The 576716-nt window shown below is 40.9% G+C and overlaps 14 protein-coding genes and 1 pseudogene across 34 annotated transcripts in view; 10 read left to right on the top strand and 5 right to left on the bottom strand.

Annotated features, from left to right (window-relative positions):
• The window catches only part of LOC147152977 (transmembrane prolyl 4-hydroxylase-like), a 6320-nt gene extending 2714 nt beyond the window's left edge, over positions 1-3606 (bottom strand). Inside the window, exons 1-6 of one of the 5 annotated variants that reach the window (XM_086055213.1) lie at positions 2193-2406; positions 1910-2088; positions 1697-1820; positions 1391-1472; positions 461-657; positions 253-343 (exon numbers count right to left, since the gene is read on the bottom strand). In XM_086055213.1, the coding sequence (XP_085911339.1) occupies positions 253-343; positions 461-657; positions 1391-1472; positions 1697-1820; positions 1910-2028 (613 nt within the window). In that variant the 5' untranslated portion in view covers positions 2029-2088; positions 2193-2406. Of the gene's footprint in view, positions 1-252; positions 344-460; positions 658-1390; positions 1473-1696; positions 2407-3559 lie in introns of those variants that run through there. The other 4 variants (XM_086055299.1, XM_086055127.1, XM_086055046.1 and 1 more) reach the window with 4 other exon arrangements.
• A 1590-nt stretch (positions 3607-5196) lies between these two features.
• On the top strand, positions 5197-47847 carry LOC147152976 (cyclin-dependent kinase 17-like). 6 transcript variants are annotated; one of them, XM_086054339.1, is made up of 18 exons: positions 5197-5567; positions 12332-12492; positions 15127-15288; positions 28082-28215; positions 33084-33209; positions 38533-38589; positions 38681-38795; positions 38883-38977; positions 39073-39135; positions 39213-39336; positions 40030-40150; positions 41629-41726; positions 41907-42012; positions 42784-42826; positions 42933-43023; positions 43412-43489; positions 44173-44294; positions 45385-47847. In XM_086054339.1, exons 2-17 carry the CDS (start codon positions 12363-12365, stop codon positions 44274-44276), a joined length of 1647 nt encoding a protein of 548 aa, XP_085910465.1. In that variant the 5' UTR covers positions 5197-5567; positions 12332-12362; the 3' UTR covers positions 44277-44294; positions 45385-47847. The 6 variants fall into 6 exon arrangements, with proteins under 6 accessions (XP_085910465.1, XP_085910545.1, XP_085910705.1 ...); XM_086054419.1 differs by lacking the exon at positions 44173-44294 and having other exon boundaries at positions 5198-5567; XM_086054579.1 differs by lacking the exon at positions 15127-15288 and having other exon boundaries at positions 5199-5567.
• A 104-nt stretch (positions 47848-47951) lies between these two features.
• Positions 47952-51959, bottom strand: LOC147152975 (parapinopsin-like). Its single transcript, XM_086054846.1, has 5 exons — positions 51601-51959; positions 49852-49942; positions 49542-49779; positions 49226-49468; positions 47952-49151 (listed from the first exon to the last, which is right to left on the bottom strand). Exons 1-5 carry the CDS (start codon positions 51929-51931, stop codon positions 49032-49034), a joined length of 1023 nt encoding a protein of 340 aa, XP_085910972.1. The 5' UTR covers positions 51932-51959; the 3' UTR covers positions 47952-49031.
• A 1403-nt stretch (positions 51960-53362) lies between these two features.
• ddx20 (DEAD (Asp-Glu-Ala-Asp) box polypeptide 20) lies at positions 53363-60512 on the top strand. The gene is made up of 11 exons (XM_086053985.1): positions 53363-53594; positions 55386-55480; positions 55866-56034; positions 56633-56747; positions 56838-56980; positions 57078-57216; positions 57316-57374; positions 57531-57613; positions 57684-57789; positions 58755-58856; positions 59155-60512. Exons 1-11 carry the CDS (start codon positions 53399-53401, stop codon positions 60252-60254), a joined length of 2307 nt encoding a protein of 768 aa, XP_085910111.1. The 5' UTR covers positions 53363-53398; the 3' UTR covers positions 60255-60512.
• A 146-nt stretch (positions 60513-60658) lies between these two features.
• LOC147152973 (5-hydroxytryptamine receptor 2B-like) lies at positions 60659-65342 on the top strand. The gene is made up of 2 exons (XM_086054234.1): positions 60659-62346; positions 63444-65342. The coding sequence occupies exons 1-2, from the start codon at positions 61312-61314 to the stop codon at positions 63597-63599; spliced, it is 1191 nt and encodes a 396-aa protein (XP_085910360.1). The 5' UTR covers positions 60659-61311; the 3' UTR covers positions 63600-65342.
• kcnd3 (potassium voltage-gated channel, Shal-related subfamily, member 3) lies at positions 63711-166887 on the bottom strand. The gene is made up of 8 exons (XM_086054106.1): positions 166602-166887; positions 163580-164759; positions 80248-80416; positions 71428-71529; positions 70467-70499; positions 70227-70319; positions 68895-69148; positions 63711-67176 (listed from the first exon to the last, which is right to left on the bottom strand). The coding sequence occupies exons 2-8, from the start codon at positions 164680-164682 to the stop codon at positions 67002-67004; spliced, it is 1929 nt and encodes a 642-aa protein (XP_085910232.1). The 5' UTR covers positions 164683-164759; positions 166602-166887; the 3' UTR covers positions 63711-67001.
• Positions 127661-129895, top strand: LOC147152972 (uncharacterized; annotated as a pseudogene).
• Positions 166888-232927: 66040 nt separating the features above from the next.
• On the top strand, positions 232928-238035 carry LOC147152970 (cytochrome P450 3A40-like). The gene is made up of 13 exons (XM_086053668.1): positions 232928-233095; positions 233854-233947; positions 234062-234114; positions 234358-234457; positions 234550-234663; positions 234757-234845; positions 234934-235082; positions 235173-235300; positions 235403-235481; positions 236142-236302; positions 236378-236604; positions 236698-236860; positions 236934-238035. The coding sequence occupies exons 1-13, from the start codon at positions 233025-233027 to the stop codon at positions 237039-237041; spliced, it is 1536 nt and encodes a 511-aa protein (XP_085909794.1). The 5' UTR covers positions 232928-233024; the 3' UTR covers positions 237042-238035.
• Positions 238036-238181: 146 nt separating this feature from the next.
• cttnbp2nlb (CTTNBP2 N-terminal like b) lies at positions 238182-255770 on the top strand. Of its 3 annotated transcripts, none has more exons than XM_086053455.1 (5): positions 238182-238830; positions 241850-241948; positions 249596-249847; positions 250902-251009; positions 252513-255770. In XM_086053455.1, the coding sequence occupies exons 1-5, from the start codon at positions 238825-238827 to the stop codon at positions 253803-253805; spliced, it is 1758 nt and encodes a 585-aa protein (XP_085909581.1). In that variant the 5' UTR covers positions 238182-238824; the 3' UTR covers positions 253806-255770. The 3 variants fall into 3 exon arrangements, with proteins under 3 accessions (XP_085909581.1, XP_085909505.1, XP_085909669.1); XM_086053379.1 differs by having other exon boundaries at positions 241844-241948; XM_086053543.1 differs by having other exon boundaries at positions 238182-239392; positions 241844-241948.
• Positions 255771-255843: 73 nt separating this feature from the next.
• capza1b (capping actin protein of muscle Z-line subunit alpha 1b) lies at positions 255844-263017 on the bottom strand. 2 transcript variants are annotated; one of them, XM_086053869.1, is made up of 11 exons: positions 262999-263017; positions 262141-262264; positions 261193-261256; positions 260573-260624; positions 260419-260482; positions 260111-260317; positions 258120-258199; positions 257651-257729; positions 257485-257556; positions 257164-257226; positions 255844-257050 (listed from the first exon to the last, which is right to left on the bottom strand). In XM_086053869.1, the coding sequence occupies exons 2-11, from the start codon at positions 262177-262179 to the stop codon at positions 256910-256912; spliced, it is 861 nt and encodes a 286-aa protein (XP_085909995.1). In that variant the 5' UTR covers positions 262180-262264; positions 262999-263017; the 3' UTR covers positions 255844-256909. The 2 variants fall into 2 exon arrangements, with proteins under 2 accessions (XP_085909995.1, XP_085909914.1); XM_086053788.1 differs by lacking the exon at positions 262999-263017 and having other exon boundaries at positions 262141-262354.
• On the top strand, positions 262234-272969 carry LOC147152967 (acylamino-acid-releasing enzyme-like). 2 transcript variants are annotated; one of them, XM_086053253.1, is made up of 24 exons: positions 262234-262348; positions 262646-262705; positions 263151-263280; positions 263359-263485; positions 263570-263657; positions 264632-264707; positions 264836-264927; positions 265113-265187; positions 265290-265427; positions 265673-265764; positions 265879-265919; positions 266053-266174; positions 266350-266410; positions 266486-266583; positions 266710-266761; positions 268420-268508; positions 268997-269135; positions 269511-269594; positions 270978-271058; positions 271625-271713; positions 271914-272104; positions 272226-272328; positions 272419-272525; positions 272615-272969. In XM_086053253.1, the coding sequence occupies exons 2-24, from the start codon at positions 262694-262696 to the stop codon at positions 272718-272720; spliced, it is 2193 nt and encodes a 730-aa protein (XP_085909379.1). In that variant the 5' UTR covers positions 262234-262348; positions 262646-262693; the 3' UTR covers positions 272721-272969. The 2 variants fall into 2 exon arrangements, with proteins under 2 accessions (XP_085909379.1, XP_085909301.1); XM_086053175.1 differs by lacking the exon at positions 262234-262348 and having other exon boundaries at positions 262376-262705.
• Positions 272970-274185: 1216 nt separating this feature from the next.
• Positions 274186-408013, top strand: LOC147152966 (ERC protein 2-like). Of its 6 annotated transcripts, none has more exons than XR_015089757.1 (17): positions 274186-274338; positions 275585-276721; positions 279645-280367; positions 287991-288146; positions 290416-290583; positions 302381-302548; positions 314606-314743; positions 317576-317764; positions 320216-320257; positions 320655-320848; positions 328424-328517; positions 337674-337834; positions 363086-363233; positions 367692-367853; positions 369800-369858; positions 397771-397917; positions 405617-408013. XR_015089757.1 is itself a non-coding variant. In XM_086053053.1 (17 exons), exons 2-16 carry the CDS (start codon positions 275864-275866, stop codon positions 369824-369826), a joined length of 3381 nt encoding a protein of 1126 aa, XP_085909179.1. In that variant the 5' UTR covers positions 274186-274338; positions 275585-275863; the 3' UTR covers positions 369827-369858; positions 405617-408013. The 6 variants fall into 6 exon arrangements, 5 of the variants coding, with proteins under 5 accessions (XP_085909179.1, XP_085908821.1, XP_085908900.1 ...); XM_086053053.1 differs by lacking the exon at positions 397771-397917 and adding an exon at positions 331281-331433; XM_086052695.1 differs by lacking the exon at positions 397771-397917.
• A 2515-nt stretch (positions 408014-410528) lies between these two features.
• Positions 410529-421956, top strand: wnt5a (wingless-type MMTV integration site family, member 5a). Its single transcript, XM_086052599.1, has 6 exons — positions 410529-410913; positions 411284-411394; positions 413268-413416; positions 415314-415561; positions 417782-418074; positions 420129-421956. The coding sequence occupies exons 1-6, from the start codon at positions 410902-410904 to the stop codon at positions 420585-420587; spliced, it is 1272 nt and encodes a 423-aa protein (XP_085908725.1). The 5' UTR covers positions 410529-410901; the 3' UTR covers positions 420588-421956.
• Positions 421957-439817: 17861 nt separating this feature from the next.
• LOC147152963 (voltage-dependent calcium channel subunit alpha-2/delta-3-like) lies at positions 439818-556851 on the bottom strand. 3 transcript variants are annotated; one of them, XM_086052215.1, is made up of 37 exons: positions 556300-556851; positions 556031-556112; positions 539560-539676; positions 530559-530618; positions 521711-521873; positions 519631-519762; positions 518567-518778; positions 517669-517743; positions 515491-515580; positions 514197-514310; positions 510349-510427; positions 483960-484093; positions 482977-482994; positions 478171-478242; positions 476784-476864; positions 475919-475993; positions 475043-475126; positions 474890-474961; positions 474202-474263; positions 474068-474135; positions 472919-472964; positions 471111-471208; positions 470926-471019; positions 470719-470814; positions 470354-470475; positions 469054-469131; positions 453630-453691; positions 453118-453162; positions 452984-453046; positions 452203-452273; positions 449542-449617; positions 449367-449419; positions 448817-448872; positions 446693-446807; positions 443792-443909; positions 441082-441159; positions 439818-440960 (listed from the first exon to the last, which is right to left on the bottom strand). In XM_086052215.1, exons 1-37 carry the CDS (start codon positions 556416-556418, stop codon positions 440868-440870), a joined length of 3273 nt encoding a protein of 1090 aa, XP_085908341.1. In that variant the 5' UTR covers positions 556419-556851; the 3' UTR covers positions 439818-440867. The 3 variants fall into 3 exon arrangements, with proteins under 3 accessions (XP_085908341.1, XP_085908415.1, XP_085908499.1); XM_086052289.1 differs by lacking the exon at positions 482977-482994; XM_086052373.1 differs by lacking the exons at positions 439818-440960; positions 441082-441159; positions 443792-443909; positions 449367-449419.
• lrtm1 (leucine rich repeat transmembrane protein 1) lies at positions 458833-465761 on the top strand. Its single transcript, XM_086052489.1, has 4 exons — positions 458833-459137; positions 461400-461784; positions 461883-462088; positions 464390-465761. The coding sequence occupies exons 1-4, from the start codon at positions 459131-459133 to the stop codon at positions 464896-464898; spliced, it is 1107 nt and encodes a 368-aa protein (XP_085908615.1). The 5' UTR covers positions 458833-459130; the 3' UTR covers positions 464899-465761.
• Positions 556852-576716: the final 19865 nt, after the last annotated feature.

Below are 576716 nucleotides of genomic sequence, written 5' to 3'. Positions count from 1 at the left end.
GGCACCCCTGCAAGAGAATGCTACATCTGCATTTCATAACTTGCTGTCCTTCCTTTTATATCTCTCAAGTGCCCACTTGGATCATGCTTAGATGATGATTTAAATTACATTTATCAGTACATTGTTTACAACATCATGCAATAAATCAATCTCCCTTTACTTACACAAATGCACTTTTTCCATAATGAAAAAATGCAAACACATCACAATCACCCAACATCACAAATGCAATGAGGTAGCAGGAGTACAAACCCGTTGAGCGGGCTTCCAATCCAGTGATTATCTGACGCAGGTTGTCGGGGCTTAGCCAAGTCCCATCTCGAGAGCGTGAGTGGCTTACAATCTGGAGAAGAAGTCAGTGGTGTACTGTAGCTTGCTTCAGAAATCTTTTTGCTGGTGAACAGCTTTCTTTCACATTCCCACGGAATGTAAATGTTTATAAATAACTTTCAATGGTCACCTCCTGCTTCTGCAGCAGCCCATCTTGGTTGAGGTCCAACAGACTGAATACCTCCTCGATGCTCAGAGATAGCAGTGGGTGGTCTGACTTTCCTTGCCTCCAATTGGCTGCTGTCATCTGACTTTCCATCAGACCCTTGAGCTGAGCCAGCTGCACCACCACACGGCACTCCTCCTCTGACAGGAAACCAGGGACCTCTGACCAACAAATATGAAATAATAAACCTTAGCAAGCAGCGGTGTGGGCCGTAAATAACGTTATAATTAACGAATGGTCAGCTGGTAGTGTGCATACATTTATTTGTTTCATCATATACACTTAACAGCCACAACATCAAGACAACTTGCAAAATATGTTCTAATATATACTATTAGATAGCTATGCGTTTAAAAATATTATCATGGTTGTAGTTTGCCGTATTATTGCATCCTAGTGACAGTTGTGTCTAATATTTTCGTTACCTTAGTTAGTGACAGAAGAGTAAAAAATGCAAAGCACTACAGCTGGGTATCACTGCAAGCACAATAATAAACATCCTGGTGTAGCCAATGCACTGGATTTGACTGTATAAATCAGCAAGGCTTACACTTACAGGAGGGACAGGTATTCGCGCTCAAGACAAGAATTTGAAGGCAGCGTCATGGAAATGGAAACAACACATGGAAATGTGGAACAAGGATGAAAGAGCTTTGGTTTGAGATGGTGGAAATCTGGTGTTTATATTGTTTGGTTAAATGTGTAAATTATTGGTCTTTTAAATCATGGGCTAATCCTGTGGTTCTGGACATCAGCTTGTCACAAAGGATCACATGAATAAAGAGAAATGTAAATACTGTATCTTTGAATTTATAGTAAATATTGATAGTGTATATCTGCATGGCTTTTGGACAATTAGAGGCAAATTATACCCAGAAAACACAAAGCTCTTACCGAATAAGAGAGGTTTCAGGCTGAGCGTCTTCATCTTGTGTGTTCTGTCCGATATAAGGGACACCGGCTGAACGTGTCCGACCTAGACGCATCGTGAATAACACAGGGAAGTCAAATAAACATTACACACAAAAATAAATATGTTGGATCTGCCTGACGTGTTGTCATTTTTAGCTTGAAAGTAAAATCCGCACGAATTCAAAGATCAGCCGTCAAATTGTGTCTATAGCAAAATACGAACAAGGGTGCAAGTTACAAAGAAAACAACCAAAATCTTTCAACAGCGTTTCCATGCAGTTCACCTACCCTGATCCCCTCAATTCGAGGAAGTCTGAAACTTTGCTCCTCCTCGCGGGGGTCCCTCGGGGGAGGCGCGGGGTGAAGGCGGCTTTCCCCCTCGCCGACTGATGACGAAGACCGCCGGTCACCACTGACAAGATCCCCAGGGCCGTTATTGTAGTGCACGTATAGCAATAAGGCGATAACATTCAGGATGTAGACGTGAAAAAAGACCATCACCACGACGAAATAAGCTCGAGAGCAGATGCTGCTCCTCTGGACGGGTAGGCGATTGGAGCGTAACGAGCGCATGTCGGACGATGAGGATGCAATGCCGCTGACACAAGAGTCCTCGTCATGCTGTAGATTTTCCTGAATGTTTTCCATGTCTAGTTCCATCTAGTGACTTTGGGCGCTTTCTGAGAACAATAGTTGTGTGCGTCACTAAGGTCTCTCTGGTAACTGGCTAGCAAGGATGCTTGGCTATGCTTGTCAGGTTCCATGAAAAAAATGACGTCCTTACCATTGTTGTTTTGTCCAAATTAATGATGTTGCTCAGTGCAAAAATGCAGATGCAGATGTCCTTATTTTCTCGCGCTGATAAATAGGTCATCATTAACTAAATCCCCTAATCCCTCACTATCTAGTACCGAATTAGCACGCTGCCCCTGACAACCTGCATAATAACAGGATGAACATAAATACTACTTCCGGCCAGAGAAAGTCAGATAGCGACCTCTATCGGCCAATAGTAGCAGGCGCATCTTGGCGTATTCGTGCCATCCACGGGTGAAACATATTATTGCATTCTGTTATACATTAGTAGAAAGCGTGCTTGTTTTCACTTTTAAACTGCGACAACCGGTGTTCCCACAAAGTGGTTTATGTTTATGTTTGTCTTTCACACTCATAGAAAGTGGACAAGCGTGAGCAGATTAACTGCTAAAGTATTTTATTTACTTTATTTACTACTTTATTTACTATTTTTATTCAATAATTGCAAGTGTTTTTTAATCCTTAGGTGTGCAGATCAGAACCAGAGGAAGCCTGATGACTTATGAAACCCATCATCCCTGATATGGACAACGTTTAGCGCCGTTTGAAGTTGATTATTTGATCTACTGTACATCTAGGCTGATTTTTTCCTATTCTTCATAGTGTATGTTCAGAATACAGTCACGTTAGGGTGACACAATTCACGCCAATGATCATGGGGGCTAGAATTAAGGTGGGTATATCAAATTCTGTGGCATAAAAATAATAATACTCAAAAATCTTTAAAAAGAATGCATTAAAAGTACCCAAGAAAAATTGTACCTATAATTATAACATGTTGTTTTTGTTGTTGTTGTTGTTGTTGTTAAATACAATGTCATCAAGTGCAATGTAGCTTAATTCAGTGAGTGCAAAAAGATGAGAGGGTAATGACTGGCAATGTGAAGCGTATGACAATCCATACAAAAGGTCAAGTGCCTCAGGCAGGTTCTGGACATCATCCATTACAATAGCTCCCTCAACAATGATGGCAGTAGATATTGAGTGCAGGTGGAGCTGATTTGGAACGAGTTGCTCATCCTAGCTGACAACAGTCAGCACCCCGACAGATACTTTTGCCCAAGTCAGTGTCACAATCCTGTGATGAACCCAAACAAAAACATAACATTCCAACAGAAATTGTCGTAAATTGTCAATTTTGTCACAATTTCAACTGTCCTGTCGACACTGCCTTCCAGCCAAAATAAATAAAAAACAATTTAATAATAATAATAATAATAATAATAATAAAATCAGATTTATAGAGCGCTTTTCTGTACAGTCAATGGTGCTCCCCCTTTCCTAAATTCTCTATACCAGTGTGTGCTCTTTTAGGATGCTTAAATTATAACTTACAAAGCAGGTATTGTAGAAGTTACTGGGATCATCACCAAGTAGAACAGGGAGGCATCAGAGTACAATGGTGCACATTGCCGTCACATCGGGATTCTAAAAGTGGATGATAAACACATTTAGCTCAAGATAATGCAGCATTCAAAAACTACAGCACAAAACAATTATTCATTTAAAAAACAGCAAACCATCAATCACTATTTGAAGTCACCTTACCATGAGAAATAAAGACAAAACCTTTCATAGAATCACCCCAGCATCAACTCGTTGTTCTGTCAGGGTCGGGTCTTCCCTACACTTCCTTTATTTGCCTTGAAGATCTCAAAGCATTGGGGGTGTGGTGGTCGAGGGCCTAAAAAAGTCCATCTGTAGGTTCTCTGTGACTACCCTGTTGAACTCTGTATAAACCTGCAACATATAACAAAAAGAAATGGTAAGTAAATAGGGTTGGGCCAGTGTGGAAAAAATATATTTAAAACCATTTTTTAAATTTGATTAAAGCAATAATTATCAGACTGTCATTTAGTGTTTAATAACAACACAGAATGACAGAACTACTGAAGATGAGAAGAGTATTAGAGCCACTGAACAAAAACAATAAGGGTGTAAAAAAAATATGTTCTGGGAAAAATCAACATTCTAATGAAAAAAGTCAGAATTTCTTAGATGTCAGACCTTTTTTTCTTTGAATTGTAAGACTAAAGTCTGAATTCAGAATGGAGAATTCCGAGCTTACGTCAAAATGACGCCACAAGTCAAGATGGCGGTCAAGTCGGTAAAAACAAACTCTCCACTCATAGAAAAGCATTGAACTTTGATTTCAAAATATGATGAAATGTCGTTTGACTACTATAACAATCTCCCTAAAGAGGCAAATGTGTGATTTTTGTCACAGTCGAGAATGAGCCTTACCATTTATTGTCATTTTACTTGAATATATGATGTGTCGGGACAGTGCGAGAAATATTCAGGCCCACCCTGATTTTTCATGGCCCACCCATTAGCCACATTCTGGCTCCGCCCCTGACCATGGGTATCCAATATTTGCCTAATGAACGACTTGGTTTCAGGTTTAATGGACGAGCATTTTATGGTTTGAGGTTTAGGTATATTTTTTATTATCAACAATATGTGTGCAACATATTGAAATGTCACACTCAAGGGCCCATGACTCAAAGACATGACACAAAACAAAAACATAAATAAATTCCTAACTGACATGGAAAATAGAAAATGGAATTTTACAGCTTTGTTCAACAGCCCAATGCCAATTTCTAAGTGACGGGTATAGGTTAGAAATGTTTGCCCTCATTTTCATACCCCTAACGAAGCGATGAATAATATGGTTTCATTTGCATATATCTGCATGCATTATTTCAGATATATTGTTTGATGTGCATATTAAAACAGAACTGGGGCTTGGGTAATGGCTAATTTCCCATATGACACCCCCACGCCCTACCCCCTGGAATGCTTTTATCATAACCCCCTTCTCTCGTTCAGAGTTGAGGTGGGGGTAACACACACACACACACACACACACCCCCACACCCGCACACACACACACACACGCACACCCCCACACACTTTGTGGTGTTTTCCGGGATGACGCCACCGGCCGCCTCCACTTGTGGTGGACACGCGCACACAACACACACACATCATCATCAGCAGCAGCAGAGCAGCACCAGTAGCAGCAGCAGCAGCAGCAGCAGCAGCAGCAGCAGCAGCAGCTATATGGCTGATCATCACCGACCGGGACGGCTCTGCTTGTGAGCCCAAGTCAGGAGCAATTATGCATCACAGCTGGCCGACCATGCAACCTCTCAGGCGGCGGGACGCAGCGTAGAGCTCCGGCAACAAGACTTTACCGACGGCCCATGGGCTGCGTGCTGCGTTTTGCTGCAAAGTAGTTGCAGTACTTGTCGCAGTGGATCCTGCCGAGCGTGCTCCTGCGTGGATTACCGTACACGAGGGGAACAATAGTCTCCCACAGCAGAAGCACGACCAGGTCAGTTGCGGTCATATTTTAGTTTCTGTTAGATCTCCACCCATTGTTTTGATCGTGCTAACGATAGAGCAACTTGAACGCGAATACCTGAACGTATCACCTGTCATTACAGGTAGATGTTTTAGTACACAACAGCGCACCTATGTGGGACTCTTGTTCGAAACCTCTCTGCACTGAAGTGACAATACAGTGTTATTACGTATGCCCACGTTTCAGAGCCCAGTCATAACGAGTTTGAGATGTTGTGCTACATCTAAACTGCATTCGGGGAAACTTGCAGCCAGCCGGGGCTGGGTAACTTTAACTATGCCCTGTTCGGTTCACCCTTTTCCGGACAGTTGCGTCAGGAAAGCACGGGGAGATAGAGGAACCAGCCGGAAGCACAGGGCCCGGAATGTGGACGAGGAATCTCTTGTCAAGCTTGGTCAGTCGTGAGCAAACAGCACATTGGGTCCCACGAAATGATTGCTGTTAGTCGCGGTCATATCGACTTTCACGGGATGTTGTCGTGACAGTGGAGGCTCATATCCACAAATGAGGGGAAACATGCGAGTTAAACGCGGGTGAATGCAGCAAAAGGCATGGCTTTTCTTTTTCGGCGGATCGGCGGACTCTCTCTGTGCTTGATTAATTATTTAGATAAATCTCAACGTGCGGTGTTTCTGTCAATACATTGCCCTTTTCGTAGTGCGGCATGATTGAACTTGTTAGTAGAGTGCAGGTTAATTGTACAGTTTAGCTTGCTTCTAATTGAATTGGTTGATCCCGCATTCATATGTTTTGCTTTAGGATCACTGGGAAGTGAGGTTGGTGTCCTCATCAAAATCACCATATCAGTGAAAATGTAGCAGAATACTGTAACTTTGAAGTCTTATAAGTGGCCTAACATTTGCCCTAGAGATAGACGTATCTGCTTTTTTTTCAGGGCCGATACCGATTATTCATAGTCAAGGAGGCCGATTTGGAGCCAATATTAATTTTCAGTAAAAAGGAAAATATTGGCATCAAAATGTAAAAAAACAAAAAAAAACCTTAAAATTCTCAACTTTGTTGAAACGTGTTTTTAAAAATTATTATTTTTGACGATATACATAAAGCTCAGGGAGTACATAGGGTCGTCAGCATGTCTTAAAAAGTTAAATGAAAACTTAAAAAATAGCTCCATATAGTTTTTCTACAGAAAATGAAGTCCTCCAAAATTTCAAAATGACAGAAAAGTTAAATGTTCCCATATCTTTGTTTTGATTTCAACACAGTTTTAAACTGATTTATTATCGGCCATCTGATTTTTAAAAAAGGCTGATGCCGATGTTCGTCAAAACTTCAAATATTGGCGCCGATAATCGACCCGCCCGATCGGACTGTCCCTAATTTGCACACGCATACCACTGACACCAGTACAATGACACATTTATAATTCACACACATTTAGTTTTTCTTCAATGGAGGCTGAAACTGTAGCTAGTTGCAGAGTAAATTTGTGGTGGTTAACTATAGTCACAGCTGCCCTGGGGCAGGCTGACTGAAGCCAGCATGTGCCTATGGCCCCTCCGCCCACCACTAAGCATTCACACCCAGCCATACACCAGTGTGAGTGGCACTGGAGGCATGGTGGGTGAAGTGTCCTTCCCAAGGACACTACGACTCATGACTCGGACAGAGCGGAAATTGAACAGCCAACAATTCGGTTACTGGACGACCTGCTCTACCTCCTGAGCCACAGCAGCCCCCTTAATATAAATATAAATGTAAAAATGCATTTTTAAGAGCATAATATTTACTTTACTGTGATGCTGAGTCTTTCCAAATAACTTTTGGCAAGCCCAAAAACATAATTGTTCTGACCAAAGACAGTTCAATACTAATGTATTGGTCTGCATGACACCTAAAAAATCATCAATAGTTGCAGATCATCACCTTCTTCAAATAATGGCCTAAGTCATATTTTGACCAACAATATGTTTTGCCTTGGCTCCTCATGATAAGATAAGAAGGCCTTTATTGATCCCACAGTGGGGACATTTTCAGTGTTACAGCAGCAAAGATATAGGTCACACAGGGGCGGCGGCATAATGTAGCATTAATGTATAACATTAACGGCAAACATTCAGGATCAAACCTATGTAAATATACGCAGTAACATGTGTATATACACATGTATATACACACCAGCATGCATCTACATAAAAAGTAGGAGGAACACTCATTTTAGCCTGTACATAGTACAGAGGAAAAATACTCTAAGTAAGTGACGGTGCTGCAGTGCTGTAGTCAAATGTAAGGAACAGCATTGGATAAAAATAAAACTAGGCTAACAGTAGTGGGGAATGTTGAGTATTGCACGGTATTACAGTAGTGGGGAATGTTGGGTATTGATGCTTGCCACCTCTGCTAAAATCAGCTATTGTACATCCTTCGTGAAACAGATAATTTATTTGTACCCCGAAATGAAATTATTAATAAATAAAATCAAACCAGACATTACTGGGTAGCACTTTTGTTTTCTGACAAAGAAAAAAGAAAAAAATGACAGAAGTCATTCTTTTCAGAAAGTACCAAGATGCCAAGACACTTACTTGATGGCATCATCATCAAGTTGCAACATGACTAGCATAATTTTTTTAAAACAGCAATTTAAAGCTGTGTGACACGGGAAAGCACATTTTTTACGGTGTTTCTTTTTAGTTATGATTTCACCACTTCAGTAGGTTTACTTCTGAACCCACACAACCTCTTAAAAAGTAACAAAGACAGATTTCTTTTTATCTGTTGGTGTTGCTTTTATTTGTGTCCTTAAGAAGCAAACAGTTTTCATGCACTTTGCCTGACAACTCTATCAAGCAATCATGTCTCCCATAGACCGGTGATTCTCAACCAGTGTGCCGTGAGAGATCATCAGATGTGCTGTGGGAAGTTACCCAATGTCAATTATTTTGACCCAAAAATATATATTTTTGAATAAAAAAGGTTTTTGATCATTAACAATGCCGACCACGTATAGTAACAGGCAAAACAATCAAATACTCTACTAGATGCATAATAAGTGCTGTTCCGTGAGATTTCTTTCCGATGTGAAATGTGTGCCTTGACTCAATAAAGGTTGGGAAACACTGCCCTAGATGACAGTGTGATTTAATTAGTTTTTTTGTTTATTTGTTCTTTTTTTAAATGCAGGATTTGTGTTATTTGGCTGAAAAGATGCCACCAGATCCAGATGGATCATGCCACCAGATGCAGATGGATCATTCTTTGCAACATTCATCTATCTATCTGATTGTGTGTATGTAGCAAGAAGGGTGATGTAGTTGGTGATGTGGCGATACTTCTTCTTTTTTTTTTCTTTTCACTTCAGAGAGAAAAACTGTGGTTTCAGTATAGGCCTGTAACCTAGCAACCCAAATGGTGTGTGTCCTGAATAAATCAGGCTGCGTTTGTCCCCTGCCCTCCTCGGGCATGTGCTACTTCACCTCACCTCTGTCCTACCATAACCCTGCAAGCACCCACCTGCACGTTCAGTGACACACATGCTCAGAGCAATTAACAGCGATGACTAAACAATACACGGAAATGTTGTTGATGATTTTATTTCACCTTGGGGTCAATTGACCTACAAACCTTTGCTCTCCTCTGTTTTATTGTTCCATCTGTGTCGCACATATGTATTCCCCAACAAGTTACAGTGCAAGCAGAGTGTTAAAACTGTGCGTGTTTAAGACTCCATCATCTGGAGTGGCCATCCGCCCATACCAACCCCCTCGGCCGTTTAGTGGGAGTTACAGGAGAGTGGTTTTCCGGGTGTCTGGTGTTTGTGGCCTGTACATGCTGCAGCCTGAAGACACATGTCTTTTCCATACGCACGGAAGAGCCTGTGCTGCTCTATTCACTGACTTCATCCATCGGATACATCTTATTTATGAAAACAATCATTCCTTTTGACTGATCTACAAAATGGTATGATGCAGGATTTCATGTATAGTCAACTGAAAGTAAGCATACTGTACTTCTATATGAATAGTCATTTCAAGCATTCTACATTTTAAAATACTTTATGCCCTTTTGATGAGACACTTATTCTTTGAACTTACTGAAAACTAAGTTCTACTTAGAAATAGAACTGAAAATGTCAGCTATATGTACAGTAATAGTGTATTAATCCTCAGAGGAGTGCAGTGTAATTAGATTACTTTTTCCATTTGTGTTGATGCTAATTCACCACAGTAATGATGAAGACTGTCAGTGAATAATTACGCCATTATTGTGTGCCAGCTGCTTTCCAAAGATCTAACATGTCTATTCCTGAGGGATGATGACATGGTTGCATGAGGAGAGCCTAATCTCCTTGTCTGAACAGTATAGTCTGCCAAAACATGCAAATGAGGGGGGAGGGATCCTGGTTAATCCTTGGGCGAAATGAAATAATGTTATCTTGTTGGCTTTTGCTCTTTTCCAACCCTTTCTTTCGAGGTGCCAATTATACACAACTGGGCTAAAATTGATTGTTAGCTGAGAGCACCTTCTTGTGGGAAACGGCAATTGTCAGGATTGCGGCCCACAGGGTTTGAATTCCCTCACAGCTAAGCATTGGGTGACTCTAATAGGCCTGACAGACTGAGAGCCTGAACGAATGAATAGCTTTTGTTCCATCCTCTGAGGTCGAACCCAAAGAGAAAGGCAATGTGTGCTTGTACGTGTGTGTTCCGTTATGTGTGTGTCTGCGTGTACGTGCATGTTAGCTGCCGAGCACTTATGGATGAGATAGAAAAAGCAGGAAGTGGATGGATACAAAAATAATCTGCTGCAGCGGCCTCTAGCTCCAGGCCAGTGACGCAAAGTACGGGGAACTAGCACTCAAAAGCGAACTCACGCACACAGACACCCATACAAATATGAATTGTTTATTTCCCTCCGGACGATCTTACACAGCCTTGCACACCAGAATCCCCAGACACTTAAAAATGGTCTACCCACATCACCGACCTCGTAAAAAAACGTACACACAATTTTACGTTTTCTGCATTTCTATTATTGTGTCTGTGTGTATAAAGGCTTATTATAAAAACCTCTACCTCAAAGCTTCGCTGGGATCATTTTCCCACATGTATTAATATATTACTGCAGTCGCATACAATAAAAATAAAAAGTCCGCGCAATAGCAGCAATGAGCAAAGAATGCATAAAAGACAGAAATTGTTTGATGTTTTTGATCATTTCACACATCACAAAGAAGATAAAGTAACATATCTTTGTTAGCTAATTTAATAATGACTACAATCACTAGTTAGAACGTATTGTAGCGCCCCCCCAAATTGTCAAAAACAGCCGCCACTCCCTTAATCGCTTTATTGAACAAATGGAAAAAAAACAAACAAGCTACCAATGGCCACAACTTATGTCGAGTAATTCAACTCGCAGACTGGCTAATGGGTTAGCCCGCTAACAGCCAGCCTACACTCTCATTCGCTGACGCCCACGTCACTCACCAGGCAAAGCCATGTTCTTTAAAGTCATACGCACTCACAAGTCACAGATACTACAGTAGAATGTGACGATGGCATGATATCAAAACAATCATGTATGTGACAAGGGGACAACAATATATCTGCGCGTCAGATTCTGTCCAAACAGGACTACAGCGTTTGTTATTGATCTTAACAATCATGTTGTGTGTTAACATATCTACATGCTGAAATTGTGTGTACTGTGCTTTGCTCCAGCCTGTTCGCACAAACAGGAACCAAAGTAAATCTTCCATGTCAGACGTAATGCCTTAAAGAGGAAATCAACCCAAACGCATTTTTTTCAAGAATATGTTCTCAGCAGGCCCACTAGTTGAAACACGGCATTCTGATTAATATTGCATTTGTGGAATATGAGTTAAGCAGCAAAATCCACCCATTTGTAACCATCTCAGGGGCGGCCATTTTGTCACTTCTGTCAACGGAAAATGACATCACAACTGCTCAGGGCTCGGGTAACGACCAATCCCGGCTCAGCGTCAGAAAACAGGTCAGCTGTGATTGGTCGTTACTTGAGCCCTGAGCAGTTGTGATGCCATTTTCAGTCAACAGAAGTGATAAAATAGCTGCCCCCAGAGATGGCTATAAACGTGTGGATTAACTCTTATTCCACAAACACAATATTTGTCAGAATGCCTTGTTTCAACTAGTGGGCTTGCATAGAACAAAAGTATGTTTGGGTTGACTTCCTTTAAGAACATTACAGTCATGCTTCAATCACTACTGTATTACATCAGTTGCCACCGTCTACTTTTTACTGTTACTTTTCAACAATGTTCGCTTTGTTAGAAGTGGACACATACAAAATTTGCAAGATTTCCCAAGCCTTTATGTAACTTTGTGAGAAATGGGAAGGTTGGCGAGAGTTAACTTTTTTTTCCAATCATGTCATCTTAGGTGCTTTGCAAATTGAGGTGCAAGTGTCACTCATCGGCCTTCCAGAAAAAGGCAATTTCATTTGTTGCGGTCTTTCTCTGTTATTTTTGTCCCTATTGGTTTGTCGCGCTCCTGCAATGTTTGCACTTGGGATACATAACAATGAGAACTCGTGCTGAACAAGCAAACACAATTATCCAGAGCCCAAATGACCAAATGAAAATGCAGAGGTCGCACTGCAGTATATTCTCTGTACAATGAAGACGAATGGCTGTATTCACATATCTTAATGAGCACAGCAGGCATGACCATGGCATGAAGAAGATGATGATGATGATGATAATGATGATGATGATTTTCTTTCCTGCTCAGGCCTCTTGGTGCTGGTGTTGCACATGACAACATGGACCGAATGAAGATCATCAAACGGAGGCTGTCCATGTCTTTACGCAGTGCTCGACCCGTTGATGACTCCCTGTCTGAACTGGCAGAGCAGATTGCTTTGGATGAGCCATCAACAGCCAGGGATAATGGTGAGACACACACACACACACACACACAGCTCGCCAAGGTTCAGACTGCACACCAAGTCGGGGTTGTTGAAAGTTTCTATCATGGGATGTGTAGATGAGATGGCAATGTTGTGTGAGCTTTGTAAATAGTGCATTTTGCTTTCTTTCTTCTCGGCACATTTTCTCTTATGACAAGAAGAATAAAATTTGTGTTTTTGAGTCCACTCAACAAACTGCAGTAGGCACACTGCAGGTGAGACCTCAATGGTCGGATGACAAATTGTGTTACAGTTGAGTGCAAAACTTTCACACAATTTGACAGTTATGAAGCAATAGATTTGAACTGCCCCTGGTGGAAATAGGCCCTTTCTTTCTTTCTTTTCTTCCTTCCATATTGTTAGACACTAGGAGTGGGCGATTTTTTAAAAAAACTCGATAACAATAATTTGACGATATTCTGCAAATGTTTTTTTAAATTCGCACTTGCTTCACACACCAATTGTGGATAGACAGCGTTTGTCAGCAACATCTCTTTTAAATTACTAAATACAGCTTGTGCAAAACATAATGATATTCTACAACAATATTTAACAATAAAGAACAAAAAATTATGTATAGACTTACATTGATTTTTGGGAATATTTATGTAATTTAAATGTCTCTGCCGTTATTCCATAATGATGTGACATTTTGAGGATTTTTAATTTACTGTACTGGTGTACCACTGCCAACTACTAGAGCAATCAGAACGAATCTTTTATTCATTCACTCAAATTGTGCTCTTCAAATTTTAAGCAAGGAAAGTCATTGAGGTGCTTAGTGTTGCCATCTGCTGGGCATTTCGAAGGACTGCACTTGCATCAGGCCAATAGCCTCACCTGACGTGTGTTTGCTTGTATGTGAGTGTGTTCATCCATATTCTGGCTCCAAACATAAACCAGGTCAGAGTGAAGAAATGTTTCTCTTTCTCCTTTCTCACACCCTGAGAAAGTGAGAAAACAAGGATTAAAGCTTGAGTGTTCATTTATAGTCCTTCTGCTCCAATTTGTTAATTCTCGGCTATTGTTCTTTTTTTTCCACAACTTGGTGAATATTGATAGAGCATTATAACTTCACCGTCACCACATTAATTTATCATCCCCATTCATCTCTGTGTTATTTTCAGTAATTTGCACGTAGAAATTGTAACAATGAGCAGAAAGGAAATGACGTAGATAATGGAGGGCATTAAACTTTGACTAGTGTATTGCATCTTTTACGTACCATCTTTCTTCCTCCAAGCCCCCTCCCCCCACCCTTGCACACATATTTCACTTCATCCGGCTAAGTGAAAAAATGGTGAAGCATTCCTCCCTTACTCAAAGTGCTAATCAGAGGCAACATGGAGGCTTTTGCTGGCCTTGATCTCACACCTTTTTCCTGGAGGAGATTTGGGCTGCTGAATGGGGGCTGTGAAAGAATTCTGTGGATTTCAGGCTAAATGATAAGCCTGAAAGTACAGTGGTGGAAGAAATGAGGGATTATTAAAAAAAAAAACAGGAGATGTGTCATGTGGTCTTGTGCACACACACTATGATTTTTAATCATCATGATGGAAATTGTACAGACATATATTATATTTCCCCCCACATAAGTTTGAGTAATTTTACATCTCAGTGTATCTTACAGTAGCTATTCTAGTCATCCTATAAATTTTTTAGTTCTACCTCTGATGCCTCTTGGGCTTAGTCCTGCTAATTTTTTGATGTGCGTGTTTCCCTTTTCACTCTGTTTTTCTTTGAATCTTTCTTAGTTTCAATCCTTTTACTGTATATTAATCTTACAGCTCCCGTATTTTCCGGACTATACGCCGCACCCACTCTATTTAAACACCAAAATAATGAAAAAAAACCACAAGTCGCACCTTTTTATAAACTGCACCTATCTATGTTGAAAAATTTTATGTTTACTGTATTTACAGAACAATTTTGAACTGTAAATGTACATTTATGGACCTGAACAGATTCTTCCCTAACAGTGCCTTTTTACATGGCAACAACTTTGCTGATTAAAAAGGAACAGAACCAAGAGAAAATAAATTACTTATCTTCATCTCACTGCCCGCTGTCACTCCAGTTTGTCAGTTAACTTCCACATTGCTCTACTTCTGCAAACCACCTAATTCATAACCTAGTGCATAGCACCCTCGCCTGTTGAACTCCTCCACCTGCAGTCACATCCTGTTAATGGCAATTGTATTGTATTGTAATTCCGGTTAGCTCGCCCCTAGCGGTGGAAGAAAAATCCACAGAATAGCCGGCCCGCACCTTTATATAAACCGCATGGTTCAAAACCTGGGAAAAAAGTAGCGGCTTGTAGTCCGGAAAATACGGTATATGCATCCCAGATAGCTATTATCTCCCAAGTCAACTTACTATTCCAAAGTGTTCCTCCAAAATCTCAGTGTGATCTTGTTTGTACCTTTCCTTTTTTGTCTTTTTCACATCCCCATGTTGTTTCTTTTTGTGGTGCTCCTCTTTCACAACTCTTCCCTTTCCTTTTGTCCTTCGCTTTGTCTTCTTTTTGTGGCTTCTTTTTGACACCTTTTCTTGCATGCTCTCTCTTTCTTCCTTTTCTCTTTCGCTCTGGCTGCTCCTCTGCAATGGTGTGCCTCAGAGCCGATGGTGGTGAGCGCCATGCATCCTGCCTCCCACAGCGCTCCCTCCTTCCTGCGTCACTATGCCGGTCATCTGGGCCGCACTGCCCTGCGCAGAGAGCCGGGTGGGGGGCTGGAAAGAGACAGAGCCTTTCTAAGCCTCCATAGGACTGGATCTCTGGGTACACATGTGCACACACGCACACTCACCCACACACACACACACAGACACACAAACACACATAATGGTATTATGTTTTTTTATTGCATCTTACAGTACATTGTGACTACACGACCGATAATACAATTTAGGCTGTATTGTCTTCAGTTGGTTAAGAGAAACAAACATGCTGCTAACTAAGTTGCATATATTCAAGAGCTCATAATGCCATTGTACATAAAAAATTGCCTTGCTATTTGTTGGATCACTTGTACACATATGTCAAATCAATGCTATTTCTCACCATCCAGTATATGAAGTGTTATTTTTGAAACAAGCAAGCTATTATTTTTCAAAACTCTCACTCATTCTCAAATATAATTTGTAACCATGCTAGTAACCCATTGAAATGAATGAAATAACATTAAACTGTTCCAGCCTCCCCTAAGAAATAACACTCTATGATAATGTACATTATGAAAAAAAAACCTCATACAGCAAAGCCATAAGTATATAAAATACAAACAAATTAAACCATTTTTGCCACATTTTTGTGCTTCAATTCAATGGACATTGTCCTGCTCCTTCTGGTGTGCACGGTTCGGCCACCCGGGGGCAGTATGAGACAGACAGACGGCCGGAAAAAATAATACCCGCCTACGGGTCAGTCCGTCTATGATTTTAAACGGGCTTCCGTTAGCGTTTCCGACTACAAATTGGGACCAACTTCCGCTAAATTTGAATCCGTCTTAAAAAAAAAAAAAAAAATCCCATTTATCGTTTATCGCCGGCAAAATGGCCGTCCGTCATAGGCGGATAGATGGACCGGTCTGTCGGCTAGGCGGAATGCCCAGCTCTGCTTGTTGTGCAGTAACCTGAGTTTACTGCCACCATAGAGCATTCATATCTGAAGTTTTTGCTTGCAAATCAATTAAAACATCATCTGAATGACAGATCATATCTCGAAAACCCGCATTGGGTCGCTTGCATCTCAAGGCACCACTATTTGAATTTTTCTGCCAAGAGATAAGGTGACGTAAATGCAGTCATGTCATTGCAGCTCCAGGAAATTATAGCACTTCCGATAGCACACAATCCCGTTGCTCCAATGTCAGCCTGTTGGCTGTTGGCTGCATTTTTTTTCATTGAATCTGGAGATTACTGTGATAATCTTGCCTGTATTAGCCATCGTTATGGTCCTCAATTCATTTAGTTCTGTGGCAATGTCTCCAAATTCCAACATTGTTTGAAGTTTCTAGTTGCAGTTACAGTAACTGCCAGGTGGTCTGCTGATTCTGTGTGTGTTTTTTTTTTTTTTTTTTTTGAAGTGTGGGTGTTTTGCCGGAATAAAACATCCACTCTCTATACTTGGTCATCCAGTGTTTACTGTGAATGTGGAAAGCTAAAACTGTAATGACCTTAATCCAACATACACAAACACATGCTCATAGCTCACACAATCACTTTTTTTCTCCCTCTGTCAGTCTGGATTTTGTAATGGAACCTGTCGTTTGTTCTTTTATGGCTTTCGTGGGTCTCACTAAATAAATGCACTGTGACAGAAGGTCAAACATGCGAGCAGTGGATGACATAATCGAAGGAGGGAAAAGAGGATTTTGAGATGGTGAGAAGAACTAATTTACATGACTTAAAACAATAATGAAGGGGGATGATGAGTGCAGATGAGGATGGAAGGCCATCGGTGGTCTCAGAGTGTTCTGTTCACAGTGGAGCCATATTAGCTGTATTCCGGGTGCCCCCTGAGTCCTTGGCTAAGTGAGCTGCAAACTGACTGCAACTATGTTCAATTTATCTAAGATAGTCTTGTGCAAGAAGAGATTATGCCACTGAATGGAATGATTCCCGTAAGGAAATAATTGGAAGTGACTGGGTCGTTTTTATATAATTTGATTAATAGCACGTGGTGTGTAAATGTCTACCATGCTGAAACAGCCATGCTTGAAGTACTATTTTCAAAACGTTATTGCTGATTTAAAATTTAAGCAATATTAGTAGAGACAATCAAGAGATAAGTACACAAATGTCATTGCTGTCCAATATAAATGTAATCTGAACAACTATACAGGAAAATTAAACAATAGCCAGGTTTACATGGAGGCTTGCATTCCGATAAGAATGAAACCGAATCCAAATAGATTTTCATTCGGATTCACAGGTTTGGTATATTTCTTTTGCCAAACTGATCAGACGTCATGTATAAATGCTTCAATTGGAATAGCCAGTCTGCGTCCTGTCTGCACATGCTGTGTCTTGCGTATGATGTCGTTTACGCACTTGAAAATGGCGGCTTCCAACCAGAGCTTGTCTTGCAACGGCAGAGTTTATTTTTAACTACTTGAAACTTGATTTTATAAAGCTGTTGCTTTAATAAAAGTGTAAAATCACTCACAACTACTTTGCTATTTAGGTAACTGGCCTTCATCTTGACAAATCCTGTGATGTTAACATCGATCTGTAACGCAGCTGTGAAATGGCTGTTCTGATTAAATGTAGTGGCACATATAAACGCCAGATCAGAATAGATCATCTGACATGTAAACGGTTGACCAGACATATTCAATCAGAATGATTTCAATTGAAATGACAAAGCATCCATGTAAACCCGGCTAATAATATTGACTTACATTTTGCCAAAGCAATGTTGGTAAAAGAAAAGAAAAAAAAATATGGGATGACCTCCCCTTTAAGACACAAAGATGCATTTGCTTTAGTTTTAATTGAAAACTAATATCAAGCAATAGGAGAAAAATCGTTTATACCCGAATATGGAAGCTTATTCGAAAAACACATTGCAAATCATGAAATTTCATTTGGGAAGATACATAACGGTAAAGACATTTTGGCATTAAAACTGTAAAAACTATTTACAATTATTTTTTGTCCTGGAAACAATTATTACTGTTTTAATGACAACGACTGCCAATAATCCAAATACTCATTAAATTAAATTGATTTTCAAAATTAAATTCATGTTATGTCTTCACCATTATTGATAAAATTGGATGAAAATTACTCAACTGCTTTGATTGTTTTAGTCAATACAACACAAATACATTTAAACCTAAAAGTTAAAACACATTTTCCAGTAAAAGCACATTCGATGTGTAATTTTTGTTTTTAATCTAGAAAGTTGCAGAGATAGGCTCCATAAAAGTAATAACTTGTCATTCCTGAATCGCTATATTCGATCAGACTTTATGTCGGAATCCGAGACAGAGCGTGCAGCTAATTTGGTGTGTGTTACTTTCCCAGCCGGTCACAAATTGAGAAGTCAACAGAGGGATCTGCGAGTGCACAGCAGTTGTGCACCAGGTGACGTCATTCTGTAAAATCTCTGAGGCAGCATAGCCAAGGAGTTCGTATGATGCAGTAGCCAGAACTAATGCTACTCTATTATTAAAACTGTGACAAGATGTGTGTATGCTTGTATGTGTATGCTAACCAGTTGGTCTTGCTGACTCACTTTGCCATTCGGCAGTCAGAACACGTCGCCAGCCTATAAGAGCTACACAATGATGCAATCTCACTTTCCTGCTGCACTAAGATGTCAGTACTACTTCAGTCATTTGCTAACATGCTCTATATGAGTATTAATATAAACACACTTTTCATCTATGTAAGTGGCCCCATTGTGGAGGGATATCTTTTATTGTATGCATACTGTAGTTTTGGCTAGCAGCCAGAGTGCCTTTAATGGGTTTGTGATTAATTTGTTGGTAACTGAGCCGAATCTTAAGTACCTACATTGCAAATTAGCTAACCCTCATCTCTGTTTCACTGAAAAAAAGGATAATATTGAAACTGCCTGCCTAATGCAAATGTGATGCAGTGTCTGCTCTCTTGCTTTTTCCCTGTCCTTCACAGAATGTCTTTCATTTTTGTATCGTTCCGTCTTCAAATGCCATTTAACTTCCAAATGAAAGCCGAATAGGGCAAAATGGAACGCTCACGTCACTCCCAGTGTACATCGTGACCTTGTCTTTGGTAGGATTTACTGCATTAAGACTGCATTAACTGATGTCTTTATTTCCCACCACTCCCGGCAGTGGCCGGTACATCCGGCTGCTTGCACTAACGTTCACTGCAAACTGGATTTAACAACAATAGCATTAAGTCTGTTGATGTATGGTCTTGTAAGCTTTTCTTTTGTGCTTTTATTATTAAGGCCAGCAAATACTGTAATAAACTGGTGTAATAACCACTTTTCTCCAATGCTGATTACTCAGAGTTATACAAAAATGAACCCCAATCAAAGTCAGATGGGTTTTTCTGCAAAGGGAAGCATTTTAGCTTGAAATTAATTATTTAATAGTTAAACAACAGAGACAAGGAAATGAATTGTGCAGATCATTCAACCCTACTGTATTAGTGCTTTCTGTAAGCTTGTGTAAATCTAGATTCCTTGCTGACAACATGCATGTTAAATGCTTGCAGTCGGCATACAGTTGGCGAAGGAATATAGATCAATTTTTCCCGATGTTTCACAATGAAAAATGAAGTTTTGAACTTAGTTTCCATGTAAACATGGCAACTCATTAATAATGAATACAGCAAAAACGGTACCATTATGAATAAACAAACACGCCAATGGGCAACAAAAAGTAACATTTGCATTTTCTATTTTCAGTTAATCTTTAAGATACTACTATAAATACTGTTTAACATCATATAAAGCAAATATATTTGTTGACTGGTAAACACATGGGTATTCACTAAATTAGCCAAAACTACAACTAATCTAATAACAACTTAATTGTTCAAGACCTTGACCTTGTGCGCTTGAACAGTATTAGCTGCTACACCACAGAAAAATCTTGAAAGATATATTTAAAAACATCTTACCGATTATGCAGATTTGATTGAATAGACCTGCAGATTATTCGGTCACAAAATGTGAACTGTGTCGCCATATTTTACCTGTATTGTAGGAAGAAGGTCAGCAGTTAGGGGATGACCTGACTGTTTTGAGTGTGTGATTAAAAAGTGGATTCACAATAATGCCCATTCATTTTAAGAAGGAATATTCCGAGTTTGTTGAAGACTGACAGTAGGACAGTGATCTGAAACTTGCAAGAGGACTATTGAGGAAGTCATGTTAATTACTTTATTATCTGTTGATACTGAGCAAGGCACCGTTCCCATCCCCTTGCTTTTTGCTTGTCCCTTTTACTATGATATCTCTGCTTACATGCCTGTGTGTGTGTGCGCTTTGGTTCTTTGTGTTGTGAAAACAATTACTAAATACAGTTTGTCCCCGTTGAGAGAGTGTAATATGATATATAAATGCATAATTTGAAGTAACCGTTGAAGCTATATTCTAAAAAGTAACTTAACAAAGAGGCTCATATATTGTGCAATAGATCCATTTACAGCTATAGGAAGGCTTTGAGGCATCGGGGACCAGCACATATGGAACTGATAGCTTAGAGTACACCCTCAAGACCCAGTGATTTAAATAATAAGTTTCCACAGATGCAGAGGTAATTACCGTAGTCGAAATTCACCCCCAAGCCCTGTAAACCACTTTCAGCATGCTTGTGTCCTCTGGGATGAGATGCGCTTTGATTTATTAATTTTTTTAAATCACTCCCTTGTCTGGAGGCAGGTTGTGGTATTTATTGTTAAAATAGAAAAACAATACAGTGGGTGAAAGTTGTAATGGGCTTGGTGGAGCATGTGACTGCATGTCTGCTTCACAGTTAAAGGTACTAACTGGTTTTTAATTTTGGCTCTGACCTTTCTGTGTGAAGTTCGCACTCTCTGCATTCAGATTTCTTCACACCTTCTAAAAACCTGCATGTTAAGGTCATTGAAGACTGGGAATTGTCCAAAGGTGTGAATGTGAGTGCAAAGGGTATGTCCAGGGTATACCCTGCCTTTCACCCAAAGTGGGATATACTGTAAAAAAAAAAAAAAGGACCATAGTGACTAGATTAATACCGCACCAAAAATAGTTTTGACTTGTGTCTGTCGCACTTTTGGTGATGATAACGTAATGGCCATTTTGTTGTCCTTGACTGTTAAGCAGTTTGTGCCTCGAGGATGCAGAACTCTACATCATTGCCAGTCATAACACTGTAAATGTTTCATTATTATTGGTTGGAAATAGCGAAGTGCGAATACTTTGTTACTGTACTCAAGTATATTTTTCAAGTACCTGTACTTTACTTGAGTATTTATTTTTCTTTATTATTTATTCCAGACTTTTAACTCGGGAAAAGTTACACGGCAAACTCTTAACCTTTTAACTCCTTTTATCTTGAACACTCCCTATGCTAACATTAACTACCAGAAGAGAGTATATTCCCAGTTGAACTATTTAATAGATGCCAAAAAGATAGAATACATAACCGTGGATTCTTTCTGCCAGATGCAGAAGTTCTGCCCTGTCCAAAATGATTCCTGTTCTTATACTATCTTAGCGTTCTTTTTGACTATTCATTAAAATGATTCTTTCAAGATTTGTTCACCAAACCATTCAGTGCTTAGTCATTCAGTTCATGATTCATTCTTGAGATTCGCATTCACTCTGTTGCAAGGTTACTCACTGAGGGATCGTGCGTTCATGGACCATAGTACACGGTCATACATGCACTAAAATGACTGTATTGTAAATGTGAGTGTGCTTTCTTTTAAATTTGCGGCATTTACAACATTTTCTAAACAAGGAAAGGCAGGGAGATTTAAAATATAATTATGTAAAATCATAACATAAAAATTGTTTTAAATGTATTGTAAATCTTGCCCCCGTCCCCGAGCTGCGGCACTGGTGACTCTTAAGGCCTAGCCCTAGATAGAGCAATCCGACGTTGGCCAACTGTGACCGACGCTTACCCCCCGTGGCGCCGGGCCGACTGTCGGCACGTCACGCTGGAAAAAGACAGCGCAACGACAGACAGCGACGCTGAGTCGCTGACCATTAAAGTAGCTTCTGCGCATGCGTGAGATGTAATACCCGTCCATACCATTGGCAGCTGTAGTCACGATTCCTCATGGTTAGAAAAAGCCAACCGGAAAGCTATTGGCCGGACGCAGATTATAAGCACGTAAACAATGCATTCAGCTATATTTTTCGCTCACGATGAACTCCCACGTGAAGTAAACCCTCACATTCTTGACACAGTGTCGTGAAATACTTACATTGTCAACCCTCGCTCTTGTACATGTAAGAAGATTAAGGCAGCAAAGGCGTGCTCACTGTTTATCCGCATTTGTCAGTTTGTGCTCCGTGCGCTGATTCGCTAGCTAACAGCCAATCAGAGTGACCAAATGTCATGACTCGCGACGCCGATTCAACATGCTGAAACGCCCACCAGACGCTTCCTGACGAGGTCGGATATTATGAAGGTGTTCGTTACACCAATCAGACGACGCTATCAGACACCCCAACGCTTACCGACGTCCGACGTCGGATTGGTGTATCTCGGCCTTCACTTTCTATTTTGTCTCCTCTCCTCTTATTAGTTTACAGTATGTGTTGCTTGTAAAAAAATAAAATAAAAAAAAGTGTGTGTGTTTGGGGGGACGGCTTGTGTGTGTTTGTTTTCATGTGGCATGCCTCAACATTAGCCGTAGTAGTTATGGACAATGGCTATTGAAGTTTGCAGTCAGAATCACTGACGGAAGCCCGTTTAAAATCAGTGGCGGACCGGCCTATAGGCAGCTACTATTTTTTCTACCCCCTAAAAAAAAGGCGAGTGGCGAGACGACGGAAGGGTACCCACGCTGCAGACGGATGACGAATAACGGACGCTCAATTTTGCGTAAAATTCCCAGCTCTGTATAGCAATACTGTATGTCCTTGAGTTTTGGTTAATTGAAATCTTGGCCAGCCAATTCTGCTACCAATTCTTACCTATCTTGCTCACGCTGTCCAACTATATGTTGAAAACAGGCTCTTAATCCTCCCTTCATATGTCGTATTCCTGTTATCCTTAATATCAACGTGCCTGTCTTTGATCATTATTTCTATTCTTTGCTATATTTGTCAATATACCGTTGTTATGGGTCACACAATATCTGTATGCACAGTGGCACACGTCGGGCTGGGTGTGTGTAGGTGCACGCCCACTGATAATGGATTGTGCTTCAGGTCCATTGGGGAAGATTAGGAGAGAACGATCAAAGTGGAAAGAAGATAACAGAGGAAAGATGGGGGCCAAGATGCCACCCCAAAGTGTTTTAATTTTTGCACCGCAAAGACAATGCAAAGAGAAGATGAATAAAACAATGATGCAGAGGTGCTGCAATAAAGAGGCTGATCACGCAGAAAAAGTGATACCGCTGGCTCCCCCCTGAACGGGAACAGCACCGTTTGTGGACCCAGACTGATGGGAGGCAGGCAGGGAGAGTGGTTGAGATAGAAAAAAGAGAGAGAGACAAAGATTGGTATCACTCGAGAGGGAGGAGGGTATTGGCAAGGTGAAGGGAGGGAGCTGGGCGACTAACAACACTGAAAGCACCGATAGAGCGCCAGAGGCGAGAGGATGACATCGAGCGAGGGGAGTGGAAAGAGGGAGAGGCTGACTAGAGTGCTGCGATGAATAGAAGAGGACGAGGCGGAGAAACGTGACAGAGAGGGAGGAAGAAGAGCAGGACATCGGTATGGTGCAAACGATAAAGCCACCTGGGTGTGAAGAGAAGAGCTGGCCACACAGTTAAGAGACAAGAAAGTCTCCGTTCAAGATGACTTGGCAGTATGGAGGCGAAATCACCTGTCATGTTTGTCCCGCTGATGTTTTTTCGGACTGTCTCTGCAGCGTTTTGCCTGCTTGTACTGTTTGACCTTCCTTAGTCAGCAGTCAGAGTGTGACTGCAGGGAAAAGGAGGGAAGCATAAAAGGGAGTGTCTACGGGTGCAACTAGTAAAGTGGAGTAGTAGCTGAGGGAGTTGTTGCATCGCGAGAGGACCACTCACTTTATCTAACCACCACCCCCCCGTCACCCCACCCTCCCAAAAACATTCTTTACTCTTCACCTCACCTGGAAGTACGAAGCAGCCTGAAAATTGGAATTTGGGGACGATTGGACACTGGATCTGGACTGACGCTTTTGGGCGGACATTCATTTTGGACTTTTGAAAACAAAGCAATGGATGCGTCAGGCAACCCCAAAGGGTGTCCTGCAAGTGGTCCTCGGGTGGGAGACCCGAGGATTGTGGAGTTTAGAATGGGGGAGAGAGAGCAACCATTGAGGATGTCACCCTTCCGCATGCTCCGTGTGCTTGACTCATGCCGTCCTCCGGGAAGCCGTATTGGTGAGTGTCATGGTGTCATCACTTCTATTATTGATTTCCTCTCCTCCAATGGGAGGATGATGATTGGATGACCACAGTTCTTGGAATTTATCATTTGAAATTTGGGACCCTTGTTGTATTCAATTTTTTGTTGAGTTAGGTCTGACAGCAGTTTTTCACAAATGGTTGCATGAGGAATCCAAAATTGATCTCAGTTTTTCTCTATCACGTCAAGTATTTGCGCTATAGTATCCCCATTTTCTTCAAAAATATGAAATAAAAGTGTATGTATGTAAATAAAACACTAAGATGGAATAATTACAAGCTTTGAAAGCTTAAAAAAAATGCATGAAATGAAATACGGTTTGCCAAATGGTTACAAGGTTAAGGGAAAAGCCAGCACTAATCCTCTTAATTCCTACCATGCTTGATTTCCGTTTGCACATATTGATAGTACAGCCCTATTGGGAGCTGCACACACCTCTCACCGCACCGTCTCAATTGTGAATGCACGAACAAGTTGCCACATAACTGTAGATTAATCCAAACCTAATAAATGACAAGTGTTAATACATTCAATCAGTGGAATTTTTCTTATCTGGTAAACTAGAAAAAAGCTTGTCGTGCTAGGAAAAAAAAATGACTGCAGTTTTGGAATGAGCATGCCTATTTTAGTTTTAATCAGAATAAAATTTTACTCAACAGATTTTTTTTTTTCAAATTGTTCACCAGTACGTGTGATTTCATGAATTAAATGTAATGAAATTTGTGTAATTTTATGAGGCGTGGTAATGGATCACTTTCTCCTGTTTCCATTGTTTAACTTAAATCAATCCACTCCAAAATATTATTCCTATGCACAGTACAGTAGGCTACTTCCGGACAGCGTAGCTGGTTATACCGCAAGTTATTCAAGCTCTTCTTTTGAATATTTAAAAAACACATTTGGTTGTCAGCACAATGACTACAGCAGCTCTATTCTTGCACACTCTAAATTTAGAGGCTATTCTGTCCCTTGCTTAAAATCACTTTCAGAGCCAGAGGATCTTAAAAGGATGATTTGGTTCAAAGTATGGTGATAACAGATGGTAATGATTTGGCTGTGGTCAGTGACTTGAAACTCTACCAGGGTACCCTCGAGCAATCCAATCCAGAGACTCTTTCAAGTACTTTTTGAAGTGAATTTTACCCACAGAAAATTTCACAACTTTGGTAGCCGAGACCACGGCAGCATCTGCTTTCAAACAAAGTAGTGCAAATGTAGTTCTTTGACATACAGATGGTTTCATAAGAAGCCCGCACATATGTGACCATCGTGGGATGTCAACAGCCCACACTAAGCCATCCAGGCCCCACACAGGCAGCCAGCAGGTTCTTCTGCTATGGAAATAGCAAGTTACAGAGGCTGTTTTCTGGAGTGAGAACTGCATGATCCCTCGTTGTGTTTTGGGACACAAGTGGTGGAATTTTCCTTTCACATAAGATGGCTTATCTCATTGACCCACATCGCTTGACTATTTACACAAATACAAGCCAACACTTCCGGATACGCGACAAAGGCCCTTAACACATAAGTAATGTTATTACTAAGTACGCTGGGCTTGCCCCTCCAGTGAGTCCGTGCTCATGTGTGTGTGTGTGTGTCATTGCGTAGATATCCGGGATAAATGTCTTCTCTCCCACTCAGGTGTCAGTTAACTTGAGTTTAACGTTTCACCACTGAGGTGGTGAGAGCTAATGCCTGATATTAATACTGGCTGCTCAGCTTTCTGAAGAAATTCAATTCTGTCAGCATATCCTCTTTCATGCTTTTAGTCCATTGGAAGAAGAATGCAGTACATCGATTGTAAACAATAATAGCTGACCATGACAGAATTTACTTTGTACGGCGCGTTTGTGAATGGAGTTTTGCTCGATTTGTAGCTCCAAGTAGAACATGAGTTTGGAAAAAAGTCCCATAGAAAGAAGAATGGTGAAACAGTGCTTTAATTATGTCCAAACACACACATTTTTACTCATGAAAGACTTTTCAAATGCAAAATGTAAATTGTTTTGCCTACAAACAGTGGTGCCTTGAGACATGAGTTTAATTCATTCCGTGATCACACCATTTTTTTTTTAAACAATAAAAACAACATTATGATATTGTAGTCCGAGAAAACAGACAGTAATGACAAATAAATGTAAGTTAAAGAATGAAACTGTTTTTTGCTACATTTCAGTGGATGTTTTGCTGCACCTTCTGGCGTGCACATCTTGGCCACCTGGGGGCGGCATAATAATACGTTACATGGTGACATCACAACTAAAGTCAGTAAGCCATAGTATCTAGTGATGGGGAAAATGAAGCTTCATGAAGCACTTGTGATATTTTCTAGTCCTCTAGTTGGTGTTCTTGGTTGATAGATAAAGGTTGGCGCAATGAAAATTGTATCAAATTTGCACTGCATCTTTAAACCAATTCATTTGTCAATCACTAGTTATGTCAGCAGTTATTTGTAGAGGATAAAAAAGATACTCCTGTGAGCATTGTTATATCATCTGTCGACATGTGTTGCTCCAATATTTGTGTTCAAACATCCATTGTTAAAAGTACACCGTTAACTAAGGGCTTTATGTACATGTATGGAACTTCTATTCCTGACATGACCGCATGCCGGAAATGACAAAAAAAAAAAAAAATCTTCAGACATCATCCCAGTCCACAGCTAACCCTAACGAATCACTTGAGCTGTCTTTCCCTCAATCTGTTTTATGGCTGATGTGTTGCAGACATGATTTTCTCTTCCACATCCCTTTACGTCGCCACTGACATCATTATCGCCTCTTTGTCACTCTAGTCCAGGGCTGTCAACCGCATTTCAGTTCACCTCAATTTTATCTCAAGTGCCGGATGAGTAATTTTGTGGCCTAATAAGTTATTTAAAAAAAAATGAAAATGCCAAATTTGAATGTGTTGTATCCCCATGGGCCAGATGGGATTGCTTGACGGGACAATTGTGGCCCACGGGCCTTACATTTGATAGCCTGCTCTCGTCCCTGCTAGTGCATTGTTTCAAACGCGGTAAGCACATTCTTTCGTGTTTTCTGTGAGCTTAAACGTTTGACTTTTCAGCAGCCAAAGCTGCTTCCTGCAGCACAAACAGACATGCACTCGAGTACATCTGAATGTTGTTACACATCTCAGCAACAGTAGAGGTTTGGACAACACAGATCTTCAAGAGAGAGCCGCCTCCCTGACACACACACACACACATTTACTAATACACTCCATTCCGGAGGAGGCAGCCCTGCCTGCTGCAGCGTGATTCATTAATCAGATGGATTCAGGACGGGGGTGTCGGGGGTGTGGGGAAGCAGGCAGAAATGAGAAAGCTCCCATTGCATTCAGGGTAATATCGATCTCTGATCTCCTCATCTTACCAATGGAAATTTATACTCACTTGGCTAGCACCCAAAACACTGACCGCGATGCACTCCATTTTCTGATGAGAAAAAAAGCTTATGCTAGGACGACAATTTGTCTTTCTGTGCAAACTTTTACACGTTGCCTGTTGCAGGTATCGTCCATGAGAATGTGAAGATGGGCTCAGATGGCGAGAGCGACCAGGCTTCCGGAACATCTTCTGATGAGGTCCAGAGTCCTGTAAGAGTCCGTATGAGGAACAACCACCATCGACGCATCTCTAATGAGGTACAGGAAGTCCAGCGTTATAAACGTTGAGTGCACCTGGCACACGTCTGTGTTCAGGTGCACAAAGAGGAATGCCTTATGTGGTGCAATGTAACTGCTTGCATAGAGTTAATGATTTCAGGACGCCGTCCTGGTTCTACGAGCATTTATAAAATACAGCGAATGCTTTGACGTGACCAGGCTGCCAAAAGTGCACGTACGTCTCTTTCCATCTCATGTTAAATGTTGTCTGTAAAACTGCAGCTGGTTGTTAAGTCTTTATTATTGATTTAAAAAACAATTATTTTGTGATTAGTGGGTGAAAATTACACATACTAATAAGAGGTCATTAGGTGAATATACTGTAGTCATTATACGCCTCTCAGATGTTTTTTTTAAAGGAAATCAACCCAAACAAATTTTTTCAAGAATATGTTCCCAGCAGGCCCACTAGTTGAAACACGGCATTCTAATTAAGATTGTGTTTGTGGAATATGAGTTAACAGCAAAATACGCCGCTTTTTAGCCATCTCAGGGGTCGGCCATTTTGTCACTTCTGTCAACTGAAAATGACATCACAACTGCTCTGGGCTCAGGTAACAACCAATCACGGCTCAACTTCAAAAAACAGGTCAGCCGTGATTGGTCGTCACCTCAGCCCTTAGCAGTTGTGATGTCATTTTCAGTCGACAAAAGTGACAAAATGGCCGCCCGAGAGATGGCTAAAGTCGTGTGCATTAACTCTTATACCACAAACGCAACATTTATCAGAATGCCTTGTTTCATCTAGTGGTTGTGCATAGAACATATTCTTGAAAAAAATGTGTTTGGGTTGACTTCCCCTTTAAGACAATGTCAAAATGAGAGTTTTTCTTTAAGGAAAACCTTGGCAAATGAAAAATGTGACTTCATTTTCAATGGCTCACCTGCTCCCGCTGCTTCCATTGAGTCAGCGGTGGGCTTCCCCTTCACGCTGGATTACATCTTGGTTGTGGGATGGACGAGTTTCACTACCAAACAGATGTGCACCCCCACTGTGTTCGTACATAAAACAGACTATTTAATGACTGTACCAAAACCCATATTGCCATCAAACCCCAAGTGGAATCACCTAGTGGAATAGATAAACGCCATCTGCCATCCTGCCCGCCACTGATGCCCTAAGCAGTTAACTTTACTGTGTTTGTGCAACACACACATGCAATGAAAAAAATGAATATTTTAGGTGGGGTGAATGTAAACCTATGTACCGATTACAATAAAGATGAGCACATTACCGATGGTTGGGTGGTTACTGTATGCGCAAATGTTATGATGAGTATGTAAAAATGTCAAGCCTGTGCAAGTGGAGCAAGATATGAGCAATGTGCATTAGCATATGCATTAAGTATTGTATACAGACATGTATGTAAGAATAAAATGAGCAGGATTTTTTTCTAGATCCTGCTGAGTCATCTCTGCTGTATATGGGGGTATACCTGTTAGCTGTAGACATGCTTAAGTGCCGTTGTGCTCATGTCGCGTGGCCAGACCGTGCGTCTCGGTGTGTCTGTGAAAAGACGCTGGGGAGTGATGAGCACAGCAGTATTGTGGGAAATGCCTCTGGACACACGTGCTGCTTGCTGCCTTGGCCTGCTGTGAACAGTGGAAAAGACTAATTTAGACCATGTTTACCAGAGAGAGCGGGAGGAGGAGGGGTGCAGAGTGACAGGGAGAAACGTTCAGGGCACAAAATAATTATGGAACTGGGACTGATTAGTGAACTAACAGTTAGGAGAAAGGCAGAGCGAAGCAGCTGATGCAAGGGATAAGGAGCGATGGAGGACAAGATGGCAACGAGAGACGAAGAAAAACAATGTCCCCTCTCACTTAGCCCCTTCCATTCCCCCTTCCCCCAATGTGCCCTCCTCCTCTCAGGAATCTGTCCATTCCTCTCTCCTCTCCTCCTACTCGCTCCCTCCCTTGCCTCCTCTTTTTGTCCCCCCCCACCCCCCGCCCCTCTCTCTCGCTGAGCATGTGGATGGCACAGCGGTCTCGCTCACTGTGTGCGTGCAGTCATGTGGCAGCAGCGAGATGTGCAAGGGGCAACGCGCGCGTGTGTGAGTGCATTATAGAAAGACACGTTTAAGGAGGACAATGAGGGAGCTACTGGAGCTGTTCTGCATTGTGAGTATGGGCGCACGCACCATCGCGTGGGGATCTTTATTCACTCAGTAGCAGCGAGTAAAAGGGGCATGAGCGTTGTTCTTTGTGAGCCCGTGTCCATTTTTTTTTACTCTTTTAGGACAATTACGTGGCCTTATTTGCTGCAATTCAAAGCACTTTGTGTATCTGAAGAGTATTGTATCTGAAGAGTATTTCCAGGGATGCTTATGTCACAGTCATGCGTTTGTTTGTTTACGCTCAGTGTTTGGCCGCTTTTAAACTGTGTGATTCACTCAGGTCAAAGCCTGTCAGCGGATGTGTTTACGGCTCGTTTGTTCCTCCTGTGTTCGGATTTAGTCCGCCGAACATTGCCTGATGTTGTCGCAGCATGGGAGTCTATTTGCTAAGGGTGTGTGGTGGTTATACTCGGCCCGTAATTATGCTAGTCAGTAAGCAAAAGCTACACACCCTTTGATCTTTCATCTTCCTGCACACACACAGACATTCCTGCTAATGTTCACATTCAAACACACGTATAATACCATTATTAAATACGGCCACGAACACCGTGAGGCTGCTGGGACTATGCCAGCCAGCCAGCCCCGCTGCCATGGAAACGTGTGATCAGCACCTAACAGGTTCACACATCCTACATTTATACCGCATAGGAGTTGTACACTGTGGGAAACTGGCTTCATACAGATTTTCCTCTGAGCCAGTTAATGTACTTATTGGGTTAAAATATTCACCCTAGATGTGTTGCACTGCATACGTACGAAAATACAGTATAAGCAAACACAACGAAATGAAATATATCATGTACGATGCGTGTCATTTCAATGCTCAGTCAGAATGGTTCATCCGGTTTCTAATCAGATTTGAACACAGAAGCCTTCTCCCCTTAGCAGGGGAGAAAAGTGATGGTGAGAGGAAACCCACAAAGAGACCAGACAGATGTGTTCCAGATGAGGTCTGGAACTTTGTCACTGCGCCAAAAGCGTACTTGGAAAATTAGTCCCAACGTCTTTTATTGTGACACATGAATGCCATTAAAATGGATTTGTTTGCAGCTATTCATAAAAGATGATGGTACCTGTGGCACTGATTTTATTGAGCTGCTGCAAGTCGACCAACAAGTGAGGATGCACACTCGGATCTTTTCATAACAATTCTAGATAATGAAATAGATCAAAGGGAGCTGAAATTGTATGAATCCTCCAACAACCACAATGCACTGGGCCCGGAGCCTTCCAAGGCCGCTTTGAGGCCACTCTACGCTCAGCTGTCGCTTTCACTTCGCTGGCTTTCATGACAACATTAGCGAGCAGTAAGGCGCCCCAGCCAAATGTGTGCTTGCAAACAATGCCAGCATACAATGTGTGTTGATGTGAATAATCAACAGCATGGCATCATTTGGAGGCAACTTGCACACAAGTTTACGGTATATAAGCTACTGAAGCGGTCATGTTATCACAGAGAACTGCAGCTTCTGTTTTATAAATGTCATCATTCTGCCTTGAGATACAAGCACACGTTTTTCGAGAAACGAGACATTTTGTTTTGCTTTGACTTGCCAGCACAGATCTGAGATACAAGTGCTCTATTCCATGTTTATATTTTGTTTAGCTTTGCCGTATAAAAGTCTGTTTAGCTCAATGCTAACAAACAATTCAAATCACCACAGAGAGGCTAACAAATTCCATGGGTGTTGCTCTTTGAGTAACGGATATTTGAACACAAATGGTGGAGCAACACCATATGTACAGAAAATAATCATGCACAGGCACATATATATATATGTATATATATGTATATATATATATATATATATATATATATATATATATATATATATATATGTATATATATATATATGTATATATATATGTATATATATGTATATATATATATGTATATATATATGTATATGTACATGTACTGCACACACTGACATTCAACAGTATGACTTATGCATTTAATGAATGTGGCCAGAAAAGCGAGTGAAAGTGCACGGTGGAGCCAGCAGGTGGCAGTGCTGAGCTCCGTTGTCACAATGTGTAAAAGTTTGATACTTTTCCCATCGAGATATATACAACCATAAGAGCAGGGGTTCCTAAGTCCGGTCCTCGAGAGTCCCTATCCAGTCTGTTTTGAATGTTTCCCTCCTCCAACACACCTGATTCAAATGTTCAGGTTCATTATCAGCCTTCAAAAAAAGCTTGCTGCAAGTCTGCAATCGATTAATGGCATTTCCATTGATTTCATGGGGGGGAAACGATTAGAGATAATTGTGTTTTGAGTTCCAAGTGTGGTCTCAGAACAAATTAAATAATTTTTAAATGGCTCCCTTCATACCAACATTAAATGTATTATTCTTGCTGTTCATTATTTTGCTCCCTTCCATCTTATTTATTCAGAGCTGCTGTTTTATGGCAGCTTTAACCATAATAAACCATGAACGTAGAATTCTCAAAACAATTTTGAAGTTCTTCACTAATTGTCAAGATTTAAAATGTTTTCGAACGAGTACTCCATAAAGCTGAAAAGAAGCCAAATGTCCTGTGTAGGGCAATGCAATACCCTAAGTTATAAAATAATCACTGCTTATGTTATCTGTGAAAATGAGCTGTTTTTTTTCCCTTTGACTCACCCACTTGAGAAACATATCTTCTTTTGTTGTATGTTGATTGTTGTATGGTACACTCACAACATGCTGTCTGTCTTGCGTTCTCTCTGTGTTTCAGGACATAAACAAACGTCTGTCTCTCCCAGCTGATATCAGGCTACCGGAGGGCTACTTAGAGAAGTTTGCCATGAACAGCCCGCCCTTTGACAAGCCCATGAGCCGCAGGCTACGACGCGCTTCATTGGTCAGTACTGAGCGTGAGTGTGTGTGTATGTGTGTGCGCTTACATCTCTACGTCCGTGTGCTAGGCAGCTGCATAATTATTTGGGTCTGCTGTGCATGTATGCTCAGGCGCATCCATGACCAAATGTTGATTTTTAAAAAATTTTAAAAAAATTTTTTTTGTACTATTTATTATGCTCTGTGTACCGCTAAAATGGTTAACACGCTGCAAATACATGGAGATACACTCATTTTAAATTCCCACTGATTTAATGGCTTACAGTTAACAATAGGGGATGAATGAGTATTACGTATCCAGGCCAAGAGCATTATGGGTAAGAATGGGGAGGAAGTGGGTTGGGAGGGGGGTTGTGAGAGGAGGTGTTTGCTTTACAGCTACAGAGAGACGGTGGATGGGGAGGAATTGGAAAATATTAATGAATATGCAGAGTATCCCTTTTTGCCACATTGTGCTGCTACTGAATTAATGCTGCTCTTTCACTCGCCCTTTTTCGTCGCTGTCGGAGACACAGTCCTTCCTTCCATTCATTCGCATGTGAACAGAATCATCTCCCTGCTCATCATCCTGATTTACATTTTACGTAACAAAAACAGCCATGATATTCTCTGACAAAGTATAAATGTTTGGTGCCCCACCATCCATTATGCCGTTACTGTTTTGTCGAGCAAGGCCAGTTGCCTGCCGCCGGCTCCTTACTTGAAGCGCTTTAATGACGCAGCTATTTTGCTGGAGCCTCACTGAGATGAAAGGAAAGGATCTTTGAAGCGAGCTTTGCAAGGAAGACGGGAGGTTTACCGGGGATGAGAAGAAGGTGGCACGCTGATGCATCTATGAGACGTTTAACAGCGTCAAAGACATGCGCTCTTGAACGACTTTGACTTATGTCAGGCTGATGTTTATACGTGATGTAACGGGAGGATCAATTATTCAGCCGATGTGCCATCCCCGCCGGCTTGGCTTAAACACAAGGGCACCTTTAGGAGAGGAAAAGAAAAAGGACGATAGAGGCAAAGATGCAAGGAGGGATGAAAGCAGACTTCATTAAAGAGGAGTTTGCTGTGTTAAAAATGCTAGCAAGATTTGAAAGTAGGCTCACCTCACTAATCCCACATACATTGGTGTCATGAACACGGAATGTTACTGGTTTGAAGTTTTATTTTTTAATTTGCTCAAAAAGAGGTGATAAATGTAACTGTCAAGTAGAAATGATGCTAACTCTGCATCGTTTCTGCTCCGCCTCTGAAAGGCACCTCCTTTGATCATCAATTAATCCTACGTTGTTGCTTCTGTTTGCTGATCTTATTATATGCCCTGTTGTTGGCAAACAAGGGATGGGCTTTTTATTTTCTTGAGGTGGGTAGTTAGTCACAGTTTCAGCTAAGCTCCTAAAGTTCAAGGTAGCAGTTTAGCACACGGCTTCTCAATTATATTTTTATGTTATATGCCCCTAGGAAGAAGAAAAAATTTCACACACAACCAACTCCCCACCACAAGTATAAATAGTCTCATTTGTGTATAGAATTGTTATAAGTACACCGCTGCATAACAACTTTTTTAGTCTGTAATAGAAGATTTGGAAAGCATCAATTTGCCTGAAATTTAAAAAAAAGGTGGGTGCATCCGCAAATGCACACCAAATGATTGACACTTCATCAGTCATCCCTCCTGTCTCGGATTGGTTGTTTTTCTCAGACGCGGTGGTTCCTTGAAGATTATGTATTACTGTTAGGTAGGGCTGCTCGATTAAGCGATTTTGAACCGTAACCGAATTTTCTGGATAAAACGATTTTAAAAACGTTCAAATCGGCACGTTCGATTTTTTTATTTTTGGTGTATCAAAGCCACCGTAGGTTCCTCTGCATTTCCTCCTCCTCCCACGAGCGCGCAGTCCGAAACAACCACAACGACAACATTCATGGCTACCGGCGATTCTGCTATTTGCTCAGGCAAGTGAGCGTTTAGTTAATAAATCGGGCAAATATAGATCTGTAGTGTAGTGTGGGCTCCGCATGTACAATACAGCCCGTGAGCAAGTAACTCAACGCCTGAAAGTCGTCCATTTTTTTCTCCTCCACAACGGACCTCTGGTCCAGCCGGACTCTGCATCCGTACTTTAAGATTGACAGTGCACTTTATTATTGAGTTACAGTTTTCCACTAATCTTTGTTTTATGTTTAAGTAAGACCAGAAAGAAAGGTGAAAGGCTAGTCACTGGCTGGTTGGCAAAATGACTTGCTGACAGACTGTTTGATTTACAGACTTGACTGTCTACCTCCTCTCATGTTGATGATTTCGTTTCAGATGGTATATGCACTTTCTTCTTTCATTATCGGTTTAATTAAGAACAGATCTGAAATCTATTGTGTAAGTAAAATGCTGTTAATCCCAATGGATTGCTCTGTGTGTATTAAGTCAAATAGAAATTAAGTAGAAATAAAAAACATTCAAAATACTTATTTTTTATTTTACAAAGTAATCGTAATCGTAAAATCGTGTTTGAGAGAAAATAATCGTGATCTTCTTGTTAGCCAAAATCGAACAGCCCTACTGTTAGTTCATACTGAAAGATTTAACAAATATAACATTATTTTATTTTTATTCAATGGCAAACTCCCTCTTTATGGAAGAAAGGATGATTTTAAAAGTAGCGATAGTTTGTCTGAACTCAGTTGTAACTTGTGCTCTTTTACCAGACAATTTTGCACTGCTGTGTGTATTTCTTACTTTCTCAACATGCTCACATTGCTCAGTGCATGTTTTATTAAAAGTAGTCAGTTTCTTTGTTGAGGCACGATTGTTTTTTATTCAGCTGTTACAGATCACATTAAAAATGAGTTAGTGTGCTTGCCCAGCCACGTTTGTGATCAGTAAATGTAAGCCCAGAAATGGCAAGCACACAAATGGTAATGGCCCATGGGCTTTTGAGTGCGCTTGTTCTTTGTTACCAAAACCACCAGCAAGTGTCAGGTGTCACGTAACATATGTGCCTGTTTGAAACCGTAATCAGATCTATCTCCTCTGTAATTCAAGCAAAGGTGGTTGATATCAGATTTCTTAGATGCTTGTTGCCTTTCGTAATCAATTATTCACAACAGTCCAGTGAAGAATGTGGGCGACACTGTTTGAAGTGTTTGTTGTTTGTTTTTTGTTTTGTTTTTTATCTCAAACCATATCGCTGATAACATCTCATAGCCAATTTTTATTCAAAGTGGGCCACCTCTTTTCTTGGCAAGCACTCTTCTAAACTCTAAACCCCCTTCCCCCGTTGCACTTTATCAGCTGCACACAGCGAAACCCTTTCTACTGTACTGCATAAATGAAGGCACGATCTGGTAATGGACTCTCTTCCCAGCACACACTACGCTTCATTGTTTCGCTTGGTTTTATGTTGCTCCTAATTTGCTAAAACGTGTAGAGCTGCCACCAGAGCTGGGGAAGTGAAATGCACTCGTCAGACCGTTATGCAGTCCCGCACACACAGGTGTGCACTGAAATACAGAAAATGGAAAAATGTCTGATCGGAGAACAGCCCGTGTCGGCTCGCGTGAGATGAGCAACAGCAGATAGAAATGGACAAGCAGCAGGATGCTGCTTCCCACTATATGCTGCAGCTGGTGTTGGCCGCATTGGCAATAATGTACTACAGTTTATGTGTTTGGCTTATACATACACATGCAAAGTAGTCTTTAAGACACACCTTTGAAGAAATCATCTTTCATCGGCCAACTTTTTGTCACTGGAGAGCCCTCTCCACCCTCGTCGGTGCGAGTGTGCCCCAATATTGCTATTAGCATCAACACTGAGCCGTGTGTCAGTGTAGAAGGACCCAGATGATAAAAACTTGCCTGAAACGGCCTTGACAGAAACTGACAGAGAGATGAGGGTGAGTGGGGTAAACGCTGGCAGGCCCGTGGGTATCGCAGCGTGACAGTTGCAGCCGTCTATTATTCATTACCTCAAAACCAGAAGACATGCTCTCCGACCATGTTTTCATGGCGTACGTTTACATTTAGAAAATTGCATTTTAACAGGATATTATCACAAATTCACTTACTCATTCATCCTTTGAATACAGTCGTTTGCAACTTGCCATTTACCGCACATCAGGCGGGGAGGTGTTCTTTTTTGGGAGGAACAACACAGTGGTGCCTTGAGCTACAAGTTTAATTCGTTCGTTGACCGTGCTCATAACCCAAAACGTGTATCTCAAATCATCTTTCCCCATTGAAATGAATGAAAATGTCCTGAATTCATTCCAGCCCCCCCTCAAAAAAAAGTTACTTTTTAATAAGGAAAATAGCACTCTACGATATTGTAATTTATTAAAAAAAAATGAAGTAATAACATAAGTAGAGGGTGAAGAATTAAACATCATGATTAATTAATTGCTACTCCTTCTGGAATGTGTAATTTGGCCACCCATTGGGTTTGGGGGTATATTACAGTCATTAAGACACAAAGGACGATTTTCACAACTGCAGTAAAAGACTCCGTAGAATCTGCTGTAATTTTGCTCATTTTTCACAGGGGATTAGAAAATGTGCCTTAGGGTCTTGTTACATTTGTGTGTGTGTGGTATTTTGCATTGTGTGTTAGCATTAAGATAGCAGAAGGCAAAGTTGTGTGTCTGTTTAAAGTGCACGGCAACATTCTCTCAGTTTCATGTTTAGTTTGATAGGAAACTTCAACTGGGAGTGGCAATACACATCTTGAAGCCATTTTGTCTCTAAAAACTCTATCCAAAACGAAACATCAGATTTCCAAACATAAGCTTGATGTCAGGTGCCCCAAAGGGCTTAAACGTGAACGGGTAGATGAGACGCATGCTCCAGGTCCGTTGCTTATGGGGCAGTTACACTCGAGTTGCCTCAGGCGCTGGCAACCGACCATTGACTGCTTGTATTTGTGTTTTGAAATGTGTCAGCTTATGTTCAGGTGAAAGAGGCCAGTAACACACTGAGAGTGTTGGAGAAATCAAGCTGATGCTTGAGCACAGAAAACACATGAAACAAGCAGCATAACTTTTGGAGCGATGCTCGTCTGCTTCGTGGCCACTGTCGAGGTGCCCTTGAGCAAGGCATCAACTGGGATACAATACGTATCATGAATTTAAAAAAGGTTACTTACTACTACACCCGCAATATAAAAGAGAACATCAGTGTTTTTTGGGAGACCTTAACTTAAACATTCAAATGTATCTTTCAGAAATTGCTACGGACAAATTCATTTTCCACAATTATCTAGTAAAAAAAAAAAAAAAGACATTGTTGGCATTTATTTACATTTTACATTTATTCATTTTCCTAAATGTCTTCTCTTTTAGTCTGAAATTGGCTTCGGGAAACTTGAGACCTACATCAAACTGGACAAATTAGGGGAGGTGAGATGAGAATTATTGCCCAAACCTATTGCTGTATAATTGTCAATATTCCTTCTAGGGGATTCAGTGTACTTTTGCATATTTTGGCCAGGGAACATATGCTACAGTTTTTAAGGGGCGAAGCAAGCTAACAGACAACTTAGTGGCTCTGAAAGAGATCCGACTGGAGCACGAAGAGGGTGCACCTTGCACAGCCATCAGAGAAGGTTTGACACCACCGCCAGCAGCTTTGCTTTTTCAGCTGAGTTTGTTATCTGGGTTTGACTGACGCTCTCTTTGTCTCCTCCTTGCAGTGTCTCTACTGAAAGACTTGAAGCACGCCAATATTGTCACTCTCCATGACATTATCCACACTGACAAGTGCCTGACACTCGTGTTTGAGTATCTGGTGAGAGTGTGTGTGTGTGCACTGCGTACGTATTTTGTCATTCTAATGTTATGTGTCTTACAAATCTAAATGTCAACGCTGCATTGTCTTATCAGGAAAAAGATCTGAAGCAGTACATGGACGACTGTGGGAGCATCATGAGTGTACACAATGTCAAGGTATGTCATCTGGTTGGTCAGCGCTGGGGAGAATTGTCATGCTGAATGGGATTATATTCCTCCTACCTCCTCTCCAGATCTTCTTATTCCAGCTGTTGAGAGGCCTCGCATACTGCCATCGTAGGAAGGTTCTGCACAGGGACCTTAAACCCCAGAACCTACTCATCAACGAGAAAGGAGAACTGAAACTTGCAGACTTTGGTACAGTCCGACTTTACTAGAACGTTGAAAAAAAACAAACTCCTCTTATACGACTTCAATATACTTTGTAACGGTGATCCCGCGCTATTCGATGGGGGCCGGGACTGAGCCCAAGTAATTGGCGCCTCCTACAAATGTTTAGAATTGCCTAATAGTTTGGACTGTAAATATACCACAAACTATCATCACAGAACATACTCTTATTATCACAAACCACAAATTGGTTACTGTACTCCAATATAATTTTTTTAGGTGTGTTATTGTTCATCTCGAATATACTGTATTGCCATTTCACTACTACATTGCCACGTAGTGGTGAAAAGAAAACAATTCACTCACTTCTGCCTTCTGGTGGTGTTAATTCATTATGACATGTTTTCCAACACGCCAGTCAAAATATCCATTTTCTCTTCGATTCAAACTGTTCAGGATCACAGGGGCACTGTTCCCCAACTGTCTGACTGAGGCAGGGAACATCCTGGAATTATCACATCAATCACAAGACTGACGCATAAAGACAACCATTCCCATTCATATCGACTAGCAGTTTAGAGAGTTTGATTAACCTAACATACATGATTGCACATCTGTTGACAATATGTTAGAATATGAATCAAATGAAACATTTCTTGTGCAGAGTCAACAAAGTGAATGTTTCCATTATTCTGTGCTACTTTCCCCTCTTTAATTAAGGTTTGGCCCGGGCCAAGTCTGTCCCCACAAAGACCTACTCAAATGAAGTAGTGACATTGTGGTACCGACCTCCAGATGTGCTTCTCGGCTCCACTGAGTACTCTACGCCCATAGACATGTGGTGAGTAAACACACGCAGACTGTCCTTCATATTTAGGTATGTAAATCTAATGTTAGTGGCATCAACATGGAATTTAAATCTCCATAGTGTTTGACTCACTCTGTATGCCGCTTTCTTATTTGGATGCTAAAAATCGAGTTAACACTAGTCTTGACATTTTGGTACCCAGGGGGGCACCTGGATGAATTGGTGCCATCATCATTATCTCAAAAATGTTGTGGCTGTTAAGCACCACTCACAAACTCGCATCTTACCACTGAATTTACAAGAATGTCATACTAAATATGACCAATCAAAATGTCAAATGCACAATTATCTGTTTTAAAATTTTAAAAATGAAGGGCAGTCTGAAGGGTAAGATGCTTTGGAGACAAAGTTAGTGCAGACTTGGATGGTTTGGACTTGGGCTGCCATAAACGATTATTTTGCTAGTCGACTAATCACTAAAAGTAGTCGCGATTAGTCGACTAATCGGATAATATATAAATCGCGGCAAATCGCACAAGCTGCTGCTCTTATAATAAGCGTCATTCGCTTACATCTTAAATTCTTTATGTACAAACTAATCCTGAAGACAAGATGATAGTACATTCAACTTGTATTAAACTTTGCAATTTAAGCCATCATTTCTGACATGTTTATAAATAAAGGAGAAACTTAAATTGATGGCGATACTCTAGCCTTAAAATTTTTAGCTGTAATTCTTTAGTGCGTTTTAAAATTGAACCAAAACTATACACTATGCAGAGTTGCACTAATACAGTGAAATTATCTATGAATAGAAAAAGAAGTACTTGTATACATATTTCACTCTTCTTGGGCACCAAGACTTTTTTTTTTCGTAACGGAAGGTAGTGAAATCAGCGGAGTAAATTGGGCAAATGCTCTGTGCTAAAGAAAACTAAAATAAACATGTATTGGTTTTTAATTTTGTGTTAATTTAAACTTTATCAAAAAGGTTTTGTTATTCTTTTCGCTAGTATGCATAATTTAAAAGTATTAAATTGATCTACACAATCAAAATGTGGTATGCGCCTGTGACAAAAAAAAGGAAGACCTTTTTTTTTTTTGCACTATAACATAGTATATTACACGAATTAGCTCTTACGGTGTAAGGCTTACACTACTTTACCCACAATGCTTCTGTTTACATCACCCGGATTACCACCGTTGCGCATGTGCGTTGCAGATAGGAAAACAGCCAGCGGGAGAAGAGCGAGACGCGGCAAGTCTCGAAAAAGAAAAATGTGGCAAATAAATAGATATATAAATGACAACGCGTCGACGTTTAAAATTAATTGTCGACGATTTTGATCGTCGACGTCGTCGTGATTAGTCGATTAATCATGGCAGCCCTAGTTTGGATACATTCAGTGGGTCGGTAGTGGGTATATTGGCAGAAGAGCTGCCAGACTAGAGAACTCAAGGAAGACCTCAGAAAAGGTTGATAGATATGGTTTGTGTGTGTCACTATGCAGGGGTGTGGGCTGCATCTTTTATGAAATGATCACAGGCAGGCCTCTCTTCCCCGGATCCACTGTGGAGGACGAACTTCACCTCATATTCCGTATCCTCGGTGAGACTATACAAATGGCTTCCCAGTGCAGGAAATTCTTTATTTTATTTGCCTCATACCCGCATGTTTGATAAAACTGTAGGGTCTACCTATTTTTGCCCAAGTAAATACATTTTATGCTACTGTTGACTTTGTGTTGACTTACAACTGGTTAATAAACTAAACTGTCAACTTGCCCAGGCACCCCCACAGAAGAGACATGGCCTGGCATCAGCACCGGTGAAGAGTTTAAGACATATAATTTTCCCAAATACAAAGCGGAGCCGCTTGTGAACCACGCTCCCAGGTATGTGCGCGCACTCACAAGTAGAGGAATCATAAAATGAATACGTAGTATAATACCATCGCAACAGTTTGAGGTCTTAATGTGTGTGGTGTGCTCTGATAATCTCAAGACAGAACACCACGCACAAAGAGTCTGTTCCATCACCGATCTCGCATAATCTCACAAAAAATAAGAATAACTCAGTATTTCTTGATTGCCGTTCCATGTCACAGTTCACAGAGCCATAACTCAAAAGTAGTCAGCTTTGAAAAAAATCTTCACGTGTGAAGATGCAAAGATTTTTGGTCGTAAATATTGAACATGACTGATATTTAAGATTGCCAGCACGACCCGTTTTGGACCCTATTATCAGGTCAAATTCACACTTAATATACTGGTACCTCAGACCACAAAATAATCTCATTGGATAATCTTATAAAATTGTCTGCCCTTTGTCGTCTTTGATGGGGACAAAAAACGCCCAATTATCTTTGTGTGTCCCGGGCCTTAGATGTAATAAGTTACAATGTTTTATGCTCACATGATTTTTCACTGGTTTCTTCTCTACGTACATATAAGATCCCGCCAAAACTGCCTTGTAGTGCAACATGAGCGGGCCAAAATATTAGAAACGGCTCTGAGCGTGATCCCATAGAAATAATAATGTCAAGTGACTGAATTATGCAGTTCCATGAAGTGTGCAGTGAGCTAGTTCCTCCACATTAGTGATGCACCACAGAATAAGACTTTGAACTCAGCGACCTCTCCTCTGTGTTCTTTGCTGGCATGCAGGATAGACAACGATGGTCATGACTTGCTCTCAGTGCTTCTTCAGGTAAGCAACATATTATACTGTATACTGTACAAGTGATCAAGGTTCGGAAAAGTACACCGACAAACCACGACCCTTAAACCTCTCATCGCTTTCTGTGTGATTCTAGTTCGAAGCAAAAAAGCGTGTGTCGGCCGAGGATGCTCTCCGTCATGCGTATTTCAGAACTCTGGGCGAGCAGGTTCAAACCCTGGCTGACAGTGAGTCAACTACTACTTACGAGTAGTGATGGGAAAATGAAGCGTCATGAAGCACTTGTGATATTTTTGACTCCTCTAGATGGTGCTCTTGGTTTAAAGATTTTCTTTATTTAAAGATTGCCTTTATCTTTAAACCAAGAGCACCATCTAGAGGCGTCAAAAATATCAACAAATGAAGCTTCATGAAGCACTTGTGATATTTTTGACTCCTCTAGATGGTGCTCTTGGGCAATCTTTAGATCAAGGCAATCTTTAAACCAAGACTGCCATCTAGAGGAGTCAAAAAATGATCACAAGCGCTTCATGAAGCTTCATTTTCTTGTTAGTAACAAGTCCTGCTCCAACTTGCACTCTTTGCACCATCTCACCTCCTGTCTTTTGTTTACAGCTGCATCAATCTTCTCCATAAAAGGCATTCAGCTCCAGAAAGACCCAGGGAAGAGATCCTCAGTCTACCCGGAGTCAAGTAAGTCCCTTGAGATGGGAAACTCAAAGACAAGACAAACAGTGAGGATATCTTAGTGGGAATAAAACGGACAGGCTCCCTCTTCTCTTTTTTTCTCTCTCCCTCTTTGTTTTATGTTGTCTCTCATGCTGCTATGTGGTCATACTTTCCGAGCGCTATGTCCTAGCCTCACATCACGTTCATTTTTCCTTATCAATGATATGAACAGCGGCTCCCGCAAGACATGGCTGAGATGTTGCACTTCAGGTTGAAGAAAAGGAAAGAGTCAGATAAGAAGCTGACAAGCTCTTCTAGTTGGCCTTTACGAACCTCTAATGTATTTACAAATAGCCACTTTCCCTTTTAATATTAGTTGTGTTGGGCTAAAGTTGTTTGTAGATTTATTACAGACTAGTGTAGGTTTGTAAATATAATTTGCAGTGGAGGTCGAACAGGTTTGAGTGCAAATCTCGATCAAGAACTTTAACCCGCACTCAACCGAACCAGCAAATTCACAGTGTGTGTGTATGTTTGTCTCTTTCTTTCTGTCTCTGCGGTTTTGTCCTTAAACAGGGTCCCCTTTCTCTGTCTCTGAACCCATTCACTCTTCTATCGCAATGTTCATCTTTTCCTAAATATTTTCTGTCTCCCTTGTGCTCCCTACTCCACATACTTCTTTATGCCCGACTCCTCACCCTAAAAAGCGATGGCCCATAAGCTAGGCTCCGCGCCCTCGCAGTACTTCCAGAGAGAAGCAGCCAATCCCAGGCCTCAGAGTCACAATCTCTCCTCCACTTCCACTGGCTGAGTGGCCGCTACCATTCTGGTAAATACGGTCTCTTTCACTCTGTCTCTGTCATGTTTCCTTTTCTTTTTTCCCCCCATTTGACTGTCACTTTGCCCCTTTTTGCTCTCCCCACGCTCTTTGTTGCGATGCCACATTCTGTGTGTGTGTCCTAGTTAATCAGATAGAAAAATGAATCTCTCATCCTTCCTTGCAGGAGACTCACGACTCCTTACGATTGTCTTTTCTTTCCCGTTTGGCTCCAGCTTTTCCTCACATTTTCACATCTGGCACCCACATCTCAATGTTCACTTAGCCCATCATCCTCTTTTTCTTAGAGAAAACCTGCTGCCAACCTTTCTGTCAGGAATGAAAGGAACAACAATGTATTGATAAAAGAAAGGGTTCTAATGGGGAGTCTTTTGATTTGTTTTATTTGTAGTCCTCTTTAGGTTTCTCCAGTGAGAGATGTAGTCTTTTTGTTGAGTCTGTAAGTAAGGGCCTGAAGTGGTGTGTCTTTTTCATTAGTAGCATGGATATAGTGTTGGTTTTGTTGCAGTGTTTGGCTTGATACTGGTGAGTATTTACATGGGCTTTTCTGTATTGTGATCAATAACAGTAAAGAAATCTAACAGCTATTAATCATATATGTTTAATCTAGTTGTTTTTTTTTGGACAATTTTCTGGTACAATTTTGGCAAAGCCTCATTAATCATCATGACATTAGCAATTGGTTTGCTCCGATATTTGATTTTTTTGTGAATTGTTAATCTTCGCATCATTTTTATTCCCCAACATGAAAATCGATGTATTTTCCGAAGCTTATCAGCAGTCAACCTTTAGTTCCATTTAAGATGAAGCTGTCCCCTGAACAGACAAATTTGCCTGTGGGCCTCATATGCCAAAATCGTAGCCAATACCCCAAATTAATACTTGCAGCCAAAATCTTATCGAACCTTCATATTTAGTGAAGGCATTTCTGCTAGCTAATGCCAGAAATGCTGTGGGAATAAAATGTGCTTGATCACATGCTGGTATTATAACCCTTCCATGTCCAGTGGCTGTATTTCCCGTGGTCTTGGTGTGAAGTATGCGCATTTTCCCAACATGTTTGTCTGTGTCTGTCTCTCAGCTCAGGGGAAGGGCAGACGGCAGAGTGTGTTGTTCTAGTGGTGTCGGATGTCCCCAGAAGTGAGGAGGTCCATGCCCGGAGGAGCAGTCCTATCAGACACAAACATTCTGCGATCACACCACTCGCACTGAAGGAGCGACACATTCTCACTCGAAGAAGAAAACGATTCACATGTCCACCAAGAACCATGAACAAATCTGGGACTGACGAATTCATACGTGACAGACATACAGAATAACGCGCTCCCCTGAAGACAGAAAAAAAAAAGGACTCTTCAAAATGTGTGCGACCACAAAAGAGGAAAGTGGGAGAGTTTGTGATTCTCCTTGCTGCTATTACCGCTGCTCTCCAGATGAGGGCAGTGTTGATGTGGGCCGGAACAGAACTTGAACTGTGAAGAAGGCGCAGGAGTGACAGTGGGCCTGATTAAAAAATGAACTTCCTTACTATTCTTCAGTCTCTTCCCACTCATCTGGACCGTTGCTGTAGATAAACAAGACTGAGCTGTTCTCTTTTCTCATGAAATGCCTCAGCCTCAATCCAAACCCAAAATATTGCACCTCACCTTGGCCCTTTATTATATGATCTGTAACACATACACACACACACACACACACACACTAGCTTCATTCTCTAGCTCTACGCCTCTTACTTTTGTGCACACACTAACATTACTGCTTTTGTTTCACTTGAAAGTCCGATGTGTGCATTAGCGGAGTTTACACGGATGAACTTTAGCACCTTACTGTCCGCTAGAGGTCAGGGACACTGTCAATACTGTACTTTACCTCATCTGACATAGTTGGGTTTTAAGTACGCCTCTGATAGAAGAGTGATGATGACTCTAAAATGATAAACCAAAAAAAAATAAAAAATCTAATCGTTGAAAATATTAGGTCACTATACAATCCTGGACACTGTAAAGCTCCAGTCAACAACTTGTAAGGACAACGAGTTATAGAAAGTGTACAAGTCCTCACCTGCTTATCCTTAGATGCCCCCTTTGCCTTGACTCACAACTTATTGTGTGTGATATTACAGGCATTGTTGTTGAACTGTTCTTTGCACCTAATTTTACCTCTGGATCGCCAGTCGATGATTCAACACCCCCATTCCTCTCCAAGACCAGCTCCATGTGCAGTGTCTATTTTTACACTTGATTTTATTCCTATTTGTATATAAGATCTTACTTTGTACTTCTCAGAAGCAATGGTATTTCCAACAAATGGTATTTCTCAGTCTTTGCTGTGCTCCCGCTGTAATAGTTGGCGACTGGCTGGGGACGTGTTGCACATTCCTTGAGCTCAGGACTTACTTGCTTGTGTCGTGTTGTGGTTGCTGCAAGGTGGCGGCTGAACCTCTGTGAATCCCTGTTAGAGCAGAATATGTTGCCCTGAAATCCCCCTCGCAAGGCTTTATTATGAAGTATCTTTCCGCATTGATGCGCCAGTTCTTTGTGTTCCCCCTTCTCTGTTATTTAGACTCCAATGAGACTACCTAGTGCGTGTATTCTAAATCATGAAGCATGCTTGTGTGTTCCACGCGCCCATGTTTTCAGATGGTATGTGAAAGTGCTGGAAAAGAAATGTCACCAGATGAGTCCAATGTTTGCATGGCATGTGAGCTAATCATCATCGCACCAAGCATCGCATTGTCCCCGACGATATCATTAAACATAGGATTAAACAACAAAGTGATGCGGTGCTTCGGGACCAGATGCTAACTTTAGTGCGTCCAGCGCAGTAGCGGTCTGTAGAAGCAGATCACCGGGTAGTTAGCGGGCCTTGAAGCACTCTTGACACAATGTTGTTTTGCATTTCTAGCTGCCGCAAACTTCCAAGCACACAACCGTTTCACACCAGTAAACTTACGTGTCAACATGTACTGTATCGCTGAGTTGGATTATGGCTATAGATTGGAGTGTCGCCGTCCTCTGGCGCCGACCTCGGATCAGTTTGGACTGAGACCTGATCCCAGGCCTGTGCCGAGTCAGGACCACTCCTCGACTTAGTGTGTGGCAGTATGTAGCATGTACATAGACGATCGCTCACTTTGTATATATAGAGAAGTGTATAGGTTTGATACAGCTATTCACATTCTTCCCTTTTTGTGTTTCTTTAATGAAAGTCATAGCAATATTTCTGTAATCAATAAAAAGCCAAGGTAGGGTGTAATAGGGTGACAATGATTCTTCAGAGGGGTGATTGTGAATGATTAAATTGAGGCTTGACAGAGGAAGCGACAAGGAGGTTGAAGTTTTTGCTGTTTAACATGCAAACTTGTTTAAAAAAGGTTGGCACTTCCTAAAGGGTCGCAAAATACACCTAGATTATTTCAGGGGTGTTATTCCAGCGAAAGCCATAATGGTGGTAATAAGGTGATGAAGGTCTGGTTGTGCAGAGTGGTTCGTCAAGGAGAAAAAGAGATGTGTACACCAAGTTCAAAATAAAAGTTGTGTTATTAGCTTGTGTTGTTGGATGTCTTTTGACGCAGAAAATGTGACACTCAAATATTGTGAATTATATCTGTGGCTGTGGCCCAAGTTAATAGCTGATAATGTGGTTCAAGTTCATATCTGATAATGAGCACCACACACAGAATACATAGAATTTCTTTGTGGAAAACATTTTCTAAGGTGAGGAAATCTCTTTTATCACCACAGTAAATTGAAAAAGAAATGTACAGATCCAATTTCCAGGAAAGAGAACACATAGGCCTACATTACAAAAATCACAATTGACGTGACAGGCAGCCCTGTCACAAAATCACTGAAATCAATTTCTTCTTTTATAACAACATGCAGAATTCACAAAGTCTCCATGGTGAGTTACAAAAGTCTGTTTTAGTAGTATACATACTGAAGATTAAAAAAAAAAATTCTACACACCCTCTGGCATTAAAAAATGAGACCAAGATCCATCACTTCAAAACGCGTTCTACCGTTAATGTAACTGCAATCTGTAGTGTACTTTTGAAGAGGGTTGAAAAAAAATATAAAAATAATTTGGTTGCACAAGTATGCCCACCCTCTTAAAATTGGCTGTTTTCAGAGTTAACCAATGACATTTAAACTCATGTTAAACGGGAATCAGCACACACCTGCCACCATTTAAAGTGCCATTGGTTAACCAGGCTTTTCCTTACTTTTTTTTCACCTTTCTATCACAGGCATGAAGATTGCTACTTCCAATTGTTCATAACTGGTTCCACCTTGTCTAAGGCCCTGTTGCATTTATGTCGAACATACTTTTGGAATAATGGGCAAAAAGTTCAGCTTTGGTTTCATCGGACCATAAAACATTTAGATGCTGTTATCGTCTGTTGAAAGGATTTATCATAGTCTCATTTTTTATGCCATTTGAACAGGGGGCTATTGACTTTGTATATCCACAGGATTTTACTCTGCTGACAGTTTGCATTGGCCAAAACCAGGAGTAGTTTATCATGATGCATTGCAGTTGTACATCACCGCAAATAACAACGATAATAAATGATTGTTGAAAAAAATTACCCCTCTTACAGTGAAAATCAAATTGGTGCATTGTTATTTTACACTTAAGAGTCTGGAGAAGCTCTAAAGTGGCTCTCATTAGGCTGTCCTCGTGTAGGCCTACCTAATATTACGTCTGGTGAGTGTGTAATTCTTTTCAGAGATCCATTTGTTTGTTGTGAGCACTAGCAACGGTTGTATCAACCTCAGATATCTGTGCTTCTGAGTCCCAGGGGTTCCAGCCACACAGAATCGTTGGAACAGCATATGTTCGGAACTGGAAGAAAAAAATAACACGCGGTGAAGTTAGTTCATTTCGTATTCTTGTGAATGTGACTCCTGATTCTTTACCTGTCTGTTCATGAAAACGTAAATGATGGGGTTGCAAACAGTGCTGCTTTTTGCAAAGTAGACAGGTATGGTTGCAATTAGAGGGTCAATTTTTAGCGTGGAATCTATGATGACAGCCAGGGCCATGCTAGCATACGGCAACCAGGTCACCAGGAAGGCCAGCACCATGGCGACAACCATACGGGCCACTTGCACTTCCACACGGTGTGTGCTGCTAGCTTCGGACACCTGGAGCTTGGTCACCTTGGACATCCAACATGCAGACATGTGATCATATCAGAACGCTTAACAAAAAGCATCATTCTCCAATTCTCACCTGCCGAAGGGTCCACAGGAGCCGCAGGTAAGACACCATAATGATGGAAAAGGGCACGGCAAAGCAGAGTGAAAAGTACATGACTATGTATGACATATTGCCTACATCCCGGCTGTACCAGTTGGGGGCGCAGGAGGTTTTGATGCCCTCCAGCTCAAAGCTCCCCCAACCAAACAAGGGTGGAGTGTTCCACACAAAGGACCACACCCAAGACAGCACCACGCCAGCTATTGCATGCCTGAGAAGAAGCAGTCAAGGTTGATCACTCACTGATCTAGCTGATTTATTTTGAAATAATAACAATTCTTACCTGGTTTGGAAGAGGGCGGCACCCATAGGATAGCACACTACTATGTAGCGCTCCACAGAAATGACTCCGATCGTACACAGACTTGCTATACCTGTGAGGGGAAGGTGGAATGAAGTCAAATTAGTTTGACTATAATTACAATGTGTCTGTAGCAGTGGCATTAAATATAGCAAAGATATAAGTCTGTTAAAGCAACACTGTGTCATATATCAGTTTTTGTTGATTATGGCGGTGACGTGGACAAAAGCGGTAGTGTTTTGACAAAAGTCAACCACATTTCCCAGGCGCCCCAGCGCGTAGTGTCGTGAAATCCTGAGCTCTTGCTGGCCTGCAAGTTGGACTGAATTACATCCTGGCTGTGTGAAAGATGAATAGCGATGAGGTAATGAATCTAACTTTATTCAAACAATACTTTAGTTTTTTTTGTTTGTTTTTGGGCTTCTGCCATGACACCATAGTGCATAGACGTTCGAATGGACCTCCGTCCTTATAGTGAAAGGAGGAAGTGAGTATGCCGTAAAGTAATTCAGGGCATTTGTATTTTTTTTGTATGCCGGGGCCGCTCCCATCCTCCTCAAAGTTGCTTAGTGCCAGTAAAAACGATACAGAGAAGGGTCATGACAAAAGTCCCATTCAACTACTTGTAAGTCAATGTTTAATCAAAAGAGTCGAATTCTTGCTATGCGTAGAAGCTTTGAAAGAAAACAATTATGATAATCTACAAGCTCATCAAGTAAACATGTATAACTGCAGTGAATATATGATCACATACTAGATATGCATATTTACCAGTGTGCCTATAACTGGCATTAAACATGAAAAATAAATAAGAAATAAGGCTAGAAAGCACAACCTTCTCTTAAAGTGACACTTGATTGTGCTCAACATTGGCACTTATTAATAGGTCTGTATGTAAAAATTATTGCAGCACTAAAATTCACCCCCCTGAAATAAAATGATTCAAGGTTGTTTTTTTTGTAACAAATTTCTGCACAAATTGTAATGGCCTCAAATCGGGAGGAGACTACCTGATTGACACATCAGACCGACTAGTCAGTGAAGTAAGGAGGCAAGCACTGTATTAGTGTTTCTGGCTTGTTTTGTCACATTCTGATGTCACATAGTGTCTGAAAACGGTGACCAATCGCCATATTTGGGATTTTATTGACATTAAATGTGAGCTCCTACAAGAAAAACAAATCAGCTCAACAAAATCAAGAATATTGTGATGATTGTTTTTATATTTTTACAGGCTGAAGTGGAATGTGCTTATGAATTTTTGTTGGTGATTGGTTACAGTTTTCGGACATTTCGCGACATTTAACTTTTGCTTGACTCTATCGGCAGGCATGTTCTGACAGCTCCCTTCCACTAACTCCCATGGCTAGCACCACTGCAGCTCTTCCCGGACCTCTGCGTTGCTGTCGCCCGCTGTTCATGCAGCTGTAGCAGGGCGAACGCTAATGCTGTCAAGCCACAGATTCAGCTCGACGTTGTGGTCCGTTTGAGTGCTTCATTTTCGTATAAGCAGCTGCGCAACAGCCTCAGAGGTCGGCCACGCAAAAGTTCAAAGTTGGAAATCCAGCATGTGAGAATAGTGCGGTGCAGAAAATGAAGCAATCACAATAACTATTTAATATCTTATGGAAGCCTGCTTTCGCATACCTATTATGATTATTTCCTCAGACATAAACACACTCACACTTGCACACGCGCTCACGAACACAGCCATCCAGTAGAAAGACTCACCAAAAAAGGCCACGGTAAAGCCTTCTAAAATGCAGCCCACTCGTCCAAGGCTGAAGTATCCCATGGCGGTGGTCACTGTGGTGGGCAGCCCTCCAAAAACAGCACAGCCCAGGTCACATACAGCCAGGCTGACCAGAGCGTAGCTGAGTGGCTGCCTCAGCTGCTTGTGTCTCACTGTCACCACAATCACCAGGACGTTGAGAATGATCCCCAAAATAGAGAAGACACCCATGAGAACGGCCAGTTTGGTGTAGCCAGGCCGAGAGAGGACCTCTGTGTCGGCCGCTGTTCCAGAGAAAGACAAGTTTCCACGAAGGCCGAGGTGCTCCATTTTTTAATTTAGGTGAAATATGCTCAAGCAGAGGGACTTTTAGCTGCTATGTTAAAATGTTTGACATTAGCAGCCAATTGCCTACTGCAAAACTCTCTGAACAAATTCAAAATGTCCAATAGTCAAAAGAGCAGATTTGCTAACTAAAAAAAAAAAAAAAAAAGGATGGTGATTGCAGTACAAAAGAGAACAGAAGAACCGACTCTCGAAATGAACCCACGGATAGCAGATCCAGATCATGATATTTAGTTCCTTCCTACCAAATCCGCAGATCAGGATTGTGAGGACAATAATTCTACCTAATATCCTTTAAGACTGCACTTTCCATGATTGTGTGTGTGTGATAGCAGGGTCACATACACGACATGGGTTTAGAGTAGTGTTTCCCAACCTTAACTGAGCCAAGGCACTCATTTTAAAATTTAACAAAAAATTCTCACGGCACTCCACAAAACTAGAATGGCAAAAAGGTATGAATACTTATAGTCTCGATTTACTGACAAACTGAGTTACTGAGTGTGATGTTGAACGGATGAATACCAAATATTTATATCCGAACTGGCTGACATGGGGGACACGAACATAATTAGACAATGGATATGTTTTATTTTATTTTTTATTTTTTAATGATTAACCAATGATAAACGTTTATTTAACATGAAAATAATAATAATAATAATAATAATAATGGTAATTATCATTATTATTGTTATTATTATTATTATTATTATAATTATTATTATTATTATTATTATTATTATTATTATTATTATTTCTTTAACAGAGGATACCAATAATTTTCTCCAGGTTACATTACAGTTCACGATATCGTCTTCATGCCCCACGATGTCGCCATCTCCTGGTCACGAGGAGAAATGCTTTCGGGTGACAACTACCGGAATCTAAAACCAATATATGTGCCGTATTTCGATTTGTGTCTCCTGATATATTCTATTTTCGTTACAGAATTAAAAAAGTAACATAAAACATTTCCTAGACTTTTTCTTACTCGTTCCAGACACCAAACTAGGAAAATCAAGCTGTATTTTAATTTTGGTATTTTGATATGAAAACGAAAATCAAATAACGAATCGCTTTTCAATTTTTAATATCTTATTTCAAACTTAACATCCAATGACCAAAAGAGACGGACCTAGCATGTATTTTGTTTATCAGTTCATGAGCAAAGGGATTATGATACCATAAAATCCTGAAGTATTTTATCTTATTTTTTTAAGGGAAAACCATTTTGTGTGCTGACAAGATTTTTTTTTTCGTTTTTTCGTAACCCTAACCTCTATCAAAACGGATATTCTATCGATCGTAATTAATTGTTAATTGACGATTAAACTAAAGGTCACACTCTCCCCCGTTCGCTAGAGAGCAGTGTAGTCTCGGCTCGATTTTGTTTCGACTGTGCTTTTAAGCCGCACTCTTTGACCAGTGGCTGACTGGCTCTCAAGAAACATGGCGGCCTCCGTAAGGAAAGCAGCTCACGATATAGAAACGCGAAACAGGACCGACGATGTCATTTTATCGGAGGGGATCGACTTCAGGTCGTTGTTGTTGTCTGAGGTCGTGCTGGACGGATTATCTGCAGCAGGCTTTCAAAAACCATCCCCGATCCAGCTGAAGGCGATCCCGCTTGGCCGATGCGGACTTGGTATCTTTCACACGGTGGCTGTCTGTCTGTGTTTTTCGATTAATAGCATCAGGCTAGTATGACATGAGGAAAAGTCAATGTGGAAAACCATGAGTTTATGTTTTCTATGGCAGTGGTTTACAAACTTTTCACACCTTTTGTTCACCACCCTTTTACAACTTTAGGTACCAACCAAAAACAATGAAACTCTCCAAGTACTTCTATTCTGACTATCATGAAATACAGGCTTTAGTCCTAAAGCGTTTATGCATTATTATTATAAGCCACTGTAACATTATGCACAGTTTGAACATAGCAATTAACTGTAGAAAAATGTTCTCAATTATAATGAGCACTGGATGTTTTTTTCCTGTTCCTATTATATTCTGTATTTTGCCATGTAAACAAACAACATTGTCTTTACAATATTCACTGTGCGGTAGGGCTGCCACAAACGATTATTTTGCTAGTTGACTAATCACTAAAAGTCGTCGTGATTAGTCGGCTAATCGAATAATATATAAATCGCAGCAAGCTGCTGCTCTTATAATAAGCATCATTCGCGTACATCTTAAATTATGTACAAACTAATCATGAAGACAAGATGATAGTACATTCAACTTATATTAAACTTTGCAACTCAAGCAATCATTCCTGAAATGTTTATAAATAAAGGAGTGACTTAAATTGATGGCGATACTCTGGCCTTAAATTTTTAAGCTGTAATTTTTCAGTGCGTTTTAAAATTGAACCCAAACTATACACTATGCAGAGTTGCACTAATACAGTGAAATTATCTATGAATACAAAAAGAAGTACTTGTATACATATTTCACTCATCTTGGTTCCAAGACTTTATTTTTTTAATGTTTTTATTTTTTTACGGAAGGTAGTGAAATCAGAGGAGTAAATTGGGCACATGCTCTGTGCTAAAGAAAACTAAAATAAACACTTGTATTGGTTTTTAATTTTGTGTTAATTTAAACTCGATCAGAAAGGTTTTGTTATTCGTTACTCTAGTATGCATAATTTTAAAGTAGTAAATTGATCTACACAATCAAAATGTGGTATGCACCTTTTTTTTTTTGCACTATAACATAGTATATGTGGCACTAATGTCGTTTTTGTGTTGAGGGCTGATATTTCCCAGTTCATGAACGCATCACTCCGTTCGTGAGTGAGAGAAAGAGAGAGAACAAGCGTGCGCTTCCTGCTTCGATGTCCACCACAGGCATAAACACACAGAGTTTTGGTTGTTAATCAACGCGAGTTTACTGAATAATGGCTGCTTAATCCATAGAAGACGCTACGACGTGTTAGCGTACCAAATAGGAGCGTTACATCAAACACACACACTCAAACACGTAACTTTCGGACTCTGTTGCCAACACGAATTAGCCCTGACACTACTTTACCCACAATGCTTCTGTTTACATCACCCGGATTACCACCACTGCGCATGTGCGTTGCAGATAGGAAAACAGACAGCGGGAGAAAAGCGAGACGCGGCAAGTCTCGGAAGAAAAATGTGCCTAATAAATAAATATATAAATAAACGACGCGTCGACGATTAGAATTAATTGTCGACGATTTTGATCTTCGACGTCGTCGTGATTAGTCGACTAATCCTGGCAGCCCTACTGTGCGGAAAAACAAATCTTGCATCACCGTTTACGGTTGCAGCCATTCAGATGGAATTGCAAATAGGAGGCATTTGGAGCACCCACCACATATGACTCATTAATAATGTGCCCAATCAACTCAATTGTGATTTTCCGAATGACGAGGCCACCCTTGATTGCCTTGTTTCAGATTTGATTGTACAAGCCAAGTCTGGCACGGGAAAGACATGCGTGTTCTGCACAATTGCTTTGGATTCTCTGATGCTGGAGACTCCTGCCACACAGGTGAGTCCAGTTGTAGTCACTAAGCAGCTCTCTTTTGTCCGATCGCTGTAATATCAGTTCCTTTGATACTTCCCCTCCTTCAAAAAAATTATTTTGAGCTTTACCATAACTTGACAAACAACAGATGGCCATGTGTGTTAATCACTTTGGTTATGGGTGTCTTAATCGGATGAGCTCAAGATGCTCAGCCTCATACGCTTAAATGAGAGTGGACATTTATTGATAAAGCAGAGGTACATCCAGCCTTTCTGCAGTATAGTGCACCTTGATTTGATTACCGTAGCTACAAGGTCTTACTGATTAGCTGCATCTACGATAAGACTTTGGTGCCAATCTGCCCCAATCAAGCGTAAGTGCTTGTTGACTTTTACTTTGACCCGCGCAGGTTCTCGTGCTGGCTCCGACTCGAGAGATAGCGGTGCAGATCCACTCCGTAGTCATGGCGATAGGCTGCGCCATGGAAGGCTTGCACTGCCACGTGTTCATCGGGGGCCGGCCAGTTAGTCAGGACAAACTCCATCTGAAGAAATGCCACATTGCGGTAGGCTCACCAGGTAAGAGGCCAGTCAGTCATTACCAAGTTGAACTCCCAATTCTGTGTCTTTACACACAGGATGGCAAGTTAACAAAAAATAATCTACAGAATTGGTCCTTGGGCTATTTGAGCATGGCTAACCTTTCAAATGACAGAAAACCAAAGAAAGCATCCAAGGAGAAAAATGTCCACAATCCTTAAAGTGGAAATCAACCCAAACACATTTTTTTCAAGAATATGTTCCCAGCGGGCCCACTCGTTGAAACACGGCATTCTGATTAATATTGCGTTTGTGGAATGAGAGTTACAGTAATCCTGTTTTCTGAAGTTGAGCCATGATTGGTCGTTACCTGAGCCCTGAGCAGCTGTGATGTTGTTTTCAGTCGATAAGTAAAAAATGGCCGCCCCTGAGATGGCTTAAAACGGGTGGATTAAGTCTTATTCCACAAACGCAATATTTATCAGAATGCCTTGTTTCAACGAGTAGGCGTATATGGAACATATTCTTGAAAAAAATCTGTTTGGGTTGATTTCCTCTTTAAAGCAATGTTCTTTGTTTGTTTCATGAAGAAAATGCAACTCTTGTCATTTACGTTACGTGCCGGTCATTCTCACAGGTCGTATCAAGCAGCTCATTGAGCTCGGCATGTTGTCCACTGCCAGCATTCGTCTCTTCGTTCTGGATGAGGCAGACAAACTGCTGGAGGAGGGCAGCTTCCAGGAACAGATCAAGTATGTTGACCAAAGCAGGTCATTCACAAGCGTCTCCTTACAAAATGTCAAATGTCTTCAATGCAGCATTTTTTTTTTGTCCCTCCACAGCTGGATCTTCTCCTCTTTGCCCGTCAACAAACAGATGCTCGCACTCTCTGCGACCTACCCAGAATCTCTTGCGCAACATCTTACCCGCTACATGAGGGAGCCCACTTTTGTCAGACTCAACCCCAGTGACATGGGACTCAAAGGTACACGCAGTTAATCCATTCCAGCCCCCTGCATTTTTGCACGCTGACTTCATTAAACGAATGCTCCCTATTCTTGTTCCTGTTTGGCTTACACCAGGCCTGAGGCAGTATTACAAGTTGGTGCAGTCCCACCCACTACCTCATAAGGTGTTCGAGGAGAAGGCGCAGCTCTTGCTAGAGTTGTTCAGTAAACTGCCTTTCAACCAAGCCCTTGTCTTCTCAAACTTGCACACAAGGTGATTTATACCGGTAGATTTGATTGATGTCGAACATGAAAAGAAGACGTACTGTAAGTTGGAATAGTCATGCTTTGCTTTTTTTTTTTTCCCCGCCAGGGCTCAGCATCTGGCAGACATTTTGTCCTCTAAAGGCCTACCTGCTGTTTGTATCTCAGGTGAGATTTAGAGGGAGAAGTCGGGCGGGGCGAGGTTGGTGGCATCGTAACCAAGATGACGTCATGCTAAATTGAACTCGGCTTCACCAAGTCAGGATCGGATTGCTTCTCTGTCGTAGCAGGTGTGACTTCCAATCTCTCTGTTGATTAACACAGGTACTCTGAGTCAGGAGCAGAGACTTGAGGCCATGTCCAAATTGAAGCAATATCAATGCAGAGTGCTTATCTCCACTGACCTCGTGAGTTTTACATAAAAAAAAAAAGAAGATGTTGCTATGAGTCTTTTTATGATTGTTCTCCCTTCGTTAGACCTCTAGGGGCATAGACGCAGAGAAGGTCAACCTGGTGATAAATCTGGACGTGCCACAGGACTGGGAAACCTACATGCACCGAATCGGACGAGCCGGGCGCTTTGGTCAGTGTCAAGTGTGGTCATTCAGAAGCAGACACAAGCAATTACGAAAGAGTGAAAGACGACACAACCGACTCATCACTCCGACCGAAGAGTGTCGGCAACTTTCTCCAACATGTTCCCGAAGCACAGATGCACTTAAAACACCCTTTTCAGATTCTGCTTCGTGCTTTCTGATGTGCATTCCCAATAATTTGATAATGACATACATTTTAAGATGTCTTTTATTAAGTCTCTAGCTTTTATTGACTGTCTGAGACGCAACCGCATGGTAGTGATGGAGAAAAGAAGCTTCATGAAGCACTTGGGATTTTTTTTTTTACTCCTCTAGATGGTGCTCTCGTTCTAAAGATAAAGGCTAGTGCAATGGAAATTGATTAAATTGCCACTGCATCTTTCAACCAAAAATGCCATCTAGAGGAGTAAAAAATGATCACAAGTGCTTTATGAAGCTTCATTTGTCCATCACTAACCAATGGCCCTGAGTTAGTCCACTCAATCACTTCCCAACCACATGAACATTAACACAGCTGTGTTTTCCTCATTCAAGTGTACATACTAGTGCTCAATCTTTTGTAAAAGTAATCAAAATACCCCTCTAATATTGCTTTAAAAAAAAAAAAAAGTATAGATGATTTATATTGATACAGTCAAGCCCAAAATTATTCACACCCCAAGGGTTTGAATATTTTTGGCCTTAGCTGTAGGCATATCACAATTGCAAATAGACTCAGGACTGAAATTATTCATTAGTATGAATAATTTTGATCTTGACTGTATATATTTTTAAGTAATCTTACTGATGTCAGTGGTATGAGGAGTCATCCCTGTGTGCACGAACCCCCCAAAAAAAGACTCAAAACAGTTCATAAGCTAAGCCTGTCGTAACTTTATTTGAGTAGAAAAATAAAAATGTTTCGGCCCTATTATCATGAGAAATTCTAATCAGAATCCAACTTTGTTCACAGGCACTCAGGGCCTTGCAGTGACCTACTGTTGCCATGGTGAAGAGGAGAACAAGTTGATGGCTATTGCTCAAAAGTGCGGCCTGAGGTTGTCAGCGCTGCCAGGTAAGCGCCGCCTACATATTTACCAGCACTTTGATTGTATTGTGCTGTGTATTTGCTTTTTCCTCTTTTTCCGCTATATTTTTTAACACAAACTATGTTCCTACCAAGCAGTACATTTAGAAATCAAATTAATCTGATTTGTTTCCACTGTGAAATGTGAGTATATGTGTATATATATATGTAATCACACATAGTAACTCACTAATTATTCACAAGAATGCTCAAAATGCTTTGCAAGCTACTCTAAACTTTGTCATGCAAAATTCTTCCAATCATAGCTGTCTTTTTTCACTGTTAGCCACCATTGATGCTGGACTGATGGCTGAGCAATGTGACTGGGATGCCTGCGCTGAAGCGTCATCGCCGGGCCTCCAAGCCCAGCAGTTCTCCGCGTATGGGAAAAAGAAGAAGCTGCGCGCCAAAGCCTACCTGCCGGCTGTCTCTCCCATCGTCACGGATGAAGCTCAGGAGGCGGGGAAGCCAAAGATGAGCCACGGCCTGGAAGGAGTTTCTGGAAAGACGTATCCTGCACACAATATGCTCCCACGTAGCCCCTCTAAAGCAGCGCCGACTCGCAAAGAGTTACAAGACGCACTGCCAAAGATCCCTCCGCTAAGCTCATTTAAGAGCCGCACATCAGGGTTTATGACTTTCGAGGAGGCCGAGCGGGACTTCCAAGCGTTCATTATGACAGGACTGGGAAGATCAGTGGAGATCATCAGGGAGTTCAGCGGCCAGGGAGACGGCGGTGATCCTAACGGGCACAGAGAGTTTGTCACACTCGATGACGACGACGGCGGCAGTGAGATCTGTCGAGCATGGAATTCGGAGCAGAGCGCTGCAAAATCAATCCCCGGTTCTTCGAGCCGTGAAGATGACTTGGAAGACAAGTTCAACATGACTGCAGGCAGTGAGAGCACTGCGGTCGCTCACCCTCAGCCAGAAGCAAGTCACAGGTGCACCGTGGAGCCATTTACACCCAAAGCTCCCAAAACATACCAGGAAGCAACGAGCAGCAGAACTTCACCCCGGCCTGACAACTTGAAATCGAGGCTCGGTATTAAAGCGGGCACGCAAACTGAGCAGAGGTCTTCTGACAGAACAACTAGAAAGGATCTGACAAAGACGAACGTCCAGACTGAAAAATGGAGCAGCAGGAAGTCAGAGGCAATGAGGAAAGAGCAGAAATGGAAAAGGGATGAAGACAAGTATGACATGGAAGATGACACCAATGCGGAAAGTTACTGGCGAGAGTGCTACAGAGTCTGGAATGATTACTACGCCTCTATGTCCCCTTTTCAAGAGCAAACTTACCAAGGTTACTACAGAGCAGCTCATAACTGGATGGCGGCTTATCGTATGAACACTGTTTACATGGAAGAACTGCTAAAACACTGATTTGTATGTCCCTACTTACCGTTAGGGTGTGTCACTTTAAGTTCCTTTGGTGTTCTCAGAATGCTCATGATATCATGATGAAGTGATGACGTAATCATGAAATATAGAAGAACAATGAAACTCTTGGGCTTTATAAGTGGCCGAATATTTCCACTCGTAGCATACAAGAAGTGTTTACTTCATTTTATGCATTTTTCCCCCTCGTTGGAAATATGCGGTTTTGGCAACTAGCGTGTGTAGTAATTGGTTGAATGTGAATAAATTGGGGGAAAAGAGTACATGGTTTTATTGTCCACCACAAGTTGATTGATCGTTTATATTCTAGTTTCATGTCCTTGCTGAAATACAAAATACATGTTTAAATGGCACACAGCCAGCCTGCAAATTAAATCGTCCATCGGGTTGGCCATCTCACTTATTTTGCTGTTTGCATGAACTGCTTGCAGTGAATGAAAGTTGGGGATCTTGACCAGTATGCATTTGTAATAGCATAACAATGAATATGAATTTCAATGAAAAAGCTACACTTTAAATGTTGACGAATGAGGAAGTCTCAAATGAACCTGAAAGTAATATTGACTCAGGTACTTCACTGCACATTACCTTGACTACAAAGCACTCAAATTATGAATGATAGTCTATATTCATTAATGCACTGCGTTGTTTAATAAATCCAAGTTGGGAGCATCTCCTTGACCCCCCCCCAAAACCGCTCTCCATTAGTTTGTATTCATATGCTAACACCGGCCATGTATTCTTGAGAAGCAAAGCCGTTTTATTATTTTCCAAGCAACTGTCTTGTTCAGGCTTGAGCAAGGTCAGACATCTACGTGATTGCAGCTAATCAACGCTGACAATCAGTGATGGGGGGGAGTACAACACTCGAGTACCTCAACCAAGAGACCACTCCTGGTTGAGTTTTTTTTTGTTTGTTTACTGTACTTGAAACGAAATCCTTGACTGGCAACCTTGCACAAGCAGGAGCCGATTTCTCTAGGATGAGTAGCTAGAAAATGTTTGCCATGTAAAGTCGTCCCAACGAAGAGAAACAACCTGAATGATGGACGTGCGCATTTCCAGGAACGACACAACCTCTGACATCGGGAGCAACCCTGATCTGTTTTTTCTCGTCTTCAAATGCGCGATCTTGATTGTGACTCTAGTCGTGGGTTTACCCGGCAACGTGTGGGTGTGCTGGGTCGTGTTCCGCACCAAGTGTCTCCAGACGAGCAACAACGCGCTGCTGGTCAGCTTGGCCGCCAGCGACCTCCTGAAGTGCTCCGTGGACACGCCGCTTTTGCTCGCCTCGTTTGTGCGATCCGTGGAAGGCAGCCAGTTGTCGGTGTCCGTGTGCGCCCTGCAGCAGTTCACCTGGGCCTTGTGCAGCTGCGTGCAACTGCTCACGCTGGCCAGCATCAGCGTGGAGCGCTACCAGGCTATCTCGTTCCCTTTCCAAACCGAACGCAGGAGAGCTCGGGTTCGCCTCTGGATCCTCTTCATCTGGCTATGTGGCCTCGTATTGGCCGTATTAGCCCTGACTCTTTCCAAGCAATCCCTCTTTTACGTGCACTGCCGGCCACCCGTCTCTCCCAGCGACGGCAACTCAGATCCGTTCGGACCTTACGTTTTGGTACCCATATGGGTCTTGTCTCTGATCGTCATCGTCATTCACTACGGGCGAATCATCAAACTTGTAAGGCAGCACCGAAAGAAAGTGTTCAGCCGAGGTATTCGAGTGATGCCCACGGTGTCCGAGCACGTCTGGAGCTGGCTGGTCGAGCCGGCTTCAGCCCCACGGTCAGCGCCGCCGCTGGCCTGCTACAAGCCGTTGGCCTCGCGCCGGGTGGTGCACTCCGTGTCCGGGGAACCGTGCTCGGGCTACGTGGCCGGGGGAGCCCGCAGGACCCTTCCGGAGATCGTGGGAGCGGTGTGTCTTCGGACGCCTGGAGCCAGAGAGCGAGGGAAGAAACAGGTTGAGGGCAAACTGGCCAAACGCTTTGGCTACATTATTATCGCCTTCACGCTTTTTTGGCTCCCCATGGTGGTTATTGTTCTCATGAAGCACCTCATCACACGGCCGGACACCGACAAAGTGAGTTGGACACAAACAAAACAGTTTGGAGCATCGTGACATTCAAGTTTACAATTGGTGTATGATTTGAATGCGAACTATAGTAAAACGTCAATATTAAATTCAAATTATAACAGCATCAACAACAAAAAGGTTATACCAGTGCAGGTATACTGTAAATGCTTATCAAATTTATTAGACCATGCGTGCATGGTGACTCATCAAGCGCTTTAATATGCACCCTTTTAATTTGGAAGTGAAATCATTTTGGCATGTTTACTCCCAAATTTGAGCCAATTTGGCCTCTCAGAACGTCTCATCAGCAACCAGGAATGGAACCAAATAACTGTCATTTGACATCGTCATCAAGAAATAATAATGTGCCTCGAAAATGTGAAAATAACTAGTCATAAAATACCCAATTTTAGCATTAAAATACAAATTGGTGTGTTAATCAATTTAAGGATTCATATTGTCAATTCTATATATAAAAGTGACAAGGACACACAAAGAATCAAAATGCAATTTGTCTCTCTTTAGTACAAGTAACATTACCCTATAAAAACAAGAATAAAAATATCTATAAAATATAGAGTCACTTAAATTAGAAGAAGTAATACTGTAGTTATTAGTTACAAAAAAAAGGCACTTTGGGGCAGCTGCAGCATAACAACATTAGTGGTCTAATAAATTTCTTAAGCACTCTATTTCTATTATTCTCGTCATCCAGTGTAACCAGTGGCAGTCCTAGCTTGAATGGCAACCTGTGTAAGACTCCCTCTTATGTTTGCTTTATTTTATGTTATGGATTAGATTGTTGCATTCTTATCAACAGACTTCACCAGGGTGTGTAAATTACCCATAAACATCAATTATTGACATTTCATGTAGCATTTCCCCCATCAGTTTTTTTTGGAGGGCATTGCCTCGCCGCCTTCACACCAATGTCATCCTGTCTAGCTGCACGTAAAGCAAATGCCCGAATCTGCCACTGAGTGCAACGGCTTGTTACTGTCGAGTGCCAGCAAGTGTGCTTTAACTTAAAAAAACCAAAAAAAAAAAACCCTTTAAAATTTGGAAAGAGTGACATGCATTTTGTTGCGTTTTCTGCCATACAGTTGCTGTTGGAGATGGAGACATCGGCTATGGTGCTGACCTGCGTGCTAGCTGCGGTGGATCCGCTCATATACACTTTGGTCACCAGACAGTTTCGCTATGAACTCAGCAAGATATTCTTGTCTATCCGAAAGTGTCCACTGAAATCTGTCCACTGAAATTCCCAAACTACATTTAAAGGAATCCCCTGGTTATAAATAAACTCAAATGTTTGACGTTTGCACAGATTTAACCATGGCCAAGGGGGAGAAAAAAGTCCACAGACTATATGTGGCAGATATAGATGTTTTATCAGGCGTTTCACAGTTGGGACACAAGACAAGGTCATAAATAATATCAAACACGACAAGATACGCACAGCAATAGTCTCAACAACGACAGGTGGCATAGGAGGGCAAAGCAAAAAATGAGAAGAAAACCGACTGATCTTGAATAAGACAAATGAGAATACATAACAGAGAAAGAGAGTGGCAAACACTACAAGAGAGCACTATTATTTTTCATAGTGTAGAAAAATCAATGGACACATTGAGCCTTAGTCAAATTTTGTTTGAAAGTGTTGCTGACACAAAACAAGTAAAAGTTTAATCTCTGTCTCAGCAACATAAAAAAAAAAAAAGAAACCTCACTTCTGCCATCACCTGTTGTACAGTAGTTTTAAATATTCAACATATTGGAAGGAAGCCTGTGAATACTATGAGTTCTCTTTTCATGGACAGGGCATCTGTGCCTTGAAACAAATGCCTGATTTTCGTCTCCATGCCTTGACTCGCTGGGCGTGTTTGCCAATTCGGCAAACGGGTCTCCTCCAAGCTGAGCCGGCGCCGCCGAAGGAGTCTCTTGTAGCTTGAGTGACAATTTGGTCGCAGAAAGCCAATCTAAACCTTACGCCTAGTCAAGTGAAAATGAAGCTTCATGAAGCACTTGTGATATTTTTTACTCCTCTAGATGGTGCTTTTAGTTGAAAGATAAAAGCTAGTGCAATGGAAATGTATTAAATTCCCACTGCGTATTTAAACCAAGAGTGCCATCTAGAGAAGTAAAGCATAATCACAAGTGCTTCACGAAGCATCATTTGTCCATCATTACACGGCTGCTCAGACCATGTCTAACACTGGTGCAGGGTAGACAGCTGGTCTGATGCAACAGATTTCATTCATACTGTATATGAACCCTCAGAATCATTGTATTGACATGAACGATCAAGGGTGGGGGGGCGGTCTCCAAGTGCCCACTTCACAGGGCAGATGTGCTTCTGCCATGTCGAGACTTTAGCGCATGACTAGCAATGCCACATTTAAAGCGAATAAATGGAGCTGCTTTGATTGGCCATGAGTTAAGTCAGGTGCGACCACTCCCATACCAGCGCAGCCCTCCCACCCGCAGATCCACCAGGTCCCTCTTGTCTGTCAAAATGATCGGGTCTAACCCGCCTCCGCGTTGAGTTTTGCCACGCACTGAGCAGGATTTATGCACGTGACGAAAATAGAACCCTGTGTTGCTGTATGTAATATGGCTTTCAAAACAAGAAAAAGGCCTGCCTGTCTGTGCTTGTCTCTTTGTTTTAACGCCTGCACTGTGATTTTACACACTAATTCTGCACTGAAGTAGTTGCTGTCACTACACCAAAAATAGTACTATACTTAAACTAGAGGTATGACACTTTTCCCGCTCCCATCCTGTCGAATATTTTTGGCTTTCTCTGAGTAAGCATCCTCAGGATTAAGAAATGTAGCAGGAATCCGGGCCCTCATATGTTGATATGGAAATATACACTTCAGCATCCATGTTATGTTAGCTGATATGTTTTTTTTTTTTTTTTTAAGTACAAACGCACATGTAAAACTGTGACTCCAAAGCTCACTTCTTATGCTGATTAAATAAATCTTTGTAAAAGGTCATTTTGTCTGTGATGATAATTTGACAATACTACTAAAATCTAGTTCCACATCAGCTAAGCACTAGCAGGCTAGCTAGGTGACTTGCTGTGCACATTTGAACATATTCTAACGGTGATATGTCGGTCCATCGATAGCACCGCCTGTGGGCTCACGATGGACATTTTTTTTCATCGATGAAGAGCAAGATTGGGATGGAAATTGCGTCCCCGTCACCGGTACAAAGCTGCTGGACTAACATTCAAAAGGACAAAAGGCCAAGCGGGAGCCTCAGCTCAGAGGTGAGAACACCTGAAAAGTCTGATGTCAGTGGGCTTTGTGGGGATCTAACGTTACACGACGGTGACAGAGCTCTGGGCCTGGTTCAATAAGTGTCCTTGATGTCGCCTTAGTAACCAACAAACCAGATCCCACTGCCTGTATCACGTTCTTCTGAAAATGAAATGGGCGGGGAAAAAATTGAATATCGAGGAGGACAAAAAGTACAAACACCAAAGTTTCTTAACCACACAGAGTACACATACTCAACAACTTTGAAAAATGCCCACTGAGTTAGGGGAAGCATACGGTAGGAGGGCACACAGGAGGGATAAGGAATACAAGCGGAACAACGATAACGGAGAGAGAGAGAGAGAGAGAGAGAGAAATACAAACAGAGGATTCAGGGAGAGAATGAGACAGAGTGAGCAAAAGAGAGGGAGAGAGCACAGCGTCACTGGTTCTGCCAAACGATGGTCAAATATTACAAAATATTCTATTCACAATATTCACAAAGGACCTGGGCTCGGAACATGTTCATGTCCAAAATTCTCAGCAAATGCCTTGTGCTTTTAATTGGGGTGGCTTCCCATTCCAAAAAATAATTGTATGCATTCAACAATTTTGTCATTTGAGGTCCGTCTCCAGCCAAAGGGGATATTTAGATCTATCAATATTATTTTATTATTTCACTCTGACAAAAACAGGCACATGTTGTATAAAAAGGCTCACAGCTGAGGATTTTGGACAGAAATGTGTAGTTCGAAGCCTTGAGAGTGGCAATTAGTCAAATACACCATAGATGGACTTCCAGAAGAATTGAAAGTTCACTCACTCGAGACAACGCTCCATTACAGGCACATACCCTTGACCCAAAACGTCACAATTCTTCTATCTAGGAAACACACTCATTCACAGCTATGAAACACATTTGCTGGCAATTCAGACATACATATCATATGTATTTCCCCCCCTTTAAGTGGGGTGATACTGAAAGTGATAAGGATTGGTGACGCACTGCAGGGGTTCATCAGCAGTGAACCTGAATGACACAAAGTAAAAGGGCACAATAATGCATTATTTTTGATTCTTTCTCGATCAGCTTCCGCCTCCTGCTTATGGAAGAGTCAAACTGATGCAAAAAAAAAATCATAAAAAGGTGCTTTGTGCTCCGTGAAACACGCATACGCACACGCACGCACACACGCAACATGGACACGGGTGCAGTGTATCTAAAGGCCATCCCTCTTCTGTACAAGGAGTTAGTGTTGTTACAGTACATGACCAGCAGAGGGAAGGCTCCACCGCGACCAAACTAAGTTTCTGAACGCCACAGCCTCCCTTGTCCCTCAGTCAGCCTCTGCGGGTCTAAAACGGTCTCTGAGTATGACACCCCTGCATCGTTCACAGCGCGGAGACCTTTACAACGTTCTGGTGGGTGGGGCCTGCTGGAAGATGGGCGTCGCCCTCAGGGGTGGTCACCGGTGGCGTGGGAATGCTGATGATCGCTGTGGTGATCTGGCTGCCCTGGCAGTTGAGAGGTGCTGGCTCATCCATGCGCATGTTCAAGCTGGAGCGGCTACGAGGCAAGGGCGACAAAAGAATGGAACTTGAATGGCACACGCCCCGCTAATCTCTAATCATTACTGAGACATTTGTGAGGTGACTGATGTTGGACAGGGCCTGGCTCACAAGCTCCATTCTAGTTCATCTTCAAGGTGTTTGACAAGGTGAAGGTCATCAGTGGCGGTAACATACAAGGGTAACAAATGGCTACAGCTGAAGCTATAAATTTCGTTGTAGAAATGCGTCAGAAAGGTCCCAAAACTTATGTCACAAACGATAACCAATTTATGAGTTTAAAAAAAGGTTATACGAGGTTATATACCCAAGCACTGTATAGTAGCAGAGAACTCAACTTTCACCTTTCTCCCTGGTCTTACTTAAACATAAATCAATGATTAGTGCAAAACCGTAACTCAATAATAAAGTGCACTGTCAAGCTTAAAGAACTGATGCATAGTCCGGCTGGACCAGAGGTCCGTTGTAGAGGAGGAAAAAAGGGACGCCTTTCAGACGTTGAGTTACTTGCTCGCGGGTTGTATTGTACGGAGCACACACAACACGACAGATCTATATTTGCCTGATTTATTAACTAAACACTCACTTGCCTGTAGCAGAATCGCCGGTAGCCATGGATGGTGTTGTAGTTTTTCAGGTATGCGCACTCGTGGGAGGAAGCGGAAATGCAGAGGAAACTACAGTGGCTTAGATACACCAAAAATAAAAAAATCGAACGTGCCGATTTGAACGTTTTTAACATCGTTTGATCCAGAAACTTCTGTTTCGGTTCAAAATCGCTTAATCGAACAGCCCTACTCAGACTCATATCTCATACCTGTCAACCCCGGGATGTACTGAATTTTACGAAAATTTTAATTTGCCCGTACATATCCATATATAATCTTACACATTATTTTCCGATGGCTGGTGTCAAGTGATTGGAAATCAGCTTTAAAAAAAGTAAACATCATGTTTGGGTATTGTGACAGTTTGAGCGTGACACGTGGGTGTATTGTCCGCATGTGTGAGGCGGAAGACCCTTGTCTCCCTCTGATGTGTGTTGTTGGGCGACTGGGCTCCCCCTTTTTGACAATGTGCGACGGCCACGATCCGGGAGGCAACTCCGGCTTTGGAGAAAGCTCTCCCCAGCGTTTCCCGACTACGGTTAGGTGACAAAAACAGGACCGGATAACACTGATAAAATTAACATTGGCCGTGCAGATTCGCATATTTGAAAAGCTGTTTGCACCAGTACAAATGATGCTAAAAACTGAACATTGGTCCCACAGACCCGAACACCATGCAAGAGTTAAGTAGAAGACTCCAGTCGGTCCTCTGCTTTTTTGCATTTTTAATAGTTTTTGTCACAAATGTGTCTATACTTGTACTACTACTACTCATTCACTGCCATTGACCTATTTATTTGTCTTTTCACAGTCCAGCCATTCAATTCCAGGAACTTATTTATATATTTTTCAAATCTTTCCAAACGTTCGGGTAAAAGTGGGTCTGAAAATGTCTGTCAGTGAATGAGTTACGTACACCGTGTAAGTATGATGCTTTACACCATACTCAGCACTGAGAAGAACCCTGAGAAGAACATGCACTCTACACAGAAATGCCCAAGACTCAAACAGGGATCCTTTTGACTGTTAGGCAGACCCACCACCCACCACCGCCGCCCCTGATTCATTTTCCCACACTCATATTAGTGTCGATGTCAGCCAGTCCCACCTGGTGCTGAGGGGCTGAATATGGATGGTGCTGAGCTCCTGCAAGCCTTGTTGGTGAGCGTGCGTCAAAGGCTGCATGTGTGCCGGCTCACTGGAATTTGGTAAAGGGCTGTGGTGCTTCTTGCTCCTGCGGGTGCAGCAAGTGCCCGTAACACCCTCTTGGCTGGAGAGGGACGGGCTTCGAGACGGGTAATTATGAAGTCCCGCCTCCAGGTAGCTCTGTTGGTAATACTGCTCATCCACAAATTCGTGGTTCTATGGCAATCAAGAGACAAATAAAGAAGAAGAGAGTTAAAATTTGGACAGAGCTTGTCAAATGCCCACAATAAGAGGTTTGTAGGGAGCATCTCAAGATCTCTTTTTTTAATATAAATTTAAAGGGCCACTTGACTGTGGTGATGCGTGACAGCCCTGGCCAACTTTACATCATCTGCCTGCACTTCCTTATAAACATATTTTTAAAATCTTCTTCATGGATGCGCCTCTCCTCTCTGAATTTAAAGGTAATGAATGAAGCTCCTTTTCACTGAGCTGGAAACAAGTCGGCTGTGTTCACTCCCACAACAGCACAAATGCCCTTTTCTAGCTGCGTCCACAAAGGAAAGTACCTAAACCAAAGCAAACTTCGCCACCAATTAGTACTGTTAGACTGCTAGACTTACGCTGGTCACGAAAATAGGGCCCTAAATAGGCTTAAGCTAATAAAATTGATCCTGGGTCGTTTATATGCCAAATCACTTAGTGGGGTTAACCAAGCAGACATTGATTTTAATGAAACTTGGTGTACTTGTTGATAGTGATGGCACAACACTAAATCTCAAATTTTAGCAGGGAGCATATCAGAGCAGGTGCTTGGGAACTATGACCCAATGAATTTGCCCATTCTCGGCAAAACAGAGCACCCTTACTAACTATTGGGTCAATAGTCACAAAACAGTTGATAAGATTGGTGCATATTTTCGTAACTTTACCTTTTGACCTAAATTTGACCTTGAAATTGACCTTGTGGATCACGTGACCTTGACAACATTTTCGTGAAATCCGATCTTTCACACGTTCTCTAAAACAAATAACAGTTTCGGAGACGTGTGTGTGTTTTTTCTAAAAAAATATTTTACAAAAGACATGGCTCTTCTCCTTCACTTGATAGCTGGACAACCAAAAATGTCCACCTACAGGGAGTGGTGTGTAATGCACTGACTGCAACTTAGGACTGTTTGACTTTATCTGGCATCATCCTTGGAGGAGGTGCAAAGTCCTTATAATGAAAAGATTATTAGCAATTGTTAAAAGATCATTCTGTTGATTCAATATTTTGCATTTTTGAACTCACGGTGGTTTTCTCCAGACAGGTCAGCAGGTGATGGTGCTGGCTCTCTAGTAGAGAGGTGGACTTACTCAACTGTTTTTCCTCCTCAGTTGAACCCTGTGTTGACACACACATACACACCACCCCCATCACACACACACACGCACACACACACGCACACACACAATCCAATATGAGTGACAGGCTGTCTGGCCTTGAAGGAAACCACTAATCAAATATGAAAGTGTGATGTCATGTCAGTACCTGATCAGAGAGATTCATCTTGTACGGAAGTTGCTTTAATGGGAAAGCAAGACAAAAAGAAGAGACAAGCTGAGTTAGACTTGAGTTCGGAGTTCAGAGCTAAGATCAGAAAGCTGTCACAGTCTCAGACGTGCCAGGCAGCAGAAGCAGGGTCACATTACCAGCGTGAACCCTGGAGGCACGTCAGTTGAGATCAATGGAGCCAGAACATTGATTTGTGCCCCTAATGGATGTACAGTGCATTACATTGCATACATAACATTTTGCCTCTGGCTCCTTCTCTGACAAGGCTGCCTCCAGCGACTTAATAACGACTTATTTTCCATAATTATTTCTTTTTCACTCATGTGTTTGTGTGCATGAATAAGAGGGCAATATTTCTGCTTCTGTGGTGGTTGGACATAAAGTAATGACTAAATTAAATAACTAAAATAAACAACACAAGCAACCATGGTCTGAGTATACCCTCCAACAACTGGAGAAAAACAAATTCTTTGACCCAATAGATAATTTTAAAATTGTATAACCAGGCAAAACATTATTTGTTAACATTATTTACAGTGTTGTACGTATAATACACCTTTAATAACTTTAATTAAAGTTATCTAATTACACCCCTAATATATATATATATATATATATATATATATATATAATTAGCATTTTCTTGTAAGTAAGGAGGATGATGTAATGTGATGACAAAAACGACTAAAGTGTCAAGAGACAGGCAAACTCACAAAGATGACCTATGGATGCAGCAGTTATGCATAACATATATTGCCAAGAAATTGGAGAAATTGATGATAACCAATTTCTAAGAGCTGACTCAATCATTTTTTTTTTTTTCCTTTTCTGCTGAGACCCGTATTTCTGAGAAAGAGAGATTCAGACGTTTGGCTTTAGGTGCCCTTTCAATAGAACTGTAAGGAGCAGTGAAGCGCAAGAGTTTGTCTGGTCTTACCGTGAGCTCCAACGCTTCATTGAATAGGCCATTGCGCTTGGTGTGGAGGAAGGCACTGGAGCTTCCTGTCTTGGATATTCGAATCCTGGCCAGGCGGGCTTTCTGCGGGAGACATGGATAGTAATGTCATTTGGAGGCTGCACCACCTCCGGTGTGAGACCGATTGGGGAATCGTTCTGACACATCCCACCGATGAGCTACAGCACTTTCACATGCTTCATGTATTAGTTGAAATCTTCAGGATCAAATCAAACATATGGTGCTAGATCATTCCCTCTGATCTCCTGTGATAACTCACTCTGATCTCCCGCTATAGTTATGAATGATTTATGGACACCGCATGACAACACACATTCCTTGGGTAGAAAATGATTGAGAGCAGAAGCAGCTAGGATTGGTGCAGATAAACCCTGTAAGTATTAAGCGGAGAAGTGCAGCAAATGAACAGTGAATCTAATTTATCTAGACCGTTATCAAGTACCTAAGTCCATTTAGTTTTTTTTTGGTATTACTTGTCACATTTATAGAGCATACTGGAGTGTAGTGATGGACGGATGAAGCTTCATGAAAAACTTGTGGTAATTTTTAAACTCCTCCAGATGGCACTTTTGGTTTAAAGATGCAGTGGGAATTCGCGACATTTCCATGGCACCAACCTTTGTCTTTCAACCAAGTACACCATAGAGAGGAGTAAAATATATCACAAGTGCTTCATGAAGCATAATTTTCCCATCACTACTGGAGTGCATGCATTTCAGCTCACTCAATGCTAGTATTACCAGATTCTTAATAACAGTGACCATTTGCTTCATCTTAACCACATGCTTATTTCAGACGGAACAGAAGACCCACAAACAATCATGAACTGCTATGCATGAACTGAACATGAACATAACATTATTGGGTGTTGTCATAGGAAGTCATGGGTTTCAAAGGATTTTCATCCAATGTAAAGCCACAGTGCTGCGTTAGCGCGTGTCAGAATGCAGTTGAAGCTTCTGAACAACATTGAAGTTTGGGGTCATAGGCCAAGAGTATTCCATTAAAAGTGTCCGTCCCCCAAAAAATTACCTCCTCAGCATGGGCAAATCTTATCTTCCATTGCTGTTCCGCCAATGAATTTTAGAGTGAGTTATATATATTCATAAAAAAAAATGCTTGCATGTATACTGAGAGCTGTGCACATCATGAGCAGACGGTGTGGTGTGCTTGTTTGGAGGGTGGTCCGTGCATCAGCGCATGGGGTAATTGAGTATCAACAGAGATGGTTTCCACATGTACCCCAGATAAAACAAGTTGATGCGGATGATACCAGCACGTGGTCTTACTGGAGCAAATTGAAATCCTAAGTCATATACTATTCAAAATATGTGGTTATCTGCTGTTGGACAAATGCCAAATAATTAGATCTTGATAACACCTAAATCTTGGTTTATGAGTCACATCATTTTACTGAATCAGTAGTCTGAATTCCCCATCAACAATGAGTGAAGAGACTCAAGTGAACCAGATCGAGTAGTGGGTGACGTAGAACAAGTTCAGCACGGTATAGTTAATAATGTGTTGTCATTAAAAAGCAAACAATTACAGGTTACGGTTGACGGTCAACTACGGTTGACCTGTTTTCTGAAGCTGAGCCGTGATTGGTCGTTACCTGAGCCCTGAGCAGTTGTGATGTCATTTTCAGTCGGCAGAAGTGACAAAATCGCCGCCTCCTGAGATGGCTAAAAAGGGGTGTATTGTGCTGCTTAACTCATCCACAAATTCAACCTTAATCAGAATGCCATATTTCAACTAGTGGGCCTGCATAGAACATATTGTTTAAGACACAAAAATAATGCAAAAATGCAAAAAAAAAAAAAAAAACCTGCCATGATTGTTTTGGTGAGGGATGCTCCACTAATGCAACTTCTTCAAAGGAATCTTTAATCTTTTGTCCGATGCTGTCCAATTCTTCTCTGTCTCTCTAACCCACTAACATTACTGCAGTGTAGCACTTCCCTAATAACTCTTTTATGTTGCTTTGGGATTGGGATTGTCTCTCCAGTGACTGGTTGCGACGCAGCATTGGCGGATGTATGAGGGTGGAGTGGACCTTAAGAACACGCCGGGCTATACAAACTCATTTTTTCTGCAGCCCAGCTAGATTTTTGGGCCTTTGGGACCTAAGTGCAGTTACAGGCCGATGTATTACTAGAGCGTGAGAAACCATGGGCGGATGGCTTTCATTAACACGGGTGAGTGTACTGCAGACAAAACAGTAAAAAAAAATATATATAAATCTTACTGTGATGGAATCAAATCAGGATTATCCCAATAAAAACATTCCATCACTTGCTAATGCCAAATAATTGTACGTGTAGTTTGAGAGGGAACTTGCGCACTCACTCACACACGCACACAGCCCCCACCCCACACACACACGCACACTCGCACACCCCCTCGCACGTGCACACACTTTATGACCAGACTCATAAACACATTGTAAATATGTGTTGAAGAGCAATTTCAAACCTACACACAACGTATATTTAGTTTTCACAATGCCACAGAACGGGCTGCTATGTAAGAGTAGATTTGCACAATGTTTTGAAATATCTTACATAGTCACACCTTTTAACTATAATAAAAGTGCTCGTGCTACATTCTGTCCAATAATAAAACAAAGTGTTAACCTTGTGGCGGTCCAACTGCAGTCACTGGCAGTGATTATCTTTTCACTGTGACAAAGATAAACACTGCAATGTTAAACTCATTAAACATGGACAGTGTGTAGTTTTCATGAGTGATGAAGAGTGGAGACCAAACCACCATTTAAATGGACCACAGCTATGCCATCATCATCATCATTCTCACCAAGTGACAGACTGTTTATATGTGGCTGAGGAAGTAATTAGCTAATATGTACTGTACTATCAAAGCTCTTTGGGTCTGAAAGGTCATGCATCCGACAAGCTATAGTGCAGGACAAGGCAAATATTCAGAGTGTTTAGTGGATGTTTAGTGAGGTGACAAAGCCTTTAATAGAATAACGATGTTACCATTTGTTAGGATACCTAAACATGAGCAATAGACACACTCCAGTTAATTGTCTGACACAATTAAATTGAATTGGCACTTAAAATCCTTGTAAAGCAAGAATAAACAAGTCTTGTAAATTTGACACACCACCAAGAGTGTAAACAACGCTGCCAATTTTAATGTTTCCCCCAAAAAATGCTTAATAAAAAAAGCAGTAAAACTACACCCCATTCAGCTACCTACTTTCAATGAAATACCACCACGTATGGCATCTTTCTTATTCTGACACACCGCTACATGTTTAATATATCTGCTTTAACCCTCTGGTGGCTGGAATATATCCCACGCTTCGACGAGCGGCGCTATCCGCCAGCTAGCTCGCAAACTAATCGGACTTCTCTCGGCCAACGGGCGAGCTACGGGCTCATCTGCGGCGTCACTTCCTTGCCTATTGTTGTGTCAGTGTGTCGACCCACATGAAAAGAGACACTTCAGGGACGCACGTGTGCATACGTACAATGCTTTGTGTTCCAACACATGATTAACATAATATTCATAATACTTGGGAGCACTTTGATCAAATCCACCACTTTGGCGTTATACCACCTGCACCACAACTTAGACCTGATTTTAGCTGGTCTAAGGTCTGGTCTACTTTCTGTCACATATTTGCTCGATGCGCCGGCTGCGGGTTAATCTCCGGCGTCACCGTATATATAATAGTTTGTAATCGTAATAATAATAGTTTTCTATTACAGGCCCATGGCCCGCCAGAATGCCCAACGAGGCACAGCGCAATCAGCCAAATTATCAAACACATTTAACTAGACTTGCCCCATCATGAAAATGAAGATGTGCCGGTTTTTACGCCGAGCGCACGTGCACCTGTTTACGAAAATAGAGCCTAAACTCTTCACAATTGTGTACAAATCTCAATTTAGTGGGTCTTTAAGTCCAAAAACAGAAACAGACACAATAACACCTGCATTCCAGAAGAGGGATTTATGGCTCCATGATATAATTGCCAAGGTGTGCCTGGTTGTCTGGTTCATTTGTTTGTATTTTTGTATTTCTGTGTTGGTTCATTGTTGCTTTATAGACATGCACGTGATGTGCTACATTTGCTGTAGCAATAGCATGACTACTGATAATAGCAATATGATCAACATTATTATTTAGGACACCATTAACGAATGCACTTTAGAAGAATATAAATTAATATGAAATAATAATATTATTGATTAATTGCATAAGTACGACAGGTGAACACGTACCTTGGGTGCAGCTAAAATTGAAGATAATTAAAATTTCCTCCCTGCTCCCTATCCCCTTTTTAATCCTTCATCTTTCCTTGGCCTTTGTGATTCTCCATTTACACTATAGCTTGCCGGGTTATGCAGAATGATAATGAGGACCATCTTGCATATCATTACTTTTATGCTAATTTTAAGAACATGCTAAATTTGACCTCGGCAGATTGGCCACTTTGTTCACGATTAAATCATGCAATCATACGGACAGTCAGGGAACTTTGAAGTCAGTGAAGTCAGAAGCAATGCTAGTGATGCCATCAAGGGGCCAGATTAGCGAGAACTGTAACAGTTTGTGTTGCAGCTGCGGATGCTACCCACGCGCAGCCTCTGGCAGTAAGAGGAATCTGGGCTGTCTCTCAACTGCCAGCCAGAAGGATGGCTAATTGTAACGGGGACCCAGAATTAATAACAATTAGACCTGAATTGAGATGGATGCAGAAGGGGGGTTGCTCGGCACAACAGGCCAAAAAAAAATAGAACGCAAGAAGAGAGCAAATGAAGTTGAGGCAGGAACACCAAACTTGATCTGTGAGACCTCTTAGCTGCCCTATGCCTCGACCTTGAAATACTGTGAAATACGGAACAGTTTAATGCACTTATTCCAGGAGATTATCTGAGGTAGAATGGATTTTCCGTGTGGGTAATGCCAGGTACACTACTGCATTTAATGGCCAGTTATACTTGCTAATTGGTTGGCGTAATGTTCGGAAAGGTCACATATTGTTAAAGTTATGGAGCATTAAAGAACACTGTAATGTGGATGGTATTGGCATATGGATATACTGTATATAACGTGCCAAAGTCATTTATAGCAGGGGTTGAGCACTGACTGAGAAGCGAAGCAATCGAACATACAAAGGTAATAACGTCAGTTGTTTCTCTGAAGTGGTCATCGTGTATAGCGATTGAATCTCGTCTGCCAACGTATTCCAAGCACATTAAACTCTTGTGATTTAGCATGTAATGAGCTGAACACATGGTCGTTTTACTTGCTATAAAACAGCAGTAAAAGCTGTCTGACTTGCAATACATAATACAAGAGTGGATTGGAATATTTGCAGCACAGAAGTCTAAACAGAGGATAAGGACATAGTGTTTGTCACAATAGCATCCACAAAACGGGAATTGTGGGATGTTGGAAACAAAATTGTCCATGGGCGGAAATGAGAGTGTGAATCGTTGTCCTCAAAGGTGAGTTGGGAAAAGCAGCAGTTTACTCGTGACCCGGGACAGCCAGTGGTTCTCATGCTTTTAACACCAAGTATTGTACCACGGAAAAGAATACTTAGCTCTCCACCTGCTAACATTTAAAATACAACCAACTTTAAAATACAATAATGTTCATAAGACGGGATTTTTAAAAATAAAACCAATTTGATATTATTGTAATCAACTATAACACACTCATTTTGATATATCAACACTGTGCCTTAATATAGGAAAGTTAAAAAATACTTAAAGCGGAAGTCTACTCAAACATATTTGTTTTAAGAATATGTTTTATGCAAGCCCACAAGTCGAAAAACACAGCATTCTGATTAATATTGCGTTTCTGGAATAAGAGTTATTCCACTCGTTTTTGTACCCTTGTGGGCCGGACTAAAATCCACCTCCGGCCATGTTTAGTCCAGACATTCTTAGTCCAGCCATTTTTTAAAATTTGTCAGCCCCCACCCCCAAAAATGGGCATCCGGCCGGGCCGGAGGGTCCGAACGGTCCGGCCCAGGGACGGACTGCTCAGCTCTGGTGATTGGTCATTATCTGAGCCCTGAGGGTCTGTGACATCATTTTCAGTCGACAGAAGTGACAAAATGGCCGCCCCCTGAGATGGCTATAAACAGGTGGATTTTGGTGCTTAACTCATATTTCATATTAATCATATTACCTTGTTTCAACTAGTGCTTCTGCCTAGAAAATATTCTTGAGAAAAATATGTTCGGGTTGACTTCCTCTTTAAATTATTTCATTAACATGTATTGCATATAAAAGTTAAATGTACCTTAAGAAATGCCTAAGAACAAAAACCTCTTCCATATTAAATGCAAATGTATCGAATGTTTAAGTTTCTTCCCTCCCCCATCCACTTAATGCAACAACACAATGTAGCTTAAAATAACAGCCTCATTTCAACAGTTATTCATGTGCAGGTTTTAAAGTATTTTTTTCTGCATTAAATCTGTAATAGAGCTTCACGTAGCTTTCCGCTGTATGGAAACATTAAGATCATTAAATCCTGACAGCCGCCTGCAGCGCAACAGAACAGATGGGGATGAAGCAGCAGCTCGTCATTGGAGAACTGTTAGGCCAAAACCGTCACGCCGTGACATGCGGCTGCCCACTGTGTTTAATATTTTGTTAAACCACATTCACATGACGCGAGGCTGCCACAAACTAACCACAGACAATGCACATGAGGTTAATCATTTTGTTCATTTTGTCCATTTATGCAAGAGAGGGGAGATTATCTTGGCTCGTTATTCTTTTTGGCCAAGTCTTATTCAGGATCCTCGAGTTTTGGTTTTGAAAAGCCTAAAATCTTTGTTTCCCACTATGCCTTGGAAATGTATTTTGAAGGTAGAATTACGATAAGATAAATCTCCTTTGAATCTCCTTCAAACTCGGATGATTGGATAATTTCCTGCGGCACGCCTGATGATCTTTCATGTCACGCTAATGTGCCGAGGCACAGTGGTTGGGAATCAGCACCAACTGTACAAACTGTATCAAGGTTTATCCCGCCAATCAAGTTGACTGAGGTCGATGATGTCAAAAGTGCACTGCCCTTCAAACTACCTGTTGCCGTTTAATATATTTTCCTCACCACCACCAAAGCAAGGATTGCTTCACGTCGTACTACACATCGCCGCCTGTTACCATTTAAAAAATTTCATTTAGTTTGTTTCCGGGTGAGTCCGAGCGGACAAAGCTCTATCAGGGCCCATTCACAGACAGACAGACATGTTTTGACCTTCGAAATCAATCGCACCTCATCTGGGTGAGGGCTATTTCAGGAAAGAACACAGGAGGCCCTCCTGTCGCCTCTAGCGTTCGCCTGCTACTACGCTTGCTTAGACTGCTTCCACTTTGCCTCTGGCCTTCCTTGTCACCAACCTCCTCTTTGTTGTCTGCATCAACAGCATACAATCACTGGCTACCTCTTTTAGGTATACCTGCACAATGAATAAATGAGATTCATGTCTTTATTTCTGTGGTTATACTTTTCAGTGGCATAGAATGACACCGCTACTTAGAGCTGCTTCACATATGTTGGTTAACCTATTTATCCAGAAAGGCAAACATATTGAAAACAGCTCTATGAGTATGATGCAGTGCAGCTCTACGCAAATTACGACGACATTAATTCAAGTATTAAATCAATAGCACTCTGATAATAGAAATATGAATGGATTTATGTCTCTGTGTAAACAATACTATGATGCATTACAGGAGAATGAGGACAGTCAGGTTTGCCCTCAAACTATGATTAGCAGCCCCAGTTTGTATTTGGACCAGCTGATGCTGCGAACAAATTTGTCACATGCAGACAACAGCAACACAATTATTTTTCATGTCTTCAGGCTGAAACTAAAAAGACATGCATATTTATATCCCATATACAGTATGTTTGAATCTTCAAATGTTGTAGTTTAAAAACAGTTTTCATTGATTGATTTGAGGGATGGGCAACAGGCAGCACACTAAGTACATTGTATTGTATACTGTATATACATCAGACATCCCATTCACGTGAAAATTAAAAATAATTACAAATTGGACATCTTCCACGTGCCCGAGAGAGAGAGAGAGAGAGAGAGAGAGAGAGAGAGAGAGAGAGAGAGAGAGAGAGAGAGAGAGAGAGAGAGAGAGAGAGAGAAAACAACATTCGCTAAGTTCGCTAAAACCCGCAAGCCTTCACCGCTAAGTGAGATACGGGCTGAAACAAATCCTGGAGGTTTATTAGCGTTTACTGAAGAACCCCCCCCCCCCATCTTCAATATTTTCCCCCCCAATTTACCCAACTCATTTCAATGGGTGTCAGCTATATTCCGATTTTTGGTATTTTCCGACCGCTAGATATTTTGTCCATTAAATGGCATTTTTGTCATTCATATGTTGAGGAAGTGTATGATTCTATGTGACCCCCAAGTAGCACTGACGAAATATTGTGGCAGCCTCCATTATTTCAGTTGCCCATCCCTCATATAATTTAGGAATTTATTTATCTATTGATTAGCATATCCGCAAGGGGAGACAACACCAGGGGAACTCCGGATGGTCAAATGTATGTCTGAAGAGAATGTGGTGCATCACCATACAGTCTTACACGTGTGGGTTTTACACACAACGTCCATCTCCAAAAAAGACCCTAAACCTGCGCAGTCCTCTAATCTGGAGGAAGTCGGAACTGCGCTGTGGGCTGGAGGTGTGCAGGTCTGGAGGTCCAAACCTCTGGAGCCCAGTTGAAGCAAATAAAAACGGTGTTCACCTGTACCTTCTGCGCCCGCCGTTTGTCTGCTCTCTGGTTCTGGTGATAGATGCGGCTAAAGTTGGACACGATGACAGGAACAGGCAGGGCGATTACCAGCACCCCACTCAAAGAGCAGATTGAACCAAAGATCTTCCCTGCAATGGTTTTTGGAACCATATCTCCATACCTGCAAGAGGGTGACAGGGACAAAGACAACATCTTAGACAGATTTGTAGTGAACGCAGAGAGAAACCTCTATGAAGTCATCACAATCCACCCATGACTGACAAGGGCCTTTGAAAAAGGTCATTTTGATTAATGGCAATGATGTGGAGGAGTCCAAAGTGAGAGTTTTTCTTTTCCCGCAGGGCCCCTGCACATCATTCACGAGTTCAACAATTCACAGACACCATTAACTTTTAAAGGCACACGGCAAAGTTTCCCAAGTTATTCAGCTTAATTCTGTGTGATATATCTGCAAGTCAGAGGTGATCTCATTGTCAGTGCAGAAGGCAGACAAAATAATTACAGCAAACATTATTTTCTCTCCCACAGGAGAAATCGAATCACGAGTCAGACAATCGATGAAGGAAATGTTGAGAAAGCACCAGGAAACAAAAAGAATCGTTCTTTGTTCTGAATCTCAACGTTTTAAAAATATATAATTTTAGAGAAAAAAAACTGCTGGTAGTTTTTTTTATTTATTTATTTTACAAGTAGTATTTCTCGCCTTAAACAATGTCCTACCCAATGAATTAGAACACATTCCAAATTATAATGCAATGTTTAAAGATCGACGCTCAACAGGACCAACATGACACTGGAATTTTCACTAGTCAATTGTGTGCGTAAACCAGGTTTGTTGGGGATGGAAATTAACCAAACAAAAGTATAGTAGCAAGGAAAGTAGAACAACATTAAAACTGAAAAGCAACTTATTGAATACATTGTTCATGAATTTCGGTTTGATTCGGCTCGAAAGGCTGGAAGATGATTTACAGCTGAGAGCGAGCCGGAAAGACAGCAGCAAAATAGAGCAAAGCCTTGCCTTTGTCTCATCATTGTCACCCCTGCAGAGAGCAAGGTGATGTGCCAGACGGTGAAAATAAAAATATACTTCAGTGGTGAGGGAGCTCTAGTGGGGATAAGATGCATAAGGCGCAATCATCGAGGACTCCACCAAATCCCTACTTCAATCATATGTGCTTCCATTTCTCTTTGTTTGTTTGCATGATACAATCTTGACCGTGTAGTATGAGGAATGCAAGCTAATATTTGAAGTTAAAAAAAAAACATTTTTAAAGCAGTGTCTTTTCGAGCATGATTCATGATGTCATACAATGTTCAAATATAAATTCTTTACCCAAATGCAACTTGTGTGACACTAAAGGCATATGCATTGATTACAGCCAACAACTGATTTAGGCAGTGCGGCATGTCTGCCTCTTTCTCGCTTATTCCACATCTTGCAACTTCATTGGAAATTGAAATTGTTACAAATGCGCGCAGTCCAGTGTAGCCAAAAGTCAGCTGGGTTAGACTCCAGCTCACCTACGACCCTGATAAGCAGTCAAGAGTTCAAATAAATTGATATACTGAGCCATGACATTGGTATCTGATTTTCACGCAGCTAGCAATGGGATCAACTCCCACTCAAGTTTCACAATCATCCTGTGATTGGCTGGTGATCTAGAGCCAATGGAGTATGTAGCTGTCGTCAAAGGCAAATCTCATTTACTTCCTTCATTTATTCCATAGTTTTAATTTGGCTTAAAACGAGAATAAATAAAGACATTATTTCATGTTAAAATAATTTATAATTTTCTGGTCATTTATTTTGGGTTAAAACCATAGTGAAGAGAGGGAAATGTTTTGTTCCATGTGTATATGCCGTTGTTCTAGGGTCACAGGTAGTTGATGCACATGATAGCCCTAAGAGGCGCTGTACCAAGAAGACCCAGGCAGGAGTTTGGCCTAGAAGACAAGTCGTGTGTCTGTAAATGCAGACAACATTAAATGTCTGTTAAAACCAAAGAACGGAGTTGAGTCTTGATTGAACTCAAAAGGAATAACAGAGTATATCAATCCATGTACCTAATATGAAGAAATAACTATGTACTGTATGGTGTGTTCATTGGGGAAACAATTAAAAAAAACGTATAACAGTCATTCTTCACAGTCATTTCTATAATATGTATTTGTGTGTTGGTTCTTGTCCATCAACAGTCCATAAATCAGTGCCAAACAATATAAGGTACATTCTCATGGGTCTCCACAACAACACAATGTAGAGTCCTACTATACGCATTGTTTCTTTGATGTGTCTGCAATGCACAGCCTTCAATAACCTTGAGCGCAGCACAGTAAATCTTGTCCATTGCAAGAGTTATTAACGCACAGCGTGGCACAGACATGCCTGTACGTGAGGAGGAACAAATTCAATCTGACCAGTCTTAAGACTGATAGTGCTAAGAGGCAGTCAACCTTTCACACCAAATTCATCCAAGCACGCCAATGTGGACCTTGCCCCTTCTGATATTATATACAGTAAATGAGCCAGATTGATGCACAAAAAGTACATCGTTAGGGGCAATGAGTAATACAATTGGAATGTCACAAACTAGTAATGAGAAATATAATTTTTAGATTGTTGAAAAGAGTCAGTCGACGGGCATACCAAATGAGATGTAAAAATGCTCAGTCGAACCAAACAAGCCCTACACATGGTGAACTATAAGGCAGAAAACGAAAAGTATTCATCGTGAGCTCCGAGAACTTTAATAGTCTTTTTACCCAAATTAGGTAATAACAAGGGCTGCATCAGATTTAATCTCCTCCCCCCTTCATAAGATCTTCCCATTAGGAGGAATGAGAAGCTAATCATATTCATCTGAAAGCCGTCTATAATGGGATGCGATCAGATTGCTTTATAGAGGCTCTCCTCTTCTAATACTATAGTCAATTTGCCGCCCCCATTTAGCCAAGCTGGCCTGTCTCCAATGATAACATCTCTGAACCATTATACATGGCACGCGGATAAAGATTTGCACACATTAAAAAAAAAAAAAAAACTCGTAGCATGATAAAAGTGCATGTGTGTGATAAGCGAGGTTTGATACAATGTATTTCCTTCCTGCCTGGATGAGCTCTTGCATCTGCTTCCGACTCAGGAAGATGACATTGGAGCTGGAGAATGAGCCAAATGTTTCACACAGAGAAAAGATGAATAAGCAGTGAAAGGGAAGCATATATGACGGAGAGAGATTGTTTTGCAGATGCACCGCCAGGACACTTTTGCTCCTCTTGCTAAGGGTGGTAAGAGATTCTTAAATTCACCTATAAACAAATGCACACATTGCCTGTGTACATACATGTGAGATGCAAGCACAAACACAAATACAGATAGAGGTGAGAGGTCAGGGTTGTTACAGCACATCCAGGTCTCAGTGTTGAATTTATAACCTCGATGAAGAATGGAGTGTGGGTTACCGAGGGGGCCCGAGTGCTTTTGTGATGGTGTGATTGACAGCCTTAGCAGAGTTGATCTGAGGGTTGACAGATTATTGATCATGGCAGGATAGTACGACTCATCCATTAAAAAGAAAATCATCCAAACGTACTATAAATGCAAACAAAAATAATAACGAATGAAGAATTACGGCATAGTTTGAATTTGAGCAGCAAAGTCAATATAGAGCTGCAAGAAAAAATATGAACACTGTTTGGAATCACCTACTGTGGTTGTCTGCATAAATTGGTCAGGAAATGTGATCTGATCTTTATCAAAATCCAAACAAGAGACAAATACAGTCTTTATAAACCAATACCACACAAACAACTGCAGTATAAATGTCTGTCGTTATGGACACACAATGTGAACATCAGCGATTGACACTTTACCGTTTTTTGCTGGTCCATCCTCCATCCGCGCCCTTGGTACCCTTCCGTCCTTGTCTTTTTAAAGCGCTTTGGTCCTTACATTCTGTCAGTCCAACTTCACGCAGTTTGGTCACCTGACCAGAGCCCACCATGGGACATCAAAAGAATATTTAAAATTGCTTTATAATATTATTACGTTTTATTGCCAAACTTTTTCATTATAACGCAATATGTTTTCAGTTTTTATTTCATTATTTGGCAATACAATAATCATTGCATAATAAGGTTATTTTAGGAGGAAACGAACGACTTCCACTTCCAGGTCGTTTTAGTGTATGTAGGCGATGGCAGAGATTTTTACGGTCTTAAGATGTCCCACACAAAGGCATACTTCGCATACAAAGGGATCAAGTTAGTTAACAAAACAAAATTGCTATCCACCTTTTTCCTACTCCCATGACACACATAGAACAGGCTGAGTGTGTTTCTGTCAGTCAGTGAAATGTCCCGTGGGATAATCCATGTGTCCACCACTAGAGGGCAGACTATGCCTTTGCAATGTTACTGCAGGGAACGCACATCAAGTGTTGTGCAGTCATTTAATAAAGGCGGCTCCTTGGTATCGCAGACGAGAACAGTAGTCTTGCTTTTTAAAAGAACCCAACACAACACATACTGTAAGTCGGTACTTGACCTGGTTAGAGACAAATAGAGGGATGGACAAAAACCCACTTCTGTCCTTGCTTAGTCCATCCCTTTTAAAAGACTTCTCATCCTTTGTCCGTCCATCCACAAAATAGGTGTCCGTCCAGGACGGGCAAGATTGGAGGTGTTGGTTGAAACGTCCCTATCCTTCAAAAGCACACACCAGTTTGGAGTTTGCTCTTCTGAAGAAACCAATCACCACAAAATATCTCTCAGAAGACCTACAAGTGACAATTGCTAACTTTTGCAAGAATCTCAGAAGGGTTACAATAGCATCCCTCAAAGCCTTGTCATTCATCAGTCTGTGATGAGTAAGACAAGAAAGATTGTACTGTGTAAATGGCGAAAGTTCAGCGCTGTTGCTCCTCTCCCTAGTAGTTGTCGTCCTGTGTAGTGTTGGTCAAACACTTACAAAATCTCTGACAGATGTTAACATCACAAACTTACTTTGTATGACAAGTAAAACACTCAACAATAATTGCTATAATGGAAGGACATCACAGAGGAAAACACCGATGTCCCCAACAAATATTGCTTCAGGTTTGAAGGTTGCAAAAGACTCACAGAGATTCCATGGGGTAACTGGCAGGCCATTGTGTGGGCGAATGAAAACACACTTGGGTGGTGCACACCACCATCAAAGCCTCATCCAAAACGTCAAGTATAATGGAGGGGACACTGTGGTTTGGGACAGTTTTGCCGCCTCAGGGCCTGGACGCATTGCTATCATTGACAGAAAAATGCATTCCTAAATTTCAAGACATTTTCGAAGGAAAACGCTCGACCATATGCCAGCCATTTGAAGCTAATTGACAGAAGCTTGGCGATGCAACCGGACAACAGTCAAAAGAAATCAAGAGTCATTTCGTCACACCAAACACTCCAAGAATGTAGCTGAACTGAAACAGTTTTGCCACAAAGTATGGTCCAAAATTCAACTCTTGCACTGTGAATGTTTACATCACAGGTGGAAAACTCAAGGGAAAGGAGCACAATCACATCATTTTATATGGCCCGCAAAAGCAATTATGTGCATTGACTTCATTTCTTGCTAAAAATGTTGAGATATTGCTAGCCATTTAGCAATCTGAAGAAACAATTTATACTAGCCTCTGATTTCTAAACTAGTTATTCATCAATTTGTTGTGCTTATGTAATATGAAGCCATCATACATTTATTTGGGTATAAAGGCATCACATCGCAATTCATGACCAATACATGCAGAAACCAGGTAAATCCAAAGTATTCACATATTTTAGAGAGAGAATGCTTGCATTGATTGTAGTTGTGTAGCCTATTCTTTGTTTGTCACTTTTATGTTATTTTATTGGACCTCTTTTGAGTCTGAAATACAGATTGATTGAAAACAGACCAATGAGTGTCTTTTTTCTAAAAACAATGTGATTCCATGTGGTACTTGAGCAACATTCGCTTGGTACGGTCCGATTTGAAGTGATTCCGTGCTCCTCGGTCAACTGTGGCACGCAGACACCACAAGATGGGGAAGGAGTGGGCCCACAAATGGGTCTTTTTCGAAAGATGGAATAAATTTGATATGAGAGTTGAGAATTACCTGTAAGAAGTGCATACAGTGATGACTTGATTCATTTCCATAAGACTTGTATCAAGTGTCCAGACAATTTGATTGACATTTATTCAGGGTCATTTCGAGTGTTGTGGTCTGAATTGCTTTAACACAGTCAAGTGAGGCACCCAAGTAACAGGGTGCCCTTGATCTAAGCCTCCTTTGACCCATTTATTTCAACCATCCATCTATTTTTTATGCGGCTTCGATTCATTAGGGCCGTGGATGTGCTGGAGTCTATTCCAGAGAGCGTGGAGCGTGGATTCGAATGCCCAACCTCAGAATTGACAGGCAGACTTGCTAAGCACCGTCCATCGTGACACCACAATTTATGTCAGTCCCTTCCTATATTTAAATCTGTACAAAGGCAAAAATAATAGCATAAACAAGTAGCCATAAGAGAAAACTTGAACACTTTACCATGTTCACGTTGACTTTATTTACATCGGTCTTATTTTACCAGCTCCACACACATGAAACAGCACGATATTTGTATCCAGAAAATGTAAAATGGTGGCATCACAACAACAAATCAGCACTTCTCAGTTGAGCACAGTGACAGGCTGCCTCTCCAGGCCTCTAACCTTCAAACAACATCCATCTGTACCACCGTCTGACTTTTCATGGCCAGTCACTCAGGGGGAAGTAACTTGGGTGATACATAGCTCTTTGGAAAAGGGACAAAAGGTCTACTATGGCCCAGCCAGCAAAGAGCAGGTACATAGATCAATCAAAGAAGATGAGGAGGGAGCAAGAGAAGAAGGTCAAGATAAGACTAGATTGAGAGCAACAAATTACACTTTGGACTGGACATCCGAGGATGATATGCTTGGCTGGATTAGTCCAAGAATATGTTTTAGTTTGGATTAAAACAAGCGGATGTTCTGAATCCGAACAGCGTTACATTGCGATTGACAACAACATTTACAAGTGACTTTTATTCATGGCTACTAGTGTAGAAGCTCTTATGTGGTGCAGGCTTCAAACTGCCCTGAAAAAGTTTGCTCTGAAGCAATGGCCAACATGCTGTATTACTATTGCCATTTTCCGACAAAATTGCTCCATTGTGACATTTCAAAGCAGTTACGGCAACTGCATTATCACTACCGTTGATTTTCGGAAGATTCAATATTAAAATCAAAGCCTTTTTGAAGAACTGTAAATTCAACTCCTAATCTACTAATGAGAAAAACAGTTTCTTTCTTTTCAACATCCTGCGAAGCCACTGGTCATTGTTTGGCACTTTTCTGCTTTGGAGAGCAACCCCGGCGGGCAGCTTGGGGCAAAATCCAATTCCTTGCCTTGGCCAGACATAGAGGTTATTTCCCTATTTGCATTTGTCAAGTGACAAGCAGAGAATTCCAGAAAGAAACACACAGATAAGTTGATAAAGTGAAGGGTATTACTCTTTCACTTCACTGCACAGCGTGGAAAGGTCATTATCATCACTCATTTCACACCCAATGGTATAGTGACTCACACTGAGGGATTACCATCATTTCTCTGCAACATACTTCCAGTTACTTTGACACTTTCCCTCCCAAAGCTGACTTTTCATATCTCTGTACTTTAGGATTTAACTTTTAAAACGGAGAATGTGCACTTGTCCGTATAGTCAGAGAGGAGAAATAGAGAAAACTTTGTTTCCATGAGACAAAACACAACCTTTGACCCTTGCTAACTTAATTATCTTGCCCTATTTAAAAAAAAACTGACACTTTTACTGACTGGCCTGAAGTTTCACTCCTTCGCAATGAACCTGCAAAACCCCCCGGGTTCATAATTCCAAAGGTTTGCAAAAGAAACGGCTTGTTATCAGGCTTCTGCAGAGCTTGCTGATGAGCTGATCATTTGAATCAGGTGTGTTGGAGGAGGGAAACATCTCAAACCGGCCCTGGAGGACCAGAGTTGTCCACCCTCGTCCTAACAGATAGAAATAATGTGCTCCATTCCATGAAGCGAGGAGTTGAAAATGGTAACTAGGACTATGCTGTTGCAACATTGAATAAAAGTTCCACTTGGTTTTCACCTCATTTGCACAAATGTCTTTCTCATGCTAGCGCGTAGTAATGAACAACCTCCTTTCTTTCCTAAGAAACCTACAAGTGATTATACTGTATTTCAAAAGTTGATAGACGCTCTCGGAGTGCCGCAATAAAGCAGCATGAGGACAATTAGTTGCCAGGATCTCAATAAACACGACCTAGGGGCCATGTTACAAACTCTGTTCATTTATGTGCCAGCATGTGTGTCAGTATGCACTTGGCTCTGTAATTGGTAATTACCAGACCACTATAAACAGAATGCTTCAGTAACGCCACTTCCTCGATTAACCAGAAAGCGCAATTGCCAGTGCGGTTCCCAGCAACATTTAAATATGAATCAAGCACGGGTCTCCAAACTTGTGCTCATGCCAGCCCGCATCCTTGTGGATTCACGGGAGATCTTACGATTAACTTGTGCACGCCAGGTGGGAAGCTACTTGGAAAACATGTACACACTGTGGGTACACACTTCATATCTCGAAAGTGTTCAAATGCTCTCTAGCCGCTCCGGGCCACTACGTATGGATAACATCAGCAAAGGCTGCTGGTAATTAAAAGCTCCAAGCCATCTATCTCGGTGAGCTTGGACTCACGTTGCGGTAGGTGTGGAGACGCTGAGGAGCTGGGACACAATTACACTGAAATGTGGTTCAATTAGGCTGCCGACAAGAGAAAACTGCACTCGGCTGGATTATGAATATCTGGAGAAATACAGGATTAATTAGCAAATGTTTAATTAACGTTAATTGATAGCCTCTGAAACTTTGTGGCACATGATATTGCTAACCTTATACCAACAGGAGATCCGGTGAAGGATTGACATGAATGTAATGATTGTCTTCATTAGTTTCATTCGACAGTATGCTGTATAGTATGAATATCACCAGTATGTCGTCACTGTCCAATTTGGGAATTTTAAAACAATTTCACATTAATGCGATGTCTGTAACACGGAAACCCCATCCACGTGAAAAGAAAAAAAAAATGAAAAAAATATGTGACGTGTTTTTCACAGGACAGCGACAATATACTGAAGCTTTCCAAGTGCTTGTCACCGTTGACAATTCCATCAATTGATAGAAGCACCCTTTTTCTTATTTTTTATCAGCGTTCACATTGTGTGCTTGATAAATTAAGTTGACTTGAGTTAATAAGCTTACTATCTTTGCATCTCTAGTTCAGGGATGGGCAACAGGTACATCCACACTACAGAAAAGCCCCCCCAATTGATTTTTGAGTATTACTAACAAGCTTTCTTCTCTACCATCTCTCTTCTGAGTTGCAATGATATGGTTGACCACATTGAAGCAATCAATCTCTACTACATGAGACTGTTACCAGGAATAACAATTTGCTATACCACAATGAAACACAATGTAATGTTTGGGGAGGGTGGTGGGCTGTTACTGTGTTGCACACGAGTCACAGTTACAGTTTCATGTTTACAATGTGTAACATCAATTTAAGTCAACAATTAAGACAAACATTCACTGAACTAATGATAACATAGACCCACTTAAAGGATAATGATTGATGTCCTTAGTACGAATAAAAGTTCAGCACTGGATACCGCAATGCATGCTGGGATGTGAGGAGTGGCCAAACTCAACAAAGATACACAAACAACTGCGTTTTTTTTTCCTTCGCAAGAGTTGACAGTCCATTTAGCGCATGAGTTGTGCCCCACGTATCCTCCAAAAGTGCACATGGTGTTTTTGGGATGGCTGGTGGACTCGCCATGCATGTTTGGCTCCTTCTCTAAGAGGAGGGAATTGCACAACACAGCACTGTATTATTCAGGTGAGTGAGTCTTTGAGGATATTGGATGACATTTTGTGCCGTCTTTAAATGATCATTTTTAAGCACAAAAGCAACATACATATGTATATAATTGAGATTTTATTTTGTCTACATTAAAAATGGCATTTTTGTCACACATTAAGAAGTGTGCAGTCTTTTGGAATCTCCTTAACAGTGATGATGAAAAATTGTGGCTCCCTGCATCATTTAAATTTCCCATCGCTGTTCTAGTTCAACAAAGAGCTACACACAAACTGCAAGATTTATGAATGGGCGTAATCGCATGCATTTATAACATTTGTATGTACAACACCAGTAATATACTTTAATCTGCTCTTGAACCCATGCTGTCATTTTGCCAGAATAAATGACATCTCAGCAACACATCTTCCCAGTTGTGTCCAAATCTTCAATCTCCTCCCAGTGCTTGGCCTCTGCTGGGAGCAGTGTTGAGAGATGAAAAGAAGAAAGGCTGTGCGCAAAGATAAGACTGGAGTTGAAAGAAGTGAGACAGTGGATGGAGTTCAGAGGTCATCTACAGGGAGCTCAAGGTCATAGGAGCAAGGTCACTGCCAAACGCATCCCGGCACACATTCATGCGTGGATCAAAGTGAAGAAAAGAGTAGATGGAAAGAAAAAAAGATGAAAAGGGAATGAATGCCTGCAGTGAGGAGGGAAAAGAGGGCAGCCGGGTCTTCCGAGATAAAGTGATAAGAAGAGGAGGTGGGTGGCCAAATACCTTCCAGCCATTTTCCTATTATTGCATTTATGAACACGATTGCAGGTTTATGTCATTGTAATATCTCCTAAGTGTTACTTGATGTGCTAAATCTACCAATTTGCTACTGCATCTGACTGTAACACAATAGCATAAAAATAAATGCCTACGCGGTTATTTTATTCATCTTGGCATGGAGTGCAGTCTGCCGATAAGGTGCCAATTGTGTGCGCAAATCCACTAAAAGAAGCCCTATGAGGCACGTATGGCGCCACAAGTCTGATGATTGACTTGACTAACGTTTGGAACTATTAAATGTAAAATGTAAAGGAGGGATAAATTCATTAAAGTGTTCTGCTTTCCTTCGCTGTGCTCCCAAGTGACTCTATAGCAGCGGCCATTTTCCTCACTACATACATAAATATACAATTGCTTTGTATTCACTCAGGTAAAACTAATCTAAAGTACCATGAATAAAAAAGTAGTGTGGGCTTTTGGACAGAGACAACACAAATATTGTTGTGTAAATGGACGTGTACCTTGCTTCCATAAAACAGATATTTGTTTTTGGGGACTGCTTTGAATATCTGTGTTATCATGGGGACGATTCAGAAATCTTTCTGTACAACCTATATTGGTACATTCTTATCAGCTGCATTATTTTTTTTATGTCATAATTACAAATACAATGGTCCTTTGGGATACAAGTGATCTGACTCATTAGTTTTGAGGTATGAGCCGTCGTTTGACCGATTTTTTGCTTGGACTTGGGGGGCAAACTTGAGATACGAACACTGTATAGGGGCAGTGACTCGGTTTGTCGGATAGAATTGAGTAAATATTCCTAAATAAAAAGGCGTCAAGCTGTTATCTGTCACATTCAGTTGACGTTTACTGTCAAACTAAACATAAAACAAAGAGAATTACACCTGGAGTATTTAAAACACAGCTTAGCCATTAGTCTGCAAGCTTAATGCTAAAGCGTACACAAAATGGGAACTTCCATTGGCAGGCTAACAGATAACCTCTATCTGTCATTGGATATTTAAACACAAATGGTGCAGCAACACATGTACTGTAGACAGACACCAAAACAGTATTCACAGTCATATATCACATATCCTCTATGAGGAATGACTAATATTGCTGCTGAGGCGTTGTGCCGTCGCAAGAATGTCGATGTGCTGTATATTTGAATGCCTGTATTATACCGCCCCCACATATCCAAGGCTTGAACAATGTGCACTGAATTGAAGGACAAAGTTTGACAGAAATTGTTTGATTCTATTAAATTGCAGCATGTAATTACTGTATGTTTGCAAGTATAATATTGTAGAGTGCTATTTTTCTCATTAAAAAAAAAAAAAAAAAATTACAACATGTTTTGTTTTTGGGAAGAGCCTTGGAGTGGATTAATGGCACCGGTGTAAAATCTAACACATTTCACTTAACAGCTACACTCAGTCACTTGCTGTGCCTTTGGAGGATTTTGTTGCTCATATCTTGAATCAAATTTGTCTCAGTCAGATAACAAAAATATAGACATCAAACACTGTTTTATGCTTCCTGATTTATTGACCGCGAGCATGGACAACATTAAATCTCGTCAGCGTCAGCCGCACTGGTGGCATCGACTGTACTGATCTATGACCAAGTGTGATGGAGAGGCGGTCAATGCGCCCACATTCAGCTGGCTGCTAAATACGCTTCACGCTGGTCAATGTGCTATCCAAGAGTCTGAGCTGACCAGGAAAAAGAATTGGTGCAATTCCACTGATTACATGTTGCTGTTTAATTCACTCTGGAAGTTTTAGATTTACGCAGATTTGTTGTTTATTGTTCTATTTTTAACATTGCTGTTGGAAGAGAAAGTAAGGTTTTCCAGATTTGTACTATAATTGAGTTATGAAAAAACATTTTACATACAGTAATACTTCACAATCTGTGTTTTTGTTGACTTTGCTTTGTTTCCACCTGTTCTCATCTGCCCTGCCACTTGTGTCAACCAATCAGCTCCTTCCAGCCACTCGTGTCTCGTCCAGGTGTTGGCCCATCAATTTGCTTTTATTAAGTTCCCTTTTGTTTTTCTGTCTTTGTTAGGTTTTTCTTGTCCTGTAAGCGTAGTTATATTTTCTGCCATGGTGAGTTTAGTCCCTGTGTTCATTTGTTACTTTAAACCTTATTAATGTTTAGGCGAGGCAGCTGTATTTATATAGAGCATTTCATACACATTACATTTAATAAAAACAAATGAACTAAAGACATTTAAAAACAAATTACAGAAATAATAGATAGCTCACTAAAATTAAAATATGAAATGATTAAATACCAAAGGCTTTAAGTGACTATTTTGATTCTTCTAAATGATTCCCAGGGATTGAATTACTGGAAACAGATAGAGAACCAGTCCCTAGTCCCGACAAAACACACGCAGTACATTGCTGACGTCCTACTTATACTCAAAGTGCTATATTTTGCCATACTATAGTTTTTTGTTGTTGTTGTTATCATGATTTCATCATGAATAGGTCAATAGCTTCGATTGAATTTAAAGCGAACTGAAAAAACTGCAATTTTCTGTTCAAAATCCTCCTAAATCGAAGAGGTAAAGCCTCTAGTTGTGTAGTACATATTAAACACATGAATATAAAAGGCCCCACACCAACTGTGACAGCGGTCAAGTGTGTACCTGTCAGGGTGAATCAATGTTGGCACACGAGGGGAGCCGTCTGCATGAGTGTGTTAAGGAAAGTAGGCTTCATGAAAAACTAGGGCAACTTTGAGACTCAGGAGAGGTGCCTTTCAGCCCAACCTGCTGTCCTAATTCCCTCCCTGACCAGACCTGCATATACAGCATGTATTTTATTTCAACCGAGGTGGCACCCCGGGCACTCAAGAGAAAAGTTCAAGCAGGAGAAGGTGGGAGATGGAAGCTGAGCTCCAGGGCGGTGTTGGAAAGACAGACCTCTTTACTGGTGTGGAAAACATTGCTAGCAGTCCCTGAGGCATGGGCCAAATGGCAAAGAATTCTGTGCACACACGGCGCAAAGCTTGAATGGATTACCTGCGCGTTTGCCCATGCGTGTGCATCCGTCCATTTGCGAGTCAAACGGGCAGATGAAACACAACAGGACGGAGACTGAAACAAGGCAACACGCAGGAGAGGGAATTGTGCAATGTAGGTGTTTTTGTTTCCATGAGTGGGTGCCAGAAAAAAAAGCCAAAGAGTGTCACTGAAAATATTCACTCTTCCAAAAGTATGCACAATACAGCGCAGCACACATCCTCCACAAGCACACTCATGCATACACCCACCGACACACACACACACACACACACACACGTGCACACGCACTCACGGTGTTTATAGAAGCATGACAGCGATTATTTATCCACCAGTCCCAGCACTGCTCTCCTCCAGAGCTTTCCAGCAACACATCACTAATTCATCCTTGGCATTTCCCTCAGCTCGGTAAGGGCCGCCTTTGAACATACATGCTGGCCCTTTAGCGCTGGGCCAAGTTACACCTCACCTCCCACTGTAAGCTTATACAGCATCGGAGTTGCAACCCACACCGACAGGACCAGCCCTCATTTTCAGAATCAGAATGGAGATGTAGGCTAATGCGCAAATCCGACTCAGCTATTTGATCTTTGACCGAGCTGCCATGGCTACACATCGAGTGTCGGCTTTCCGGGTAAGTTTAGGGTCATGTATCCTGACGTATAATGGGAACTACCGTAGGTTTTTGTTACACCAAGATACCAGTAAACATAACGATGTCAGCTTTCAGTAAGACAGATATATACGGTATCTGGTCATCTTTAGCTTTCAAAGCAGTTGGCAGACCCACAGTGAAGGTCATCTGATGTGCGACTGGCATAGAAAGGGTGTCTGGGTGGGCCCACTCTTACATTTCATGTATTGATTATATCTGATTGCATCTTGACATATCTCCGAGTAGGAGGCCGTAAGCGCGGTGGGTGCGTGGAGGTGCAGCGAAGAGGGAACGCCAAAAGGAAGACATTATTACATTTTAATTTGACAAAGGTCCGTTTTTCCTCAAGGTCAAAATGAAAAAATAACCTTCCAAGGAAGCTTGGCACTTGGCTCAAAAATAGAGAGACTCTCTCTCGCCCACTCGATAGAGAATTCAATCAGACCGCACATTCAGCGCATGAGATCGTACCGACATTGCAGCTTTCAAATTTACTATCAGGAAATTAGTTACCATGGTGATGGAGGATGAATAGAAGCTTTAAAACAAGCAAGCGGGATTATGTAAATGTCACAGGTAAGCGAATGCAAACGTGCACCATCATTTCTATCAAACATCAAAAGTATCAGACAGCCGTTGCAAAAGGCGGAAAACCGCCAATACGCCAGATCGTGCAGCTCACACCCTCCTTGCTGTAAATAATCACGCTGCCTTTTATTCCACCAAAAGGTCAAGTGACCAATGCGACACAAGTGACTATCATCAACAAAAGCATGTTCGTATTTCCAGTGTTGCTCATGGCATGTTCAAAAGAACAAAAGAGCAATTACTGTAAATGTCCCATTCAACCACAGAAGCTACACTGAACAAAATAAAAGGATTATCATATTTTCATTGAAAATGCCTGTCAAAAAATGTATTATTAGAAAAATAAAACCACATTATTACCCAAAAGGCTTTCCTAGATGACTCATTTAGTCTACTGCACTCCAAATTGCCTTTTTACTGGCTCAATGTCCACTTAAAGGGATTGCATTAACCTCTGTCACTCTCAATGGGCAGATCAGCTGCCCCCACCAACCCTTAAGACGTGTTCTGTATTTAACTTCCTTCTTTGGCTGGGATCCCTGTCTGGCTCCCATCCAGAAAATGCACACGCACATGCTCGCACACTCTACGAGAGAGAGACGGTCCACCACCGTGCTCTTGTCAAGTTGATCACTGTTCAGGATCAGGATATCTTCAACAAGAAGATATTTAAGAGTTCAAGCAAACAAATCCATTTGTATTATTTCATTCCCTAACCAAATTTTTAACAGTGAGCCGATGGCGTGGAATAAACATAGAAGAACTAAAAACCGACATAACAAAATAATGAACGTGATCATTGTTATAAAAGGTATAAAGGCAAATAATAATGCTTGCATGCTCAAGATAATAAATAGCAGGTACAATGGTGCCTTGAGATACGAGTGACCCGATCCGCTCGTTTTTCAAGAATACAAGTTATCGGTTGAACGATTTTTTTTTTTAGCTGACTTCCAGTTGTTTACTGTCAAACTGATCATTAAACAAAAGAGAACTACACTTTTTGAATTTATTACAACCACACAATATGTTATATATATGTTAATGAATAACATCAATAGTCCCGTTATTATCGTCTTCCCCGTATTGATATTTGGACACAAGACAACAGACCATATAAGGACACTCACAGGCACATTTTCTTTATCCTCTGCAAAAAATAACAAATATTACTGCAGTTTACCGAGTCACTTACAGTAGTCGTGAAAGTCTTCTTCATTTGCCTTCATTGCTGTACTATAGAGCCCCCGGTGGCCAATTCGCGCATAACAGAAGTAGTCACAATGACTTATGCACAAACTGTTTATTCCTTTACATTCCAATTAATTATGTTATTACAATGGGTTTTTTTTAAAGTCAATATGACAGAGTGCTGTTTTTGTGATTAAAAAAAAAAAAACACAAAAATTGACTTTTTGGTGGGAAGGCTGGAACGGATTAATGCTCACGGAATGAATTGAATTCGTATCTCAAGGCGTTACTGTAAGCGCAATCTGCTCTGTTTTTAGATGGGCAGAACATTTCTTGTTTGGAAAAAATGTGTTGGCTAACAGCTTTGGGTTAATGACCACCATTTTTTTCATTCTGCAGGCGTGACAGATGCCACCAAGAGACGTGTATACGCACACACACATGCACACACACAGTCTGCTTGTTATCTTTCCCTCAGATCCCTCATCTCGCGATTTAACTCAAGTTGTCCCACAAGCGTTTACATCTCGTAGCCAACCTGTATTTGAAATGTTCACAGATTGCCTGACAGCCGGCGTGCATGAGCTTGTCAAGTGCTCGCTCTTCCCGCTCTTTGCCTTCTGCAGCTGGATGTTCAGCCTTTTGCTCTGGCCCTTTTTGTGGCTGCAGTCAATATATTTCCCTCTGTATCTGCTTTCTTTCTGCATTCTGTTGATTTTTGTTTTGATGAAAAACAGCGCTCTAATGTCACAGGAAATCTTGTGTGACCTCACTAGACCTAAGTTCATTTTTTTTCTCATAACATCACAGCTTCAACAGGGGGCGTCAGAAGAATGCAACATAAGAATACAGGTTGGTACCTTTCGGTTAAAAAAAACACACACAATAGTACCAACAATTGTGACTTTTGTGTACAGTATCAGATAAGTTTATAAACAAATTTTCATTCAATGAAATGAGAAGTGTGCCCAAAACTAACTTTTACTAGGGCACATGCAGAGTAGTAAGATGTAAAGTGTTTTATGTTTTGGAGTGGTTAGCTTGTTTGTATACTTGTGTGACAGTTTAGCAACATTTAAAAGTTACTTGTATGTATGTACCTTCAAATACAGTCAAGTCCATCAATATTGAGACATGGACACAATTGTCCTGTTTTTGTATCAAAACACCACTGAAATAGATTTGAAATGATATGAAACAGATGTGCTTTAAAAGCAGACTTTCATCTTTAATTTGAGGGTATTTACATTCAAATCAGGTGAATGGTGTAGGAATTACAACTGTTTATATGTGAATGTTTATCAATTAGCAATCCAGATAGAGTGTTAAAAAATTTAAATTTGTTTGTGATGAATGTCAACCCAAATATATTTTTTTCCAGAATATGTTCTATGCAGGCCCACTACTTTAAACAGGCATTCTGTCGACAGAAGTGACAAAATGGCCGCCCCCTGAGATGGCTAAACGTGGGTGCATTTTGCTGCTTAACTCATATTCCACAAACGCAATATTAATCCGATTTTCAACTAGTGGGCCTGCATAGAACATATTCTGGAAGAAAATAGGTTTGGGTTGACTTCCTCAAAGATTTTGGAAAAACTTGAAGGGCTAATATGAGCAGGTATGTCTTCCATCCCACAAGGCTCAGTCAATCAGTTAACTCGATTCCTGGGCAGCTCGAGAAACTGGTTGACAATTCCGGTGCACATATCGAATTTTGAAAACATGCATAGTGTTAACATTCCTCTCATATGAAGAGTTACTTTTCACTTACTTTTCAATTCTTATTTTTGTGTTTCCTGACCTGACTTGAGCCCTCTCGAAACAGAAAGTTATACTGAGGTTGTACGAGTGTGATGGAAGCCAGGATTGGGGGCGGGGTTTCTCTGACTCACAATAAACTTCACCTCAAAACCAATAAATGAGTATTTATTTTCGAGTGGGCCCAGCTTTGAGGTGCGGCAAGGTGATTGTCTCACAGGGGCACTGGTACATAGTGTATGGATGATAGGAAAGGGCTGCCGCACATGTCACCTAATTATAGTTATTGTAAATATGGCTACTGTACATCTTTCTAAATATGACATTGAAAAACAATTGTGATTTTTTTTTTTTTTTGTTGAGGGGGTAGACTTTTCTTTCCAATTCTAATTACTTACCTCTGACAAATGGAATGGAGATTTCACCAAATCTCTTTGAGCTACAATTTTTTCCTAATCTGAAGATCACTGAGGATCTCTGTCTGAATGCTCCAAATGCCATTGTTGTATTAAACAGAATACCGGTAATCCCGAATGGAGGCATTTCCATAGCGGAGGTCTGCGAGGATTCATCTCAATTTCGACAAATGGCAACATGTTCTTCTTCTCCTAACTATTAACTAGTTGAGAGCAAATCAGCAGCGCCTCTGCCGGCTGGAGAAATGGTGGCAATCAAACTGAGCATTATTAACTTCGTAAATGCTGAATATGTAATACAGCTCTCATATTGGATATCATTACATTGTTCATGTGGTCATAATGTTGTTTATACTGTCGTGGTCTGAAATTCCTTCCATTGAGGTGTATATGTTAAACCTAATGGCTCTGTCAAAACAATTCAACACAGCAGGGGGAAGAATATGTAACTTCCAGATATGTCGTGCGCACGCACACTTTTATCTATTGTGGAGAATTGGTGTTCAAGAAACATCATCCTTTTCTGACTATATCTTCCTGTGCAACTTAAAAGCATCAAAAAGGACATTTGAAAAACAGTCCTTTCACACGGAGTGATAATCTCAAATTAAGATAATATTGTTATACAAGACCAAAATACAAGGTGTCACATTATGTGAACTAATGTGGTTGAGACTGGCAGTCCAAATGGTTGTAATTAATGTGGTCAGCAGCTCCAAAAGCAGAATTACCTAACAGGGTTATGGAAACACAACAGATGGTCACTGTGTTCTCTTTGGTAAACATTTGGAGTGGATCTGAAAGCTTTTCCATTGTCGAGACTGCAGGTCTGAAAGGCACCGCTGTGAACATGTGTGTGTGTGTGGTGGTAAATCCATATTAGCCAAATTGATTGATCTAATGTGTGCTCTCAGAATGTGCGTTTTGTGTTGTGTGTGTGTGTGTGCGCGTGTGTGTGTACTGAATCCACAGCATAATGCAATGAGCCAAAGCACCCATTTTAAATTTGATAAATATCCGAAATAAAGATGATCTCTCAACTGACTCTCAAATTGACTTAATGAGTGACAAATCTGGGCCCGTTGAATGAAAGATAAAGCTAATACACACGCTTTGACTTATTCTGTTGTATGAATGCTAACAGGTTTATCCTTCTGCTATTTAAAGGAAGGGCATTTAATTGTTCTGCCTCCCATAGATAAGTGAACAAAGATACAGATGTCATTAACAAATCTATTGTTGAACAAATAAGTGAAATGTCATCATTTCCTGCAGCACCCCTGATGATCTCACGAAACACTATTTCTGGCACAGACATATTGCATATAGGCAGTGCTTTAATGCATGTCAGCTTGGAGCATATAAATAACCTCTGGCTGAACACTAACACAACATTAGCTTTACTGAATTTTACTTGGGGGAAGTGAGCGAAGCACTAAAATATGCATGATGTAGTAGTGCTATGCAGTGAAATACACTCTTTGGGATCTAGAAAAACACAGCAAAATGAACCTCCTCCAAAAAGTAGCTTACCTGTTTGATGAATTCTATCATTCAACCATGAGCGTGAGAATAAGTTTGAAAGTGGGAATCATCCTCTGCTGGTTGTACCCTCATGACCTGCTGTATGTATAGCTGACTGTGCCCTTTTAAGATGTGACTGCTGACAAAAGCCCAAGAATTAATTCTGAAGTGTTTCAGGCAATATCATCTGCTCATACACAGCCAAGTGCTTCAGAACTCACTGGCCGAAGCTTCACAGTGCAGATGGACAATGATCAGAGAAAAGCTACGAAAGCAACAGAAGAGTTGTTTTTTTTTCCAAGGCAAAGAAATGGAATGTTATACAATGGCCAAGTCAATCACTGAGCCTGAATCCACTTGAGCATGCATTTCACTTGCTCAAGACAAAATTGAAGGATAATTGCCCCAAGCCAAAAACAAGTAGGTACTGAAGACATTTGGAGCAGAGCATCACCATCATTGATGCATTCAACACCTGTGTGCTGTAATTGCCTGCAAAGGATTTGCAAACAAATATTAAAAAGTGAAAGTTCGCTGTATGATTGTTACTTTGTCCAATTATATTTGTCATTTAAAGTGTGAGGCATACATACACTGAAAAAAAATGACGTGCTGAATTTTGTCAATTTTATTTTGTCAAGTGGCTGCACACAATAGAATCATCTGGATTTGTATATTTTTTTTGAATACATGTGTAGTCTACTTCAAAAATAAATCACCATTTTATTCAGTGTACTGCACTGAAAAAAATAGTAGTTGAATTTGCTTAATTTTATCTTGTAAGATAAAATCATCTGGATCCAGATACATTTTAGTCTACTTAAAAAAATATATATATATATATATATATATGGATTCAGGTGATTTTATTTCGTGCAACCACTTGCAGCACAACAATGCAGCACAACATTTTTTACCAGTTTGTACAAAGTTTTTTAATGATCTGGATTTAAATATCCTCAAACTAAACCTGAAAGTCTACATTTAAAGCACATCTTGTTGGTTTGATTTCAAATCAAACGTGGTGCTGTTAAGAGCCAAAAAGATGAGTATCGTGTATTGTGTCCATGTCCCAATACTTATGGGCCTGACTGTAACTCATCAACACTGTGGGATAGACTAACATTGTCGAGCTGTGAGCCAAATGAGGCGATGGTGGTTGTTATGAATATATTAAAATGACAAATAATAACAGTAAATCAAACATGCATGAGCTCTTTGAGAGGGCAACCTAAATCTCCACAGTTAGAGTCGCTAATGAATATACACAATCGAGCCAATATGGTTACACACACAAGGTTGAGGGATGCACTGGGCAAACAACAGCATAGGCTGTTTACTCAGATGATGTGCCAATCTTTAGTTCCACGCTGGTACCTTCACAATAACCACTAGGCCCCCAAGTCCCTCACAGGCAAAATTTGGGTTCCATTAAGCAACATTCAAGCTGCCTGGTCCAGAACTCCCATAATTGGAAGTCTGTAATGTAATCAGCTTATAGTGAGGCCATTAGAGTTTGTTTGAAATTAACCACTAAATCAGCGAGTGGTGCAAAGTTGAGCAAGTGTAAAATTACAGGCCCTTCAAGATCGCAAATAGCAGCAGCCTAAGGCGAGACGCTGAGACACAGCAGCTAGCTGGACGTGCAATGTGGATGAAAAGGCCTCACCAGACCTTTCTGTCCTCTCTCCTTCCAATGAACGGACCTTGGACTTTCACGCTCCGACAGACTCAATTAATTGAGGCAAATTGCGATGCCCTTGAGGCTCCTGTGACTTTCGGATCATTTAATCTGTTCAGTCTTGCACCTGTATCCCCCCCAGCGTGGTTTTGGGCGATGGTTGACTTTGGGCTGCATACGCCTTACCCTCCTCAACGGAAGAGCTTTGTGAAAGAAATTTGCAAGACAATTATACCTGAGGATTCTGTTTCGTACCTACAGGACTTGAGAAATCTCATTCTTCTAAATGTGCTGACGTGAATATTAAAGTTGCCTTGTCACAGAGTGAGATTAGGAAAACAGAAAGAAAACAGAATCACAAATCAGAAAGAAGCAGGCATGAACACGAAAATGATTCTTTACAGCTCCGCTCGCGTAAGACAAGGGAACAACCCCAGGAACAAAAAGGATGAGAACAAATCCCATGTAAGCAGAAAGAACAAAGTAAGTGACATGGCAAGATTCATGGCTGCAAAATGCAATGCAGCAAGAAAAGGCTTGCAGCAGGAAGGCAGTAAAACTCAGGCAGCTAAATTCAGCATTCACGGTGAGCTCCAGTGAGCCAAAGAGGGTGAGCGTTTAAACAAGTGTTGTGATTCCTACGCTGCCCACGCCACATATCGAACTGCATCAGCGTAGAATGGAACAGGTCTAGCGGGTCATCGGCAGTGAGAGCAGAGGCAGCTGAGAATAGCCTTGTAAGGCTTTGCTGACAGCCAGCCTGCCACTCGGACTCCAAAGCAGAAAGCACTGGCCGGCTGAGCTGCTCTTTCATGTGGAGCTCAAGGGGCTGATGGGAGGTGTGTGTGGGGTTTATGTAGGCTGGCGGCAGCAGCGAGCACTAACAGACAAAAGCAGGAAATCAAGGAGGAAGAACTCGTGCATTAAAAGCCCCCGTGCCGTCGCAAGAGGCAGGGAAAAATAAAATAAGCCCAAAAAAAGAAAAAAAAAAAAAACATTGTTTGTGAATGATGTAATCAAAATAAATTGTGGCATGGTAAAAGGGAAAATTCCTCTAAAAATAGATACTTTTATGCTTGTGCTTGCCTGCATTGATGAGTTCTGTGTAGGAGGAAGTGTCTGCTTTCGAATGCTTATCCTGTCCACCGCCACGAGTGGTTCAGGAGCCAGCTGACTTTGAGGGAGAGTCGGCGTATACACTGAACAAGTAACTAGCCCGTCACAAACACATATACACAAACAGTCAAACACATTCACAAAAATGGCCTTTTTTTTGCAAAGTCTTCAATTAAAGACCCTGTGAAATGAATTCAGAGTTATATGTTTCTAAGCACATTATTCATGTTTGAAAATAAGTGCTAAAATAATGTGCAAAGTCTAAGAACGATGTAGTAATCAGTTGTGGAGTTACTGTATTGGTCTCTATTTTCATGACCAGCACAAGTCTGATGCAGGGTGCGGTCGCCGGTCTGAATCTGCGCAGGGGTGGGCTAGACTATGTTTTGGTATTTTCTCGCAGCTTGCCGCAGTTTAAAACGGGCGTTTTGTGCCGCCGTGGGCGTGAACACAGCCAAACTCCAGAGGTGGGCATTTTACTCAATTTTGCTGGTCCGTTATTCATCCATCAGCGGCCTGGACCGGTCCGTCAGTCTGACGGATCGCCTGCCTCTACCGATTTCATTTGCTGCCAATAGAATCAGCTCTTATCAATCCCTTTAAAATCGGCACGCAAGAGCTGCATAGTCCTTGACGTCGCGGAAGGAGAAATTGATTAGCTTGAGTCCATGCAGGGAGTCGAAGCACACAAACTATATTTATAAGGAACTGCAAGCAGTACTTCATGGCCGGGTGATGAAAAGTTGTCCAGGGAGATCACAGATCTTGGAAGTAGGCACTTGGCGACTACCTTCTACCCAAATCTCACATGTCCGTGTGTGCACAAATAAACACAATGACATGTTTTGCATGTACGTGCAACGGTCTCCACATTTGTACGTATTCAAATTTAACTTTAAGAATGAATGGAACAGCAAGTCAAAAGCGGTGATAACCACTCTGCCACCATGTCCACATACTAACACCTGTTACAGGCCAGTGAGATTCAAAACAAAAGCAACACAGCCTCATACTAAGAGGTTTGACACAGTAGATTGTGTAGGTGCACCTAATGGAATGAAATCAAAGCATCTTTTGTGGTGTCATGTTGTGCCCGATTTGTAATAATAGCATACACAAACATGAACAACCTGCTGACCTTTGCTATGTAAGAGATGTAACAACTTGCGTGTACACCAAAAGGTCATTCTCTACGTATTGGATGACTCCCACCTGCCTGAATGGCAACCTCAAAGGGAAAAAGATGTGACAGTAAATGTGTTCGGCGAGGTCAATGGAAACCTAAAGTACCTGAAGGGAACAGATGATAACAGGTGAATAAACTTGTGGGGACTCTTACTATTGTTTGGAAAGGTGGAGGTACTTGGATGCCTTTGGGTTTTAACTTAAATAGGAGGTCTGATAGGAAATACCAAATTATTGGGACACTTGTCCATTACTCTAACGGGAAAAAAACAACAGGAAAAAAATAGAGGATTTATCCTCCCTTTGCTTTGGAATTTGCCTTGTGCATCGAGGTAACATCAAAAGGGCCTTCAAAAATTGGAAGTTGGAAGTAAATTGGAAGGTTTGCAGGGCAGACTTGCAAGGGATAAGAGAAAAATAAACACAAAATGTGGCTAAACTGCCATTTATTGATAACTTCAGGAATTATTTTGGACAGTCTAGGAGGCTACATTACAACTGCAAATAACTTGAGTGCACTTTAAAAGCACAACTGAAGCACAATTTACTTCGCACTGTGAAAAAAAGACATGTGAAGTAATTACATCAATGGTCTAATCTAGTGTGTATTATAAAACTGACTTCCAAGAATCACCTTGGTGCACACTTGTCGCGCTTCGGCTAAATACTGAATGCTCGTTTTGAGCTTTCGTGGTTACGTTAACTGTTTCGTTAGGTGATGTTAAAAAAAAAAAAAATGGTATAGTGTTGGACCACTGAGCCATCTGGCGTGGGCGTGGGAGGTACAAATAACAAAAAGCTTACTCAGAACATAGTATGCAAGCCGTGCAATAGTTACTCTTCATATGAAGCACTTTCAGTAATCATTGTGCTCAAATATCAACTCACATTATGCATAATCAGTTGAGATTAATCCTCGCGATCAACCTCTGATATTTCATTAAATTTGTCTCGTTGTGGCCAAAAGAGGAACATATATTTTGTTTGTTTGTTTGCCTCTCAAAAAAAGTCACTGAATGTATCCTCGGTAGGACACAAATCAGTTCTGGTTTGCCAACACTAAGCATAATGATTTCAGTACAGATTTATTCATTGTAGTAGTGGCCATCAATAAATGTTTCTGTCTTAAGGTTCATGTTTTTTTTTTTTAGCGGCTTCAGATTTCCAATGACCTGTTCTATGGATTGGGTAAATAAGGTACTCTTGTTATTTTCATTCATATGCCGCCTTCTTTTTGCTGGCTGGCTGTGACCCTCTGGTGTCCTATTACTGATTTTTCTCCCGCTTTTCAAAGTAGCACACCAAAGTGAATTTTTTTGGGGGGGTCATTGTTGTAAGGGTTGCAGTGTGTCTGTGACATGCTTTTGTCAAAATGCACCAAGAGTTCATTCAAGTCAAGTTTATTTATATAGCCCTTGATCACAAAAGAGTCTCAAAGGGCTTCACTCGCACACTGTTTACCAAAAACAATAAAAATAATAGCACTCTTTCACTGACTTTTTTTGTCTTGCTAACATTAACCCGTTTTTAGGGTCTGTCTCATACTAGGGAGCCAGCGCTCATTCATCCCCAAACAAGTCTGGCGTTTTTCATCATGATGATCTTTGCGACTACAGAGGCTTTGCGGGCTTAGTCGTGTCATTTCACCAGCAAGGCCATCTCCTCTTCCGTCTTTTTCTAGCCAGCGAGGACACATCACCAAACATGAATACAAAACACATTCCCCCTACGCTTCCCCCACCGCCATTGGTTAGTCAACTTCACCGAACAATCAGGTAAGTGTTGCTGATCGGAAGCCAGCGTGTTCCCCCTATATATTTACAGTTCAATAGATTGGCAAATAAGTGTAAGTGAGTGTATGTGTTTGTGAAGCTCTTTGGGCAGACACCAAATTATGTAGATACACTGATAGATAGTGGACTTCATTTACCATTTTAAGCACATTGGATTTTTCACCTGTTGGACTATGACATGTTTTTAAAAAGATTTTTGGGCAGGTTGGAACGGACTGATGGTAGACGGACTGGTGGACGAAAAATGACGGACCGGCAGGATTTTGTAAATTGCCCACCTGTGGTTATGGCTAACATAACTCATTTCCTTTTGTATAGATTGATGTGGAGTAACCAATGATATAGCTGGATTAAAGGTTGCATCAAGGCAACTTCCATGAGCATTTTTAGAATTCAAACAACATTTTGGTCATTAGTAAAGGAAACATAAGTTGCTTTGCGAAAATCTGAATCTGAAGAGGCCCCTTGACTTTGTCCTTACTGTGGATTGTTATCACACGGACACATATAGTACACATGACGCACAGTGAGGTTTCATTGCTTTTGGAGTTGCCCAGATAGTTTGTAGCTTGACATCAATCGACATCAATTGACATCAATGATCTTCATCAACATTTCGACCACTAGTGCCCGCTTGCTCGCCAATGATTCATCCCCACTTGTCTTGTTCCTTCACAATCCGTCACAAGCGGGTTCCCTTTACAAGTGCTAGTAATCATGGAGCAAAATCCCACTTTCATATTCCTGCACGCGCTCGCAAACGAGCCTTCGCTGAAAGACGCTGGGTGCCTCCAAGCGCCTTTTGAAGTTGGAACAAAGAGAATTCTTGCTTCTCACTGCCGATAACTTTCCTTCATTCCTTTCATTCTTTCTCCTCTTTTTTCCTGCTCCTTCTCTTCATTTCCATTCACCAACTCAAACACCACCATTTCTATTCAACTTACCTTCCCTCTTCAACATTGATTCATCGTCTTGCCCTTCCCTCAGCTTTCGGCCAAAAGTATAGTGAAGGTTACAACCTGTTGTGACACTTCGGAAATGTTTCTCTGCCTCTGCTGCACTCTCTGACGATGCTAACTCTAATTAGAGAGATTGGGCAGGGAGTAGGCATGGATGGTAGAGATAGACAGTCCTCTGTTGACCATGGAATTCCATTCCTCTGACACTAATTAAACCGCAATTTTGTCAGAGCACACTGTAGTCTCTTCAAGTAACCTAGTAATGAAGTTCTAATTGCAGTAAATATTTGTATGAAAAATCTACACGAAGATGCAACGCAAACAGGTATGCGGAAGATGCCGCGATGCAGCCTTGGAGACGCAGCAGCATGATGCGCACACACACTCATCTCTATTCAAGCTTGTGGAGCTACCGCACCTCAGTGCTGTGAGCTATTTTTAGCCAAAGTGTCCTCAGACAGTTAACCCACAATGTCTGTACATCTCAATGCCTCTGGTCAGCAACAATGCCAGTGCTGTGACTGTCTTAGTTTTATATATCTCGGAGGGGTTTTGTTCCTCACACAGTGCTCCACTGACTCTCTGTATAAAGTGTTCAATTGGAATGTAGTCGGTGGATGGCCGTTAAGCCGAGACACATGGGGGATATTTTTCTAAGTGGAGCAATCCTCTTCAGACAAGAGACCACAAGGTATACAGTATATCACTTAAAAAAGAGCAAACAAACAAACAAGAAAGGCCTTCAGTATTAAGGTTCGATGGAGAGACAAAATTGAGTCTCACACAGTCAGTGCTTTTCTGACTGCTGAGAAGTAGAAATTGTCTCCTGGAGTCCCAAAAAAGGAGGAACAAAAATCTTTTAAATTGACATTTTAAATCCTGGATGGGCGCTTCAATTGTTGTTTAACGTTAGCTGCATTTCTGAGACGTCGGGGTTCACAGAACTCATACTTTGAGCAACGCTGCAATACATGATTCCCAATAGGATTTGGGAAATTTACGACATCACTGTACTCTGGAATGCAGCAAAAGGGCAAACTAGAATGACACTCAGTCGAGCATAAACCCCCAACAAGGCTCCACTGTTCGTTCGTCGGCCGCTTTATGGTGCGTGAAGGATGACATAAGATGGTGCAAAGGAGTGGGCGGTATGACTTTTGTGCATGACACTCAGGATACTCCATTGACAGCACAGTGACTCACATTGCATAAATGCATCCACCTGTTTATCTGCTCTCAAATGCTATCTTCCAAAATGGCTTTCCAAGTCGGACTGATGTTAAAATGGTGCTAGTTCAATTTGCATAACTTCTTTTGAAAACACCTTTTTTGTGTTGTGAACTGCAACCCTTGGCATTTCGAGGTGAGGGCATATTGTCATAGCGATCGAAAGGAACATCAAATTTAAAACCTCTCTGCATTCTCGAATCTGTGTAGTCTAATCCTGCTAACAAACCAACCTGTCTTTGTGCTTAGCAGAGATAACGACAGTTATTTTCTCGTGAGCATAAACAAAGCTGATTTGTTGACTTCCATCAATGGGAGCTCCAGCCAAGTTATTAAGAGATGCTCCTTTGGTTCTGATACTCTAAGTCAGAGATTCTAAGGCTGTCAAAAACGTGTTTAATAATGCATTCCTCTCTCCTCTGGAGACTTCTGCAACCTTGCCTTTACAGTATACCCGGCGCTCACCCTGCCCAGTGTGGTGCGAGAGCCTACGGCCACATTCTCCCCTCTCTGCTGGCTGTCCTACATTGTTGCCCAACTCTCTTTGTGCTCCTCAGCCACAGTATTGACAGTTATCTTCTTTCTCCTCACACTTTCTCTAATCATGTTTGCACGCTGCAGTAACAAGCTGACCTTGGTTTGAGTGATGACTGTGTGAGGATTTGTGTTCTTGTTGATACTTTATATACAGTAAGCTATGTGCGCAGTGCGACAAAACCGCCGTGTTATTGGACTCAATATTTTGCTACTTTATATTTATGTTTCCCTTTAAATACCACTAATGACCTTTTAGGAATGATTTTAGTTAAAAAGTGAATATAATGCGATCATGCTTACATTGTTTTGCTGATGACGGAAGGCAAGAAAATGTTTCCCCCATCTTAATATTAGGCTAATTTAAGTAAAAAAGCTTTTTATAATGTCTTCTTATTTAAAATGTAGTACTTATTTTCTTCTGGTCATTTTTAAAACAATATTGACAAATTGTGAGCCGTCTTTGGGTGCAAATTTTTAACGTCAATGCTTAAGGGACTTCCTGTTCAGGCAAAGTCAATTCAAATTCCAAATATATTATACATACACAAGTATGACAAGTTACATTATCAAGAGCAAAATCATTATGGAAGCATGGATAGAATCACACTGTGTTCCACTGTGAAACGGACGCTCGTCAATTATGCAGCACAGGCGGAGTATGAAGTCAGAGACAGAAGGAATATATCAGCACATAGACGTGCACACACACATACGCATACGCACAAATCTTCACACGTTCCTTTTTAAACCCAATTAGGTGCTACGGTAGATATAAAAAGTCTACACACACTCCTGTTCAAATGGCAGTCTTTTGTTTTTGTTTTTAAGATAAAACATTTCAAAACCTCTTCCACAATGAATGTAACCTACTGTATATCCTGTAAAACTCAATAAAAAAAATCTAAGCGGAATCAAAAACAAACAACTAGAGATAATGTGGTTGCACAATTGTGCACACCCTCTTAAAACAAAGTTAAGTGACTATTCTGAGAATCAACCAATCACATTCACGTTTGTCAGCACACACCTACCACTATTTACAGTGCCTATGATTACCCCTCAAACAAGTTGAGATGCTCTAGTAGGCTTTTCCTGCCATTTATGTAGTCACATCATACAAGCCATGGTCCACACAGACTTCCACAGCATGAGAAGGATTTCATTGTTCTTGTTATAAAAGTCAAGAGAAGGGCACAAAAGAATTTCACAGGAATTAAATATACTGTGAAATACAGTAAGGACAATCATCATCTAGGTGAGTGAATAATAATAATACCGCCTCCACAGACCTTCAAGCACAATAAGTGCAGTGCATGATGCTGCTTCTATGAGATATCACACATCTAAAAGGGGAAATCATGTTAAAAATGTCTTTTACAATGATATGTTCTATGCGGCGCCACTAGCCTAAACACGGTATTCTGATTAATATTGCTTGCGGAATATGAATCCATTCTTCCTGAAAATGACATCACAGTGCCAAAGGGCTCAGCTTGTGAACTTCCATGACCAAACCCACAACACAGGTGAGCCGTGATTGGTCGTTACCTGAGCCCTTAGGCACTGTGCTTTTAACACGATATGATGTTTTAGCTGATAGACTGTGGTGTTCCTTTGGTCTCGGTGCGTATTTGGTCGGCTGGATTTGAGACTTCCTCACAAACATATCACAGCAAGTAAGAGTGAATGGAATTTTGTCCAGCCCGCTTTCATGTTCAACCGGTTGATCTGAAAGGTGTGTTCTATCTGCACTTTTTTACATTTTATATACTAACGATTGCCGTAGCCGTCATAATGACAGTTTCGTTACAAATTTTGCAGATGATTCTGTAATTGTCAGCCTGCTTTGCGATGGTGAGGTCGGTCATGGCCAGGCTTGTTGATTTCCTGGTGTGATGAATCCTTCCTTCAACTCACTGTTTCCAACATGTGTGGCTTTATTTTAGATGTTCGTCCCTGGTCCCTTAGTGTAGTGTCATTCATAACCACTCAGTTGAACTAGTGAACAATAACAAATATCTCTGCATTATAACAGATGATGAACTCAAATTTGGGGTGTAAAGAGATGCTTTGCAAAAAAGGCCAGCAACGGCTTAACTGTCTGGGGACATCGTTAAATTTCAGCTAGACAAAAGCCAGAACAAAAGCTTTTACTGAGTCTGTCATTTCCTTTTGTGTCCTCTGTTGGTACGGAAACCTTACTGTCAAGGACAAGAACTCCCTGTGCGCAGTTTCCAAAGTAACTCGAGTGAATTTCAGCAGCCCAGAAGAAATGTTCAACATTGAGGTGCTAAAGAAAGCAATGTCCATCTGCAGGGATGAAACCCATCCTCTGAACCAGGAGTATCGGCTTCTTCCTTATGGTCTTCGTCTAAGTGTTCCTTTAACTACCAAAAACAGTTTCAAGGTTTCCTTTTGTGCCTTTCTCCATCCGGCCTTTAAACAAGAAGCAGAGGTAGTCTTAACTGTGCATTTTACTGTCCCAACCTCTAGCACTACAGCTACTGTATATATGCTGACTAGTATGTCCTTTTTAATCTATCTATTCATTTTTATTGCACATTTGCACTTTACTTATAGCTACTGTATATATGCTGAGCAGTAGTTTGTTATTTACATTTGTGATTATTATTACTATTTAACTATATTCATTTTATTTTTAACGGCTGTATATATGTTGACCAGTAGTCTGTCATAAAGTTTTTTATCGGTATCACAAACTATGTGTTGCTGTTTATGAGCTACCTTGTATTATGTCTGTGCATTAGATGCATTCGATGTGTTATACTGCCTGTATCCCACTTACTGTTTTGTTGTATGTCTGTTAATATGACCTGCTGCAAACGAAATCGCCCAACAAGGGACATTTCAATAAAGTGAAGTGAAGTGATGTCATTTTCAGTCAGCAGTAAGTGGCAAAAAGGCCACACCCCCTGTGACGGACAAAAAGCTATATCTAGTGTATGAACCAAGGTGCTTCAAACTAACCCAAACACAATTCTTTCTTCTAGAGATTACAAAACCTCTGATTTATGAAGTGAAGTGATGTCATTTTCAGTGAGCAGTAAGTGGCAAAAAGGCCACACCCCCTGTGACGGACAAAAAGCTATATCTAGTGTATGAACCAAGGTGCTTCAAACTAACCCAAACACAATTCTTTCCTCTAGAGATTACAAAACCTCTGATTTATAACCCTTTGTCTTGCACTTCTAGTTTACACTTCTTGTCATCTTTTGCAGGATCACAGCCCTGGTATAGGAGTACAATAATTTTAATATAAGAGACAAAAATAAGTAAACGTCGGTCACAAAATTGTGTGAGGTCAAACAAATCTTGAAACTGCTTTCCATGCGAAAGCCAACATCAAAGCCAACATTAATTTCCCTGGAGGTTATTCCAAATGAAATGAAATTCAGTAAATCCATTTGTTGAATCAGAAAAAATAACTGTGGCTGAGAGAAGACAGTGGAAACCAACGAGAGATGATAAACTGTTCCCAAGCGCGTCTGCTCTGGCTTTTGGCTCCATCTGCTCCATATCATCATGTACGTTTTGTGTTGAAGACACATGTGCCAAATGATTTGCCACACTCACTGACAGCATGAAAACAACCCTGTCAAGAACAGAAATAAAAAAAAAAAAAAATACATGCCACAGAAACCCATCAAATGATCTGTACATGCATGCAGACTTAGACAATAGTTGCTGAAGTCTGAGCAGAGTTCAAGTTGATGTTAGTATTAAAACACACACAAAAAAGGACTCTCATGAGTCTGCAACCTCTGTGGTGTAACAACCAGCCCTGTTAGAGAACAATCAACTTGCACCACAATACTGTTGGTGAACATAAGGAGCTGAGATTAGTACTGATTAAACAGGGCACACTGATGAATATGGAAAAATAAAGGTCAGGTCAATTTAGCAGTGGACGCTCAGAACTATAGCTTCAAATTTCATGTTTTTATGCTTACTTCACAAATAAATGTTCCCATGTTAGAAAGTTAAGTAATGTAGCTTAGTATCATAGAAATGTAGCCACCTGATATTCCAAGCTATTCAGCTTCACCAGCCCATGGACTGTCGCAACATTTTCCAACTCTAAAAATTAATATAGTGGTTGGATTCCCATTAAGGTGATTGTCTTTAAAAGAATGCATTGAAGCTAATTCAGTGGTTCTCTCTGGTGGCTCCTCTGTTCCAATCCTCGTCTCAATAAACTGCTAAACAAAACCCGAGTAGTGAAAACCAGTCTGGAGCCAGTCAAAGGTCACTACTGTGTTTGTCAATTTGCATATCACACAAAGCAAATCTCTGATAATTGCATTTTGGTGATAATCGTAATAGTAAAATAAGTCAGGAAGCCATCCAAGCATATTGATTGCTATTGAGATTGTAAAAGGCTAATTAGTGGAAATAACCGTGATATTCGGGAAGGTATCTGGGTCATTGCACTGAATCGGTGTTGCTTATGTGTTGAAATGCTCTTGAAATACATTTTCGCTTTTCAATTCTAAATCTCATAATTACGTCAAATGCGTAATAGCCCATGTCAACGTATCTTTTTGTATCATTGTTTTATTAATACAATACAATTTTATTTATACAGCGCATTTCATAAAAGCTAGAGCTGTAACAAAGCACTTTACATACAAACAACAAAATAGCCATAATTCTGTTAGGTTATCGTGGAGGAGGACCTAAACGCAGGAGGCAAAGATCGTGTGCAATATAAAGTATTTAATCCAAAACAAAAGGCAAACAAGGTTCTGGGATAATACTAAACTAACAAAAATGTTGAAGACCCAAACAAACAACAAGGAACAAAACAACTAAACAAACACTAGGACTAGTCTAGACTGGACTGGACTTTACTGACCTTGACTTTGAACAGTGACAAGAGGGGGCTTAGACAAGACAGGACAGAACAGACGAACCAACAAGTGCTGAAAGAAAGCTGGCAACTAAATACAGACAAGTTAACACCTGGACAAGACACAGAGGGTAGGAGGAAGCTGGTTGGTTAACGCAAGGGACTGGGATGACAAGCACAGGTGAACTCAACAACTTAACGAGAGACAAAGGAACACAAGTAAAAGCATGAAACTAAACTCAAAAACAAAACTCAAAACACAGACCATAACAAATACAACAAAATGGAATCAATACATTAACATAAAACACCATATACAATAGACACCGGAAAAGAGCCGAAAATTTCAGGTTGGCTCAAAAGCCAGAGAATAGAAATGTGTCTTCAACTGGGTTTTAAAAGTGGACAAAGAGGGGGTTTATCCAACACCCAATGGGAGGTCATTCCAAAGGGAAGGACCAGCAGCCGAAAAGTCTCAATCCCCTCTGAGGCTCCGCTTGGTCATCAGCACCTCGAGCAGTGCCTGGTCCGCAGACCTGAGGCTGCGGGAAGGTGCGTAGGAGTGGAGGAGCTCAGAGAGGTACGCCGGAGCGAGGCCATTTAATGATTTATAGACGAATAAGCGAATCTTCAACTGAACCCTAAAATGCACTGGGAGCCAGTGAAGCGAGGCCAGGATTGGTGTTCTGTGCTCCATCTTCCGAGCTCCCGTTAGTAGGCGGGCAGCAGCATTTTGGACCAACTGGAGACGCTCGAGGGAGGACTGGCTGACTCCAAAATACTGAGCTAGAATCTTAACCACCCCAGGCGGGGGTCAACTATCATCAAATCTACCCAAAAATAAATGAGTGAAGTGCTATTTTTCCAACGTTCACGGTATTACAATTGCATTTTTAAATACTTTTCAATTGTTAATACAATTTCATATTGTGTTTTTTGAATACCCAGTCAGATCATCATGCAGGACTTTCTTAATATGAATAAATAAATAAATAAATGACGAATCATTTCTTCATGGATTTTTATTTCTTTCTCTGGGACACAAGTGGCACTGATTCAGTGAAATATATCTTTATTCCTATTTTTCAAAGGGTGACAGCAAATACGCCATGACTTCATTCGGTCTTCCTCCTCCTCAGCTGGTAAAGGCCGAGCGACACTGTGGCATTGCCAAATAGTGTCCATGAATGCCTCAGACCTGCTCAGTCTTCTGATCACGAATACCAGCTAATGGGTGGGAATACAGGCGGACTGTCACAGCAACCTTTTGATCGCAGCTGACTTTGAATCTGAAACAGCGACTATTAGCTCTAAGGCCGCAGGCTAGACGGCCACGTTGACATCTGTGATGGCGGCACGCCGAAACGCCTTTCTCAGTCACAGTGTGTGACTGCTGCTGCTCCGAGCCTCAGTAATGAGCCGTGCCCTACGTGGCCAGGTTGGCTTTGAGCAGGAAGCAAGTTGTAGAAATGTTAACTAACTGCCTTATTTGCCATAGAAAAGACGACTCAGACTTCTTCAGCCTTTCTTCTTCTGATGCAAAGTGCGCCGTCTCTACCGTTGGAGTGTGCTTTGTGCTGTAATTAGTGATTCCATTTGAGATGGTTTCATTTCCTCACAAAGTACTGTTGTGTGCTAGTATGAGGAAAGGGCCATTTAGATGACTTCACAGTAAACAATGCAATTCAGAGCAGGAACATTAGGGCTTGGTGCACAATTCCCCTGTGCGGCGTGCAAGCCGCACTGCGAATGGTTTAATTGGTCAGAAGGCAAGGGATTACAGCTGCTGGACTCAGAGACTGACAACAGGATGCTCACACCCACCCTGTCTCCCATCCTCCAGAAAAACATGCCTGAATTTGAATAGTCCAAGACATTTCAGTCAGCTGTTCTATTTTCACACATCACCACCTAATTACACTCTTTTTCTGTCCTTCCTCGTGCAGAGAATTAACAAAGGATATAAATAGTAACAGCTGCACACTCATCCATTATAAGGGTACGAAACATCCAACAACAGCCCCATTGCTCTAGTTTTTTTTTTTTTTTTAATTTAACAGTTCTCAAATCAAATCAACTTTAAACAGTGCTTTCACGACAGCTACAGCTGCAACACAGCACTATACAAAAAACATCAAATAATAATACTAAGGCAATCATAAAGAAACAAAGTCTTCTAAAAAAAAATACACCATAGCTTTGCTTATACATTGGCACATCACTTAAAGAAGGTGCAGAGTTGTAGATCTCTTGTTGCACATTTTGTTTGAAGCATAAGATTGAAGTCTCCGTTGAGCAGATCTCACGTGTTGCGATCACAATGTTTGGGATGAGCTGGGTTTGAAAGTAAACAAGCAGCTGTAGTTTTCTAACAGCCAAAAGTTCGGCTGTTGGTGAATGTCCCATGCACCGTAGTATTTTATTTTATTTTTTTACTTTTTCAGCACCAATATCCCCTCCAAGACGCATTCGGTTCCCTGTTGGGTAGCAACCTCCTCGCAACCATCACAGACAGTCCAAGAGCGCCGTCATTCTCCGCTCAACAAAACTAAGTTGTTGCAAACATGCTTCCCGCGAAATAACAAGCGCCGATACTCTCCGCCAATGAATGTCACGGCCAGCAACGCCGAAAATTCTCCACAATGGATTTACTGTACATGACGCACAATTTTCACCGCGCGTCCTTTCTGTCGACTGAAAATGACCTCACAACTACCCAGGCGTCAGGTCATTGCCTGAGCCCTGAGTAGTTGTGATGTCATTTTCAGTCGACAGAAGTGACAAAATGGCCGCCCCCAGAGATGGCTAAAAACGAGCGGATTAACTCTTATTCCACAAACGCAATATTAATCAGAATACCGTGTTTCAACTAGTGGGCCTGCTGGGAACATATTCATGAAAAAAATATGTTTGGGTTGACTTCCACTTTAATGAGAAAAGTCTTTTTGACCAATTAGAATAACAAATAATAAGGCATCTTGGGCACTTCCAACCCAAATTATCTTGCAAACCCGCTAAAAGTACATCAAAGGTTCTACATTTGAAAAAAAAGAAGTGACAGACTGATTGGTTCTACAACAATGGCCCTGTAAAACATCATCTATCCAAGGAAAAACAGCGAATAATACTTGCATAATTTCTCAATACATAATTTGGTAGGGTCCCATCTCGCCGACTGAGTTGGATCACAAAAGCATGGCCACAGAAATGCACACAACAGAGGCCTCATCTGGAGTTGCTATGGTAACCTCCTCCCCATGAGGGGCCCATGTGACAATCAAGACTCGTTTAAATGACGAAGTGCGTGTGTGCACTCCACACACACATACACACGTATACGTCTGTCACTGGGTTGATGGGTCGAGACGGATTTTAATCTCAACAGATTAAATACGTCTGTTCTTATCACAAGACTTCCACAAAAGACAGAGCGGCATCGCTATCGAATTTGGATTTGTTGTCGAGCCGCACTAATTGGCAGCCTGTGGAGGGCAGCATGGTCAAAACTGAAAAAAGTCAAAGAGTTCGAATGAGCAGAGAAACAGAGAAAGAGTGGACCAAAGGGTAAGGATGAGGTTCAGGAGAGAATTAGCGAGCGCAGGAGAGAAGTTCTCGTTTTAATTAGAGGTCCTATAAATAACCGGGCGCCTGACATTTGAACATGCAGACCTGTTGAATGTCTTGCCGTTTTCTGGCCGACGTTTAAACGCATGCCACCGTTTGATGTTCTCGCTACCTCCTCCTCTTGTTCTTCTACCCTTCTTAATTTAGTCTTTGAGATCTTTCCCGCTTCCCACATCTTGTCACTCTCGCACACATGCAGACACAGGGCCACTGTGTCATCTTTGCTCCATTTGTGCCAGCAGCCAGTGAAAGTCAAACATGTATATATAAAAAGCAGGTTTTTCGTTAGCTGTCAGGAAGAAGAATGACTTGGCACTGCAGCATGATGTCAATACCAGCCACTAATAGCTCCCTCTGACATCCAGCACCAATCTGCCTCACTGAAAAACACACCTGTCAATTTCTTCTGACAGTGAAATACAAACTTAACAGGTGACCTGAAGATAGGTCTATTACCTCCGGCATCGCAAGAGTCTTTTTGGAAATACTTCATCAGTCCAACTGCTGTTTAGCATTTGCTGATTGCCTTCTGCCCTCTAAGGACCTCCTGTTGCCATTAGATATATTTCCCCCCCCCCACAAGTTAACTGACGTAAGAATGAAGCATGTGGTGAACATTTAAAACGACAGGAGGACTTTGTGGACACTAGTTGGTTGATTTAAGTCAGTACTGTATTGATCTGCCAGGGATAAAAACAATCACTGTACACCCAGAAATTCTCCATCCATCTTAACTAATAAGACTTCAGAAAATGATGACAAAATATGTTGACACTCCCATCTGTAATATGTAGCACTTTATTTACTTTTTTTATAATACTTACGTGGACAGAAGTATTGGGGCTAGCTAGGCATGAGTCGATTACCAATTTCAAGGTTTACCACGGTTTTAAAAAGTCTCTGTTTCCAAACTGTTAAAAACTTTAATCACCTGTTGTTTTTTTCGTCATTGCAGGCAAAGTGACAGGGCCATTGTTGATGCACGCAGTCAGAGAGCCTGATGACGTTTCCCCGTTGTCGATAAAGTTATTTATTTTGGTAAAGGAATGATTTCATCAAATTCAAGGTAACGCTAATACATTACGATAACGCTGTCATGAAATAAAGGTTTGTAACCAGCCAGTGTGTCTAAAATTGGTGAACTAAATACTAGGCTCGCTATCAAGGAAGATAACATGGCTACCTAGCATAGCCTGTATGGCTAAGATCAGTTTGTGTCTGCTCTGACATTACTTAATATAAGGGAAAAGAGCAGAGAAGTAGCTACTCATTTTAAGAAATATATACTTCTAATGTTATTCTGCATTTTTATTTTATTTAGTAGAGCTGTGTACTTCTTAATGAGTACTTATGTACCTCCAAAGTGTGTTCAGTGGAAAAAAATATTTCCCCAAACATTTCAGACAAGACATTTTAGAGCTGTAATTTCAATACTGTGAAATTGTAATATTTTTCTTCATGGGTAGCATTCAATTAAAATCTGACACCAGCTTAATCCAAATTGATTCAAACCCATTTCATCATTTACTAAATCAATCATGAGTTCAGCTTGACTCCCGGTTAACCCTGAATTCAACGGTTCCAATTTTGAGAAAGGCCTTTTCCCAGCATGATAGTGCCCTATTGGGCAAAACAACACCCATAAAGTCATTTTTAGAAGAGTTTGATAAGAAAGAAATTGAGAGCCCTGACCTCAACACTACAAAACACTTTTGGGATGAGTAAGAGATGCGATTGTGTTTAATTCAACACCACAAGTGACTTCAACTCCAATTCTCCAATCTGCTTTAAATCTTAACTGCATCTTGCTTATTACTAACAAAATGTTTTATTTTAAGTTTGAAAGTCTGCATGTGCTCCATGTTTTCTTTCTGAAGCAGTTCATTCCCATTGTGAGTGTATGATAATCCTCCTTTTCTCTTTAAACAGGCTGCAAATAAGATTTTAGTTTATCCAGTATGGTGCAGCCGATAAGCACAACAAAGGCCAATATTCCAATATTCAAATATTTGTTTAGGTTGTGCTATAGTTCCTGCTTTTTTCCAGCCCATCTCCTCTCCAACTCCTCTTTTACATATTGTGATGTCTCAGTTGGTTGCATTTTAATTATAATCAAACCCTGTGGCTGTCATAATTTCAGCCAGAAAAAATGTAAACATACAGAAACTGTGTTGCCGCTATTCCTTCAAAGAGATGTGGGAATGCAAAAAATATCTCAAAATGAATGCAAGTCTTATGGACACTTCCAACCCACTAATTTAATTTTACATCCGTTTTGGTAAATCAATATTGTTGAGGTCAATACATCTGCCCTGTCAGAAATTGTAAAAGCATAGCAGTAATCAACATCAAAAGACATTTTGTATGCTTTTATCCCCAAAAATAATGCATAGTGAAAAACTATTTAAACACAAGCTAAACTGGATGACAAACCACACATTTCAGGCCTGCATGTGTGCTCACTTTTCTGTCTTCTTTTGGGTAAAAAAACAACAACAACACTGTAATTTTACTTTACAGTTTATTCCATTATTTGAATTTTCCCGATCCAAAGCACTTTGCAAATTCAGCAAAATGGACCCTTTCACAGTGGCGCCCGTGGCGAACACATGACTGAAATATCATCTTTCACTGTGTGTTTGCATCTCAGTGTGCTTGTCGTCTTATTGGTTTTGTTAGCTGATTTTGTCCGAACCTCTTTTCAGATAATAGCTCCTTCCATTTCCTTGTGTCTTGCCGAGCGCGAACTCATCAGTGGTTCGTTGTAATCACTTTTTCATTTGGAATACTCCTCGACTAATCGTGACTATCTACAGTGGCTTTATTCGGGTTATTATTATTAATAATAATATTATTATAATAAAAATATGAATTAAACATATTGTGTTTTTAAATCGAGTAATTCTGACCGCTAAATTTGATCTGCATGTCTGATCATCTTTCACCTTTTCCTGGAATTGAGGCACATATTGCTTTGATGATGTTTTGAGCCGCTGCCACCTAAAGCTTTATCAGTTCACACAAATATTGATGTAATCATGTTTCAAAGTAGAGACAAGAACACATGTTGAATGTTGTGCCCTCGCCTGTGCTGCTGCCACTATCATCCATTTGGAAAAATGATTTAGTTCTATTTAGAGCTTTTCTCGGAGGATATTGATCTGTCTGTCTGTGACCACAGGCCATTGTGTCTGCCTAAATACACACACACACGCACGCACACACACACACACACACACACACACACAAAAAAACTGCAGAACATAATAAAGAAAATGTTAGTAGCATGAAACAGTATCCTTAAAAACTCACTGTGAGGACATTTATCCACATTAAATCCCCAAATCCTCTTTAAACAGAAATCCTCACAAGAAGCTAGGGGCAAAGGGTGATGAAGAGTATCAATCTGAGTAGGTTTTGCTAATTTTTTTCCCCCTCAAATAAAGCATGTGTCGTATTAATTTCTGATAAAAAGAAAAAAGGCTTCAACCACAAGCTTTTCTGCTGCCATTTGACCTTTAAATTGCAGTTTGGAATTCTATTATAGTGCTTAAAAAGTCAAAGTATTATTGAAGTATTATGTAATGTGCGTGTGCGTTTTCGTTCTCAGCATGTTGACACACAAACATACACACACACACACACACACACATGCCGTGTCGCCAATATGCCACATTAGAGACTCAGGGCTCTCTTGGGAGGCATTGTAGAGTCATGTAATGAGGGTAAAAGTCTGAGGCAAGCAGAGCAACTACACACTGCAGAGGCGGTTCATGTGGTCATTCACCGGTGGATGAATCACACAAACGGTCAAGTCCATTACAGTTTTTCTTAGGACAACAGGAACAACAAGTTCCTGATAAATGATACTGCCTTCCAAGGGGTGGGGCTGCAGACGGAAGATTTTGAAACTTAAGGTTCATACATCGTCGCCGTCTGTTAGGCTGGATGTATCCGGACAGAAGATTTTGACATTCGCTGTCAATGCACATACATCCGTCTTATACACTCTAAAAACAGTCGGGTTAGAAATAACACAATTTTGGGTCAAAAATGGACCGAAACAAAACAACCACAAAAATAGGGCTGTTTTGTCCAAAACAACGCAAGACGGTGGGTCAAATTGACTCAATTGGTGGTCCACTTTTGACCCAAGATTTTTAACCCAACTGTTTTTAGAGTATCCCCTTTGTCCAAAAAGGATGCTCCTACCATGAGTCTGCCCACTGATTTTTTTTTGTTGTCAATGCCCACCCTGGAGGCAGATGCCCAGGCCACGGCCCTGTCGCTACGCCACGGCTTCCAAGAGGCTCATTATAAATCCTTGCTAGTTTCTTCAAGGGGAAGAGCAAAGCACATTATATTATACCAAGCAGCAGCCTCGTAGCTGCCTGCTGTTCCATTGTGTGTCTCCTAGATTAGCATGGAGTTAAACGGTCTTTGGACCTCGCAACGAGGGAAAAAAAACATCTTCGTCACTGTCATTTCAGTGTAAAAATTGAGGGTTCAACAGTATCTTGTTAACTCATGAGACAGCAGCAATGGGGGGCAATGGTGCGGCAAGGCTCTGACATTGGCTAAGATGAAGAGTTATGTTAATGCAGTCATCAACATCACCGGGAAGCCTCACAAATCACTCGGCTCACGCGGCTTCCCGTTCTCTTAGAAAAGGTCAAGCTGCAGCATCTTGGTCTCGTATTTACCCACTAACCAACAGTTTGTGTGCATGTGTGAGGTCTAAAGCGGAGTTCTGTAAAATCTGCTGATGCAGAATCTCCTGATGGACTCATTTGTCATGACTGACCATGAGAGGAGGTATGATTCACTATTATGCAAATTAATTGCTTCCACTGTTAAATATCTTACACAAGGGATGGCTTATAAAGAGCAGCACTTTGCCTAAACATGCATTGAGAGCACAACACAAGGTACATCTGCACTCTAATGAGATCTAATATATGAGCTGTGTCAGAAAGTCTCCGACTATAAAGAATATAACGACGCTCTGTTCTAATCAATATTACCAAAGAGGTGTTGTTTTACAAGGTGTTCGTAATTATACGGCAATCGTGCATTGCATTTTATTAAGTGCTGCGGCAAATATTTTGGTTACCAGCAACCTGAGAAGGCCAAAGTAATAGAAATGCCTCCGCATGGTGCAATGTACCGTTCCCAACAAGTACAAACTTCACAAACATACAATGGTACCAGGCTTAAGATACGAGTTTAATTTGTTCTGAAAACACTCATCTTCAATCATCTTTCTCCACTGAAATGAAATTAAATGCTATTAATCCATTCCAGTGTCCCAAATTACAACAAGTGTTTTTGTATTGTGCTTTTAATATGAAAAATAGCACTCTGTAATATTTCATTTGACAAAACTGTTCAAGCCTGGTCCCTCAATCAAATCGGTTCCCCAAGCAACAACAACTTACTATTTTCCTTCCCACGCTCACAGCGGCCATCGAAGCCTTGCCACGAAAAATAGACTAATGACGGATTGATGATGGATGACGCACTAAACAAAGGGGTTTCCGTCTATGATTAATTCGTCTACTTTAAAAATGTTCCCGTCATTCACCAACCATCAGCAAAACATGCGTCCGTCAGTGACAAACAGATGGACCGGTCCGTCACATAGACGGAATGGCCACCTCCGAAACACAGCATATCCCTGTGAGTATTGCGATTGCTTCATTATAACACCACGACAAAAATGCTATTTGTTAGCCTGTCAATTGTGTTTTGCATTGTTTGTTTGCATAAGGCTAAATGGACTAACATACGAAAAGCTATGAGGTTGTTTTAAATCAGTCCTTCTCAAATAGTGTGACCTGGGGAACATTTTTTCATACAAGAATAAAATGTAATTGCACATCCACTACACTAGGTGACAGTGGCAATCTCATTTATTTTTGTTATATTTTTAATTTCAGACAAATTCAAACATTTTCTGTGACAGGCTATAAAAAACATGTTAATAAAGTCATTCTTTGTTGTAGGCTGACCTATATATCTTTCTTTTTTTGTTTTGTTTAACGTTAATAAGGATACAATACTATGCAGAGGTGTACTTTCAACAATTTTATAGACAAATGATACAATTTAAAGTTGCGGGGTGCGCAAATTTTTTTCGTATTCCTGGGGGGGGGCATGTTTTAAACATACATTCTCATTGTTTTATGTGTCACCCTGGGAGTGGCAATAAACAGCTTGAAGCGTCTGTTGACAAGAATAAAACAGTTTTTTTTTCAGTTGAGCTGTGATAACAGTCACCATACATACAAAAAAAAACCTAAATTCGGTATCTTAAGGCACCGCGGCAATACAGTTCTCTGCATCCTTGTCATCATTTCGTCCAGGGCCCTGCCCTAATGTAGTTCACATTCATACCTCAGTCATCGCAATTTAAATCCGCTGGTGGAGTTCACCGGTGCCTTTGACATTGTAAAACCTTCAGAAACCCCATTGCTCTCCTCCTGACCTCAGCAATTCTCTGAGTAAAATCAAGTCCACTTGGTATGATAATATCACTGCACATACACACAGATGAGATGCTAGTACATCGTAAAGTTTGAAGTCTCATGCTAATGAATCCCATTGAAACCCCAGCCCTTGTAGTTAAGCCTCATCGCTTCACGTTGACTGTTGTGAGTGCTGAAGGACTCCCTTGTGTCACCACTCCCTTCTCCCTCTTCACATCGCTCCGTCCATCTCCAGCTCCGTGTGTTTTGTCAGAGCAGACAGCGAGCCCCAACATGTCATTAACCCCCTCTCGCACTGCACTCCACATCCTTGATTCCGGGCTTTTTATGTGTCGTGCTGGCTCATGGTCTGTCTAATTTTCTATTAATGGAGGCAACACAGCCTCATAGCTCATTAAAAATGAATGGAGACAAGCTCTCTGCACTGATAATTACACACACGCACACACTAAGGTGTGAGCGACTCTATGTGATTTTCACAACAGAGCACACTTCTGTACACGTAAATATACAGGCTTAGGTGATCAAGCGACGTAGCCCACCAAAGAGTTTGTTATACTAAAGTATAAAAAAAAAAATACAGTAGCTGAATAGAATCACTTCATTTTAAAGATCCTCTAAGGGGACAAAAAAAAAGTCTTGTAAATTTGACACAACACACAGAGGAGTATTGTTAACAAGTGCCTCAGTTGTGTAGCTGTGGAGAATTGGACGGACCCAATGCCAGTCCACTGGTCACCCAGAGCACGAGCCCATTCGCGGCTAATGGTTGCAAGCCGCAAGTAGCACAGCAATTCGCAGTGGAGTCGTCTACCTTGTCATTGCCATAGCTAGACAGCTAACTGCACACTGTAGTGGTAGAAATGGGACAAGGTTTTATTAATAAGTAACTTGCAACTGCGATAGATAGTCACATATGAAATGAGGGCGCTCAGTACTTATGTATATAATGGGGGAGGGCGGACTCATGCCAGAGGCCCAAGTGCATCACTGAGCCCAGGTTTAGCCATGCAAAAGAAATCTGGACAACTGAATGTGAAAACCAGATTAATGCTGTAACTGAACAATTTAGCACTAAATTGCTTTCAGTTTTTGCACACGTTTTTATTACTTCGCTTCAGACATATTTAATGTATTTAGAAAATACAAAAATGAATTTCCAATGTCTTTAAAGAGATGAGAGTTGAAGGAGGATAGTGTTAGTAGAGATCATGTTGTTCCAGTTTTGTCAAGGGAGACATTGCCCTTGCACAGAAAATGTGGAGAGAAAAGATTAAATATTTAAAAGTAAAACAACCGCGGACAAGAGAGTTAACAGAATCGTGTTAACATGCTGAAGACGGAGTGAGTTGCAGGGAGGCAAATGGAGAAAAATGACTAGGCTGGGGGTTCATAAAATCAGTCTTTGTTGTTACACTAAAGGAGGCACATAATTGGAAAAGTGATAAAAGATGAATTTCAAATGACTGTCAGTTCCCAAATGGTGAAACAGAAATGTACAAAAACAGTCTGAGAGGAAGTGATATTTAAAGAAGTAAAAAGGGACAGTGTTCAGTTACAATACATTTATGTTGGCAATATGATCCAAACAAGGCCAATCAGCCTGAAGGGCCAGAGCTATTAAGTAAGGAAGCCTTTTTTATTGATCAACTAATATTAAAAATGCAGCTGCCAGCAAGACCCCCTCTTTATCTTCACTCCTATTAGAGGAAGTGACAGAGTCATAAATTGCCTCTGCATGACAGTAGATGGGACGAGCTGTTCCTAATTCGGGGGAGCGATTTCCCCGCTTGACACACTTCCACACTTGAGCAGACCTGCTCCACTGCTAAAAGTGCTGAGCGGAGACTTCTGCTAAATCACAATTAAACAGTTGCTCTGTTCAGAGCTCATAAATAAATCAACTCAACAAAAACCCTCGACATGTGCTCAAGCAGCGGCACCGAGACTTGTTCTTCCAAGTCTGTGAGGGCATAATAAATAATCTAACTAATTTTGAGGTGTAAAAGGCCTCAAAAGTAAAGTTGAAAAGCACCAAATTGAGTAATGTGAACATTATTTAAAATATAATATATACAAACAGATTTTTACAAATCATTCTCTTGATTATTATTTGCTTGTAGTGAAATGGTCAGGATGAGTTTCATTCCTTTAATATTTTATTAGAGGTGTGTTTACATTGCGGAATTTGAAGCGGAAGTCAAACCAAAAACGTTTTTTACAAGGAAATGTTCTATGCACCTTAAATAGTCTAATATGGCATTCTGATGAATATTGCATTTGTGGAATATGAGTTACGCAGCAAAATCCACCCCTTTTTAGCCATCTCAGGGGGCGGTCACTTTGTCAGGAAGCTTAGCCGCGCCGCGCTGACTCGCCGCAGATTCGCCGGAGGGATGAACGAGCGAGTCTTTTTCCCCCGCATCCTACGACTTTCTTCTTTTTTTTGAGATTTTTTGGAAGCAGCGGATCGCCAATTCCATCAGTCTTGGCCACACAACAACTCGGACACCGGCGGGCTTCCTCAACTGCCCTTCAGCTGCTCAACTGCCTTCATCCACCGGGCGACTACACGCAACTATGTCTTTGCGTACCACTTGCACGCTTCTCATTGAAAGGTATTCCCTGCTAGAGGGACGTGTCTGTCAGCTAGAGCAGAGTAATGTGGTAACCGTAGATGTGGCGGACACAACTGTTAGTATGGGTTGTAGCCAACCAGTTAGCATTAGCCCTAAGCGGCCTGCTAATCGCGGTGAGTCTGTTCAGATGCATAACAGATTCAGCCCGTTAGCTAGTCCCATTCCACCTCGGTCTACTGGCTCCCGCACTTTAGTAATAGGTGATTCCATTACCTGTAACATTAATCTTAAAAATCCAGCCAGCGTAATGTGTATTCCTGGGGCCAGAGCACCCGACATTGAAGCTAATCTTAGGGAGCTGACTCGTAAAAGGACTAGACACCAGCACAGGGCAAACAACACTAGGAACTCCGACATAGTGATACACGTCGGCTCCAATGATACTAGGATGAGGCAATCAGGGATCACAAAGAAGAACATAGTTAGGACTTGTGATCTCGCTAGAAAGATGAGTCGGCATCAAGTAATTGTCTCCGGCCCCTTGCCTGCGAGAGGGAATGATAAGAGGTTTAGCAGATTATTCTCGCTTAACCGGTGGATGGCTAGCTTTTGTAGTGAGCAGGGACTGCAGTTTGTAGATAATTGGCCTTCTTTCTGGGGCCGACCCGACCTGCTTAAGGTGGACAGCCTTCACCCTAACTGGGAAGGTACCATCACTCTTTCTAGAAATATAGATTACTGTTTGAGCCTTCCATGACAGTTCACATCAGAGTAGGTCGGGTTACAGGCGATTAGCGAGCCTGTAAGAACAGGTATGGAGTCTGCAAGGCTAGAGTTAACCAGCCCTATGCTAGACTCTGACAACACACATAGTTATTTTATTTAGATTAGAGCCGTACACACCACATATTCCTGCATCACATAGCGATATTGTTTCTACTGAGGTGGTTCAATATGATAATAATAGTACTTGAGAGCCGATAAACAATTAAATGGTTATGGGCAATGATCCGGATAAACCTATTTTACTATTAGATCACTGTCTTCGAAAGCCCTGTTAGTTAATGACCTCTTAAGAGACCATAAATTTAACATGATTGGGCTTTGCGAGACCTGGTTAAAACCTGATAATTTTTTTACCGTTAAATGAGGCCTCGCCTCCAAACTTCGTTAGGTCACATGTTACACGCCCTCATAAGAAAGGTGGGGGTGTAGCCCTTATTTATGAATCTGATTTCAAACTTAGCCCACATTCTAGCGACGCCTTTAAAACATTTGAATTACTCATTATGCGATCTACAGGCTCATTGCCTTTTTTTCTCGCAGTTATTTACTGTCCCTCAGCTCGTACGCTGGATTTTAGATGAGTTCTCTGAGTTTTTGGCTGATTTGGTAACTCATGCAGAGAATATAGTGATTATGGGTGACTTTAACATTCATATGAATCTCCCGTCGGAACCACTTGCAGCGGCGTTTCAGACAATAATTGATAGCTTTGATTTCATGAAGATAATTGACAAAGTGACGCATAAAAATGGTAATACTTTAGATTTGGTATTAACCCGAGGTTTGGCATGCTCAAATGTAATGGTGTTACCGTATACTACTGTTATGTCCAACCATTACTTTATAAAAGTGCGGGCTCATTACCATCGTCGTGACCACAATCAAAGCTCTAGCAGCTGAAATATTACCGGTAGTTCTTCATCCACCGCTGCGCTGTCTGAGTTACTGCCCCTGGCAACTGCTTCGTTTCCGAGCTGTATTGGTTCGATTGACAATCTCACAAATGATTTTAATGCTGCTCTGTTAAATGCGCTTGACTCCGTTGCACCATTAAGACATAAAACTCGTCCTAAACGGCCTACTCTGTGGTTTATTGAGGAAACCCGCTCACTTAAACAATCATGTAGGAAGCTAGAGAGCAAATGGCGTGCGACTAAACTTGAGGTCTTCTTTCAGGCGTGGTGTGATAGTTTACTAATATATAAAGAAGCACTCGCCTTAGCCAAAACTAATTAGTTTTCCAGATTCATTGTTCTAAATAAAAACAATCCTAAATAGTTATTTGATGTAGTGGCAATGCAAACGCAACAGCTGCCGACCTCCAATAGCTCCTCCCATTCAGGCCATGACTTCATGCAATTCTTTATGCAGAAAATTGAGCGCATTTGGGACGAGATTAAGGACACCGCTCCTAAAATTGAATTGAAAAAAAGAATTGTTTACAACCCTAGGACACTCCGTCTTAAATATCATTAACTTATCACTCACCGCACTGTACCAGAAGCTTTTAAGACCGCTGTTATTCGACCTCTGCTTAAGCGGCCAAACCTTGATCCAGAGAACCTCAGTAATTATAGGCCGGTTTCAAATCTCCCGTTTATTGCGAAAATTCTCGAAAAAGTTGTAACGCAACAGTTTAGTGACTATATGGCTGCTAATAATCATAAACGTCAGGATTTAAAGCCCATTACTCTACTGAGACAGCTCTTGCTAAAGTGACTAATGATCTTCTCCTAGCTATGGACTCCGACACCTCATCAATACTACTCTTACTTGACCTTAGTGCTGCTTTTGACACCGTCGATCATAACATACTATTAGAACGCCTTGAAGGATGTGTTGGTATCTCAGGCTCAGCACTTTCTTGGATTAATTCTTACCTCTCAGAAAGGACGCACCGTGTAATTCATGTCAATGCGACTTCTGAGTTTTGTAAAGTTACATGTGGAGTCCCGCAGGGATCCGTACTAGGACCCCTATTGTTTAGCATCTACATGCTTACGCTTGGTGATATTATATGTAAATATAATATTAATTTTCATTGTTATGCTGACGATACCCAATTATATATGCCGCTCGAGATAACAAACTGGACTAATTGGTGTAATTTAGAGGCGTGCCTTGCCGAGATTAAACAATGGATGTCTCTCAATTTTTTGCTTTTTAACTCAGATAAAACCGAGATGTTGATTATTGGCCGTGCTCATCATCGGCACCTATTTAAGAACACCACTCTGAGGCTCGATAAATGTACTATTACCCAAAGTGATTCAATAAAAAATCTTGTGTTATATTGGTGTTATATTCGACCCAACTCTGTCTTTTCAAATGCACATTAAGAACATTACTAGAACCGCATTTTTCCATCTCCGTAATATTGCTAAAATTAGTCCAATTCTGTCGAATAGTGATGCAGAAATTTTAATCCACGCTTTTGTTACGTCTCGCCTCAATTATTGTAACGTTTTGCTCTCTGGTCTTCCCATGTCTAGTATTAAAAGTCTTCAGTTAGTCCAAAATACCGCAGCAAGACTCTTGACAAGGACGAGAAAGTTCGATAATATTACTCCGATATTAGCCAATTAGCATTGGCTCCCAGTCCACGTGAGATGCGATTTTAAGGTTTTGCTACTTACCTACAAAATACTGTACGGCTTGGCACCTTCGTATCTCGTCGACTTAGTGATACCATATGTTCTGATCTGAAACCTTCGGTCACAAAATGCCGGTCTTTTAGTGATCCCGAGAGCCAAACAGAAGTTCGCAAGCTCTAAAGCATTTTCTATTCGGGCACCGATGCTTTGGAATGCCCTACCTGCGGATATTAGAGGCACTACCTCAGTAGAAATGTTTAAAACACGACTTCAGACTTATTTGTACGATTCTGCATTTAATTGTTTAGTTGCATTTAGAACTGTTTGTTTTGGCCTCTTTGCTGCCCTTTCTATTCTTTTTCTGCCCCCTTTTCCCAGCCTTGGGAATTAGGTGATGACGACCAATTTGGAGGTTGCTGTTTCGATCCAACAGCAACTGACTGCTACAAGATTGGAGGCTGACCACATTCTCGGAGGCGCTGCTATGGAGATTTCTACATTGACCATTGGCCCCCTGCTCACTTCACCGATGTCATCTTCCTGCAGCACTTCATTTGATTAACTTTCACATCACTTTAACAAACGCTGTATAGTACTATAATGTGTGTTCAATGTTGCCCACTCGCCATCCATTGCAGCCTGATCATCCGTGGTCCCTTCTCAAGGTTTCACACTTTTCCCCAGATGGGGTTTTTTGAGTTTTTCTTTGCCCTCCTGGGGGTTAAGATCAGGGGATGTCGTGTACGTGATCTGGTGCATATGTGAAGCCCTTTGAGACTTTCCTGTGATTAAGGGCTATACAAATAAACTTGACTCGACTTGACTTTGTCACTTTCTGTCATGTGAAAATGACATCACAGTTGCTCAGGGCTCAGCTAACAGCCAATCACGGCTCACCTGTCTTCTGAAGCTGAGCTATGATTGGTTGTTATCTGAGCCCTGAGGGTGTGTGATGTCATTTTCAGTCAACAGCAAGTGGCATAATGGCCGCCCCTGAGATGGACAAAAACAGTTGGATTTTACTGCTTAATAACTGCCAGACATATTCAGACCCCCTTTTACCCTAATATTTGAAAAAAAATAGAAACAAATACTAATAGATTCCTGGGATTGAATGGATGGACTGTGAAAAGACATATAAAAACGTTTTTGGCAGTGAATGACTTAATTCGGATTCCACAAACACAATCTTCATAAGTATATCAAGTTTAGACTAGTGAGGCTGCATAGAACATATTATTGTCAATAACATTTTGGGGTTGACTTCCCCTTTAAATAAATCTTGGCAGATACGTACAGTCCAGGAAGATAAGCAAAAAAGCTCCTGAAGTTACACAAACCTTCTCACAATTAATTGAGTGCAATTTAATTCCCTCAAAAGCAATTGCACAGCAGCAACACAGCAGACTACTTGCCAACATCTTCCATGATGTGGCCTCCTATGAGCCTTGATCTAAATCCTACTGAACATCTGTGAAAGGAGCAGAAACAGAAGGCAAGCTTCCAACTTGAGACAGCTTGAGCAGTTTACTCATAAGAAGTGGCCAAAAATATCTCGTTGACTTGTTCACAAGTCTCATTGGGAGCTACAAAAGTCAATTTATTGCAGTGACTGTCTCTAAAATATAAAGTTTAATTTGCCATTGTTAAATTTAGTATGAATTTCAATTCAATTCGGATTTCCAACTGAAAATTCAATCCGATATGTGGGTATTAGGATAAAAATAAAAACATATTTATATAACTGTAATTGTTTGCTTGGTTAAAGCTACAAAAGACAAAAAACACATTTTCACTTAATAATGAACGGCCAACTGGTTTTCATTTTTGGATAATCAACAAATCATTTTTTAACTTAAATTTAAACCGTGCTTAGCAGCACTCTATTTTCCTGTCTAGAAACATAAGTGAGATTTTTGACAAATCTCTCCCAATATTTTGGTCTATGAGATGAAGTGATGTCACAACCACAGGAGTGATTTTGTGGGCTAAAACAACACATTTGAGTAAGCCTGCTTTGCTAAAAAGTGATCAGTACAGCAACTGTCAGGCTGTCACCATCAACGCATGCAGAGTAATTTTCGCCTATTAAAACTGCCATTGAAAAGCAATCTGCCAGCCTACGTGGGCCACAAAGCATACATATCCAGTTGGGTCAAAATGCTTCTCTAACTGAAAATTCTAGCCTGAAGATTGGTTTGTTCATCGAGAGTGGGACCGTTGTGTGTGTATGTGTCTGAGTGAGAGGAAGCAAGTGGCCCTGTCTAACAGATACCAGCGACCCACAGCCACAGGCAACACATTCTGAATAATTTGTCAGATGCATTATTCCGCGTGCCAAAGGGAGAGAAAACACGGAGCGAGATACTGCAAGACAGCCACAAACAGCAAGCCCTCTTTTCCCGATTATCCGTTAGCGCTGACAAATTAGCCTGCATCATGTGACCAACATCGGTCTTTGGCATGCAGAACCAGCGTCTGCACGCCGTTCCTCTCGCCCTCAGTCCATCGTTTGGAGGGAATCCAACGACTTTTATATTTCTATTAGACAACGATCAAGACGATTTAACATCAGTGTAGCAAATATGCTTTCATGTGGACCACATCTTCAGGTTATGAGATGATTCAGCCAGATGCCATCAAGTCTGCTCCAGCCTCACTTAAAAACAATTGAATCACCAGGTGACCCCAACAATTGGATTTTACAAGGACATGCTAGGACTCAGGAAAAAAATCCTGATAAGGAACCACTCGTCGTCACCTGAAAACCTCTCCAGACAACAGATTTGAATTCGAAGGGCCTTAAGACAGACTTCATGGAGCCCCTCTCAGCGGGAAGCCAGAAGGTTCCTCTCACAAACCCCGATGAACATCGACAGTGCTGAATGAAGACTGACCCCTAGAGGTTGACATGGGAACTGCAGTAGAGAACTTCCTATGCTTTCGATCAATCTAAATTACCTTGAAATGTGTATTGCTTAGTGTGTGTATCCTGCTAACTTTGCATTGATGAATCTGCTTCTCTATGGTGACAATCATTTTTCTGTTCAGGTTTACAAGTGTAGGTATAGGCTTGAATTCATATCTTTGACTCCTAAACTTTGGATGCAGTCTGAACGAGATGTTTCCAGCTGAAGTATGAAAATTGATGCCAGTTATGAATTGTGAAATGCACAAAGGTTTTAAACAGGACAATTTAATAGACTCAAATCTAGCTTTATCGTCATGAATTGGGGCTCACCTGAAACTTGAGCTGGACGGGGGGTGGACACCTCACCCCCTCCCCTTTTTCTTAAGGAGAAAAACGGTCTGGCCTTTGTCTCTCTCTCTCTCTCTCTCTCTCTCTCTCTCTCTCCAAAGCTCTCCCCCAGAGAAACTTCTCAAACTCCCTTTTTCACGTCTCAACTTTTGGATCTTTTGGCTGCATTTTTGATGGCACACCCAGCGCCCGAAAATCAACCTGAAAAGCTAAATTGGATCACTCCAGACATCGTCACCACTCACGTGGCAGACGCGCCGGTCTCCGGCCCTTGGGCAGCAACCGCTGAAGCAACACGCCCGTTTTGTCCCGTTCGGACCCCCGACCCGCGCCGCGGCCGGTCGGGTCATCTGAGAACCTAACAAGGCTTGGTCCCTCTTCCAGAAGCCTTCTTCTATTTTTCCTTTTTTTGGTTGTTCTTCCATCTGCAAATGAGTGAAGGTCCTTCCCCTCTTTGCTCATCACGTGAGCTTCAGCAAATGTAAGTGACTACTGTGTGACTCCTCGAGGCAGTTCACAGTGGGTGCATACAAATTCATAGTGAACGCTAGCAAACTGTGCATTTCATTTCAGTTGTCCTTCACTCATCTAGTCAGACGTCCCATTCTACCCTTTTCTCCCCTATTATTTTTTATATTTGTTTTCTTGTTTATCTTCGTTTATTTAGGCCTGCTATATCGTAGCGTTTTCTTGTTATGTTCCACTAGAATAGTTAATAAACATTGTCCATATACAGAAGTCAAGCGTGAATTGTGTGTGTTTGGGTCAAGGTATTAACCTCTATTTTATTCCAAGAGCTCACAACTTATTCCATTGTAGCACCTTCACATTTTATGACTGATTTAATGAGGTTTTCCGTCAATTTCCCCTCTAAATAACATAAAACTTTGACGTGGTGCCCCTAGAGGCGGGCAGGAGTAATGCAGGCATTGCCCCCAGCCGCTACAAACTATTGACACTCTTACGAGTGACCCCCATTTTCGCTACATCAGCTTTGGCGGATGACAAGAGTAAACATTGCCAATGAACTGCGAAGAGTCGTCATGCTTTTTACGATGATGTGAAAGGTCTCCCTCAACAAAATGTGCATGACTAAAAACTAAAAATTCACAATAAAGGAAAATTCATGTACTGCATCAAACCTTTTTAGTGATTTGCACAGTGCATGAACAAAACGAACAAACACAAAAAAAATCACATTTCGAAGAAGTACCAGCACAGGATGAGGGCAGATAAAAAGATTAGAGTGGAGTTGATGTGTGGCAGCAGAATGATGCAATCGCACAGTGTGCCATCCTTTTCTATCCAGCTATCCGCAGTGATGTCATCATGATGTAATCATGCTGTCAATGCTGCTCCGTGAAACAATTTTTCCACCCCTGTATCTGCTCCTCATACCCTCTGACCTGAGGAACAAGCATTTCCACCTGCTCCGCCGTGTGTCTCAGCATGGTACTTGCCTCCACTGTTTTGCTCCACCTCCCTCCTGGGGGGATCCAATAGCTACCTCTCCTGATCCCCACTGTTAAAAGTCAGCGGTTCGGGCCTTTCAGGACAATATCAGAGCTCTCTCCATCTGTCATGGAAAAGCTTGCCAGAACCACACATTAACTTGGCCGAGAAGCTGAAATTCCGAGCATTTTGACTATTTTAAAGCGGAAGTCAATCCAAACATGTTTTTTTCAAGAATATGTTCTATGCAAGACCACTAGTTGAAACACGGCATTATAATGAATTTTGCGTTTGTGGAATAAGTGTTAATCCACTGGTTTTTAGCCATCTCCGGGGGCGACCATTTTGTCTTCTGTCGACTGAAAAGGACATCACAACTGCTCCCAACGACCAATCACGGCTCAGATTCAGAAAACAGGTCAGCCGTGATTGGAGACAAAATGGCCGTCTCCAGAGATGGCTAAAAACAAGTGCATTTTGCTGCTTAATTTATATTCCACAAACGCAAAATTAATCAAAATGCCGTGTTTCAACTAGTGGGCCTGCTGGGAACATATTCTTGAAAAAAATAGGTTTTGGGTTGACTTTCGCTTTAAAAAGTACATCTAAACGATTCATCGTTTATCAAAAATATAGTTCTCGATATATTGTCGCACCGCTGCAAAAATGTATGACCTGTCAAATGATCTGTGAATTTATGGCATTTAACAAATAGTGCTGCAGCAGTAAAGGAAATAAGTGTTTTAAATGACAATATAGGTGATATGTTGTATAACACTGGAGGGGTGGAATACCAATGGCACCCCTGACAAATTTGCAGATTCTCATTTATTGTTGCAGAACAGCATTGGAGTGAATGCATTCAAGATAAAAAGATAGTGATTATATGTGTTTATGTGTAAATCGTGGGTGCAAATTTGTAATAATCTGTCACGCCAGGGAGCTCGCTGCCATCTAATCTGAGATCAAGCATCCTTGGACCACCTGTCCTCACGTGGATTTTTTCCATTGGAAAAAGGATGAAACTCCACCCAGCTACATCATATCATCTTCCCCATTGCTCACACTCTCAACACACTGTTCTACTCTGGTTCTTTATGATCACTGCATGTACGCCAATAAGCCTTAAAGCCCCAAAATAGGTCTCCTATAATGCCATCATAATGATGCTATTACCATGTTGTATGCTATTATCATAATTCTACTGAATAGAAGGTATACGCAAGCATTTGGTATTCGGTAAATAAGCCTAACGGCACTTAAGGGCACATTTATAATATGTTCCTTACCTCATTGGAAGCCCACGAATCTCACGAGTTGCCATTAATGATTCACAGGCTTTGTGGATTAGCTGGAGGTTGCCAGCTGATGAATGAGGCTATTTTCTAGTTGCTCCAAGGTTTGTGAGATCCAAGCGAGCCTGCTCCTGGGGCTTAACTCTAGTTCATATCATTATTGGGCCCAACTGCTAGCCACGTTACACTTCTTAATCCAAGGCTTGCCAATCATTGTTCTGTGTGATTCATTTCATCACAGATTCGAGATGCTGTGTCAGTCTTATTGCTCTTCTTTGTATTTGGCTTCATCAAACACTCATAACTGATACTGCATGTCTGTTGTCAACACTGATGACACACATAACGATAAGACGTGATTGATACTTTTTCACATTTTATACTTTCATGTTGTTCCTACTGGAACTATCGGTAAGTTTGATCATCATTTAGTGCAGTTATTGGTTGGTACAGCCTCATTCCAAAATTGAATACATTCTTTTTTTTCCTCAAATTTCTACACAACATTTCTTAATGGCAACATGGCAAAATCTTTTATTCATTTTTTGCAAATTAATTAATAATCAAACACTAAGAAATCACATGTACATAAGTATTCACAGCCTTTGCCACAAAGCTCAAAATTGAGCCTGAGTGCATCATGTTTCCACTGATCAACCTTGAGAGGTTACTACAGTTTAACTGGAGTCTACCTGTGGTAAATTCAGTTGACTGGACATTATTTAGAAAGGCACACCCCCCTCTATATTACAAAGTAGGTTCCTCAAGTGACAGTGCATGTGAGAACATGCACTAACCCTAACCCATCCATAAATCAAAGAAGTTCCGAACCACCAGGACTCTTCCTACACTGGAATAAATGACATTTATTCAATTTTATTTTATCAAGTGGTTGCACACAATATAATCATCTGGATTCAAACCTGTTTAAGTAGATAGAAAGTCTATTTCAAAATATTCCTGCATCCAGATGATTTCATTCCGTGCAACCACTTGATGAAATAAAATGGAGTAAATTCAACACACTATTTTTTTTCAGTGTAGAGCTGGTCGCTCGTCTAAACGGAGCTATCGCGGGAGAAAGGCCTTAATTAGGGAGGTGGTCAAGAACCCAATGGTTAATCTGTTGGAGTTCAAACAACGGTCCTCTTTGGAGCGAGGAGAACCTTCCAGAAGGACAACAATTTCTGCAGTACTCCACCAATAAGGCCTGTAAAGTGGAGTGACCAAAGGAAAGACACTTTTTTAACAAACACCACATGGCAGACCGCCTGGAGTTAGCCAAAAGAGAAGGACTCTCAGACCACGCGAAAGAGAAAATTCTTTGGTCTGACGAGACAAAGATTGAACTCTTTGCCGTGAATGCCAGGCGTCATGTCTGGAGGAAACCAGGCACCACTCTTCACTTGACCAATACATCGATGCATCATGAAGTGGCGATGTTTTTCAGCCGTAGGAACTGGGAAACTCATCAAGATTAAAGGAAAGGATTAATACAGCAATGTGCAGAGACATCCAGGATGAAAACCTCCTCCTTTTGTCACTTGCAAGTTATTTCAGTGAGCACTGTGAGTTTTCACTTCTTTAACCAAAGGATAGCAATAATTTTGTCCACATGTGTATATGCATGCCAATTTTTTTTTTCCATTTTAGAAGATGCAACCTTTTCTTTCAAGCAAACCTGGATTCTCTCACTGTCTTGGCAACAAAACACTGGTGACAATATGTTGCAACTTGCAAGCTTACCAGCCGAGAATTGGTGGCATACTAAAGTGTACCCACGAAACGTATTTTGATTCCTGCACTGTTGCGAGAAAATGAATAATGTGCAAATAATAATAATCTCTCACTTTCGACTGTTTTTGCCACAGCCAAGGAGCACACGTTGTCCCAATTACTCATTGCTGTTTGTGTATTAGCAGGGATGCAAGCTAAGTAGCAGGATCCCCCCGCCCCAAACTCATTAAAGGCTAAGAAAACAAAAAGTGAACTAATCCCATTAAGACTCCTGAGATTGTGATGAATAGCAAAAAAGTAAGACCAAATCAAACAGAAATGTTCACACGGCTATAAAAATAATTTAGTGTAGTGTACCTTGGATACTTCATTTTTATTATACAGACACACTGTAGTTGTGGCAATGTGCGACTGAGGGTTCTGCGCCTTGCTCATTGGCCAAAACAGACGGGCTATCCTCGGGGCAAGCAGTATATATCTTTCAATCAAAAATCCTTTAATTAAGTCCTCATTTTCTCTTGACTGCCTTCTCCATCTACGATGTCTTCTTCACTCATCCATCTCCATCCCCTCTGGGAAATCATCCTTCTCTCATTGCATCCTCAAACCTTTAACATTGCTCATTTGTCCGTGCTTCGAGACGAACTTGATTCACGTTGTGTTCGCGGTCAACATATGTGTCTTCGCAAATCAATGCTCATCACCGGATGCCCGATGTCCTTTTTTTTCTTTCTCATTTTTTTCACTGTGACTGTTTTTCATATATCAGTGCTTAAAAAAATAATAGAGAGCATTTTCGTTTTAACAGGCTAGTTATGACTCAGATAAGATATTTGTTCACTGATGTGGGAGGAGAGCGTGTTCTAATTCCATTTTCTTTATATTCTTTTTTTTCTTTTTTTTTTCTTTCAGCAGGCCAGAATGCCTCATGATGAAATAGACAAGTGACAGATCCTCAGATGTATGGATTAGTTGTTTGTTTATGGGAAAAATAGCAAGGGCATGCAGTGTCTTTAGGGAAGAACTAATCATGGAAGTGCCTCCTTGGACTAATACTGTGTATATATGTGCTAGGGAAAAAAATATTAATCACGATTATTTTGGTAATAATTGAAATCACGATCATTTATTTTTTTGGTACAAAACAAGCAATGTTTAAACGTAAATGACAAATACATTTCTTTGAAACACAATGATATTGTAAGTTCCTTTTGGACCAAACAAAATTGATCAAATTAGTTATTATAACATTTTTAAAAAAGTGCAAATGTATGAATTCAAGTATGATTTCCTTGCGCAAACAAATATAGTGTGTTTCTATAAATGCACATTAATAAGATTTTTTAACGATTATGCCAATTTTGTAATTGTAATAATCGTAATTGTAATTGAATTTCAATTAATTGCGCAGCCCTAATATGTGCCTTCATTTACTACAGTAATGACCAGGAAAGATGCCACAAAGTCATAAATCCCCCAAAAGTTGTTCTGCTAACAACAACAAAAAGAGCAAATAATAGGTCCAAAACATTGCGTCTTGACATTTGCATCCAGCAGTAACAAGGCTGTGTATCTCTGCACGTCTGACAATCCCTGAGGCTGTCCTGCTGTTGGTGTTGCTGCTCATGCAGCCTGCAACGCTGCCAAGCTGGGCTCACGTTAACTCTTCTCAACACCTGAAGCTTGTAAAAGAGAAAAATAAGAATTGGGTGTGCGTGTGTGTGTCATTTCGGAGGAAAGACGAGAGTCAGTGAGTGGGAAGAAGATGTTTAAATAAAAAGAGAAATGAATTTGAGATAAATAAAACCTCAAAGGCATTAAAATTCAGATTAAATTAAGATGAAAAGTGAATACAAATGAGTTGACATGCTTCACTTACTCAATCAGCACATTTTAGAGTAAGCCACTCGATGTGATGTTTCCATAATCTAATTTCTCCGAAAGTACGACAAAATCTGTTTCCAACTCCCTGAATCTTTTTACATAATCAGGGCTACTTGACCTATCTTCCCTTTCTGCGCCTCCTCACTTATACAACTCTCCCACCTACAACACTCTGCATTTTTTATGTCCAAGAATCATACATTAGAGAGAAAGAGCTATCATCCTCAATATATATACCTGTAGTACAGTATACTGTATAAAGTGTTTTTTTTTGTAGGCCAATATATGTATGTGTGTGTTATTGTATATTGCATATGTTACAGTCAAGTTCAACTGCGCAACATCTGTAGCAGTGAAAATTTGAATGAAAGTGATTTTTCTCATTCTAAATTAAGATCGATATTTCCAGAGAACATTAGACTGTGCAAAGCTATCAGGATCCATTAGTATTTTGAAAAAGATACCACCCCATAGTTTTCAAAATGTAAAAAAAAAATAATAATAACTATGGAACCAAAAAACACAAATGCAAAATATGGTGTTACTCTACGGTTTAGGTTAAATTGCACTCGCTCTTCAACGTACAGAGTCAAAATATGAAGACGGATACCTATTTTATTTTGTACAGTTTTTTAGTACATCATCCTGACCAAATGTCATCACTCTTTCTATGTATTCTCCAATGTGTCTTCTCAACACCCAAGATGACCCCAATACCAAAAATAGCACTTCTGCCTCCCAGCCATTTCACTGGGACAGAAATTCATGGAAAGGGGTCAGAGGTGTAAAAGTCAGTCCTTGTCAATTTGGAAGACCCTGTCAGGGCTTTGCTTTAAACCAATCACTGCCCATCCAAAATGTGTCAGCCATGGCAACCGTGCACCAATCAAAAGCAAGATTGTGACCCCACCAGCTACCTGGGCAGTCACAAAAAGTGAGAGACACACACACTTATTGTGCAGCCTGCATCTAGGTCATTATCCCAGTGCCTTATCCACTTTCTTATTTTTCTTTTCCTTCTGGTCTCCTCTAACAACCCTGTCCCCTTCAACAGCCACTATATTCAGAATTTGTCCCCCCCAAAAAATCTTTTTTCATGAGACTCTCAATGTAGACTGAACGAATAAAAACATTCAGTGTATTTCTCACCATATGTCACATCATTTATTTCATTTTAACACCTAAAAAAGCATATGGCGATTGGTATTTCTTAGCCTGTAGGCCCATTAAACATGACATCATTTGTTTGTAGTAAATCCAGAGCTACAGCAATTTCTAGTCCTCATGCAGCAATATCAAATTCAGCCTTGGCCTGCTGTATTTTTTTGTTTCAAACAAGGCCTTTTCTCTTTGCAAGGAACTTATTCTTTTTAGATCCGGCACAAAGACTACAAGGAACCTGAGGCCAAAGGTGAAATCTGCATGTCCTTTCAGCACTTATAACATCCTAACCCTCTTCAAACATTCCAGAGTGTTTTTGAAGTTGACATTCCATTATTATTGTGTCTAATAATTCTTGATGTCACGGCACAAACCAACTCCCCAAAAAGCATTCTCATTTGGAATCCAATCTGTTTTCAAATGCTAAATGAGCAATTTGCAACGCAATCAGTTGACTAATCGCAGCTTTCAGTAATTTACACATTTTGTTAAGGTTTCAAATTAATTGTTACATAGGATAAGCCGTACAAAGAATGGATGGATTTCAATTGCTTTTAAACCAATGTTAGTCACTGTTAATCAGTAGAGGCTTTGCGAGGACTACACACTGTGGTTTACTACGATTTGTTTTCATCTAGAAATGACCACCCGGCGCTCTGCCAGGAGATTTGGCCGGTCATTTCGAGTTCAGTTACATAAAACACAATCCTGCACGGTCAACAATCCAAATTCACATTTGTTCCTTAGGAAATCATGATCTCAAACTGTACAGCTCAAGTAATGCCTTACTAGGTTTTTGTATCTAAGCTAAATTTCGTATGACTTTTTTAAGTGGTCTGTCTATTATACACACTTGCTTCCTTTCTCTGGCAGTACACTCATCACGTGCTGAATAATAGATGTTGGCAGTACAGTACAAATTAGATAGAGCTGTGATAGATGAATGTTTCATGCTTCCATTCATTGTTTATATGAATGTCAGTGCTATCTCCATGCCTGTCTGCCTCTTCTGGCAACAAAAGGCTCCATCAATGCCTTGTGCATCTTTCATTAGAAGAGCGTCATTTTGCGCTATCCCCCCGCCCCCCAGCGTGCTTTTCGATTGAATTACCTACATGAATTGCCGTTTTTTAAAATAATCCTCCATAAAATGCGACCTCACTCGTAGCTAAATTGAAATAGTATTTTGGGCTGCGCACATGCTTAAAAGTGAACTGATGCATCACCGTGTGCGCATAGGAAAACAAGAGAGTCCATTATTGATTTTCTTGAAAAAAGGAGGCCGATAACGGATGTGCGAGTTTGTCATCCAAGGAGAGCCTCGTAGGAAAACAGCCTGTCGAGAAAAGCCTGTGGGGAGGCATTCACTCTGATAAACACATGCATACATTTCTTTATAAAGACACGCCGGAGAGGAGGCGCAGGGAAGGAGTGGATGTCGAATGCTTCACATACAGCATGCTAACCCCAGACAACAGACCGAGTTAAAGCCGAGAGCTATTTTGGATAGCAGCTCGCTCCACACTGTGCTCCACAAAGGCATCGTCATTTATATCAGTGCGCATGACAATGTGAGCGTGATTGAAAGTCACGCTGTTTAATTTGAGTCCCAACAGGTGCGATGGAGACAGTGAGAAAACTATGGGCCTGCTTTACTAAGATGCGGGTTGACGCTAACGTATTGCGCGCGTTGTTGGTGGTAGTGTTGAGTCCAATCTAGTAAGATTTTACTAAGAGCCCAAACAGCAGCCATTTAATTGTGCGTTCGCTGACACTAACAGATGACATGCACTCTTGGCAAAAGATGTCAAGATGGTGGAGACCATCGTATTTGAAAGTGGGTTTTGTGCTTTAGGTAGCTCTGATGGTTTTTCAACCTGGAATATTCGGGAGAGCACCACAAATCCAAAGTGATGTTTAAAGTTGTATCAGACAACAACAACACAATGTTCATAACGCAGCACAACCTAAACAAAGAAAAAAAATGAAGCAAGAAAAAAAAAATCATAGGAATTAGGACAAAAAAAACCAAACACATGTAAAGAGATAAAATACCAGAAATATAAGACAGATATGAAAGCAATATAATCACACGCTGGTTTATAGTGCTGGAGCAGGTCGGAAAAATGACTGTATGGCAAGACCATGAAGGCATTTAACAAAATATAAGATAAGTTTAAAGTCAATATAATACTAACTTTACAATGGGAGTGATGTTTTCTTGTTTCTTCGTGCCAGTAAAAAGCAGTAAAAAGAGAGTGGATTGGTTTACCTTTACGAATGGTGACACATTTGAAAAAAAAGAAAATGTGCCCATCCTGTAATATCGTCTTGGGACAGCCCACCTCGAAAACTGCTCTCGGAGAGGCCAGCACCAATCTTCCCAGTGCGCGGAAATGACCCAGACGCATGGAAATGCAGAATTGAAAGGAGTTTTGCCATCCATGATATGGCATGACTCCTTCTTGTGACTTGCTCCAAGTCAGCCTTTAGATCTTTCAAAGGCTCCAGAATTACATTTTTGAACAGATGACAGGTTGCAGAATTTTCTTTGTTTCTGGCATGCCAAAAATGTTAAAAAAGCAGCCATCAAAATTTGTCTCCGATCTGATAAATCCAACTATGCCTGCTCAGTTAATCAATAGACATATACTACTCCCAAAACTTGCAAAATGAACTGCGCAGCAACTTTGCACATTTAGCAAACAGTCAAGTTTGCTCCTGTTTTAGCGCATGCAAACATTTCGTAATCGAGTCCCTATATGAGTAACTGATTGCGGAATGGTGTGGTCTGCATTTGTACCTGAAGGGAAAACACAATGAACAAGAAAATAGAAATGATTTGGTAACAAACTAGCAATACGAAATTGAAAGTGACTTTTAAAATGGGAGAGACTATAACATGCACACAGACAGCACACATCAGTTATAGCCTGGGGTTACCACAGAAACACAATGAACCAAGCAGAAGATATGGCTAAAAATATGCCATGCGCAAAAAAACATGTTGTTTGACTAGCATGTGTGTGACTGTGTGTGGTAGAATATACACAGCGAGAGCACTGCGGGATGAGGCAAAAGGAGAGAGATGTGTTGAAAATGGGGTGATAATGGGAGATAGAGGTGGCATAGAAAGAAAAGCTGATGGTGGGAGTGTGGAGGGTTTCTATTTTTAACCTGCATGTGCGATATATGATAGAAGGTGTTGGAACTAGAAACACAAGCGTTATTGACAGAATATATAGCTTGTTTCTTTACATTTGAAAGTTGAAACGGAGACTTCAAATCCTGCTTGTTGACCGTCACAGAAACGATTATAATAGTCATTTGTTTCTCAGGCAAGTACATCGTTGCCGATAATTTTCCTTCCCTCGCTGAGAGGCAAGGGTACCTAAACTCAGGTTAAAGCCACATAAATTGAATGTGCTGATATTAAATTGAGTACTGTGGACAAAACAGTCAGAAAAAAAAAAAGTACGGTGATGAAATCAAATCAGGATTATACCTATGAAACCATTCCATCACTTGCTAATCCCCAAATGATTGCAGTTTGGGAGAGAACGTGCCAGCATGCACACACAGACACACACGCACACTCACCCACGCACACACTCACACACACAGATCAGAGATGACTCAAGTAACATCCATCAATAAATTCCAATTGAAAACATCCCAATAGATCTAGACAATTTTCCAAACACCATGCAAAACACAATTACGATGGAACAGATATATGTATTGGGAAGGCCGGGGGCCCCATTAGTGTGTCATCTCAAATGTGACTTGGCCTCTCTGCGATGCATCTCCGTTTGCAGTGCTGCAATGCAGAAGCCACAATCACTTATTGGATTATATGGCAATCAAATCAATCACTCTGTGCTGTGCCCGGCCTCCTCTTACCAAAGCATTTATCTGCTGATCTGCTCATAAATAGCCTGATGAATTGAACCATCTTCTGACTAATCATAAAAGTATTTTTCTGCAGTGCAGACCAACATGGCCCTTTCTGTTTCATTTTCTATAAATCCTCCCCAAAGGGCCAAACAATTAAACCAGAGACCGTCAGGGACCAGTCATCCAAAACATTGGCAGTATATAATATAACTAATAGCATTACTAATGTTTATGAGGCTAAAGGTGATCAGCATCGCAGGCTTATATTAGTCAATGTTTACAAACGCTCTACAAAAATAACAGTTGAGGTGAGATCCCCTGAATATGCATGCAAAGGGAATATACCCGCAATTAAAATGAACAAAGCAAAAAGCTGATCAAATCGCGTCTGACAGGTACGCCGCATAGCCCGAGTTTCAATTGCCTGAATGTTGCTTATTCTATTTTAGCTCGCATGTACCGTACTGTACCCACTTGTGACTGAGGCATGTACACGAGCATAAAACCTATTTGTGATGGTCAAGTCAACAATAGCAGCCATCTGTGACATACTGAAAGCATTTGGCTTGGTCCTCGATATCAATCTGGTTGTCCATGGGGCTGGGCTGCAATCTGTTACTGTTTACCAGCATCATGCTCTCTGCATCGAGCACACATCAATGACCTCACAGCTGGAGACGGAAGCAGGCCGGGTTTATTGACTGAGAAGTGCTCAGTAGACAAAGGACATAGTCAACTGAAAGCAGATCGTGGGTGAACGTGAACTGTATTTAATTGAAAGTGAAAAAAATAAAAGGACTATAAAATGATCGATATTTTAGATGTCAAAAGGGTTCTGTGGCTCCCGTGGTTTTTTTCCTGTATAAAACGGGTTCAACTGGCTCTGAGTTGCTGATCGCTAACGCTACCGATTAGCATTGTAATGTGTCCCTCCTTGCTTGCCGTACTATGAGAGTGTCTACTGCAACAAAGTTATAGCATAAACATAATTAGTTACAAGTATGTACCTATCATACAAACGAACATACAGAGATGTCATGCCATCACACAATGCCACAACTCGCAGATTCACTTTGAAAAATGTGCTGGACTCTTGCATATTAATATTGACATATTCGTCATGTAGGCCGTGATTGTTTTATTACAGATTACATTGGCCATCAATCAAACAACAATGTTTCTTTATATTTTTAATGACTTGCTAATAAAGAACTCAACACTAGTATTTGTTAGTACAGCATCTTGGTGGGTGGGCACACACCACTATGACCTTGCCATAGCGACGGGTGTGGAAGCTACATACTAGAGAGGAATCTGTACGTCTTTATATAATACGTCATCCTCGTCTAATGAGAATGATACCCTCAGAGTTGAGCTTCCCGTTACTTTCCAAAAATGGAAAGTTATTGTGGTCTGGCTCCCCACTTGAGCATCAGGTTAGATTTAGTGCTGCTAATGTCATCAAAATGGTTCCACATTAGAGCTCTTCATAACATCATTTGAAAAAGATTTAAGAAGATTTGTGTGTGTGGGGGGGGGGGCCTGGATGTGACTCACTTGTGAGCCTGGTTGCTTCTTTAGGCAGAAGTGTGGAAGTCAAAGAGTGAAACAACAATGATACAATGTGCACGGTTCAACTATATTTACCCTTCTAATAGTCAATGATGATTACCGGTATGTTCATTTTTAGTCAAATCCTTATTAAGTTGTGTTTTTTACTTTTGTTTCTGTTATTCTTGAAAACAGAAACAGTTTTTAATTCCAAATGCTTTAGATTGCACAAATATGCAAACTACCGTAATAATATCAATATTTTGAAACGCAGAGAGATATCCCTTCCCACTTTGCAATCAATCATTGAGCATTTGAGCTGATTGCAAAGTTCTTGATGTTTGCATAACAGGTATCAAATACAAACAGACAAAGTATCTGACACATAAACCTGGGCAACAATTTTGAATTAAAATCACTTTCTGTAGGTGTAAGATGGACGCTGAGCATAAAACATGTTATCAGATTTAAAGCGGATAACAGGAGTGTTAAACATACAGTGTATGACCCAGCGAAATGTGTCACGCCTGCACACAAAAAGCCGTGTACCTTCCGCTGCTTGTTTGGAGGGATGCAGTGAATAAAGAAATGCTATGTATGATCCGCAATCCGCCCACAGCTAATTACAGAAGCCTGCGCCTGATTTGCATGTGTTTCAAAGGCAAAGTTCCCCCGAACTAAAGGAAGACAAAAACATCGTGCCAGTATTTAATGCAGCAGTCTGTTCACTGAAGATGGCCTTTTTTTTTTGTTTTACTCTTACTCTTAATAACATGTTTTTGACATACATAATTGACCAATTGTGTGAAGCTGCTGGAGGCGGGAGAGGGTCCAAGGCTTTGGCATGTGGCCTCACTGAGCCAATTGAAGCGGTGTGACTGAGAAGCTGCTGTGCCGTACAGTCTCCTGCTGCCAGACTAGTCCACCTGGCCTGGGAACATTTATTATGGTCCAAATCACTTGACAACAGCATCCATCACCACAGCCTGATCTATATTCACTCATTAGACTGCTGCTATCATCACACTCCAACACTGATTAGCCACACTGGTAATGTGAGAGGATAGAAACCTGGATGGATACCTCCCCCAGGATGCTACAAGGTTTTAGTTCTGTGGAAGACTCACTTAGAATGCAAAATTCTGATTATATAAGCAAGAGAGTAGTGCAATCTGTAAATGAAGGATGTATGTATTTTTTAAATTATTTCTGAATTAAAAATACAACATGGAATGTGTGTATTATAGCATTGATCTGATCTCAAAGCCGCTACAGGGCATTTTTCCTGATACTGTGGTACCTCTTCTTACGAACGTCTCTTCATACGAAATTTTCAAGTTCCGAAACGCCTCAACAGGAAAATATTGCTTCTTGTTACAAAAGAAATTTCAAGATACGAAAGGTAAAAATACAGTATGGGCTGCTAGTCGCAGGTCTGGAGTTTCCTGAACGCAACATACTCATAGTTGCTCTGCCATTGGCTATTACCTAGCATCTTCCTGGCATCCCATTGGAGTAATTACAGTAACTGAATGCTTGATTGTGATATTTTACACACACAAAGTTGTTTGGTTGTTTTAAAAGACGCTGATGTAGGCCGAACAACAAAGTTGAGGCTGTCTTGTCTAAAGGCACCACTGTAGGAAGTGGAAAGGTTTGTGAGGAGGAAGAAAAAGAAAAAAAAATCAGTTATTATGCTGCATTGTCATGTATGCATATTCTATATCACATTTTATATTATTTCTATTTTATATTACATCCCACACATTTTCATGTTTATGAAGGTCTTCATTTGCAAAAAAAAACAAAAAACAAAAAGGTGATGACAAATTATGTCCTCTAGCTCCGTGTGCAATTCAGCAATGTACCCCGTGGAGACATTTATTAACAACAAAACAACAGCATAATTCAATAGCATAAGTGGCAATAAATGTTTTTTGTCATATTTTTTAGAAAAAAAAAAGATTTGGAAAATGTGTGGTCCTTACCAATAAATCTTTGTTGTAATCCCATTGACAAACAGATTAGAGCAGGAATTAACAAAGCATTGTTGCCGTCATCTTGGGGTCAACAATGATTTAGCCTACTCTGAGCAAACACCCGACTGTGAGCAATTATGGATAAGACACTATTGTGTCCACTGGGCAGACACTCATGAGCAGATAATGGTGGTAGAGGTGAGTGTGAACAATATTTCTCCATAAATCTAGGTCAGGTTATAGAAATAAATTGTCTCTCATTTCCCTGCAGAGATTGTGATAAACGCCGTCTGAATGAATCTGATTAATCTCCTAGATTTGTACAGGTAGACTGTTCCATTTTTTACACTCGCACTTGCAGACTACATGCCTATGTTTTATTTTCTGTTAAACACAAACCCATTCGCTTTAAGTGAGTGTTCGTGTCTCTTTCAACCGATTCAGATTCATACATTATAGTTTTATACTGGCTGACAAAAGCAGTCGTAGCCAGAGATGGATAGTAACGGGTTTACATTTACTCCGTTACATTTACTTGAGTCTTGGGAAATGTTGTACTTCTAGGAGTAGTTTTAAATCACTACACTTTTTAATTTTATTGGAGTAGATTTGCGAAGAAGAAACTGTACTCCGCTACATTAGGCTACATTGAACCCGTTACTTAAATCCCCTCCGCGTACGTACGCGTCTCTCTCTTTCTCTCTCTCTCTCTTTCTCTTCTCACTCTCTCTCAGAGAAAGGCGCATTTATTTTGTCCTAGACCTGCGCCAGGCTCTATCTATCATGTGACTGTGTTTCACCGATCAAACGTAGCAGTCTCGTCACGTGATCATATTCAACTTCAGCTGCGGGAAAGAGTTGTTTTCGGATGAAACGGATCGAAAATGTCTGCATCTGCAGCCTGTGAGAGACTTTTCAGTCATGCTGAACTCCTGTTTACTGCGAAACGATCACAGCTTCACTGCAAGAACCTTGAGAGCCAACTACTGTTAAAGCTTAATAGACATCACTGAGTGAAATGTTTGTTTTTCATGTTTAGTCACATTCATACGGACTGAAACACACGCACGCACACAGTTTATACGAGTTCATGGGCTACTTTGTTCTGCCTGCGAATCCTGTTAAAATAAGTACAGGGGCTGAAATGTTGTGCTATTTGTGCTTAATTTATTTCTTTTATTTATACTATTATTATTTTATTGTTTATTAAAGTACTTGAATTTACCTTAAGATTATTTTAAGGTATTCTTTAATTAAATGTTATTCATTTTATTGATCGGATGGACTTAAATTTGCCTGGAGATGATTATTTTGTGTTTTCGTCTGATTGAATGATTGTTTAAAAAAAAAAAGAGACGTTGCTACAGTTACATTTTTGGGCTACCCTAGCCACCTCTGGTCGTAACTTTACACTAAATTTGTCAGGATTAACGTTTGATTGTGAAATTGGTTCCACATTGCATGTGTGAGTTTAATTGAAGTCACTCTTTCAGTGTCTGAACCCCGACAGATTTTCTGAAATTGACTATGTTAAAGTATTTCCATGATATTTGAGTTGTTAGAAAATGTCCACCCTCTATTCAACTGTTGCCAATACTGATCTATTTAGAGAAATCTTAAAGTGTACTGTATACCTATTCTCTTGATAGAAAAGTACACAAGACATGACCTTCAAAAATGACTTTTGTTGATGCAAATGACTTCAGCGGATTACCAATTTTGTAAGAGTTTTATCCCACTATCTACAGTGTCAGACTGCACCAAACTCTGGAAAGAGCATACGTGTCAGGTCATGGACTAACACCATTAATAGATTTCAGTAAGCCCCCCCCCCCCCCCCACCATCTTTTTTTTTCCTTAAAAGGTTGACTGTTGGCACCATCAATTTAATTTCTGTACCCATCTCTCTAGTAACCCATCAGCCACCTCTCTGCTTAGTGAGGAGTGAGGCCACACATAGTTCACTGGTGCTTTACAAGAAGACTCCTCACAGGATTTTCCCCCAGCCTAATTTCACAGAAAAAAAGTAAAAACGAAAAAAATCGGAATTATGTTTTAATCTTATTAGCAGTATGAGATCGAATAACAATCTTTTGAGTCCATCCAGTTGGCAGTTGATGCGCAAAACATCATCAAGCACACAAATGCACAGGAAGCTTATATAGTACAAGGCTTGAAATTCACTTCATATGAAGTGATATGCAGTCCTGGATCACTGTGACAGCATATCAACCACACATGAAACCTGTGCAGCACAAGAAAATTGATTTTATTTCTCCGCAGGAGCGGTGCCTTTTCGTTGGTGTGCACGTAACCTTCACATCTTGGCTTTGTGTGATTCCACTAGGTAAATCTTATATATATATATATATATATATATATATATATATATATATATATATATATATATATACATATATACATATATATACATATATACATATATACATAAATATATATATGTTTAGAATGTTTTTAGCATTTTTTAACATAATAAGCACATTATGTTTATATTTATGCTTATTGATTCCAGAATCATCTACTTTAATTCAACAAATACATACAGTACATAAAGGTCAAAAAAGGTCCTTATAGTGGAAGTCAACCCAAACATATTTTTTTCAAAGAATATGTTCTATGCAGACCCACTAGTTGAAACACGGAATTCTGATTAATATTGTTATTTGTGGAATATGAGTTAAGCAGCAAAATGTTTAAAATCATTGGCAGACCGGCCTATAGGCGATTACTATTTTTTTCCGGCCGGACAAAAAGGCGAATAGGCGGACGCCGGAAGGGCACCCCGGCTGTAGGTGACTGCAATTTTTTAGTAAAATGCCCAGCTCTGGTATTAGTCTGCACAGGGACATGTTAGCACTTTTTATAAGATGCGGTGCAGTTCTACACAATTGCAAATGACAACAACAATGTTACTCATATTAAATCAAAATAATTGTAAGTGATTACACCAATGGGCCAGATTTTGTAGCTGTAGGCTACTCCTTGATGTGGTGGCCAGTGAGTGTTTGTTTCCGCTCTTTCTGAAGAAGCTCACACACCCTCCACAAGGAAATACCGCCACACACAGTGGCTCTAAATTGCCGCAGTTCTCAGACCAAAGAGACTCATACTAGGCTACATTTCAATTAATTTGGCAGACATTGTGCTCAGTTCGTAATAGCCTTAGGCGTTTGTAGACACGCAGCAGGGGCACCTCATCTCTGCAGAATGTTTGTGAGGTGACACGGAAAGTGATTTGCAGTTCAGTATTGAGACTACAAAAATACACAAAGATGAAGAGACGGGGCTCACTGGCCGGACCTGGAATAGATGGAATACAAATGAATAGGAGCATCTAGGTACAACATTCACATTTCACAGGGGGTTAGCACGTCTTGGTAATGAGAGGAAAATCACGGGCTGTACATCATTAAATTTAACATTCAAATGTCCATGCTCTAGTAGAAGTTTGTTTAAAAAAATAATTCAGAATCATCCTTATACAGTTTTTACACATCATAACTACTGTGATCTGCAGGAGGATGCTAATATATAACATCACGTAGTGTACTGGAAGTAGTCACAGGTGATAAATACGGAAATTGTCGTGATTGACGTATAATATCATGACAGCAGAAGTCATGTGATTTATGGAGGAAGTTACAGTAAATACATGTGTGCGAATGCAAATGTAATTTTTCTTTTGTAGGATTTGTATCTTTTGTTACTTCCCACACTGGCTGTATATTTAAACATGAACAATTCACACCTTTTTGCCGTGCTTTGCATCCTAACGTGTGATATACTTCTCACATTTGCACTGAACAGTAGAATGTGATAAAAATCATGTGGTGTGATATTATCTGTTGTGAACGCAGCACCAAGATATACTGGGCTTTTTACTGGAGTCTTTTGCGATTAACTCTCGGGAACGCGTACAATCAATCAAAAGAAACTTGTTCCTACTCTGACATATAAAAACAGGAGTGGTATCTACACCAAGCATTGAGACCCAGTAAAGAGATGTATTGAATAGTCTGTCTTTGCAAAGCTATTCATGCTGGGTATTGAATAAAATTACGAGAGTACTATTCATTTAATAACACAATCATCATTGTAATTGTACTTGCACCTGACACTATGAGATGTTGGTAAATCCTTAATGAGGAAATCAAGCCAAACACTTTTTTTTCAAGAATATGATCCCAGCAGGCCCACTAGTTGAAACACGGAAATCTGATTAATATTGCGTTTGTGGAATATGTGTTAAGCAGCAAAATCAACCCCTTTTTAGTCATCTCTGGGTTCAGCCATTTTGTCACTTCTGTCGATTGAAAATGACATGAAACAGGTGAGCCGTGATTGGTCATATATATATGGTGTGCCTATATATTTGCTTTTAATGCAGAGCCACTTGGACACAGTACTGCTATGCAGCATTCAAACTTACCACCACTGACTCATAATCGACCTACTCAGTAAGAGTCTGCTGGTACAGTAATTGAATTGGATGGGGTGGACAAACTGTAAGTGTAGTGGTTTTGGAAGGTCTGTGGCTTAAGGCAGTCTACCGTGACAAACAGTGAGAGAGCAAGAGAGACAAGGAAGGAGGTAAAGTGTTTCTATAATGAAATTTCACCACATCTGCTGTACACTTTTTTTCTTCATAGCACCTTGAGCATGACTCCAATTAGTTTGGACCAGTTAGTTGTGATAAAGTTTGTCCGGACGCAGTGTCCTATGACTCGGCAGCATTTGCATGCATGGCAAGATCATGATTGAAAAGGCGGGATGTAAGATAAAGCACATGCTTGACAGCCGCTCCCTGTCAATTACCCTTCACAGTCACATTAGCCGTAACAATCCCCCTCCCACTCACTCCCCCTTCCTTGCTGATCCCAGGTAAATGCATTTTGTGAAAGCAATAGCATATTGACCGCAAAGCAAAGGATTGGCACTCCTTTCACACTAACCCGCTGCCATCCAGAACGTGGCATGAAGGAAGGGTAAGACATCCGAAAAAGAAAGGCAGCGACTCACTGAACTAAGATGAAAAGAATTATTTCAGTGAGACATATTTAAAAGGAGAAGGTGGTGGAAAAGTACTGATTTTGTAAACATAGCTGAGAAACCTTTCTGGTGACACAGTCACTGTGGTTTTGATTTATGATTTATTTTCACAAGCTTAAACATCACAAAAATAGTGCAAGGACTTCTTCGATTACGCCGAATAATTTTCATGTTATCCCAATTCATCATCCCGTGATTTGACATCCCCAAGAAAGTAAATATTACATATTTAATCTTAATATATAAAAATCACTTAATGGGGAAGACAACCCCCATAAATTATTTGCAATAAATAATATGTTCCATGCGTCTTCTAGTCTAAACATGGCATTCTGATTAATATTGCATTTTGGAATATGAGTTAAGTAGTCTTGAGCCATCACACGGAGCGGCCATTTTGTCACTTTTGTCAACTGAAAATGACATCACAGTTGCTCAAAGCTCAGATAATGACCTATCACGGCGCACCTGTTTCGTGAAGCTAAGTCATGATTGGTCGTTTTCTCTCGCTCTTTCTCTCTCCCTCTCTCTCTCTATATATATATATATTTATTCAATTATTACCAAACCTTTCTTTAAATTTTATAATAACACATTTTATAAATTGTGTTTGGTCCAAAAGGTACTTACATAATTATAGTGTTTTAAAGAAATTTATTTGGCATTATATTTTTTAACGTTTACGTTTTTCTTGTTTTGCACCGAAAACATAAATGATTGTTTGAATAATCTTGATTTCAATTATTGCCAAAATAATCATGATTAATATTGTTTTCATAATCGAGCCGCCTTAATTTGAACGATGTATACTAACGCATATATTCAATACAAAGTATTTATTTTAATTCAATTTTGGAACACAGGTTAAAAATATCAAACCGTTTCCCACATGGATTTACAGCAACTGCAGAGAATCCAAAGACTCACAGTATACTGCATGCATGTCATGAATTATGCAAACAATTAATAGGAGAGCAGGGTAGCTCAACACTGATCTTGACTAAGAAAAGACTAAGAATAGACTTAGACTGAATCCTCCAGAGACAAATTGCTTCATTAACTGCTCTAATAAAAAGACTAAAATGAGCCTATCTTTCAATCACAAGCTCATCAGCCACTAGTGAAATTGGTAGCACTAGCACATTTCTCTTAACCATCCAAATCAATACACATCTGCATTGATCATAGTTTTTCACAAGCTGTTGCCCCCGAAATTAATGCACGGTTTATTGAAGTTCCATAATAATGAGTTCTGAAAGGCAGCAGTGTTTAACATTTTCACATTTTAAAGATGCAAATCACACACGCACACAAAAATCTGAGATTGGGGTGCCGAGGAGTTGGCCACGTGCGCACACCTCCACATACAATTTTATCTTCCCCATGCACTTGTGAATGAAAGAGTGTACGGCACACGGGAACCGTGAAAGGTCTGCTGTGGTTGTCTGGGAGACCGGGAGTGGAACATTGATTTTAAAGGAGCAGCGATCAAAAGAAGTTCGTCTTTGATAAGGAGGCAGGGCAACACTAATGATGTGGCTGATTTGAATGGCCTAATGAGTGCGTCCACAAATATGAGATGATGCATAAAAAAAATAAAAAAAAGACTCTTTACAACACACTCATTCATTGCTAGAACAAATAACAGTATGTCAACGCTGTTAAACTTTGAGTGCATTCATTTGTGCAGTTTGAGGAACATGGAGTGATGTACACTGTAAATGCTTTGTACGGAATAGATCGTGGTCTACTTTCAAAGCTATGAATTCATTTAGTTAAGCAGTATGATAAATTATATATACAGTATATTGCAATGCAGACTCAATTATTAATTATTGATATCAAGTAGCATGTCTTCATTCACTGGCAGTTACATTTTATATATCCAGTTAACATAGCATTTATATGAGAGTCATTGAACTGTGACTTATTTTGTGTGTTGCTGGTGTAAATAAACTCCAGTCCCAAAAAAGAAGGGCGAAGAAAAAAAGAACACATTTTTTAAAAAGTATCTTTCCAAATTGCATATGTCGAAAGCTACATGAAGGACAACCGTGAAAAGATAATTGTCCTCAATGTTTACCATTATTTTAACTTTAAGCCTGGCTGGTGTGTGTATGCTTGTCCTTCATTTGTTGGATTTCAGATGAACTTCTTAGCCCAGGATGAAATACAAAAAAAATTAAATAAATAAATAAAAAGAGTACCACGTACAGCAAAGGCCGCAAAGGTCAATATTGCAATATTGCTTAGTGCCTGGCTAACACAGTCTCACTCGTCTAACCACAGCGTCTTCTGGCACTGTTGAAATTACGCAACCGCAAAAAGCCATTCTCTTAAAAGGGAGAATTATGGCTTCTATTGGAGGTTGGATTACAACCACATAATAAAAGCTAACCAACAAAACTACCAAACTTTACTTTGAGCAATGCATTCACTATTATGAGTGTGCAAATGCTATGTGTGGAAAAGCAAATTGAAGCACTTGGCAGAGAGAGACTTGGCCAGCAGCATCCGGACAGAAGACAAAGAGACAAGCAAAACATTGTTCATGTGAGCTATCTTTCTTTGTCTTTCCAAATGATCAAACCAGAGATCAATTACCCGGAATTCATTGAAACTAAAACCAAAGACTTCCATGACTAATCTCTGTTTCCCGGGCATAATACTCCTAAAATGGAAGTCATTACTGATATTAGCCACATCGCTCATGTTGTATTGCTACAGAGAACATAGCTTTCTGAAGATTAGTAGTTGCAAAACACATACTAAAAATTTAAATAACACTGCTCAAGCCAAGCAAGTTCATCCAACACAATATTTCCACATTGGAATCTTACACAAAAAAGTACCAGGAACAAATTTGGGGAAATCCACAATCATTTTTTTCACTGCACAGCACCCATTTGGCTCGGCTGAATTACACTTGGGTTTAACACTTGGGTTACACTTCAATGGACTGGCGACCGATTCAGGGGGAATCCTGCCTTTCGGCCAAATAAGGTAAGAAGATAAATTCCAGCTCACGGGTGACATTGAACAGGATAATGGATGTTCTATATATTAATATTCTAAACCAGTGTTTTACCAACCTTTATTGAGCGCCCATTTCCATTAAAAAAATCTCTTGCCACACCACCAAACAAAAATGTCACAAAAAGTATGAATACTGAAATAATACAATACAATTTTATTTATATGGCGCATTTCATAACAGCTAGAGCTGTAACAAAGCACTTAACAAACAATACGATAAATAAAAAAAACAATAAAAGGCTATGATACACATATGAATAAATATAGATATAAATAAATAATATATAAAATATAAATAAAAATACAAATAAAAATATAAATAAATAAAGCCAATAAATTAGCATTGGCTTTATTTAAAATTAAAATTTAATTAAATTAAAAATTAAAATTAATAAATTAAAACACTATATACAATTGACACCGGAGAAGAGCCGAAAATTTCAGGTCTGATCAAAAGCCAGAGAAAAGAAATGTGTCCTCAACCGGGTTTTAAAAATGGACAGAGAGGGGGGCTTGCCTATGATGATCTTGTCACAATATACTCAATAATAAATGAATGAGTGAATAGTTTATTTTCGGTTGTACGCATAATACAAAAAAGAAAAATACACAGATCATTTCAAACATCAATTGACAACCGAAAAATGGAATAGGCTGAAGCACCAGACTTATTATTGCCTATCCTATACTGTCCCATGAATTTCAATAGAACAAGATATATAAATACTATACACTCACATTTTAATCTCTAATTTTACATGTTATCAGTGGCCCTATACACATCAATTATTTTACATTTTATTTTTTTCTTAAACCTCAACAAAGAACAACACAGCTTCAACGCATCATCAAGTCCATTCCACAATTTCACCCCCAAAACTGAAACACATCTGTATTTTATGTTGGTCCTTACTTTACATATTTCAAACATAAATAAACCTCTTAAATGATAAATTCCTTGTCTTAACTTAAAAAAGCTCTGAATACCAACAGGTAGGCTTTTATTTTTGACGCGAAAAGGGATTTCCAATGTCTTCAGATACACAATATCCATGAATTTTACAATAACAGATCCTATAAATAATGTATTAGCTGATTCTCTATAGTCAACCTTGTTAATTATTCTAATAGCCTTTTTTTTGTAATTTAATAATAGCATCTATATTTGTTTTATATGCATTTCCCCAAATTTCAGCACAATATGTCAGGCGAGGCAACACAAGAGAAGAATACAATACATGAAAAGCTTTCTTGTTTAACAAATATTTTACTTTGTAGAGAACAGCCACTGATTTAGCCAGTTTACGTTTAGTGCGTTCTATTTGTGGCTTCCAACACAGTTTATGATCAATAATTACTCCCCAAAACTTTATTTCAGTGACTCTCTCAATTTCAATAAAATGTAAATTTAGTTGTATGCCATAGTCAAGGTGCATACCACTAAACACCATAAATTTTGTTTTATTTTCATTTAATGATAACTTATTAGAATCATCATATTACAAACCATTTTTTACAAACGCAATCAATTCCTTTTCTACATTTTGTATTAGTTGCTCCATGTTATTCCCTGAGCAAAATAATGTTGTATCATCAGCAAAAATGACCAATTTTAATATATTTGAGACAGTGGTAATATCATTTAAGTAAATTATAAACAATTTAGGTCCTAATACCGATCCCTGTGGAATACCACATGTTACTCTTCTCAGGTGTGATTCAGTATTGATTGAAACCTATTACTTAAATAACTGCATAACCATTTAAATGCTACACCTCTTATGCCATATTGTTCACATTTCTGCAGAAGTAATGAGTGATCAAAAGTATCAAATGCTTTGCATAAATCAATAAATACACCCACAGCATATTGTTTTTGCTCAATTGCAGAAGCTATATTTTCTGCAAATTTCATCACTGCTCGAGATGTTGATCGCTTATTTCTGAAGCCATACTGGTGGTCATTTAGTAACTCATATTTTTCAACATAGGCATCTAGTTTTTCGACAAAAAGTATTTTAGAAAACTGAGGTAACAAAGAAACAGGTCTGTAATTTGACACAATATGCTTATCACCGTTTTTATCAATTGGAATCACTTTTGCTATTTTCATTTTATCAGGAAAAATACCTGTTAAAAAAGATTTGTTACAAATATAGGTCAATGGTTCAATCACACAATTAGTCACTTCTTTTATAAGTGTCATATCAACATTATTAGTATCAGTTGATTTTTTGTTCTTAAACTTTCTAACAACTTCCAGCACATCACTCAAACAGACTCCTCCAAGAAACATAGAATTACAATTATTAAAAACACAATCAAACTTTGGAACTTCATCTTTCGCCAAGTCAATCGAACTTGCCAAACTCTGACCTATATTGAAAGAAAATCATTAAATTCATTAACGATCTCCACTTTATCATAATGATAGAATTGTCTTTTTTAACAATGTTAGTTGGAAAATTTCTATTAAGGCGATTTTAAATTAGCTCATTGAGAACACTCCAAGTAGCCTTGATGGTTTTTTTTATATCTTTGCAGTAACTGGACATAATAATCATTCTTTTATTGTCTCAAAATCTATTTTTATATTTCTTATACTTGTCTTCCTTTCCCTTTGTTCGATATTTCATAAATTCCCTATATAGCCTATTTTTCTTTTTACAAGCTTTTTTCAAACCTTTTGTTAACCATGGTTTCCCCTTTTACATCGACTTTTTCTACATTCTTTAAAAGGACAGTGTCCGTCATAGATTGTAACAAATGTTTCCAAAAATGCATTGTATGAATCATTAGTGTCCTCTACATAAACGTCTTGCCCATCATGATTCATAAGTTCCACTTTTAAAGCCATAATTACATCTGGTGATTTTACTCTGCTTAATTTATAAGTCTGTTTTTCAATTTTTTACATTAATTTATCATCCATTTCTAACAAAGTAAAAACTGGTAAATGGTCACTTACATCAATCACTAATAATCCACTTTATATCTTCCCATTAGTTAAATTTACATTTGCACTCTCCTTAGTTATTCTGCTAAGTTTTAATATTAATGGATAAAAACTCAAACTGAACATAATATTAATCAATTCTGCAGTCTTCGTATGATTATTAGATTTCAACAAATCAATATTGAAATCACCACAAACAAAAATCACCTCGTCGTTGTGTTTTTCATATAATTCAGAAATCTTCAAATTAAATTGGTCAATGCAGGACCCAGGTGTTCTATAAACACAACTAATTATCATATTTTTTGCTCTTTTAGTCATAAGTTCAATAGTAACACATTCCATTAAATTGTCAAAAACAGTTGTCATACCACCAATAATCCTGCATTTAAACTCAAGACATCACAAAGCAACACCCCCACCCCTTTTGTTAATCCTGTTTTGCACAAACATTTCATAGCCATCTAATCCGTCCTGCAACTCTTTATCATCACTCAGCCAAGTCTTTGAAACTGCAATTACATTACATTTTTGCTGAAATTGCTGAAGATAATCTTTTATTTTTGAAAGGTTACTATAAAGACTTCTGCAGTTAATATGGAAAATTGAAAGCCCCTTTGTTTCAAAACTGAAAATTTCCTCAGAATAATACCCACACTTCAAATTCATATTATGCTAGAAGTGGGTCCCTGGATCAATGTCATTTTCTACTTCGTAAAACATATGGTCTTGAAAACCAAAAGATGTGAAATCTGTATGCTCACACATTCTCTTTCTAGCTAATTTAAAATAAATTTACCAAAAGAAAAGAAACTCAACATTTATATGCAACTCCTCTTCTTCAACATAATCTTCATTTCATTTATGGTATATATCGATCCAGATCCGTAATGTCTCTAATAGCTATAACTTTAGCCTGTTCTGGTGTGTCTTGAATCCATTTCTCCGTCTTCAGAATTCTTGCTTGTCGTGCAACTTCAGCATTTCTCCTTTTGAGATGTTCATTGACATAAACTCCTGTGCCCTTAAGTTTTCTTCTCGCAAGCTTTAACACCTCAATTTTATGCTTTCTACTCACAAAGTGTTTGATTTGTTGTTGTATTTTAATGGTAAGGTGTGGCGGGCAGCTATATTGTTACTGTCTAAAGGAATGTCTTTTTCGTTGAAAAACGTTATCACTTGCTGCTCAAGTGAATGCAGTTCACCTCTTGGTGCATCCTCCCCAATGCTTGTCGCCTGCTGTGATCCGAGCATAGGTGAGGTGGGTCGTCTCAAGGCCGGAAATAACCAAGTCATCCATTCTCGTGTGCTGCTCCAAATCATCCACTCTTCTTTCCAGATCTTCAATCTTCTTGTCCTTCCCTTTGAACACAACTTTCAATTGTCGCACTTCCTCAATTAGCTCAAGGAGGCTCACCTGTTGTTTCACCACCTTGCTAAGTTCCTCTGAAATGAAACTCAGAGACTTCTTAACTTCTTCCATGTCCTCTGCCAACTTCTTTGTTGCCATGCTGTGATTTGTTTGTCCAGGCGAGGAGGTCGGGAGTCAAGTTGTGGTTGCTTCCAAATGTTCAAATAATGTTTCCTAATGTCCAAATAATGCTTTCAGATAATGCTGAGCTTAAAAAACCTTATCTGACCGAGGCCTGCTTGCATGCTTAGCTCTTCGTCCACCCACACACACACACACACACATAATGCACCAAACTGAACACAAAGCTGATACACTTGACTTATTCTCTAGGCACCAATAGATGAACAAAGTTATATTTATATTTGTAATAGATAAATGATCATCTCTAGATAACTTCCTGCGGCACCCGGATGATCTCTTACGGCACACTAGTTGGGAATCCCTCTTCTAAACAGCAACCATTCATGATGCTTCTCCGCACGTTTCGAATAATTAGTGGTGACAACAAAACCTGAACTACAACCCCGCAAGGGAAATACTACATTCAGGCTACCACACGGCAATATTTATCTTCATGTACAAAAGCAAACAGACACATATCATGTGTGTGCTTGAGTTGAACATCTGTGTTTGTTTATGGTGTCAAGCGAGAGCAGAGGTCAAAACGTCAGGCAGGTGTGTATTTGACAGCAGATGTAGTGGCCCAGCCCCATGATACACAAGCAGTAGTGGACACACATTCTCCTCCTCGCGAAAAAACAAGTCAAAAAGCAACAAGAGAGGTTTGGTGTGTCAGGTCTCACGCCGCTGGGAAGATATGCACAGTATGTATTACAAGGATGTGTGTATTTGGCACATGAGCGCAGACTGAGCAAATTCAACTATCCACACAGTCCAGTATCTGCTCTTCCTCAGACTGGCACGATGACGGCACCGAGTGTGACAGCGCAACTACAGTAAGTCAGAGACGTTCTTTTTAGGCCTCCGCATCGCTGACATTTCAAAGCGTGCTACATTTCTCAGCCTCGCTCTCTGACTCACACGTTCAACCAAGGAATTCTCAGAAACACAGCTTTAGAAGAGCACACATAGCTAAGTCAAACATGTATGTGTGTTAGCTCCCGTCACTGTACTATGACATTATACACGCATGCAAAACTTACTTAAAGTATTTGTGACTCCAAACTCCAACGGTAGGGAGACCTCCACAATGTGACGAGATCCAATACATCATTTCAGTATCTCTGACATGTTTTTGGTTGTGGTTCGCTGTATTGTAGCACAACATCATACAGGTATTTTAGTCATTTAGTCCGGCCGATAATTCAATATCAATACGCATCGCAAAAGACACGTGATCGATATCAATAGAAAATGCCTTCGATAAAATGTTCGCTCGAAAAAAATCAGAAAGCAAACCCCGAGCGCGGCATTGTGTGTGTTGCAAGTAGTGTGGAGCCGCCTCCAAATATGAAGGAGATACACCAACGAAGACAAAGTCGCTAAACCAACAAAGAAGCATTCAAACCAACAAAGAAGAAACAGCTAAACCAACGACGAAGAAGTACACGTACTCACGCGAAACGAGAGAGTGGCGTAACTTTGTTCGAATAAATGAACAGTCAGTTCAGTAAAACTCTTACAAAAAAGATTATATTGTGCACACTAACCCGATTAAAAACCTCCGGATGGAGACGTGTTGTACAGGTCGAGGAGTTTCCTGTCTTTGACGTGCTAGCGCTTGCATGTCCGACCCTCGGAATCAAGTCAAAATCAGGTAAGTACAAAGTAAAATATGAATGGACTATGGCAATAATAAGTCCGTTAAAAAGATAAAGCAGCCCCAAGACAGTTGGTCAACGCTAATGCATGCACGGCAAGAGAATATTAGTTCACTACACTTACATTGTATGAACACTGAATGAAGGTTAATGTAATCAACAATACTGCTTTAGGGTAGCATCATTCTAAAAATCCATCTAATCTAAAATAAATATTTACAATGCACTACGATGCACAACTTTGTCGATTAAATTACATAACAATGTACACTATTTTTTTTAAATTATTTTAAATAGGTTAAAACAATAATCATCAATATTGACTGATTTGTAAGACTGTAATATTGTGAGACATTTTTAGCCATTTCGCCAAGCCCTACTAAACACGTTATGTTTAAAAAGGTGCTTATTTAATCTTTATATTGACCAGTTCATTTGAATTTTTCATAGCTGCACTGACTTCTTATTAAAGATTGAGTATTATATTCTCTCTGTCCTGTGAAAAACACTTATGTCTCTTATTTTTCAATTTTCTTATTTTTACATGACTGTTGTTTCCGCGTCACAGATATCGCATTACCGTGAAATGTTTTTTTTTTCCAAAATTGGACATAAGTGTTTCTTATAGGACAGCAACAATATATTAGAATAAAATGACCTAAATTCACTCTGTTTTTCTCCAGGTCCTTATTTTCAATAGAAAAAAACCCCAATATATATATAAATCTCGACCAATATGAAATACATACATTGTGATGTACTTTTCACTTAGCTACTGGAGAGGCTCTAACCTTTGTGAATGACTCTTAACATGATACCAAACACTTTGTCACCGCTACAAACGCCAACCATACTAATGCTAGCCCAAAACTGAACATCTTTGTAAAATCCGAATATTTTTTATAGTGCTGTTGCATTGCATCTCATTAGATGTGCATTTGCCCTAAATGAAGAGGATGCTAAGAGTCCGGTATATCAAAGCAACAAGAAGCACTTGATGCAAAGCCAGCAACTAGTGTGATTCAAAATCCGACTGAAGGAGCAAGAGGGCCCTCACAGCACAATGTCTGTGCTTGAGTTCACTCTAAAAGCGCATTCAGCCAACCACGGGGCAGGTCGGAAAGGGAAACAATGGCGTAATCTCTGTTTCCAAGCCACTGTTTTTGTCTCACTGCGATGCTTTTCCACTCAGCCCATTTCGTTCAATAGCAATCTCCCAAGTCTCTCTTATCTATCGCGTATAAAGGACACGCTACAACCATTAGTGAGAGAGAAGAGAGTATCTTGATGGCTGCTATGCCCCAGAAGAGCACTATTAGTTATAAAAACAGCTGTAAACGGGCGACTTTTTTGTCTGTAGTCTTGACACTGTGCATCAGTCATAAAAAGTATGTCTTGGAAAACGTGGCAACAACCAAAGAAGCAGTTGTGCGTTTTGGAGCTACAGGAACACACATGCGCACATATGCACTTGTGACCAGATAAAAGGTGTCTGCTTTGCTCTTACCCAAGTGTTGTCATAGTAACGATGGTGTACCAGAAGGAGGCTGGGATGCTGGTGAATTTACTGGAGCTTGAACCCTTCTCTGCGTAGAACATGACGGTAGCAAATATAATTATGGCCATAGTGAGGGAGAAGAGCAGGAATCCCAGCTCTGAGGCGCAGCTCTTTAGCGTGTAGCCCAGGATGCGAAGGCCCTGCGAGTGGCGGGAGAACTTAAAGATGCGGAAGACTCTGAAAACCCGGAGCGTCACAAATGCGCCGCTCACGTCCTCGTTATCAGTCATCACCAGGCCGATGTAGTAGGGCAAGATGGCCACCACGTCAATGATGCTCATCACCGACCTCATGAAGCGGTAGCGGCTCGGTGCGGCAAATAAGCGCATCAGGTATTCCACGGTGAAGATCATGACGCACGCCGTGTCCATGCAGAAGAAGGCCACCGTGTAACGCTCGCCGCACGGCACTTCCTTCATGTTGAGCGACGAGCCACAGGGCACCGTCTCCACCACGTTGGTGATGACGGAGACTGCGATGAAGAAGCCGGTGACGTAGTAGAAGACAAGGGCCATGGTGGAAGTGTGAGGGTTCTCAAAAGCCCGCCACATGGTCTCCCTGAAAGTCATGTTGGGCAGTTTAGCGTCCTTGTTGTCCTCTTGGTCATCCATCAGACGCTCGGCATTCTCCCTCTTCCTGTCCTTGTACTCTTCGTAGCAGCAGTCGCCGATGATCTCGGGGACGATGCCGAAGAAAGCCAACTCTTCATCATAGGAGGAGATGCACTCATAGCGAGGGTAGTGGAGCTTGCCGGTGCGGTAGAAGTTGAGCACGCTGCGAAACACATCGGGATCCCGGTCGAAGAAGTACTCTTTGGTCTCTTCGTTGTAGAAGAACTCCTTCTCGGAGCTCCCCAGCAGGGTGTCGGGATAGCGGTCCAGTGTGTTCCTCCAGGTTTGGAAGCGCCGTCCACTAACGTTGAGAATGATTAACTCATCCTGACGCTTGTTCTTTTCGGTTGGCGCCACTGGCATGGGCAGATTAGCCACAGGCATCCAGCCAATGGCTGCCGCCCGGGCAAAGGGGAGCCACGCCGCCACTCCCGCTGCCATCCTATCTCCGACCTCGGGTGTAGGGGGGAACAAATCCTGCACCTTCACAACCAGCTTGACTTCAACTCATTCACCAACTAGAAGAAGAGAGAAAGCACAGCAGTGTAGGGGTGAGGGAGGGAGGAAGGTGGGGATGGGGGGATTCAAATATGTTAGCGTTACTTCATAACTTTTCAAGTGGAAAAACTATAACACACTTTTTGAGGGAGTGAGATAAAACTGAATCACATTTAAGATAAAACAAAACCAATACCAGGCTTTAGTGTAATATATGAGAAGATCAATAAATGTAAAAGGTTTTTCCATCATTAACGTGAGCTAAAACCTGTGCAACTTAATGGATATCTTTTAAAATCCTAGAAGTCAAAACAAACAACGGCAATAATGTTGTTGCACAAGTGTACACACCCTCATAACCGGGATGTGGCTGTGTTCAGAACCAAGCAATCACATTCAATTCTCAAACTGTTAAATGGGAGTCGGCTCACACTGTGTTCACTCAAAGTGCATCCAACCCCCCCCTAAAAAAAAAAAAAACCTTCAGGTATTCCAGTAGGTCCTTCACTGACATTTTTGTAGTTACATTTTACAGCACAAGCCATAGTCCACAATGTGCTTCCACAACATCATAGAGATCTCATTGCTCAAAGGTTAGTAAGTAAGGAGAAGGGTACAAAAGAATTTATGAGGCATTAAATATACTGTGGGACACAGCGAAGACAGTCATTACCAAGTCCAGAAAATATGTTCACATTACCAAGAACAGGACGTCCCTCCAAAATTGATCAACAAAAGGAAGAAAACTGGAGGCTGCCAAGAGGATGACAGCAACAATGAAGGAGCTGCAGGAATTTCTGGCAAGTACTGGCTGTTTATTACATGTGACAACAATCTAGTCTAATTCTCTGAACTATGGGATCTGGTGGCATCTAACTAAGAAAAAATAAAACATACTTGAAATCTACCAAATGAATGTTGGAAAAAGATGTTATGTTCCAAGAGTAAACCGAGACTAATCTTTTTGGTGCAGACACAACACTACTCATTACTAAAAAAACACTGTAACTTGCATAAAGCATGTTAGTGCCAGCATTATGCTTTTGAGCTTTTTTTTTTTTTTTTTTTTAAAGATGGAATTGGGGCCTTCGTCAAGATGGAGAAAAATATGAGCATTTCCAAATACCAAATAATGTGAGCACAAAACCTACAGGCTTCTGCTAGTCACAAAAAAGCCTACTAGAACATCTAAACGTTATTGGAGGTTAATCAGTGGTACTATAAATGATGGCACCTGCATTTAACACAAGCTTGAAATTGACTGGTAAATTCAGAGCACAGCCACATCCTCGGTTATAAAAGGGCGCGTGCACTTATGAAACCACATTGTCTCCGTTGTTTATTTTTACTTTCGTTTGAGGAAGTTCCCGGGGAGCTCGTTTACCTGACGGTTGAAGAGAAACACTTGTGGCTAAAGCCAAACTGTTTTAGTGTTTTTAGTACTTAAGGTAACTGGATTTTACACCCTATTATAGGTAACCTTAATTGTGGAATATATATTTATATATTACAAATGGCATTTTAACAGGGTGTGTAGACTTTTTACATCCACTGTATGAGTTACAATTAAGAAGCAGCTGTTCAGACTACAGCTTTCTGCATTTTCTCCATGCATACTCACTATTGAGTTTCTCACTCTGAGGCTAACTAAGCAAGAGGTTCACCCAAACCTGTTGAGTTTCACCGGTAAATGCACATTAAAACGAACCCAGATGGATTAAAATTGGTAACTAATAGTGAATTCTCAATACTATAGGTCGTAATGCCAATAAGTTATTGCTGACCAGTTGCCTAAAAAGCTCTCCACACATATTCAAAAAAGACGCAGGTTGACCACTTCACACATCTACATGGCAACTCACCGATCGGAAATTCTCCATCCAAAAAAGGCGACCTTCTTCCACTGCAGTTTAGTTCCGTTTAAGTCGTATTGTATTCTTTTCTTCCCTTAAAAGGCGTGTCTGTTAAATGACCAGTAGTGAAGTGAAAACAGGGGCGATGTCACCGTGAGAAAACGGCGCAGTAAAGAATCGACGAGTGGACGTAGCACAGCTTGGTGAGCTGACTTTCCATCCTGCTAAGCCGAGGGATGGGAGAGCGCGCCGCCGGAGAGACGCTCGCTCTTCGGCTTCTCGACGTGAGCGGAGCCGCGAGACCGACGCGAGTAGGAGGAGGAGGAGGAGGAGGAGCGCTCCAAGCCTCCCTCTTTCTCTCTCTCTCTCGCCCTCGTTCTACAGCGCTCAAAAAATGGCAATCTATGAGAGACATCACTCTGATTCATGTGGCGGGGTCCATTGATGAACCAAAAGCACTTATTTTGAATCATCACAGTTACTTTCCACATCAACTACAAACGCTTCTAATAATTCTCGATAACATTAGGGCCCTCAATTGCTCGGAATGATATTGAATGTGCTGCATTTGTTTTACTTTCTGGTTGAATGTCATTGCTCAAAGTGCTGGAAAAAATGGGTACACTCGATAAGTAAGCTTCCACAAAAATAAAACATTACAGATTTTTATTTTATCATTATTATTATTATTATTATTATTATTATTATTATTATTATTATTGTTTGCATACTTCTGTGTTTATAATCCAAAATGTTCCTTGGTGTGTGTACTATGTAGCCTGCATATTTATTTATTTATTTATTCATTTATATACATGGCCGGTGGTAGTATTTTGTTGTGTGCCACAGAAAATATTGATTCTGAAATTGAACTCAAAAATATACAGGGGTGTACTTCAATAGCTGTATCAGACAGAATATCCAAGCAATTGATGTTTTATCTGACATGAATTTACCATTTAATACACCTATTTGGTGCTTAAGTTGCCTTATAGTAATTGTAATCATTAGCCCTTGGTGGTACGGGGTAAATATTCACCTCCTGTAGCCCCATTATGAAGAAGAAAGAAAGATATTAAGTGATGACCTGACATGACATACATACGTTTACAGTGACATCATAGGAAACAGTACACCAGGCACCACACACATACCGTTTCCCATCCCTGACAATAGAGAAATATTGAACAGAGTGAGAGACGGGGACAATTAAAAGGCAGTCAAGAGTTTTGAAATATATGTACAGTATCTATATTTATATGGACAGCATAAATATTATATAGTTAATAATGACAAAGTTGTTTCACTCATCTCCGTTGTTGCATTTGTGTTTCCGGCTTGTATGAGTGCAATAGCCAGCCTCGACTGCCTCATTTAGTGTATACTGTAGTTTTTGTTCCAAATCAATTGTGGTGGTGTACTGCACATAGGCAAAAATGGCAGACCCAAAAGCAGACCTGATTTACATTTCATCTAGGTAAGCTGATTAAAAACTGGGTGTGGTTGAAATTCAGATATACTCATAACCTTGGTCATGGTACAACTAGCCTAAAGGCGAGCCTTATGCCATAATTTATACATGAGCAAACCTACCACTGAGTGGTTTGAATTACAATCTGTTAGGCTATGGTAGATAATTCTCTGTTATTCAACAAAGAGAAGACTGATTGATTGAGCTTGACATTTCTGTTGCTCAGATTACTGGCCCCGATGTGATTCTTTGACAGTGAAATGAATAGTGCGGTAAAGAGCTGACCTTAACAACATGGCTTGCCATTATCTTTTGCCAAATTACCAGTACTCCAAAACAATCCATCCAAACATTTGATACTATACATGCCTGTGGGAAAATGGCTTCCACAGTGCGATGATGGAGGTTTGGTTCCTAGTCTTTGACGTTTGTTCTCTGTCAACAGGCAGTCTTGACTCCTTCTCTGCACAATTGTTTACACTGGATCGATTTGGAATATTTTGAAGTAAAATCAAAAGGATATGGCCTAAAAACTCCAATAACATCATTTTGTCTTCGTTTCAGTTCAAGTCAGCGTTCGTCACTCAAGTTTTACCACCTGCAGGTATCCTGTTGCGTTTTGTTTACAAACATTTTGAATCGTCCTGTGAGGTCACAATAAAATGTGCAGTTAATCCTCTTGCCTCCTTCAGTTGTTGACAGCTAATGCCACTTCATGATTATACTTGATTATCAGACATGACACTTATTATCATCATCAGCTGTCAATCATGCTGATCAGTTCAGCTTGCTCACTGGCCTTTGTTTTCTCCGTTGCGTCTGTGATGAGATGTGATTGAACTACACCAATCAGTGTTGGAGTTAGACATTGTGATTGACTGCAGACCGGTCCAGGTTGTAACCAATGTACTTTTCACATGAACATATAAAAGATCAGGAGAAGGTTGGCGGTTTCCATCCTCATTTCACGGCACCGATCTTTGGACCACCATTTCTTTATTTGCATTTAACGGGAATGAGAAGAGCCGTTTTGATTGTCCATAACTAAACTCAGTTGTGATCACTCCCACAGTGGTGCAGTCCCCCCTCTCTCAAATCAGCTCGATCATGATGTGAAACGTTAGTTGGAACTGAGAATTATTAGCCTCTTTGTCGCTTGACCAGATCATGATTTAATTTGAAGGAACTTTAGAGTCAAACCAAATATATTTATTTTCAAGAATATGTTCTTTGCAAGCCCACTAGTTGAAACGAGGCATTTTGATAAATATTGCGTTTGTGGAATAAGAGTTAATCCACCTGTTTTTAACCATCTCTGGGGGCGGACATTTTGTCATTTCTGTCGACTGAAAATGACATCACAACTGCTCAGGGCTCAGGTAACTACCAATCACGGCTGACCTGTTTTCTGAAGCCGTGATTGGTGGTTACCAGAGCCCTGAGCAATTGTGATGTAATTTTCAGTCGACAGAAATGACAAAATGTGCCAGAGCTGGCTAAAAGCGGGTGGATTTTGCTGCTTAACTCATATTCTACAAACGCAATAAAGTATTAATCAGAATGCCGCGTTTGAACTAGTGGGACTGCTGGGAACATATTCTTGGAAAAAAATATGTTTGGGTTGATTCCCACATTAAGCAAGAATCTTTTTTTTTTACATGACTATTTGCAAGCCTGCTTGGATGTCAATAACATGTTCAATATCTAGTAGCTGTACTACAACACGACACTATTTTTTTCTGTATGATAGAACATAATAGACTGCACAATGTCACAATCTTATGAATGCTGCAGTAAAAGCAGACGTGTGCATGATCTGTGCCTTTTCTTTTCTCCCCTTAGTCTCTGTCTGCATATCATCTCAACATTAGGGGGACTCATGAAGGCAAAAAAACACAAGTGGAAAAATATTATCTCTACACAGAATCAGCATTGGCTTTACATTTGGAGACCCTTCCATATCAGTGACTTCTCTGACCTAAAATATGTTCCTCTGGTTAAAAGAAAAATAGCTTTCTACAGAAATTCTCAGAAAATCTGTAAAGTGGAGCCAACTTCAAATATACTTCTGTTTTCAGGAAACCTGGTAACGTATCCCAACTTTTTGTTCATATTGTGCTGAAATATTTATCAGTCAAGCACCCCAAGGTCATGGATGCTAAACCTCATAATAATAATAATAATAATAGTTTTGCTTGTGTGAGAATGTGGTCATTTGTATTCATACTTTGTGTCAGAGTCTCTCACTTGTCACATTATTCAGTGCTTCGCATGACAAAATGCAGACCTAATTGAGTCAACTGGGATATTAACACTCCGCAGTGCTGTCCATAATCAATAGCGTTGGTGTTCCCGGCTCTCCATATACTGTATATGTATGATAATGCGGTATATATGACCAATTTTCTTAAAGGGACGATGGCCAAGTTTTCACTAACAAGTTCATTTTATATATTTTTTGATCAGGAAAATGAAAAGAGATGTCATTTTCTATTTTATCAATAGATTTGGGAGAAATTAGGAAATAAGTGACTCCATGAATAACGCCCCTTGTTAATGAGGAGAATGGCCGCGCCCCCTAGCGTTCTATCCCTGTTCGGCCGGAGTCACGGGAGTAACCGATTCCAAATTCTCCATTGGAAATCATTGTACTTTCATTGCTTATAACGTCCAAAAACGGTGATCAGTTGGCACCAAAATTTATGTGGACATCTCTACGAATGCCCACTTCAACATATCAAAAGGATTTACCTCTGGCTGATTTATATGAGGATGAGGAAATGTGGAAGTGAGCAGAGCTACATAGCCTGGGACCACACTGCTTCTTTGCTTAAAAAAACAAACAAACAAAAGAAACACACTGCTTCTATGCTGATCACAGTTAGGACAAGTGAGGCATTTAACACCAGTCAGGATATTTACAGAGACTGAAGTCGAAATGAGTAGACGTGCACATTTATTTGGATGAGGAATGGCCTCATTTTCTCGACCGACAACACGCCGTCCAATTTGAAACGTAAACAGCCGAAAAGGTACGTTCCAATGTGGCCACACTCGGTTGTGGGGTCAGCCTCGCTGGAACTTTTTGTTCGCTGAACATTGACGCTTGTTCCATGAGGGCTTGTCTCACTCTCTGGCGGCTCTCTGTCTGACGACGCACACGACTGCTTGGGAGGCAACCCCGCGACTTGAAGATCGACGCAGGCTGGACGCAGAGTAAGGAGCTAATGTTGTTGTGCTAACACCTTTTGTTTTAATGTCCTGAAGCTAGTTGTTGCTATTAGCCGTCCCATTATCCTACCTTTAGCCGGAGAGGGAAGAGGGGGGCGTAAAGCTCCGATCTGCCTGCCACTGCAATCCAGCGTCTATCTCCTGAAAGTTGACACAAGTTTAGCGTCGCTAAATGTCCGAAATATAACCAGTCGGGGTTCGTGTGCGCATTCATGCACTTGTCCGCTTCAGCTTGTGAAAGTGGAGGAGCAATCGCCACGGTATTTTTGATTTTGTGGAGGTGATCATGATGAGATCACGTTTTATGACAATAAATCCAAACTATTGTGCAGAACACTTTTACACTTTCACAGGTTGAAGTGGACAAGAGTAGTAATATGCGCCGTTTTAGACAACAGAACTGACAAAGCGAGCAATATTACCACGCTTGGCGCCCTCCCGTGACATGGACAGCTGAGACGGAAAACATAACATAAGCCACGCCCCAAAAAGGGACGGGGAAATTTGTCGTAAACCTAATCACAAAAAAACCCCTTAAATCACTACAGAGTCTTTTGAGGTGGGCATTTTAGTACTAATGTCATTTTTACATGCAAACCTATTATATAAGTGCCCATGTAAAGCTCACCCAAGTGTTCTTTAAGTTTTGTCTGTGACAGGGTCACACACATAAATCCTTATAACAGATACAAATACCGCATTAAAACTGACCTTTTCAACTGATGAGTTTGTAACTATTTTTAATAATTCAAATGTCACTGAATAACAAGGTGGGTGGAATTTCATGGTCAGCAGGTCACTGTAATTGCCAGAAGACATGTGACAGTGTCAGTGATGACAGTGATATTCAAATTCTAAATGCTTTCGGTCTTGCTGCCTGCGGCAACTGTCACACTGACAAAACATCAAAATGAAAAGTTTCTTAAACACTCTCCACTTGGCTTAGTTTCATTTATTTTTTATTATGCAAATTTTAATCCCTAAAGCAAAATTCACACATTTTCAACCAGCTACATCGATCATGTCTGCCTGCTTTTTGACGTCCTAAACACATTGAAAAATTGATCTGCGAGCACAGTGAGTTTATCATGTATTTTCCCCTGAAATCACGCTCCAGTGATTTCACAATAAGATTAAACTTGGAACGTAAATCATCGGTAAAATTGTTTTACATTATCATGTGCATACACTGCTTCAGCACACCCTTAGCAGGTACATCCGTCTCAAGCTTCCTGGCATTATGTTTAATGTAATCTGCAAGTTTATTCCTTATTACCGATGCCGTAACGCTTGAATCTACAAAGTTAATGCCGCTCCCCACTTGATTATGTTTGTGTAGATTTGCATTGAATAAATTCCACTCCAGCTAAGTTCAAAGCAAAATCTTGGGGCTCTCTTTAATATTTGGAGTGGATTTTGAATGCATCATCCCTCTAAAATTTCTCTCAACAGTGCTGCATGTAGCATGTAGCTAGTGAGATATTCACTGAGCATTGCTACTGACAAACAAGAAGTGAGGCTCTCTTGCATTCATTTTTGACATTTTAAGCTTTGGGTTTATTCATTTGTTCATCGGGTTCTTAGAGGCTGCAGTTAACTCTGAAGTTGCACACAACTTGTCTTGGTTTGTTTTTGTATATTGGGACTGAAATGGTCTTCCAAGGGTTTATTTAGTTTCTAACTGTAGTGGAGTTTATTCTCCATGTGTCTCATATTGATCTGGCAGGCCTTCACTCTACTGTTCGGGGAGGCATTGGCTCAGGGGGGCGGGTTATAGATGTGCTTCTGGCCCCCTTCCAGCCCACAAAAGTTACAGTGACAAGTGAAATTCAGATTTTTTGTCTTTTTCACTCCTAAATGGTACAATTTGATTATAGCAGGGTAAAGAACAAAATGAAAACACGTGTGACGATCAATTAAAAAAAAAATCCTGCTTGGGTGCTATACGGTGCTATGGTGTCCAAACATAATAAGAAACTGAATTGGTGCAAACAGCAAAACAGACATAAAGTATGCTTTAAAGTACTCGAATGTAATTTATTGACAAAGTTATTTCTTGATGACAGAGAAATACTGAAAGACATCGGCAATTTCCACAAATGCACACGTCTGTGCACACAAGAATGCTTTCCTATTTGTGAGGCCAAACTTTTTGTTTCACAAAGTGAATAAAAGCATCGCTCATATCATTTCCCAGAGTCTGACTCATCACTAGATGCTTAAGTAAGATTAATAAGGCGTTCAGTTTCCATTCCTGGGCTCGTCTGCGTCCAGTGATGGAAAATATGCAATCAAGCTGACAGTAAATAAGATCAGACCAAATATTTGTGCGGGTATTTAGCCAAGAAAATTTATGCGTCAGAAAAAGAGCAAGATACAAATCTTTGGTTTGGTCTTTGACAATTTTGTCCATCCAAGTAGGTCATTATTCATGGGCATTACAAAGCAGCAATTTACTGATTTAAGCTAAGCCAATCTATTTCCAAAGCCGGGACTTCTTTTTGTGCTTAATTGGAAGGGAAACAGTTTGAATGGTTGTTAAGCACCTGAACTTCATCCTAATGATGAGGTTGAGATGTAATCACGGAAGGTTAACGAGGGTGTGTTACATTAATCAAGGCACATGAACAAGCTTTGAATCAAAATTGATGGATTTTATTGTCTTATCTCTTCTGTTGGTATGACAAATGGGTGAAAATAATAAAGAGAGACATTTACAAATGCTTTGCTTCACATGTATTCCTCACTCTGCATGCGTTGGTATGCTAATGCATTTTTTTAACCATCCTTCATTATCAGTTTTCATCAGCGTTTTTCCTGTATGTATGTCATGTTTGGTCTGTGTTGGTTTGGGGTTTTGTGTTCTCAGTGTTTCTGTGTCTGTCTCGTCAGTGATTATTGTGTCCACCTATGTGCATTTCACTCCCTAGTGTTGGCCAATCAGCTCCCTCCTACCTTGTGTCTCTTGTCCAGGTGTTTCTTGTTGCCTCCTCAGTGTGCTTGTATTTAAGTTGCTAGTTTTTGTTCAGTCCTTGTCGGGTCATTGTTGACGTCTGTGTTGTTGCTGTTAGTCTGTGCCTTTGTGAAGCATCATTGGTACAATGATTTGTTTAGTTCACGTGAAGTTTAACTTCCCCCGCTCACGCCGAGCCCTGCTTTCCCGCTCATGTTGATCTTCGCTACCCCGGTCACTTCCTGCCTCACCCCTCCGGTGCAGTCCTGCCACGCTTTTACATTCACGTCCAGCCCTGCGTCTCCAGTCACGTCCAGCCCTGCGTCTCCAGTCACGTCCAGCCCTGCGTCTCCAGTCATGTCCTCTGTCACATGTCATTAAAATCACCTGCACCTACCCCCTGTCTCGTAGTCCTGCATTTGGGTCCACCTCGCCACTTCACTACTCGTGACAATGTATTTTTTTTTTTCACATGACTTAAAGCAAATACCACAACACCTCAGTGCAGTGAGCATTAAAGGACTGCTCAAATTGTTTATTTAGATTTTTTTCAGTTTACAAAAATTAAGTTTACACTAGTGATGGGAAAATGAAGCTTCGTGAAGCACTTGTGATATTTTTTATTCTTCTAGATGGTGCTGTTGGTTAAAAGATAAACGCTTGTCTTTATCATCTTTAAACCAAGAGTGCCATCCAGAGGAGTCAAAGGGACTGCTTGAGTTTGCGCTACTGCGGGCTTCGCTAAAGGTTGTGGGTTCCGGATACAGCACCGAAACTTCCGTTGAAAGGAATTGTTCGTCAATGTTATATAGTAGTAGAAAATTTAATGCATGCTTTTTTTTTCGAGTGAGTGAATTTCCGTTTGACAGAGGCCCGTAGGTGGGAATACTTACTGTATTTACTACAGCATACTCGAACCAAGACCTTCTAGTGGACAGATTTCTTACACATGCAGAGATCAAGGGTCCCATTTTGGTAGACAGATGCCAGTGCACTTAGCGTGAAAATGTGCGTAACTTGAGCCTGCATAGACCATATTCTGATGAAAATACGTTTGAATTGAATTCCCCCTTTAAACTTACTCTGGTGTTAATTTGGTAATACCATATATGGTGGATGGAGGACAGGGGGTTGCAGAGGTCAAAGGTCAGCATTGTAGCGCATGACCAAATCATAGCGTTTGTGGAGAAAAGCTAATGAGAGAAACAACTCTGAGGAGATTAGCCATATTTGCCCCCAAATAATTTGAGCACATTTCTTACTTAAGAAGTGTGTAACAAACTGCTAATAATTGGCATTAAATAGTACCTAAGAAGCAACCTTGCTCTAAAGTATAAAAAAAACAATTTATTAGTAGTGGTGTTAACCACATCCCTCGACTCATGGGATGTGGATGTTGCAAAATATCTCCCCCCGTCATTTTTGCATTTTTTTGGACACCCGCACTTCCTACGATGACCACCTCTGCACTTTTTTATTTAGAACTAGCATTGCAGGCTGTGTTAAAAACAATTTTCAATAAATAAAAAAGTATTGCGGGCAATAAATGGCCCCTGGACCATAGTACTTTGTACACCAGTGAGCCAGACGTTGCGTGAGGTCTCACAAGATTATCCCTTAACACTGGGTCAGTCGTCCATTTGTAGAAGGAGTGCTGATGGCTGTTACGTATGGCAGAAGACAGTGTAATGGCCTTGGTGATGAGACGCTTGCCTGTCTGACACATTCACCTTTCGGTGAGGTTGTGTCAAGGTTTCTAATGCTTCTGCTGTAGCCATGGCAACATTCGTCTGGCAGCACTTGTTCAGCCATCATTTGTTACAGCAATTCTTATCATAGGCATAATTGAATTTGTGGTCATGAGTGTGTCCAGCAATACAGATATTTTCAGGGTCATATGTGTTCTACAGTGTAGACAAATGCATTATTCAAATATTGCGTCTGACTCGTGTTGCTCATTATTTTCCATACATGGCTAACATAGCAGAACACTGCATGCCATGAGTGAACCAATGAATACACAGTCATCCATGCGAGAATACTGGCTTGATAATATAATTTAGTTCTGCTTTAGTACAAGACTTAATTTTACACTATAATGGAGAGGACAATGTCAATGTCAAAATCCATCAGTCAAATTTGAGTGTGCCCTCTCAGAGGGTGTGAACTCATTGTACCTCACAATAATCTCAGCAGTTCCTGGCAGTGTTGCGGAGCATTAAATGGATTGTGTGTCATTGTTGAATTTTTTTTTCCCTGTGTGGTAGGTTAAGGTGCACAGGAATGTCAGAGTGAGTAAGATCTTGGAATAAATTGAAGGTACAATACTGTAGATACGTTAGGCAGTTATACTGTACACAAGAACATTGCTGTGACCAATGTTGGGCAAATTAGCTCCAAAATGCAATTATTTCATATTACTAGTAACTTGCATTTAAAAGTAATTAAGTATGTTTCTTTACAATATAACCGCCCGTGTAAAGTAATAAACTACTTATTACTAGTGAGTTTATTTTTTTAAAAAATCAGTGATTAATTGGTTTATTAAAGGGACAATGTGTAGAATGTTTTGAATTTTCAATGATCATTCATTTTAAAAACGCACTATTCATTTCAACAATATGCAAAAAAATATATCACATCAACGTAATTATTTTTATATAATTGTAGGTGAAGTAATCGCTAATTATATTACGTAGGGACGTGCCTTCCCTACAGGAGGCTGCCATGTTTGGCTGCCATCTTTGTGCTATGGATACTCGAAGGATACAAACTTAGTGAACGAAGTTCTGAAGCATCATGACCAGCGGTGGGTAGAGTAGCCAAAAAATGTACTCAAGTAAAAGTATTGTTACTTAAGAATAATATGACTCAAGTAGAAGTATAAAGTAGTCATCTAAATAATTACTTGAGTAAAAGTAAAAAAGTGCTTGGTGAAAAAAACTGTAGCAACGTCTCATTTTTTATTTTTATTTTTTTCAAAACAACCATTCAATCAGACGAAAATACAAAATAATAATCTTCAGGCAAATTAAAGTCCATCCAATCAATAAAATGAATAACATTTAATTAAAGAATATCTTAAAATAATCTTAATTTAAATTCAAGTTCTTTAATAAAATAATAATAGTATAAACAAAATAAATAAATTAAGCACAAATAGCACCAAATTTCAGCCCGTGTACTTTTTTTTTATCAGGATTCGCAGGCAGAACAAGGTAGCCCATGAACTCGTATAAACTGTGTGTGTGCGTGTGCGTGCGTGTGTTTCAGTCTGTATGTATGTGAGAAACATGCAAAACAAACATGTCACATGATAGAGCCTGGCGCAGGTCTCTGACAAAATAAATCCGCCTTTCTCTGAGAGAGAGAGGGAAAGAGAGAGAGAGAGAGAGAGAGAGAGAGAGAGAGAGAGAGAGAGAGAGAGAGAGAGAGAGAGAGAGAGAGAGGGAGAGGGAGAGAGGGAGAGGGAGAGAGAGAGAGAGAGAGAGAGAGAGAGAGAGAGAGAGAGAGAGAGAGAGGAGAGGGAGAGGGAGAGAGAGAGAGAGAGAAAGAGAGAGAGAGAGAGACGCGTACGTACGCAGAGGGGATTTAAGTAATGGGTTCAATGTAGCCATAAGAGTATAGTTTCTTCTTCACAATTCTACTCAAGTAAAAGTAAAAAGTATAGTGATTTAAAACTACTCATAGAAGTACCAAATTTCCCAAAACGTACTCAAGTAAATGTAACGGAGTAAATGTAAACTCGTTACTAACCACCTCTGATCATGACTACTGCATGTGTAACCGATGCACTTACTTCATGACTTGAGGAATCCTAGAAGTCGTTTGTGATTACATTTTTCTTGCTGCTCTGCTGAAGAAACTGCAGGTAGGCTTGCGACGTGTGGTCTCTCGGAGGCACCATAGTTTGTGTCCTTCAAAATGCTAGCACCTCCATCTGAGGTCGTTGCATTCTATTAATTGACCACTAGTTGGCACTGAATTCTACACATTGTCCTTTTAATGCGTTCGACATTCTAAAAGGAAATGCAAAATTTGCAACCATAGCTGGTAAAGTTAACTTGTAATGACGATAGTGTGGGGTAAAATGCTAAATCTTTCGACTCGATGGTGGAAAATCACTGCCTTTGATTAAGATTTGTATCATAACGTCTATGATATTTAATCCAATAAATAAAGAATTCCAGGCTGTACACCATAAATAAAATTATCAACACTGTGTCATTTGTCAGTTTTTGTTGATTTTGGCGGCGCCATGTGGACAAAAGCGGGAGTGTTTTGACAAAAGTCAACCACATTTCTCTTGAGGGCCAGCATGTAGTGTCGTGAAATCCTGAGCTCTCGCTGGCCTGCAAGTTGGAGTGAATTACATTTCTATTTCCAGTGGCTGTGTGAAAGATGAATAGCGATGAGGTAATGAATCTAATTTAGTTTCAACAATACTTTTGTTTTTTTTGTTTGTTTTGGGGCTTCTGCCATGAGACCAGTAATAGCGCGTCGAGTTTGAATCGACTTCTGTCCTTATAGTAAAAGGAGGAAATGACGTAGGCCGTAAAGCAATTCGGGACATTTGTTTTTTTTTTGTGCCAGGGTTACTCCCTCCCTCCTCAAAGTTTCTTGGTGCCAGTACAAACCATACAGACCACCTCAGGGCATGACAAATGTCTCATTCAGCTAGTTGTAAGTCCATGTTTTATCAAAAGTGTTGTGATTTTTTATTAAGGTCGAATATTTGCCCAGTGTTGCTTTAATTTACACCCTTGGGAAAGATAAGTTCATATTGCAAATATGTGTTCTACTATCAAGAAGACGATGTATTTATGTAAGTGTTGACGTAAAATTGACAATTGGTCTAACAAATCTGTTTGACAAACAGCAACATTTGCTAACTTTGTGAACACTCACAAAGATTCGCCCCTCAGTGGGAGATGGGCTTTAAAACGCAACACTAGAATGCCCAAAGTCACCTTCACTTCATTTTTTATTTTTATTCCTTTTTTTGTTTTTTAATAAATTTTATCTTGTAGTCCTGGTACTATGACATGTTACTGAACTCAGTAACTGTAATAATGTTACAAAAACATAATGAGTAGCCCTTCATATTACTTTGTTCGTGCCTAAACGTAATATATAACTGCAATGCGTTGCTTTTGTAACACGTTACTCCCACCGCTCGCTGTTACCCTGACTATAATACAATTAATCCAAACTTTGTAGCAAACATTCAAGAAGAATAAGCAACTCTCCAGCAGCGTGGCAAACCACAATCTATTTCAAATGAGTTTCTTCTAATGTGTTATTCAGATGTTCATTGCTGGGTTCGAGGCAATAAGAGCATCTCTGCAATCTCACGAGAAACACCTGGTTCAATATCCTATTGATGCTGCATCACTAAACGAAGCGTGTTCACCTCATTTACTTTCAGGGGAAACCTCCAGAAACAGATCAACATTCCCTCCCGCCGCCACAGATTATGCCCAAGGTTCAAATCTTTGCCAAAGAGCATCCTAATCCTCCTAACCTACAGCAAACTTTATCACAGCTCTGCATGATGAGTCATTGTGCACGTTTGTTATGAAATTTGCCAAAAGGAGGATGGGAGATTTAGCACGGTCTAATTAAGTAAACAACTCTTGGCTACTACGTATTTCAGCTTAGGCAGGCAAATTTTCATTATCAGCAATGGGGTGTTGCTTCCTGATTGGAGCACATCGATAGCTGCATCAAAATGAATTTAGACGCAAAAGTGGCAAAAACGATAATATGAATATTACATGAAATAATTATTGCCCTATATCCCTCTGTATTTTTATGAGAGGAAAAGTTGCATATTTTTGTTTTTTCAGCATTTTAAATGTGTGGTAATTACACAAACATCAGGACAATACATGCACAATTGATACTGATGGTGAATCCCGATCTTGTTCAGTGCTGAAATGTAATCAATGTGAAAAAACAGCAAGATGGATTCAGAAATTTCTGTTGACCCAAAAAAAAAAAAAAAAAAAACATACCTGTATTACCCAATTGTCGTGACCTTGGGTCAAGCTACGAAGAACACCAAGGCCAAAAGTTAATAAGACCAAAAGTGAAACAGTGCACTATTGTCTTTCCCTGGTCATGTCGTTTGTGATGGGAAAATGAAGCTTCATGAAGCTCTTGTGATATTTTTTACGTGGTGCGCTTGGTTTAGAGATAAAGGATAGTGCAAGGGAAATATATTAAATCCCCTATGCATCTTTAAAACCAAGAGTGCCATCTGGAGGAGTCAAAAATCACACAAGTGCTTCATGAAGCTTCATTTGTCCATCACTACTTACTAACTTCAAATGCACAGCCATTAGAATTGTAATCAAGTTGTTTGTTCTAAAACAATTTGCTGAGTTTTTATTTACAGAATATCTTTAAGTTTGGAACAATACAAACGCCAATTATTTCTGTAAATGTATTTACAGAATGTATTTATTTATTGTGAAATGCAGGAAAGCCAATTTTCACAACAACGAAACTTAACATATTTTGTTAAATTGCTCAGCTTCAAATTTTATGGAAGTTTGTTGCTTTGAAATGTGGATTTCATCCAACTTTTTTTAAACTGTGTAATAGCTTTTAAAATGTGGTACTTTTAATTAGGTGAAGCACATTTATGTTACCTTGTGTATGAAATGCGCTATATAAATAAAGCTGCATCCCTGGTTGTGTTGCTTTATTGAGCGACCTTAATTACAGTGGGATGAAAGGAGTCCAAAGCAGGGAGAATTTAGACAGTATGCAAAGAAGATAAATCCATTTATAATAAGATGTAATCTCACCCAGTGTGCAGCATATGGTTTGGTTTCCCACGCCGTCATTGTGTTCTTGCTGAAAATGCACTTCTGGCCCAAAACCGGAGCAGAGAGAGAGTTCCACGGGGCTCTGAAGAAGCTCTTCTCTAGTTGATTATCATAAATCAGACAGACACCCAAAAGATGCAACACTCCAGTAGAGACTCTTTGAATTTCTTTCTTTGCTGAGTCAGTGTTTCAGTGAACTGAGAGAGAACTGCACCAAGGTGTATATGCAGTATACATACAGTGTATATATATATATATTTTTTAAGAAAACAACCTGAAATGTAAGAAAAAGCGGCATTGCGCCATGCTTCATAGCACCGGTTGGAACCCGGCGTCTTGTTTGCAGATTGTACACTCAAACACATTTCTCACATGGTCTCCACTTTGTCGCTTCAAAGTGAGAGCAGAGGAGGGAATGGTGAGAGTGATAGAAAGCCCAATGTGCAAAACACAATCAACGATGTTCCTCAAAGACACATTGTCTCTGTCAGGCCAGGCAGATCTTATTGAGATGCTGTGATATGGGATTATTGATCATCTCTGTCAGACCAATGCTGAAATTCACGGAAGCTTATCCGCCTCTCATTATGCTGCTGATTAAGATGTGTTGGCCAGACTTCACTGCTCATCACATGGATAGAAATGACAGACACTCTGGGTGGGTGATGATTCCTCTCTTGAAAGAGCAAAGTAACCATAACAAATGTATGTCCGGAGACCTTTACATGCATGATTATAAATATCCATTTGAATGTGGCACTGGATCAGTAGTGATGGACAAATGAAGCTTCATGAAGCACTTGTGATAATGTTTGCCTCCTCTAGATGGCACTCTTGGTTTAAAGATGCAGTGTAAATTCAAGAAATTTCCATTGCATTAGCCTTTATCTTAAAATCAAGAGCACCATCTAAGAAGAATAAAAAAATATCACATGTGCTTCAGGAAGCTTCATTTTCCCATCACTACTGATCAGTACTGGGCAACGTCTTACACCATCACTTTTATGTCTTACATCAGCACTCTATTGTTTTTTACGTACTTCACAGACATTTTTTTCGTAACGTGTAACATTTTCTCTTACGAGTAATGAATGCGTCATAGAAATACATCTGCGAAAGGTGAGGTGAGATTATTGGAATTCAGTTGCATCCATTACTCTAATAACAACTATTTAGAACCATTTTAAACTGAGACTTACTCACTCTCCTTTGACCATTTACCCTTTCTCCCTGAGGCAACTGGACTCGTCTTGTTTATTGAAGGGTTTTCACTTCTAACCCAAAGGGCTACTTTATGACAAAGCACCAGACTCTAATCCTCAGCCTCACCTGGATGACTGAGAACCTACACAAACGCTTTCCCGCAGTTATTCACTATTTGTCCCATTTCAATTAAGAAAGCCATTCCAGCCTTTTCCATTTGGACTCAAGGCTCACTTCGAGATGCCGCTGAAACCCCTCAAGAATCATTCTCCATCCCAGCTGTTATCTGTCACTTTTCCTCACAGCCACCTCCTCCCTCCTCTCATCCCCCCGGCTGCTTTGCCGTCATTCACCTCAAGCTGCAGTAAATGATGAATGAGACAACCCTCCCGTGGGCTCTGGACCAGGTAACACTGTGGGGTTGCGCTCAACTACCCATTGGACTTCCTGCCCTATTTTTTTAGCCACAGGCTTCCCGTTTTACATGAGTATGGGGGTCATTTGCCGTTATTTTGAAAGGGATTTAATTTCTCTTTGCTGTGGCATTTTTCCTCTTTTTTTTTCCCCGTTCATGAAGCAGCAGTGTTTTGCCTTTCTAAAATAAAACATCTTTCGCCTCCATCTTATGTGCGTAGGGAATATTACTCCAACGGTTCTAGTATTGATCCCAGTTGATGTTCAGTCTGCGCTTCAATGTATCTAGGATTCTTTGTTGCGCATATGCAGACAAAAAAATCTGCGTTGCTGTTTAGCTATGCGAGACTTAGACACAGTAGCATCCTATTCATTCGCAAAGGTATAATCCACATTCAAAGATTCGTGCATTTTCCACGTCCTGGATATTCCACATATGCGATCACAGTGGCATTGAATTAAAGTGTTAAAATCCCTTCCCATGTTTTTTTTTTTTTGTTATATGAGGCAGTTTTCGACATTAGCCGTTCCTCTTTTTGTGCAACAGGATGACATATCATTTCTCTGAAAACACTGTTAAATGCGGTCATGCCTTTTTTGCTCCATTCCCGGGAGAATTGCACAGCAATCCCAGATCTATCAACTTCCAGCAGCTCAGGTGTGAGGCAATCCAAGCAGAGTAGGTGTTAGCAGCAGCACTTCCTCTCAAACGCAGTGCAAAATCTCCGACCGGCAGCTGCCAGTGAAACTGTAGCTTCCTTTAAGCAAACGATCCAACCAGTCTAATCTGCAGTTTGAAAATGAGCCAAGCAAATATCTGAGGGAGAACAGAGAGAGCCTTTTTTTTTTTCAGTTTATGTATCAGTGTCTGTCCATGCACACGCGCTGGCTCACGATTAATGCAGCCCTCATATTGAGTTGTAATAGTTTAATTTAATTTTATGTGGGTCACATCCCATGCCTTTTTAATAGCCCACAGTGGTCTGTTCCTACCAATTACTGCAAACTTGTCAAGACTCATTTCCACACATCGGTCTGATGCTAATAGATGATACAATGCTTTATCTATTTGAACGTGCCATATAAATACAATTAATTTTGGCTTGCTAGGCTTAGACATTGAAGCTAATTATGTTGTTGCATCTGTTGTGCCATTTGTTTGTTTGACTCGCTCTTCACCACTGCTGTATTAGTCGCACACAGCCAGACTTCTCCAATGATAAAACTAAAGCTTGAAACCATCATAGTAAACACTCAAAACATTTTTTGCATTGAAATTCATGGTCTAGTTGTCTTATGTTTGATGGCTTTTGTTTTCATCTTTGCTATCCCAATCTCCCAGCCTCGTACTTTCTCAACACCAATCACCCATATCTGCCAGCTGACCTCTTTCAATTCTTATCTGTTTCGTATTTCCTGTCTACCATATACAAGACGACGGCTATTCACATTATTCAAGGCTGCCACATTTGAAGCCGAATGCATAATGAATGACTCTTATCATAAAGAATCACAAGCAAGGTTACTTTCTCTTGTGGAGAGAACTCTTTCCGGATGTTTGTTTTTCTTGGCGGGAAGCATCACTATCTGCTTGAAACGTCACTCTTGTAACATTATTTCCATCTTCTGACACCAGCTACACCCACATTTACCGCTGACTTGACCTGTGTATCTCACCTATATGTTTTATTCATCTTGGCTGTCACAGGAATGCTTTATTGCAGGGTCTCACCGTAAAGGCCCTTCACTGATATACAGGCACGCCTGTATTTGTGTTTTAGCACATCCGCCTCACAGTGCATAGGTTGTGGGTTCGAATCCGGCCCCGGCCTTCCTATGTGGAGTTTGCATGTCCTCCCCGTGCCTGTGTAGGTTTTCTCCGGGTACTCCGGTTTCCTCCCACATTCCAAAACCATGCACGATAGGTTAATTGGACACTCTAAATTGCCCCTAGGTGTGATTGTGAGTGCGAATGTTTGTCTCTCTGTGGCCTGCGATTGGCTGGCAACCAGTTCAGGTGTAACCTGCCTACTGCCCGAAGACAGTTGGGATAGGCTCCAGCATGCCTGCAGCCCTTGTGAGGATAAGCGGGTTGGATAATGGATGAATGGATATCATTGCTGTCCTGTATGAAAAATGTCTTTTTTTTCCATCTTTTTTTACGTGATTTGGGCTTCCGTATTACAGTGATCGCATTGACGTTAAATTAAATTATATATACGTGTTTTTCAGAGGACAGCGACGGTATATATATACAGGGTGACGCTGCCCCCCCCCCAAAAAAAACAGGACCCAACTTTCAATCGACATAATTTATTTATTTTATTTTTTTTATGGAATCAAATGCAACTTGCGGTATAACTAGTTTATTGTGTTTAGAATATCAAATTAAAACGTTTTATTTCAAATTATCCAAGTCCAAAACTTCTGCTTGTTTTTTTTTTTTTTGGGGGGGGGCACCCTGTATGTCTGTCTGTATATATATATATATATATATATATATATATATATATATATATATATATATATATATATATATATATATATATATATATATATATATATACATATATATATATATATATAAATATATATATATATATATATATACATATATATATATATATATATATATATATATATATATATATATATATAAAATCCCACATGTTTCAGTGGGTGTGCACTAATACAGGCAGCTCATTGCCTTTAAGTATCAAATTAATTGGAGGATCATTGTGTATATTGCTCCCAGGAAAGGGAGATTTAATTAGATGTTCTAAATGGCAAAAAAAATATGAAATATTCATGAGTTAGCATAGAAATTCCGTTGGTGTCCCTTGGCAATATTCTGTTTCACATCAAGTCAAGTTTATTGATTCAGAAAATATTACACTTTTCCAAACAATTGCTGCTGGCAATTGTGCAGGATGAGCAAATTAGTTTGAGGCATTGTGTAGGAGCACAAGTAGTGGCAATTATTTGACTATTCAACTACCGGCCACTCTATTTAATAAAAACAGTGTTGAAGCAGATGCAACAAAATTAATTAATCTCTTTGGAACTACCTGCTAAGAACTAAGAAGACGTCACACCAAGGGGATGACAATGATACTCCACTTAACTGGAATGGGACCAGGGAATTAAATAAACTAATTACAGAGTGGAGACACAGGTCGGTAAAACCCAACACTAGGCAAGTATTTGATTGGCTGACACAGAAGGTTTGGGGCAAGGCAACACCCATCTGTGCTTGCACCAACTTGGTATTACAGCATATTTCATCAAACTAATTGAAAATGTGGTGATCCACTTGTTAGTTGTTTATTCATACACATAGTAGTCCTGCTTTCTTTAATTAACATAGTAAAACAACACAAAAGTTTGGCATTTGGCAACCCTTGGAATGCAGTCTAATGAAATGGGCCGATTTGTTCCGCGGCATCAAGTCAGGATTCAAGTAACTTCTCCAATGAAGTGGAGCTGTATGTACCTCACGGGATAGACTCTGTGACTTTGTTCCACAGGGGGAAAAAAGTTGTTTTGTCACTTTGAATCTCTAATCTTCTATTGTATGTCTCACCTTTATTATCGGATAATGTGTGGATCACATCCCTGTGTGATTTATTCTTCCACAGTCACTGTACTGACACAATGTATGAAAATGACATAAACTCCCAGGATGGCATCATTGTGTTTTTTTTTGGTACGGTGCCATAGTCCGAAATCCAATTTTAATTAAGCTGTTCAAAAGACTAAAGGGGCGCAAAATAATCACAGCCCAAGGAGAAACAAAGAATTCCATTTACAGTTAACGGTAGTGAGACTTTGTTCTTCAATCTGTAGCGACGGATAAGTGAAACTCATTGTAATGAAAGGGATTAAGGAAAGATTAAAAGCTTGAGTGTTCAATGTTTCCCCGAAGTGTGTCCATTCAAGTGATGTCAGTGATAATTGAAGGATTATGATAAGATGACAGTAGGTTTAGAAATGAGAATTTAGGAATACAAGATTTAATTCCCTCGTCAGGGTTTTGATGTCTATCTCACTTAATGTCATCCGTTCCCATGTTTCCTGTCCTCCATGAATATTCTGTACGTCGTTTATTTTACGAGTTTCTTTTCTTGTCTGAAGTGTTTGTCATTGTTTATCAAGTTAAGGACCACTGATGGACATGTATGAAAGAAAGTGAAAGTAGAGGTGTGTATGAACTACAAACCGATTTAAAACTTGAAAATGATGGGCCTCTCTCTTTCTTTCTTCCTTTCTTATAAATAAGGTATACATTGTTAATGCCTAGCCAATTGTTCTGTTACATTGAATTACTACTTGGTTAATGCTTATCTTTCTTGGAAACGACACAACAATGTGGCAATACAGACTTCGAGTAGTTGAAGTACTTTTCAACATGCGGATATTTTCCCTTTTTGCATGTTTTTCTACACGGATGCGTGACGTTTAACAACACAGAATACGTAGCTTCAGGTCTTGGATAGCGCCGACCATGCATTTACGTCACTCGAGAGCACCGTGGACCTCTTTCACAGCACCAGGGTGGAGGTGCCTGATGTGCTGCACTCAGGTGTATAAAATGCACGCATTAACGCCCGCACACGCACTCGCTCACGCGTTTCTCTCATTGTAAGAAATTTCAAGCAAAAACATCAGAGGGTTTTCACTGAGCATTGAAGGCAGTGGAGCATCATTAACCTCAATTGTGCAACATACTTACACATACATACAACGTATGTAGCAAATCCGCATTTTGCAGACCGTCTAAAGCAGTGCAAAGATAAAGGGAAATTAATTATGATTATAACGTAAGGTCTCAGACTTTTTTTTGCATAATTTTATTGGCATGTCAGACACGAGATACTCTTCATAACATTATTATTGTGTACTCTTTCACTTTCAGCACAGAAGATGCATGTTAACATCAGTCAGTTATTATTATTAAGCGCTTATTCTTTAATAAGTAACACAATAATGCCACAACAATAACTCAGTGATATTGCATTGTAAAATCAGCTCGAGCTATTGAAATAATTCATGTGAGTTAATTAAACCTCACTCCCCCCAGCATTCTTGCCGAAACTAATTAAACGTGGTGGTTACTGACATTTTTCAGGTGAGAGATTGAGTTTGATAAGTGGCAAACTGAGTGACAAGTCAGAATTAAAGAGACTTTGAAGTATGATTCAGCCTTAACCTTGGCACAGACTTTAATTATAAAAAGTAATCTTCGCGTGCTATTTGGCTTCTTCCCGATTTAAGGCGGCCTGCTATCATTTGACTGCATAGTGTCATGAACTTTTCTATGCTAGTACTTGGTGTGTAGCTTGAATCACACGTTATTTCTATTAGGCCCGGTGTTTTTTTTATTAATCACTATAGTACAGTCATGTGGTGCATAAGTCCAATTTTCCTCCTGCCCTGATTACATTAAGTCAATTTCAGCCACAGACCAGTATTGAGAAATTCTCACGTTGTTCCAAAATCCCAGCGATTTCATTTTGAAGTTTTTGTATGCATGTCAAGTACTTACTGAAAGAAGCTGTGCTGTTTACGGTTGTTTCGAAAGGTCACCAGACTGCAAAACATTTTAATATTGCAGCTAGCGTCTCACAATGAATATTCAGTCGTAAATATTAATTTACCAGTGCAATAAACATAACACTTACCTGTACATGGTCATTGAGGCATGAGGCAGCCGAGCAGAGTATGCGCGTGAGCCACTTGCTGTCTGACCGGAATTCAAAGCGGCAATGGTTCTCTACTGACAACAGCCTGAGGGTGCCTTGCTATACAAGTATGAGCAGCTGCTTCGAAATGGTGTCAGGAACCTTCAACACATTGTAACCAAAGCCTCCACGGTCATCAGTCACACACAGATAAGTTGATGAATAATGTCCCCCACAAAGGACTCGAGATGGGGAGGAAGTAATGACAAATTCTTCGGTGAAATCAAAGCCCCCAAGAGGTCCACTCTGTCTTGTCATTCTTTGCCACATATGATGAAGACAGACTGTAGATTGGGTCACACACAAGCTTGGGAAAAAATAAAACGACAAGAAAAGAAAAAAAAAAGACAATTCGAACCTCACTGTCTCTGCTATCTAGTGCAAATGGATAAAAGTGTTGCACATTTTCTACTGCCCAATGAGTTCTGTAGGCTATGCATCATGATCAAGACCGCGTATTGCTGCTGCTTCATGATGACTTCTGCTTTTCCCAAATTATGCTCACGTAAGTAAATTCCACACACATAAATATTCTCACTCTGACTTCCAGGTAGCCGTGGATAGTCTAACTTTGGTGTCTCTATATACGAGATGAATAATACATTTTATTTATTGACTAAAAAAATGCATAGCTAGCAGAGACAAGCATGAAGGAAGTTAAGATTGTGCGGGTTGTTCTAGCTGCCTGGCCAGGTGAATTGGATTTGATGTACGAAATCAAACCAACCCTTCATTCTAATGTTGTCACTTAAAAAGCTGTGCCTGTTTTCAGCCTATTTTGAGCCTTTTATTCACTAGGATGATGATTTATTGTAGCCTATTGTATGACACTGCTCATTTTGTGGTATGTGTCTTTATTTTCTATGAAAGTGCTTTGTTTTACTCTGTTTTCTGCTGCCTCTTGGCCAAGTTGACACTTAAGATGAGTATCTTTTCTTAATGACCTCACCTGGAAAAGTAAAGGTTAAATAAAAGAACAAAATAATGCTAAATTGTGCACACAATGCAAATAATCTTACAGGCTCTTGTGTATACAGCTTACTTTTATTTTTGTGCCCTCTTGATCTGCCTTCATAATAATTCAGAAGGAGGTGAGGGCTTAAAAATTCTTTAGATCTGAAAAGTAGTGTCCGATACAAAAATGCAAAAATGTTTTCAAAGCACTTCTTAAAAGGAAGTCATTAAGAAGTACGGCTGATACTGATGAAATAAAAATCGTAATTAAAAAAAAAATACTGAGTTATCTGAAATATATATATATATATATATATATATGGTAAGTAGATGGTAAAGAAGACAGCTTGCAGCCCAAATGACCGCAGGCATGTTATTCCAGTCAATCATGGATGAAAAGGATTCATCAAACATGTCGGAACCCTGGGGAAAAGGGGAATCGTGCATCAGTGAGTAAAAAGGGATGTAGGACAATAAAAGGTCTAGAAAATATCATGGGATGAAACCTCTCTGAGCTCTCTATGTAATCAATAATTTCTAAATGCAGCTCAGCCAATATAAATAAGACAGTGGCGCATTTAGTGGGGCCAAGTGCAAGAAAGTAGTCCAACCAATTAGTTTACTTAAAACGAGATCATTTATTTATTCACCCTTGGATAATGAGAGATTTGAACAAACATTATGCATGTTATTACATTTTTCTTACATATTACTACACGAGAAATACTGCTATGCTGAAGTAAATTCTGATTTCGTATTCATGAATTGTAACAGGTTACCCGACATCTGCATCATTTTATTATTTTTTTGCATTGTTTTCCAACAAAAATATTTATTGTGAGTATGCCATTTGTAATACATTGATGCCTTTAACAAGACAACAATTACAGCATACCTTGATATGTGATCTCTGAGTCAGCTATCTTGAAAAATACAACGCATTGGCTAGTGCAAATACACTGGATTGTTAGTGTGTTAGAAAAGTCAGGAAATTGTTTTCCAAGGATAGGTTGAGCGATTTCTCGTATTTCCCAAGGGATATACAATACATCTTACCCAAAAGGGATCAATGGCTCGATCCGAGGTTGGTATGATTGTTTACGTTTGGAGCAGCAAATACAGTTCTCAAATGTCTCCATGTCGGAATCTGAGAGGGCTTCGATAAGGTGTGACACTTTGGGTGCGCTTCGTTTTGACATTTTCACTTCAGCATTTGAGGACTTTCATGACTGTAACACATCCAAAGGGGACTGTAGCCATTTAAACTACGATGCAGAACATCTCTGAGGTGGTTAAAAAAGCTGCATGGCAGAGCCTCAGGGATGTACAGCATCCTAAAGGCTTGTTCATGTCATGGGCCTTTGTTGGCTAAAGCCCGGTTCACATGGCAGGATTTTAAAATTGAAAGAAAAAGAAAAGGACAACACTATCTGAAGTGCGCTTTGTGGTCTTCAGTTTGTATTCTTATGAGGCCTCCAAGCCTCATACTAATAACACCTCCCTTTCAGACCAAGGTAGTGGCAGATAATGAGAGATTATGGCATTCTGCTAAAGAAACATTGACGTTCTTTTAATTTCATATCATCTATCTACTGATTGCATTACGTGACCAATTTTCTCAACTCCGGCAAATGTGCCCTGTCAAAGCCTGCCGAGTGACTTTGTGCAACATCGTCCAGTCATGAAGTTGAGTTGGAAATATCTGAACTCAATCATGGATGGACTTGTGTCTTTGCTTTTCATCATGTCCACCATGCATCTGTTACAACACCTTTTTATCCCCTCATCTAATCCTTTTCATGCTGAAGAAATGTCAATTTCTAGAGAGATACATACTGAAATGACCATACAGATCATGGGATTTGGGGCAGTAAAACAAGGTAAATAAATACTTTTACAACTGCCATACAAAGGCCTCAGTCTTATTTTAATCCACTCCCAAAGACTGTAGCTCCAATTTTAGGAACGTTGTCCACTAGACTTATCATTTCAACGTCCAATTAGACATTCAGCACAACACAAAGCCCCACTTATTAATACTGCATAGATGGAATGTAACATATAAGGACTGGCTATGTGTTCATAACCTGCCTAATGTCAGGATTTGGCATGGAGGTGGACCCAAATGCAGGGAGGCGAGGCAGGAGGACTGTTTATGATATTTGAATGAAAATGAAACGAAATACACTTGACCGGTTACTGAGGTTTGGCGTGGTTATGAGGCTTGGCTTGGAAGTGGTGACGAGGCTTGATTTGGCGATGTGACGACAACCGGTAACTCTGTCACCATGACAGCATCAACAACTCAGACTAATACAACAAACGCAGGGACAACTATGACAACAGCGACTACGCGACAATGACCCGACAAGAACTGAACAAAAACTAGCAACGTAAATACAAGCACACTGACGAGACAACAAGAAACACCTGGACAAGAGACACAAGGTAGGAGGGAGCTGATTGGCCAACACTAGGGAGTGGAAGGCACACAGTTGGACACAATAATCATGACGGGACAGACACAGAACACTGAGCAAAACATGAAACTAAAGAAAAGCCCGAAACCAAAACAAACCAAACATGACACCTAATCTCTCTACAGACTTGCTAAAGAGTTATTTCATCTGTGTTTGTGGTAGCAGCAGAGGAAAACCACATACAGTATAATGAATGTAAATTGAGGCTGGTTTATCGTTAGGGTAATTATAGCTGAAGAAATTTCAATTGCTGGAGAGATACATACTGAAATGACCATACAGCTCATGGGGTTTTGGGCAGCAAAATATTTTACAAAAATCATACAAAGGCCTCGGGCAGATTTTAATCCTACTCCCAAAGACTGTTGCTCTGATTTTAGGAATGGAGTCCACTAGACTTGTTATTTCAACGTCAAATTAAATATTCAGTACAACACTGCTGATGATAACACTAAGCCCCAATTATCAATACTGCATTGATGGAAGGTAACAGTCAGATAAGAACTGGTTATATGTTCATAACCTGCCCGATCCCTCTACAGACTGATAATGAGTTCTTCCATCTGTGTTTGTGGTAGCAGCGGAGGAAAACCACGTACAGTATAATGAATGCAAATTGAGGCTGGTTTATCATTAGGGTAATTATAGATTTGTCAGAAATGCTGTGTTTACTGCATACAGGATGTGTAGTCCTGTTGTCCTGAAAATCACTGCTGAATTCAACTGAAACATTACGACTACAATTTGAAATCCTAAACAAACATGCAGTATTCTTGGACTGATTCAATAAAGTACAAAAAAAGAAAATACATTTCAAAAGTAGTGTGATGATGAGGCAAACTCAATTCTCTGCTTATCTTTTAAATGGGGAGTGAATTTATCTTTTCTTTAGATGATCTTGTCAATTCCTTAGCAATAGCATAGACAGGGAGCTTGTTGCCACAGTAACAAGGAGCCATCTGTCAACGTTGAAAACTTAAAAGGTTGACCTGAGCCAGATTGCAACTATCCATCCATCCATTATCGATACCGCTTATCCTCACAAGGGTCGCGGAGCGTGCTGGAGCCTATCCCAGCTGTCTCCGGGCAGTAGGCGGCGGACACCCTGAATTGGTTGCCAGCCAATTGCAGGGCACACAGAGACAACCATCCGCACTCACAATCACACCTAGGGGCACTTTAGAGTGTCCAATCGAATTACCATGCATGTTTTTGGAATGTGGGAGGAAACCGGAGTACCCGGAGAAAAAGATTGCAACTAAATACTTTCATTTCATATGATGGGTGTTTTGGAGTTGCTTGTATAGAAAAAAAGGTGTGTTATTTTCATTGAATGATGCCTGAAATAAGAGTAGACACGATGTCGTTCCCTGTTAAATGCTTTTAAGGTAACTTCCTTCTAGGATATCTTGCATCAGAGACAGAAAATGTAATTCACCATACTCTATGCTCATATATAGTAAAGATAAAATGTGGTTCTGACTCTGATTGGTATCCTTCACCCATAGCCTTACCTTTATCATCCCATGTTGACCAAGCCTAGAACAGAAATCTCAGTCCTTTATTATTACTCTTTGACGTTTTCATACTGCATTTGGCAACACACGGCGTGTCATTGATGAGCACATTTTACTTGTATATGCTACAAGAGCTCGAGGACGGCGCACCACGAAACACCCTTGAATTGAATTTTACTCCTTTTTTTTAAACTGAACTGATATGAGGTTTGTCAGTGGTTCCGCTTTACTGAACTGAAAAATGAAATATGTTCCTTTAGAGAGCGGTGTAGGAGGGGCTGGCGGAGTGATTTCCGAACGCTAACAACAATAGACCAACCAGTGGGAAAAGCCTCCATAATAGGCTGCAATGCAAGCACTTCCAAACATGGAACATGGGCAAGCTTGCACCGGGACGCACACCAAGAAAACCAAGCGCAGTGCGAAAAGGGTTTCATTATGACAATCTATGAAACAAACACCCTTTTGCAAGACGATGCGGAACAGAGAGGTCAACAACTGCCATATGTGAGGATCGTGAATTTTTACAAATCGAATTACGTCAGTCAAACAAATTGCATGCCGTTCCATGTAAGTACGTGTGACTGCTTCTCTGCGTGTATGATTGCCATCATCATAATCATCATCACTGCATTGACTGTCACCATAATTCTCATCATCATTGCCACCTCTGCACGATTCATTGCATCATCACCTGGCCATGTCCATACACACTGTAACAGCAGGCACATGCAACGCTGCTCTGAGTGAGATTTATGACCAGGGTTGCTGTGGTTACGATTCCATTACAACGCAATGGAGCACAGGTACATGTCACCCCTGCCTGGCCGTACCACATGCTCACTGCTGGAGCCCATATAAATGATTAGCTTCATTTCCAATCTGCAGCAACTGTGGCCCATCATTTGTAGATGTAGCATAACAGATGGTGGACTGTGTTGTTTCTACGATCTAGAAATAATGCTCACCAGTAAAGAATCAATTGGTGAGAATATTCACTCATGAAACTAACACATGCACGTGACAACATAAGATAGAACAAGTGCTTCATCGGTTCACATGTTGAATCAATAATCAAACTTTCCATTTAGTACCGGTAGGTTACTGCTATGAAGTAACAGCCGGCATGGCAGCAGCCTGAGGAATCGATGTTTGAGAAAACTGAAGAAGAAAAGATGAAATGCAAGCACTCTGGTGGAGTAGATCAGATGAGCTTTTCAGCATTGTGGCACCCTACCAGGAAAGACAACAAATGACTCATCATTTACGAAATGTGAGGTAGGCAAGCAGAAATGAGTAAAAGTCAAGTAAAATTAATAATATGTGTGTAGTTTCCGTCATCTGACTACCTGCAATGACAACTTATTCAAGAGAAGCTGTATTTGATGTGACGCACTCCAGTGCTGTCAATCCCATGAGCAATGCTTTAAATCTGACTAAGCCTGGGCCTCCAGAGGTTCTGAAGCAGCCGCAAAAGCTTCGCCAATTGATCTCTTTTGTGCCAGCTACGATGAAACAAAATTTGCCTTTCTCAAAGTTGTGCTTGTCTAGAGCAACCGCAAAATCACTTACTGTCACACCATAACACTGAACACCTCTCCAACCGATATGTCAGAGCACATGAAGTAGGCTACTTTACTTTTGGACCCTTGTTACATAATCAGAATCCCCACAGTGCAATTTGATAATGAGGAGTCGACAGACATAAAAATATGAATATGGACACTTAATATGCAACATACGGTAACTGAGTGATCAAAGTGATCACTACATTAATCATGGTGAGGTCCTTAAACACTGACAAGCGTTAAATCTTTTGGACAAGAGGCACAGACATTTCTTGGTCAATTAAGTACATGGGAAGCGATCAAGTGTGTGAACGTGTGTGTGAGTGTGGGTGCAAGTTCAGTGTGATCTTCGTACTGCAGTTAAGCAGAGGCTGTAGATTTGAAAGAAGAAATAAATGCCAAGCTAAATATACACATAGTGGTTTAGCTTGGGCTTGCAATGATACACCTGAGGTAGTTACTATTACCGAGAGAAGGCATCTATTTTCCTGTAATCATAATACTATTACCAATAACTGAGTTGAAATATACTGAAGCTGTCCTGTGTTTCAACGGACATAATGTATATTTTTAAAGTCCGTACATCATTAATGCTGGATGCAAGTCCAGCTCCTCTATTTATACAAGGAATGTTTCGGTTTGATCACTCACAACACCGACTAGTTAAGCACCATGATGGATTGTATTCATTTATCACAACTGCCAAATGTATTGGGGTTAAAGACATTTCACTCGGATTATTGTGGCGGAATGTGCAGTTTACATTCTGCATTGATTCTTGTTAAGTCACAGAACTAATGTTTCGCCCGCCATCCATCATCTTTTCGGTTAATAATTTAGTGTGGTCAAATTACAACGTATGTATTTGCAGTGAATTAAACATGAGCAATAATTTGAGCAGGAAATGGGTTCTGATTTTCAAGGGTGTGTAGTGACATCGAAATGTATGACTAAATGACTCACCAAAGCAGATTTGAGAAATAGCTGTAAAAACACATGAAATATGCATGTCAGAAGGGATATTATTAGATCACAGATGTTCTGTTCAGTCTATACCAAAGTAACCACCAGAGAAAACAGCCCGCAGTCAGTGCGAGCATGACACCCGGAAGAACAAATCATCACAACAGCGAAGAACAGAAAGCATAAAATCATTATTTCAGGGTTTTTTTTAACTAATTTGTATAGAGTGACATTTTTAATAAATGTACTTCCTGTTTTAGTTTATTTTTAAAGAAGTGAGTGCACTCGAAAGCTAAGCTGCTAGAACAGATCTTTGCTTTAAACGACATTCATTTTGAACCGTCATGGTAATTGTAAGCTTCGGATCAAAATTATATGAAAATAATAACATGAAAATGAAAAAAAAAAGAAGATATAACGTAATGTTTCTAGCTGTCTACTCCTGAGTGTCAACACACCTTTGCTCTCCTCTCCTCCTCAGACTGAACATAGATCTCCAATAGGCTACAAAATGTTTAACAAAACAAGACATATCTGGCTTTTCTAAGTAAGTAAACATGACTCATGCTGTCTCTGATTAAAGATGTGATTGTAGGAAAACTCAGCCACTGTAGCTCAAAAACCATGGTCAGAGTGTGATCGGCGCCAAGATGAATGATGTAGCGGTCTTGGACCAAAGATGGGCTGTGACGGATATCAATGATTGTCAGAAGTGAGGCGCGATCGCTGTCAGCAAAGCAGCCAATAGGAAGACACCATAAAATGAAGTAAATTTGACCGCATCCAGACAGCCACAGCCACTTCATCATCGGCGGCAACAACAACGGATATGGAGGAGAAGTGAGGCATCAAATTTCAATGTGGCACTCTGGCCCCTTTTCCCCAGTCACAAATATGAGCACTTTCCTTTTATTTCTTTTTGGAATGCCCAGAAACAAGCACTGAATTCAACAATCTGAGGTGGACGCGGAGTGATGATGCTATGACGCTGCATCCAGACTCTGAAATTAACTTCACAGTAGGCAAGATTTAATCACTCAGTGTGGAATATTTATTAAAAGAATATCTACACGCGTCACATTGCGCAACGTGGTTTGCATTCATCTTGTAAGATAGCAAAGACGTCTTCAGGCAAGTGTCTATTCTATCACATTCAGTTGCATTATGAAACAGAAAAACTTTTTGACAACAATTTGATACAAAAGCGGAATCTGCCCTTTTTTTATCTGCATCGCCCATGTGCGATTAAATGTCAGTTCTCAAATGCAGCAACCATTTTAACTGAAGTAAAAAATATTGATGTTCCTAACAAAGTCGCCGTCTACACTTCAAATCCAATGCCTTTTGAGGTATATCTAACCAAATTCAATAATAACTGATGAGCTGGATTCGTAATGTTACTGTTAGAGAAAGCAAAACTGAGCTTTTGAGCTCATATTAGAATGTTTAGGGAGAAAGGAGTGGTGGGTAAAGCTCATGAAATACCCTAAATGAAGTTCAAGAAGCAGCAGTGTTGCAGTAGCCTTTATAAATGAGCAATGTAGCAGAAAGAAAATAAGTGTGGACAGATGGCTTTCAGCTTATTGGGATCACCTCGCTATACAGCATATGTTGTATATTGATTACTGTAGAGGGTTGACTGTGTAATGTCAAGTTGAGTTAGGCAACTAATTTGAAATACATTTTAAGGGGAATGTGAAATACCTGCTACAGCATTGATTTTCTTTAAGGCTTCAACTCACCAGGAAACACCAAACTCAGCATAACTGAGTGAATATAAGAAAGCAAGTGGTGCATGTATGCAATTTAAAATACAATACAAACAACATAAGTAGCAGCTGTGAAAGTGAAATACCAATGTTCAATGAGGGTGTGAACAGCAAAATTAGGTTTTAGTATATATTGAGCAAAAACAGTCATAGTGTCATCCTGACCATAACTTCCTAGCAAAAAAGAGAGACCTCAGCCACTGGAGGGATTTTGGATCAGGAATTGTTCAAATTATGGAGTCATGTTCGCTCTTCAGAGCATAAAAATTGCACAGATTTGACCTTGAGCAATTATGTGAAAAGAACAGGATCCCTCCCTGACATCGCTCAATATTCCCCCTCAAAATGGAATACACACATTCTTGCAGTCTTTGCAATTTTAATTAACTATCCTTCATTATGAATATTAGTCTTCATTTTAAGATTGGTGTTAAAGCTGTGGCTGCCAGCGCATGCACAGGGGAAATTAACTGATTACATCAAAATAACTGTTAGGATCATAATTTTGATATGAGACTAAGAACAAAAAGTTTGGTATTTTCTTGAACTTGAACAAACCATTGTGGTTTGCTCATGCTTAGTCTTGTTACTAGTTCCTTTTCTCTTGTTATCTGCCATGCTTCCTGGGTCTGCACCTACCTGTTAGCTGCTTCCATTTGTGTCCTGATAAGTAGTGATGGAGAAATGAAGCGTCGTGAAGCCTATATAGAAATTTGTGTTTTCATTTATTGCTTTCTCTTGCTATATTATTGCTATTTTGTTATTGTAATGTAAAGTGCTTTGTTACAGCTGTAGCTGCTAGCACTGAATGATTAAACCAAGACTGCCATCTAGAGGAGGCAATAATTATCACAAGCTTCATGAAGCTTCATTTGTCCAACACTACAAATAAGCTGTGACTTGCGTCATCAGTCTCGGTGTTTAGGCAGTTTTCCCATCATGTCACGCGCGGCCATGTTGTAGGTCGACACATTGTTTTGTTCTGGTGCTTATTGAGTGTCTGAATAGAGAATCCTACCAATCTCAACTGCCAACATGGCGGACAAATAGATAATGTCAGTCTTGTCTCCAACATTGTCCGACTCACAAATTGACTTACTCAGTGTCAAAATCTAGGCCTTGTTTAATCAAACACAACCCTGATATAACCACAAGAAGCCATAACTTTTTTGTTGTATGAATTCCGCCTGTTAGTAATGAGAAAATGAAGCTTCATGAAGAACTTGTGATACATTTTACTCCTCTAGATGGTGCTTTTGGTTTAACGAGTGCAATGAAAATGTATTACATTTCCACTGCATATTTAAACCAAGAGTGCCATCTAGAGGAGGCAAAAATGATCACAAGTGCTTCATGAAGCTTCATTCGTCCATCACTACTGCCCGTCACTCTCTATCACTGGCACAAATTAACTAAAATATGTACCACTGACGAAAGATATATTAGTATTTAATTTAAAAAAAAATAGTTTTCAGACAAATCAAGTGAAACCGGATAATTTCCCCCGGGCCCTTGCTGGTCTTTCATAGCACACTAATGTGCCATGGCATCTTATCACTGATAGACAAATGGTCCTGAAAGTTGTGTAAACTGTTGAAAGTTATGCCAGGAGCATTTATGATACTCAGTCATCTCAGTTTAGAAATGTGTTTAAAATAATGGAGCTGTACTGTGATAAATTACAACAATCCATCAATTCTTGAGCATGTCTGGCTTATTCAGTTAGTTCAAAATAAAAAGGGTTCATTTTATGTAGACCGGTAACATTTGAAAACAAGCATTTTGATGATTGAAAATGATCGCATATTTCACATGGTGAAGCTATGACTTCCCTTTCACCACATCTAGACAATTAAATTGTGCTGTGGACATTCAGAACAAAGGTTTATTTTGGGGAAGTGGAAGAACTGCTTAAGTGCAAAAAAAGGTTGGTCATATTTCAGTGGTTATCCAATGAGGAGGCCTACTCACATTTATCTAGCTTTGCCAAATCTTTCTCAGAAATGGAATTGGAACCCAAATTCCCATTTTGAGCTTAAAATTCATCCAATTTGTTTTGTATTTCCATGAGAATCAAACATCTTCCTCCAAGAAAAAAGCTTGATTGAGAAAAACAAAAAATATGTTGCTGCACAATGTGTGGACTATTGATTACAAGGTGCATTGAACTGACTTACAGCACACGTTTTCAGTAGCCCATGGTGGACCTTTTAATGTGAAACTTAAGTAAAGCTTCTAGTTGTGGAGACATTAAAAAGTCATTATTCAATTAGAAACTTTTCCGACATGGATTTTCAGCTGGCTAATGTTTACATTAGTTGATACCGTTTTAAATTCAGCAGGAGATGGCTTGCAAGGGTTTTGTTTTTGTGAAGTTCACCGGGGGAGGTTTCTGTTAACAAAAGATATTTCTATTTTCCTGTGAATTTAAGCAGCACAGGTTTCTGTTAAAAAAAAAAAAAGTTTTTCCTTTTTTAATTCAAGTTTATGTCAAAGCTTGAAAATTGTCTCAAAACGCACATAAAAGGTGAATATTCACCAAAACCAGAGGGGCGAACACAATGGGCCTCCAACTTTATCAAGTGGGTGTTTTAAAACATCCCAATTAAAAAAAAAAAAGACAGCTTATATTCAATAGGTAAATCTGTGCTAAGTTTCCTTGCAAGCTCACATTTACAAAGAGTCAGTGAAATATTAAAGGAGCTGGAAGACAATGGTTGCGTCATACGTGAATACACAAATGCATACAAAGTGTCCTGATGAATACGTGCTGTATGGAGTCTGCACTGCAGTTTGGATGAATTATCTAAAGCATAAATCTTTACGTCTCTTGTGCAGCCATGACAAATGAATAACCATTCATATGTCCATATCTCAATTTGACTCATGAATCATTTGGCATGAACAGATTAATAACTCATACATTTTTGGTGTAACATTATTAAGCCTCGTGATGTATTCAAAATGTTTGGTGAATATTTCAAACGAAACGAGCAGTGAGGAATACAGATCTGAAAGGAAATCCTTCATGACAATGGAGATGAGCTTTGCTGGTGACAGACACAATACCAAGTGAGAAATTGAAGCACAAGATGTGAATGATTCAAAAGGGTTGTGCTATTTCAAAATGCAGAGTCTCTATTATTCATTTTTTCCCCCTCCACTGTTTAATGATTTGGTAATTAACACACATTTCCTAGCCGAGTACAATCGGACGAGGCTCAAGTCATACTTGGTAAAAATGAATAAAACTACCGGTACAAGTTCTCTTTGTCGGTTTGTACATCAAACATTAAATATCACAGGTTTTTTGCACACATTCCTGATTACTGGAACATGTGTTCTTTATGATAATGCATGAGGTTTTTTTTTTGCTTTGACTATAGCAAGAAGCTAGAATATTGAGCAGCATGATAAAATAATAATTTTGCAGTATGGCAAAATATACGACGTTATGTCTGGAATATGAAGCATGGCCTGGCAATTCTGTTAAAAATCATTTAATCACATACTGTTACAAGTGATGCCCTTGAGTCTCTCCACATTAATTAGCACGTTGGAAAACGTGGTTCATGAAACACTTTAGTAGATCCTAAATCACTCATGTGTTATTAAGTAAACATCAGGACGTGTGCCCTGAGGGTGGAATGCTTTAAGTTAAGCCACTAATGTGCATTGTAAATTGCTAAAGTGTCATGAGCTTGTGTCATGTTATTTCATAGTGTTACTCTTACTCGTTTGTACTATGCATGTACTATGCAATGGTCACCAACCCTTCTTTCCCGGCAGGTACCGGTTAATGGTCGGACGGATTTTTTTGTGGACCAACATCCATTCTTCAACAGCTATATATTCTATATTCCTGATCGGGATGTATGATCCAATAAAAAGAAAAAATATACTTTGAGGTATGGTGTGGAAAAACAGCAGTTAACGTCTGGTTAATGAATCCATGAAAAAGCCTCAAAACTGCGCCGTTGCATAGAAACAAAGCAACCTGCACTGACAGTATGGCCTCTAGAATTTTTTTTTAAAGAAAAAAGAAATCGTGAACATGAATGATAGAAACAATTATTGAAGGCCTTAATAATATATGAAAGCCTCATTCTTTGTGGCTGACTGCTTTGCCCAAGCTAAGAAGTGCTTCCCTTTGAACTTTTCAGAGAAGCTGAAGTGAAAAAAGCAGCACCTGTTCCTCTACGGCTCGCTCCATAACAAGACGAATTGATGAAATAGCAGAGGAGCACATTGAGGCACAGTGATTCAAGAGGATTAATTCCCACTGATTCTGCATCATGGTGAGTTAATATTGTTGTGCAATAATTATTGAACGTGTATTTCGTACAGTGTACTGAATAAGGTTTTTATCATTGGAATCCCCAACGCCTAAGCAAGACCGAAGCGCCTTAATCTTTTGTTCGAGAAATACTTAATGGAACCTACTAAAGCTTCATGCGAGCAATCAGACGAGTATTTGTAATCCTCTACTCAGTGTATATTTGAGTGTGTATGGGAGTAATATGCCACTGCTGGCCGCATGTACTATCACCATTTCCCCTTTTATCATAATTGAGAAATGAAAAAGAGCGATGAAGCCAAAGCCTGATTTTTTGCAAGCATGATTCAGCTTGCGAACGTCCAGTTTTTGCCGCCATGCCTCACTCATTGCCTACAAACTCATTGACAGCTGAGGATGCCGCCTCCGTCACGGTCAAACATATTACAAATACGAATACGAATACCTTTGTCATTGTGCTCAGAGTACAACGAGATTGGGTTGCTGAAGGCGACATGTAGCCAATGCTGTCCATGAACCTTGATTCTTTTGTTTCCTTCATAAAATAGCAATATGCATTCTATCGCGGCCTTAATCAGTCTTCAGTCCTCATTTTGCAGCACACACATCAACATACGAACTCAAGTGGAAATCTAATAAAGCATGCATTTTGTTTCCACTGACCTTTTTGCTGTCATGCATGTGATCATTTCACGAGTGTGTGTTGTATAAAAGAGGTGAAATTGAATGGTGCCCCCCTGCTCACTCTCTTATTTATTGTGTTTGGGGAAATGCCTGCAATGGACGCATCCACTGAATGACAAATAGATGTATTTGACACGCTTCATTCCATTTGTTTGTAATGAAAAATATGTCGCCGTATGTGAAGATGGCTGCTGCGCATGATGAGATTAGTGATAAAACAAATTCTGTATCTTAAATCTAAGAGCAAACCGACTAGATACAACCCCAAGACTACGCCTCCCTCTCTTCAGCTCCACATAAACATCATTTTCGCTGCTCACCAAGAATCATGACGACGTCACAAGTGGTTTTGTAAACAGCCATAAATAGAAACAAACATGTCTTACCCGATGATATCCAGAAGGTTTTCAGTATTTTCTCAAGCAAGCTTCATGTTTTTCTTTTTCACATTTGTGACATGGTGCAAGAGTACTCAAACAAGGTGACAAAAATCTCTGTAGAAAAAAAGACATGTCAGAATACAAGAAATCTTTGGAGTTAGTATCATGCCAAAACCTCACAAACACATAAAACATGATTTACTCATACCCAACAATTCAAACAAACGCACTGTGTTTTGCAAATATAATAACAATATTCACAAACTAATACAAAGCTATAAGCTAAGCTATATTAAAAGCTACTATTTTGCACATCAAAAATGTACCGATCAAACCAATACATCTTGCTTCAGAAACAAATACAGAATGTTTTACACATACACATAAACATTTCGTCAATTACCCAAAAAATAGCCTTCAAGTACAAACTAATATTTTCAAGTACAAAAACATATCCTTCCAGTACAAAAACAGAACCACCTTCAAGTGCAAAAAAAAAAAAAAATCTTCAAGTCCAATAATCAATTCTACAACTACGAAAAACTGTCACGTGACTTTTGGCACTAATTTTCCACGTTGCAGATCCACACACAAATGCCCATTGAGCAGAGGTGTGTGGTAGCCAAAAATCGTACTCAAGTAAAAGTACTGTTACTTCAGAATAATATGACTCAAGTAGAAGTAAAAGTAGTCATCCAAATAATTACTTGAATAAAAGTAAAGTACTTGGTGAAAAAACTACTCAAGTACTGAGTAACTGTAGCAACGTCTCATTTATTTTTTGTTTTTTAAAACACAACCATTCAATCAAACGAAAATACAAAATAATCTTCAGGCAAACATGCAGTATTTGTGAATATTCATCGAAAGTGGAGTAAGCGGAGCAGTGGCTGATGTGCTTCAATCACAGGAAAGAAGACTTAAAAAGACTGCCAGTGAGATGTATTTTATTGGTGGATAAACAAGTTATTGTTTGCTTGTCTGTCAAAGCAGTCTCGAAGGACCCTGACTGAGACCGTGGGGAAATTAAGTTTGGATCCACGTCGGATCATCGATCAAAGTGAATATGTATTTGTGGAAATCAATACTCATTATTCATGAATATATATATATATATATATATACATATATATCATGGTGGATGAGCTACTACTCACTGTTTTCTGCAGATGCTCTTGAGCAAGATGTAAAACGTTCCAACTAAAAAGGACTCTTGATGGGGTGTTGCCTCCCTCATGATGACGTCTACACTTCAGTGCACATTGCTATAAATGCATGAAATAATCGAAATACTCCCTTTTGTAGATGAAATACGTTTTTCTTTCCAAAAGGAGGTCTTCTTTCAAACTCATTTAATCAATTACAGGATTTCATGGCTTTGAAAGAATAAAGTCAGGGTATTGTGAGTTTGACTGAGATTACAAGTCAATGCCCTTCAATTAATGGAAGAGACTATAGTTGGTTAATAATTTAATAATAGTTCACGTGAAATAACTTCAAGCAAAGAATCCTAGGTTTCTATTTTTCTTTTCAAAAGACATTCACCTTTTATAAATAAGGGGAATCAAATACAGTAATTAACATATTGCTGCCTTTAAAGCGGAAGTCAACCAAAACATATTTTTTTCAAGAATAAGTTATATGCAAGACCACTAGTTGAAACAGGGCATTCTGATTAATATTGCGTTTGTGGAATGGAGTGTTAATCCACTCGTTTTTAGCCATCTCTGGGGGCGGCCATTTTGTCTTGTGTCGACTGAAAATGACATCATAACTGCTCACAACGACCAATCACAGCTCAGATTCCGAAAACAGGTCAGCCGTGATTAGTCGATGTGAGCAGTTGTGATGTCATTTTCAGTCGACACAAGGCAAAATGGCCGCCTCCAGAGATTGCTAAAAATGAGTGCATTTTGCTGCTTAATTTCTATTCCGCCAAAATTTATCAGAATGCTGTATTTCAACTAGTGGGCCTGCTGGGAACATATTCTTGAAAAAAAATGTTTGGGGTTGACTTCCACTTTTAAGATTTTTTCATACTCAAACACTACTGTTCAAGTATTGTCGAGAAAATTTAATTAGGTTAATGTGTCACACTTGTACTGTGTACTGCCAGAACTTTTTAAAACAATATATAACTGTAGCTCATTTAAAATGAATGAAATGGAGGAAAAGGGGTTCTCAGTCAATGAAAGGAAATGGCAGCCTTTGATTTACACCTTGCTAGAGTGAGGCCGAAACAAGGTTTTCCATCAGGCTACTTGCTCCCAGCGATTGTATTGGAGCCCAAGTCAGCGAGCACGAGCAGAGGCGTGAGCAAGCGTTATTAAATATTAAACTGTGGCAGGTCTCATTTTTCCAATATTGCTCCAGTAGAAAACGCAAATGTGGTGACACACACCTTGATTAAACAACAGGCAGACACATGTGTGGTGTACTGCAACACAACTGCTACTGCACTGTCAGAAGTCGGGATATTTACGGTATTCGCCACTGTGTGTTTGTATGCGTGGCCTCTTGACCAGTCACAAACAGACCGTATGAGCTGTGACATAACGAAACACTGACTGCAGGTTTTGAGATGACATATTGTTGTTGGCAAGGATGATGAGGTCCAGTTTTAAATGACTTACTCACTCATTTTGTTTTAAACACTCTTCTGAATTCCATTTCATCAGAGTGCACATCTGCAACAACTATGAGTCAAAGCAATTACTGAATGTGAATAATGGAGTTTAGCCCACCCTCATGATGTTCCCTCCCAAATCTGCACGGACTGTGAGGAAAGACATTGCAAGGTCATTTGCTGTGTTCAATTGAACACAGCCAATCTTGAAATTATTTTTTAAAATACAACAAAGCATTGAACTTTTTTCATGACCAAGCAAGGCTGAAAGGAGGATTAGATTTATAGCAGAAGTCAACCCAAACATATATTTTTAAGAATATGTCCTATGCAGGCCCACTAATTGAAACACGGCATTCTGATTAATATTTTGTTTGTGGGATATAAGTTAAGCGTCAAAATGCACCCGTTTTTTGGCCATTGTTATACTTCTGTCGACTGAAAATGACATCACGGATGCTCATTGCTCAGATAACGAGCAATCAAAGCTCAGCTTCAGAAAACCGGTCAGCCGTGATTGGTCATTACCTGAGCCCTGAGGGTCTGTGATGTCATTTGCAGTCAACAGAAGTGACAAAATGGACGCCATCCTGAGATGGCTAAAAATGGGTGGATTTTGCTGCTATTAATCATATTGCCTTGTTTGAACTAGTGGGCCTGCATAGAACATATTGTTGCAAAAAAATATGTTTGGGTTTACTTCCACTTTAAATACCATGATTCAGCCCATGACAACTGCTATGTGAGTGAGTAAGTAAGTAAGTAAGTAAGTAAGTAAGTAAGTAAGTAAGTAAGTAAGTAAGTAAGTAAGCAAGTAAGTAAGTAAGTAAGTAAGTAAGTAAGTAAGTAAGTAAGTAAGTAAGTAAGTAAGTAAGTAAGTAAGTAAGTAAGTAAGTAAGTAAAGAAATAAATAAACTCTGTTGACGAAGACAAACCCAAACACAATACAGTACCAAACATTTTAACAATTATTTTTGTACTTAAACTACTTGATGCTAGCTAAATGACAATCTAGCCACATGGATTTTGGTCATCTTACATCGCTGTGATTGGGCCTACTATCATCTCAACTCAACTTATTATTTACAGTATATAGCAACTCTTCTTGATCGTTATCCTGAAATCTTATTTGTATTCACCTCAAACTTTCCATGTGTATATAGTGAAAGAAAAGTGTTGAATCTGCCGTACTCCTCTGTGGTTTATCACAGAGGTGAAGACACTATGGGCCTAACTTACTAACATTCCAAAAAGCAGGCGCTAAATTTCCAGATTGCTTTTCAACAGGTGGTAAACTGGCTCATTGCGAATGCTAAATGAATCTTTTTGCATCATCCCAGATCACGCAAAAGACACAATCCTTTGTCCGCCTGCTTAGCAGTTAGCACATAAAACAAATGTGTTGGTATGAGTAGTTAAGTTTGTGTATCCAGCGACATTTTTAAGACTATACATCAACTTAAAATGTCTCTGTCTGTCTCTGTCTTGGAAAAAGCCAGGCTCTGTGCAGTAGAATTAATCAAAGTTTTTAAAAAGTAGGATTTGTAGTCCTGTTGTAGGAAAATGTTTTCTCCAACTGCAGTTCTCTGAATTATCCATGCCTCACTTTTCTAGCCGTATCCTGTTAAGGCTTACTGGTGAGCTGGAGTCTTTCGCAGTTGACTTTTGGGCGCGTTGTGGGTTACACCCTGGACAGGTCACTACTCAATCACGTGGAGACAAAAAAGTGCATGTATTATGTGTATATATAGGGATAATACAGCAGAATGGGTATAAATTAAGGAACTCTAAAGCAGGGTTCTATATCCTGAATGATTGTAGACCAGAGGGCAGAGAGTCATAAAAATGTCCTAAAAGACTTATGAATATAGGTTGTGAATTGATGTAATATTTGCGCTTAGCTAGGATCACAGATGACATAAAATGATTAATAGTTACATAAGTTGCCATATAACAACACTCAGCTTTAGAGGAGCACTTCGAAGTAAAAAGAGTAATAATAGCAAACATGAAATAAGCACATAATTATGACCACGATAGTATTAAATTGGAATAATGAGATGTCTGAAAAACAGGATTTGTAATGTGATTAGGAGATCATTTTAGTGTTTATTTTGTACTTCCTTTTTTGGGTTTCCTTTTCTCCTCCACTCAGCAGTTTTTCCCGCTGTTCCCCACAGGGGAGTTTGAATCAGGCAAATCATGACCAAGCATCAGTTCATAAGTGCAATACCTATAATATCAAATTAATCTACATTGTGTTACCAATTGTTTTCTTTAAATAATCATCAAATGACACATAGCTGAGCAAATTGTTCAATGATAATTTCCCCATGAAAATCTGAATTTGATAATAGTCAAACAAGAACTGGGTGAAACTGCAAAAACATATTTTTCCACCTTTACAACAAAGAATTGTTTTTGCCGGCGGAGAATAATGTAGGCATGAGGGAGCAGCTATACGGTATATTAGCTTGACGGATATATCACTCATCCTGGAATTTCTTCACAACAGCTCAACTCGGAAATCATTTTCCCCTCATACATATTCTTTTAAGATTTTACAAAGGGTTTTTTGTATCTACTCAAACCACAGAAGGGGCAAGCGGGGGGTCTTTAGAGGCTGAGAACCTGCATGAAAATGAATTCATTTGAATATGAACTACGATAGAGAAAATATATTCCAGGATGGTATAAGCAGCATAAAAAGAAGCAGATAAAGGACCCTGTGACTGAGAAGAGTCTTTTAAAGAAAAACGAACACGATTCAAATGCCTGCTAAACGATAAAAAAGACAGAATCAATTACCTGTACCAGATTTCGTTTACCATCCAGAGATCAACACAAATTTAAGATTTCAGAGTCCCCTGGACACGCTTTCCATTAGATATATTGTGCGGATGTTAAAATAGTGAGGTAAGATGGTGAAAATAACCTTGACTTGGGGCTTAAACATTCATTTTATCTACAGTTCAAGACCAGAAATTGCTTCCAATGCAGACTTCTCTGTGGGGACAAAACATGACATAATATGTGATCATACGCCTGCAATTCTAGATAATAGTTGGCCCTATTCCAGATGAGTGGCACTGCTGTTATAGGAAGCCTAAAAGCATGATCGTCTGATTCCCATATGATGCCCTTGGAATGTAGCTTTAAACACAAAATACAATCTTGCAAAGTCCTCTCATGGTAGGCTAGGTGTTTTTTTAGGCTGATTAATACACAAATGACAAACGCCCAGTCCAGGTTGTTGGAAACAGCGGTCAATGACAATTTGCCTGGGCATTGGGTTACAATGGAGCCTGTGATAGAAGGTTAGTGGCTCAATGGGTACGCCATGATACTGTATCATTGGTCCCATCTTCTCAGCTATTGTATCAGCATCAGTGTGGGTAATGCTGAGAGACACAGGCGGTATGGAAACATCTGAGACCTTAGCTCCAGTTGACAGTTGATACCAACCTGGGAGACAACAGGGCGTTAGATGAAAGGCTGTGCCAGTGTGTATTGAATTGGTGAATGAAGTGTGTGTGGGCGGGTGTTTGTGTGAAGGAGGTACGTTCGTTTCCTTTGGGCTGGACTGCAGCTGCCTTGCACAGACTCACTGTTACACCAACATTACATCACATTTCAATCAAAACATATTTTCATAAAAAATGCAAGGAATATGAAAACACACTCACCACTTCATTGGGTACACCTGCAGGCTTTTGGTGTCTGTGTTTGAACAGCGGCAATAAAACTATATTCTGTCACTGCTTTTATTGATAAGCTGCGTGTCAATCAAAAGTGAGCGTAGTGATACGGTTCTTGTATAGTGTAAGGTCAGATAAAAACGAGCGTATTTTAATTGTGAAAGCCATGTGGATGGAACATCACATGTGAACACAGAGCTATTCAATGAAACTGAACCCGGTTTCAGTTTACAAATCTTAACATTGTTCAGGGTGAAATATTACACCAGTGCTGGCATGATCGTGTGGAAGTGTTATTTGGGTTCTCACCTTCAGAAATGCACGCATGCAAAATGCAACAAAGTTTTCCAAATGAATTATTCAAATACGGTTGAAATCAAACTCTTGTGTTATCAAGGCCGGCAAGGTGTCTAATAACATAACGGCATCACTTGGTCAAGACCATGTGATCTATCTGAAGTAAACTCAGCAACATAATTACGTATCTTAGATACACACACACACGTGACATGCGCACGCAAACATACATGAAGAGAAATAAGAACTGTCAGTGGTAATAAGAGGCATTGAATGAATGGCAACCACAACAAATGTAGCATCTATCAAATGCGTGACGGCCTCTTCAGTTTGTTTAAATGTGTAATCCTAACTCAAGTTAAATGTCCAGAGTCCAGAATGTAATCTAAAGGTCAACGGTTGTTGAACTGCTTCATGTAAATGATATTTACATTGAAAAATTGTCATTAAAATGTAACATACATTGGCCATTTATCATACAAATTTTGTGAAGCAATAAAACGAGACCGTTTAATAGAAAAGGTAACAGATAGGTGTGTGTCTTGTTTCTGAACATGACCTGTGGCGTCTGTTGCTTCTGTCTACAGATGGAGCCTGAGCTAGTGATAATTAGACCGCATCGCGCCTCAGGTTAGTCTTGACTGACAACTGATAGCGGCAGACATATTTTAGGTTCTGCTGTCATCCACTGCTCTGAGGATGGCGGGCACAGTTGAGAGAGAGAGTTTGTCAACCCCAAGAAGTTAAGAATCAAGAGCATAAATTAAGCCGCAGAGAACGAGGGGAAATGTGACACCTTTAGAAATCCTCACCCTATTAGACACTGCATGGGTGTGAAGACTGCTACCAATAAAATGATCCTGGCAGAAAATGAAATAACCCAGAATTTCTGTTACAGTTGTAATATTTCATCTTGTACCGCTTAAGCGTGAACTCCTGCAGGCCACAGGTTGTCAGAAGAATATTCATGATATTTGTGGAAATGAGGCAATTCTCACGGTGCTAGACTCAACATATTGGGCCCATCAATGCTTCCTTCTGGAGGCAGTAATGACAGAGCAGGATAGGATTCATAAATCAGAAGCCAGCAGGGAGGGTAGCTGACATTGATGCATGCAGGGACACTGAAAACAGCAGAGGGAGCGCAAAAGAGAGTAAAAGAAACAAAGGGGACATGCTGTATGACTTCATGTGCCAAAGATAGTTATGACGAGGGGAGGGGGAGGCAAATAACTTTCAACAGAGGCAACAACGAACCATTTTTGATTGTCAAAGGCGGCAATTTAGCTGCATAAAGCCTCCCACAAGCTGCCCACTACCGCGTTGATTTCATTCTTGCAGTGTGCCTTCAAAGTTGAGGCCGCAATCCGTCACTTTACCATAACCTTGAGGTTGATTGGTTCTGGTCAACACAGCCCAAGTGTGTCTGTAGCCCATGCAAAAAAACATCAAAGAAACATTGACTACTTTAATTTTAAAGGCCAGCCGTGTCTACCCACATTTTATTAAACCATTGGTTGGAAATACCTGCAAGACTACATTCACTGTGCTTTTATTACACAATTCCAATTATAATTGTATCTTTCTTTTTTTCTTTCTTTTTTATCCATATCCATATGTGGGATATCTATATGTTGGATCAGAATCTATTTATATCTATGTGGACAGGTGACCTGTCCAAGCCTAAATTGGAAAAGTGACACACACACGCACATACAGTTCTTTCCCTTAGTTGACACTGGAAAGGACAAATGCTTCAAGCAAATACAGTGTGGACCTTATGTCATTGGCTGCAGGCTCAGCAGAACCAACCTTGACAAAAGTTAGCAAAGGTTGAGCGGTCAAATCTTACCTTTCTACTAAAAGATCACAATATGCCATAAAATGTTTTTTTATTGTTTGATTATCCTGAACCATGCCATACCATAACTTAGAGTGTTTTTATTTTGTTGTTTCTCAAGCTAAAGTGCATGAATGAATTTGCCGACTTTGGGAGAAAAGCAGACCATATCTTGAACTGGCCGTCAATTACATGGCTGATATACAACAGAAACAACCGTTGACACTGACATTCACGCCGTGGCACACTGCGACCGGAACACTCATTGCACGACTCATCATCAGTGACTCCACTGTATATATCAAACCAAACCAAGTTTTCCTCGACTGCAGTTTTTCCCCCGTAGTGAATGATGCTTGTGTGCAAGTCTCGAAGGGTTTGCAAGATCAAACTGTGCTGGTTCCACTCAAGAGGAATCAATTGCTAGGAAAACTGCTCTACTGTCAATAGTTTTCTGGCTAAACTACTGATTGATTCAAACTAGGATGCCATGCAGTCCCTTCGGGATCAAAAAGACTAACTACAGCGACGCGTAAAGGCCTAGATAGACCAATCCGGCGTCGGATTGCACCGTCTAATTGATGTAGCAAACACCGTCGTAACATCAGATCCTGCTGAGAAGCGTCTGGTGGGGGTTTCAGCATGTTGACTCTGCGTCGTAAGTTGTGACATTTGGTTTCTCTGATTGGCTGTTAGCTAGCAAATCAGCGCACGGGGCAAGAACAGGAAGTGACGAATGTGGATAAACAGTGATGAAAAGACTTGAGAATTTCTTTGCTGCCTTAATCTTCTTACAAGTACAAGAGCGAGCGTTCACAATGTAGATATTGCCCGATACTGTCTCAAGAGCGTGAGGTTTTGCTTCACGTGGGACCTCATCGTGAGTGAAAAATTCATTGTTTGTGTTTTAATATTCCCCCTCTGCCAAGAGCTTTCCGGTTGGCTTTTCCTAACAATGAGGAAAAGTGACTACCGCCCCCGATGGTATGGAGAGGTATTACATCTTATGCATGCGCAGAAGGTACTTCATGGTCAGCCTCTGTCATTGCCATCTATTTTGGTCATGTTTTCCAGTGTGACGTGCCACAGGGGGTAAGCGTCAATCATAGTTGGTCGACTGGTCTGGATTGGTCTATATAGGCCCTAAGGGTACAGCATTAGATTAGAATGGACATCTTTTGGAAGATACACATTTGCCTTCAAATTGTTAGGTCCGTGCAGCCCCTGCCCGTCATTTGTTGTGAAATAAAACAACCACGGTATTCTTATGGGCCAATTCTGAAAACATGTCTGTGAGTAAACCGTTTTAACTTTGACAGAATTCTGACATCCTCATTGAGCTAATTTACATAATACCTCCACTACACTAAGTTGTTCCACCCATGAATTGGTAGCTAGGCTGGCCACCAGGCTAAACACTGAAAGTTTATGCAAAAGCAAAGGTACAAATAGTTTCCTTGGATGCACTGATAAGCGATAGCTATCAGTTTAGCATCCGATGAACGGTACACTATGGCTTGACTATTATTTGACGATGTGTTTGCACCACATACAGGGCCTTCACAGGTGCTCACTTTTTTCCACATTCTTGCTGGGCTCCATTTCCATAGGAGTAGAAGCCACTCACATATTTGCAACCCCTGAGCGCCACACTTGGTCATCATGGTGATTAAAGTCTTATTCAATATTGGCCTCTAAGTATATGTAGACGAGTTAACAGTCACTCACTTGCATATGTGACAACGATCCCGTAAAATGGGCTAATTCCATCAAGACAATAACACCCTGCAATTCAATAAAGAGACAAGGTGTCATGCTCAAAATGAAACATCTTTTTTTTTTTTTTTTTTTTTTTTTGCTGCTTATATTGATCGGGGTTTCATGGGAGTTGGAGCTTACTCCAGATTATTTATTGTGAAAGGCAGGGTACACGGATCACAGCTAATCTCAGGACTCAAACATATAAGAGAGAGAGTAGACACCATCTATCACATTTTTGGATTGTGGGAGGAAGCTGAAGAGAAACCACGCAAGCCCAGGTAAGCTCCAAAGACCTGAGCCGATAGATATTAACTACTAGGCCCTTTGCTTGTGAGTCAACAGGACTAAACATTGAGCTGCACTGACCTCAATGAACCAAATAAAATGAACATTGGCACTTCAGTGACAAGCTCAAGCAGTGTGAGTCTGCTTTTAACACTGAAACTATTGGACTGCCCTTGGTTCACTGTGCTGTTTTAGGTGGCAGAAACGAATGAGCATGGTCAATAGAGATGGAAGACAAAATCTAATTTGGCAACCCAGTCTACCACAAAACCAGCACCTGCTGATGAGTGTGCGAAAATGTGTTTTGCAATTGCACTAATTACCTCGACAGGCCAGCAATAAATTTGCAATGTCATATGTAAAATGCCCTTCACTTTCACAATCCCCAAGGTGTTGATAAAATTGGCGTTTTCAACAGTCATTTTTTGTGTGCTCCTTGTTGAGTAACAGTGCGGTCATGACTCAAAAGGCTTGATGCAGTTATTGCAAGTACGGGCTATGCTACCAAATCTGAAATGCTACTCACTTTAAACTAATTTAATAATGTCCGTTAAAATATTTTTACTCACTTGAAAGGTGGATGGCTTCAAACAAAAGGTACTCTGTCCTGAGTTGTTAACATATCTAGATGTAAATACCAGAGCTGGACACTTGACCCTTTTTTGCCGGCCGCGACCCCCCGCCATTTTTCATAAAAATTATCAGCCCCCGCACCGTTCCGCCCCCCGACCCCCCAAAAAAAAGTGTCCATGATTGACGCCGCCGCGGGAGGGACGCTAACGGCAGAGGTTTTTTAAGGATCATTAGCTGGCTAATTTATTATACGAACCCGCTGTGGACACACTTCAAAATGCGCCACTAGTACTCTACTACTTACCCAACTGCGTGTGCTTATTTCCATTGCAAGCCCCGGGGTTGGTTTTGTTGTATTGTATAATTATTAGGGTCCAACAGACGGCCATAAGTCGCATTCAACAAATTACTTATTTATTTTCCACACTTCCCTTCGTTCATGGCCTTCAAAATAAAAGAATACCAGCAAACCACTATACACAGCAGGTTTGCTACGGCGTATTTCCGAAAGTAGAAGATGCCAGAAGAAGTGCATAAACTCCACCTTTATGTGCCAGCGTCATATTTGAGTGCTGTTCCCGGACACAAGTTGTTTTGAAACAGTTGAGTTCCAAGTCGGGGGCGTCGCTTCAAAAAGACAGCGACAACAATGAATATCGTGCCTGCTACAACCATAAAGGGACCGAGATGACTAGACTATGCATTTAATTTTATTAGTTTTCTTTGCAGCAGCAACGAGCTGCGTGCTGCATGCTCTCCTCCTCTCCGTGTGGGAAACTGTCTGTCATCGCAACATGTGACATAATGGACCGATCAGAGCAGCGGCAATTCCTGATGTGTGCGTGGCATGTGTCGCAGACCTGTCGCCAACAGCACAATGCGTCGGTCACATGAATCAATGTGGCAGTTGTCGCTCGCACCAACGCGGGAGTAGAAAGAAGCTGAAAAAGAAGCCTTTCACTGAGTAGGCTGAGATGAAATTTGGCCACTTTGCGACCACGTCAAACGCATGAGGGCCGATTAGTGGACCGGATTAAAATCCACTTCCGGCCATATTTAGTCCAGCCATTTTTAAAAATTTGTCAGCCCCCAGTCCCCGCCCCAAAAATGGGCAACCAGTCCGGCCCAGGGACGGACTGCCCGGCTCTGGTAAATACCATGAAATAAAAGCTGGAATTCTGAACTTTTAACTCATATCCATCTTTTGATCTGAATCCCAAATGTCTTCAGTATACAACAAAAACAAAAGAATTGACCTTGCTGTTTCATTACTTTTGGAGGGGACCTGAGCATCAAATTTGACTTTATTGCACAGCAGACAAGGTCTTAATAATATCATATCCTGTGGAGTTGTTAATGTTTGGAGGAGCAACAGAGCACAGCTGGAAACCTGACAAGTGTTGCTGCCCATCTGGATAAAAGGTTTGATTCCCAGATTGCATATGCGGACGTACTGCATCTTCCGATGCATCTGGCTGTTTTGCTTGTGAAATGTCATACTTTGAGTGTGATGCGACTTCTCTTATGCTTCCTATTTATAAATAAAACTGTGGATCGTGTTCTGGAGATTAGGGCTGGGTGAAATGGCTGTAAAGTGTATCACGATCTTACCTAAGTATTTCATACCGGTCAATATTGATCATTATTGATGCATGTAACATATTTTGATAAACCTCCAAATTCATTTTTCTGTCCATCACAGCTGTATTTAAATAAGGAGTTTGCACTTTAAGTGCCTCTGACGGTTTTTTACCATGGAAAATTTGGGAGCACATCACAAACAACTCAAGGTCAACATGAAAAACCCAATTTTGCAACTTGATGAATTGGATGTAGCAGCACACAACCAGGAATATACTTACAGGTTCATTTCCAGCCAAGTGTATGTCTGACTAAATCCTTCCAAATCTGTTTTATGATGGACATCAAAGCCAAATGGCATTCAACAGATAGAAATCTAAGCCTGGGAGATTCTGCCTCACACATAAAACCAACCCCATTAATCTGGAGATTTCTAATGGGGAACACAATATGCCATCCATGACCTTTTCTCATGCTTACGATCCCAGCGCTGCGATGTGACAGCTGTTTAACGTTTTAACTTCTTCTTTCTTTACAATGTCACTCAAGTATTCTTCTGCATCAATCCAATGGTTTAGTTTCAAGAGTCCAGTTTTATTGGCGACATAAAACACAAGCTGTCTAATGGCCTTTATTTTGACTGCATAATGTTAGGTGCGATGATGAAGAGGGTTTTTTTTTTTTTTTTTACGGTATTACAGTGATGGGACTTTCTCAAGCAGGAAAAGGAAGTCGTGATCTTCCCGTCAGTCTAATGAGGATGGATAGCATTCTGTCAAGCTTCGCAGCCTTCTTTCACAAACGCAAACAGCAGATTTTTGAATAACAATTGCACAGCTCTGAATAGGAGGTAGAAGAAATGAGCTGCAAGCATCACAGAGGAATGTTAAGCCCTTGTATTGTTTATCGTTTCAATGCAATGTGAGAAAAGCAGCATTGTTGTTGAGGAATCTTTGGGTTTTAATGTCCCATCTGCTATGACTTTGATAAAGGCTTACCTGCGCCTCAGGATTACTGGAGGAAAAATGTATTATGGACAATGTGTGTTAAGAATGTGTTTTCGAGATGTAAATCTCACTTGAGTAAACATCAATTTGTGTATTTGTTGGAGAGACAGAACCACCGTACATGTACCTGTACGTACCATATGCTTTAGGTTTTAATACTGATTGGATATTGAAAAAGATTTTACCGCTATTTACTTTAGAGATATGCAATATATACAATCCCTGTGGTATAGAAGTTAACTGTGTATCTTCATGCATGGCTTCGTTGCGGTGCATTGATGTTGTTGATTTATGGGTAAAAAGAGGCTGACAACAAAAAAGAGTGTGGTGACCTCTGAGCTACGATGCAGCCGGAGCTTTAATCTGCAAAATCACAAGCGTGTGCGTCAGCCACCATCCTGGAAATAGCCTATTTCACAGCTAATCTGAGCCAAATAACTATTCGTGGGTTAGGCATCACACCACTATGCGCAACTGTCATTTGATTTACACACATTCCTATGTGTGAGTTTGTGCGCGATCCCGTATGGGCATTTGAAGCTTACATTCTTACAGCCTTGACTTTTTGACCTTGAGGTGGGGGATGCTCAAATGATTCTCCTCCATAAATTATACTTGGCAGAAAAGGGCAGGACAAATTGTTACAGAATTGCATAATTGACTCTGATAGATAGTCACGGTTATATTTCAATCGTAAAGTATTATAATGAATGACAAATGATTTTTTTCCTCTCTCATTCATAACATTGCCATTGGGAGAAAACTTTGACTTTGAAGAGGGAAATCAACCCAAACATATTTTTTTCAAGAATATGTTCCCAGCAGGCCCACTAGTTGAAACATGGCATTCTGATTAATATTGCGTTTGTGGAATATGAGTTTATGTTTACTTGTGGACGGGGACATATCATATCAGTTCAGTCAGTAACGCACAGGAGTGAGATACAACCAGGCAGCATTACAGGAGTGGGTTGAGTAGAGCTTTCCCACAGGCAACTTTATAATGATGTGAAATTACCAATGACTCAGAGTCAAGAGTCATCACTTCATCATGGCAAAGAAAATGGAGTAGGGGAAATGTTATTTAATGTTAAAGGGCGTCGGATGGCTGTTTTGCCAGTAACTTCATTCATTATGTTGCTTATATACAGCATAAAGCTATGGTATAAAATAAAAAGTAAATTCATCAGTTCATGTTTTTTGCATGGTTTTGTACTCGAAAATTCCAAAACAATTCTCTAAGGCACAATTGTCTTTTTTTTTTTTTTTACTTTGTATTAATTAGATTTAGTGTAGTGATTTTTTATTTCCTCCTTTCTTCTTCCAGTCATGTTGTTTTCTTTTGTGATGAGTTTAGTCTTTTTGTTTCTTGGTTCATTTGACACTTGATTCTTTTGGGGGGTGGGCTGTCGTCGATTTTGTATTTTGATAATCTCTTTTTTTTGTATTTTTGTTTTTTGTAAATAAATACTTTATTGCAAAACACCTAATTTGTGTCCAACTTTTACCACAAGTTAAAGGTTCTTCCTCGAATAAAAATATTTATTGTTGTGAGCGTTATGGAACCAAAAATAAGTTATTTTAATCATTATATATATTTTTTTATTAACTGGAAGATGAATCGGTTATGAGATTTTTTCTCTGCCAAATATTTCCATTATTCCATATCAGCAGATTTATAATAATGAAATAGAAAGCTGAAATTAAATAAAAAGAAGACAATGGTAAGGAAATGAAATGACAAACTAGTCGGAAAACTGTGAGGGCCAGAATAATTGATGAGATATGCAAACACAATACAATACAGGACTGACCAAGAAAGGAAATGGCAAAAACTCAACCGAATAGGGAACTGTGTATGTGTGTGTGTCCGTATGTGCGCATATGCATACTCAATTTAAGTTAACAGTCTTACAGCTCTGGCTGGCCATGGCATCAGTCTTAAATAGCACCATGCCCTAATACATAAGATCCTCTGGGAGAGAAGTTAATTTTTAATGGAAATAAAATTGATCTGTCGCGACTCCTTGCAAATTGTCTGGATTATTCATTAGCCAAGAAATACTGTTTGTTCAACTATGTCAGTCTCTCATTCTGTTGTTAAACACTTACAAAAGACTGGATTATAGGTTCTCAGTAGTTGGGTTGTCTTTCAAGTTTCCTTTCTAGCTGGGAAAAGTACTTATTGGGTATTCTGAGAATTTATAAATATTACATGACATGGAACAATCACAACAACAAATGTGGTACTCATCAGTCAATGTCACTGCTTGCACAAATCATTAGTGATCTGACTTTCTCAGAGATAACACCGTATGTGCAACCTTGGGTATTCACACCCATAAACACACACGCACGCGCACAGGCTTGAGGGGGAACGTACGAAAATACAAGCCTTCATCTCCACATCAAAGCCTTGCGCACTCGTTCGTATGCAAAACAGCACTCGCCACTTAATTTGGCGCTTAGTAATTGATCGTGTTATCAGTTCTGCAGCAGATGAAAAATACCATAACCAAAGGCACTCATTTGGTTGGACAAATCAGTTCTTTGGGATTTTTGCTGACGAAAGACTTTTTGCGTCAGGGACAGCATGTTTGAAAAGCAGCTTTCGGGAGGATATTAGACTTTTATGAAAATAAACTACCAACAGGCAGGTGCTTTCACATTCCAGGAGCTTTTTTTTTTTTTTTAGCTTTTAAAGTCACCCTTCCTTCATTCCCCCCCCCGCCCCATCCTCTCAAGGCATAATTGATGCTTACCAACAAGGTTGCCTAGCAGCAGTTGCCAAGTAACCACCAGCCATCTACTACGGAGTGTCTCACTAATTCTGTCTGTGCTAAATTTAGAAATGTCTTTGTTACATCCCCCTCACCGGATTGACAAGTTGGCTATGGACGGGGAGTCCTGCTTGCACACACACAGACGTTCATTTTTTTTTTTAAATCACGCTCATTGCTGTCCATGAGGACTGTTTTGAAGCAGAAAATAACATATACAAAAATTAAGGTAGTCTCTTCCTATTTTCTTTGCAGGCCCTTGCCATCAGCTAGAGCAGAGTGTTTGATGGAACCAACATGTAAAATCAGAGACACAAAGACAAGTAAATATGGATGGATAGAAAAAGGTGAGGTCAGGTAAGGTGAACAATATACTGTACAATGCAAGGTGATGATCAATGAAATTTAGCAGAACTGTAAATGTAGAAGCACCTCAACTTACTGCCTATGAAATCTCCTTGAATGTAACAACAGTGTTAGCTGGTGTTCGTTTTTTTAATTTTTTTTTAAATCATTATCTGAAATACCTATATGTGTTGTCATGTTGTCTTATTAAGATGTAGTTGCCTTTGAGCACTCCAGACATCCATCAGTTGTTGTTGTTATGCTTTCGGCTTTTCCCCTCAGGCTTCGCTGTATTTGTCATTTGAATCGGAGGCGGGACCAGAAATAAAGGTTACTGCGTCACAAGAATCTAACAGACACCGAATCTAACAGTCCTACTCGCAATGACACCTAAGAATAGCTTTTTTTCCCCCCTTCCAATTGCTACGAACACGCACAATAAAACCAAGTGCAATGACAGCAACATGACCAAACATGACTGAATTGTCTTCGCAGTGTGCAAATAGTTTTCTTGACTGACTCATTGTTGGCAACTAATTTTGCTGCCATTGCCAAATTTGAATTGCAGGTGAATAGACTCGCAATATTGCAGATGTTACAAAGCACGATTGTCAGCCGCTGTCCAGCCATATCGATACAGTATAATATAATAGGAACTATATTTATCATTTCCGATGGACCTGTGACGAAAAAGCAAAGTGAGGGGGAAAATGAACTTAGTGAGTGAGTGGTGGGTTTAACATTTGCAGACTGAAGACGAGCAGCGTGACAGGGAGCATGGGTCCAAGTGAGGGATGCTAGCTCTCAAGGGAAGTGGAAGAAGGTGGTTGGTTGCGTTGCCTGTTAGTGGCATTGTGCGCACATCATGAGAATCACGTTCTTAACAAAAACAATCTTGATGGGTATGTTTAAATATTCAGAAGGTGAATGCCATACCTGAAATATATTGTTCATTATATACAGGCTATACTGTGTTAAATATTCATGTAACATTTTAAACATAGAATATGCATCACATTCAGCTCTTTAAGACACACTGCTCTTTTTGTTTGTAATAATATTGACTGCTCCCGAGAAGCACTTCTTATCTTCTTATTGCTGTGGATGCGTGCGACCAGTTTTATGTGACCTTTTATCAAGCCTTGAAAAGAAAAATCCCCTTCATTTGATGCTTATATGGTGAACCTGAGCGACTAGAAGCTAATTGTGAGAAAGAAATGAATCATTTGAATTCCACAAACAGCACTTTGCGCATCAATACTTTTTCTCAGCCAAAACATTTGTTCCAGCCGCTTTTCCTATCAAAAGATTTCTTTGTCAAGATGTGCGGGAATCTTTTTGGTAATTATCCCCTGTCGCACACTAAATGACAATTGTTGTTGTTGTTTTTTTTTTGTTTGATTACAACGCAGCTGTTGTCCTTTTGCGAAGCTGTGACAGTTCTGATATAGTTACTCAAAATTGAGCGAAGATGAGGTCAAATGACATCGGGGTGTTTATATTTAACAAGCATTACATGAGACGGTCATCTAAGCATGTTAGTCCTGAGAAGTGGCACACTGAAGAGCAGTGTGTGCGTCCCTCTGGTGATTTGACACTGTTATCTGCCGTCTCTTGTCTGTGTCGGGAGGAAATTAATGGCCTGCTGAGGACAATACCTGCCATGTTCTCATTTGTTCGATAAAGCGTGCTTGTTTGATTTACTTGCAGTGATGGTTGACTTAATAATGACATGATGTGAGTCTATCGACATCACTGCCATGAACGTCTCACATGGAAATATCGGTAACACAAAATAAATAGGAATGTATCTACAGTATATGTAGTGAAGATTAAAAGTAAATGCTCCGAGCTGTCTGAACCTGTCGTTTTCAGCATTGGACGCAATGAGCTGGACGTAGTAGACTGCACATTATGTTGACAAACCTGTTTGAGACCACAGCTTAATGTGATTTAACAAGTGTGTCACAGGTCCTATGTTGCTAACCCTAACGAAACCTTTTCTGCAGTCTCTCTGCAATGAACTGAATGGCTGAAAAGCAACATGGTTCGCAAAACACTACGTCGTTTCAACTGGAGATTGTCTATCACTACTGAGCGACGCTGTCACTGAACTTCAATTTCAAAGAAAAGCACGATGTTATTGTGGTACTTGTTTTTAATACAATACGGCATGTGATCATATACAGGACAAATATGCTCCCGATACAGCCTGATGGGATGCTTTGATAAATGCTTTGACATTATGCCATGCCACCATTTCTACATCTTTGCAATCTGTTCACAACCTTGTATTTCATATTCCTGTATTTGGAAGCAGTTGCGTTTTTTGGGTTGAGAAATGTGTAACCTACCAATCCCAAACAACTGAAGCACATTTTATTCTTGGATTGATTTCAATTCCACAAAGTGATGGCACTGCTACTAAAGTGAAATGGAATCAATCCCGCCTCAGTGGATCACAAACAGTGGGCATTTGCCGTGTGCGTTCAATGCTAGAGGAGGACAGATTTTATGAATACCTATCGTCGCTGTCCTGTGAAAAACACGTATGTCCATTTTTTTTATTTTTACGTTAATGCGATGTCTGCGCCATTCATGTAAAAATTCAAATGATCTGTATTATTATCAGGCTTCTGAAAAGCTTGCTGATGAGCTGATCATTTCAATCAGGTGTGTTGCAGCGGGGAGGGATGGAAAACATGCAGGATAGATGCCCTTGAGGACCAGACTTGGTGACCCCTGATCTAGTCCCACCCACAGCCCACTTTTTGGACGTATGAATCAACATACGTATGAACATTTTGTTGAATTCAGTAGAATTTGACTGAACAAACTACAATGGAAGCCGATTTGAAAGCAAACACCATTTTTTAGATTCTTTCTCAGCGAATGCTACACCTCTAAGTGGAATTTGCATTATTATTATTATTATTATTATTATTATTGTTATTATTATTATTATTATTATTATTATCATTATTATTATTATTTGTCCCTGTATTGTTGCCAGACAAACCAATCCACAGAGATAACACAGTTTTCCTTGCATGGTCAGGTAATTTAATCAAACAGAACTCACCGGGAATTAATGTAATTCTCCTACTGAACTGAACTCTGGTGACCCCATTTGAACTTGAACATTTTTCCAAAGCAGTTTTTTTTTTGGGGCATCTTGCTGTTCTGTTTTTCTGCCGTTGCTTCCACAATGAGACCTTGAGGAAGCTGACATTGGGAAATCAGAATCAGTCTAAAACACATAGCTGATTGCTATTCTTTAAATCAATCTGAATGACTTCACTTACTCACTCCTTTTATTGTAATTTCCCTTGAGTTCTACATTTGACTCAAACATTGCACGCTTGCGTGTGTCCTCAAGTAAGCATCCGTTCATCGTGTGAAAGCACAGCCTTGGGTGCTATAAAGAGAACACCTCAAGCGCCAAGGCCATGGTTTTCTGCATCACCTAATCTAAGACACATTTTGACCCAAGGGCAATGCTTTACTTTGGCGTTTTAAGGCAAGAGCTGGAGCGCTAGTGCTGTGTTAATACCAATGTGCCTTCAAACAGCCTAATGGCAGGGAGGAGAAAATGAGCAGGCAGGCGCAAAGGTCTCCTTGGTGGTGGGTTGAGAGCCCCTCACAAAGGCTCAGTTCTCCACATGGCACTTCCAAGCCAGGCCTTCGATCCCAGCATGAGTGTGCCTTTTGTGGTACATTTTTCAGCGTACAGATAAAAGCTTCCCCCAATCCCCTCTGACAAAATTGATTTGGTCGTGGCGAGATGAGAGTGGCAGTGAATGGCAATCTATATTCTGAAATCTACCATGATGCCATCTTCCTTTCAGGGTTTCTTCCATGCGGCTAAAAGGAAAAAAAACATCCATGTGGAGCATAAGAATGAGTTCCAGAAAATTTGGACAACACTTGCGATGCTTCAACTTATCATTGACTGTCCTTGTAGTGGCTGAATGCGAGGCAATGCAAACCAGACAACACTTTTTTAAAATGATTATTTTTTACATCATTTCCATATCTAATCATGAGCGCAAAGAGGCATCCTCCTTTGGAGCACTATAGTCAGAATAACAAAGCTGAGGGTCATTCTCTGATCATAAACGTGCGCCTCTGTGTGCATATACTTACGTCACAGACAGAGGCAGTGGAACAACTTGTGGATTGGGGGAGCGCAGTGCTCGGTGGGCACTAACAAAGATGGAAGCATGCTCAAAAATTAAATACACATCACTTCAATGGGTTGCTACATGTAATTGTGATTCTCGTAAACAACATATTGTAGCGACAGTGAAGCCGTGTGGTTACCAGCATGCATTACGCCATGCCATGTGGAGCTGTTGCCACAATAAGGACTTTAATCCTTATCGTTCAATGTGTGTTTATGTCACCCGTGGTTCGATGAATATGCGTCTTATTGTTGCAGTTTGTTTTCATGGTAAATTTCACATTATAGCATGATAACTATGTTTTAATGTGATAACTTAATCATGTTAAAACATCATGAGTTTGGCTTTCACTTTTAGCTCAACAAAACGATGCAATTCCTTCCACATCAAGTCACTTTTCTTTCACGTTCACATTTTTTTTTCACTATTATAAAATAGCAGCATAGTTAGGTAGCTAGTAACTTTGATTATATGACACAAAAAGGACTCCTGAATGCAGAAGTCAAATTTACCACCTTTTAATGTGATAACGTATCCCGTTGAAACATATTTTTTTTATGTGTACATATATGTAAAATATATCATCATATATTTTATAATGTATTTTAATTTAATAATAGTGCTAATATATTGTAATGGGATTTTTTTTCTGGTGTTGACAACCAGACCATAAATTAGCCCTGGTGCAAAAATGAAGCTTAATGAAGCAGTTGGGATATTTTTTTACTCCTCTAGATGACGCTCTCGATCTAAAGATAAAGGCTAGTGCAATGGAAATTGTTTGAATTTCCACTGCATCTTTAAACCAAAAATGTCATATAGAGGAGTAAAACATGATCACAAGTGCTTCATGAAGCTTTGTTTGTCCATCACTACTGAATTGTGAGCTACCAGTCATCCTAAATGTCAGAAGTACATTTTAATGTTCTGTGTTATTCAGGCATGCATCTGTGTGAATGTGGGGGTTATGTTCGTCTAACAAGGAGGTCTGCAGAGTAGAACTTATAGTAATTAGCAATCCTTGTACCATATGACACATGGAGGGCTCTGTGCAGCCACAGTGACAGTCCTCGGGTGATGAAATAGAATAAAGTGCAAAGAACATGGCTGGACTGTATAAAGCTGGTGACTGACTGTACGTGGGCTGCTTTGGAAATGCTTTTATTTTTACCAGTTTGATGCATGTTTTACGTTTTTGTCAGCGTGTGTGACATGCAGCTGTGAGGCGTGGGTGTGCATAACCAGTGAAACACCAAAGAAGGATCCGCCAATTGCACGAATAAGAGTGTGAGAAGGCTACGGCATATTGCAATCATTTGTTAAAGTTAATAGAAGATCATATCAACACGACAACTACAAGAACCTCCACAACTATGGGAAAAATGCCACATCCACTCTTATTTTTGAAGTGGGGTGAAGGGTTTATAGGGTCATTACTCAATTTAATAAAGCAGATTTACTGTTTTATAAAACAGACTCTGGACACGAGAAAACCTGAGATGCCGCAGTAGTCAAATAAAATGTGACTACTGTAAATGCAGAAGGCTGTGAGGCAAGGCAATTAAACAGTAATCTCTAAACCTAACCCAATAACATCAAAGATTCTCACCCACTCTTGGTTTCCTTCACGAGCTCCTCTGTCACCTCCTTTCTGCAGACAATCCTGGTCTTGAGCAAGAAAGCAATTCCTAACCTCCACCCTACCTGACTGATGCATGCCATCAACACGTCATCACCTCACAACATAGCCTAATGCTATGCTCAAACATACCTGGCCCCTAATGATGATTCTGATTGGTTTTATATTCCAAAAACTCAAAGGCTCTCTCAGAATCTAACAGCGGCATCACAAATGAACTCCTAACCTCGCCCACAAGCCACGAGGGAGGAGATACGCTTAAAATAAAACATTTTGAGGGACGTGTACCTTGATTGATGGCAAGCTTTTGGGTTCAATAGTGCAGTGCTGGTGTGGTCCGACATTTCTGACGATTGAGTTGGCCGTCTCGCACTGGGATAAAGCTGTCAAGTTAGTTGTGTTGCGTCTTGCAAAGCTGCCTGGCGCTCACAGTGTTGCTTTGAGACATGGAACCATGACAGGCCACGAGTTTGTGTTCTTATTTTGTACTGTTCCCTTGACTTTCAGGAAAAATATACTCGGAAAGTGACCTGCTTGAGGGGAGAGTGGTAATAGTTTAACCGGTTTTTGATTCTTCTGACATGTTGACAAGTGATGCAACACGCGCGTGCGTGTATGTGTGTGCGTGTGTGTTTGTTTCTATTAATCCATGCCCTTTAGTGAGCAGCCAGTCAGAGGGTGACATCCTGAACCCAGGCGCCTACCCAAAACAACAGCAAAACCCTTTTAAAATATCCAACGATGGATTAAGAGATTAAGAATTCCAAAAGCAGATTTAGCACATTACAAAGTGGTCCCTGTATTGAGGAGCAATGTTTATATGACCCTAAAAAGCCTTGGTTGTGTACAGCTCCAACAGTTGCTAAAACATATATGATGTGTTTGTTCGTCAGGCTGCGCAGTTGTTGAAAGCCGATGTGAACAGGCAAACATATTGCATGTGCTATTTTAAGATAGTGAGATGCTTGATTCACATTTTTCTCTACATTCACTTATTTAAAGCGGAAGTCAACCCAAACATATTTTTTTGTATGTACCCAGCAGGCCCACTATAGTTGAAACACGGCATTCTGATTAATTTTGTGTTTGTGGAATATAAATTAAGACGCAAAATGCAATCGTTTTTAGCCAACTCCGGGGGCGGCCATTTTGTCTTCTGTTGACTGAAAATGACATCACAACTGCTCACAACGCCCAATCACGGCTGACCTGTTTTCTGAATCTGAGCCACAAGACAAAATGGCCATCCCCATGGATGGCTAAAAACGAGTGGATTAACACTTATTCCACAAACGCAATATTTATCAGAATGCCATCGTTGTTTAAACTAGTGGGTTTGCATAGTACATATTCTTGAAAAAAAAATGTTTGCGTTGACTTCCTCTTAAAAAGCTGGGGACTTTACCTTTGTTGCCGGTTCATCCTCCGTCCGTGGCCTTGGTACCCTTCCGTCCTCGTCCCTCGGTCCTTATTCATAAAAATTATCGTCCTCCGACCTTTGTCCTTTTACAACACTTCCGTCCTTGCATTCTGTCGGTCTGATCCCCGCCGGCCCCAAAAATAAAAAAAACAAACAAAAAAACATCAGGGGACATCAGGAGAATATTTAAGATTAAGTAGTACTGCAATACTATTGCGTTTTATTGCAAACATTTAGCATTTCAACACAAGAAATTTTCATTATTTGCAAAATAATCGCAAGATTATTTTAAGAGGAAACAAAGACGTCCACTTCCAGGTCGTTAAAATGTATACGCTGGCAGATATTTTTACGGTCTAAACATGTCCCACACAAGGACATACTTCGCATGCAAAGGGATAAGGTACTAAGTGTTAACAGTTAGTCAACAAAACAACATTTCTATCCCGGATTACACACACAAGATAAGATGGGCGTGTTTCTAAATGGCGTCCTGACTCCTGTGGCATTATTCATGGTATTACATGTGTTGAACCACTAGAGGGCAAAATATGTATGTGCAATGTGACTAATGGGAAGCACATGAAAATAATTGTGCATTGTGTCCAGCATGCAGTGGTCTTGCTTTTTAAAAAAAACAACAACACATCACGTTCAGTCGGTACCTGACCTGATTAGGGACAAATAGAGGGACGGACAAAAACCCACTTCTGTCCTATCTTAGTCCGTCCTTTTTAATAGACTTCTTCTCCTCCGTCTGTCTGTCCACAAAATGGGCCAATCCGACAGATTTAACTCTCTCTATTTATTGCCTTGTTGGGGGTTTTAGCTTGGTTTCTGCTACCTTTTAATTGCCATTAATTACAATTAAAATCAAACATTACCTCCAGAGACCTCCTACATTAAAATTAAATTGGAAATTACCATACTTGCTTTACTAAGGTATTGTAACTTCTAACACAAAGCTAATTTGTAGATATTATTGTTGTTTTAACAGTGTAGAGATTTTTTTAAATCCTTCATACTCTTGAGTATATAGCCATGAGTCCAGTAATGATATTTTTATTGGTGCAGTATTTTTTTTATTGTAACTGTGACACAAGGTAAATGGTGGATCTCTAAAAAGAGATCTCACAAAATAAAGATGGTGGTCACAAAAGACTGCTCAGCCGTGTCTAACATAATCTTGGCAGTGCATGGAGCTGGGATTTAAAAGGGCTCTGTAGCTCTCAGAAATCTTTTGGAAAGGCAACTGAAGCAAGTGGATTTAGTAGATTCAAGGATTTAGCACGCACTACTGATGGCACTGTTAGTCTTCACAGTCTTCAAATTGGAGACCTAGGGAGGTTATAATAAAAAAAATAATCAAATGGATTCCCAAGCATTTCAAGTTGAGCCAAACACTGGAAATGTCTGACCTGTCACACATCCAATTGTTTTTCATGTTTTACCAGTGTGTGACATCAAATTCATGTGAGAGGGGGAATGACAGGCATTTAGGGATGATTCAAATCCACAGAATCACATTGTCCTTGTGTGTGCATGCGTGTGTGCGTGGTTGTACTTTTTACTAGCAGCTATTTTTTTTTGAAAAGTTACTTTTCATCACAGCTTGCTCGCTTGAGCAACCATAATTCTCTGAAATTGTCCACCAGACGGGAAACATGATTTCCTCTCTAACTTAATGGGATGGATTGGACAACAAAGTTGGCATTGAACAAGTAAACGTTACGCACTTGCAGAGACAGCCTCAGTGTCTCCATCCTTAAAAGTGGAGCATTTCCATCTCTCAACCTCCCGTTCGCCCTTCAGTTTTATCACTTAACAGTGGGAAAATAAAAAAGCTCAGTCTGATTCTCATTCCAATGTCGAAATAAAATTTGTGGAACAGTATATGGGGGAGCTATATTGTGTAGCATCACAATGATGCAGGGTTGTGACTTTGCAGTAGCACAGTGAGGACAAAGTCACATTACTCAGCTCCCCGGGGTGGGGGTTTGGAGGTTTTTAGGTTCACTTTACCTGCTGCTGTGCAAAGATGCACTGCACCAGCTTGACAGCCATTATCCATCTCCATAACTGCTTTGGTGAGCGTATTGATCCAAAGATCCATACCAACATTGGTATTGATATTAATCAATCCAATAGCAGTTCAATGAGATCGGTACAGTTTCAGTGTCTCTCTTGTATGCGCAACTACAAATATTGATGCCTTGAGATACGAGTGACTGGTTTATTTGACGTATCTTTGGCTTCAAGCGCAGACTTGAAATACGAGCACTGTATGCGGCAGTGATCTCAATTCAACAAACATTGAACAGTTCGTCAAAAAAGATGCAATAAAGCTGTTTACTGTCAAATTAAACATAAAAGAAAGACAATTTAAAACAACCACATCTTAGCCATTCAGTCTGCTATCTTCATACTAATGCTAATTAGCATCAATGTTACATTGGTTTAACCATTTAAGCAATGGATTGAGCACACAGTGGTGCAGCAACATGTAGACAGACAGTATTACAGTGCTCATAGTCATACTGTATATTAATTATCCTCTGCATAGAGCGATTTATATAAGTGCTGTAATGATGAGCCGAGAGAGGGGTTGCAACATATCAATCAAGAGTTATTATGAATCTGACTTGGTTTCTAGGCAGGACAGGCCCGCTGCAATCTGATTGGCTGCTGCATCCAGTCAAGTCTGCCTAGAACTCCAGTGGGATTCATAACACCTCGATGAACAGTTTTCCATCTCACCTTGCTGTTTTGTACTGCCCCCAGGTGGCCAAGGCAGGCACACCAGACACACCAGAAGGAGCAGCATTCAGTTGAAGTAAATAAAAAAAAGGATATCATTATTTTGAATTTTGTTTAATTTTGTCATTACTGGATATTTTGATCAAATATAATGTTTTGGAACACTATTGGCCCTCACATATCATTTTTTGTTGTTTTTTTGGGGGAAGACCGGAAAAGAAAAATCCCATTTCCATTCATTTCAATGGGAAATGATGATTTGAGGTCCAACTGTTTTGAGTTACAAGCATAACCACTGAACGAATTAAACTCGCATTTCAGGGCACCACTTTAGAGAGGCCTTTTGTTTTGAACTTAAGGTTTTTACACTTGATTTATTGTGTTTTCACATGTTTCCTTCGCTTTTACCTTTCTCTCTAAACCAGAAAAAGTCACAACCCCCTTGACATGTTGACTTCACTCCATCAAGTTTCACCTATGAACAGCTGACTGTCCCTTTGTGTTGCTCTGAAGGACTTTGCAAAAGCGCCCTCTTGCAAAGAGAACTGGAAAATATATGCAACATGGATTGCAATTTCATTTCACTTCCTTAATGTGAGCTAATTGGGATTGTGGATGCACTGTAGAATCAATTTCACACCGTATTGGATGACCTTTAGAGAAAAAGAGGACAAGATTCCCTCTGCAAGCCAGTCGAAGTTGGAGCTCCATCAACAACCTGCTGCATTATCACAAATGTTGCGCTATACTGCCCTCTGTTGGTGATTAAATACCTGACCGTTCGAGTGATGGATGGTACTGTAATATATTCATGTAATGCTTCATAATCAATTACAGCATTATTAGCCTCCCCAAAAAGTTGCATAACAACTAATTAGTTGGCTAAATATGTAATGAAATCGACGATAAGAGGCCTTATCATTTTATACAACGCACTCCTGTCAATCAGCTGAAAAGATAGCCTTAATGTTTTTATTACACTAATGATCATGCCTCAATTTTCACTTCTACCCATTGTGACGCATGACATCATCTTCTTCTTCCAAATGAAGAGCAATTTGAATGCACTTGAAGGTGACATTCCGTCAGGCAACGAGGAGGTCGCAGCAGGAGCCTCCTCCATGTTTTACAATTGTGAGATAATTGATGTATAAATTGACAAAAATAAAAAAAGAATGTCTCTTAGAGTGGGAGGCATTCTTCCGTAATTCAAAGTGGCCATCATCAGAAAGATGCCCCTTCCAATGTCACCACACCAACTCCCCCGACGAAAGAATTCAGGCGCCCATCCTTAATTAGCAGGACCATTAATGTTTATCAGCAAACAGCTGGAGGACACACTGGCAGTCCAGATGGTATTGCACGTCACTTAATGTCCTCTCATCTAAAAATAACAGCAATAACTACATGGACGTGTCAGTGTTCAGGGTCCAAACAACATGTAGTCATTTTATGGTATGAACACAAACACTTGACAGGATGGTTCCAAGACCTCTTTTGAACATTGTCACCATTGCCGCATAAAATATCCAATACACAATTCTGGCACATATAATTTCACAGTTTCAAGGTTATCAAAATGTTTCTTAATTCAACACACACTGGGGAATCTAAAATTAATTTCATTAGACGGAACCTCAGTGTACACCAACTTTGTAACGCTTGTACAGAAGAATTACATTTCTAAATGCTGTATATTCATTTTTTGTGTATTAGGGTCTTTTTTTTAATGCTGTCAGATGTCAAAACGAGCAGATTTTAAATCTGACACGCTTGGTAAACACACCGCATTCAATTTTGATCAATATTAACGGTAGACACTAGACACTTGTGAGGTGTCCACTTTGGACCACTAATACTGTATGTAGCCTAGTAAATGAAGGCGGTATTTTAGCCTTTGACAACACATGTTAACAGGAGGAATTAATTAATTAAGATTAATTAGGAATTGGGCTGGGTTAGGCTCCAGCAACTCCCCGCGACCCTGTATAGGATAAGCGGTTTGGAAGATGACATGACATGACATAATTAGGAATTGGCAGGACCGGACTAGGCCCAGAAGCAAGCAACAGCTAGTAAGGGGCCCTCCACGGGAGTTGCAGGCAGTCACGTTGCTGTTGCAGTGTTTGTCATTGATATGGGCCAATGTCAGCCGTCCCTCGGAGACCCCTTCAACATGAATTGCCTGACTTGCCAGCCCTGTTTAAGCGCCTCTGGCTCCGGTTCACTTTCGGCTCCGGTTCACTTGCTGTGAACCTAACACATAAAGATAAGCGCTATAGAAAGTGAATTAAATGGACTAAAAAAAATAAAATGCAAATCATTTTAAGGGTTTTGAAAGTGTATGCGTTCCATGGAACAGTGACAGTGAAACAGGTGTACCTTTCAACAGTGAGGATGACATCAGCATTACCGATCTTTGACACAAGTCATAAACACAGTAAGGTGGATCTGAAATATGCAGTGATGACGTTTTGACTTTAGCTCTAGATTGCAAGGTAGCAAGAAGTCCAATCAGGCTGAAAGAACTGAGTAATAGCCGGTCAAAGTTCAGTAAACAAGGCACTTTATTTCTTTATATACAATGAATCAACTTATAGTATAGTTTAGTCACGCTCATGATAAGGTTGACTGAATAGAAATTGACTTGAGCATGGTAGGCAGTGGTGTTAACCACCACACTATATAGCACAAAAAAAAGAATACAATTTCAAGGTCCTATCAGTGCTACTTATACCATTCAAGTAGAAGAACTACATTAATGAAATATTAAACATTTAATTGGCAGATGATTAAATACCAATAACTACTATCAAAATAAAAAGTGTGTATTACATTTCATCTAAAGAACATACAGTATTTTGGGGGGGCAAAAACTCAAAGTCATATTTAACATTTTTTAGATTTATATTAATTACTCTTCCCAAGTGCAATCTCTATGCAAGTTTCAATATTATCTTCCATTTTCTGGATCTGGTCAGCCTTTATCATGAATCATTTTGTTTGAACAAAAGAGTATTATGCAAGAATTGCGCCACACCTCCCCAGGCTCTGGTCGCACTGGGCTGATGGTTGTGGTATGTTGCATAAGAGCAGGTTTTTCGACAGGAACACCACTGAAGGAGTTTTACGTGCCACAACCTGAACGGACATTGTTGACAGGACTTGAAGGGACAAGATGGGCTCTTTCATGTATTTTTCCATCGAGACATGGGCTTTAATAGCAATCGTCATCGCTCTACTGGCACTGTAAGTCAAGTTCAGATATGTTTACTTGTAACTAAAAAGTTACACATTTAATGCCAGAAGTAATTCTTGACCAAAACTGACTTAGTGTGTGGGACAATGCATACAAAATACACATGCCATTATAACCAGTCTCAGTGGTTTCCTTAAAAACTAGACTTATCAGCACAAAGGAAACATCTTTTACTTCACACAAATGTTGACTCTGGACATTGGTTTCATGAAATAAAAATACAGCCACTCCCTAAAGTGAATCATAGCAAATTACCTAATTACAAGTTATTAAAAGTACACTTTACTAAAACTAGATTGTGAGAAGGTGACTTGAATTCACACTTTCAAATGTTGTTCAAATGAAATGTATTTCCTTGTAACAGCAGTTGGATTTGAATTTGATGTGTATGTATATATATATATATATATATATATATATATATATATATATATATATATATATATATATATATATATATTTATTTATTTATTTATTTTTTTTGTCCACTGATAGTGTAGTGGTACACACGCCTGAGTTGTGTGCGGGCAGCGTGGGATCGATTCCCGCTCAGTGACAGTGTCTATGTGTGCCCTGCGACTGGCTGGCGACCAGTTCGGGGTGTAGTCTGCCTTCGCCCATTGACGGCTGGGATAGGCTCCAGCAACTCTCCGCGACCCTTTACGGGATAAGCGGTTTGGAAGATGACATGACATGACATGACATATATATATATTTTTTTAATTCAAATTCTTTTTTTAATCTCCAGATATGGAAATGCCCCTTATGGCTTTTTCAAGAAACTAGGAATCAAAGGTCCCAAACCATTGCCTTTTATTGGGACATTTCTGAATTACCGGCAGGTAAGCTATATTCAGCCACATAATGTGACTAAATGTTTGGCTATCTTTGACATATAACTTCCCCCCGTCCCTCTACCACCCCCCCCCCCCCCCCGCCCCCCCATTTTCCATTAGGGCATCCATAATTTTGATGTACAATGTTTTCAAAAGTATGGAAAAGTATGGGGGTGAGTGTATATATAGGCAAGTATGTGTGTTTATATAAGTGATACTCATGATGTGAAAATGAAGCTTCGTGTTATTTTTGAATTCCTCAGATGGTGCTCTTGGTTTACAGATAAAGGCGAGTGCAATGGGAAGTTATTAAATTTCCACTGCATCTTTAAATCAAGAGTGCCATCAAGAGGAGGCAAAAATGATCTGTGCTTCATGAAGCTTCTTACTTAATGTTCTTTAATGTTTGCTGTAAGGTTGTATGACGGCAGACAGCCTATCATGGCTATTATGGACACAGCTATGATCAAAACCATCTTGGTTAAGGAATGTTATTCTGTCTTCACCAACAGACGGGTAAGAAGACAATCGAGTTAAACATAAATTGTAGTAGAACACCACGACACAAAAACAACTAATTCGCTCATTTTGTGTGTTGGTGTTTTTAGGATCTGGGCCTAAATGGACCTTTAAGGAACGCTGTGTCAATAGTAGAAGATGAGGATTGGAAGAGGATTCGCAGCGTACTCTCGCCATCATTCACAAGTGGGCGACTGAAAGAGGTCAAAAACTGTATTTTTTTTTTCTTGCATGAGTGATATTTGTTTTCTTACCATTGTGTAGCTATTGAATTGTTTATCATATATTTTTTGCAGATGTATTCAATAATGCTACAGCATTCTAGTACTTTGATCAAGAGTCTTCAGAGGAAAGTAGATGCCGATGAGGTCATTGACGTCAAAGAGTGAGATGGGATTGTTTTGTAATGCAGTCGATTGAAAATGAGGTTCTCATGACAGTGAATCATATGGCGATGTACAATGTTTTTGCAGAGTATTTGGACCTTACAGTATGGATGTTGTGACCAGCACTGCTTTCAGTGTAGACATTGACTCCATTAACCATCCCGCTGATCCATTTGTGGCAAACATTAGGAAAATGGCCAAGTTTGACTTTTTGAATCCTATGCTTTTGCTTATTGGTAGGTGCCACACTGTTACAAGTGTCTCTTTCATGTCCCTTTGGCCCCCTTTTTTTTTTTAACAGTTAATCCTTTTCCTTCTGATCTCAGTTCTCTTTCCATTTATGCGGCCACTAATGGAGAAGCTGGACGTGTCTTTCTTCCCTGCTGATGTGTTGACTTTCTTCTTCAACTTCCTGCAGACCATCAAATCCGATCGAAACAAAAACAGTAAAAAAGTGAGCTAGTCAAGAGATGGTCAATTTGGTCATTACAAATTTCTATAATATTTAGAATTCACTTTCTTTCCGTTAAACCAAAATGCTTCTCTTGCCTGACAGAACCGAGTAGATTTCATGCAGCTGATGGTGGATTCTCAGACTTCAGAATCCAGCAAAGAAAATGCAAACAACCAGAAAGGTAGTGGTGGGAAAAAACACATACAGCACATACATTAAAACAGTGGTCCCCAATAACTGGTCCGCCGGCTAGTACCAGGCCGCAGGTCATTTGTTACCGGGACTTGTAATAAATAAATACATTAAATAATTGTAGTCGAGCATATACGGCCACCGCCCCCCAGCGATTATTTTCCGATCGAGAATATACGACAGTACCCATTCCATCCTGTAATTGAAAGAGTACCAGCAAATGTTTCAATCCTGCCTCCATCCATACCACCTGTTATGGATTACCGTAGATATGCAGTTGAGTAAACCTGCAGCCCCATACCGTAAATTCCATAAATTTGCATTGCACTAGCCTTTATCTTTAAACCAAGAGCACCATCTAGAGGAGTGAAAAATATCACAAGTACTTCATTGACGCATCAATTTCCCATCATCATCATAAAAAAAAATAAAAAAAAAAAACCCTAATAAATGAACCTCAATATAGTGTGGGATGACATTAACATGCTCTTGTCTTTTGTTTTCATTTTAGTTTAAGTTGCACTCAGATTAAGTCAACCTGAAATTTTGGGCCTCCTTCAAAGAAATTAACAGATATAATCAACAATCTTGAAATGATTTGCATGCTGTTATTTGTATTGTATTTGATCACGTTGCATTTGTGTCGCAGGTCTGACTGATAACGAAATCCTCTCTCAGGCCATGATATTCATCTTTGCCGGGTATGAAACAAGCAGCAGCTCACTGTGCTTCTTAGCCTACAACCTAGCAACTCACCCTCACATCCAGAAGGCCTTGCAAGACGAGATTGATGAAACATTACCGGACAAGGTCGCTTCTTCAACTTTTCCATATCTTGTCATCAATTAGTTTGGTTTCCAGCAACTGCACTTTATATCCATTTAGGTTCGGCCAAGCTATGACGACCTGTTGCAGATGGAGTACCTGGATATGGTGTTGAACGAGTCATCGAGGCTGTACCCCATCGCAAACCGACTGGAAAGGGTAGCTAAGACATCTGTGGAAGTCAGTGGTGTGACCATCCCTAAGGGAACTGTTGTCATGGTACCAATTTTCGCTCTCCACCGTGACCCCGCTTTGTGGCCTGAACCGGACGCTTTCAAACCTGAAAGGTATGAGAATGAATGGCAAGGGAGGGAAATTCATCGCAGCCTTATCATTGGCAACTAGCCTGGGTGGGAATTTGTCGTCCTTTTTTTTTTTAGGTTCAGCAAAGAGAACAAAGACAACATAGATCCGTACGCCTTCATGCCATTTGGAGCAGGGCCAAGGAACTGCATCGGCATGCGATTTGCTCTCCTGATGATGAAATTGGCCTTAGTGGAGATCTTGCAGCAATTCAGCTTTGTCACCTGCAAAGAAACTGACGTGAGTCAACAATTTCATTTTGAAGCTGTAATGTGTTTTTGATTTGGACTTTTTTTTGTTTTTATTCTCCTAGATTCCGATGGAGTTGTCAAACGAGGGATTTACAACACCCAAGAATCCCATCAAAGTGAAACTTGTGCCAAGAACGGCCGCAACAGATTGTAATTCAAGAGAAATTTGATTAATCAATTAATGAAATGTCTCTTTATTGCCATTATGTCCGATGCACTTTGAATTCAAATTTCAGCAAACGATGTGATACTTAGAGCCCAAATTGTCCTTTCCGACATCTTAACTCTCAATATCTCTCCAATTCCAAAGTATTTACACTGGCTCCCAGTCAGCTAGAGAATAGACTAGTTCTCCTACTGATCTAAAAATCACTGAATGGTTTCGGTCCAAAATGCATTAAATAAATGCTATTGGAATATGAACTCAGTAGGGCTCTGAGGTCTGCAGACTCAAGTCAATTTGTGGCGCCCATAATTCAAAGCAAACATGGCGAAGCAGCAATCAGCTGTTATGCTGCACACAAATGGAATACGCTGCCAACAGAATGGAATTCAGGGTGGCTGTACCACAACATCTCGTATTAGAGCAAATGGATGTCGCATTTTGGTTTGGGACATTTATTTTCAACAAGAAAAAAAAAGCAAACAACCTCCAGTAGACAATGAAACCCATATTGTTTTTCATTATCAAAAAGGAATGGGAAGAAGTCAATTAATTTATGTCACTATTTTGCTTCCATGATAATAATAATGAACAACAACATGATAACGACAAAACAAACAAACAAACAAACAAACAATTGATATGCATTTCATTAACACCTATACCAGAAGTGGATTTGTTCTGTGAGAAAGTAAAACAATACTGAATGCTATTCTGTTTGTCTTAGCTGACATACATACACATAGTTTCCCTCCCTTGACGCCTCATTTGATCTCTTAAATGCCTCTTCACTGTTTTCAGTGCTTTTATATCATAATCCACTGAAAAAGAATGCACAGTTTGAACATTAAAACTGCACTTACATTTGAAAAAATAAAAAAATAATAAAATAAACTGCTTAAATAAGTATGGCACATAAGTGTAATAAAACATGTACCGAAATAAAAGCAACTGTATACAGTATGTATTGTACTTGTATTAAACACAGTTTGCACATTTAATCCAGTCTCCCTTGTGTCACTAGAGGGAACCCTCGGGCCACATTTTTAAAATGACTGTTCTAGCAGTAAGCATTTAAGATTCTGGGTCAGTATTCATAAAGCTTTGGTCAGTTTGAATATGTAATAACCCCTAGGCAATCGTTTGAGTTAAATTCATGTGCGCCCCAAGGTGCCACATTCAGTACAGTATACCTGCAGTATATCAAATACAAAGATCGTTTGTTTTGATTGAGCCAACTAGAGAGATGTAATGTGATCACCTATTTTAGCCAAAGGCAGGGGGAAAAAAAGCACACATTTAGATACAATTGATTTAGGTGAGCCTAATGTTTTCTTTTATTCTTGTAATAATGCTGATGATTCTCTTAATTTGAAAGTTACATAGTGCCTATGTGGATCCTTGATGAATCATTGTTGCCATAATCTGTCGCATCATTGAACGGTTTTTACATTATATTACATTTTGTAATGTGAGGAATCATCCAAATGGATGTAAACACTGGGCGGGAGCCCGGACGAACAGAACACTACACGGGTCTGAAACAAAGAGCTTTATCTCAACAAAACGAGAACGCCTTTATCCCGCCCCCTTAACGAGGAACGTGGCCGCCATTGGCCAGATTATGAGGAAGCATGTCTGCTTATTGGCTGCGGTCATGAATCGGTGACTGTCTGTTGTTTGGTTTGGGAGTAGGAGCGCCTTTTGACAGCGGACTGCTCCGAGCCAACCGTTTCAGCAGCAACAATTTCTGGATTTGTGGTTTATTGACGCGTGGGAGACGAGAGTGTATGAAGGTATGGATAAACCAGAGGGCTGTTTATTAATGCTTTCCATTTCTTATAACTCATTTACCTGGTGTTTTGAACAAGGTTTGTGGCGTGACCTATCAACGCTCAGTGGATTTCATTAATTGTTGAGTGCAATTGTTTCAATAAAGGCTGTTATTCTTAGTTATCATGTATAGTTCATTTTCTGGTTAATAGAAGTAAGCACCAAGGAAATATCGATGCAGCATTGATCCTGCAATCATCGCTCATTGTAATTTCATGCTCCTGTTGTGTTTCACACATTAAAGTGAATGTGAGTGTTTCCATGCTCCAGAGCAACCGTAATCATTTATTGCTTTGAACGCACCCTGGAAATGATATCGTCTTGTCTTTCCTGGTCTCTGCCAGGATGGTGGGAAAATGCAAAAAAACACGTTCAGACCATCTTTAGATTTAATAGGACTGATTCTTGAATCCTTGCAAGTTTTGGAGTGGGATTCATATTTATTCTTGAGTGTTGACTCCCATGGTGTGGGCATCCCTGGAATGTAGGAATGGTTCTTCATTGAAGTTGAGCGACAAGTATCAGGTGACAAGGCAAAACTGGCCCACATTGACTATAGCCTCCCTAAATGAATACTTAGTGAGAAAGTAACAACTGGTTAACACTGTTAGCAGTGAGGGGCCTGGAGCAAGTATAATTTACATCTATGCAAATATCTGAGCGTTACTTCACCCAAAAACCTTGAAAACTCCTGTTGGAAATCATTTTCCTTTTTGGCATTTCAGCCAGTTGAGCCACAGGATAAACTGAGGAATTTGACAGACAACACTCAAGTGCACTCACTTTACAGAGGCTACAGACTGTGAGGAGACACTTGGAAGCATAAATCTTAGTGAAATTGAAATCAAGTGTGAGTGGGCAGTTGCAATCTATGTGTGTGAATTTCTTTTTGTTGCACCACTACAACATAATCAGGTGAGATTTCAGTGAAAGTCAGAAGTTTTAATATGCCTTTTTTAATGCCAAATAAAAGTATTTGTATGATATAGAATAGCATTTTACCTATTTTGTATTATGTTATTAATGTGCCATCACATGTGCCATGTGATTCCGTAAGAATTGAATATTTCTGAATTCAGAATCAAAATTTAATAGTAACATGCAAGGTCAAAAATGTATACCAATCAGAAAAACAAAACAAAGAGGTCGCACACAAATGAAACAAAACTAAGCCAAAGATTACAAAAGAAACAACAGTCTCAAAAATGAATTGGAAATTCCCATAGTGTCAAATTTCAAAACTGACAAGACACCTGGCCCAGTTTTCTCCAACATTATGATAAAGGGAAAAAAATCTGAGTTAAGAACAAGTGAGATGACAAATTCCATCCATCCATCCATCCATCCATCCATCTATCCATCTATCCATCCATCTTCTACAACTTATCACAGAGCACATATAGACAAACAACCATTTACCGTCAACCATGGTCAAATTTTTGGTCAATTCTTCAATTAATTTTCACAGCACGCTTTTGGATTGTGGGCTGAAGTCGCGGTGCAGAAAAGCAACCAAAGCAGCCAGAGAACATGTAAAGGCTTGGGCTGAGAACAAAATCCAATTTCCCTAATTCCATATAATTATGATTTTTATTCTTCATTTCCTTAATTTGAAGGCTATTTCTTTTTTCTTTTTTTGCCAGTTGTGCACTGTAACAAATGACAGACTCTTACTTGTGTGTTGCTACCTAATTACAACAAGAGGTTGTGGTGGCAAGGATGACACAAGTGTGGATTGTAGTTCTGAAGAAAAATGACATCAGAGGCATATTTTAATGTCAAGGCAACTGTGATCTTAACTATGTGTGGTGAAACTGACATTCGACCGCTCAACATGCCTTTAAATTCCCGGAATGCCTGACACATTGCATGAGCTCCATTCTAGGCAGCCTGTCCATTAATAAATATTACAATGACTACACAGGAATACATAAAACACCTACGGTAATTAACATTTCTTCTTTCTAACATTTTTAGGTGTCTTTGGCCTACCCTTTTTGTAGTGATGGACAAATGAAGCTTCATGAAGCATTTTTATTTTTTTTTTACTCCTCTAGATGATGTAGGTTTAAAGATGTAGTGGAAATTTAATACATTTATATTGCACCAGGCACAGGCTTTATCTTTAAACCAAGAGTAACATCTAGAGAAGTAAAAAATATCACATGTGCTTCATGAAGCTTCGTTTTCCCATCACATAGGACCTGACCTGAGAGTTTTCCCATGGCCTAGCAGACAGACAGACATTTCACATTCCTAATTATGCACTCTTGAGATTAGGAACTGAAAATAATCAGACAGATTCATATGCTAAATAAAAATGAGGCAACTGAAATTTAGATGATGAAGAATAACCATCATAAAATGAGCAAATTGGGAAAGGGGGTGAAAAAAAATTGCCCTCTGTTCTGTAGCAACTTAACGTGTAGTTAGGCTAATGACTTCCATTCTATAGCCCAACAAAACACCTTGTGAGTCGGAGAAACCTAAAATTGTGTGAAAATTTGTTGTATCAGTAAAACCGCAGTACTGGACACTTTATATTGCTTAATGACACTCTGTCCTTAATGTATGTATTATGTTCTCTGAGTGAAACAGTTTCTCAACCACAACACACGAGATCAATAGCTAATGAAGTCTTTTTATTTGCTGATTTGTTTTGAAGTCAACCACAGAGAGAACACTGTTAAACGACAAAATATCCCAGTGTGTGCTCATTTAGTGACTCGCAAAACTGCTTGACTTTTTGAATTGTTTTTTTTCTTTTGTTTTGGAATGCAAGAGTAGCCATAAGAGTATATTTTGTTATAGTGTCTTGTTGCCTTAATACTAGAGTGGCTCCAACTACCGGGGACAAATTCCTTGTATGTTTTAACATACTAGGCCAATAAAGAAAATTCTGATTCAAGAACAACAGTTTCAAAAGGTTTCACTGCATGTTTCTCGCTTTGTGTGCCTTCTTTCTTTCTTTTGGAGGGGAAGATGAATGTGGAGGCTCTGAGTAGAGCAGAGCTGCTGACACTCCTCAGTATCTTGGAAGGAGAGCTAGAGGCCCAAGAGGTGGTCATTCATGCCTTTAGGGTAAGTACATCACCAACACACGATTCTCCCTCGAGACGCTGCCAGTGAATGTCCGAGAATGCAATTCGGGCTATAGTTTAAAGACCGAAATGAACCTGTCTCAGCATTACACTTGCAAAAAGAATATCACTTAACTGAGAGGGGATGTGTCAACAGGAAACCGGGGAAACAGCATGAGTACAGACAATGGTGCAGGATTTGGGTTCCACCAATGTCAACAATTTTGCTGTTTTCTCAGTGAGGGGAGTGAGTGATTTGTTCACAGTTTGGGAAAAAAAAAGGGGAAAATAATGTGGCATGAAATGGGGAAAAAAGGCCTGTACATGAGGAATGTAGTTCTGGCAAAAATGACACCAACCAATAAGATCTTGTTTGAGTATGTTTTCATACAGGCAATGTATCACGAAGAAGTAAAATATCACATGAAGTTGTCTTTGAGACTTCGTCATTCAACCAACATAAAAATGTGCAAAATTGAGATTTTCCATTGAACATATACCCTATTCACGGTCTACGTAAATGTTATGTTTGTAGAAATGCACATTAGTCAGTCTCCTACACTTTCTTTATATAACTACTGCATGCAGACAATATACATGCAAACAGCAAAATATGTGAACTTGCCGACAGAGCAGACGATTACAGGGTGGACATTTGTGCAAAATTTTCAGCATGCTTATGAAAATAGAATATACATGATCAAAATGACTTGTGTGTAAATGTTAAGACCTCAGAGTTGGATTATCCTGCTATATTTTCATGATGACTGAGTGATTCTGCTGAGAACACCAAAGCACTTTACAGCGATATTAACCCAAAGGGTCGAAAAAAGACACGTAGAAGACATATAAGAACCCAGGTTGAATCTCTTTGCGTAGACATCAGGAACATTTGAGGGCTATTCCCCTCACGTCGGCTCGGTTGGTCCTCCTTGCGCTGGTCATTTATTCATGCTGAAGTGCGACGGCACGGTTGGCCCGCAGCTACATTACTTTGCAGTGTTTGAGGGTGCTCCCCTTGGGTTCTCTCCGGGCCCGTGATTGCTTCTCACACTCTGGCCACAGCAGCTTCTCCATGCTCGGATGGAGCCATTAAATGCTGCTGAATGCCTTGAAAGCACGCCAATGTAACCGGGGTTATAAGCACCAAAGGAAGCTTGCGTAATTGTCTTGAAGCATTTTAATCATGGCTATTTGCGTCTTAAATGTCAGTGGCCTAGATTGGATGCATGTATGGTACGAGACAAAAACTCAAAACAAGCCAGCAATCGGGCTTTGGGCAAGTGGACTGTCATCTTATTGTCCGTCCTTTCTTTGTATTTCAAGCTTTGCCGCCTTCCTTTCAGCTTCCCCCACCTCAATCATGTTACACAGCAATATTCCAAGACAGCTCTCATAATTAACCATGACCCTTGTCCCATCTGCTCAATCGCACGCAGACACACACTAGTGGTCTCCAGTGGGCTGTTTAGAGGTTGGGTGTTGACTCTGTGGCGGATGTACACAGTCTTCCAAAATCACTGACTTCCGTCCTTTCCTCTGTGGCCTGTTCAGCATATACAGGATAGCTGTTTTGGCAGTGTTAGTGGTGCTACAAAAAAATTTCCATTAAACTGTTTTTCTTCTCATATTCGAACAGTGGTTTGCTTTCATTCATGGCCACCACTTTTGTTGTATATAATAGTATAAAACAATAATTATTTGTGTCCTGCTTAAGTTACAATAATTGTAAAAGCTGCAAGCCGTCAAAATACAAAGGCATCTTTGGATGACAATATTGTGTATTGTGATTATTTCACCTTTGGAAACAACACGTGACCTTTCTCATTGTTTAAAGGGAAGTCAAGCCAAACATATTTTTTCCAGAATATGTTCTATGCAGGCCCACTAGATGAAATCCGGCATTCTGATTAATATTACGTTTGTGAAATATAAGTTAAGCAGCAAAACTCGGAGACCCACTTTTAGCCATCACAGGGGGCGGCCATTTTGTCACTTCTGTCGACTGAAAATGACATTGAAGTTGCTCAGGGCTCGAATAACGACCGATCACGGCTCACCTGTTTTCTGAAGCTGAGCCCTGAGCAACTTTGATGTCATCTTCAGTCGACAGAAGTGAACAAAATGAGCTAGGTAAAAACGGGCGGATTTCTCATTCCACAAACGCAATATTAATCAGAATGCAGTGTTTAGACTCGTGGGCTTGCATAGAGTATATTCTGGAAAGAAATATGTTTGGGTTGACTTCCACTTTAATGACTTTCCACATTGCACCTTTTAAAGACTGTGTTTAGTTTCCATCACAGAGGACTTGGATAAGCAGTTTCACTTGAGGGAAAATTCCTGAGAACAAGACACCACAAACAGGTCATATTCCAGTGGGAGTGGCCTATCTTTTGACTTGTCTTTATCTAATGGGGAAAGCAAATATCATCTGTCTATCTGTCAGGCATGAATGGCACAGAGAGCTTGTTACCTTACAGGAATGCCAGTTTAAGACATGAACGTGGCAGCAGTGCTCTTGTTTCTTGCTAGTTACCGAACGTTGTTACAATTTCTACATCCTAACCTAAACTGAGAACACCAAACATGAACCAAGAGTTGTTTTTTTAATCAGATTTCAATCATGAGTTCTTTTGCATCTAAGAATGGATTTAACAATGTTTTCAAGGTTCCCAAGACCTTAGATTTGTGTGATTAGAATGCTGGCACCACATTACTCCAGCTTTTTTTTTTTTTTTTTTTTTTTGTCGTTATATTCTTTTGTCACAAAATTTTGTGTCTTTACAGTATGTTTCCAAGTCCTGACCATTGCCTGTTTGGGCAGTTTTTGTTATGGACAGCACTAAATACTCATATCATTTGCAACAATTACATTTGCAGTACCCAATACATAATGCATCATAATAGAAACTGGTCAAGTTTGCACAAGAAAGTGTAAGACCCAAGACAAAGTAAAGCACAATGGCCTGAAATTTGATGTTGAAATTTGACCTGAAGTTTTACAACTGATATGGTCTTTCCACTGCAAGGAATCAAATGTTTCGGCCCGATGCCAGCGTTATACCGTACGTTTCTCAGAAAGTAATAATTACTTAAATGAACAAAGTCTGCCTGCTTCCTTCCTCATTGATAACCGCTAATGTCTAAATCAGTTAAACATTAATTAGTAGCAGTCTCATTGTACGGCCCCTCGGGTTAAGTGAGGTTATTTTATTGGTCTGAGGCCTGTGTGCTATAGCAAAAGCCCCAAGCACACAAATCTACTCCAAAAAAACATCCACTGGAGATGTAATTTCTATTTCTGTCTCTTGTTTTATTTGCTTTGGCGCAAAACAATAGGGTGGAGACATGTTGACCCTGTCTTTAAATCCAGTCTGGTAATGGTTGGCCGGTGTATGTCATTTTCCGTTTTTCATTTGTACTATATTACAGTTCTTGGATAAAGCTAAAAATTGGAACATGTGACCATTGTTTAACTTGTTTAACTTGTGTACACAGACTGTTTAATAAGGCAAATCTCATATGACTTTCCTTGTGAGGATTTTGACAATCTGTCATTTCTACCACTAAACCTACTTCAATTTTCTTAAGTTTGTTGTTTCTTAAAGGGCTTGTATTTTTCTGCTGATGAGCATTTTTTTATTCTAAAGAAACCAGCAGAAACAACTACTGGATACATATCTGTCGGACTGTTTTTTTTGTTTGTTTGTTTTTAATAGATACAGGCCACTGTGGCCATTTTTCAGCATTTTTTGTAATGTCCCCATGATAACATGAGCACGGCGTGCTAGTTAGCACAAGACAGGTATTAGCAAACAGTCTAGAAGCAAGATGTCTCCTTTTCCCGCTGAAGAGAATCACAAACGTCTTTAGAAGTCGAAAATGCATTGCCTCGGAGTGTCAGTCGAGGTAAATGGACAATTCGAAGTCTCAAAACAGCAAGCTAATAGAAAAGTAGTCAACGCTACAAGGATGGATGTAGCCTGTGGAAATGGCAGTAAATCGTTCAGTGGCACTCCCTGGAATTTGCTTGGAGCAAAGCCAAAAGATCTGAGACAGCGGTCAACAGCCAGACCTGGTCATCAACAAATTGATGAGGAAACTGGTTGGCCCAAGCTGAATGTCTCTTAAACACCAAAGAAAAATCAGCTGTGAATTGTGGTTGCATCAAAAAACAAGAAGAAACACACACATACTCAGAACATGGACATCCAACTGAAAAAACGATTTGCTCCACTTTCACTAGACCGTCAGAGAGCACTCTCAGACACAGAGTGAGTCTTGCGAATGTCACATGACCAAACCCAGAAAACAGGTGAGCTGTGATGTTATGTGCGCATTTAGGTACTGTGCACTGGCGGAGCTAGAGGGAGGCTGCAGGGGCACTATCCCCCTTGAAATATGCCAAAGAAAAAAAAAATCCTAGCTCCGCCAGTGGCACTGTGAGGTCATTTTTAGTCGACATCAAGTGGGCGTTAAAGGCAAAATGGCTGCCCCCAGAGATGGTTAAAAACGGTTGGATTTTTCTGCCTAATTCATATTGCACAAATGCAATATTTGAGTTTAGCTTTGCTGGTCATGACGCTCTGTTGTCTCTTTCTAAATGTTTCAACAAGGAAAATGTTATTTCCCAAAGATTGCTTACACAGCAAGGCTGAAGGACTTGAGATGGCACACTCAAGACGAATGCTAAATGTTATGCGAATGACCCTGCGCAGCCTGGCACAAACTTGAAATCTGCATAGATGCACTCAGTGACACACACAGGTGCACCCGGATCCATTCATCCTCATTTATAAGTTAATGCCTCCCGCGGTATTGTTCAGGAGCGAAATGAAAGGCTTGACTGTATATATGCGTAACAGGAGAATTGCACTATAATACCGTTTTCTGTGATAATGACCACACCAGCAGCAGACTTCATTGTTCGACAGTCTTTACACGGTCCTACTGGGGAAACAAGACTCCGTTACCCATCTCATCTCACACAGGGCTGTGATTATGCCTTTAGGCGGTAGTTATACCGACTGACAACAGATCCCTACAAGTGTAGGTCAGGCTGTCAGTCACATGTCACATTAGTTGCCGGATGTGAAACAAGCTGATGAAAAGACAGCCTAAGAATGTGTAGCATGCCTACTCCAGTCACTAATCTATTCCAGGAATGAGTCGAGGGCTGTTTACATACCTGCGAGGAAAATTCAAAGCCCATAATTACTGTTCGATTAGTTCCTTTACCCCGTTTTGGATGTGAAGATATTTGTTGTCAATGGCTGCGCAGAAGTGAGTCTTGTAACATTCTCATAAAAGAAAGCACAGCCTGTTACTATGATTACAACTATCTTAAAAAAAAGGAACCCTCTTTAAAAAAAATTTTTAAAAAAGGCACCGCATGCATGCTCAATATGATCTTTGCATCCCAGGGAACTAGAAAAATAAGCAGTGCAGTTTTACTCAGTTCAGTACAGAACAACTTGCTCACAGGTAAACATATTATGCAGTGCACAGACACACTCGCAATAAGGAAAAAGACAGACATTGTGCACCCGCTCTCACAATGAAGCCTAATGGGTCAGACACGGAGACAATGGCTGGGACTGAAGGCTTTGAGACAGTGTCTTTGTGCAAGTTTTCTAATCTCTTCTCTGAGGGTCACATTCTTTGTTCAGCCAGAGACAGAGATTCAAATATAGCATCTTTACTGTTGCCCCGAGGGTGTATGAGCGCGTGTTTACATTGTAGGAGTCTTTGAGCAAGCGGAAGAAAAAGACTGCCAGAGTACGAGATTTTCGAGAAGTGGTGATAAATTGGCGGAAGAATTTGTTCCATTTGTGTTTGGGAAGGAGGATGATGGGGTCCTTTAAGGACAGCCTGGAGTGATGTGTGATAGCATGACTGTATGTCCTCAAGAAAGTCAAGTCATTGTGACCTAGTGCAAAGTCACACTTAATTTCTTGTCATCTGCTTTTCTTTGGCATGCAGGGTACAGCATATGTCTACTTTGATTGTAAAATATATTGACTATAACTATACAATCAACATCCGTTTGATTTCATGGCCTGGTCATTCACCTCTGCGTCTCTGGGGAGGAATTAACATCTGCTTTTGGAAGGGGTGTATAATCTCACCCCTTTGTGTTTTGGTTGTAGGGAAAGACCATCTGCTTGTGCTCACACTTAGAATAACATCGTTGCATTGATTTCCGACACACACACACACACACACACGCACCCCCCCCCACACACACACACACAATCACACATGCACGCGCATATGCACACACACAGTTGGATAAGGACACATAGCACATATCTGCGTATATATTTTTTTGTTTTCCACAAAAGGTGAGGTGAAATGGGGAATGTCAGTTATAAATCAGATTTAAAAAAAAACATCCTATCCAAATTTCCATCCCTTTACTATACAGAAACAGAAAATGCACACTCATAAGTTGTAACATACAACATGGAACATTATGATTCAGTTACTGGTTTGATCTGTAGCCTGTGCAGTGGGGTGGGAATGCTATAGTGCTCACAGGCTGCTCTGTAGTTGGCTGCAGACTGCAAAGTCTGAGCTGTGTGTGACTGTGATGGATGCAAAATAGCCCTCAAAAATAATATGGCATAGCCGAAGGGTGCGGTGTTCATCTTCCAATTTATTTATACACATAAAGACATAAAGTAAAGTGATAAAATAAATAAAATAAAATAAAAACTAGTTCTTACATGCGAAAATTTGATGCTCTTCCCTGTTGCAAGTCCTGGCTCACACTATTCCAACTACAGAGGTTGGTTGCCTTTTAAACCCCTAGGCCCCTCCCCTAAGCCAATTAATTCCCAAAGTAACTGTTTTCTTTATCAAAACACATACATATTTCCAACAAAAATATTCATAACTATAGAAAAATATAATCATTCAACCCTGCGCCCTCAGACTGCTCAAAAACAACGAAACAATTATTTGACTTAAAAACACGGTATTTCGCCATGACGTCACACGCTGACGCCCCACGCTACAAAACCCAGAAATAACGGCGGTGTTCGGTTTGACAGTGGAGAGTTGTGAATGATAGGCAGATGCTGGTGAAAGGTTTGTGGAAAGCGAGACTATTGCATGGAAAATGGCCCGACGGTGGGCACCTTCTGCGCGCCCTAGCCCACCTCTGTGGCCAACCAACAAAATACATATGGACAGACCGAGTGTACGAACGATGACAGGACACGTGGAAAACAGGCTCGAGGTATGGGTGTGCGAATGTGCGTACGGGATTAGGTTGGCGACACTGTTCTCCCCGCAGCACCTTTTTGTCCATGGAAATCGGACCATCACGATAGGTGGCAGATCGAACGGAGCGCCACAAATTAAAACACATGCAGGATAATACTATTATGAATAATCAAAGAAAAAAGACAATTCCATGGGGTTGGTTTACACACTAGGAAGGGGTGCAAAATAGTCTGCCCTGTTTGTAACCACATATAGGAAATATCAGCATGAACTCGATTTGACCTTATTGATTGGTCAGGTTTTGGTCTTAAGTTGGATTACTCTCCTCCTTGAAGAAGTCTTAAAATATGGAAAGATGCTCACTGACCAGTTTTTCAGTAAAATGTCAAACGATTCATTTGTGTGTGTCCTTTAGGCTCAACACAAAGATGCCTTCATCCAAGAGCGTTATGGCCAATATGACCTCAGCGATCCATTTCTGGCCTTGCAACGGGACAGCAAAGCAGCAGAGAACCAACACACACTCACCCAGTCTCATGCAAACCTGCAGGGGCAAGGAGTGGGCCCAAATCCTCTGGCTGTGCTGAAACTGGTCATGGCCCATTGCAAGAGGATGCAGGAAAGGATGATGAGACAGTTGGCAGCGACTGAGAGCAGACACAGAAGGGTAATGAATTCACACTTTTTTTTTTCAGGTTGTAAAACGGTCACCTAGCAGCACTTCAATTTGCGTGTGACGATGATTCCAAAAATACAGGAAGTGTCACAATGAGGCTCGTACAATAGCCTGATTGTGTGTGTAAATATGCATTTGAGCTCAATGTTTTGGGCACTGGACTCAAATCCCTCCCCAAACGCGCCCAGTGTTAGAGGGATATAAAGCTTAGATGAGTTCTTGCAGAGGTTTGCAGGTTCATGGGAATTTTCCATCCATCCATTTTTTTGGTTGCACTTATCCTTGTTGGGTCTCAGGTGAGCTGGAGCCTATACCAGCTGACTTTGGGTGAGAGTCGCGGTACTCCCAAGACTGGTCACTCACAGGGCAAATGTAAAACATCAAACATCATGGGAGGCTATGTCAGTCTAATATGTTAACTTATTATCACTGCGGCACAGTTGATGAGGCTTCCTCCACATTATAAAACTTGCTTACCCGGTGTGAATGCTCATTTGTTTATGTGCTCTGTGATTGGCTGGCAACCCATCCAGGGTGAACTTTGCCTCTCGCCCAAAGTCAGCTAGAATAGGCACACCCAACCCTAGTGAGGATTAGAGTTATAGAAAATGGATGGATTGTTACCACCTCCTTGCAGGTGTTTTTTCCATTGATCTGGATGTTTTATGCAGGGTCGGTATTAGTGATGGAAAAATGAAGCTTCATGAAGCACTTGTGATCATTTTTTGACTCCTCTAGATCGCACTCTTGGTTTAAAGATGTAGTGGAAATGTAATGAATTTCCATTGCACTAGCATTTATCTTTAAACCAAGAGCACCATCTCGAGGAATAAAAAAAAAATATCACAAGTGCTTCATAAAGCTTCATTTTCCCATTGCTAGTAGGTGTTCTTTCAAGGAAGGTCATATTGGATTTGGAAGTAAATCAATGCAAAAAAACCCCAAAAAGATAAATTAATAAAAAATTCTCAAATTCGGGTCTTTCATTTTAAAGCAGGTGCTTTTCTGCTTTGATTAATTGGTCTCTTGTTTCTGTGTTTGACAGATGATAGCTGATCTAGCGGAAGAAAAACTGCGGCATGCCCATGTATCTGCACAGAGTGACAATTTCTCCTTGATACTGCAAACAGAAAGAGATGCACTGTTGCAACAGGTGCTGACCCACATAATACCGTAGCTACGGATGCGCTTGTGTTCAAGGTGCCAAAGTATTCAACTTGCTGATACATGACCTAGGAGAGCCGAGGAGATCGTGTTGCTTTTATTTTTCTTCTTTCCTTCTCCTATTTTTTTGCCTGCTTGTTTTTCCTCATACTGAATGCTGCGATTTACTGTAAAAAGCAGGGAGGTCGCAGGAAAGCATCAGTAGGGCTCCATTGTCTAACTCAGTGGGGTGGGCAGGGCTTTTAAAGTTCAAGAGCATACACAGGCACCATTATGCACACGCACATGGTTGTTGGAGAGGAAACAGATGAGGAAGAGGCCATTGTTTACTTGTCCTGCCTGGGGTTTATGGCTTCAGGAAACTTGAGCTAATGGATCTACATGTCTGGTCAGCTCGAGCACACATGCTGGAGCGCAGCGTCAGACTCTACATTAAGGCCTTACGTAAGACAGCGCAGCACAGTTTTCCTCAGACTTTCCTGATTGAGTAAATATAGTCCTTTTTCTACCTCCACCAAGCTGTTGAAGCAAAATAGACAGCCTTTGATTCTTCATAAATACAGTGATAAAATACATTATGCATGACACTCCAACAGATTTGTTAGAAAAGCTTTTACCTTTAGTAGCCATATGTTTTATGGCATACTTTACCACAAAATATTCCCACAAGTGTGGGTCATTGATCTTAAATGAGATTTGTCAATGTACACACGTAAATTTGTTGCAAAAAATAGGACACACCACTGGAAGTCAAGCAAAACTGAATTTCAAAAGATATAGATTTACATAATCTATGACCACAAAAGGTGCTATAAATCAATAGATTAAAAAAAGTAAATCCCAAAGAATGTGTGCATGTTAAAATGCAATTATTAGTCTAAATCAGGTTTCTCTAACTTAAAATATGTGGGGGTCACTGGAGATAGAGTTGGGTGTGTCTGGGCCGCATCAAATATTCCACAAAAAAAGGGGTGTAGGTACAGCAGTCGACGCTCTCGATTCCGTGCACACTCAAAGAATTCTAACAAAAACCCCAACAATGACAACAACACAAGAAAAAACCCTGATACACACTAAAAACTGGTGGAAACTCAAATAAAATCCTTAGATTTTTTCAATGTGTGTGGGAGTTTCGGGGGTTTATTTTTAGGCAATATCGCTCAGCTCAGTATAATGTTATGCCAAGCTATGAGCTTGAGCAATGGTAGCTCATAAGTGATTAATAAAAAGAAAATAAAAAATATAGAGGGCAACAATATGGCAAAACATGTGGGGGCCACACTAACATTAACCTTTTATGTCAAGTAGGGGGCTGCAAAATATCATCCTGCTGGCCGCACGTAAATGACATAATCGGTCTGGCTCTGTATAGAAAGGTGTCTGGGTTATGACTGGAGTCTGCCAGCTGTATGTGGACTTATTCTGGTCTTATTCTGCCTCCTTGTGGCCATAACCTTCCTCGTTTTACTCACCAATGCTCTTATCGTTCCAGCTTGAAATTGAGCGTGCAGCAGTGCAGCGATTGGAGAGAGAACAGGATCAGGCCGTGAGCCAGGCAGAGGAGTCGCTGAGCCAGCAGCAGCAGCTTTCATCCACTCTCAGCCTGGAGCTCCAGAAAGCCAGGAGCCGAGCAGAGGAGGAGGCGCGGAAGGTTTTAGAGCTCCGTACTCTGCTCCAAGAGGAAACGGGAGCGCTGGAAAAGCTACAGGGGCTCGTCGAGGAGGAAAAGAGTCGGGCAGCAGAGCTTGAGGCTCAATCTAAGAGGAAGCTTTCTGATTTTACCACTGAGCATGAGCAACTGAAAGCCAGGCTTATGAAAGAAGAGGAAAGAAGTCAGGACCTGAGGAGACAACTTGAACAGCTGAAAAAGAGTTTGGCTGAAACCAGCAAGTCCAAAGAGGGGCCAACGGAGGCACTGATGGTGATAAAAGAGTCACCCTCTGAGATGATAGCCGTGTCCACCTCCGTTCAGACCGAGCCTGATGGGAAAGTAATTGTCCCTGGAAAAACGTCCTCGGTGTTAAAGGTCAATGGCCATCATAATGTCAAAGAGACTGAGCCAACTCAGGACGGGGGAGGAACGGAAAACACAGGGGTGCTGGAAAACGGGGCAGGAGCAAGCTTACATTCTCCTCTCCATCCTCATCCTCAGACTGTACCTTGCTCTCCCTCCAGCACCGCCTCCTCTTCCCTCTCCTCTTCTCCGATTTCCTCACCAGTTTTGGCCAAACATTTCAGCGGTCCCGGTTTCCATCAGTCCTCCTACCAGGCTGGAGTCAATCAGCGATTTCAAGCTGCCAGACACAAGTTCCAAACCCAGGCGGAGCTGGAGCAGCAACAGCACGGTGGCCCTCTTTCCCCCAGGGACCTCTCACCCACCACTTCCTCCAACCCTCCCCCACCAGAGCACAGCGCAGCCAAGCAGCTGGCCCGCAACACGGTCACGCAGGTGCTGTCCCGGTTCACTAGCCAGCAGGCTGGTGTCAAGCTGGTACCAATGAGCAGCTCTCCGTTCGGTACAGACTACCGGAATGTAACTGCGTCGCCTACGGGCGGGAGGTCACCTTCTGGGCCGCTATCTCCAGGTATCCGTTCCCCTCTCACCCCTCGATCAGAGAGGACTCATCCTCCTCCAATTCCTCCCAAGAAGCCGGGCATGAGTCCGACTCCTGGCTCCCCAAGTCATTCCGCCCGGACCAGCCTGTTTCCCGAGCTTTCAGGGAGCTACAGCAGCGGACAAGGAGGAGCAACAGAACCTGACCTGGTTTTATCCTCTACTAGTTAATGCCCTCCGGCCTCCCTGTGTGGAGTTTCCATGTTCCCCCCGTGCCTGCGTGCATTTTCTCCGGGTACTCCGGTACCGGGTACTCCCATATTCCAAAACATGCATGGTAAATTGATGGAACACTCTAAATTTCCCCTAGGTGTGATTGTGAGTGCGGATGTTTGTTTGTCACTGTGTGCCCTGCGATTGGCTGGCAACCAGTTCAAGGTGTACCCCGCACTATTGCCCGATGACAGCTGGGATAGGCTCCAGCACTCTCCGCGACCCTTGTGAAGATAAGCGGTATAGCTAATGAATGGATAGTTGATGCCCTCATCAGACTGACAGGCCGTGATGGACAAATGAAGCTTCATGAAGCACTTGTGATAATTTTTGACTCCCCTTGATGGCACTCTTGGTTTAAAGCACCGCACTAGTCAACATGTCATTTTATTATAATTGTGTTTGTGGAGTATGAGTTAAGCAGCAAAATCCACCTGTTTTTAGCCATCTCAGGGGGCAGCCATTTTGTCACTTGCTATCAACTGAAAATGACATCACAGTTGCTCAGGGCTCAGGTATCAGGTAACAATCAATCACAGCTCACCTAATTTCTGAAGCTGAGCCATGATTGGTCGAATGCTGAGCCCTGAATAGGCTGAGCTTCAGAAAAACTGTGAGCTGTGATTGGTCGTTACCTGAGCCCTGAGCAGTTGTGATGTCATTTACAATCAACATAAGTGACAAAATGGCCGCCCCCCCAGAGATGGCTAAAAACGGGTGGATTAACTCTTCATGAAGCTTCATTTTCCCATCAGTAATGACAAACCCTTTAAAATGCACACAATTTCTACTTGCCACAATGCCTGGGTCATGTAAAATCCATCATAATTTTGCACAGCTGCCTCTTTGGAGGACTGCACAGACAAGACAGGCAGAGAGACAGAGAATATATGATAGCTAGCATTGGCATGTTCAGACTAGAATGGATGGCGCCGGCACTTGAATGAAGTGCAAGAGTAAGGAATCTTCGGTGATCGGTGCCATTCTCTGTGTGCATTCCTAAGATTGAAGTATAAATTCTAGGGATGATAATGGACATCCATAGATGACTTCAGCAAAAACACATTCCACCTGGAGGGACCCACTGCTCACATAGCGAGCCACTACCTCACTGCAACTGCAAACTATAAGCAAGCTCTGTGAGACTGTTGAGAAGCTACAACCCCAGTTCGCTTCTCAGCGTGGACAGCTGACCCTCTCTGATGTGTTGTACTTGATGGGCATCACCATACAATGGTCACAAAGAAAGCAGCGCAAATGCACTTGGGATGCCTTGAACCAGAAGAGACTGGAGATCGACTTAAGAACTGTCACAAGCACTACACCTGAATGCTGAAAAAGCCAGCATTGTCAGAAACAATAAGAGAAAACCCTTTGATCCAAAACTGTTTTAGTTATAGACGGGTCAAAATTAGAGAAAGTAGTTCTTAGAATGCAAGTAGTTGCCACCGATCCATAAAGATAGTGAACTTGTTTATTTAAAGGCTGTTTCATAGTACACTGTAAATCAAATGCAGTCAAGTAAATGATTGCACTTGAAGTACACTGACACTACACTGCAATACTGGAAAAAAAGTTACCGGTAATCAGGGAAACTTCAACTTTAACCAAATAGAAAACAGATGCGCCATGTTGACTATTGCAGCCATTTGTGTGTCCACTTTGTGTTGTTTTAACAGACTGTATTTGCTTTAGATTCATTTGTATGTTTGCAACATTAGCTTTGCAACCAAGAAGAGAGTCAAATCTGCCGAGGGGCCTTCTAGAGATTTATCTCCCTCACACAACTCAAGACGATCACAAATATAATAACAGGATGAATTAGGAATCGGATCAATTCCTGATGTTACATAATTGAATAATTTAGCCAACAAGACATACAAGTATAAATAAACTACAACTTTGTGCTTGCTGTGTACAAAATACTTGTCTTTTTTACACACTCTGATGCCAACCATACGATTCTTGCATTTGTGCAATAACAGCAAACCAGCAATGTTATTCAGTCCTTTAATTCATACAACAGAATGGGGCAGTACAGGCAACATATAGGTGATCAGCACACACACTTGGTAACAGTCTGAGGGTTTAACATAGCATCCATCCACAAATGTCTGCTTTGAAGTGTTGGTATACAGTTACAGTTTGACGTGGCCCTACAGACGTTAACATCTTGCTTTGCATGGCAACTGAGTTATGTGCACTTGGCATTGACCGACACAGTTTATTACAGTACAACGTTTCATGATTCCAAAAGAAGGCAGCATATTAAAATAGAAGTGTGCATTCGTGGGTGGGAGAATGGAGTTCTTTACCATAGGAAAGAGATTTTGACAAATGGTTCTTCATGTTTTCCTTTTGTAAGAGAAAAGGACAGCAGTGGAAGTGATACTGCCAATGCAAGAGCACATTAAAGCTAAGAGAAGGGTTAGGTTTTATTTCAGTCAAAACATGGGAGGACAACTTAAACACATTCCCTTACTTGGCAGACATACAGTATATGGAGGTTTACATTGCAGGAGCAGATCTATGCAAAGGATTGTGCCACTTCCAATTGCCAATACGATCAATTCAATGAGCAAACTCAAATGTCCACCCGGTGAATTTCGTCGCGATGGTAACAATTAAAACAATGTTAATCACCTCACAACCCATTCCCAAATTCATGCCAAGCTTTCTTGCTACAAAACCCTCTTCAACTATGTTCCTCACGTCTTGATTAAGTGCACACCGCAAGTCTTCATCTATATGCTGTTCTGACACAATTGACCAAACTCTCTTTCTTTGATAACTGATTGTTTTGTGCAGCCCTGCACCCTGGCCCGATGATTCTCACACACAACACAATCACAGCCACTTACTGCAAACTATGACGATCTCCTTAAGTACTGTTCTCCCCAAATCAAACATGCATATATGTATTACAGTCTGCGAATTGTTCTGTTTTGATGAGTTGATTCCTTGCCCCAAACTAATATTGTTTCGCTTTGGTTAAGTCCATGGATACAATTAGGTAGGACCAGTGAAGCTAGAATCTCCCTGGCCAATCCCTGACCTTCCAACTAGACATTCTGCATCTCCTTGCCAATTTTGTAACTCAGGATTTTATTCCAGTCGATCTTGGTGCGCGTGACGGGCAGCTGGCGACGTAGAGCCTTAAAGGTTGTATCAGACATAGCCTGGTAGTTCTCACTGATTGCACTCTGGAGGCGAAAGTGAAGGAAAATACATTACTACTACTGTACATATTATAATTTTACATATAGAGTCTCATGAAACTAACTGCTACCTGAGATATGACAAGAGAGCAGCTTACCTGGTAGTCATTTTCAGCATGTTCGATAATGTCAACAAATTCCTTAGCTGTCTGACTTTCACTCTGTTTGAAACGCAATGAAACCATTCCATTTACAATCTTTAACCAAAAACACACAACCAGGCTGACAACAAAGTACCATCATTCTTAACTCATTCACTGCCAGACATTTTCAGACCCTGTTTTACCCTAACGTTTGGAAAAAAAAAATTGAAAAAAATATAAATAAATTCCTGGGATTGAAAGGCTGGACTGCAAAAAGACACGTAAATTCGTCAATGGCAGTGAATGAGTTAAGGACAGGGGTAACGGTTTACTTACAGTCACTGATATTGATTGTTCTATCTCTTTATGACTAACCAGCTGCACATTACCGTCTTCATAGTAGTGTACCTAGAAAAGGATGCAGCAAGATTCACCTTGACTTTTCCATTCATGTTTACCTAACTCATCATTCAAACAAAAAGGTACACCGACGTCAGCTCACCTGGATTTTCAACACTCCCACTACCTGCGCTGTCGACTGGCCAATGGTAAGTTTCCACTCTGACCTACAGCGACCATTCCTTTTTGGGAATCAAAGATCCATCATTATAGTTAGCAGTAGTGATGGACAAATGAAGCGTCACGAAGCACTTGTGACCATTTTTCACTCCTCCAGATGGCACTCTTGGTTTAAAGATGCAGTGGGAATTTAATACCTTTCCATTACACTAGCATTTATCTTTAAACCAAGCGCACCAACTGCAGGAATAAAAAAAATATCACAAGTGCTATCACAAGCTTAATTCTCCCATCACTAGTTAGTAGCAACAACAACATTTACAGACTATTTCACTGCTCTAAAAAAAATAAATAAACAAACATTCTTGACGACAGAGCCTAGCGAGTAGCTTATGAATACTACAGTACATACCTAGCTGTTAGATCATTTTTAAATTAAGATGGTACGGTACCAAAAGTTTTTGGGTTGGAACTGATGTCCCTCAATGCAGGCTATGATCGTTTGCTGGCCATCAACGGTTTTCCCATATACCTGTGACACACAAATATATAATAATACAATATAACAATACAGGAGGAGAGAAAATGGGTCAAATGTACAGTAGTCTGTCCACTACTACAGCGGTAATTTGACTTACAAGTTCAATTTGTTCCATGACCACACTCATAAGACGAATCGCAGGCATCTCAAATCATCTTTCCCCATTGAAATAATGGAAAAGCCATTATTAGTCCAGACCAGTCCCAAATTGTGCTCCTTTTGTTGTGCATGCCTTGGCCACCAGGGGGCGGTATGATAAAGACATCCAGACTAACGCTATGCTCACAGTGAGTATAAAAAAATTATATTGCGATTTTTTTCAGCCCAATATTCACAACATACAGTAACATTTACAAATATGCCGGAAAATGACATCATACCATCAAATACATTAAAACTATTACTTCAATGCAATACACTAAAGAGGTTCTGTGAGGGAGGCTGTTCTTTTTCAAGGTTTTTAAAAGGGTTCAAGTAAAGCAAGAAGACCTACTGAACTACTTCCTATCATGTATAAATATGCAATTATGTGTCATAGTATATTGTCGCTGTCCTGTGAAAAACACTCATCTCCAATTTGGGAAACTGTTTTTAATCTTCACTTTAATGCGATGTCTGTAACGTGTAAAAATAAGAAAACGGAAAAAAATGGAGATAAGTGTTTTTCACATGACAGCGACGATTATAAACATAGTAAATACACAAATACTTTTTAACCAAAAAATGTCTACATTGTACAAAGAACATGTACATAAATGTAAGACTATATTATATGTAAATATAGAACAGCAAGGGGCCCCAAAATAGAACACTGTTGAACACAATACAATAGTGAAGCCGCTACTTTTTTGTAGTGTACAGGACCATATTTTCAGGACTATAAACCGCACCCACTCTATTTTTTTGAATAACGGAAAAACAGTATATCAGCCGCACCGGGCTATAAGCCGCACCTATCTACCGGTATGTTGAAATTGAGATATCCACTACATTTGCAGAACGATTTTGAAATGCAAATGTACATGTATGTACCTGAACAGATTCTTTCGTAACAGTGCCATTTAACACGGCAGCAACTTTGCTGATTAAAACGGAAAAGAACCAAGAGAAAATAACAGTGTTTATTCATCTTCATTTCATTGCCCGTTGCCACTCGAATTTGTCAGTTAACGCCCACCTTTTATTGCTCTACTTCCACATACCACCTAATGCATAACCTAGTGCATGGTGCCTTCGCTTGTTGAACTCCTCCAACTGCAGTCACATCCTGTTAATGGCAATTGTATTGTATTGTATTGTAATTCCGGTTAGAGCGCTCCTATGGTGAAAGAAAAATCTACAGAATAGCTGCACCTTTACATAAGGCGCATGGTTCGAAACCAAGAAAAAAATACCGGCTTATGGTCCGTAAAATACGTTACATAAAAAGATTGAATTTAACAATAAAAATTCCAAATTGGGCATCACACCCTACAGTGTGAACATAGCCCACAGTTTGACTCAGTAAGATGCAGTATTATTGTTTTTCACAGAGGATAAAGATAATCTTCCTGTGAGTAGTTATATTGTCTGTCTACAAATCTAGCTACTGTTAGCATTCAAATATTGGTTGTACCACTACGAGACAGGCACCATTCGTTGGCCTGTGTATGATTTTTTTAAATTTTTGCCTTGTGTGCTTGCATGAAGCTAGTAGAGTTACCTGAGGGCATTATAAAATGTATTCAAACATACAATGTGCAATACTCCTTGTTTAATGTTTACTTTGTCAGTACATGTTAACTGGGAGTGGTAATAAACAGCTTAAAGCCTCTTTTTTAAAGAATTGTTCACTATCTGCCAACTATCGGGTCACTCGTAAGCCAAGATTGTATTCTTTTTCAGCACTCGTGTGCGACTCACTGTGCAAACTCCAGTAGGGTAGTGCTCTTTGACGTAGGCACTAAGGGCATTGTCGCAGGAATCCCTCCAAGCTTTAAGAGACGCGTCTCCTTCATATGGCTGCACATCGCTCACTTCTTTTCGAAGGTGGTCAAAGCGGAAAGACAAGCTGTTGCGAGGGTCCAGGAAGCGCCCCTGACCCAGGTCACCATGCTCTGTAATCAGGACCTGGGAATAAAACAGAGGAAGGTAAAAAAAAATTAATTAATTAATTAAAAAAGAAAACCATGTTTACGGAATTAAGAAGGAAAGATTATGTTGAGGCATACCGGGTCTTCAAAGCCATCAAGTCTGGCAGGTGTGAACTGATCCATGTTGTACTGGGCAAAGGAGCTGGACACATGGGATAGATCAATCATATAGTTAGAGGAGTTATGTTATGGGATATATATCTTATTCCATAATAAATGGTATGGTACTTACTGTGATGCTCCCTCCCTGAGGAGGGTATCATTGTCAAGAAGAAGCCGCACATCTGTAAAGACAAAAATGCACCTCACGTCACCCTTATAAATAGAATTGGAGATGACCAAATCCTAGGGGGCTCCCTCCAAATGCTTTGGATACAAGTTAGCATGTTCAATATATATGAAATAAAATTACAAATTGAGTTGTTTTATTATGACTGGCTGCATCTTTACTCTGAGCGCCCAATCTAATCATGCTTTCATTATAAGGAAATATGTGACAACTCTGATGTACCCTGATAAATGAAGTGCAAGTGACCACCAAGTACAAAAAGTTCTTACAATGACAGAATACACTTTAACAATTTACTTGATAGACTTTAGACCAAATTATTAACTGACAAAATTAATTGATGAGAAACATATGTGCAAAATAACCATGATTAGATTGATTTATTGCTTTATTTGAACATATTCACAGAAAAAAAATACATTACGTTATTCGGCACACGTGTTCACTATCTAATTCTATCCCCGTCTAAATAGTTAAATATACATAAAGTATATACCGTACAATATACTCGATAATAAAAGTATCCACATACTCCAAATACTTAATGCGGAGAGATTTTTTACCATTGAAGACCTCATTGAACTCTCCTGGGGGGGCACGGGTCACAAAGTTGGCGGCAATGCGAACCTTTCAGACCAAAAATAGATACACAGTATGAACATTAAATTGAGCTGCAATGCAAGTTAAAAACAAATGTATGCATATATGTGACTGCAAATTGGTGGTGCTGTCTACAATCATGCTTGTGCAGTTATCTATGCACATTGCATATCCAAGTGAAGCTCAATTATGCTCAAAAAACAAACCTGACTTTGTGACATTGTAAATGCAAATGCTTAGACGGGGTTCCTATTGTTTTCTTCATTCATTAACCATTGATGTTATGTTAAAACGTGCACGCAAATGCCAACGGGACTTAGTGTGTGCGGTCACATTATGCTCGTGGATTCAAAAACTACCACCTACCACCTCTGGTGACCACTTAACAAAACACAATAAACAAGCGTGGGCCTTATTCGTTGGCGTTTTCAAATATTGACTGCCGCTTTGATTCCAGGGGGTGTCCACTGGACTCCATCTAAACTAAACGACCTGGAATGGGGACTTCAAGTCATGTGAGGATACCAAATATCTGAGCTGCAACTGTACCCCTCTGACCCAAGAAAACCTTCCAATTGGCTGACATGCATCCGGGTGAATGCTGACTATAACAACTAACGGAAAATTAACACTTTTACTCAGTGGTAACGACGTGTTTAATTCCAATTAAATGTATGCAACGATTAAAGCGCATATCACACAATTATCTAGCTGAAATGAATTCCGCTAGCTGGAGATGCCTTACCAGCACTGGCTAAATGATAAGTGAAAGCTATCTTGGGAAATACAAGCATATTTGTCACTGCACTGCATTACCGAATCCTAGCCTTTCCCTCCAGTGTGTGAACTTTACTTGCTAGTAAACTAACGTAAGTGGAGGTTTGAATCAAATAAGTTTATAAGGTTCAAACCTTCTCCTCGTCTGACAGCGGTTCCTCAAAGTCAGCCATCTTGGCTCATTGTGACCCCACCTACTTGCTCGGAATGATGGAACCGAGATGCGATTGTTATGCGTGTAGGAACAGTGTGTTCTATCTAAAAAGAAAACACCACATTTCTCTGTGACGAACATTCACAAGTATCATCGCCAACATTTTTTAAAGGACAACAATAAACAAAGTAAGATTAGAAGGGGGAGTTTATCCCACTCGGATTTAATTATCACTACTTCCTGTTGTTTCTATTATCACTACTTCCTGTTGTTTCACAGAGTAAAAATGCCTTCTAAATGAAAGTATTGCCTGAACGAGCTGTCCATACTATAAACAAGTTTCAGTCATAAAATACAATTCGATAAAGTTATACCGCTCGTTGCAGTTGATTCAGACTCATTTATTGGGCTCTTGTTTTATTTTTTGGATGCGGTTTTCTTTTACTGTGAATAACGTCAAAGGAAATTCTGTTTATCCTCATTAGCTTCACCGCGCTTTCAACCACAACCGGGGTGACTACTAACGTCCAGACATGGAGTCACAGGTATATAATTCAATTCACCCCATTAGTAACCGTAGCCTATAAATCACACGCTAGAATAAGTGTACGCGTGTTGTCGCTGGTAGGTACGCTTTCTGTTATTAGTCAAGCTAGCTCACGGTTAGTCTCAAGGCTTAGTTTCGCTTGTGACTGTCAGTTGGTACACTACAGCAATTTCCTGACTGACCTGGTAACTCTTTGATAGACAAAACGGTTTAGTTAATTTGTTTATTAAATTTTATTTTATGTATACTTGGGTACGTTGAGTATAATGTTACCAATCGTTGATAACTAACTTGGTTATGTATAGGTTGGGCTTTGCTGACATTCCATTCGTGCAAGCGCTAGTCTCTTGGTTAGAAAATGAACAGAGCATTGTTCCCCGACTGCAAACGTTGCCAATTGCACGTACGTGGTTTGAGTCGTTAATTATACTGGGTGTTGTCAGGTGATTACCAACCCAGAGGAAATCGCCAGACTCTACAGACAGCTGAGCCTCTTCCCCTCACTCAGCAGAGCAGACGTGGGACCTGTCATAACCTCTCAGTATGGAGGCAAATACAGCAACATCTACACAGGTTTGTGTCGACGTTGAAGATTATCGGTACAACCCACACCAAATGATCACTGAAATTGATTATGAATATCTGATGCAGAATGGAGCCAGCGCGATCTGGAGAGGAATGAGAATGTCAAGTTTTGCAAACAGTACATCGTGTTCCATGATGACAAATCTGTGGTCTTTTCAGCGCCATCGGGAAACTGCACTGAGGTCCAAGGAGTGTATGTCCAAATTGTGCAGTTATATTTATAAATATGAATTTGAATATTTTCTAATAAGACACATGTTTTTGCTCCCCATGCCAGGTTGCTTAGTAATGATGCCCCATCTGGAGAAATGAAGGCTGTTGTCAGAAAAAGCACAGTAAAGGGGGAGGAGAACCAGTTTTTGGAGGTTTGTTTCTTGTTTATACTCCAGAGCAGTGTCGCTCAAACTTTTTACACCAAGTACGGCCTAAAAAAAATACTCTATAAACTTCATAAAATAGCTCTTAAAGTACCACAATAATGATCAACACTGAACACAGCGGCAAAGTAACTCTATGAGAAAAACAACTTTTATTCCTAAAAAGTACATATGATATTGTAAGCCACTGTAACATTATGTAGTTTGAACATACAGTAATCACTCTTCTTCAATATCCATTATTCGATCTGCTTATTCTCACAAGGGTCGCGGGCGTGCTGCAGCCTATCCCAGTTGTCTTCGGGCAGTAGGCGGGGTACACCCTGAATTGGTTGCCAGCCAATAGTAAATTAAAAAAATTATACTTAAATAAGGATTAACTTAAAATGTATTGCACCTAAAGGTTAAATACAATTTGTACCAAAATACATGTAAAATCCTGTATTTGTTAAAGATTATATGCAAATGTTTTGAACTTGAAACTGAACTACCGTATACTTAGGCAATGATTAATTTGCATACCACTAGGAGGAGCCCGCAACAAGACCAGACTTCACGTAATCTAATGAGATGCATCACGTTCAAATATGTTACTTTAGTAACACTATTATGCTCAAATTTGTTTGACAGAGTTTGCCAATTCCCAATAACAATATGAATTGGATTAAAAGGATACTCGTCTGGCATTGTCAGCCCAAAATGAACATTATCTGTGTATCTGATAGCTGAGTTTTTAGATATAACTCCAGGATTTCAAGTGATTGTACTTTTTTTTTTGCTTCTGATTGACAGACGTACTGTGATTCTGATGTCCTATGGCATCATAGTTAATTCTGTTTTACAAATGCAGTCTGCTGGTGTTTGTACTACTCTACATGTTCTTCATCTACATTTTGCTGTCATTTAGTCTAGTCTTTGAAACTGAGATTGTAATACGGTTCTCCAATGACTTTATTCTCCAGATCTGGAATAAAAACATCAAGATGAAAAGTATCAATGTCACAGCTTTGAAGAAGCATGGAAAAGTCTATGAAGATGGTAAGTTACCCCAAAAATCTGATTCACTAAAATCATAATGAGATCCAATTCCTGATGTAAAATGTTCTACAGACAACAATATGAAATTTGAATCACAGAATGACCTCAATTGTGTTTGGTGTCCTCAGACTTCTTTGGTTGCTTGGTCTGGTCCCATTCTGAGACACACCTCCTGTATGTGGCTGAGAAAAAGAGACCCAAAGCCGAGTCTTTCTTCCAGGTGTGTTACCAGGGCTGGTTTGGTAGTACATTATCCCTAAAAGTAGATAACCACCATTATAATTAGTAAAACACTATGTAATAACCAATAAATTCAAAAGGTCTGTTTCTTCTTTACACAATTGTCATTTTGTTTGTATGTGTGTATTGGTTGATTGATTGCTTGATCTGACTTTCTGATTGTAGACCGAGTCTTCACCGTTGTCATCTACTGTGGATGAGGAAGAGACTCTGAGATCAGAGAAGAAAGATGCTATCAAAGTAGATCCGTTCAGCACATATGAGAGTTTGAGTTTTCTCTCCTGTGTCATGTGACTAATGCTATTGTTTCCCCCCCCCCCCCTCCCTTTGGTTGACCTGAAGGGAGAGCAGTTTGCCTTCTATGAGGACTGGGGAGAGTCACTGGTTCATAAGAGTAGCCCAGTACTCTGTGTTATGGACATAGAGGGGAACAATGTTTCTGTGTTAGAAGGAGTGCCTGAGAACATCTCACCAGGACAGGTTGGTGCACAATGTACACGGTTCTGTTCATTTGCCACTACCTAATAAACCATGATCTTAACATATTTACCCGTCCAAACAATGAAATGCTAAATTCACATTCAAAGTTTTGATAGGACTATGCACATGTTGGATGTCATGAGCAATTTTTTTTTGTTTAGCATTTATTCAAAGTGATTTCTTGAATGAAAACAGACCATCAAAGTGCTTGTTAAAAGTCAAGGCCTCTCTTCTGGTCTCTGTAGGCATTTTGGGCTCCAGGTGACACTGGTATAGTGTTTGTTGGATGGTGTCATGAGCCTTTCAGACTTGGAATCAGGACCTGTCCCAACAGGAGGTGATTTCATCTTCATTTTTATCAGCACACTGTCTGTGTTAACCCTGTTTCAAATAGAATCCTCATTTCGTATGTCACCAGTCACCATCATGCATGTTTCTCATTGTCTTCCAGTTCGTCTTTGTACTATGTGGATCTCACTGGAGGCAAATGTGGTAAGTAGTTAGCTTAGCTTAAGAGCTGATAGTCAAACTATGCTACTCTGGAAATGACTGAGCAAATGGATGTAGTTACTTTTTTTAAACTTAGTTTGCTCACTCATTTTATTGCATATGTTGTGTCTCTCAGAGCAGTTGACATCTGGAAACAGTGCAGTGTTCTCGCCCAGGCTGAGCCCAGACCAGTGCCGGATTGTCTACCAAGAAAATAGTCTCTTTGGACCACACATGCAGTGTACCCAACTGTGCATGGTAAAGCTCATTACACATTAAAGCTGTCTACTCTTTTTTTCATTTCTTTTTTTCAACCAGACGCATTCTCTGAAGTCATTGTTTAACATGGATTTTTGGGGAATTGTGGATAGACTACAGTATACGTTGTAATGTTGAATCACTTATTCTTCTGTTTTCTTGATGTACTTTCTAGTATGATTGGTATACTAAGAAGACCTCAGTGGTGGTGGATGTGGTGAAGAGACCAGGAGAAGGTAAGTAACATTTGTTGCACTTTTTACTGCACACTTTCTTCATAAAATTAGTCTTGACTGTTTGTGTTTGTACAGATGGCTTCACTGGCATCTATTGCACTCAGCTGCCGCCCAAGTGCTGGTCAGCTGATAGTCAGCGAATTCTTTTTGCCTGTCCTCAGCGCAGCCGCAAGGTCTTTCTCATTTCATAATACTTATTGTGTATTGTGTATATTTAATAGACAGTGGGGTTTGTTGGGGGTTTTTCACTCACATGTTGAATGTCCTTGATTAAAGATTGGTTCTTGTCTGTGTTGAAGGAGTTGCTGATGGTGGACATAAACACAGGGAGTGTCACCTCTCTGGCTTCAAGTGAGTCAATACATACCTAAAGCTCATGAAGTTAATGAATGAACGGGTTCATTTCATCAGTCTGCATGTTTAAAGTGGAAATCAACCCAAACATGTTTTTTTTCAAGAATATGTTCCCAGCAGGCCCACTAGTTGAAACACATTCTGATTAATATTGTGTTTGTGGAATTTGAGTTAAGCAGCAATATCCACTCATTTTTAGCTATCTCAGGAGGCAGTCATTTTGTCACTTCTGTCGACTAAAAATGACATCACAACTGCTCAGGGCTTGGGTATCGACCAATCACGGCTCAGCTTCAGAAAACAGGTCAGTCGTGATTGCTCGTTACCTCAGCCCTGAGCAGTTGTAATGTCATTTTCAGTCGACAGAAGTGACAAATGGCCGCACCCTCATTTGGCATTTGGCTAAAAACGGGTGGATTAACTCCTATTCCACAACGCAATATTTATCAGAATGCCTTTTTTCAACTAGTGAGTTTGCTTAGAACATATTCTTGAAAAATATGTTTGGGTTGACTTCCACTTTAAGTAATGATATATTGTGAAATATGTTATGCATTTGCAGTACATGCAGCAGAGCAGTTTTTTCTCCACCTAAGCCCTATGTGAACAACAATTCACTATTGATAACAGTGTGGAATTGCAACTCCAACCTAGCCTGATAACAGACTTTATACTCTTCTCCAAAATATCAACCTAATCCTCTTTTTTTTCCCCATCTGCTTGCGATGATGTGATGCACATCTGTTCTTGAAAACGTGAGACGCTTTTAAATGGAAACATATCCGCCCCGGTTAAGATATTCATCTGCTATCTTCTCTCTTACGATAGCTCACGTCTGATATCAATTCTTCTCAAGAATTTGAACATGTTTATATCAGTCCCTTTTGATCAAGTTATAGTGATGGACAAATGAAGCTTCATGAAGCCCTTGTGATAATTTTTGACTCCCCTAGGTGGCACTCTTGATTTAAAGATGTAGTGGAAATTTAATACATTTCTATTGCACCAGCCATTATCTTTACACCAAGAGCATCATCTGGAGGAGTAAGAACATATCACAAGTGCTTCTTGTAGCTTCATTTTCCCAGCACGAGTGACACTAACCCTTCTTGGGTTTGCTTCATTTCAATTCGGTAGTTATTAATTGATCAGGTGTGGTTTCAAACCGATTTGATGTGATTTGAAAGCACAAATTGACATTATGGGGCTAATTTTGACAGTCTTGAGTTTTCACCATATTTATCAATTTCCAAAGTATCCAACAATGCTTTACTGTACTGTACAACATTTATGAGTAGTGTAAACATGGGGTAATATTTTAGGCAAATGTTAAGTGGTGCATACAGTATGGGGTTAAAATTTTGATCTTAACTGTAAAACCAGTTTTAATTTGATTTACCAGTAGTCCAACACAAAATGAAAATCACATCAATGACGACAAAAATAGACATAGGAGCGGTATACTGATTTATTTTCCATGCATTCCGCCTTATCCGGAACTTAAGGAGTTTGGAGAAGCAAACCAAAACAGACTGTTTGTTTGAGTGGTCGCTTTTGGGGCTAGGATGATGCAACACAATGTCCACCGGTCCAAAATGTCTTTCCACTAATCAATAGGTGTATTTATAATCAAATATATTTCATGTGTTCCATAGAGTCAGGCATGGGTGCCTGGAATCTGCTGACTGTTGAGAGAGATCTGATAGTGGCAAGCTGCTCTTCTCCAAACTGCCCTCCAAGTCTGGTATTCATTTCTTTATTCAAGTATTAACATGGCACAAAGAGTTCTTGTTGTGGAATCGGATAGAACAACCTCAATTGTCAATCGTAAAACTGTCACAGATATCTTTCTTTGAACAAGTACCCTAAACCCTAATGAAAAATTTGCATATATTGGCAGGTCTCAGTTGGGCTCATTACCCATCCAGACTTCTTCAACCTTTGAATTATATCAAGCTAAAACGGCAATAAATAAAATGCACAAGTTGTGATGAATGTTTAACTCAAATGTCTTCATTTCATGAGACAACACTTACTCATGTACAAATATTGCTGATGTAGGTTTTTCCCGCACAACAACCAAAAATATCTATAAACGGCTATTCAGCAATTGCATTTTTGTACAAATTTGTGATGTTTCTAGTTAACGTTCCAATTGATGGAATTGCGGGTCAAAATAGGAAAACGGTCCCTCTGTCCTCCATTGCAATCTTTCTTGTGTCTCATGTCCAGAGAGTGGGTTTCCTTCCAACCAGGGATTCTGAAGAAGAAGTGGTCTGGACTACACTGGAGGAATCTCAGACAATGCCGGAAATTGATTGGCAGATCCTGACTTTCACCCCTCCCTCAGAGCAAGACAACAGTCAATACCGTAAGAGTGGAATTCTGCTTTTGGTTTTGTTCCATTTTCAAACGTACATTTCCAATCTATTCTATGATAAGAGCTTCCAATGCTACACATTTAAATTGTACACCAACTGTGTAGTTCTGTACCGAGCGATTTTAATTATTTTAAAATTTTGATGTGCCTGTGTCAAATACTGCTTGTTATAGTTGGTGTTTTTTTTCTCTCTGTGTTGTTTATTTATGGAAGAAAGAATAAGGAACACTCCCAAGTAACATTTTGATTAATTGGTAATAAACTTGGATTTTTCCAGGCAAGCACTAATATTTGTGAAAATATTTGTTGTCTAGACTTGAAATTGGACTTGAAGTCTTTGGTATAATTCCACTTTCTGTTTTCCAGCCGGCCTTGACTTTGAAGCTTTACTGATTAAACCAAAGGAGGTGAAGGATGGTGCCAAGCTACCTCTGATTGTGTCTCCACATGGTTGGTGCTTTTGCTGATTTAAATTTGCATTACTGGTCTCCTCGTGTATTGTCTTAGGACACAGAGGATAGTGCACATGACTGTCATGGTTAATTATTCTTAAATTGTTTTCTTGTTGCACACAATTTATATTGTGAATATAATTCTAATAATTACACATCTCAATTGTAGAAAGTCAACAAGCTAGGTTATTACTAGGGATGCTCCGATCGATCGGGCACCGATCATGATTGGCCGATTTTCGTGAAAAATTACGTGATCGGAATATTCGATCAAAGCCTTTTAATGCCGATCAAAACATCCGATCACCCGCATTTCATGCTTGGCTGCCGCGAAACGAAATGGCAAAAAAGTTGATTTGTTTAATACGCGACGACGTCCCTCTGCCCAAAAGCATCACTCGCGCCGCCCTGCACGTAACCGCGCGAGCTACATTGACTCCAATTGAAACGCGTCGCCAGAAAGGCTCCCTAACGGAGCAGAGGGGAGGGACGCAACACAAGGCTGCGAAGCATGAGCTGCGGGTGAACGGATGTTTTGATTGGCAATAAAAGGCTTTGATCGAATATTCCGAACACCGCGGTTGGTGTGAACATAGCATCGTCTGCTGTGTGTGTGGAGTTTGCGTCTTGTAATACTGTACATGCCATGAAAAGGTTCCTCGCGGAGGGGAGCATGGCCAAAAGTTTAAACACAACCAAATAATTAGATATTTGAAGAACAAGCAATTGAGAGACTATGGTGAATTTACGAGGCTCACTGCATTGATTAAAGTCAAGGTGGACACAGCGTCATTGACAAATGCACAAGATAATAAATTTCCTGAGTCATTTCAATCTAGGAACTCATTGAATAGTTTATTCAAGTGAAGCCTGCATGTGACTATTTTTTCTACTTTGATTATATTCTGAACCATGCAATGTTTAGGTGGCATGTTATTTATTTGATGTTTTTCATAATTAAGTCTTTTGAGACTGCTGATTATTTTTGATCTGTTAAAAACTGTGTTACTAAAAGCTGGTAAATTGAAGTTTTTCAGTTATCTTTGTGACTGGGTAATTGTTGTATTGTGCCAGCAACGGTTTTGTATTTCTTCATGCTTTTGAAAATATATATAGATTTTTGTCAAAATTACGGCAATAATATGGCAGTTTTTTGTTTTTTCAGATAATATTGCATAATAGTAGTCACCATAAATAAATAAAAAAATATACAGATATTCCATGTGATCGGTATTGGCCCTATCTCACTCATGCATGATTGGTATCGGTGTCATAAAACCTGATCGGAACATCCCTAGTTATTACTACTGTGATTGTTATACTTTGAGTAATGCATGAACGTTGAATAATCAACTGTATTTTAAATTATTTATTGTCATAGGGGGTCCTCACTCTGTGTTTGTTGCGGACTGGCGTCTGTCCCCGGCTGTGCAATGCAGGTTGGGCTTTGCTATTTTACTAGGTAAGTTCAAATCCCAAAGTGAAACCTTAGAACGTTACACCTTATCTATGTGTACCAATGCTAATGGAAAAAAATGGTCAACAAACTTTAATAATCTCAAATACACACTCTGTATGTTTACTTTGAATGTTTTTGTTATTTTCTGTATAGGACACATTTTCTGACTCCAAACCAATGAATAAATCCACATTCTTCTTCCGTAGTCTATTCAAAATCGTAAACCCCGACTTCAAACAGTGCTTAGTGTTACATTCGGTCGAAACATTGGTAGCTCGACAAGAGCATTTTCCGCACATTTATATTTCTTGAAACAATACCAAATTTTGATATCACATTAGTGTAATGTTTTAATTAGGCGCTGCCTTACGAATAACTGGAGATCATTTCAGAGTGTAGTCTAGCCATTTTAATCTTGTTCTCGTAATCCCGTGATGTCAAGGATTTGGTTTCCCCCACTTTGATGCTTGAAGAACATGTAATATAGGAATGTAATAGTGTGTGCAAGTTGCTATTAGTGCAAAACTCTATTTACTATCGATACCTTCTTTTGTTTTGCTTGTTTTCAGTGAACTATCGTGGATCGATTGGATTTGGCCAGGACAATATCCTCTCATTGCCGGGCAATGTTGGCACACAGGATGTTAAAGATGTTCAAGTACAATGAATAATCCTACATGCTAAAGTACCGGTAACTCAGGTGGCAGTGATTCTTTTGTTTTACTTCTGGACCTAACAGTGCAGATTGTTAATTTAATAGTGTTTAATTGGCGTAATTGCAATTGTGAAACAGTCTCTATTCCATACAGTTCATGTCTTCTTAGTTATTCCTGTTGTTTTCATGTTTTTCACCATCAGTTTGCTGTTGAAAGTGTTCTGAAAGGTGACGAGTTCGACAGGCAGAAGTTGGCAGTTACTGGAGGTTCCCACGGTGGTTTCTTAGCCTGTCATCTCATTGGCCAATATCCCGGTTATTACAAGTCTTGTGTGGCTTTCAACCCTGTCGTCAATTTGGCCTCTATGGTTTGCAGTACAGACATCCCAGACTGGTATAGTGTGACATGTTTGTTTTGTTTGTGTGTATGCCGCTAGTGTTTAGCAATGCATACATATAAGAAAATCCACGCTTTTCCTTTCACTGCTGTTGTTTGACATTTTTGATTTTTACAGGTGCGTGTTTGAGGCTGGCAGAGACTACAGTGCAGTGAGTATACATGAACCTGCTGTTTGGGAACAGATGTTGAACAAGTCTCCAGTCCAACTTGTGGCGCAGGTATGAGTATTGTGTGTGTCTATTTGTGACATGTGTGTGGCAGTTAAGTGGTGCTAATCCAGCTGCGGACATGTCGTAACACAATTGTAGGTGCAGACACCGGTCTTACTCTTACTAGGAGAGGATGACAAGCGTGTGCCCCACAAACAAGGAATTGAATACTACAGAGCTTTGAAAGCAAAGCAGGTGCCTGTCCGGTAAGATGCTTTTTTTTTTTAGTTGTTTGTTTTGTGGGTTCTGTCATATGAGTTGTTCATTCTCTGTTCCTGGTGTATTTGGTGTGCAGTTTGCTGCTGTATCCAGGGAACAACCACTCCCTGTCCAATGTGGATGCGGAGTCTGATAGCTTCATGAACAGCGCTCTATGGATAATACAATACTTGTGTGAGTGATGTGGCTTGAATGAAAAGAGTATACACTGTTAACTCTAGCAGAATGTATCGGGTTACTAACAGAGGTTCTTTTCCTGTTTTTGGGACGTTGTCAAGCCAAAGCAAACTGGTCTGAAACCAGAACACTTTATATTAACTTGAATCTGTCTGTGTCTTTGGTGATTACTACAATGTCTTACACGATGTGAATGATTCTTTAAAAAACTCTTAACTGTTCTAAATTTGAATAAAGTCTGTTTTAAATTAGTATTCATGCCGTCGTTATTCCGTAATAGTGCATTCATAATATTGTAGTGTGAGAAAAAATCTTTAAATTTTTGTATTTTGGTCTATGTGGAATGAAACAGACTTCAGTGCAGTGATGAAGCATGAAAAAGGATATGAAGAGTGTACTCACAAGGAAGATGTTGTGAAAGTTCTTTCACAAAATTGTGTATATTTCTAAATATAATCAGTAATTTAATGTCGTATAAAAAATTGATTGATCGAAAAATAGGAGCGTAGGAATAATCAAGTTCATGCTTCTTTTTGCTCCTTTTCAGAAGTCTTGATATCTTGATTGAGTTTGAAGTCAAAGCATTAGTCCATTTATGTTCATTGCCTTTATCTGTGGTCATAAGATTTGCATTATCACCAAGTTAATATGAATTATTCAGGGTGCTAAATTGAGTTGTTGTTTTTTTTATACTTTAGGGTATAGGTAAAATCTGACTTTGCATGTTCCTGTCCCCAATTATTTTTCCTTGTTAATATAGTTCACTAAGGAATTTAAATTTCTTTAAACAGAACGTGAGTGTTCATAACACAAATTTTAATGTGTTGCTGACTGACTGATACACTCTTCAGAGTTGCCCTTTATCACAGATGATGAACAGACTATGAATTTAAAAGTAGAGGGGGGAGGGTGCGTTTCACCCAATAATGCCCTTCACTGTCATTGCAAATTTCTTAGCTGTCCCAAACCTTCAAACGGAAAATAACATACACTAACATTCCCCACTGTGTTACCTGAGACCCTCATCATGTGAATTGTCCCTTGACACAGGCCTGAGCATTGCACCAGCAAAAACAATCACCTGCAATATAAAAATAAAAGTCTATAAATTCATTCAATGCTGAGATGTAAAAAATTAAGGTGTTATCAAAAATGAGTGTTGTAAAACATTTTTAAAAAGTCATTTCCAACTTCCTGATTACCGGTAATCATCCGCTTATTAATGTAGGAAGTGTTGTTAATACTTTTAGAACATATCTATACTTCAAAATTTGATATGGATCTCAATTGGCACAGGTCAATTTACCTGGAACATATTTGTGTGTGCAGGGAAAATTAGATTTTTGATCAGTTGAAATCCATGTACTATAGGGATGATGATGATTATGATGATGATGATGAAACGGTCCAATCCTAGTACTGTATAGTAGTCTCTGGGGCTGGGGCAGCAGTCCTGTCGCGCACGCGCCAACAGTTGGGAAGCTCGAGCGAGCCCACGCGGACGCTACGAATGCTGGCAGCAGAGGTCATGCACGAAAGAAGCACAGCTGAACGGATGACACGGTGATGGAGTAGCCCACTCTGGACAGGTGGAGGAGCCGGCCACCGGTTGTTGGAAGAGAGGTGCGTACGTGTTGCCCCGCTGTCAACATGACTCAAACGCAGGCATGATAACTATGTGGTTTGAGATTAATTATTATGTAAGGCATCGGACTGGTGTAGCATGTAGCCGTGCGCATATGAGCAAGAAACTAATCCCCTCATGCAGTTGTAGTAGAGTTGCGTGGTGACGGCGTCTGTGTCGAGGAAGCACAACAGGCGCACTTTTACACTCGCATGCCATTCAAATAGATGGCGAGTTGAAATGTTTTTCTAAGGTGTCCTATTAGTGACGTCACTTGGCGAAGCAACGAGTTTTGTTGCAGGCAACAGCTGGCCGTCACGACAATTTGGGAAACAAAGGCAAGTGAGGTGCTTGCAGTTGCTACTCTGTTACAATTGATTTTGCGTGTTGTTTGTAATTTGCTCTCAATTGTCGCAACGAGATTACAAGGTTGCATTGTGCAATTTGTTAATGAGGCTGTCAATCGCCCATGCCGGTTCTAAACCAGTCACATGTGTACATAAATGTTGTAATTTGTACAGTCGAAGCAAGAATTTTGATCAGTCCCAACAAAGCATCCAAAAGCTAAATTCGTTGTGTGCAACAATGACGGATGACAGATTGACAACTGTGTTATGACTGACAAGCAGATTTAACCAATCACTCAGTTGGATGTGTGCAGTGACCACTGCCGTCCTATCCTCTTGGATTAGAGGAGGGATTATGGTTTGGATTTGCCTATGATTTACAGGCCATTCCAATATCTGGCCCATCACAAATAGATGCGTTTTTTGATTCTCCATTGGTAGGACGGTGGATATAAGCAAATCTGATTCACGGTTCTGAGGTTGGGGTTTCGAATCCGGACTCTTGAGTCCTGTGCTTGCGTGGGTATTCCCTGCATGGATATTCCTGTTTCCTCCCACGTTCCAAAATGTTTCTTAGGTCAGTTGAAGACTCTAACTTGTCCTTAGGTGTGCGCGTGAGTGTAAATGCTTGTTTGTATTTGCCCTGCAATTGATTTTAGCCCAGTAGGCATAGGCAGATATAAAATTCTGACCGTACGATAACTGTGAGCAAATATATTGCGGTATCGCAGTATTAAAATTACGGCTCTAGAATGTTTTTCATCACACCACAAATGCAGAATAAAAACAAAAAGTCATTTTCAGTTGAATTAAGATTCAGCATTGATCTATCTCTTCTTTTGACTGATTTTTCTTTTCTTCTTTTTTTTTTTTTTTTTTTTTTTTTTTTTCCGTCAAGGATCCATGATGTCTGGTCCTGTACCTGAAACCAAGTCATGTTGGGTTGGTGTATTTGGGAGCCCTGTTGCCTGTTGCCCATGGCAACCTCTTTCTGTTATTAGGACAAAACACTGTAAGTCTCATCCTCAGGCTCCATCAAATCCACGATGGGCAGGTGAAAACTGAGAGGCCAGGAGTTGGCCATTTTAAACCCTCTTATCCACATTGAGTCCATAAAGGGATACAAAACCATCGACCTTAAGTCTATCATAAAAATGCCATATTTTGCCATGTAAAAATGCCTCTAAATGTTCGAGCCAAGCCGGCACAGAACAGGCTGCCTGGCTCTGCTGCCTCAAAGAGCAGCGGGCACGCAGATGGCACTGCATCTCATTCACGCTTTTCAAGGTCCGCAAAACAGACCAAAGGTAAACAAGCCAAGACCAGCTCAACCCCAGGCTGCCGCTCAGGACTACAACCTGGTTCAGTGTCCACACCCGTTTCAAAAATACCTGCAGGTCAAGGATCAATGTCAAGGCCCGGCCCAAAGAAAACGGGTGGAGTAACACATACAAAGGAGATCTGCGGCTCAGCAACAGCCCCAGGGGGTAAAACTCTGTCAATGGAAAACATCCAGTCTTTAAATGCGGCTTACGGCACTTCAGGCATGTACTCATGTGAGCGGGATGCTTTGGAACCCTCTGAAAATTACCCTAAAGGCACCATGACAGTGGGAAGGAACACCAGCCGCTTCTCCTACAGTGGCCGTGGAGCTGGTGTGGGCAGCAGCACAAATATCAACTCCACTGACCCGAATCACCTGTCCAAACACTGCGGCAAAGAGCAAGACGTTCACCCTGCAGGGACTTCCAGTCTGCAACGGAAGTCTGGGAGACGTCCACAGGTGCTGGATTCAAGCGGTCACGACGTGCTTCCTGTATCTGATCTCCAGGCTCAGCTCAGAGAACTTCAGAGGGAAAATGACAACCTAAGAAGAGAATTGGATGGAAGCAAGGATGGACGGACGGGCCACAGTGTTAACAATGTCAACTTTTGGAGTCCCGATGTCAAGAGGGACAAAGGCATCAGGCGGGAGGATGGACTGAGGACCTCTGCTCTGAAGGACTATTACAGAGAAGATCAAGATAACATTCAGGTAAGTCAAAGTCATTTTTATCTCAAGATTGACATTTTTTTTTTCCCGAAATAACATTTTAAATGCTGCTGAATGAATAACAAGTGCTCACATCCACGGGAATGTTACTGCACTATATGCATCAAATGAGTCAACAGTGACATCAACAGTGAGTCATCTTCACGCAAGTAAATCTGTGTTGTTTTGTATTTGTGTGTCTCATGTGGACATCACACCTCTTCTCATACCTTCTGTGCACCGTCTTTAAGGTTGGAGAGAGACACTACTTTTCACTTATCTTGTAAAGATGGTTTCAAGGCTCAATGCTTGAGTTTCCATGCGAACGGGCCTTCTTAACACAGCTTCACAGCCACTCCTGAAGACAGTCTTGTAATGTGTAATGAATACTTTCGTGCTGTACTTTTGTGGAATTTTCACATATACTTTACTTTTAGATTTCTGGCAAGTTTCACTTTTACTTTGCTACATTTGCTAAATAATACTTTAAAGGGAAATCAACCCAAACATATTTTTTGACGAATATGTTCTATACAAGCCTACTAGTTGAAACAGGGCTTTCTGATAAATATTGCATTCGTGGAATAAGTGTTAATCCACTCATTTTTAGCCATCTCCGGCGGGCAGCCATTTTGTCTTCTGTTGACTGAAAATGACATTACATCTGCTCACAACGACCAATCACGGCTCAGATTAAGAAAACAGGTCAGCCGTGATTGGTCGTTGTGAGCAGTTGTGATGTCATTTTCAGTCGACAGAAGACAAAATGCCCCCCCCCCAAAGATGGCTAAAACGAGTGCATTTTGCTGCTTAACTTATATCCCACAAACGCAAAATTAATCAGAATGCCGTGTTTCAACTAGTGGGCCTGCTGGGACCATATTTTTAGAAAAAATATGTTTGTGTTGACTTCCCTTTAACTCTGCAGCATTTATCTTATCCTTCTTAGGGTCTGACCGATATGGACTTTATGAGGCCGATTTCAATATTTGGCAGCTGATAACCAATTAATTGGCCGAATAATTGGAAAAAAAATATATATATATACACTTTGAAAATATTGAAAAGAATTAGGCAAATTCTGACTACAAGCACTCAAGCACACTCCGCAAAAAAAGGCCCAAATTAAGTTTCGAAATCGCATCTCGACGCCAGCTTTTTGTCTTATTTTAATAATTTAGTGTACATTTTTTATATACTTTTCAGATATATTGCAGGGAAATCAAAAATAATAAGCCAAAAACCCTATAGTCATTTCTCTATATTTGGCGCATCCCCTTCATTGTTCCAGTGTGGATGATTCATTTTGTATACTGTATATTTTATCCTTTCAGTTACCTTGCAAAGTTGTCAACATCAGAGCTGTTTAATTTGCATAAGGAATGTCACTTCCTCCCTCAGCTGTGCCAATTATTGCCAAACAGCCACCTAACCATCTGCTTGCTATGTGTGTACATTTTGAGAATGTGTCTGTGTGTATGCGTGCGTGTGTGTTTGTGTGTGGAGGATCGTCCACACACTCTGATTTGGTATTTGGTTCTAGTATCTTGCAGTGTACTGTCAGGGAGGGAGTGATGTCACCCACGCCTCCCTTCATCTCATGTGTCCTTGGTGCCACTGACCTTTTCGATACAAGAGCAGAAGGCAATGAGTGTTTGTAAGAATATCAAACAGTTTTCCATCTTGACAATCATGTAAGAGACCTACTTTCCTACCTTCACTTGAGTGGGCTCTCTCCAGGTATAACAGATTCTTTCCATTATGGCAGGTTCATTTAGAGCTGTACTGGCACCCAAAATCATCCTTGGCATTTTTGGCTCAGACCAGCCCGCGCTTGTTCACTTGCACGCGCCTACGCATGCTTGCAACCACCTCTGTCACTGAGAAGTCACTGTTTTTCATACCATCCACAGTTGGGATTTCATGAATTTAAATGCACCCAACATCCAGAACCTTGCTCAACACACTAAAAATGCAAGCAAGTTCAAGTCTAAGTAAAAAGCAGTTTTTTCTAAGTATTGTTAGACTCAAATGTTGTATTCTGAAAACTATATGAAAATATGAGAAATACTTACAGAAAGATATTTTTCGATACAACTTCTGTCCACCCTTGGCTAAGACAGTTCTGCAATTGCAATGAAGTTGATTGGCTTGATTTGCTGTTTGTATTGTAAATGTAATGAGCTGCTCCCTCTAAATTCTGGGCCAGTCTCTTTGGAAAAAAATGGAAGAACATTGTTATTGTTACTGTTTTTAGGAAAATAATTAAATGGCACTGCATTGGCCCCCATAGGCCAGTCCATTGTTCATTGAAGACTCCAAATTAGCAGTTGTTGGGAACGCCCATGTTAATGGTTGGCTGTCTCCACGCATTCGTTCTGTGATTTCCTGGTGATCAGGAAATTACCGGTTCCGGTTCCTGTCGTGACGTCCGCATGGAACCGGACCACAGAGGCGGGGTCACTTAATGGTTTGCTGTCTCCACGCATTAGTTCTGTGATTTCCCGGTGATCAGTCCAGCGGTATACTAAATCAACAGGGACATAATTCAGCCCGTTGACTGTAAAGGACTGGAAATTGAATAATTGATGATTGATGACAGACATAATTGGTGATTACTTAGAAAATTGTATTTCTCAATGTGATAATATTTTATAGTAACTGTTCTAGTTTCATAAATAAGTATTTTTTCACCACCTCACGTTTACCTTCCTCCGTGGTTGTTTCCCCTCAAACACCCCACACTCATCTCGCAGTGTTTTGAACTTAAATGCCGCCCCCTTGAGGACAAAGTAATCAACAAGTGGCTTTCAAATTTGTGTTTTGACTTTCTGCACGGGCTTGTGATTCAGTGTACTCAGTCAAAACCTTGAACAGAACAGAAGAATCCCAGTTTGTTTTGTTTACCTTCTCCAATTTTTAACAGCTTCCACTGACAGTTGAGGAGCTCCAGGAGGAGCTGAGAGTCCACAGGGAGATGAACAGCCGCCTACTGCAACCCCATCAGCAAGGGACCTCCGGTTCCTGTCGTGACGTCCGCATGGAACAGGACCACAGAGGAGGGCTCAGTCCTGGCCACTCTCCCCGAGAAAGTCCCAGCAATCTCCACAGTTGTGGACCGAAGAACAGCCCGAGAGCGAGTCCCTCCAACACATACAATCCAAGGCAGCAGGAAGCTGACGTCATCATTCACAACTCTGGCTATGGCTCTACCAGTCCAATAGCCGCACAGAGAGTCAGCCCAGCCAACACCCTCCATACTGGGCCAAAGCACAGCCCGAATCAAGCAGCGCTTCCCAGCCCCATTTTGGTCCGGCGTTGCAGCCCCTGCCAGGTGCCGGGCTGCGACGGCTTCTCTTCACCACCTCCGGACCAGTCACATGAGCATTTCGTCCACCTGCAGTCGGAACACGAGCGTCAGGCCAAGGAGCTTTTCCTGCTGAGGAAAACAATGGAAGAGATGGAGATGAGAATTGACTCTCAAAAGCAGACGCTGGGTGCCAGAGACGAGAGCATCCAGAGGCTCTTGGAGATGCTTCAGGGTCAAGGTCAAGTTCACGGCCAGTGGGGCCGGGGGCAGCGAACGGGCATCTTAGCTATGGCTGCACAGGAGGCTGAAGCTCAACTCGAAAACATGCACGTAAGAGAGGTGAGTTTGGCTTGATATTCTCACATGTTCAATTTGGGTGAAACGTCATGTAAATTAAGGATTACCATATCTATGTTGGCTTAACCAAAAGAGAGTTCAGTTTAATTCAGAATGGCTTTAACCCAGGAGCATTTGCTATATATGATTACCTCTATAGCTTTGGAATCAAAACCAACAAGATTGCATGTAATTTGAGATATACAGTGGATGTAAAAAGTCTACACACCCCTGTTTTTGTGATGAAAAAAAAAAAGAGATAAATCACTGCGAACATTTTCCCCTTATTGTGACCTGTGACCTATAACCTGTACAATATATACTGGTGTGTGTGTGTGGGGGTGGGGGTGTGCGTGTGTGTGTGTGGGGGTGTGTGTGTGTGTGTGTGTGTGTGTATATATATATATTTATATATATATATATATATATGTATATGTATATATATATATATATATATATGTATATATATATATGTATATGTATATATATATATATGTATATGTATATATATATATATGTATATGTATATGTATATATATATGTATATATATATGTATATGTATATATACATATATATATATGTATATATGTATGTATATATATATATATATGTATATATAGTGTAAGTGTGTGTCTGCTACCAGTATGCTCTTGGAGATGCTCATGTGGCAGTTGGAAAAACACTTCCTATTTGGTTTCATGTGAGTCGTGCCTTGCCCTTTAAAGGGCTGCATTCATTGATTGAGAAATGCAAATGTGGCGTTGCACGGGTCTGTATGTTGTTATCCAAGCAGGCCAGGTGGACTGGCAGCACACTGCTTTGGCCTCCTGCTTTGGTTATTTTTAACGCCAAAATCTTCTTAGCTCTTAATTTCCCTACCTGTGTGTGTGTGTGTGCGTGCGTACTCTTACTATTGTGTGTACCACATTGATTTTGTTCTTGTGTTGTGCGTCTCCCTCTATATCCGCTGCAGCAAGCGATTGTGTGTGTCACTGATTGTGAACATGGGCGCACATCTGGACACTGTCGGCTTAGCATTTGTACCGAGGCCACGCCCCCTCCGGACTTGGGCATGGAATATCCACCCGTGCTGGATGTCTCTGCGGCTGTTTTAATGCAATGTTTCCTGTGCATGTGTGTGTAATAGGTGAGTACTTGTTCACACATGCACATGGGATAGTATTCTATTTTTAACTATTTGGCAGGTTGTCGCGCGTGTGCTTAAAGGAGGTAGATGGCTTGGACAATGTGTGTCAGGAAGCGGAAAAGGTTGTTGTTTGAAGCTAAAAAAGCAATTGTGCAGTTTTGTCATTTTTGAGATTAAGATGGACTGTGGTGTTTTGTGTGTGTTTATACTTGTATTACACAAGCATAAGGACAGAAAATGGTTTGTTTGCCTAATTCATTTTTGTTAGTGGAGAATGTGTAGTTACTATATGTGCTTATTTGTTTGTGCTAGTTGAGATTACCTTCATGCATTGCATGGACCATTGCATAAATTCATAGAAATGATTGATGTGACGCCCAGTCTTAAAATGGCCTTGAGTTCTTTGTTTAAAAAAAATAAATAAATACATTTAAAAAATCACATGTACAGTTTAGAAGCAGGCAGCAGCAATCTGCATTCTCCAAAAAGTAAAGTAGTGTTATCACAAGCTACAAGGGGAAGGAAATGGTTGGTGTCATGAGTTATTTCCTAAATTATTTTCTATACTTAATTCATTACTTTACACAAAGCATCCATTCCAAACTACTTTTAAGCACAGTGTGATCTAAATAAAAAGGGTGCAAATTCAATCAGGTTGTTTGATACTTTAGTTAGCACTTTCATCAGTTTGTGGTCAGTGAAGAATTCCAAATGTCAAATGTCTGGGTTAACCGCTAATTAATCAAAAGATTTCTTTGCACGTGTTTAACTGTGAGGTCACCTTTTTCCTGTCAAGGCCTCTTGCCTATGTTGACTTGTCAGAGTGGTAATTTGGCCTCACACTTGGACTTTGATGGCTGTTACGGTAGTGCTGCACTGCTCTCACATATTTTGATTAGCTCCAGAGGAAGTCAGCACAACTGCCTTCCATTACCGTGCCCATTATGCTCTTTTGAAATGACCCTGCTCATCTAGCTTCAGCTAAGATACTAAATGCTTAACATGTGTCGACTTTCTTGCACTCTCTGTCTTGGACTGATGCGTTTTTGTTGTTATTGTTGGAATGCAGCTCAATTCTTGTGTTAGTTAATTTGCATTGGACTATTTTTACTGCACTTCCCTAATGGACATCCACTTATACTTTTAGGTGACAGGTAGTTTAAGGGAACTTTTAATCATTCTATCCCATTGACATATTTATATGACATATTTAAATGTCAAAAGTCTGGTAATCTGGTAGTCTGGTAATCTGCATTGCAATCCCATGAGATTTGGTAGCATTCAGGTCTTCACCAGATGTCAAGCCACTTGAACCATCAGTCTGTGTTTATGTCTGGATGGTATGCTCATGAGGGGTTTGTGTGGATAAAGAGTGCGGGCCATCATTCACCTGCTGGTTCCTGCTCTCAGGGGATGCTGTGCGTAATGGCGCTTTTTTGCTCCTATTTTGTGTTCACATTAGTCAGATGTCAGACTTTTCTCAAATTTATATATATATATACATACATACATACACACAATTCTCAAAAATATATATACGGTACAGTATATACACACCTTTGTCAAATGCCAAAACGTTTTTGCAGTACTAGCAATAACCACAAAGGGGCAGTGTTCTATTAGGATTTACTGCGACTCAGTACCTCTTGCTCGCACTCTCGCACACACAAACTCACACTGTCTTTGTAATCGACTCTCCCCAGCCGCCAGGTCTCTGTAGACTCAATAATAACAGGGTCACCACTGCAACGTTTCTGCGCAACCCAGACCTGTTGTTGCTTAGGGTTTGCACATATGCATGTACACACATACACTCATATTGCTACTTGGAGATCTCTTTTAATTCACACAGAAATGTGGGTTTGACATGGTCAAAAAGGGATTTAACAATGATATGACGACGTCACAGTCTGGTTGAGCTCTTCCGGTTCTTTTGCATTGGTCTAGAATTGCGTCAAAAAATACACTCGACTCTCATGGCCATTTTTTTCGGTGTAGTTTTAGTATCTGCTTTTGGTTTTGACAGTAGATCTCCCAATTTCCCCTTTGCTACTACTGTTTTTATATGTTGACTGTTGTTGTTTTTAACCCGTATAGGCTAATGTTCTTCAGAGCACGTTTGTAAATGAACAGTTCGTTATAATGTTGTTTTAAAGAGCAACATTTTTATCGTCTTTGCCAGTATGTCTTTTTATGTCACCCAGCCCAATCACGTGTACTGCCTATTTGTTTCTGGCAGCCACTAAACATGAAAACCACTCAAGATTCATTAGAAGTCATTTCCATCTATATATCATCACAAATCAAACCTCAGAACTCCCCGTTGCCCACCAACCCCGGGGATTGACATGCTTGCCATGCTCCGTTGATCTCCCAGAATGTATAAGCAGAAACGTTTATCAAGACAAAATGACACCTCTGACAATTTCACAAATACACCCACTTCCTACATTCCGTTAGTATGCGAGTCTTTTTTTAATGTGTCTTTTTGATATAAATCCGCTGCACACACACACACACACAGACACACAGATACATTTATGGTAAGCAAATGTGTTCTTCCGCTTTCCTCGCACTGATGGAGAAGGGATGGGAGTGTCACTGATGAATCTGTATATATGTAGCTCTTTGCATGTTCAGTGTGGTGTCTATGACACTATTGCCTTCGGGCTAGAATTGAACTTTCTGACCGTATCCATCTCTCAGGATTCTGGCATTTATTGCTATTGTGTTACCTTTGATCCTATTAATTCCATATGTTAGCTGTTCTGACACGTGGAGCAGACGTGACAATGTTTGATGGCATGCTCCTCTTGAATAACTCAAATCCTCCACTGGGGGACACAACAGTGCTGTGAGAAAAGTCAACAAGAAGTTGACTAGGCCCGTGTTTGAGGGCCACAGTGAGTGTTGAATGTGTGTCAGCACACAGTGACACAATAGTGCACACATGGTCAGTGGGCAGCAACAGACATGCTCTTAGAGGAGTAATCCCTGCTTAAACACAAGTGAATAGGACAAGAGGATCAGACTCGTCTCCTCTAATTTCATTGGAAGAACTTCATAAGATTCCGGTTTGTCTCCGTCTACCACAGTACTACTATATGCAGGGGTTTCCCATTACCGCTTTACCACATCTCTACTGATTTTTTTTTTTAACTGTCAAGGAATCTTTCTGTAACTGTCTAACATTTGATTTTTTTTGAGAGATTTTTGGTTTTGAATGACATAATCTTAATAATAAGGCTGACAAAGTTGGTGTCAAAGTTCTGAGCCGTGCTTGCTCCCAACCTGTCACAGCTTTAAAATTCAGCAATCAGTCTTGTATGAATTCCCGTGGATTATTTTCTGATATCAAATGAGATTAAACATTGGTCTGACATTCTCACCTCAGTCTCAGTCTTTCGCTGACTTTCATGTCTGAGCCAGAATTTTGAAAGTTCTAACTAGTTCCTTTTCATCTAGTAACGTACTATATGCTCGTATAGGGGTAGTTATGAGTAAAAGCTATTATTAATTATTGATGGGAATGGCTAGGCACATGCGTAGGAAGGCAGTGTTGCTGCAACAGCATTAACATGCCAGACATCTTCAGGAAGGACTGAGAACCGACTGAGTGAGGTAGGAGAAGAACGGGTGAGAGTATTAAATAGTAGAGTACCGGTACATAGATCGTGTAAACATGTCTCCAATCTGCTCAAGGACTGAGACAGAGAGATCAACATAAAGAGGTAAGAGCACCTGCTGCTTGAGACAAAATTCATCTTAAGAGAAGGACCAAACCAGAAAGTTGTTTGAATAAAAAAATATATACATATATATGTTCTTTCATGGGCAGATGTTTAAAATCTTCAGTTGAATTGCGTGGATCTCTAATCATTCTGGAGCACTAAAAATGATGAGCCGACAAGCATATTTCTATCGGGTTCCTCCTCAAGAGCTTCATCGGCGGAACCAGCAGGCAGACCCAGCTAAGTCCAGGGCTTTGCAGACTGTCATTGATATGAAGGTAGGACTTCCTAGAGTACAGCAACTGAAGTGAAGAATTGTCACTGTTATCGTTCCGATTCGTGCTTTTCTGAAGCGAGGACGAAACTTATCGTGCCGCAGTTTTTTTTATTCAGCAACACACAGGCAGCAAGTTTGTGTATCACCTATGACAACAAGTGCAATTATTGATGAGCTGTGCTGTAATGTGAGTAGAAGTGACCACCGTCCTAAACGCAGACAGAGAAAAACGTCGTTGTCCCTGCTACTAGTGATTTTGAGTCATCGTATTTGTGCCCAAGTTCAATATGTACATGCCCATGCAGTTGTGCACTTGATCAATTTGTTTCAAATGCCACATATGGAAGCTTTCACTCACAGCCCAAAGCTTTGAAGCCATTCGAACTGTGAAAAAATTGCAGGCGTTGCCATATGTGGAGGTGTGCACAACCAAACACCCAGCCAACAACTTTTTACCGCCCCCCTCTAAAATACTTACACCCTCATACACAAATGTGGCTCCAAAAACACACTACCGAAATTTTGTGCATACTCGTGGTGCCTTTAAACACACTGTACGTTTTTGCATGTTTGGAATGCTAACCGTACATGTACATAAATCGCACTATTTTCGTAGATGGGCACACATGCGCTCGACATCAAGCCGCATCTTCATTTTCTCAAGTCTAGTTTGCCGCGTTTTGGAATTTGGCAGACCGCACTGCACAATGCAGGGCATTTTCTTTTACACTCGCCGGCGCACCTGAAAATTAGTGGAACAAAACGGACGAGACCTAAGACTAGCTAAAAACAGGTCTATGTTGTGGTGCAGGTGCTGGAATTAAGTTTTTCTTTGTTTTATTTACTTTGTCAGACACAGACGCTTAATTTCGGGTGGAAGTCTATACAGATGCCCACTTCGCAGCGGCCAACTTTACCTCATCCGCAAGTGGCGATCTTCTTTCAGATAATCTTAAAAACGTACAGTACTTTGCGCGCACTGATCTCCTGCAAGAACCCCAGCAAGTTTTGCTTCCGCCAAGTAGACCGCACACCTCTCCTGCGCTGAATTTAAAGGGGATGACGGGAGACACGTCGATTGGTCGAGAACCTAGTCGGCTGTGTTCACTCCCGCAACGGCGCAAATGCCTATTTCTAACCGCAGCCATCTCCGAAAATTCCAAAAGAAAGTAAACTCATGTGCACAGTTGGACTGCACATTCAGCTAGACTTGCGCTTGGCATGAAAATAGGGCCCTAGATTTTGAAAGAATGAATTGGAAGTGAACCTAATGCTGTTAAACATACAGTATAGTGTTTGCACTGGGCTAGAGTGACGGAGTTGCTGAATAATGCTGTCTTTTGTTGTCGCCTGTAATAAGTTTGTAATGTGCACTGGGAATTTTCCCTTTGTGATTACAGAACACCACACCTCCTTTCTGTTTTGATCCTGACGTTATCTGGCAGGTACAGTGATGAGTGCTCATTTCTTGATCTTTTCACCCTCAGCTTAAGTCTTCTGAGCTTGGAATGCTGTGCCTTCGTACAATTCATACTGCATCAATTTAGGGCCCAGCTGGTACTGAATGATGATTTGATATGAGACACTTTATTTTATTTGGCTTTGCTTTCTTTCTTGGTATGCTTTTCCCTCCAGTTACTCTTGCAGAAATACAACAGGTAACCTAAAATATCGTACAGAGACTATAGTTCATATTCTCTCTACGGTTTGCGCTCACTCAGACACTGTATTCTATTCATATTATTTTGGATCATTGTCATATCTTAACAGTTAAAGGGAAGCCAAGCCCCAAACTTTGAGTTGCCCCAGTATGTGGAAATTTGTATGATCTCTGTGTCCTTTTTGGAGGGTATTTGCAGCACCATGTTCTGGTCAGGGCTGATGTCAGAGATAGTAATGGAGGTCAGATGCTTCCATGTTGCCTGTGGCGTGTGCTGATGGCATCATGCAATCTGCTTCCATTTATTCAATTCCCGTTCTCTTCTCGTCCAAGGTTTAGCATTCAACGTATGTATGAACACATGCAGCTAAACTATCTCAGGACCCGCCCATGGCAGAACCTTCCATTCCCTCAGCCGTACTTGGTTGCCAGCCTTGACATTCCCTGTCCCTTACGCAGACGTCAGTGTGTAGAGACTATAAAGCTGGTGTTTATTTTATGATCTTTGTTTTTGTTGCCCTCTCCGTAATAGGTGTTTTCTGAATATCCAAGTGATAACAGTATATCCTTTCTATGGCTTCCTCGTGATCAAGTCCCTCTCAGTTCAACCCAACCAGAGCTTTCAAATTGAAAACACTATATGGTAGTTTTCAAGATCAAGAGCTTTTTACACCACCTCCCTCTAGTTTTATGCATGAGTGTTTGGACGAACAAATGGATGGCTTGAAAGAAAGTTGGTCGTTTAATTGCTGACATGTAAGACCGACAATCTCTTATGAAAGTTAAATCCGCCCGCTGTTGCTGGTGCAGGACACCAAGATCTCTTCATTGGAGAGAAACATCAGAGACTTAGAAGATGAGGTCCAGATGTTAAAGACCAGCGGCCTGCTGCATCCTGACGACAGGCAGGATGAGTTCAAACAGGTGGAGGTCTACAAGAGCCATTCCAAATTTATGAAGAGCAAGGTAGAATGTCTTGGACGACTCGTGCATGTCCGAAGTGTTGCCTGCTGCAATGAAAAAGTTTGTAGTAACTGTCTTGGAACATAACGTGTGCATGGTTCCAATGCATGTTAATGTGTTTGGCATGATAAAGCATGGGCCCACAGTTGATTGTGCCGTGTCCAATAGAGTTGTTCCTCCTTGGTATATGTTGTGAGCATAACTTATGTTATACACAAAAGATGGAAACTCTATTCCACTCTTGGATTTATGGTCATCCCTGCAAAGTGCATCTCAGCTCAACTTTATTACATGTCATCACTCACGTTTGCTACAAGCTGAGTTTGAAATTAAACTGTAGTTTTCTACCGGCTGATAGTTCCTCCGTTGGCGAGTAACACATACAGAAAGATCGGTTCAATTCTTCTGTTCTATTTCGTCATCTCTTTTGCTTCACTTTACATTTTAGCGCCACTTCTCATCCCATTCCATATATCCTCCCCGGCTCCACGTTGAGGGGTTGAAACTCCTCGCGGTCGCTGCTCCTCACAGCCATAACATCGCAGACAGTCCGTTAGCGCCATCATTCTTTGCTCAACAAAAACGCCACTGTTGTAACTTGCAAATATACCGCCCATGAGGGCGCATCCAGAAAAATGGGGCTGATGCAAACATGCTGCCCGTAAGGGCGCAAGGCATACCTGACACCTGAAAAGTTTCACCCAAGCTCAGCTGCCAACAATGCAACTGAAAAGTAGAGCGCATTCAAAAAGTAGCTGAAGGAACATGGTGCTGGAGCTGGAAAAATAGGTCTCTTCTCTATTTTGTTCAGGCATATCAAAATAAGGTACCTCTGACTATTGTATATGTAACATAGAGACCAGCATAAAGGACAGATACTGATCTTACAAAGCACAAGCAAACCTTTAGTTTTACTATTTTTAAAGGTTATGCATTTAAAATATATCTGGATCCAGATGATTTTATTTCATGCAACCACTTGAAAATTGAATAAATTTAACACACTCCGTTTTTCAGTCGGTATGTATTTTAGATGGAGGTTACATACTGCAGTGACAAGAATTGGAGCATGTAAGGGTCATTACATTCATAAACAAAATCACTTTATTGTCTTGAACTAAATTATTAGAAGACGTTGAAATTATGAAAGGCATTTCCCCACTCGACATTTTTTGTTTACTCTAAATAAGCACACAAACATTACATCTAAAAAGGATGCTTGTAACAGTTAACACTGATGGCAAAAATGAAAAAAAAAAAAATGCCGTTCGTTTTCATTTTTAAGAGAGTACCTTTTGGTTTTTCCACATGATGAACAGCTGGGGAGCGGCGTAATAAACAACACAATAGCAGCATACTCGTTCGGCTCTCATTTGCATTAACACATGCATATTTTACGTTGCCGCCCCACTAGCTATGCCGCACTGTGCTGTCTTTGACACATAGCACCGAAAGTGCTCCCATTTAGCTTTTCCATTCCTCCGTCGCTCAACTTCTCTCAGAACATTCTGCAATCTCCAAATTGTGTTTCCCATAACTCTGCATAACTGCATCCCTGCATGTATTTCGGCCTTAAATTTTGCCAGGTTAAGCTAAGACTGTAAGAAAACAGATTGTACCGTTCTTCCCTAATGTGAATACTGTATGTTCACTTACTGTAGCTTTGTGAAACAAAACTTTTTTTTTTTTTGTTTGTTTTGTTTTTTTAACTGCTGTGAACCTTCACAGCTACACATGTAAAGCGCCAAGTGCACATTGCTTTAAAAGTATTCCAAATGTGATGTCATGAATTTTATACACAGGCTCTCATTTCAGCATCACTTCTCAATTATTCATTTATTTATTTGCAAATGACATAGGTGCAGGAACTCCTGTAACATAACTACAGCAGCGGGCATTGGTTAGATGTCAGGAACAACCATTTAATTGCTGGTTGCCATAGTGTTCCAGCCCCTCTGGATGTTCCCATTTGAATGAACGCTGAAGGGAATGAAAGTGATTATTCAGACTCAGCAGGACAGAATTGTAATGCGCATGCATGTGTCTCATTTCTACCGTTGTCTGTATTCAATTTTGGGTTCCACTATTTGTACGAGAACAGCATGCGCAATTTATTTACGTTGTTGATCATTTGCTGTGTGCGTGAGTGTGACTGAGAGAAACAGTGTCACTGTTTGCACGTGTTGCATGTTATCGTTTTGCATCAGTCCCCACAAAACTGACTGCCGAAATGTTTTTTTTTTTTTTTTTTGTGTGTGTGTGTGGTTGCCAGATAGAGCAGCTGAAGCAGGAGCTGAACAGGAAGGAGTCTGAGATGCAGGCCTTGCAGACCAAACTGGAAACACTAACCAATCAGAACTCAGACTGCAAGCAACACATCGAGGTGCTTAAGGAGTCCCTCAGCGCGAAGGAGCAACGTGCCAATACTCTACAGACAGAGGTTAGTTGACATGTAAGCGCAGGTGCATAGAAATACTTTTAACAGACACACATTCTCACAATTAGGCTGTTAAAGATGAAAGGTGCCGAATGGCTACAAGAAGAGGCCATCTTTGAAGTCCCTAAACTTTATGGCTGTAATGATTTTATCTGTGCTATGAGCGATGGCGGTTGCATGTACAGAGATGGTGTGCATTTGAAAGCAGGGAGCATTTAACATTTTTCTCCATCACTCTCAAAACTTGGAACTGATACTTTAGATCTCTGTGTTCCCCAGTTGAGAGTGGCCTGCTAACTTTGTCCACTCATCATTACAGGAAGCAATTTAGGCCAAAATTAGGCCTAATTGTCCATACATGCGAAAGGAATTTTGGCTCTTGTCGTGAATACATCATACTTATAGGGACTGGTTTCAGTGGGTGGTTTGGATTTCAGGGGTGGTTTTGTGAGGGCTTTTATACCCCCACAACATTCCCACCCACCCCGAGCTGATGAAAAAGATGACATTGTAGACATAAATACTATGTCAATACTGTGATACCACCACATTTTAAGAATTCAGATTTGATGTACACTACCTGGCATTTTTCATTGATCGTTATTGGTACACACGTTTGGTTACATTAGGTTTGTGTCCACTTCATCCCACAAATACTTGATGGCTTTGAGATCAGGGTGCATTGGTCAGTCAAGTTGTTTATTTTGTGGTCTTGTCACCATTTCAGTTTCCCTGATTATTATTAATATTTTTGGGGGTGTGGCTAATATCGCAACGTGTGACACATTCAGCATTAGTCGGCTCTCTTCCTTTATATAAGAACTTGATCGTCTTTGTTCACGTCAGTGTTTATCACGCGCAGTTGTCACGTGCAGCTAGCTAGCTATATCTACACCCCATAAATGCATCTTCCCATCGAATATTCCACTGGCATGGCCACATGACAGCGTGACACACAGATAAAGGTGAGCCACGCAGAGAAAAGTGGAAGAGCGAGGAGGGCAGAGATGTTTGGACCGGTGGCTTTGGGTCGGCATAGCTTCTTTAGAGCACCTACGATGACCTGGTGGGATATATCCCAGCCACCGGAGGCTTTAAGCGGATATATTCTCACGTCTCAAACATGTGGTTCTGTTTAGGTACAAAAAAGATGCTAGGCAAAGTCGCATTCATTTTTACAGGTCGTCAAAGTGGTACTTGATTGTCACTTGACAGTTGAGCAGGGCATGGTTGCAGCACATTTAGCTGACACGCCCACAGCGTCTGAGAAGAAAGACAACTGCGTGATTTTACATGATTGTGAAGCCTCATTTTATATATGTACCAATTTTTTTTTCTTATTCAAACTGGCAGGGATGCTCAAAACAATCTTCTCTGTATTGTGTCAAAATCTGAAGACATTTATTTTCACTTTACAAGGACTTTAAGTCACACTGAAAGTTCGTAGTCGTGTAATGAATGATTACGTGGGTTCAAAAGTAGTGATGTTCAATTGATTCTAATGCTTCTGACGGTGGCTACTTAGACTCCCATGATATGAAATTGGATCTGATAGTATCACTAAATGCACACACTGTTCAGCAAAAACATATAAAACACACCCACTCTCAGGGCTGATTGCTTGGCTCTCATCTCCGTCCGGTCTCAAGAGGTTTTCTCCTGCTCTTGAAGTCACATTTTCCCTGCTTGTGAAAGTCTTGGGTTTCCGCATCTAAGTGGGCAAACCCCAGGATGAGTAAAGCTATTTTAGGGCATTTGGGGCCAAGTATTGCCCGCATTCCTCTGTTGCCTGTCGATCATTCAGCTTTCGAGCGCAGCCATTCTCACAGGACCTCCCGTTCAGCTCATTCATCTCACCCACTTATACGATTTATTCGCCTCCACTTCTCCACAGTTCATCTTTTTTTACAGTCATTACTCCAGTCAAGCCTGTCATAGCCACACCAGTGCACCGTGTATGTGTTAGTGCCAATTGTGGTTCATGTGACTGACAGTAATTGGTGCACAATGGCTCATAGGAGCAACACTTGAAGCAGCAATCCAGGAATCAGCAATGTCTCCTAAAGCAGTTGATGTATTTGTCAGTCAATGTTGAGGACAGCTTCCACATGGCCCTGTTGGAATTCATCTGCAGATAAGTGTAATTGTAGAAAACATTGATTGTGAGCACGGGTATGAGGATTTGCTGGCTGTCAGAAGAAGCCGAGCCAAAATACAGATGCGTGTGCCCTTGCTGCAGCGATTATGACCACGCACAGTTGAAACTGTACTCCTGAAGATCAGGTGACCTGACAGCCAGCCTCTTACATATTTAAACAGCCCAAGAAAAGTGCACATCCCCTTTGAAACAAGACGTTTGCAGATGTTATAATGAAGATCATACTTTTTAAACAAATTCCTTCCCTGTGACCTATGCAATGAATGCAAGACCCAGTAGATGTATTCATAGGTAATCACATGTGACACTGAATGCTCTTTGCACCCAGTACTTAGAGTACAAACTGTCCACTTGGTTGAATCCAAATATTGTTTGACAAATTGCTCAGTTTTGGTCGGCGCTGTCTTAGACTTATTTATTTAAAAATATAAGCTTTTTATAATAGCAGTTGTAATGCAGCGGAGTGAGACAAATGCTAAGTATGGTGGTGCTTTGACATATGCGTGACATGACTTGAGTTTTTGGAAAAACGAGTCTCCTTTTAGCTTTCTTTTCATTTGCTTTGACTTTTGAGCAGGAATTTTAGACAGGAGTGCTCTATGGTGGCAGTGAACTCAACTCAACTCACTTCACAGCAAGCAGCAATTCGGCAGATAGTAAACAATCATTCAAAAAAATGGGTGTCCAGCTGTTTATTGCCACTCCAAATTGACTGTCAAACTAAACATAAAACACAGAGAATCACACGTGTATTTAAAACAAACACATGGCCTTGCCGAAAGTCAGTTTTGCTTAATGCTACAAAATAATGCAAAACCCTATAGGCATGCTAACAAATAGCATCAGTGTTGCGATGTTATAGGATATTGGAGCACAAACAGTGGAGCAACACATACAGACAGACAATGTCACGATATTCACAGGCTTATATTTTATTCTCTGTGAAACACAGCTATTACTGCTGCTTACTGAGACGCTTTTAAAGTCTCCATGTATATCCGTATGTCTGTGTTATACTGACGAGGTGCAAACACCAGCTGCATAGTCTCTCTGAATTATGATGCACAAACTGTCTTATTCCTTATATTGTATCTAGTTAAATTATTACTATGTGTATATATATTTTTTAAATAAGTACACTAAGGTAAAGTGTTTTTTTTTACTTATTACCAGAGCTGGGCAGCTCGTTGCTGCTGCAAAGCAAATTAGTTTCGCAATAAAATTAAATGCATAGTCTAGGCATCTCGGTTCCTTTATGGTTGTAGTAGGCACGATATCCATTGTTGTCGCTGTCTTTTTGAAGCGACGCCCCCCCCCCGAGTTGGAACTCAACTGTTTCAAAACAACTTGTGTCCGTGTTTATATTAAGCTGCACGCAGCACTCAAGTATGACGCTGGCACATCAAGGTGGAGTTTATGCGCTTCTTCTGGCGTCTTTCCTACTTCCAGAAATACGCCGTAGCAAAACTGCTGTGTATAGTGGTTTGCTGGCATGCTTTTATTTTTTAGGCCGTGAACGAAGGGAAGTGTGGAAAATAAATAAGTAACTTGTTGAATGCGACTTCTGGCCGTCTGTTGGACCCAAATGATTATGCAATACGACAAAACCAACCCCGGGGCTCGCAATGGAAGTAAGCACACGCAGTTGGGTAAGTAGTAAAAGAACTGGTGGCACATTTTGAAGCGTGTCCACAGCGGGTTCGAATAGTAAATTAGCCAGCTGATGATCCTTAAAAAGCCTCTGTTGTTAATCACGGACACTTTTTTGGGGGGCCGGGGGGGCGGAACGGGGCGGGGGGTGATAATTTTTATGAAAAAGGGCGGGGGGTCGCGGCCGGAAGGGTACCCAGGTTAAGGGTGGAGGGTCCCGGCCGGACCGGCAAAAAAGGGTCAACTGCCCAGCTCTTCTTATTACAAAACACATTACACATTTTATTTTTGGAGGGGGGCTGGATTGAATGAATGGCATTTCCATTCCAATGGGGAAAGATGATTTGAGAATTGATACAAGCATGTTTTGAGATGGATGGATGTATAGATAGATAGGATTATGCAAAAATAAAGTAAGTAAGTGAGTTCCCACAAACTGGGTTATTTTGGGTAATCTTGTTCTTTTACCTGATTGATGTTTAAAGTGGGTAGTGAGCCCGAGAAGATGTGGTTTCAGCCTGGCTAACTGCCACCGCGAAGGCCTCACCTCCCCGGCTCGCTCTTATGTCTCCCCGTCTCCTTATCTTCTTTCCTATGCTCTTCCTTTATATCATTCACTCTGTCTTGGCTAGTGCCTGAACTGACTGAGAATAAAGAAATTATCAGACCGAAATCAGATGGACACTTTCCTAGACTTGAGGTAGGTTTTGTAGGTATCAAGAGCTCAGAGGAGGCATATGAAAATAAACTTTAAACCTTTTCATGCTACTATATTTTTCATAGGATACATAAAATTTCAGTTAACACAATGACAGATAATAAAAAAAAAAAGACCTTTCTATCTTTCTTATACGCACATTCACCGATGTGTCAAACCGCCGCATTACCGCAAAATACTGGCAAGGACTGCCATCATATGTGCATTGTGTATGCAGTGGCAAGTTGACAGAATTCTAGACCACGACTTTTTCACAAAGGTGTAAAAACATCAAACAGTGGTGTAGAAAAGGAGGGCTAAACAAATACTTGATGTCAAACGGGGTACTTCCCAATCCAAAAAGAAAAAGGAGACTGCATGGAAGATAAAGCATAAGGTGGTTGAGTTAACCTCATCCGAACTTGGCCAACCATGGTTACCATTCTCAGGCCCTGGTTCCTTGGCTCGTGTGGTTTGGGATGCAGTGGAAGCAGCAATACTTTTGGGCTCCCCAGAACAAACACAGATTGGTCCAAAATAAAGCCCCTGCAGAGACCTACTGGAAAAACCATCAAGTGGAGTTATAGAGGTCGCAACGGGGATCAGACCTTATGGCTTTTTTCAGGGATCAAGGTAAATATCCGCTGAAGGGACAGCTAATTTGCATGTGCAGATGAATGTGCAAAAATATGGATTTCAATATTGTTCACCTCAATTGGAATCAGATATAAACCATCATCTTTCTGATGATGCATCCCACGTGTGTCCTTTTGTGGAACCTCTTCAATGTCTAAACACACTGAAGATCAATAAAACACGCACATGCACACTAACAATAGCTTGGCTCCATCTGCTATCAGATTGAGGCTGCTGGGACGGCCAGAAACAACACGTGGCATTCTTTTCTCACAGAGTTTGTCTCACTTGAGGGTCACACCGTTTTACTTTACCACTTAACCGCAAACTTTCATCCGCGCACACAAGTAAACTTGAAAACATAAAAAGACAATGATACAGCACCACAGATGTTCTCGCACTGTGGAGCAGATTTTTCGCTTTTTCTTCTGAGCAGTAAAACCAAACACGCGAAAACACAGCGTGGATGTTTTCTTCTCGCTCGTATTCAGCACCCACTTCGACGTGAAACAGTTACTTTAAAGAATCGCTGACTTTTGACTCGGTCAGGCGTTTGGGGCTGTTGACATGAATATGCAGGGTACGTGATTACCAGACAGGAAGCCATTAAAATTTGAAGCAGTATGGTTTAGTGGTGCTTGAAGTCAACCCAAAAATATTATTTTCAATAATAATTTCCCAGCAGGCGCACTAGTTGAAATACAGCAGTCTGATTAATATTGTGTTTGTGGAATATGAGTTAAGCAGCAAAATCCGCCCGGTTTTAGCCATCTCTGGCGGCCATTTTGTCACTTCTGTCTACTGAAAATGACATCACACACTCTCAGGGCCCAGATAACGACCAATCATAGCTCAACTTCAGAAAACAGGTGAGCCGTGATTGGTTGTTATCTGAGCCCCGAGGGTCTGTGATGTCATTTGCAGTCAACAGAAATGACAAAATGGCCGTCCCCTGAGATGGCCAAAAACGGGTGGATTTTTCTGCCTAACTCATATTTCATATTAATCATATTTCCTTGTTTAAATAGTGGGCCTGCATAGAACATATTCTTGAAAAAAAATATGTTATGACTTCCCCTTTTAAGTTCTTACACTAATACTCAGTGGACCCAATGTGAAAAACAAACATTCATACATGCTGGCTGTGGAGTGTTTTATCAGCCATTTACAGGCACATTTTGATCAATGTGTACCTTAGTGTCCATCGTGTCATGTGTTTCCTGAGATGAAACTACATTAATTTTAGGACGAATGATGAGAAGACAAGATGAGGACCCCAAGGGACTAACAATTCATTTTCTGCAGACATGATGACCAGAATTTATATCCAAAAAAGAAACACTTGATCAGTTAATGAGGGGAAACTTTTTCTTGGTATGCTTGCATCCCGTGTGTCTGTCAGTGCTTTAAGTGGACATGATAATGGATGGAGAGTGTGAGCACGGTGACAGCTTGCTACTATTTCCTTCCCCTGCACCATAAATCCATCCACCTTTACAAATATACCATGACTGACTTTCATGCCTCGGCAGAAAACATTAATTTCTTTTTGAATTCTGGGACTTGTGTGTACGGGCGGGGGTGCGTGTTACATCTGTTTTTCCTCGTTACCGCCGTAGCCTGCAGGCAAACAGCTGTGTTTCCATGGTTTTACATGACACAACAGACTTTGCCGTGGAGTGGGACTGTACACCATGCTTCACCTGTCCTGCTGTGAGATAGTTCACATCCGTGTGTGTTATCCATAGCTTACCCTGAGGTCAAATGTCCCTTATATTCCTGATCCGAAATTTGAATGCATCTTAAAGCGGAAGTCAACCCAAACATATTTTTTTTCAAGAATATGTTCCCAGGAGGCCCACTAGTTGAAACAGGGCATTCTGATTAATTTTGCCTTTGTGGAATATAAATTAAGCAGCAAAATGCACTCGTTTTTAGCCATCTCTGGGGGCGGCCATTTTGTCTTCTGTCGACTGAAAATGACATCATAACTGCTCACAACGACCAATCACGGCTGACCTGTTTCCTGAATCTGAGCCGTGATTGGTCGTTGTGAGCAGTCATTTTCAGTCGACAGAAGACAAAATGGCTGCTCCCAGAGATGGCTAAAAATGAGTGGATTAACACTTATTCCACAAACACAATATTTATCAGAATGCCCTCTTTCAACTAGTGGTCTTGCATAGAACATATTCTTGAAAAAAATATGTCTGTGTTGACTTCCACTTTAAAAGTGTGTTCACCAATTTTTTCAAACTGTGGCCACTTCTTTGATACTAATTCATGCAAAGGCCTACCAGTTTCAGAAAAAAAAAATACTCAAATGACCTTTAATTGTATGTTATCGATTAATACAAATGGTATTCATCTATATGAAGATACATGAATGATTTCTCATGATAATTATCAGCAATGATTTACAACGGTAGGAAACAGATTATCCATATCATTATCTAGCTATCTACCTATCTATATGTACATACCTACCTCTCGAGCTAGCTAGCTGCCTATCTATCTATCTATCTATCTATCTATCTCTATCTATCTATCTATCTATCTATCTATCTATCTATCTATCTATCTATCTATCTATCTATCTATCTATCTATCTATCTATCTATCTATCTATCTATCTATCTATCTATCTATCTATCTATCTATCTATCTATCTATTTGGCTGGGCTAGGCTAGGCTAGCTACCTATCTATCATGAGTTAACATTTTATTCTGTGCTTTCAAATGATCACTTCAGCAAAATTCCTAGAAAATCACAATATCCCATCATTGGTGAGCTCTTAGGCCCACAGGCTACTTACAGTATGTGCTGCTTGGGGCCACCAAAATTCGCAAATATGGCCCAACACCAGCTTGTTGTAATTATGCAAACACATTCATAACGTTTTCCAAAAGCAGAGGAACATGTATTGGTCATCTGGTTTTGTAAAACCAAGATGTGGCCTTGAATCCAAGAATAATTTATGAATCATCCAAATCAACGAAAGAATGCAATTATCAGCATGTGATTAAAGTTGAGGGATGACCCGGCCATAGCCCAGGCTGATGTCTTTCCATTCCAACCAATAATGAGTGTTTTAGTAAGGTGGAAATATATTGAATGCTACAGTGCAATCAAAACGTTAAAAAAAGTGTTATGCAACCTTTTTTTTTTTTTTTTTAACGTTTATTTCCTCCCCTAAAAGATTTCAGTTTGTTTGAACAGGCCTCTTTTCACATAAAAGTGGGAAAAAGTAATGGAATGTTTTATCTTGGGGTGACTTTTTTATATCGTAAAACCTGACTTGATTTTAGAGAGGGAGTTGTCATTTCATATCCACTGTAGATATTGTGTTGTATCTTTTTTACACTCATTTGAAGGTCACGGGTGATTAAATTGTTACATCAGTATATTTGAGGGTGTATTATGAATGTTTTTTTCAGATCACTGGCCTGACTAGATTCACACAATGAATATGTATCCTCCTGGGAATGCAACAGTTACTATGTAAACTGTCTAAGTATCCACTAGGCTTGGCCTGCCGTGGTCTTCCCACCGTGTCTCGTCCTGCCGTCTTGAATGTGGTCGACTCATATAGTCCCTGGGTTGTTTATTGCGGTCCAGAGCCCACTTTGGGCCTGATACCTTTGCAGATTTTGCTGCCAGAAAAACTTTTATGATGAAATGTGAAGCAGGAAAAAGGGAGGTGAGGACAAACAGAGACGATGTTTTCTTTGAGCCTCTGTTTCACTTTGCTAACCACTGTCCAGAATACACATTTGGCTATCTTTGAAAGAAAGAGGAAGTCAGCTCAAGTGGTTTTCGGTTTAACCTTGCGAATGTGTTTTTTTGTGTGCATGCATAGATGTTTTCCCAAGTAATACCAAAGATTCCAATCGTTATGCATATTGCAACCACAGAATGTTGAACACAACTGAATGATTTTTCTTTATATATATATATATATATATATATATATATATATATATATATATATATCTTGCACATCAAGAAGTTGTTGTAAAATGCGTTCACTCTGTGCTACTTTCTCTGATGGCTGTTGTATGACAAATGTGTTCACTCTTCGCTACTTTCTCTGGTGGCTGTTGGATGTTTTCCATCTCAGCCAATGATTAAATCTATCACTCTCAATTCACAATTCAATAAAAGCATGCATGGTGCCACTTGTCCTTCGAAGTCATTTCCAATGTGCAACTCCAAATTACTTGCCCAAAATGGCGCTGTGCTTACATTTACGAATTATTTAATTTAACTCTTACTCCACAAACACAATTAAAAAGATTCTAGTGCTGGCACATACAACATATTTTTGCTTTAAACGTTTTGGAATTTACAAGTATAGTAGTTCCCTCTCAAGTCAATGACAAAATTATAGTAATATTGTGTTTATAATCCTCACCTTTTTGCTGTTAGCAGATGAAGACGCTACTGGGTATTTTGCTTAAAACAGTCCCACTGATGGTGTGGCTGAGAAGTGTTTCATTGTTTTTGGTATTCTATAGTGGAGGGATGCATCAGAGGTTCCGTTTCAACTTTTTTTGCTTAATCTCTCCTTCTGTTTTAACTAAACGGGATCCTTTCAGCTCTCTCTCCACATCTATCCATCTCAGTTTTCCTTTTTTCCACTTCTCTGTCTGGCAGTGGTCGGTGCTTTTAGAGGGTATTAGCAGGGTGTCCTTATTGTACTATCCCAGCTTAGTGGGCCAGTGCAGGTGAGAGTGGGGATTTCCTGTTCAGCCTCTCTAGAACATTCTTGCTAAATTGCTCCTTTCCAGGTGGAATTTGAGGGTAGTAGGGCTCTTTGCACTCATGTTGCAGAACCCAAACTTCAGCCTGCATTGATGTGAACACACAAACAGACCCAAGGTGCAAGGATTAGTGGTGTCATCTGTTTTTTGTGAGTGGTTGTGTGTGCGCGAGTGCAGCAGGGGCAGGACAGAACTTGGTTCAGTTGTCTGACGCTCGTTGTCTGCCAGCGGAGCAATATAAGACATACTGCACCATCTGACATGGGGAGTGGAGGGCTGGGGTTGGGGGGCAGACCTGCTTTTAATGCTACTTATTGAGAGGAGTCCACTGTGTGCCTTCGACTTGTGTGTTGCTCTTTCACTACACAACCAGAATCATGTTTGGCCCCTTGGAGATATATGACGCGCAAAATGGATCTCAAGTTTTAAAAAACATTGATATTATTATTTCTGTCTAAATACTGAATAAAATAGCTTCTCTGAAAAGGAGGATGTGCATCTGTGAGAGCACATCATATTCAAAACAGCAATGGAGACATTATTCGTATAACTCATAATCAAAGCAATTCATGATGTAAAATTAAAGAGTACATACCAATGTATACTTAATGTTAATCTCTGTACTTCCATCTGGGGGAATAACATATATTAAAAGTAAAAATGTGATGAGAATGAGATTCTCTAAATTGCATTGAAGTCAATTACACTTACTGTAATTGAAATTCAATTCAACATCTGGTGGCGTGTAGTCAATTCAAATTCAAATTCAAATTCATCCATTGACTTGAATTAAATTCTGGAATTTCTGAAATTAAAATTGAAAAAAAACCCATTAACAAAATAAAATAAAACTTTGTATTTATTTATTTATATTTTTGAAACTACATCTCACATTTGTAATACTAAGTAAAACAAGTTATTATTATAATAGCAAAAATGTCCTTTGTTTTCATCTTTGTCAATTATTATCATCCGTGAGCTTTTTGGGTTAATTTTAAATGTATTTATTTCGGCATTGCTGTACGCTCGTACAGATGAAGGAAGGTCAAAAAGTAATTTGAGAATTTTTTACTTTATTACACTACTTAGTGACCTTTTTTGGTTTTATCTTGCAATCGACAAATACTCCATATGTTAAAAAATACTAAAACTAATAAAACTAAACTAAAATGAAACCTTAAAAAATAAAACTAATAACATTGAACCAACATGTTCAGGTGTCTAGTGATTAGGGTTAGGGTTAGTTGTATGTGGATCTTTTTCAAAAACAACAAAAAACTCAAAGAAAATGTGCTTGGGACAGTGAGTAATAATGGAAGTTAAAAAAACAAAACATTTTGATTAAGCGCAATAAACAATCTTGTAGTTTTATCTCTTGAAATCCAAGAGATGCTGGTAATGTAATTTGGCGTCGAGTCCCAGCAGAGAGATGCACATAAAGCTCATGACAGCCTGTGAAGTTTTTATGTGTGTGTGTGGGTTCCTCACAGCAGGCAGTAAAGAAGATCATAGATATATGTCAAAAGGCGACTTCTGTGTGTGTTTGTGTGTGTGTAAAATGTGTACACAGTAAGATCTTTGGCAGCTCTGGCCATGGTCATACTTTGCACACTCAAGCACGCTTTTAATTTACTGGCACAAAGCTGAACGTGTACTACTTTCAAAAGTCAACAAGTCAATCAAAGTGAAACATGTCACTTTCACCACTGATTCCATGTGGAACACCCGAGGTCAAAAATAGTACACAAGCTCCCATTTTTCTACTGAAAGTTTACTATATACAGGTATATATATATATTTAATCTTCATTGTTCTCAATCCTCAAGATTCCGCTTATGTCTTACAATGCCAAAGAATACTTAAATTTGCCCTCGACATGTTTTTGACTATTTTAGGTAGATGCTCTACGGGTGCGTTTGGAAGAAAAAGAGCAGTTCCTGACAAAGAAGAACAAGCAGCTTCAGGACCTGACTGATGAAAAAAGCACTCTAACGGGAGAAATCAGAGACATGAAGGATATGTTGGACGTGAAGGAGAGGAAAGTCAATGTGCTCCAGAAAAAGGTAGGTGCATCTATAAACCATAGTAATGACAATATAATACAATTTAAAGAAATTACACGATTTTTGCCACACCGACAAACAGAGATATACACGCAGACATCTCAGCTCCTCAATAAGCACAGCAATATCAGTCATTCTTCACAGAGGATAAATAATAGATGCATGCAAGTACTGGTATACTATATATGTCTTTATGTTCCAGTCCACAGTTTGTGTTCAAGTATCTGACACTTCAAGGGTTAGAACGCTGCAGCCCCGATGCTATTTGTTAGTCAGTCCATGGCTTTTCACATTAAGTTGTAGCATTAAGCTAGTGGATTTCAGTGCAGTTACATGCAATATGTGGTCGTTTTAAATACTGGACACAAGGTAATTCTGTTTGTTGTAGGTTTAGTTTGACAGTAAACTTTAACTGGGAGTGGCAATAACAATAATAATAATGATAATAATAATAATGATTTTTTTAAATAATTGTTCACTATTTTCCAAATTGCTGCTTGTTGTAAAATGATCCGAAATGAGTTCTCTGCCACCAGTATAACACTCATATCTTGAAGAGATGAGAAGTTACAGAAAATATAACTATGCTAACACTCACTTGTTCACCAGCCAACATCTACATGCATGTACACACATGCATGCACATCTCACCAGCCTTAACGACATTGAATGGTTGTGTTGAGAGGAGGCCGCTGGCCACCTGTGATTATCATGTTGTCATTTCCTCTATCGGCAAATTACACACACATAGAGGTCCCCCATCAACTTCCTTGTTTCCCCTCATGTCCTCAATTTAGATCCCCCAAGCTCGCCTTAACACCCCCCCCCCCGCCCCCCAATTGCTGCTTTTAATTGAAAAGTGCCTCCAGAGGTCACATCTCATTTCATCAGTCTCTGCGTGTTTGCACATTTGACTGTATGAATATTTAATTCCCCTAAGCTTTTCTCTCTCGGACACTTGAACATGACCTTCTGTGTGGTCTTGTGCACAAAACTACAATGAATATGAAACTTCCAACGACTACTAGTACATAAAGTTTCATACTTAGTACGATTGAAATCAACTCATTTGTTTAGTAAAAAAAAGTTCTCCTGCATCTTAAAATGGAAAAGCTACATCTGCAATTGAGAGTATACTCAACTCTATATATTCACTCTTCGCTCCACTCATATCTCGGGATGTTTGATGTGATGAAAAAGGATCAAGAAAAGCTCATATAAATGTACAGTACAGCCGTTCTATTTACATGGCTATCTGTCAACCCCCCTTTCTCTTTCATGGTACTGGGGATGTCACTCTTTTTTTAAGATTCACTCTGTTATTTGGGGTGTCCTGCTATGTGCTGTCTGTTCCGTCTCTCATTTTGTGTCTGTGACAGACAATTACAGTGTGTACGATGTTTGATATGAAAGGAGAACTTAAACAAACTGACAGCCAGCAATAGCAATTAGTACAGTTTGCCTTTCATTATTTGTGATCGTTAAGTCGCAGCATCTTGATAGGCAAGGCGCAAATCAAGGATTTTTCTTTGCTTTAAGCTGATGTAGACTCTAGTCTTTAATTTTCAAAGACCCAATGTTCTTCACTGAGGATGGACAGTATTTATTGACATGTAGTGAGCTGGCGTATGTCCTCTAGGTCAGGAGTACACAGCGTATTTTTCAAGAGTTGATGCTCCATTTACTGAAGTCAGTCCGACTAGATGCAATACTGTAATATTTCAAAACAAAATCAACTTATCTACAGTAGACTTGATTATTGTAATGATCTTCCGACTGGATTCCCGCAGAAGAGCATCAAACAGCTGCAGCTCATTCAGAACTCTGCACTTTGAATTGAGGCTGGTTTGACCCGAGTGCGCAAAAGCTTGAACTGGAGCCCAATATTCAATTATATAAATCACTGAATGGCTTATGTCCTGAATACATTGAAGAAATGTTCAGGGACTATAAACCACGTGGGGCTCTGAGTTGAATTAGTTCAAAGCAAACATGGTGCATCAGCATTTAGCTGTTATGCTGCATGCAAATGTAATAAGTTACCAACAGAACTCAAGTTAGCCCCGAGTGTAAATGCATTTAAATCCACGTTAAAAACTATTCTTTTTACCCACATAGGTATGATCAAGGTCTTTTAGAGCAGTTCTATATTTATTTCCAAAATGATGCTCGTGTGCTGTGTTCTTTTAGAAATGTTAGTTGTCGACTCTTTATGTCTCTACTTTGCTGTTAAATGTCTTAAATCCGTTTGCCATTAAGTGTTGTATTGTGCCCATGTTGTTTTGTGACTTTGTGAAGCACATTGAGTTACCTTGTGCATGAAATGCACGAGATAAATAAAGCTGCCTTGCTTTGCGTTGCCTAATTGCCGATTTTTAGGTGCGTTCTTTTTCACTGCTCACTTTTCTTTTAGCAGTGAGTTTGGATCACACAAATTAAGTGGAGTCGAGGCTCTTACAGATGGCTAAGTGTCAACCTGGCCATGCCAGGTGCTCAGAGAATGATAGCGAAAGTTAAAAGTTGCACTCGCAACAATGAACTGAGTGACACAGTAACAGACTGTCTGTGAATCGTCTGCATGGAGACGGGATACGTGTGCTAATCCAACCAAAACACACATTTAAGGAATAATGGTGTTTATACACTGTACTTGGTTTTCACGCCGTTTACTTCTTGCCCACCTCGTTTGCAGCCAGACTCAGCCTGCATCGTTGTGCAGCGGCGGCACATATACAATGAATGGGTTGCGCAACGGTTGCAACCGCTAAAGAAAAAAAAATCAAAATAAAGGCAATTCATGGATGGACATCTGGAAAAGTAAAAGCAGAAAACAGTCCGTAGGCCATTCATGTGGGTGTACAAGTAAAAGACGAATGAATGTGACTCGAAAAATATGATGCAAATGACCGATTTTATGTTACAGTGTTTTACATCTTAAAGGTTTGGCAGCCTTGGTGTTTGTTTTGTACTAAATCATACCGGCTGTTCTTTCTCTGTTCCTTATTGCTATATTGTACCAACATATAGTGTACCGCACTTCATCTGTTAAACTAAAGTTCTAAAGATCTTTGACATGTGCAACTTTAGAATGGCAAAGCACTCTACTTTAACCCCTCATTTGTGCTGTACTTGTTCTTTAATAGAGTAAGGGTTACATTACTTGCTTGTATGTATTTCTTGTCTCAGGAGACGACTGCCAATGTTTCCTACGGGCCTCTCCATGGACAGCCACTCTGACTTATAGCGTGGTACCATGATGTCACTGCTGTAGCTTGAGCCTCAGGTTGATTGTAATAGTTAGAGGCTGAACTTAACCAAGAGTAATGAGCAACTGCCCTTTAAGTGAACAAATGAACAAATGTGAATTTGCCAGGTTTCTACTTTCTCTTCTCTTTTTGGGGAGGGTTTCCCATATCACCGCGAGAAACAGTGGGAGCTCTGTTGGAACCCCTCCGTCTATGTGACCATGACCAATGCATAATGATGCATTTATTTATTTATTTATTTTCATTTTTTGGGGGTTTCTTTCCCTCTCCGCTCCTCTCTTTCGCCGGGGGTGGGGTTACGGGAGGCACAGAGGCAGAGACGGTTGTGGTGCGGTCTTGGCATGCATGTGTTATTCATGTTCAAACATTGTGGTCATCTCAATCCATATTCATGCTTTTAAAAAGCCGAGCTTTGTGCGTGGAAGTATAGTATCCACTATCAGGTTCCCTCCCTATGGCAACCGCAGACGGGCAGCTCCAGTTACCTCTGCCTTGGCTGCACTCGTTGGACATAGGAGCATAGGAGCATAGGTTTATACTGTATATCTATCTATCTATCTATCTATCTATCTATCTATCTATCTATCTATCTATCTGTCTGTACGATATATATATATATATATATATATATATATATATATATATATATATATATATATATATATATGTATATGTATATGTATATGAATATGTGTGTATATGAATATTATATGTGTGCGTGGCGCTAGAACGATGCCCCATACACGACGATCTCTGTTCTTTCGGGTTTTGACAGACAGATGTCCCTTGACTGTCTCACTATCTCACGCTTTTCCAGACTCTTTCGGCACTAGGTCTGGTCTGGTGTCATCGCTTCCTCTGGCTTGGTGTCAACGCTTGCTCAGGCCTGGTGTTGTCCCTCGCCCAGACTTGGCGTAGATGGATTGAGACAAAAAGAAATGTTCTTGGCTTCTACATTTCTTTTCTTTCTTCACTTTGCTCTGTGCTTTAGTCGGAAAAAAAAAGTGCTGTTGCTTTGGACCAATTCTCACAACTTACAAGGTATAGTTGCAAAACACTCAGTTTTCATGTCCCTTGTTGAATAAATGGATGCACAAAGTCTCAAAGCTAACGGCTTTCGAATTTGTGATATATACTGTACACTGACTGTAATTTCCTGAAAAAAAATCTCTTTGACCCTTTTCTCCCCTCCTACTGCATGTTTTACACACTGGGTTGAAACAACAGTGACACTGTTGAATGAGATGCATATGGATAGCAAGGGAGGATTCTGTAGTTTGATTAAAAGGAAAATATTAGTCCAACATTGGCACAGTGTTTATTGTGTGTTGAATGTACATCAACACAACACACACGTGAGTTGCTGTTATTTAATTGGAATTGTACATTTTTGACGCCTTCATTTAATAAAAGTTCTTGAACTGCTGCTTGTGTTTGCAGCATGAGTTACATGAATATGACCTATTTAATGAAAACAAATTGACATTTGAGTGAATTATGATAAATGATCTGACAAATGCTTTAGTATTAATAGTATTAATAGTTGTGATCCTTTGCACACTGCACTTGGTTTTCTTGGTGTGCACTGGAGTGCACAAGGACGACAGCATCCTGATGCAAATTTGCCCATATTTAGAAGTGCTTGCATAACAGCATCCTCGGATGTAACAGGAAGGTTTTTCTCGCCGATTGGCCTTTTGCTGTTAGCACTCTGAAATCACTCCACCAACTTCTGTCTCATTGGATGCGCCTTCTGACGTCATTACGATGGCACTCTTGAATCGAACATTTCTCAATTCGAGGGCGTGGTGTAGCGTGGAACGTTGAGGTGTTCCATCCTCAAGCCCTCGTAGCACATAGACAGTGAACGGGTTCGTCGTCTGCGCTCCGCACGTTGCCAAGCGCAGTGTGAAAAGGTCTTTATGATCTGTTTTGAGTGAAAATAGATACAAATAGATCAAATATTGTATTAAAAGCACATATGCCTGGATATGTCACATTCATTCCTGAATGTTGTTTTGTTGTCTGTGTGCCACTCAGTTGAGCAGCTTGTCCAGTTAAGTGCACATTTACTGTGATCAACAGACATTATTTCTAAAACTCAGTCTAAATATATGTAAACTGTATACTCTACACTTTTAGATGATTTTGGAAGACGGGGGGTGATTTATCTGCACAGTATGGTATTCTGTGGCATTTTTGCAACTCCGTGTAACTAGGTATCATTTTGACAATGTTATCTTTTCTTTTCTTTCCAAAAAGACTAAGTATTGAAAACTCGATTTTGTTGTTGTTGTTGTTTGTACTTGTGTAGAATTACCTCAAATCATCTTAAGGGGGAAGGCACATGTTTCATTTTAGGTTGCTTATGGATGAAGTTTATCTTCCTAAAAGAACATGCAGAGGCTAATAAGCTGAATTTGTATAATTCTGCCAGCTCAAGGATCACTCTACGTTCAGCTTTGAAGTTCGAAACATGTCAGGGAAAAGCAAATTTGTATATCAGTGAATGTGTTGCAAAGCACACGGTCTGGGGACATATCCGCAGAGCCAGATACATTGTGGGCTGCCTTGGAGGTATTCCAGCTAAGTGATTGAGTCTGTATCAGCTGTAGTCGGATCATCTGAGATAACCCTGAAATATACACATAACATTCCTGCTGCCGTGAAGTCCATCAATGTCTTTCATCCTAATGGATTCCATCTGACCAATCAGAGCATGGACACATGGCTGCAGATAAGCCCACTGGAGCTGGAGAAGTTCCGGCAAAAAGCTTGTGATAGTCCCCCGCCCCTGAACTCTTGTGTCCCTCTACCGCTCCTATCAACAATCAGATTTGAGAGCCTAAGGCTGACTGATTGGAGCCATGCAGGCTACACATCAGTCAGTACAAAGCTAATGTTGGGCCGCATGTCAAGCAAGTCCATCTTCTGCCCGACCACAACATCTGCGCTTGAGTTCACCGAATTGTATACATTTAAACATTTCCGCACTTGATGAAAACTTACATCTGACCGTATCCTCATAATGACAAACCATAGCTCAAGCTCACCTGCTTTGTCCCAACAGGCCTCACGTTTTTAATACCCGACAGACATTTTTGGGGTCTGACATATTACGGAAGACGCCATTTGATCTGTCTTGCAAAACACGAAGTTGAGCCGCTGCATCTGCAGTGGCCCTCGATGGGTAACTTTTTCTTTCTGGCTTTCTATCCTCTCCAAACAAAAAGGAAAAAAAAAAAATACTAATGGCACTGGGAGCAGGAGAATCAAGCAACAGGGTAATTACACAGCAATTACCATAGCATTCTGCAGCTGAAGGGGGGCTCGAGATATGGTCTTGAGCCTAAAGAGCAGAGACATGACTCAACTTAGCCAAAACACACAGACACACACGGTCAGGTAGAGCTTGGCTCACCCAAGTACAATCTGTCTTTATTCAAAAGCTGAAGCTTTACCTCCCTGCTCGTCGTGCTCAGCAGAAGAAACTCCCACTATGTCGAGCGATTACTCTGTGTGTGTGCCCCACATATGTGTCTTACTTTCAAATTAGTATGTATGGATGCAACAGGGTGTCTGGAGAGGCGGAGGAGGGGGAGGACATTTCGTATGTTGTAGTGCCGTGTGCAGTGCTTTGACCGGGCGCCAAACAGTCATGATGACAATCACAGCTTGACTTGTTTTCACAGGAAGCCATACGTTACCCCCAACAGTCAGACTGGACATAGTTACTGCTTATACATGAAGCATTTGTTAACATGCACATTGTATGACATAATGCAGTACAGACTACTAGTGGTTCTTTTGTTCCTGAAACTCAGTTATCTGCTTCTGGCTGTAGTCTGAGTGTCATGTAAATCAAGCCTGACCATGTGCAAATCTCGACCTTTTTTTCCAGAATGATACCAGGATGAGTATTCACTCGTTGCGTATTCACTGATACAGAGTACCGCTACTTCTAGTACTTTTGATATAACATTTCTTTTAACACAAGGACAAAACATTGTGAACAGACCTTTCATTCTGACGCAGATGATGATTCGCCGATGTGTCGAACTGCCGCAGTATAGCGCCAACTATTGCTGAGGCGGACTTAGTCAATCTCAGATTTTTTTTTGGTGCACAAGTATCAGTGGCTGGTATCGGCAGCACCTAAAAGTACCCGCTACCTTAAAATCGAGTCGGTATCAGGCAATATGTTCACCCATCCCTAATGTGCACTGTAATGTATAGAGAATAATAAATACATTTTAATAATTCAACATAAAAAGCAAACAAGAAAACAAATCAATGCATGTCTTACATTTTGGTGCAAAGTTTGGCTGACACACGGATGTGTAGTTTTGTGTGATGTTTAACCTTACATCTTCTCACTTCAATGACATTATGACTTCAAACTCTTAAAAGTGAGCCTAAACTAAAGCAATTATGATACAGTTAATCCACTAGATTAGAATTGAAGAGTTGGTGCATGCTATGCAACAATCAAACTTTTGATAAGGACTACAGCCATCGGAGGTGTAGGCTGTGTTGCTTCTGTTTCCACTCAGTCATGGTGTGAATGGTTGTCTCAGTGTGACCTGTTATTGACTGCAGGTGACCAGTCCAAAGTGTAGTTTGCCTTTTGCCCAAAGTCAGCTGGCATAGGCCCCACCTCCCCGTGGCTCTTATGGATGAGTGCTATCGAAAATGGATGGATGGATAGAAGCAGCTCTATACTTTCAGTGGGCTGAAAAGTTTACATTTGAATCGATTATTATTTAATTTTGCCTGGAGGGAATTGGTTTGTTTGAATGTTTTCACCACGCTTGGGTGGGCCTCCTCCCACTTCCCCAAAAGAATGCATGGTTGGTTAATTGAAGACTCTAAATTGTCCAGAGGTATGGATGTGAATGTGAGTCCACAATAGAAAATGGATGGATGGATGGATTGTACTTGGACACTTCCTGTGTGTGACATCAACACGGTTCTCTTCTGAATGGATGACACATACAGTACAGTATGAGTACTCCCTGAGCCACACCGTGAAGGTGGTCCTTGGTTTCAATTTCCTGTGTGTCACTATGACCTTTTATATTGTCATTCAGTCAGCGGTTTGTTCTTTTGTTTTTCCTAAAATGCTAAGTGAGTAGTTCGGTTTACGCAAGAACAACAAAGCATGCGTTAACAAAGGACAAAAAAAAATAGCCAATGGAAAAACTGAGATGAAATTGAACTTCGTTGATTATTTGTCATTATGATTGTTTTTAACCCCGAGAGTTGTTGGAGGATGGAAATTGGCCACAAGGGGGCGTCAGTTTACATAACATCGCAACTTCCTTCTGCTCTGATTGCATCGTCCTAGGCACAGATGGCTGTGAGATGTGATGGAGAGACAGGGGTTAAACGAAGGCCATACTGAAAAGGTGATAGTCTCCCCTGAGCATCATGAGTGAATTGTGATTTCCTTTGAAAAGTTACATCTGAAAGCTTTTAAGAGGGAGGACCTTTGTGGTTATTGACTAATGTGAGCATCAAGAAGTTGGGATGGTTAAAGATGGGACTAGCATGCAGGTGTACACAGCGATTGTGTTTAAAGCACACGTTACGATGCATGCACGGACTAGCACATAAAGTGTATCTAAAATTCATCTGTGTGTGTGTGTGTGTGTGTGGAATGTTTGCTTGCTTTGCTTCAATCACAGCGTGTACACTATCCAGGACTACTTTAAACTTTGTAGTCTCTGACTCTGTAAACTTTGTAGTGTGACTGACTGTGACCTAGATTTCTCCTGGGAAGTGCACAATCTGTTACTGCATTCAGTTTGGTTGCCGTCCTTTGTAAGTGGTGAAGCTGCGTGCGTCTACAGTATGTGCATGTCAACATATCTAGTCTCACTTAGTTTTTACAACAACACCCTTCATGCGTTTACAGACGGTTACAAGTGTAGAAACATGAATACTTAGTCGACTTTAACAGGGAGAAACCGATACTTGTTTGGCATTTTATTGGTCCAAAAGACTTTGAGAAATACTGCACAAACAATTGTAATTCTATGGTGGTCACACTCCATCCGGCCTGCTTGGTGTTCTGCTGAAATGATTCTTCCGGAGGCCACTGAGTTCTTGTTCTTTCTTTGGATGGAAGACAGATGGGTCAACTGAGTTTGTGGTTCTCCTCTGGAACATGTTGCTTTTAGGTCACAGTGTTTTTGCCAGAAACACATTTTCAACAGCTTTTCACTCATCACATCAAACTGAGCTCTAATAACAATATTACTAATGAACTATAACCACAATGCCATAGCAAGCCAGTGATCAGATGTGTAAATAATCATTTTGTTAACCTTGATGTCGTATTAACAATTTATATTATTTGGGAGGGAAGTAATCCATTTTTTCCAGACCCTGATTTGAATATTTGCCCCCCTATTTTCTGATTACATCATTTTCTTATTAAACACGCTGCTTTGTCTGAGTCTGTCAACCTAATAGAAACGCCATTCTATTTACCTTTCTATCTTTTCAGGTATGAAGGGCTCTTGGCTGAAACTCCAACCTGCTGGTGGCATGTAAATTCCAAAGACTTGTAATGTTGCATTCAGCACTCCAACTTTCAAGGGTATAGTCTCGTCTGCTTCCATCTCCTTGTAGATAAAGTTATCGCCGTAAACAGTTGGGAGTTGTGTCTGGGAAGTGAGGCAGACAGACAGAGCTGTCTGAAAATAACACATTGACACACAGCAAGTGGAAGTGCAATGTCTGGCCTGCAGTGTCATGACAGCAGCTCACTGTAGGTGCAGCACGAGGTGTATCTGGTGGGATGGCAGATTCCACGCGCGCCGATTTGATGTTAAAGGTCTATGCATGTGTGGAGCTTGCTGTATGCACTGAGAGGTTGACTGCTGTTCTCATCAGCAACACCCAAACTCCTAAAGGAAGGCTCTACTTTCCAGAGAGGCACAAAGCCAACTGCGTCTTACTTAGCCATACCCAGAAAAGTTTCTATGCTCAACAATTCCGAGCTCCTGGCATTTTGGACAAAATGTCACATTCCCTTTCTGATAGATGTGACTCCAATGACAAATTCCTGCAGTCTGAGACCTAAGCTGGGGTTTACAAGACAGTTCCACAGGAGGCTGAATGTCAAGGTCAATATTTTACTGACTGGTGGTTATTTTATGTTAAGAGGCCAAAGCAAACATCAGCCTCATGAAGAGTGTAATGATTTATCTAAGAGCATGAGCGATATGCTCAATTTGACCTAAAATAGGGCTCTGTGCTGTCCGTAGGGGCCGGGAGCAACGCTACGCATGAGTGTGTATGAGTGTGTTTCGGGTAAAACTGTATTTTGAAGAAGATTGTGTTTAAATGCTTCCAGCGTATTCAGAAGCCTTTCTGGAATACTATTTTCCATCTCGTAACCTCTTCAACACTCAATGTTGGTTTTTTTCCACTCATGCATCCTTTGGGTAGTATGAGAATATGTAGATTGTAAATGAAGTTGGGAATCCCTGAACGTGTAAAATGCTGGAATTCTGTCAGTGGTTCTCATATGTTCTCATAATTCCCTGACGGGTTGACTGTCCCTATCGCCTACGTACCGACCAATCAACGTACTTAGCTTGAAGTGTAATGACTGCTATTAACAATCAAGATTTACTGAAGGGAACAGGCCCATTTTTTCCCATTGCCTCCTGCTACTTTCTCTCTTTTGCCAAACCCAAGATGGCTCCATTAAAGCTTGCTGCTTGCCCTCTAGAGAGTGAATCACTCCAAAGTCTGCAGTCTAATTGGATTCATTTGTACAATAGCTGTGGAGATTTCAACATTATCTATCTATGTACCCATGACTGGAATGTGGCTTCCCATTTGATTTTTTTTTTTTCTCATGCTGCCCTCAAGTGCTTTTCTTGTTTTTATTACATTCAGATCTTACTAAATATATAATTATTTTGTTAAACTCGAGCTCCATTCTGAATGAAAATAAAAAATAAACAGCTTGGGTTAAATATGGTATTAATGAGTGTCTGAATGGTTCTTTGTGTGTCAGAAGACAACCAGAGAAAGAGACAGAGATAGAAAAAAAATTCTGGGTTCAACTTGGACTGACTTTTTGTTGAAGTAATGGGAATGCACTGGATTTGGCTTTATTCAGTCCGCAAGCTCAAGAGAGTTTTTTTTTTCCGCGCAGCAATTTCAGTTCTCAACTTGTATTATATACCTTCAGTTTTATTACTCATAGTCATATTTGGGTCCATTTGAATTTGAAATAAAGGGCACTGGATTCATTGCTTTTCTCATTTTATTGATGTTTTCAGTAACATCAAATATTATGTTACATTGTTCTCTCCAAGGCCTCTTAAACTCATCTTCACGGCCACAAATTTCACTTTTTGCATACATATTATGGGTGTAGTTGCTTTTATTTTACACACTGTAACTAACTAAGCACACACACACAAAAAATCACAATCCGTAACCTTCTAAAGAACAAGCAAATCATTCAATGGCTTTATACGTTGTATACATAGGCCAAGATTTTTTAGGAAGGAAGCTAAAAGAACAACAATCAAAGCTCTCAAAGCTCAGTCTTTGTATCATTTAATAAAAGCAATACAGTTACAATCACCTTAACATGAACAAAACTGATTCCAATCTCTCTGTCCTCCTTTTTATGTGTTTCAGTGCATGTTCTTGTTTAGCTAAAATTTCATGTAAATGACTAGTTTTAATTTACTCAGGCATATAAAGCTATTTCTGAAATTTTAAAGGCCTGGATTTGCTTTCTCTGACCTTCTTTTGTCAGATTGATAACCTGTTGGAGCAGTTAAAGGACAAGGACAAACAGCTGACTGGGTTAAGGGATCGGGTCCAAGGCCTTCAAACCGATTCCAGCAACACAGACACAGCCCTCGCTACGCTGGAGGAGGCCCTGTCTGAGAAGGTACAAGCGAACAGTGTGCAAATATTAATAAACAAATACACAAAGTGGCAGGGGCGGAGCCAGAACGTGGCTAATGGGTGGGCCTGAATATTTCTCTCACCGAGCACAATTCTCCTGTCCCGACACATCGTACATTCAAATAAAATGACAAACTGAATAATATGAAGTTCAGACCTTCCTTAGACAACCACAATTATGCCATTCTTAATATTCAATAAAATAAAAAAACACAATGAAACACAAATTCAAAAATAATTTAACTCATTCAGTGCCATTGATGTATTTATTTGTCTTTTTACAGTCCAGCAATTCAATCCCAGGAATTTATTTATATATATTTTTTTCAAACGTTAGGGTAAAAGAGGGTCTGAAAATGTCTGGCAGTGAAAATTTAAACGTGTATATTTTTTCATGACTCTCACTGGGTGGGCAGTCTGTCAATCTGAGAGGGCCTGGGCACACCCACGCCCACCCATGGCTCCGCCCCTGCAAAGCGGGCAGTTGCGGGGAAAAAGATGTGTGCAGTAGATAAAAAAAATAAAAATAAGGCTAAAACCAGCTCGTCAGATACTGTGTAGTCACAAAATGAAACCATTAGACCACCAGTCGGGTTTTAGCGGTCTGGAAAAATTTACTCATCAAGGTACACAAATTCCTAAGGAAATTGGTAAGGCTTCATTAGCTTGCTTCTTTTGCCATGACTCACTGTCATAATTTATGGGCACATGCCCCCTAATTGATAGACAATAGACCACATGAGAAGATGTGAGAAAACTGGAAGTGGAAGCATGGAGGGAGTGTAAGAGAGCATTGAATCGGGATAAATCCCTGTGTAGATCTTTGGAGGAATCTATCTGTCTATCCACCATCCATCCATCCATCCATCCATTTTGATAATCTTTTCTATGGAAACCTCATTTGTGCTTGTTTCAAGGACTATCCAACTAATAATATAATGGTGTATTAAACTACAAATTGGCTCTGTCGCATCTCCACAATCACTACTTTTCAGGATAAAAAAAATAAAAGCCATCTTTCCTGATTTACCAAACACCATGTTATACTACTGTATACATTGCTTCTATATATGGTTGCACACCAACGTTAACGCAACACTACCCCAAAATTGCTCATTTATTACAGTTATCGTTGATCAAAGTAGCACGGATGTCGCTGCCACCAACCATGCACATCAAAGTCTGCTCTCGCGCCAAACCCCTGACCAGACAAAACTTATTGGGTACCTGACAAAGCCCAACGACTGTGGTTACCTGGGCTTCCCAAACACTTTTTAAAGGACTTAGAGAATGATGCAATATGTAAAAAAATAAGATGGCTAAGCAGCGTGATACGCAGGAATTAATCTGCATGCGAACTTACCTTCATGACTGAACAGTTCCTTCTGCACTTAAATACAGCTATCCATTTTCATCAAAACAGAGTTACTCAAATAGATCTAATCTATTTTCGCTTATGGTATGAAAAAAAAAAAAAAAAAAAAAAACACACCAAGAATTGTATTCTTGAGGCGTCATAATGCTGTCCCTTTCTTAGACAGGTAAACTTTGCAAGAGTATTAGTAGATTTGTTCCCAAGTTATTTTCAACACTTTAAATCAATGAATAATGTGTAGAAATAACAAACGCCATGGTATCGGCCTGTGAAAAAATATGAAACTGACCATATTTGGTCCTACAGCGATGACATCCTGTTTCTACATTGGCCCATCTTGTTCTTCTGACGCAGCCTCCTTATTGTAGAATTCAGCTGTGATGAGAAGAGCATTGGCAAGCTTTTTGTACTTTGCGGTCAACAGTGGGTGTGTAATGTGTTTACAAGAGTGATCATGTGTGTTGCTAATCACAAACCTGCTTGCCGCAGTACTGTGGCTCTAATTAACATGCCGGTGCCCAGACCAAGCCCCGGAGCTCAAGCTGTCTGACTCTGCCATTGTTTGTATTTCACGTTGCACTTGCTCACCAGATGCCACACATTTGTCCTCATTGTGGCAGTTCTCTTTCTTTTTTCCTCACATCCTGGTCCCCGTCCCAAAACACCAAACATCTTTCCGATAGCTCATAATATGAGGAAAACACCCATGGCCCATTAGCCATTTCCTTGCCTCTTTTCTCTCTCGTGCTCCTCCAAAGGCTGCCCTGCACACATTGCTGTGCCAGGTCCCGTTAGATGGTGTGTTTGTCCTATTTACTCAGGGTTTAAAGCTGCCAATCATGCAGCAATGCTACATCGTAAAAGCCCAATTCTGAGTTGCGGCGTGTGCCTAGATAAACACCTGAATAAACACCTTGATAATCGCTTCAGTCCACACACCTACTATACGCACCTTCTATGCTCTCCCACCCATGCTGTGGACGTGGTTTCGGGCCAATGCTCAAAGCCGTGCTGCTGTGATTAGAGAACGGGGAGAATTATGATATAAACATTCCAACTTGGTTTATCAGGAGTCAGCGTGGAGTTGTAAGGAAGTGATCTCCAGTACTGTATTATCCATTTTCAATAAATCTGTCTCTATACTCCGTCTTGCTCTGATCTCTCCCTGTCCCAGCTATTATTTACGGTGGTCTTATTTAAGACTCGTATTTATGAGCTTGGCTGCCCTTTGCAAAACATGCTGTTGGGCCCATTCAGTAAGAGGCCATGATTCATTAATGATAGCAAAGAGCCAAAAAGTCACCCAGGACGGACAATCGTTTGCATTTTGGAGGTGAAATGGTTTATTGCTTTAATGGGAATAAGCACGCCGGTAGATAATATCTTTTAAGGTCTTTACCAGAGTCAATCTCATGCCTCTCAATTTTCCTCACTACTCAGGAGCGAGTCATTGAGAACCTTCGGGAGCAGAAGGAGCGGGCGGACAGGGTTCAACTGGAGGAGTTGGAGCGACTGAGGAAGGACAACCAGGAATTGAAGGACAAGCTGTCAGCCCTCCAACCTCACAAACTGTCCCCCAGCCAGCCTGCGATCCTGGGCCCGAACCAAGGCCAGAGGCTCGATGGAGAGGTCTGTATGGGGTGAGCGCGGGGAGGGGGAGGCTTCACAAGTGGAAACGTGAGCATGTGTGTGTTTAACAAATTTATATGCTCAACAGCACCCGAGAGGAGCAATTGAAACAAATGATGTTGGGGGAGATAACATTATAAAGTGTCAATGTCAGTGCTGTTTAATTTAGGCTGTTGTTGTATTCATTTTTTTTTACTGTGATATGAAACCCAAATAATCCGAAACCAATATAACAAATGGGTAAAATGACTTGCTTGTTGATTCAAGCACTGTGCACACTGAAGATTGTGAGTGATATTTGTGTATGTACAGTATGCAGAAACAGTGGCATCAGTGTTCACACACATACTCACTCACACAAACACGCTGTACCATAAGTTCCAGAACACAAACAAGAACTCTTTCAAATACATTAAACCAATAAAAAAATAAATAAAGGGGAAATTTTAGAATATATATCAAACAAATGCCATCACATTGTATTTTTATTTGAATTAGTTGCTGTAATCTGCAGCTTGCCTCCGTTAAAGTGGAAGTCAACCCCAAAATGTTCTTTACAAGAATTTGTTCCCAGCAGGCCCACTACCTGAAACATGGCATTCTGATTAATATTGCGTTTGTAGAATATGAGTTAAGCAGTAAAATCCACCCGTTTTTGTCCATCTCAGGGGGCGGTCATTTTGCCACTTCCTGTCGAATGAAAATGACATCAAAGTTGCTCAGGTAGCAGCCAATCACGGCTCACCTGTTTTCTGAAATGGAGGCATGGCTCTCCATTTTTGGGGCTTGACATCCCCTGTAGCGGTCAACAATATTTGTGGACCAGCCAGGACAAAGCATACGGCAAACGTTATTCAGTCCGTGCACTCATTGGCCTGGCTCCTTTAACCTCTAACCACGCTCGGATATGCAGCTTTACATGGAGCTTCTTTGTGTTGAATGTCCGCCAACTATCTGAACGTAACTTAACTCGTCTTGTCACCAAATATGTGTTTGATGTTTAATCGCCACACTGGCTTCAAAGTAGTACACACAGTTCAAAACTCTAGAGGAACCAGTAAATCCAAATATTCCTTATTCCTGCCAGCATCCAAAATGCATCTTTAATTCCTCTCTGGTACCTCCCTGATAGTATCCACAATAATATTTGCAACTCATCATTGACGGGGCATCCTGCACTATATATATATATCTTAAGAGAGGATTAGGCTGCTGATATTGAAATGATGTGATTTATGGAGAAATAAAAATCCTTCCATCCCTTATTGGGTGCCAAGTAAGAGTATTTTTCCTCCCATTTCCCTCACACACACCAGCACGTACACTGTCAGTCGGCCAGGATTTATGAGCGACTTTTCGTTAATAGTCATAAAAAGCATACACACACACATCTCATTCCTGTTAAATGATATCTTGGTGAGCGCTGGGCCACAAAAAAGGGACGGCAGCTCGATAACTCTTTGGAGCGAGCAGATTTACACCCTGACAGAAGTGTTGCCATAATTGGATTATTTAGTGTCGTCCGCAGCTGTTATGTAAACTTGAGAATTCTTCAAAAGGACTTACGGTGATGCTGTTTATGTGAACGTGTGTGTTCCTCTCTGTTTCGATGAGCTTGTGTGGTGAGCACAACATGTTTTCACACACGTACGTGCACACAGGTGTGCATGAATGTGTTTTAGAACGATGTTCAGTGTGACAAGTTAGTGTAGTTTTTACCCTGTAGGACAAAGATGAAATTTAATACATTAGTGCACATTAACATTGACACTATTTTATGTAAATAACATTAGATCAGACCAACACCATACAATGCATATCAACAAAGTGGGGAAACATGACATACGTAAGCCCCTAAAATAGAAAAAAATAGCTGTGTTTCTTTCATTTATGTGGTTTATTTGGCACTAGTGTTCAAGAAAAAAAAAAATCTAGTAACTAATGTAGTTGTGTGAGGCAATTTTCTTAAAGCTGTTAGTGTTCGCATATGTTTGCTATCTGACTCAGTCGTGTTTTTAGCAGAGCTTTTTCATCTCTAAGTTGTTTAAAGCACCACATCCGCTTCCCATGACATTGTATTTGCTCATCCCAGGCATAGTGAAGGGCTTCGGGAAGTAAACGCTGTTTTCAAAGAGACAAATATTGAAAAAAAAGCTCTCGGAAGGAAGTGGGATTCCTTCCATATAGGGTTGCATGGGGATGAAGATGAAACTGAAAGGATCCTCTTTTCTGTTTCAGTTGCTCTTTAATTAATATGAAATGAGCTCATGATATCCTTTTATCGTCATTGCATCAAGCTATAATGAAAATGCCACAATCAGAATGGATGACTTTGTTGTATTGTGTCATTGTCTCAAAGAAAATTACAAGTAAGACAAGCTCATGTGATTTTTTTTTTTTTTTTTTTTTTTTTTAACACAATAATCATCTCTGACTCATCTCACCCTCTAGATGCCAGCCCAAATAGAAGCACTACCAGCTGTGAGCTCCACGGTAGGTTTCTACGTATTGCGTTCCTCTCGTGGTTTTTTTTGTTTTTGTTTTTTTGTTTTAATTTCAAACAGAGCAGTCTTGTCACTAGCTGCAATTGCCAGTATATTTTCTATATACCGTCGCTGTCCTGTGAAAAACACTCATGTCCATTTTTTTCAATTTTCTTATTTGTACGCGAATGGTGTTTCCGCATTACAGACATCGCATTAATGTGAATTATTTTGTGTGTTTTTCACAGGACAGTGACGGTTACACTGTATATTCTATTCCATATTGGCACAACACGGTGAATATTGATGGACATTTTGACGAGTTTTTCAACTTCTAAATGCTAAATCTACAATGTCTGAAGTTGGTCTGCTCTGTGCACCTGATGCATCAACTTGCCTCCCCCAAGGCCCAAAACCCAGAGGACACATCGCGCAAGTGTCCAGACATCACAGATCGCCTGCGGCTTCTTGAGCAGGAAGTGGCTCGCTACAGGGAGGAATCTGGAAAGTCGCAAGCGGAGGTCGCGAGGTTGATGGCGGCGCTGAAGGATGCTGAGATGGACAGATCTGGCAGAGAGAAGAGAATAAATGATCTTGAGAGGTGAGTAAGAGTTTAAAAATAGATACAGATGGTGTCTACGGCCCCTTGTGGGTGTCCTTAAGGAAGGACTCATCTTTCTGAATTAAGGAATCATTTGAAGTCCTTGATTCCTTCCTAAGTGCTCTATTTGTAAAGGAGCAATCCACTCGATATAAACCTTCCATTTCTACCTCCCACCTCTGGAAAAATCCATTCCATCCTCATGTTTTCCCTGATGCAATCCCACAAGCGTGTACAGTAAATTGTTTACATGCTTCGTTTTTAATCACGTCACTAAATGTCTTATCAACTGTTTTTGTGCTTCAATGGTTGCAGCTCTGGGTGAGTAAACTTTGCAATGTTGCATGCAAAAACACAGGCTGTACCATCAGCACTGCCAGCGCACACCTGACGTTGAGTGTTCGGTCAGTTTCAAAGTTCCCCAAGTCTAATGTTGAAAAGTGCCAAATTGGCTTTAATCTGACCCCCATGAAGCGCAGCCAAATGCCAATTGTCCTACATGTGAATGCTTCCGTGCACATTTGTGAGTGAAAATTTTCAAAATGAAGCCAAGAGAGCTAAATGTGTACAGTGCACAATGTTGTTCGTGTGTGTAGTCGCACTCGCTGCGTCTGACTGGTTTTACTGAATCTGGATCGTGTGCATGCACTGGATTCAACACTCTTTCCTGGTGCATTCATTAGCTGTTTTCAAGACTCTCCACTTTGGCGCGGAAACTGTGTGCTCACTCGCACTCGGTGGGAAACGAGCAACATCAAGTGTAATAAGGATAGTAGCTCCTGCAGAGTTTGGACACACAGTCTCCTCTGTTTATGTGTGCGAATGTGTCTCGAGCTCCACGCTCATATGCAGCAATTAGCCCCAAAGTATTTTGTCTGCGTGCATTTTGAGTGCACAGCCACTTATGCGCTTTGCATGGCTTCAGACCAGGGAGTCAGTGGGGGGGGGGTTACGTGACGGGAATCCACTGCATCCACGAGCAAAAGCATTTGATTGTTTTGCCTGTCACTATATGTCTGCTTGTCACCATAGATGATCAAAGATATACAGTATTTGTAATGAATACCTCACAATTTTCAGACAAATTAAGTGAAATTGGATAAACTCCCGATTTTCTCTCACGGCGCACTAGTGCCACGGCTCCCTGGACGGAATGCGACAGTATGTTTCTCTATAAACATGGGTGGCCAAATGTTTCTGTGTCTGCAACATGACAAAACAACTTGTTTTTACTTTTCTTGGGAGCTAAGGAAAACCAGATGATGCGACACTTTCACAAACAACTGACAAAGCAGCAAAGAAAGCTGACAACACATGTAGTACCAATCAAGTCCTTACTATGACATCATCTTAGTGCTGATAATCTTTGTTTGCATTTATGGTGTAATGCTAACATAAATTAGCATTTATGTTCATGCTAATCTATTCTTCACAAATATAGCACATTTTAAGTTAGTGGGCTCATTGCCAAATGGGAACAGTCAGCCGTATGCTGATTTACTCTGTAGTTCGGTTCTGTAGTGATATGGAGACTTCTTTGGAAAATAAATCTGTCTCCCAGTCTTACCATATCCCAGTTAGTGACATGGTCAGCACTCTGGTATGTAAGGGAGAGTTTCAGTAAAAGGGAGGTTTTTATGTGTGTGCATTATGGATGTGTATATACAGTAAATTTTGCCTCAGTGTGAGTTTGAATGTGTATTTCTTGGAGCGAGTGTTCCATTGTCCTCAGACTTCTTTGTAGAACCCCCCCCAAAAAACACATTTGCATTGACATGTAGTATAATTTGGAGCCTAACTTGCCAAATTTACAAACGTTGAACTCATCAAGCTTTTGAAATAACACATGGGCATTTTGTGGTCTCTAGCTTGCGGCAGCGTATCTTGAAACACGCCGCTAAATCTCATTTTTCAAGTCATTTTTGTCTTTTCCCAGTTTCCCCCATTGCAATATACACGTATAGGCAACATGTCAAATGGTATTTTTACTACGATAAGATGTATAAGCACCACAAAGAATCTATAAATAATAAACAGTCCTGCCCTGTTTGGATCTTTCAGCACTGCATCAAGACAAATGTCTCAGATAAAACTTCAGAGTGTTGACCCAACTGCCGTACTCTAAACTTTCGGTGTTCCTATTTCCTCCACTTCTCTTCGCCCACTGTGCGGCATTTCTTTTTGTTTTGTTCCACAGAAAGAAAAAATGTACATCATTTCGATTGTATCTGTCTCTTTTTCCACAAACTGCATATCTCTGTCAAACCCCTGCTGTGTGCCTGTCTGCTTGAAATTGGATGCTTTAGTTCCGCTTTGTTTGTTTATTAAAAAACACAGTATACTGTAAATCTGAAGCAATTTTAAAGAGAAAGACTTTTGCTGTCTGAACATCTTATTCCTACTAAGGCTCCTATTAACCTTTAATATTAGTTGTATAATACTTTGTACTCCTAGTCACAAGCCTTTGGGATGTTGAATCACTTGCATTGCACACTATTGAACTTGAAGGGCCCTATTTTCATCCCGAGCGCAATTCTAGCACAAAGCGCAGTCTAACTGGCCGCATGGATGGAGTTTTCTTTCTTGTGGTATTTTCCTAGACTTTGCACGGGTAGAATTGGGCCTAACAAAGTGTTTGCACCGTTTTGCGCCATTGTGGGATAGGACGACTTCCGGCCAATCGAAGCACGCACCCTCATTCCCATTAAAATCACCTGAGCACAGCGTTCAATATGGTTTTAGGTAGTCTAATATCTATTCTACTTTTTGTAACAAAAGTTGCAGATGCACTGGGGGCGAGGCAGACACACAGACTACTTTCTGTTACCAAATTGTCAGGCAGGAGTCGGGGGCCAGGCAACTCCGTGCACCAGAACGCCCAGAGAGGCGCAACATGGCCCTAAACACGCTAGACTTGCGCCCGTACAAAAGTGAAGTTACGCCCATTTTTACACCGAGCGCTCGGGGGCCAGTCTACCAAAATGCCCTAAATGTCTTCAACAACTGTACTTGCACTTTTGCAAATTTTTTCACACTTAAAACCCACTATCCTCTCACTGTCTTTCATAGCAATGGTTGAACATATTTTCTGCATGTTTACACAATATAAATAGTCCTAGCGCATTGCAGATGTTTTGCCACTCGTGGCACACATAAACAATTTGGAACTTGGAATCTTAAAATTATAGTTGAGTCTAGAGGTGGGCGAGATATATATATATATATATATATATATATATATATATATATATATATATATATATATATATATATATATATATATATATATATATATATATCGTTATCGATATCGTCAATCTTGCCTACATGATGTGTAATTTTACATTATCGAGTATTAATACTGCCTCGAAGCGAGTCAGCCGACGGCCGCAAAGTTGGAGGAAATGCTGAAAAATCAGTGTGCATTCACACCAGAGGAAGAGGAAGTAATAATTATTCGCTGAATCAGCGGGCAGGGCCCGGTCACGTGACTCTGTCCGCACCACAGCGGAGCTGTCTCTTCCTCATTTCATGGAGGAGTGTCTAGCGGGGATTTATAGCGAGGCGCGAGTCCACGTTGTCTGTAGTCTGTAAATGGTTTGGAGTTGACAAGACTGACGTCGGTGGGAATAATATTGTTAGATGTGACAAAACGGTCACCATGGAGAGCAATTCTGTTGCACCACGAGCCATATGTATTACGAGGAAAACTTTGCGACCGCGCAAGCACGCTAATCAAAAGGTTAAACACACACACACAGAAAACAGTCGCAGAGTTGAACCAACAAACATAAACACACGCACCCACTCACGCACACCCACACCCACCCCCACACACCCCCACACCCCCACACACTCAGTACTTAAGCGAGCAAAGCAAACGTGACATCCTGGATGATCGGTTAACATTCAATTTACACGCTTTTAGTCCACATCATTCATAACTAGCCTGTATTCCCCAGACATGTTGCATAAACCACGACAGTTTATTAGTGTGACGCCAGCATACACCCAAACATGAATAAAGTTCCAAGTCTACATATCACAGCGATGAATGAGTGGGAAAATGCACTTTTCTGTAAATTGCAGTTTTGTTATTCAACTTTATTCTGAATACGTTGGCCAATGTATGAGAAATGGGTGGTCATGACGACGTCTTTTTTTTCTCTCGCTGGGTGACACTTCGTCACACGTCACATATAAAATACACCTTTTTCTCATTCTGATTCCTCTCGTAGTTGGTACACCAGTACCTACAGCAGCTCAAAATGTCACATCATTATTGAATATCAACACAGACATTTAAATGACATAAATGTTCCCCAAAATCAATGTAAGTCTATACATAATTTTGTGCAGATTTAAAATATTTTTTGTAGAATATCGTCAAATTATCGTTATCGAGTTTTTTAAAAAAAATATTGAGATATTTTATTTTTTTTACCCATATCGCCCACCCCTAGTTGAGTCATTTTATTACTTGCTAATAATTGATAATTATCTTGCTAGGTAACCTTTTTGCCAACCCAAGAAGCAGTTCAGACAAATAAAACACATTTCAATAAAGACCATGGGATAAGATTGATGGTGAAATATGCTTCAAAAAAGATAAAAACACAGCTGCTCTCGGAACCAGGAATAAATTGGAGCTGCTTATGTTGGAACATGGATGTGTGGAGTGCTCCAGGTGGAAGAAGCACAAGGACATATGAAAAATGACTTACAAATATATTGGGTTTCATCCGCAGTGCTTTTCTTCACTCTCTCCCTCCAACAACTCTGTCTTAGAATTCTTGCTGCACTAAAACATTATTGTCCCTTCCGATAACGATCAAATTTTAGTGCAAGCACATGCAGCCCTGATACTCTTACTCACACTTTTATACCTCATCCACCTTGCCCGGATGGTTTGATGGCACTATATTAGCTATCAAAAGAGACCAGCATGTCTGCGGGTTTACACACCTGTGCCGGTAGCAGTGTGAGAGCTGATATGCCCTCATGGCCAGCTAGTTTTCAGTGGACCTGCCTCCGAGCTTATGCAAACACACATGGAGACAGTGTAGTATAAACAGATTCCTCCCCTCAACTCCTGCAGATGTCTATGAGGGTGTGCATATAGATTAAAGAAGATGCTGGTATGAATGTGTTATTTTCAGGGACAGTAGGAGGAAATGCGATAGACTCAGAAACAAAAGACAGTTCCGTTTACTAAACAGGCTGGGTTTAGTAAGCTTCAAGATGTTTATTTGTCATTATGCTCAGTAAAAAGATCACAGTAGCATTGAGCAATGCAATTCTTATTTTACTAGTTTACCTTAAATATAAAAGATCAAAAGTGTCACTTTAAATAATGAAAGATAAATACTGTACATTTTTAACATGTTTTTCCATGTGTATTTTGGCCCTTTTTTGGTGGAAAACATATTGGAGGTTTGTCAGCGTTTTTTTGTGGATTTTTTTCCCCCCAATGCATTTCAATGGCATCAATTATAAACAGATTTTTGCTATTCGCGGGCTGGCCCTGACCCTATTCACTATACATGAGTACACATTTTTTTTAATTACATTTGAAAAAGAAGACAGTGTGTATAAGTTAAGCAGTAATAATGGTCCAGTTTGTGCAAAAAGAAAAATATGTGTATAATATGCAAAGGTGCAAACAGTTGACTATTCACATATTGCAGTTTGCAGAGGTATTGCACAGTATAGTGCATGATAGTCTTGCTGTTCTTGCTGTGGCACTCCTGTATTGTCTGCCGGATGAGAGACGTTTGAAAAGTGTGTGTTGTGGATTGTTGTTAAGGGTAGGCAGGCATTCACTGCATGCAAAGTCCAAAAATGTGAGTCAAAAAGATGCAAGGTCTATAATCAAGCATCTTCAAAGCTTCCTATGAGTCTGGCAAGAACAAGGAATGCTGGAATGTGACAACAAGGTACAACAATCTAGCAACGAGACAGAATGCAATATAAGGTTCAATACATGAGGTAGTCAGGGATAACAAAGCTTAGGTGAGGAAGGCACAGTCAGGAGAAGGTGAGTGCATGACACACCCAAGCATGGCATCCACTTGTAAAGTCCTATTTTCATATAACAAATGTCTCCATTCTTACATAATATAGAAATTAATGTATTCGAACATCTGTCAACTACGGTAACTGAGAATGGAGGAAAATCTGGAGGTCGCAGTTATAATTGCTTCCACTTCTCTGGGGAGCCTTTCTCCAAGATGTTTGTGGGAATTTTTCCTCTAGAATGACAGTTAATCTCTGGGCCTGGATCTGAATGAGATCTGGGCCTGACTCACAGCCACTGTTGTAGCTCATCCCAAAGGTGTTTGAAGGGGTTGAGGTCAGAGCTCTCAAGTTCTTGCACATCAAACCCATCCAAGAATAGTTTGGTGTGGATGATGATAGACCTGCCTTGCACAAAAAAAAAAAAAAAAAAAAAAACCTTTCCTCCAAAGCTCAAAACCCAATTTCCACAATGTATCACTCCTCTGGTTGATGAGCTGCACTGCTTTTAGTCCATATACAGTCAATTTGTGTAGTGTGTGTGTGCCAGGTGAGTGTGTTATGTTTTCATCATCTTTTCAAGCATATTTAAATGAATTGCTCGCCGACATCACTCACATGTTGGACACACACAAGCAACATTTTGGTTGAAATGACAGCAAATATTTGCTCACATGTGGGGCCAGCTTGTAGCGCTTACCCAAAATCAACACGCCAGTATGGATGTGGAATGATAATGTTGCACGATTTAGCAGCCGCTTTGCTCAGAGATTGTTTACAGTGCTGTGGAGTTCTCTTACGCTAATTTGTCACTGTCAGCTTTCTTACCTTTTCACGTTTTACCCGGCCCAATATACAGTAATACCAAATGAGTACGTTTTTAAAATTTGGCTACTAAAAGGTGCGTTCAAAACATGGTTAAAGTATGAATAAGAACCTCATTAAATGAATTAAACATACCTAAACTTGAAAGGCAATTAGTAAATTTGGTCACATCAACCACATTTTCCAATTGTGGGAACTGTCCTGAAGGGGAGGTGGGGTGGTTTGTGCGTGTGGGGGCGTGTCTGTCGGCATGTGTACTTTGTGTCTGCGTGCTTTACAGTTGACAGATTTACATGCGTGCTTCGACTCCATCACTCATCTTGCCTACCATGAGTCACACATTTGTGGCGTTTTGTTTACATTTAACTAGTGTGACACATAATTCATGGCATCATTTTTTGCAAGTAATCATATATATATATATATATATATATATATATATATATATATATATATATATATATATATATATATATATATATATATATATATATATATATATATATATATATATATATATATATATATATATGTGTGTGTGTGTGTGTGTGTGTGTGTGTGTGTGTGTGTGTGTGTGTTTACTTTTTTGTTTGGGCTTATGGGTGTAATTTCAGAATGAACCTAAAATACACCAAAACCCTTTGAAAGCAATTTGACATTCACTAAAATTTTAAATGCACATACAACTAGCTATCTATCAAACATTAATTGCGTGTCACCTTTTTCTATTTCAAGGCAAATCAAGTCCCCTCATATCCAAAAACAGACGGTGCCTGGGGAAATAAGGAAAGGTGCCCGGCCTGATGGACATCCGCACTCTTTATCGCAGGTTTGACAATATCAATATATAATTGTGTGTGTGTGTGTGACATTTAGATTGTCGCAGTTTGATAAACTGCATCGATTAGTTCACTTGAGTAAAACAAGATAGTTTATTTTACCTACATGTTTTCAATAAAATGAATTAAACGGACAGACAAAAGGCGCAAGTATACTTTAAAAAATTGCTGTAAGCGCACTCGACTGTGTTGCATTTATTTCCTTTGTCGAATTAAATTGTCTGTGCTGTATAAGTGTTTTCTCAGCGGTCAGATTGTGCCACAAACTCCTATCTTGCTCCCTTTTCACCGCTACTGCTCTACATTTATCTCTGCATTCATGGGGAACACAACATGCCCAAGGATAAACACAAACAAACAGGGCCGCGCCTCCACCTTCCACCTTCCCGCTTCCCATCCATGCAGGAGAGTTTATGTGGGATGAAAAGATACCATCGCTCTGCTTCATCGTCTCCATCGCACCACGCTGCGCTCAGCCAACACAAAGAAAACACACTTCGGAAGTGTTCACTTTAAGCTCTCAAAGTGGCCTTTTATTACTTTTTGACCGTAATAGAGAGACATCTGCTACACCACCTCCACCCCTATCTTTCTCAACTTTCTTCTTTTCATAGTCTATGGACCTGACTAAATGTCACATTTTCATATACATCGCACACAAACTTATCACTGACATCCTGACATTTTGTATGTATGCATGTACGTACAGTATGTATGTGTAATACTGTATACAGTATGAGTGCATATGTGTATATTTATATATGAGTGTGTGTGTGTGTTTACTTTTTTCTTTGGGCTTATGGGTGTAATTTCAGAATGAACCTAAAATACACCAAAACCCTTTGAAAGCAATTTGACATTCTCTAAAATTTTAAATGCACATACAACTGTAATGCTCAATTCACAAAAATGTATTTGATCCATGAATCAACCAATACCTGCGCATTCCCAAGGACGTCCAGTTGCGTGCCTTTCTGTGACTCTTCCCGTCTCTCTGAATCTCGGTTGCAACCTGCTGATGACAGACACTAAACTCAGTGGCCACTTCTATCTGACAACTTCTTCTCTGACAACCTCTTCGCAATGGCGAGGTGCTGACGATCAGTTGCTCTGTGTCATCTTGGTCTCATGATCTGAAAATGTGAGCAGCGTTATGAAGAGGACTGTTTTCAACACCAATTCTAATTGAACCAGGACACTGCATTTACATGTGCATTTAGAAGTTTACAAAAGGTCAAATTCAGTTCACTTGTAAGGGGTATGTGGCATTTTAGGTTCATCCTGACATTTCAGCCCAAAACCAAATTGGCCTAATTTTCTATGAGTAATGCGTACATATGTATATGTGTATTTGGGGGGTGTTCAGGGGTACAGATGGAAGTTTGCTCTTTCTCACTCCCTGCTGGTTTATTGTAATGATTATAATCCCTCAATCACACCAGAAAGAGTCAGACTCCATAATGACCTTTCCTTGGGGACGCGGGTGATGACTGGTGCTGTGTAGAGCCAATTATCCCTCCATTTCTTCTCACTATCGCCCCCCCCCCCCCCATGCACACCCGTTTAGTCCTCGTCTGTGTATCCTTGACAGACAGCGGTATTCTCTCATGGCTAATGAAAGTCAGACAACACACATAGGATGTACAGATATTCACATTGACGTACAGGGGCCGCCTTCTGGGAGTTTGGCTCAGGGACCCAGCGGCAGCATCTCAATACGGGGGTTGGGCGGCCGGGGTGGTTTCGTCCAAATGTGTGCATGTGCATATCTCTGCTGGGCGGGGTCAGAGCAGCACTTGTTGATTCTAGTGCATCGAATTACTGCTCGTCTGTCACGTCCAATTATGGTGCTGCGGGGCTGATGCACACAGGCTTCCTCTGTGCGTGCGCGCAGGGGTTTGTCGCTCACCTCCAGCTGTGTGGTGCTGACGTGACGAGCAACAAGTTTCCGCTTGTGATTTGCCCCGCTTGGCACCGTTCTCATCACCCGCGGGGAGAATCCCATTGCCGCTGTCAGTATCGCCATATGCCTTATTTGCTTCATTTGGGTGTCCCATGATTTGAGTCCCCAAAATTCCCTTATTGCAATCGATCGTCTATAAGTGGTTGCATAAACTGTGACCTGACACAGCAACGTTCGTGTGACACTGTTGGTCTACTTTAAAAATATTCATGAGTGTTTTGCAACCAACGTTTGGGTTGGCCGTGTCTCAATACCCTTGTGACCCAATTACTGCACGGCTATTCTGCAGTGTGAACGTGTGAACTTGAAGGCGAGTCCCCCAGACCCCGAAATGTAAGCGGGCGAAAGAAACTGTGGGTTTATTATTTCTGTTCAGTGTTTTCTTTCACAGTTCCCTCAGCCAATGTGGAGAGTGATCCTTTTCCGACTCAACGCGGGTGTTGTAGAGGCCACACGCACACATGCGCACAACATACACACCTGCTCGGCGTGTGAATGGGCACGTTTTCGTAGCGCACACTGATATGTTAGTCCACAAAGATCAGAACACTTTACACTCTTGTAACTTATTTCTGTTTAGTGTCTTTTTAATAGACGGTTTGCATTCACTCCTGCTTTGGCCTGCCTAAACGCTTTGGATCTCTTTTCTTTCCCAAATTATGCTTTCTTACATTCCAATGACAATCAATTAGTCATGGTCATAAGAAAATGGGGACTATTTGAAAATAAAACACTCTCGTCGTCCTCACTTTCCTTCCAACCCTTTCAATAAAATCCTCTTGCCCCTCAGTTTCCTCTCTCAGCTTCCCAGGAGGCCATGCAGGAGACAGCCGAGCGGATAGGGGAGTTGGAGACGGCCTTGAGGGAGAGCATGAACACTTCGGCACGTAGGGAGATGCTCTGGGCTCAAGAGGAGGCGGCCCGCGTTCAGTCCCAGAGACAGGTGTAGCTGATACCTTCCGCGCACACACATTCATGCCTTCAAGCGCTGCATAACTTGCAGTGCAGGGCAACGTATTCAATAGAGCACAAAGAGTATGAGATACACCCTCGTGTGGCTTACGTGAATAACTGCAGGCAGGATGGGGTTAAACCGAATCATTAACTCCAATTAGGTGAAACTGCCGACACAGTAGTCTAAATATGGCGTCATTATTGTTTGCATGCTGTGTTATACTGTAATTATGCAATTTGAAAGAGACTTTGCATGTGTTGGGTTTATGAGTGTGTGTGATTATATTTAATAAACACACACACAAGACACAAGTATTGGGACATGGAGAAGAAAATATGCAGTCTGTCTCTATTGTGTGGCCGTAACAGTTTTCATTCTTCTGGGAAGAGTTTCTTCAAGATTTTTGATCCCGTCTGTGTGCATTTTTCTGCATTCATCCAAAAGAAAAGTTGTGATTAGGTAGATGGTATGGTAGATATTTTTCACCACAGTTTAAATAATGCACCATTTCATTATTCACAAGATACGTCAATCAAGAATAATTACACAGTCTTAATAGGCCTAGATAGACCAATCCGACGTTGGCCAAGTAGGACCGACGCTCGACCCCTGTCGCGTCGGGCCGACTGTCGGCGCATCGCGCTGGAAAAATACAATGGACAGCGACGCTGACCATTAAGTTCTGGCCATGCGTGAGATGTAATACCCCTCCATACAATCGACGGTCACTATTCCTCATGGTTAGAAAAAGCCAACCGGAAAGCCATTGGCAGTGGGTGGCTTATAAAAATGTATTCAGCTATATTTTTTGTTAACGATGAACTCCCCTGTGAAGCAAACCCTCACGCTCTTGACACAGTGTCGTGAAATACTTACATTGTCAACCCTCCCTCTTGTAAAAAGATTAAGGCCCTGTCTACACGTAACCGGCGCCAGAAAAACGCCAGATGTAAGCCTATCATCCACACGATGCGCTTTTTGCTTACTTATTGGTCTGCAACCAACCACTGCTTCTCCTTACCTATTGTCGGTTCTCCCGAACGAGTTTGGCACCATGTTTTTGGTTTCGTAGAAGTGACGTCAAAGGACGGAAGTTCTTCCGAATGGACAGTATTTGGCTAACTACTGCCGCCTAGAGGCTTGTCGTGCATTTGAAAACGCACTTCTGCGGTTACGTGTGGATGCCTTTTTGTAATGTGTATTCCACCGCAGGCGGAGGGGGTGGGGGTGGGGGGGGGTACTATGCGGTTGTTAAAAAACCCCGGCTACGTGTAGACAAGGCAGCAAAGGCGTGCTCACTGTTTATCCACATTTGTCACTTCCTGTTGCTTTCTGAGCTGATTTGCTGGCTAACAGCCCATCAGAGAGGCCAAATGTCACGACTCACGACGCCGATTCAACATGCTGAAACACCCACCAGCTTTCTGACAGGGTCCGATGTTATGACGGTGTTTGCTACATCAATCAGATGGCGCAATCCAACGCTTGCCGACATCGGATTGATGTATCTAGGCCTAATTACTTCACATGACCCATCACGAACCTCTTTCAGGCTTTTATTCTTTGATTTAGCTGAAATGCATTCAGTCAAAAACAAGTTTTGTGGACAGTTTTGTCTTTGACGTACAAGCAATCAGAACTTCACGTATTGTACGGTAGTGATTAGAACCAGTGTGTGCAAGCAGAGCCGCTGCGTCTTGCAGGCAGTTTTCATCCCCTCTCATGCAGAGGGGCAAGGGAACTATCATCAAGGTTTTTCTACTCTAATTCTGGGCCTTTGTTTCATTGAAACTGATGGCCCCAAAGACCAGCGCTGAAAATGTATCTCATCCCACTGGAACAGAGGGCCTACCCCAAACTGTTCTTACAAAGTTGAAGTATGCAATATTTCAAGTGACTTGGGATCATGAAGAATTGTGTGGAATTAAGGATCAAGAACCCAAAATGTATTCATCAATCTATTAAGAAATGTGTCCCAGGACTTTTGTCTTTGTAATGTAGTTTCAGATCCAAAGATTGCATGTTCTGCAAATTTTATGATTGATGGCTGGTTGCTTGGTAAGCGCCTTAAGTGTGTTTTGCAGATGTGTCTGCACCGCTGTGTGTCTGCTGGGAAGTCAAGAAACGAGTGTGTTTCCCCCTTGCGTGCGCGTGTGCGTGCGTGGGTGTGTGTGTGTGTGTGGTGGTGGTGGTGGTGGTGGGGGGGGGGGGGGGTTTGTTTGCTCATTTGAATGAGAATGACCTCACATTAGTTCTAAGTGCTATAAGAAAGACGGGAGTCACCAGCGGTTTCAACTACATCTAACATTTTTGTGGTGCAGTGGAATATCTCTGCTCACACACAGAGAAAGACAAACACTGACAAGAGGAACCTAAAAGAAAAGTATGGGTGGTTGAAGCAGAAAAAAAGGTCGAACTCAGTTTACAAAGACCCAATGTTGTTAATACTCCTTCCGTGTTTAATTTCCAGTCAGTATTTGTGAGACCAGGCCATTAATGACTCCAGTTTATCCTCATGTTAGCAAGCAATCACACACACACACACACGCACACGCACGCGCACACACACATCCGCACCAGGGTATTCCAAAGTAGAGCACACAACATGGAAAACGAGGCTCCCTATTGAAACTATTCAAAGCTTATTGGGCGGGGGCCTCAGGACATTTACACATAACAGCAAAGGTCAAAAGCAACATAGGTGTACGATAATATAGATACAAACAGTCACTGTAAAATGAGAATAAGTGACTTCTGAATTTGGCACACCACAGGGTAGAGTGTTGATGGCAACCCTGCCAAATTTGAATGATCAAAAAATAACAACAACCAAATGGAGGCGTCAAAATCACTCTCAAATGTTGTGGGCGTGTCCGCTGAATATATCAAACTATGCCCCGCAGAAAAATGAATGCTACACAAGCATTTGGTGGCAGGAATACATCCCACTGGGTGGAAATACTCTATATATAGAAATACACATTTGCGGTATGGACAACACCACAACAAGAGGCGCAAGCTCACGAGCTAACATGTAATAATAACTATATAATTCGCAAATGCGGTGGATAACCATTTATGTTACCCAACGGGTCAAGTTCTCAACAGGAGGGACGAGGGACTCATTCTGGTCACTAGTGATGGAGAAATGAAGCTTCATGAAGCACTTGTGATAATTTTGGACTCCTATCGCACTTTTAGTTTAAAGATGCAGTGGAAATTTAACAAATTTCCATGGCAGTAGCCTTTATCTTTAAACTAACAGCACCACCTAGAGGTGTAAAAAGGAAAACTCGCAAGTGCTACATGAAGCGTCATTTTCCCATCACTACTGGTCACCCACGTGTGTCACTGGGCATCATTTTCGCTCCCCCCCCCCAAAAAAAAATTCTCAGTCTATGCTAGTTTTCAGCTATTATCTTCAAACATGTTTAATATTTCAGAAACAAATCTCAGAATTCACTTTACAGTGTCTTTAACATGGACAGTAATTCATTGTTTTTAAATTTTCTCTTGGAGATGGAGTGAGATCTGGTGTTTTTGAAGTGAGCAACAAGCTAGTTCTAAATGTGTGGACCAAAGCCCACAAATCTTAGGCTGGTCGGTAAAAGCCTTTGCGTTTTTCCTTTTTCTTCATACCTGGTGTTATGTGTATGTAGCGTATTGCTAAGGTCACACAGTTTGGCATTTAGCTGGTTGATTGCTTGTTCCATTGTATGTGCATTTTGATAGATGTTTTTTTCCATTGCCTGTGAGTATTCTCATTTAGCTGGACTGTTCTGGTTGTCTTTCGATTCTCATCAGAGCAGGCTTCATCAGGCTTAGTTCGGACAGCATTTGTCTCATTCCACTTTCTATGTGCAACTATGCAAGGTTTACCAAAAGAGCTTTCGTGACAGATGGGAACAAAAGTTATAAATACGGCGGTGGGCCTTTTCACACGCACCAAGTCATTTTTCCCCCCATGCGAAGTGAGAAACGCCTGCGAAATAATCGGGCCCCATACATGCGGAGAACATACTGAGCCATTGTGCTGTCATGCCGGTGAATGGACTTGATGCATGCTGAGCCAGAATCTAGCAGTCATGCTGTCTCCCCAACAAAAGATAACCATTTGGCTCAGTGCACTAGCAGCTCTGTGGCCATGATGCTCACTGCTCGCTGCTGTCAACGCGCTGAACACTGTGAGCCAACATGACATCATACACTCAAGATGGAGCCTGCATGTGAACATAAGCATGCAGTTCCACTGTGACCCAGACTAAGGAGAAGAAAAGAAAAAAAAAAACCACTCCGTAAAACATCACCTGATCTTGGCACCATTCCTGGCATTCTCACATTTGGCCCCCTTGAAATGTTCTTTCTTCTCCTCTGTGTCTCAAAGTCTCATGATGTGTAATGCGGTGAAAGTCTTCCATCAGCCCGACAGGCTGAAATGGAGCATTGGTAATGCTCTGGGTCACTTTTCTTCACACCGCCTATGGAGACTCACTCAGTCCCTTGTGCCCATCATCCGGAGCCTCCTTGTCACCCATCTGCCTTCTTAAGTGGTTCGGCCCAATTATCTCCACACTTTTTCCTGCCGTTGTCCCCACTATCTGTCCAAATCTCTTGCAGCCCTCTCCCCCCCCCCGTGGCATTTGAACTAGGCCTTTGAACCATCAACACCGACGCAAATGGACAAGGGGGATTTGGCCCTTACCTCTGAGCCCTCAATCAGCTTAGCCAGTCTTAGTAAGCCTTAGCCAGGCTGTGAGGCTTTCCCTTGAAGTTGAGCTAAATTAGCACGCACAGGCTTGCCGCTAAGCTGATTAGAACCCTAATTTCACTAAAATGCATTGTATTCCTTATTAATGATGTGATTGTGACACAAGAGCTAGTCTGGGTGGTGGACCAATGTTCAATGTTGGGTTGACAGATCCATATGTGACGTGGGTGACCCATAATGGCGAGTTTAGCTTTTCAAACAAAACATCAAACAATGGAAATCATTCCAAGCTATCGGTTTATCAACACCCCCACTGATCATGTGCTGGGAGACTTTGATGTGACTTTAGACTTTTTGATGTGTTGTTTTCTGGGTGAATTAACTGTTGGACGATTAGGAGGTTAATTGTTGAAGCCAGCGATGTTGTGTCTATTTAGTTTTATAGCAGTGCTTCAGTGCATTTCCAGACGACTATGAATCAAAAGCGCTTTTCAAAGTTGTGTGCGCCGCAACGTTAACTCGCCCTGCACTCGCTGGTGTGAGTGTGATCTGCATGCACAGCGAGCAGACTGTCTAACATCTGTGAAACACACCTACCAAACAGGCGGCGATGGAGAGCGTCCTGAAAATGTGCGAACGATTTGGCCCCATCATAAAAGAGGCCCGTTGCCTCTTTTATGTCCCACCCCATGCAGTGATTTCCACTTCTTTCATTTCCATTTCCCTTCCTTTATGAAAGCGCCAACAATAATTTGTCTGATCTGTCCTATCTGGGATATCTACTCATTGTCCCAATTGGAAAAAAAAAAGATGAAATGTTGTTGTCGTTGTAGTTTTCCAATTACATCATCATAATAAGGCCGACCGACTACTACAGTGCTGCATCCTTTCGTAGAGTGCTCGCTGTCAGACAATTACATACTTCCTGTGTTCGGATAATGATGCCCTAAGGTCACATCCTGTCTGTCAGACGCTCAGGTGGGACAAGTGGGCCTGAATGGTTGGAGGGCATGTGTGTTCATTGATCTCACCTGCTCTCAAGTAGACAAACACTCCAGCGTGTAAAAAAATTAGCAAGCCAAAGGAAAGAGGAGGAGACAGAAGACTTGCCGCTACAACAACAGACTCTGGTCATTTGACCTGCCCCTTATTTTCAAGCCGCCGTACATTCCATTCATTCATTTCGCCTAATTTTAGCCTTCGTTCTGACCGGCAACATCAGCCTAGTAGTTATACCTGCGCAATCTAATAAAAGCCAACACAACATCTGTGTTGTAAAATCAGCTTTTTATGCCTATTATTATGATTAATTTAGCTGCATAGAATCATTCAGAGAGGTTTTCGTACTCATTCTGGGTAACTTATTTAGCGCATGTCAGGGTTATTTGAACTTTTTTATTTTTATTTTGCAATGCTGAATTTGATATATGGGTCTCATTAGTCTGCACAAGCATCGTCTCTTATGTGGCCTGGTTCTATAGCCTACTGTTGATACCCAAAGTGTGTCTCCCCTTGACTAGCTGGAAGATCTGATGGGGGCCCTGGAGAAGACACGGCAGGAATTGGACACGACAAAGTTGCATCTGTCCTCCACTCAGCAGACCTTGCATGAGCGAGATGGACATCTCAACAGCCTGCGGCAGGAAAGACGAAAACAGCTGGAAGAAATTCTGGAAATGAAGTTAGTGTCATGCTACCCACCTACCTACATATCTGTCTACTAACCCGGGGGTCTTCAACCCTGTTCCTCGAGGGCCAGCGTCCTGCCTGTTTTCCATCTCTCCATACTGCAACACACACCTGATTTAAATAATCAGGATCGTTATCTTATATTCGTTATATTCTGCAGACCTCGCTGATATGTGAACATTTGAGTGTGGTGTGGTGTGAGCAGGGATAGATGGAAAACAGGCAGGACGCCGGCCCTCGAAGAACAGGATTGAAGACCCCTGTACTAACCTGTCTCAATCAATTCTTCACTGAATGTATGAACTGGAGCTGTCCACAAATCGGTGTTGACTCGAATTGAGATGTGTTTACGCCCTCTTTTCTTTTGCCAACTATTGTACTTTTTGTTGGAGTTGGTACTTGAGCACAAGTTGATATATATGATGAATATTTGCAAACATGTACAGAGGGATCTAAACAGGCAGAGCTTGGGAGAACCCGAATGTCATGACACTAGATGGAACAGGTTAAACCGTCAGGGTCCATAATGTGCTCTGACTCACTCTCAGTGTTAGTTGAAGATATGATGAAGAAAGAGGAAACCACGATCTTATATGTGCAATATTGATGAATCAATGATGATGTTATTTTGGATCAGAAATCTCTGTATTCATGTTAGATTTATTTGGGTTCCTGCTTATGTTGGAATTATGGGAAATGAATTAGCAGATTTTTATGCAAAATACGCTCTGAAAAAGGATATCATTAATATTCATACAGAATGTGTTATAGGAACAGCGGATGCTAAATCATTAATTCAGAAAGGAATTATGGCGATTTGGAAAACCCAAAAGGAAAAAAGCAGTGGTAATTCTAATATTTTTGTTTGGATGTTTTCTAAACAAAAACAAATACAGATAAGAATATCAGTAAAAGGGAAATCAACGCAAACACATTCTTTTTTCAAGAATATGTTCCCAGCAGGCCCACTAGTTGAAACACGACATTCTGATTAATATTGCGTTTGTGGATTATGAGTTAAGCAGCAAAATTAAAAAAAAAACGTTTTTAGCCATCTCAGGGGCCGGCCAGTTGTCACTTCTGTCAACTGAAAACGACATCGAAGTTGCTCTGGGCTCATGTAACGACCAATTACGGCTCAGCTTCAGAAAACAGGTCAGCCGTGATTGGTTGGCAGTTGTGGAGTCATTTTCAGTCGACAGAAGTGACAAAATGGCCGCCCCCAGAGATGATTGGTGGATTAACTCTTATTCCACAAACGCAATATTTGTCAGAATGCCTTGTTTCAACGAGTGGGCTTGCATAGAACATATTCTTGAAAAAAAAATGTTTCGGTTGACTTCCACTTTAAAGTACGGGATCGCTAAGAGTAGTAGTATCGTTAAAATCTTAACGATACCCATCTGCTGCCAAATCTGAACCATATACTAGAAGGTGGATGACATGAAATTGCAATTTTAGTTTACAACATTGTGTATGGGGAGAGCATGGCAGCAAGGGTTAAGCACACATGGAAAACGCCATCACAAGGTCAGAGTCAGACCAAACGTTTTGTGTTTGATGAAAGTCATGCGTTCCGATTTCATCCAAACTCTCATGGACTTCTCCTTCTGGCGCACCAAGCAAATTTTGCACATCCCAGAGGGGCAAGGGGCTTGCTTGCAGTTTTGTTTGACCTTGCTTTGTGCACTGGGGCACAGTCAGGCTGAAACAGAAAAAACATTCCCCCAATCAGATGTGTAGCAAGATGTATGCAGTGTACGCAGTCGCACGTCGTTATCGATGATGGGATCAGTTGTTGCTTTGTTGTGTGATGCTTTTTCCTGTGTTTGACAAAAAGAAAGAAAAAAAGTGGATGTGTTTCAATGTATGAGTGTGTGAATGTGAGTGGATGCAGTCATGTGTCAGTGGAGGAAATGCATGTGCGTATATTTTGAAGTGCGTGTAGCTGAAAATATGCTTGTCAGAAAAGTAACGTTATTGTCATACAAAGGCATCCGATGTATTCATTGGAAACTTTAATTCCATTCTGTCTTGCAAAGAGAATGTGCGGGTACATCTGTCTTTTGAGACGGCATATTTATAAACAGCTGGAATAAAAGAGTACTCGTGCTTGTGCCAAACGCACACACACAGAAATTTATGGCATAAACTTATCTTCCTATCTGTTCCGCTTTCCCCCATCCAAGCAGTGATTTCCAACAGGCAGACAAATGTGTTACATCTGAGACAATCACTAGTTGCGCCTCTTTTTCGATGTGAAATTGCAAACACACACAGAACATTGCCTTGGTGGGTGAATTATCCTTGTGTAGTCTGCTGGCGCTAGTCTTAAATCATTATTATATTACCACGACCGAGATATTTGAGGAAGAAAGTCGGTGTGATGGTTGGCTGACATAAACATCAAAATGACATGTGTTGTTTGTGTGCAATTCCTTTGGACTGGATGCAAGTCGACACTAACGCAAGCTAATGGAGGAGGGCACGATTTTGCGTGTGTGCGTGCGTGTGTGTGTGGTCTTAGTGCCTTCAATGCGCTGTGCATTGAGGAGGTCAGAAGCATGGGTTCGGGGTCACCGACGATGCGGATTAAAGGACTATTGAACTGTGAGTGGGGCGAAGCTTTGAGAGACTCGCTTGCATCTTAACAAGCCTCAGAGATACGCCTGCCGAATGTGCGCACACACGCTTGCGTATGCTCGCTCTTCTGTACTGTAAACACACATCCAAACACACGTGCGCACACACCACGTTCCCACAGCATGGCTCTGGTTCAACTTAGCACAGACACAAGCAAACAGGCCAGATAGGGTAGAGAATGTGGAGTAATGGGAGAACGTGAGAGGGTGGGAGGGAGCTTGGGAGGGCGTTGCAGCAGTCGGACTCGGTCGGCACACACTGAACCGTTTAAATCCTCGAAATCAGGAGAAAAGCTCGTGTGTGTGTGCCAAGTTTGTCTTTCTTTCAGTTGTAGTGTGGCATTTGTAATAAAAAAAAATTAAAAGTAATTAAAAAACGTCGCTGTAGAAAACTGGGACTCCAGTTTTGTTCATGAAAAAGACTCATCCTTTGCAGTATGGGTGCATGGAGTTGAGTTCTTCTAGTGTTGTGTGTGTGTGTGTGTGTGTGTGGACAAGTGAACTAATAATTAAATGCATCGAAAGCCAGGGTGGCCAACCACGTGGTGGCGGCCTAGTGGATCATTCGGCACCGGGCTCCAGAGTGAGTAAGGATGAAAAGTGAATTGTTCTCTCTTCCGTATGCAGCACATCTGCAGCCTATTTTATTTTGAAAAAGCGACCGCTTCCTTCTGTACGTCTTTGTCACACCTAAAGAAGTGACACCATTTTGAAGCATGACGCGGTGCTCTGCACATCAAAGTGGACGGACGTTGTCGTGCGAGCCTTTCAAAGAAAATGAGGCATCTATCACACTTACATATTGCCAAGGACAGAATAATTACAAGAGCCGCAGAAGAAGATGTAAGGGGAAAATGGTAAATGATGTGAAAAAAGAGGATAGATTTGGGGAGTGATTGATGGAGAGGGTGGGTGTTGAGGAAAAGGAGGAAGGGAATGATGGAAGGAGTGATAGAAGAAAGACAAGCGAAAACGACGAGTGGAGCTGCACATGACATGGGGAAGCAGTGTTTTGTGCGTGTGCGTGTGTAAACCCACCATGTACTGCTAGAGCAATAAACATCCCGCTACGGCAAACTGTGGAACAGCACTTTGAGTAATAGCACTGGTAAGCAGATCAAAAAGGAGTGGTGAGATTTGTATACAGTATCTTCTTTGGCAGGCCTTGAAGAATATGACTATCCAACAGTTTCACCGACAGTTCGTCCCGAAAAAAAGATATGTACAAATCTTCTTAAAGGGGAAGTCAACCCAAACATGTTTTTTTCCAGAATATGTTCTATGCCGGCCCACTAGTCTAAACACGGCATTCTGATTAATATTGCGTTTGTGGATTATGAGAAATCCACCCATTTTTAGCTGGCTCAGGGGGCGGCCATTTTGTCACTTCTGTCGACTGAAGATGACATCGAAGTTGCTCAGGGCTCAGATCAATCATGGCTCAGTTTCAGAAAACAGGTCAGCCGTGCGTTATGCATTGCCAATGATGGTTACGCAGCATGAGAAGAAACACAATATCAATCCATTCGCTCGTGTTCGAAAATAGTACATAAATAAAGGTCATTTTTCAAAGATTTTTTTTTGCGTAACCGGAATTTTTTCATAAAAAGGGATGTTCGTAACTCGAGGATTCACTGTATTAGAGACATGTCCCGGACTACATTTTGTTAGACTGGGGAGGTGTACCTGATGATTTGTTTGGTAAATTAACAGCCTTTTGAAGACTTCTATTGTCTTTAGTTGCATTTTTCTTTATATCTGCTTATTAAAAAAAAAATCATTCTGTCCTAAGCCAAGTTTTAATTTCCCTAAATCCCAGTGTCACATATTTGACGATCACTCTCTCCTCTCTCCGACATGTCTGTTGTTCTGACCTATTCTTGGCAAGCGAGAGCAACCCATGGCATAATGAATTTTAGAGCAATAGCGACGTTATGACTTTCAAATCCCCGATGTAGACATCCTGTCTCCGTAGAGCTATCGCCATGGTTACGGCGCCACAACATTCAGGAGTCCAGCTGCAGAGGCAAGGTCGTGTCCCTGCTTACCGATCTGTCTAAAGGGCCAAGACACTCTCACTGCAGTTTCGAGTACGCTACGAAATAATGGAAAAAGTGCAGACGTTTTACAATGTACACACAGGGACGTTTGCAGTTTCACGCAGCATTGTGCGCCCGTATGTGATTTTGAAATGAGTCACTCCAACCCGCCAAAGCTCACGTACAGTAAACAGGCAAGAACACGCACAGACGATGCTTTGTACGAGCGGATCGACGCACACGTAGCGATTGACGCGCGCACAAGTACGGTGTTCAAGTGCGATTGTTGTGTTAAGGCAACGATGAGACATTGAAGGTGGCTGAAAGGGATTCTCTGTGCTGCAGTGATGAGGTGGAGCTGACCACACATCACCTTCCTCTTCCTGAGCAGGTTTGTGTGCGTGTCGCCTCGTGGGAACTCGGGGCCATTCATCATGTCTGTCTGTGCTCCTGTGCCCTCTGACACCCGTGTTTACCTTCGACATGTGTGTCGGCTGTCAGCTTGCTCGGTGTGTTATTATGTCGGGGCCGCCCTACTCCGCTAACTCCTCCATTTGGTCAGTGGGGGGCCAGATCACCACGGCAATTTTAGTGAGAAATGGAAAGAGAAAAGTGGACATAAGATTGTAGCAAAGCATACTGTATATTGAGCAGGTGGGTCTTTGGAAACAATACATTGTGTATGAGTGCTTAAGTCAACCCAAACATATTTTCTTCAAGAATATGTTCCCAGAAGGCCCACTAGTTGAAACACGGCATTCTGATAAATATTGCGTTTGGGGAATAAGAGTTGATCCACCCGTTTTTAGCCATCTCTGGGGGCGGCCATTTTGTCACTTATGTCGAATGAAAATGACATCACAACTGCTCAGGTCAGGGCTCAGGTAACGGCCAACCACGGCTCACCTGTTTTCTGAAGCTGAGCCGTGATTGGTCGTTAACCCTAACATTTTCTTTACAATATGTTCTATGCGCCTTCACTAGTCTAAACACTGCATTCTGATGAATATTGCGTTTGTGGAATATGAGTTAAGCAGCAGAATCCACCCATTTTTAGCCATCTTGTGTGTTTAGGCTTGCGGGGCTGCATAGAACTTAATGTAAAGAACATTTTTGGGTTGACTTCCCCTTTAAGTGTCATCTACCAGCACTACATTTTGAAGGCCTTGGACAGATTAGATAGACGTGACACCACTTAGTGTCTGAAATGAGATTGGATAAAATATGAGAAATCCGCATACAGTACACATGCTTTGCAGGTGTCAAACTCAAAAGGGCCAAATTTGGCCTGCCACATTATTTGATATGGCCCAGGAAGGCAAATCATCCGGCAAATCATCCGTGTTGACTGCAAAAATACCAAAATTGCAAATTGTCTTTACTTTTAATAACATTGAGATTTGAGCATGTTTGTTACCAATCACCCTTTTAAAGTAACTGAAAAATTATTGAGCAACCTTTTTTTTTCTGGCTTCTGATTTCAAAAGTAGGTATCCATCAATTTGTTGTGTAGATGTGATGATATGAGGAATACATTTATATGGGTTCACCGAAAACTATAACTACAATGTGGTCCGCGACGAAAATTACTTTGACATATCTGATTACTTCAACCAGTGCAGCCAAGAGAATCGCTACAAAATGAAGACAACAGTCTGTTGGGAATAAACTAATGGAACAACTATTTGCCTTAAGGTGTACATTTTCCAACAGATGGACAGACAGACAGTTTTTATTCATTATTATCTTATCAATTTTAGAGTTTTTGTAACAGCGCAATGAACTAGTTTGCGCAGTGCACTTGGTTACTGACACACTATTTTTCCCAAAAGTGTTTTTCATAAAGATTTTTGGGTGTCATTTAAGCTTTCCAACTGTAATAGCGACTAACGCACGGGGTGTTATGTACAAATGTGGGTCACGTCTTCACTGTTGGTGCAGAGGACGTAAATGGAGGAGATATTCCTGCTTAAAATCAGAAGTGCACCATTCCAGCGAAGTGCGTGTGAAGTATGTTGTTTTAAATGTAGGTGGCCTCTATAACTTTCATTTACGGTCACTTGAAGTACACTTGATTGGAATCAAAAGAATGTACTGTACCTTTAGACATCGGAATAAACATCTCCTTAATATAACGCATGAGTTGTTGCTTGGAAAAAAACGCTTGCAAAGTGTTGATAGCCCACTCGCAAGTGTTTAGCTAAACCGATACACATTAATGAAATCATCTTTCCGGAGGGAAAAATAATCTTGTCCGGTTTGGACGCTAAAGTACAGAAAATGTGACAGAAAAAAAAAAAAATACACTGAGTAATACCTCAAAGATGGCATTTTGGAACTAAACCGAATCAAGTACAGTGCATTTTATGCTTCTCCCCCGTTTGACTTTACGACTTCTGTAACACTGACTTGATCCTTTCCTCTTTGTTTGGCACTCCCTCGCTCTCTCGCTCTATCTCTTGAAGGGTCGAAGAAGGCCTGGAATTTATCACACGTACCTAATAATTACTATCCCAGGAAATGGTCCCGAGGAAGTAGAGAAGTAGGTGCACTAGCCCTGCTAATTAGTATCCCTCGCAAATGCGCAGATACGCACACGCACACACACCCTGACGCAAAAAAGCTAATTAGTGTCATTTGGCTGGTGTAGAAGTCTCCAGTAGGCTTAATCTGATTGGCTTTTGGGAGACTAACACCCCCAAGTTTGCATGGTTGTATAAATCTCCGGGCTAATTGACTGAAAGCCTTGTGTTTGTGTGTGTGCACATGAGTGCGCAATTGATTAGGCAGGCCCCGCAGCCATAAAGAGCCAGCCCAGGACACAGCACCCAGAGGTGACCGGCGATGGCCTCCGAAACTACAGTCCAGCCCTCGGGGTCACTGATGGAATGAGGAGAAGGAAGTTGGGGGTCAGTTTGGGGGGTTGGGGCAGCCACAGGAGGAGGGGCTCTCGGCTGAGTGCCACTTAGGTTATTTTAAATATGATTTGAAAATTGCTGAATGGGTGCACAGTGAGCAAGTTACATCACGATGCCAATGAGAGACTTTGATGCAGCTGCGTGTGTAATGTTGTAGAATGTGCTGAGTTGTAAAGCAGCAATTTAAAATGGTGGCCTAGTGAAATGCCCGCATGGTTAAACATAATGGGTGTATAAAATGTTTCTGCTTGCGGAGCTTACTGGCACATATTCACACACTGTAAACACCTCTTAGACTCTGTGGTTTGTAAACACACACACACACCTGAACTCTGGTTTGTCGAACTACATGTCTGTCTTTATCCTTGAGTGCATGCCTGTGTGTGTGTGTTTGTGTGTGTGTGTGTGTGTGTGTGTGCGTGTGTGTGTGTGTACCTCAGGCTCCATCTGTCTGTTTTTCTCTCCATATTTTCTTTTATTTTTTAATCTAACATCTAATTAACTTCACAGCAGCTTTGCTTTTTCACATTCTTACCTTGACATCTGTTTCACTGAATCCCTTATAAAGGTCACTTTCACATTTTTTCCCTACACCTCTCTCAAACTTTGCTAAGTGGTTGGCATCTCGAAAGATAACCTCCTTTTTGACGTTAATAAGTAAGACGTAATTTAATCATAAATAAGACTGTTGATGAAAATCGAATGTTTTAATTGTTGTAAGTCAGTCGTCACCTGATATAAAATGAGCTAAGGGGCCATTAAATAATTTAATAATAATTTAAAAATGAAGGTGTACAATTTGGTTTTGATACAGTGAAAGTAGTGATGGGAAAATTAAGTTTTATGATACATTTGTGAAATTTTCTTACTGCTCTCGATGTAGTGCTCTTGGTTCACATATAAAGGCCGGTGCAATGAAAATGTATTACATTTCCACTGCATCTTTGAACCAAGAGTGTGCCATCTCGAAGAGTTCCAAAAATATGACAAGTGCTTCATGAAGCTTCATTCGTCCATCACACAGCCTTCACCGAGTTCTGTTCTTGCCGGAGTGCCATTTAAGTCGTTTACATGGCGACCTGAATGTTTGTTTGTTACCTCAGAACCTGCTTTCAAAACACGGTTACAGTGAAGATACATGTCGTTGCACTGAGGTTTTAATTGATAAGAATGGAAGAGCGGCCCACCACCCACTCTGCATGCACAGCAGCCGCCGGCACTTTTGGATTGTGAACGAGTGTGTATATTGGTTAATTTATGGATGCAGATCTAAACTGTAATTATCATCATGCACTTCTCGGCAGTGGCAGGAAACAGCCGGATGAACGTGCGTATTCTTTCTGATGTGCATTAAAAGTGTTTATGTGCACACAAAACAAGTGCCTACATGAGTTTGTTTTTCAGTTTGTGCATGCCAATGCTCAGGCACAGAAGAACAACCATGTGAAGAGCATGAACGATATCATAGTAAAAAAAAAAACCCTTCCAGTGCGCGTGTGTGTGTGTATATAAATATTTATGTATATATACAAATATATACAAAAATTATATTCCATGTTTGTCCAACAAATCCCCAAAGTATTAGGCTGGTTCACTGACCTCTGTGAAGACATCGCAGTATAGGGATGTCTCATCCGGGATGCGTCCTTTCTGCATGAAAAGTCATAACAGAAGCTTTTCCAAGCCATCATACGTGTTTGTAACACAATTAAATATGACATATTTCCATGTTTTTGAGGGACACAACTGTAATAAGTGCTTATGCACTTCAAACCAACTGTCAACACTGTGAAAAAAAATCTGTTTCTGTACTTTTGAGAAATCATTCATGGCTGATAGCATCTCTAAGCAAACGAGGCAGATAAGTTCGGTGAGCGTATAATCTTCCTATTTCACTTGAAAGACACCATTTTCTTGACTGAATGCGGGTCCTGGCAAGGAGCAGGGACACACCCACCTCTTCCCTGATGCACAACCTACTTCTTGAGGTTGGAGGTGCTGATGAGCGATGAGCCATTTAGTGGTCAGCATGGACACTGTGAACACTGTATTCAACAGCTGAGCAAACATTTTTATTTTCAAAAATGAATCGAGGGCAACTTCAAATGTGGGCCGCATGCGGCCCGCGGACTACCAGTTGCCCATTCTTGTTTTAACTTAAAATGGTCAAAATCTTTTGATTTCAACCTCTCAACAGTAAAACCTCTCCAATTTCTGTCATCCTCCATGAAAGCAGACAATTATCTTGGGTTCAATCAAAATAAAATATGTGCAGACATCTGCTTTTATTTTGGGCAACAATGGACAACATTTTTGCCGGCTTTCATCCAGATTACGGGCGAAACCAGTCACTGACTCATAATCACTTAATAATAATAGTAAAAAATTGAAAAAAATATATTATTCTGGGGCATCAAAATCAATGGTCGCCCCGAGCATCCAACATTCTTCGCACGCCACTGTTGAGAGCTTCCGCTAAGCAATGTTGTGTGCTATGGTAAGGCTTGTTGTAGACATACATTATTTCCATTTCTTGTCAAGCCTTAAAATCCTGTGGCAGTTGTATGCCTCAAAGGTTGTCAAAATTGTTGTGCGGCTTCATCCCAGCCACTTTGTCTCTTTGTCCCAAAGCTCAGAAGAAATACGCTTTTATTTTTTTCTTTCTCAGAGCTCACACAGACGCGTGTTGTGTTCAGATATTCACTGAATTTGACAATATGTATTGGATTACAACACAACGCTCCCCGGCACTCACAGCCCCATTCTATACACAGGTCTCTGAGTTCAGCATTTACAAAAATCAAATGTGTGTATTTGGCTTTGGGTTACACTTGATTGAATTAGAAGAAATGGTGCACACATGTGCACACGCACACGATAACACACTCACGGGCTCTCGCAAACACACAACCTCACAAGCACACTGATTTCTATTAAGTTAAAAAAAAGGAAAAAAAAAAAAAAAAAAAGCAAGTTGAGTGTCTTCTTCCATTGCAAGGGCTTTTATGTGATAAGATCGGAGTGCTCTCCTATGCTGGATTCCTGAGCACATCAAACAACGGTAAACCACATCACAGAGGCAGGAAGAGCATAGCTCCATTAGCTTGCCCATAAAGAACACGTGCGCGTGTGTGTGTGTGCGTGTAACAGGAGGGCTACAAAAGGTGGACACACATAGCACAAACCTACTGCGGCATGCGGACCCCTGACATATTTAAAAATTGAAGTTCCCATTTTTGAATGGGCAACATTGCCCATAATTTGCCGCATTCTCCCGTTAAATGCGTACACGTGTACGCTCAGTATCACCATCGTGCCAGTCCATTCTACAGTACATTTCATTCATTCATCGTAATTTAACATGATGGCCTGTTTAAAAAAAAAACAAAAAAAAAAACGTCTTGACGTAATAACTTTGCGACACCAGAAAAACAAGCATTTTGGAATCGGTTTGTTGACCAGATGGCTGTCATTAACTTTACTAGTATACTAGTGACACAGGCATACCCCCAGCAGAAACACACACACACACACACAACAACAAAGGTCCCCTAAACTCCGTTCACGGGGTAGAACAAGTCCCAGTCATGTCTTTGACTTCTTGCATGCTTACAGAAACGCCGCTGTCACAAGGTGTTGGCTGACATTCTTAATACGTTGGGAGAGGTAGGAGGAGCAAGGAGGAGATGCAGTCAAATGTATTTCAACGAGCAGTGCGGAGAGACAGACAGTGACCCAGATGGGGTGTATGGCTTTTCTTTTTCACATTAATTTGAAACAGATCTGCATGACACACAGAGGCCGAGCAACATGTACTGAGATACTGTCGCCCCGCACTTGGCCTTGGGGGGGGATCTGATTGGAACTGGATATCATCGTCATTGTTCTGCTGTCTGTGTCTTCCGTGAAAGGATGTCATTATCATCCGTGCACGTGTGAGGCATCGGAAAAGCATCCACATGTGCTGGTAGTGCGGCAAATGAGTGAGAGCAAGTAAGCTTAGGGAGAAAATGTGGCAAATTTGTCCCCGTGACTGAATGGAATGAAGACGCAGGGCCCACCCAGCTCTTTGCTAAGCCTTTGCTAATATGTATTTATTCAGGGGCTTAGCCTGCCGGCGATCATTTCATCTTTTGGGCTCGCGAGTTGATGTTGTGCCCACCTAAGGCCCACGCATGATGCAAACGGTGACTCGCACACAAAGAGAAGTGCGCGATACCACACGGGATGGCCCAAATGTGCGGGAGAGAAGGATGCGAAGTAGATAATGGCAAGAAGCGAAAGCAAAGGTGTGCATGGAGCAATTTTGTTGTCGATTCCTAATTGCCGACTGCTCCTGTTGTGTTTTCGGCTTGGTTTGAGCATATCCAATGTAACCTAGTCGCAAAGGAGCCTCTGCCAGACCAAATAATCACACATAGAGGCACGTTGAGCGTTGAACCGTACCGAAGGCTTTCATGGTGCCGCCGACTCGTGACACCTCGGGCAAAAGCTCAAGACATAAAACAATTCCAACGCATTGTTTAGGTCCTCATCCTGGCACTGTTTGTTTGTCAGGCTCAAAGGGCCTCGGTTTTTCCTGACATCAATGTCCTGGCATGTCACTTTGGCTGATTAGCGCACATTAAACACACACGCAGATGCATGCAAGCAGACAATTAGCTAAGATGTCAAACACACAGACACACAGAAAAACACAGTGTTTTTGTTTCCGCCAAGCCGCTTCCTAGGATGACTCAACCACATGAAAGCTGATAAAAGTGCAGCGTTTTTCATCGACGTCAACCGTAGTTGTCATTTTGAATTTCCCAAGTATTTGATATAAAAGAATTGTTTGCAAAACATTTGATCAGCTGCACAGCGGCAACCAGGAAAATAACATTTTTCATCTCCTTTTTGTGTGATTACACTTGTGTGTCGTCACGAGTGGTGTCGTGGTTCATTCGCCTGCCTTCGATGGAGGCAGCGTGGGTTCACTTCCCGCTCGGTGATGGCGTGGAAGTGAGAGTGACAATCTGTCTCTATGCGTGCCCTCTAACTGAATGGCGACCCGTCCATGGTGTTGTCCGCCTGCAGTCCGTCACCAGGGAGCGGCTTCAGCTCACCCGTAATCCTGAACAGGATAGGCAGCAGAAAAAAAAATGATGGATGGATGCTTGCGCTGATAGCTCATGATGTGTTTGAGAGCGGCGTGGAAAAGCATGAAAGTACATGTTGAAGGCTAATTGAATTGTTTTAATGGCTGTAGAAGTGTTTATTATACAGTAACTACAGTGTAATTATCAATCATTTGCAGCAATGGGCCACTGTCAGCTGTCTCTCGAGCCCCCCTTCATCTCGTGGCCCCGGGCAATATCCTGGGTTGTTTGCCCTGTTTTGCGATGTCTCTGCATGCGATATTATGTATTCATCATAGACTCCTTATTAGAAAACAAAAAAACTGTAAATTGCTGTTTACAGTACATTTTGCATTTTGGATTCTGCATGGGATAGGATGAGACATATACATACGGCATGGCTCAGTGGTAGAGTGGTCGTTTCCCAACCCAGAGGTTGTGGGTTCGATCCCCGGCCATTATTGCGACCATGTCGAAGTGTCCTTGAGCTGATGCTGCGTTATCAGTAAGTAGATGAGTTACAGTGTGAAGCGCTTTGAGTACCAAATTTAGAAAAGCGCTATACAAGTGACAGACAATTTACCATATATATATATATATATATATATATATATATATATATATATATATGTATATATATATATATATATATATATGCAATATAAAGCAATGTCAGTATGTCAGGTAATTATCATTTTGTGTAATGGTAATACAAAATGCAAAAAAAATATTTAACCGACCTTGATGGTGGCACTTTTCTGAGGCGATATTTTGTATGAAACGTTTAAGAATCAATGACTTAGCCTCAAACTCGTCATTAAAAGGTATTTCCACTTCTATTTTGAGGGACTTATCCGTCCGTGTCTTTGAACTAGGGCAAGTGAGCATAATACTGCAGCTATTTCAAACTAAGGCTTAAAAATGACTTGAATATGAATCAATAACTTCAAGCTCCACCATCTGCTTTGTCATTCCGTTCTGAATGCCAAGGTGCAACAGTGGCACAATATAACCGCCGCCACCAAACTGGCAGCTCATAAACACATAGACAGTACACTCCTTTATGTAATCATAGCCAGCAGAAAGCCTGAGTGGAAGCCATTGTTAAAATTACCGTGATGTAACCCACCCAGGGAGCTTGCTTAATTGGCTGTGCATGAGTGTGTTATCTAGGTGGGAATCAGCGGTTCTGTCAGTAGCATGCGACTGCAAACTACCGGTCTCTTCATGAGAAACCAGACATGAGCTGGACCAGGTGTGTGGGAGGGCTGGCCGAGTAGTCGACAGTTGAGTCAGTCTGCGTTTACGTCGTCTGTGCTTACGTTTATATTCATGCGCGTTTGTGGACGTTGCGACATCGTCAAGGCAGAAAATGTCGACGGGCGTTTTGCACTTGTGACTCCAGTGATTACAAGGCGCATAGTTTGGCCGTTACACGCTTGCGTGCGCGTGGACGTGCTTCCTCGGCTGTAATTTTTTATTCGCTTGTAAAGTATAAAAAGACACACAGCTTCTTCCAGTAACTTTGAATCTTCACATGAACCATATTTATTATAACTACTCATAACTACAAGTATGTCTCTGTTAGGAATTCACACCGAATAAGAAAAATGCAATGAGAAGACCGAGTGCACCAGAGGCATGATCTGTCTGCACTCCCTACATATAAATTACCCAGATTATAGAGCAGTGTGACTGGCTGTACTGTATGCGTGTGCGCGTGCGCGCGTGGGTGTGTGTGTGTGTGTGTGTGTGTGTGTGTGTCTGAGTTCTATAATGTGTTAATGCTGATACCGGGGATTTTGCTTGCTTGCACTTAGGTATGCGTCTCGTTCCAAGTCCTTCCCTATTCGTATTGACATTGAAATAATAGTGAGTTTTCATTAAAAGACCAAGTGCTGATCACGTTACTCTTTGATCCCATGATCCTCCCTGATCTGGTTAAATATACAGCAGACCTGCCCAGACCTGGTTAGCGCTCCTCTAATCATCGGCCTGATCTCATCCTCTGAGCGCGTGTGCGTGCTTGTGTGTGTGAAACCCTGCGTCTACCTCGTCACATCTGTATCTTTATTGCATCTTTTTTGTGTTTAATTCTTGGCTTTGAATGTTCATGCCGTAAAGCTGACTTAATGAAGTCTGTGTAAGTTAGTATGTGGTCAGAGTGTGTTTGTGTCGTAGTCTATAAACATGATGCGCCGTTCTTGCTGCCTCATCTCAAAGCGGAGCTGGGAAAGATGATTTGCGTAGCATATACAGTACATGTAGGTGCACATATCCAAGTAATGGCATTCTCGTTCCTTAGCTCGAGGCGTTTCTCAAAGGACATTTTTACGACGCATTAAATGGTGATGCATGGTAAGAATTTTCCTGGCCATGCTAATGATTTTCCCAACTGGAATCTATTCTTTACTATTTACCGCTAATCTTCTGTTTATGTTGTGGGGAGGAGAAATGTGGAGTTTCAAAGATTTTTGTTAGGTTAGAATATTGGAGATACTTTTTTTTATTATAATGCACTTCAACACAACGTACTAATACAGGGGTCAGCAACATGGGGCTTGCTGGCATCAGGTATGCCCCAAGGACCATATGCGTAGGCTGCGGGACGATTTTAAAAATAACTCACCAGTAATGGGATATTGTGGTTGTGTCGTAGAAGTGGTCTTTTGAAAACGTAAATACTTGCTTCAGAAATCATGTGTTGCATATTGATATTTATCCTGTCCGTATCTTGATATGTTATTACACTGCAGCAAATTTTAATCAGAGATGAGACTAAACGTATTTTTGATGCTGATTAAAGGAAAAAAACTCTTTGTTTTTTCTAGTGCATCATGTTTTTGAGATATTTTCATTTTTTGTTTATAAATTTGAACTATGAAAGCTTACGGATGTTTCAGAAAAAAAAGTCCACTTATTGCTGAACCTAACTCTTAATTCCTGAAAATTGCTAAACATAGTACGGCATAATATGTATTAGTATTATTATCATTATTATTATGAAAACCTGATGTGTGAGAGAAGATTCGGAATCAGAGCAAAAAAATCTATCTATAAAAGCTTACTTGTTTATCTGATTAAAACATTTAGTGAAACCTGTTGGCCAGTGTTATTGATAATTATTGTGAAAAACTGACCTGATCAGGGTCTTAATAAAGATGATCAGCATGTATTATTAATGATAACATATAATTAAAACCCTTGTATTGTGTTGCGGGTCAAAATTGACGTCAATTCCGGGGTGGATTTGAACCCAACACAATACAAAGTTTCTAAAGGTAAACTGAGCAAATGTGTTATTTCACATTTTATTTGTTATGGCATATCAAACTGGTAGCCTTCACATTAGTCAGTACCCAAGAAATAGTTCTGACTTTCAAAAAAGGTTGTTGACCACTGTACGGATAAATGCCCCCGAGGACAAATGTTTTGCTCTCCGGTTCAGTTGTTGTGAACACTTGTAACTGGAAGTAACACCAAACGGTTGTAGCTGTGATCGGCAGAGTGTGGGTTGAATTTTAGCGTGAACTTGGGTATCCTTTACTCGCTGACGGGAAAACCGACAGTCCCACCTCCAAGCAAAACAGTCACACTGAGACAAATCCGGGCCAAAGGACAGTGTTGTCTTGCACTGGGCGAAAACCGAGCCTGTGTTCCGGTGACCACATTTGTTGGTTACATAATTGTCTGGGATGTTTTGCATACTGTGGGACGCAGATACTGATCTGTCCTCTTTATCTCAAACCACTTTTGAAACTAAACAAGGATCCCATCTTCAGGACAGTGATATCTAAGAAATTGGCTGTAAATTTGCGTGCGCGTTGTTCTGTATGTCACAACGGCTCCTGGAAATAAATGTGGTGGCCTCCCATCCCACCGCATGTCAGCTGTGGTTCAACTGTGGTCCAATGCCAGGTTCTACAATTGGAGCTCGGGATCTGCCAGTCTGGACCAGTCTTTCATCATCTATGTGCAAACACGTGCAATTTTACTGTAGGCCTGCGTGCTTCTGTCGTGGCACCACACCAGGTTATACTCTGCGCATGATATTTTCGGGCTCTCTGGCCCCTTGTCAAGAGTTTTCCGAGTATTTCCAAGCTGCAGTTAAATGACCAATGTGAGTGATACACTTTAGGGGGCAGGAAAGGCTCGAGGAATGGGGAACAAGGAAAGCAAGGAGGGTAATTGAAGGTTTCAGGGTAATAGTTAGACCAAGGATTGCTACTTCAACGTGTTTGCCTAACTTCTTTGAACTTAATATTTTGCCCCACTGTGGAATGAGCGTCGGTCACTATGTATATGAATAAAGATAGTGGGCAAGCAAAATCCCGATGCAGAGGTGCGGCCGTTCTGTAATTTGTTTCACGTCTCTTTCAATAACAACGATGTGTAAGGAGTTTTGATTGGGTGTGGAAGGAGATTTCATAACAGTGGACCTCCTGGCTAAGGTCTTATTTGAGGGTATTACATTTGACTTAACGTGATGCAAAACTGAAGGTAATGTACTTGGCATTTCTGGCACAGCGGAACATTTTACTGTCACTCCACTGCTGCCGATATCATGTTCAGCTGTCTTTCGAAAGGCCAGCAGTCAGCATTTACTCCAATGATGACACAAAATGCTGCTGTTACAGCACTGTATTGAGCCAATGAAATACCATAAATGATGCTAATCTCCAAGGTGCTTCACTGACACGCACTGTAAATGTACTGCAGGCCTACGTACCTTGCATTGGCCAAGAAGGAAACCATTACATTTTGATCCAGATCTGGATAAAGATGCATGGATCTATGGTGCATTTTCGCTTTTGTTAATGGGAATGTTTTTCTCCACGTTATTGAATGTGTCTGTGAATGATGCACGAATGACACATTTCAGGTTTATGAGGGCAATTAAGGAGGGTTGTGCAATCAATCGAAATGTTATTACAATTACGAATATTAAACTCCACGATTACAAAATTGGCATAATTGTAAAAAAATTATTACTATGCATTTATATCCAACGCATTGTTTGTTCACACAAACAATGATTGTTTAAATAATCCTGATTTCAATAATTACCAAAATAATCATGATTCATATTTTTTTCATAATAGAGCAACCCTATAATACACTATTTACTTTTTGTCTTTTCAGGGGCTACTTCTAAACAAAACATGCTATTGTTCTTAACTTCCCTAAAAGTGAGCTGCAACTTTGCAACGATATCAAAATGCAGGTGTCAGTGTGACCACTGCTTTAAAGAACACGGCTGCTTTATATGTGTGTTTGTCTGTTTGAGTTTGAGACGATAAAGAGGGAAAACAAACCTCCCCTTTAAGAAATTACCAACTGCTCTTCTGCCAAGTTTGGGTCAGACTTCATTTTTGGACTTGTGTTGGAGGCTTGTGCCAGGCTATGCCAGACACTTGGACAAACATATCGTGTATGTTATGCTTGAGTTGATGTAAAAGGCAAAGTCTCTCGAGGAAGTTCTAGGGGAAAAAAACTGCCAATCACATCACAAGCTTCACTTCCTTGGTGTCCGACCAAGCTTTCTCTATTTATTTATGCAAGTTTACAGCAAGGATCCACCCGAGCCTTTGCTGATCCTATAAGGGTGATACAATGAACCTGGAAGCGAGAGCTTGCTGTATAATAAAAGCACCAGCTTTGGGTTTTATGCTTATTTGCTTTTCAAGATCACAATCTCAATCTTGACATTTTTGTTTCAGATGTAGAGTCAGATTCAGGATGTATTCGGCATGAAGACCACAGACAACCTGACTCTGTCCTCAGTGCAAAAATAAACCTACCAACACTTTTGCAATTTAATCATTATCATGCTGTGTCTTGTCCATACCTTACACGTAAGGCTGGATATGATGGTTGGGAGAAATCTGAGCCGCTCTTGTTCTTTTCTTAAATAGTTAATTTGTCTCCATCTTAATTTAACACTAAAATACTTACATATTGAATTGTACTGCACACAATTGTCACATTTGACAGCATTTTGTATTTATTTAGCTGTGCCTTTCAAATGGAACTCATGAAAGCGAGATATTGCTTGTACAGGTATTTTGCCTTCTAGCTGTCATCTATCTATAATGATTTTTTTCATGCTCTAAGCATTTTTACTCAAACATGTCATTTATCTCGATCCTTTAATCTCATGTTTGTTTGTTTTTTTTCCCCTCGAATTGATCATAAAAAACACACTGACTTACTCTTAAAGCGCTTCGGTATATCTTGGTGTGTATGATAAATATTGTCAATGATTGGAGCTGAGAGTTTAGTTTGGGACTAATGTTAGAAATCTCTCGCTGTGTCGTTAATCTGCGTTCATACACACAAGGCCACCTGGTCCCGCTCTGTGTTTGTGTCTCTCTATCTTGCTTCTCGCCTGGAATGCACCGGTGGCCCGTCTGGTCCAGCTCATCTCTGGGAGCAGTCAGCCACCTCTCCTCGTCCCTGCTCCCACTCTAAACATTTGGCTACTTTTGGCAGATTTGTTGATTTTTGTCCCCTCATGTTTTCCCTCTTGTTGCTGTAAAACTGATGCATACCCTTTCAATTAGACCAGTCGGTCAGAGCACCAGTGAGGGAGTGGGAGTGAGCGGAGTAAGTGGGTTGTATATTTTATTAGTGAAGTGAAAACACACACAAACTGGCCCGGTTCTGGGGGAACCATCTGTTGTCATGGCTTTTTCTTGGGAGCTAACATTATAGCATTCTTGCCTGAAGCACAGGATTACGATTACTAATTTCCAATATACACATATGGTAAATTATTGTATTGCATATATACATATTGCTGTACCTTCTACCTCCAAAATAGCAACTTTTCAGGAGACCCCAAAAATGGTAAATTTGTTCAAGCATTCCATCATGAAAGAGAGCAAGCCATTTTCAACACTTTAGATTGGTCAATAACATTTAAATGTAACACCCACACGTGCGGACCGACCAATAGAATCATGTCATGTCATCTTCCAAACCGCTTATCCTATACAGGGTCGCGGGGAGTTGCTGGAGCCTATCCCAGCCGTCAACGGGCGAAGGCAGACTACACCCCGAACTGGTCGCCAGCCAGTTGCAGGGCAACCAATAGAATTGATTTTTGAAAAGATATGAAGTTCACCAAAATGTGAGTTATGAGGTTTTGGCCCGATGCCAGCAATATATATGATACGTTATTAAATTATTATATAGCGCGCATTTGGCAAGTGACCAGAGTGAAAATAGAATGAGCCCACATGTAAAGATGTAAAATATTTCTTTATAACAAGGCAAGGTGAAGCTATAATGCTTCTAACGCTGGAAATATACCCCCTTTGACTTTAAAGTCTATAAATAATAGTGTCCGTCAACCATGTCCCTTCTCATGTCCTCTGCTTGCGCTCACCACAGGCAGACTGATTAGTTGGACACCCCCAACCCCACCCGCCTCCCCGCCACCATTACGCCACCAGCAGCCCTCGCTGCAGCTTCACACACTTGCAATCACGGAATGGCCATAAAATCCCCACGGAATGTCTCAGCAGAGCTGGACAGTTAAGAGTCTTGATCACAAACTAGAGGAGCTTATAATGGATGTTCTGGGAACTGATATTAGTAGGCTCCCCGTGATCTTGCTTAGGGAATATATCACACTTTCAAGGAAGACATGAAGGCGCAAACGTGTGCACAGAGTGCGCTGTTCTCAGGGGCAGTATTGATGGTTCCCTGGGGCATCCCACGAACGCATCTGTTTCTGTCCGGCTGACTCTCCACACTCATAATTTCAAGTAAGTCATAACACAAATTATAAACACATCTCCCTCAACGGTGACGCCAAGGAATAACAACGTGGAGTGCGCTGAGCTGATTTAGGACAAAGTCAGACTCTTAAATCTTTACCTTTACTTGTTATTCCCTGCTCTACTTCCTATCTTCCCTTTCTCTCATGTAGCTCAGATACATGTTTTCATCCATAACCTTCTCCTTTTGATTAGCAGTTTTTAAAAATGTGTTTGTCTTACCCCTCATTTTTTTCCGAGGTGGGTCCGGCCTGCTCGTGTCCGATTTACCCTGTGACATCACCGTCTGTCAACAGCAGTTCCACAGCCAGGGCATTTTCATCTAAGTCCTATCTCCTCATTTGTCATCCTTTTGTCCTCAATACCAACCCCTGCCTCACATCTCCTTGCCCCCCCCCGCCCCCTTTTTCTTTACCTCGTCTCTATTTTCTTTCCATTTCTGACCTCTCCGACTCCTTTTCCTTTCACCTCCTGTCACACAGTCATGTACTCTAACCATCCATCTCCCACCAATGTAGAGCCGAGCGTCTCAATATGTCCTGGGCCCATTAAAGTTCAATTGGAATCACATGTTGTACTTGAACGAAGATATCCCCCCCCCCCCCCCCCCCTTATAAATAAGATGTCAGTCCAAGCTACAGTATGTGCTGGCCACTTTGGAAACCTAAGTGCACACTTATAATATGTGCTATGTGTATAAAGACACAGCTTTTCACACGAGATCCATGTTTATTATATTACCCAAAAAGCTATTATTTACTAGACAAAAAAAGTTTTACCCTGAAGACCCAGCAACAGGATTTATCTACTCTATTATTACAGTGCCTTATGACTTCGGAGTGCAGAGGGTCTGACTTTTATGAAGATCGATCGTGCGCTCGTCGTGACAACAACATTTCATTGTCACCCTTTCCACCTCACAGGAAATGAAGATAATCCTTTGTTGGTCAACGACACGCCAAGTGTAAGTTAAGCAGGGAGTGAGACCAGAGGGTAGGAAAGCAAACGTGTTGACTTGGTGAAAAGTGCAAGCATTTGTCTTGTGTGCTTGTCGGCCTCATAATGAATCCTGGTGGTTTACATCGGAGCCCAAATGGTCACTCAAATTAGTTTGATTCAAAGGGCAAATCATCGCACTGACACACGCTATGCATCCAGTGGACACACATTCATTGATTGAGGATGTAGGAGGCAGAGTTTATTGGCTGGCTAATCATAATAATGATCCTTTTTATTGTTTTAGGAAGACATCAGTCAGCATACCTCTACAGGACCTCTCCGAGTGCACCCCACAGGGAGACAGCGCTGTAATCTGCTGAGCTCATTTACAAACTGGAGGGGACAGGGCAGCCGTTGATTCTGGGGTCCATCTCAGAGAGTTCTAAGGGCCAATCAATAACGAAAGAAATGCAATTCTACAGAGAGTTAGCTTGCCGTATAAGGGGGAGGAACCCAATGCGCTTGAATCTCGACAAGGTCCAGATGTGTGACATTCAAGCTATAACGTACGTTCCTATGACATCAGGATTATTTTCTTTTTGTAATGGATCAATCTTTAACAGGTTAAAAAAAAAAAAAAAAGCAAAAAAAAGTTTGTTTTTCTTTTTACTAGCGATTGAAAACACATCGTGAACTATGGTTATGCAGCAATATTTGAATAATTGACTCAGTGGGGGTTAAAGAGATGGATCTCTGTTTTTGAGATGAGTTCACAGATAATATAAACTTATCTTTCAAAACTGCTAACCTTTGACCTCACTCTGTTAGTGCTTGAATGAAGAAATACAGAAGAAAATGAGCTAGATGAGAGTTTGAGAGTTTGAATGTGGCAGTGTGCTGTAATGATGGCCCCTTCCTTGATGTATGTTGATGTTGTAGGCAATGTTCATGATTGTGGACACACTCGGATGCCTTCTTGAAACATTTACTGTATTTCTCTCAACTGTTCATTCGGTCCGTAAGCTCACCCGTGTAGAATCGATCGAGCTTGATGTACATTTGCTGGCAAACAAATTAACCTTTTATTTTACCTGCGTGTGTTTCGATGGGATCTTTGAAAAGAATGTCACTGGAGCCGTGGGCAGTAAACTCATTCACTGCCATTGACGGATTGACTTTTCTTTTCACAGTCCATACAGTCGATCCCAGGAATGTATTTATATTTTGTCACATTTTTTCAAACGTTAGGGTAAAAGAGGGTCTGAAAATGTCTGGCGGTGAATTTAATGTAGTGCCCGGACAGCAGTTCACGGTTTCTATGCTTTACTCAAGGGTTAGTTCTTTTCACCATGTTCTTGTGAGTGGTAATTTAGTAGGAATTATTCGATTAGCTTTGATCAATCCTTAATTTCAATAACATGACAAAGATTAAAGCTAATCAAAAAAGAATATGTCTGTTCTGTCGCTAAATTGCTCAAAAATCCCACCAGTTATGGTACATTTTCTATTGCCTAATCCGGAGCACTGAAAATCTAAAGTTTTGTACAGTACACTTCACAAGTCCATTTGGTCGACCTTTTAGTAGCCAATAGTGTACAGGGCTTGACTTGTATTTTCTCAGAGATGTTCATACAGTAAAATTTTAATGACACCTGCGCAATATTGAAATGCGGTCTGGTGCTGGCTGGGTTCAGTTGAAAGCACGTGCGCCGGTGCAATGTAAGTCTGTATGCGCATGTGTTTGTGTGCGTTCCCATTACAGTGAGCATTAAAAGAAATAACAGTGAAGGTGTGTGGAGACGAAAAGTGTCACGTCAGAGCTGCTGCGTGATTAATGGTGTGATTAGCCGCGCCGATCCACATGTCAGAACACACACCCATGCGCACACAAATACCGGCACGAATGGGAGTAACCATGTGAGCGCACACAAACACACAGCGGCCTATTAATGGTCTTGAATGGGAGAATCCAGATGCGGTGCAAGGATAATTGTACTAAAAACACCAAATGTAGAGTCCCAGGCCAGCGAGACTTTAGTCGGGGCTCAGTGTGTTTATTTTTGCAATTGAGTTATTACTGCAGGGACTTAAATCATGGAATAAAAACACTCCAATGCAGGTCAATTTTTAATTGAGCCCAAAGTGCAATTTGAATGTGCCCTCTCTCTTCCTCTTCCACTAAAGTCAACCCACATATTACCTTGCATTGACATGTTCCTGATTACCTCCGCCAAGGAGGTTATGGCTTCATCATCAACAGATGCTGTTTTTTTGTCTGTGAGCATATATAATTTAGAACTATTACTTGAGTGTTGTATTGCAGGAAAATCCACCACCGACCCCATTTTTTATAAACCCAACAGAGAAAGAAAGAAAAAAAACTTGGATTTGGACCATGTTGCAGCAGACACCACATCCATCAATAGAAGTTTCATGTCAGAGCCCTGTCAGTCAAGTCACATTCCTCAACTGATGTTCTTCTATTTGTTCAAATGTAATAAAACAGCTCTTGATTACTGTAATTAAACAAGCCAGTGTCCCTCCGGAATCTTAATAAAAGATCAGTTTATCTTAAATGTTTTCCTTATCATTAGCTACTTACACACTGGCCAGGTAAATTGGCCTTCTTCCGCTGTGTAGGGTACAGATGCATAGTGGGCTTTTGAAGTAATTGCTGCCTGTAAGAAAATTCTCACAAAAGGCTAACTGCAGAGGCTCCTCTGTGACGAAAGCAACTGTTGTTGTTGAGCTGCCATAGGCTAACATCTAATTATCTCGTTTCACCAAGCAGTTGATGTGTAAGCGCGCACACATAATATCCGGCTTCAGTGAAATTGTCAGAAAGGCACAGGCAAACACTTTTTATTTAAACTGGGAATCTGATGTGACAGCCTTAATTTATCTTCATATATGTTACCGTACCTTGTTTTAGCTTACCTTATCAGTCTTATTTGCAAAAGTGTCTCAAAGGGCTTCACAATACCCGAGTTTACAATGATCAATGACATTCCCTTGTCTGAATAATGAAACCAGGCAAGGAAAAACAGCCCAAAAAAAAACATTTTTGGGGGAAAAAAAGGAAGAAACCTTGTCTGCACGAAGCAAGGTTCATAAAGGCGTGCTTGGTTGACTTTTTTGTGGAACAACAAGCACTTGAGTGTCCTGACCGCAACCCCATCAAACAGAGATTGTGAGACAGCCTCTTTCATCCAAGATCATTGTCCTCTAACCTCACCAATTCCCACAGGCACACTAAAATCATAAAGGTCTTCCTAGAATAGTGGAATGGTAAGAACGGGAAGTTTGAAAGAGGTGACCAAGTCCATGTTTTTGTCGATCGTTATTGACACATGCGTTTACATAAGTGTGCCTAAATGGTGTTTGTCACTGGTGGATTTACAAAATCCAGTTCATTCTATGGGATAGATCTGTTGGGGTCTGTGATAGGATAGTGGGAGTAGAGTTGAATGCAGTCTGTGTATGTAGTCTGTGTATGATAATGCTTGCTTACTTGCTCTGCACCTGTAGACACTTACAGTATTTGTACAAACTAGCGGGAGTCAGCAGTGACACAGGAAAGATGTCATTGCCCCCTCAGGCTACTCTATTAGGCTTCATTACACCATGACGTGAACATGAGTCACACTCTGATACCAGAGCACTTAGCAGACCACTTGAAAGATATCTCTGGAATAAAGATATGGAAAGATCTATGTGACGTCTGCGATAGCTGTGTACCTCGTGTCACCGCTTAAATAAATATTCTAAGGCCAAATATTTACTGAACTATTTTCACTTCCTCAGGCAGCAAGCGTTACTGGCAGCTATCAGTGAGAAGGATGCTAACATAGCCCTGCTGGAGTTGTCTCCCTCGAAGCGCAGGAAAGCCCAAGAGGAGGTGATGGCCCTGAAGCGGGAAAAAGATCGGCTCATGCACCAACTCAAACAGCAGGTACAACCAGCACACAACCTACCAAGCTATAAAAAATGTGGCAGACATGCAGCCATTGTGGTCTAAATGGGTGACTGGCATGTGATTGATGTGGAGCCTCGCCTTGTGGTCACAATTTAGGACATTGTGGCTTTGTAAATCAAAGCGGAACGACAAATTCAAACCTGCTGCAGATCGCCAGGCCATGCCTGCAAAGCAGCCTCACGGGCAAACTTTGTACTTTCAAACCAAGAACAGGCAGAAGTTAATAATTTCTTGTAAACAGAATTGGCTCCTCCGCCTCAAACCACATTTTTGTGCTCAGTCATCGCATGACAAACCAAGAAGGGGCTGTGGTTCTACGTTCAGGCAAAAGGCAAAATGATCACTTAAGTTGATATGGCAATAGTGTTTTTACAATTACTTCTATGTAATGCAGACCTACATTTGACCAGAGCTGGGCATTTTACTAAAAATGTGCGGTCCGTTTATCGCCTTCCGGCTATAGCCAGGGTACCCTTCCGCCGTCCGTTTATCTGCCATTTTGTCCGGCTGGAAAAAATAGTACCCGCCTTTGGGCCAGTCCGCCTATGATTTTAAACAGGCTTCCGTTAGCGTTTTCGACTGCAAACTGTGACCAACTACCGCTAAATTTTGATCCGTCTATCCATCTAAGCCCCCCCCCCTAAAAAAACCCCACTTAATATTCAAACAGATAGTGCACTGTTATGCGTTTTTTTGTGTGGTTCTACATCATTCTGCCCAAAGAGCTTTACAAAGCCTCACGAGTAACGAATACGTCCTTCATATGTGGACGGTCGTAGTGTCTGGAGTTCTTTCTGTAAGTTGCATAGCAGCACTGTTTACTCGGCATGTTTCTTTCGGAGATAAACGGGCAGAATACAAGCAGCGCTAACAAGAGTCGTATGCGAGCATGCATTTATTATTGTCAAGAGACTACGGTGTGACCCTGATGTCATGCGGCACGTTATTAGGACCCATTAGCTCACCAAAAACATGCCTGATGTAAAATACACGAATAAAGAAGCAAATTTACCTGTATCAAACGAAACAATATTCATCAATGTCAGGTTCTAGACGATTCCATAGATGGGCGAAAATCCACTTCCGCTTTTGCTTAATCCTTCTTTTTTAAAAAAAATTCCCCGTTTATCGCCGACGAAATGGGTGTCCGTCATAGTCGGATAAACAGACCGGTCCGTCGGCTAGGCGGAATGCCCCGCTCTGCATTTGACTCATGGGTGAATCATTAGCAGAGCGTCCTGTCTGATAGCTTCTGGTGTAACAGATGTTAAATGTCATCACTTATTTCCCGGATTGACCTTTTTTGTTCAGTACACCCAATGCCAGCCGAGGTATGTGGTTTATTAGGTTCTCGTCAAACCACATGGCTGATGGAACCAAAATGAACACTAACAATAATGATCCAACAGCAGGGAGTGGGCCTGTGTCCTGAAACAGAGGGGTTTCTGGGAAACATGGTGCATTTTAAAGTCAAAAGATGTAGTGGTAAACATGTACCCACCTACATGTTTGTTTCTGCCTCGTAAACAATTCCCAGGCACTGCACTAAAGGGATTTCAGGGAAATCTCATTACCTGTTTATCACCATTGCATTCATCATGTTTTCCTGTTGGATAACCAGAGGTTACAGTTATATCTTATGATGAAATCGGGCCGTATTTGCAACAATGTGATCTGCAATAAAGGGTGGTTAATTGTGTAGTTCTGACGGAGTCATGGGATATATTTATAAATAGATCCTTGGAAATATCACATCTAAGCTTAGGGATTTACCAAGTCATTCTATGACCGCCTAGCACCAGAGCCCTTTAAGCATGGAACTAAATGTATTCATGTTATGGAGGCTGTAGAGTAAGTACTTCCGAAGAGTGGTTCTTCTAGTGCTGGTTCCTTTCATGAGTTCTCAGGAAATCTCCCAACACGACACACACCTTTGGCTGCCGTCGTTGCGCCCACAGAGATTTGTGAAGGGTAAGTTGCTCGTCTCAGATCATCAATAGCCACCGGTAGAAAGAAACTGACCAGGAAATGCCAAAGAATTATGGGACTCTGAGGAGAAAAGGATCTGGTGAAGCAGATAGATTTACAGATAGCTGTGCCCTGTCTGACCTCTCCATCAACCACTTTCGGCGTGTCGTGCGTGCATGTGTGTGCGTGCGTGCCTGTGTGAGCATGCAGTCTGCTTTCTGAGACATCCAGTTACCCTTTGAGGTTCAAAGACTCACACTAAGTCACACACACACACAGAAAGTGTAATGTTTAGACTTCCTCGGGAGACTCAGAACAAATACGCGTCCCCTTGCGGGATTTCTCGCTGCGACCTAGTGAAAGATGGCCAAGCATTAGTGATTCTTTAAAGCTGAGAAATGATACATTTGTACTCATACTCACATCCACCTTTTACGTCTGAGGGACCGAAGCATCCATCCCCCACATAATGCATCCCTCCACTGTGGAAAGATGAATTTTACGTTTTCAGAGTTGCGCCATGGGACGGAACCAGTGTAATACAATCGGTCTGCTTGAAGCAGGGTCACTGTGTCTTAATGACTGGGAAAAATGTGTAATGTTGGGCCGGAATGCATACTCATACATATGCCTACAAACAGACCTCATTAAAGAAATGGAAAAAAAGCACTGTTCGAGACTTTTTCAAGACTTTCCTCAACTATGTAGTTCGTCTCATGTCCGTTCATGTATCAATGTGTTAATGTCGTTGTGTACTAATCAGGTTAATCTTGAGATTTAGGAAGGGCTTGACCCAAGCTTTGGGTGCAGCTGTGGGCTGAGCAGTGATATGTTTACACCAACAGCTGCACTCTGGTACACATGCAGAGACACATACAGTATATCCAAACAGTTGGGAAATCTGGTGTGGTAACACATATCAGTGTTTTCAGGGGGTATCGCTAACAATGATGTTTTTTTGTTTTTTTTAATCCAAAACTCTGCTTAGGTCTGCCCAGCCAGTTGTGCCACCTGGATCTGTTTCAGATGACTCAATTCATCTAGAGGCTTGGCTGTATTTCTGCTCCCATCTGTTGCAAAATATTGTGCAAAACAAACAGGTTTTTAGTTTTGACTGAAAGTAGTAATTCCTGAATTGATTACTTGTTGAAAGTTGGGACTGGTAGAGCACCGACAGGTAATGTGTAGTGTTTTCAATGCAGCATCAATCGGATTCTTCCTTTGAAAGTAATAATCACTTGGAATGTGTGAACAGTGATGGAACAACCAAATCAGACATAGCAGGCCAATGGAAGGACGGTTCGGCCTTGATGGGGGCACCTTCCACTTCTGTAATATTTTTCTTTGCAAGGACACAGACAGCTAGTTCAGCATAAGCATCAAATATTTTTGGAAGGCCTTGTGTTTTTACCTCTGTATGGTGTGCGATATGTAATTTTCCCTGTCTCAACGACAGGTGTCCGTTGTGTAACTCTTGCCCCACCCAGTCACACCCGGGAGTGTCAATATGTGAAGTCAGGAAGGACAGCCCATTTCAGCGTAGTCTTTAACCAGGTCCTGGTGTCCCTCTGAGCCCTCGTACCCCTCATCCTATTTCCCCTGACCATGGTGTTGAAGTTTTTCCCTTATCTAAGTAGCTTTCCTCCATTTGAATGGCTAAGCTCTTTAATATGAGCCACATCCTCTCTTGTGATCTTGCTTGCCTCATTTCCTCAGTCATTAGGCACTCACTGCTTATCTCAGCAGCCGTGTCCCCAGGCTGTATCTACCTTGTATCTGTGGCCTCTTCATTTAAGGCTGACCCTCATTCAAACAAATGTCACACCATTTTGAATAACATGCGTGCACATATCTTTCCCTCGAATGCTCTTCAGCTTCAACACGATTGCACCTACAGGTCTGAACTCCACCCTCAGGAAAAGTATTTTCAGCGGAGAAAATATATAACTGAACCTGTCAATATATCTGCACCCACTCCATCTATGTCTATCTCTTAGACAGCTGGCTTCACACAAGTCAGCCTTATGTCCGTCAGTGCAGGCTGTTATCTCTCTTCAGTGCAGAAATGTTAGTAGAAAGACAGCCTATTTCGCATAAACATTTTCTTACACAAACATAGAAAGAATGCCATTTTGGGGGCATTTAGAATGACAGATATTGGAGCATATTTGTGGTCTATGGAATCTAAAATGCAAGTGTGAGAACGTCGGCAGCCTCAGGCTTCGTTTACTAACCTTCCTTACTGCCATTTTTCTTATCCTTTTAAGTGGTACTCTGCGAAATGGATCATATTTGACAGACTTATGGTGTTTCCATCAGACACTCCGACTTAGCCAATATATCACCTGTCAAGTGTTGTCAGCGCTGCTGCTTTTAACATCTTTGATGGCTTTCAACATGTTGTACCCTGAGAAGGGCCATCAGCATCCTAATAACCAAAATGTTTTGTTTTCTCAATTTTGGCAGACTCAGAACAGAATGAAGATGATGGCCGATAACTATGAGGAAGATCGCATCCACCCTCAACATCATCCTCACCATTCTGTCCACTTGCACTCTGCAAATATGCATCACAGAAGCCTCCCAAGAGGACCCCCACATGCCAATCACAGATCCCCTATGGACCAGGTCAGTTTGAATGTCCGCATCAGCCCATCAGTGTCAAGTTTGCTACCACAAAACGACAGGTGATGGTCTTAAACATTTTCGTTTATCATTCACAAGAACGCCATTTCTCCATTTATGCTTCTTTCACTCAAAGTCGATACTCCCAGCTAAGTCACAGAAGACAAATTTGGGATTTGTATGTGAAATTAGTTGAAGTCATGAATCTCTCTGATGACCAATTATTCTCTGTGAGGTTGTTAGGCCTGAGGCAAGACTTGGTGCGTCTGTTTGAAGATCACGCTGTATTTCATATCAACACGACAGGATTCAACACTTGAGTGTTTGCATAACTTTGCTCGTTTATGTGAAAACAAACTATAACATTTTCTTGCCAGAAAAAAATGACATTTTCATATGTATCGCAGCTGTCCTGTGAAAAACATGGTTTAAGTGTTTTTCACACAACAGCGAAGATACATTTTCAATCATTCCGCTTTTGATTTTGTATGGAATTAGATGATACAATATGATTGAATAATGCAGTTGAATATCACAAAGCCGTAAGGGACAGTATACAGTGCAATGAATGCATATACTTTCTTTTTACAGTAGTCTTGTAGTCATTGTCTTCTATTCCCAAGCCACGGTCACACAGTCTGTTGTTTAGGCAAGTTGTTACTGTCTAGGACTTCCGCTTGTGTAAAGCGCACACACTTTAAAAACAACAGAATGTCTTGACAGAGGTCAGCCTATAACCACATGGCTTTTCCTCATATCTGCTCTTTCACCCCAAGGTTAGGACAAAGCCCCAAAGGAGTGACTGTGTGTGTGTGGGTGTGTGTGTGTGGGGGGGGGGGGGGTGCGTGTGGGCGTGCGTGTGCGTGCGTTTGCGTGTGTAGTGCTGATGGGGTATGTCAGGTCACACAGTCTGAATGTCACAGAAGTCCCCGCACTGAGACTGTTTTCCCTCCAAACACAAGACTCCACACCTCCTTTTATTTCTCGCTTTCATCTAGATGATAAATGACTCTGTTTGTTTTTCCTCAACATGGTCTTCCACTCTTCCCCTCATTCTTTTTTTTCTTCCCACCCTCGATTTCTGGAGTGGTTTAGCTTTTTTTATTTATTGATTAGTTCACAAGGGGTCTCACATGTCTAGCATCTAGTCGAGGTTACACAACACAGTTGTAAAATAAAAAACTGATACAAAATTGTTTTGGCTCCTCTTTTTTTGTGAGTGACAACGCAAAATTGTGTCTCAGATTGTTTTCTGTTAGTGCAATCAAGTCGTCAATGTGCCTGTACCTACATTACAGTGTCATTTGTCAAGGTACAGGTGAAATATAATTGATGGAGACAAGCAGTGGAAGTGCATTTATCCTCTTGAGATATAACCCAGCTCTGTGGCTCAGCACGAAGTGTGTGCGCTTTGACAGGCGTATTGGTGGTGTCCATGTTGTTCTCATTTAGCTATGCCAGCTCCGCTGCCAGACACTTGGCAGCAGGCCCTTGAAGGAAATAGAAAACATTCTTAAAGTGGTTATCAAAATATGAATTGTACAACCCTTTCTTTTAGGTTGTTGCTTGTTGTTGGTTGTGTTAGGCCCTAACATGTTGCTTTCTTTAGATCTGTGAGAAATTGCACATGGCACTCTTGATTGTTTGCATGCGAGACTGTGTCTGTCTGTGCGTTTAACCTGCCAGAATGAGTACTTATAGGTCTGGTTCTGTTTAGAGGGTATGTCACAGCCAGTTGCTGCATGCTAACATTTAGCATCTTGGCTAGCTAGCACGTTGCATACAAAGGCAATTTTACCCAGTTGCAGCCCAGTAAGCTTACCAAGCTTGTCAGAAACACTCCACACAAGAAATGTCACAATATGCACTAGAGGCTTAAAAAATGTTTTGAGTTTTCACATGGTAAAACGGTTTACTGACAATGATGTATCTCCCCTGTTTCTACCCAGGAGGATGAAGAGGGCATTTGGGCATGATTTGGTGCCATCGTTGGAACGTTGTGTACAAAGTGAGTGCCCAAACTTGTATATCCTATACAGATGCATTCATGACCATCTACACAATAGCCTACAGTAAGATAGTGTGATCACTGGCTGGCAACGTTGGTTTGACCACAGCAACCACACCATTACCCAACTCTGACAAAGGGAGTATAACAGCACCTTTCCCATTGCTTATGAATTTCCGTTAAGTAAAGACCATTCTGGGATTTATGCCCACCTTTATGGCGAAGGTATGTACATGTGCTGGTTCTTGAAAGTGCTTTGTGCATGGTTATATAAGCAACTGTGTGCTATTAGATCTAAATGCACTAAGCAGCCTGATGTGGGTGTGCCAGAGTCCAGTGGTGATAAAAACGACACAGTGACACAAACCAGAGATGGACAAATCAGTTTCCTCCAAGTCTTGCCTTTTTTCAGCCGTAGTAAAATTTTACCTTGCTACCCCACCCTGTTGTGTTTCCGTGTGTGGGGTAGTTAATTACAATACAACACTGAACAGTCATGATGTCTTTTAAGACCGCAAGCTGAAAAAGTATAAAGTGAAGAATGCAGAGTCATAAAGTGCAATTCCTGTTGTGGGAGTTTTATATCGAAGCACCCCCATGGACTCAAGATGCCTTTTCGACACAGACGTGCTAAAAGCGGCCTGTGCTTTGGTTTGCTTGGCACTAATACATATGTTTAAAACCAAAAGTCAGGCGGAAAGGAACATGGATGAAGCGATACAAGGCTGAGGGGGCCTGAGAAGAAGGGTGCCCATGTTTTTATGTGGCAAGTGAAGCGAATAGAAGGCGGCTCCGAATACTCATAGTTTCCAATGAATGTCATTAATTACCACCAATAATCCACAGGTGGACCATCACAAGCGGATTGTCTTTCTAACCTCAGTGACTTAGTCATTATGCACTTTGCCCTGATGGTGCTTTAGGGATTACAAGTCTGTTAGTGTGTTGGAGAAAATGGTTTGTCTTTCCACAGTGTAGCCATGATAGGTTTAGTTGAGTGTGTATTTGTGCACAAGAGCATTACCCAGCACGACGTACAGTACCCGAGCAGCCTACATAGCCTGTAATGTAGTCCATGTGTGCCGCAAAGGCACGCAGTGTCAAGATCCACCGTCATGAACGACCACACTGCTCCAATTCTCCCTCTTTCCATCTCTCCATCTTTTTTCCATCCTTTTCTTTCCACCTCCAGTTTTTCCTTCAGCAGCCCTCTAATATAGGCTGTATTCCTTCAAGGTAAACGTAGGACTCTGAGTCTTGGCTTAGCCTGCTGCTACGGTATCTTGAATCAGATATGCTAGTGGTGTGTGTGTGTGTGTGCATTAACGTGTGTGTGTTGGTTCTTCTTATCCCAATCTAATACAATAAGCCAGGCACATTAGCCTTTAGCGCAGAATGGTGTTGTGGCTAGCAATATCAGCGCAGTTCATCTATCCACTGCTGTTGTTCTGGCAGTGTGCAATGCGAGCACAGCTAACGTGCGTTAGCCACCCTTTATGGAAGAACAGATGGGAGCTATTTAGTGGTGTGTAGCTACAGCGCAATAAGGCCAGACCTAATCCCCATATCCTGTCCCTGAGTGAGCCCTCCCTAATATGAACAAACAGAGATGACAGCATAGATAGCCAAATAGACAGAGAAATAGTCAGGGTTCTGTGTGTCTGTGCGGACATCGCAGTCTGGGCTGCAGGCATTCAGGCTTTCTTTGACAGACGTTCCCTTGACTCCAAGTGTGAGGCCACCCTTTGTAGTCCACACAAAGTGAACTTTGACATCGGCAAAGTTGTTTTGAGCATCCAGGTATAGATGTGGATGTTTGTTGGAGCACTGGAGGCTGATTGGCTCGTTGGTATGTATGTATGCCCGCTGGTGATTACGGAGGTTTTGTTTACCCACTCGGCCTCCAAGACACCCCCTACTCTAATGAAATAAGAATGCCCTTTTGGGCGGAGAGCACACTAGAGGAGGCGGTGGAGGAAAAAGTAAAGGAGAACTTGGGGCCAAAAAGTGAAGCAGTGTGGGGGGGGGAGAAGTTCCCTGGAAACATTGTGCTTTTATCCCACCATGAAGTTGTTTGTACTGAATGGAGAGAAAAGAAGCTGAGAGGCTTTTCTAGTGGGGACGGGTTTGTTCTGGCTAAAACAAGTCAGAAAGTTTGCCCATGCTGTTTTTTTACTGAATGCAGCATTTGTTTGTCCACATGTTGTATATCTTTGATTATTCAACGCGTGTGTGCGTGCAAAGGAGGCCACAAAGTGCATTCATTGTGAAAGGGACTGTCAGTGCTGTTTAATATTCTGGAATGCACTTTAGTTGGTGTCAAGGAAATTGTTTTGCTTGCTTTAAGCCTGAATCTGATTGGCTCGACCCAAGGCCAAGGGCTCCTGTTTAGCGAAACCGGCCTGAAACTCTGCGAAACCAGTCACTAGACACAAGAAAAAGTCACATTATTCTTTCTTGGTTTACAATGGAGTGGTGGATTGTGCCTTGAAAGACAGAAATTGCTTGTATGGTTATTATTGATATGTTTGGCAAGATGATTGAGCATACCTGTTCTCAATTCCACCAAGTGGTCAGTGTCTTTTTCACTTCAAACATGAACAGTCAGTTTTGCACATGGCAGTGCTGCTATGCTGAAGATGGCATGTGGTTATATTGTATATAGCATGAAAATGTTTGGTGGTCAAATAAATGCTGGATGCTTCACAGCCCTGGATAGTTCCAATCCCTTCTGTGACCACAAGTATAAATATGAGTGACATTTTTAACAGAATAGCATATTTGTAAGACCATTGCTCCTTTTGTGTTTCCAAGAATTACTCTTGAGTTATCTCAACCATGACAATCGGTCACACAGCCTGAAATGTAAGTAATAACTTAAATCCAAGCCTCAGTGTTATGTAATACTAACCAAGTTTAGCACATATTTCTAAAGAAAAAAAAATGTTTAGAGGGCAATGTACTATGACACAATTTGAAGTATCAGTCACGTTCATTTTCGATCACATGGAAAGGATAACAGGTTCTATGATCAGCTGTCAAAAGGCCGCCAGCCAGGGACATCCTTATTTCAGTCTGAAGTTGACATTTCAACTGATAAGTGCCCTCTGATCAGTTCCCTTCTTGAGCCAAGGAAAAGACTGTTTTAATGAAAGTTTTTTTTAAATTACCTTTTTAGCACTTTACACATTCATTTGGGTGCGCGGCTGTGCGCACTTCGGATGCATTTGTGCAGCCGTGCTGGAAAGTATCTCTATGATGGACCAGTGAACCATGGACTGGGGGTCAAACGAGGTGTCTGACCGAAGCCATCCCTCATCCCGCTGTCCACATCATCAGTCTGTGAGGTCAAATGTCGTCCCACCACGTTGAACATGAAGGAGTGAAATTATTAACTCAGCAACACCTGTACACGGACACTGAGTGCTCTAATTGCATGTCGCTGCATCTTTCACCATCACTTCTCAAACTGATGTATAATATTTACATCCTTGTGTCACAGGCATTTTGACTTTTGAAATATGTAAATCTATGATAATTATATATTTTTTAAATATACACATTCTAAGGTCTGGTTAAAAGGAATAATAGAGTAGTCATTGCCTTCGTTCGGGCAGACAGAGGAGAAACTTGTGAAGGAAGGGTTGCTGGAAATCTTACAAGACAGGCAGGTTTACTCCTGTTTTTTTCTGGTTTTCTTGGAGTTCAGTAAAGGAGAGAGTACAGTGGAACCCGAATATATAGTTCGGCAATCTTAAATCCACCTTTTCTTGGATTTTTTTGGGGGGGACCTATCATCCGTTATTCACAGAAAAACACAACTATTCACAATTTCCTATAACATAGCACAAAAACCCAACATTTCTTTTTTTTTTTTCGTGGCAAAATGTTTACAGCATGTGTGATATTTATTGTAGTGTAGCTTATCTTTAATTGACACAACAAAATGTTTGCGGTGGCTGCTTTGTCTCAGTCAGTTTCTTTAAACCAGGAATAAAAACGGCATCCAAACCAGTCCGTAACAGTTTAGCGGAACATCACTAAACCTTGCTACAACCGCCAGTTCCTGTTGTCGAACATCAACAGAGTTTTTGATGTGTGTGTACCGATACTGCACGTGGTGTATTTATGTGCTTAGCTGTAATATGTTTCCTGTCCTGTTTTTTCAAGGATACATCAATGATTTAACATGTTGATAAGCAATTCAAATGCTTTGGGTTTATAGATGTGGTTCATTTAAGTTTGGTTGAACTATTACTTATTAATTCAATCATAATCATTGGTAGGGCTATTATTTAGAGTTAGCTATTTGTGTGTACATATGTATATGTATGTATATATATATATATATATATATATATATATATATATATATATATATATATATATATATAATATGTATCATATCAGACCTGCTTGAAGCTGCCCCAACATCCCACGCAAAATTTGATAGGAATAAACTGTTTTGTTTGTGCTGGGTTTATATATATATATATATATATATATATATATATATATATATATATAACCACCACAAATAGCAGGAAACCACAGTACAGTATGTTCAGACACCTGATGTGTGAACATGTTGTGGTTGTTTGCCTGAGTAAGCACCTCGGCTCCACCCACAACACACTCATTACACACATTGCGACACGACCGCATGCAATACCTGCAATTATGCAAGGAGGGAGTGATTTATCACTCCTCTGTTATTAATATCCATTTTGCATTCTTGTGCTCTTGAGATTGGATCTGTGCATGCTTGTGTGGGTCATCGCGAGCGGGAGGATGAACCAACCTCTTCCATATCCATCCATCCATTCATTATCTATACCGCTTGTCCCCACAAGGGTCGCTTCAGAAAACAAGTGAGCTGTGATTGGTCATTATCTGAGCCCTGAGGGTGTGTGATGTCATTTTCAGTCGACAGAAGTGACGAAATGGCCGCCCACTGAGATGGCTAAAAATGGGTGGATTTTGCTGTTTAACTCATATTTCATATTAATCAGAATGACTTATCTCAACCAGTGGGTATGCATAGAACATATTCTTGAAAAAATATGTTTGGGTTGACTTCCACTTTAAGTCTGTAATTGTCAAGTGGACTCACAAGCAGTCACCATGTCAACAAAACGTCGGTTGAGTTCATTCCGGAAGTCATGCTCACAATTCACACAAAGGCTCAAGGCACCAAGGAGTATGGTGGATAATATTTGCGGGTGTTTTTTTGGCACTGAGTACAACCTTGGTGATATCCAATATTGATTGTTGTTGTTTGGATTTTGTGCTATGCTGTGCATATTTGTATGTGTGTGCGTGTGTGAAAGAAAGGTCAAGAAAGAGAAGTATAAAAACAAATCCTGACCGGATTACATGTGTTTTTTGTGAGTTTATGGAGATGGCAGCACACAAAAGTCATTCCCTGAGGAAATCCTCGCACCTGTGGAGGAACTCCAAGGAAGCCGGCCTTTATGTGTGTGGGTGTGTATGTGCATGCGCATGCATGTGTGCTTGGTGGGATGTCAGAAAAAAACAAATGTGCAATGTGCAAAAGAGAATGCTCAGTGGGATGGCATGAGGGTCAGATGGATTATATCCCAAACAGAAACGTAATCTACAAAAGGATGACTGATTGAGGGAGGGAACGGGATTTAGAAGCAGAAGAAAATGAAAAAAGAATCACTGCCCATGGATTTATTTTCCACAGACATCCTTTGCTTGCGTCACTCGCCGGTCTTCACCAACACATGCAAGTAAAAAGCATTAAAAAATACTACACAGCTTCACATCTCGCCTAAGGCCCGCCGCACACAGAGCAACGCAGCTGAACACGACTGAACTGGACAATCACACACACATACACGCACACACACGCAAATGTGTGATTGTCAAGTATTGCCTCTGTAGTTATATTACAATAATATAATAAAAGACTCAACTGGCGAGAAATAAAGGAAAGAAACTCTCAACACTTCACTTTATTAGCCGTAGATGCATTTAATATTATAAAAACAAATGTCAATTTAGGGAATATCCAACTTCTTTCATTGGCTAGAAGAATTATAGATATGAAATAGTCTAACTTCTGTGTTTCTTTGTGGGGTAGACGAGGCTGATAGACTGATATAATAGAAATTGTAAGGAAAATGGGAAAGAAAAGATCAACTGACATTGTCAAACCCTTGATATTTGTCATTTCAAATTTCAAAATGGAGTTTTTCCTGAAGATGAAATTTCACAATTCTCAAAAAAACCAAAAATATTGTGAGTGAGAACCACTATGGATTTAGAGAAAATAGGACTACTGCAAATGCAGTGATGCAAATGGTAGAGGGTGTTGCAAATTCAAATGAAAATAATGACTATTCTATTGGTTTGTATCTCGATCTACAGACCGCGTTTGATACAATGGATCACAGACAATTACTTGAGAAATAGGAGACGTATGGGATAAGGCTGTTGCCAATACATAGCTAGAAAGCCATTTAGGAAATAGACAGCAATGTGTAAAAATAAATAATATTATGTTAGACAGAGTTAAGGAGGATTGCCCGTGGAGTACCACAAGGGTCATTGATTGGTCCAAAACTATCTATCTTATACATTAATGAGAATTGCAGAGTTTTTTTACATATATAATTTTTCTAGATGACACATATTTGCTTTGTACTGGTAAACATTTAAAAGTTAGAAGAGCGTTAGAAATTCTTAAGTTGTGATGTACACAAATTGTGTCTTAATATCAAGAAAACCAAATGTATGTTTTGGGGAATCAGAAAAAAATAAAAAGTGATATTATTATAAAAAATTGTAATTTCAGCATTGAACCAGTTTTTGAACAAAATTCCTTAGAGTTATGAAAGATGATGAATGAACATGGAAACAACATATCAAGTACATTACAGGCAAAACTTCTAAAACAATGGCAATAATATATGAGTTTGGGATTATTTTAAATCATAAAGCCTTACATGTGATTTATTATTCCTTGATTTTTCCCTGTTCGTCCTATTGTGTAGAGTTGTGGGGATCTCCCCACAAAACTACAATAAATACAATTGTGGTTTTGCAGAAGAGAGAAATATGTATTATTAAGACTTATTATTATGCTCATACAGACCCACTTTTATTAAATCAAATATAATGAAGTTAAAAGACTTATACTATTATAAAACCATGCAAATAATTTTTAGAGCAAAAACAAAATCTCTTCTTTTATGTGGACTTTTTTTTTTTTTTAAAGGAAAGTTCATTTGAAACAACATGGTGATACATGGTGGTAACACTGCCCATCTTACCTACTTTATATTTCTGAATATAAAAAAATATATATTTATCATCAAATTGACTGCAGAGGAAGGAATGCATCAGGAAAACAGAATAGAAATGGTTTCAATGTGTAATTTTTGAAAGAATATGCCTATGGCAATATGGGAATTGTATTTCCCTGTTCTACAAATATTACAACTGCTATTGGGATCACCTAATAGAATTGAAGAGGAAAGTGATCAAAAATGCCTCACGAATGCGTTCACAGCTTCTTGGACTGCCACTCAACATTCGAGCCGGTCCACTCATTAGCCCCCATATAACAGTGGGTTGCAGTTTATGTGTCGTGCTAGCCCAACACTTTCGCAAGGTCGTCCGCATGTAGGAAGCTTGGAAAAAGTTAAAGTGCTGCAAGACCATTTGTCATAATGAAAACACCTCCTGTATAATGGATCTCTCATTATTTATGATATTCTTCTCTTTTTCAAAAGGCTCTAATGTGGTGTCGGTGAGCTTTTCCAAGAAAATCTTTGATGAATTTGAACTTAAAAAATCAAAAGTAAGCCACAGGCCTTCTGTTGCAGGGTTCACATATGACAAGTGTTGTAAAACGTTTCACACTTTATTTTACTGACACTCAGGAATGTTTTTTTTGTTGTTGTTTATCATTTATTTGACCAAATTTTAAATCTTAATGACCAAATTTCTTCAAATATCAAAAATGACCACCACTATTTGACATTTATTCATTTATCATCGCCATCATCATTTTAAAGCGTTACTTTTTATCCTGATGAGTCCGTCACATAGTTAACTTTTCCACAACAACCAAATACAGTAAATATAAAAAATATGCACAACCCTGTTCAAATGGCCATTTTTTTTAAGATCTCAAAAAAGAGAGAAAGATAAATAAATCATTTGAAAACGTTTTTTTCCACCATTAATGTGACATGCAACCAATACATACCAATTGAAAACATTCTTTCCTTTACAAAAGGCAGTTTTCTTCTTGACTCAATCTTTTTTTTAATTTTTTTTTTTTAAATATATTTACTGTGGCTGAATTAGATTTACCTGCAGTGTGCACGATGTTAGCTTTAGCACCTTCAATGACTGATGATAAATCTTGGGCATAGGCTCCATCTTCCCACCAACCCTGAGCGCTGTTACAAACCAATTGATTTTGCACTACTTTGTGAGTCAAAGCTAAGGGAAGACTAAATAGAGACTTCAAATGTTTGATGTAAAAAGACTCCATGAACCGTGGTTCCGACGCTATATCACAGCTTTGGTGCGTACCTCCAGGGTGTAATGTCAAAAGTAGATTGGAATGTTCAGATTAGAACGGATTCTAGTTCTTTCTTCTGCCTGCTTGTTCATCCCCAAGCTTCCACATGTTTTAAGGTTACTTTAAATCAGTGAACTTCTGCAGCTGAATCAGAGTTTTACTCTGTTTGCTTTCTTCACTCAATTGCTATTACATAGCTTAGGGCAGGGGTGCCCATTACGTCGATTGTGATCGACCGGTTGATCGCAATGGCGTTGTGGCTAGATCGCCAGCCTATCATCCGTCCTCACTACTGTATTGGTACCTTCACACCAACTGCTTTGGGAACGTTTTTGGTGGCGCATTTGAATTGGGGTCAATGTAGTTAGCGCGGGCGGTTGCGTGCGGGGTGGCGCGAATGATGCGTTTGGAGCGGTGGGACGCGGAGCGAAGCACAGAGAATCCGCCCATTCGCTCCATTTGGTGCGTATAAAACTTTTTTGCCATTTCGCCTCGCTGCAGCCAATCAGCAATGGGCATACTACGTCACACACAGCCACACAGAGTCCTGTCACTCGGCGGCTTTTTTTTTTTTTTTCTTGAACTTTACCAAGACAGCAATATTGTTAGCATTAGCATAGTATGCGAAAAAGTTGACTTGTTTCATACGCGCTGAATGGAGCGAATGGGCGGATTGTTGTTGCTGCAAATCCACTTGAGGCTGGCTATCAGCAGCTACTGTCCGGACTATGCGTCCCTGGCTGATTTCATTCAGTGCAAGTCATCAGAGTAAGGTAATTACAAAACATTTTTTGTTGTATTGTGATATATAGGTTGATGCAGTCATGCAAGGTACACCATCATATAAGGTACATGTAAAAATAATTCTCATTATATTTATAAATAATGTGTTTTGCATTTTTAGTAGGTGGTAGATCATTTTGACTCCGTCATGTCATAAGTAGCTCTCAGGCTGAAAAAGTGTGGGCACCCTTGGCTTAGGGCCACCGGCTGTGTGTTTGATATGTCTAAAACAGAACCAGGAATAGTTTTGTCTGTTTTTCTTGGTTGTCTGAGGCATAATTCAATTCATAATTCCATGCAATCCATTATCAACAACAATGTAGGCAAAATAGGCTGTTGTAGTTTGGTCAATGTGTTATATCTCCAAATACTATGTAGAAAATGCAGACAGCCTAAATATGACAGAAGTGGATATGCGATACCTCCGTATCTCGCCGTATGTCTCGGAGGAGCAGAGGTGGGCATGGCAGATTCAAATCTAAGTGCGGTCCTCAATAGGTACCATTGTGCCACAGTTTTCCGCTTAAATTTTCTGAGCAGCCGAGGTCTCGCCTGTCAGAGTGCATCCGCTGCAAATCTTCATCCCTGCAGCTACACTGGATCCACTGCTGGGTGGTCCTCCTCCTCCTCACTCGACTCACGTTAGAACAGCATCATTGTGGCTCTCAGGATTGTCTGTGATGGCCTCGGTCCGTTGCAGCTTGGAGGAAGGAATTCATCATATTTCCTTTTAAAAAAAAAAAAGGACACTGAGTCAATTGTGACTATTAAGATGAGCAAGGGCTTCGTTTTCTCTTTGAAATTGTGAGCTTTTTTTCCCTTGATGGTTTTCATATATCTGAGGTCCCTCTTGATTTTGATGTCCTGTTGTACATTTTCCTTGAGGCTTTGTTGTTCCATGTTTGAACAACAATTCTACAGTAGACGTTAATAACTTTGTATAGTTTTTTTTTTTATTTCAATCGACCAAAGACGGCTGAGATGCTAAAAAAAATATTCGGTAGATTCAATCAACAAAATTGAATTATTACATTTTCCTTGCCAGTTGTAACGCCATCTACTTATTTTCAGACTAAGGTTTATTATCCCTTGGTCAAAATCTTTAATTTCTATTTTTGTGGTATCACTGTTCTATGGCATATGTCTAACTTTACAGATTTTTTAGCAAAGGTCAAATCTGTAAAGTAAAAGGAAGGCTACAGAATTTTTTTTTACCTTCGCTCACATTTACAGTAGCTGAGGGTCAAAATCATGACGCTATAGTCGTTATGTTTTTCTCACATCTTTCGGTTTCTCTCTTGCTGGGCTCTCTAAATTTTGTTTCCTGAAAAAAATCTCTTTCTATCCTGAAAAAAAAAAAAAAACATGGCACCGCCTCGCAAGTCTTTCTCACTTACACATGCAGATGCAGCACTTGTTCTTTCTAACAGAAGCATGAGAGACAGGCAGGTAGTACAGGAATGAAGTTGTAAGAGGCCCGATGTGCTCCCCATCTGATGGGATAGGAATGGAGGACAATGTAAACACTCTGTCACACACATAAACAAGGCCCCACTCAGGTTTCACTGCGCAGTGAGGGAACGCTCAGCCAGTCTTTTACAGAGAAAGTATTTTGGTAATTTGTTTATGTGAGATTCCAGAGACCTAATGTGGGGAATGGCTTTGACGGCATCCCGCTACACCTGAGTCCAATTTCAAGGAGTCTCTCACTGGCAGATTGTAAAGATGGCATACCAGACTTGTCAGCCACAATCTTTCTGTTGCACTCTCCTCTTTCTCCTTTGCTGCCTTTATCCCACTATGAAAGTTGGAATGATGAGGAAGGATTTATTGAGTGCCGATTTACAGTTAACATAGGACATATTGTCGCTGTCCTGTGAAAAACACCTATGTCAATTTTTTTCAATTTTCGCATTTTTCCGTGAATGATGTTTCCGCGTTGCAGAGATCGCATTAACGTGAAAATTTTTTAAAATTCCAAAATTGGACATAAGTGTTTTCCACATGACAGCGATATATATATATATATATATATATATATATATATATATATATATATATATATATATATATATATATATATATATATATATATATGTATATATATATATATGTATATATATATGTATATATATATATATATGTATATATATATGTATATGTATATATATATATATGTATATATATATGTATATATATATATATATGTATATATATATGTATATATATATATATATATATATATGTATATATATATATATATATATATATATATATATATATGTATATATATATATATATATATATATATATATATATATATAATATTATATATGACGTATATTCAGTAATCCCTCATTTTAATCGTTACATTACAATACAATAGAAGAAATCCACAAAGCAGCAAAATATTTGATTTATACATGAGGAATTATAATTTGTTTTAATTAGTGGAATAGGCTATATTAAATTAGCTAACAGTGTTAGTTTTACCATGGATGTGCACTTGTATAAATTGAGCCAGTTTTACTTTGCAATAGGCGCATTGCACTTAAGCTTCTTTAAAGGAGATATCCACACATTTTTTTCAAGAATATGTTCCCAGGAGGCCCACTAGTTGAAACACGGCATTCTGGTTCGTATTGCGTTTATGGAAAATGAGTTAAGCAACAAAATCCACCCCTTTTTAGCCATCTCAGGGGGCGGCCATTTTGTGACTTCTGCTGACTGAAAATGACATCACAACTACTCAGGGCTCAGGTAATGGCCCATCACGGCTCAGCTTCAGAAAACCGGTCAGCCGTGAATTGTCGTTACCTGAGCCCTGAGCAATTGTGATGTCATTTTCAGTCGACAGAAGTGACAAAATGGCCACCGCCAGAAATGGCTAAAAACGAGTGGATTAAGTCTTATTCCACAAACGCAATATTAATCAGAATGCCTTGTTTTAACTAGTGGGCCTGCTGGTAACATATTCATGAAAAAAATATGTTTGGGTTGATTTCCGCTTTAAGAAATCAAATTCAATCATTGCAAACTATTGTGCCACTTTTCACCCAACTAACTGGCTTTTGGTCAAACGCCACTAAAGTGTAAGAAACACACACAAAGGTGTTCATTCTTCTGCTCATCACTCCAACAAAGCACTGTGTGTCTTATTAGTGAGTTGACTGTCTGCTCAACAGTGCAAATGAACTGAGGACCCAAACATGTGTTTATGTTGTTTGAACCTTCTAATTATTTTGACACTGTTATTTCTCTCACACAGTCTGCTTGTGAGCGCGTACGTTGTTTTTTTTTTTTCCTTGTTGCAATGCAAAACCGGTGCCTGGATCTAGTTTGTTTCACAGCAGGCATTCCTTTTGGACTACTCTGCTTGCTTAGGTAATAACTGTCTTAGCTATAATTTGTTTGTGCGCATGAGTGTTTCTCTGCGCATGCCCTTGCATTCTACACATGCACACAGCTGAGCATGTCCCTTTAAACAAGCCGTGTCCAGATGATTGCTATTCTGTCTCTTTGAATCTTTCCTTGTTTCTTACATGCCATTACAGACCAACCTCTTTGCATCGTTGTGATTACAACGGTTGGTTTGTCTTTCTCATTTGCGTTGGACAATAATTGCATTGGTACAAGTGACAGCCATTTACATTTGAGTCATTTTCAGTACCCGTGCACGCAAAAGCTATTTCCTTCCCTCGTTCCGGCGTGCAGGAAAAGATCAAATACAGTACCAAGCTTTTATTGTGGCCAAGCAGAAACAGTATTAAAAACTGCTGAAAGATGTATTGTGGATATTTCTCCCATTCCCTTCGAGTATGGCGGCGGAAGGGGTGACATTTGAAGAACAGTGGAGATCAACATGATAATGAATGGCTAAATATATTTTTGTGGGTTTTCCATCGAGACGCTTTGCGATGCTGTTTTCCTGCTGCTCTTTCTCGCTCATCACTTGCCTGCTCGCACACACTCGCACGCATTCCCGCGTGCACACACATTGATGTGGTGTAATTGTTTGCTTTTCTTGACAGACAAAAATGCTTTGTTCTTTTTGTGATCCGCTTTGGTGTGTTACCTGACACACGTACACACCTCCAAACACAGGTGCGTGTTTGGATGTGTGCGTGTTCCTGCGTGTGTGTATCAGAAAATGGAGAGAGTGAGCAAGTGCTAAACCAAGTTCCTTGCCTGAGTGCTGCTACAAAGGCCCAGATTGATTCACAGGATTGAGGGTGTCATCCTCGGGATTAAGTGTAACAAACTAGACTGACAGAAAGAACAACAAAGGACATTTACACACACACACACACACACACGCATGCACTCTAAACCTTAGCCCAAAAATGTACGCAGGCAATTACAGGGAGGTGTATCAAAGTGGTGAGGTAATCCCTGTATAGATGCGTGCGAGGAGGTCCTCCCATCATTACCTGCACGCCTCAACAAGGATGATCCCTTTCCTCCACCTTTGCCCTTTTCTTGTTTGCATGCTTGCTTGTGTACATGACTACATGTTAGGCAAACTGAAAGATGAAAGAAGGCAATTAACTGTCTTTCATTCAGAATTACACCCTCTGGGACTGTTTGGGCAACAGCAATGGCAAGCTTCTTTTTTTTAGGGAGTCTGCATGTTCTTCCGGGATCTGCTTGAGTTCTCTTCAAATGTTCTCCCCTGAAAATGGTGTGGAGAATTTACTCATTTTTATATTGTCGGTTGCACAAATAATATCATCTGGATCCAGATTATTTTTTTAAGTAGCCTATAAATCTAATCTAAATGAAATACTAAATCTTATTATCTTTTTTTTTCAAACAAAAAGTGTAAAGACATCCCAGGCTTAACAGCATTTCTTATTTGCTGAAAATGTACAGTATATAAATAAATAAATAGCTCCCTGAATTAAACCCATTTTGAAATTGCTCTTATTGGCCGAAGGATTTTGAAAAATGCTAATGCTGATATGGGTAAAAAATGCTGAATATCGGCACCAATAATCGTCCTGGTCGATTATTGGTTCATCCCTAGTCTTGATTGTATTAGTCCCAAAATACAGGATCTTACATTGGCACACTTGGCGTACGTGTCTCAGTCATATGGTATTTTTCTTTGTGTAGGACGGAGCTAGACACTCTGTTTGTTGATTGTTGGACAGAGAATCGTTACTGCAGTGTTAAAGTGTCATCGACAGATTGCATTATTTGCAGTATGTACTCGCAGTATGTACTCACAGTATGTATCTCACTTACAGGCCAACCCCAGTCCAAAGCATACTTTGATGGCTCGATCTATCAATACTGTGGAACTGTCATTCTCCAGTCAAACCTGCACAAAATAACACAAATAACAAATTGGCATCTAGTTATGTTGTAAAAACGGTTTCAAGCAAGCTGCCACATTACTAGATATGTTCTCCCTTGTTGTCTCTATCCAATCCGATAATTGCTTAGCGGGGCATGCGTTATGAGCCCTTGTGGTCCTTGATGCCGGCAAACTGTTGATTTGAAGATTCGTACCATTTTTTGATGGGGATGATGACCTCTAGTCTTCTTACTCTGCACAGTGACAGAGAGTGCAAGTCATTTTTATTGGCTCGGTATGTGTTTGCACGCATGCACAATCGACACATTCCAACAAAGTTGTTTCAGGCTTGTGTTTAATGAAGCTAATGGTCTGACTTCAAAGAACTCACACACACACAGCATACGGTTTCCGGCTGGCTACAGTATTTACCTTTATGAGATGGCAGATGGAGTTCCATGAATTTGAAACTTGCAAGAGAGTGAGCACTAATTAGTCTATCTACAACGTATGGAGAAAAAAAAATACGATATTCTGATCTTAAAAGTTTAAATAGAAATAAAGCTTGAATATCAACAGCAGGCAGAATATACTGTATCATACATTGTATGTGTAGATGTTTGTGTTCGCACCACCAGATTAAATGTGACATGTTTTGACGAAGGACAACATTTCAGAGTTAATCTGCAAATTGCGGGATATACATTATATAAAGCCCAGACCTCATTTTACATAATATTGCTGTCTTTTAGAATAGTTACATCACACCTTGTGAATTGACACTGTCAGCTCAACTGTGAGAGAGTTCTTTGTTTTCCTCCAAAACAATACTCTGCAAACTAATACTTATATATAACACTATTGTACTGGTGAAGTAAATGTGAAAAAGTAAATTCAAGAAAGTATTTTGTCGCTCTCTGGAATCTGACCCTTTATCTTCAAACCTTACAAGAGTCCATATGATTTACTGTGGATGTTTTAACATGGCGTGTGTTTCTGTCTTTGATGTTTGTGTTTGGAAAAGGGATTGGTTTTACTGTCAGTGTATGTCCAGGCATGCCCAGATGCATTCGTCTGTCGGGCCAGCGCAGTGGATGTGGTTCACCTTGCACTGGCCACCTGTAAGCTATCAACAAAAATTAGCGTCTTTAGCCTTGATGGCTTGCAGAACAGAGAAGGGCGGTGAGAATGTGGTGGGCAGACTGCTGGTTTGGCTTTTTGGAGAGGTGTTTGTGTATGTTGTGTGAGGAGGGTATGGCAACACAAAAAGCTACAGAGATGGATCTTAAACCAGCACGTACTGGTCTCAAAGACCACACCGTCACTTAGCCTACTTCTGGCTCTACTAAAGACTCATAATTTAAGAAACAAATGAGTGATTAAGTCCAGCCTGCAGGCTCCATGCATACAAATGGAAGATATGGAGACATACCACAGGTCACAACCCTCTCTTCGTGTTCAAGACTCGCTCGTCTTGGCTGCGGGGCTTTGCGGAGAATGGCGAGACTAATGATGTGGTCCTTGCGTTGCTGCTTCCTGTCCTTTGCTGGAGGACTTCCTGTGGCAGAGTCATCTTGTCCTGATTAAAGTGCACATTCAAGAACCCCCGGAGCAGGACAGTTTTGTACCAATACACACAAACACAGAAGATATAGGCCATTCCAAGTCTCCCTCCTTAGATATGTGATACGATTGACTAGGATCTGTGGAAATACTGACTCTCTTTTCTCTTTAAGGTTGCTCTGTCTGTTTTGAGTTTTTCTGCCTCCCCTTGTTGTGTAGCCAGGAGGCTGTTTGGTGTGATGAAGAGATGACTGGTCCTGTTTAGTTGACTGGTCTGCAGCCCAGCGCTGGCACCAGACCTCACAGCTGGAGTGTTGATCTGTGGGTTGGTTTGCCCCGCGCAAAAAGCAATGCAAACAGAGGCTTTTTCACTTGTAAAATCAAAACGGTTAGGAGAGAGGAGTTAATTGGAGAGAAAGAAAACAATGTGTGTTTTTTTTCTTTTTTTGACAGTGGAGACCTGATCTGTTCCAGTATCAGGACAAGTCTTCAGATGTCCGTGCTAAACGTGTGTAGCCTACTATTCATTTCATTATCACTGTGACATCACTGATGCATTCTAATGCCACAAACTGTTGGTGTTGTTTTTTTGCAAATTGTAATCACAGACTGAGATGTCAGCATTAATTACCAAGCAGCTGAATATTTATTGGGAATCATGAGCAAATTTGCTTGGCCAGCCTTACACTGAGCGATGTGCGTGTGCGTGTGTGTGTACTGAATGAGTGTGAAGGGTGTTTTTCATTTGTAACTGGTATTTATTGTTGTTTTTCATTTTGGTGGATGTTGTTAATGTGACTTTGCTGTTTTTATTGTAACGTTTGCATTTATTTGTGATTTGTTGTGAATGATTTAATGTAACGTTTCTTTTGTTTTAATATCTACATTTATTGAGATTTTTAACTGTGACCCCAGGGAGAATAACAACCACGGTGGTGAAATCTCCCAACAACAATAAACATTAAACTGTGCTCAGCATTGAGAGCAAGATTGTGTTACAGGTACTCGAATATGGCACCAAGTAACATATTTACCTGAAAGCACCAATCATTCGCGTCTTCTTTTGATCATGCAAAGCAATGAAAAAAATGATTTATATATATGGGAAGGAGCCAGATGGGCTGGCATGGAAAAAAGACAGACCCTAAATACTAAATACAAAATCAGTAGAAGCCAGGGTCTACCACATCAGGCAGGACCGTAGGTACAGGCTTCACAAAGAAGCCCCAGAGACAGTGCAGTCCATCACAGCAGGGTAGAAGGTGCCCCAAGACGTGTGGTTTGCTCCAGCAGACTCCAGGAACAACATTCAACATCTATGTACGGAAGAGCACAATACTGGAAACAGCAAAGATCCTGCACAGAACTGTCAAGCTAAAAGCAAAGACCTTGCACAGGACTATACAAAGATTATATCGAACTGTATCAATGCCGACGTAAAATCTGATGTCTTGATTTCTTTCCCAAATTGTGTCAATTCACGGCTGCTCTACCGATGCACGTGCATCATGCCTGTGTGTTTCTGTGTATTGATATGTATCAGTCAATAATCCCAACCCACAATCAGTATTTGTTCAAATTCATACTACTTACCACTTAATCAAGAGATCCTGAAAAATTCCATTACAAAATGCACAGCTATGACATACACTTTTCACTGGAATTTGTGATTCAAACATGCTGTGGGGGATTTTAATCACAGTAAGCTAAACATCAAGAAATTACATAATGAAATAATTATTGAGTTTGTATTACCATTTTTTTTTACATTTTGTTAAACACTGCCAGCTCTTTTATCATTGTGAAACTCTTGCTACTAACATCATCATTGTTGATATTGTGGTCTCAGGTATGGAAATATTGTGTGTATATGCACTGGTGTGCGTGTGTGTGTGTGTCGAGACACTCCCCAAGGGTAAATTGTCAGAAAATGGACTCCAAATGCTGGCCTTTTAGCTTTGCAAACACAACCTGAAGGCCTGTCCCCGTGTGTGTGTCTCCCCCCCCCCTCTCTCTTTCCACTCAATCTTACCCCAAACCTAGCCCACCCTCCTACCCACTACAATTCACCTGCCTAACAACCCAAGGCTCTTCAGCACCCAATCCCCCCACAGCCCAATTCCCTCCCTCTGTCTCCTTCATCTCACACAGAGTCATTCCTGAGTGGGTAAATAGAGTAAATTGGGGCTGACCCGCAGGGTTAGAAGAGGCCGCGCTCTCTTTTCATGTCAAAGCCATCTGAAGGCTGATTGGTTGATTGCAGTGCTCTCCACTTCCAAAAGGCTCCCTTGTGCTGTTGTAATTGCCCCATCATGCGCATGTACACACATCCACATACTGGCGCACACACATGCGAGCATGCGCGTAGATACATACATGCAGACGGGCACACACACACTCTTACAGCCAAATGACTTAATTGGTGTTAATTGCATAATGACAGTCGTGAATTGGCACCGGGTCAGAGGTGACACAGTTTGGAGTGGTAGTGGAGAAAGGATGTCGCGAAGATGAAGATGAGGAAGGCTGAAACGTGTAGTTCTCCGGCAACTGTTTCTTAGGTTCAGCATGAAGCAAGCCTTGACCTGATGGATGATGGCGGCCTATTGGGAAGATACGCACGCACACACACACACACACACACACACACACACGTACACACATACAGATGGCCCTTTGTGGGTGGATGGATGTCCTATGCATTTACCACAAGGATTCAATTTGACTCTGTCAGCTTCTGTGGCTGAGTGTGAGTGTACCAGTGTGTGTGCGTGTGCGTGTGGGTTTGTGAGAAACTTTACCAGCCGAGTGTGTTTATGTGCGTGCAAGATGGCCAGGACAGCTGAATTGGTGAAAGCGTTTAAGCCATCATCATTACGAAGCCGTTGGTGCTGGAGGCGTGTTTTAGTGAAGAGCATAATTGGCTCACTATAGTGCCATGTAATCTTCTCATATTTTGTGAAAACAACGAAAGCTATTGGTCATAATGGCCATGTTTCAGGTGGGACTGTTTCATTTTAGAGAGCACCGAAGGCCCCGTTTCATTTCATCCCTTTCGGTACACGTTGCTTATTGTTTTCATTGTCAAAAGTTGAAAAGGGAACTAAAATAACTACTTCAGTGCATTCCATTAATTTTTTTGTTACTTCTGTTCGGGTAGCAATTAGCGATTGAACGGCTTCAAAAATGTTTTGTATTCGAGGCGACTAATCGATGACATCCTTGATATATTTTTTTCAGTCGTCTGTACATGTCTTCAAACACAAGCTCACCGTCCTCAGTTGCACAGGCCCCACCCCTAACTCATTCATCCAATCACTTTTGGAAACTCTCTGATGAGACCTTCGTGGCCTTGGAGAGAAATTGTCAGAAATTGTGAAACTCTTAACACCAATTCACGTAACACCTTTGCAATGTCGAGCTTTCAATATTATTATAATAGTGTATCGTTAAAAAAAAAAAAAAGGACATGAGATGTGAATGCTTTCCAGTAATATATGATAGAGTTTTATAAAATCCGACTATCTATGTGACCATGAAGGTGTCTGTGATTTGTGATTGGACTAGTAAGTCAAGGGGTGGGGCCAGGAGAAAGAGGAGGAGCATTGCAAGCATGTAGGCTGACGGTTCAGAGAAAGACTATGGATGGTTCCTTTGGAAACATTAACCGTAATTTTCTCCAATAAAGAGGTTATTGATCTACCACTGTTTGTCTTCATTTCATCGTGTAAGCAAACACTATTGTATGTTGTCTGTCTTTTCACTGTTACAGGAGGGTATCTGGTGAATTACTGTCACTGAAAGGTGACAGGAGGATTTAAGCCTGTACATCAGCTAGCGTTAGCAGCAGATGGGTGTGCATGCATACCATTTGTGCCTTTTGTTATATTTGAGGATTGACTTGCTCATATCGCAAGTGCCCGTGCTACCGGTCTCGATTTTAGTGAACTCTTGCCACACGCTTGAGGCACCACTACTAGTTTGCTGCACGAATCCACCACCTGCTTGATGCCAAAACACGTGATTGGCTATTAATCACCCTTCAGCTATAACCGTCATTGCAGTGGCACAAGAGAGGCGCCTCAACTAGGCAGCTCAACCCTTGATGGCAATACAAAATACTGTAACTCCCATCATACCTATTCAGTATATCTTTCGATGGCAACTCAACTCGACTTGAGCGTTTCTACTTTATTTCTAAAGGCAGCATTTTTGCGACAAGGTGTACCTAATGTTACAACGGGTGTGTATAACTGTTCTCGTGTGTCCGGAAAATGCTGGATTGTTCCAAACCACACCTTGCTAAAGTGGAAACATTACTGCATTGGAGACCACCCGGGATACTTTTCTGTTCTTGATAATGACGTTTGTGTGCCTGCTTTTGCCCACGTTCTCCAGTGTACAACTTTGGTCGAGCAGCTTGAACCCTTCTGGGTTCTTCTGTGTCCAGTTGTGTGAGAATTACAATACCATTGCCTCGCCATTTATAGGAGGAAGTGTTGTAATGTTGAGGGTAAGATTTATGCTCATACTTTCTAAATATGGCCCTCTCTCTATTAAATCTATAGATCACAAGGCTTTACTCCAGCGGCACATATTTCCTTTGCATTTGTATCTGTGTGTCAGCTGCGCATGTTCAGTCTCATCAATGTTCAACTCACATGGTGCCTGTCGTGCTTAAACTTGTTACGTCTGAATGCACTTTGTCATACCCGCTGCATTTTTTGTGTGGTATGTGCGCATCCTGTAGTGACTCTTTTTAAGTGGTTCTCCAAGCCCAGTTGATAGATGTATGGTTTTATGAGAGTTCTTCCGAAAGGCATCCCCCACAGGCTCTTCGGGACACAAAAGAAGCTGTCACTCCGTGCTTTTCTGATCTTAGCGTGTGTTCATCCAGATGTGTGCGCTGTTGCTGTGGAGGGTTCGTGCGTGCGTGTGTGAGTGAGTGTGTGAGTGCCTCCATATGTGGAAGAGCTGTCACCTGTTCCTCGCGCTGTCTACAAGCCCTGTCTCTGGGCGAGTCTTTGATCTGGGCCACAGGAGATTCCGACACTGTGAAATAGCCCCGGCCAGATTTACTCAATGAAAGAGCAGGACTTAACCACTGTTATTACACCCCCACTTTTTTTAAACATGACTTCTTGTTTCTGTCTCTGGCTCTCGTATTCCTTGAGTCATGCTCTGGTCTTTGTCATTTGCCGCTTCTTCACTTGAATGTGCTAGAACTGTGAACTGTCATGGAATAGTTATTGCAAAAATTGTAAATACCGGTACCTCGAAATCAATCGACACAGAGCCAGGCTGTGGCTTTGAGGCATTAACAGAAAAGTCACAATAAACTGGCCTTCGATTCCTGCTCAGTTACCACAGGTGTTGATGTGAGTGTGAATGCTTGTCTTTGTCTGTGCCCTGTAATTGACTCGGGACCAATCCAAGGTATGGTCTGCCTTTCGACCCCAGTCAACTTGGACAGCTTCCAGCGTCTCTGCGATCCTGACCAATATAAGAAGTAGAAAATGACTGGATGGATAGATAACACACTGCAATGTCATAGAAAGGAGACAAGCCTGAAAGCAGCTTTACACTCAAACATTTAGAAGAGAGTTACAAAAAATCTTAACCCAAGTTTGAGTTAAAACAACAATAATATTCAGCAAGTGACTGAGAGTCCACAACATGGAGAAAAACACATTCAGAAAATATCCCTCTTCGTGTGGAAACTGTAATAATGCTCTCCAGAACAGATGTGTAAGAGCAGTTTTGGAATTACCTGTACATAAAAGTGCCTTGTTCCACATTGTCATTGCCAATTCTATCCCCTTTGGAACATGTAAAAATGATTTAACAAGGTCATGGATGTGAGAAATGATGCAATGCACCCCAGACTGTCTCTTTATTACTCTTCTACTAGTCTTTGGAAACGTACAGGTATAATCGTCTGTCCTCTGTCCCTGTGATCTGGCAGTCGGATGTTGGTTTCTTACAGTATTTTGGTGAGTCCTTCCGAGCTGTTGAACATCTGTCAGAAACCAAGTGGGCTATAGACAGTGTAATAATGCTAATGCAACACTATCTCTCTAAGACCCGCCGCATGCAAAGCGACGCAGCAAAACACGATAGAACTGTCGCACGTTTTTTTGTGCGGGATCCTGCGACTAGTATTCATGAGTTGTCAACTGTCGGTCACTGGTTTTACTGTGATTCGAAATTTGAATCTAGGTGAATGTAGTCAACACCACACATGAGCTTTCACAACAAAAATGACATTTCCTGGTGTCAAGCAAGATTCAGCAGGCCCCTGCCAAACCGTACCAATAAAGCATTATGTATTCATATTTTTTTCAGTAAAAAAATAGTTAAGAAGCAAGATTCTAAATTTAGGTGGAGGCATTCCTGTTCAGTGTGGAGTAGAAGTGATGCCAAGCCAAGCATCAGGTACAATATGGTCAGCGCACTTCAGGGGCACCAGTCTGTGTTTGCTTAACCACTGCTGGGTACATTTTACCACTTAGTTGGCTCAAATCTGGCATGATGCCCAAATGTTATATTTGGAGCCCATCCATAATATGCCTTGCTAACCTCACACATTCAACATTCAGCATATGTTGCTGTTTAGAACTAGTCTAGCATGGTGTTGTTTATGTTGAAATGTTAATTTGCCAGTTGTGTAAGGTTTTCATTTCTCCCATTCTTTGCGCCAGAGCACCTGACTATTTTTCACGAGATGACAAGATGAATGAGTGCTTTGCATTGTTGAAACACTGCAAGACAGTCCAAGGTTGAATTTAAACTCTTTTACCCTTGCATGTGTGGGATCCCTTTGGTACTGTGGTAGGTACTGTAGGTAGGTAGGTAGGTAGGTAGGTAGGTAGGTAGGTAGGTAGGCAGGTAGGCAGGCAGGTAGGTAGGTAGGTAGGTAGACACTCCAGTATTAATCGCATAACAAAAAAAAAGTCTTAATGTAGTGATGGTCCCAATATTGCATCTATAGTTTAAAAACTTTTACTGTTATGGGAAGATTTTCCAAGATTTTGTCTGTATGACTGTCTGAATGTCTGTCTGTTCATCCAGAAGACGTTTTTTGAAGTCAGACAATGGTGCTGGGCGAGAGGGCCTCGCTCCCAATGTAGATTCTCGTTTGTCCTGGTGGGGTTGAGGTCAAGTCAGTCAAGTTTCACCCCTGCAAACTCACCTTTAGTCTTCAACTGGTCGCACTGTACAGGCCACAATTGTTAACACAATTTTAGAAATATAGAGTTATTCAAACTGCCTTGTTATGCTGAAAAACTGTTCTTCAAAATTCCAAATGATCCAACCTAACGTTGGTATATGCGAAGGGCATTTCTTTCCTCGCAGCTATTTTGCTTGACTTCTCCTTCAACTAGGTAAGTCGAGCGAGATGGCTGTCATCTGTCATTACAGCAAACCGGAGGAGAAATGCAGGGTATGCCATTTTAACTGGCCTACTCAAGGATGTGGGGTAATGTGACTGATGGTTGAAAGTCACAATCTGTGACCTGAGAAAGCTCCTACTAAACATCAGCACATGACCTTGCTCGGGAGGCCTGAATTCTTTCAGCGTTAAGCCGATACTATTCCCAGCGCCGCCCAGACAAACGGATGGAAGTGTACACACACGCTCACACTCACCCACACACACACACACACACACACTGGCTCACAAAGTAACATTTCATACTGAATGAGCTGTGTGATTCTTTTCCAGTTACTGAAAGTCTGCAAGCACTTTACTCAATACGTTTTCACCACTTATTTTACTGCAATGATGGGAATCTTTTTCTTGCTGCCTTGATGTTTAAATGTTTGGCACGGCACATCGTACGTTTTTGTTCAAGAAACCAGTGATCCTAAGCTAGCTAGCACATTTATATTCCACTTCTCAGACTCTCATAAACAGGGCTAGGACATGTTTACGTACAATATCATCCCAGCTGGACTGTACATCATTCCTCCCTATCATAACAAAGCATATTTGCTTATCTTATGCTAGCAGTGCATCATAACCTGCTGCATGAATCTCACATCTAGACTACATTTTAATCACTATCTTGGAGCCTGTTTATGGGCTACACTGTATATCGGCAATAAATATCAGAAATACATTATTATACATTATCAAAACTGTAAAGGATTATTTACTCTCTATCTGCATGTGCACTAAGCCCAAGCAAGCTCGATCTGTCACTTTCTATGACGCTTATTTACGATTAGCTCTCGCCTCATTTAAGCGTTACTTGCATATCCCTTTCCATGACGTTGTACAGAGCATCCCACGGAGTGTGCAAATGTTCAAGATGCTTTTACAGAGTGTGAGTGGTGGCAGTCAGTTTACAGCCCAGTAGGAGAAATTTGGAGTTCAGAGCATTCCGTCGTAAACTGCCTCAATATCTTATCAAATGTGTTCTTCCTCTGCTGTGAAGAGCCTCTAGATTCTGTAAATGGTCTCTGTCTTTCCTATCTCACTCCCAGTGACCCCCCACCTCCTCACCCTCACCTCCCTCCAACTCAACCCTGAGGCCCCAAAGGTGGGCATTCCCCTCCAAACCCATCCCTTTTGATGATCACTTTTCCCTGATTCATTCATTGCCCCAGATTCATGCCTGGAGGCGGTAGGATTCCACGGCATGGAGAATTTACCACACATGCAAACATGCACACACACACCCACTCACCCCCACGCTGTTTGATCTGACATTCATGTTTCTTTAAGGATTGTGACTAAGCAAGCAATCATTAAAACCATGATCAAGTCATCAGTGTTGTTTTTTTCCTATCTCCCTCCAGAGTGGATCCATTTGGCACTGCTCAGAATTGGCACTTAGCTGCTTGGCATTAGGTGGAGATCAGTAGCAGACCACCAAGCATTGTAAAAGCTCTTTTCCCCAGTGTGTATCCAATGTGTCTAATGTCCTGGGGCTCTTTCTGACCCGGGGGCCAGCAAGCAGACCCAGCCAACAAGATGATTGGTTCTTCCTGAGACCGGACTTACCTAGCATTAAGCATCACGCTGCAGCTGCGCTAGAACAAACACTCTCAGTCCACTTGACAGCAAGCTTAGACAATCCCGTTTGTAGCTCTTCGTCCATTTGGTTAAACCACGTAAAGCAATGTGGTGGTGCTTTTTCGTAGTGCATGAAAAGGGCATACTAATAAAAAGAAATATAAATAGAACACCTGTATTGTGAGTTGTTTTATTATATACACCAGAAATAGGCTGCGAGGTCTCGATTGTTCAGGCTTATCATACACACACAGTTTTTTTTTCTATTCACAGCAGATTTTACTCTGAAGGATTATGTTTATTTGATTAGCTTAGTTCAAATTTGCAAAAGATGTGAGACTAAAGCACTGCGTTTGCTATCCAGTTTTCAAAGTCATTTGTCTTTGCACCAATTTGGAGCAGGCACACATCCGACAAGATTTGTTCAGGGTCTACTTTCACTTTCATTTGACTCGCATTCAAAAACGTCTATTGCTGTAGCGCAGATAAAGTTCACTAACGAGTCCTTTATTATCAATTGGTCTTATGCCAATCAGGTGACGGTTTGCAAAATGGAAATTGTTTCGTGACTTTCGTTGCTTGTATTATATCATATCAGACTGTGTTCAATCTTAAAATTCTTAAAACATTTTTTAAAAAAGTAATAAAAATGTGAACATTGAGAAAATGTGCTATTTCCCAGCCGAGTATGTTATGAGGGCAAATCAGTTAAGAGACAGAACTTGAACTGCGGGCAATAAAGAACAGATGGAGAAATGGTGAGTGTGTGGGCCGGAGAGTGCGGACGAGGCTCGTTGGTTTAGGAGTGAGAACTGAAGGGTCAGTGACTTTGGTGCCATCTTGAGAAGACATCAAGCAAAGGATGGAGCCACGGGGCTATTACCACATCCGGAAACGGCTAAGGAGTGCAGGAGATGAGCAAGGTCGTTTTGTGTGAATTGCGCAAACATATATACACACACTCACACTCCTGTAAAAGAGTTGCTTTTATGATGGATGAATTGTGTTTTTGTCAAATTCGGCCTTGATCTAACATATCCTTCTCTTATACAGTATGCCGAGAGGACACATCTAGTGTATTTTTCTCTCCATTTTCTGTGATCATGCCACTGCATGCAGTTTTGCATTCTAAACTTTCAAAGTAAAATAAACATTGCATTGTACCAATGGCAATACCTCAACCTTCCCTCTCATACCCTTACAAGAAAGCATTTTTGCTAGGCTTGCATCCACCAAATTTATTTTTTCAGATGGGGGTGAGAGGCTGTTACCATGTCAGTCAGCATGGCCTCTTATCAGATCATCAGTCTACCCTCAGATTCTCTTTCCAGATGGAGGTGAGATAGGGCTCCAGAAGCCCAGACCCCCGCAGACACTGAGAGAATGGGTGCCTCCCCTGATCTCCTACCTGATGGAGGTGCTTTAATGTGGGCTCAGGTTTCATTTTGTCCCTTCTGCCCACACCCCCATCATCCAGGCCTGCACTGGTATCTACATTCAGACATGTTCAAGGCCAAGAAATGTGGGTGCTAACGTGCTGTTGATGCACCATTGAGAGGTTTAGATCTAGGTCAAGGTGTTGCGGACAGATGCTTGGCTAAAGTAAAGCAAAGAGTTCCGGACATTGACGTTACGCATCCCACAATGCACAGCGCCAAACAACGCAACTTTGTCGTTATGTCGATCACTAAATCAGGTGATGGAGATGTCATGTAGATGTAGCTTGATCGTATAGTTATTTATTACTAAATAATGGTGAAAGACGTGATCCATCTCAAAGCGGCTGAATCAGCAGATGCTAATTATAATAGTGCAAGACCTACCGTGAAGCTACCCTCCCACCACACGCCAAGTTTCGAGGAAATGTTTCCTTTATGCCGTAAAAACTTCCGTTTGTGCTGCTATGGTTTTATAGCTATTAAACAGTTAAATTTAATAACTGACCGACATTAGCAGCACAAACAATACTTTTTATGACACGAACGACGGCGGCCGCAACCGAATCAGCTGATGCTAACATACCTAATAACAATGCAAGACCTACGTGAAGCTGCTATCTTAGATGGCATATTGACCACACATTAGGGTCAGAACAAATCTGGATTGTACAACCTTGTAACCTTCCAAGCCTTTGTATGATCACAAGCACCGTGTAATGAGAGTGAAAAGCGACATGATAATTGTAGATATCTGGATACTGCCAATCCGGCCGGAGCATTCTCCCTATCTGCCGTCACGATAGTTGAAAAAAAGCACTCCTGGCGCTTAATAGATCAGTGATTCCAATATCCTGTCCAGCTTGCACATGTATCTCATTATGTCCTTTTCATCATAGTGAGTTGTGAATTTACTTGGACGAAAGCTGACAGATGAATGCTAGTTTTATCGCTGCTCTCCATTCCTTGGCTTTGGTCCATGGCGTGCTGGCGCTACAATACTGCCAGGGTGGCTGCGTAAACAAACGCATGCGGGACTTGTCATGTGATGTCCGTAGCGCTATAGGCAGGACAAACAAAGTAAAAAAGCAGGACGCAGATACATCAGGTCCAGTGTGTAATTCCTCTTATAATAGCAAGCTCCTGCCCATACAGGAGCCCCGAGACTGTGGCTCACCACTGAACATACCCGCCTGCTTTATTATAGTGAAGTGCAAAGACTGCCGTTCTCTATGACGTTGCACAGGGTCCCACTCTGTGACACCGCCACCGCAGAGAACAACTTCATGCCAACCACAGTGCCAGCTGACCATCTTGTCCAGCCACATTGCGTCTCTGCCTAATGCCGACAGCATACCGCAGCCAAGGAAAGAAGCATGGCAACCACAGAGTGGTAAGATTTGTAGGAGTTTCCTTCAGATGTCAAAGTCCACTCCGCCGCTTCCTACATACAATGTCTGGCTTCTCTGAACAGTCATGTTTGCCATCCAGCTGTAGGCCAGAGGAGTACAAGTCCCAACTACTTTACCCACATTTTCACCGAATTGTTACTTCCATGCGACTACGGGAATACAACGGAACTATCAAAAGTAAATGCATCTCCATTGCTGAGATATTCCATCCACCTCACAGGCGTGGCAGGTCAAGATGCTGATTAGACAGCATAATTATTGTACAGATGTGCCTCATCCTGCCCACAATACAAGGCCACTCTGAAATGTAGTTATTTCATACATCTTAATGACTTGGGGTTGAAAAAACTCTATTTTAAGACAAAAGTGTTTCAGAGAGTTTGGCGTACAGCCAACCAAATGTTCACATTTGATGGTGTCTGGCACTTTGGAGAGGTGTTTTCTTCACAAATGAACCCCGGTTTTCTCTTTTGCATGGAAGATTCCTGGCAGTATGTGTGGTGTCATGTGGGTGAGCGGTTTGCTGATGTCAGCGTTGACAATCCTTGTGAGTTGCCATTGGTGGGATTACGTTATGGGCAGACTATGCTTTGAACAACGAAGACAGTTGCATTTTTGATGACATTTTTAATCCACAGAGATACCATGACTAGATCCTGAGGCCCATTGTTGTGCCATTCATCCACGCCCATTGCCTCACACCGTGCCATGTTGCAGGGATCTGTACACAATTCCTGGAAGTTTAAAACATCCCAGTTTTTGCCCGGCCAGCGTACCCACCAATCATGTCCTCCTTTTAGCATATTTGGCTCTGGATCGGCTTTAAATGACAGCATGTTCCAGTTCCTGCCAATATCCAGCAACGTCAGACAGCCATTGAAGAGGAGTGGAACAACATTCCAAAGGCCAAAATCCAAAACTCTAAGTGAAGTATTGCATTGCTCATGCCAGACACTGACTGGTTTTCTGACAACCTCGGAACCCTCTAATTTTGTAAAACTGCACATTTTAGAGTAGCCTTTTATTGTGGGCAGCCTAAGACACCCATGTCTAATAATCACCCTTCTAATCAGCATCTTGATATGCCACACCTCTGATCTGGATGGATTATCTCAGCAAAGGAGAAGTGCTCACTAACACAGATTTAGACACATTTGTGAACAATATTTGAGAGAAATAGGCCTTTCGTGGACGTAGAAACAGTCTTGATCTTTAAGTCCAGCTCAAGAAAAGTTCTTACGTTTATATTTTTGTTCAGTGCAGATTTTTTTGGGGGGGGGGTCTGAATAACCTAGAAGAGCAAATTAACCCTGTTCTTATTCTGCAAGGTCATGTGTTCTTTTTAAAACACAATCAGTAAAAAAAAAATCTTGAAATCTTGGCAAATACATGGCATTCAAGCAGGGAAATTTTCATGTTCCTGTCACCTGATGTCTGAGGTTACTTACACTGTTGATTGTGAAAGAGATACAGTGTACTGGATAAGTACTACAACCCTGCAGGCATCGTCTGACATTGTCTTTGACTCTGCTTCAGCTGGTTGAGCTCCTGACACCTCTCTCAGTAACGTAAAGACTACATCTTAAAATGTGCTCTGAACAAAATGGTCTATGTTGGAGCAAAGGAATCCTGCGATTAGAAGCTTATAGGAGTGATTGAGAGATTAGTCTGAGATGAACTTGTAGAAGAGAAATCAAGAGAGCCGGGGTGGGGGAGGAGGAGAGAGGAATTTGGGAGTGAAGAGATAGAATTCCATGCACCTTTTAGCACCTTTTATTGTCGTTGCACAAACCTGTATTTAGGACCTGTATGAACACTATACTATTTATCATCTGCCTCGGGGTATTTTCAGCAATAAATGAGTATGTCCTGCGAATAGCATTTTTTCTGTCTTCCCGTCTAGTGCATATGCCTTTGTAGTGTGTGTTTAGCATTCACTCTATGTTCGTATGTTTGTCTCCAAGCTTTGGACTGCATGATGCAAGTACGCGCTCAGGGAAGTTTATGTGTGTGCGCAAAATGTATAAAACTGAAACCCCTCTATTAGGAACTGGTTCTGTGAATTCCACCTGTATCATTAATACCTTGACACACCTTGGCTGCGAAGCTCCCGACCATTCCATACAGGCCTCCATCATTCCTCACAGGATTAGAGACGGAAAAAGGTAGAGGGGGAGATTGTTCTCTTTGCATTGGGAGTTTACAGGTTTTCTTTTGTTGTTCTTTAGTAATGTATGCAATTATCTGTCTATCTGTATCAAATCTAAAAAACAGCTTCTTCACACACACCCGGATGTTTGGATGTTAGGCAAGCCCCCTCTCTGTCCATTTTTAAAACCCGGTTGAAGACCGGCTTTTGATCAGACCTGAAATTTTCTTCTCTTTTCCGGTGTCTATTGTATATAAGGGTTTATGTTAATTTATTGATTCCACTTGTTGTATTATGGCCTTTTTATTGTATTGTATGTAAAGTGCTTTGTTACAGCTGTAATCTGTTGTAAAATGTGCTATATAAAGAAATTTGTATTGTATTGTATTGTATTGTATTATTCGAAATGTCTCTTTTTATTTTTTATATTATTTGAAGGAATATATGGTCACCTACATCTTGAATCTTCAATCAACGTGCACATTTCTGTATTGACTGTATGTGTTATGACCTAGAAAGCATGTGCAGGACACTGTGCTATCTCATCAACAGTTGCTGGTACCTGAAATGAACAGATGTTTGCCTTCATAAACCATGAAATGGACAAAAGATGATGTTGTAATTGCATTCTGACGGTTGTCTTCATGGTAGCCGTCGAAAGCATTCACAGTCGTGTGTGCGCGCAAGTCTCGTCAGCAACTCACAGTCTGACATATCTGAAGCCTTTACTCATTCTCGCTTTCCCCCTTGCATGTTTGCTCAGATGAAGGAAATTATGTAATTAGGCTGTGAGGGATTGTTTTCTTTCAATTTGCACCCCCGCCACCCCCACACCCAGCAGCCACCCTAGAAATGCCACGTTCTGCCTTTACCCCTCTGTCTCTATCCTCTCTTTTGCCATCCGCGCTTGCATTTTCTGCCTGGCTCTATGACAGCAGTAGATGGTTCCAATTTAGTCCGGGCCACATCCTCACTCGCCGCCCTCATTAATAAGGGACATAATAGCGACTAAGTGGAAGAAAATGAGCACTTGTCATACAGGTCCATTTTTGATGATTGAACAGTCACTTTGTTGAACATCAAAAGAAGAATTTGAGGGTTGTATAGAGGGGTCAGAAGCAATATTTTGATCTTAAGGGTGTGCGTCGGCCTGGCTACAGTTAGAAAATGCTGTGTGCTATGGAGATGGGTGCTGGGGTACATATGGGCAGCATTGGGGGGGGACTTAAATCTGGCATTTTGCACTCTAATTCCAGCCAGCATGGAGGCCTGGAGCGCTAAGAAGGGCCTCACTGTTGCTCTCTGGATCAGCCAGGTATTGCTTACATAAAAAGCAAGTGAAAACAGCTGTAGGGATAATTAGCTTGATTCTCCATTACATGCCATGAGGGCCAATAACTAAAAAATTGAGTTTTGTTTGGGTTAGAGCTGCAACCCCATCTAGGAGGAAGTTGTAAAAGTCAGGAAGAAAAAAGAAAGGGTAGGAAAATGAGAAATAAAAAAAAAAAATAGCAATAGTAAACTCTTGAGGCTTTTGTTTCCAAGGAGATGCACTCTCTTCCTGGGATGACACACTGTAAGCCTTTGAAAATGAGTTTTACATTTCTGTGACACATATAAATTACCTTTTTGTTTTTTCTTTCCACATGTACCCTTTCATATTATTCATGGACATCTGCGACATCATACAAGTGATGTTTGTGCCGATGATGTCATTATAAGTTAGCAGAAACAAATAATTATGCTGATCTGATTTTGCTCAATGGTTCCCCCTACAGTTGCAATGTGTAGTTTACTTTAAAGCTGCTAAGGTAAATCAAAATCAGCAGTGGTCACTGAGCATTTGCTGAGCAGCAAATACAAGTTCAGAGTTCCCAAGAATTTGTAGAAGCACATTATGCCACCAAAAGTTGCGAGTTCATCCAAACAATTGTTTAACTAACTCAAAGGTGTCATGTACAAAACAGCAGATGGACAACATTTGTGACATTTTGATGGTGGAGTCATTTGCGTTTCTGTGTAGAAAGCATAAACAATATAAATGCAAGAAAATGCTCACCTTTCAATTTCTAGCGTACATCTCATTCTTCTCAAAGTGCTTCTCCTGCCCCGTCAACTAAAGTCTCAACATGTTTCCCATGACATTACAGTAGACTGTGTCATTAATCATTTCCTCCCTCGTTCCGTCTGGAGCCTGGTTTAGAAGGTTTTGAAAATAGGCTCCCTCTCATTGAGCTAATGAAGGTGATTGAAAAAATTGAAATGCCTCTCAGTATTCAGAACTACCGCCACATTAAAGGTGTTGTTAAATGATATTCAAAATAGATGGAATTCATTGTGGGTCTCCTTAGCTTGCGTAGGTATTTTGATTGTGGCCAGTCTGTGTCTAACCATGCATAAAGTACCATGAGATAAGTAGCAGTATAATATGGGCATGCAAACACAAACGAAGAATAGTACTTCCACTACGACTTTAAGTAACTCAGTAAAATGCCGTAATTGGTTAATTGTCATATTTCTCTGTTAAGTTTGACAGTAAACTCAAGTGGCAGTGGCATCAAACAGCTTAAAGACTCTTTTTTGAAGAGTTCTTCATATTTGCCAAACGGCTGCTTACTGTGCACTGAGTTGAGTTCGCTGCCACTATACAGCGCAAATTTGGGCTTGTAAGTCAAAGCCAAAAAAAAAAAAAAACGTCCAATTGACAGCTCGTATCTTGAAAAAAATATAAAGCCCCTTTCCCACTTAAGGGCGAACATTTCCGACTGTTGGCGAAGGTAGAAAAATGCACGTTCACTTCAGGCTGCGTTCAAGGTCGCAAATGTTCGCACAACATTCGCCAGACATTCGTCAACAGTTTTAGTGAGCGTCTGACGACAATTTGGCGAACTTTCGCGACCTTGAACGAATCCTAGCGAACTCTGACGTGAACGCAACATTCGCTGCCTTCGAACACACTCGCAAGTGTCCGCCGCTCAGTGGGAGAGGGGCTTAAGTCGGGTCACTCGTACTTTATGGCATCACATTCCTTATTTCGGGCTTTTGTGTTGTAAATTTAATGTTTTGCACTTGCAAGAGCGATGCTATTTGGAATACAAATTATGTAAATGTGTCTGTTTTCATAGCTTGTATACTGTGTCTTCAAGCAACCTGTTCTGCAAACTGTTCAGATTTTGTTCTGAGGATGGCTGGAGCCCAAACTTTTACGCAAGCAGTGTGGAGTGTACAAGCTGTCACTTTGTTTGTCAGCTAATGATGCAGAACATTCAAGATATTGACCTCTGGACCTGAAAGCCTTGAAGCAGCCTGTCAGACTCAACGGCCTAACTTGCTTCTTTGCTGGCGGGTTTAATATGCTTTGTTTTGTTCATAAGTGCGGCGTACGAACAAAGAAATCCGATATCCGTTTGCCTATGTCTGATGTCACGCCAGTTTGTGCTAACATGTAATTATGGCTAGTCTGTTAGCTAATATTGACGAGCCTCATGTGAAGAGGGGTCGTTGGCGTTGAATCATTTAATTACTGCCCACAGTCATTTATGTGAGATGGGTTGATGATTGTGTACAATCTAGATGGATGGATGTTGAAGCTCTGCTCATGACACTGGTCAACAGCAAATTCTGAGAAAAGATGGCTTTACGTGTCCCTTTTTGATGCTGATTTAAAAATGTCTGAACTTTGCTTCCAGCACATCAGGTTTTTGAGATATTTTCATGCTCATGTATGTTCATGTTTCATGTTTGAGTTTGACCCATAAAAGCTTTTGCAGTATGGATTTTACAATTCATTGAAACTTCTAGTTGTGATGTTTCAGATAAAAATTCCACCTGTTGCTGAACCTGACCGTTAATTAAAAAATATTACTATATGTATGATCATATTATTATTAATATTATTATTATTATTGTTATTATTATTTTTATTGTGAAAACCTGATGTGCGAGAAAAATATGAGGTCAGATTTGGAATCAGAGCAATTAATCTGGAACGTTTACTGGCATCCCTGAATTAAAAAAAAAAAAAAATTAAATGTGTTGACAGTTTTATTCTTTGGCTGTGTTGTTACAGACCACAATAAATAAATTGATCCAAATGAAATACAGCGGACCCCCACTATTTGCAAGGGATAGCAACTGGGCCAGCCAGCGAATAGGAAAATCTGTGTATGATTGACAGTCATTATTAATATAATGAGCCAAAAAATGTTGAATAAGTAAGGCTATACCACAATAATCCTTTTCTGCATCAAAAACGCCCCCCCCCCCAAAAAAAAAATCAATAAATAGATAAATAAATGAATACAAATATATAACAACAATTTTGAAAAATATTGAAAAGAAAATCCTGGAATCAGTGAATCCATTGGCGCCAAACCGCAAGTGTGTGTCCACTGTATCGGTCTTCATTTAATTGCTGTTCATCTTCATAGAGTCGATTGCAGTCCAATAAGCATGACGCACGCATGGCCACACCACAACACGTTTCCTTATGAATGTGGACGCTGGCATGAGTTGATGTAGTCAATGCATCTGCTGTGTGGTGCTCGAGAGATGTTGACAGAGAACAAAGAGGAGCGGTCTTTTTGCACATCAACAGGCAGGTCGTGCTCTCTATTATGTTCTGCCAGGGGCCATACTTATTGACTATGCTGCCCCCCCCCCAAAATCGTTAACTTAAGTGCAGATGACAGCAAAGAAACTGAAGTCACAAATTTAGACAAACTCACGTTACACGCACAATACACACTGTTGCATAACAAATGATGGCACTTTAATTGCACTGCCGGTTTATTTACTCCCGGCTGTAACGAATGGTCACTCAACAGCCAATGAGCACACACTGCAGAACTGGCCACATTCCATGTGATCCATTTTTATAACCAACACATTAAGGTCATCTGCTTTCTGTCAGGATTGTTTGAATCATCATGATGATCATCTAATATCGTCTACAGTATTTGTATTGCTGGTCAGCAGCATTCAAATGTGTGTGACTCACACTAATAATGTATGACACAAAATAATTCGTATTTGGGGGCCTGTGGGCTTAGACAATGTGGCGCCCTCATCATCATAGACATGCATCACTGTTTTTTTTTGTTTTTTTTTTTTTCAACCCTCAGGAAACTAGTGAGTTCTTCCTGACTGTTGTGCTGCCTGAATAATGGACACATTCCAAATCAAGTTTCTTTCCCCCTTTTTTTTTTTATTTTTTTATTAATGAGCACTTGATGTTTGGGCTGCTGCCAACTCCGTTTAGAACATTCTTAAGGACCTCTGGACGCTCGCCAGACATTTAGGGACAAAACGGTAAAGAAATGGAAGACCTGATAGGAGACCCTAAGCTTTTATTTGTCCACTACCAAGCAGTGTTTTTGTAACATTTCAAGAGATGACAAATTACCTTTAAAACAACAGGCTAGATGATGAATCTTCATATTACTGTTTGGCACTTCATCTTCTTTTTTTTTTTTTATCTTGGTATTTGACTTCTCACACAAAATACTTTTTCATCCTGTTTCTGTCAACAGCTGCTTGAACAGCCAGCCTTCAAGAGGTCCAGGAGCTTCAGTGGTGTATTGGGATTTCCACAACTCCACCCCACTTCAACATTATCATACCTGTCAAGTTGTACATTTTCGGCGTAATTTGTACAGGGCGAAACACCTTTTCAAACATGTACGCCGTACATCGCTGATTTATGTTCACGTGATAGCAGTTATTCGAAAATAATACAATACAATACAATACAATAACCGATCACCCGTCCCATCAGAATACCGACCAATATATTTAAATGACTTGTTCACATACTGTACAATATTTGCCGGGAATGGGATATTCCCGGCCCACGAATAGCCAAAATTTGAATTTAATTGACGGCCACTGAAATGCTTTGGACATCCATTACTCCACAAAATTAAATAAATATTTTACAATATTTGTGGGAAAAATGTTGGGGGGAATCCGACTGCATATACTGAGAAACCTTGGATTATTTGCGATGGCAGTACAGAATGTCTCTGGAGTGAACAAGATCGTGTTTGCTGTAATGTGTTATTTTGCTGAGCCAACAAATGACATCACTGATCGATCAGCAAATGATGCCATTACAACCCATTACCGATTTTGCATGAAATGCAAAATTTCTGCCGTTCCGATCCAGCCGATCAGATCTGTTTGAAGTCTAATTACTGCCAGATGTACGTACATTTCCGGACCCACCATTTTGATAAGCTCCGAATGTTGTCTTCTTTGCTGACAAATGCCTTGTCCATAAAGTGAGGAGGGCAGTCAGCAGCTTTGGGCTCGGTTTAATGTGGCCCCCTGCCTTTATATCCCTCAATGTTTGCTGGGTGCAGGGTGAAATATTCCGTTTTGAGTCTGGCTTTCAGTCAACTGACAACTGAGCCGCCACTTTTCCTACAAATGTAGCCAAGCCAGTGGAATTAACGATAAAACTTTGGTGCAACTGGACTTGTGAAAGTAGTATTGTGTTTACTTCTGCCACTAAATCTCAGACTTTTCACAACATGGACCTCACACCCTCAGATCCACCAAGACCTTCTCTATGAACCGTGCCAATGGAGACACACCCGTTTGCAGACGCATTCTTCTGATAGCCTGAAAGTCACCCGCATCCGTTTGAATGTCACTTGACTCGGCAAGAATCAAATTACAATGAATATAAAAATAGGATTGCATTGCTCTGTTCAGCCTGCTTGTGCATTTGATTGATGAAAGAATAATGTGTTTTCTTTGCTGTTTTTTTAACTTTCATTTCAAATCCTAGTGCCACTATTTTTGTTTTTGAAGTGATGTCAATTTTGTTTGACTGGATTTCTTTTGTGCAGTGCATTATATTCATCAGGATGTATCATGTAAGGTGAAGTCTCAAATACAGTGACTCACAAACACGGACGATTGGACCTAAGCCTTAAGCCCCTATCTCACTGAGTGGTGAACAATTGCGAGTGTTTTCGAAGGCGGCGAATGTTGCGTTCACGTCAGAGTTCGTCATTGTTTGTTCAATGTCGCAAATGTTTGCCAAAGGTTCGTCGGACGTTCGTCAACAATTTAAGTGATTTTTCTTGTCGCAAGGAAATGTTGAACATGTTCAAAAAATCCCTTGTGAAAAGAAAAGTACAGGTGAACGGCTGCCAAACGTCGGGCGACCGTTTGGCAAACATCTGCGAACTTGAATGAACCCCAACATGAACGCGCATTTTTCCACCGTCGCCAACAGTCGGAAATGTTCGCCCGTCAGTGAGATAGGGGCTTTAGGACCCAAAAGACACAAAGCGCTTCCTGGGCCATAAAATCTTCAAAACACAATATGTTAAGTGTGAATCTTCCCACTTCCACCTTTTGATCCTTCTGAAACACACCTCCAAAGATTAAGTAAACTATAAACAAAAAAAAAAGTACAAATTCATACACAGCAAAAATTGGAGAATAAAATTTGGGTGTTAAATGTTTCAGTCGATTTCAACCCCCAGTATATATTTAACACTGTCTGATTTAAATGGAGGTCAGTGTTATTTGACAGAGTTGATTTATTTTGTGTTAAACCAACTCTGCAGAGAGTTAATCATAGTTAGCTCCGCCTACTTGATTAGTGCTGCTCTGCCACAAAGACTTGTGGGTGTGCTAAGTGTTCCAGTTGAATGTACCTGTTCTCATTTATTTAATAATGTTATGTTCATGATTTATTGGTAAACTATCAAATTCATGTTATGTGTTATTTGTTAAAAGAAAAAGATCAAATAAAGATAATTAAAACTAATTTGTGTAATGAGGTGTTCTTGCAATTAATAAAAAAAAACTGATCAGTTGAATTATTTTAACACTTCTAGGAGTGAAACAAACACTTAACTAGGTTGTTATATAAATCTCAGCAATGATTCCTACCTACTCCCATAATGTTAAGTAACTCAGGCATAGTGTAAAATGGTTAACTACTTAGAAAGTGTTAATGCAACTCTGAAGTGATCAGCTATATGATCCCGAAAACGTGTTGAAATTAACTCTGTGGGAGTCATTTTAACACTCAAAGTTTTGCTGTGTACTTTCACAATTGGATGTTTAAAATTGTAAAAGACAAAATGAGGACTTTGGGTTCCTTGAGTTCATTGACAATATCAGTGTAATGCACAGTGTTTTCATTCAACTTTAAAAATATTTGTTTCAATTGTTCTATTTGCTCCAGTGGAACCAAGTATGCATTTCTTTCTTCTGCTAATATGTGCGGGTGGTTTAGATCTACTTTCTCCATGACTGTGAATGTTTGCCGGGGGGCTCACAGTATTCACCCTTGACTTGTTCCGCAGTGTTTTGCAGTGGTCAGCGTGTTTCCTGTTGTTTTAATAAACTTTGCTTTCACAGGAACTACGAGGTGTCTTTTATGCCAAATAATGTCAATAGCATTGACATTGACAGTGTTTGGTGGTCAAACGGAGTGCAACAATGGCTATTTTCACAAGATTAAAGTTTCACCGCCACTAATGGCACTTTCAACAATAGACTCTTGAAGTTTTTCCCAGTTTTCATGGTCTACCAATTCTCTCCCGCTCTCATAAACTCAGCCAGATGTTGCCCGGCTTCTCTTCCTCAGAGAACAAGGGGGTGGGTGGGGAGGTGGTCCAGGGGAGGGGGTGGGGGGGTAGCGGGCGGGATCACAAATGTGGCTGAACATGTTTGGTAAGACCAGCTGGATGCACCTTGGCACGCAAGCCTGCCAACAGCTGACGTGCCAAAAGTAGAATATAGAAATGTGTGTCATCCCCCTCTTTCAAACTTTTACTGTAGTTGTACTGTACACTATGGAATACTTTATTAGGTACATCTGCACAATGAAATGAGATCCATCCATTTTTAAATACTGCTTGTCTCAGGGTGGTAGCTGAGCTGGAGCCCCGTATGAATTTGGGCAAGAGGCGGGTACATCCTGGACTCTTCGCCACTCAACCGCAGGGCACATGTACACAAACAACCTTTCCCACTAACATTGACACCTACGGGCAGTTTGGAGTCTTCATTGAAAACTAACATGCATGTTTTTGGAATGTGGGAAGAAGCCAGATTAGCTGGAGAAAACCACCAGACTCCACACAAGAAGCCTGAAGGCGCGATTTGGACCTTGAACGCAAAACAGAGGCAGACATGCTAACCACTTGATCGCTGATTCAAGATTTCTGAGGTTTATTTGTTATATGGTAGCACTGAGCAATGAAATTCTTACTTTGCTTATTGTGCTGCCTGGAATGAGAGACAACACATTGCAATTTTTTATTTGACAAATTCTTACAAGACAAGAGTAATCCCCTGTTGTTAACTTTTCACTAATTCATCTCTTCATCTTTGTTTTGTCGAAACAATTTCCACACTAAAAAAAAATGTTGAGTGAGCTATACATTTCCAGCCAACAAATTTTATGAACATTTTAAATTGGACAATTCAACAAAAATATTGTATGTTTTGCTGTTGTGAAAATTTGCTTTCCCACATTTTACAACAAAGAAATAAGAGTTTGCACAACTAATTATCCCTTATATTGTCCACCAACTTAAAGATATAAGTAAAATGATACATATTGACTGAGAGAAAAACTTTACATGTTGGGGAGGAGCTCAGTTTAGCCCTGATTATTAGTGGAAGTTACAGTGAGTTTGTCGCTTGCATGTACACTTGCATAATTTAAGGATAATGTTTTCAGATAGCTTTGAAATTATATTCATCTGGTTTGAGACCATATTCATCATCATTTTGTGTATAGCAAAAATCTAATAATTGATGCTCATATTTTTTTTCCCCATGGAAAAAAAATACAAATAAATGTGTGATTGGATATTTTTTGAAATGTGCTTTATATGACCATGGCTGTACTTGTCTCATTTGTTTAATTAAATCTGATTGTTATCTTCGATGATGCATCAATTATTTGTTTGGGCACATCCTCGTTCATTTTTCCACTTGGCTTTGTCTGCTTTTTCAACAGCCACCAACATTCAGTAATTTACAGCCTCACGGTGTCGTGAAATTAAATTATTAAAACACGATGACCTTCGACACCGGTCGTCGGGTTCACGGAATAATATTTGAGCTGTAAGCCTGAGGATCTCTGTTGCATGTTTGTAGATCATGTAGCATAGAATAATAATTACAGTATAGGCCGCCGTCCTGGAAAGGCCCGTAGGTGATGAGAGCAGCCTGTAAAAGCACACGATGCGATTTTGCCGGGACGAAACTCGATCTGCTGAAGGGGAAAATCCTAGCTCTGCTCTGGAATGGATAAGGTAATAGCCTCAGGTGCTTTTTCAAGTTTATTTTAGGTAATAGAGAGGTTTGTTTTGTTACAGCCTGTCCCACCCTCGTCTCTCTCCTCAATTGGACTTCTGTAGCGTGGTAGAGAGTCGAGACATGCGCATGCGCGACGTGGAGGCCTCGCGCGTCCACGCTGCATTGTGGGAGGAGGCCACACGAGCAGGTGAGAGAGGGAAGCACAAGACGTCTCCAGTCTGCTGCACTTGAGCACACACACGCGGCGTGGGAGGACGACACTCGGGATCGTCGGCAAAACACGCTGCTGTTTGCTTGTTTTCGCTCCTCGTGGCAGCGTGCGCGCGCTAAGCCGCACCGTTTGGAACGTAGTTTTTTTTTTTGTTTGGTATTTTTGGAACGCTTTGTGTGGAGCTGACCCACTGTCGCGAGGCGGATGACTGGTTGCCACGGCTTGGACTCGGGGATTGTCAGAGACTTTGTAGCGCAGAATGGGAGATAAATTGGCAAATCGCTCGTGGCGTGAAGCAACGCGTGGATGTTTTCGCAGGTAAAACGCTCAATGATTTGAGAGCGTGCGCGGCTGGGATTTATTGTTTTTGGATTGGATGCAACTTCAAGCAGAATTCGTCCAAACCGTGTAGATGACTTGTTTTTCTTTTTCTTCATTTAAAAGTGAATTAAAACGGGCACAGTCATTTGTCGCTTCAACCCAGTGTTACGATTTAACTATTTTTTAGAAAGAACTTTTTCACTTCGACTCATTAATTGCCTGATCAAGCATTTGATCAAATTTCGCTGCTTCCAAGTGGTGTGGCGCACGGAGCGCATCCTGTTCTGTTTATTTTATTGTGATTTTTTTTTGGGGTGTCCATTGCTGAAGAACTGTCAACTTAATCTCCAACCCGCTTGTACACCAGATTGGGATAAAACAGCGAGAGAAAGGACGTATTTTTTTTTCACCGGGACCGCATTTGGATTATTGCTTTGACATCGTTTGCAGAAGGTGGATTACATCTTTCAGTTCTCTGGTAAGTAGAGCATCTCCAAGTCACTTCAATTTTTATTTTACAAGTGCGCCTTCTTGGATGTAAAAGACATGACGATTTCGTCCTGGATTTTTCATTTATTTATTTTTTAACTTCGTGGTAATCAAAAGATTAATGAATTAAAGAACGAATAAAAGGATGTTTCATCTGAAATAATTTTTTAATTGGATTTTTGTAATTCCTTTGGCTAGCGTGCTGTATATCAAAGCGTAGTAATTGGCTCCCTCTCCTGGTTTGAACATCAAGACGGGAGAAACAAAGACAAGAGAAAATTAACGTGTTAAATATTATTTCACTCTCACGTAGCTCGTTACGGATTTAAATGGATATTTTAATTGTTTGAATTAAAATGGACATACAAATTTAGCCCGTGAAATCAAAATAATAAAAAACTATGTCATGAAGTGATAGCCTGTCTATTGGCTTGTGCTTTCTTCGTGGTTCATAATTGGTATTTAAATAGTGAAATGGAAAAACAAAATTGACTCTAAGATGGCGGTAACACCCCTTGGTATAAATGTCGTGAGTTAAATTTACTTAAGTGTCACTGATGTTTTTTGACGGCTTTCCTCTAATTGATGTCTAACGGAAGTGCGCTCAATTCGATGCCACTTTTAGCTCCACAAATGGGTGTGCTAGTTATCAGTCAACAGGTCAACGAGCAGGGCCACTTTTGTTGGGGTCAAATGTTTTCTAAGGGGGTCGGGAGAGGGGTTTGGGGCGGAGGGGAGGGGGGGTGGCCGGTTGGTTATACGGGGCAATCGCCGACTGCAGACGTCTGCAGCGCCTCCAATTCGCCAGCGCGCAATTAACTGTATGACTGTCAAATACTGTAATACATGGGAAGAATTATTTATTACAATTCAAACTCAAATTTAATAACTTGATTGGCTGCAGATCCAGTTCATAATTGCAAGCACCTGTGTTTTTTGTTACACGCGTGGGAGTCTTCCACTGAGCGGGGCTCATTGCGTTGCCTTCAAAATATTTAAATCTGTTTAATGTTAACTGTGCATACATTACAATGCGACTGTCACCCCTAACCCACATGGACCTCGCGTGTAGACAGACCTGCGTGTAAGAATTTGCGCGAGTCCGGTAATCGTGTCGAAAATCTCGCCGCATGATGAAGTAGATACCCACGGCCCAGTTTTGGCTATTTGTATACAAGGCAGTTAGATTTGGGGATTGTAGGCGTTTTCCTCATATTGCTGTCCTAATTTATTTTTAAAAAAATGCTGAGCATCACAGGCCTCAACACCACCCGCTGTCGACGTGGCCCCCACCTCGCCGCTTCTGCTTTCACTTTACCAGTAAAAATAATTTGTACAAAATAGCACTTAGCTGTTTTGGACGTTAATATTAATCTGTGGCCTTTAATATCTTTGATTTAATTGAGTAAACTATTTAATGAACATGTTGTGTTAGCATTTTGATAAAAGCATACGTGTACATCCACAATATATCATTAAAAATATAGTTTAAACATAGCCATAACTTGAAATGTAGTTAGTCATTCATATGTGTTTAATCTCCTTTTAATGCATGTATCTTCTGTGCATTCAAACAAAACTCTCCAAAATGTCTGTGAGTAAAGCCATTTTAAGGAATGTATCAGGCTGAGGTTTCAGGTCCATTGTCCTTGCTGTCTCCACATCTATTATGTGATTCACACTTAGAAGCTGTAAAAGGTCATCTCACACACGTACAACATACAACACTATAGCACAGTTGCGTGTGTGTGTGTGTGTGGGGGGGGGGGGTGAAAGAGAGCCGCTGAAAATATTGTCATGCACAATTAACAGTGCACTTGCGTATGTAAACGTGTGTGCCATGTTGCTCTGTCGTCCCTCAGATTGGCACGACAATGAAGTTGGGACTGGATTATGTGTGCCGGCCGGCCTGCTGGCCCCTGGGCAGCGTGTTGGACTCCAGACACTGCGTCTTTGCACTCACACTCGTCACACTCCTCATGCAGGTGGTGGTAGAGGCCAACTCGTGGTGGTATGTATTGCTCTTTTGGGGGGATTTGCCCGTCTGTGCAGTGTGGCATTTGACTTGTGGCATTTGTAATCGCGCAAGGCCGTTTTGCTAATTTTTTATTTTTTTTTTCCCAGTTGGTTTATGACAAAATTCAGATGTGTTTTTGTAAGTCGACTTGGCTTCTGTTTCACCACATATGAAGTCCCACAACATGCTCACTGTTGTACATTAGCATTCCAAGAAGTCCTTTCTCTCTCCCATGTTTTCTCTTTTTCCTTTTTTGCCAAGCCAAAATAAAAAATAAGATATACAGTAAATGCGGAATATCTGTGGTTTTCATTGTTCTCTGTCCAAATGTATGTAGGCTGCTCTTAAACCACCGTGTTAATGCATTCTTTCAAAATCGCTTTTGAGCAAAGGCACCCATTTTACATTAGAACATTGGGAAAACGTGTCACAAAAATTATGAATACTGAAATAATGATGAGCTCCACTCCGATTACTCACAAATGGAATTACTCTGTCTGAAATGTGGGTCAAGCGGTTGTACCACTTGGAGAAAACTATTCTTTGAGTACCTTAGATGCCATCTAATGGAAGAGCATTTAACTGCTCTGCCTGTCATTATAGATCACAGTCATAGACAGATGAATGAAGATTTGTTTATAATTTAATAAATAAAGGTTTGCGGACAAATTTGACATTTTCTTGCAGCACACTTTCCCTTCAATACGTGAAATTATGAGCAATATCTCAACTGGTCTCACAAAGACATTTTGATTAAAATGTGCTTCAATTGTGAGGATAAGCGGTTTGAATAATGGATGGATGATCCAGTAAAGGCCAACCATGATATCATGTGGCAATGAGCAAAAAAATAGTTAATGTTGTTAATTGTGTCAATACTGTACAGTTGAGTATTGGCTCACAGGCCCACTTGCGAGCTGACCGTGCAGTAGAAACTCTCTGTGAGTTTCCTCTTTGAGAAAACGTCAAGGGTAAATGATTTTTTTGGGAGAGGGACGGGGGGGGCATGTCTGCGTAGTGTCTATGTAGACTGTATTTTCCTGGTGTGTGTGTGTGTGTGTTCCGTTGCAATTCCCCCAGTCGATCAAGTTACACGAGAGGCTAATTGTCTCTCTCGAGGGGCTCAGGGATGGGCTGCTCGGATTGTCCTGTGGCCTGGAACCAGATGCCCGGGGTTGTGCTGCTATTTCTTAATATCCCTCTTTGAATCATTATTTCGCAAGTGGTGCTATGAAAATGTGGAAAATCGGCTTCTGTGAGAAAATTGGGGGTGGTTTCATCTTCATAGCTTTAGCCGGTGTGAGCGTGTATTAAGAAAGTGATAACTGAACTAACTAATGGCGGTGTGCGAAATGATTTCAAAAGTACGCAAAGTTTTAGAGTTTTAGTTGTGGAGAAACGGGTGAATGTATATAGGTTTTCCCCCCTTAGAAAAATAAAGGCTTCCAAAGGCTGTAAAAAAGAAAAAAAGAAACACTTGGTCATGGGACATTGGCTCTTTAGTTGAACTGCTCCCAGCTCAAGTTCTTCAACATGCGAGGGGTTGAGCATTTCTTTATTTAAACTGGGGTAGACCCACCAAAAAGCCTTTCTTATTGTTCCTCCTCGTTTCCTTCTTTCCTACTGTGCACTTCTTTTCTGACCGCCATTGCGTGCTTGGCCCTGCCGATCACATAACTTTTCAATGCAATGTCATTAAGATTTAAAGCCGTTCTGAGGTTTAGGCCGGACAATAAAATGTTTCAAGTCTGAGTCGGAAAACCAATCAGCTGTTGATGATCATTTTTCTGTGTGTGCGTGTGTGTGTGTGAGACTGCTCATTCTGGCTCGCGACGGTCGCCACATGATTGAAACCACCTGCGTTGTATCCACCCGCCCCGTTTTCATGCAGGTCTTTAGCCATGAACCCGCTGCTGATCCCGGAGGCCTACATCATCGGTGCCCAGCCTCTGTGCAGCCAGTTGGCGGGCCTCTCGCAGGGCCAGAAGAAGCTGTGCCAGCTGTACCAGGACCACATGCAGTACATCGGCGAAGGCGCAAAGACGGGCATCAGAGAGTGCCAGTACCAGTTCAGACATCGGCGCTGGAACTGCAGCACAGTGGACAATTCTTCTGTCTTTGGACGGGTCATGCAAATAGGTAAGCGAGACAGAGGGAATGCAGACGTTATCCGTTTTGGGAAACTCACACATTGCGCAATCTGCATGTACAGAGCCAGCGGTTAGCTTGGTTAGTTTTAGTATGTAACATAGCAGAAAATGAGCTTTTCTCTTTGATGGGCGGGAGACAAGTTTCAAAATGAAGGCGTGCAATGTTCTGATATCTCATTCAAGCTAACAGAACTTTACGAACCATGCTTGGATAAAACCACTAAATGTTTTCTTTGGATGTGTGCCTGCATCTCAGGAAAGTGGGGAAAAAAAGGTTGTCATGTTTTATTGATCATAATCTTCCATATGGGTTATAATAAATCCAGGCAATAGGGTTGTTGTAATGTCAGCTGTATAGCTGCAGTTTTGACTGCATGGTGATATTTCTTATTTTTGTCTGACATGGCAAGAGCATGGTATGTTCTATGTTTAGCGGTACAATGGCTTGTTACCTCTAAAGCTTCTACTTTAGACTTATCTTTTTGGTCCCTGAGAAGTTACAGCTACTTTGATGTCAGTAATTGTTGTTTGGGACAAATGTGTACTTTGCCTGCGCACTGAATTCTCAAAATGTAGACACTTCAAAAAAAAAAGGTTTTTTTCTTATTTATTGCTATTTCATTTTCATGAGAAGGTTTTACATTATGTCTCTAGAGTGCTGATTATGCCCCATTTTGGAGAATAAAATTTACTTTGAGGTGCTTATGGCTCAATTTTTTTAAAGCACTTTTCAACCGTCTCTCTTTCCAGAGATATAGAGGTTCATCTATGCTGGATAATGCACTTTTCACTGCACTAGAAAATAGTACAGCTGGAGAGGTGTGGATGATGCAGAGAAACGAGCTGCGATTGACCTTCATTGAATTGGGATGTCGGAAATCTTCTGCTTCAGTGATTTGAATTGGATATCATATGCGATATGATATTAGTTGATGGCTGTTCTTGAGTTTCTTTATCGGTGCGGTTTGAATATAGCCTTTTTTGTATATGACCCTGGGTGATCCTCCACTATTCTACTTGCTCCTTCTTCACACAGTCTAACAACAGTTGGGTTAAAAATAACGCAATGTTGGGTCAAAAATAGACCGATTAACTACTTGGGTCAATTTGTTGTTTTGTACAAAAGAACATAAGAAGGTGGGTCAAATTGACCCAAGTAGTGGATCGGTCCATTTTTGACCCCAAATTGTGTTAGTTTTAACCCAACTCTTTTTAGACTGCACGAGTCCTCTGCAGGTTTACCGGGTCCGGCTGTCTACTGGCTGTCTGAGGACACTGCTTTTGATTTCAAACCGAGCTCCGAGCAGCACTCAAGCAGTTGGGTTCAGCGACTCTGCCTTTCTGGTTTTCTTCAGGGTGGTTTCAAGGCGAGGCAGCAGGGAAGGAGAAGACACTTGAGTCTGTCGACGAGTCTGATAGGACGCCAATATTCAAAGGATGAATTAAAAGAAAAAAAAAAAAAAATCCCCCCTTCTCGAATCCACTCCTTCCAGGATATCCCAGCTGTATATATCTCAAACTTTCTAACAGGCTTCCTTACTCAGACAGCTCTTTGTCGTTTTTGATACCTCTCCTTTGAGTTTCTATGGGCGTTTTTTTTTTCCATTCACGCATTGACAAATCTTTTCAGTTTTTCTTTCATACCCCTTTTCTTTCTCTCTCTTTGTCCATCTGCTTTTGTCATTGCAGTTGTTGCTTTTTGGCCACAAGGCTGTGTGAGACGCGCAGTTCCATTTTGTACAGTTTCTTCGTTTGCCGTTTTTGTCCACAGGCATCGCTCTTTAGTTGTGCTCTTAAGTCAGAATGGTGAGCTCCAATCTGCAGTTTCTTTCTCTATAGGAAATAATGAGTTAGGGTGGGGTTCGTGGGCGGAAAACCCAGAATCCGTCAGTTCAGTCGTGACAGACAATGTGAAAGAGACCTTGTGGTTTTCCATTTGGGAAAACTCTCAGCTGTTTGTGGGGTGAACTCTTTGTCACAGGAGGGCGCCGTCCACTCCCTGGCTCAAACCCAGCAATAGCAAATCAAATTCCACTTTTCGACATGTTTGACTTGAAGCCTGCAGGACTGATCAGGATTTCCGCAACGAGTGACAAGTGCATCACCGTTGCAAATATGTGGGTCAAAACCACGTCGGATGAATGTAATTGCATGAAATGAAATGCTTTGTTTAGTTTTCACCCGACCATTTGCAATGGTTTGTGCACAGGCAGTCGAGAGACGGCCTTCACCTACGCCATCAGCGCGGCAGGGGTTGTGAACGCAGTGAGCCGCGCCTGCAGAGAGGGGGAGCTGTCCAGCTGCGGGTGCAGCCGCGCCGCTCGGCCCAAAGACCTGCCACGAGACTGGCTGTGGGGCGGTTGCGGAGACAACCTCAACTATGGCTACAGATTCTCCAAGGAGTTTGTGGATGCTCGCGAGAGGGAGAAAAGCTACCCGAAAGGATCTCAGGACAGTGCGCGGCTTATGATGAATCTTCACAACAACGAGGCTGGAAGAAGGGTACGTGCACAGACACACGCGCATTCAAAGCTCTTTATGGCTCGTAAAAGTTGCGAGCTATAAATCCACATGCTGCGGCCTTCTGCTTGCTTTAAAAAGGCCGAGCTGGAAGTGAGACAACGCAGGTCAATCAGATTCAACAGCTCTGTCTGCTCTCCCCCACGGGCCCCTTAGATCTGAGGGGTAGATAGCATCACTCTGACAGTTCTGGGGTTTCATTTTCCTCCCCAAACATCTTGAAACCACCTCAAAGCAAACGTGGAGCCAAGATATCTCCAGCCAGGCGGTTGTCTTTCGAAGAGTGGACTGCTTCGTTGTACTTTGCGATGCACAAAAGCACACGATCAGAACAGTTGTCCTATCAGATCATGAGCAAAATATACAAGAATGTGACCGCCGCATAGATAATAAGCATGCTTTTCTCTAGGGCTGGGCGATAATTCAATATCACTATTTATTGCAATTGACACGTGAAGGATGTCAATAGAAAATGCCTTCAATAAAATGTTTGATTGGAAAAAAAAAAAGATAACAAACCCGAGCGCGGCATTGTGCACGTTGTAGGCAGCGCGCAGCCGCCTCCAAACACGTAGAAGCAGTAAACCAAAGAAGAATCCGCTAAAACAATGAAGAAGCATTCAAACCAACGAAGAAGAAGCATTCAAACCAAAGAAGAAGCATTCAAACCAAAGAAGAAGCATTCAAACCAACAAAGAAGAAGCATTCAAACCAACAAAGAAGAAGCATTCAAACCAACAAAGAAGAAGCATTCAAACCAACAAAGAAGAAGCATTCAAACCAACAAAGAAGAAGCATTCAAACCAACAAAGAAGAAGCATTCAAACCAACAAAGAAGACGCATTCAAACCAACGAAAAAGCTGCTAAACCAACGACGCATATGTGCAACAAACATGCACGGAGGGATAGAGTGGCGAAATTCATTGAAATAAATGACCAGTCGACTCAGTACTACTGGTACAATAAGATATATTGTGTATACTAAGCTGATTAAACACCCCTGGATGAAAACGTGGTGCACAAGTAAACGAGTTCCCTGTCTGTGACATGCTAGCACCAATATTAGCCATGTCCAAATCAGGCAAGTAAAATATGAATGGACTGTGGCAATCATGAGTCCGCTAAAAAGATAAAGTAGTCTTAAGACCTTTGGTCAACACTAATGCAAGCACTGCAAGAGAGTATTGGTTCACTACACTTGCATTTTCGAAAAATTGAATGAATTTATGTAAGTGTGTCAACAATACTGCTTTGGGGTAGCATCTAATGTAAATAAGCATTTACAATGCACCGGTGGAAGACAAACTGCACATTACACTATATAACAATGTACACAAAAACAGTTTTTTTGTTTTAATAGGTTAAAAAAAATCAATAATTATCAGTATTGACTGATATGAAGTACTTATATTGTGGAACATTTTTCAGCCATATCGCACAGCCCTACTAAGTACATTATGTTTAAAGGGAAGTCAACCCAAACATATTTTTTTCAAGAATATGTTCTATGCAAGCCCGCTAGTTGAAACAAGGCATTCTAATTAATATTGCATTTGTGGAATAAGAATGAATCCACCCATTTTTAGCCATCTCTGGGGGCGGCCGCCCCTCAGATGACTAAAAACGGGTGGATTAACTCTTATTCCACAAATGCAATATTTATCAGAATGCTATCTTTCAATTAGTGGGCCTGCTGGGAACATATTCTTGAAAAAAAAAAATGTTTGGATTGATTTACCCTTTAAAAAGGAGTTCATTTAATCTTTATATATTGAGCAGTTGATTTGACTTTTTCGTAGTTGTGTTGACGTCTTACGAAAGATTAGGAATTACATGTTAAAATCAAATACCCTAAATTCAGCCTTTTTTCTCCAGGTCCTTCTTTTCAATTAAAAAAAAAAAAAAAAGGAGAAAAAAAATCAATATATGAATATGAAATACTTACCATGATATACTTCTCGGTCATATTGCCGAGCCCTACTTTAATCGCTCTTTAGAAGTGCGTTCATCGGTGCTGTCCTTCCTTTCCCCCCAGACTGTGTCCGACCTTGCGCACGTGTCGTGTAAGTGCCACGGGGTCTCGGGCTCATGTAGCCTCAAGACCTGCTGGCTGCAGCTGGCTGACTTCCGCAAGGTGGGCGACGCGTTGAAGGAGAAGTACGACAGCGCCGCGGCCATGAAGCTCAACACTCGCGGGAAGCTGGTGCAGATGAACAACAAGTTCAACCCCCCTACCAGCCACGACCTGGTGTACATCGAGTCCAGTCCAGACTACTGCCTGAAGAACCAAAGCACTGGCTCCCTGGGCACAGTGGGGCGTCTTTGCAACAAGACCTCAGAGGGGATGGATGGCTGCGAGCTGATGTGCTGCGGTCGCGGTTACGACCAGTTCAAGGCCCAGTTAGTGGAGCGTTGCCACTGCAAGTTCCACTGGTGCTGCTACGTCAAGTGCAAGCGTTGCACCAAAATCGTTGACCAATTCGTCTGCAAGTGAGACGAGAGGAAAACTGCAGACGATGGCGGTGCATCTGTGCGAGCGAAGGAGGCCAAGACAGAGAGAGAATGGAAGAGAGAAACTATATAAATTATATTTATAGAGTTAAACAATTATGCCATTGCAAAAAGACTTGACCCCCCCCCCCCCCCACTCCAAAATAAATCTCGTCTTCAGGAACTGAGAGTATCATGAAATATTTATTTTGAGATTGTTTTTATTTTGGCCCAGCTGTTTTTTTTTTTAACCCCTCCAAGTGCCTACAAGGGCTGGAAACACCTTCACCTCTTCTCAAAAGCTTGATTAATTCCAGAAAATGTCTCTTTTGTGAGATTTGTCTTACGGATAACAAAATTGGCGCATGCTTCCCATTTTCTCAGAAAAAGTAGAGTGCGATACTAGAGGCACAGTTGACTTCAAGGTCCTGCTTTGTTGTATGGCTGCGTTGACAGGAGAATGCCTGTGTGTTGTATGGATGGATGTGTTTTCATGGGCCCCTTCCCAAACCAGCTCTCATATCCCCAATCCCAACTTGTGGAACGTGAGGGATCTTGTTGGTTTGTGTGAGTCCATAGAGGAAAAATGGGTCCAGAGAAGAGGCCGGTTTTTGGGGGCCGGGCTATTTATTAAGCTGTCCCAGAAGCCTGAGCGATCCGCAGGTGCTGCAAAAGCCCTCCACCATTATGCACTTTGATACAGAGGCTTAAACCTGTCTGTATGTGTCTGTTCAGCTGTTGGGTTTTTGTTGTTTTGTTTTTTTACTGCAGCGCATCAGTTAATATATCAATATTATAGCCAACACTGTTTTCCATATTAATTCCGATTATTCATTTACCATAGTCTACAATACATAACCTGGTTTGAATATATATGGGCAAGGTTTTGATTACATTGGTGAAATAGTCCATTTTCTGTGTATATAGTATGTCTATTCATTGAGCAGTAAACTGTATTTATTTTCTTTAACCAGATCCACCATTATAGCAGCAAAACATGGCTCCTTTAGTTGGACACTCTGTATGTGGAAGTCACTTTTAGAAAGGTGTCACTCACTCTCGCGGCTCTTCACGGTTTTTGTAAAGGGAAATGCACCTTATTTGTCCACTCGGTTTTTCTTCTCACTCATGTTCAGTGTTGGTGTTAGACACATTTTACACAATCGACGGTCCAATTGTCAGTAGCAACACATGTTCAATACCACTTGTTAAGTAAACCATCTCCACCAGTCCAACTAAATTGATGTATATTTATAAGCTTCCTTCATCAGTTTGAGGTTTGTTCAACTTCATGTGTAATAGCAAATATTTTGTTACTTTTTACAAATTGGCTAAATGCTCTACTTTGTTTCAATAAATATCTAAAACCATAATATTTACTCGGATCATCTTTGACAAGTTGTCTTTTTTGGCTCGACACACACGTCACCATGACCAAGTAGGAAGCTCTTCCTTCCCAAAGTTCTAAGACTGCTTCGTTCAGTCGGTCCCCTCATCTTCAGTCGTAGTGACAGACGGTCTAACCTTTATGAAATGACAGCTGTTCCAGCTGTGCAGCGAGAGGGAGCGATTGCCTGAGACCCGGAGATGGGCTGCCTCGAAGGCATCTTAGTTGTGGTTAAATTATATGCAGAGCTCAACAATCCGCTGACAGTGGGTCAGTAAATGGAACCATTAATCATATTGTTGTCGGAAGACGGGGATTTTCAGTGTGGGCAGCGGCACTCGGGCTGCCTGGAAAAAGACTGGGCCTTGTCAGAGGCTGCTGGAGCTCAAAAGGAGAACAGGGGAGAAGATTAGGTAATAAGAAATGAGGGATTACACGAACGGGGGAAATGTGAGAGGAGCCGCCGACAATGAGGTTAAATGAAAGTGAAGTTAAGGAACTAATAGAAAGTGGCTTGACAGTAGTTGTGCTTTTGGTGGTGATACTGTACGGCCTTTCAAAGTCAGTCCAATTGTGACATGCTCATCCTGGCCACTTTATTAGGTACAGCTACACAAAGTGATTACAGCACACCACATACGTGAGTGCATCACAATTTCTTTGTAGGTTTTCTTTCATGATATTTTCTACGATACAGTATATTCTTTGAGGAACGTTCCCACAAGTGCGGGCCGTTGTTTGCAATTGATATTCGACAATGTGCACACAAAAAAAGTTATTTGAACAAATGTGGTGGGTGTAGTTTTACACCACTGTAAACTACAACCATGAATAAAAATATTCTTAATGTATCTGGCAGGATCTGTCTAGGGGCCAAACTGTTGGTATAGCTCTTTTATTGAATTCAACAGATTGCACCTGCTGCTAGTTCAGCATTACAAATCCAAATGTGTTTTCAATTGCCTTACCTGGATAAATAAAGGTTAAAGAAATAAACGGCACGGGTGTACCTAATGTTGTGTCTAGTGGGTAATTGCGTGTCCGCACTTGTGTTAAATGATGACAATCATAGCCAGTAATGAGCAGGATTCAAGGAAAAACGATGAAGCCCAACGAGAAGCAAAGCACTCCACACATTACAAGTTCTGTCAACGCTGTGGCTTAGTTGTGTGTGTGTATCTCCCTCCAACTTTCTTCTGCATGTGACGGTCAGGCACGGCATGCTCGTGCCGCACGGGGCTCCTTGAAGTGCTTCAAGCCAGCATGACTCTTGCACAACAAACTCCAGGTGCACAGTGAGCTGCTGGTGGAGCAAAGCTGACACCCGCAGGTGCCCAGGTACCCACTTTGCTCACCGCCTTTGCTTTCAAACTGTTTGAGTGAAAATGTGCACGACTGTGAAAATATTTTTCCGCCTGCTCTGTACAGAACAACACTTTCTTTTGCAGGTTGTGGCAACCGAGTAAAGGATTGTTATTTGGGACTGGTACACATAATTAAAGTCAACCGCAAGTGAAGACACACATCCACAGAGGGTTGGGGTTCTAAGTCGGAACCTTTTTGTGAAAAATCCAGACTTTTTATATCTTGTATAGCTTCTTCTGCCTTATTTTCCAGTTCTCCATGCAAATCAACAAAAATTCATACACCGCAAGTATTTTCCCTCCATTAAACCACCAGCGATGCTCTGCTGCGTATTCTGTTCAAGGTTGCAGGTGGTGTTCATACTAAAGCCACGTTGGTGGTAACTTTCACACCTAAATCGACTTTGTTGACTGTGGTAAGGAGCCAGAGCACCTGGTTGAAACCCACACAGGTCGGGCGAGAACATGCAAACTCAGTTTTCCCAAGTTCTTCTTCAGACACATTAAAATTCCTCCAAGGTTTTAAAGGATGATTACGTGACTGGTTGTGTTTTCTTAAAACCAAGCAGCTGCTTAATGTAAGGCTACATGCATTCGCTGACCACGGATTCTTAAGATGAATAAATTATTTGCCCTGTGGAGCGCAGTGAAAGCGTAACAACCGCGCTAATTAATGCGATTCATTTACACCGCAGATTACCATCTGAGAAACTAAACCTCTGCTCTATTATTTTTTTGGAAACGGGCAATATAATGGCAGAGTGCATTCTTAGGTCCATACGCGTCTTCTTACTTACTGCATATGTTGCCACATCGAATCACGGCTACATTGTGCACAGTGAAGCGTCATTGGCCAGAGCCGAGGCAACGCCATAAAAACACACACTTGCTATTGATCTGGGCACCTTTTTGCTTCGAGAAGTGAATCCGCGAGCTGTCAGGTTCAGCAGCTCTGGCAAAGCTCAGCCTTCCAAGCCAAAGCTCAGATTGCTCCATTCCAAGGTTCTTACTGTAAAAGTCGCGTCGCTACAATCGGGCCAAAATAAGTGCGCCCCGCAGTGCTCCATTTAGAACTATTTGGGATTGTGGTTGTGTGTTTTAAAGAAGAAGGGCAGGACGCCACAGCGTGACGTTGCAAACAGTCTGGATTGGATCAGAGAGACGGGCTGGTGCCACACAGCTGCCAGCTCTTGCTTGCCTCGCTGCCAGTTCTATCCCAGTGTCCCCCCCGCCCCCAGAAACCACTCGCACCACAAGTTGTTTCAACAGGGCACAACGCCGGCCGAAAATAGAAAGGTTAGACAAAGAGGTCACAGTTTCTCAATGTGCCATGACTGCGGCTTTTGTCCTTATATGCGTAGCGTGTGACAGCAAAGGAAAAATAATGACTCTTATAAATCAAAGTCAGTTCAATAACTCTTTTTATTTTGGCAAATATTTTAGCCAGAACTCGGTTAATCTTATTCTGGGTCAAACTGCTTACCCCCAGTTACCCTGCAATACGCACAATTGTTAGAGTGCACTCTTGTCAGTCCAACTACAAAGCAGAATAAACGATATCGCATGAGGTAATTGCAAAGTGGAAATGTCAACGAGCAGAATAGCTGCCTGCGTGTGTGTGTGTGTGTGTGTGTGTGAAACTGAAATAGCACAGTGTTGCAGCTCGTCTCGCTTTATTGCTCACAGATGTGGAAAGATAATCACATTCATAGGGGAGGATTCCTATCTGTTATTCCATATTAAATGTCTGCGTGACCGTTCTGTCAAGTGACATTTTTCTTTCAAGGTGTTTTTTAATTGAATTTACAGAACTTGTGTGACCAAAGTAAACATTGACAGTGGAGCGTTCTCAACATTCAGACATACGATCTTCTCACACAGCGGAGTGGACATAAGACATTTACTTACTTACTTAACACCACAGCACCACAGAACTGAAAATGTCATTAATCTAAAATCTTCGCAATTAAACATCTCGCTCTGTAGTTGTCTTTTTTTGTCTGTATCAAACCTGCACTTATAGCCCCTGATGTGTCCTTACTCATTATACAATGAGACGGAGACAATGCTGGAAAGACGGACTTATTTGTGGTTTGCCTCCCGTGTATAAGTGTGTGTGCATGTGCCAGTGCTGCGTGTTTGTGTGCCCACAGAGATCTAAGTGCCAGGTCAGCATCAGTAGCTGAGTGATTCTGTCAGCCTGCATGTGAAACGCTGGTCTATTGCACCAAAGTGGCCTCCTGTGCCCAGTTATGGTTAACATTATTTGTTAGTGTAGTTACTGAGCTTCCTTTCCCCTCCACATTCTGCCAGTTAAATGCCAACGTTACCTTATGGACAGCCTGAAATGGAGTAGTTTGTGAAGCTAAATGATGAAACGCTTAAATCTTCATTTCTACAAATGTAATTATAGTATGAGAAATTGGAACTGAGTTTTGAAGTCACTCATTCACCGAATCGTCCATCCATTAGTTGCCGATCGTGTTCTCGGCTGAGTGGGGCTGGTTTGGGGTAAAAGGAGGACTACTTGTTGGACCGGTCTCCAGTCAGTCGTAGGACACGTATAGAGACGGGTCAATCGCACTTTTCACTACTAATGACTGAAAACAGGATCAAATGGTTTTGATAAAAGAGGGAAAGGCATGCCACTACAAAGCTGCACCAAAGTGTGCTAGCCCCCAAAATAGCCATGTTTACTGGCTTTTAAATTAGAAGACATAGATCAGTACAATTACCGTGGCGAATCCAGTTCATCTACTTTGAACTTTGGACCTTTCATGTTGAGATACCACTAGTAGCAGTGCAAAATTTGGGAAAATGAAGCTTCATGAAGCACTTGTGATGTTTTTTGACTCCTCTAAATGGTGCTCTTGGTTTAAAGATGAAGGAATTTCATAACATTTCCATTGCATCTTCAAACCACGAGTGCCATCTAGAGGAGTCAAAAATGAACACAAGTGCTTCATGAAGCTTCATTTGCACTGCAAATGTTACTGTTCAGAGATGATGACGCAACAAATGCAAAAGTTGCAAAAGATTCTTTCCATTTTCTTCAGCTTCAAGTTATTGTTGCATCATTTTTCGACCTGCTTGATATATAGTGTCTGTTCCATTGTTAACATTTGACTTCACTTCAGTTTCTTGGCAACGGTTGTACATTTGCAGCGTCCCACCCCCACCCCCCCAGCTTCCTCCACTGAGGCTTAAAAGTCCATTACATTTCCAAACCAAAGAGGATTTCTTGAACAATAACATTCCATTTGTCTGTTTCTGTCGCCTAATTAGACTTTGGAATTAAAGTGAGCATCGTCATTCCATTAAGGGTTGAACGTGTAAGAGCACATTTTTCTGCACTAAGAGGAAATAGCAGAGGAAGAAATCTGACAGTGACGGATGCTCTTTGGGTGTCTCGGATGAAGTCAATGTTTGCATTAATGAAGCATAGCAAGTGAAGTGTTGAAGTTCGGGTTTACTGGGAGCTTGGTGAGTTTGGCTTCTGGGGCCAATCAATCAGCTGCAAGCCACTTCTCAGTTCCTTTCTATTAACATGCAATGAAGATAAGACGACAAAAAAAAACAAGAGCAACAATCTGTCTTTCTGCTTAGATCATTAAAGCAACCGTCTGGATTTATTGGGTTATTGATTCAGATTCTTTTCTGACGTATGAAAAATAGTGATGGACAAATGAAGTTTCATGAAGAGCTTGACATTTTTGACTCCTCTAGATGGCACTCTTGGTTTAAGGATGCAGTGGAAATTGAATACATTTTCATTGAATTAGCCTTTATCATTAAACCAAGAGCACCATCTAGAGGAGTCAAAAATATCACAAGTGCTTCATGAATCTTCATTTCCCCATCACTAGTGCATATCCGTCAAGTTGTATGCTTTCGGCGTAATTTGTACAGGTGCACCTTTTCAAACATGTACGGTTTACATTGTGAATCTGTACGGCCAATGTCAATTTTATCAGTGTTATCCGTTCCTGTTTTTGTCGCCTAACCGTAATCGGGAGCCACAGGGGAGATCTTTCTCCAAGGCCGGAGTTGCCTCCGGGATCGCGACTGTTGCACGTCGTCAAAAAGGGGGAGCCCAGTAGCACAACAACACGCCGGAGAGAGACAAGAATCTTCCGTGCTCTTCCTCACATATCCGTACAACACACCCACACGTCACGCACAAGCTGTCACAATATATCATGTTTACTTTTTTATTTTTATTTTTTAATGCCTTATAATTTATTTTTAATGGAGTTGCATTTCAATGCTACCGCCATTTGCAAAACTGAAGTTGGTAGTCGGAAACGCTAACGGAAGCCTGTTTAAAATGATAGTCGGACCGGCCTATAGGCAATTACAATTTGGTCCAGCCGGGCAAAACACCGCATAAACGGATGGCGGAAGCGTGCCGCGGCTGTAGGCGGAAGGCGATAAACCGACCGCAATAAACGGACCGCAATTTTTTTTTTTCAATTCCCGTCTCTGCAGATATGTACGAGCAAATTACAACTTTTGTAAAAATTCAGTACCCCTCGGAGTTGACAGGTATGCAAGTGAAAAATGCTCCCGAGAGATGGAACAACCCTCTATTTTTCATCCATAAATCGCTCGCAAAATAAATGTAATAAACATCAATGATCACAAAGGAAATGACAAGCTTCACCAATGAACCGAAATGTGTTTGTGTTATGACATCTGTGTTATAACATTTGCTCATTTGCAACAGTGCTAACACAAACACGACTGTATGACTAATGTGAGTGATCTGGGATTGCAATGATAAAAATGACTTCATATTATTGTTATTTTAAGTGGTTAAACTTCAGAGGAAACATGTCCAATTGATAAAAACAACACCAAAAAAAAAAACATCTTCTTAGTCAGACCACTGTGTTGAAAATAAACAGAGTAAATTATTTCCAAAAGACATCATGGCCATTTAGTCATGCAGTTGTGGAACGGAGAACTATGTCATTGCCAGCGTTATTATGAAGGATTTCCGTTCATCCAAAGAGGTCACAAAGCCAGCATTTGGACACAAAGAAGAAGACACATTCGCTCGTAATGTTAGAGGGAAAAAAAATCAAGAGACCACAGGATATTTTTCCAACAGTCTTTTTTCATATGATCGACACCTTGGCAAGTGAGAGCCACCATTAAAAACTTGAAATAAGGTGTTTAAATAGGGGTTGTACACTGAGGCCTTTGTGATTAATGAATACACACACTGCAGATGGGAAAATGACAGGATACGCAGGTAATGTCTCACTAGATCCAAGAAACCACAAATCCCTCGGAGGGCAAAAATCCTGTAATGGAATATTTATGCTTCCTAGTTTACTTCCAGGTGAGGTGTTGTTGGCTTTGTGTTTGTTTGCTTTGACAAGAACTAAATACATTTCAACATGAAACTAAAACAAATAATTGTATGTCTTCCCTGCAACTGACTGAGTTCCAACTGCACTCCTTAATGGGAGATTTTTAGCTCGTTTTTTTTTTCTCTTCCTCTTTTTAAGTTGCTTCAGGGCTGACTGGAGTTTATGGCCTCATGAGGTGGTGTGGTTTTGGATGAATCCAAGAGTCCGTAAGACCTCGGGGACCATAGAAAGAAACTGATCTGTTTTTACATTATCAATACGCAAATCCTTTTTTCTAAATATGAAATGGACAGAAAAAAAAAGAATACTGGGCAAAAGTGATATTGGCAAAGACCAAAGTCCAGACTTTGGGGAGACAAAAAAGGAGCCGGAGACACAAGTTGATGATTTGGTCCTATATTTTGGTGAACTCATTTCCTTCCCTAACAATATCAAGTCCAGGAAATGGTTAGCAAACGTATGTTTCACATTAATATTCACTTCATAATTTAACTCACATTAAAACATGACCAGCAACCGTCAATCAACACAAGTTTGTTGGATGTTGCTATTAGTTGACCACAATTGTTTGCGGTGCACGTTGCACAATCTGAGGTTCAAATCAGTGCTACAGAGTTCAAGGAAGCCTTGTGAGAGCTCTCTGCACACCGCTGCCTGCAGCCACATCATGATGTGAGCTTTTTTCTTCGTGACATTTGGCACAGGGCTTTAACACAAGACATAATTCAGCACTTCATTGCCATTTTCTGCTTCCCTCCAATGTAATCAAACTGCAGGTGCAATAAAATGCAATGATTCACACTCCTTAACGTATCTGACAAAATACAGCCCAGCATGTGGAGCGATACAAATGAGTATTTACAGCTATGTTAATTAGAGTTCTATAAAGCCTCCAAATTAAACAATAAAGCAACTCCACTTCATCATACTACGACACAAATTATTTGTATTCAGTCTTATAACACGGAGAATATCTAATAGAATTTTCACACTACACGTAAGGGATATCCGACATGATTCGGTGCGCCTTTGTGTTTGTGTGAACCCCCTTCAAGGTTGCTCAGTGATCACTGGCTGACCTGCGCATTGTACTGCTGCATTGAGGGGCCGCCCCTTTGCTGCCATTTTGGCATCAAACTCACATGAAAGCTGATGGACGTTTGGATCGTGGCCCAGCATCATGACAGACTGGCGCAGAGCCTGATGCTCCAGTCCCTGGCTTGAGGCCTACGGGCCTGAGGCTGGAGCATGACAGGGCCCAGCTATGACGACCTGATGAATGTCTTCTGGCACAAGCTGTGTGTGTGCGTGTGTGCGTGCGCACATGCCCATAAACCAGCTTTGGATGCCGTTACATTGATTTAACTTTCGAGAGAATACTCATTGAAAGGTTGCAATTGGCCAACGTGTCATGCATTGAAGAGTTTTAAGCGCCCATTAAAATGGCTGTCAATTATACGTGAATTTGGCTATTTGTCCGGTCCCAATGACCCTGCAAATAGCGGATGTTGAGTGTACGGTAAATAAGCAAGTTGTTTAAATAGAATGCATAGATTGGTCCATCTTTCTTTTTCTTTTTAACTCACTGATCGGTGATCTAGTCCGGTTATCGCTTTTAGAGTACAGGAAGTCGACTTTTCCTTTCGACTTTACGATGCATGTGCCTCTTCCGCCATTTTGTCCCCAGCAGCATAGTAGCTAGTTGAGCATAGTGCTTATCTGTGTTTGGGCACCATGAGTATATTTGCCTTTTTGTTCTGTTATTTTTTTTGTTCTTATTTTAAATTTTGGCTGATGCACTAGAATGTGAAGGGGTTTTGCTTAGAGCGTTGACGTTTAACTATCATCAAAAAAGCATCTTTAGTCAAAAGATCTTGTGCGAGGTTTATTCATTCCTGAAAACTGTTTGCATTAGTCGTGTCTTCTGATTCGGAAGTTTTATGAATTCCGCTTCTCTTGCTCTGCTCAGGCTGATGCCCGCAAGAGGTACTGTAGACAAGTAAAACCAATAAGCCATGCTTGCAACAGTCCAGCGCTACCCTACAGACATGCCGCAGAATGGTACAAATAGCTCACTGTCTACAGAAGAGACCCCCCATCCGTCCCCCATCCCTCCGAAGGTCTGAAAACGAGCAAAGAGGACATTTTTAGGGGGAGTGTAGAGCATTTTTGGGCCCAGGCCATCTCCACAACATTGGATTGTATTTCATTGCACTGTACCTATTGAGGGAAACGACTCTAAAAATGTGACCGAGTGTCGAAAGGGCTGAGTAGTGGTGGAAAACGAGACATGAAATATAACTGCCTAACCCGTATGTGCCTTTGCTCAAACCTTTGCTTAAATTTTATAAACGTTCATGTTGTAGATGCATGTGTGTTCAACCCACACGTGTGTTTACGTGAAAAGTGTTGGATGAAGATATTGACGCTCTCTGTACACCGGACTCTGAAGGTGCAGGTGTTTTCAGTCAGACTGTGGTTTCTTAGTCCTGACCCCATAGGGTTTTAAGAGACTGACGGTCCTTTTAGACTTTTACCACTGCACTGGAGCTCCGGAGAGATTAACCTACTGCAACTCACAGAGGCCTTTTAACTGTTCATGTACAGCCTTTTTATTTCTGTAAAATTGTGCGTTAATGTTGCAAGATTTACTGTTTCCCTATGGATGCTATAAAGTCACAGCGCCATCAAATGCTTCCTGCCCTTGCTGTAAAGTTCAGAAAACATAACACACTTGTAGCAATATTTCAACCACAGTGCATGCCTTCAACCATAGATAATTTTGAGCAAAGAGAAGAAAACGTTGTTACAGACATGGGAGGAGAATGCGGTTATCCTGTCCACTTGTAATATATGGCTGTTCTGCAGAGCCTTTGGCTTCAAGACAACACAAATCGCTCTCCTACATGGACATAAGCATGTAGACCCACAACCACAAGTGTGTAGCATGTAGACAGACACGCCTCACATGGACAGAGACTAATGTGAGCCGCTGTGCCTGACAAGCGAGAAGAAAGACAATTTAAAAGCACCACCAGAGAACTCAAGGAGAAGTGGGAAGCTCGCGGGATTGATCAAAAGTAAGAATGATAGATTGATAGGTTTCCTTTGAAAGAGGATTGCAGGGTGTCGGTAAATAGCCTTAAAGGGCAACTGATCCCTTTTTATGTTGCATGACTACATTGTATGTGCCAGCAGTACTCTATGATTATGATTATATCATTAAATATGCAATCGTGGAATAAGAATTAAAAGGAATAATTCAGCAATGTATGGGAGATGCCATTAGTCAATAAATGGAAGGTAAAGTATGTGCATAAAATTTCAAACGTTAATTGATTTACATGAACCCAATCTTATCGGGCAGGTCCTTCAGAGACGATTCCAGTGATATAAGCATCTCAAGAACATTGTGACTTCTTAAAAGCAGTGAAATCGCATCAAATTTCTGGCCAACGTCTTAATGCCCATTGATTGGTGGTCGAAATTTTAGGTGTGAGCCTTTTTGTAGAATCAGAGTTTCAAACTTCTATAGCTTTCTTAATCGTTGTCCTAGTTGCATAAGACTGCTACAAAGACACTACAAAAGATAAAACTCAACATAATAAAAATCATCATAATTTGAAAACTACAAGGAATATTCAATACGATTCGATTCGGCACAATATGAATAGTGACCTAGAGATAAAAGGCTGAATTTAGGTAATTTTCTTTTAAAGTGTATAATTTAATCTTTAATAAGAGGTTACCACAAAACCTTTAATGAATCCAGGGGACCCTGTGATGTGAGGAGCACAATTTGAACCCAGAAACAGACAGGACACGGATATGGCAAAGTAAAAATCTTTATATAGCAAAGTAAAGGCCAAAATCACCCAACAGGTGGTGAACAACATAAACAGGGTGAGAACAGGGCTGGACACAATATTGGCAGAGTGCCCAATGAAGAGGCATAGCGCAAACGAGACGTTCAGACCACATATGACTGAGTGACCAGAGCTTATATACCGGAAGGCACCAGGCCACGCTCAACCCTGTGCAAAATAAATGACCAAAGCAACTGAGAAAAGAACCCAGAAGCAGTCAGTCACAACAGCCCCAAAATGGACGTGGTTTCATCACTTTCACTGTACTTACGGTAATCAAAGATGGCATGACAACATATGACAGCATGTGTGTAAAAAGTTCCATGTTTCAGTGTGAGGTTTGTGAACATTCGAGATTTGAGCTCGTGTCTTTAATTCCAAGAAGAAGTCGTCCAACGCTGTACAGTATATCCCACAGTGTTCGACCAATTGTGCTCTGCAAATCCCAAATAATTTTCTGCGTGGGAGGTTGGGGTGTGGTCTTAACCTTCAGCACTTTTCTTCATTATAAATCCCCTCTCTTTGCGTGGGTCTGATACGCACACATAACCATAGGTTTGGAGTTGGGCTTTTATTTAACAAATAATTAAATCGGCTTCCATTCATTTCCTGGCGACTTGCCATAACCACTAATTGCCAGAGGTAAACCTTCAGTTAAGCTAAATGCTAATTAAACCCTTCACAAAGCTTCACATATGGATTTATAGTTTAAGAATGAAGATTTATCAAATTCACAAGTGAACTGTCGGATGAATGTCTATTATATATGATTGCTTTCTCAATCTCCGTCTCTATTTCTGGCTCTCTTTGCCGGCTTTCTCTTACCATACTCTTTCTGTTCCTGTTGTAGATCGGATTGTGAGATTGTGGTTTTTTTTCCTGCCCCAACAATGACAAATACAACCTTCAAATTACACACCTCATTAAAAATAAGGTCTCTAGTAATAAGGACACATGAATCCCAATCTCTCTAGAGAGACCCACAGACGTGCAATGGAACACAAGACGGAAACAAAAAAATACGGTATGACTTTAAAACTTGGCAGCCCTGACTATTTTAATTACAACCTGACCTTGAACTGTAGAGTCGCAAGTGCTACACAAATGAGACCACCAATTAACTGGCTCCACCGGCCTCCCGGCAGACTGCGGATCTCCAAAAGCAAATGGCATCACGAGCCACTTTGCTGCAAATGATACGTCAGTGACCAACATTAGTCTGCTGTGATGTCATATCCCCTAAACTCTGCCGCCGGTTATGCTGAGAGAAAGCAGGGCAGACAGATGTGTGTGCACTTTACAAACGAAGGTGTAACTTACTAATCAATTCGTACAGCACACAGGAGGGTATTGTCGACAAACCAGTGCGTGTGTGCGTCATACACATAGTGATGGCAAATGAAGCTTCATGAAGCACTTGTGATATACTCCTTTAGATGGTACTCTTGGTTTAAAGATAAAGGCTGGTGCAATAGAAATGTATTAAATTCCCAATGCATCTTTAAGCCAACAATGCCATTTAGAGGAGTCAAAAAGGATCACAAGTGCTTCATGAAGCTTCATTTGTCCATCACTAGTTGTATGTACAAGTAGGTTAGAATGAGAGAGAGCAGGAGAGCAGCATGCAAGGCTGTGCTGGACGTCACCAGTGAGCTTGCGGCTCATCCGACGGTCCAAAAGGTAATGACGGTTGAAAGAGGGGAGAGATAGGGGTGAGCAGGGGACACGGGGGTATATAAATGTCAAACTGCCGCGGTGATTTAAACCTTAGGCTCTGTGGTCTCCACGTTAGCCTTGCCTTCACAGCTCTGCCAGTCTAGATTGAGGAGTGACTCAATTCCAATCGTACGTTGAATGTTTGTGTAACCTCACGGGCACACAGACATGCACATGCCATCGGGCAACAAGACAATTGTACGCTTGAACAAGATCTGGGTAGACACCCATGTACATACACGCATGGTAATGTACCAAAATATTTAGTCCTGTCCACGCTGACCTCATAGTGGATTGGCTGCGGCAGCTCTCCAGCTGAGGTATAAAGATACAAATCAAACATGACAGACGGACATGAACCCGCACACAGCCGTGCATGCACAAATAGACTTTTATAAAAGCAGAACATAACCACACTAAGGCCAGAAAGACCATGTAACAAAAACAACCCTACATCCATCATCGCATGCTGGGATTTCCATCTTCGAACAGTTATGGCCTTTGGCCTGAGATAACGCTGAAAGGATAGTAAAGCAGTGCTGAATCCATCAAGGTGGCTTGGAGACAAACAAGGGCCACAGGGCAATAATGTTTGCTGTGAGCAATTATACGTGAGGAAAACATAGCCTGCTGCTGTTTTCCTCCATTGCCTCCCTGAACTCCCGGTTTAGTTTTTACTTCTTGTCTTGCCGCCCATTTTGATTCCTAGGGGCTTTTCTGTCTTGCAAGACCGCTCGCTAAAAACAGCCAATATGCAATTGAGTGGCAGACGCAGCATATACTGTACAAAGCGGGCTATTTGTTCTCCATTCGGCCACTTCCCCGTTTGAGCAAGCCAATGTGTTTCGCCACTCCGGACCATTGTTCTGCTCACGAACTGAACAAGGCTTCTCCACGTGACAAGCATACATTATAACTACACAGAGTGGGTGGAATTTATGAATGTTGAAAAGTCTCCTTTTGCTTGTTTTTACGAAAAGAGAAGGGAATGCAAAAATAACATGAATAGGGGTTTGTTTTTATCAGTATTTGGTTGATGAGAACAGAATTCATGTGAATGAGAATTTCTTCCTTTCAGAAGATCTCAGAAGATCTCTACAGCCATCTACTGCCACGTTCTGTCTGAGTCTAGTCGGCTCTTACCTATGTTTTCTCTTGTCCCGGTAAGTGGGTGCACTGAGATGCATGGAGTGAGCAAGGACACATGCAAACCTGTGAGCTATTGGTAATCAGCTACCAGTTATTAGCTCAGTACCCACACGAGGAAAACACCTGGTTGTTTCTTTTGTTCCTGTGTATGAGGTGATTGTTGTTTGCATTCCATGGCGCTCCTGGTTATGATTTACTCCTTGTTGGACTTTTTTTGTTCTGCTCTGTGAGCTTTTGTTGTCTTCCTGGCGATCCTCTTTGCGCTCTCTTCCCATCACCTGATGAGAGCTAGTTGGCTAGCTGAGGGAGCTAGCTAGCTAGCTAACTGGCATGAAAAGTGGGTAATGGTTCTGCCACTATGCTTAGTCTGTCTATTTTAGAATTGTACCCGTCTTTTGTCAACCGTCAGCAAAACGGGCGTCCGTCAGTGACGGATAGACGGACCGGCCCACGCAATGACGGAATGCCCAGCTCTGCATGTCAGTGACTCTTTTTGGATGGTATGTGCAAACCTGGCGTCCCCCCCTTGACAGCTACAACACCTGCAAGATCACATTGGACTTTGGGATTTTTGTCTGTGTGTGTGTCTGCCTGCTCATTATCGCAACTGCAGCCAACAAGTGTGATGGATGTGGCCAGAGCAAAAAGGATTAGGTAAAAAAGGACAGAGAAGAAAGGAGCTGTCAAAGATGCTTAGAGGCCAAGGGATAAAAGCCAAATCTCCCATGTCAACAAAAAATGCATCGTATGACAATTATGCTGCGTAATGCATAATCTACACAAAAAGGAATGCCTAACAGACAGCAGAGAGCAAAGAAGGACAAGATGCTAAAAAGAAATTCTGAATAGAAAGATGTTCATGTCACATGAGCTTTCGACATTATACATGGCGACAGTGAGGCTTTAAAAGGCAAGTCACCAAGTGGAATGTCGACAGAATCGTTTGTGTGTTTTCCCAGCTTGCCTTCACCATGGCGTGTTGTGACCGCCAAGCCTGTGTGTGGTCCTTGTGTGGTTCAGCTCCTCAGAATCATTTCCATCTATCTGTGGCTCTCAATCAATCTTATACCTGATTGTGATACTTGAGTAAAAGTACTGGTATCTTAACAGAAAATACCCGATAGAAGTTAAAGTCACCGTGTCCAATATTACTCGAGTAAAGGTAAAGTATCTGATATAAAACGTACTTACAGCAACACTGTGTCATATGTCAGTTTTTGTTGATTATGGTGGCGTCATATGGGTAAAAGCGGTAGTGTTTTGATAAAAATTAACCACATTTCCCATGCGTGCCCGCGCGTAGTGTCATGAAATCGTGAGCCGTCCTTCTAGCGAAAGGCAGAAGTGAGCATGTCGTAAAACAATTCTGGACATTTGACTTTTTTTGGGTGGCAGGGTTGATCCCATCCTCCTAAAAAGTTGCTTTGTGCCAGCAAAAACGATACAGACCCCCTCAGGGCATGAAGTCCCATTCAACTACTGTACTTGTAAGCCACTGTTTCATCAAAAGAGTTGTGAAAAAAAATTATTAAGGTCCATTTCTTGCCCAGTGCTGCTTTAACTATCAAAAGTTATTTGTTCACATGAAGTGTACTTGAAGCATTTTAGGAAGTGTTTTGATTATTGTTTTGTTTATTTGAATGTTATTTTTACATCTTTGGTACACCTGCTCTCTATTAAATCAAAACTAAATTAGTTTACTTTAGTGGTGTAGGTAAATATCTGTGGCTTGGCTAATGAGTGAAGTTAGCTAGGACATGTTAGCCTGGCCATCACATTCACCATAAGACAAAACAAGCTCATGACTCCTTAAAAGAAGGGTGACGTTTCGACTTAACAAATTAATTTAACCTACCAGGTTGGATGGGGAGTCTTTGAATGCCAATATCTCTGTCACTTTAGATTGGCATTTGAGGCACTTCATCCAATGTACGAAAAGCATTCCTATATACCCGCGGGCGTGTAACGTCAACCTCGTTATTCCACTATAAAATGCACCACTGTAGTCTTTTGGACTGGACTTTAAGACTGGTGATCACTTACGTACTGTGTGTATATGTAGAAGAGTTTGTATGAGTGTCTATTTGGGTGTTAGTACCGGTATATGAAAGCGTGAATGTCTGTGTAATTCTTTGATTCATCTACAAACATAGTCAAGTTAACAGACAATTTGTTTTGTTGATGAATGTGCATAAGCCCTTTTGAGGGTATTTTCTCTTGTGATCTTCTCAAGGAGTCCCATGCTACCACAAACAGCAGGAATGTGGCTGCTAAACCATAAAATACATTCAGAAATGTTCTTCTTGCTTTTGATGGACATTTTCTGGGTGTGACTGTCTTGGCCACAGAATTATGTGCCTAGAAAGTTTTGTCAGGATAAATATATGTACAGTGCACATTATACAATTTTGCACTAGTGGGTAGGAGGGTAGTGTCGCACTAGCTTTGAATCTGCTCTGTTCGAATGCTCTGCTCTTTCAAATATGCATTTTATACCCCATCAAACACCTTTTAAAAGAACCATCAGTGACTGCTGACCTCACATATGTTTTTCAGGATGAACGAACAATCATTTGCAGAGACAAATCTTGCGTAAGACATTCCAAAAGAAGCTGTTATAGTTGCTAAGAGAAAAGAGACTCTGATTGCACTTCCTTCTGTTTTACTTTCTGGTGTCTTAAAAGCTGTATTGTTTGTTTGTTTGTGAGATTATCACCAAAATACGAAGAATGTGTTCTATTACTAGCATGAAAGAATGAGTGATAAGCATTTATCACTACGGACGTAACAATTCATCGAAAATCGATTTAGAATCGATTTAAATTACTTAAAAGATGCATCGGTATATAAATAAAAGAATCAATATTGAAATTTTGATCACAAGAGGATTTGTAATGATAACAATCAAATGTATTGTGCATTTATTTATTTTCATGTTTAGTTCTGGCACTAACAAAACACTGATAACAAGAGAAAAATGTAGTTAAGCAGTCAAAATTATTGGTTCGTTTCCAATATTTTTTGTAAAGTTACGAAAATTTACTGTATCAAGCACAAAATGCAGATGTTAAAATAAAAACATATTTTGGTCTTAAAATGAGTCCTTCATTTTGTTAAAAAAAAGATTTTAAAAAATCGAATCAAATAAAGATTGGAAACCGAAAATTGAATCGAATCGGGGCTTGAGTGAATCGTTACGTTCCTATTTATCACTCACGCAATCTGAGGGTGGCAGCAGGACTGAACTTGTGGCAGATGCCTCGGGAGAACAATGCTTTACATGAGTCTGCCTTAACGCCGATGGTGTGTCGCAACACACTTTTGTCGAACTCATCTGGCAACCAGGAAGGAATCACAGACCGGATTGAATGTGTGTTGACCCCAAACAGCTCTCAGCCCATTATAGAGTGATAAATGACCTAGCAGTGAGACAGGGAGTCTTTGGAGCATTGAAAGAGGAAGAACAGGATGAACTGGGAGTGATTACAGTCACATAGCTCTGCTCAAGGGACAGAACTGTTGAAACAGTACAAGAAAGCTTGGACTTGCTAGAGCTTTACTTTGTCAAAGTAGGGTGGCCCGAAAGGCCCTGACGATGTTCACCAACAGTGACAGACGCTTACCCCCTGTGGCGTCCGGCCTCCTATCGGCACATCACGCTGGCAAAACACACCGTAACGACAGACAGCGACGTACCTTCTGTGCATGCATAAGATGTAATACCCTTCCATACCATCGGCGGCAGTAGTCACTATTTCTCATTGTTCGAAAAATCCAACCGGAAAGCTGTTGGCCGGGGGTCGGATTATAACAACGAAAACAATGCATTCGGCTATATTCTTCACTCACGATGAACTCCCACGCGAAGTAAACCATCACGTTCTTGACACGGTATTGTCAAATACTTACATTGTCAACCCTCGCTCTTGCACTTGTAAGAAGATTAACTGTTTATCCACATTTGTCACATCTCGTTGGTGCTCCAAGCGCCGATTTGCTAGTTAACAGCCAACCAGAGCGACCAAATGTCACGACTGGCGACGCCGATTCAACATACTTAAACGCCCCCAAGACGCTTACAGACGGGTTACGACACGGTGGCCACTACACCAAACAGACGGCGCATTTAGACGCCACGACGGTTCACGACCTGTGACGTCGGTTTGGTCTATCAGGGCCTAAAGAGGCGACTGGGTCAGAGGTGCCAAAGAAGAGGGAGGTGAAGCATGTGATCATGGGGACCTTCAAGTTGACAACCACGGATGAGGCGCCCGGGATACTCTCGCAGCAAATTCTGCGGTTTATTGTTTCCTGTACTACTTTGTTTGCACAAACACAATAAGATTGACCCAACATGCCATAAAATCCTTTTGCATGCATGTACGCATATGGCCTGAAAATGAATATCAAAGGATTGTTTGTGTCTATTTCCTGAGCATTTGCAGATGTGTGTTGCTGTTGAATTCAAAGCCCCTATGTGTCTCTTGGTCGATGAGAGTTCTTGGTCAAAGGTGGACAGTGAGGACAGAAGGGCAAAACAACAGATGCGCACACACATACATGTGCGCACGTACGGCTGCCACATTTCTGTTGACATGCAAAACAAAATTGAAAGAACAAAGAGAGCAAAACACGTAAAACCTCAAATCTGTCTGCAATTTGGGAATTCGGTCAATATGAAAGCTCTTCATCTTTTTATACATGACTTTATTAAAAAAAAAAAAAGTACACAAACAGGACCAATATCAATGAATAAGACAAAGCTTAAACTTGAACAACTACTCACATCAGTGGACTCAAAATCTCATAGTCACAGTTTATGGGTACCACTTGTAAATTAAATAGGAAACTTTTTAGTTATATATACTGTACAGATATAACATATAACAAAAACTGAGAATTTGACTTTTTTTTTTTTAATACAAAACATGAGACGCTTCAACTTTTTTTTTTTTTTTTTTTTTTTTTAAATCCCAGCCACATATACAGTAGTTTTACCTTCATTGTTTTTAAATCTTTAGAATAATAATTCTGAACCAGAAGAAAGTGCACCAGTCTTGTTGCTAATGGGTGGTCCGTGGCTTGAATGCCCACTTCGGTCCCAGAGACCACTTTGTCATCAAGCGAAAATCTGAACTTAGAAAAGCAAAGCTCTTGTGCATGTGAAATGGCTATAGCACCTGACTGACCACACTGCACTAGAGCTCTCAGTCCTTTCATGAATATTTGTCGTCAGCAGTTAAGTCAGGAAAATGACCTTTAACAGTGGTGAAAGGTGCTAGAATTGGAACGCCGGGAGGGTTTGGGAGTTGTTTTTTTTCCCCCCAGATTGTTTCTTTTGTGTGATTTCGTTGTGATAGTTTTACGTGCCAAGTCGATCCGACAGAAAGTTCTGGATGGATGCATAGATGCAGCCAGGTCTGGTCACCTGGGGAAGAGCGCCAGGAGGACGCAGAGCAGTGTTGCAGAAAAAGATGGTGCGAGAGTGTGAGCTCCTCCACACTCCATTGAGTTCTCCTGCAGAAAGAAGCGGGCCAAACATGATGATGGAGAACAGATATGGAACATTTTAATGCAACCCACATGCTGGCTCAGCCGAGACTACAACATACGGACGATTCAACGAGCACGCAACTACCTCCGGGTGGAACGGGTGACAGGTATCTGGGCGTCTCCTGTCCTTTTGCATCTTCAGTCTCTCACACTTTAGAGACTCGTTATGTGGAGGGGATGTTAAGGTGGTTAATAGTGACGATGCGCTGCATACAGGGTGTCCCAAAAGTCACAATACACTTCCATATCTCTGTTTATAGTTCCTGCTATCATTCGGACAGACGTGAGCACTGCAAAATAAACTTAAGAAAGAAATACTTGTTTTGAGAGGATTCAGCCTAAAAAACAACTGAAATTATCTGCCGGTGCAGTAAGATCACTACACAAAAAAAGAACAATTATCTTGGCTTTTGAAAAGTGAGAAATACCTCAAAATAAGTGGTGTAACACTAATTTCAAGCACTATTTAAGGTCAAATAAAGTTGAAACAAAAGCAGTGTACTCTGAGAAAACCCACACAGGGAGAAAACATGCAAACTCCACGCAGGAATGCCGAGGCCGGATTCAAACCCACAACCTCTGCACTGTGAGGCAGACATGCTAACCAGTCAACTGCCATGTCACCCTGGAGTACGTGACAACAAAATGAAAGACTTTTTGAGGATTTATGGCATACATGCTAAAGTAAACTGGAAGGTCTCAAATAATTATCAGTGCGAATGAAAGTGCGTTGATATTGGCGCAACCTCAGTGTTTGTAATAATAATGTCACCAGTTACTAGTTACTAGGAAGTTCTTGAAACAAATTTTTACAGCTAAAAGTTCTCTGAAAACATAAACTATAGCATCAAACTGAAACTTTGACAGTAATTCAGATTATTTTGCATGTAAATGAACGATTTTAGGATCTACAAATGAAGTAAGGGATAAAAGACAAATAATCTTAAAACAATATTAATAATCTTACAAAGATGCATAGTATATTATTCTCAAAACAAGATCAAAAATACTTTTTTGGTTCATTTTTGCAGTGGGGCCATCAGCCAGATATCTCAGGCTTTGTCGTTTTACGAAGCATATCCATTTCCTTGCCTATGGCCCACCGTTTGTCACTGGAGCGGTTTTTCAAAACTGCCGCCTGGCAACGAGGTTTTTTGTCCCCGACTTCAGTTCAGCACCAATTTGAGACGCTTTACAGCTGTCACACTGGTTTAACATGCAGTACAATTTACGCTATCCAAGGCAAGTTTCTCGAAACCGAATCTGTTTTTGACAGGCCTGCTACTACCGCCACTGATGAAAAGACAGAACTCCTAGCGCAGGCATTCGCAAAAGCCAGAAGAAGTCTATCCAGGGGTCTACAGCGGAACTCAGCATCCACCAAAACTTAATTCAGCGAATGTGTAGCACCTGAAACAGTATATTTGCTTTTAAATAATATTGCAATTTGTGGTGATCTTTATTTCACATGTACAGTACTAGTTTGTGTTAGGATGTGATGTTGTACAGTACAACAGGGGGCACTGTTGAGCATTTTGCATGCTACCGAGACCAATAAAGCTTCAGTTATATTGACTTCAGTTTGTTCAAAGGCCTTAAGATTATTAGGATTATTTTACTCAACAGCATGAAGTCAGTAAATCACTCTCTGAATCAATCTTTTGTGGATGCTGGGGGTAGTAGCAGATAGTGATGGACAAATGACGCGCTTGTGATCATTTTTGACTCCTCTCGATGGCCATCTTGGTTTAAATTTGCCGTGGAAATTTAAAACATTTCCATAGTACTATCCCATCTAGAGGAGTTAAAAAACATTGCAAGTGCTTCATGAACCTTCATTTTCCCAGCACTGCGTTGTTTGCCAAAAACAGATCCTGTTTTGAGAAACTTGCCGTGGATACTGAAAATTGTACTATGTGTTCAAGCAGTGTGACAGCCATAAAGTTGTCAAGCTGGCATTGAATTGTCGGGACCACGCGGAGATTTTGCAACAACTGCAAAATTGATACAGAAAATAAATGGAAAAATGGAAGTACGTAGGGACTTTTGGGACATCCTCGATTTTTGCAATTTTCCTGGCAATAAATGCAAAATGTGAATGCACAATGTCCATAGTAACAAAAGCCCTCCACGGAATGATAGACATTTTTTTTATGCATCAAAAATTATTACATATTTCAAGTAGTCAAACTTTGTAAAGCTGATATGGTTGTAAAGATTAACAACGCTTTTTTTCTTTACATTTCTCTGAAAAATGGACATTTAAAGCGGAAGTCAACCCAAACATTTTTTTCAAGAAAATGTTCCCAGCAGGCTCACTAGTTGAAACACGGCATTCTGATTAATTTTGCGCTTGTGGAATATAAATTAAGCAGCAAAATGCACTCCTTTTTAGCCATCTATGGCTCAATCACGGCTGACCTGTTTTCTGAATCAGAGCCGTTATTGGTCGTTGTGAGCAGTTGTGATGTCATTTTCAGTCGACAGAAGACAAAATGGCCGCCCCCGGAGATGGCTAAAATGAGTGGATTAACACTTATTCCACAAACGCAATATTTACCAGAAATGCCTTTTTTCAACTAGTGGGCCTGCTAGGAACATATACTTGAAAAAAAAAATATTCTTGACTTCCGCTTTAAAGCTCCTTGTTTATTCTTCATGCTTGCTGAATAAACACACAACTTTTTCAATAATATATATATTTTTTGTGTTATATATGCAAACCCTCAAGGTCAGTACCATTTCATCTCATGCATGTGACTCAGTGCTTACAGTCCAGGCTTTTCTTGGTAAAGGATATACATGATTTCCACAGGATCCATGGTGATTGGCTCAAACATGCTGCAATCACACGTATTACCCACCACCACCATGAAGAGATTACTGCTGGGGATCTGCTGGATTACAAAGGACCTGACAATCGCAGCCAGAGACAAAACCATCAGAAAAATACATTTGACGATTGTACAATTGAGAGTCGGGTTGCTAGAGCAGGTTCACGGGGATGAAATATATGTCTACGGCTTTGCGCTCGAAATCTCCTCTGGCGCGGAAGAGAGACTCGACTGGATGTGCATCAAAACTCACTGCCATCTGTCAATCAACGCACAGAGACAGGAGCACACATCATCATCCTCAATCTGTTCTCTTCTACTTTTCTCTTCTACTCGATCCAAGGTGTGCTTCAATGAAGTGCTGCCTAACATAAACCATGCTGAACCAGACAAATGGGGAATGAATCCTTGTTCATAGCTTCATGGCTCCCTTTTGCCTGACTGGCTGACTCGCCTCAGCACCTCGGCCAACAGTTCATGGTAAACCTTATGAAGAAGTGCAGCCAGACGGATGATCTCTTCTTTATGTCATCTTCTCTTTTTTCTTTATCTCTTACCTCACTCCCTCCCTTCGTTTTCTCCTGCTACTTGATTTACTGAAGTCGCAGAGACAGTTTCATCAGAGACAATGAGAGGCACTCATAAATAAAAGAAGCTTTAAATGAGAAGTCAACCCAATCATATTTTTTTCATGAATATGTTCGGTGCAGGCCCACTAGTTGAAACACGGAATTCGCTTTAATTTTGTGTTTGTGGAATAAGAGTTAATCCACCGTTTTTAGCCTTCTCCGGGGGCGGCCATTTTCTCACTTCTGTCTGGAAACGACATCGAAGTTGCTCTGGGCTCATGTAACAACCAATCATGGCTCAGCTTCAGAAAACACGCGAGCTGTGATTGGTCGTTTCCTGAGCCCTGAGCAACTGTGATGTCATTTTCAGTCAACAGAAGTGACAAAATGGCTGAGATGGCTATGGATTAACTGTTAATCCACAAATGCAATATTTACCAGAATGCCTTGTTTCACCTAGTGGGCCTGCATAGAACATATGCTTGAAAAAAATATGTTTCGACTTTAAAAATACTCTTGTGTTTGAGCATTCAAAGTGCACCACCTCATATGTACTCTTTCATATGTTGCAGAAATATTATTTTTGCAAAAGTGCATTTTTGATACAGCTCTTGTCCTTGGTCACATTACATTGTGCAGGTGTACTGACAGCTCTGAGATCGCACTCCTACTGATTTTACTATCTGCATTGTTCCCACAGTTATCTTCATCGTCTATCTTGTCTGTCTTTGGCTCTCAAATGTTGAGTCAGATATCCTTCCCAGAAGGCTACCTACCAAAACCTCTATAGATACTTAAAAAAGTGTCTTGATGTTACCTTTATTGTTTCAGCGCCTAAATAAAATGGAATTGAATGGAACTAGCAACTAGGAACAAAAAATGACCTCATGACTACAGGAATATTGTCTTAATTTAATAGCATGGCCATTTCAACCAACCGCAAACAGCCTTCAGTTGCGGCGTTGCACCACACTTTAAAACAGTCATCGCACCATGACAGACCAAAGCAGCACACAGGCCAAGACTGTCCCGCTCATAGTGAACGGGACATGCCGATGTTTATTCTGCAGCTCTCGGAGGAAAACATTGGCTGACTGCACGCCCGACGGCCTTGAACATACTGTACCCACGGCAACACGCACACACATGCGCACGGGTAGTGTCAATCTTGTGGGGAAAGACACACATCGTCTAACACACTTGGGATGTGATCAAAATAGCATTGGATGTCACACCGAGCAACATTTCAAGTTAACGGCTAAGATAACGAGAGCGAAAGTTGCACTGGATTTGACGAAGCTTGCACGCTTTGCTGTGGACCAAACAAAATGTCATGCACCTTATTTGCTCATTTTTGGCTTAATGAGTGTGTGGGTTCATATTTTCCAATTCCAATTTTCCATAAATGCATGTGCGGTTTTTCATCTGTCATCGTCGCTGAGAAATATGATCATTATTACTGTATGCGGTTCAACACATATTAATTCAGTGAGGTTTTTCTGAGTGTGATTCTTTGGGTGGTTCAAACACTTGAAACATTACCATGAAATAATAACAAAGACGGTTTTTTTCTTGCACACCAGCAAAATGTGTTTGTGGTACTGAAATCAACTTTGCTACTTTACACTAGAAGAGCAAAAATGATGCCACAAGCTACAGAAACCGTATTGTTTTGTTTTTGACAAGACCACTTGCCCACTTCAACATGCATAACGCAGTTACCCGACACTTCAAAGTTCAACTAGACTTCTAAAAAAATCACAATAAACATAACATTGTTTAAAACAAACAAGCGGACAGTGTCAATCAAAACAGAGTTGTTTTTTGAAGTATGCATCCCTGCAGTGAGGTTGTGTAAAGAGATGCATGAGGACTGCACACACACATATTTGCCTGGCAGTTCCACAGCTGGGAGCAATGAAGGCCCCATTGGAGAGTTCCGGAGAACACCCCACAATTGCCTGACAGAAAAGCGCAAATTGTTAATGGGGACCACACTCATTTTCCCATTTTTAAAAGGAAGCCCTTTTTTCACCTCTCTTTTACCCTCTCAAAATGCTTCGCATATCAAACTGCAAGCACGTGTTACCAGACAAATGACTAATCCGGATCATATATTTGTATTAGAAATGTCTTCATAGATGCCGGAGCTTGTTTTAATAAGCTCTCGGAGGCCTGATATCCTGATATCAACGGAGTATTGCAAAACTTTATGCTGCAGATGGACAAAGATGTATTTACAATTCATAAATAATGATTTTTTTGGGGGGTGGGGGAGTCATGTCACACATACTTGATACAACCGTCGCAGTCAATGTTGGCTGTGTTTTCTTTGATGGTTCTCTCCGACACAAAGGCCGGGTACTCGGTGTCACATGGTACCTGCATGGCTCGGCCCATCCTCTGAGCTGAACAAGAGGGGAAGAAAAAAAAGAGAGGAAAATGACGAGGAATGGAGAAAGAAGTCAAGCAGTTTGTGAGGAGTTCCTGGAACCTGAACTGCCAAAATAGTTGTGCAAATAGAATGCGAGCAAACAGTTGGACACACCACATCCTAGTAAATATACACGCTTCAGAGAAAACAGCTTTTGTGAAGCAGAGCTGTTAAGGTCAACGTGAGCCCAAGCTAGGAGGCTGATGTTGAACTCTCCTGCCACCCAGTGGTCTGAACGTGAACTACAGTGTGAAAAAAATGCTCAAACGTTCTATCCGGCTCAATGTTTCAAGGCAGCCTTATCAAAGCACGAGCTAATCCTACTTTGCATGTCACAAATAAACATTTGAACATAAGTGGTATCCTTTCATAAGCTCTCAACACATTTTCCCAAGCAAGACTTCAAGGGAAGGTGGATTACGTCTGTAATTTGAATGGGGTTGTTTAATTACTGGCCGTTAATGTGTGCATGTGTGTACAAAAGCCTGCGTGTATTAACGTGTGGGATTAGTTCAGTTTGGTCTGTGTTTCTGTCTGGTTTACAGGCGGCTAAATTGGTGCGTGCCATCTGGGTGTCACAGGCCCATGTATGCATTGTAAAAAGCTGGAGAGAGCGGTCCTAAGACCTGAGGGCAGCCAGCTGTGAAATTGTCCCGACTGTTTGGTAAGAAGCAGCGCTCAGCTTCCTTTAATTCACGATAAGCGCATGTGAGGAAAGCATTGACTTTCTCCCTTCTATTTCTCATCCAAACACAAAATATTAGCGTTCATCATAACTACGCTTTAGTCCCAGACAGCCGTTCAGCATCGACTAGGCCACAAAGTATCAGGCTTCACAATGTTTCAAATGTTGAAATAATCAGATCAAAAGTGTGTGCATGGGAAGAAAATTGAAGCCAAGAAAGAACAAAAAAACATATATAAAAAAAAAACTGTTAAATACATTCCATAGTGGACATTGCTTACCACAAGTTCCAACATATTGCAGTTCTGTACATCACATATATGCAATTCTTTTTGGACATACAAATAAAAACAAATGTGTGTGCTGACAGATCCACACCAGGGCTCATGTCGCTTGCGGCAATCTCATGTTTTTGCCGCTTTTATTTTTGCTTTTTGGATTCATGCCTCTTCTGTTCTGTTTTTCCGCGGTCAAGCTGACGTATGAAGTCAAATACAGTTCTGGTCTTCTTTCACTCACTTTTGTTCTAACAGTTTATGGATCAGTTTACATTTTGGTCTGTGGATAGGCCTTTCCAGATGGAAAATGGTTGTCATTAATGCCTAATTGGAAAGAACAATGTGTATTTAAATAAAAAATCCTTATATAGTAGAGACCCTGATTCCTCTCCCTCTCTTTTTTTTTAATTTTCATTTAAGACATTAAGCAGAAGTACAGTTAAATTAAAAATAATGTTTTGCCTACATGCCAACACGATTTCTTTAAGTACACTTGTTAAACTGTAAAGTGCATTCTTGTGATTTTTTTATGCTGGTTAAAATCTGTTTAATATAATCATTCTGCTATGATCAAAATAAAAGGGTTTCTTTCCTTTTAAGTCTTTAATCATACTGTAACAGAATAGAATACACTGAAAAAATGTGGTGTGATATTACTTGAAAAAAACTTGTAACGTGTTTTTTTCAATAAAACATTAAAAGTACATTTTACGAAGAGTTTCTGAATAAATTTTACTTGCGTAGTATTAAATTACTGAAAAAAAGACACTCAAGGGTTGAACAAACCCACAACCTTGAGATTCAACCAAACACTGTTGCAACTTTAAGTTTGTGTTTTAAAAAACAAGAAAATAGAAATTTAAATTACACATTAAATTAATCAATATTTTAAAAAATGAATGTGAGTGATATACTGTTTTTAGCTCATTTTCAGAATCAGTTACAGGGTCTTTTTCCATTACAAATAACAGGAATAAATAAAGTGAAAATAACTTCTCGTGCGTGCGTGCGTGCACTTACCTTTTGCAGTGAGGTCAGACTGCCACCAGCTGTACAGGTTGAACTCAACCAAAAATCTATCATTACATCAAAAGAACAGAGACCGTAACTTTACATGAGGTATATAATTCAACACAAACAGTCACAGAATGAACTTCAGTCTTCAGTCCAAATGGTTTTATAGTCAACATTCCTGCTATTATTTACCATCTTCCAATAAAGTTTAAAGTGCAACCCTTACTCTAACCCTAGCCCTATTTCAAAGAAAACATCGACAAAGTATCATATTCACACAGACTGCTCACGATTGCCATGATGCACTGCGGTGACAACAGACCACCCAAGAACATTCTGCCGCCACAGTGTGGCATGATAGGCGTGAACTGGCTATTCAGGAAACACCAGGCAGGCATGACTGGTGACCACATCAACATGCGTGAGTGGAAGCTCACAAATAAATACACAGATGATAACAAAAAGACATCGACGTGAATGAATCCTTCAACAAAAGACAACTTTAAGAGTATTTCTATCACAACCAAACATCACACTCCCACATCACAAGTCTTACATGACAAGCTCCGTAAGGAGCCACTTCCCGGCTGAGAGGAAGGCAAAGTAAGGCTGAAGGAGAGAAAAGAACAAATACAATATGTTCCCTTACCAGAACAAATAACAATAATAATAATTCTTGATCTAGTTTAATCCAAAGATTGTAAAAATAGGTTGACTGGTACAAAACTTACATCCAACAGTGTGTGTCCACTGTCACTGCTCTCTGAAAACACCCAACACAGAGCCTGGTAGTCATAAAGAGTCACCCTGTGTAGACAGACGAAATCCCTGAATGTCATGTTTCATAATAAATGCTTATATGAGGACAATACAGTCGATTAAATACATTATATCACAGACTCATTTTGTCATGTTAACTCATTCACTGCCATTGACAAATGTATTTGTCTTTTCAGAGTCCAACCATTCAATCCCAGGAATTTATTTATATATTTTTTCAAATTATTTCAAACATTAGGGTAAAAGAGGGTCTGAAAATGTCTGACAGTGAATGAGTTATTAATGTATTGCTTTCACTTGTTATATTATTGCTATTTTGTTGTTGTATGCAAAGAGCTTTGTTACAGCTGTAGCTGTGGTGAAATGTGCTTTATAAATAAAGTTGTATTGTATTGTATTAAATAAAGTCATTATTCAAAGATTGCGATGATGTATTTTTACTATGAAAATGTGCTTTTTGGATGGATGTCAGAAAAGCAAAGGGAGAAACCCTTGCATTACCTTCAAACATCATACAGGACAGTGTGTGTCGACAATTTGGGGATATTTTATATTTTGGTAAGATCCAAGATGACAGGTCAAGTATTGATGTTTCTAATTGTATGTATCTGAACGTTTTTTTCTGCAGTGGATATAAAAAGTCTCCACACCCTTTACAATGTCAGGTTTTTCAAGTTAAAAACAATGAGCTCAAGATAGAGAACTTTTTCCACAATTAATGTGACCTATAACCTGAAAAACTCATTTGGACACAAAAAGCATTGACCTATTTTAGAGAGGAGAAGTACAAATGAACAACTGAGATCATGTGGTTGCACAAGTGAACAGTTGAACTTTATCTGGGGTTAATCAGAGGCACCTTAAATGGTGACAATTGTGTGTTGACTCCAATTTAACATGAGTTTGAATTTGATTGGGTAATTTTGAACACAATCACACCCCCAGTTATAAAAGGGTGTGCACACTTGTGAAACCCCATTAACTTGGTCATTTTAACCTCCCCTCTCTAAAAGATTTAACTGTTTTTTAAAATTATTTACATATGTGCCTTATTTAAATTATACAGTTTATCAGTCACATTGTTGGTGTAAAAAGTTCTGAGACAATTTATCACAAAACCTTTGACATTTGAACAGGGGTGTGTAGACTTTTTTTTTTTTTATCCACAGCTATGTAATTTAAAACACAATCAATATAAACACAAATATGTTATGTTCACATCACATTTACATCAGCATCAACATCAACTAAGCATATTTGTCAAGGTTTGTGCCATTACCTTGGAAAAAGTACAACTTAAAACTGGTTTGAAAAGAGCCATTTGAGAGCCGGCTTATCCAGCTTTCGACATGGTATGCAAATCATATGGAAAAAGTGAGGAACCACGTTGCTAGTTGTACTTGCTGGCATGATGTGAGATGTATAAAACCTTCTGGGTCCTGGCTGCCTGTGTTGTGCATAGAAAACTGCTCATTATATGGCTGTACAACATCTTTGCAGTTCAACACTTTTCATCTACGGGTATATTTGACAAAACCATTCCGTTTGTCTGGGGGGACCAGGTTAATCCACAGCCTCGGGTCAGATGAAAACCTCAGTCACACGACCGATGACACAGCTGCTACGCACCACCAGGAACCAATTAGCACTAAGCCAGGTCCCATTATGTTGTAAGCAGGAAACCTGTACTAATGTCCAAACGCGATACATACGAGTAATACATCATACATGTTATTTTGCCTGCAATCTTTGAAGATTCGCATCAGTTTGCCTTTTGACTGCTCGCATTAGGAAATGATCGTCACGTTTAATCCTCAAAGTGGGCTGACAACAAAACCTTAGTTGATCCCGACTTGTATTTAGCTAAAACTGAGGATTAATCCAAATGAAAACTGTTGACATTGGCGCATTGATTCCGCACAGCTGGTGACGGTCGGAAAGGGTTAACGGCACTACTTTCATTAGTGTTACGATCTACAAGCAATATCATTTGCGCATCACGTCATGCTCAATTTCAAACTAATCCTCATCATCCAACCCTGAAGATTCTCTGAAAGCTCTCATGGGTCTCTTTGACAACTCTCAGCACTTGGGATTCATCCCTTATAACAATTGAAATGATGTCGCCCGTATATTCTCTAATGCAGGACTCTGAACAAAATACTGAAATGCACTTGTAAATAATTTGCTGGACCCTTGAGTCCCTGAATGAGTATTATTTGCACAGCAATATTAGTCATATCAAGACTATACCGTATGTGGGATATTTTTTTCCCAAACTAAAGAACCACACAACAACAGCAGCTCTTCAACAAGCTTTGAACCCACGAATGTGTGCAAATTCTATGTGTGTCTGTGATTTCCAGTTTCTCCGTCATTTCAGCAAAAGATTTGCGGTAATCCCGAAATGAAGAACGCTTCGCAAAGGGTCGGAGTTCGGCACTTAATAGCTCAACATGATTGGCCAAGTTAAGAGCTGTCAGCGCCATTGGAGACATGCTCTCATTCCGTGGCTCGTCTGTGCGCCATGATATTATGTGTGGATTTGCTAACCCACACTCACGCACACATGCACACGTTGTACTGGTACACTCACGCAAAATGAGATTTACCTCTTGAAAGAGCCCATCTGCAGGAGCTTACTCATTACAGCCCCTTCGGCTTCTCCAAAAAAGTTCCCCGTCTGAAAGGAAAGACAGTCACGTAGAAAGCAGCTACGAAGGCTACATTTACTGAGTTGATTTATTTCAATCAATCAGCAATTATCTAGCAAGCAAAAAAAGCTATTATATAAGAATAAAGTGTATATTTTAATTAAAATGTACCCGTACATTGCAATCATCATTATTATCTAAACCACTTGGGGGCAGTATTGACAGGTCTAAAGTAAAAATATTCCTATATGTGGCACTCATTCCTAAAATGAATGCTTCAAATGGATATTATATATCGAGTTTGTAGAATTGTTGTTATATATACTTTAATCTTGATGCCTGCATTCCAAATAACTTGGATTGGGTTTTTTTTAATGATGTTTCACTAACTTTAAAAAAAGAGGGCGCTCGAGTCTAGATGAGCTTCGTTAATACGCTAAAACGGGGGAACAGCCACATTACAAAATGCCACGGACATTTCACATTTGTCCTGTTTACTGTGAAAGTTTGTGTCTTTATAAATACTGGACTCTAAAGTGCAATAATACTCATTTGTTTATTTGGCTTTTTAAGCTAATTAAGTGGAATGCGGATTGAGTCTGGCACATCTGAACCAACTTGTCTGCCACATACAGATCATAATCACGTTAGCTTGCTCATCATCAAGAATATCTTTCCATTTTTGTATTCACTTGTGTGAGACTTTACTGGCCCCATATAATAAGTATGTGTGTCTAACCAGCGTATAGTCCTCTGCCACCAGAATGAATCCGTTGTTGTCAATCAGGTAGCATTTAATGTTCTGTTGAAATCAAGAAAAAGCATCACATTCAGGTTCAAATTGATGTGTAAGAAAGTAAGGAAGGAACAAACCTCATCGTCACAACTTATGGAGCATTTCCCATCGAGGGCCGCACACTGAGAGAGAGAGAGAGCAAAGTGTGTGCAGTGCAATATTAGGGAAGGCTACAAACATAAACTTGCCAGGTGCTACCCTTTATTATCTTGTGAACTCGTGCTTTAAAAGGAATACATGTAATCAACCGATTTATGACCCTTGGAAAATAAGTCTTGAAAGTCAAATGAAAAACACATTTAGTAAACGTTCACAACTATTGCCTGAAGTAATAACAAGAGAATCATATGCTCTACTTTGTACACCTTAACTTGTTTTTTTCCCCTCACTGGTAATTGACTTAGAGATGTACAATTCCCCCAAAATATTGTGTACCCATGCCACCCTGCTGAAAATTACGTTTGTATCAAATTGAACTTCGAAATAATGTTTCCAATATAATATTTATTGCAGATTTACTCCATTTTTTTCTATATCCTTATACCTCATTCATGTGTATGTGATACTGTATGAATGTGTCATTGTGTACCTGTCTGCTGGCTGTCCAGAATTTCCTCTGAAAGAATTCGAGTTTCATTTGGATGCCGACGGCTGAAAAACATATTGAAATCGCGATTAATAAATCGTATTATTCGTTGATGTCAAAGCTTAGTAGCCTAGCTTATTCAAGTACCAAACTCAACCATGCAAAACAACCATCATAGCCTCACGCCCATTCATTCCGCATGTTGAACACCTTATTCTTGAACACTCTATTCTTTTTGTCAAGTATAAAAAGACCTTGTAAATATCCGGTGAAATTCAAGCCTCACATTCTGCGGCATCCACACCTTTGCTGAATTGCATCTTTGCACATACTCAATCTGTGAAGAAGCACCTCCCTTATCTCTTAATGAATTTATTCTATTTTGTTGTTCTATTTTTATTTTGACAAGTCTTGGGACTTACTGGGCTAACGTGGCACATCGGTATTGTATTTTTTGCCATATCATGTGGAAGTGTGTTGATGTGACAACAAAAAATTATTGAATCCTTGAAAACTTAACTTTAAATATAACTTGAAAGAAAAAAAAAAGAAAATAAATTAGTACCAAAGTAAAACAATACTAAACTAAAATAGGGTGGCACGGTGGGCGACTGGTTAGCACATCCGCCTCACAGTTCAGAGGTCGTGGGTTCGATCCCGGCTCCGGCCTCCCTGTGTGGAGTTTGCATGTTCTCCCCGTGCCCGCGTGGGTTTTCTCCGGGTACTCCGGTTTCTTCCCACATTCCAAAAACATGCATGGTAAGTTGATTGGACTCTCTAAATTGCCCCTAGGTGTGATTGTGGGTGTGGATGTTTGTCTTTGTGTGCCCTAGGATTGGCTGGCAACCAATGGCTGCCCGACGACAGCTGGGATAGGCTCTAGCACGCCCTGCGACCCTTGTGAGGATAAGCGGTATCCCTAATGGATGTATAAACTAAAATAAGAGAATAAAAAACAAATAAGATAAAAATAAATACCGGCTGTTCCTGTGTGCATTGGCCTTTTAGGGGCATCATGGTGCCATGCATGCATACACACTTATAATGAAATAAGAGTAGAAGAAAGTTGGGGTTGAGCTCTATTAATATAATTTGTTTCTCACAGACCGGGAACAATATGTGCCTTTGAGTATTGTTATGTTACATTTATGGATGTGTTTCGACAGCGTTTGTGTGAACTCAACTTTACTCCTGAAAGTTGATGCTAATTAATTTCTCATTAGCATGTCAATAGGGTTTTACATCATTTAGCATTAGCAATGGTGATGTTTTCAAAACCAAGCATGTCTTGTATTTAAATGTACAATCTGTGTGTTTTTCTTCTCTGTTTATTTTTACAGTCAACTCCAACTGGGGTGTCATTAAAATATAGGCAGAATAACATACATGTCACATGTTTACTGCGCAAGTAATGGAGCATTCAGAGTACATTCACAACGTCAGGAACTTGCACACACACTGCACTGTTCGGCACATTAATCGTTTTTCTTCTATCATAATGTTTTTAAGATTTAGAGAAAGCCAAAATCGTAATTATGATTACAATTTTGTTTAATTGCCCAGTCCTAGTCTCTACACATGCGCTGTTATTGACTGGTGATCAGTCCAAGGTGCAGTCTGGCTTTCACCTGAACCCAGATTGGAAAGACTCCATTCTATCCACAACTGTGAACAGGATAAACACTATCCAGATAGGATGGAATGGATGGTCTACCTGAAAATATGATCCAGTTTCAGAGTGAGTTGCACAGTTTGACATTGTTTAACTCCTCCTCCTGCCTACACGTGTTTCCTTGTCATTAAAACATCGTGCAATGTGAACATATTTCTCGAACAGTAAGTAGAAGACTGTGAACAATAACTACAGATGGACTGGAAAAAGTGACCAGTGATCTGATGAAACCCAGGTTGAACTTTCTGGCCACAATTGCAAAAGGTAAATTTGGTATACTGGACAATATCTATCCTTGTTTTTTTGGTTTTGTTTTTTACTCTCACTGGGGTCACAGATCAGCCAGAGCCCATCACAGCTGACTTTGGGCGAGAGGCGGGGTATGCTACAAGTCAACCATTGGTCTTACTTTTACTATAAAAAGACACTGTAGTGAACTTTCAGCTGCTAAAACACTTAATTTGATCAAGGAAGTAATTGTCGTTTTGTTTTTGTGTATGTTTGTGCAATTGTTAAGGGAAGTGGTTTGCTGCTGTGGCCTGTTTTAGCTGTGGCCCAGAGGAACAGGTGCAGATTATCTCATCATAAGCTTTGCCAGATCCCTTCAGCAGCCCACCATTTCTACACCCACTTGGAAAACCCAAGAGGAAAAGCTAATTTAAGACACTGGGCAATGGAAAGAGAGCCTAGCTCATGATGCCAAAACAGGTATTATATGATTTTTTTTATTCCCTGAAAAACAGACAACAGAAATAGTGACTGTGAGGAATATAAATAACAAGGGTGGGAAACCTTTAGTTCTCATGCAGAATTCATGGAAATCTGTCAAAGTTCATTACAGGTAAAAAGAAACAGTCAAATTGTCTGGCTAGAACCGCTGTACAAAAAGACAAAGTGCCTAACTCATCATGCTTACATTTCTGCACTATAGGGGAGAATTAAATTTCCCTTGATATGATTTACGCAGATTTACGTGAGGTGTCCAATATTATGCCCTGATCTGGGTTTATGAATCCATAGATGAAGAGTCATAAAATCCACTCCAAATCCACTCATTGTCAACCTCCCATCAGTACAATCCCAGGCAGGAAGAGATGACAAGCGGCTTAATGCCTACAGTTAATTGGAATTCGACTAAGGGCTGTGCGAATGGGTGACTTAATGCAGTATATACTGTATACTGTATATAGCTAAGGCAAATGTGTGTGCACGGCGTATTTGTGTGATTTGACACAAGCCCAATTGAAGGACTCAAAATAGTTATTAAAGCAGTTGAGGCGACAATTTGGGCAGTATAATCAGGCTGCAGTGCCGACTGCTCATTTAACGTTTGAAGCAATGGGTATTTGCTCAGCTCCATGACTGTCATGGCGCTTTGCACAATACCATGCCAAGTTTTGACGACATAATTGATTGGACTTTCCTGAACAGGTAGGAATCTTATGTTGATTCTAAACAATGTAAGCGGTGTATATAAATGATAAAAGTCGATTAGTCCAATCTTCCAAGGGGCATGCGAGTACAGTATCAGAGCATTGTTATGTGAAAGAGTTATTACAAAATAGTTTTCACAAATCATAGTTTTGCTGATTATGCTAAATGAACATGTGTTTGAGTGACTTGGTTTGTGGTATATGTGTGTATATATATATATAAATATATGTGTGTATATATATATATATATATATATATATATATATATATATATATATATATATATATATATATATATATATATATATACATATATATATATATATATATATATATATACATATATATATATATATATACATATATATATATATATATATATATATATATATACAGAACGAAGATAGGAGCCCCAATCCACGTTATCTACCAACAGCAGACTTGTTGATACCGTTTAGAAAGTTGTTGATGTGACTAACTGTTTATGCAATGTAATGCTTTGGCGCAATGTAATGCTTTGGCGTGATTATGATACATGGACACAGTAATCTTGTTTTCCGTATGTGTGTGCGTGTACCCACGTGCACACACATAAGGAAAACAAGTTCACATGTTTCCATGGACTAGCGGAAATTGTGCTTTCTCTCCGTTCTCCTTGTGAACTGGTATCAAAGAATTGAGTGGCTTTCCTCTTCATTTATGCTGTTTATATGGAACGTCTGGTGAACCTGACATTATACTATGGGGATGTGCATGAATGGCAAATCTCAATTTCTTTTTTTATTACTCATTTTTGGCTCAGTGCCAGCATCTTAGTATTCACATGCAAAATATTCTCTTAACTTTGGGTCTGAATAGAAACATGTCTGGACTGCGGTTGAAGACCTCAAGTCTTTCCTGCTGTTTAGTATGAGGATAACACCAACAAACCAGAAACTATTCTCTTTTGTCAATCAAAATATTTGGTTAACTCATCCACTGCCATTGACAAATTTACTTGTCTTTTCACAGTCCAGCGATTAAATCCCAGGAATGTATTTATATTTTTTTTCAAATTTTTTCAAACATTAGGGTAAAAGAGGGTCTGAGACTGTCTGGCAGTGAATGAGTTAATAAAATGATTCTGATTCTGACAAACTTGTTTGTGGTTCCGAGGAGGTCACATATTATAACGCACTGTGAACTCGATGACAAGACAATATCCACAAATCCATGTTATCAAATACTGTCAGTGTGTGTGCACTGATCTATTGTGTTTTAAAGCATTATAATGTGAATAGTAATTGAGCTCTGGGCTAATCCTGAGCTGGGTCATTTTATAAGACTGAATTGCCAATATAATGCTCGGAGAGAAAGAAAATCATTCAGCCATAAAAGGAGGCAACAAGCGCAGAGGACATGATGCAAGGTCACGTTTAGAGTTTAAATATAATAATAACCATTAAAAAAAAAATGCCCTCATTAATCTGCCTCATCCTTTGTCCATTTTTGCCTCTGCTTCAGTTGACCCAAGAGCTCAAGAGAGCTTAGCAAAAAGAATTCAATGTAGATTTACTGCAAAAGCTTAATATCGTGCTCTGTCTACGTGTGTGCATGTGTGCATTGGTGCGTTTTGCTTTTTTTTTTTTTTTTACCGTGCTGGGAGCTTATTCTGCCATCGCCTCTGCCCGTGTCTCATGCGTATTAGCATTAGAGCATGCCAATGCACTGGGCCTCCTCCAAGTGTATTCTTGCACATTTAATTATTTGAGTATTACACTCCAAATTCAACTTTAAGCTCTTGCCGTAGAAATAGGAGTGGTGGTGAATGTCACAGTGCATGTGGACCCGACGATTTAAGAGGCGCAGCTGTCCGCCGGGATATGACACTTTACTGATATAACTATGGACAGGGTGGGTTAGCAAGCAAGCAAGCAGATGTACAATATTTAAAAAAAAAATACAAAGGCAGGGTAAGGGGACAGAAAAATATGTTCAAGCACTAAAACGGTGACGGAAAATAAAAGAGACAGAAAGAAACAAGCTGCGAGCAAGAGAGAGGGAGAGAGAGGGAGAGAGAGAGAGAGAGAGAGAGAGAGAGAGTTATAGTGATTCCCACACTGGCTCTCTGACTGGCAGTAAGCTCTGTGTTCTGATCCGGCCCCTCTGATGGGGTTTCATGCTTGTAGGCAGTGTTGAGGATTCGGAAAGCAACACAGGTTTCCAAGCCTCATCTTGAAAAAAAAAAAATGCTCATTGACCAAATTGGCCAACTAAAATGAGAATAAGGACATCTCATCTCAACCTCAATGACAGCTAATGGAGCCTGAACAAGGGTCAGTCACTAGAACCCAAAAGGGGAGATAAAAAAAAAAAAGAAGGACAGCGAACTCAAGCAGTCAAAGGACGCCTGGCAGATATGAGAGGTAGGAAAGCAATATAATAATATTTTGGTTACGAATTCTGTAGGTGTACATTAACGCGGGCTGTTTAATCTCAGCATGTCGTATAAATGAATGTGTAATACAGCAATGGCTTAACAACAACAACAACAACAACAACAACAACAATTAAAACAAAGAAATAATAATAATAATAATCATAACGATAATAAAATGATAAATAAATAAATAAATAGCTAAATAAATAAATAAATAAATAGCTGTGTTGTATTTTTTTGCATCAGCTTCCTGTTCCAAAACGTCAACGCATTGGTGTGAGGCTGACTTCAAGTGGTAGCCACTTGCTGTGGGCTGCGTGTGCACATCATTACAAGCCTCTGTGCATGTACTTGGGGCTGAAGGGACACATGAGAGCACAGAGCCATTCTCCAGTGTTGACCTCGTTCTCGAGCTACAATGCTTCACTGAGCCGATGCTCTGTTTATGTATGGCCATGCAAGCGCTCTATCGCCGCACACACGTGTCAGCGCACTCTTTCAAGGAACACTCGTGTATGAATTACCCAATGTATAGAATCATACTACATAATAGTATCATCCTCCTAATTTATGAAGAGACATAAATTCATTAAAAAAATAAATAAATAAATCACGTCTATAGGAGCACTTGGACTTAAATTGACAGTGAGTCATGCCTCTATTGAACTCCTGATGTGTGTTGACTGTAGTGGACGTGATCCCAAATTAGGTCTTGATCGTTTTTTGGGGATTTGGAGTGACCTGCGTTTAAATCATTTCTGGAAAGGACTACCAGGTTGACATGGTGAAAATACAGTATTACTGAGATACAAATGATTCAAACTAAGCACACTTGACTTTCTAAACTTTGTTTAACTGTATTGTTTAAGTTTGTCGGGTTTGACGGGTAGCCTACCAATCAGTTCAGAATCTGTAAATAGACTACAATTATTACTTAGCTACTTTCCCAAGCTTCGGCCTGAACTGTATTTCATTTAGCCTCAAGCTAGTCCAGCCAATGCTATAAATACTGCTGTGATGTTCCAGGAGGAATGGACATGTGAAGTCAACTCAAAAGGAATAAGACACCCAATATCTGCTATGTATGGATTTGTGTGTGGGCAGCGAGTGGGTGAGGGGTTGCGGTTTGAGATCTTGACATCACAGAGGGCCTATGTCTAAGCAGGTCGGAGAGGTGGGAGTGAGCATCAATCGTATGCATCATACTCAGGCATTTGCTGCATTCAAGAAAACCTGAAAAACATATGTTCTACAATTCAAACTATTTAATGTTGTACTTAAGACCTTGGGCCCTATTTCGGTAGACCGACACCTGTGCGCTCAGCATAGTAACTTCATTTTTTTGTTCTAACGCAAATCCATTCTACTGAGTTTCTCTGGGTGTTCCGGTGCAAGGAGTTGCCTCACCCCCAACTCATACAGCAATTTGGTAACTGAAAGTAGTGTGTGCTCGGCGTAAAAATGGGCACACTGTCACTTTCATGCCGGGGCAATGTTTTAGTTCAGCGTTTTTATGAATTTGGTAGACGGGTGGGCGTTCCCGCTGTGCCCCCAGCACAAATGCAAAATTGGTTACAAAAAGTAGACTACTTTTTAGACTCGCAAAAAGCAGGTTGTGTAATGCGAGTTCATTTGATCGAGGCCCGTGGAGACAATTTGGTGATTCTTGGACAGGGGTATTGGAAGTCATCGGATTTTATTCATAGATATTAACCCAGCGTGGCACAGTCTCTCTGAATCATTGTAGAAATCAAATCGCTGAATGAATTATAATCATTATCATCTTAAAAATATTTTAATAGCGCCGCCGTGGTGGGGGCTGTCACACAGAGACGCACAATCGGGGGTGCAAGGCGGTGTCCAATTGGCCATGTCGCATGCATGGCTGACTACATCAACGACAAGGGGATGGCTTGCAGTTTATCTGACAATATCATGCACAGACCCTAGCGAGTCTATTTCTGATCTGCACTACTAACACAGCACAAAGCTTGGATACACTTCAAAATGTATTGAACGTGAAGGTGTGTCCAAACTACTGACTGTTGGGACATAAATACAATGTTACTCTTTTGAAATGTACATTTCATGAATGTAATGGTGTTTATACTGCACATCTTAAGCGTGTAATTATTTGTCTCTTTATGCAAAATGCTCTTAGGTGCAGCACCTCTATGAAATTATTTTCAAAAAGCTATTTTCAAATGTTCGATGTCTAATTTATAATTACTACTTTGTGTCTCTGCAGTGATACTGGTGTGTTGCCTTCTCTCCCTCCTCTCTCTGTCACGTGCCTGTCCAAAAGAGTGCAGCTGCAACACAAACACCAAAGCTGTGGACTGCCGGGGTCGAGGCCTGTACGACATTCCCCGACGATTGCAACCAGACACCCAAGAATTATATCTCCAAGACAATCGCATCAGAGGCCTCGGATCGATGGCTTTTCGAGAAATACCCTTTGTTCGCGTTCTCGATCTATCAAATAATTCCATAACATCAGTTTCCCCAACGGCTCTTCTGGGGCTCAGAACTCTACAGCAACTCAGTCTCGCCTACAACAGCCTGCGAGAGCTTGATAAGCGGTTGTTCGGACCCATTCACTCACTTTCACACCTTGACCTTTCACACAACAGGTTAGGCGTCACAATTGTCTCAATCAGACCGTGATGGAATTTTAATCATTTTGATGATTGGATTTCATTTTGTTTTCTTACTATGTGCCGTCACTAAGCCTGTGGGGTTTGTCCGGAGCCATGGGAGAAAATCTGAGGAACCTGAGCCACCTGGGGCTCGCCCACAACAGGCTAACACGATTAGACCGATCGCTGCTGGAGGCCTTGGCCCGTCTGGACAGTCTCACGCTACGAGGCAACCCGTGGAGGTGTGACTGCCACCTTATAGGCCTCAAACTGTGGCTGGAGACCTACCTCTTCAAAGGTGCGGGCACTCAAAATATTTTGGATGATTTCGTCCAGTGTTTGTATAAATGAATGACAGAAGAATCTGAAAGTGAAATGGACTGTCTGAGCCCGGATGAACACAATTCATCATGAAACTGCTGCAGTCTGTCGCAAAAACAAAAACAAACCAAAAACATAACAAACGTGTTTAAGTGTGCGTGAGTCTTTGTGTCAATCAATGTGAAGTTGTGAAACGTTATTGTCCTGTTTTGATAAAAAAGAACACTTCCTACGTGGGTAAGAACAGGGTGCCCCAAAAGTCACTTGAACTTCTTTTTTAGTGATTCGCTTCAAGTATCATTGAAACAGATCCATTAGCAATCAGCATTTGACAGCCTAGGCTTTGTAGTTTTTGCAAATATATTTGTCTATGGCTTGCTATTTGACATTGGAACAGTTTGCAAAATTGCCACCCGGAAAGACGTTTTTTTCCGTGAGGAGTTTTGTGGCCATCGCACTGCTCCGGTGTGTAGTCAATCAACACTATCCATGGCAAGTTTCTCAAAACAGGATCTGTTGTTAACAAACCACACAGCTGAAAGCCTCTTTAAGCAAGCATTTGAATAAAGTCACAGAAAACTGTTCGGAGGTCTGCACTGGAAAACAGCATTAAGAAAAGTTTGATTCAGATGATGCTTCAGAGAGTAATAAAGTTTTACCCGTACCAACTACAGTATCTACTATAGGAACTCTGTGTTTTCATCTGTAGTGGTAGTAGCAGGCTATCCGCTGCATGGTTGTCAAGACAAGATCCTGTTTCGAGAAACTTGCAATTGCAATTGATAGTGTAAACTTGGACTATGTATTGTAGAAGGCCGTACACTCTTCTGAAACTGTAACTGAACTGTTGTCGGGGTCTATTTTTTACGTTTATTTTTTCCAGTTAGTGTGGATGAAAGTTGGTGCAGGTTATTCCCCTGATTGGTGGTATCAGACATTCAATCCCTTTAAAGAGCAGACCTGTGATGTTGGCGAGAGGGAAACCCCATCTTTCTCTTTCCTTCCAAACCGGCCACACCTTTGCGAAATGTTTGTCATGCGAAAGTCATGCGCCGAGGAAAGTAGGGGAGAACCGCCATTTATGTTAGCGTGTTTTCTCTTGTTTCCTTATTCAGGAAGGTAAAAATGAGTGGTTTTGTTCTTTAACTCATTAGGTTACAATAGTTACTTTCCCAGTGGGAAATGTTTTGTTTGTTGTTTTTGGCCTCAGTTCACCCTGAAATATTTTTTGTTGGGTTAAGTGTTGATGATAACTCTAAAACAGTAAATATTGTAAATAAATCACTTTGTGTTTTTGGGTGGCTACTTGAGACGTTAAGGATTTGGAGACTCCCGGCGTCGTGTTTTGTCATGGACACCCCTAGATGGGGAATAACAGGGACAGGAAAACTTCTTGCTGGGTGACGATTTTGCAACAAGGCCCCAATTTCAATTGGCGAGCCATGGACTAGGGAATGACATACTAAAAAAAATTGCAAAGACTAAGATGACAAATGCTGCTGGCCTTACGACTGCCAGAAGACCTGAAATGAAATATATTTAAAAATGAATAAAAGTGGATAGTGACTTGGTTCACTGAGCCATAAGTCTGTTTTCTTACAAAAATATTTAGAGTACTACAAAAGGTATTTATTATAATGTATATACATATATATATATATATATATATATATATATATATATACATATATATATATATATATATATATATATATATATATATATATATATATATATATATATATATATATATATATATATATATATAATATGTGTGAGTGTATATACAGTGTTTGTACAGTATGTATGTTTGTTTTCCCATGTGAGAGCTATCTTGGCATGGCATGTACGTACAATAGATGTACAGTATATAACAAAATAACAGCTGTACGGTGAAAGTCACACTCTCTTTGCTGCCTGCTTTAAAAGCCGTAAATTACAAATGCCGCAGAACAGAACAATGGGCCTTGAAAAGAAATGCGTGGTTAAGAGAAGACCAGTGATTACCCAGAAAGCATGAAAAAAAAGTGTGCTGACAGGGAGACAAATAAAATACTGACTTACAGAGGGGAACACAGAGGGCGACTGCTGAAGTCCCACCATTAATCATAACACACACCGTATAGCCCATCCAAGAAAGGCATTATAGGCTCAAGTAATTACGAGTGCCTCTCAAGCCCATGAACTGGTTGAAGCTGAACTATGACTGAGGTCATCTCGATAGCGTGGGGCCAAAAGGATTAGAAAATAACTGATGATGTCTATCTCTACTCCCAAGGTGGCGTGGTGGATGAGGTGCTTTGCAGCCAGCCCATAGAAATGAGGGACAGAGACCTGCAGAAGGTCCCTTACCAGCTCTTCCATGCCTGCATGACCACAAGCTATCATTACTTGTTTGCCAACATACATCATCTGGAATCGGAGAGGCTACTACGAGGCCACATGCATGGCAACCACGCTCATCCTTCAAGCCATGCGCTCCATGTCCCCATGGCAATGGGGGAGGGATTTGGCGGCGGAGGTGGTAACATCCCAGAATGTGAGACTAAGCAACGGCAGCGGCCAGTCAACTTACGCCACGCTATTGCCACAGTGATCATCACCGGCGTAGTGTGCGGCATTGTTTGTCTGATGATGCTGGCTGCAGCAGTATACGGTTGCGCCTATGCTGCCATCATGGCCAAATATCAGCGTGAGCTAAAGAAAAACGAGGAGTTGGCAGCGGCTCGTGCGGCCGATCGTGCCAGGTTAGATGAGAAGGAACCACTGGAGAACGCCATTGCCTAGGAGATGACAACACAAACCCGGAACTTCAAACTTGGGCCTCAACCCTTTAACCTAATCATCTTCGGAGGATGTATTTGTGTGTATGTGCTGTGAGGGGGGGGGGACAAAGAGTGTGAAATTAATCATGTTCGTGTCACTTGACATTTTCTGAAACTTGGGTAGCTAATTCAATTCCACATGTATTTGACTATGCACTGAAAAGAACTGGAACTCTATGTGAAATCAAGGGGGCAGGCCAAAGCATTAAAATGAATATATTCCATATTCTTTGAGAAACACATATCACAGATGCATTAGATGCAAACGGCTCTAGTTAGGGCCCGAGCAGCGACCGCTGCGAGGTCCCTGTTGTTAATACTCTATATTTGTAGGTCTTAGTAGATCTCTGATATTTGAAATTTATTTCAGAACGTGGTTGTCTTTCAGGTGTAGTTTCTAGTTTTGTTGTCTAATATCAAAGTGATTTCTAAATGCATAGTAGGCAGCTGGTGTCAGTAATGTTTTCATTTATTTGTGATGAGAAAAAAAAAAGACTGATTGCGTTACAATTCATGCTTGAGTGTGTGTATATGTACTGAATGCACATGCTGTATTTGTAGAGAATTTCATTGTTCGTGCCTGATAATGTGATATAGTTTTGCAGAGAAAAATATGTTTATGAAAGATATTTTTCTGACAACCCTTGAAGGGATGATGGGAACTTTCTTGAAGCAATAACAAATTTACGGGTACACAGATTATTGACCATTATTGTGCTCATAAACACATGCACACTTTTACTGAAAAGTCAGCTGAGGTATTGTTTTTGAGTCATGCTGATCTCCTTCAGTGAACAAAATAAATGGAAACATTTTAATCGACAACAGTATTTGTTTTGACCAGTGAGCAGGTGGACATTCTCAAATACAGAATTTTATACGATTCAGAAACAACCATTTTGGAACTTCAACTGTAAAGCAATGGGGCAGCAAATGATACATTTCTGAAGAAGCCGAGACAGGAAAATCAATCCCTGTCATAAACTGTCAGATGAAGAGAATGACATCAATATATGTATATACATATGTATATAAATGTCATTGTTGTCAGTTTGGTAATTTGTGTAACAAGCTGACATGGTCTCACATTTACATATACATATGCACATATGCATATATGTGTATATATATATATATATATATATATATATATATATATACATATATATACATTATCTATTCTATCTATCTATTATCTATAGATATACATCTATAGATACTACCCTGAAAATCTAGACTTTTTGCCTTTGAGATTGACTGTTTATTTTACAGTTGCATTTGCTATAAAATGCATAATCAGAAAACAGCAGTGAATTATACTGTAGCTTGCTGAAGCATGTACAGTAAACATACACAGATGCTATTGGTCTTAACGGCTGACCTGACATTTATGGCTCTGTGCGTTATGCCAGCAAACCCACTGCACGTGGCACAGGATGTGACACGCGCAGACACTCACAGGAATGCTGGCATTCACGTGTGTGAGTGTGTGTGTGTGTTAGTGTGTGTGCGTGCGTGCGTGCGTTCGGCAACGTTGTGACTCAAGAGATGTCTGGGGGGGGGGTGCAGGGGGCAGGATGGGGGGGGGGCGGGTGCGATAGGCCCATGGGGTACTGTGGCATGTGATGTCATTAGCCTGTCCTGTCAAGTTAGTCTGGTAGCGTATTCACAAGTCCGCAGCTCGTTCGAACACAGGCCAGCGAAAACTGGCCCTAACCGGCCTACGCTAAATTTGCATTCCAGCCTACATATCCCCTCCCATCTGACTCTCTTACATAAAATGATTCTTACAGACATCCCCCAGTCTGACAGTCATGATCATCATTACTGTACATCAGCAGCCATTGTAATACTTCTTGTTGAAGCTAGGATAGTCCGTTGGCTTGCAGCTTCACAGATCTGACACAAGGATGCCGCCTGAGAAAAATACTGATAAAATAATATGGTGGGCTGCATGTTTACCGCTCTGCCAGGAGTGTGATGTATCTGTGTGAAGGGGTGCATGCGTGTGTGTGTGTGTGTGTGTGTGTGTGTGTGTATGTGTGTGCATGCCTGCTTGTGTGAGAGAGAGCTGTGGCATCACACAGACTCTCCCATCTCTGTCCTTCTGCTCCAATGGTTTCCCCCAGGCCTGTAGTACCCAAAATGCACTGCTCTCATGTCAACCCAGTCAGGCACCGTGAAAATGTTTCTCTTTTCCTGCCCTTCTCTGTTCCCTCCCTTGTCTTGCCAATGGTTATTCCCAACACGATGGTTGTTCTCTGCCCAGTTTTGTCCTGTGATTCTTGTGTGTAGATGATGTGCATCTGTTTATATGCCTATATTTCTCACTGTATATACCGCGATTTCTCTTGAATAACGCACATTTTTCAGCCCAACAGAAAATCAAAAATTGAGGGGGTGTATTATACAAGAGTACATGTGAAATAAAAAAAAATATCACAGTGTACAGATTAGAGTTTACCGGAAAGTAGGGGTTGTGAAAAAGTTGTACTTTCATTCCAGTATGAATATGTTATGTTACAAATGCATATCGTCGCTGTCCTATGAAAAACACTTATGTCCAATTTTGAAATTGTTTTTAATTTTCACGTTAATGCGATGTCTGCAACACGGAAACACCATTCACGTAAAAATAAGAAAATTGAAAAAAATGGACATAGTTGTTTTGCGCAGGATGTAATATAATTTGTGTTGCACACAAGGATCCATGATGGCACACGTGGATTTGTCCCCAAACGCGTTGGGGCAAGGAACAAGAAAGCGTCCGTAAATAAAAACAAACATGTCCTACCTGATGCGCTTTGTACAGTGGATTTCCCGGACGGCTCAAAGTATTTTCCAAAGCAATTCTATTTTGTCACATAGCCTCGGACACACTCGGTAAACATCGATGACGATCGGGACTATCCGCTGTTCTTTAGTTTTATGAGGTCACATCTTTCATGCGAGCGGACTTCGTGTGCCACAACATCTTACTTGCTGGTGACAGCCGAAACTCTTGGTCACGGTAATACGAACTTCTCCATACGCAAAAATAACATGTCTGAACACAACAAATCCCAATCTATCAAATTACTATGAGGATAATTCTGGTGGTGCAAACAATACGGTACAAAAGAACAGAGCTGGGCATCGCCTTAACCGTCACAAAGTTGCCGTCTGTATATTTACCCGACCCACATGGTCCCGGTCGGGCCGAGTCAGCCAAACGGCGTAGAGAACGGACTTAACCGCCACATGCAGGTGCCGCACACCTGAAATGCGGAAAAATAAATAAAAAATAAAACAGTGCTGTGTACCTTTCGGTCCCACAGACGCAATGACGTGCCCCATATTGGGGTTTTTTTCACCGATCACCATGCTGTGCGTGTGTGTCTGCTGTTTTTATTTGATATTTTTCTTCATTTGGCGGCATGCCTGCGTGTGATGTGTACATTGAGTTCTCGACGCCAATTGACTGTCGCAGACGATGGACGGACCGGGACCACGTAGGTCGTCTAAATATGCAGACGGGAACTTCGTGACCTATAGGCGATGCCCAGCTCTGCAAAGGAAAATCAGCCTTTGAAGGTAATTTTTGGAGTGTGTATAATACACGAGTGTGTGTCAAGAAATTACAGTAATATTAGGCAGAGAAAAATGGTAACCGCTGCATGGCAGTTTGCACGCATCTGCATTGAATTTCCATCCTACATTTTCTGTCTTTCGATGTGATGCACGAACAGGAAGGGATCGCGCCCCCGACATCTGCTTGATTACACCTCTTTTGACCTTCTCATTATCACTTCCATTGCTACCGATTGAATAGATTTCATGGTATGATTGTGACTTTGTGGGGCCACTGCATCATCGTGTGAGATCAGAATGGGGCTAATTCTATTCATGGTTTCAGGCTTGAATACTCCTCGATGCAAGAGTCTCTTCATGTCATACCTTCAGCTTCTTTTGAGCGTACATTCATACAACAGCAGGCACATATAAAGGGGGCCAGTGAGACAAATGCAGGGCAGAACAGTAGGCGAAAGATTCCTACACGACGGTAAGGGGAGAATTTTGCAGCCACTGTCAATGTAAGAGTGAGCGCGGGAGATAAAAGCAGCCGTCCTCTACTTACCCGCAGCTATGGGTGATTTCCGCTCATCCAGGAGCTGAATGGCTGTGCTGGCTAAGACAACACTCTTGTTTTCTGAGCCTACAAGCACACACACACACACACACACACACACACACACACACACACACACCTCATGAATCATTTCAAAATTCTTTTTATCAGTTCTGAACTGACAGGGGTGATCGGCGAGGGATGCACTACAGATAAACGCCAAAGAGTATTATTTCATGGCTGCAGCTTCCTGCCACGAGTGAGTGAATCCAAGGCGAGTCATTGCCGGTAAATAAGAGGCTTTCAGATCACTTGTATTAGCTCAGACTAATGGAAAGCCTGAGGCTGAGGACAGATAAAAACAAGTTCCTCCTTTGGAAGAAAAAAAACAACATTTTAGCGCTGCAGTTTCTGTGCGTGTGTTCCGGCCAAGTCACTATGGAAAGGGCTGGACCTTTTCCTAACGTATCTGATTTCAACCCAAAGCAATCAGACCTGTCCACAAGGGCACATCACAGAATTAATATGAGGGGAGGAAGGGAAACGTGGCCAGAGTAGACGACCAAATGTGTGTGTGAAGGATATAAGGAACATCGCTGAGTTCAACTTACCTTGTGTTCATTATTTCTAAGCATCCTGTATGATAGCCACTTCTTACAGTCTAGTAAGTCATTACAAGTGAACATTTCTAAATATGGGCGATTATTGGATCAGAGGTTAGGGTGCTGAGCAAAATAAATGTTGTTGTTTTGGGGAACGTTTGTAACCAATGTGCATGTGGCCTCGTTTGTAACCATCAAATCGGATCAATCTTATTTAAATGTTGAGCCACAGCAAAAGAGGAATGGATTCGATTGATTAAAGATACATATTGCAACCCTACTCATTTTTACAATACAGATTAAAAGCATGCATACTCTGGATTAAAATAGCCCACTATAGTGAGTACTAAAAACACCAAATATTAACTTTTGCCTTTTTGGGGTGGATCTTTATATGAAATGCAATGTGCAACATGTAAAACACAAAATTAAAATGGACTTTTGTGAATAAACAGTGAGCTATGACTACATGCAACAAAAATGACAAATGGTAATGAGACTATCGTGTTGGTATTAAATCATACATTCTAAGAAATGTTCCACATGGTAAAAGCCAGGTACTTACACACTGACTGTCGTATATATCTGGAAGACAGCACTTTGCTTTTAGGAGTGCCGGGATTTAATTTTGGGGTGAGCACCCCACAAAATGGACTAGAAAGATTCATGCTTTGCAGACAAAAAGTGCAGCATTCTCATCTACTAACCTGTGTTGAAGGGCAGGGAATAGACGAAGGTGCCAGGAACTTGTTCTGCTGCCCTTTTGTACCACAGGGGGAAGTGATCGGCATTGAACACCCCTTCTTTGTCCTCGGCAGTCAGAAAATCTCTTGAGGCAGACGGAAATTACGGAAATGATTAACTCACCTGCCACAATTTGTTTAATTAATCAAAGCCTTTTGAAAATGTGTACGTGTGTAAACGCACTGGTTAAAAAGACACTCGACACTTTTAGCGAGGTGACAGTGTGTTCAGTACTGTAGTTTGCAATGTACTGTATTCTACTGAAAGAGGTTTCTAAAAGTTTGAATTTCTCTTTATGCTAAGTAACCGAGTTGAAACCTTTACTTACTGACTAGTGAGCTTGTCAGGTACAACAAACAGGTTGATTCTGGACAGGCCGGTCCTTGTTCCGAGATAGGCAATCTCAACTCCTTTGTCAGAGTTCCTGTGTTTTAAAATGTTGTTTAACAAATGCTGTCTCAAGTAATACCATAAAAAAGCAAACATTACATACTGTAGGTGTGTGCGTGCAAGCATATGTGTGTGCGTGCCTTACTCAGACTTATTGAGCACCAAGCTGGTCCAATATGCCTCCAGTGGGGCAGTTACCACTGCATCAAAAAGGACCTCTTGAACCAACTCTTTATCACCTACAAGGAAAAAACAGACACAAATTATAACCAGTCAAATAGCACAAAGTGAATCAGTTAATTAAAATGGATTGTTGGTGATTTTACAAACATTGCAGTTGGGGTTCATGTCCACTAAGGTAGCGTTTGATTGCCTCTATCTGGGTCAGGTAGCGGTGCTCTGGGTGCTCATCTGTGTTGCAGTATGTCCTGTTTTATGACAGATAATATATATGACCAAAAATGAATTAAACATCTTATTTTCATTCATCTTAGTTGTGACGGATGTTTTCTATATGGAGCAGTTGCACAATCGCATTTTCAAGAAAACAAACTCAACCCCAATTTAAAGACCCACTATAGCAGGGGTGCCCACACTTTTTCAGCCTGAGAGCTACTTATGACATGGCCGAGTCAAAATGATCTAGCACCTCCTAAAAATGCAAAACACATTATTTATAAATATATTGAGAATTATTTTTACATGTACCGTATATGCTGGTGTACCTTGCATGACTGCATCAACCTATATAGCACAATACAACAACAAAAATGTTTTGTGATTGCCTTACTCTGATGACTTGCAGTGAATGGAATCAGCCAGGGACGCATAGTCCGGACAGTAGCTGCTGATAGCCAGCCTCAAGCAGATTTGCAGCAACAACAATCCGCCCTTTCACTCCATTCGGCGCATATAAAACAAGTCAACTTTTTTTTCACACTATGCTAATGCTAACAATATTGCTGTATGTTCAGTAACTGTAAAAAAAAAAAAAAAAGCTGCAGAAAGAACAGGACGCTGTGTGGCTGTGTGTGACTTAGTATACCCGATGCTGATTGGCTTCCGCGAGGTGAAATGACAAAAACGTTGACTTGTTTTGTACGCGCCAAATGGAGCGAATGGGTGGATTTTCGGTGCTTCGCACCACGTCCGTCCGCGCGACCTATATTGACTCCAATTGAAACGCGCCGCCAAAAACACTCCCAACGCAGTTGGTGTGAACGTAGAAATACAGTAGTGAGGACGGATGATAGGCTGGCGATCTACCCACAAAGCCTTTGTGATCGACCTGTCGATCGCGATTGATGTAATGGGCACCCCTGCACTATAGTAAGGAGATTTTGTATAATATTTATAGAAAACTGGTTGCAATGTCACAACAGGTTACTGAGTTTATGCTGCAAGGCGAAGTCCACCCCCTAAATTTCTTTGCAATCATATGTTCTCTGCGCCTTCACTAGAGTAAACATGACATTTTGATTAACATTGCATTTGTGGAATATGTGTTAAGCAGCAAAATCCACCCCTTTTCAGTCATCTCAGGGGTTGGCCATTTTGTCACTTCTGTCAACTGAAAATGACATGGCAACTTCTCAGGGGTCAGTTAACAACCAATCACGGCTCACCTGTTTTCTGAAGCTGAGCCATGATTGGTCGTTAGCTGAGCCCAGAACAACTGTGATGTCATTTTCAGTTGACAGCAAGTATCAAATTGGCCGCGCCCTGAGATGAAAAAAAAAAACGGGTGGACTTTACTGCTTAACTCATATTCCACAAACGCAATATGAATCAGAATGCCATGTTTTGACTAGTGGTCATGCAAAAGACAAAGAAGATTTTGGGGTGGACTTCCCCTTTAAAACTCAAATCATCATTCAGGATCAGTAAAATTACACAGGGTATCACTCACTTTATACTTGAACTATTCTTGACAAGATGGTAGCTAGAAAGTGTTTTCATTCAAATAAATAGTTTTAAAAACACTTTAAATTACACTACTTGCTATGTGTCTCAAAAACACATTATCAAATAAAACCCAACAATGTTAACAAATATCTCCTAACTGAGAAATGGAATTAATTTCCCTTCAAAATGTTGACTGAAAACAAAACGAATATTAAGGTCTTCCATAGTCATACCATTCGTCTGCAAGTGCTACATCGGGATGCTCTAAATCGTGAAGGCCTGTAAGAAGAACAAAAAAAGCTCATATGAACAAGCATGACGTTAAGCTGGAGAAGCCGTTAAAGTCTTACACTCTCAAATACATGCAGCATGTGTGAAAAATGTATTTTGCGTCTGGTTTTGGCAGGTCTGATTGGATCAGGAAGAGCCAAGTCATGCTCAGACCGCTCCCAATGATGGATATGTTTGGAGTTACAAAGAGACTAGCGTGACATGAATATTTACACGCATGAGGCTGGATATGGAGGTTAGACACTGTGGTTGACATAAGCATCTAGTCAACACATCTAAAGAGCCACTAAAGAAATATTAAACTTCCTGTCTAATATTGAGGTTTTATGTTACATTTACTACTTCAACATGTGTGATGGCAAGCTGAGAAGTGGAATTTTACTACCTGTGATAACTTAGACAAATTGCGAGGCATGACCGGCCAACTTTACGCAACTTAATTGACTACTTAGTAGGAGCTTAATTGCGTTTAAACATAATCAACACAAATTGTAATCAGTAATGCCAATATTTTATAACACTGATGTAAATGTTACGGCGGCACGGCAGATAACCGACTAACTCTTTGAGAAAAGAGAAGACAAATGAAATGAATGAATCAATAAATTAACTAGTGCGAATGTGGAAATGCTGAAAAAATATGAAAGTAGAATGATATAAAATAATGTGTAATGACAATGAATGATATTGATTGCTATGGAATAATATGGAACAACATGAAATGATATTGAACAATGTATGGAATTATATGGACTGATATGGCTGAATTTTTAACCAGTAATTTTATATCTACAGTTATAAATTTTGACCCTACTTTGAAAGCCTAACCACATGATCAATTTGGTTGTTTTTACTTCCCCTCATGAAAAGACCATATTGACACAGATTTTACAGTAGTTGGATTTATTGATAAAGTTTGATTCAATTAGTTTCAGTTAAAAACAGTCATGGATGCGCAGAAAACAAAACCAAACAAAAAAAGAGTTCAAATTAAAGATGTCAAAACCTTTGCAATGATTTATCCTGGTCCATCTTAAATATTGTGATTTTTTTTTACCACTGTAAAAAAAACAACTGTGTGTGTGTCATACCTTCTTCCACAGTGACATTTCCTGTGAAGAAGAACTTGCCGTGTCCCCTGGAAAGAGCTACTCCAAGACTAGCAATAAAATGAAAAAATGTTTTTAATCTTCATTGAGCAAAGATAAATGTCTCTGTTTCTCACCTGAAAGGAGTACCCTGGATGTCTGTGTAGTAGTAATCATTGTGCAATACCAGCACACGCCTCTGCAAAAAAAACAAAACAAAAAGAAAAATACTTCTGTTGTGGCCAGTGTTCATAGTCACATCACACCATAGTTCAGTATTTTATGGAATTTGCTGCAGCATGGCTCCATCTAGTGGTGATTGGAGTATTTGCTTGTGCCATACAGTGTTGCACTGTGCAGTTTCTGCCATTAATATTGTGAATATGAATGAGTGCATGATTGTGTGTACTGTATCAGGAGATATGCATTTGCATATTGAATGCTTATTAATCAGCTGAAAGTACAGCGTTCCCTACAAAGCTCTAAAAGTGCAATGCCAAGGCACACGCACGCACACACACACACACACACACACCTATGTGTGTGTCTCTTCAAAAAGACACAGCAGGCTGCTGTCTCTCTTGTATTCAGCAACATGTGCATGTCAGAGATAAGGGGCTCACACACTGAGGCAGACACACTCGTGCATGCAGAACAAACCAAATCAGACACAAATTCCCCTGTCAATGTTGTACATCACTGTATAACCTCTTGGCAAAGTGGTCTTTCCCTGCTGTGTGCTGCTTTTGAAACGCCATTCAGGACCTTCAGAAAATGGTTTTGTTCGCATGTTGTCCTTCTGGAAAAAAAGCGGGAGCCGCTCACCCCTTTATCGATACTCTTTTTCACCTCCATTGAGAAGGTCCCCGTCTTCCTGTTGACCATGGCGTTTCTCAGCTATAAGCACAAAGAGCGTGCTGAGGGGGCAACGTGGGTTTCATAACGGGGGTTAGAAGAACAACAAGAGGCTCGCCGTACCGTATCGTCTTTGTCCTCCCATTCTACCTCAGAAAGATCCACACTGCTGTAGTTTGGCTTTCTTCGCTTTTTGCCGTCGCCATACTGGGCGGGCAGGAAACGTATGCATGGGAAGAGAGGCACAGTGAAGAAATTGTGACGTGATGACTTGATATTTCTGTCAAAAAATACGTTGCATGTTTTGGGTTGATTGAGGTGTGTCACATTCCGACAGATGAGTTGCTCAAATTGGTGCGGTTGATCGGTTGGTGAGCCAACAGCTTGAAAGACACATTACATTGTTTTATGCTCACTTTCAATTTGTCACCCATCTGTGTGTCAACATGGTTTAGTGGAGCAGTACTGCGCGTGTGTACAACAGGAAGTCTCGTCTGTGTTCATCTATCAGCGAAGATAGCCTCCCAACCCTCATTAGCACTACTCATTAACATCTTTAATTAGACCACTATTAAACCATCTGTCGGTCTGTCTCGCTGACTGTTTTCGCTTTTCCTCCTTCCTAATCTTTGCTCATCTCATCCCTCCATTTTTATTGCACCCTGCTAATTCGTCCCTCTATCCATGCACACTCTTCTTCCTCAAATTAATACAATGGCGTTAATCATTTATATTTTCACGCTGGAGGACTGGGACACACTCATCTAACCCACAGAACACAAATGTCCACTTTTATGATATGTCAAATGGCTGTTTCTGTGTCCATTGACTCAGATGCGATAGCAATTCTTTACTTCAATTCATTTGCTTAACTTGACATATTAACTCACATATAATAACCAATTACCATTAACATAATGGGGGAATATGTTCAACCTATGCAACTTAAATTGGCAAAAATAACGTGGTCCAAAATGAGTTCACAACTCATTTACTCACAAGCGGCCGCAGATCTGGGTGGGTGAGGATGTAGCCGTTGTTGGTAATTGCAAAGGCATAGCCGTGAATGCCCAACTAAGAGAAAATACACACACAACAATACGATATATCGTTATGAATCTAAAACTAGCAAAGTAAGTTATGTTTTAACTGGCACTGTCAAAAGGGTCTCACTGCTACAACATGTTAGCACTGTAATTTGCAGTGGTGTAGAACACTTCTTCATGTTGAGTGTGCAACATTTATTTTAAAAAAATAATGAGGATGGATAATGGATGGATGTATGGATGGCTGTCTAATATTTGGGTTACCCTAGATTTCTATAAAGACGGGTGGAGGAAATGATTAGAAGGCCTTGCCTATGATGAGTTATTCCACCCTCCAAACTACAACAACAATAATAAACAATTTAAATGCAACACTGCACCCTTACAGTGTCAAAGAAAGGTGACCTATATTTATGCTGGTACTTCATTTTTAGGGAAAGAGAATGCTGACAGTCCAAAATGCACCTTTTAAGTACCCAAACCAAATTACTCATAAATCTCTTGTTGGGCATGTAAAACATTCTGATCTGCTACTAATTCCACTACATGCAAATCAAGCTTTATATTTAATTTAAGAACATTCTCTCCACAAATAAGCATTAAAAACCAACAGGAGACAAAAGTATCACTGCTATGCATGGTGTATAATTTACTTAATTACTGCACAGAGCAAGAAGGCAAGAACGATAGCCACCAAACCTAATAAAAACCTCTTTTTCATCCTCGCAACAGTTTGCTATTCCAATTACTGCGTTCATGTCCACATGCAGTCTATAATTGTACTGGGGATTTAGAAAAATAATAATAGCATCTAATACCTTGTATTTGGGAATAGTCTTGAGTAGCTCTGAGACAGGGACATCTGTCCCTACTACCCCCAGTAAGATGCCATGGTTCCGCTAAAAACACAAAAATGAAATACAAAAGTTAACATTTGAGAATGATTGGAAAAATTACTTGTAGAACACACTTTGAAAGTAATCCACACTTTCATACATTAAAAAAATCACTAACGGAATCATTTGCATCTTAATGCATAAACGGGCGGTTTCCGGCATGGCGGCAAATGGTGTTCCATTGTGTAATGGCAGCAATCATTGTGGAGTCGGCAAGTGATGGATAAATGAAGCTTCATGAACACTTGTCGTAATTGAACTTCAAATCGTTAAGGGAAAGAGTTTTTGATAGATTGATTTGAACTTTAAGGTTTTTCTGTCACTCTTGTTGGGAGTGACGTTTAAGTTGGGTGGAATTTTGAGCTCGATTTGCATGAGTGCAGGTTTTGATGAATTTTGGGGGTCTTGGCCTTGGGGTTCAACTTCGAAGCCAGTGTCTCCAACAGGGAGACTACTCATGGGGGGGGTAAAAGTATCGTGTGGTGGTGAATCAGATAGAGCGTGCTCATTAGGCTGCTGCTCAGACACTTGGGGGAGTAGGGTCTCAATTTAACTATTGCTGTTTTTGAGAGGGTCGACTGGTTAGCACGTCCGCCTCACAGTTCAGAGGTCGTGGGTTCGATCCCGGCTCCGGCCTCCCTGTGTGGAGTTTGCATGTTCCCCCCGTGCCTGCGTGGGTTTTCTCCGGGTACTCCGGTTTCCTCCCACATTCCCAAAACATGCATGGTAAATTGATTGGACTCTCTAAATTGCCCCTAGGTGTGATTGTGAGTGCGGTAGTTTGTTTGTCTCTGTGAGCCCTGCGATTGGCTGGCACCCAATTCAGGGTGTCCCCCGCCTACTGCCCCAAGACAGTTGGGATAGGCTCCAGAACTCCCCGCGACCCTTGTGAGGATAAGCGGTATCGCTAATGGATAGATGGATGATTTTGAGTGTAAGAGTACTGCCTGTGAGCCTGACGTTTTGGGAAGTTTGCTTTCAAACTTTGTACTAATCTATTAAGGTGAGCTCATTGACATGTTAATTGAGGCACCGTTTTGAGCCATGCTAGACAAATGTAAAAAGGACCAGTTGTTGAAAGTAGCTGGAACATTGTGAAAATGATTTTCTTGACAAGCTCATAAAGGCTAAGCAATCTTCTAAAGATTCATAGAATTCAATATTAAGTGGACCTTTAAGATCAACCATTCAGCCAAAAACAGGGACCGTTTTTTTCCAAAATGAGCAGTCAAGGAAAGCGCTAACATCACTACACCGTTGTTGGAACCTGCCAGGGCAGTCATAAGGAAATAATTGTGCTGATACTTACAGTCTCATTCTTGGTGCTGAACACAGGCATTGCCACGGTGGTCATCAGCACTGGACCTTGACCGTCATCCAGCTAAAGAGATATTGAGTGAGTTAAATGAGGCAGAAAAAGAGGGCGGAGAGAAAAAAGGGAACCAATAATGGGACACAATTTAAGAGGTTTATAAGAAATGACATTGTCCGTTGTCACGCACATTCTGTGAATCCACCCTTTGACACATATTTTAAGATCATTCCCTAAATAGCCGACCTGTGAGTAATTGTGCGGCAGACCCAGTCAGACTCAATTATCTTCTTCAGGCTACACCCTTACATGACATGTTTTATTCATGTTCCTTATTTGACTTAAAACATGTTCAATCACAGCCTGCCTTTGATCTCCTTCAGTACAAGCTTATCCAAAGGCAGTGCTTCTAGTTTGGATGTGAGTATCTTTCCTCCCTCAAGACTGCTGGAATAATTAAGATATTTATCTTTCAAGCGGATGCCTGTCTACGCTTGTGACTTCAATTTCTTGATGAAAGCTTGACACTGTTGTGTTGTGGATATTGCTCAAAATCTGTCATATGTTTGTCCACTAAGAAAGTGTGCATACTTAAAGCATTTTACCTGTGTGGGTATACAATGTCTTGTCACTGGGATGGTACTTCTGCTTGCTAACCAATTTGGAAACATACCCGTGCCATTTTGGCATTGGAACAAACAAACAAACGCACACACGAACAAACGAATGAATGGAAAATAACAAATGAAAAAAATGAACAAAAAACGAATGAAAAAAAGAGCAAAAAATGAATAAAAAAACTTACTAACTAACTAATACAATGGAAGTCAAAAACTGATAATGGCGTGAAGAGTGCAAACTACATTAATTGATCCAATATGGTGCCTTTGAGATTTTTGCCATTTCAGCCCCCAAAATAGAGAACTCCCATTGATCTTCGCATTTATTTTATGAATTTGAAATTAAGTTTATTGTGTGAATGCTGAGATTGCACATCCAACAACTTCAACATATTCAGCTCTTTCGCAGTCATTGTATATCATTTCAATTCATTTTATATCATTTCACATCATTTGATAGAATTTCAAAACGTTCCACAAATTTCAGTTCAGCCCCTCAGCCTTCACACGCATTTTCACCAGAAATTGCATTCTCTAGTTACAAATCATATTAGTCACGATCCCACATTATTTGCAAAAATTGAATTAACTGCAAACCGACAATTTAGAATTAAATTATGACATTTATATTAAATGTATATCATTATCATTATATATTTATATCAAATATTGTTTATATCATGATGAAATGTTTTTATATCAATTTCTAGAGCTGGGCATTTTCCTAAAAAACGTCCGTATATCACCTTCCGCCTACCCTTCGGCCATCTGTTTATCCAACATTTTGTCTGGCCGGACCAAATAGTAATCACCTATAGACCGGTCCAACTATCATTTTAAACGGGCTTCCGTTAATGTTTCCGACTACAAACTTTGACAAACTACCACTAGCACGCACCGCAACAGTAGAGGGTTTCTTAAAGTGGATGTTACCCCATAATGACACGGTGGTCAGTTTCAGGGACACATGCAAAATGTACAATATGATAGTGAAAATAGAATATATGATGAAAATGACTTGATTTCAAATAACTTGTTATGGACAATAAAACCATGTGGGACATGCCAAAATCATGTACTGTTCATTAATTTTTTAATGTAGTATTTCTTTTCTTTGGGGGGGGGGGCTTGTCGTTGTAGTGGTAATGTGCAAATGTTTGACCACCTGTAATAAGACCTCAGACTTTTATTATTCTGTTACATTTTCATGATGACTGAGTGATGATGAATAGAACATTGAAGGCACTTTAATGTGATATTGGCCCAGTTATTGTTTTATCCATTTCTGCTGCAGCAATCGGTTTGCAACTATTGTGTTACAGAAAAGATTGCACATCCTCAAAACACCCCCTCTATCTTACCACCACCAATAAAAGGTAATGACAGGACACTACTAGCATCCATCCTGTCTCCATCAGACACATGAGCAAAAAGGAAGCAGTGACCTGAGCTTTGACAGATGGTAATAGCAACTGAGGACACAATATTGGACATCAAAGGGAGAAAGAAGTACACTTAAGTACTCGTGCTGTACAATGGACAACCTTGCTGCTGGAAAAATGCTATCGATCAAAGGACAGGGGGGAATGAGTGGGACCTCATCTAAAAATAAAAAATCTATTTCCAAGCTCAGGTACACTATATTGGATCATATATCACGTCTGCAAACACATGGGCTCGGAGATATTGCGTATTCTCATCAACAGTTGTTGGGCATTGTCATTCACATGCTACCCCTTTGTGCTTGAATGCTAACTCGTTTGGTGGAATTCAAGCTTGTTCTGCTTGAAATTAAAAAGTGTAATAAATAGATAAAAGCAGCCGCACGGAAATAGACAACAGGCGACATATTAAAATGTCAAAATCACTGTGAAAGTGGAGCTTCTATTTGCCTTGCCCGGGGGAGGAAACGCATCAATTTGCATTGTCCAAAGATCAAAGAGGGACCATCCGTTAATACTTAATGAGACCCACCACGACGTTGCCAAAATTCTAGAATTTGACCTGTTATCTGAATTTGCTTCCAGGCCCAATCATACTGACATTTTTTCCAAAACTCTCAAATAAGGTGTGCTCAATATAGAGAATGAAAAAGAGTCCTAAGATGGTTCTAAGGAGGCTGTTTTTTTTTTGTTTGGTTCACATTTGACTAACAGCTTGTGAAACAAACTTTCAACTTTTTAACCCCAGAATGGAACACAAAGTGTGAGAAAATAATTAGCTCGATACAGTAGATTGTACTTGTACCTTAGAGGACAGAAATTGATGCACCTTTTTTTTCCTGAAAGGCAATGGGCTAAAAAAAAACTTTTGATATGCAAATAAACACTTTTGCAACACCCCTCTGGAAACAGACACACACCCATGCTCTAAGTTTGATGTCTCAGGGGACACCTCGTAATCTAGGTTCACATGACAAATGAGGTGACCTTTGTTTCCTCAATGGTGGTGTGCAATGTTGCAAAGGAGGTTGCAACAGCCCAGGTAGGATCCTTCCTAAAAGGCTCTCATGATCAATGAACGTTGTGATTATTATACATACATTATTGACACTTTTGCACAGCTATCCACTTAGTCATACATTAAACCATATTTAACTGCTCCCCGGCTCCAACACCCTCCCCAAGTCCCCGCACGTCAATATTGGCTCTCATGCGTGTCATCAACATCCTCAGGAAGGGACGGACATGTCTAGAATACCTGAGGAGACTGCGCTCCTAATAAACCGCTGCAGATGTTTCACCTGTTTGTTGTTGCCTGTCTTCCTTTCTGCGTTGTGGTGTATTGGGAAGGCAGCGGTAAAAAGAAGGACAATGTTCCATTGGGCAACTGGACAGGCTAGTCAGGTGGGCGGGATGTGGTGTGTAGGCAAGGTGGGGGCACAGAGCAAGACTTTTTGGTCTCTGTGCTAGACAGGACTATATAAATTCCTGGGCATCCTGGACAGCACCCGGCATCATATACACGCGACTCTGTTTCAAAATTCTGTCTGTGATCTCCAAAACAGTCTCAAAAATGACTTTGTTCCACTGACCAGATGGTTTTACAACTCATTAGTGGCTGGACAGAATCACAATCACAATCACAGCCACTTTGTTAGATGGACTATTTCAGGCCCAAAATGTGTGGGGGTTTTTTTCTCAAATATGAGCTGTTAACTTATATTTGATTAATTCTGTAATGTAAGATAATGGATGCATCCAGTATCTTACATTAGATAGTAGCATTATCCAGCATGGTGGAATTCCCCTTCGCATTAATAATGCTCCTATCTATCTTTTGGAGATCATGGTCATGTGGATGACTGAAACGATCATCATCCCAAACTGTCCGACCTTCTCACCTTCCTTCACTGAGATGGTTCGAGACAAATTATTGAGAGACACATTTTTTGTCATTTTTTCGGAGTCAAACCCAAGTAGTACTTTTTAAACACTACAGCCACGCCGGGAGTCTCTATGAGTTCATTTCACTTTTGTTTACATAAAAAAAAAGCACCATGGCGAGAGCTGTGTTGGGGAGATAGCATGCAAACAAATAATGTAGAGTTAATCACAACCACAATGCGAAACAATACTGTATCTATTTGTGATTTCTGCTGAGCTGCTCTGGTGTCCATCATTCTACACTCAGTTCATGTTCATTTTGAAATCAAATATAACGCTGAAATGATTTAAAGAAACAAAAGCATCAGCGTAGATCATCCCACCAGCCATTACGAGCTGCTGAATTTCCATTCAGACTATGAAAATAAAAGTTATTTCAGAAAATGCGACCGAGACAAATACCACAAACAGGCTCGCTTTCACTTCAAAAATGCCCAAGAAAAGTAAATAAAAATGTTGCCTCGATTATAGTGACACTGCCAGCCCCTAAAATTGTGTCATGCACAGCTGACATTGCATCACCACTGATGAATGAACGTTAAACACTTGTATAGACGCGTTTGCATGTTTGACCAAACATGCAAGAAGAGACACTACAAACAACAACCACAAGGAAACGACAGCCGAAAGAAGAGTCACAGTAAGACAATGTGAGAGTTGTTCCCCGCAACAATGCTTTCTTATTGTTGTGGAATCTGACATCAAGATCACATACATGTCGCAATCCCATGACCACACAGGCCTCAACACAACACATCACAAAACAGCAACAATCTCAAATCACAATTTGTATTTACCTTTTGTGCTTGAGGGAGCTAGGGCAAGTTCAAATGGAAAGAGAGGAAGAGGACAGGAAAGGTCACTGCTTTTTTCTTTTTTTTTTGACTGACAAAAATCATCCCAGTGAATTTCCACTCGACAGAGCCCAACAAGCTATACAACTGAAGCTTTTAACATTCAGAGTGGAGAGTACGAATGACTGAGAGTGCAACAAAAAACAGACACCCAACAGACTAAAGTATGGACATCTGACCAATTTATTCACAAACCTTCAACAAGATTTTAAAGGGTTTGTTTGGGAATTTCTGACCTCACATTCATCCAGGAGAAAATGAAAGCAAAACAAGTGTTGTTTGAGGTTAAGGCACTCTAGCCCTTCCACGCCAAACTCAAGTCACGACGGCTTTTCCTTCTTCTACTATTTCCGGCATATTTGGTCAATCTGCGCATGTCAAAATAATTTGTTCGGATCGAAAGTGTGATGCATGAAAACGCAAGTCCTAATCAAATCAATATTTTTAGTATCCATGGATTGTTTATCCATCCAATCCTAATTTTTAATCCAAACACACATCCGACAATTTTGTCCATGTAAACGTAGCCATTGTAGCTGCTCATTTACATAAGACACATTTTTAAGCCTCAGCAGAGGTCTGCATCGTCATAATGTTCAATTTGATAAAAAGGTGCTTCAGTACTTTTGCAATGGATGATGAGAGTTATTTTGCACCGTAAATCTCCAAACAACCCAGAGAGCCAATATCTTTTTACCCCAAACACAAGCACACAAAGCAGCTCATTCGCTTAAATTGTACCATCTGCTTCACGCACAAAGCATTCACGTGTTGTGACAAACAAATTCAGTGTTAAAACTTCTTTGCCTTGCTCAGTAAAAGTGCAAATGCACACTTAAAAAACAACACATAGGCGATGGAAGGTGTCATTAAAAAGTTGCCTTAGCTCTCCAATGCATTTACTAATCTTGTGTTGAGCAACTTACAGTGCTGTCGATGTAGGCCTCAGTCCAAACCGTATCATGCTCCCTGTCGATCACCTTAGGACGACTCAGCACATGGAGATACTCCATCACATTCTCCTGGACATCCGCCAGCGTGGATATTTGCGTGAAGTAACCTGTTGTGAAAAGTTGGAAAAGACGCTCTTGTGAATTACCAATAAAATGACCGACAATATAGTTTGAATTGGCCGCTTCTCCTCACTTGTCTACCACACCCACAAACAGAGATAAAAATTCCAAATTGTGCCATTTAAAAAAAAAAAAAAAAAGACTGATACTACAATTTCTTCCAATCTTTTCACAACCATCACTTGCATTGTACTTTTAAAAAGAAAAGGAAGGAAAAGCATCTAAAATACAGTTCAGCAGAAGGCAGAGAGCTTTGAGATGAAGCTTGATACATGTTCACGCAATGTCGAAATGATTCCCTGCAGTCGCGCACACATGAAAGGAAAACCAGCATGGGCTTGCGGATAAGTACAGTAAGTTTTATGTAAATGTTATGTCATTTAATCCAAATGTGATGCTATTTCGTATGACCATAATGTCACCATTGTGATGCTAATGTCCATGTGCAGGAAGGAATGCACTTCTATCTCAACAGGAGGCAGAAGGAATGAGGGAAGCAGTAAGTTAGACAGAAAGGACAAAAAGTGACAAGGAGAAGAGGCGAGACAAAAGCGACCACATTTCCACCCGTCCATGAAAGCAAACCGTCACCATCACCATGAGGCAGTCAAGGAGAAAATCATAGCCAGAGGAAATAGATTTGGGGGTCATCGGTCCAGGCAGTGACCTTTATTGAACATGGCGAAAGGGGCCAGCGCCAGAGGAGTCGAAATTAATACATAATAGGAATGTCAAATGGGGAAGAGTCATTCACAAAAATTGAAATTTAAATTAGGCAATAGTCAGAAAATACTGACAGAAATATTGTTCAAATAAAAGGTATGAAACCAGCATGAAATAGCATCGTGAACTTTACAAGGAGGTCAACCATGTTCTCTTCTTTTCATACCAAGAGACTGAGATCCAGCTAGTCGGTTACAACACACACACACTGAAGAGGCTCACATCAGGCACAAAACAAGCTGCCTCAGTGTAGCAGCATCGTTTATCATGGCGCTGAGTGAAGAATGACTGGTCCCTCAGGAGGCCTAAGGGCGTCCTTCGGGCTGAGCCACGAGGGAGATCGAGATGAGCTGGGGAGCAAAAAAAAAAAAGAATCCTCCCTGCTTTCAGTGACATGGACCACCTGTCATTGATACAGGCCAGGAGAGCAGCGATGAGCTGTTCATGATGAGAGTATTAATATATACTAATGGGAAGCTTTTGGCAAGACATTGACGAGAATACACACGACGTATGTACGAAAATTATAAATAACCTACTTTCTGTTAGAGTCCAACAGAAAGTTGGCTATAATGAAACAATAGAATAACTGTAATAAAAGCTCCATAGAGGGAAAGCTTAGTCTTCTTTCAACCACCAAATTGTCAGGTGTGCTGGGTGCATGTCATTTCCCATGACATGCGCCTGGCCCAGCATGGCGCAGAGAGTTGCATTGACAGTGTTGAATATAGCGCCTTTAAATGGGAAGACAACCCAAACATATTTTTTTCAAGAATATGTTCCCAGCAGGCCTACTAGTTGAAACACGGCATTCTGATTAAAGGGACGGTGGGGCCAGGATGGCCATGTTTTCACTAACAAGTTCATTTGATATATTTTTTGATCAGGAAAAGGAAAAGAGTTGTCATTTTCTATTTTATCGATACATTTGGGAGAAATTAGGAAATAAGTGACTCCATGAATAACGCCTCTTGTTAATGAGGAGAATGCCCACGCCCCCTACCGTTCTTCCGTCCTTGTTCGGTCGGAGTCACTGGAGGAACCGATTACAAACCCTCCATTGGAAATCATTGTACTTTCATTGCTTATAACGTCCAAGAACGGTGAACAATTGGCACCAAAATCTATGTGGACATCCTTACTAATGACCACGTCAACATATCAAAAGGATGAACCTCTCCATGGCTTTATGTGAGAATGAGGAAATATGGAAGTGAGCAGAGCTACATAGATTTATACTGGGACGAGCGCACACTGCTTCTTTGCTGATCACAGTTAGGACAGGCGAGGCATTTAACACCAGTCAAGATATTTACAGAGACTGAAGTGGGAATGAGTTGACATGCACATTTATTTGAACCCTAGCTGGAAACCCTAACCCTAGTTTGAAACCCTAGCTGGAAACCCTAACCCTAGTTTGAAACCCTAGCTGGAAACCCTAACCCTAGTTTGAAACCCTAGCTGGAAACCCTAACCCTAGTTTGAAACCCTAGCTGGAAACCCTAACCCTAGTTTGAAACCCTAGCTGGAAACCCTAACCCTAGCTGGAAACCCTAACCCTAGTTTGAAACCCTATATGGAAACCCTAACCCTAGTTTGAAACCCTAACTGAAAACCCTAGCTGGAAACCCTAACCCTAGTTTGAAACCCTAGCTGGAAACCCTAACCCTAGTTTGAAACCCTAGCTGGAAACCCTAACCCTAGTTTGAAACCCTAGCTGGAACCCCTAACCCTAGTTTGAAACCCTAACTGAAAACCCTAGCTGGAAACCCTAACCCTAGTTTGAAACCCTAGCTGGAAACCCTAACCCTAGTTTGAAACCCTAGCTGGAAACCCTAACCTTAGTTTGAAACCCTAACTGAAAACCCTAGCTGGAGACCCTAACCCTAGTTTGAAACCCTATATGGAAACCCTAACCCTAGTTTGAAACCCTAACTGAAAACCCTAGCTGGAAACCCTAACCCTAGTTCGAAACCCTAACTGAAAACCCTAGCTGGAAACCCTAACCCTAGTTTGAAACCCTATATGGAAACCCTAACCCTAGTTTGAAACCCTAACTGAAAACCCTAGCTGGAAACCCTAACCCTAGTTTGAAACCCTAACTGAAAACCCTATATGGAAACCCTAACCCTAGTTTGAAACCCTAACTGAAAACCCTAGCTGGAAACCCTAACCCTAGTTTGAAACCCTAACTGAAAACCCTAGCTGGAAACCCTAACCCTAGTTTGAAACCCTAACTGAAAACCCTAGCTGGAAACCCTAACCCTAGTTTGAAACCCTATATGGAAACCCTAACCCTAGTTTGAAACCCTAACTGAAAACCCTAGCTGGAAACCCTAACCCTAGTTTGAAACCCTAACTGAAAACCCTAGCTGGAAACCCTAACCCTAGCTGGAAACCCTAACCCTAGTTTGAAACCCTAGCTGGAAACCCTAACCCTAGTTTGAAACCCTAGCTGGAAACCCTAACCCTAGCTGGAAACCCTAACCCTAGTTTGAAACCCTAGCTGGAAACCCTAACCCTAGTTTGAAACCCTAACTGAAAACCCTAGCTGGAAACCCTAACCCTAGTTTGAAACCCTAGCTGGAAACCCTAACCCTAGCTGGAAACCCTAACCCTAGTTTGAAACCCTAGCTGGAAACCCTAACCCTAGTTTGAAACCCTAACTGAAAACCCTAGCTGGAAACCCTAACCCTAGTTTGAAACCCTAACTGAAAACCCTAGCTGGAAACCCTAACCCTAGTTTGAAACCCTAGCTGGAAACCCTAACCCTAGCTGGAAACCCTAACCCTAGTTTGAAACCCTAGCTGGAAACCCTAACCCTAGTTTGAAACCCTAGCTGGAAACCCTAGCTGGAAACCCTAACCCTAGTTTGAAACCCTAGCTGGAAACCCTAACCCTAGTTTGAAACCCTATATGGAAACCCTAACCCTAGTTTGAAACCCTAACTGAAAACCCTAGCTGGAAACCCTAACCCTAGTTTGAAACCCTAACTGAAAACCCTATATGGAAACCCTAACCCTAGTTTGAAACCCTAACTGAAAACCCTAGCTGGAAACCCTAACCCTAGTTTGAAACCCTAACTGAAAACCCTAGCTGGAAACCCTAACCCTAGTTTGAAACCCTAACTGAAAACCCTAGCTGGAAACCCTAACCCTAGTTTGAAACCCTATATGGAAACCCTAACCCTAGTTTGAAACCCTAACTGAAAACCCTAGCTGGAAACCCTAACCCTAGTTTGAAACCCTAACTGAAAACCCTAGCTGGAAACCCTAACCCTAGTTTGAAACCCTAACTGAAAACCCTAGCTGGAAACCCTAACCCTAGTTTGAAACCCTAACTGAAAACCCTAGCTGGAAACCCTAACCCTAGTTTGAAACCCTAACTGAAAACCCTAGCTGGAAACCCTAACCCTAGTTTGAAACCCTAACTGAAAACCCTAGCTGGAAACCCTAACCCTAGTTTGAAACCCTATATGGAAACCCTAACCCTAGTTTGGAACCCTAACTGAAAACCCTAGCTGGAAACCCTAACCCTAGTTTGAAACCCTAACTGAAAACCCTAGCTGGAAACCCTAACCCTAGTTTGAAACCCTAACTGAAAACCCTAGCTGGAAACCCTAACCCTAGTTTGAAACCCTAACTGAAAACCCTAGCTGGAAACCCTAACCCTAGTTTGAAACCCTAACTGAAAACCCTAGCTGGAAACCCTAACCCTAGTTTGAAACCCTATATGGAAACCCTAACCCTAGTTTGGAACCCTAACTGAAAACCCTAGCTGGAAACCCTAACCCTAGTTTGAAACCCTAACTGAAAACCCTAGCTGGAAACCCTAACCCTAGTTTGAAACCCTATATGGAAACCCTAACCCTAGTTTGAAACCCTAGCTGGAAACCCTAACCCTAGTTTGAAACCCTAACCCTAATTTAAAACCCTAGCTGGAAACCCTAACCCTAGTTTGAAACCCTAGCTGGAAACCCTAACCCTAGTTTGAAACCCTAGCTGGAAACCCTAACCCTAGTTTGAAACCCTAACCCTAGTTTGAAACCCTAGCTGGAAACCCTAACCCTAGTTTGAAACCCTAGCTGGAAACCCTAACCCTAGTTTGAAACCCTAACTGAATACCCTAGCTGGAAACCCTAACCCTAGTTTAAACCCTAGCTGGAAACCCTAACCCTAGTTTGAAACCCTAGCTGGAAACCCTAACCCTAGTTTGAAACCCTAGCTGGAAACCCTAACCCTAGTTTGAAACCCTAGCTGGAAACCCTAACCCTAGCTGGAAACCCTAACCCTAGTTTGAAACCCTAGCTGGAAACCCTAACCCTAGTTTGAAACCCTAGCTGGAAACCCTAACCCTAGTTTGAAACCCTAACCCTAGTTTGAAACCCTAGCTGGAAACCCTAACCCTAGTTTGAAACGCTAGATGGAAACCCTAACCCTAGTTTGAAACCCTAGCTGGAAACCCTAACCCTAGTTTGAACCCTAGCTGGAAACCCTAACCCTAGTTTGAAACCCTAGCTGGAAACCCTAACCCTAGTTTGAAACCCTAACTGAAAACCCTAGCTGGAAACCCTAACCCTAGTTTGAAACCCTAACTGAAAACCCTAGCTGGAAACCCTAACCCTAGTTTGAAACCCTAGCTGGAAACCCTAACCCTAGTTTGAAACCCTAGCTGGAAACCCTAACCCTAGTTTGAAACCCTAGCTGGAAACCCTAACCCTAGTTTGAAACCCTAGCTGGAAACCCTAACCCTAGTTTGAAACCCTAACTGAAAACCCTAGCTGGAAACCCTAACCCTAGTTTGAAACCCTAGCTGGAAACCCTAACCCTAGTTTGAAACCCTAGCTGGAAACCCTAACCTTAGTTTGAAACCCTAACTGAAAACCCTAGCTGGAAACCCTAACCCTAGTTTGAAACCCTATATGGAAACCCTAACCCTAGTTTGAAACCCTAGCTGAAAACCCTAGCTGGAAACCCTAACCCTAGTTTGAAACCCTAACTGAAAACCCTAGCTGGAAACCCTAACCCTAGTTTGAAACCCTAACTGAAAACCCTAGCTGGAAACCCTAACCCTAGTTTGAAACCCTAACTGAAAACCCTAGCTGGAAACCCTAACCCTAGTTTGAAACCCTAACTGAAAACCCTAGCTGGAAACCCTAACCCTAGTTTGAAACCCTAACTGAAAACCCTAGCTGGAAACCCTAACCCTAGTTTGAAACCCTAACTGAAAACCCTAGCTGGAAACCCTAACCCTAGTTTGAAAGCCTAACTGAAAACCCTTGCTGGAAACCCTAACCCTAGTTTGAAACCCTAACTGAAAACCCTAGCTGGAAACCCTAACCCTAGTTTGAAACCCTAACTGAAAACCCTAGCTGGAAACCCTAACCCTAGTTTGAAACCCTAACTGAAAACCCTAGCTGGAAACCCTAACCCTAGTTTGAAACCCTATATGGAAACCCTAACCCTAGTTTGAAACCCTAACTGAAAACCCTAGCTGGAAACCCTAACCCTAGTTTGAAACCCTAACTGAAAACCCTAGCTGGAAACCCTAACCCTAGTTTGAAACCCTATATGGAAACCCTAACCCTAGTTTGAAACCCTAACTGAAAACCCTAGCTGGAAACCCTAACCCTAGTTTGAAACCCTAACTGAAAACCCTAGCTGGAAACCCTAACCCTAGTTTGAAACCCTAACTGAAAACCCTAGCTGGAAACCCTAACCCTAGTTTGAAACCCTAACTGAAAACCCTAGCTGGAAACCCTAACCCTAGTTTGAAACCCTATATGGAAACCCTAACCCTAGTTTGGAACCCTAACTGAAAACCCTAGCTGGAAACCCTAACCCTAGTTTGAAACCCTAACTGAAAACCCTAGCTGGAAACCCTAACCCTAGTTTGAAACCCTATATGGAAACCCTAACCCTAGTTTGAAACCCTAGCTGGAAACCCTAACCCTAGTTTGAAACCCTAACCCTAATTTAAAACCCTAGCTGGAAACCCTAACCCTAGTTTGAAACCCTAGCTGGAAACCCTAACCCTAGTTTGAAACCCTAGCTGGAAACCCTAACCCTAGTTTGAAACCCTAACCCTAGTTTGAAACCCTAGCTGGAAACCCTAACCCTAGTTTGAAACCCTAGCTGGAAACCCTAACCCTAGTTTGAAACCCTAACTGAATACCCTAGCTGGAAACCCTTACCCTAGTTTAAACACTAGCTGGAAACCCTAACCCTAGTTTGAAACCCTAGCTGGAAACCCTAACCCTAGTTTGAAACCCTAGCTGGAAACCCTAACCCTAGTTTGAAACCCTAGCTGGAAACCCTAACCCTAGCTGGAAACCCTAACCCTAGTTTGAAACCCTAGCTGGAAACCCTAACCCTAGTTTGAAACCCTAGCTGGAAACCCTAACCCTAGTTTGAAACCCTAACCCTAGTTTGAAACCCTAGCTGGAAACCCTAACCCTAGTTTGAAACGCTAGATGGAAACCCTAACCCTAGTTTGAAACCCTAGCTGGAAACCCTAACCCTAGTTTGAACCCTAGCTGGAAACCCTAACCCTAGTTTGAAACCCTAGCTGGAAACCCTAACCCTAGTTTGAAACCCTAACTGAAAACCCTAGCTGGAAACCCTAACCCTAGTTTGAAACCCTAACTGAAAACCCTAGCTGGAAACCCTAACCCTAGTTTGAAACCCTAACTGGAAACCCTAACCCTAGTTTGAAACCCTAGCTGGAAACCCTAACCCTAGTTTGAAACCCTAGCTGGAAACCCTAACCCTAGTTTGAAACCCTCACTGAAAACCCTAGCTGGAAACCCTAACCCTAGTTTGAAACCCTAGCTGGAAACCCTAACCCTAGTTTGAAACCCTAGCTGGAAACCCTAACCTTAGTTTGAAACCCTAACTGAAAACCCTAGCTGGAAACCCTAACCCTAGTTTGAAACCCTATATGGAAACCCTAACCCTAGTTTGAAACCCTAGCTGAAAACCCTAGCTGGAAACCCTAACCCTAGTTTGAAACCCTAACTGAAAACCCTAGCTGGAAACCCTAACCCTAGTTTGAAACCCTAACTGAAAACCCTAGCTGGAAACCCTAACCCTAGTTTGAAACCCTAACTGAAAACCCTAGCTGGAAACCCTAACCCTAGTTTGAAACCCTAACTGAAAACCCTAGCTGGAAACCCTAACCCTAGTTTGAAAGCCTAACTGAAAACCCTAGCTGGAAACCCTAACCCTAGTTTGAAACCCTAACTGAAAACCCTAGCTGGAAACCCTAACCCTAGTTTGAAAGCCTAACTGAAAACCCTTGCTGGAAACCCTAACCCTAGTTTGAAACCCTAACTGAAAACCCTAGCTGGAAACCCTAACCCTAGTTTGAAACCCTAACTGAAAACCCTAGCTGGAAACCCTAACCCTAGTTTGAAACCCTAACTGAAAACCCTAGCTGGAAACCCTAACCCTAGTTTGAAACCCTATATGGAAACCCTAACCCTAGTTTGAAACCCTAACTGAAAACCCTAGCTGGAAACCCTAACCCTAGTTTGAAACCCTAACTGAAAACCCTAGCTGGAAACCCTAACCCTAGTTTGAAACCCTAACTGAAAACCCTAGCTGGATACCCTAACCCTAGTTTGAAACCCTATATGGAAACCCTAACCCTAGTTTGAAACCCTAACTGAAAACCCTAGCTGGAAACCCTAACCCTAGTTTGAAACCCTAACTGAAAACCCTAGCTGGAAACCCTAACCCTAGTTTGAAACCCTAACTGAAAACCCTAGCTGGAAACCCTAACCCTAGTTTGAAACCCTAACCCTAATTTTAAACCCTAGCTGGAAACCCTAACCCTAGTTTGAAACCCTAACTGAAAACCCTAGCTGGAAACCCTAACCCTAGTTTGAAACCCTAACTGAAAACCCTAGCTGGAAACCCTAACCCTAGTTTGAAACCCTAACTGGAAACCCTAACCCTAGTTTGAAACCCTAGCTGGAAACCCTAACCCTAGTTTGAAACCCTAGCTGGAAACCCTAACCCTAGTTTGAAACCCTAACTGAAAACCCTAGCTGGAAACCCTAACCCTAGTTTGAAACCCTAGCTGGAAACCCTAACCCTAGTTTGAAACCCTAGCTGGAAACCCTAACCTTAGTTTGAAACCCTAACTGAAAACCCTAGCTGGAAACCCTAACCCTAGTTTGAAACCCTATATGGAAACCCTAACCCTAGTTTGAAACCCTAGCTGAAAACCCTAGCTGGAAACCCTAACCCTAGTTTGAAACCCTAACTGAAAACCCTAGCTGGAAACCCTAACCCTAGTTTGAAACCCTAACTGAAAACCCTAGCTGGAAACCCTAACCCTAGTTTGAAACCCTAACTGAAAACCCTAGCTGGAAACCCTAACCCTAGTTTGAAACCCTAACTGAAAACCCTAGCTGGAAACCCTAACCCTAGTTTGAAAGCCTAACTGAAAACCCTAGCTGGAAACCCTAACCCTAGTTTGAAACCCTAACTGAAAACCCTAGCTGGAAACCCTAACCCTAGTTTGAAAGCCTAACTGAAAACCCTTGCTGGAAACCCTAACCCTAGTTTGAAACCCTAACTGAAAACCCTAGCTGGAAACCCTAACCCTAGTTTGAAACCCTAACTGAAAACCCTAGCTGGAAACCCTAACCCTAGTTTGAAACCCTAACTGAAAACCCTAGCTGGAAACCCTAACCCTAGTTTGAAACCCTATATGGAAACCCTAACCCTAGTTTGAAACCCTAACTGAAAACCCTAGCTGGAAACCCTAACCCTAGTTTGAAACCCTAACTGAAAACCCTAGCTGGAAACCCTAACCCTAGTTTGAAACCCTAACTGAAAACCCTAGCTGGATACCCTAACCCTAGTTTGAAACCCTATATGGAAACCCTAACCCTAGTTTGAAACCCTAACTGAAAACCCTAGCTGGAAACCCTAACCCTAGTTTGAAACCCTAACTGAAAACCCTAGCTGGAAACCCTAACCCTAGTTTGAAACCCTAACTGAAAACCCTAGCTGGAAACCCTAACCCTAGTTTGAAACCCTAACCCTAATTTTAAACCCTAGCTGGAAACCCTAACCCTAGTTTGAAACCCTAACTGAAAACCCTAGCTGGAAACCCTAACCCTAGTTTGAAACCCTAGCTGGAAACCCTAACCCTAGTTTGAAACCCTAACTGAAAACCCTAGCTGGAAACCCTAACCCTAGTTTGAAACCCTAACTGAAAACCCTAGCTGGAAACCCTAACCCTAGTTTGAAACCCTAACCCTAATTTTAAACCCTAGCTGGAAACCCTAACCCTAGTTTGAAACCCTAACTGAAAACCCTAGCTGGAAACCCTAACCCTAGTTTGAAACCCTAACTGAAAACCCTAGCTGGAAACCCTAACCCTAGTTTGAAACCCTAACTGAAAACCCTAGCTGGATACCCTAACCCTAGTTTGAAACCCTATATGGAAACCCTAACCCTAGTTTGAAACCCTAACTGAAAACCCTAGCTGGAAACCCTAACCCTAGTTTGAAACCCTAACTGAAAACCCTAGCTGGAAACCCTAACCCTAGTTTGAAACCCTAACTGAAAACCCTAGCTGGAAACCCTAACCCTAGTTTGAAACCCTAACCCTAATTTTAAACCCTAGCTGGAAACCCTAACCCTAGTTTGAAACCCTAACTGAAAACCCTAGCTGGAAACCCTAACCCTAGTTTGAAACCCTAACTGAAAACCCTAGCTGGAAACCCTAACCCTAGTTTGAAACCCTAGCTGGAAACCCTAGCTGGAAACCCTAACCCTAGTTTGAAACCCTAGCTGGAAACCCTAACCCTAGTTTGAAACCCTATATGGAAACCCTAACCCTAGTTTGAAACCCTAACTGAAAACCCTAGCTGGAAACCCTAACCCTAGTTTGAAACCCTAACTGAAAACCCTATATGGAAACCCTAACCCTAGTTTGAAACCCTAACTGAAAACCCTAGCTGGAAACCCTAACCCTAGTTTGAAACCCTAACTGAAAACCCTAGCTGGAAACCCTAACCCTAGTTTGAAACCCTAACTGAAAACCCTAGCTGGAAACCCTAACCCTAGTTTGAAACCCTATATGGAAACCCTAACCCTAGTTTGAAACCCTAACTGAAAACCCTAGCTGGAAACCCTAACCCTAGTTTGAAACCCTAACTGAAAACCCTAGCTGGAAACCCTAACCCTAGTTTGAAACCCTAACTGAAAACCCTAGCTGGAAACCCTAACCCTAGTTTGAAACCCTAACTGAAAACCCTAGCTGGAAACCCTAACCCTAGTTTGAAACCCTAACTGAAAACCCTAGCTGGAAACCCTAACCCTAGTTTGAAACCCTATATGGAAACCCTAACCCTAGTTTGGAACCCTAACTGAAAACCCTAGCTGGAAACCCTAACCCTAGTTTGAAACCCTAACTGAAAACCCTAGCTGGAAACCCTAACCCTAGTTTGAAACCCTAACTGAAAACCCTAGCTGGAAACCCTAACCCTAGTTTGAAACCCTAACTGAAAACCCTAGCTGGAAACCCTAACCCTAGTTTGAAACCCTAACTGAAAACCCTAGCTGGAAACCCTAACCCTAGTTTGAAACCCTATATGGAAACCCTAACCCTAGTTTGGAACCCTAACTGAAAACCCTAGCTGGAAACCCTAACCCTAGTTTGAAACCCTAACTGAAAACCCTAGCTGGAAACCCTAACCCTAGTTTGAAACCCTATATGGAAACCCTAACCCTAGTTTGAAACCCTAGCTGGAAACCCTAACCCTAGTTTGAAACCCTAACCCTAATTTAAAACCCTAGCTGGAAACCCTAACCCTAGTTTGAAACCCTAGCTGGAAACCCTAACCCTAGTTTGAAACCCTAGCTGGAAACCCTAACCCTAGTTTGAAATCCTAACCCTAGTTTGAAACCCTAGCTGGAAACCCTAACCCTAGTTTGAAACCCTAGCTGGAAACCCTAACCCTAGTTTGAAACCCTAACTGAATACCCTAGCTGGAAACCCTAACCCTAGTTTAAACCCTAGCTGGAAACCCTAACCCTAGTTTGAAACCCTAGCTGGAAACCCTAACCCTAGTTTGAAACCCTAGCTGGAAACCCTAACCCTAGTTTGAAACCCTAGCTGGAAACCCTAACCCTAGCTGGAAACCCTAACCCTAGTTTGAAACCCTAGCTGGAAACCCTAACCCTAGTTTGAAACCCTAGCTGGAAACCCTAACCCTAGTTTGAAACCCTAACCCTAGTTTGAAACCCTAGCTGGAAACCCTAACCCTAGTTTGAAACGCTAGATGGAAACCCTAACCCTAGTTTGAAACCCTAGCTGGAAACCCTAACCCTAGTTTGAACCCTAGCTGGAAACCCTAACCCTAGTTTGAAACCCTAGCTGGAAACCCTAACCCTAGTTTGAAACCCTAACTGAAAACCCTAGCTGGAAACCCTAACCCTAGTTTGAAACCCTAACTGAAAACCCTAGCTGGAAACCCTAACCCTAGTTTGAAACCCTAACTGGAAACCCTAACCCTAGTTTGAAACCCTAGCTGGAAACCCTAACCCTAGTTTGAAACCCTAGCTGGAAACCCTAACCCTAGTTTGAAACCCTAACTGAAAACCCTAGCTGGAAACCCTAACCCTAGTTTGAAACCCTAGCTGGAAACCCTAACCCTAGTTTGAAACCCTAGCTGGAAACCCTAACCTTAGTTTGAAACCCTAACTGAAAACCCTAGCTGGAAACCCTAACCCTAGTTTGAAACCCTATATGGAAACCCTAACCCTAGTTTGAAACCCTAGCTGAAAACCCTAGCTGGAAACCCTAACCCTAGTTTGAAACCCTAACTGAAAACCCTAGCTGGAAACCCTAACCCTAGTTTGAAACCCTAACTGAAAACCCTAGCTGGAAACCCTAACCCTAGTTTGAAACCCTAACTGAAAACCCTAGCTGGAAACCCTAACCCTAGTTTGAAACCCTAACTGAAAACCCTAGCTGGAAACCCTAACCCTAGTTTGAAACCCTAACTGAAAACCCTTGCTGGAAACCCTAACCCTAGTTTGAAACCCTAACTGAAAACCCTAGCTGGAAACCCTAACCCTAGTTTGAAACCCTAACTGAAAACCCTAGCTGGAAACCCTAACCCTAGTTTGAAACCCTAACTGAAAACCCTAGCTGGAAACCCTAACCCTAGTTTGAAACCCTATATGGAAACCCTAACCCTAGTTTGAAACCCTAACTGAAAACCCTAGCTGGAAACCCTAACCCTAGTTTGAAACCCTAACTGAAAACCCTAGCTGGAAACCCTAACCCTAGTTTGAAACCCTAACTGAAAACCCTAGCTGGATACCCTAACCCTAGTTTGAAACCCTATATGGAAACCCTAACCCTAGTTTGAAACCCTAACTGAAAACCCTAGCTGGAAACCCTAACCCTAGTTTGAAACCCTAACTGAAAACCCTAGCTGGAAACCCTAACCCTAGTTTGAAACCCTAACTGAAAACCCTAGCTGGAAACCCTAACCCTAGTTTGAAACCCTAACCCTAATTTTAAACCCTAGCTGGAAACCCTAACCCTAGTTTGAAACCCTAACTGAAAACCCTAGCTGGAAACCCTAACCCTAGTTTGAAACCCTAACTGAAAACCCTAGCTGGAAACCCTAACCCTAGTTTGAAACCCTAACTGAAAACCCTAGCTGGAAACCCTAACCCTAGTTTGAAACCCTATATGGAAACCCTAACCCTAGTTTGAAACCCTAACTGAAAACCCTAACCCTAGTTTGAAACCCTAACCCTAATTTTAAACCCTAGCTGGAAACCCTAACCCTAGTTTGAAACCCTAACTGAAAACCCTAGCTGGAAACCCTAACCCTAGTTTGAAACCCTAGCTGGAAACCCTAACCCTAGTTTGAAACCCTAACTGAAAACCCTAGCTGGAAACCCTAACCCTAGTTTGAAACCCTAACTGAAAACCCTAGCTGGAAACCCTAACCCTAGTTTGAAACCCTAACCCTAATTTTAAACCCTAGCTGGAAACCCTAACCCTAGTTTGAAACCCTAACTGAAAACCCTAGCTGGAAACCCTAACCCTAGTTTGAAACCCTAACTGAAAACCCTAGCTGGAAACCCTAACCCTAGTTTGAAACCCTAACTGAAAACCCTAGCTGGAAACCCTAACCCTAGTTTGAAACCCTAACTGAAAACCCTAGCTGGAAACCCTAACCCTAGTTTGAAACCCTAACCCTAATTTTAAACCCTAGCTGGAAACCCTAACCCTAGTTTGAAACCCTAACTGAAAACCCTAGCTGGAAACCCTAACCCTAGTTTGAAACCCTAACTGAAAACCCTAGCTGGAAACCCTTACCCTAGTTTGAAACCCTAACTGAAAACCCTAGCTGGAAACCCTAACCCTAGTTTGAAACCCTAACCTTAATTTTAAACCCTAGCTGGAAACCCTAACCCTAGTTTGAAACCCTAACTGAAAACCCTAGCTGGAAACCCTAACCCTAGTTTGAAACCCTAACTGAAAACCCTAGCTGGAAACCCTAACCCTAGTTTGAAACCCTAACTGAAAACCCTAGCTGGAAACCCTAACCCTAGTTTGAAACCCTAACTGAAAACCCTAGCTGGAAACCCTAACCCTAGTTTGAAACCCTAACTGAAAACCCTAGCTGGATACCCTAACCCTAGTTTGAAACCCTATATGGAAACCCTAACCCTAGTTTGAAACCCTAACTGAAAACCCTAGCTGGAAACCCTAACCCTAGTTTGAAACCCTAACTGAAAACCCTAGCTGGAAACCCTAACCCTAGTTTGAAACCCTAACTGAAAACCCTAGCTGGAAACCCTAACCCTAGTTTGAAACCCTTACCCTAATTTTAAACCCTAGCTGGAAACCCTAACCCTAGTTTGAAACCCTAACTGAAAACCCTAGCTGGAAACCCTAACCCTAGTTTGAAACCCTAACTGAAAACCCTAGCTGGAAACCCTAACCATAGTTTGAAACCCTAGCTGGAAACCCTAGCTGGAAACCCTAACCCTAGTTTGAAACCCTAGCTGGAAACCCTAACCCTAGTTTGAAACCCTATATGGAAACCCTAACCCTAGTTTGAAACCCTAACTGAAAACCCTAGCTGGAAACCCTAACCCTAGTTTGAAACCCTATATGGAAACCCTAACCCTAGTTTGAAACCCTAACTGAAAACCCTAGCTGGAAACCCTAACCCTAGTTTGAAACCCTATATGGAAACCCTAACCCTAACTGAAAACCGTAGCTGGAGACCCTAACCCTAGTTTGAAACCCTATATGGAAACCCTAACCCTAGTTTGAAACCCTAACTGAAAACCCTAGCTGGAAAACCTAACCCTAGTTTGAAACCCTAACTGAAAACCCTAGCTGGAAACCCTAACCCTAGTTTGAAACCCTATATGGAAACCCTAACCCTAGTTTGAAACCCTAACTGAAAACCCTAGCTGGAAACCCTAACCCTAGTTTGAAACCCTAACTGAAAACCCTAGCTGGAAACCCTAACCCTAGTTTGAAACCCTAACTGAAAACCCTAGCTGGAAACCCTAACCCTAGCTGGAAACCCTAACCCTAGTTTGAAACCCTAGCTGGAAACCCTAACCCTAGTTTGAAACCCTAGCTGGAAACCCTAACCCTAGCTGGAAACCCTAACCCTAGTTTGAAACCCTAGCTGGAAACCCTAACCCTAGTTTGAAACCCTAACTGAAAACCCTAGCTGGAAACCCTAACCCTAGTTTGAAACCCTAGCTGGAAACCCTAACCCTAGCTGGAAACCCTAACCCTAGTTTGAAACCCTAGCTGGAAACCCTAACCCTAGTTTGAAACCCTAACTGAAAACCCTAGCTGGAAACCCTAACCCTAGTTTGAAACCCTATATGGAAACCCTAACCCTAGTTTGAAACCCTAACTGAAAACCCTAGCTGGAAACCCTAACCCTAGTTTGAAACCCTAACTGAAAACCCTAGCTGGAAACCCTAACCCTAGTTTGAAACCCTAACTGAAAACCCTAGCTGGAAACCCTAACCCTAGCTGGAAACCCTAACCCTAGTTTGAAACCCTAGCTGGAAACCCTAACCCTAGTTTGAAACCCTAGCTGGAAACCCTAACCCTAGCTGGAAACCCTAACCCTAGTTTGAAACCCTAGCTGGAAACCCTAACCCTAGTTTGAAACCCTAACTGAAAACCCTAGCTGGAAACCCTAACCCTAGTTTGAAACCCTAGCTGGAAACCCTAACCCTAGCTGGAAACCCTAACCCTAGTTTGAAACCCTAGCTGGAAACCCTAACCCTAGTTTGAAACCCTAACTGAAAACCCTAGCTGGAAACCCTAACCCTAGTTTGAAACCCTAACTGAAAACCCTAGCTGGAAACCCTAACCCTAGTTTGAAACCCTATATGGAAACCCTAGCTGGAAACCCTAACCCTAGTTTGAAACCCTATATGGAAACCCTAAACCTAGTTTGAAACCCTAACTGAAAACCCTAGCTGGAAACCCTAACCCTAGTTTGAAACCCTAACTGAAAACCCTAGCTGGAAACCCTAACCCTAGTTTAAAACCCTAACTGAAAACCCTAGCTGGAAACCCTAACCCTAGTTTGAAACCCTATATGGAAACCCTAACCCTAGTTTGAAACCCTAACTGAAAACCCTAGCTGGAAACCCTAACCCTAGTTTGAAACCCTAACTGAAAACCCTAGCTGGAAACCCTAACCCTAGTTTGAAACCCTAACTGAAAACCCTAGCTGGAAACCCTAACCCTAGTTTGAAACCCTAACTGAAAACCCTAGCTGGAGACCCTAACCCTAGTTTGAAACCCTATATGGAAACCCTAACCCTAGTTTGAAACCCTAACTGAAAACCCTAGCTGGAAACCCTAACCCTAGTTTGAAACCCTAACTGAAAACCCTAGCTGGAAACCCTAACCCTAGTTTGAAACCCTAACTGAAAACCCTAGCTGGAAACCCTAACCCTAGTTTGAAACCCTAACTGAAAACCCTAGCTGGAGACCCTAACCCTAGTTTGAAACCCTATATGGAAACCCTAACCCTAGTTTGAAACCCTAACTGAAAACCCTAGCTGGAAACCCTAACCCTAGTTTGAAACCCTAACTGAAAACCCTAGCTGGAAACCCTAACCCTAGTTTGAAACCCTAACTGAAAACCCTAGCTGGAAACCCTAACCCTAGTTTGAAACCCTATATGGAAACCCTAACCCTAGTTTGAAACCCTAACTGAAAACCCTAGCTGGAAACCCTAACCCTAGTTTGAAACCCTAACTGAAAACCCTAGCTGGAAACCCTAACCCTAGTTTGAAACCCTATATGGAAACCCTAAACCTAGTTTGAAACCCTAACTGAAAACCCTAGCTGGAAACCCTAACCCTAGTTTGAAACCCTTACTGAAAACCCTAGCTGGAAACCCTAACCCTAGTTTAAAACCCTAACTGAAAACCCTAGCTGGAAACCCTAACCCTAGTTTGAAACCCTAACTGAAAACCCTAGCTGGAAACCCTAACCCTAGTTTGAAACCCTATATGGAAACCCTAACCCTAGTTTGAAACCCTAACTGAAAACCCTAGCTGGAAACCCTAACCCTAGTTTGAAACCCTAACTGAAAACCCTAGCTGGAAACCCTAACCCTAGTTTGAAACCCTAACTGAAAACCCTAGCTGGAAACCCTAACCCTAGTTTGAAACCCTAACTGAAAACCCTAGCTGGAAACCCTAACCCTAGTTTGAAACCCTAACTGAAAACCCTAGCTGGAAACCCTAACCCTAGTTTGAAACCCTAACTGAAAACCCTAGCTGGAGACCCTAACCCTAGTTTGAAACCCTATATGGAAACCCTAACCCTAGTTTGAAACCCTAACTGAAAACCCTAGCTGGAAACCCTAACCCTAGTTTGAAACCCTAACTGAAAACCCTAGCTGGAAACCCTAACCCTAGTTTGAAACCCTAACTGAAAACCCTAGCTGGAAACCCTAACCCTAGTTTGAAACCCTATATGGAAACCCTAACCCTAGTTTGAAACCCTAACTGAAAACCCTAGCTGGAAACCCTAACCCTAGTTTGAAACCCTAACTGAAAACCCTAGCTGGAAACCCTAACCCTAGTTTGAAACCCTATATGGAAACCCTAAACCTAGTTTGAAACCCTAACTGAAAACCCTAGCTGGAAACCCTAACCCTAGTTTGAAACCCTTACTGAAAACCCTAGCTGGAAACCCTAACCCTAGTTTAAAACCCTAACTGAAAACCCTAGCTGGAAACCCTAACCCTAGTTTGAAACCCTAACTGAAAACCCTAGCTGGAAACCCTAACCCTAGTTTGAAACCCTAACTGAAAACCCTAGCTGGAAACCCTAACCCTAGTTTGAAACCCTATATGGATACCCTAAACCTAGTTTGAAACCCTAACTGAAAACCCTAGCTGGAAACCCTAACCCTAGTTTGAAACCCTAACTGAAAACCCTAGCTGGAAACCCTAACCCTAGTTTAAAACCCTAACTGAAAACCCTAGCTGGAAACCCTAACCCTAGTTTGAAACCCTAACTGAAAACCCTAGCTGGAAACCCTAACCCTAGTTTGAAACCCTAACTGAAAACCCTAGCTGGAAACCCTAACCCTAGTTTGAAACCCTAACTGAAAACCCTAGCTGGAGACCCTAACCCTAGTTTGAAACCCTAACTGAAAACCCTAGCTGGAAACCCTAACCCTAGTTTGAAACCCTAACTGAAAACCCTAGCTGGAGACCCTAACCCTAGTTTGAAACCCTATATGGAAACCCTAACCCTAGTTTGAAACCCTAACTGAAAACCCTAGCTGGAAACTCTAACCCTAGTTTGAAACCCTAACTGAAAACCCTAGCTGGAAACCCTAACCCTAGTTTGAAACCCTAACTGAAAACCCTAGCTGGAAACCCTAACCCTAGTTTGAAACCCTAACTGAAAACCCTAGCTGGAGACCCTAACCCTAGTTTGAAACCCTATATGGAAACCCTAACCCTAGTTTGAAACCCTAACTGAAAACCCTAGCTGGAAACCCTAACCCTAGTTTGAAACCCTAACTGAAAACCCTAGCTGGAAACCCTAACCCTAGTTTGAAACCCTAACTGAAAACCCTAGCTGGAAACCCTAACCCTAGTTTGAAACCCTAACTGAAAACCCTAGCTGGAGACCCTAACCCTAGTTTGAAACCCTATATGGAAACCCTAACCCTAGTTTGAAACCCTAACTGAAAACCCTAGCTGGAAACTCTAACCCTAGTTTGAAACCCTAACTGAAAACCCTAGCTGGAAACCCTAACCCTAGTTTGAAACCATAACTGAAAACCCTAGCTGGAAACCCTAACCCTAGTTTGAAACCCTAACTGAAAACCCTAGCTGGAAACCCTAACCCTAGTTTGAAACCCTAACTGAAAACCCTAGCTGGAAACCCTAACCCTAGTTTGAAACCCTAACTGAAAACCCTAGCTGGAGACCCTAACCCTAGTTTGAAACCCTATATGGAAACCCTAACCCTAGTTTGAAACCCTAACTGAAAACCCTAGCTGGAAACCCTAACCCTAGTTTGAAACCCTAACTGAAAACCCTAGCTGGAAACCCTAACCCTAGTTTGAAACCCTAACTGAAAACCCTAGCTGGAAACCCTAACCCTAGTTTGAAACCCTATATGGAAACCCTAACCCTAGTTTGAAACCCTAACTGAAAACCCTAGCTGGAAACCCTAACCCTAGTTTGAAACCCTAACTGAAAACCCTAGCTGGAAACCCTAACCCTAGTTTGAAACCCTATATGGAAACCCTAAACCTAGTTTGAAACCCTAACTGAAAACCCTAGCTGGAAACCCTAACCCTAGTTTGAAACCCTTACTGAAAACCCTAGCTGGAAACCCTAACCCTAGTTTAAAACCCTAACTGAAAACCCTAGCTGGAAACCCTAACCCTAGTTTGAAACCCTAACTGAAAACCCTAGCTGGAAACCCTAACCCTAGTTTGAAACCCTAACTGAAAACCCTAGCTGGAAACCCTAACCCTAGTTTGAAACCCTAGCTGGAAACCCTAACCCTAGTTTGAAACCCTAACTGAAAACCCTAGCTGGAAACCCTAACCCTAGTTTGAAACCCTAACTGAAAACCCTAGCTGGAGACCCTAACCCTAGTTTGAAACCCTATATGGAAACCCTAACCCTAGTTTGAAACCCTAACTGAAAACCCTAGCTGGAAACCCTAACCCTAGTTTGAAACCCTAACTGAAAACCCTAGCTGGAAACCCTAACCCTAGTTTGAAACCCTAACTGAAAACGCTAGCTGGAAACCCTAACCCTAGTTTGAAACCCTAACTGAAAACCCTAGCTGGAGACCCTAACCCTAGTTTGAAACCCTATATGGAAACCCTAACCCTAGTTTGAAACCCTAACTGAAAACCCTAGCTGGAAACCCTAACCCTAGTTTGAAACCCTAACTGAAAACCCTAGCTGGAAACCCTAACCCTAGTTTGAAACCCTAACTGAAAACCCTAGCTGGAAACCCTAACCCTAGTTTGAAACCCTAGCTGGAAACCCTAACCCTAGTTTGAAACCCTAACTGAAAACCCTAGCTGGAAACCCTAACCCTAGTTTGAAACCCTAACTGAAAACCCTAGCTGGAAACCCTAACCCTAGTTTGAAACCCTAACTGAAAACCCTAGCTGGAGACCCTAACCCTAGTTTGAAACCCTATATGGAAACCCTAACCCTAGTTTGAAACCCTAACTGAAAACCCTAGCTGGAAACCCTAACCCTAGTTTGAAACCCTAACTGAAAACCCTAGCTGGAAACCCTAACCCTAGTTTGAAACCCTAACTGAAAACCCTAGCTGGAAACCCTAACCCTAGTTTGAAACCCTAACTGAAAACCCTAGCTGGAAACCCTAACCCTAGTTTGAAACCCTAACTGAAAACCCTAGCTGGAAACCCTAACCCTAGTTTGAAACCCTATATGGAAACCCTAACCCTAGTTTGAAACCCTAACTGAAAACCCTAGCTGGAAACCCTAACCCTAGTTTGAAACCCTAACTGAAAACCCTAGCTGGAAACCCTAACCCTAGTTTGAAACCCTAACTGAAAACCCTAGCTGGAAACCCTAACCCTAGTTTGAAACCCTATATGGAAACCCTAACCCTAGTTTGAAACCCTAACTGAAAACCCTAGCTGGAAACCCTAACCCTAGTTTGAAACCCTAACTGAATACCCTAGCTGGAAACCCTAACCCTAGTTTGAAACCCTAACTGAAAACCCTAGCTGGAAACCCTAACCCTAGTTTGAAACCCTAACTGAAAACCCTAGCTGGAAACCCTAACCCTAGTTTGAAACCCTAACTGAAAACCCTAGCTGGAAACCCTAACCCTAGTTTGAAACCCTAACTGAAAACCCTAGCTGGAAACCCTAACCCTAGTTTGAAACCCTAACTGAAAACCCTAGCTGGAAACCCTAACCCTAGTTTGAAACCCTATATGGAAACCCTAACCCTAGTTTGAAACCCTAACTGAAAACCCTAGCTGGAAACCCTAACCCTAGTTTGAAACCCTAACTGAAAACCCTAGCTGGAAACCCTAACCCTAGTTTGAAACCCTATATGGAAACCCTAACCCTAGTTTGAAACCCTAACTGAAAACCCTAGCTGGAAACCCTAACCCTAGTTTGAAACCCTAACTGAATACCCTAGCTGGAAACCCTAACCCTAGTTTGAAACCCTAACTGAAAACCCTAGCTGGAAACCCTAACCCTAGTTTGAAACCCTAACTGAAAACCCTAGCTGGAAACCCTAACCCTAGTTTGAAACCCTAACTGAAAACCCTAGCTGGAAACCCTAACCCTAGTTTGAAACCCTATATGGAAACCCTAGCAGGAAACCCTAACCCTAGTTTGAAACCCTAACTGAAAACCCTAGCTGGAAACCCTAACCCTAGTTTGAAACCCTAACTGAAAACCCTAGCTGGAAACCCTAACCCTAGTTTGAAACCCTAACTGAAAACCCTAGCTGGAAACCCTAACCCTAGTTTGAAACCCTATATGGAAACCCTAACCCTAGTTTGAAACCCTAACTGAAAACCCTAGCTGGAAACCCTAACCCTAGTTTGAAACCCTAGCTGGAAACCCTAACCCTAGTTTGAAACCCTAGCTGGAAACCCTAACCCTAGTTTGAAACCCTAACTGAAAACCCTAGCTGGAAACCCTAACCCTAGTTTGAAACCCTATATGGAAACCCTAACCCTAATTTTAAACCCTAGCTGGAAACCCTAACCCTAGTTTGAAACCCTAACTGAAAACCCTAGCTGGAAACCCTAACCCTAGTTTGAAACCCTTACTGAAAACCCTAGCTGGAAACCCTAACCCTAGTTTGAAACCCTAGCTGAAAACCCTAGCTGGAAACCCTAACCCTAACTGAAAACCCTAGCTGGAAACCCTAACCCTAGTTTGAAACCCTAACTGAAAACCCTAGCTGGAATTCCTAACCCTAGTTTGAAACCCTAACTGAAAACCCTAGCTGGAAACCCTAACCCTAGTTTGAAACCCTAACTGAATACCCTAGCTGGAAACCCTAACCCTAGTTTGAAACCCTAACTGAAAACCCTAGCTGGAAACCCTAACCCTAGTTTGAAACCCTAACTGAAAACCCTAGCTGGAAACCCTAACCCTAGTTTGAAACCCTAACTGAAAACCCTAGCTGGAAACCCTAACCCTAGTTTGAAACCCTAACTGAAAACCCTAGCTGGAAACCCTAACCCTAGTTTGAAACCCTAACTGAAAACCCTAGCTGGAAACCCTAACCCTAGTTTGAAACCCTATATGGAAACCCTAACCCTAGTTTGAAACCCTAACTGAAAACCCTAGCTGGAAACCCTAACCCTAGTTTGAAACCCTAACTGAAAACCCTAGCTGGAAACCCTAACCCTAGTTTGAAACCCTATATGGAAACCCTAACCCTAGTTTGAAACCCTAACTGAAAACCCTAGCTGGAAACCCTAACCCTAGTTTGAAACCCTAACTGAATACCCTAGCTGGAAACCCTAACCCTAGTTTGAAACCCTAACTGAAAACCCTAGCTGGAAACCCTAACCCTAGTTTGAAACCCTAACTGAAAACCCTAGCTGGAAACCCTAACCCTAGTTTGAAACCCTAACTGAAAACCCTAGCTGGAAACCCTAACCCTAGTTTGAAACCCTATATGGAAACCCTAGCAGGAAACCCTAACCCTAGTTTGAAACCCTAACTGAAAACCCTAGCTGGAAACCCTAACCCTAGTTTGAAACCCTAACTGAAAACCCTAGCTGGAAACCCTAACCCTAGTTTGAAACCCTAACTGAAAACCCTAGCTGGAAACCCTAACCCTAGTTTGAAACCCTATATGGAAACCCTAACCCTAGTTTGAAACCCTAACTGAAAACCCTAGCTGGAAACCCTAACCCTAGTTTGAAACCCTAGCTGGAAACCCTAACCCTAGTTTGAAACCCTAGCTGGAAACCCTAACCCTAGTTTGAAACCCTAACTGAAAACCCTAGCTGGAAACCCTAACCCTAGTTTGAAACCCTATATGGAAACCCTAACCCTAATTTTAAACCCTAGCTGGAAACCCTAACCCTAGTTTGAAACCCTAACTGAAAACCCTAGCTGGAAACCCTAACCCTAGTTTGAAACCCTTACTGAAAACCCTAGCTGGAAACCCTAACCCTAGTTTGAAACCCTAGCTGAAAACCCTAGCTGGAAACCCTAACCCTAACTGAAAACCCTAGCTGGAAACCCTAACCCTAGTTTGAAACCCTAACTGAAAACCCTAGCTGGAATTCCTAACCCTAGTTTGAAACCCTAACTGAAAACCCTAGCTGGAAACCCTAACCCTAGTTTGAAACCCTATATGGAAACGCTAACCCTAGTTTGAAACCCTAACTGAAAACCCTAGCTGGAAACCCTAACCCTAGTTTGAAACCCTATATGGAAACCCTAACCCTAGTTTGAAACCCTAACTGAAAACCCTAGCTGGAAACCCTAACCCTAGTTTGAAACCCTAACTGAAAACCCTAGCTGGAAACCCTAACCCTAGTTTGAAACCCTAACTGAAAACCCTAGCTGGAAACCCTAACCCTAATTTGAAACCCTAACTGAAAACCCTAGCTGGAAACCCTAACCCTAGTTTGAAACCCTAGCTGGAAACCCTAACCCTAGTTTGAAACCCTAACTGAAAACCCTAGCTGGAAACCCTAACCCTAGTTTGAAACCCTAGCTGGAAACCCTAACCCTAGTTTGAAACCCTAGCTGGAAACCCTAACCCTAGTTTGAAACCCTAACTGAAAACCCTAGCTGGAAAACCTAACCCTAGTTTGAAACCCTAGCTGGAAACCCTAACCCTAGTTTGAAACCCTAACTGAAAACCCTAGCTGGAAACCCTAACCCTAGTTTGAAACCCTAGCTGGAAACCCTAACCCTAGTTTGAAACCCTAGCTGGAAACCCTAACCCTAGTTTGAAACCCTAGCTGGAAACCCTAACCCTAGTTTGAAACCCTAGCTGGAAACCCTAACCCTAGCTGGAAACCCTAACCCTAGTTTGAAACCCTAGCTGGAAACCCTAACCCTAGTTTGAAACCCTAGCTGGAAACCCTAACCCTAGTTTGAAACCCTAGCTGGAAACCCTAACACACACACACTGAAGAGGCTCACATCAGGCACAAAACAAGCTGCCTCAGTGTAGCAGCATCGTTTATCATGGCGCTGAGTGAAGAATGACTGGTCCCTCAGGAGGCCTAAGGGCGTCCTTCGGGCTGAGCCACGAGGGAGATCGAGATGAGCTGGGGAGCAAAAAAAAAAAAGAATCCTCCCTGCTTTCAGTGACATGGACCACCTGTCATTGATACAGGCCAGGAGAGCAGCGATGAGCTGTTCATGATGAGAGTATTAATATATACTAATGGGAAGCTTTTGGCAAGACATTGACGAGAATACACACGACGTATGTACGAAAATTATAAATAACCTACTTTCTGTTAGAGTCCAACAGAAAGTTGGCTATAATGAAACAATAGAATAACTGTAATAAAAGCTCCATAGAGGGAAAGCTTAGTCTTCTTTCAACCACCAAATTGTCAGGTGTGCTGGGTGCATGTCATTTCCCATGACATGCGCCTGGCCCAGCATGGCGCAGAGAGTTGCATTGACAGTGTTGAATATAGCGCCTTTAAATGGGAAGTCAACCCAAACATATTTTTTTCAAGAATATGTTCCCAGCAGGCCTACTAGTTGAAACACGGCATTCTGATTAAAGGGACGGTGGGGCCAGGATGGCCATGTTTTCACTAACAAGTTCATTTGATATATTTTTTGATCAGGAAAAGGAAAAGAGTTGTCATTTTCTATTTTATCGATACATTTGGGAGAAATTAGGAAATAAGTGACTCCATGAATAACGCCTCTTGTTAATGAGGAGAATGCCCACGCCCCCTACCGTTCTTCCGTCCTTGTTCGGTCGGAGTCACTGGAGGAACCGATTACAAACCCTCCATTGGAAATCATTGTACTTTCATTGCTTATAACGTCCAAGAACGGTGACCAATTGGCACCAAAATCTATGTGGACATCCTTACTAATGACCACGTCAACATATCAAAAGGATTAACCTCTCCATGGCTTTATGTGAGAATGAGGAAATATGGAAGTGAGCAGAGCTACATAGATTTATACTGGGACGAGCGCACACTGCTTCTTTGCTGATCACAGTTAGGACAGGCGAGGCATTTAACACCAGTCAAGATATTTACAGAGACTGAAGTGGGAATGAGTTGACATGCACATTTATTTTGGATGAGGAATGGCCACAGGTTTCCGACCGACAACACGCCGTAACGTAACAGCCGAAATGGTACGTTCCAACGCGCCACACTCGGCTGTGCAGTCAGCCCTCCTCACTCTCACGCCGATTCACTCACGCCGAAGCTGGCGGCTGCAAGCGGTGTCGGACAACGCACGCGACTGCTTGGGATCACCTCCACACGCTGCGAGGACAGAAAAGAGCTAATGTTGTTGTGCTAACGCCTTTTGTTTTAACGGCTTGAAGCTAGTTGTTGCTATTAGCTGTACTGTTGTCCTACTGTTAGCTGGGGAGAATGCCTTGTTTCAACTAGTGGCCCCTGCATAGAACATATTCTTGAAAAAAATATGTTTGGGTTGACTTCCCTAATGCTGTGGCTAGTCAGTGTGTATAATATTAGCCTGATTGAGTTTAGCAGTTCTGATGGATGTGCAGTTATGTAAAACATACACACAACTGCATAATATTAGAATGTTTGGCAAAAAGCACACACTCCAACGTACAAACACACAGGCTCATCATCATCTTGAAGACCTTCAGGGTATGCATGTATTCCAACGCCCAAACAATCATTGCAATGATTGTGTATCTCATAGTAACATGCTGCAAGTCCTAGGAGAAAAAAAAAAAACATTTAAATGGGTGAGCAAAGTATGTTGATCCCACCTTTGTTAGCACATGCCATCCATTTGAGATTATCTGCAAAGGCTGACTCTCGGCCAATCAGGTAAGGGAATATGCGGACCTGTGGATAAAGAGCAGATAGCAGCCGTCACTCATCTTAATCATAGATCCACAGGGCCCACTCCACCAGCAAGGAGAAGACAATGCAGTCAAAACAAGGCAGTCATGAGTTCACTTCTGCATTTGCCATCAATTAGCAGGCCTGTTCTATTGATGGTATAACACATGTTATTTTGGTGGAATTGATATGTTTATAAACCCAAATAAGGCACAATTGAAATAATAACACAAAATGATTGGAAGAAAAATTTAAGAAATATTAAGAATGTCACCATGTCAAGTTTTTGTGTAACGAGAAAACCATCAATTCAAAATCAGTCACAGCAGGTACGTGCGTACGTGCATGTATGTGTGTGTGTGTGAGTGTGTGTGTGTGTGTGTGTGTATACAGTACGTACATTGCCAAATTGGACCAAATGCAAGCCTTCAGGGACACAGCTGTCATAGCACCCAAGCCTGTATTTTTCACTGCCTTTCTTTACTCTGACAGCATGTGTCTGCTAATGTGTGTGCATGTGTATGTGCTGGTGTGTCTACTGAATGGGGGGCACTACACGTTTGAATGAGCGTGTGTTGACCCTATTTTGAAAGGCTGCACTTGAAATAAGTGTATCAGATATTTATTAGACTCCTCTTCCTCTTTTCTTACGGTTTGCCTCCAAATAAGTTCACATCATTTTTTTTCTCTGATGTATTATATACTGTAGACTCGTAGATATTACTTTACAGCATTAGGAAAGATATGATTAGTTATAGGTAGCCACCTGTTACAGAGTCCATCATTTCTTTCTTTGTAAGGATATTGATGCTTCATTGATATGAATTTTGGACCATCTGGACAATACACATTTATGCATACAGTATACAAACTTGGAGCATTTCAATGACATTGTCAATGTGACACATGTCAGTAGGTTTGTCAGAGAACTGTCAGAAGTGCACTTCACTGGTCATTGAGAGGTCAAACTACAGGAGACTGCTTATTAAATATGAAAGTAATTGACTGCAGTGCAAAATGCTGCCGAAGTACAAACAAGCAGTCGCTGCATGCAATCTCCAACTTACCTGAATGCACATATGAATATTAAGTATACAGTTTGAAATATTTACAACATAAATAAATCAATGTTTACTTGGAGACTATAGGCGTCATTTCCGAAATTACTTCACGTATACAATTTGGATTTACTGGAGTGAATACTATTAAAAACTCATTTCCATTCTGATACAAAGCAACTTGGTGTGATTGTGACACTGCGGTTGAAGAGAAGTGACAGCAGAAGAGGGAGAAAATCTCTGTAGAGCGACGATGACTGAAGACTTTGATTATCGGCATGTCGTTTCATAGAATGAACTATCGAAAACGTTTCCATTTGTCACTGATCTTCAGCCTTGAGGCAGCAATTTAGAAGTTGGTGAGGGGGTTCACAAGGTGGACCACCAAGACCCACGTGGGCATATCTAGATTGCCTTCGTTTTCATCAGCGGTTATCCAGTGCGATAGGGATGTGCAGTTAGCTACTTAGCATGCCTACTGAAAATGCATCTCGCCTTGGATAGTTTGCTCGCCTGGCTGCTTCATCCTTAAATGATTGACAGGGTTGTTAACAACATTCCTATCTGTGGTGTGACAAATTTAAAAGACATATTTATACCTTCACTCTACAGGGACTTTAGTTCACCAAAGTAAACACGGTAGGGATGATTAATATAAATGATTATTTTAACAAGTGATTTATATGTCAATTATTTTGTCGGTTAGTCTATGAATCAGTTTTGTTTCCATCCCTTTATTCAAAATCTGGACATTTCTTCATATTGTCAGGACAGAAAATGCCCTAAGACATTTTTTATCATTGGGTTACTGGTTTGGTCCGTAACATGTCAGAAAATAGGCTAAAATGTTGATTATTATCTTCCAAAGTAAACATAGATGTTTGTAAATGTCTTACTCTGACTCGAGACGATGATAATCACTTTTATAGAGCACTAAAGAAATCGGAGTATATTTACTGTCCAGAAGATGAAATTCTGCGGATTTGGAGAGTTGGACAACAACAACAACAACAAAACAAAGTCTCTGAAAAATTAATTGATTATCAAAAATAATTATTCATCAATTTGATTACCTGGGGAACACAATTGTTGTTGAGTTACGTCCGACAGCTGTTTCAACAATTTTTTGGATGCGGAATTCAAAACTGTTCCCAGTATTTTTCTATTACGTCGAGTTTTTGAGCTATAGGATCCCTGTTATATAAATTAAACACAAAGATAAAAGAGCTTTTAAAACTAAATAAGCAGCATAAAAAAAAATATATATCTTACAACGGTATGTCCATGGTTACAAGGTTAAGAGAAAAGCATTAATCCCCTTAATTCTTACTATGCTAGCTTTCTGTTTGCAGATATTGATAGTACTGACCTATTGGGAGCTGCACACACCTCTCACCGCACTGTCTCAATTGTGTCTGCACAAACAAATTGCCGCGTTGGTGTAAATGGGTCAATCGTAATCATCTCTTCTTACTACAGCCCCATTACAGCTAATCAGTGGAATTTTGCTTATCTGAGGGTAAGATATGGAAAAAAAAACTTGACGTGCTACAAAGAAAGAAAAATTGACTGGAATTTTGGAATCAGCATGCAATTTTAGTTTAAATCAGCAAGCAAATCTAACTCAAAATATATTATTTTAAATTCTTCCCCAGTGTTATTGATTAATCAATTAATCGTTGCACCTCCAGAATATGTGCAAAGAAAATTGCTTCCATCTCCTTATTTTTATTGTAAAAGTAAGAGCAACAAAATTGCCTCTAAGGAAAGCTTCAGGAGTAGCCTTTTATTTATTTTTTTAAAAGATATAACAGAAGGGACTAACTCAATAGTTCACATTTGCTTCACAACCCAGCGATTTTCATGACACTGTGTTGACAACAAAACAATCATACATTGGCAGGTTGAGGGAGGGACTTGTTGCTTTTGGTCAATATCTTGGCCACTGGCTCCAAATTCTTCAACGCATCCAATTAAAAAATACTTACGGTACCAGTTACAGAACCAAATGCAAACGTGACTTTAAAGAGAAAGTCAACCCAAACATATGTTTTTCAAGAACACTGTATGTTCTATGCAAGACCACTAGTTGAATCAAGGCATTCTGATAAATATTGCATTTGTGGAATAAGAGTTAATCCACCCGTTTTAGCCACCTCTGGGGGCGGCCATTTTGTCACTTCTGTTGACTTAAAATGACATCGCAACTGCTCAATGCTCAGGTAACGACCAATCATTGCTGACTTGTTTTCTGAAGCTGAGCCGTGATTGGTCATTACCTGAACCCTGAGCAGTTGCGATGGCATTTTCAGTCAACAAAAGTGACAAAATGGCCGCCCCTGAGATGGCAAAGAAAGGGTGGATTTGGCTGCTGAACTATATTCACAAATGCAATATTAATCAGAATACTGCGTTTCAACTAGTGGGCCTGCTGGGAAAATATTCTTGAAAAAAATATGTTTGGGATGATTTCCTCTTTAAATGCCCATAAGAGTTTAACAATCTCTCTTTACTTATTATTTTTATGCTATGTTGAGTGCCAATGAGCAATCTAAAAAAAGCAAAGTATTACATATATCTATGAAAAGAATGTTTCAAAGAACATTTTAAAATGCAAAACCTATTCGTCTGCTGTTGGTGACGTCAGTCTTAAATTGCCCTTCAGCATAATACTGACAATAATAATGTGTTGTGTGCATATTATAATACGCTACCTTCCTGTCCGGCCAGTTGAACTTGGCAAAGATGGCATCGTATGTATCCACCGCTCCATCTGTAACCAACATAATTGCTTGGCTACACTCACTGCCTCTACCGGTCTCGTTGAACTGCAAAGACAAAGCGAGTGAGAAAAGGAGGGCACAGTAACCCGATGATACCAGAAACAGCACACCAGTGCGCCATAACGCAAACTCATTGAAAATCGACAATGCGAAATGCTACACTGAATATGATTCCCTTTGCAGAAGGCAACGCATGTTTAATCAGATTTCATTAACTAATCAAACTCAAACGGATATTATTATTAGCATACCTTTTCCAGTGACTGAGGATCTGTTGTATAACACTGAGATAAGATGATTGCATTCAATGAGTAACTTCGCTTCTGTGTTACTTGTTGAACTGCCTGCTGAAAATTGAGAATTCTATTTCGGTAAGTCTGAGTACTTTCGAATGATGAAACAACTCCGTATAGCCCCAGTTAAGCTCCTCCAGCTTTTTTGTTATATATTTGAATTTTAAATATATTTTTAAATTATTTTTCAGCACCCCAACATATCGGTCAAGCTCCCCTTTTTGCCTGCTTCAGCTCACATGCTTTCTCATGATCCTGTTCGACAGACAGCAGTGCAGCGACGATGTTACAGCATCACAGTCAGGGGGCTCAATTTCAATTTATGCGGGAAGAGTTGGGAACATTATTGGTTCTTCAGAACGTGCACATAATCGGTGACCTGGTCATCTTTCCTACTTTGCATTCTCCTCACCATGTCGAGTTGAGTAATGACGGCTGATTTCTTGAGCACCGAAACGTTTTCTGTGCATTTGAGACATTTCGAGGTGCCCCAAGATGTGCTCAACAAAAACAACATTCCATCTCCTGTTTTTCTTGAAATTGCCTGTTCTCGTGGCCAACTTCATGGCGGGTTTTGAAAAAAACATGATTGGGACTGGGTGACAGGAAATCTTTTCCTTCCATTTGGTGTCACTTCAGAATTACGTTTCACTGAAAGCTGTCAGGAGCCTGAGCAATGGTAGGCCATAAGTGATTTAAACTTTTATTTATTTATTTATTTATTTATTTATTTATTTATTTATTTAAAACACAAATCGCCCAGGGCAAAGACATGGCAAAAAAAAAAAGTGGGGGGCGCACTAACACTGATGTCAAGTAGGGGGCTGCAAAATACCATCCTGCAGGCAAATGGCCCCTGTGCCGCGAGTTTGAGACCCCCGATGTAAGTGCATGTCTGAAGTGATAACGCATTGGCGTAGCCTACTGCTTACCTCACCGAGAAGACTGAAGGCCTCACTCAACGCGTTGTCTAACATTCCGATGCCTTGAGCAAATAGCTTGTCAAGGTGCTCCCGGAAATGCTGGAAGAATATAGTAGAGGGAAAGGAAATTATTTGAAAATTGGGTTTTGCTTCTCTGGGTTGGCAAATGTTGAGACGTGTGTAAACAAACATTTTGTCACATATTAAAGTTAAATAGACAATCCCCATGTTATGTTTTATGGAAGCTTGGAACTGTTGTTCCAACGTACTGCAAAGTATTTATCATTGGTCATATGTAGGGTAAATGCTAAAAACAGATTTTTTTTTCTCCCCATAATGCTACGGGGTATTTACGTACGCATGCGCAATTGTGAACTACAGCCATTTCACAGGTGGACAGGATGAAGCTCACCAACAGTGAACATTGTGTAAGTAAACATGTAGAAATGCTAATATCGAATGTTGTTTTCTGCATCATTAAATCGTTAGCGTCATAAGTTAAAGGTAATGAAGATAGCCATCAGTTGTTTGACAGTTCCATACTTCCATACAATGCCCCGTGTCATTATGTGAAAAAAATGAGAGCTTTTTACCATTTGGCCTACATTGTACCCAGACATTCGACTTTGCAGTAAGTTCAAACGACATAGCCCAGTCAAAACTGTTTACTCCACATTGCATTTCCATGATGTTTAGAAATTTTCAAGAAATATAATAAGGCAACATCCAGCTTTCAAGAGACAGGCCTGGAATATGCAGCTAATGCTATGTGATAGGAATTGAGCTCATTTTAAGTGAATAAACTAATCCTTTAACTATCTGCTGATCTTTATTCAGCCAACAGATGATAACTCAAACCATTTATTTTAAAGTTTTTTTTTGTTTTTTTTTTAACCGACCAATAACCTTTTGTACTGGTTGTTAAAGGGTTGACACACATTTCACATAAATCCACGTAAAAAGACATTTTTCTTTTCGGGTTTCAGTTTTGAGTTTGGTTTCATATTATAGAAAAGGGCAATCTTTAATTTACCCAACCAAATAGGGAATCAATTTTTAACACATTTGGACTTTTTGGACAGCTGTATCAACATTCAACCCACACAGTAACCATCCTCAATTATTATTTCTCCCTACCTTCACTTTCCACTCCGTCTTGATTTATCGCCTGGGGTCTTTGGCTCCACTGGGAGGAGAGAAGGTTCTCCACACTCAGTGGGAGGCCAAAGCTGTATTAAGTCTCTATCAGTGTCTGCTCATTTAAGCTTGGGTGCACACAAACACGCACTGACCACACACATCACTAGCATATACAGTAATTGCATCAAAACAACCTCCAGCATCGCCCACATGACTGGGAATGGCAAAAAGCACAACCTTTCCTTTAGCATGGAAAAAAAGGTTAATCAGTTCAAAATGGTTAGACCCCAGAGCACAGCAAATATTGCCTGCTGCATTTGAGTGCGACAGCAGGGAAGAACTTGCTCTTTATGTTTGTGAGCTGAGATTCCAATAAATGTCCCAACACAGTGGGACAATCAATCCATATCACAGCAGTGTGCCCGTGGGAGGATGTGCTAGTTTGTGCGCACAATAATTGGCGTTACACCCAGCTCTCAGGTAATTATAATAATAGAGTATTTGAACACTGTTTAATAAAAGCTTATATACTGTATGTACAATATAATGGTTGCATGAGCAAACGGTGGAACGGTGATAAAATATCACCAGTAAAATATTGAAATACTGCAAAATGCGTTTAGCATGACACAAAGGTTAAAATGGCGAAAAGTACAAATAAAAGGAGACAACGGAGATGTTTAAAAACTGGCAGCATGTATATGTATATGGTCATATATATGGTCCCGCGTCCCGTAATGCACAACAACAACAGGTATTTACAGCGCAAAAATGTCACAACTAAAACGCTGTAAATTGTTTGTACACCATTTAGGACAACGAAAAAGTAACACTAAATGGTGAAAAGGCATGTAAAAGTTCAAAAAGAAAGTGAAAGTTGTTATAAGATCCAGCTCTTTCAATGGAATAAAACCATTAACCTGATGAGTGTATGGCTTAACACGTAATTAGCTTCAAGAAACAAATTAATTTGACAACTTTTTAATTTTCGTAGAAGTGTCAGTCTTTTGACGGATGGAAATAATAGGAGACTGAGAGAGGCCTCACATCTTTGTTGGCGACGTCAGCTTGGACCAATGTTCCATTCAGGCATGGCTCCACATAATGCAATTCCTCATTGTACTGAAACAATACAAATGAAATCAGTAAGTTATCATTCATTTTCCCAAAATGTACAACACACTAGTTTAATTCAGTGGTTACGCAACGCCTAATGTTAAGACATGCAATGTGCTGCACACTCAGACTATCCATGAACTGAAACGCCTGCCACGGAGCGATAATTAAAAACATAAAAGTGCATGAAAGACAAGAGATGTAGCACTAACACTCCCCACTCCCACCACTCCCCAATTAATTTATGCATAAAATAGCCACATAAGAAAATAGGATTATTTTGGAACGAAACAAAGCAATGAATCTGTGCTATCCAAATAATGTTTTTAAGGCTTCAAAAGTTTTTTATTGTGTAATTATGAGTGCAACAATAATGAGTCAATGAGCCAAATGGATTGGGAACCATATTTTCCCAATCATTCATGACTTTTCTAAAAGAATTTTCTAAATAACATGATTAGGTTATGAAATGATAATGACAACTTTGTTCTGTGGCGAGACAGAATGTGGGCTGGCAATGTGACAGGCTACATTTTGATGTGAAACAGCATCAGACACAGACGTGTGCGTGGTGACACACACACACACAGTAACAATGACTTGGGTGCCTGAGGCGGGATCCAATCAACAACTGTCTTTTTTGCGCTTCAAATCTTCATTTAGCAGGATGCTAATTGACTGAGAGCGTGACAAGGGAGAAAGCTGATTTGTTCCAGCATTTCTCCTTATCGTAGCAAGAGTGAATCAGGGCTCGTGCATCTGAATCCAAAACCGAGTGAGTTTCAAAGTAATGTATATAATTTTTTATACCATAGCTGTGTGAACTTACAGCAATGATGTTGAAGAAGTCATCATCTCCGAGAGTGTCCAATATGGAGGAGACAGTTTGCCTCGCGATGGTCAGCCTGAGACCTTTCATGCTTCCGCTGACATCAACAAGAATCACCACATCTTTTGGGGAGGTAGCAGCCTGGATGTACCACTTCCTATTACGGCAGTCAAACGCAATGACCCCGTGTTCATCTGGTTTCCATTTAATCCCTTGGATAGTGGAAATAAGTGAATTACATGGATTATAAGAGTAATGACAGCAACAACAGCTATGACATTTCCCCAGTTTCCAGGTTCTATTGCTTAAAGAGAAACAACCCAAACATTTTTTTTAGACTAAACAGGACAACAACAAAAAAGGCTTTCGTTTTTATTTTTTGTTTGCTGGGTGATCTTAACGAGGAAGTCAACTCACGCATATTGTTTTCAAGAATTTGTTCTATGCAGGCCCATTAGTTGAAACAAGGCATTCTGATAAATATTGTGTATGTGGAATATGAGTTAAGCAGCGAAATCCACCCATTTTTAGCCATCCCACGGGGCGGCCATTTTGTCATTTCTATCGACTGAAAATGACATCACATTTGCTCAGGGCTCAGACAACGACCAAACATGGTTCAGCTTCAGAAAACAGGTGAGCCGTGGTTGGTCGTTACCTGAATTTACAAAATGGCCGTCCCCTGAGATGGCTAAAAACGGGTGGATTTTGCTATATTCCATAAACACAATATTAATCAGATTTCAACTAGTGGGCCTGCATTGAACAAATTCTTGAAAACAATATGCTTGAGTTGACTTCCTCGCTAAGATCACCCAGCAAACAAAAAAAAAACGAAAGCCTTTTTTGTTGTTGTCCTGTTTAGTCTAAAAAGCACAAGCAATCAAATATTAATTATATTCATATCTATTTAATTGCGCTACTTCCATTCATGTTCACTCCAATGTCAGGCTGACAGTAACTGAACAGTCACACACACCATCAGTGACATTTCATTTCAAGATGCAGACAAAACACACAGAAATACCATCCAGCAAAGAGAGAACAAAACAAACAGGACTTACCCGGGTACTGTCTGAAAAAGCCTTTGGCACTGCCAAAGTATTGCCATATGAGTGATGGGTCTCTCTCAAAGTTATCCACAAACACTTTGTTCAAGGCTTCCGACCAATACACTCCATTAACGATGGCAGAATCTAATGATTTATGGTGGGAGTGCGGAGGGTGGGGGCAGAAGTACAAAATAGTAACATGTCAGTAAAAAAGAAAAAAGAAAAAACAAGACTAGTGCTGACTTTAGTATGTAGTGTTTTTGTGCTTTAAGTCAAACCGCTGTACAAAGCTCACTCTGGTGTTTAACATGTATTGGCAAATCATTTGTACAGCACATGTACACAAGGTGCTAGAACTAGTGATGGAAAAATGAAGCTTCATGAATCACTTGTGAATTGTTTTACTCCTCCAGATGGTGGAGTAAGATAATGATAAAGCTTAGTGCAATGGAAATGTATTAAATTTCCACTGTATCTTTAAACCAAGATTGCCATCTAGAGTAGTCAAAAATGATCAAAGTGCTTCATGAAGCTTCACTTGTCCATCACTAGCTAGAATCATGTATGGGGCAGCCTGAGAGTAGTTCAACAAAAGTGTATGGATTCAAAATTTTGTTTGCTGGTCTGTCGCATTTAAAAAACATAAAAATTAAAGTACTTTACTGGGTCACTCCTGTTAGTAAAATGCTTGGATTTTTACCGTACAAAGTTATATAGTGTACACAAAAGCCTGCCATTAAGGAAAAAAATTCCGTATGGATGACGAGACGGAGAAAAGCAGTGCAGACACCAAATGGAGACAGAAAAGCAGGTAAGACGTTCCTCATCATCTCCGATGCTGGCGCCATTGTTGTGCTGTCATCACTCATGCCAATAAGCCATGAATGAATTAGTCTTTTGGAAGCAAGCTTGATATGCAACACCAACCCACCTCCGTGGATTGGAGGGGAGAGATATTTGGATGTGAACCATTTGCACAACAATACTGGCCGCATTTTGCAGTTTGAGTTTGTATAACAATTCGCAAAACTAATCCGCACAATGCCGAGTCCCAAACAGTTTGATATTCAATACATAAACAAGAGTCACAACAACAACAAAAAACAATACAGTGTTTTGTAATATTGTTTGGTATATATTGTTTGCAATGTTATACTGAAGCAAAATGACTTTGCAGTTTATTTTCTGTCACAGCATCATAGCCAAGTGCAGAGTCCATAACCAAAAGTGGTCTGGGTCTTGGAGACACGCAACCCCGACTTCAAAGCACAAGTGCTTGAATGAAAATGTTCTAAGAATCATTCTTTCCTCTAATCCAAGCCTCTCAGTGCTTTTTTTTTTCTCTGTAGGGCGAGTTGTTGCCCACCAAAAAAGCTCCCTGCAGTCCCAGCAAATAGATCCGCATTCTCACTACCAGTGAACAAAGCCCGAGGATTTAAAAACTCTCCAAGCTCTTTCCCTCTCGGTCCGTGCGTGGCCCATTCCATTCTATTCATTTGCCAGGGAATCAAATCAAGATTACCCTTCCTCTCCGTGCATTAGCCTGCCAGTCTCATTGAATTTCCATTCACTTCCTTTCCATTTCATTCAATCTCCTCCTGTCACTCTCATTTGATTTTGTTCCTCCCATCACCTAGCAATAATTAAAGTGTTTCTTGGCCCTTCAATCAGTTTGACTTAACCTACTTTCTTCCCTTTTACACACTCCCATATAATTCTGCCTCGGGTAGCTGACTTAAGCCCCCGCGACATGTAGTCTGTCCACTAAGCACCGTTCAAAGGACCGACTTCATTGGTCTGAGTGTGTGAACGGTGAATTAGACGAGTGTTTGACTTTTTCGCAATTAATTCAAATACAGCGTGTGACTGAATAATCGAAAGTGCTACATTTCATAAATACAAATGCAGCCACGGTGTGTAGAAAGCAAACTTCATCATTTTCATATATGAATTATTCAGTATACATTATACAATTATTCCCTCTGAAGCAGAAATGCACAATCAAGTTTTTGTCATGTTGAAAAAGTCAAGAAAATACGTGTCTGTGTCAGAGTTTGCAGCGAATTATCGCAAAACCAGGCAGTGAACATACCCTTGTTGTACATGTTAGTGGGCACCTGGACCACGCTCAGGCTAAGGTTGACTGACAGGTTGTTAAAGTGATCATTAGGTTGGAGGATGAACTCTCCTCCCAACTCGACATTGTTCCCCTCCTCATCCACTTCATTGATCAGCACTGCATTGAAGTATTCATACTGGGGACAAGAGAGGCACAAAAAAGTGGCGTACCGTAAGGAATTCGTACACAAATAAATACACTTGGTCTTGGTCATGAAAGTACTGAGTCAGAGAGTATTACAGGTGCTGATGTAACCTGAATCTCTGAATCATCCCAGACATGCATGATGTTAGTGTGATAAAAAGCTGAGTTAGCAATTCCCCCATTTCGCCCGCACACTCCTTTCCTATCAACATGCTGCATGCGGTGCCCCGGCTTTGCTGTATTTTTAGTGCTGCGTATACTGGAAAGACTATTAATAAATGATGGCGCGAGATAAATATAGCACACATGGCTCCCCGCATCCCAGAAGCTAAAATACCACCCATGGCTGAGGCCTGAGGGGAGAGCATAACACACAGATTAGAACGCTCAGGATAGTGGGAAAAGGACAATTGTTTCATAATAAAATAAAACATCAACACGTTAACATATCAAGGATTAGTTAGAGTTGGTCAGAAAAGTGCAATAGTGGTTACCACGCTTGCTCCATAATTTAGAACAGGGATGGACCACTTAAATTCTGGATTGGGGCACTATTTTTCATCAGTGCTACTGAGGGGCTACATAGGACCACACACTTTCTAAACAGAGGTATGACAAAAATGCTATTTTAAATATGGACAAAATAAATGGGTTCATCCAAAATACACATATACAAAATGCTGTTAATCTATTTCATTTTTGATACAGAAATACATTTTTCGATGCATGTGTATAAGATCCACCTGCCTAAACCTCGGTGTTCATTGTCTTCAGTCCTCATCAACCGGCGACCGCTTCACCCTTTGTCTCATCTCAGAATTCAAGAATTGCGTTCAGCCTCGGGTTTTGTCACATTTTCAGTTTTTTCCCACCTATATTTCTACTCGGAAATTGCCTCAACACAGTCCTCATTTCATGTTTCATTACCTTAACTCATTCACTGCCAGACATTTTTCAAGTTCCTGGGATTGAAAAGCTGGACTGTGAAAAGACAAATAAATACGTCAATGGCAGTTAATGAGTTAACTTACTATCTCTGTGGGCTGTCTCTTCCTAGTGGTTGTGTGCAAATCTCAAAATAAAGACGGTGATGAACGCATAATGTGAGCATATAACTGAAAATGTAATTAATAATAATCCAGTGCGTCCTGGTGAGATAAGATAACTCCGAATAAATTTAATTGTAAACTATCAGTATAAAGTATTGTATGGAGTGTGTAGAGTGAGATGAAAGAAATACAACCAAACAATGGTTAATGACGCTGTTAATAGACTTATTTAAATTCACAGCATGTGGGCTTCAATTTTGATTAAAAATGCACCCATTAGCCTGAGAGTTTCAGCAGTTTTGGAGTGAGTGTGGGCGTGTAGATGTGTGTTTGCATCTGTGCGGGTGCGTGTCCATGGGTAGGTGTCTGTGTAAAGTCAATTACGCAATTGCAATAGTACAGTCAGTAAAGGAGTGCCCAGTGCCACTAATGCAGTCCCTGATCATGGTGTTAACAACCTGATCTTTATGCCGAAAGACCACATTCGCACCATCAGCACCCACGCAGTGTGGGCTAGAGAGAAGACGAGAGGATGAGGAGGGGTGCGAGAGGATGAAGAGGGGTATGAGAGCAAGTAAAGAGTGGAGCATATCTTAGTCCCCTGCTTCAAAAACAGAGGTAGTCATACTCCTACATTACATATGCAAGTTTTATGGAATGTTATGTCAGTTCTAGCTTTTTTTCCCCTTTCCTTCCTTCTTCTGATGGTGTGAAATGTGTAGATTTCATTAATATTTTCAAAGCAATTTGCCATATTGATACTTATTCAAGTATTTGATTGTTCTTTTCATTGTGTAGACTGTAAAAAAAAAATCAGATAAATCAATCTGCGAAGTAGTGGGATTAGGAAATGAAAGGAATCTGTGAGGCTGCAATGTCATAAAATGCAAGCTAGTTCATCACCGAGGGCTTGATTTGCTAAACAAACAGCGGCCGGTAAATTGCTTCTTCGCTTACTCTAAAACACTGCAGACACTATTGGCAACAGGTGTAAAAGTGGAGGAGACCACCATATTTTAAAAGAGGCTTTTGCATTTTAGGTAGCCCTGATGGATTTTATCACTGGAAACTGGGGAGAGAAGCGCAAGCGTGAAATGAGGTTTCAAGTGATAAATTGCAAGCGTGAGAGGAAGACAAAGAGTTCTAGAAAAGACATGCTCCGATCATTCAGTGGAAGCCAACATACACATAAAAGTGTGTGCCTTCTGGCAGCACGCCCCGAAAAATCTGCTCTGGGAGACGGCGGGATCAAGTGTCACAGGACTGTAGGTGCAAGTAAACAAAGAGCTGAAAGTAGTTTTGTCATAGGTGTCATATACCTATGCATGACTCCTTCTTGTGTCCGGCTTCCAAGTCAGCCCTTAAGAGCATTCAGAAGCTCAAAAATTGCATTGCTAGATACTGTAGACCATACGTAGCGGTGATTTTTATTTCTGGAATGTCAAAACTGTTAACACAAGTAGAAAAGTCCTCCCTGTCACCTCTCATTTGGCTGCGCTGCGCTGGCAAAGCTGTGTGTGCCGGTTCGCAACTGCCTTTCGGAGGCCCAAAATTCATCATCACAATTTTTCTCAGGTTAGATAAATCACATTGCATGTACTTAACTCGCATTGTACCTGTTTAGAAGATCAGCTTTCACATTTGTTCAATATTTTTCAGAAATTAATTGAAATGAGCTGAATTTGTACCAGAACATTATACGTACGATTTCTAAACTAATTTAAGACAAACATTTAAGACATGCATTTTCTTATTAAATCTAGTAGTTACAAAAATGAATGCGTTCCAATGTTCTTATTTAGAAGCTTCTCGCACCTGTCATATGATAAATTTTCATATAATTTTATATTATTTCCATCTATCCTCCTCAACCATTTCTTGTGCTGTGCATTGGATCCATGCTTACGGTCACCGTTCTGAAGGCCATCGATTTTATTCTAATCTAGTGGAAGCCATAATCTTGCACCCAAACCTTGCACCCAAACCTTGCTGTAATATTTGTCCTCGCGACAGCATTATTTAGCTTTGTTTAGTATTTTAGCAAAGTGGAAAAAATAGAGGCAAACAGCCCTTTTCAAAATGTGTCATAGAATGTGGATAGGTCTACTTTTGCAAGCAGAAAAGGTGAATTCTAAAGTTAGACAAAAGTTACATATTCATCTAATAAATGCCCGAATTTCATGCACACACACTTTATATAAACATACAACTATTTGCTGTTGGATTCACACACACACACACACACACAGAAAAAGCATAAAATTGAGTCACAGCCACAAGGAGGAAAGAGATAGGGCACCAGAAAGGACCGTTACGCCTCAACCCTCTGGTGTTCACTTTCAACTTTCATCACTCCCAGGGTGTGGAAGTATGACTGGAAAACAACTGGGGGCATGGATACAGGTAATTTGGGGGTAAACACAACAGTGTAAGAAATAACCTGAGGGGAAGCCAAGTTTTGTATTCTAAAGTGGAAAAGTAGTGTTTATAATATACGCTAAAACAATTCTACTGCATCAACGATGGGGTCTCTGCTAGACTATTTTTTTGTATTTCCAAGACTGGGTGAAGACGTTTCCATTGCGTGATGGGTAGGTCCAAGATGGATCTAGTAATATGTGAACACCAAGCTGCTGGTGTCTATGTATCAATAGTGTACACTGTCAGAAAAAAAAGATGCCTTTTTTAAGGGTCCAATGGCTTGTAACTGGGGTAGTACCCTCAAGTTGGAACAGTTCTGATTTGGACCATTCGTAGGCAAAATGTTCACAGGCAAAGGGTACTGTCGAGACCAGGCTCAATTGCGAATCCTACGGGGCATCGAGACCAGGCTCAATTGCGAATCCTACAGGGCAGGTACTTCACAAAAATGTGAACCCCTTACAACAACCCCCTTTTTTTCTGAGCGTCTAGGGGTTACAAAAGTTGAATAACATATACATCTTAGAACTCCCAAAGTCCAAAGTGTGCACAACAAAGGTAGAATATTTATAGGGATAAGACATCATAACACACTGTGACACTGAGATTAGGAACATTAACAAACAGATCTTGTTGCACTTAGGTAAATGTCATTATTACTCATCATCACCATCTTTCAGCAGCCCATGTTCTGTCCACAGGAAATTAGTAATGAACTTAATTACTGGATAATTACCTCTCCAGATGCTCTCTCGACAACACTATTCTATGAAGAGGAACTGCATTGGGAATGTGGAATGTGGAATATTAGGCTAGGTAACCACCAACACTTGTCCATACACAGTATTGATGTGGACATGGTATGAAATGATGTACTTTAATCAAACATAGAAGTACATTTTTAAAATCATTTTTTCCAAAATCTTTCTCTTGCACTGTCCATTCTTTGAGTAAGTAAGCTACTTTTATTTCTTTTATTTGCTTTTAAATGTCTTTAGTTATTTTGTAATCATTTTCATAGAAATTGTGTGCGCCTAGACAGGTCAGTGAAGCAGATGATGAACTGATTATACAGGCAGCAGCACAAGTTAAATATGCTTTGATAAAGACAAACAAACTGGCAAATCTACAAGCACGAGGCCTCTTCCGTGCATTCCTTTGAAAATACCCTCGATATGATCACGGAAGAACCAAAACACGAGTTTTTCTCCCCATCTCCAAGCGGGACTACATTTTCCGGGAGCAGTATTAGGCTTTGCAATTGGTTGGTTGTTGTCTGCATCCTCCATGGAGGGTCTTCATTGGCTGCACGGAGCATGGGAGACTGCTCGATGCTTTCCTATTTACAGTGCATGAGCATTGCGGGTAAAAGAGCGAGGGAGGGAAATCGGAGCAGATTACCGTGCCAATTTCTCTTGGAAGCAGAAGAGCTCTGGAATGGATAGATAAGGAAATTCCAAGCAAACCCCTGCCAGCCAAATATGTATTCAATAGCCAAAAAAACACACAAATACACCCTGAATAGTGATGGAGGAGGTTTCACCCTACAGGGTGGATGGGTATTTTTAACTCAGCTGGTGATAATTACCGTGTATTATTTTCCGTGGTCTGCAATAAAAAGCGATATCAGAATTACCACCATCAGAGCTGTGTGACACAAGCACACATATATTCAAACCTTTGCAGGTGTTGTGGAAACACAGCAAAAATTCATATTCACAAGGTTTAGCAGCTTAGGTTCTCAACTGATCGGAAAACTGGGGGAACTACCATTCAATTTACATTCCGTGGCAGTAAAACTGTTGACTTGTATCATATCAGAATATCGAGTCTATCCAGTTGAATCAAACAATCCAAACTGGACTCAGCGCTGCAGAGGATGACCCACAACAACAAAGACAGTCAAACTGAAGAATATCAATATGTTGCGTTAGTATGATGGTGGAATGCATTGATTTGCTTTTGATCATAGTCTAAATTCCGCCGCTGGTTTTAAATCAGAATGACTGGACCTTCCGGGGGTATGCCTTCTTCTCAGTGTTACATTGTAACACCATGGGCCCTATTTTAATGCACAGCGCAAGTCTTGTGCAAAGATCGGTCTTACTGTGTGCATGGGTGGACTTTTCTTTAGTTGGTATTTTCATAAACGCAAGCAGTTAGAAACCAGCACTTGCGCCATTGTGGGAGAGAAGACAATCGACTTACTTCCCCGCCATTGGAAGTGACTCCTCTCATTACCTTTAAATTCAGCACAGGAGATGCGTGCAGTCTACATGGTGGAGCTAGTGATGGGAAAATGAAGCTTCATGAAGCACTTGTGATATTTTTTACTCGTCCAGATAGTGCTCCTGGTTTAAAGATAAAGGCTAGTGAGATGGAAATTCTGCAAATTTCAATCTATCTTTAACCCAAGAGTGCCATCTAGAGGAATCAAAAATGATCACGAGCGCTTCATGACGCTTCATTTGTCCATCAGTAGCGGAAGCATAAATGGACTCACTGGAGTCCATGCAGGAGATCAACACGTGCAAAGTATGTTTATAAGGAACTGAAATATCTCCACTTGCGGATGATGTAAAGTTGCTCTTGGAGATCGGCTTCCACCCCCGATCCTGCGTCCGTGTGGGACAACCGACAATCAGTTGCGCCGGCGACAAGGAAATGTAAACGCTCTCGGTTCGTCAGCATGGCGCAGCGACAGCTGCCAAATTCCCAAACACGTTAAATCAATCTTGCACCTGCAAGAAAATCGAGACGCACCAGTGTTTGAACGCACATGCGCTGTCTACGAAAATACAGCCCCATATATAACACTGATACCAATTTGGGGTGGGTGTAAAACGATTTCATATTAACGACTGGATAGAATATAAATAAAATCTGTGAGATATAAGCGAGACATATGAGCTATGTGTATAGTTGCCTCTCTGAATCATTTTTCACAATCAAATGACGTTTCTGATCTTTACAGTTTGTACGGAAAAGAACATTTCAATGCTTTGATTGACCTAAATCATCATGATACAACCTTGTTGAGGTCATCATTTTCAGTCCTGTTTAAAAAAGTGCATTAAACTATAAGAGGTGCCTCTATACTTTGGTTGCCTTATTTTGCTAATAGAGAGGTAACAGAGATACGGTACCTCATACAGTGTATACTACATATTGTTGAGGGAATTCATAGATGATTCTCGTTGTCCACCATAGCAAAGTTAGAATTTAAAAGATATACTTTTAAGAACAAATTGCCAATAAATCTTTATGACAGAGTGAACACAAATGATAAAAAGTCAGGACACAACTAACATAACTAACAACAAACAGGTAGTTTGAAGGAATGGACCATATCATGAGCAGAAAATACCAAGGCCTTCACTCTGATACCTTTGATAGCTGACAGCATGAACACAAATTCACTGTAACAGCGAACAAGCACTTTCTCGGCCTCAAAAAGTAGTTGAGTCGCAATTCCTCCTAAGTCGGCTTTGCATCACATTCCCATTTCAATCTCAACTTCCTGCTGCGTCTCCTACTACCTCTCGAAACTCCCGGCTGAGATGTGCACCAAGTCAACTAAAAAAAACATGACGCGAGCATACAACCACACACACCGATTGCTATTTTGTCTTGCTCCCGCTGGCTCTCGCACATACAGTACACGCACATATAAAGCAAGATTGCACTCTAAAAATTAAAGCTGCTCAAATGGATTTAGGGCACAACAGTGAGAGCAGAGGAAGTGGTTTGGTTAGTTTTTGAGAGGAGATATGACAGATGTAAATCTATTATTAATTCATTATTGATGAACATTTTATCAGCAAATAACATTCTAGTTCATTAATTCTCCCGTGAGAAAATTGATGAGTTTTCTCCCACGCGTGGCTTACAAAAAAAGCAGCAGATTCGGGTGGTATTTGTACGAGCGGCAGCGATGCCTGGTGTTTATTGTCTGAGGTTACACTGTGTTTCTTAAAGTGGAAGTCAACCCAAACATATTTTTTGAATAATATGTTCTATTCAAGCCCACTAGTTGAAACAAGGCAATTGATTCATATGAAATCTGAGTTAAGCAGCAAAATCCACCTGTTTTTGGCCATCTCAGGGGGCGGCCATTTTGTCACTTCTGTCAAATGAAAATGACATCACAAATGCTCTGGGCTCAGGAAACTACCAATCACGGCTCACCTGTTTTCTGAAGCTGAGCTATGATTGGTCATTATCTGAGGGTGTGTGATGTCATTTTCAGTCGACAGAAGTGAGAAAATAGCTACCCCCAGAGATGGCTACAAAGATGTGAATTTTGTTGCTTAACTCATATTCCGCAAACGCAATATTTATCAGAATGCTGTGTTTCAACTAGTGGGCCTGCATAGGACATATTCTTGAAAATATATATGTTTGGGTTGACTTCCGCTTTAAATGCAAATAGCTTCAAAATTGAAGATGGAAAGACCTTTTTTTCGAATATGGATTAAACCCTTCAACGTGTTGTGAAAGGTACCGGTATGTAAGACATTCCCTGGGAAAGGATTGTACAGTCTCTTACCTTTTCTGTGCCTATGTTAAAAAAAAGTGGCAATTATGCAATGGTGCACAAAAATGTATAAATAAATAGCCACGTTGATGCAGCAGAGATTGTTGTGTTACTTAATTCTGATAAGAATGTGATGCTTGAAAACCTCTACTCGCCAAGTATTTGCAACACTTCGGTCCGAAGCACTTGCATAATGGGTTTTATGCTGTTCTTTTTTTATAGAAATTGCTCATCATCAACAAATCGCGTCCGACACAAGAATGGTTATGCTTCACTCTCAATCCGCTGATAATATTCATCGCAAGCCCTCACAAAACGCACGGATGCAAAATCATAAAGACATATGATACATTTAACTTTAGATTTTATTTCATGAAGTCTTTTTTGAAGTAAGTACAGTATGTGCATCTGTCGGCATGGTTACTTCTGGGGAACTGTGAATACCTGATAGGATGACAGATGCAAGCTGAAACATTTACTCCAAAATGGGATTAGAAAGAGATGTAGAGGAGCAAGGATTTTAAAAAGGTAAAGCCTGCAGGAGCGTTTACCGTTGTGTTTATGGAGTTCTTTCACACTACCAAAATATGATTTGGGCTGTGATGAGTTTACCGGAACAAATGATGTTGCTAATGACTGCGTTTTGACTTCAGGACGCATGCATGTTCACCTGCAGGTCTGGATCCTCCTCGTGCTGTAGGTGGGCTTCCTCTGCCGCCACGACAAGTCTCTGGGAAGTACAGAAGACAAGCGAGTGTGAAACCAGAATAGAATTGGTCCAGAAAGTAAAAAAAAAAAAAAAATGCAGATTTTGTGTACTTGCAACAAGTGAGACTAAATACGACTAAACTAGCCGTGATTGTCGTTGTATAAGCAGATGCAGGATTCCAGAAAGTTTTTTTTTTTTTTTAAGAGTTGGTAAAAAATAGAAAATTATACAGAGCATGTGGCACAGCAAAGTCAGCGATGTTGAGAAAATAAACAATAATAAATAATACCTCGACCCCCACTAACATTGTGCATCAGATACCACTCAAGGCAATATGTCCTATTTTATCTACAACCAGTGGACAACTGGGGCTGGTAGCGTACTGTTAGCAGGTACTTTTCCGCCTTCATCTCCCTTTGCCATTTGGGTTATCATTTAATGACATCTTAACAATGTGCAAAAAGTCGCTTTACAAATCTTCGCAGCTGTTAGTGCTCGATCAATACTAAAAGCTCTCAGGACAAACGCAAAGCTGGCAGGCATTTGGCCATCTTGTGAAAAGAGGCTATTTTCCTAAATGGTTTGGCAGCAGAGGTAATGGCAAAGTCAGAGTCAGTGCACACCATAAAAACAAACTCAATCATCACTGGGTGCAGTTTTACACATGTCCTCTCTACGTTGACTCTCACGCTAGCTTCGAGCTGCTAATGTCTACTTATGGGTGACTGAGGAATTACACACACACACGCACGCGCACACGCACGCACACGGCCCTGGCTGTCCATGTTCCACAGCTGGCTCTGGCGCCTGAGTTGGAGTGATGTCCTTTCATTTCATTTCCATTCAAATGACTTCATTGGTAAAACCACTGCAATTGCCTATCTTCACCTGTGCCATGTTTTTCGCTGTGATACGCTTTAGCCTGCTGGTTGATTTGGGATGCTAGCATGCTAAGTGAATTCTGGCCAATCATTTCTTTGAACCACAGCAACCCACCTGGCCATAGAATATTGCGGCATATTATTCTGCACTTGGTGCTACAGAGATATTCGTTCATTTCTACATTCATTCCGCTGTGCTTCTGACAACTATCCTCCTCTTCAATTTTAAACTCTAAAACCACACATTAACACTTGTGCGTAAGTAGGTAGCGGCAGCTTCTGTACCCAACTACGACTGTGAAAGAAAGATCAGGACAGTGGAGCGAGGGGAGGATGAGAACGGAATAAGAAAGTCACTTTCTCTAAAGGTCTGAACACTTAACTTAACACTCCCAGCAAAATGTCAGGCACCACCTGTGAAGTCGATGTCAATAAAAGCACTTTATACCAGGTTTTTGAGGTATGAGTGGCTGATGGAGTGAGCATGTCTTATTGTGTTTCCCCTTTTAAGATATTAGCCTTTTCAATAATTCTCTGTTCTGCAGCCATTTTTGCAAATGTCACTGTGTGGGTGTGCGCTTGTGTGTGTGTTGAAGTATGCAACCAGTTTTGACTGTGCATGTCTGCATGTGTGTTTGACTTCATAAAATCCTGCAGTTTGTTTGATAGAATAGATGGAATTTCAACATTGAAAGTGTCAAACACTGTATCATTGTTTTTTTTTTTTTCCAAAATATCGACTTCATCTTTTGTCTTTTGTTGCTCCAAGATGTACTAAAACTGGTCAATATATCCATTGGCAGAAAATGCATGGGGCATGAGAAAGAAGCAGCACATGTGATACATGCTATAAAATGTACAATGCAGGAAGCCGCAACATTGAGGAGTTGGAATAACTCGGAAAGAAGAAGGGCGTTTGGAGAAAATAGATGAGCGGCAGGTAGGCCTACTCTAAGTAAGCTTCACTCCTGTGAATTTCATTGCCACCATAAGGATGAGCACTTTGGATGTGTTTATCTTTAAAGGGGAAAATCAACCCAAACATATTTTTTTCAATCAACCCAAACGCATTTTAAGTATGTGCTGATTTGTAGTGGAAGGACAGAATTGTGTGTCGCATGTCCACACGTACGTAACATACTGTACATTGCTTGGGTTCTTTTTCAATTGTAATCCTGACACAGTGCAAATGTGAGAAGAAGAACTATTATCAAGCTATTTAGTGAAAGCTCAAGCTTCACACACACACAACACACAGGCACACGGGCATGTACAAGTCAACACATTTTTGCACACAGCACATTTTTGCAACACAGTTTGTTCGATGCACGGTTGACATTGAAACGTGTTTATCATCTTGAATCTATCCTGAAGGAGCAGTGTAGATCAAACCCAATTACCGTTTTCTGGATCGTCATAAAAATGTCATCTATGAACCACACCACCCAACCAGGGTTCATGGAAATGTGTTTTGTAGGAGCCTATCCCTGCTATCAAACCATAATGAAAACAGAACCATCCTTGGTGTTGATAATTATTGCACAGTACTTACTTTACAATTCTGTAACCTGAAGCAATTATTTCCCTTTCAATGAAACACACTTTCTCTTCTCTTGGATAATTTTCATCACACCCTTATCCCAAAACTGAGTAAATTCCTCTGACGTGTCGCACTCATTTCGTGCCTTTCATTATTTGACAACCTGCGATTACAATTTAACTGACAAAGGACTTTGATTGTACACACTTTGGAAATTCAAATGAGACCCCCGTTTCAGCCGTCAACTTGATTGGCTGATTGTTTTGAAGACATGGACGGACTTCTGCAACACAAATAAAAGCAAACTACCGGGATCAGGCTCGGCCTTCTTGAGTCATGACTTTGATGTTTGGCTTGAGTTACATGGGCTGAGCTGCACCGGGGTCAGCTCACGTCAGCTGCTCAATAGGACTGGGGACAGCAATTACGATTGCCAGCGACACACTGAGAGAGTTGCAGCCTCAACAAAACAGAAAAGTGCCCCGTGACACCTTGCTTTCTGTGCTTGGCTCATTGGCACTGGCACAGAGCCAAGTGGACAAAAGCAGTGAGACAGAAACAAAGCCGACATGATAAGGAAACGGCAAGTCCTGCTTTTCATCATGCGCCTTTACTTCAAATATTACAGTATTATTTTGGCAAAGGTTTTTTTTTTTTCTTCCATGCATCTTTTCCATCCATCCTGATTGCATCTGCCTGTGATTCTTTGTGAAAATCACATTCATCTAGGGGGAAAAAGAAAATCGCTCACAACAATTGATGTCATTGTAATGGTGGCAATGGTGGGTTGCATTTTATATCATTTGTTTTTATTTGACATATGCCGGTCAATATTTTGAGGGTCTTAAGGACCTTTTGGGCCTGTCAGAGGAATGTGGAATGCAGCCTTGGTGTTTGTTGAGGCAAAAACTTAGCAGTTGCCTGGAGTTTGGTCCAAATCCAATTCTAAATACAGTACAGTTACAAAAATACAACTTTATTCAAATACTACCCTGCAAGAGATGATACAATCATTTTAAAATATATATTAAATATTCTTGGTGCCTGCTGCAATCATTGGAAATGTAACTTTATGGAAAAAGAAATTGCTTTTGAGGTCGTGTGTGCTTTTATTTTTCACATCTTGCCATGCATTCCATGCTCACCACTGGCAATCAGGTTGAAGACTACAGAGGAGCGACTGCCACAGGTGAAAAGATACGAACAGGTAAGGACTGACTGAAGAAAATGTGCCATTAAAGGAGAAACAGTGCTAACATGTGAAGGCTTTTGAAGTGCATAGTGAATGGCTCTACTTCAAAGAGTGTTGCAACAGCTCCATTTTAACGCAGATAACACACAGAAGTCTCTTGTTCCTTCTTAGCACGTGTTTGCATGGAAATATGGACAATTCATTTTTGTTGTATATGCAAATGTGGTGGACGTTAGGGTGAGAACTATGAGATTTGTTTATATATATTTGCTTTTACGTCTTACAGACGCCCATAACGGGAACAACCCACATAGGAAAGGCATTTGGGCCAGTGAGCATGAAGCTGGCACAGGTGGTATTCAGTCAGGCATACGGCATGTGAACCGAACATGGCCCAGAACCGGCAAAGGAGGCACTGTCTTGACTCTGGCGAACAAGATGGGGGCTAGTTGTTGAGTGAACTACCTGGCCCATAAATCAATTTGGAACTCCGGGCAATATATGTATAGCCAGTCTTCTCTCACAATTCAATGCAGTTTCATTTTATTTTTTTACGCACAGTATTATTTTATTACACCATTACGAGGTGCCATGTTTGTTACGTTAAAGGTCGGCTGACGTCCGCGGATAGCAGATAGCAAAATAAATAGCAAAACCCACCTGCGCTTGACCCATATACCTCCCCCACATATGTTGAACTGTGTTCTTGAATAAAGCATTTTAAATAAATAAATAAATAAATAAATGCCCGATTGGCTGGCAACCAGTTTGGGTGTACTCTGCCTACTGCCCGATGACAGCTGAGAGCCCGCGACCCTTGTGAGGATAAGCGGTTAGGATAATGGTTGGATGGATGAAATAAATACCCTTTTTAAAATAAATACTTGTACAGTTACCTAGGTAACATAGTGGGGGCAGCTAAGGTTATACTGTATGATTTAGTTGATAATATGGGCCTTGTGTGGCCCACATGTGGATACCAGATGTGGACCACTAAAGGACCGTCATTCGTTGAGGGATGTGGGCCAAGTGCAGGTGGGTTGTGTGACCCATCACCGGGCTACACCAATTTTGCTATCTGGGAAACACACGAGCAGTGATTACCTTGGTGGATTTAGAAATGAAATACAAGGAAAACCCTGTCCAAAATGCAGTCAACTAATGTAAGAATTAATACAAAATACAGCGTACCGGTATCGTAACCCCTCCTCCCACTCTCACAAATGCACATTGACAAGTAGTAATTTGACATACCATCACCCCCTTTTCAAATCAAAACCATTAATGTAAGACTTAATTAAATCAAACAGTTTCACCAAAACACTTTCAAAGAACCCACATATTTACAGGTGCACCCCTTGCCTCTCAGCAGGTGGTAGCAAGCGATAAAGAGGGGGAATTGACACAGACACTGGGAGATAAAACCACAATGACGGACAGGGCTGAGCGCCTGCACGGAAATTGAATCTCTGGAGTGCCGCATATACTTTACAAAAAAAAAAAAGGAAACAACAGAGATGGGAGCGGTGGTTTAGAGAGAGAGAGAGAGAGAGACAGTGAGGAACCAGACAAAAGAGAGAGGCATTTTTGAGGACAGCTGCGAGTGTGCATGCTAGGCCTGACAGATGAGAATTTTGCTAATATACGCAGAGGGAAATTGGATAGAAAGTGAGATGAAGAGAGAGGACTTGCCATGGACTCCCATTGTGCGTTGCTGACTAATAATTCAGCGAAAGGTGAGAAAATGAGAAAGGTGGCAATGAAGTGGAATAATGATAGCTCCTGATAAGAAGTAAATTCTCCATCCATTTAAATATACAGCCTTTCTTCCGTTTCCCACATTTCCAAGTTAGATCTTTTTTTCCCCCACCATTCTTTAGAATTTCCCGAATCTACGTTTATAGTGGCGCTTCCATTTGATCAAATACCACCACATTAACCCCGATTTGGCAATACAAGTTCATTCATGGTGCCATCATTTTGGGAGGAATTTCCGTCCCAAACACCAGGCTTTTCTGTCGGAGGGGCAGAATGCGAGAGACAAGCATTTGCATGACTACAATGGGGCAGGAAAGATGAATTTTATACAAAGACGTGTTTTTATTGTTCATCCCGTAGGAACAAACGTTCATGGTTAAAAAATAAAAAAAAATGTGCAGCCAGTGCAATCCAGGTGGTCTATTAATTTAAACATTGATTAGTTCCCAACATTGGACTTTAAATACAAGTCAAGCTCATGTCAGATGTCCATACAGTATTATGTTGGGATTACTATAAAATGCAGTAATGTATGAACTAGACAGAGAATCCATGACATGATCCAGTTTCATTATTATTATTATCCACCCATTCATTATCGATACCGCTTATCCTCACAAGGGTCGCGGGGCGTGCCGGAGCCTATCCCAGCTGTCTTCGGGCAGTAGGCGGGGGACACCCTCAATTGGTTGCCAGCCAATCGCAGGGCACACAGAGACAAACATCCGCACTCACAATCACACCTAGGGGCAATTTAGAGTGTCCAATCAATTTACCATGCATGTTTTTGGAATGTGGGAGGAAACCGGAGTACCCGGAGATAACCCACGCAGGCACGGGGAGAACATGCAAACTCCACACAGGGAGGCCGGAGCCTCGATCTCTGAAATGTAAGGCGGACGTACTACTAACCAGTCGACCACCGTGCCTTATTATTATTATTATTATTATTATTTTTGTTTGTATTTGTATTTGCATGTTCATTGAGCAACTGCCTTTTATCAGCACTCAATAAAATATATCATTTACCCCCTCCCAAAAAAACACTTTTCAGTTATGAAAGTAATACTTGCATACTAACTAAATAACACGTGTTTTCTTGTTGTTATTTTATGGTTGCATATGACCTAGTCAATCTTCAGCCAAGATTGTTGCTCTCAGTGTCAATACCCCATGTGAATCTTTTTACATTGGTGCTAATTTATTACAGCCTGACTGTATCTCCTGTCATCAGCTCTCAGAAAATTTAATTCACACTCACAGTCCGCTGAGATGAACAATTATCAAGCATTCTGAATTTAGGAAGAGAGCTTGAGAGGAGCCATTAGCCCACAGAGTCCTTATATCTTCAGGGGTTTAACGCACTCTCCAGGAGATGACACACAAAGAGAGTCACAGTATGTTACTGAATTCAATGCATTTTATCATTGAGCTCAAAGAAAATTACTCTTGTCACAAGGCACATTTAGCTCCCAGTGGCAATACACACAAAATACAAGTCAATAAAAAAATAAAAATAAAAAATAACGTGTCAGGAAAAGAAAGTGAACATTATAATCAGGGTTTAATTAAGCAGTTCCAAAATTGTTTAAAAAAAATAATTATGGAACAATTCAGGGAATAGCAATCAGTCAGCTTTCTGAAACCGGGCAGAAGATTTTGCCCCAGGAAGTATTGATAGTTTTGAGATTTCCTTGTACAACGGGCTGGCTGATTCTAGACAAAACGTGCTGGATGTTGCTTAAAGGGAAGTCAACCCAAACATAATTTTTTCAAGAATACGTTCTATCCCAGCTCACTAGTTGAAAAAAGGCATTCTGATAAATATTGCGTTTGTGGAAGAGTTAATCCACTCGTTTTTAGCCATCTTTGGGGGCGGCCATTTTGTCACTTCTGTCAACTGAAAATGACATCACACACCCTCAGGGCTCAGGTAACGACCAATCACGGCTGACCTGTTTTCTGAAATTTCCAAAATTGGACATAAGTGTTTTTTACAGGACAGCGACGATATACATTATGAGAAATGTTTTTTTATAGCAACTATCATATGAGATGTTTTCTTCTGAATTAACATGGAAAACCTGTGTCTGCTTTCTGTGCTGGGAAGTGAAGCATATTGCAGCATTCCGCATTCTTCTGCCTGCATCCTTTGACCAGACTCCCCCAGAGAAATCTAATTTGTGCTACTAGTACCATTTTGTCATGATAGGATCTATCACCTGGAGCTACAGGAGGATACATCCAGAACCTCAGTAAACTAACACACATGCACATCCACAGTTGTGAAGATGTGCTCTCAAAAACATATATTTACAAATACAATATTGACAATCTATTCTGCATAGACGGATGACCCATGGTTGAGGAATGTAAGGGGGGGGGTGGAATCAAGTGTGCAATTACTTTTAGGCTGTGTTTATTTGTTGCTGCTGGCCAACAAGCCTTCATTCAGTCCAACCAAGAACACCGAACAAGAACAAATGGCAACAGAAGAAAAAGCTATCTGGCATATTAAGTGAATATTTTAATCATATTTATGAATCTTCTTCCTTCACATAACCAAAGTATATTTCTATGCTTGCAACATTTCAATTGGATGGCAAAATGTATAATAAACCTGTGTACTCACCAGAGGTGGGAGTAAGTCACATGTCGCTGGAGTCGGGCCTACACCCTGTACCTCCGAGAGAGTCACTTTTCGGGAGACCCCAAAAATGGCAAGTTTGTTCAACCATTAGCATTACTTATCGAAAGAGAGCAAACCATTTTCAGCACTTACATTAGTCAATAATGAGTAAAAGTAACATCCATGCTGTGGACACGATAGTGTAGATTTTTTGAAAAAAAAAAAAAAAAAAAAAGAAATTCACCAAAATGTGACTTATGAGGTTTTGGCCCAAAGCCAGCGATCTGTGCAAGTCAAGTCGCGTCACCACAAAATTTCAGTTGGATCAAATTTTATTCCAGCAAGTCAAAAGTCAAGTCAAAATCTTAATCAGCACAACATATCTCGAAGTGATAATACAACGCATTTTTTGACTGATCAATACAAAAAAGTACATTTCGAATACAGTTGAACCGAGCGCTTTAGATGTTTTTAAAAAGTGTTCCACCCCTAGTACATAGTTAAAGTGGAAGTCAACCCAAACATATTTTTTTCAAGAATATGTTCTATCCAAACCCGCAACTGAAACTAGGCATTCTGATAAATATTATGTTTGTGGAATGAGAGTTAATCCACAGCTGACCTGTTTTCTGAAGCTGAGCTGTGATTGGTCGTTACCTGAGCCCTGAGCAGTTGTGATGTCATTTCAGTTGACAGAAGTGACAAAATGGCCGCCCCCAGAGAAGGATAAAAAGGGGTGGATTTTGCTGCTTAATTTATATGCCACAAACACAATGTTAATCAGAATGCCGTGTTTCAACTAGTGGACCTGCTGGGAATAATATTCTTGGAAAAAACATGTTTGGGTTGACTTTCACTTTAAGGTGGATCAAGTAAATTAAATAAATATTTTATGTTTTATAATATAGCCATATTCTTCCCAGTTGAATTCATTATAAGCTTTGATACAGTATGTGCAGTACCTTCATTGCCTGGGCTTTCTTGTGAAACATCTCCTCCATGTTCTCAGCCAGTCTCTTCACTAGACGCAGCCCATCAATCTCCTCCACACGCACAGCCCTGTCGAACTCCTTGTATTTCTGCAGGGGGGAAATGGTGCACCAATACCATTAACACCATTATGAGAAGATTTGCAGTGTCGTCACTGATCATATTTTATTCATATCAGACAAATGAGCTTGACAAGTTGATATATCACGCAGAAATTGAATAGCTTTTTAAGGAATGATTAATCATTTGAAAGTTTTTACGGATACGCCCGAAACTATAACCAAAACTAGAAAAGTGCTTCTTTCTGTAGTGTTGTAGCCTATAAGAACTATAGAAAACCGAGCAGCTCAGCCATGACATTTATCAGCCGCCTTCACATTTTACCAACCACACAGGAAGTGGCAGTGGCTCACCGCTTTCCTCGCTTACTGCCCCACAGAGAATCCTATCATCCCAATGTATATCCATTCACGCACGCTTGCCATAAGCAGCACCTTAACTTAGGACAGTGACATTAAGTCTGGTTAATTCCAACAACCATTCTTGCCCCACACACGTTTAGTTGATAAGTAAGACTGATCTGTGTGCCCATAATATGAGGAATACCTGATCAAATGTACATACACGCACAAACACACAGATAAGCTAAGCAAGGGAGTATATACCGTACGATTTTCTAAAATATGTGCAAAGCTCCTGGTAGAGATTTTTCACTCTTGAGGGGATTATATGGGAGATTACGTTCATATCATATGGTGTGCCCTCCCCTCTTCTCGGCACATGCTCTTAGCTGTTCCTGCACAGGGCCAGACAAAAGATCAGGGTGACGAGAGGGACAAGTTCGTGGGAGGATAGGAAACGGTCCAGCGGTTTTTGAGATTTAAGTAATTGGCTGAGAGTGAACAGTTTGTTCTCATATGAATTTCATTTGAATATACTATGCTTGGTAGAAAATATGTATTTTGGCTTGCTTGAGTTTAATAGAGGATTTGTAAAGGTTAAACCCTAATCATATCCACATATAGAATGTACAGTAGTGCTTTATGACCAAATGTTAAGTTTTCCGGCATGTCGAATTCATGGCCGTTATGTTTGGTAATCGAACACCCAGTGGATTCCTAGTAATCATTTCTTTGCTATCTTGACGATTCCGTTTATCGATTCCTCTTGGGGAAAAAAAACGAAACAGACTGACTGAACTGTGGTCGGCCGTTGAAGCGCCTCATTCTCGGATGCGATTGGGCTCATGTCATAGTGAGAACGACAGAAGAGAGGGACGCATCACAAAATGTTCAGTGTTGAGAATCGGGCGTTGGGTTGGCCCTGGCGAGGCCGCTTTGACACTCACCTTTCTTGGATGTGACACTAGGGAGGCTCCCCTGATCTCTGGAAGCGGCCCTCTCTCTCTAGTGTCTTTCTACAATTGTGTGGAAGGTACTGTATTTTGCACAACCAGGTCAAATGTTCTTTTTACAGAAAAAAATATTTGTTTTATGTCTGAATTTGCTTTGTATCAAGTTGAATGCAAGAAGACTACTGTAAACATTCAAAAATTATAGTAGCCAAAGTGTCATACACTGGGAAAACCTATCCAATGGAAAAAAAAAAATACTCCTGGTCGACTTAAAGATAGCTGATTTTCAGATCTTCTTCACCTCATGATTCACAAACACAACCACTATTAGATTTGCGATTGGATGAGGTGGTGAAACCTTCGCCTTTAAATGTAACTGGCCACAGTTGTGAATAAGAATTTTGTTCTTAATCTCTTTTGCCCGGCTAAATAAAAGTTAAATAAATACAATTTAAAAAATGCTTTTCCGCCTTACACCGCGGGGGGATGCAATGAGATTTCACTTTACAGCAATGTTATGCACGTTGCCAATGATGGTTAGGCAGCAAGAGAAGAAGCACAACATCGATCGTCATAGATTGTTCGTATATCAAAAATAGTCCGTAAATAGAGTTCACTTATATATGAAAATGTTGTGCATAACCTGAATTGTTCGTAAAAAGGTACATTTGTAACTTGAGCCTCCACTGTACTTTGAGAAGTAAGTCGTCCACTTTTTTTTTTTTTTCGAAATACATTAGAAATGAAAGAAATGGAAGAAAATTCATATGTGAAGACAATAAACTAACAATAAAGCTAACCCTAATTTTGTCGGATTTACGACTACAGTCGAGCCTCTAAATTGAAATGAGATTCCAAGAAAATACTTTTTTGTCATTACACGATTGAATGCAACAAATTGGGACATAGTCCACCGTGAATGCACCCAGCAAGAACACACAAGCCTAACTCGTATAATACAAACGTTTTTGGACACCAAAAATGTTATCAATAAAAATGTAATGTCAGTGCACTATGGCGAGAGACAGTTCAGGCATTTAAATGTACCATCAGGGTGGACACACACAGTTTCACCACAACCAATAGCTGTTCAGGCAGTATGTGGCCCTGCAAAAGAGAACTGCCTATTAAAAGAATTAACAGCTCCTAAGTAGATAAGATTTTTGGAGCAATTACAGAGATAAGAGGAAAGTGAGTTGGATTCCTCATGGCACTTTTTTAAGGAGTCCAATTTGCAGTATGAAAGAAGGCGAATAAAACTCTTGTTTTTACTTGTAAATGTTCACTTCTAGGGATTTCTGTCTTTTTCTCCGGATTACGGCAAGGCATTCCCGTTCTGAAGACATAAAAAAAAAAAAACTCTCTTTGAAATGCACTGACATCGGTACCTGTCAAATGATGTTTGGCTGACGATAACTCCGACTGCTTTATAGTAAGATTAAAAAAGGAAGCAGTGAACATATCAGAAAGCGTAAAAAGAAAGTTCTTCAATATGGCCTGGTGAAAATCTTTTTCCTTCACAAACAGCGATATAGAACTGTACTTATGTGCATAGACTTTCAGGCACATCGTGACTGATGACTCAGCAGGCAAATCGCGGCAGCTTCATCCATGTGAAATCACGGCAATAATCCCCCTTAGTGGGTGACAACTGCAACACTTCACTACGAAGTGTGGGTGGGGTTGTCGGTGGGGGAGCGAGGCTGTCAAACCAGGTTTTAGGACATTGGCTCTTTCTGCCTTAATAAGGTCCTGCGGACAACAAAGCAGTTTGTTTCTCTTTTCTGTTCGTGTCATGTAAGGACTTTGGTGTGTGTGACATCAAAATAAAGTATTCCATATTTTCCAGAAAGCCAAGCCTGCGCTGCCATAATTCCCAGTTAATCCAGGCTAAAATGATCTAATGACATGCTTGAAGAAATTGCTCATTTTCATTAACTTTTCTAAAAAGATTGAGAGCTGCTTGTGTTCCAGACATCTACACTGTGAAATAATGTACGCAGCAATAGTTTTTTTAATTTAGGATTGAGTCTTGTAAAATAAATTCAATATTATTAGTCATTAAGTACACACATGTATGCTTTCGCTGCAGTAATTTGAGTTAAAATGGAGCAGCTGTTCGTGTTCACCAGTCCTGCTGTGACGTGTGGCACAAGATGATATTCTGCCTCCCTTGCAAGTCAGCAGATGAAAGCAAATGTTTTGCCATTCGCAGTCACGCTCCAGTTTTCGGACACTGGTTGGACCGAAATCAAGCCTTTTTTTTTTTTTTAAATACAAAAGACTTTTTTTTAAAGGCTAATGACTCAGCAGGACACCGCTAAAATGTATTTCTGGAATGTAATGATAATACATGAGGAAAAAAAACACCAAGCAACATCTTTTACGGCTATTTTCTTGGAAATAACAACCATTCAAATGTGCACTACGGATATATTCATTTTAGGTGTACAAAACTGTGCTCCTTTTTTTTGTCCAGTTAACCTAACTAAACCTAACCGCTTAGTTGACTGGACAGCTGTAGCATATTGTCATTAGGAATCCAAAAAACAACATTTGATTTATTTTCCATCACTGCCAAATGACTGAAGGGCACTGCTGTAGATCTGAAAAACTCAATTAGATAAATCTCAAGACTTCCATTTAGTGAGTATCGCGTGTCATTCATTTTCCCGTAATACTGCGAAGTTTTGGTCACACCAATAATGACATGAAAGGTTTAGATTGTTTCATCTCTTCGAGGGTTGTTTTCGTGTTTCAATATTCCCAGCTTCGATTTACACGTGAAGATGACCATGAATAAAGATGGTGACTTCCTAGAACAACAGAGTCAAAATCTGAACAAATTGGAACTCAGGATTGTGTTCCACCTCACAGGCTCCATTTTACAAAAACAAAGGACATATTTGGAAGTTGTGAGCTTTTCCCTCCCATTGGTTCCATTCAGTGTGGCATGTTAGCACATAGACAAGCCAGTTACATCAAATGGATCTGTGAAAATGCGCATTAGCCTCTCGGGATTTGATGATAAAGTGATTAATGGAGGGGCAACAACTTCATTTCGCACAACGACTGCACACCGGTCTCCCAAATCCCAGCTCATTTAATGCACCACTGGTACTCACTTCACTCAAGCCCATTTTCACACAATCTGACAACTGTTTGATTCCCTTACAAATCTCGATCGAAATTGTGAGCGGAGGCATGTCGTGCTAACCACTTGATCATCATTAGATTTCCTCTGTGCTCCGTTATGAACAAGTGGGCAGTTATATGTACTCCTTAATGGGAATTTCTTCAGGAAACAACCGGTTACAAGTGCTCATAGTGATATTTTATCTCCTTTGAGCTGGGTGTTTTTCTGTGCTTTATTCAGCTGTCTGGTTTCTTCAGCTCTTCTCCTGCTCACAATCAAGCGACAAGTGGAGGATTCTGACGATGAACACAAACACGCAACAGCCTAGTGTGGCTGTGTGCACACGGAAAGAAATTCCTTGCATTATTGACACTAAAATATCTGTGAAATCAAAGTGAACTTTGTTTTCTGTTTAGTTTTCTTTTTTTCTCCTAATAGAGAGCCAATGGCATCACCTGGTTCAGGTTACTTTGGTTTTCTGACATTTTACCGTGAACATTCATGTGTCTGAGAGGGTGACCACATGCGAATGACAACTAAACATCGACTGATTTTGCATTCCTACCAAGTGGGTGGCAGGAGCGTGGTCCCAAACCCAAACCACTCCCGAATCACAGGGAGTCTCCAAAAATGCAAATCATTGCTCTGCCCTCCTCCTTTCATAGCCTCCCTCGTGCAGCAGGCGAGAAATTGTTCCCTCAAAAGAGGAGCGCTGACCGCAGACGAAGTGGAACAATTAATTTCACGCTTGTCCTGGCTGCCTCAAAAGCAGGTTGGTCCGAGTTTGTATCTGCTGGCACAGAGATGGAGGATTGTCGAAATCCCCCACACGGGGAACACATGTAACTTACACACATACTGGAAATGCTAAACGCCCAGATAAAGCTCAATGATTATCATCAGCTTTTTTCTTGCGTGGCTATTGCACCATTTTAGAATCTATGAGTAGGATTGGTTTGCATTGATTTTTGACAGAATGCACAAATGAATGGAGTCATTTGAAAATGTGTACATAATGCTTTGACAGAGCATTCAGTGATACACAAAGAGTCTTTTTTGGCATCAGGCAGCAGTGTTGCCAGGTGAACCCTTTTACTTTCACCCTGAATGTTGTGCCTGTTTTGTTTACTTGATGCAACATAATTCATTGAATACTAACATGCTTAGTATATTTACGTAATAAGATGGAGAACTGCAATAATGTATTTGCATCCATCCATCTATTTTCTTCCACCGGGTCGTGGGGGAAGCAACTTTAGCAGGTAAGCCCCGACTTCCCTCTCCCCGGCCACTTAGTCCAGCTCCTCAAGGGTAATCCCAAAGCGCTCCCAGGCCTACAGGTTGTGACCGAGGCCTCCTCCAAGTGGAACGTTCCTGGAACATCTCAATAGGGAGGTTAGCAGCACTCCATCTCCAATTCACATGTAGTTAATGGTGCACCGCTTCCCCCTCCAGAGACGCCGGATGGTGGACCAGAATTTCTTCGAAGCCGTCTGGAAGTCATTTTCAGCGGCCTAATTGAACTCCTGCAACGCCCAAGTTTTTGCCTTGGCAACAGCCAAAGCTACGTTCCGCTTGGCCAGTCCGTACCCATCTGCTGCCTCCAGAATCCCATAGGCCAAAAAGGCCTGATACGACTCCTTCTTCGGCTTGACGGCATCCCCGGCTGGTGTATTCCGACGGGAAACGGGACTGCCTCCACAACAGGCACCTTGCGGCCACAGCTCTGGTCGGGCGCCTTGACAATGGAGGTGTGGAACATGGTCCACTCCAACTCAACATCCCCCAACTTCCCAGGACATGAGTGAAGTTGTGCCAGAGGTGGGAGCTGAAACTCCTTCTGACAGGAGACTGTGCTGGTGAGGTGTTCCCGTACAATATGTTTGGGTCTGCCAGGTCGGATCGCTATCTTCCCCCACCATCGGAGCCTTCGTGCTCCATCTCCAGACCTGGCTCCAGATTTAAACCCATGTCAATATGTCAATTCAATTGTTGGGTCAAAAGTGGTTTTAGATCTGCTCTACTTGAAAAGTGCCCTTGGAATAAGTTTTGATTCAATCGTTCTGTTTTATTTAACTTCATTTTGATTCATCCACATGAGCAGAAACTGATTAGAGCACATTCTGGCTTGGATGAAATTTCTTGATATTTCTCCCAAAAAACGATATCAAGGCGCATAACATGACATGGTACCTCTGGGCTACTTGTAACCCACATGGACTACATGGTGGGAAATTGTGATTTCCTAGGTTTGACAAGCGATTACTTAAAAATGTAAGCGCATGCAGAGATTTAAAGAAATTAAGTGTTGCATATTCATATTTACGTTTCATACCTTGTTGTGAGAATTTTTTTAAATGAGTGTCCCAACATAGACGAATATCATGAATATCATTCTTTCTTATAATTTCAATAATTTGCACCAACATCCATTATGCTGCAAAGTCAAACAGACCTCCTGTCTGGGGGGGGGGGGGGGGGGGGGCGTGTGTGTGAGTGTTTCTGCCGATTTAAATGCCGCCTGAGGCTTATTGAGTGGAAGCGTAGAATAACAGCTGTACACTAACATGGGTATGCACCATGCGCGTATGCTGGCGTTGAAGGTCTTGTAACATTGCTGCTCGAAGGAACTCAGAACATTTCCCAGTGTGCACGGCGTCTGTTAGGTATGCACCATTGCCCGTAAGAGTTGAAGCCAAAACCCCGCTCTCGCTAATGGCTGCCATATCCTCACATGCAATGCGATCGTAATGGCACCTCATCAACACATGTGTAGCCCTGATGGCTTTGGCAACTTTATGTATGCGAGAAAAAGAGAAAAAAAAACAACATTTCCCACAAGGAAACGGCTGTAAATAAAAACAAACATGTCTTTCTCAATGTTCTGTTTTAAAAGTAGACTGCCCAAGCAGCAAGATGCATTTTCCAAAGCAAGATTACAATCGTAATCTATAAATTTATAATTCAGTTAATACTTCTATTTTTCCGTGTTAATTTAGTGTAAACAACATGAGAAAGTGAAAACATGAACACAGGCTTCGCTTTATAAATATTTTGCATGAATATATCTAAATAATCACGCGAGTCATACTAAGAATGTAGAATTGTTCCGAAATGTTTTCTATTGATTCATTCATGCTTCTTCAACATATGTGCCATTATCAGCATCTATTTTGTTGTAATGAATTACATGCAAGATGGAAGCTGCTGTTAAAAAAAAACGGAGAACTAAGAAAACATGTTGCCAGCATTCTTGTTAGAAAATAATACTGTTATTAATTCTTACTCTTTATTCTACGAAGAAGAACAAAACTAGTGCGTGGACTGTCCCTGGTAATACTCATCAGCCATGATATCAGAAGAAAAATGATGTTTCTGTAAGAATACACGCTTGTTTGGTAGAAGTTTCCCCCCCCCCTTTCTCTCAATTGGAGCAATCGGCAGTCAGCGCTTCACCTTTCTGTCATTAAAAGTTCAATAATTCTCTCATCAGCTGTTCTTCCAGTCAATATTACAGTCTACCAGTTTATTACTCTCAGTGAGAGAAGAAAATGTCTGGTCCTTCACAGCCATTTTACATTGCAGCAGTATTACAAGCAAGCACCTTAATTTCCCCACTGGAGTAATTACATATATTAAAATACAGCAACTTTGCATACAATGAGACCAAAGACTGTAACATTCTGATGTTAAACAAGACAGAGCTTGTATTATGCCTTTGTCATTAAAGTTAAGAATCAGGATTTGTTTTTTCTGTTTTACATGGACCCAAGTGGATATTGAGAAACAATAACAAAAAAAAAACACACAAATAAACCGGCTACATATAGAATAAGTGATCAGTAGTTTTTGTTTAACTCCATCCTCTCGATTGTTGTTATTTTTTAATTCAATTGAGTTGTAGGATTATGCGTCACATTATGGTGGAAAAGGTTTTGAAATTATATATTTTTTCACATCACGAAAACCTGGCATGTCAACAGGGGTGTGTCCACTTTTTATATCCACTGTGCACAGCTCTCCGGATTAGGCCTCTAACCAATAAAAGCAATGCAGAATGTGAACGTTTCATGAATCGTTCCGTTTTATTGTTGCGAGACACAGCACGGACTGTGCGTCTGTTCTGATGACGTGCACTCCCATCGCATCCTCCTGCGCCACCAGTCCAAAATGTGTTGTTGATGTGAGACGCGAGCAAGTGCAGGTGAAGGTCGTCAGCAGGAGGGGCAGTCGCTCCACTCATCTGGAAGCGCTCTCTGCTGAGGAGCGATGTCCGAAAGAAGCGCAGTGCAGTGCTCTTTGACGTACAGTTAAAATAAGAGCATTTCTGTTGATGTGGGTGACGATGTGGCGGTTGACTTGGCACACATATTGTGACCACCCCAACCCCCCACCCCACCGCGAGAGTGACGCCAGTGGAGGATATTGTGCTGGCCCAGCACAACCACAGTATACTGAAGCCTCTGCACCTGTGCAGTCTTGTCCCAAGATCCCCTTCCATGTATTCTTTAGTGCCGTAGCTGCAAACTATCCATTATTAAAACAAAGTGATGGCAGGGGAAGTGGAGGGATTTTGAAAGGTGGTCAAATAATTGGCCATGCTGAACACTCACAATCAGAGTTTTACGTTTTCCCTTGAGACTTTTGGATGTTTCGAACACATTGTATTCTTTTTTCTTGAATGCTTTTAATGCTTAATGATGAAGTCAACCCAGACATTTTTTTCCAAGAATATGTTCTATGCAAGCCCAGTAGTTGAAACAAGGCATTCTGATAAATATTGAATTTGTGGAATATGAGTTAAGCAGCAAAATCCACCAGTTTTTAGCCATCTCTGGGGGCGGCCATTTTGTCACTTCTGTCGACTGAATATGACGGCTGACCTGTTTTCTGATGCTGAGCCGTGATGTCATTTTCAGTCGACAAAAGTGACAAAATGGCCGCCCCCTGAGATGGCTAAAAAGGGGTTTCAACTAGTGGACATATTCCTGAAAAAAATATGTTTGGGTTGATTTCTCCTCTAATGCTCATTTTGAACAAGAATTGGGGCTCTGTTTTTATAGACAGCGCACCTGCAATCTAGCGCAAATATCCTGATTTTCATATTAGTGAAAAGCTCGCTGCCAATGCCAATTTAGCAGACCGGTCTCCGCCAAACTGAATGTTCCGGTGCAGCAAAAGTATGTCCGAGGAGATAGGCCCAGCGGAGTAACAACTTGGTGGCAGAAAGTCAGTCTAAACTTAGGACTTGCCGCTTTGATTGTCCATGATTGAAGTTGGGTGTGACCACTCCCACAGTGGCGCATCCTGCGCTCCATTGGACACTAGTTTGCGAAATTACCAATGGCGGGTCTAACCCGCCTCCGTGCAAAGATAGGTCACACCGCGCGCCGGCTTTACGCTGTTCACGAAAATAGAACAGAATTTTTACCCAATAGGCCAAGTGAGACAGGTTAGCTAATTTATGTTCTCTCTACATTGTAGACTTCAAAACGTAAAAACGATTACATGTCGTCACTCCCAATAGGCTCAACTGACCATGTTAGTGTGGTGGCTGCAATATTGTTCCTAATTCTAGTATGAATGTCAATTTACTATATATGGGGCACTTTTCTAAAATCGCTTTCAATGACCCTTTAAAGCCACCATACATACTTGCTTACGCTTGGCAAAGCTGACGTTTCTCAGCCCAACTTCTGAGCATGTTTACGAAGACTTTATGCCTGTCGGAAACTCCCTAAAAAATTTTAAATATGATGGATGTGAGAAGCAGCAAGTCGCTGACAGTCCTTCACACAAAGCTGCACATATTTGGTACTTCTAGTCCGTCCCATTTCCAAAGCTGGCTAATATATACTGTGGTTCTTGGAGCAGTCAGAGTGAGCTATTAGTCATAATCACGGAAACTCAATGTGATAGATCAAAGGTACTCGTGTGTGTTTGCGTGTGTGCGTGTGTGATTGTATGAATGCGCCTGATGACCTGCGCTGCTGCACGATGAAATGCGCTTTATCTGCTGGCCAAGTGAACCTGTTATGTTTGGTCTGTTTTGGTTTTTGGTTTTGTTAGTTTCACGTTTTGCGTTTTGCTCTGTGTCTGTCTCGTCATGATTATTGTGTCCACCTGTATGCTAACCAATCGGCTCTCTCCTACCCTCTGGCTCTTGTCCAGGTGTTCCACGTGGTATCGTCAACTTGTCTGTATTTAGTTCTCCGATTTCTTTCAGTCTTTGTTTGTCTTGTCTTGTCAAAGTCAAGTCCAGTCATAGTCATAGTCATAGTTCTAGTCTTTGTTTAGTTTGTTTTTGTTCCTTGTTGTTTTTTTTGGACTTCAACATTTGCCATTTTGGTATTATCCCAGCACCTTGTTTACCTGTTGTTTTGAATTAAATACTTTATATTGCACACCATTTTGTCTCGTGCGTTTGGGTCCTCCTCTACGAAAACCTGACAACAGAGTATATCCATCTCTTGTCTTCGCGTAAGACTATAGACTGCATTCAAAAGTAACTCTAACCCATGTTTTGTAAAAACATTCAAAATTGGCTGAGAAGAAAAATAAAACACCTTCTCGCACACACAAATTAGCCACTAAATCAAACACTTCACATCAACTTTGTCAGAGGCTGGCAATAAATCAAAGAGGCACACAGCAGAAAAAGGCATCAAAAGACATTTGATTTTTCTAAGCCCACAAATACAGCGTCAGCGCATGTGATCTAAATACTTTAATCTGGTGGCCAAAGGCCTTGCTCCCCTGCACTTGAGCACTCTGCAGCAGAGGTGGTGTTTCATTCGCGATGGCTTTTCTCACAAACAAAGCACTAATTACATTAGAAGTGGGTGGCTGCAAAGCTGGCTTGCTTGAACATGAAAGCATCATGGCACAGGCTGCACTCCTTCCTGCTGACTTTGTAATGAACTACCCGTGACATTGCTCCTTGTTCTTTGAGTCTCATTGACACACAGTCACACACACAAATACGCACCCTACAAGCTGTTACATATTTTGCAAGATCATTTTTTGGTAGATGAGAACAAGTGAGAAGCAAGGAGAGGGTTGGGGGTGCTTGAGTGAGAGCGGGGCAGTCATCACACACCCTCACCTCACCTCATCATCAGTCACGCTGAACGGAACCTGACAGCTAGTCAATTTCCCCAAAACTAAATCTAATCTGTGGCGGTCTCCCCTGTACTGACACTGAGCAAGAGTGGAACACCTCAAACGTCACCCATCATCGGCAGCAGATTGGCATCATCACACATCCCACACTCACACTAAGTCATCTCACTCTAAAGAAGGCAAAGAGCAAAAGGTATAAAAGCAAAATGCTTCATTAGCATGGTGGCGTAAAAATGCACTGCATCACACTGAGAGATCTTTCATACATTTTGCTGCTCACCGGCATAATATGAGGCTGTTTTCACACACGGAGCAATAAGTCAGCATTTTTCACACATCAACATCTGAAGTGTTAGTTCTTTAAAGGAATATGGTGTATGTATAAACAACTTTAGAAACACCTCTCACTGGAAGTCTGACGGCGTGTTCCTGAAAGATGCTACAATATGATAAATCTCGCTATTTAAGGTTGACGTTTTTGCTCCCTGGCCTAAGAAACATTCACAGTCGGATGATGCCATGCATGTTAGACGTGCTATCTGCAACATAGCTGCCAATCTCATGTAGCACTGTTGGCACACAACTTTGGGACTTATACACGTACCTTTCCCCATCGACGATTTTTAACAGGAAAGCCAGAATGTTCCCAAACAGGAGACCGCAGTGTACGGGGGGACCTTCGAGCACTGGCTCTTTTCCGGCTCTCTCTTTTGTGCCGCTACCCTCCTCTCCCGCGTGCAACAGTGAGTAGCGCCCGTGCGTGGTGGACCGAACCGATCGGAAGTGGACCGAACCGAAAATGCCATACCAAAACGTATTAATACAGCCACGTGTACCGTTACACCCCTAATATATATATATATATATATATATATATATATATATATTACTAAAAATGTGTGGTCCGTTTATCACCTACTGCCTACAGCCATGATACCCTTCCGCCGTCCGTCTATCTGCCTTTTGTCCGGCCGGAAAAAAATAGTAATCGCCTATAGGCCGTTCGCCTACAGGCCTTATGATTTTAAACGGGCGTCCGTTAGCGTTTCCGACTACCAACCGCGCAACCGCGAGTGGAATTTTATTGACTCCCTCGTTGTTCGAAGAGCATTCAAGAGCAATTCGGGGGCTCTATAGGCCAAACCACAGTCAGTACGATGGTGTGTGTGTGTACCAATACTTTTGTCCACATTTAATGTGTTCAGCCAAGAAAATCCTTCATCCATTAAAGAGCTTTGGCTTTCTAGTGTGGTAATTTGAAATGTACCTTTCATCACTAGGGGGCTTGAAATTATTGCGCTGTGGAAAAATGTCCCTCAATTGTGATTGGAGGAAATTGTAATGTCAGTGAGATGAAAACCAGTACAGGCACCATCATGCACACGCACACACACACACACGTACACACACATACAGTCGAGACAAGAGACAACTTTGTTCAATGATACATGAAATTAAAGAATTCAGCAGAATAGCAGCGAGGAGGGGAAAATACACAGAGCTCATTGTAACAATCAATGGGTGATGTTTAATGTTTTAGAAGTCTGTAAACTGCAGTTTGACTGTGACGCACTGTATGCAGTGCCCCCCCAAAAAAGACTTATTGATCAGGGTTTTTTTTGTACAGGAACACACACATATTCCTTTATTGATATAACCGGGAAATGAGAGCTGTGAGATGGATTCAGGAACTGGAGAGGGAGGACAAATAAGGACAGAGAGTGAAAGGGGAGATGGCGGTTTCAGGATTCAATGCTCTTTCAGCTGCGTCAAAATGTGTAACACCGATCTGAGCTCACAGGAACCTTACAAATTTCCCACATTCACAACTGGCTTGCATTGGAAAATGTTATTTTTGTTTAATGAGAAATGGAACTGAACTAAATATGATTTAATTCTCATCTTGGCCAGGTCTCTCTTGAAAAAGATATTGCAATGTCAGTTGGACCAACCTGGTGAAATAAAGATTTAATAATAATTATTATTCAGTAAATGTAAAATGTTAAAGCTGTGGTTCTAAATATACGGGAATACACGGCAGAGGTCACATATCGCCACCTTCCTAAAAAAATGGCCTGTGTCGTTTTTCCCAGTTTTTCAGAAAACACGGAAAACTCTACCAAATATGTTTATAATAATTATAATTAATAATTTACTTCCGGGGGTGGAATTGAATGATCTTTTTAACTCAGAATGTGGCCGATTTTACCAGAGGTGGCCAGCATTATGAGACGTTAAAGCAGAATTTTTTTTTTTTCCCAAAAATATGAGTTAGACCATTATTTTAAGAGCGTGATGATATGTGCAAGACACATGTAAGTCTCAAATCGTAACCTTCAAGTCTCAAGCAAGGCCCAAGTTACTGTGGAATAAAATCAAGCAAGTAAGTCGAGTCACCACCAAATTTCAAGCAAGTGGAGTCAAGTCATTACTTGGTTCAAGGAAGTTTAATCAAGTCAGAAATTCTTGCGTAGAACATATATCGGAATGATAAAATATTTTTTCACTCAGATGTATTCCCAAATCGATTAGTATGCGTAAACGTGTGAATGAGAAGCATTAACTTTGTGCACTTTGTAGTTAGTCATTTTATGACATTATTTGAAGTTGACGTGCATTAGTATACAGGGGCCCTGCCACATCAAATATGGCGGACGCGCTCATGACCAGGAAAGTACACAAAGGGTTGCTGAAACGTTTACTTTTGTTAACAGTATAGTTTCAAGATTAATGTCTCATGGTATCTAATCTAAGGCTTTAATGGCTTCTCAATTGAATACAGAACCAAGATGAAATATTTGATCAGCTATTGGTGAGTTAAACTGTCTAGCTAACCTAGCTATCTTAGCTTCCAAAAAAGATTTTCAAATGTAAAAAGAATGACTTGTCCAGTCATGGAGTTCAAGTCAAAGTTAAGTTTAGCATTTCATAAGGTTTTGCCAAGCACGTCGCATGTAAAAAGTAAAATTAGTGACTTGAGTCGACTCAAGTCCAAGTCGTGTGACTCAAGTCCCCCACCCCTGGTCTACGGTACAGATTCCTCTGTCGCATGTAGCAAAGCAGCCCCAGATCATAACCGAACCTCATCCATGTTTCAAAGAAGACAGTGTCCTTTTTTTTTGCCTCATACAATACTGTTTTTCTTTATTTTGGGTCTGTATTCATAGAGCATATTTGACTTTCCCCCCCCAAAAAATCTCCAGCTTTGTCTCATCTGTCAAAAGGACATTCTCCCAGAAGCTTTGAGGCTTGCCAATTTGCATTTTGCCAAATTCCCGTCTCATCTTTCAAGTTATTCTGGTCACCGTTGTGGCTGTTGCTTTCTTTAACACAAGGGTACCAACTATTTTGTCCTCGTGCATTTAAGTCTTCAGGGGATCTGTTGTTGCTCTTCATCTTTTCACGCTTAATGTGGTGTCAAAGCCAGTGTGCACAAAACACAATGCGCACGTCAGACAAGGCTCGGCATTCAGTGGGAAAGGTGAGCATCACTCAATACTCATGCCTATGCAAGAAGGTGAAACATCCCCAGTTGGTGTTCTAAGATAAAATTTTCCAGCAACAAGGTCTGCAGTCTCTTCTTCGCTCAGTTAACCCTGTGGCCTTCATTTGCATTTTATAAGGAGGTCGTCACTCTGTGAGGAGGGTTATCTCCTCTTTGGAGGCGGCAAAAGATGAGAAGGGGGAAGAGTTTTTATCCTGTCAAAAAGATAACACCCTGACTCAGGCTTATCAGCTGATGATGAAATCCGCGCCTCGGGCATACAGTGTAAATGTGTGATTGTGCATGTGAATATGCAGTGTGTGGTCATGTTCACACACATGGACCGCAGCAATACGCCACAGCAGATCCGAACTAAAGACCTCAACCGGTATTTTATCCACCTGTATATTTTGGACAGCTTTAATTCTTCTTTCATCCACTGACCTTCTTTTAGTAAAATTGTCATCTCGCCACTTTCCAGTGCCACAATGCAGAGAAAAACCGATGTCAAGAAATCACCTTATGTTTTCATAGTTTTGTTCAAGAGTTCACGTCTGCTTTAAAAGTTGCCTATAGTGCAAATGATGAAATCTATTCTTGTGTCAGAAATCAAATAGTAGTAGTAGAGCAAGCGCAAAAGTCAGCTCGCTGGGGAAGTCAGGTGTCACGGGTACATAAAGAACTTTTAAGGCAAGCCTACATGTCAAAGCACAACTTCTTTTCTGAGGGTGTACATGCATAACTTTAATCTCACTGCATCAGTGAAAGAACATGCACATTTACTAACCCGCGGAACAACGTGCTCCAAAATACGACACGTCCTGCAGCAACACGTACATTAAATGTACATTGAAAACATAACCTTTTGTCAATTTTATCAACTCATTCACCCATTTACTGTCCAATTTAGTAGATAGTACGGTACGTATTCACATAGTAGGAAAATTACAGCACAATACTGTTTACATCATGACAACTGGATGCCCTTATAGAGAAAGTTGTATGCTGAGTGAATGCATTTGTGTGAATGCCTGAGCAAAGTATATTGATTTCACATTTTTAATTCATTTTCAGACTCTATGAAAACATTTTCTACAAAGTAGTTATCCCACATTACTTTCACTTTCACTTTTTTAAGCAAGCTAGCACATGCTCCAACCATCTTTGTAACAGTGCATTGTAGTTTGAAACTGTAGAACTGCACTGATTATAACTGATGAGTGCATGCTTCTCATTTAGCCCACTCGTGTAGCTGCAAATGAGGCAAGCAAAGTAAATGATTGTACAGGTATACCGACACTAATGATGGGGGGGGGTGGTCAATCCAATTAATTAAAACCAACTAACCTTCTGCAGCAGCTGGGAGCCTGAGTACTTTGCAGAGATTGACTTCATCTCCCCACCAAATGCTGAAGCCCACAGCTTCACTCTGCAGGTTAAAATATATGATTATAAAGGGCATCATTTTGAAAATAAAACATTTGAATTACTCACAAAAAAATGATTACTTATCTCAACGACGACAAGTACAAGTCACAAAGAAATCAACTGAATGGATACGCGTCAACTTTCCTTTACAGGTACAAAAAAACGTTGCTTGGAAAGCATTTACTCACACTGACGGAGGGATGCTTTGGTGGGAGCCTCCAACCTCAGTTACGCCGCAACTCAGAGTTGAGGAAAGTAATAAAAAACACGCACTCCACGCACGGACCTTGCCCCGATCAACCAGCATTTTGCTCGTCTCCGACGCACAGTGCGTGTTTGGTTTACGCAGCCACTGTGGATACGTATCCCCCTCCAGAGAATTAATATTGAAAGGGGAAAAAAATAAAATAAAAATCGTAAAATCAGCCAAGCTGCCTGGTTGACAGATGCATGGTGGACAATATATGTGGCGACGTGCGGGACTTGTCGAAAGTGCGGCGCCAGTGCTGTCACACGACTCGGATGTGAAAATTGAGCTTGACTTCTCCGGTAAGAAAAGTCCACTACCTTCGCGTTACTGACAGATAGATCTCAGTAACGGAGAAGTGAGCGGAGTGGAGGTTCAGGTGCTGCCGGAAAAAAACTCCCTCTCTCTCTCCCCTTCGCTCGCTCGCTCGCTCTCTCGGCATTTGAGGATTGGCTACTGAGGATGCTGTTGTTGAATTACGCCATACTTCTGACCCAAGCACACACTGGTATCCCTCCACCCCCTCCACACACACACACGCACGCACACACACTCAAACACACACACTAGCTTTATTACTGGGCTTTAATAGATGTCCTTTAGCTTTCATGTCACATCAAGTCATGCACTATATGGCCAGTTCATTGAAGCAGATTACTAACAAAGTGCTGATGGGGGAAAAAAAGTGGAGTGGGCGCATACAAAAGGAGGGTGTGTGTGCGAAGGGGGTGTTTCGCATTGTCCATCTTCTTGGTAGATGGGTGATGACATGACATTTCTTTTGCATCCGAGTGCCCCTTTCGAGCGACGTGGCACTGGCAACGTGTGAGCATATGGCTGCATGGTGAAAGATGATGAGACCTTCAGGCGACACATCCCATGTGACAGCTCGCATTTCTCTCGGAGCTGCAAATATTCTGGCAATGCTTTGTGAAGGGATCAGCAGCACAGAATAACTTAGTGTATATCTCTGCACATTGGTGCCCTATAGAGGCACGGGGAGCTAGCTATCGGGGTGATGGATTCAAGCTTTTCGCACACATTAGGTGTTACACTCTGTTGGGTACACCTGCACAATGCGATAAACTTGACATCATAATGCTTTTCTCGTTTCGAATTGTCGTAACCTAGGGCAAAAACAGTGGAGCCTTGAGATACGAATTTAATTCGTTCCTTGACCATGATGGTAATTGAAAACGTTTTGTAAGAAATATATTTCTTTGCACTTAAAATGTATGAATTATATTCTGTTAATTATAAAAATGTGAATTCTGCTAAAAAAAAAAAAAGGTCACCTTGCTCCTGCCTCCTGTCCCTCCTCTCTGATATAATTTCTCTCAAAGTGCCTGTACTTTCTCTTGTCTGTAATGTGTTCGCATTTTTCCTGTGAGACATTCAAATTTGAAATCATCCTTCCCAAGTGAAATGAATTGAAATTGCTATCAATCCTTTCTAGCCTTACAAGGAGAAATAACTTTTTTTAGCTAAGAAAAATAACACTCTAAAATGTTGTACTTTATAAAAGCATACAGTAACTTACAATGTCAAAAATTAAACAGTTTTTGCCACATGCATGCCTTGGCCAGCTGAGGTCAGTACATATACATGGAAATTCCTCAGTAAGCCGCAATAAAGATAAAATGATTAATAATGTTATATTATTTGTCTATTTGTGTTGCTCCAACATTTGTGTTCACATATCTGATGCCTTAAAGGTAAACACTGCAACGCCGATGTGATTCATTACCCCATCTATTCTGTTTTTGTTTGTTTGTTTGTTTTTTTAGTCCGCTGATAGTGTAGTGGTACACACGCCTGAGTTGTGTGCGGGCAGCGTGGGATCGATTCCCGCTCAGTGACAGTGTCTATGTGTGCCCTGCGACTGGCTGGCGACCAGTTCGGGGTGTAGTCTGCCTTCGCCCATTGACGGCTGGGATAGGCTCCAGCAACTCCCCGCGACCCTATATAGGATAAGCGGTTTGGAAGATGACATGACATGTTTGTTTTTTTGCATCAAGCTAAACTGTCTTATCTAAAGCAAAGCTATGTGGTTGTTTTAAATAAAAGTGTAATTATATTTGTTGCATGTTGACTTTGACTTTGAGTAAATTTCATACCTAGAAACAGCTTGATGGCTCTTTTTTGAAAAATCACCCAACATCAGCCAAACTGCTGCTGGTTCTGACAAAAGTTTGACTAGCGTTCGCTAACAAAATATAGTGCTCGTATTTTAAACTTTTGCTCTCAAGTCAAAGCAAAAAAAAATTAAAAATCAGCCAAACGCCAGCTTGCATCTCGGAAAACTTGTAAAAGTCGTGTCCTCCGTATCTGACGGCACACTGTATTAGAAACAGCTCCCAGTATGAAGCAACACCTTTTATTCCCCCAACAAATACCACAAAAATATTTTCCATCAAGGACGGACACCCATTTTGTGGACGGACGGAGGACGAGAAATCAGACCGATCCCAATACCCACACTTGCATCCCACAGTCTTCGCTGAAGACACACGTAGTCAATTGCAGAATTGGGACACTGGGTGTAACATCATCGATTTATGCCCCTGCGTCAGCGAGCATGCCGGCATGAGCTGCAGTTTTGGGAGTTTTGCTGCTTAAAATTCTATTAAAACTCCAGTAAAGTAGTCGTAAAGTAAAACTCGGATTTGGTCTTCCAGTCGATGGGAACTATGGCTCCATTATTTGGACTATTTGTGGCTCCTGCATGATATGCGGTGCACCCTAGCTGGAAACCCTAACCCTAGTTTGAAACCCTATATGGAAACCCTAACCCTAACTGAAAACCCTAGCTGGAAACCCTAACCCTAGTTTGAAACCCTAACTGAAAACCCTAGCTGGAAACCCTAACCCTAGTTTGAAACCCTATATGGAAACCCTAACCCTAACTGAAAACCCTAGCTGGAAACCCTAACCCTAGTTTGAAACCCTAACTGAAAACCCTAGCTGGAAACCCTAACCCTAGTTTGAAACCCTATATGGAAACCCTAACCCTAGTTTGAAACCCTAACTGAAAACCCTAGCTGGAAACCCTAACCCTAGTTTGAAACCCTAACTGAAAACCCTAGCTGGAAACCCTAACCCTAGTTTGAAACCCTAACTGAAAACCCTAGCTGGAAACCCTAACCCTAGTTTGAAACCCTAGCTGGAAACCCTAACCCTAGTTTGAAACCCTAACTGAAAACCCTAGCTGGAAACCCTAACCCTAGTTTGAAACCCTAGCTGGAAACCCTAACCCTAGTTTGAAACCCTAACTGAAAACCCTAGCTGGAAACCCTAACCCTAGTTTGAAACCCTATATGGAAACCCTAACCCTAGTTTGAAACCCTAGCTGAAAACCCTAGCTGGAAACCCTAACCCTAGTTTGAAACCCTATATGGAAACCCTAACCCTAGTTTGAAACCCTAACTGAAAACCCTAGCTGGAAACCCTAACCCTAGTTTGAAACCCTATATGGAAACCCTAACCCTAGTTTGAAACCCTATATGGAAACCCTAACCCTAGTTTGAAACCCTAACTGAAAACCCTAGCTGGAAACCCTAACCCTAGTTTGAAACCCTAACTGAAAACCCTAGCTGGAAACCCTAACCCTAGTTTGAAACCCTATATGGAAACCCTAACCCTAGTTTGAAACCCTAACTGAAAACCCTAGCTGGAAACCCTAACCCTAGTTTGAAACCCTAACTGAAAACCCTAGCTGGAAACCCTAACCCTAGTTTGAAACCCTAACTGAAAACCCTAGCTGGAAACCCTAACCCTAGTTTGAAACCCTATATGGAAACCCTAACCCTAGTTTGAAACCCTAACTGAAAACCCTAGCTGGAAACCCTAACCCTAGTTTGAAACCCTAACTGAAAACCCTAGCTGGAAACCCTAACCCTAGTTTGAAACCCTAACTGAAAACCCTAGCTGGAAACCCTAACCCTAGTTTGAAACCCTAACTGAAAACCCTAGCTGGAAACCCTAACCCTAGTTTGAAACCCTAACTGAAAACCCTAGCTGGAAACCCTAACCCTAGTTTGAAACCCTAACTGAAAACCCTAGCTGGAAACCCTAACCCTAGTTTGAAACCCTATATGGAAACCCTAACCCTAGTTTGAAACCCTAACTGAAAACCCTAGCTGGAAACCCTAACCCTAGTTTGAAACCCTATATGGAAACCCTAACCCTAGTTTGAAACCCTAACTGAAAACCCTAGCTGGAAACCCTAACCCTAGTTTGAAACCCTAACTGAAAACCCTAGCTGGAAACCCTAACCCTAGTTTGAAACCCTATATGGAAACCCTAACCCTAGTTTGAAACCCTAACTGAAAACCCTAGCTGGAAACCCTAACCCTAGTTTGAAACCCTAACTGAAAACCCTAGCTGGAAACCCTAACCCTAGTTTGAAACCCTAACTGAAAACCCTAGCTGGAAACCCTAACCCTAGTTTGAAAACCTAACTGAAAACCCTAGCTGGAAACCCTAACCCTAGTTTGAAACCCTAACTGAAAACCCTAGCTGGAAACCCTAACCCTAGTTTGAAACCCTAACTGAAAACCCTAGCTGGAAACCCTAACCCTAGTTTGAAACCCTATATGGAAACCCTAACCCTAGTTTGAAACCCTAACTGAAAACCCTAGCTGGAAACCCTAACCCTAGTTTGAAACCCTATATGGAAACCCTAACCCTAGTTTGAAACCCTAACTGAAAACCCTAATTGGAAACCCTAACCCTAGTTTGAAACCCTATATGGAAACCCTAACCCTAGTTTGAAACCCTATATGGAAACCCTAACCCTAGTTTGAAACCCTAACTGAAAACCCTAGCTGGAAACCCTAACCCTAGTTTGAAACCCTATATGGAAACCCTAACCCTAGTTTGAAACCCTAGCTGGAAACCCTAACCCTAGTTTGAAACCCTAACCCTAATTTTAAACCCTAGCTGGAAACCCTAACCCTAGTTTGAAACCCTAACTGAAAACCCTAGCTGGAAACCCTAACCCTAGTTTGAAACCCTATATGGAAACCCTAACCCTAGTTTGAAACCCTAACTGAAAACCCTAGCTGGAAACCCTAACCCTAGTTTGAAACCCTAACTGAAAACCCTAGCTGGAAACCCTAACCCTAGTTTGAAACCCTATATGGAAACCCTAACCCTAGTTTGAAACCCTAACTGAAAACCCTAGCTGGAAACCCTAACCCTAGTTTGAAACCCTATATGGAAACCCTAACCCTAGTTTGAAACCCTAACTGAAAACCCTAGCTGGAAACCCTAACCCTAGTTTGAAACCCTAACTGAAAACCCTAGCTGGAAACCCTAACCCTAGTTTGAAACCCTAACTGAAAACCCTAGCTGGAAACCCTAACCCTAGTTTAAAACCCTATATGGAAACCCTAACCCTAGTTTGAAACCCTAACTGAAAACCCTAGCTGGAAACCCTAACCCTAGTTTGAAACCCTAACTGAAAACCCTAGCTGGAAACCCTAACCCTAGTTTAAAACCCTAACTGAAAACCCTAGCTGGAAACCCTAACCCTAGTTTGAAACCCTATATGGAAACCCTAACCCTAGTTTGAAACCCTAGCTGGAAACCCTAACCCTAGTTTGAAACCCTAACCCTAATTTTAAACCCTAGCTGGAAACCCTAACCCTAGTTTGAAACCCTAACTGAAAACCCTAGCTGGAAACCCTAACCCTAGTTTGAAACCCTATATGGAAACCCTAACCCTAGTTTGAAACCCTAACTGAAAACCCTAGCTGGAAACCCTAACCCTAGTTTGAAACCCTAACTGAAAACCCTAGCTGGAAACCCTAACCCTAGTTTGAAACCCTATATGGAAACCCTAACCCTAGTTTGAAACCCTAACTGAAAACCCTAGCTGGAAACCCTAACCCTAGTTTGAAACCCTATATGGAAACCCTAACCCTAACTGAAAACCCTAGCTGGAAACCCTAACCCTAGTTTGAAACCCTAACTGAAAACCCTAGCTGGAAACCCTAACCCTAGTTTGAAACCCTAACTGAAAACCCTAGCTGGAAACCCTAACCCTAGTTTGAAACCCTATATGGAAACCCTTACCCTAGTTTGAAACCCTAACTGAAAACCCTAGCTGGAAACCCTTACCCTAGTTTGAAACCCTAACTGAAAACCCTAGCTGGAAACCCTAACCCTAGTTTGAAACCCTAACTGAAAACCCTAGCTGGAAACCCTAACCCTAGTTTGAAACCCTATATGGAAACCCTAACCCTAGTTTGAAACCCTAACTGAAAACCCTAGCTGGAAACCCTAACCCTAGTTTGAAACCCTAACTGAAAACCCTAGCTGGAAACCCTAACCCTAGTTTGAAACCCTAACTGAAAACCCTAGCTGGAAACCCTAACCCTAGTTTGAAACCCTAACTGAAAACCCTAGCTGGAAACCCTAACCCTAGTTTGAAACCCTAACTGAAAACCCTAGCTGGAAACCCTAACCCTAGTTTGAAACCCTATATGAAAACCCTAACCCTAGTTTGAAACCCTAACTGAAAACTCTAGCTGGAAACCCTAACCCTAGTTTGAAACCCTAACTGAAAACCCTAGCTGGAAACCCTAACCCTAGTTTGAAACCCTAACTGAAAACCCTAGCTGGAAACCCTAACCCTAGTTTGAAACCCTATATGGAAACCCTAACCCTAGTTTGAAACCCTAGCTGGAAACCCTAACCCTAGTTTGAAACCCTAACTGAAAACCCTAGCTGGAAACCCTAACCCTAGTTTGAAACCCTAGCTGGAAACCCTAACCCTAGTTTAAAACCCTAACTGAAAACCCTAGCTGGAAACCCTAACCCTAGTTTGAAACCCTAACTGAAAACCCTAGCTGGAAACCCTAACCCTAGTTTGAAACCCTATATGGAAACCCTAACCCTAACTGAAAACCCTAGCTGGAAACCCTAACCCTAGTTTGAAACCCTAACTGAAAACCCTAGCTGGAAACCCTAACCCTAGTTTGAAACCCTAGCTGGAAACCCTAACCCTAGTTTGAAACCCTAACTGAAAACCCTAGCTGGAAACCCTAACCCTAGTTTGAAACCCTAACTGAAAACCCTAGGTGGAAACCCTAACCCTAGTTTGAAACCCTAACTGAAAACCCTAGCTGGAAACCCTAACCCTAGTTTGAAACCCTATATGGAAACCCTAACCCTAATTGGAAACCCTAGCTGGAAACCCTAACCCTTGTTTGAAACCCAAACTGAAAACCCTAGCTGGAAACCCTAACCCTAGTTTGAAACCCTAGCTGGAAACCCTAATCCTAGTTTGAAACCCTAACTGAAAACCCTAGCTGGAAACCCTAACCCTAGTTTGAAACCCTATATGGAAACCCTAACCCTAACTGAAAACCCTAGCTGGAAACCCTAACCCTAGTTTGAAACCCTAACTGAAAACCCTAGCTGGAAACCCTAACCCTAGTTTGAAACCCTATATGGAAACCCTAACCCTAACTGAAAACCCTAGCTGGAAACCCTAACCCTAGTTTGAAACCCTATATGGAAACCCTAACCCTAGTTTGAAACCCTAACTGAAAACCCTAGCTGGAAACCCTAACCCTAGTTTGAAACCCTAACTGAAAACCCTAGCTGGAAACCCTAACCCTAGTTTGAAACCCTATATGGAAACCCTAACCCTAGTTTGAAACCCTAACTGAAAACCCTAGCTGGAAACCCTAACCCTAGTTTGAAACCCTATATGGAAACCCTAACCCTAGTTTGAAACCCTAACTGAAAACCCTAGCTGGAAACCCTAACCCTAGTTTGAAACCCTAACTGAAAACCCTAGCTGGAAACCCTAACCCTAGTTTGAAACCCTAACTGAAAACCCTAGCTGGAAACCCTAACCCTAGTTTGAAACCCTATATGGAAACCCTAACCCTAGTTTGAAACCCTATATGGAAACCCTAACCCTAGTTTGAAACCCTAACTGAAAACCCTAGCTGGAAACCCTAACCCTAGTTTGAAACCCTATATGGAAACCCTAACCCTAGTTTGAAACCCTATATGGAAACCCTAACCCTAGTTTAAAACCCTAACTGAAAACCCTAGCTGGAAACCCTAACCCTAGTTTGAAACCCTATATGGAAACCCTAACCCTAACTGAAAACCCTAGCTGGAAACCCTAACCCTAGTTTGAAACCCTAACTGAAAACCCTAGCTGGAAACCCTAACCCTAGTTTGAAACCCTAGCTGGAAACCCTAACCCTAGTTTGAAACCCTAACTGAAAACCCTAGCTGTAAACCCTAACCCTAGTTTGAAACCCTAACTGAAAACCCTAGCTGGAAACCCTAACCCTAGTTTGAAACCCTAACTGAAAACCCTAGCTGGAAACCCTAACCCTAGTTTGAAACCCTATATGGAAACCCTAACCCTAGTTTGAAACCCTATATGGAAACCCTAACCCTAGTTTGAAACCCTAACTGAAAACCCTAGCTGGAAACCCTAACCCTAGTTTGAAACCCTATATGGAAACCCTAACCCTAGTTTGAAACCCTAGCTGGAAACCCTAACCCTAGTTTGAAACCCTAACCCTAATTTTAAACCCTAGCTGGAAACCCTAACCCTAGTTTGAAACCCTAACTGAAAACCCTAGCTGGAAACCCTAACCCTAGTTTGAAACCCTATATGGAAACCCTAACCCTAGTTTGAAACCCTAACTGAAAACCCTAGCTGGAAACCCTAACCCTAGTTTGAAACCCTAACTGAAAACCCTAGCTGGAAACCCTAACCCTAGTTTGAAACCCTATATGGAAACCCTAACCCTAGTTTGAAACCCTAACTGAAAACCCTAGCTGGAAACCCTAACCCTAGTTTGAAACCCTATATGGAAACCCTAACCCTAGTTTGAAACCCTAACTGAAAACCCTAGCTGGAAACCCTAACCCTAGTTTGAAACCCTAACTGAAAACCCTAGCTGGAAACCCTAACCCTAGTTTGAAACCCTAACTGAAAACCCTAGCTGGAAACCCTAACCCTAGTTTGAAACCCTATATGGAAACCCTAACCCTAGTTTGAAACCCTTTATGGAAACCCTAACCCTAGTTTGAAACCCTAACTGAAAACCCTAGCTGGAAACCCTAACCCTAGTTTGAAACCCTATATGGAAACCCTAACCCTAGTTTGAAACCCTATATGGAAACCCTAACCCTAGTTTAAAACCCTAACTGAAAACCATAGCTGGAAACCCTAACCCTAGTTTGAAACCCTATATGGAAACCCTAACCCTAACTGAAAACCCTAGCTGGAAACCCTAACCCTAGTTTGAAACCCTAACTGAAAACCCTAGCTGGAAACCCTAACCCTAGTTTGAAACCCTAGCTGGAAACCCTAACCCTAGTTTGAAACCCTAACTGAAAACCCTAGCTGGAAACCCTAACCCTAGTTTGAAACCCTAACTGAAAACCCTAGCTGGAAACCCTAACCCTAGTTTGAAACCCTAACTGAAAACCCTAGCTGGAAACCCTAACCCTAGTTTGAAACCCTATATGGAAACCCTAACCCTAACTGAAAACCCTAGCTGGAAACCCTAACCCTAGTTTGAAACCCTAACTGAAAACCCTAGCTGGAAACCCTAACCCTAGTTTGAAACCCTATATGGAAACCCTAACCCTAACTGAAAACCCTAGCTGGAAACCCTAACCCTAGTTTGAAACCCTAACTGAAAACCCTAGCTGTAAACCCTAACCCTAGTTTGAAACCCTATATGGAAACCCTAACCCTAGTTTGAAACCCTAACTGAAAACCCTAGCTGGAAACCCTAACCCTAGTTTGAAACCCTATATGGAAACCCTAACCCTAGTTTGAAACCCTATATGGAAACCCTAACCCTAGTTTGAAACCCTATATGGAAACCCTAACCCTAGTTTGAAACCCTAACTGAAAACCCTAGCTGGAAACCCTAACCCTAGTTTGAAACCCTATATGGAAACCCTAACCCTAACTGAAAACCCTAGCTGGAAACCCTAACCCTAGTTTGAAACCCTAACTGAAAACCCTAGCTGGAAACCCTAACCCTAGTTTGAAACCCTAGCTGGAAACCCTAACCCTAGTTTGAAACCCTAACTGAAAACCCTAGCTGGAAACCCTAACCCTAGTTTGAAACCCTAACTGAAAACCCTAGCTGGAAACCCTAACCCTAGTTTGAAACCCTAACTGAAAACCCTAGCTGGAAACCCTAACCCTAGTTTGAAACCCTATATGGAAACCCTAACCCTAACTGAAAACCCTAGCTGGAAACCCTAACCCTAGTTTGAAACCCTAACTGAAAACCCTAGCTGGAAACCCTAACCCTAGTTTGAAACCCTATATGGAAACCCTAACCCTAACTGAAAACCCTAGCTGTAAACCCTAACCCTAGTTTGAAACCCTAACTGAAAACCCTAGCTGTAAACCCTAACCCTAGTTTGAAACCCTATATGGAAACCCTAACCCTAGTTTGAAACCCTAACTGAAAACCCTAGCTGGAAACCCTAACCCTAGTTTGAAACCCTAACTGAAAACCCTAGCTGGAAACCCTAACCCTAGTTTGAAACCCTATATCAAACCCTAACCCTAGTTTGAAACCCTAACTGAAAACCCTAGCTGGAAACCCTAACCCTAGTTTGAAACCCTATATGGAAACCCTAACCCTAGTTTGAAACCCTAACTGAAAACCCTAGCTGGAAACCCTAACCCTAGTTTGAAACCCTAACTGAAAACCCTAGCTGGAAACCCTAACCCTAGTTTAAACCCTATATGGAAACCCTAACCCTAGTTTGAAACCCTAGCTGGAAACCCTAACCCTAGTTTGAAACCCTAACCCTAATTTTAAACCCTAGCTGGAAACCCTAACCCTAGTTTGAAACCCTAACTGAAAACCCTAGCTGGAAACCCTAACTCTAGTTTGAAACCCTAACTGAAAACCCTAGCTGGAAACCCTAACCCTAGTTTGAAACCCTATATGGAAACCCTAACCCTAGTTTGAAACCCTAACTGAAAACCCTAGCTGGAAACCCTAACCCTAGTTTGAAACCCTATATGGAAACCCTAACCCTAGTTTGAAACCCTAACTGAAAACCCTAGCTGGAAACCCTAACCCTAGTTTGAAACCCTATATGGAAACCCTAACCCTAGTTTGAAACCCTAACTGAAAACCCTAGCTGGAAACCCTAACCCTAGTTTGAAACCCTAGCTGGAAACCCTAACCCTAGTTTGAAACCCTAACTGAAAACCCTAGCTGGAAACCCTAACCCTAGTTTTAAACCCTATATGGAAACCCTAACCCTAGTTTGAAACCCTAACTGAAAACCCTAGCTGGAAACCCTAACCCTAGTTTGAAACCCTAACTGAAAACCCTAGCTGGAAACCCTAACCCTAGTTTGAAACCCTATATGGAAACCCTAACCCTAACTGAAAACCCTAGCTGGAAACCCTAACCCTAGTTTGAAACCCTAACTGAAAACCCTAGCTGTAAACCCTAACCCTAGTTTGAAACCCTATATGGAAACCCTAACCCTAGTTTGAAACCCTAACTGAAAACCCTAGCTGGAAACCCTAACCCTAGTTTGAAACCCTAACTGAAAACCCTAGCTGGAAACCCTAACCCTAGTTTGAAACCCTATATGGAAACCCTAACCCTAGTTTGAAACCCTAACTGAAAACCCTAGCTGGAAACCCTAACCCTAGTTTGAAACCCTATATGGAAACCCTAACCCTAGTTTGAAACCCTAACTGAAAACCCTAGCTGGAAACCCTAACCCTAGTTTGAAACCCTAACTGAAAACCCTAGCTGGAAACCCTAACCCTAGTTTGAAACCCTATATGGAAACCCTAACCCTAGTTTGAAACCCTAGCTGGAAACCCTAACCCTAGTTTGAAACCCTAACCCTAATTTTAAACCCTAGCTGGAAACCCTAACCCTAGTTTGAAACCCTAACTGAAAACCCTAGCTGGAAACCCTAACCCTAGTTTGAAACCCTAACTGAAAACCCTAGCTGGAAACCCTAACCCTAGTTTGAAACCCTATATGGAAACCCTAACCCTAGTTTGAAACCCTAACTGAAAACCCTAGCTGGAAACCCTAACCCTAGTTTGAAACCCTATATGGAAACCCTAACCCTAGTTTGAAACCCTAACTGAAAACCCTAGCTGGAAACCCTAACCCTCGTTTGAAACCCTATATGGAAACCCTAACCCTAGTTTGAAACCCTAACTGAAAACCCTAGCTGGAAACCCTAACCCTAGTTTGAAACCCTAACTGAAAACCCTAGCTGGAAACCCTAACCCTAGTTTGAAACCCTAACTGAAAACCCTAGCTGGAAACCCTAACCCTAGTTTGAAATCCTATATGGAAACCCTAACCCTAGTTTGAAACCCTAGCTGGAAACCCTAACCCTAGTTTGAAACCCTAACCCTAATTTTAAACCCTAGCTGGAAACCCTAACCCTAGTTTGAAACCCTAACTGAAAACCCTAGCTGGAAACCCTAACCCTAGTTTGAAACCCTAGCTGGAAACCCTAACCCTAGTTTGAAACCCTAACTGAAAACCCTAGCTGGAAAACCTAACCCTAGTTTGAAACCCTAGCTGGAAACCCTAACCCTAGTTTGAAACCCTAGCTGGAAACCCTAACCCTAGTTTGAAACCCTAACCCTAGTTTGAAACCCTAACTGAAAACCCTAGCTGGAAACCCTAACCCTAGTTTGAAACCCTATATGGAAACCCTAACCCTAACTGTAAACCCTAACTGAAAACCCTAACTGGAAACCCTAACCCTAGTTTGAAACCCTAACTGAAAACCCTAGCTGGAAACCCTAACCCTAGTTTGAAACCCTAGCTGGAAACACTAACCCTAGTTTGAAACCCTAACTGAAAACCCTAGCTGGAAACCCTAACCCTAGTTTGAAACCCTAACTGAAAACCCTAGCTGGAAACCCTAACCCTAGTTTGAAACCCTAACTGAAAACCCTAGCTGGAAACCCTAACCCTAGTTTGAAACCCTATATGGAAACCCTAACCCTAGTTTGAAACCCTAACTGAAAACCCTAGCTGAAAAACCCTAACCCTAGTTTGAAACCCTATATGGAAACCCTAACCCTAACTGAAAACCCTAGCTGGAAACCCTAACCCTAGTTTGAAACCCTAACTGAAAACCCTAGCTGGAAACCCTAACCCTAGTTTGAAACCCTAACTGAAAACCCTAGCTGGAAACCCTAACCCTAGTTTGAAACCCTATATGGAAACCCTAACCCTAACTGAAAACCCTAGCTGGAAACCCTAACCCTAGTTTGAAACCCTAACTGAAAACCCTAGCTGGAAAACCCTAACCCTAGTTTGAAACCCTATATGGAAACCCTAACCCTAGTTTGAAACCCTAACTGAAAACCCTAGCTGGAAACCCTAACCCTAGTTTGAAACCCTAACTGAAAACCCTAGCTGGAAACCCTAACCCTAGTTTGAAACCCTATATGGAAACCCTAACCCTAGTTTGAAACCCTAACTGAAAACCCTAGCTGGAAACCCTAACCCTAGTTTGAAACCCTATATGGAAACCCTAACCCTAGTTTGAAACCCTAACTGAAAACCCTAGCTGGAAACCCTAACCCTAGTTTGAAACCCTATATGGAAACCCTAACCCTAGTTTGAAACCCTAACTGAAAACCCTAGCTGGAAACCCTAACCCTAGTTTGAAACCCTAGCTGGAAACCCTAACCCTAGTTTGAAACCCTAACTGAAAACCCTAGCTGGAAACCCTAACCCTAGTTTTAAACCCTATATGGAAACCCTAACCCTAGTTTGAAACCCTAACTGAAAACCCTAGCTGGAAACCCTAACCCTAGTTTTAAACCCTATATGGAAACCCTAACCCTAGTTTGAAACCCTAACTGAAAACCCTAGCTGGAAACCCTAACCCTAGTTTGAAACCCTAACTGAAAACCCTAGCTGGAAACCCTAACCCTAGTTTGAAACCCTATATGGAAACCCTAACCCTAACTGAAAACCCTAGCTGGAAACCCTAACCCTAGTTTGAAACCCTAACTGAAAACCCTAGCTGTAAACCCTAACCCTAGTTTGAAACCCTATATGGAAACCCTAACCCTAGTTTGAAACCCTAACTGAAAACCCTAGCTGGAAACCCTAACCCTAGTTTGAAACCCTAACTGAAAACCCTAGCTGGAAACCCTAACCCTAGTTTGAAACCCTATATGGAAACCCTAACCCTAGTTTGAAACCCTAACTGAAAACCCTAGCTGGAAACCCTAACCCTAGTTTGAAACCCTATATGGAAACCCTAACCCTAGTTTGAAACCCTAACTGAAAACCCTAGCTGGAAACCCTAACCCTAGTTTGAAACCCTAACTGAAAACCCTAGCTGGAAACCCTAACCCTAGTTTGAAACCCTATATGGAAACCCTAACCCTAGTTTGAAACCCTAGCTGGAAACCCTAACCCTAGTTTGAAACCCTAACCCTAATTTTAAACCCTAGCTGGAAACCCTAACCCTAGTTTGAAACCCTAACTGAAAACCCTAGCTGGAAACCCTAACCCTAGTTTGAAACCCTAACTGAAAACCCTAGCTGGAAACCCTAACCCTAGTTTGAAACCCTATATGGAAACCCTAACCCTAGTTTGAAACCCTAACTGAAAACCCTAGCTGGAAACCCTAACCCTAGTTTGAAACCCTATATGGAAACCCTAACCCTAGTTTGAAACCCTAACTGAAAACCCTAGCTGGAAACCCTAACCCTCGTTTGAAACCCTATATGGAAACCCTAACCCTAGTTTGAAACCCTAACTGAAAACCCTAGCTGGAAACCCTAACCCTAGTTTGAAACCCTAACTGAAAACCCTAGCTGGAAACCCTAACCCTAGTTTGAAACCCTAACTGAAAACCCTAGCTGGAAACCCTAACCCTAGTTTGAAACCCTATATGGAAACCCTAACCCTAGTTTGAAACCCTAGCTGGAAACCCTAACCCTAGTTTGAAACCCTAACCCTAATTTTAAACCCTAGCTGGAAACCCTAACCCTAGTTTGAAACCCTAACTGAAAACCCTAGCTGGAAACCCTAACCCTAGTTTGAAACCCTAGCTGGAAACCCTAACCCTAGTTTGAAACCCTAACTGAAAACCCTAGCTGGAAAACCTAACCCTAGTTTGAAACCCTAGCTGGAAACCCTAACCCTAGTTTGAAACCCTAGCTGGAAACCCTAACCCTAGTTTGAAACCCTAACCCTAGTTTGAAACCCTAACTGAAAACCCTAGCTGGAAACCCTAACCCTAGTTTGAAACCCTATATGGAAACCCTAACCCTAACTGTAAACCCTAACTGAAAACCCTAACTGGAAACCCTAACCCTAGTTTGAAACCCTAACTGAAAACCCTAGCTGGAAACCCTAACCCTAGTTTGAAACCCTAGCTGGAAACACTAACCCTAGTTTGAAACCCTAACTGAAAACCCTAGCTGGAAACCCTAACCCTAGTTTGAAACCCTAACTGAAAACCCTAGCTGGAAACCCTAACCCTAGTTTGAAACCCTAACTGAAAACCCTAGCTGGAAACCCTAACCCTAGTTTGAAACCCTATATGGAAACCCTAACCCTAGTTTGAAACCCTAACTGAAAACCCTAGCTGAAAAACCCTAACCCTAGTTTGAAACCCTATATGGAAACCCTAACCCTAACTGAAAACCCTAGCTGGAAACCCTAACCCTAGTTTGAAACCCTAACTGAAAACCCTAGCTGGAAACCCTAACCCTAGTTTGAAACCCTAGCTGGAAACCCTAACCCTAGTTTGAAACCCTAACTGAAAACCCTAGCTGGAAACCCTAACCCTAGTTTGAAACCCTAACTGAAAACCCTAGCTGGAAACCCTAACCCTAGTTTGAAACCCTAACTGAAAACCCTAGCTGGAAACCCTAACCCTAGTTTGAAACCCTATATGGAAACCCTAACCCTAACTGAAAACCCTAGCTGGAAACCCTAACCCTAGTTTGAAACCCTAACTGAAAACCCTAGCTGGAAAACCCTAACCCTAGTTTGAAACCCTATATGGAAACCCTAACCCTAGTTTGAAACCCTAACTGAAAACCCTAGCTGGAAACCCTAACCCTAGTTTGAAACCCTAACTGAAAACCCTAGCTGGAAACCCTAACCCTAGTTTGAAACCCTATATGGAAACCCTAACCCTAGTTTGAAACCCTAACTGAAAACCCTAGCTGGAAACCCTAACCCTAGTTTGAAACCCTATATGGAAACCCTAACCCTAGTTTGAAACCCTAACTGAAAACCCTAGCTGGAAACCCTAACCCTAGTTTGAAACCCTATATGGAAACCCTAACCCTAGTTTGAAACCCTAACTGAAAACCCTAGCTGGAAACCCTAACCCTAGTTTGAAACCCTAGCTGGAAACCCTAACCCTAGTTTGAAACCCTAACTGAAAACCCTAGCTGGAAACCCTAACCCTAGTTTTAAACCCTATATGGAAACCCTAACCCTAGTTTGAAACCCTAACTGAAAACCCTAGCTGGAAACCCTAACCCTAGTTTGAAACCCTAACTGAAAACCCTAGCTGGAAACCCTAACCCTAGTTTGAAACCCTAACTGAAAACCCTAGCTGGAAACCCTAACCCTAGTTTGAAACCCTAACTGAAAACCCTAGCTGGAAACCCTAACCCTAGTTTGAAACCCTATATGGAAACCCTAACCCTAGTTTGAAACCCTAGCTGGAAACCCTAACCCTAGTTTGAAACCCTAACCCTAATTTTAAACCCTAGCTGGAAACCCTAACCCTAGTTTGAAACCCTAACTGAAAACCCTAGCTGGAAACCCTAACCCTAGTTTGAAACCCTAACTGAAAACCCTAGCTGGAAACCCTAACCCTAGTTTGAAACCCTAACTGAAAACCCTAGCTGGAAACCCTAACCCTAGTTTGAAACCCTATATGGAAACCCTAACCCTAGTTTGAAACCCTAGCTGGAAACCCTAACCCTAGTTTGAAACCCTAACCATAATTTTAAACCCTAGCTGGAAACCCTAACCCTAGTTTGAAACCCTAACTGAAAACCCTAGCTGGAAACCCTAACCCTAGTTTGAAACCCTATATGGAAACCCTAACCCTAACTGAAAACCCTAGCTGGAAACCCTAGCTGGAACCCCTAACCCTAGTTTGAAACCCTAACTGAAAACCCTAGCTGGAAACCCTAACCCTAGTTTGAAACCCTAACTTTAAACCCTAGCTGGAAACCCTAACCCTAGTTTGAAACCCTAACTGAAAACCCTAGCTGGAAACCCTAACCCTAGTTTGAAACCCTATATGGAAACCCTAACCCTAGTTTGAAACCCTAACTGAAAACCCTAGCTGGAAACCCTAACCCTAGTTTGAAACCCTAACTGAAAACCCTAGCTGGAAACCCTAACCCTAGATTGAAACCCTATATGGAAACCCTAACCCTAACTGAAAACCCTAGCTGGAAACCCTAGCTGGAAACCCTAACCCTAGTTTGAAACCCTAGCTGGAAACCCTAACCCTAGTTTGAAACCCTAACTGAAAACCCTAGCTGGAAACCCTAACCCTAGTTTGAAACCCTAGCTGGAAACCCTAACCCTAGTTTGAAACCCTAGCTGGAAACCCTAACCCTAGTTTGAAACCCTAACTGAAAACCCTAGCTGGAAACCCTAACCCTAGTTTGAAACCCTAACTGAAAACCCTAGCTGGAAACCCTAACCCTAGTTTGAAACCCTAACTGAAAACCCTAGCTGGAAACCCTAACCCTAGTTTGAAACCCTATATGGAAACCCTAACCCTAGTTTGAAACCCTAACTGAAAACCCTAGCTGGAAACCCTAACCCTAGTTTGAAACCCTAACTGAAAACCCTAGCTGGAAACCCTAACCCTAGTTTGAAACCCTAACTGAAAACCCTAGCTGGAAACCCTAACCCTAGTTTGAAACCCTAACTGAAAACCCTAGCTGGAAACCCTAACCCTAGTTTGAAACCCTATATGGAAACCCTAACCCTAGTTTGAAACCCTAGCTGGAAACCCTAACCCTAGTTTGAAACCCTAACCATAATTTTAAACCCTAGCTGGAAACCCTAACCCTAGTTTGAAACCCTAACTGAAAACCCTAGCTGGAAACCCTAACCCTAGTTTGAAACCCTATATGGAAACCCTAACCCTAACTGAAAACCCTAGCTGGAAACCCTAGCTGGAACCCCTAACCCTAGTTTGAAACCCTAACTGAAAACCCTAGCTGGAAACCCTAACCCTAGTTTGAAACCCTAACTTTAAACCCTAGCTGGAAACCCTAACCCTAGTTTGAAACCCTAACTGAAAACCCTAGCTGGAAACCCTAACCCTAGTTTGAAACCCTATATGGAAACCCTAACCCTAGTTTGAAACCCTAACTGAAAACCCTAGCTGGAAACCCTAACCCTAGTTTGAAACCCTAACTGAAAACCCTAGCTGGAAACCCTAACCCTAGTTTGAAACCCTATATGGAAACCCTAACCCTAGTTTGAAACCCTAACTGAAAACCCTAGCTGGAAACCCTAACCCTAGTTTGAAACCCTAACTGAAAACCCTAGCTGGAAACCCTAACCCTAGTTTGAAACCCTATATGGAAACCCTAACCCTAGTTTGAAACCCTAACTGAAAACCCTAGCTGGAAACCCTAACCCTAGTTTGAAACCCTAACTGAAAACCCTAGCTGGAAACCCTAACCCTAGTTTGAAACCCTAACTGAAAACCCTAGCTGGAAACCCTAACCCTGGTTTGAAACCCTAACTGAAAACCCTAGCTGGAAACCCTAACCCTAGTTTGAAACCCTATATGGAAACCCTAACCCTAGTTTGAAACCCTAACTGAAAACCCTAGCTGGAAACCCTAACCCTAGTTTGAAACCCTAACTGAAAACCCTAGCTGGAAACCCTAACCCTAGTTTGAAACCCTAACTGAAAACCCTAGCTGGAAACCCTAACCCTAGTTTGAAACCCTATATGGAAACCCTAACCCTAGTTTGAAACCCTAGCTGGAAACCCTAACCCTAGTTTGAAACCCTAACCCTAATTTTAAACCCTAGCTGGAAACCCTAACCCTAGTTTGAAACCCTAACTGAAAACCCTAGCTGGAAACCCTAACCCTAGTTTGAAACCCTAACTGAAAACCCTAGCTGGAAACCCTAACCCTAGTTTGAAACCCTAACTGAAAACCCTAGCTGGAAACCCTAACCCTAGTTTGAAACCCTATATGGAAACCCTAACCCTAACTGAAAACCCTAACTGGAAACCCTAACCCTAGTTTGAAACCCTAACTGAAAACCCTAGCTGGAAACCCTAACCCTAGTTTGAAACCCTAGCTGGAAACCCTAACCCTAGTTTGAAACCCTAACTGAAAACCCTAGCTGGAAACCCTAACCCTAGTTTGAAACCCTAACTGAAAACCCTAGCTGGAAACCCTAACCCTAGTTTGAAACCCTAACTGAAAACCCTAGCTGGAAACCCTAACCCTAGTTTGAAACCCTATATGGAAACCCTAACCCTAACTGAAAACCCTAGCTGGAAACCCTAACCCTAGTTTGAAACCCTAACTGAAAACCCTAGCTGGAAAACCCTAACCCTAGTTTGAAACCCTATATGGAAACCCTAACCCTAGTTTGAAACCCTAACTGAAAACCCTAGCTGGAAACCCTAACCCTAGTTTGAAACCCTAACTGAAAACCCTAGCTGGAAACCCTAACCCTAGTTTGAAACCCTATATGGAAACCCTAACCCTAGTTTGAAACCCTAACTGAAAACCCTAGCTGGAAACCCTAACCCTAGTTTGAAACCCTATATGGAAACCCTAACCCTAGTTTGAAACCCTAACTGAAAACCCTAGCTGGAAACCCTAACCCTAGTTTGAAACCCTAGCTGGAAACCCTAACCCTAGTTTGAAACCCTAACTGAAAACCCTAGCTGGAAACCCTAACCCTAGTTTGAAACCCTAGCTGGAAACCCTAACCCTAGTTTGAAACCCTAACCCTAGTTTTAAACCCTAGCTGGAAACCCTAACCCTAGTTTGAAACCCTAACTGAAAACCCTAGCTGGAAACCCTAACCCTAGTTTGAAACCCTAGCTGGAAACCCTAACCCTAGTTTGAAACCCTAACTGAAAACCCTAGCTGGAAAACCTAACCCTAGTTTGAAACCCTAGCTGGAAACCCTAACCCTAGTTTGAAACCCTAGCTGGAAACCCTAACCCTAGTTTGAAACCCTAACTGAAAACCCTCGCTGGAAACCCTAACCCTAGTTTGAAACCCTAACTGAAAACCCTAGCTGGAAACCCTAACCCTAGTTTGAAACCCTATATGGAAACCCTAACC

Source organism: Filicampus tigris, chromosome 1 (genome assembly GCF_054856515.1).
Source record: "Filicampus tigris isolate MCC_2025a chromosome 1, RoL_Ftig_1.0, whole genome shotgun sequence".
In the NCBI taxonomy this organism is placed as follows: domain Eukaryota; kingdom Metazoa; phylum Chordata; class Actinopteri; order Syngnathiformes; family Syngnathidae; genus Filicampus; species Filicampus tigris.
Note: the sequence above shows the minus strand (reverse complement) of the source record. Positions and strands in the feature narration are given on the sequence as shown.

Coding starts and splice junctions, on each gene's coding strand:
- LOC147152976 (XM_086054339.1), top strand. CDS start 12,363: ATGGACCGAATGAAGATCATCAAACGGAGGCTGTCCATGTCTTTACGC. Junction 15,289..28,081: donor CCATAGGACTGGATCTCTGG/GTACACATGTGC, acceptor TGCCTGTTGCAG/GTATCGTCCATGAGAATGTG. Junction 41,727..41,906: donor CCTCATATTCCGTATCCTCG/GTGAGACTATAC, acceptor CAACTTGCCCAG/GCACCCCCACAGAAGAGACA.
- LOC147152975 (XM_086054846.1), bottom strand. CDS start 51,931: ATGGAGCACCTCGGCCTTCGTGGAAACTTGTCTTTCTCTGGAACAGCG. Junction 49,780..49,851: donor GCCGCCCTCTTCCAAACCAG/GTAAGAATTGTT, acceptor GCTTCTTCTCAG/GCATGCAATAGCTGGCGTGG. Junction 49,152..49,225: donor ACGTTTTCATGAACAGACAG/GTAAAGAATCAG, acceptor TTTTTCTTCCAG/TTCCGAACATATGCTGTTCC.
- ddx20 (XM_086053985.1), top strand. CDS start 53,399: ATGGCGGCCTCCGTAAGGAAAGCAGCTCACGATATAGAAACGCGAAAC. Junction 56,748..56,837: donor AGCTTCCAGGAACAGATCAA/GTATGTTGACCA, acceptor GTCCCTCCACAG/CTGGATCTTCTCCTCTTTGC. Junction 57,790..58,754: donor CGGACGAGCCGGGCGCTTTG/GTCAGTGTCAAG, acceptor CTTTGTTCACAG/GCACTCAGGGCCTTGCAGTG.
- LOC147152973 (XM_086054234.1), top strand. CDS start 61,312: ATGATGGACGTGCGCATTTCCAGGAACGACACAACCTCTGACATCGGG. Junction 62,347..63,443: donor CACGGCCGGACACCGACAAA/GTGAGTTGGACA, acceptor TCTGCCATACAG/TTGCTGTTGGAGATGGAGAC.
- kcnd3 (XM_086054106.1), bottom strand. CDS start 164,682: ATGGCAGCGGGAGTGGCGGCGTGGCTCCCCTTTGCCCGGGCGGCAGCC. Junction 70,500..71,427: donor ATGAAGCGTTGGAGCTCACG/GTAAGACCAGAC, acceptor TTCCCATTAAAG/CAACTTCCGTACAAGATGAA. Junction 67,177..68,894: donor ATTCAGCCCCTCAGCACCAG/GTGGGACTGGCT, acceptor CTTGCCTCGTAG/CCGCTCCAGCTTGAACATGC.
- LOC147152970 (XM_086053668.1), top strand. CDS start 233,025: ATGGGCTCTTTCATGTATTTTTCCATCGAGACATGGGCTTTAATAGCA. Junction 235,482..236,141: donor AAATGCAAACAACCAGAAAG/GTAGTGGTGGGA, acceptor TTTGTGTCGCAG/GTCTGACTGATAACGAAATC. Junction 236,303..236,377: donor ATGAAACATTACCGGACAAG/GTCGCTTCTTCA, acceptor ATATCCATTTAG/GTTCGGCCAAGCTATGACGA.
- cttnbp2nlb (XM_086053543.1), top strand. CDS start 239,330: ATGGTGTGGGCATCCCTGGAATGTAGGAATGGTTCTTCATTGAAGTTG. Junction 249,848..250,901: donor CTGAGAGCAGACACAGAAGG/GTAATGAATTCA, acceptor TGTGTTTGACAG/ATGATAGCTGATCTAGCGGA. Junction 251,010..252,512: donor GAGATGCACTGTTGCAACAG/GTGCTGACCCAC, acceptor TTATCGTTCCAG/CTTGAAATTGAGCGTGCAGC.
- capza1b (XM_086053869.1), bottom strand. CDS start 262,179: ATGGCTGACTTTGAGGAACCGCTGTCAGACGAGGAGAAG. Junction 257,227..257,484: donor AACAATCAATATCAGTGACT/GTAAGTAAACCG, acceptor CGTTTCAAACAG/AGTGAAAGTCAGACAGCTAA. Junction 257,051..257,163: donor ATGCTGAAAATGACTACCAG/GTAAGCTGCTCT, acceptor TTTCGCCTCCAG/AGTGCAATCAGTGAGAACTA.
- LOC147152967 (XM_086053253.1), top strand. Junction 263,658..264,631: donor AGGAGAACCAGTTTTTGGAG/GTTTGTTTCTTG, acceptor TTTATTCTCCAG/ATCTGGAATAAAAACATCAA. Junction 265,765..265,878: donor AGGACCTGTCCCAACAGGAG/GTGATTTCATCT, acceptor ATTGTCTTCCAG/TTCGTCTTTGTACTATGTGG.
- LOC147152966 (XM_086053053.1), top strand. CDS start 275,864: ATGCCTCTAAATGTTCGAGCCAAGCCGGCACAGAACAGGCTGCCTGGC. Junction 288,147..290,415: donor CCAAATTTATGAAGAGCAAG/GTAGAATGTCTT, acceptor TGTGGTTGCCAG/ATAGAGCAGCTGAAGCAGGA. Junction 331,434..337,673: donor GCGTTCAGTCCCAGAGACAG/GTGTAGCTGATA, acceptor CCCCTTGACTAG/CTGGAAGATCTGATGGGGGC.
- wnt5a (XM_086052599.1), top strand. Junction 411,395..413,267: donor TTACATCTTTCAGTTCTCTG/GTAAGTAGAGCA, acceptor GTCGTCCCTCAG/ATTGGCACGACAATGAAGTT. Junction 413,417..415,313: donor GTAGAGGCCAACTCGTGGTG/GTATGTATTGCT, acceptor GTTTTCATGCAG/GTCTTTAGCCATGAACCCGC.
- lrtm1 (XM_086052489.1), top strand. Junction 461,785..461,882: donor CTTGACCTTTCACACAACAG/GTTAGGCGTCAC, acceptor GCCGTCACTAAG/CCTGTGGGGTTTGTCCGGAG. Junction 462,089..464,389: donor GGAGACCTACCTCTTCAAAG/GTGCGGGCACTC, acceptor TCTACTCCCAAG/GTGGCGTGGTGGATGAGGTG.
- LOC147152963 (XM_086052215.1), bottom strand. CDS start 556,418: ATGCTGGTTGATCGGGGCAAGGTCCGTGCGTGGAGTGCGTGTTTTTTA. Junction 519,763..521,710: donor CACTAACATGTACAACAAGG/GTATGTTCACTG, acceptor ATAAATCATTAG/ATTCTGCCATCGTTAATGGA. Junction 440,961..441,081: donor GTCACCCGTTCCACCCGGAG/GTAGTTGCGTGC, acceptor TTCTTTCTGCAG/GAGAACTCAATGGAGTGTGG.